Consider the following 569,306-nt stretch of genomic DNA (forward strand, 5'->3'; position numbering starts at 1 on the left):
AGTGCCTACAATGACAGCCCTGGTTTAAAAGTCACAGGCTGCGAGATTAATTGAGCTGTCAATTCTTTTTCCAGCAAATGAACTATACAGAGAGTCTTTTCCAAGGTCCTATCTTCAGTGGGCAGAAATGTCATTTCAATATTTGAAGAGAAATATAGGCAGGAGCTTTGTGAAACAGAATGTGTGTCTCGCTTTATTTTAAAGCTGAAGCTAATTGGAGCAAGACTTTTAATGGCCAATGAGTTGATGTGTTTGATTGATTTGAATTACTCCGTAGCTGTAGGGTGAGCTGAGCCCTAATTGATGCATGAGTTTCCTGTGGGGTGTGGGAAAGAGTGAGACCTCCCACCTAAAAGTAGTGGGTTTTTTAGTGCCTAATACGCTTTAAATTCAGGGCACAACTCTTCTTGCCTCTGGAGTCTGAATATACCAACGAAGCCTTCCTTAACGCGTGCTTTCATGAGCCCCGTAGTGTGCTTGCATTGCATAATGTGCTCACGTAGGACCTCAGCAGTGTTTTGGGGAGGGTGAGTGGCCTGGTGGGAGTCTGTGTTGAAAAGGGGCTCTGGCTCCCCTCCCTTCCCATCACCACCACAGCAGATGCCTGCCTTCATCAGTACCTGAGCCCAGCAGTCAGCATGGCTCATCACAGCCAGTCTGTTGGTAGCTAACTAGAAATTAAGCTTTATTAGCATAAATGCGGTTGCATTTTCAACAGCCCACTAACCTTTTCCTCTTGAATGTTTGCTTATGTCTTAAAAATCCACTTTCATTATAAGGCTGTCAGATTTAATCCTTTTTAAATATCCTTCTCCTTGGTGAGGCAGCAAGATTTCCCAGGCAGCCCTGAAACTTGCAGATAAGATTTCACTGGAATAAGACATCCAGATGAAACAAAATCTCTATTTAAGGCAGCCTTTTGGGGATGATTGCACTTTGTCCATGTTTCTCTATAACTTTTAAGCATTTGTTTTATTGCAGGACAGCTCATTTAAACTTGACTGGACAAAAATGAAAGCTCTTTCTTCTTTACAGCTGAGAGTCCTGAACCCTCGTTGTAAGGTGGGCTGGGAAACCAGTGGCAGCCGTCCCTCCCTATGGGAAGGCTTCATAGCTCATCACATAGCTCCAAAGGGCTCTCCTGGGCTCTCCCTTGCTGACAAAGACCACAGGGAGCCAGAGGAAGGGACTTGCAGCGCAGTCATACCTGCAGCCTCCACTGGTGAACGAGCCTGTGCTGGTCACCATCATTTTTCCCAGCCTCACCAGGTGAGCCATGCTGCTCCTCCTTTTTTATCACCATGCAACACATCCTGTTACTATTGAGGTCTGAAACGTGTTCATTCTGCATTCTAGAACTGATAATTGATGTGAGCATATGTGCACATGTTAGGGGGACCACAGACATCATGATGGGACAGCTAGGGGAAGCCACTGCCACAGGCACAAGAAGGGAAGCAGTTTGGTCAGGCTGGTCTGGTGTGTTCTGGTTAGAGAGAGCAGAGCACCATATGCTGACAGGCTTCTGCCTCTCACCTGCGCACCCATATGGGTACACCCTGCAGAGCAGCTCCAACCCTGCGCTGGGGCCAGGGTTTGGCTGCAGTGCTGGGATGGGGCTGAACCGGTGTGATGGGGGGACTCTGTCTCCCACGTGGGCTCAGGTGGCGGGGCCTCAACAGCAGAAAACCAGGAGAGGCAGCCAACCACAAACAGCTCTTACGGTGGGTGGAACTGTGAGCTGGGGGGTCAGAGATGGACAGGTTTGCTTTTGTGGGGGTCTTTATTTATTTAAAAAAACCCCAACCTAATTATCTGGTCAAAAAAATGTGTAAACACCTGCTTGTGGCTCTCTAAATATAGCCGTAACCACAATGCTAAACAAGCAGTGAGTAGGTATGTGGAGGTATGCCTATATTTCAGGGACAGCATCGCCATTTAGAGACACAAACCATGGTTAGATTAAAGGCTTAATGGCTGCAATTAAACTTCCTGCAGGAATGATTTCCTTGCTGAGCTTTACCTGGCAGCAAACTCTGTGCTGCCAGCATTTGCATAACAGTAAGGAGGTGGAAAGGCACAGACCAGCATGAGCAGAGCCAGAGGTGCTACCTCTTGCCTCTTGGCCTCCTGGTAGGATTAAAGGAAGACCATTTGCAGCTATTTCAGCAGGCATTTCTGGTGCATCTCAGGGCTTGCTCAGGTACTTCTCTCTGTAGAAGGGGCATAAGGCAGGTGTGATAAAAACCAGTGGGTGGGTACATCAGGCAATGTTCAGCTCAGGAAACACCCACGAGCTTTCAGCAGCGCTTAGGAAAACCACTCCATTAAAATGAGCACACAGTTCAGCTCAGAGACAGGGAGAAAGCACCCATTAGCCACAGGACAGGAGTCAGGCATCTGGTGTTGTGCTTTACAGGCATCACACACCCTGTGCAGCTGTCTAGCCAAGCCCTGGGGTGAGGAGGGTCCCCACTGCCCCCCATGGGACCCACTCCTACATGCAGAGGTAGGAGACAGTGAGCAGCATCACAAGGCTGTGCCCTGCCTGTGCTTCCTCAGGTATCAGACCTCCAAAGGCACCTACATTTTGCAGCTTGCATTTCTGGGGTGAAGAGCAGCCACTCCTGGGGCAGTGGCTCCTCTAACTCAGCCTGTGCAGTGAGTATTTTATCCTAATTAGCTCTCATCCCCAGGGACACAAAGACAAGAAATAGGCTTTCCAGAAGTACTAATGTGAGGCAGCGAGGTTTATTTAACAAAACACATTCACCCACAGAGATGAAGCATTCTGGGATATTGCACGGGGAGCTGCAGCAAGGCCCCACAGCACCTCGTGCCCCCAAAACCCAAAGTCCTAGTGAGCAGGAGGTTGCCATTTTGACTCTTATTTCAGCCCCCCTCAGCAGATTGTCACTGTTCCATTCAATATAGGGAGAAGTGTATTGGCTTTGGACGTGATGGCAGCTGAGGGACGCCTAACCCAGGGGTGAAGCCAGTCTTGGGTGTCCATGCCAGTCCTGGTACTTGCTCTTGCAGGATGCATCTTCTTTATGCACAGAGCTGCTCTGATGAGTTTGGGGACATTCTGGACATGTTTGCGCCATCACCTGGGTTTGCCCTGTCCTGGGCCAAGGTTTGGCTCAGCCCATGTCATGGTGCTCAGTCCCCAGTTATGGCCACACCAAGCGCCAGGGCATACGGGACATATTTTGGTGGGGTAGTGAGACCTCTTCTCCAGCCACCTCTGCAGCATGAGGATGAGCCAACAGGGTGAAAAAGCCAAGCAGCTGCATAACCGTCCTCCCCCCGACCCAGACTAAAGCCAACTCTCTCTATTAAATGGGAAGACAGCTAATGAGGCAAGAGCAAACCTCGGTACTGGACCCTGCGGGGCAGTTGCTGTGAATGTCTTTGCTCAGCCAGGCGGGCACAGGCATGTCCTGGGGGAGGAGGAGAGCCAGTAAGTCTCATTAAGGAGCGGGTTTTGGGCAGAGGAACACAGCAAAGAAAGTAAAAGCCATATTTCTGCTCACCTTTAAAACCAGGGCTGTCTGCTGCCAGTGAACTCTGTTGTAAAGCACTTTGCTGTCCAAGGATGAAAATTGCAAGATGGAAGCTTTGTGTATTATTTTTGCTTCAAGTACAACTGTTATCATTTAAAGTGGTCTTTAGTGCCTGCTTTTGACATCTTCTTTTCAACCTTGCAGACTTATTTTCATTGGCTTGAAGAGTAAATCTGGCCATTTCCAAGCTGAAACAATTTTCTGGTAGAAATTGCAGCAAGGGCAAAATTAAGGCTAATATAATATTGCTTGCAACTGTTATACGGAAATGGTGTTCAGATGAAAACAAACGTAATGAGGGCCTAAGAAAACAGCCAGAAAGTAACAGCACCAAACTGCTATATTTTTTCATTACGACAGCAGTGCTCCCTTTGAGCTGACCATAAATTTAGAAATCTTTAAAAAGAGGAAGCAAGAGCAAGTCGAAGAAAGAAAAAAAAAAGGGGGGATCAATAAACCCAAGGGAATGAAAAGCAGTGAGACCAGGCTTGTATGTAGGTTAATGTCCAGCTCTCAATAATTACACCTTCATTGCCGTGGCACTGGCAGAGTTCAGGAAAAGAAATGCCACTCATTAACTCCCAGCTGCTTTCCTTGGGATCCAAATGGAAAGATTTAAACCAAAAGTGAAATGTGATCAAGTTGTTTTGGTTCAGTGGCAGAGAAGGCAACCCAAGAGGTGACTCTGCTCTGCAATTAGGAGGTGATGTCCTCAGCCGTGCTGGCAGCTCTCCAAATTATGCTCTGGCTAGGCTGTAGATCTGCTTTCTGATGCTTAGATGAACCTGAAAATCAGGGCAGAGGGTGATAGTGGTGCTTTCTTCCACAAAGCTTCCATGGGGCAAAGGGCAGTGAAATACTGCACAGTCACTTACCACAACAGTGGCTTCCCTTGGATGAGCAAAACTGTCTGAAGAAGGGTGGGTGTGTAGTGATGCTCCCAGAACAGCATGTCCACAGCAGATCCTGCCTCTCCAGGTGGGGTTACCACTGCTCAGCTGAACTGGCTGGCCTTTCCCCAAGGCGATGTTGCCTATTGCACCCAGCATCACTGGGTTGCAATAGACCTGGAAGCCTTCTTCATCTACCCTTCAAGCACAAGCTGAGCTCAGGTCCAGCAAGTCAATAATAAGGCCATATCCAGTGCCTAAGAACCAGCATACCGAGGCTGGTGTGGTCTTCTCAGCTTCCAACTGAACATGCTGCTTTTGGCCCCTTCTCAGCTAGTCTGTGTGCACCGGGGAGTGGTGGATACAGTTACGTTCATGTCACTACCACAGGAGATCAGACCTGTGAAAGACATGGGGAGCAGGTGGCAGGAGGGTGGTGACATCACTGTTGCTTGGGCACAATCCCCATTGCCATCAATCCCTGGATAGTGTCTGCAGCCCCATGGTTTCTATCCATTTTCACATGCTCCAGCCAGGGGAAGGTGGCTCCGGTCTGGTTCAGCCACTAACCACGGGGCAGGAGTCACCCAGCAGTGCTGCAGGCTCTGGAGAGGCAGCTAGGTAAGGCAGCCAATTCTAAAATATGCTGCTTTAGTGTAAATAGAAGAGAGAGCATCCATCATCTTCAGCTAGTATAAAGGCATGTCCTCCTTTCAATCACACCTGCCTGCCCCCTCTGAATTGTGAGCCTTTTCTGCCCATGGGAGGATCTGCTTTCTCTTTTCTAGCTTTTTTTGAATTCTCCTCTTTTGAACAGTGGCATCTACACCAACACTGAAAATTTTCTTATTACTTTGCTTCTCATCTCAATTTCCTGTGCTTCCCATAGCATCTTCTTCACAGACTCCTTTCCCTTCCTTGTTTTCCAGCTATTGTTTTCTGATTTTTAACAGCTGTCAGGCTAAACTTCTGGCAAAATTGTTTGCTTCGCCATTTCTTAAACACTTAAAGAGCTCTTTAACTTTCCATTCACAACCATTTAATTATTGTTTTTTCCACCCAGTCAGTTTTACTGGTAATTTCCCCTGATTTATTTTAGCCCTTTTGAAACATTTAGTAGCTGTATTACTGGCTGGGCCTGCCCTCTGTTTGCTAAATGGTTTCAGCAATACAGCACCCTCTTGCTTTCAGCTTAACAGTTTCTGTATTAGGAAATGTTGATATAAACCCTTTGGAAATTCTCCTGACACTCACCCTGGTCACCCATATCCCCAGTAGAGGTTTCCACACACCATCACCATCCAAACCCCACAGGAAGGAGGTTGCTGGGACCTGGCACTGATTTCTGCTGTAACTCAGCAGACTTTTTTTCTTCTTTCTTTTTATTTGGAACAAAAAGAAAAAACCTGAATGGCCTGATGATGCCACGTGAATGAATGATCTAAAGGTTTTTATTACAACGCACTTCCCTCAGGGTGCCCCCATTGGATAGTCCTTGAGGCTTTCAGGCACATCTAATACAGATTGCACCATCTTCATGGCATTAGCCTGTAACAGAGCAGGAGCAAGAAATATTTCCCAGCTGCTGTATAATTCTCCTACAACTATAAAACAAACAGCTAGGCCCTGTTTGCCCATTTACCCTAGATCAGCTGCAATCCCCAGCCCTGGCTCCTGCGCTGGTATTGCACAGAACGGCTGTTAAGTATTTTTTGCTGCAAGACTGCAAGAAGAGTGATTTATAGCTCAGGGATTTAGTGACATCTTTTTCTTGTTAAATCATCTCTTTCTCACCCAGGGTGTAGGACTTGGTGTCTTTCTGACAAGAAGAAAACTTTGCCTTGTCTTTCTTTTTTCCAATGGCATCTTACAAGGCTTTTTTTTCCTGTTGCGTCTTCAGCACAGACTTCTGCTGTTCTGAGTGGTCCAGGAGAACCAGCCCCTCAGAGCTGAGAAGAAAGAAAGTAAGTCTGGTCCCTTCACACCACTTTTCCCTGCCAACATGCTCAGACCCCTCCAAGGGTGAGTGGGGGGACCCAAATTACCTTGGTTTTTACAGCATTTCTTCTCCTTTCATGGTGGCTACCCTGGCTGGATCCACCAGCTCACACTGAAACATATGGCAGTGTTGGGGCATGGCAGTGAGGATTGGGGTTCATCTGCAGCCCATACACAGCACTTTGATAGGTGAAACAAAACCTCACTGTCCCAACTCTACTCTGGGCAAACCCCCAGGCAGAAGGGCCCCCAGCCCCTTTATAGCTGGAGACAGCCTCAGCTGTCCCCAGGGATGCTCCCCTGGTGCATAACAAGCTCAGCCTGTCTCCAGCCTCTGCAGCCCTGCTCCTTCTCTCTAAAAATGGTCTGCACACAAAAAAAAAGGCTTTGCACAATAAAGGCTGCTTTGCCTTCCTGTCCCAATTCCAAGCAACCTTTATTGCCAAGAACAATAATAAATATATTCTTTTTTTCCCAGGAAAGGTTTTCTGCCTTCCCCTGGTTCCAGTCTGGACTGTTTTAGCCCCAACCCTTTGCTGTGGTTTCCCTTGTTCTGCCACCTACACATGCCCTATGGAAGTCTTATGGGACCCAGCGCATGGGGCAGCTTGGCAGCCCTACAAGGTGTAGGGGTGTTACTGCCACTCCTCTCTGTGGTGTGGTGGCTGGGAGGATTGCCATCATCTTTTACACATGGCTCAGTCTGTATTTGCTGGGTTTTGCGCTATATATTTTCATTACTGGAAGGAGCTGAGGGCTAAGGATAGTTAAACTGTAATAAATACATAAATTGTTGCTGAAGACTCCCAAACACCGTGATGGAGGCCTAGGGAAGACACAATTACCTTACAGTGTAATTGAAGTCCTCGGAGAGGTCACTTTATTTCTATAGCCCTTAATTTTTTATGAGGAATGGTTCTTAATACGTGCCTGACAAAGATGCTCGTATAGTGTTGCTAAGTGAGAATATGAGAAAAGGGAGGGAATGCTATTATGGTGCTACAGACAGCAGCATGCCATCTTTCACAGCACCACCGCTGATGCCCCGCATGCCAAATGCACGCTGGGGCTGAAATGGGCAAAAGGCACGCTTGGCTGTGGGGAGATAAAGCCCCTCCGTGCAAAAGGATGCCAGCAGCATGACTGCACCTTGTACACCCAACTTTGGGGACCCTACATCTTCCCTCCTGACCTGCTAGGGCCATAAGGAGGAGCGGGTGGACCCAGTGTGGTGGGCAGTGGGTGGTTGTGGGGCAGCTGCGAGGCAGCAGTGGGGAGGCAGCCTGCCAGAGCTGGGATATGCTCGCCCAAATGGTCCATTGAAATCTTCCAAACAACTCATTAGTACAACCTGGTATGTGTTTGTTTCTAATTTGTGTGTAATTGTGTGAACAATTGCGTGTAATTTGTGAACAAGAGAGGAAAGGGAAGATGAAAAGCAAGCGAGTAATGGGGGGCAATGCTCTGAGGGTACCAAAGCACCTGCCTGGTGCATCCTGGCATCCATGGGATGGGTGTGAGGAAACCTTTTCCCTTGCAAATGCAGAAGCTGCTTTTTTTGTGGTGGTGCTTTATCTGCTGCATTAACTCCTTGTGACTACAAGTTACTTAGCTTTGAAATGGAGCTGGGCATCTGGGTGGAAGGGACTGACAGCTCAATTTTTCAGAAATTTATTGTGCCTGATTAATTATATGACCTGCTTTGGTTCAGGCTTTTATCTTTGCCTGCTACTCGTTCTGCTGTAAATCTCTGGCCGGGAGTTTTGACACATGGGGTACCATATAATTTGTTTCTGTATATTCATTAGTGCTTTGTGATATCGCAGTAAAAGCTTTTTGCATAAAAGTGGCTATTCATTTTCCTGCAGTAAGTATAAAAGAAACCAATGTTACTCATAAAAACAGCATTTTATTTTAGCAGCAAGCGTCTCCGTGGGAAGCAAAAGCATTATTGCCAGGCCAGCTGCCTGGTGTGCTTCGAAAGTGCCCTCTTACAGGGAAAAAGCAAAGTCCTGAGCAAGTACTGCTCTGTCCTTCTGCAAAGAGGATGGCTGGTGTAGGCTGTGCGAGCACCCTGGGGACCTGCCAGCCGCTGTCCCTGGGGACCTTGGTGGCCCAAGGCTGCAGGAGCAGCAGTGCTGGGAAGTAGAAGTGTAGGAGCCAAGCTCTTCTCAAACTGGCATGAAAGGGCATATTTTGTTTGTTCTTCCTCTCCTCAGCATGAATAAACACAATACGGTGTGTCTTCAGACTTTTCTTTGCACTGATGGTTGTCGTCTCCCCTTCCATAACAAGCACTTTCCATTTTATCCCAGCTAATAAATGACAGACTCTATTATTAGGCTCATTACTGAGGTGACTGGCTGATGTTCTCCAGCATGGACCAACGCTGTGCTCCTCCTTAGGCAGCGCCCTGGATGCTGCTGGTGCACGGTCCCAGCGGCCCCTGGGATGCGGGCAGCCTCTCTGCTCCTCAGCTGCAATTAGGCATTCAGAGAGGGTTCATATCAGAGGATGTAATTCCATTCCCACACGTTCCCCAGAGAAACGAGAGTTAAACAATGAAAAGATTGATTTTCCAATGAATGCCAATTTGTTTTCTAACCGGAATATCAAATTACGGAGGGCAGGGAGGAGGGGAGCATGGCACAGTGCAAAAGGGGACTTGTTTTAAATGGGCAAACAATTAATTCCCAGATTCATTACAACAATTGTAAGCAAGGGTACATGAAACAGTAAATGCATTTAATTTGGAGCCTAGCATTTCCCCTGATGACATTGGGAGCTTCAATATGCTCTTGCCATTGGTGAAGCTTCTCTTCCCTTGCAAAATTTAATTACCTCTTCATTACTTCGGGAAATTGATGGGAGGCTGATGTGAGGCTGGATACTTCACATGATGGTCCCCAAATCACCTTCCCCACCATGCTCCAAGGGCTGATGAAACGGGACTGGCTGGGACCTCGCACCCCCCAGCTCATCTCCCTGTCTGTGGGGAGAAGCGTACCCCCTCCCCCCAGGGTGTCCATGGGAGACACCACACCAGCTCCTGAGCTTGCCTTGGTGTGGCAGTGGGCAGTTGGGGTGCATAGGATGGGGTACTAGTGGTAACAGCAGCAGCTGGAGCACAGGACAAGACCCCTACAAGGATGCTACCCTGCAAATGGGCACAGAGACGGTGGTTGTGCTTGTCCTGGCACTGCTCTCTGCTCCACCAGAGCAGCTCAGTGTCTCCTAAGGCAGCTGCTGAGGACACTGGCCACTTGCATCACTGCTTGGGAGAAGTTCTTCACAGCTTATAGGCCTGAGAGAAATCAGCAGGATTAACCCAGGCAAACCCAATTGACTTTTCAGGTAATTACGTAATGACTAGCTGAGAGGAGCACAGCAGATATAACACCGTGTTCTCCAGGAGGACCTTTCCTGAGTTCCTGCACATCCCAGGATGGGAAGATGACCAGGTATGAGCATGGCAGGTTTGGACCTGGCTAATGAGTCGGGCTCAGAGGGTGATGCTGAGCAGGTATGCTGGCATCACTGTGGCACCAGCTACCCCCTGACACATAACGCCACTGATGGCTGGTAAAGATCCAGCTCCCAGAGCAGGCAACAGGGACTGGTTTCATCCCAGCAAGGGTAGATGGAGTGGGGTCCCTGGTCTCAGGTGCTGACTAATGGGTTCCAGGGGTGGGCAAACTCATGCAGCTGCAATATCCTTCCTACAAAGCTTCAGTGCTGCCTCCAGCACTCTTGAGGTGCTTTCTCTGAAGTCAGCTCCAGACAGAGCTGTCAGCAGTGCCGATGTGATAACAACTTTTGTTGGCAGTGCTGGTAAACAAGTGCCTTGGAAACCTCAGCTGAAAATAGAGTTGTGGCTGTCTCCTGCTCTCCCAAGGAGAATGGAGCATCCTCCCGCCCAGGCACTTTTCCGAAAAGTCCCCAGCTAGCTCAATCTGCTGGTGAAAATGAATCAGTGACATGCTCTGGATGGGGCTGGTGGCTTGGAGCCTCTCTCTGGGCACCCCTGTGCTCCCCAGCCGGCACTGGTATACAAGGCAGAAATCAGCCGAGCTTACAATTACTTGCCCATGAATTTTAAGACAGATGATCCATTTTATGGGCTGCCATAAAAGCACAAAGAAACTCACACAAATCAGGGAAAACTGCCATTTCCCTGGAATGATCCTTTCTTCTCTCAGGAACAGGGACCCCTGCAGAGCCCTTTAGGAGCACTCCTTGGAGCCCCAGGTGATACTGGAAAAACTGCAAAAGCCCAGGGCCCACCACAGGGAGCTGCCTGGAGAGGTCCCAGCATAGAGGCAAACACAGCTCCCCAGGCCTGATGAAGCACCATGGGCAGTCTTGCTGCTCCACAGGAGTAACTGGGCACTGCAAGACCCTTTGGGCAAGGTTTAGTTTCCTACAAACAGATCCTTGTCCTGCAGACTAACCCTCCAGACTGCTACTCCTGTTAAAATATATTTTAGTTGTATGGAGTAAGAGGAAAGAAATGCAGTGATTTGGGGAGTTGGAGGTTGCTCAGGGTTTGGTAAAGGGGGTTGTTGAAATTATTTATTTTGCTGCAAAGTGAATGGTAAAATTGCCTCTGAAGTGCTTGCTCTGGCTTCTCCAGCTCTGCTTTTATCTTCCAACCACACAGGCATGTTGAAATTCTCAAATTTGAGACCAGCAAGGTATGATTCCAGAAGAATATTACAGCACCTTTTAGGTATGAAATTAACAGAGTGTAATTAGAATCGCAATAACAACAAGTTATTTAATAATTCCTTTCTTCTTAATTATTTGGTGTGTGCTCAACTTCAGACACCCCTACTGCTTGTGCCAGGTCCTGCTCCCTGAGCACCAGAGGGACAGCACCGTGGAGCTCCGAGCTGGTTTTAGGGTTCCCTGAGTGGGTCCCCAAATCCAATTCCTTTAAAACACCGAAAATCTCATTTCAGGCAACACTGCAGCCACAAGAGACTTCTGCTTCTGCGGAGGGAGGAGAGACGTGTCATCTGCATGCCTGTGTTTATGGTTTGAGCCTCCATTTGCTCAGTTAACTCCATTTGCTTAGTTAACTGTAAGTTACTAAATTTGCAAGGAAGCTAGTATATCAGCCTTGGCCCTTCACAGCACATGAGACATTATCTGCAGGCTTATTCTCTCTGAGAATAACGCAGCCTGCAGTCTGGGCTCAGCTTTCAGAAGAAATGAGGTTTGGCAGTAGCCACAGAGCCATCTGTCCTGCCAAGCTTAAAATCCAAAGGAAATGTCGTCCTAGAGACTCCTGGGCGCTGCCTGCTGATGCCAGCCATTGCTCTGCCTGCAGCCTGGGCATGCCCATCTTCCCTGCCCAGCGCTGTGAGGTGCCCAAGGCTCTGCCGGGTACCAGAACCATGTGGGCTTTCTAAGCCTCTCGGCCCTATTCCTTTTGACACCAGCTTCCCAGTGAGATGCTGACACTAGCAGGACCATCTCTGATTACATTTCTTGTTGCAGTGTTTTGCCTGGCCTGGTTAGAAACCTGTGTCAAGTCTCATTTTCTCTGAAGCAGAGCAGCTTCTCCTGCAGGGCTCAAGCACACCGTTAAAATCATCACCAATTACCAACTCAGTGATACCAGATCTATTTCTGTGGCAGGGTCTGGCTAACCCTGTCCACTCTCCCCACTGATTAGACAGTTGGCTCAGAAAATTTTGCCTCCATCAGAAACCCTGAGCCTCAGGGTGCCGCAGGCCATAGTAATTACTGCTTTACTTACACACCCAGCTCTGGCATCCCTTGCTGGAGGCCACTGTGCTGGGCAGTGCAGGCAGGTGTCCCTCACCCCCCCCTGCTTTTTCCCATTTGCACTGTGCACACAGGCTTTACCATAGAGGCTGAACCTCACATTCAGGCTCTTGGCACCTTAGGATGGTTCGAGCCACTGAGATGTCGAAGGTGAGTTGCTGACACACATCGATGGCCACCCAACTGTAGTTCTTACTCCATCGGCATCACTATCCTCATCACATTTCTTGCTTCACTTCTAATCACTGCTCATGTAGTTGGAGAATCACACCTTCTTACTGAGCATAGCTATAGGTTTTGGGGAATATTTATAATGCCTGCTGGGCCCCTCCCTCTCCTTGGCCCTGGCTCCATGGTCATTTCTCCCCACTGATCTCTGTGGCATGGGAAGGATGATGTGTCAGGATGCACGCTACTTGTGCATGCCTTAAGCTGTTTTGTTGCCACATGGCTTATCCTCAGTCAGCTCATGAAAATCTCCAGCCCCTCCAGGACCTGGCCACAGCTCCACAGAAGTACTCTTGGTACCTGGAGCAGCTTCCATCCTCCCATCCCTCTCCTCCTACAAGCATTTTGTGACTCTGGGTTTTCAGCATACAACCCTGTGCTTACATCCTACATACTGAGGACTGATTCTGCTGAGGTTTTGGGACCTGCTCCCAGACATGTTCTTTGTGCAGGATACTCATCATCCCTGGCCTTTGCTGCTGCTGAAGTAGTTAGGGAGTATGCCCATCACAGTTGTACCTGCCTGAAGACCCAGCCTAGCAGAAGGAGCTCAACACCCGAATTACAAGTAACTTTAAATTCATAGCTTGCTTTTTTTTCCCCTGCATGTGTGTTATTGAGAAAACCCCCCACTGTTTTCACTGCATAAGTCTCTTGGCACAAAGCAATCCACAAGCTTCAGCCCTTGCCTTGCCTGGCTGGATACTGTGCAGAAGATGATGAGTTTGGAGTGTGGAAATGTGCTTCTGGCTTCCAGCGGGATGGCCAGCACAGCATATGTGCTCTGGAAATGCACAGCTATGAAGTCCCCATGATGTCCTGAGCAGCTTTCATTTCTCACACAGACGTGACTCACCCACAAAGTATGCCAAAATTATCTTACCCTGTTTCTGAGGTTCCCTCGTTCAGGTGTCTCTCAATTTTCAGAGCTTTTACAGAGGTTTCAGGGAGCCATTCACCTTCTAATCTTGCAAAGTGAGTTGCGTTGGACATTTACACTAGGATATCATTGTTTCTGACCAATATATTTTCTTTTTCAGCTATGTTTTGATTAAATGATTTTCCCTTCATTTTGTTGTCTTTGGCTGATCAAGAACAACATTGAGAATCAAGATAAACTGGAGAGAAAAAGGTCATTTGTAAAGAAATAATTTTATTTTCCCCCTTTTTTCCCTCTGGCAAAGATTCAAGCAACCACCCACAGGCTGGCTTCAGTTTGAATTAACCAAGTGCCAGTGAAGTGCCGCCTCCTCCTCCTACAGAAGGACTGCTCTTGCTGCTCTAGCAGGCACCCATGCAGTGATAAGCACGTTGCTGCCAAGGTGGAATACTGCTTCTGGGTGAGGCACGTGGTCCCAGGTGGGCACCCTGGAGCTGCAGCAGCAAACCTCAACTCTTGCCATATTTTGCTCCACCATCTGATGCAACACTGACAAGTAGTACCTGCCAGTAATTCTCTAAACGCCAACAGAAGCATTGATTTTCAATATTCAGAAGTATATCTCCTCTCAGACAGCGCAAAGGGCAATGCATCCTGTGAGAGCAAAGACAGTGGCTAAATCCACTCCAAGTGCAATTAGGTCTTCTCCTTCTCAGCACTCACCACTGTATCGTGCCTATTTTCTGCTCTGCCATCCAATTTCTTTTCTTCAGGACTGCCTCCCAGCAGCATCCTTGAGAATGACTCTGCAGGCAGGTGTGGCACCTCAACAGCTTTACATTACAATAATTTTCTATGATACCAAATGGAAGGGGTTTAATTTTCTTTTCATTTTTCCCCTCTGCCTTCCGAAAGCCTTTTCCTGCAGCACCCTGGCATTCCCTTCCTCCTGAATTTACGTCTCAGTGACTGTAATAAATTGCAATGGAAATACTGCTCTGTATTTCCAGGAACTAATCAAGTGTGATTGTGCGGCAGCAGAAAGCCGGGGCAGTGGATCGGAGAAGTAAATCCCAGGCAGGACTGAGCTGTGCTACCCAGAGCTGATGCCCATGCCTGCCTGTCTAGGAGAGAGGTGAAGGGGAATGCTGGCTCCCCTGGCCTCCATCCTTCCCCCAGCAGCAGGGACTAAACCCAGCACTTTTAAGCATTAGGAATTGAGAAAAAGGCTGCGCCTCATTTTACCCAGTTTATAGCTGTTTATTTGGTGGAGCTGGTTGCAGTCCAGGGTTGGCATATGTAGGAGAAGTCATCCCATGGGGAACCTCTGAACAGAGTCTGCGATCAGGGAGCTGCTAATATCAGCACCAAGATGAAATGATTTGGAGAGTTATGCACATTGATGTCAATCATGTTCCCCTTCGGCATTTCTCTCCCTGCAGGAAGGTACAATAAATCACACGCATTTTCTGAGTGTAATCCCGTGCTGCCTGGCCTTGGGGGCAGAAGACTGAGCATCATGTGGGTGGGAAAACGCAGATGCTCCTATCAACATCAAGGAGAACACTTATCTGCAGCTGGTGTAAGCCAGCAAATCTAGCTATGCCTGGTACAACCCAAGGTCCTGTACAGCTGAAAAGAGGCTTTAAAATGTCCTGGGGAAGAAGCAGTGATTCAGCTTGCTCTGTTTAAATCCAGGCTCATGTATTATGTATTTCTCACAAGAGTTTCCGTGAGATCACTGATGTTGCATCCATCACCAGCGTGCTCCTTGATGAACACCATGGTGAAACCTGGGCACAATGGCAATGGCTGGCAGCATGAGTGTGGGTTGGGACAGGGCACAACTTACAGGCAGAAGGAGCAGAGGAGAGGAGGACCACCTACCCCAGGACTCTGGGCAGTCACTGCTGCGAATTCATAGCAGCCTGGATGTGGTGATGCTTCCCTGCGGTTAAAACACAGAGCTGCATCCCTGCGACTTCTGAAATCTTCACTCTTATTTATACACTCTTCCCTACATACTTTTATTTATGCACACAAATAAAAGCTAGGCAGTGACCCACTGCTCTATGAAAAATCCCATCATGCCCATTTAACTGATTTAGAACATGCTAAGTAATTTTCAGAAGATAGGTTTAGGACTGCTTCACATCTCTCTTTTTGAGAAATACAGCAGTTTCCTGGACCACAGTAAATTGTCTTCCCTCCAGCTTCCCCTTTGCCATGGGTAATGAATTTCAGAGCTTTTTTTCATCTCATTATTCTAAGCATTTCCCGTTAGGTGTCTGATTAGTGTTTCACAGGCTGTGTTGTGCTATAATATCTGCTTCTGACGTGGGCTGCGGCAGTCAGAAGAGAAATCCATTGCATTTTAGATTGAGATAACAGTTTAATCTGATTTGCATTTGGGAAAGAAAAATGTGCCAGGGAAAGTACAGGTCCCCCAAGGCAGTGTACGAGGCAGAGTTGCTACTAGCTCCCACCACCATCCCTGTGGAGAGTGACCTGTTCTCAAAAGAAAGTAGTGGGAGGTCTTACATGATGGCCATTTTTCATGCTATCTTTAAGCCTGCAATAAGCCCCCATGCCATGAAAGAAGAGAGAAATCAAAGCTTTCCCTGGCTTTGTGGAGGGATTGTTGCTTAACATAGAGAAACCTCTGGGCATTCGCAAATGTTGCAGGAGCAGCAGCAGGTTTTGCTCGACAGGAAAATCAGCCTGAGGTCTGGAAGACCACAGGGCAAGGGCCCCTGCCTGCCTGCAGGGAAGGACTCTCTCTCTGTGCACCACATCAACAGCTCACTCTCTGCTTGCTTTAAGTGCTACCACACCTACGACAGCCTGGAAACCTCAAAGTCAGATTTAATTTTAAGGTGAGGTTAGCTGAGAGCAGTAAAAAGATCTGTTCATGGCTGTAGTCAAAAGTTTTAAGCCTTTTCTCCCCCCCGCCCCCCTTGGCTGTAGAATATCTAAACTGAAAAAGCAAGCAAAGTTTCCGATTAATCATTTCTTATGTTTGAAGAGGAAACACTTTTGTTTTGAATTCTTCTGAAAAGGGAGTCCTTCCATGCTGGGCAAACAGTTACCCAGCAACAAGGCAGGGAAAAGTGAAGGGAACAGGAGGCGAGAAGAGAGAGGAGCAGAGCCTGTTTTCTCCCTGATGCCCTTGGTGGGATCTGTGTGCTGATTCAAGGATGGGTGGCCTGAACTTCTGCATGTCCTGGGCCATCAGCCACTGCCTGGTGGCCACTGTCCTCCTCCTCAGCACTTTGGTTGGAGGCTGATATGCAACAAACCCACTCTTTGGCAAGATTTGGGGACATCCCTAGCCACCCATGAGTGCTCCTTGTTCCATGAAGGGGCACCTGTTCCAAGAGGCCCAGCACTGAGCATTGCTCAGAGCCCCCAGAGCATTGTTTGCTTGTTCCAGCCACCTTAGCAAGAGGTTTTACCTCTAGCAACACCCCGGCTTTTTAAAGAATCATCAAAACTTGGTTTTGAAATGCTGCATGAAGAAACAGCTTGCCTGCAGTTGTGGTGGAGCATCTGAGAGTCAGTTACACTCCCTGCATAAAAACATTAGGGCATCCTGTCCTTAATCTTTTTTATGGCTTTGCCTGCTAGTTTTAAGAGCCCTGTATATAAACAAGCCCTTAAACAAATAGACCTGGAAATATAATCTCCTTACAAAGATTCTTACAGAATCGTGTTCAAACCATCTCAATCTTTGGACAAACTAAATGGATTGAGACCATTAGGTTTCTCCCTGTAAAGTGGCTTTTAGAGATGACCCTTCTCCTGGTTTTCCTACATGTGCTTTTAGATGTGTAGGCAGATCAGCGTAAGCGCCAATATCAGCGCATCTCTCTGCTTAGCTTTCTTTTTTATTCGTCCAAGGATCTCACCAGTCCATTTGTGCACAGCATTAAACTCTTCATGAGCACTCATAATTCCCGCGCATCCTGACAGTGTCTTCATCCATAACCACACAGCACTTTGGAAGAATTACACTACATTTTCTACCTGGCTGATCAGCACAGTCCTCGATCATTAATAAAAGCCTGCATGATCAATGCCCCATTGAATCACAACTGTGATATTTTTAGAGGGATAGTCCTCTAAGAGAGGTTTTGGGGCTAACCTACGCTCACCCAAGCAGCTGTGAGCTCCTTATTCCTGACCAGGACAAAGTGCTGCTTCCATCCTTCAAGTGTTTTTCACATTAGAGAAGTTGTAGCTAAGCCACAATTGAAAGAGGGGTCGGGCACATGATTTATGATACAAGTACAGTTCATTGTAACTCCAGCTGGCAACTTCATAAGCCAGACATAACTCACCTTTCCATCTCATGGCTGCTGGAGTGCTGTTTAAAGAGGAAGAGACTGCACCAGGAGAAAACAAATGGAAGTCTACAAGCAAAAACCCATGTGAGGCCAGTTCAGGAGGGTCAAGAGAAAGGTAGCGCAGAGATGTGAGAATGGTGGAAAGTATTGCATTTCCTTCTGATCTGCTCTTCAGGAAGTTTTGCTCTGAATTTCTTTGTGTTGCATTCATCTGTCCTCTCAATACTCACCCCCCTGATTTGGTAGTTGAAGACAGCAGTATCATCCCCCAAGCCGCTTTCTCTAAGCAAACCTGGTGCTCTTGGGCTCTCCTTGTCTGTCCTACGTGCTGTCCACCTCAACATCTTGGTGGCCTCTACTGGACTCACTCCATATATCCACAGCCTTCTTATACTGCCTATTTTTCTTACATGTCCAGGGCAGAAATAGTTGTTTTGCTTATCTCTCAGCCTGGCAGCCATGTGGCCAGGCTTAGTTTCGAGATGAAAGGCTTTCCTGAGAGCCTGCCTGCGATTGCTGCTCCTTAGCTATTGTTGGGCCGTCTTGTGTTTGAGCCAATATCAATAATCAGCCAAGCCTAAGGAGAGGAAAATCATTACAGTGCACCAGTTTCTTTTACTTAGTGAAGAAAAAAATCATGCTGGCTGCAGATCTGGAAGCAGTGTATCATGTACTTTTAGCCAGAGACATCAGCTAAGTCCTTCCCAGGATGAGAACAGCCCTGAGCCACAGAGGCCAGACAGCCAAACAAGGCCCTCCAGGCTCTGCAGAGGCAGGATTTGCAGAGTCCTCTTGGTAGGACCATGGCAGGGACAAGATAGCAGCACTACAGAAACACACACTGCTAGGTCACTAACCTGCCTGGACCACGTTCCCTGGCACTGTGACTGGCTGCACTAGGGTGCCAGTGAGCTACCTGGGTTAAATGCTCCAGAAACAGTCTTGGAGCAGAGCACATAGCTTTATCGCAAGTGGTCTTTTGGCAGGAACTGAAGCCACCACGGGTGCTCTCACCAGCCTCTCCATCTCAAGCTCAGTCCCCTGCACTCATTCTCTTGCTGGTCCTTCACACCCGTTCTTTCTCCCTCCCTTTCCTCTCAAAGGGCAGGAAACACCCTCCCTTTGTGTTTCATTGGTTCCATTGCTCCGCCTCAGCTGCCTTCCTGGGGCCCATCGCCTGCAGAGCGCTGCTGGTCAGACAACCTGGTACTCACAAGTGCTGCCTGATGCAGCATCTCATCTCTGACTCCTTCCAGAATCGGTGCATCTCCTCCTCTTCCCAGCCTGCCTAATGGCCTGAAAGGAAAAGGAAATTATCTTTTCAGTCCCATGCAGCAGGCTGAGCATTTGTATGTAAGCCTACGTGCAACTCAAAAGTCATCATTAGCCTAATTCATTAAGTCATTAATGATGCTAAAGCATGCAAAGTACATTAAAACCTGCTTAAGCGGCAAATTCATCCCATGGCATTTAGGGTCATTACAAACTGATACGCATGGCTTTGGTGCTGCTGCAGGATTTCAGAGCTCTTGTAGAGCCCTGGCCAGTGCTGCTGTCTCCTCCCCTTAGCAAGACACAGGAACCTCCAAGCTACAAGGATGCCAAAATTGTTCTGAACTTCTATAGCAATCTGCCCCACAAGGCATGCCTGGCCAAACAGATGTTTTTCCTTTCTGCAAGGTGACAGCAGTTACATACGATTTATGGTGCCATGCCAGTGAATGGAAATGCAAGAAGCATCGCTTCAACATGGACCCAGCTGAAGGTATCACAGAGCCTGCAGGCTTGCCCCAGACATGTGCTTAGTGAGCACTGTGCTGCTGGGGGTTGTCTGATTCCCCGAGGGCAGGAGGTGGGTGCAGGGGCTCAGGGCTGGGATGCCCATGGCACAAGGACACCGTGCAGAGCAGGCATGGATGGGAGCTGGCTGCAGGACGCCCTTGTTCCCCAGGAAGTGCCAGGCTTGGACTGGAGCCTAGCAGGAAGACATTTTCCAGGGGCCTACAGTCTGGGCGCAGTGCACAAGCTGCACATCTCTTCATCTGTTTTTGGTGGTGTTTCTTCTGGACAAAGCCATTTGTCTTCTCCTGAGACACTGCTGCTGTTTCACTGGACTTGAGGTGGCAGTTACCATTGGGTCTGCAAGCTTTTCTGGAGAAAGCAGATTGTCATTTTTGAAGAACTTGAATGGCTACCTTTAGCTTTTGAATGACTGCCCAGCTGAGCAGAGGTGCTGAGCAAAACCCCCACCTCTATCAGCCAAGAAAATCCAGCCACATCAAGAAGCTTTCCTCTTGATGTAGCACAGGGTGTGAGGGCACAGAGGGAGGAGGCAGCAGATCTTTATGTAGGGGAACTTCAAGGCTACCTCTGAAGTCCTAAATAACTTGGTGCTCTCCAGTGCTTACTGTTTTTCCCGCTGTTTAAAGTCACACAGATCTGGCCACCTCAGTAAATAAACAGGTCTGTACCAACGCAGCCATCTAACAACAGCAACAAACAAGAATAGTTCACTTTTATGGGAATAATAAGTATATAACTCCAAACTTTCTGGTGTCCTCTGTTACAGGGACCTGTGACAGGCTCTCTAGTGAGATGCTGAGATATTGAGGCACCTTATCCCATTTTCTCTACTCTAGAACTTGAAAGGAATATCAAATGACAACTTCTATTCTCCTTGAGAACTGCAAATTAGGATATCTTCAGCAGGCAGGGATGCAGCATGGGGCTAGCAGGGCTGCCACAGATGAAGGATTGATTTGATATTCACTTTTGCTACCTTTCCCTCGTATGAAGGGACTCCTTCAGAGCAAGCAATGGGAGGCAAGAGGAGAGTTTAGCCTCTGCTGCTTGTTCCACCCTCAGGTGATACAGAGATCATTTCTGTAGTGGTGCACAGCATCCCTGGGAGTCTGACCCCTCCATTTCAGGCATAGCACCATCTTCCTACTGGTGGCCCAGCCTTTGTGCATGATGCTGGCCAGCCAATATCAGCTGGTTCCAAACCTGGCCCCCAGCTCATGAAGCAAGTGCGATCTCAGCAAGGCCTCTGTGGCTTCTCCCAGTATGAGATAAAAGTGGTTTATTGCGCAGCACTAACTATATGATTTGCTAACACATTACCCAGGGGTGGCACAATCTGTACTGGTTAAAGGGAAATGTTAAAACTGTCACTTCAGCAGGAGACATTTGAATGGGCTAAATGGGTCATGCCGTTAAAACAAATATTCCCAACCTAAATTTATAAAATACTGTAAAGGGACAGCTATCTGAATGCTGCAGCATCCAAGGCCTCTCTCTAGCCAGCAGCTGCAGCATCACTCAGGTGCTAGTGCATGGCTGAGGCTCCTTTTGGGCAAATTCCTACTCAAGACAAGTGCACTGGCAAGGGATAGAGTTACTGCAATGGTTACAAGGCAAGGGTTACTGCAATGCAAGGGGCAGGTTGGAGGGGTCTGACAGCAGCAAATGGCAGAAGCAGGAGTGGGCTTTACAGGGCTGCACTTGTCCAGGCCATGTGGGAGGCAAGCAGGAGGGCAGGGGCTGAGGTACCTGTGGGCAGGATGGAAAGCAGGGCTGCAGAGCCCTGGTCCTCAATGGTGACCAAAAGAGCCCATTTAGTTGCCAGTCAGCTGGAGTCTCTGACATGACACCTCCAGGAACATGGTGCCACCTACCCAACACTGGACTGATAAGCACAGCCAGCACAGAATGGGCACAAGAGCAGGATGACATCAGGGGTTTGGTGCTCATCCTGCAAGGACAACGCAGCCGAGGTGCATGGTGGCAGGGGGCCGGTTGTTTTGGTGCACTGCACGTTCCCACTGTAGTGAGAGATGCTCTCTGAGACAGGGAATGTCTTTGTGTGCATCTTGAAAAAGGCCCGAAGGAATCTCCTAGCAAAAGAGAGAGAGCTTCTTATCAACTTTGAAACATTTTGCAGGGAACTGGGCTTGCAGAAATGACCTTGTTTTCACCAAACACAGACATGGGGAGGGGCTGTCAGTGTTCCCAAAATTTCCTTTTCCTCCCTCATCTATTCCAGTGTTATTCTCAGCTGACCTCTTCTACGGGAAATCAAACATTTGAACTAGTGTCAGACACTGGTGCTGCCCTGGCCCGTGGTGCATCTCACTGGAGGAGAGCAGAGACGCAGCCTGGAGCTTGTGTGAGCCTCAGCTCACCCTCTCCTTCTGGCTACAGGGAGCTGGTGGTATGCAGAGGTCTGAGCCTGCACATCCCTCATACGTGAGCTCCGCTGTGCTCTCACATTCAGCTCTCGCTGCCCATCCGTTCAGAATAGCGAAGAGAGCTGTTGCCCCCTATGCTGCCTGCAAGAGCAATCCTGCCAGCACCATGGCCCAAGCTTTGGCCAGCAGCACTCAGTAACTTGGTGGGAATGATACAGCAAAAGGTGAATCCTGCCATTCCCATGGATGAATAATGAGATGAAGGATTCCTGCTTGCACATGCCCCCGACATCTAAGGCACTTGTGCTCTGCCATCCCCTCCAGCTGCCTGCTTTGCTTAGATTAAAAAGAAAATTACTGTGTCCTGTCCCAGCAGCTCCAGGGACAGCAGCTTTTGGGTGCAGAAGGAACAGCATCTTCCAGTAAGCTAAGCTTACTGCCCTGGGGATGACTGGGAACTTCTCCAGTTTCTAACCACTTCAGTCCTGGACCTCAACAAGGTTTTTTGAGCTTTCTGACCCAGGGAAGGAGAAACTTTGAGCACTGGATGCCCCTGCAACATCAAGGGACCTAGAGATATTCCTTCAAGAGCTGCTACCAGCTAGCATGGCTGAATTTTCACATCTCCATCTTCTCCCTCCTTCATTTCCTGTATTACAGCTCTACTATCTGATCTTTTCTTCCTTGGACATGCTGATAAGCACATAATGAAAATGCCTCCTGCGCTATGAGTAGGAGCACAGCAAAATGCACACAACAGTTGGCATCTTGCAAGAACTATTTCAGGCTCTTTGCAAATCCTAGCAGCTGTCTCCAATCCCATTACACATTTTCCATTTTGAAACCATTAGTTGCAATGCAAGAAGTATTACTTTTGCTAACACAGAAGGTCGGGAGATGGGGAAGAATTCCCATCTTTGAGCAAAAAAAATACATTCAACATTGCCATGAGCTCCAAAGCTCTAAAATAATGCAGTAGCAAGCTAAGTGAGTATACTGCCTCTTAATATAATATAAAACAATCAAGCGCAATAGAAAAGTATCCTAAAACTAGATATTGATTTCCTGTCCAATAAGATATATCTCGGCCATTTCCCAGCCTCACTGAAGTCATAGCTGTGGGGCTGGACCCCACGCTCAGGCTGGCATGAGCAGGGAGGGCCCTGACCACCAGCAAGACCCAGAGTCAACCCATCACCTTCCAGAGAGCTTAGATCAGAGTAGACCAGGATAAATGAGATGAGGTCTGTTTCAAAAGCATCAGAAGCAGGAGTCCCATACCAACAGAAACAGCCTGGAAACACTATTTTAAATTAAGAGCCATTGCCTAGCGCAGTCCTCAGCTGCTTTCTCATCTACAGTCCCCTTATCTCTCAATCTGTAACGAAAGTATCACCCAGAAACACCGCAAATATCATTCCTGTGGAGAAATCTCCTTTGCACACATACCTGTGCAAGCCCCAGGCCTGCATGCAGGCAGCAGCTGAAATTGTGCAGAGCTGCTCATGCAACCAGTGAACACTATCAGCTGCATAGCAGAGTCATGAGCAAAGCATGGGGCATGACAGAGCACAACCATCCCAGAGCAAAACCAACCCCACTGCTGTGTTGTGCTCTGTGACAGGTTTATTTTCAATCAATTGCCCAGGAACTTTTCAAAGCCATGCAGATGCTTATTACTCACTGCATCCTGTGATGCTGAGGTCCATCGTTTAAGTACCCACCACATGGAAAGGAGTGAGGAGGTCCAGTATACAGGGATTTGTCCTGGTCTTCCAGCCCTCACCTGCAGAAACCTCTGCGCTGGCACGTAAGGGATTCAGAGGATCTCAGGATTGCATCCCTGCCCAAGCAGGGCACAGAGCCGCTCCCAAACCATTTATTATCCATTTATTATCATCGTGTCAATTCAAAAGAACTATTTATTTTGGTTTTTATTGTGGGAAATCAGGAGAAGACTAATGGACCAGCAGAAAATGCAAAGGGACTCTTGTCTGCTGCCCATCATATTCTTACTACTGACCTATCCATCTACTCCTGGCTGCTCAGGGTGCCTTCAATCATGAGTAAGCCTTGGTGAGCCCTGGAAACACCAGGCTGAACAGCAAGTGTCGAGATGTTGGACCGCTTTGACCATGCTGTGCTTCTCCTGGGATTTGCTACCAAGGCCATTAACTAAAGGAAGAACTGGGACCCACTCTGCTGCCTGCCTGTCACCCCCACCTGTGGAAATGCCTGTTGTTGCAGATTTGCCGAGAAGCTGACAGGGGCCTTTGTCTAGGCAGAGGAGACATAATTAATGAGCATAATTAATAGTATAAGGAATGTCTTTGGTTTATCAGTCCATTGATCAGAAGAGAGTTTCTAGCAGATAATCTGTGGGTTGCCAGGATGCTAAAAAAAAGATGGAACAGACTTTTTCCAACTTTGCCCTTCTAGTCTTTTAAGTGTTATACTGGGAGTCACTAAATATGGATGAAAGTTGAGCATGAGTTGGATAGCAGGACCTAGGTGCATAAAACATGGATTCAGTAAAGCAGAACACCAAGGTTATCTCAGGAGAGCAGGGGACATTGGAGGGAAAGCTAAGATTTTGCCTTTTCTTTTTTTCCCTTTAAATCTGACCTAGGGGTATTAAACCTTGGATTTGGGGTGACGTAGCATACTCAAAACACATTGCCATGGGCAGATGTATTGTATTTTACCTTAAGCAGCTCTCAGTTTGGCAGCAGACGTTTGTGGATACTCGCGTAAGTCAATGTGTAACAGCTAAATATAGTCATCTCATTGCTATTATCTTGTTAACGAGCAACCTTTGCTACTCTTGCTCTGTATGACATGGTTCTCTGAAACCCCCATGGCATTATTCTGTCACTGCAGGTCACTGGTAAGACAACACAACATGGAAAAAGAATATCAGTGGAGGCTTTTCACAGGCTGTCCCTGCAGTAAGAGGAAGGCAGAGCCCAGGCTGGACTCCCTCACAGATCTTGCACCGCACCAGGTGGGTTTCTGCTTCTGAGTTGTACCAGCAGCAAGTGTCCCACTGGGACTTTGGCCAGACCTCAGCCTCTCTGCTAATGAGCAGCCCCAAGGGAGCTCTTCACCTCTTCCATGATCCTGAAGGCAAATTACTCAGGCTTCAGAGGCTGCCTGGGGAACTTTATTTTTAGAGGATCCTCTGAATTATGCATGAAACATAGGGAGAGAAGGTGGCATTTTGTAGGAAATTGTAGCATGGGCTGCCTCAGCCCTTTCTTAACATGGGCACTGGGGATTCAATCAGGCACCTGCACAGAGTGCGGGACTGCTCTGGCAGGAGCTGGAAGGAAAGCTTTGCTGCAAGTACACTTTCCAAACCCATGCCAGCCTCAAAGCCAGCTGCAAGTTCAACTTAAAGCACAGAGAAGCTTAGAGGGGAACTATAAAGGAACTGGACCCAAGTGCTCAAGGTTCCCCTTGCCAGTGACCAACAGCCCCATGCAGCACACAGGTAGTCCCTAGAACCATGGCACTTGGATCTCACTCATTTGAGCATGGTGACTCCAAGCAGAAAACTACCAAGGGGAGACACTGGGAGAGGGGCCAGAGACAATCCATGTGTCCAAGAGACTGGACAGGGACGGCAATGGAATAAGTAAACATGTTGCTAGGAGACACCAAACTTGAGATCAATAATTCATGAGATCTCTGCAATAAAGTGAAATAAGTCAGGGGTCTGGGAGGCGGGGGGAGAAATGGGGAAGAGGATTTAAAGCCCCCCCCACCCACCGACTTGGGATGGGGAACCTGGCACCCAAAGAGCCAGAATGGGGCTGGGGGTGCCCCCCAACCAAAACCAGTTACTTCCTCTCATCAGGAAGCCTATTATTGCTGGTCCCCTGCCTGCACATCATGCCAAAACAGAATCCAGCCACACGTGGACAAAGAGAAAGACCTGGGGCTTCTGTGTGCCTGGAAGGAATATCCAAGACACCAGCTCAGCATCAGTGGACCCCAAACAAGGCTCTGGAAACATGGTCATCAGTTTAGAGGCTGTTCACCATTTCGGACTCACCTAAATGATTGTACATTTGGCAAAGTGTTTTTCCTTCCCCAAAATATTATGGTGTCTAAGTCATAATGTTAAATAGAAGCAATACTGAGAGGCTCCAGTGATCCGTTAGAAATGTTTCATTTAGAAATCAAGCTAAATTTAAATGAGAATGGTAAGTACTGCAGAACAAAACCAAAGTGTTTTCTTTTGAGTAGAATCAAGTGCTTCATTCAATGTGAAATAAGGATTTAAAAAAACTCCAAACATTATGGTCACTGAACCAGTAAGAAAAATCAATTTTTATTTTTCTTTTTTGCAGAGTGCTGCAGAGTGTTGAAACGCATCTCTGCAAATGAGCTTAGGGAGGTAACTTGGCTGGTAACACACTCATGTTTGGATGTTTCTCTGAATACAAGTTCAAGGCTTTACCCAGGCTGACATTTGGTTTTTCCCCCCCTTCCCCAGCTACACAGGTTCATGTCAGCTTCCCTGTACATCCCTCCCCAGTTTGGAAGTCACACAGCCCACTAGATGATGGGCCAGCTTCTTTCCCTGGGAAAGGAGACATATCCTTGGGGGTCTCAGCACCGTGTGCAGAAGCATGGAGGGAGCTGGGAGCCATCCTAACTGCTGAAAAGGATACCAAAGCTAGGAGAGGAAAAAAAAAAAAAAAAAAGAAAAAGAAAAAAATCTTACAACCCCCCAAGAAAGCCCAGTACATTGAGTCTTCCAGGAAGACCTCCAATAGCTCTGTAAAACCCAGAATTTGTTAGCATTCAAGAGAAAGAACGTTGTTTGGAATTGCCTCAGCTCCTCACAAGCCAGAAACACAATTGGAAGAAGACAACCAGAGTTTGATTTGCTCTGAAATGAAATGGACTTTGGACAGGGACTGGTTCCAAAATTGCCCGGTACTACCCAAGCAGTAAAAGCTGAACAACTGAGCTGTTCACCAAGCAATGATGAGGGGTTTTTCCCCCTCCACAGAAATATCACTTTGCCACTGACAAAAGACTTTATGAGCAAGGAGGGTCAAATGCAGTTTCCAAACTCAGTTATATCCCACTGTCAGGCTTGGGAGTCCTCCTAACAGCAAGGCTTTCTGCACCCTGCAGCGCCAAGCTGGACAGTGGGAAATGCTCTGGGAAACCGTTGAAATGGAGAGAAATTAATTACTCCAAGCCTGACAAATAAGGCAGTGATCTGAGGGGGTTTCAGTAACAGAGAAGCCAATTCTACTTTAGCTACAATATTATATCCCCTCGCTATGGGCTTTATAAAGTGCTGGGCCCTGAAGAACTGACCTTTTCTTCTGAACATATTTTTGGGGATAGAACTGTAAGAAGCTCCTTGCAGGAGGCTGAGTGTAAATTAAACAGAATAAGTACTGATGTGCTTTTGGATCTAAGAAGACTGGGAAATGCTGTGGCAATAACTCCAATTTTCGCATCTGACTGGACGGAGCAGGCTCAGCACAAGGAGCAAACCACACACCCATCTCCTCCAGCCTCCCCATTCACTGCTGCTGGCACAGGAGCTTGTGAGCATCACTGAGCTGTCAGAGGTCTTCAAACAGGGAGATAGATCAGCTCACAATTTCTAAAAGGACAAAGCTCAGCTGATCTCAACATCCCTTTCTTGCACACACTGTGCAGTTGTAAGACATAGTCACATTACAATGATTTACAGGATCTTTTTCTGGAGCCTTGCCACATCTTGGCTGGGTTCCCAGAGGAGCTTGCACACCCTGCAGAGGCAAAGGCTTCAATGCAATGTGGCCTTTCCCTCTCCCTATTACACCCCATATTCCTCCTCCCCCAGACACATTCATTGCCACACTGCAAGTAGACATGCCTTTTTGGTACTGCCAAATCAGTTCTCCACAGCACATTCAATGGCAAGTGGTGGTGGTTTTACTTTCACAACAATAATTACACCACAAGGCGCTTGTCAGTTATTGTACTTCGTGGTAATCAAAACCTCCACTTTGAAAATACAGGGCGTATTCCCGTCTGTTCCTGCTCTACTCTGTGTGGGAAGATTACTCATTCATGGCTCTATCTTGCAGCCAAGTCATGACAGATGGGTGGGTTGGAGTGAAATTCAGGACTCGGTGACTCATGAATTGCTCTGGCAGCTCAGGGGTTTCACTCTCCCTCCCGGCACCCAAAACTGTGGCCTTGCTGCTGATACTTCCTGTGCAGTGTCCCATCTCCTCAGGAGGCACGACTGTCCCTCTTGCAGCTTCTGGGACAGGCACCCTGCTGCACTGTGCCCCTATGGCACCCCCTGGGCAGGGCTGTGGGGGCCTATCCATCTCACCCCAACAGTAAGGGATGGGAAGGCATCACTGGTGATTCATCCCCATTAAGGAAACAGAAGCAATCCTCACCTGTCTAACTCCACATTTGGTTTCATTAACTCCCAGATCCCTCTGTCACTGGATCAGTCATACAATAAAGCTGCATGTCAGCACTTGGCACGCTCTGGTCTTGACCCCAGCAATCTCCCATACAAATGGCCCAACAGAGGTGACTGGGCTCAACTGTTCCAGCCATGCCCTGGAGACCCTTCTCCCAGCTTGGAGAAGGTCTGGAGGGCGTGAGCTGACATGGTGCTGTGGTGGTCTGTGTGCGATGCCAGCACTGCACAAGCAGCCATCACTGCAGCTTGCAAGTGGCATATCTTGGGAGATCCAGTGCCAGAGCCGGAAGGAAACTGCACCATACTGGCAGGCAGTGACACAAACCCAATGGTCTGCAGGTAGCCATATGCCACAGCTATTTCAGCATGGGCTGAGGCCACCCTCCATCCCCAGGACCATGCATGCAGCACACATGACTCTGGCCCAGCACGTACACCGCTGCGTGCTCCAGCTCCTTGCAGTCCTGGAGATGTTCGTATGAGCTGAGCATTTCCTACAAGACATGTATCCCACAGATCCAGCTTTCCCAGCCTCCTATCTTGGGACTGGAAGTTTTAAAAACCAAACTTTCCTGAAATCTGTGGCTGCTGCTATGGTCTATCTCAGTGCCCACTGAGTGTTTGCTACCAGGACAGTAGAAAGTTTCAGAAGAAGTTTCAGAAGAAACAGAAGAAGTTTCCTGATCAGCTAAACCTTCAGGCACTTTGGCTGAAAGGTACATGCAGAAGGTCAAGTTCATTTTTTTCGTGCTGGAAAATTGCTCTGCAGGTCACGCCACCTGAACCAGCGCCAAGAGCTGTGGCAGGCACATGCCCTGGGAACTGACGCAACAAACGACACGAGTGACAAATTTCAGCCTGAGAAGTGGTTTGCCTGAAGGGCAGACGCTGTTGGGGCAGAGCAGGCAGAGGTGACACACATCTCAGCTGTGGGAGTCCCCTGCACCATAACCACAGGATGCGATATTTTCTCCTATATCTCCAGGATGGATCCATAGGCAAGGACAGGAGGCTGTCCCTGAGAAGGGGACACAGCACGAGGAAGCCCAATGAACCAGGGCAGCCATCTGACACAGTGCCAGGCAAGAGCCATTGAGCGCAGCAGCAACATCTCTGCCACACTAGCTAATGTATAATACTGTGGTTGTCTGGCTACAGGTGCCTGAATCTAATTAGGTATTTCAGCACAACGATCATTTTAATTAAGTAAAGCCAACTGCCTCTGCTGGATGCACTAGTATCCAAAATTCCCAGGCAAGCTTCCATTGCATCTCCCCCACCCTGCAGTTCATTTCCTCTGCTTTGTGAACAGTTTGAACAAAAAGCCATTTTTCTCCCAGGTACAACACAACAAAATAGCGCCTCGAAAACAGGCAGAACGCTCCCAAGGCAGCAGGAATGGGGCATGAAATACACATCAGGGACTGTGTACGCTGCAGAGTGCATGCAGGGCTATGGTCCAGGCTGGATCCCCCACCCCACTGACCAGAGGATGGGAACACAAGGGCAATCTTTAACAAAGAGCTTCAGTCGTGCTAGATTATCCAGCTATAAAGAGGCTGTCAGGAACCTAAACCAGACCATGTCTTTATGTGACAGTGAGAAGCAGCAGGAGTTAGAAGCATGAAACACAGATCAAGAGCACAGTTTCATCCTCCTTTACAACTGATAAAGAAAAATAAAATAAATTGCTAAAGTGACAGCTTTAAGGACTCAGGATAGTGCAATTTCATTAGGGGCTAAGCCCTTCTAACGTGTATAACATCTTACTTAATGTATGTACTTCCACTGTATACAGAGGCCCCCTCCATCAGTAGATAGCAGCCTGCAAGGGACACCAGGAGCTGCATTGCATTTGGTGGAAGGGGACTAGCAGAATTTGCTGGCTGTCCCACACTGCCCTTCTCCAGGAACCTCCCCACCTCTAGGTTGACCCCAGCAGAACTCCAAGAAGCTTCATCCCTTGGTTGCTCCCTCTCAGGGAGAGGGGCTGCCCTAGCAGGCTGCTTAACCCCCAGGCACTCACCATTTCTAGACATCATAGGAAGAAGCAAACCACCATTTTTTCAGCCATAAATTCACCACCTTCTCACTCCACAGAATCCCAGAGCTGGTGTGAGGATCACACAGCAGCTTCCAGTTCTCCTTGAGAGCCCATACCACACCCAGCCCTACTCACACCCCTAAAACCTTCCTATATGCCTAGAGCTGCCTATTAGCTCCCAGCAGCCCTGCCCCAGGCCGATTCCTATCACCTGGGCTAGCCCTGGGAAGCTTCCTACTCACCCACTGTCTGCTAGTGCCACCTTAGGTGTGCTCAGCAGCCGTGGTCCAGTCCCCAGGAGCAAGGCAAGCTCACAGCAGAGAAAGCCTGGGCAGCCAGGACCCACCTGGAGCTCCATCATTCCCAACCGTGGGAAGTCCCCGGGGGGATGTGGGAGAAATTTGGGTCTGACCTCCCCAACCTGGCTGTCTAAGCAGCCGCCGGGCTCCTGCCCTGGCTGCTCTGCAAGTGATTTCCCAGGCAGGAGGCATTTTATCCCTTAAAGGATTGTGCTAAATGGTGCCTCCTGCAAATCCCTATCTCCGTGTGTAAAAATGGTGGCAGTTCTGGGAACTCGAATCTATCAGCTTCTGGAGGGATAGATGGTCCACAATTACAGTTTCTTCAAGAAGTCAAATAAACCAACAATATATGCAAAGACCACATGCTTAAAAGGAAATCGTTGGGGCTGCTTAATTTGTGAATCCAATCCCACTTAACTTTTTTTAATTACTCCCATAAAGCCAGTAGTTTCAAGCAATATTGTGAGCAGATTCAAATCTAATTAGCTATGTTCACGTTAATTAGATTCATTGTGTATTTGATGCTCAGCTCTTCCTTCAACTTTTATCTTGGAGAATGTATTCATAATTAACCCAAATTTAGTGTGTAGTTAAGGCCAGTTCTGTAGGAAAGGATCTGCTCTTGCTTTCCCTATGGACAGTCCCTCACATTTATTGCCTGGGGTCCGTAAGGGATAAGGGGAGCTAGTCCTGTAGGGAACACGGCAAAGCAATGGCTCTTTTAAGCCTCAGAGAGGTGTGATTTAGGGCTCCAGAGAGACTTGACATGCACAGAGAAATTATCAAGCTTATTGAGTCAAGCCAGCAAAGCCCAATAGCAATAATGCCAGGGGAGATGCTGGTAGTGATGGGTGATGCGTGGGAGCTGAGCAGCAGGATTCAGCTGCTCTTCTGCCCCTGCCCATGGCTGCTTGGAGCTGGTGCAGTCTGGCTCTGGTAGTCTTAGGCTCATGCCTCCCAAACATCACCTCTGGCCTGTGGGTCTGCTTGGTCCTGCTCTGTGCGCACAAACAGTAAAGCAAAGGCTGAGTGCTGACAAAAAGTGCAAGGCTTCATAGGGTAACTGAGGATTTCTGACTACAAACCTCTCATACACCTTCCAATAAACATGTCCCAACCATTTCTGACCAGTAACACCAGTCTGGGTCCTATGCTGGAGCTGTGTGTACCCATGGAGAGGGAGAAATGAGCCCTGCGAGATGAAGGGCAGCAAGGGACATGGCAGGAGCCAGCATAAGGAGAGTGGTGATGAAGAGCCATCTTAACTATGGCTGGGGGGACCACAGCAAGAGCACTTGGCACAGCTGGGAGCCGACCATCCAAGCAAGCCAGACCTGAGGCTGCCCTATGCAGGGTGAGAGGTTCGTGTGCTCCTCAGGGCTGGCTCTGCCAGGGACAGTGGTGTCTGCAGAGAGAGGTGATGAGAACTGCCTTCTCCTTACGAAAGCAGGTGATCACTGGATCTGGGGCTCAAAGTTGTGTTGAGGTCCCTCGTGCTCAGTCTCCAGTTGACTGAGTTATGTGACCAGGCAGAAGTGCCATGTTGGGGACATGACATCTCCATGAGCTCAGAGAATGACATTGCTTTTGGGAAGCATGTGATTTGTATAAAGCCTGCTCAGCTCTATTTTAAACAAGCTCTTTTTTCCTTGCCTTGATTTCATTAGTTAAATATTTGCTCTTAAAGGACACTGGTAATTAGATTAATGTGTTTTTCTTGCTTATCTTAGAGCAGTTTTGGTAGGCACAGAGGTTCCTATGGAGTGCATGCCTGTGACCTCTGAGAAGCAGCAGAATTTTCCCAGGTCTGACTGGGAGACACCATAAGGGGAATGGAGGAGACAGAGGCGATAAAAAGGATGGAGGGGCAATCAGGGAAGGCAGCAGTGAAGGTCCCAGCGTTGCGTTCCAAGCCAGGGGTTCTCATGCATTGCTGCCCAAGGGGAAACCTTTGGCTAAACATCTTGAAAGAGAATTTGGAAAGTTGGGTTTGCCTCCTCTCCCCCCCAAAAAGAGAAAGAAATAGTGAAGCGTTCAGTGGCAAAACAAACCCCATACGTAATATTTTTTTTTTTTCTATTTTTTTTTTTAATTTAAGGTAACAGAATTATTGGTACCTTCAAAGAAAAATGTAAAGACCAGTGACAAACCAGTCACATCTGAAAGCCTCTCTCATTTGAGATCTAAGGAAATGGTTTCTTGCATAGTACTAAATGACATTATTAATTTATTTGGTATTTCTGAGCCACCAGAAAGTCTGAGGAAGTGCCATGTTGTGTTGACACTGACCGAAAATAACCATGACAGGTTATTCCTACTCTTCAAAACTGTCAGAGGAGCAAAACAGCAGAGATTTATTGACTTGTCCAGCTCTGCACCCAGATAAACCAGGGTGGTGCAGAGGCAGAGGCTGGCCCTGGGTACCATCACTGTGTGGGGACAAAGCACCTTTCTGAGAAACAATTTTTAAGAACAGCATTATACAGAACAAAGCAAAAAGTTCTGACTTTTAAAGTCCCTTTTTAATTACTTTTTAAACAGGAAAAAGGCTTGTGGCTTTCTTTTCTTTTTAAGAAAAAAAAAAATCTTTGAAAGGACAGCCACTTTATTTTACTTTAATGTCCACAGCGGTACCTTCCAGAGTTGAAAGCATTTGGTGCTGACAGATTCAGGCTGTCAAAGGGAACTCCTGCCAGCTGGCACCGTGCAGGCAGCCTCGGATCAGAGAGATGAACCATTCTGCGGGTGGCGCAGGGAGCTCGAAGGGCAGGAAAGAAACCCTTAAGATGCTAAGTCAACCCTTTGCAAGGCAAGGATTAAGGTTTCTGGTGCCACTGATATTCTGCTCTTTCTGTCCTTAGCTAACTGTTTGGGTGCTATGTCTGCAACAGGAGCCCCCCGAAGGCAGCGAGCTATGGACATGAGGAGGCTGGCGGGTGGGAGGTCTGTGGGGCTTGGTCTCTCTGCTGGGGAGCAGCATTTCACCTCCACAGACCCTGGGGAAAAACCACACTTGTGGCCAGCCCCCAACATTTGCAGAAGCCATTGAGAACTGAGTTTGATGGGGATTGAGCGAGCACGTGTCTCCTTATCCACCCCTACAACTGCCTCATTAGGGCCGGTGGCCGCAATCAGCACTGCAGTTCCAGCAGCACTAACGAATGCATCTAATGGGTGGAGGGAGCCAGAGATTGTGAACAGGCTGTGTGACAGCAGGAGATGGTGAGGGGACCCAGTGTCACTGGAGTCACCTTGGTCCCCACTCTGTTCTGAGCTGCCTTATGGGCTGGATCATCCTGTCCCTCAGTCCTTCACCCATTCAGCCACTGAGCCATGTCTCGCTGTTTCCTCCACCCTTCATGACATATGCCAAGTCAAATACAGCTTTTTCTATGAAGTTCAAACAAAATCTATGAGTTTGACCTTTTCTAGGCCAAAAAAAAAAAAAAGGGGGGGGGAGGAATAGGGAGTCCTTGGTCTGTTGAGAGAAGCAGTACTCACAGATAAAACAGATGTGGTAAAGCAGAATAGAGCTGGCTGAACACAGTCATTTCATCCAGAAAATGCTATTTCATCATAATCTTCTGGAGGAAGATACCAATTTGGTTATAATCTCACTTCAGAAGAAGAAACATGCACCCTGCAAAGCTCCCCATCTCCCTGTTTGTGCTAGCAGGGCACTTCTCTGATGAGGACCTCCAAAGGAGCAGAATGAAGCAGGGCAGAAGAATCCAGAGAGGTCTTAGGCAGAGGCTGAGGTCTGGGGTCCAGAGCATCCCCTCGCCATACCCCAAAGCATACACAGGCTCTTCACACTCCTCAAATTTCCTGAGCAGGTGCAAGGCACTGGGCACATCCCAGCCTCGTTTCCTTCATTTTTGGGTGTTAGGACACCGAGGGAGGATGCACAGTGGAATCTGCGCTAAGGCTAAAATTGGGTTTTCAGAGTCTGAGTGTAGGTAGGACACAGCCTAGCAGCACAGACAGAAAAGGCAGAAGGAGAGATGAATGGAATTCAGAAGGAGAGATGAATGGAATTCAGAAGTGTCTTTCTTTTGAACACCATCCATTTCAGTTTGATGGAGCAGGTCTGGGAATGGCATCGAGTGGTCAAATACATAAATAGAGTCAAAATTTAGATTTCTGCTTTCTGAATGAAGTAGATCTCAGCGTACTTCGTCAAATCTTTGACTTCCTTTTTTTTCCCAAGATTGGGGTGGGGGGGCGGGAAGAAAGGTAAACTAAATTCCCTTTCATTCCAGTTTCACAAAGTTTGACCAATTCAAAATTATTATTTTGGATGGAGGGGGGAAGGACAGGGATTTGCTTCATTTCCCTATATTGCTGACAAAATCCAAGCTATTTTTATCTGATCTGTGCCAAAATGAGATTCTCCTGGATTTTCAGAAAACCCTTCTGCAATCCAAGCCCTCCTTGCAGTTTCCCATCGCCGTGTGCTGCTCAGCTCACTAATAGAGAATTGAAGTAGAGCAGGCATCTAGCTATAGAAATCGATATGAAATTAATCTTTGCAGGTGAGTCTTCCCCATGGGGTGGAGCTCAGGAGAGCACAACCTCTGCACCACCACTCCACTTCCAGCATTCACAGGAGCAAAGGAAACCTGCCCCTGGAAACAACCTCACCGGGGACTGCCCTGTCTGGCATTACACACCAGCTCTTTTGCTGCAGATTATTTTGTCAGATAACACTTGGCACTGAGGACAGAGGGGCACAACACCAGGGAGATGGGCTGTGGAGGAGGCCAGGCAGGCAGCTGAGCACCCCAGGGGCTGCTCGGATGCTCTGCCATCCAACACACACGCTGGGGAGGTTTTATGGTTTTTCCTCTCTCTGATGGATCGCTGGGTGATTTTTCTTTGCTTTGGAACAAGATGCAGAAAGCTTGACAAATGGCAAGAAGAAAAATTCCGCACGCCAGAATAATTCAATTTTATTGTAATTCTTCGCTGCGCACCACGCTCCCTCAAGCTTGCTGGGGGGTGAAAATCACTTGACAGAATATAATACGCAGAAAGCCTCAGGAAGCTCTCTGGAGCTGCTGTGCTTTTGTCCTCCCCTGCTCCCAGCCCCGACTGCACCGTCAGGGTGGGAAATGCAAAGTAAAAGGGTTCTGGGTGGTGCGAGGTCAGTGTCCACTCCCTAAAATCCTGGTCTGGGTGCTGGACCAAAAAGGGAGCCCCACATATCTCTAATGAGCATGCATTTCCTTCAGAAACTCCCAGCTGGTCCTTGTTCTATAGCTCTGGCCATGGCCATGGTCCCTTCTGAGTAATGGCATTTTCTTCTTAAAAATTCTGCTGGAATTTCTGGTGAATGAAAAGTTTCCCAGTCCCCCCAGTTTGGGAGCTGGAGATGTAGGACAGCCACTGTTCCCCTGTGTTCTGTGGGGTGGCTTGTTAAGCCTTTTGCAATGCTCTGCCAGTATGAAGGATACAGAAATGGCAAACACCACTGGCTTTTTTTTTTTTCTTGGCAGTTTATCACTAAAACATCCAAGAATCACTCCAGGACATCAGAGAAGGGTAAAAATTGCTTGGAATGAAAAGTCAGCTCACTGTTCCCTTGTGTTGCTATTTTCAGCCCTTTGGACCTAAAAATCAATGGAAGATAATGGTGTGTGAGCTGAGCAGAGGCACCCCCAGCTTGGGGTGATGGTCTCTGTCCCCAGCACTGAGGAGGCAGTGGAGCACCTTCGGGGCTGCAGGCACCTGCTCCTCATCCTTCTCTCCAGGGCTGGCTGGCATCACCCTTGCACAGCTCTGCTCCATGGGGCTTCTTGTTTCAGAAGGGATTCAGCGCCTCTCACTGCCATGATTTTTGTGAAGAGGTGCCAGTGCCCACTCACTACAGGGAATGTATCTCTTTGAAGGTCTCTTGGTGCTGCTGCACTTCAAAAAGCCTTATGGGCTTATGCCACTGGAGAGGAGGAGGAGCAGCGGGGATAAACTAGAGCCATGAAATTGGAAGTGCTCTGTGAGCACTGTTGTCAGGACTTGCACAAAGACAGGCAGGAGGCTCCCATGGCAGGATGGGCAGCACGAGACGGGCAGCACGAGATGGGCAGCACAAGACAGGATAGGCTGTGCATGAGAGCTCTCCTTCTGTCCCCTGGAGCAAAAATGTGGCTCTGTCCCCTTGAGCATGTGCCTGTGGGTGTGTGAGGACCCTGCAGGACTGCTCCCGAGCACTGTCTGCCACAGGGCATTGCCCTCTGCCCACAGCATGGGACAGCCCGGAGGCCTCCCCAGACCAGCGGCGGCAGCCATGGGTGATGATTCCCTGGTGGTGGTAATTTTTCTGCCTCTTGACTTAGGTTTTATTGGTATTAGGCAGTGTTATTTTTTAAAATCAAAATGTCATGTAGTGCTCGAATCAAGTGTCTTACAAAAACCTGGAAGGCTAAATATATTTAATTTGCACAGTAACCTTCACCTGCCAAGCCAATGTAAGTTGGCAGGAAAGCTACGGCTTTGCTTGATGGGGGAGCCCGGAGGCTGGATGTATGCTCTTCTATGTACAAAGGCACTCACAGTGGGAGGAGCAGGAAGAGGAGCATGGGGGGACAGTGGCAGGACATCGGCAGTACAGCCATTCCCCAGTGAGACGGTGGGTACCAGAGAGGTCAGATAGCTTTGGAACGATGTGTCTGACCCGGGTTGGCTGGCATGGGGGAGAAAAACCATCAACCTTGCCAGTGTGGGACAAGGTGAAGTGTGGGGGAAGGTGAGGTGTGAGGGAAGGTGACACTGCCCTTCCCTGGCTGACAGCTGGATGCTGTCTTGCCTCAGGCCATTCGCAGCATCTCTTCCCTCTCCACTAATAGGATTTGGGAGCTTAGCTACCTTTGTGCAATAATAACAGCTCACCCCAGAGTCTTTCAGGCATGGCTGCTTGGCTGCCTAAAAGCCTGGAAAACTGCTAATGAAAACTAATTCCTGCCCTGAGCCGCGGCACCCTGCGCACCTTGGGAGAGCGGTTCAGCTGCACACACAGCCACCCCTCCTGCACGTGCTGCCTGCATGGCTGCTGGCCCCCACACCATCCACAGTGTGTGGGGTCCTTTAGGGGTGGCAGCCACTCACCCTGTGCCCCTGACACCCATCCTGCTCCACAAGGCTCTCCAGCACAGCCTTCCAGGGAGCTGCAGAAGGGCAAGGCATCGATGTGGCTGCAGAGCCCTAGCAAGGATGGCATCTCTAGCAGCAGAAGGGTTTGTAAGCACAGAAAAGCCTTAATAAAATTCAGAGTCCAGAGCATTTCTGGCTGGAAATGTGGCAGATGTGAGTGTACAAAAGCCTATGGCCTTCCTACGTCCAGGGCCTGGCATCCATCCTGACCTCTTCACAGATGCCCATGGAAAAGCTCATGTTTTATTTAGCCCTCTTGGCCTACTAAAACAGTATTTCCAAACCTCCCTCCATTCCCACCCAGCTGTTGCCCTCTCTTCTTCGACACAGCCTGATGCTTCCCCAAACACCTGCCCTTGGTACCCAGTCTGTCTGCTGCAGGAATGCAGTGCTACAGGCAGCCTATCTCTGCCGTGCAAGTGTTGATGAGACTAGAAAATGTGTTTTGGGTATTTTTTTCCAAAAAAAAAGAAGATGAACTGTGCAATTATTATCCTAATGGATGTGACACGTTCTCTATGTAGTGACACATAACATATGGCGCAAGATTACATCCTTCTAAATGATTCATGCAGTTCATCACCACCGTGATTATCTGCTCCTTTCCAGAGCTGTGTCTTCCCATGCAGCCAGAATTCACATCCCTCCTCCCCATGGCCTCTCCTTAGTTCCTGCTGCTGTGGCATATTCAGCCTCAGGTAGACGTTAGCCAGCTTTGCCCATCGTACCAGTCATCTCCAGCCCAGCTACTTGTGCAATGCCTGCAGTGCATGGATGGCTTGTCTTCACTCCTGGCCCCTTAGCAGCACCCTTTGGCCAGGCCAGGGTTTCCCTGCCGGCACTTTTGCGATGAAGCTGCAAGTGTTGCGAATGCACATCCCACAGGTGAGGTGGTTGGAGCAGTTTACCCACAAGAAGAATTTATTACTCCTACAATGGAAAATTCCTTCAAGGAAAAGGTATTCATTGAGATGCAAATTCACCATCCTCTCTGCAGAAAATAAACCCATTTTCCCTACACAAAGCTCCAGCAACCTATTTGTAAGAGCATCGCTCAAAAGCGATAGCTCCAGCTCCCTAGGAAAATTAGCGTGCATTAGCACGGAGCAGTGTATGGGAACAGAGAGCAGTATCTTGGCCTTGCTTATCCTTGGGATATTTGGGAAAGAACTAATAGAATTTAACTTTTGTAATTCACAGATTTTGCTGGGGAACTTTAAATGGGTTTTTAATATAGAAGCCTGGTCTGCAGCGTGTGAATCGAAAGAGCCTCTTGGGGCCTTTACCAACCAGTCTGCTTTAATAGAAAAACTGTACCATGGTGACATGCAAAGCCTTGCATTAGGGGATGCCAGGTAATGATACTATATGCTGCTCTCTTATAACCAAGAGCTAATTATCCGATGAATTCCATGGGAATGGAACTGATGCCAAATGATTTAAGATGCTACAGACAAAAAGCTCTGTTGTTAAAAAAACATTGCTCAGGCGGCAAGTTAAGTACTCAAATGTTGGAAAAGGCCAGATTTGTGGTTCCTGAACAGCTTCAATTTTGCACCATGTACGCTGGAATGAGAGAAAAGCCCCAGGAGAAAGGACTAAGTGATCATTTAACTAAACACTGCATCATAAAATAAATGGGGGCAGAACAAAGTTCAAACCGAGTACCGTAAAACTAGCCTTGCCTGGTTTCTGAAGCTTGAGCTTTTGAGCAGTCTGTTAACAGAGACTTTGATGAGATTTCCCAAACTCTTCTCTTTAAAAAATAAAAAAAAAAAAAGGAAACAAAGAAAAAAAAAAAAAAAGAGGTTTTCCAAGGGCTATAATAAAAAACCCCAGTGGAAAGGAGAGACAACGTGCAGAGCTTTCCCATGTCTTCACCTCGCCAAGCTGGCTGACTTGCAGGGTGAGGAGCAAGGCCAGCAGCTCCAGTCCTTGATTGACTTGACAGCTTCATCTGGGGTTTTGGATTAATAAAGCTCAGCTGACAGATCTATCTCATCAGACAGAAGTTCTTGTTATCCAAATTTCTCCTCTGCAGGTCTGGGCCTGAATCATTTGTCTGTTTCTAAAAAGCATTCAAAGGCCATCAGTTGCCTCCAAAGCTGTTTCTGGGTGGTTCGTCCTGCTAGGGTAGTGGTGCTGCCTGAAGCCTGCCTGCCCATTCCCTGCCTGCGATATGCATGGTGCTGCAGTCTTTATGGGCTGTGCAACCCACCTTCCCCTGGCCTTCATCCTGCCTGGGACCTTTCCTCCTCACTGAGCAGAGATATAAGCACACCGCCCAAGCTTCTCCTGAAGAGCCTAGCAAGTGCCCATACACTGTTTGTGAAGAGCCTTAGATGTGCCTTAACTCTACCCCTATTAGCTCTCAGTCTGAAATACTTGCAGAAATCAAACAAGAACCTTCCAGGCATTTGAAATTAAATATAACCCAAATTTGCAGGTGCCTGGGCTTTTGTGGTGAGCTGTTGTCTTGCCTGCACAGTCTCCATCTATGCATTCCCTACACAGTCCTTTGGTCTCCAACCATAAATTACACAGTGAGACCATGGCCTTATCTCAGCCCTGATGGGTTTGGGTACAAGACAGCATTTCAGGGTATATCACCAGTCTCTGGCAAGAACTGAAAGCCATATCAGCCATCAGACCCCCTGATTTAAAAAATATTTCTCTCTAGTAAATATTGTTTAACATCCACTAGCATCAGTTAAAAACAAACTGGGAAGTATTTACCCCAGCAGAGGAGAAAGAAGAAGAATTAGCAATAAAAAGCAAAGTCCACCAACAGCCAGAGTGGGAAAATAGACAGCAATCAATGTGAAACACAGCAAATTGTTCTGGGAAGCAAAAGCAAAGAGCAGAACAAATCCCTGGTCCAAGGGGGCAAGAAAAGAGCAGAGAGGATTTTTCAAGCTCTGAAGGAAGCTGAGCAATGGAGAGCTGGGGACCATAACCCAGAGTTATACTGATGTGGAAAAGGCAGAGGTAGACAGTAACTATTCCTGCTTTTCATATGGAACACAGCCAGTCAGACACACAAGCACGCCCTGGTCCCATCAGGAACAGCCTTGGCCTACCATGAGCTCCCAGACCCCCATCCCAGTGCCTCCCAGGGGTGTCTGTTCCTCCACAGCTGGCAGCCTGATGGCTCCTCTACACCAGTTCCGTGTAATTGCTTTTGCAGCTATAAATAATCTTTATCTCCCTCTCTGCTCTTCTCATGACGTTCACCTGGGATGCAGAGGCATGGTTTCTCTGTGATTCAGCCCCTCAGTGCTGCTCAGCCCCTGATAACCGTGACTCTGCCTGTTCCTGGAGTGCTGACATGTTTCTGGTGGTGGCTGACCAGTGAGGACAGGCTGGGGGCGATGGGGATGTAGCTTTGCCCTGTGTCTATAGCTGTACAGAGCTGCATATTGGCCAAACACCAGAGACAGAGACAGATTCAGAGGAGGAGGAAGGAATTTCAGGGAGGGAGACTCTTTTTAGTAAGTTTTGTTTTCAAGGGTGAAAAAAAGAAGAAAGAAGGGGAAGGTGGGGGAAGATGTATGAGCATTTTCTTTTCCCTCCTACTAATGGAAGCAAGGAGAACTTGCGGCAATTTGTCTCTCTGCTTTTTGCTTGTCTAGAAGGAAAGCACTAAGAAACTGCTGTGTTTTCTCCAACTCTTCCCCTTGCCATAAGAAGGCATCAATTGACTCAAATGGTTGGTGCCCCTCTGGCACCAACAGCAGCAGGCAGGCACCATACCGGATGTCCTCATGGGGATAAGCAGGGAGATGCTCAGCGAGGGTGCCCAGCAGGAGCTAGGCACTGTCCCTCACCTTGTTTTCCCAAGGCATGCTAGGGGGATTTCGTGGCCATGGCTGAGTCCAAGGCTGCAGGAGCAAGGTGCATCACTGGCATGAGCTGAGCCACCTCCTCGCCCCTTGCTTGGGGTAGGTTTGGACACAGATACACCCCAGGGAGCCCATGGGGACAGGCAGCTGCTAACAGGAATGAAGAAACCTCTCACTGGAAACACTGCTCTCTGGAGAACCACTTTTTCAGCAGCAGCTGTGAGATTCAAAGTCATTTTTCCCCCTTCCATTACCCCACCAACAAAAAACAAGCACAAACCCACACTGTATTCCCATTTTTCAGTTTAGAGGAAAGTGGGAATTACACCATTTTCTGGAAAGTTACAATCCAAATGCCCAGGGTTTGAAAAAGATTTTTCATCCTGAAAGGAACTGCTTTCACCATCATCACAATGGGTGGGGTGGGGAATCCAGAAGGCTTTCCACATACAATTTCCTGGCTCTTTGGGAGCACCAGCCACTGTCACACATTGACACCAAGCGTGCTCAGTGTCACCCCACTCAAGGGTACCACTCGGTGTGCCCTTTCCCTGGGCACCCAGCCCTGGCTGCTGCCTACCCACCAGAGCAGCCCAAACTGTCTGGTAATTGGGAGCTGATTGAATCCTTTCACAATTACCTTGTCCCTGGTTCTGTTTCCACCCTGTTTCAGGCCTAGAGCAGCATCTGAAATTATCAGTGCTAATTCCTTATGGCTCTGTTTATTAGGCCAGAGGACTTCCCCAGAGTAATCAAACCCAGCCAGAAATCGCATTAAACCCACAAAACAAACACTGGTGTTTGCAGCACAAAGCCCTTCCTGTCTCATTAAGATCAATTAGGTTGTCTTGAGCAAACTTTCCTCTTTCTTTTTGTTAAGCCTGGACCATTAAACCCATCCTCCACCTAAACAAGCTCAACAGCAAATCTGAAAGTGAAAAATACCCCCACATCACTGTTGTAGCTTCCACACAGGCTATCTCCAAAGTGGGTTACAAAGATAAAGGCATCGAGGTAGGGTGGGTGTCCAGGACATCTCTGGATCACTTCTGCCACCCTGAAGGGATGCGCACACACAGGACACTTCCTCTTCGTTGCTTTCAGGACAGTCCCGGCTCATCTGACCCTGGTACAGGCTGCAGGAGCCTCTCAGGATGCATGGTGTGGGCTGACAGACAGCTACTGCCCCCCCTGCTCAGCCTGGGTTAATGCCTTGGTGTATTTATTGGAAGCCACAAGTCTTCCAAGGCCAAAAGTCCCAGCTGGTGTAGAGCAGTGCAGCTCATCTGTGGCACTGATTTACATGGAGCATCTGCTGCAAGGGGAAGGGAGGAATACATTAAAGCACCATAAATTCAGGTGGCAGAGCAGTGCTGGCAGCCCCAGCTCCACAGCAGCCAGGGTTAGCCATCCCTGGTAGCATGCAGAGTCCCAGGGGAGGACATCTCAGAGAGAGAGAGAGAAGGAAAGAGAAGGGGTTTAGCTGGTCCCCCGGCACCAGATGTGAGGAGGCTGGAAAGGCTGCCATCCCAGGGTGCATCCTGACCCTCATGGGCTGCACACAGCGAAAGAGCTGCTGTAGCTCAGCGTGGGGGATGCTCTGAGACATCAGGGTAGCTGGGGTCCCAGACCCAGAGGACTGTGACATCCTCTCTCTCTAGGCCATAAGGATCATGTGCAAGCTGCCAGCCTGGCATCAGTGGCCATCAGCTGGAGGTAATCACCCAGAGCAGGGATTTCAACTGCAAACCTTTAGATCTGTGGCCTCCATCCACCACCTCCCTGCTGTGTAACAAGCCCACCTTCTTGCAGGCATGGTTGAGCATCACACAAAGCAGAGCAGACGTGGCTTTGCTGAAAGCCAGCAAGAAAAGGAAAGACATAATTAAACTCCTGACTCTGGCTACAAACATTGCATAACGAAATTAGCCCCCCGGTCCCAGGCGGTGAACTTCCTGCAGAGCGGGCAAGCGCTGACTGCTGCAGCAGCAGCAGCCCTCCGAGGGTACAGCAGCAGTGCCAGCTCACGTTCAGGGGCATTCACAGACCCTGCTCAAGGCTGGGCATCCTCTGAGCTCTGCACAAAATCACTCCCCCAAACTGCACAAGTCTTGCAGGTTCTGGCACAAACTCACAGGGTTCCCATAGAGAAGGAACTCTCTGCACCTGAACAAGGACAGCAAGCTCATGTGTTCAGACAAGTGACCTATTTCCTTTAAACATAGTAGGACTTCTGTAGAGATTTCTGAATTGTCTCAGGTTGAACTGGAAGAGGAGGTTCTCATTTCCAAATGAGAGCAGCCTGGCACAGGAGCACACACATTCCAGGCGGCCCCTGAGTCCTGCTGTTCAGTATACCCAGCCATGGAAAGAACAAATTTGCAATGGCTTGTGAGCACAGGAAGTCACTCAGAGAGGATGTTGCAGGGAAACGATGATGTTAATTCAATAGGGAGGGTGTCTGTGTGTTGCTTGGGGGTGGAAAAGGAAGAGGGAGGGGAGCTGCCCCCACCAGATCTGGGAACCACAGGAGAATCTGATAGGATTTCTGCTAGAAGGCAAATAACATCAAGCAGCCTCTGGAGATTGTTTGTTTTCTCAGAAATCTTAACGTGCAAGAACTGGCAAATAAACAGCAATTTTAGAGAAACCTCAAAGCATCTTTTTCCTTTTTTTTTTTTTTTTTTTGGAACCCAGGAGAGTTGCAGGTGTTGCCTGCTTATGGTACCAGGTGCTGCAAGGGGTGCAGGCAATGGGAGGACCAGGACTCATGCAGATGCAGGAAAATTGACAGGCTTATGAGGCCTGCTTAAAGGTTTAAGCTTAAAATGGAGTTAGAGCCTGGTTCTTTGCTGCACAGCTGGAAGCTGGTGTGGAATATTCCTTCTCCAGTGTGCTTGTCCCAGCCCTCTGCTCCATCTCTTCACTGGCGCAGCCGTGCAGGCAGGAGGCAGCATCTGTGCCCTGAAGGTTGGCTGCACAGGTGCCTTCTATGGGGCTAAACCAATACAGCAAAGCTTGGAAAGTGACAAGAACAGATTGTGTCGCGTACACACATATACACCTGTGTTTTCCTCTTTGGCAGAGCTGTTAGGTGCCTTGATCCTCAATGGAGGATGTTAACTGAATCCTACTTTGAAAGTTCAGTGCAACTCCAAGAGCCTGTACTTGCAAGGACACAGGGAGGAAGAAGAAGTTTTGCAATGTGAGGATGATGAAGAAAAGAGCTGCTGCCAGTGGCACATGAAGTAGAAGAATGGAGCAGAAGAGCCATTGTGAAGTGTTCAGGCTGTTTTGAAGAGCAGCCTCTGCACCAAGCTGAGGAGAAATCTGTGGGGATCCATGCTGGAAGGCAACAAGTGTGAGGTGCATTTGCAAGTGGACAAAGCCATCAGCTGAAAAATTGAGTGTTTGCAACTAATTATTTTCAGTAACTGACCAGCTTTACGGATGGTTGAATAAGATTTGTCAAATAAATTATTCATGACTTCTTTCCACTGATCAGCAAATCAATTAACTACAAACCTCTATTCAATTATTCATCCAGTTCCAGCAGGATAAATGAGGATATTTATGACACACAGCCAATGGACATATATTTCCAAACAGCGACCCTTAAAAACCTTAAACCTTGTTCTGAGCTGGCTCAAATGACCCAACGCTTTGATTCACAGTTAAACTCTCTGAGCTCATGTCCTGTATGCTGCCTGTTCTGTAATGTCTCCTGCCACCCAAGCATACCTGGGAAGTAAGCCAGTGTGGGTCTGTGGGCATGGGACATGGGCACACATGGTCTCGGAAGGTTCATCAGGGCTTCCAGCAGGAAATCAATGCATTTCCAAGTGATTTGGAAATGCAGACATGCTCCATGGTGAAGAAACTGGTAGCTATGGCCAAGTTAAATACAAAATGTGGTGCAGAAGTAACTGGGTAAGCAGCCTGTGTTGTGCATGAGGTCAGGTACAATGATGTATGAATCTCCAGCTATAAACTCCACGGGTATGAGCCTGTTGGAATGTTCCATTGATGCAAATTAACCTCTACTGTTATAATTCACTGTAAAAGCACTCTCACACCAAAATAAAGGAGTGTTGACAATATTAAGCTGCACAGTAAAAGCAAGTAAGAGTTATTATACTAACAAATAGTCAAATTAGCATAAGAGCTGGCTTTGCCTCCCTGGAGTAGCAACCTTAGAGGTTGTGTAAGTGAAGCATAATTCAGCATAAGTGTGATAAGTGACCAGGACTGCACAGCGAGATCTCTAAATTGCCCTGCTCTGCATGACTTTGTATCCGAGTCGTATTGGTGCTCCAGCTCAGAAACAAGGCCTTCCTGCCATACCTGGCATGGCCACAGGTCCCTCATAGCAATCTATAGTATTACTCATTAATATGGTTGGAAATTAGGGTTGTGGCTGGCCTGCCTAGATAAAGCAGGTCCAGATGTAGGAGGGCAGCTGCCGTATACGCCAGGCAAAGCTTCTTTTCCTGCAGCAATGTAGGAACAGGCACAGGAATAGCAAGGTACTCCAGGGGAAAAGCATCACTTGCAGCTTTGATTGACCTGGTTAGTGGATTAAGCTCATATTCGCAAAGCACACTTGCTGCCTTAATCTGCTTTCATACAGCTTCCTGAGAGGGCCCCCTTCTCACATAGTCCCATCCATAACTGGAGAGGGTTAGTTCTTTTGGAGCAGCTTTGGCTACAGGCGACTGGTTTTGAAGGCACCTCTGCTCTCCTGGGGTGTGTGCCCAGGCCAGCATGGTGACCTGGTGCAGAGCAGCCTCCAGCCTTTACCTTAAGAAACTGCTGGGCCTGGGTTTGATAATTTTCCCATAGTCAGCATCCCAGTGCAGAGGAACAGTAGCCACACCAGGGAGCTGAGCCAGTCAGCTGTGTCAGGGGTCTGCTGCTTGAGAAGCAATGGGACATTGCTTTCTGCATCTCATGAGAGTCCCCCATTCATGCCACGAAGGGCCAGTGCTTTCCTTTGCAAAGAGTTAAAGTGCAACAGTTCCCTCTTTGCAAAGTGCTGTGAGCCTGCGGGTAGAAGGAGTGTGAGCAGGTCTGCAGGCTGGTGTCCTTCTGCCTGGCACTTTTCAGTGCTGCTTGCCCTTGGTGGTGAAGGCAGCTAACCAAGGAGCTACTTCTCTTGGATCACTGGCTCTGCACCCCAGGAAATACTCAAACTGAGACTGGATGTTTAGGACAGGACTCACCACATTTCAGCTGCTGCTCTCAAAAACCGAGGTCTGTGGAGTTAAGAGATTTCTAGTGGCATCAGTTCCCATTCCTGTCATCCACACGCAAAGCCCACCTATGGCAGGGTGCCTCCAGTGCTGTTGGGGTCAGAGCTGCCGCAGCAATGCCCCTGATGAAGCACTGCCTCCGTGTCTGGGCAGGCTGGGAGAGGTATGAAGGCATAGCAGGGGCAGAAGGGGGACTGAGACAGGGCATGTGCCTGGCCTGGGCTCCCCATGGGATGGTGCGGGACCTCTGCTATGGGGCACAGGCTACGGGGTGGGGGAAAAGACTGGGCAGCCCCTTTGCATTTTCCAGCAGAGCAGCTGGGCCACCTCCGGGGCACAGCCAGGAGAAGGGCTGAAGGACAGTGTCCTGGGCTCTGATCACAGCTCCCCAGGATGGTGGCACGGAGCCCTGGTCTATGGCATTGAAATCAGCTCCAGGGCTGAGGACTCCAGGGCTCTAGGGCTGACCGCAGCCTCGCGGGATGGAGATGGAGACGGGGGGATGGAGGCAGGTATTCTGGACTCTGATGTCGCTTTTAGGTCGCAGGGCTGGGGACAGGCGTCCCGAGGTCTGGATCCAAACCCAGCCCCCAGCAACACGGGGACGGGATCCCGGAGGCCGGGTTGCTTTCGGGTGCCAGGAACGGGGATGGGGGTCCCCGGCCGCAGGATGGCGGTGGAGGAAACCCCAGCTCCCGGGAACGGGAGTCCCGGGGGACACGGCTCCGCACGGCTCCTGCGGACACAGTGGCGGGGCCCGGGGGGTCCCAGCCCCCCACAGCGGCGCGGGGCGGAGGGGCGGTGGGCACGGCCCCCCGTCCCCACCGCCCCGCACCGCGCCGCCCCGCCGCCCGCCCCCAGCGCGCCTCCCGCGGACGGCGGAGCTCGGCGCGGGGCCGCGGGGCCGGCAGCGGGGCGGCGAGCGGCGGCGGGCGGCGGGGAGGGGGCGGCGGGCAGCGCGGCGGGGGCGGTGGGCGCCGCGGGGCTGAGCGGCGGGCGGGCGGGGCTCCGCGGCCCCCCCGAGGGGGGGACACCCCCCCCCCCCCCCGGCGCCGCACCCGGCACACGGATTTACGGCGCGGACTGCAGCGTCCGGAGCGGCTCCCGCAGGTAAGGCATGGCCGGCAGCACTGGGGGTCCCCGCCGACCCCCCGCCTCGGCGCGGCTCCGAGCACACCCCCCCCCCCCCGTTGCGTTAGCGCCTCACCGGGCTCCGGACGCGGCACAAGTTTCCCCCGTTGCGGTCCCACCGGGCACCGTCTCCCTTCTCCCTTCCCCCCACCGCCGCTCCGCCATCGGGTGCTGCAGGGATGGGGCTGCCCCGGGCTGCGCCCCGCCGCTGGCTGCTCGCCCTCCCCTCCGCTCACCGCTGTGCCCGATTCCCCCGGACTCACCCCCGGCGGAGCAGCGGCAGGGGCCGAGGTCCCGCTCGGGCAGCGCCGCGCGCCGCAGTGTCGGGGTGCCGGGGGGCTGCGGCCAACGCGCCCCCCAGATGGAGGGTCGGCGGCCGGGTCGCGGGAGGAAGCAGAGCCGGCTGCTTGGGCTGATGCGGGAGAAACCTCTGTTGCTTTTGGACCAAACTTGGCTGCGGGGAACCTGCTCTCAGCCCGGGAGCCCCGGGCCGGGACCTGTGGGACGGGGTGTCCCCGAAGGACATACCCGAGTCTCCCGACCCTCGGGATGCCGGTGCTTCGTCCCGGTCTCAGGGATGCTCTCCGGCTAGGCCTCAGCCGGAGGATGCGAGAACAGTGCTTCATCTCTGTCCTCCTCTGGGAATGCGAACTCTCTCCAGCCCTCCTCGCAGCAGGGCTAAGTGCCGGGATGCTAGCCTTGCGGACAGCAGATGCTCCTGGTCTCCGCGTTGGAAACCCTACCCCTTTGCAACCGACCTCAGATAGCGAGCGCGGGAGAGAAGGCACAGCCCGGCGGCCACTGCACACCCCAGGGCACAGTGAGGGGCTCGGCTCTCAGCTGGGAGTGCTGACCATGTTCTGAGTGGGACCTTTCCCTCTCCTACCCACTAGCAGAGGCACTGCTCACCCACAGACGGGAGGATGTGGGTACTGCTGGGGCCCCTGCCTCGCTGGAGTTGTCAGGTGGATTTTACTTGGGGTGGGGGGGCTTTGCTGCGCCTGGAAGATGCCCGTTTTGCAGCCTTTTCCGCTGTTTTCCTGCACGGTGGCAGCGTCACCATCGTCGGGCAGCCAGGCCGTGCAGCTGAGCTGTGACTTCCCATGGGTGTGCAGTATTGATCCATGGCTGTGTGGGAATCGTGCTTAGCGCAGCACATCACCTGGGGAGCCTGATCTGATGCTCCTGAGCTCCAGAGTCCTCACTCCAGGCATGCCATTGTCATACTTCTTGTTGGGCAGTGGGACAGCTGACACAAGGGTTTGAGTGCCCCATGGTGGTTTATGCCAGGAATCTGGATGCCTCTTTAGTCATGAGCTACCTTCTCCTGGGTCTACTGTAATGCCCAGTCCCGGTACCATCCCCTCCCCGTCTAATGAGCTTGTTGGGTCCCACATGTCCAGGGTAGCTCCTTAATCTGCCAGTGCTGACGCTGTGCTGGTCTGCATTCAGGCTGCAGGATATCCACCCCATGGCTGCACATCACAGGTGGAACTTGCCTTCTCCCCTGGGTGCCTGTTGGGTGCAGAGGGTGCCCTGGGTTCATCTGCAGGAATGGATGTGAGTAAGAGATTGATGGCTGCATGCAAAATCCTCCGCCAGAAATCCCCTTCTCCCGAGCGTCACCAACATGAGATGAAATAAGCACAGATCCTGCAATTTTAAGGGCTCTCTACAGGTTTTGCTGCAACCAACAGTAGACCTGGCTAAATATAAGTTTTTTTCTTTTTTATTGTTTCCCAATGCAAAGCTTTTGCTGTCAGAATGAAAACAGATGTTCGTCTGCCTGTTTAAGCCAGTTACAGAAAAACATCTCTAGTTGAGACACTAGCAATACAAGGATCTCCACCCACATCCCATTTACCTCTGTGGCTTCAGAGGCTGCCTGAGCATAACTGCTTTTAAACTCCCCTGGACCTGGCGGAGCCAGGGTTTGTGCCAGCGAGGTATCCCCCTGCTCCCTTAAAAAATACTAAGGGGAATAAACACAGAACACTGTGCAAGTGCTGGAGGAGGGTTTCAGAGTGGTGAGCTGAGGAAGCGCGTGTGGCTTGGCACAGCGTTGTGGTTGGAGCTCTCGTCTGGAGCCGAGTCCCTCATGCTGCGTTCCCATGTCCCCATCTGGCTGTGGGCACACTTCTGTGTGCTGCAGGTGCTCTGAGGAGCTCTTCAAAGGTAAACCCAGTGAAGGATCTGGGCCCTAGCTCTGCTGCTGCCTTGCTGTGAAAAGGTGGGGATATCCCCGAGGAGTGCTGTGTGCACGTACCAACCTGGGAGAGAGCCCTTCTTACTCAGTTATTTAGCACCTACATCCAGAGAGAGGGTGTTTTCCTACGCCTGTTTTTCTGCTGTAACAAACCAATAGATTGGTGCAGGCTCAGGGGTTCACCCTCTGTGCATGGGGGTACAGGGCAAGGCTGTGCTGGCCCTAAGAGCAACAGCAGAGCTCTGCTGAATCACAGCTACCTGGATGCTCTCTCTGCCAGCAGGTTCCTGCTGGTGCTCTGGCAAGTAGCTCCATGTGTAAACGGGGATTTATTCAAAACTCCTGGGAGGAGCAGCTGGCAACGGAATAGCTCTGTGGCAGAAAACGCGTGTGTGCCTCTGTGTGTGTGTGAACTCCAGTCTAAACGGAAGAGGGAAAACATCCAGAGTTACAGAACTAATGCAAATGGAGTTGGCTTTCATCTCTCCCTGCAGCATCCTTTGTGGAAGGCATTTGCATTTCCCCAAAGTCAGTTCCTCCCTACCTGTCCCTTAAGCAAATCCAGAGCTGTAGAGCAGTTTTACAACGTGAGGCGTGGTTCTCCAGATCTGGAGAGAGGTGAACTCAAAATATTTGAGAAGGAAAGCTCTTATTTTAAGGTAGCAACTCTGGACATGGCAGAGGATTGCCTGTGGTGGACTGCACCACAGTGGACTGTGGTATGCCCCACTATTGATTGCAGGGATGGGGACCATTCCTGGGGGAGGGGATCAGAGCGGCTCACACATGCCTCTGACCCGAGCACAACTCCAGGATGCCACCAGGACATGCTCCTGCGAATTGATGCTCAGAGTGGTCCGGCGTCACAGGAGACCCCGATGGCTCCCATCTAACAACCACCTGCCCTGGGGTCCCCAAGTGTTCTCTTCCTCCCAACTTTAGTGGTATGGGGGGCTGCTGGGGCTGGTGTCTGCGAACAGTGCCAGGGTGGACTGCTGCCATTTTGGAGGGAGCCTCCAGCTCGGCAGAGACACAAACAGATCAGGATTTCATGAGCACTCTAGCAATAGCTATTAGCTATGCTAAAAGGATTAACAGCTCTGCAGGACTCATCAAGCGTTTAAAACATAACTCAAGCTTCAAAGGCAGCTCTTATAGGCTCACATTTTCACATCAAGTAACTCTGAGAATTCCTATTCAACTTAATTAAAACATCCACTAGGCTTCTTAAAAACAAAAAACCAAGGACCTTTTTTCTTAAGCACCAAGCCATTTTCAAGACAGGAGTTCACAGAGAAGTATGCAGATATCTTTGTCAAAGAATCACCTTTGTGAAAGTCTCCTATCCCCAGACCACCGTGTCTGATTAATCTAAGCTTTCCAAAAAATATATAAATATGGAGGTTTGGTGTGTTGTTTTGTTTTTGGTTTTTTTTTTCTTCCCTTGTCTAGGGACCACAGAAGAAAGATGAAAAAGTGCGAAATGCTTTGTAGAGAAAGTTAGACAAGAGGGTGGGGGAGTGTCAAAACCAAACCTATAATAGGAAACAAGCCACTGAAGTGCTGGTGAAAGTACCTTTCATCTTGAAGGCTCCAAAGTGCTGTGCAGTGCATGAACGCACACAAAAGCTGGAAAATAATTGACAACAACTAGTGTCTTGAGATGAAGTCACCAGCTTTGCTGGCAGCAGAGTCACCTCAGGCAGGTCACCAGCTCTCTTGCCATTGGTCCCTGACTGCTTGCTCTTGGATTTGTCACTGGTGTTATGAGCTGGCTCAGCCAAGCTATTCTACAAGACCACAGGCCAGAGTTTCAGATGCCACATTTGTGTGACACTTCTGTGAGGATGTCTGGTCTTGAGCTGGCTTGTCATGGCTGAGGTGTGTGGGTGCTAATCAGCCCTTTCCCAAGCCCTTTCACTTGTCTGCTTGGTCCTGAGCAGCATCAACATCATCTTGCACAGGGTCATGATTTAATTCTCCTCCCCTGTGGTGTGCCCAGTCTTGGTGGTGCTGGGTCATCCCCAGGCATATATCCTCCCTGACCACTCTCACACCCCTCTGCTTCAGAGGCCTTAGTTATTTCAAGTGCCCTGGGGAGACTTGAAATAGGTAGAAAAGCTCCCTCTGTATGACGTATAACTTGGGTGGTGTCACTGGAGCTATGAGTGCATTAAACACAATATTTAAGCTTAGTAAATGCTTTTTTTGATATGCAGAGAGGCCTTGAACATTTAAGATTTCATTCCATTATGTTAATTTTGTTTGTTTTGATCAATAATGAATTAACGTCTCCCAGAAAAGGATCTCTTTCCTCTTGTTTACAGGTGAGTTTGATTTCTTCCTCTTCACACTGTCCTGTGTGGCCAGAGCGTGCCTGGAAGGGTAGTGCTGAGAAGTCCCATCAGGAGCAGAGTTGCTCCCACTGCATCTTGCGAGATTCACAGCACACCTTGCCTCTTTCCTTCCCACTTGGCTGTTTTCTTCAAGCAGATTGTAGGACTTGAGCATATAGCCTCCTGCCCCTGGGTACCCTCTGGGCTGCCCCTGGGGACCTGCCACGCGCCGGTGCTGAGGACAGCAAGCTGCAGTCATGCAGGGCTGGTGGCTTGGGAGGGTGTGTAGCACAGACTTTATACCCGTGCACTCAGTGCACGTTTGGGATGTGAAATGTAGGAATTAGGAGTTAGACAGGGTTTTTACATCAAGTGTTTATAGCACCTTCTTCACTTTGTGTCTAGACATAGCCATAAATGAAGGAGAGGGCTATTACCTAGGAATAAAACTACTGAAACCAGCCCTGGAGAGCTTGTCGCTGTATTTCCAAGGAACTGGGAGATTCCTTATGATTAACGTAACAATATCGAAGGCTATAAACTCACCATGGTTGGGTACTGAGTCAGGGCTCACACTTACAACGTACCTGCCACTTGCAGCTTAGACTAAGTGTTTAACTACAGTCCCACACCAGCCCTTGGCCATTCCTAGGGCTACCACTTGCTTGCAGATCATGGGTTCAGTTCAACTGATTCATCAATTGCAATGGTGTAATAAAACAGCCCAGTGATTGCTGAGGTGTAATTTCTCATTGCAGTGTGGACCAGTGGTGGTGTGGAGGAGAGGGGAGGCTGTGAGCAGAGCCTGGACTGTGTAGCTCACTGGGAAACTCTGCCTTCATGCGTCCTAACTTCAGGCAGGGAAAGCAGGAGCTCTGCTGTGTGCATGGGCACCACTGCGGCACACACTGTGGTGCCGGGTGTGTGTGTGCATGGTAGTGTGGTGGGGGGCTTCAGGTGCCTGTGCGAATGAGAAATGCTTGGGATCTGAACCCAGAACCCCGGTCCCCCTCCCAGGCCTCATGCACGAGATCATGCCCTATAAATACTGGCAGAAGTTAGACTGCAGGGATCTCTTTTTTTTTTGGATGCAAATTCTTTTCTCTGATCTCTGCTTCTACCACATCCAGCACAGTGGGGTCTCAGTCTCTGCCTAAGGCTTTGCAATGCTGTTATAGCATCAGCAAAAGTAATAAACAAGAGGATGGACTCCCTGGAAAAATACCATGAAGCAAGCCACTGATGCTCTTGACAGAGTCCACAGCAAGAGCACAAACGCTTACCGTCAGCTAAGAGAAACCTATCTACGCTAGGTGTGAATGATCGAGTGGAGTGTCAGGGGATGTCTATTCTGAGCCCTGAAAGGGGAGGGAAAGGGTAATACCACAGGTTGGGACCTATTGGGACCTGCTAGCCCATGGCTGACCTGCCTTCAGAGGGAGCAAGGATGGGAAGGAGCAGCAGCATGAGTGGTTGGTGCAGGAGGCGGCAGATGGCAAATTTGGGGTCAGCATCTTTGTGTCTGCAGGAGATGCTCCCCAAGTTAGGTCTCCTCCACAGAGTTAGATTTTCTCCTTCAGATTTGGTTTCCTCCCCATAGCATGCGCCGTGTCCAGGCTTTGTCCCTTCTGGGAGTTTCCTTGTGCCACGCATTGAAGATTGGGAGGCACTTGGGTAATATGGGCCTCCTAAGTACCTAAGATCTATTAAAAGCTGCTCTCATTTGACTCCATAAGGAATGCCGTTGGGAATACAGCAATGCTTGTTGGATGTGAGTAAATATTGGCCTCAAATGAAGTTGCTGATAATGGGAGATAAGTTATCAACAGCTGTTTAACCTAATATCACTTCCATACAAGATAACACTGAGCTTTTGCAAGAGGTTAATAACTAGATGATGCAGAATTCATCACTGCATACAAAGACACCTGACAAACTGCAGCCTTAATTTTTCCCCTGGAGCTTTATTACAGCTGAAGGAGCACGTAGCAGGGAAACGTGCTGGCGGGTCAGGCCTGAGCCGGCATCCTGTTGATGCCAAAGGCGAAGGAGATCCTGCTGAGCACATGGCTCTGTGCAGTGACCGGGGGGACAAATGTGTTTCCCTGCAGGTCTAGTTTCTCCAGATCAGAGGGGCTGGGATGGTATCGTTGTGTGGTTATATTAGTAGAGCTCTTGCTGTGCTGATCAGGCTTAAATCCCTGTGCTGAGCAATGCCTGCATTGCGCATCCAAGTACAGCAACCACGGAACTAGGTGTGAAGGAAGGTAGGTTGTACCTGGCATTACTACAGATATTTGGGAGGTGGTGTCAAAACACAAAGTGTGCACCAGTTGTAGGTCACAGAATCCTGCAAAAGGGAACGCAGCCTATACTATACAAGGTTGTAGCCCACGGTTATGCGTGTATTTTCTCCACCGTCTTAGGTGGCTGCTGGTCTCTGTAACAGCTGTTACAGTCCGTTGTTGGACCTGTAATTCCACAGGGTTTTTAGAAGAAGAGGTTGGCAAGGGACAGAAGCACTCACTCAGATTGGAAAGGCTCTGGTAGCGAGCAGTGCTTGGCTCTGCAGCCAGCCGCACGCACCACACTTAATCCGCAGCAGGGCTTCTCCCCAGTGTTACCCAAATCATAGACTAATAGAATCAACTAGGTTGGAAAAGACCTTTAAGATCATCAAGTCCAAAATGTAGAGCTGAGGCAGAAGAGATGTCTCCAGCCATCTCCTCACTGCCGTGATGTAGGACTGTGCCAGCTATTTTAATTTTGCTCCTCTCACTTGATCCTGGCCGTGGATGGTGTAGCTTTTCAGCGTTCAGCTTCACAAGTCAGAGCCATCTGCCAAGGGAAGGGCTAGGGTGTGATGTGGAGGGAGCAGACCACCACCTGGCATCCTCTGCCTACTGGAGCCACAGGGCTTCTCGATGCTTCCTCTGAGCATCAGGTGGACGTGAGGTCACTGATGTTAGTGCCTGGCTGGGACATGCCTTGGATGTCTCCGAAGACACTGATCAGCTCAACTGAGCCCTCGGCAGAGGCTCCTGGCAGGAGCCAGGCTGGCTTTTAGTGCTCCTGGCTCCCATCCCCTGCTTTATCCAGCAGACCACACTGCTGCTCATCAAAGCTGGCTGCAGATGCTACGATGGCAGCTGCAGTCCTATTGATCCCTGTGGGGATGATGAGCCCAAATGAAGACCCTTGGGAAATCAGCACAGAATATGAAAATCTGGCTGCAAAGCAGAGGTTTGGACTGTGACAGCTCTGCAGATAAACCCATGTGAGAGCCCAGCTGTGCAAAGCATCTACAGAGAGCCTCCTTTGAATGCGAGTTTGATGCTTGGGATACATAAGAAAATCTCCATTGCTTCCCATAAGACTATCACACCTTTCCCTTCTCTCAGAGGAAGCATCTGGAAGCAGATACAGGTCCCTGCAGCCATGGAGGGAATAAGTCCTTTTTTCCCCTGGGGCCAAGAGGTTCTCCCTCAGGTTGTGAGGCTGGAGGGAGCAAACAGACAAGCATCTTAAAAACATGCTCTCTCCAAACCTCCCACGGTTTCAGGGTCAGGAGGGTCAGAGTAACACTGTGGACCTCAGAATGAGAGAAGTCTCTCAATTTCCTGCCACTACAACGGCTGTTGCACAAGTAGATGGGAACATGTGCATTTGCAGGCCATGCTGCACTCCTGGCATTTAAACCTTGTCTACTGAAATAGCTGGGCATCAGGGCTGTGTGTGCCTGAAGGCACTTTGGCCTTGCTCAGGTGCGTAGCAGAAAGCTGCTGCACTACCCAGCATGTTACAACCTCTGGGTAGTTGCTTTTGGGCTTACCACATGAAACAGTTCATAGCGTTACCTGCTTAGGCGAGCACATCTCTAGGGTCTTGCTAGTGACTCCAGTTCAGATGAAAGCGGCTATTATTAATCCTTGTATGTGGCTGCTTTTTCCCACTTCAAGCATTTCAGCTGAACTTTTCCCCCCTGTGCTGTTTGCAAACCATGCAGCGTGTGAGCATGCCCTCGCCCTTCCCATACACCAGACTCAGCAAGATAGCAAATCGCAGGTCCCTTGCTGTCCTTAGCAATTAGTAGACAGCTCAGGCTGCTGGCTGCCCCTGCCCTGGGGTGGCTTTTCAGTTCCCTATGAGTTCATTTCTGCAGCAGCAGCAGAGCTGGCAACTTAGGTTAGCTTGTCTATAGCCACCCCCTGCCCTTGCACGTCATTTACATAGCAAGGTTAAAGTGTAGTCTGATAGAAGCTTTATTATTAAAGATCCTGAGTTCTTGTGTTATTAAAGTTAGGACAGCCTGGGCTAACCCCTGTAGACTTGCCTGCATTTAAAAATCGCAGGAGATTCCTGGCAGCATGCAAGAGATTTCCTTATGCTAAGGCTGCGTGAGTTCTGCGTCCAAGCAACTGCTCCCTGCTGCGGAATGTAACCTTGTGATTCTCTTCCAGAGCTGGATTTTAAGTTCCTGCTGCAGTTTACCTCTGCAAGCAAGATCCAGGCTGGCAACAGATCCCTCACTTTCTACATTTCCAGAACCCGCTGCATAGTGGTTCTGCCTGTCAGCACCTCCCCTTGCCCTGCACAGACTGCGTGCCTGCACTTCAGCTTCCCAGTCTACTGGTACCACACACCAGTGGTGCTAATGAAGCTTTCGTTGCTGCTACACATCCTTTTCCTGGGCAGCTTCCACATAATTAATTTACCTGTGGAGTAATTTGCTTGTATTATAGAGCTTTCTTTTAATCCCTTTGCAAAATATCCAGGTTCTGGTTTGCTCTTGTTTGAATTCCCCTGATGTACCTTAAATTTCAGTGAGTGTGGCTGCTGATTTTCAGTGTGTGGCACAGCAGAGAGCCAGCTAGGGCTCCCTGGGAAGGGGAGCCTCTACTTTCCACTCCTTCCGTCACTTCTGCAGTTATAGTAGTACAATCACTGGTTTGTTCAGTTGTAATTTCATTGATAGAAAGCAATCTTATGTTTTCTTTGGTTTCTCCTTTGACTTTTTAGCTTTTCTGATCTTCCCATGTTTTCTGCACCTACACAACTCATCCAACCTAATAGCCAGCACACTTTTTTTTTTTTTTTGCCTCATAGTTTCATGTGCCCTTAGACGTTGGGCATTGCTTGTGCCTCCCAGGCTCAGGATGGAGGTCATGGTGGAGCTTAATTACTTCTTAATTAATTCTGTCCTCCTGTGTAGCTGGCAGTGAAGCCTCGCAGTCCTACATGGATCTTGCCTAAAATTCACGGGAACAGAGGATCATTGCTTTGAACTTCCTCTTCACACCCAAGTCTAGCAGGGGGAGTACAGGAAATTTATAGTTGCGAAAGAACTTTGCAGAGTTGCCCTGTGCTCAGTTTCCTTGGCAAAGGCAAGATAAAACCATCCAGGGAAGAGGGAAGGAAGAGTACTGGAAAATGCAGTAGACATCAAAGGAGAAAATGCTGAAGGAGAGGAGAGAACTGGCACCCTTAATGTGAATTTGTGGGGAATTTATAAACCTGAAGTCAAATAATCGTACGGCTTGGGTAGTTTAGGTCACATTATTGGGACTCATTGTTCTTCATTAACCTTCCAGGCACCCAGGTTCATGTGTCAGCTCAACATCAAACTGCAGCCAATCAAAATTTTCCTTGTCTGAAAAATTGCTGGAAAATTGGGTTTTCAAGTGGCTGAATGTGATTTTATGAGGCACTATCCTTCCACAATACTGTTAAATCATTTAGGATCAAAAATTTGAAAATGGATGTTTGGGCCTGAAGTCCAGTACTGGGCTCCAGCCGAAAAGAGCTGAAAAAATGCTCCTGCATTTGTTTGTAAGCGTGGAGTCTGTATTTTCCCCCAGAAGCTATGGGGGCTTTTTTCCCCCTCACTTCCAAAAGAGGTGGAGCAGGATCCAGGCACTGCCTTGCCTGGAGGGCAACACAGAAAGCAACTTTTGATTATTTCCACAGTAAATAACCTAATTTTTCAGCTATCTCTGCTTGGGATGCTCTCCCCTGGCTCATTGCTAGGGGAGTGTGCAGGGAGAGAGTAAGAAAGATGCCGTCCAGTTGGGAAGGATGGCCAGCTCAAGCAGCTCTGGGATGAGGGTTGTCCATCACGGCTGTTTATTTGGTTGGCAGAAAAAGTGGAAGCAGGTCCAGAGAGTGAGAGAGGCTTTCCCAGAGTAGCTATGACTTATCAGGGGCCATGAGAGACAAGCAATGGAAGCCCTGAGTCCGCTGTTTTATTTCTGCCTCCCTCCTCTGGAATATAGGAATTATTATTATTACTATGGGAATATAGGAAATATTGGAATGACAGAGGTATCAGATTAAAATTGCTGAATGAGACATTACTTACGATGGATGCTGTGTGAGGAGCATCTGTCTTGGAAGATGTGGTAGAAGCCTGGGTGAGCAGCCTGGCTGCAGACAAAGTGAGTGAGTTCAGATCAGCTGTGGGTGCTGATGCCACCAAGGCACCCTGGTGACTTTTGATTCCACAATGGCTTCCTACAAATTTTGTAGTGCAGGGTGGCTGACCACGCTTTTGCATTACATTCACAGCAGAGTGACCTGCTCAGATCGAGTCATAGCCAAAAAGTATGCAGACAGGCATGCAATGTTCTTGTAACATCCCAGAAGGTTGGTGGAACTCTGTAACTGAGTGTTTGCCCAATGCATGCAGCTGGGGGAGTTAAGGGTCCCTCCTAAAACTTGTAGCCTGGAGTTGTGCTGGTATTCAGCACCGAATGAGGCAAGCTCTGCTTGTCTCCTGTGGCATGGGGGGACTTTAGTGGATGTTACTATAAAGATCACGGTGGACCCTGCATTGGTATCAGCAAGTACAAATGCGGAATACCACCAGTAGCTTCTACTGGTCTTCTGCATCATGTTACCTGGTTCGATATAAATCGTCTGCAAGCCATCACTGGGCTGGGAGATTCATTGTCAGCCAACTGTCAAGCTTAATTGGGTTGTCCTGTGAAATATCTTGCATATAAGTAAATCAAAAAGAGTGGGGCCCATAAAAGGGCCAGCATGTGGCACATTCATGTTATTTCTAGGCTTCTCTGTGGTGCTCATCACCATGGCAGCTATGAAGGTCGATGCTGACAGTTGTAAGGAAATGCCACATATGTTTTAAAAAAGCCATGTGTATGAAATAAAGCAGGGATTGCACATTCTGGTGGAGCTGGGAGGCAAGGGATGTGCTGTCCTGCAGGGAGCTCCCAGCCCCATGACACTGGGATGGGTGGGGAAGGGGACATGGCAGGCAATAGCAGGGCTGTGGGCTGAGGGCTTCTGGGGTTGTAGAGCCCCCAGCCCTGGTGTCCCAGGTGCTGCATCCTGCCACCTCCCTGGAAAAGCTGGGAATAAAACCCAATTCCTGTTCTCTGTGTCCTCCACGCTGGGGCTGGCCCAAAGCTCCATCTTTTCTTCTTCCAGCCTGAGTATTCATTGCCAGTTTATCCTCATCTCTTCTTGTGATGGCACTGTCCTTCGGCTTAAACAGCTCTACTCCCTCCCTGGTGCTTATGGCCCTGCTGCGTTTGGCAGTGCTGGTCCTGCCTTGCAACCTCAGCCAGCTGCATTCCTGGGCTGGCTGGGGCTGCCAACAGGACCTGTTGAAGTTGAGGCCAAAGGTCCCGAAAGCACCCCTGTGGAAGAGGCTGGAGACCCCTTCACCCAGTTTCTCCTATACAGGATGAAGCCCTCATTTGCCAGCCTGTTTTTCTAACTATACCGAAGCCAGTGGTGACTGCTCACTCCAAGCGTACTTTCTACAGCTGGCTTTTTTATAATGTTCTTTCTACTTAAAAAGCAAACAAAAGCATCAACTCTTCATGTCAGTTCTGTGACTGGCAGGTAGAAAGCCTGCTCCAGCCACATCCAAGCAGAATTGATTTGAGCATCTGCGCCTCAGCCTCTGCCTGGAAAGCAGCCTCTTAAAACACGATATCAGTCCCAGCAGTATTGCTGTCTCCAGCAGCATTGCTCCAAAATGACTCCCAGGGAGATATATAGCAAACCCTCAATGTGGTCCTTTTATTCCAAAACTGCCTGGTTTCTCAGCTGGTGCCAGTGATCCTAATTCCTCCATACACCTGGTCAGACTCTTCCTTCAGTGCATACATCTCTATCTTCTTGTTTACATCAAATTGTTTCTTTCCCTCAGGGTGTCACAGCTCATCTTCGACCCTAGAAATCCAGGTCTCTTAAGCCAGTCCTTCATAGATATCTCTCTCTTATTGTGAGAAAAGCTTTCTATAAACCCAAACCTTCCTTCTCCCTAGCTAGCTGTGGCTTTTCCATCTTTTGTCAGGAGTTTTTTCTTTAAAGGCTGGTGGAGGTCTTTTGAAGAGGGCTATTTCTCAGCAGCGTCCCTGGTGCATGCAGTGCCTTTCCTGTCATCCTTGCTCCTCTGCAGCAGAAACCCAATCGTGCCCATTTTCCCCTCACGTGAGGATAAGCAGGTGCCTCTTCCCCTCCTGTTCGTGTCTCCTCTCCTTGCTCTCTGTGAGCAGCCTTAGTTCCCTGGCTTCTGTTGGTGATGGACCTTTTGTTTCCGTGAAATAAATGCTGTAGCCCCACAACAGCCACCCATGGACTCAGGTCACTGCTCTCAGCCCTGCATCTGAGCCACAGTGGGGATACATTCCTCACCATGTCAGGAAAGCGCATGGGGACATAAAAGTCGTTAGTAAAATCACTGTTTCTGCCTGTTGATGGTAACCGTATTTCTGTTCCTGCAGGAGCATGGGGTATCACAGGTATACGTTTGCAAGCAGTCGATTTATGCCTTCTTAATAACAGTAAAGTGCCTTTGCCAAAGGCATTTGGTTAAAGAGCTGAAGTAAATAACCTCACTGGGATTTTTTTCTGGGGAAAGGAAAGTCATGAGCTGTCCTGGAGCTTCTATTTTGTACTGCTGTCCTGTAGTTTATATGTTAGCTCCACTAACAATTACTGCCCTGCTGTTAGTTCCATGGACATGATGGGTCCTGCTTGTAGAAATGAGCCCTTTCATGAGGTAATGAATGTTAGGCAGTTGATGCAATGCTTTGGCTCCTACAACTCCATTCTAGAGCTCCTCTTGCAGAGCAAATACACAGGGTCTCTTTTTGCTAAGACTTATATGCTTATTAAGCTTTCTGCAGCAGAAAAAAGATTGCAAGGCAATTCAGCTTGCTAGCTGGGTCATGAATCCATGTATATGTTATGAATGGCAATGATATGCACATGCCCTGGGCTTTGCCCAAACATATCAAGCAGTAACACAAGTCAGGATGAAAATGAATCTTGATACCAACTACTGGTACATGAAGCAAATACTTATTTTATATAAAACCTGATTTTAGAATGTCAACACTGTAGCCGATCCACTTTCTCTCACCATGACTTAGCATAATGACATACATATAGATGTATGCATAAAGATATATAAATACATATATTTGTAAACACATTCTTTCCCCCCCTCCCATTTTTTAGCTGAATGCAAGTGTCCCAAGAGCCAGCCCTTGCTTTCTCAGCAGGGAATCTCTCTGCACTGTAGCAATCCTCTTCCTTGCCTAGGCACAGCAAAGGCAGCATGGGCGCCCAGCCCTGCCCTGTTAACGTGCAGTAAGCATTATTTCTTTGGGCAGCAGCAGCTGGGAAATGCCAAAGCGTGGCGTTAATGTTGACTTCCAGCATTGCTGGGATCAACATGCTGCCCTGGGTAAAACGAAATGCTGATGGGCTTGAGGATGCTGGCAGAGGATGCTGCCTGCAGCCCTGCCTCCCTCGCCTGCTGCAGCTGGCCCCTGCTGTAGTGATCTTAGCTCTGGCAAAACAGCAGCATCAAAATGTGCTGTAGTATGGGATTAAACAGTTTGTATGCCCTTTGTCTGGTACCCAAAGAGAGCAGGAAATGCCAGAGGTTTCCACGGAATGCCCCAAGGGAGTCAGGTTGTGCTCGGGTTTTCAAGTGCTCTGGAAAAAGTAGCAGAGAGCTTTGCTTTTCAGCAAATACAGTACTTTTCAGCATTACGCTTTCCTGCGTCCTCCCTGTGCTCAGTGTCTTGAGTTTGCTTATGCGGCTATATTAACTTTCACTTCACCTTTCAGTGGTGTTCCTTCCCCCACACACTTTTTCCTATGCACAGCCACAGGACTGGTTTTATAGGATGGGTTTGGATGTGCAGCAGTGGGATGGGGTCAGGAGAAGCGCATCTGGTTCCTCCCTGCCCATGCGGTGATTCACATAGAGGTCTGTACCAGCCAGCTCCAGGGAGGATGGGGGTCCTGGTGTCACCCCACAGACCAGAACCATGCTAGGGCTCACACAGCCACCCCCCATGATGCTTCTGCCTGCCTGGGTCCTTTGGGCCCTGTGCAGCATTGGGGAGGCTGGAGTGTGGGGCTGGTGGCCCCCATGGTTGCATTGAGAGCTTTGCAATCCTTGTTGCCTGGGAAGGCAGCAGGCTCTCATGCGGCTGCAGGAGGTTTTTGGCTTGCACTGGAAGCCAGCGTGAAGTGTCTGTCACTGGTAGCTGGAGAACAAGGCTCTGCATGTGAGCCAAGCCAGTCTTGCAGGCTCAGGAGCCAGAAAGCAAAGCGAAAGACATGGCTTTGGCTTCCTTTTTAAAGTATTGCCATGATCATGAAGCCACTCATGAGAAATCAGTTGTGGGAGGTCCAAATGTTTGGAACCGGCTGCCGATGCTTGTGTGAGGCCACATCATAGCGTGGAGCAGCTCTGAAGAAGCAAACAATTGCCCATGCAGATGTGTAGGGATATGCAGTTCCCAAGGAGCTGCAGGGAAGGGGCTGTGCTGGGGTGCTGCTCTCCCGGTGAAGAGGAGAGGTCTGCCAGTGCCACCCTGAAAGGAACAGAGGGGTGCTGCCACCCTGGGAAGGTGCAGTCCTACCTCTCTGCTGGAGGAGCAGAGCAGGTACAGGATATGAAATGACCTGCTGCTCTCTGCTTATTGGAAGAAAATGGTGTTTCCTGGCAGCACTACAGATCTGACATCTTGATCCATTGAAATGCTTTCAAAGTATAAATCAGGAGGAAGTGATCAAAGCCCCTGGTGTGGGGGGAGGTTCTTCTCCTCTCTGCTGCCTTCTCCTGGGGTGGGAGAGCCCTGGTACCCCATAGCAGGGTGGATGTGGATGGGGGCTCCCACTGCAGCACTGGTTTGTGGGAAGATCTTGACTGGGTGATCCATCACTGAGCCCATTGCTTCTGGCTCTGCCCGAGCAGTTCTGGAAGGAGAAACTGATTGTGATTTAAAGATGTCAGGATCAGGAAATCCATCATGTCCCTCACCAATCTGCTGCTGTGATTAATTACCCTCACCATTAACTACCCGTTACAAATATACACCTTATTTCCAACCTAAATTAGTCCCTAGGCACAGCATGCGATGACGCATGGTGGAGCGTGCAGGGACTGAGCAGCAGCGGGGCAGCACAGGCTGCAGGCATGGACACCCACTGCCACGCATGCAGGGCTGCTCCCAGCACTCACTGGCCAGGAGCAAGGGGGACAGGAATCTCCATGATAGACACCCCCAGAGTGGTGCTGCGATGGCGATGGGACCCCCACCAAGAGCTTGGGGACATTGCAGGGGTGGTGGGGTCTGCAGAGAGAGCAGGAGGGGACAAGGGATGTCACCGTGCCCCAGCTCCTCCCAGGAGCATCCTCAGGACCTGCTCACAGAGTAGTACATCACATACCCATCCCTCCTCACGCAGAAGGATCTTCCAGCAAACGTGCAGGAAGAGTCTTGCTCTGGCTCTGAACTAAATTGTGTGGTAAATTAAGCCTTATCTGCATGAAATTTGCTCCTCATGTACCTTCTGGCATGAACCTGAGAACAGCTTTTATCCAAATTCTCCTGTCTTTAATTTAAAAAGTTAGAATCTCCCGTAATTGCCTCTGTGCTTGTGGAGAATTGGGGAATACTAAGGAACCCTCTGGTGGCTAATTGAATGCTTTATAAATGTTTCGACTGTAAGCAAAGTTCTCTGTCTTACATTATAAAGATATTTAGGTCCAATTCTGTGCCTGGGTGGTAATTTTATAAGGGATTTTCATATCTTTTGGATGCAATATGGAATGGATCATTACCTTTTTTTACACTTAATTGCTTTTATCATCCAGAAATACTCAGTGTTTAATGATAATAAAGCACTTCTGTTGAGGAGGCCAAACATCATATACATTGCTGCCTTGTGGTGCTATAGTGCACAACTCCTTGGTACTGCATTTTAGTGTGTCATCCTCCCCACTTGGCAGAGGAGGATGCTGAGGCCAGGGGAGTAGCAGCTCACCCCAAATCATCCTTTGGCCAGAAAGAAAAAGCACTTTCATGCCCAGAGGCACAGGCCAGAGCCCCACAGAATTGGGAATTTTTTTGGGTTTCCCTAGCATCCATGTTTCCTGGCTTCCAGTGCCTTCTCTGGGGCAGCCAGCACACAGAAGGTGCTTCTGCAGCAGATGGAGAGGAGGTGGCCAAGATCCCTGGTGCAGGCACCTCTGCATTCCATCTCTGGGCTCAAAGAGGGGATCAGGAGGGTCTCCCTTGCCCCAGCCCGTGCCAGGCACAGTTTCTCTTGAATCAACCAGATTGCCTTGAACGGAGGAAATTTGCTGCTCCTCGGGTAGCTAGGTTGCCTGCAGGCTGGGCTGGCACCTCTCTGCCAGATTTGCTCCTCGGAGGCAGGGATTCAAACCCAGGTACAAATGTTTGCTCACTGTGTTGCCCATAGCTTTCCAAGAATGCATTTTTCAATAGCCTTCTACAGCTTTTAGTTAAAAGCATTCGCATTGTGTATTAATTATTTATTAACTCTTTATAGATGCTACAAGCCCAATGCAGACATCAGTGAGTCCTACTGATGCTTATAAGCACATCAGCAGACATTGTAATTGATGGCTATAAGCAATCTGCTGACCTGATGGGCCCTGCAACAATTGATTAACTATTCATTAAAGCATCTAGAAATCATTTATGAACCTTTTATAAACTATTTGTAAGTGAGCAGAGACAGATTTATTCATTACTGTTCATGGGCTTAAAGGGGTGGGACGGAGAGAGCCCTGAGCTGAGACTCCAGCAGCCCGGCTCCATGCAGCAGTATGTCCATGGAAAACATGCCCAATGTCACAAGAAAGCCTTCATTGCTTTGCCCATTTTCCCAAATTACACTGGCTTTCTGCAGGCCAGGGTGGTCAAGTTTCCTGATGGATGTGGGTCATTCTCCCAAGGATCAGAAATGACACAGAATGGAGAATTTTCTGCTGTTTTGCAGAGTCAGGTAGTTTAGCTAAGTAGGGTCTGGCAACAATCCAGTAGCAGCTATTTAATACACTGTTGGGCTAAACTTAGAGGAGAGGAAGAACAGGCTTGTGCGCTGCTTTGCTTCTAGTGAGATAGGATAAAATTACCCATCCCATTTTCCTTCCTATTGGTATGCAGGGGTATAAAGGGCCAAAGGCAGTAGCTGCCAGCAAAACCCCGTTGGCTGTTGGGCACTCTGAGGCAATGAGCTGATTCCTGGTTAAATTTGGGATGGAGCACAAGACTCAGGTTCAAAGCTCTGAACATGACCCTAGCATGGATTGTTTAGTTTACTATTCCTGCCCTCAACTAGATGAATTTTCTACTACTTTCAGTGCAGTAAAAAAGGGAAGGCGGAGTGGCCTTTCTCAGCTTAGACTTCATGAATCTTTTCCATATCTTCCTGATATGCAGCATTTGTACTAAAAAATAGAGACTTTTCTGGAGACTTTCCCTTGTGAGCACTGCCCAAAATGAGTAATGCTGTTGCTTGCTGCAGAATCCCAAAACTGGGTTATCTCCAGGCCATGATATGTGTATCACTTGACACTGAGGAGACTACTCATCTCTGGGAGCTCACCATCACCAAACAGAAGTTGCAGATACAAACTCCCCATGTGTTGACAGAAATGACACCTGTAATGGGATCTCAGCATCCACTACCACTTCTAACAGTCAATCTATAATCTCACCAGCAGCAGATGCTGTCTAGCAAGACACAGGGATAAGTGATGACTTCCTAGGAGCCAGTGTTCGGTGTAGTGTGTCTATCAGCTAGCAGAAAGGGGACAGATGTGCCCTGTGTTTAGTGCCCTTCCTCCTTATCTGCATTGTTTTCTCACTGAAGATGCTGAGCCAGCTCTGGTAGGCCAAAGGGTGTGTGAACTGGAGGGATGACTCCTTGCTAAGCAGAGAAGGGTATCCCAGCATTAGTGGCAATCTGACAGTGGCAGATGTGCACAATGACAGATGTGTACAGTGACAAGTGGTTAGTTGTGTTTCAAGACCTTGTTTAATTTTACAGAAAGGTTACATTTATGCACATGTAATTCATTCAATGGAAAGCTGTGTGAGTTATTTTGTTATAAAACTGGACTAATTCAGGATTTGCACTGGCTGTACCCAATCAGTTTAAAGCTGACCTGAGGTCAAGTTAGCGCAAGCCTGAATGTAGCTGTGCTCTCCCAGTCCTCCCATTGCTCAGGGCCAGAGACTTATAAGGCATCTTGTAGGATGTAGCTCACACAAGCATCTTGCAGAAAGCCACTTGTATTTCAGCTCAGAGGGAAGAAATGACAGCTCTCCACAGTCTCTCCTGCAAGTACACTTCAGCTAATTTGGAGTACAGCACAAAGAAATAGGCTTTCAATGGGAAAGGAACACAAAGATGCACCCAAAAAGCCATAGATGACTCAGTATTCATGTAAGAGCACTCAAAATCAGTGTGCTCCTCATCCCAGTCTGTCCTAGAACCAGGGCAGGTTTGGACAGTCAGAGGACCCACTACCCTAGCCAGGAAGCAGGGCTGAGACCTGTGGGGGGTTGCACCCCAGATCACACCGCAAGCTGGAGCTGCACTCATTACTGAGGGGCAGAGAAGTACAGGAGGCGGAGAGCTGCCCAGGCCAGCTCACTCTGCTCCTGCAGCATGACATCAGGGTTTAGCTACGCAGTTAGAAACACCTATCACTACAGGCAAGATGGCCAGCCACCAGCCCCAGCACATCACACAGGAGCAGGGTAATGTCTGTGACACACAAAGGGGACTGGAAAGAGGGGCTTGGGAAGAAGGAGGTCAGAGAAGAGCTGTGGGGCTCCCAAGGTGGGAGGAAATACCCAAAAATTGAGCTGAAGCAAAATGCTGGGGGAAATAGCCCAAAGAGTGTCTCACAGAAGCAGGGATACATCCTCTCTGGCCGAGAGGTTTTCCAAGCAACATCACCTCCCTGGACCAGCACTCATCAGGGGGAGCAGCAGAGTGGGCGGAGCTAATGGCACTAATGGCTATCCCCAGGAAAGGAAGCATGAGTGAGTGCTGCAGTGTCAGGCAAGCACAGCTTAGGAGGCCAGACCCTCCTTTGGCAAGAGCCTAGAGTTGAGTGAGCAGAAAGCTGAACGAAGTGATGAATCGCTTGAGCCATGCTCTTATCAGGAGGGGGTCAGAGCTCTGTAGGACTCAGTACAGGGTGAGAGGAGGGTCCCACCATCCACATATCCTACAACAATGTGCTGGTGGTGGATGCTGCTTTGCTGGGGAGCTGGGCAGCTCCGTTCCAAAGCACAGGTCCCCTTAGCAGAGCACCCAAGGCCTGGCCTTGGTGGGAAAGGTGGCTTTCCCAGCACCAAAAAAGGGAGAACCATCAGCCCCCAACCAGTGCACCCTCCCAGTGCACAGTAGGAGCAAACACAGCCCACGCCTGGCTGCTTGCAGCAGCATTTGCATTTTGTACTCACTTGGTTCACTGAAGTCTGAAATAGCAGAAATTACAGAGATCAGCCCCCAGAGTGCTAGAGATGCTTCATGAGTGTAGACAGTGAAGAACTACTGCTATTTCCCCTAGAAGGGCTCAGCCGCATTAGCTCCGATGTCTGAAAGCCCTTCCCCAGCTGCACAGACCCGGGTCCTTAGCACCTCTTGTTTTCAGGGTGGGAATGCATGGCAGCTGGTTTTGTGGTGAGCTAAAGCTTTGCCCGGTGCCTGCTGCCTGCTGCCCTGCTCCCTTGCACCCTCCTCAAAGCTGGCTCTCCCCACATGACAGGGGCCAGTCAGGCACCAGGCAAAGTGAGGACCAGGGGGTGTGAGGACATCCCTCTCGATTGTACGTTCCTGCTGCATCCCTTAGACAACAGAAATTTGGGATTTTCTGTCCAATATTTGGCCTCTATGCTGCTACCCAGCTGCTCTGGGCTGCTTGTATCCAGAGAGCAGTGGCTGCATGGGATGTAGGGACATCCCTGTGTACAGCAGCTGGGGGCAGCTACAAGGCGTGGGCTTCACCGTGCTGCTGTGACAGATGTTAGCTACCTAATTACATGGGAATTAACTACTCAGAGCAGGTGATGGCTTGTTTCATGCAAATATGTAAATGCAGGGAAGTATTGTTGTAATGTACGGGGCCACAGAGCAGACAAGCACCCCTGGAGCTGCCATGGCAGAGGGTCCCCTGGGTCCCCCCGTGCTGGGAGATGGGCTGCCAGGAATCCTAATGAGAAACGGCTGCCTAATGAGGCAAATCAGGCAGAAAGAAGGAGCTATGGCCATGGGGACCCCATGGTAGGGCGGGGGTGTGCCCAACTGGAGGGTGGCAAAGGGTAAGGCTGAACAAGGGTGGAAGAGGGAAAATGGTCGTACGAAAATCAGTGCCAAGTGTTCCTGTAGTGCCTCGGGAGGCCAGGAGGGCCTCCAGGAGCAGTTTTCAGAATGCAAATTAAAATAAAAGCTGGTTGGAAGTGCACCTGTTGTGCCTCTGCAGCCCAGTGGGATTTCTGCCAGCTCAGCAGTGACCCAGGCTGCAGCACCCCCCAGTCTCCCCCAGTTCCTCTGCTTTCTTAGCAGGGCTTCATCATTTCTGCTTTTGCACAGGAGGGATGCCTGTTGCTTTACAAACACCAATTTTCCTGCACCTCTTACAGTTGAAAATTCAGTGAGAATTACCTGCCAGAAAGACATTTATCACCTTTTCACTGAAAAAATGGGAAATGTCTGATCTGTTCCACACTTTATTGCCACCTTGCCAGGGATGAGCTTCCATCCCGCTAGGAGCTGATGGTTTCATGGCCATTAGTGGGTAGAGAGAGGTTTTATTGCTCTTTCCTTTGTGTGAAGTTACTTGGGAATGAGGTTTGAATCCTTTTCCACTGGAACTATGTTTTGTACCAAACCACACAAGGTGATGTTCGTCTTCTTTATTGTTCCTGAAAAGTCTGAACAGTTTGCTACTTTAAAGTCAATCTAAAGTTAGCGGCAGAGAGGAGGGGAGGAGAAGGAGGAGAAGGGTAAAATAATCCCAGAGAGAAAGGATGTCCTTCTGAGGCTGAACAAAGCATTCAGGTTGACTCCTAACCATTCTTTACAGTTCTTTATTTCACTCAAAAGCCCAAATAAAAATAATGAAGTGGTGGTCAAACAGAAATAATTTATATTCAATTTTCAGCCTGTCCCCTAGCCCAAAATTAGCTTGTCATTCAAAAACCCCTAGTGGAGACATGGGCCAAGGAGGAGAGCCACCCTGCCTTGGGGATGCCCTGCCTCCCTCACTCCTGTCCTGTCCTCCCAGAGTGACATCCAGCTCTGCAGCTGCCAGAGTTTTCGGGTGCCTGGGGACTGTGTAGCATGGGGAGACCTGCACACCGGATCCTGGAAGTGATGCACACTAATAACTCCATGGCTGTGACCAGGGGAGGTCAATACTGTGATGTGGAGCAGGTTAACGTAGTCACCGCAATGGGCTGATGCGGTTGTTCCTGTGTCCCACATGCGAGACATGATGTAAGTCATAGTGTATTTGCTCAGCTGTGAGCAGCAGCAAGAGAGCTTTCCATATACATTTTGATTTAAAATGTGAAAAAAGGGAATAAAAAATTAGTCCATTCTGAGCACAGTTAGAAAGAAACAACTTCAAAAGTTGACAATTTGGGGCAAGTCTCCCCTCTTAAAAGATGTTTCTAAATTAGCCATTTTGGGTCAGTCTCCATCTCTTGTCCTCTGAATATCCCTTGTCCCTCCCATTTCACAGTGGGGAGAAAACAGTTAGCAGTTCCCTGCTCCTAAATAGCATCTTTCAGCAGCTGGCTAAGCTGTAAAACGGATTAGCTTTGCCTTGCAGCTCTGTACACAACAATTTCAGGCTTGCACAGAAGTTGCATAGACTTTCCAAGCAAAACATTTCCTATGAAGCCCCTTCTGGAGATACCAGGAGATAGAAACGAGACTCTGGGGTAGCAGGATGCTGGAGATCGGGGAGCAGAGAACACCAGACAGGTGGGAGACCTGCTGTGGTCGACAAAGCTAGCACTGAACTTGGGCAGGGCATGCTTTCCTATCAACAGAAATGAGGAGGCAAGGAGTCTGCCTGGAGTGTGGCAGGGACCGTGGAGCTGGGAGCCCAGATCCGGGACTGAGAAGGTGGGGAGAGACCCTGTGCAAGCATCTCCTCCATCTCCAGGCACCTGCATTCGTGAGGACTGGAATGTTGGAGGGGCCAGTGGCAGGTCCTAGCCCACAGCCAGCTGGCCCCTGGGACAGCACTGGCACTTTCAGAGATGGGTTACTTAAACCCTTAGCAATGTGCTAGGGCAAGGCAGGCACTGCCTCCAGGGATGCTCTGTCTGAGCACTTCAGCCTGCTCTCTTCTCTTGTCACACAGGCTTTTAAGCCTGCCAGCCTCTACCTCTGCAGGGGACTTGACCCAGCCACATCCCTCCCGGCAGGAGCTAAATTGCTCTTTTTATGGTAGGAATTAGCTCCCAGTGCCTGCTCTGGTTGCACTGTCCCATGCAGAACGGGGCTGGAAAGCAGATGCAATGGGCTCCCTGTGGATGTGCTGGCCGGGAAAGCAGCGTTAGAGAGGATGGGAGGCAGCCTCTGCCCTTCACCACCGGCCAGTGAGTCCATGTGTCAGCAGCAGAGGCCACGGCCTCAGCCCAGGGTGTTTAGTGCCAGTGCCGATGTCGGCGGCACAAGGCCACGTGGACTCAACTAGTCATTTTGTGTCCAAAGCGTATTCATTGTGCGCCCTTTCTCCTTCCCTCCCTTCCTCCCTCCGCAGAGATACCCGAATAGCAAGAGCCTGCTTTTGAGGTTGGAAGTCAGGTTTAGAATTTTAATGATATCCTGTATCCCACAGCCTTTCATTTGGGGAGAAACTGCTCTAAATGACCCATTTTTCTTAGTATAATGATAATCATTACGAAGAGGAAAATGAGCACTGAAGCCGGGGACAAATGCAGGCACACAGTAGATGGGGTTTCTGATTCTAACTGGCAAAACGCTACATGGAGAAATAAACCTTTTGTACTTAGAAGAAATGTAAAGATGTCTTTAAACATGTGTGTAAATTTGTAACAAATAAGTCACCGTGGCTTGAAACAGGAAGCAAGAGAGAGCAGCCATAAATATTTTATCTCCTTGGCAATGAGCTCCAGTACAGCAAATTGTCACATCCTCCTGGGGGAGAGGACGCCTGCTCAATGCTGTTGGATGGGAAAGCCACAGCATCTCCAATTTCCATGCAGCCTCCGCACCAGGCACCCTCCTCTCCTGGGATCTGGCAGCAAGGAGCCCAGGATCTTCCCCAGTGCTGGGGACAGGGCTCCTGCACTTTGATTGTTCACCCTTCTGGTTCACACCACTCCACAGGCCAGTGTGACATGTGGGTCCTGCCAAGCACAGGTCCTCAAGCAGGATTGATGACTGGCATTTTTTTTTCTTTTTTTTTTTGTCTTTATAAAGGTTTTTTATGGAGGATGGAAGGAATTTTGTTAGCAAAGCAAGCCTGGAAAACCAGTAGCTCATGTAAATGAACAGCTCAATCCAAACAGGTCCCAGGTGAAACAAGCAGCATACACCTCCCGCACAATGGGATGCTGCCCAACCAACAGCTCAGACCCCTGCGGGTACACTACACAGATGTTTTGGCTGGGCCACTGGTGGACTGAGCTTCACAAGGTGTGTGCAGGCATCCCCCTGACTGGCTGACAATGCAGGACAGATGTAAAGGAGAGGGTACCAGAGATCCAAACCGAAATATACAGGTTGTTACTTTAAATGCCCCAGCACATGCTCACTCTGGCCACCCCAACCCTTTCCTGGGTGCGTGCTGGCTGGTGCCCATGCAAGGGGCTGCAGCAGTTCCCAACACCTCTTGGTCTGGCTCCCAGGTGGCTCGGAGCATTGTCGTGTCACTGCCTCTGAGGCAGGTGGAGGACCCTTGGGAGGGCAGCACTGTGGAAACATAAATCCCTGCCTCTGGGAGCTGTTCATTAGCAGCATTTGACACAGCATGGGTGATCCTCCTTGTAAAGATGATACCAGAAAGCTTCATTAGACATGATCCTGGAAGCCCAGATTAAGGCATTTGCAGCCCTGGCTCTGTGAGCCTCCAAGCTCTGCTAAAATGTGACCCTGCTGGGGCCAGGAACCAGAAGATGCTCCGTGGAGCAGAGCCACCATTCTGCCCCTGTGCTTCCAGGTGCTGGAGCAAATTTGGGGGAACTAAGTTTGGCCACAACTCTTCATGTGACCTTGGAAGTCCTTCACCTTTAGAGCAGGAATTGAAGCCCAGCTGCTCACTGGAGATGCATTAGGCTGAATACACTGCAGATTGCTGACTGCTGCATGAGAGTGTAAACAGGAGGTGCTATGGAGAGTTGTCCTCGAGATGAAATGTGAGGCACCTCATTTAGTGCCCTGACTTTGGTCTAGAAGTCATCAGCTGCCTCTGGCCATCGTGTTCAAGCATCTAAATAATTCAGTTAAGTGAGACCCAAAAGAAACCTGTAAACATAATTCATTGGGAGAGTGAGTTCTGATCCCAGGTAATTGCTCGCTTCTGGAGTAGCCTGCAGCAGCCCCTTGGCCTGGCTTGTGCACCAGGGATGTAGCTGGTTAGGTCTGTGAGTGATGTAAGAAGTCCAGTGTCTGGATGCTGGAATTGAATTAGACACTGGCAAGACAGATTTTATTAGATTTATTAGATGGCTGGTAGAAGGAAGGCTGGAAATCAGAGCAAGAGAAATGTCTCCCTGGCAACCTCTGGGCTAGCATTACTTTTCTTGCACTGTGTCGAGATGGGTGCAATGCTTATCTCCCAAGCAATGTCAGAGCAGCAGATACCAGCATTGCCCCCACCCCAGAGGCTGAGGCACACGCAGGATGGGGAGGGTGACCCTGAGCTTGGTGCTTATATGTGGGGCCAACCACATCTGCCTGCTGTGCTCTGAGCTTACCAAGCGCTGTGACCCACTGGCGCACCATCCTTCAGATTTGGCGGTGGCGCAGACTTAAATGATGCAGAGCAAATGTAGAGCAGAGTCCACTGAGGCCCGTCTCCAGCTCTGTGGCACTACCAATGCTCTACCATGATTTAAGACCAGACAAGTTAATAGGTGTCTGTCTGCTGGAGGATGCACCACTGGGAGTGCTAATATTTCGTGACGACAGCCAGTGAGCTGTTGTCATCCATGATTAACACTGGGCCAGCCTTGTCAAAAGAAACTCACCAAGTATATGGCAATGCAAAGGTCCCTTGATTTTGCAAGTTATCTACTGGTTCTTTCTTGCTTGCTGTCCCTGTGTTACTAAGGTCTGAGGTGTACTTTGTGACACCTGAACTCTAAAAAAACCCAATCCTTGATGAAGCTTTTACTGGGTACACCCGTACCCTGCTGACTGCTCACAAGTCACTTCACTGGAGAGCAAAAATAGCTGAGATGCCTTCTCATGGGGAACTGGCTCAGATGCAAAAGCAACAGGCTGAGCAGCTCCACTCCTGTTCACAGTGAGGCTTTCACACCATGTGGGGCAGATGGCTGCCTTAGACCTGGGTGAGCAGCAGCATGCCACGTGTCACCAGAGGATGAGACCTGTTGTCACAGGAGAGGCTCTGTCTCAGGAAGGTCTCTGAGGAGCAGATAGGGGAATAAACCCTGTGGGAGCAGGCAGGCGTTGCCAGCATAACCATCTCAAGGTGGCTTGGAAGATCAGAGAGCAGCAAAATTATCCCAGAGATTAACTGGCTCCCCCCGTCTCCGCTGCTAGCTCATACAGCAGCTGAATCCTAGCATTGCCCAAGAGGGAGAGTTCTCCTCTGGGTTCTGGTTCCCTTGCGAGGTTTGGAGGTGGCATTGCACACAGCCTGGGCGCGTGGCTGGGGAGAGGGTAGCCTCGCCAGGCTCAGCGGGAGCCAGCAGACACGCTCTCCTTTTATCACAGTCGCTGGGCTCTGCTCTTCCATTCTACCAGAGTAGCCAGCAGCTGCCTTGTGTTAATTAAGAGCAGAACAATCACTCTTAATCAAAGGCCAGACCGATGGCAGCAGTAGCAGCAGCCTGCCCAGATCAATCTCTACATACTGCCCAGCTCATCCCACCTCTACTAACCCCATGCTCAGGGCTGAGAAGGAATAACAAAGGCATAATTATTTCTTTCCAGTTGCTGCAACATGCTGTCACAGCCTGCCAGCAGGGACAAGCCCGAGGCAGCTCACAAGGAGGACAGAGATGTCCCTGTGATTTGTGTAGGAGCTCTCTCAGGGCTAGCGGGTGGGCTGATTGGCCTCTGGAGGTACCTCCCCACCTACACGATGCTAACTCCCCTCCTCAAGCACCCAGGCCCTCTGCTTGCTTGGGGAAATTATACAGGAGGGGTAGGGGAAAGCTTTCTCATGGCAGCAGGAGACACACAGACATTCTTGCTGTCCTTAAACTCTAGCACAGAGCTTCCTCTGGGAGCTGGTGCAGCACCTCACAAAAGCCACTGAGCTCAGAAAGTGCTCGATACCTTCAGCATCAAATAGCAGGGGTCTCCAGCATTGCAGCTTAAGAGTCAGACCCCTTTGTCTTCCCACATCTTCCCTTTTGAACTTGACCTGGTTTATATGCATCAGCCACTTGCTGTCCACAACCTTTCTTTGCATCATGTGGGTGAGGGAGGAGGCAAGATAATGGGTCTCTCACCTACTGCCTTTATGTAGTCTGGCATCCAGTCTGGTCCCAGGGCAGAGAAACCAGCAGATTCCTCTCTGCCCAGGTCTCTAGAAGAGAACCTCAAGCTAACCCCTCATTCCTTCAGCCACCTACTTACTGCAGAATAACCCCTGCCTAACATTCTCTCACGATGGTAGGAGATACCTGCCAAATTAAGATGCATCTTCCCTAAGAGTCTTCTGACATTCTACCCCAGAGCTCTCAGCAGCCCCTTCCCCTACAAGCATACTTTCAGCACCAGAAAGCTCCCAGCACTCTCCTATTTATAGCTTCACACACCAGCTTTCATTTTCTTTTAATTAGCTGAGTCCCTTTCCGTCATGCCTAGATGAGGCAAAGGGCACCTGAGGCTGCCAGAACAGTGCTGAGAGCACTCTGGGGTGCGGGGGAGCAGTGCTTCCAGGAAAATTTGTGCCTCCCTGCAAGCACCCGGGAGAGTGAGGACAAGGATGAGCAAGAGCAGGGAGTTTTTCCATTCTCAATCTATGAGGAAGGGGGAAAGTGCCCATGTGAGGACTGTGAGCTGGCTCTGTATTTTCCTTCCCCCTAATACTGATGGTGTGAGGTTATCTGGGGACCTGGCAGTGATTCACACACGCTGTCCCAGGTGACCTGGCTAGGGGACCAGCAAGTGTGTTGGTTATATCTACTGATGGCCCACTGGGTGGGCTGGGAGCATGCTGGAGGAAACACTTAAACTCCGTCAGTGTCTCAAAAGAGTGGATAAACTACCTGGAAAACAGAAAAAAAAAAAAAAAAAAGAGTATAGCTGGGTCAAATTCCCCTGGCAGGGGCAGGTCATAACACCCCTGGGAGAGTCAATGCTGGGTGCAGGGATTGCAGGAGCACTGGGGAGGCAGGGGCATGGGAAAGTGCTGGTAGATTTTAGCAGAGAAGTAGGTCCTTATACGTGAGGCAGGCCCAGGAGGTCTCCTGAGGTAGAAGGGTGAGGAAAAGCCCCAGCACCAGTGGGGAAAGCTCTCTGAAAAGGTGAGCATGGGGTGCAGAGAGAGGAGGATGGGGACACCTCCATGAGCAGGCCCTGTACACCGTGGGCACTGAGCTCCACATGCATCTCCCACCATGGCAAACACACATGCAACCAGATGTTTGCTAAATGCAACCTGTTTTGCATGCCCAAACCAACAAATCGTGGGGGATTTTGACACTTTTCAATCTGGGGTTTAGCCCAGATCAGAATGAAATCTTGAAAATCCACCTGACTTGGAAACGTCAAGCAATTCCTCTATAGAAACAGCACATTTTGCTAGGAAAATAGTAAATTGTTTTGAAAGTGTCAAAACACAGTATTATAATTTAACATTTTATGTACCAGTCAAAATGAATAATTTACCTTCTTTAAACCCAAAATATCTAAAAAGCCCTTTTTTAGGGTGTTGGGGTTTTTTTGGCATGTCTGCATATACCATCAAACTCAGTGTGTTTGTGAACAGGGATTTGTTCCCAGCAGCTCCAGCTGCCTGCATTGACAGGAGATCCCTGGACAGGATGGCTGTGGGGGACAGGGCTGTGAACACAAAAGGCCATCCGTGCTGTGCAGGGCTCTGATTTGGGCAAGCAGCAGTTCCCCACTCCATCACAAAAATGATGTGATTTGAGAGGGTGGGTTTATTTTTTTCCTACTCGGGTAACAGGTCTGATACTTTCTGCTTGGGTTTCTTTTGGGGAAAGGAGGGGTGAAATGAATCCCCCAAGGGGGCTGAGGAGGTTTGCAGGATGAGAGCACGGTGGACGCGCTCACCGGTATAAGCAGGAGCTGGTTGTGTCTGATAGCCCTAATGCATTGTTTATGTTGGACAGGTTCTGGGAACAGTTCGCAGCTCTTTCCCATTTCTCCATGTGCCTACAGGGTAAATTATCTGTAATCATTAGCAAGTGGGCTGTTTCCTCCTTCAGACACAATTAGTGGGCAGGGTCCGGAAAAATCTTCCTCAGTCTCATTTCCTTCAGAGGATGCACTTGAGATGCCGGTACTGCCTTAGAGGAGCCAGGGCGCAGCTGCTGCCCAGAAGTGACCTTCCCCATTTCCTGGGGTACGAGCATCCCCAACTCTGTCAGTCCCTAGGGACTGCCCGGAGGGGGGCAGATGAAATTCCAGCCTGCAGGTCAGTGATGCTGAACAAGACACCCACCAGCACTGATTTTCAGCAAGGTGAGGTGGGAAAATGCAGTGGCACAGGAATGACATGATTTACAGTTTATCAGTCAGAGGAGGATTTGCTCTCCCTATAAATGCCATCCTTATGAGGCGCACTTGTAATAATTCATTGAGTCACAAAAGGCGTAAGCAACTGACAGCCGCTTCTCAGTCCCGACCCTGCCGAGAGCCTGTCACTTGGCTGTTCCTTAGTTGCTCCCTGAAGCACGGCTGGCTGCCAGTGGGCGATGCCATTGCCCAGGCGGCTCTGCCTTTTAGTCCCTGCAAAAGGTGGCCATGCCATCACCTCAATCTGCCCCACGCTGGGGACAGTGCTGTGGCACAGGGCATGGCGGGGCAGGCACTGCCAGCTGGAGAAAGGGCTTTCTGGAGCAGCAGCTTTTCAGAGGGCTGAAGGACTAAGTGAAGGGGAACTTTGGATTTACACTTGGGAAAGCTGGAATAAATCACAGCAATTAAAGTGCAAATGAAGCTTTAAGCAGTGTGGCATCCTAACTACCTGGGAAGTGTGTTGTGTATACGTTTGTCTCACTCCCTCCATCTTTTATTTATAGACAGAATTCAAATAACTTAAATAATTTAAACTAATTTGCCAGGTAGCCAGGGTTCAGGATGCACCGGCTGCCATTAATGAGGCTGTGTTTTGACAGTGGCTCCCAAGTTCTCCAGGCTTGTCTGTGGCCACCTGCTCCTCAGACGTGGGAGATGGGGTTTGTGCCAGTGGTGGCTCCCTGCATCTGCATGGCTCTCACATGTGGTGCCTGGTGCTATGCCAGGTGATGCCAGGCACAGTCAGGGAGCAGAGATGGGAGAGGATGCAGGAGGGCACTGGTCATGGGTGGCTGCATGTTGCAGTCACCGGTAACGGCACAGCTAGGGGTCATTTAATCACACCACAACGTGCCACTGGCACTGCAGTGGGAAGCATGATTTAATTTTCTTCCAAACTGCATGGGCTGATGGTGAAGCAAGGCTGTGAGCGCACATCCTCAGGTAACCACAGGTGCTTTATAGCAGCCACGAGGGTTGGAAAAACAGGTACAAAACCAAGAAATAACTCCCCAGCCAGAGCAGAGGGACCAGAGTAATAAGGGCAGGGACTGGCTGCACCTCTGCTGCTCGTTTTCCCTTGGTGCCAGAGGAATCAGGGCAGAGATGAAGAATGCAAACCCTGCACTTTGGTTGGGTTTGGACCCACCTGCAGGACCCCCAGATCTCTCCAGGAAATCAAGGGGTTCCCCCCATTCCCACTGCAGCCCCTCCCACCCTGCAGGGATGCTGGGAAGTGGCAGTTTGCACTGGGAATTGGGGTGTCCCCAAGAAAGCCCTGAGATGGAGAGGGAACATGCTGCTGCTGCCTATTCCCGTGCCATGCTGCCAGTCTTCACTGGTGCGGCTGGATACTGCTCTTCAGCTGCATCTTGCCAGCTGATCACAAGCTGCTGTGGGTGTTACAGAGTGCATTTGCTTACTCCAGTGCAGGCAACAGAGATGTTTGCATAGGATAGCGGTAGAGGAGAATATGCAATTATGAAGTGAATTTTGTCCTGGTAAGGAAGCCTATAGTTGCCAAGAGTGAAGCATCACTGCAATACCTGCTTGTGGGAGCCCTGGCACCGAGCAGGATGCAAAGGGTGCTAGATCCTTTCCTTAGGAAGCCGCCAGTCTGGCTCACTGGCACCCGTAACACCCCAAGCTCATTACGTTCAGGTGAGCTGCCTTTTATTTACAAGAATTCCTGCAGGAAGAAGAATTTTGTGAATACTTATCTAAACAAATACTTGCCTCAGATATGCTCTTGTGACTGACATGCTCATTTTCTTGTTTATCATCTAGCACATTCCTCAAGCGGTTTCTGAATGTACTGTCAAATGCAGTCATTTAAAAATTATGAATTGGGATTTTCCAGAGTAATGGTTGCTTAAAAACTACCTGCTTTTTTTAATAGTGCTCCAAGGAGAGTTTTATGTGCCCCCTTGCTGGTAGGATGGTCACGCATCATGCAAACAGGCAAGCTCTGCTCCACGGATGGGTAGAGACCTCCATGTTTCCATATAGCATCAAGGCTGCAAGAAGTGAGAAAAACACCAGCTACTGCACAGCTGGAAAGAAGAGCTTGCACTGCAGCAAAAGCTTGGAAACTATTTGCAAAAGGCAAGAGAGACACTTGCCTTGTGTAATACAGATTTAACCCAAGAGAAAGCAGCACTCGAGCCTTGTGGTTCAGCTCAGTCCCACGATCCCCTTCCTCTGCTCTGAAAGGTCATGGTAACAAATGAACATGTGTACCAAACCCATCCCAAGCTGCTACGAATCGTTAGGATGTGAGGGGAAGGAAGAATCCACTGTTTGAGCACATTTTTTTTTGCTGAAAACAGCCTGCTCAGCACTAGTGATGAAAGACTTGTTTGCTGCTGTTGTAAACACCATGAATTAGTGTTGTCCGGTGCCCTGGGTATTCACCTAGAGGCAGGGTAGGGTTTCTCTGTGCTTTCATGTAGGCATGAGGATAGCTTGGGTTGGGAGCCTGTCCTTCCCCCAGCTTCTCAGACCACACATGTAGCACCCAGGAGCAGAGGGGCATGATTTGCAAGCAAGCTGCTTCCTAACCTTAACGTGCTGTGATGCACCCACTGCCCTTTAAACAACTGCTGTCTTTTGAAAGCATAAATACTTAAGGGGGAAAGGAAAAAAAACGCTATTCCCTTCTGAAAGACCTAATTTATCTGGAATTATCTATCCTTGGCTATAAATCCCCTGTAAAACTTGGCACGAGTTTAAAAGCAGTTACAGCAGTGACTGTATATTTTTATCTGAAACCTCAAGAAAGAACAAACCGAAGCCCTAAATGGCAGCTACAAGACATTGCAGAGATACTGGTGAGAGCAGAGCTGCAGTGAGTGGCTTGCCTGGGAAGCACCATTTAGGAGGACTCGTGAATCCTCCCCATCTTTTTTGTTTCTTTCTGGGCAATTCCTGTTTGAGAAATTATTTTGACATGCCAGAATTCCCTGCTGTGCATGAGTTTAGCAATGGACACAGAATGGTCCCAGCTTGGGCAGCCCCCTGCTAACATTTGCTGAGCACTACATCCTCGCCTGCCACATCCTTCGGGAGCCAGGACACAGGTACATTCATCCCTGGTGTCCACCTACTCAGGCACACGTCCTCAGGGCTGGCTCTGAGTCACCTGGCTTCCCACTTTTTCTGCTTCGTTGTTCTCTCCCTGAAGCAGGAGAAAATCCGGCTTTTATTTAAATGAGGCCCCATAAACATATGCAGATGTGATACACTTCCCCATGCAAAATAGAGCTGGCTTATAATGGCTTACAATTCCTTAGGCTTGGCTTCTTCCTTTTAACCTCCACCTCTGCCTCTGTCCCTAAAATATGTGAGAGCCCAGGTTTGCATGTGTCGTTGGCAAGCCAGCCAATGGGGCAGGTGTTAGGCTTCTGTGGGGAGCAGAAGCATTGCCACCAAGTCCTGGGAATGCTTTGGCTAGGACATCAAGTTCCTCCTCCGACAGCTTAGGACCTCTCCCTGGGTCATGGTCCCCCTTCAGTGGGCAGATGTGACCATGGTGTCTGGGATCCACAGGGCAAGATGGGGTGATCTATGGGGTCAAGCATTTTCCTTCCAGAGAGCTACTATGCACACAGGGCTAGCTGTCACGTGGTGTGTGATGGGCATATCTGGCTATGATCATTATCTGTCTCCTCCATTCTGTAAGCAGTTTGATAGTACTCTTGAGTGCACCGGGACCTATTCCCTTCCCAGGAGTGCGTCCCAGCACAGAAAAGATTAACAAATTAGTTATGCAAGCACAGCATGGTGAGAAGGAGCCGTGGCCGTGAGCAGCCGAGCCCGGCCTGGGACCTCGTGCCATCCTGGGGACAGCTTTGCTGCCCCTTCCCCTGCCATGCTGGGGACGGCCCAAGCCCCACATGCCAGCCCTGAGCTCACCCCTACTCGAGGAGGAAAGTGCCCCCACACCCTGTGAGCTGCTTTACCTCTTCCCCTGCTGCAGCCTGCCACCCCGAGCACCAATTCACACCCAGCCAGGCGGCTGCTCGAGCAGTGAGGAAAAACCTCAGAGTCCTCCCTGGAGAGCTCGCCTTTATTCCTTGCTGGAAGCTGAGTATTCCCCTCCTTAGTTACTGATAAAACCCCATGGCCATCATCCAGCAGAGCCATCCCCATGATGGGACCTCTGCAGAACATGTGGGCCCCTCTCCCCGCTGCAGCCAGGACACAGCCAGGCTGGGACATGTGGAGCTGGGAGTGCCACAGCCCCAGTGGGACTTCACAGTATCATGGGACACTCGTGGATCTGCTTGTCTCCACCAGGGTTGTGCTCCTGCTTTCTCTATAGGAGCACCCAGGCTTCAGCTTGCTGAGGAGTTTTGGATGGAGAGTGCCTGTGTAAGGGCATCACGCCATGTTTCCATGCAGGACACTCTAGGCTGTGTTTGTCCTCAATAAAATCCTGATCTGCATTAAGCCATGCACAGGGCATGGTGGTGTGTGTCCTGGCAGTGGGACACTGGGACTGTTCCTGGTGGGAACACAGCTCATGCTGCAGTGTGGTGGGAGCTGACAGGGGGCTGTTATCCTCACCATTCATGTCCAGCACATGGAGAGACCCTAATGCTTGTTCTCTGCTATATTTTCCAGGGATGGAGGGATGTGTGTACAGCTGGGAGCAGCAGGAGCATGGCACAGCCCCACAGGGATAGATGTGAAGGTAGCGCCCTGTGAGGACACAGCAGGACCCGCCCAGACCCTGGAGGAGTGTGGGGTCTCACTTGGAAGAGGAGAGCTCCCCTTCCTGCCCTGCTGGCCAGGTCTGCCTGCTGCCTGGTTACCTACCACATTTCCAGGGATCTGTACCAGGATCTGGGGCTCAAAGCCTGGAGGTGCATTAGTGCAGTGGGATTGCTGGAGAGCCTGACAACGATGGGGGACCCACCACACACGAAGGACATCCATCCCGGAGGCTCTGCTTGCCTGTAAGCCCTGGCTGCTGCTGGCAGAGGGTGCCTAAGGCTGAGCTGCTTGGCCAGCCAAGGCTGGCAGCAGAGCCGTGGTGCTTGCAGGGCACAGCCAGAGAAGGGTGAAGAGCTGGGAGAGGGTCTGCAGGGGCAGCCCAGAGCCCCAGGAGAGTGGGAGCTGAGCCGCTGCTCCTCCAGGGATCTCTTCCTGGGGCTGGCGGACAGAGCAGCCCTTGGTCCCCAGGCTCGCTGTGGATGTCCCCCCTTGTCCCACTGGCAGGACCGCTCCCCTAGTGCCAGCGTGGAGGGAGGGCTGCTCATCTCATCATGGTGCTGCCACCGCCTGACAAGCGCCATGTCTGTTTGACCACCATCGTCATCATGACCAGCATGGCCTTCATGGACGCGTACCTGGTGGAGCAGAACCAGGGGCCCCGCAAGATTGGTGTCTGCATCATAGTGCTGGTGGGGGACATCTGCTTCCTCATTGTGCTGCGCTATGTGGCAGTGTGGGTGGGGGCAGAGGTGAAGACAGCCAAGAGGGGCTACGCCATGATACTGTGGTTCCTCTACATCTTCGTGCTAGAGATCAAGCTGTATTTCATCTTTCAGAATTATAAAGCAGACAAGAAGAACCTGGAGACAGTGGCCAGGAAAGCCCTGACCCTACTCCTCTCCATCTGTGTACCCGGGCTCTACCTAGTGCTGGTGGCCTTGGACAGCATGGAGTACATACGGACCTTTCGGAAGAAAGAGGACTTGCGGGGACGCCTCTTCTGGGTGGCCCTTGACCTGCTGGATATCTTGGACATCCAGGCCAACCTGTGGGAGCCACACAGGACTGGCCTGCCCATCTGGGCAGAGGGGCTCATGTTCTTCTACTGCTACATACTCCTCCTGATCCTGCCTTGCGTGTCCCTCAGTGAGATCAGCATGCAAGGGGAGCACATTGCCCCGCAAAAAATGATGCTCTATCCCGTCCTCAGCCTGGTCACCATTAACATCGTCACCATCTTCATCCGGGCTATCAACATGGTCTTGTTCCAGGACAGCAGGGTCTCCACCATCTTTATTGGCAAGAACATCATCGCGATTGCCACCAAGGCATGCACCTTCCTTGAGTACAAGCGCCAGGTGAAGGAGTTCCCCCTGGAAGCTCCAGCAGAACTCCCTCTCCCACAACCAGAGCACCCACAGCACACAGGGCATCCCTCACGAGCCATCACCCACGAGGGAGATCCTTGACACATGGGGGGTCACCCCCAGCCAAGCATTGGTTCAGATAGCCCTGTGCCAAGCAGAGGAGGGATGCTGCTTTCTTGCTGCATGGGGCGAGCAAGACGGACAAATCCCACCAGCGAGGGCTTTTCTAGACACAAAACACCAACCATGTTGTAATTGAGCTATGGAGTGTCCCCTAGACGTCTTCATCTCAGGTATAACCCTAGGAGTCCTCCAGACAAACCAAATGAACTTGCAAAGGACCTGAACCAGCTAACCCTTTCTGTCCGTCGTTCCCGCCACCATCTCCCCTCCTGAGCAAAGACCACTAAGGCTGCAAAGTCCCTTTTTAGTCCTCGAGCACCTCACCTTTACTCCAAGCCTGGAACGAAGATTTTGTTACTGAAGACCTTTTTATGGAGTGGGGACAGGGGCATAGGTATATGGGTTGGGGGGGAAGGTGGGACTTTTGAACCAGTAAACCCTGTGATTGTAGATGTCTCTTATCTCCAATGGTTGTGTTTACAGTTTCCTATTTATAATGGCTCCCGGGGGCTCCTTGGCTGCCCCAGGGGCCAGGGTCCTTGTGGGTCGGTGGTGGGCAAGAGCAGCAAGCCCTTTGGCAGGGAGCGGGGCTGGGAACCGGCATGGGTCCCTCACCACAGGACAAGGGGGACTGCGCCTCAAGCGGTGCACCACACCAACTCTGCTGGGAGCAATATTTGACAAGCTGAAGCTGAATAATGCTGGTGTTTTATGGATTTCATTCACTCCAAACAACTCAGCACAATATTTCTATTTTTGGAAGGGTCCCTCCCTGCCGTTGCAAGCCTCCCCACCTGCAGCAGCCGGCGCCACTGCCCTGGCCCCACCGGCACTGCTGCAGGCGGGCACCCAGGAGGGCTTTGTAGTAAGGCTGGCAATGATGCATTTCACTCTGGCATCAAGCATTTTTAAAGAGGGCTGCTTTCCACAGCTACTATATTTTTAAAATAAAATATTTCCAAAAAAAAAGAAAAGAAAACAAACCTCAAAGAAGAGCCGGGAAGGATGTGCTGCCCAGGGCTTGTGGCTGGGCTTGGGGACGGGCATGGGTCTCCTCCTCCAGTGTGTGTGGCTCGGCTGGCTGCAGGCAGCGGGGTGGGAGGTGAGGGCCAGCCAGACAATAAAAGCCCCGTGAGAGCAATGGCTTCTGATGGTCTCTTTTCTGCCAGTGTGGGGAGGGAGGGGGTGGCTCGGAGGGCAGCTCCCATAAAACTCAAATCACTTGTCTCCTCCTTTATCCACCTCCCCTAGACCCCAAGTACCAATCCAAGCAGTGCTGTGCCCTGCACTCATCAAGCGGTGGGTTCAGCAAGCAAATAAATGGTTTTTCCAGCTGAAATGCTGCCCCGGGGGTTGGGCACCTCTCAGCTGCTTGCACCTGGGGGGAGGCGCAAGGAGGCAAGCAGAAAAGCTGCATCTCAAACGTGCTGAAACGGGATATTTTTGCTTTTTTGAAACCAAACATTTAATTTTGAGGAGTCAGAATAAAATGCCTGATGCTGTTTACATTTCTGTTCCACATTTTCTTCTGGCTCTGCTCACTGAATTTGACCTAAATCTACAAATTATTTTAGTCTTCGTCTTTTCAGCCCATCATCATCTGTCCATAACATTTTGTCCAGCCCTGACCCAGCCTTCCAGACGCAGGACCAGGCAATCACAGCCCTGCTTGGCCACCCTGTTACCCAAGGATGGCTTTGGGGGGTTCTCTACTGGGAATAAATCTGCTGAGAAATCAAACGATATCTTTGCTAACAAAAGTGAATGTGCAATAAATTTAGCCAACTGGAAAAGTTTCTTCATCCTTTCCCTCAGAGAAAACAAGAGGAAAAGGGCAGGTGATTTAAAAGGTATTAACAGAAATTAATTAAATTGCTAAATTATTCTGGAATACCTATGGAATTACATATTACATCTCTACTGGTGCCATTAAAATACATGCGATTAACATCAGTACAATTAAATCCTGAGTATCTAATAACATTCTGCCACTCTTTCAGGTAATTAATTTATGAGGCTTTATTTTACAGCTCTTCCCTAGAACTGAGTGCAGGAAACCCTGCAGGTTCTGGCAGCGTGGTGCTGTGCCCAGGGCTGGGACATGCCGCTCAGGCAGCGCTCAGCATCAGGCTGCACCCGCAGTGGTAATTTATCCTGAGGATAACATTAATTACCCGGGACTTACTCTGACAGGTTGTTGTATGTATTTTTGTTCTGTCTCAGCCTGATAGCTAGCTCTGCAGCCATGCCTTATGGTGAAATGTTCATATTCCTTTGAGCCTGATCTGTTGCTAAGGTTGCTTGGAGGGATGTTTGGCTGTGCTCCCTGGATGGAGCCTGCATGGAAAGGGAATAGTGCTTTATCCTTGTTGTGCTGTAACCTCCAAGCAGGCTTAGGAGTCCCCACAACCTTTTCCTGAGGCTGCAAGACCCTGCTTTTCACTGCTGACATGGCGTTGTCTTTGTGGAGAGGGGTGTCCTTGGGGAATGGCTGCCCTGAGCCCCTGCGTTAGGAGCAGTAGTGGGAGGAGAGGAGTGGAGGCGATGCTCACCTGGGATGTGGTGCACTGCATCATTCCTGTAAAGGCACTTGAGCTCACTGGTGCTTGAAGCCCACTCTGTGGCAAAGGCAGGGAGGAGAGGCTTTTCTTGTCTTCCACTGTTCAACATCCCCCGGGGACTCTGTGTGCATCATGTTTCTTACTCAGCAACACAACTCTTTCTTTTCAAAGCCGCCTCAGAAGCAAGTGTTACGAGCTGGCCCCTCTGTAGAAGCTGCTGAAGGAAGGCTGGGAAGCAAGGTAGAGGAGCACTAGCTGGGAAAGGCAGTGTGGCAGGTATCTGTGAGCAGAGGGGAGCCAGAGCAGCCAGCAAAGACCGCAGAGACATGGAGACAGCACAGCAATGGGAGCACTTCACCTGTTCTTTGCCCGGTGCTTGCTGAGGGCAATGCAAGCACCGCTGCCTCCTCCCCAAAATCTATCCCTGCCCAGCAGAGACAAGACCCCTGGGAGCCATGGGACTTGAGGAGGGACGGCATGGTGATGGTGGCTGCACAGGGTGACTGGCTCCTCGCCCGGCTGTTTGTTAGGGGAAGGTGATTTTTTGTTGTGGGCAATGAGAACAAAAGGAAACAATTAAAACTAAATAGGCTGGAACTGAGCAATTTTTGAGCTTTCTGCTGAGAAGGTGTGTTGGTAAAAGAGCTCCTTCGTGAAATGTGAAATCCTCCTGGCAAGCTATAGACTCCCACCTGCTGAAGTGAAAGCAGCACAACAATAATGCAGAAGAAAGGACAGAAATTCCCAGCCCTCCAGTGGAAAACCCACACGGGTGACATCCCTTGCTGCCATTGGAAAACAGGCCACAGGCACAAGGAAGCCCATGCCCTTGGAGGGGAGAAGCTGGCAGTGCTTTGGGGGCCCAATTGATGCTGTCCTTCCAGTTACCAACCTGCTGGGAAGAGCTGAGGTGAATGCCCCTTCCAAGCCAAGAGACAGCCCCTGGAGTAGCCCGGTCCACTCTGTAGCTTGCAGGGCCACCAGAGCGCTGGCACCCTCTGGAGATGCAAAATCCCAGCTTTTCTGAGCCTTCCTGCTAGGCTGGTCCTGAAAGACAGCAAATTGTTCCAGTCCTGTACAGCCATGGATGATCTGTGATCATTCCCCAGCCCCAGGGATGGCCTGGGCTGAACCCATCCACTTCCCAAGTGTTGCAGAACTGCAAAACAGGAGCTCACAAGCAAGTGGAGCAAAGCAAGCCATACCAGGCTGCTGCAAAGCATCAAGCCCAGAGAAATCCATCTGGGTCCTGTCCCCCTGCCAAACATTTGGATGAAGAGGCAGCAATGGGCTTGTGCTGCTGCATGCCTAACACCAACTCTGAGAAGAGCCTGGACCCAGCTCTTGTGCCCAACAGCCTCATGGTACCTGTGGTACCTGCACCCTTATCGCTGCCTTGGGCTGAATCACCAGCTATTTTACCCTCCTGGGAGCTTGTATTCAGCACTCAGCAGCACGAGCACCTTGCTGCTGCCTTGACCTGTGTGCTGGTGTGCTCCACAGCCAAGGGCACTGGGAAGGTAAGAAGGGTGCAAGCTGTAGCTTTTCTTTCCGAGGGCCCTGGCAGCTCTCATATGTCCTACTCGTCCTCTGATGGTCTCCTTTTGGCAGGTGAAAATACCTGATGCTGCAGCCCCTGTTTAAGGCTGGGGGGAGGGTGGCTGGCAGCAGGCACCCAGCTGGAAGTGCCCTGTGGTACTTCACCCAGATTCTCTGCATGAGCACACCACTAGTGCCTTTGCAGGGTCTGAAAGTGCTTGGGAGGATTTGGGAGAAGACAGACACCCACTAGGACGATGCAGCACAAGGGTGGCCCTGTGGTCAGGTCGGCTCTCTGCAGTGTGAGACTTTGCAAACCACGCACCAAGAGCGGGGTGCCTGGGGACAGGTTGCTCTCCAGCCCAGCATCTGCTCCTTTTTGCTGAGGTTTAATTCCACTCTCATGCTGGTACTTCCCAGAACACAAGCTCCCTCGCAGCCCTGGGGCCTGGCTGCTCGCGTGTGTCTGGGCAGCAGTGAGCCCCATCTCCAACCAAACACGTGTTGCTGCTTTGCGGGTACCTGAGGCCATCACCTCCTACAGTAACCCCAGGAAGGTGCAGGGGGCAGAAGCTGCTTGAGCTGCAGGGAGGCCACGGAAGGGTGCAGGGAGATGCTGTCCCACAGGTAGTGGAGCAGCAGGGCGCTTTGCCTCCTAACCTGTGCCACTTTGCTTTCCTCCTCAAGCTCGCCGTGTGCTTGCATGCACAGCCTCGCTGTAGCAGGCACCACACTGTATGGCAGGAGGGACCAAGGCTGTACGGTTGTATTTACCTGGGCAGGGTGAAAAGGTTTTCCATTCCCTCCTTGGCAAAACCCATATGCCCTCTCTCTGGGGTGCCACACATCCTGGTGCCACCCAGTGCAGCCCCATGCACTGTCACCTCACACCATATGCAAATAAGTAATTTTATTTTTTCTTTTGTTCAATCCATGTTAATTTGTTGAGCAGAGGGAGACTGAATGTTTGTGCCAGTAGCTCTTTTCCTCCTGCCTGCCCCAGATTCAATGCACTTTTTTAGCTCAGGTCAATGCTGCAATAAAAAACCAAGGGCAGGTGCCCAGAGCACCCTAACAGCAATTCCCGTCCTCCTAAATTCCTCCTGCCCAGGTTATGTGGCAAAAGTTTGAGTTTCTCATTATTTTAATCCTAACTTTGAATGCCCTGGATTTTTAAGCTGTGTCTGCTTTTTAGGTCTGGCGCCCTTGAAGGATAATATCTATTGAAGTTATTGAGTCGGGCTTGCTCATTTAATTTCACCTTAATAAAGATTTTATGTGGTTTTGATGTGTTCAGTGTCTCAACTGTATTGACACAGCAGCCTGAAGAAGTATTATGACCATAATGGCTCAGGAAGCATTAAAAAGACCCTGGCAAGATATATTGATTGCCCTCTCTTGCAGTTGTTTGAAGACAAAGACCAGTCATAGGGAAGAGTGAGTACTGTAGTTAGTTTTTATGTGAGCTTCCCTGATGTTACAGCATTTCATTTGTGCAAAAAGCATTTGCAAACATATCTCTGCAAGTTCTTCATTGGGATGTGAAGAAGTGGTGGTCCTGTTGCTGGGACGCTGTCAGGAGGGGAATTTTGAAGGAAAAATGCTGCAGATAGCAGAAAAGTCACCTCCAAGGAAGGGGAATTAAAGTGTGAATAAATAAATAAGTGAAGGAAATGCCCAGGTCCTTCCCACTGGTGTATCCCGGAGAAAAAGCCCGCAGGCTGATTGTAGCTCACTGATGACTCGCTGTAACATCTTAAGGGAAATTGTAAATCATCTTCTGAAATTTGTCCTCACAACTGTGGGTTTCCCCATTGGCCCTTCCCAGCTACTGTACCCTCAGCATCTGTGTGAAAATGCAGATGTGTTATGGGCATGGTACGCTAAGTGGAACAGAGATAAAAATTAGTAGAATGATCCATTGGCAGGTGCAGGAACACCCTTGAGATGGAAGAGGAGCATAATCAGTGCCTCATGGCCAGTATGTGCATACAAAGATACACCCGGGAGGCCCCTGTGCAGTCACCTGCCCAATTGCTAATAGGAGGATTATTTTAAAACACAATTTACTAATTGCAACCCATTTCCTCCAGCCCAAGCCATGGTGACTTCTGTTCAAAGGAGCCATGCACCAAGGAAGAAAATCAGCTGCAGCAAACCAGCAGCATCCCTAACTGTATAGCCATGCATTATTCTGCTGGGTGATGCTGGTGCAGGCTCTGCCCTCTGCACCAGCCTGGTGTTCGGGTGCAGGGGCTGGGCTCCTGCTTGGCTTTTGGGTAGGGCAGAGGGAAGGAGGGTGTCCCAAGAAGCAAGTCAACAAAACACATGTAATGTGCATGCCAGGCACATCCTCCCATACCCTGAGTGGACCATGCCAATGTCTCAGCTCCCAGGGCTTTGCACACAAGCCTGCTCTGCCCAGCAGAATAAATACCTTGAGCAGAAAAAGGCACTGTTTCCCTTTTTTGCACTAGTGCCAGGGAGAACTTAGTATTCAAAAATTGTTTTCAGATGTTTTACTTCACAGCTGGTGAATGAACTCAGAGAACTCAATAAACCTCTTTGTAAGAAATTATCTCTCATTAATCTCTACGGTGAGGCTCCACCTGGAATAGCATAAATCTTTACCTGCACATACTAGGAGACAGGGGAATGGGCCATAGGCAGTAAGCATGTTATACTGGGAGAATCCCAAATGCCAAATAAAGAATAAATCCTCATAAAATTTTCCTGCTGATCTCTTCCTGGGAAAAGGACATAAGCACTTGGAGGAGATGGATCCTTGGTGGAAGGGCTTTTAGCAGGAGATAGGGCAGCACAAGGGCTTTGAGCAGTCTGCAGGTGTTTTGGGGGAAACCTCTTTTCCATCAGACATTTCCAGAAATGTCCAAAGGCTGCTGCCTGCTCAGAAGCAAATCATTCCACAAGAACTGCCTGCTTGCAGCTCCCTGCCTCATCCCGACTAGCTGCTTTGGAAACCACATGGTTTCTGCCTTGTCCTTGTCCACACCAATAAGCTGGGCTTGCTGTGCTCGAGCATGCCGTGCACCTTCAGCATGTACAATCACACTCCTACAAGTCTCACAGTTACCAAACCCATCTCCCCGCAGCAGGACATCTCTGTAAAATGCTACATTTGGAAAGGAGAAAGATGATGTGAGCAAGCCTTGAACAGCTTGCCGTAGAAATAGCACCCAGAGTTTTCTCCCTTGTAGGAGATTCTGAAGTTTATTTCGGTGTCCTTTGCTTTAGTGCAACAGATGGCAGGGAGATGTGGTAGCCCAGAATATTAATGCTTCCCTCCAGGATCCATGTCCTCAGAGCAACTGGCACCACTGTGCTTTTGCTGAGCGTCATGCAGCTTCATCTTCTGACTCAGGGCCATGCTCTTCCCACGTCAGCAAGGAATTAAAATGTGTGGCTCTGTCCGTGGCCCCCTCAGGGATGGGGTATTTTGCACCAGGAAAGCTGCAGGTCAAAGCCTGGGGCTGGGAAGCAGGGATGTGTTTATGGCAGAGGTATCAGCCACTTTGCACAAATGGGAAGCAAATGGAAAACTAAAACAGCAGTGAAGAAAATCTGTTCTGCAACCATAACCACTACATTGTGCTGGAAAGAGTATTAAGCCTGTATTTTAAGAGTTGTCTTTTATTGATACCTAATGTCCCATGACCACTGTCCAATGAGAAGCAATTAAGCATTTGCTTAGGTAAAATGTATGTCTTCAAGTGATACCTGGGCAAAGAATCTTCCACCATAATGTCAATATATGATTTTGTACTATGGAAATAAGTGTGTCATAAAAATCCCTCTGCTCCTGTATAATGGGTACCCTTTCTCTGTTCCCAGCATGTCACAGTGGCACTCTGCATGCTGGAGCTATGGGGGCTGTGGCTCAACTTCCCAGCTTGCATGTAATCCAGAGCTGAGTGCAGCCTGCCATGGTCCCTCAGACTTCAGCTGACAGGCTGTGGCAAAGGACTGTAAGCCATTCAGAAAGGATAAAATTATACAGCTCTAAAGTTTAATAATATGAGCCCAAGCAATCACATAGATAAATTTAATGGTCACCACTCAGAGACCTGCTGGCTAGATTGTAACATTTGACCAGGTTGCTGAATAATATGCCAGTCTTTCTCAGACTCAGGGAGGCCTATACAAGGCAGCAGGATGGAGATCAGCATTTCAGCCCTTTCCAAATCTGTGTAGGAAGGAGCTGGCTCTAAAAGCGGAGGGCCATGAGTCTTACACCTCCCAAGCACAACACTGTCAATGGGCCGGGTGCTTTCTGCTGGGAATGCAATGCTACTAAGCCCAGTGGCACCCTGCAGCCCCTTCTACCCCTGCTTTGGGCTGTTGGGACTTCTGGGCATCTCTTCCCATGGTCTGCAAGATCTCCTCTCAGCTGCCTCACACTTCTGTTAGGCACTTTCCAGGGACTCTGCCTGATGGAGTTTTTCTTTTATACATTTTTAGTAAAAGTAGAAAATTACATCCATACTATTATGAGTACTATACACGAGTGCTGCGGGGTTCACGATTTAAAAGTGCTCATAGCAACTGTGTCTGTGACATCCTAACACAGGCACTTAAAGGCTCTTTGATTTTTGTTTCAACATGAGCAACCGTTAAGGTTCAGGGCACATGGACTTGCAAGGGAAAGAATGTGCTTTAATATCTGTCTCTGTTCTTCTTCCATGGGTTCATGCGGATGCTGGAAAGGTTGCCAATGCCTGCAGTAAGCTAATACCTGGGGCCTTGTGGAGAGATCAGTGGCACTGCCAGGAATGTCCTGGCTGCAGCAGGTCTCCTTGCTTACAAGCCCAACCTTTCCAAAACACCCTGCACATTTGCTTTCTTCAGGATCAAGCTTACAATAGATTTCTGCTTCTTTCTTTTTCCCAAATATCCCACTGCAAATGACCCAATGGCCCATATCAGATTTCCAGTCTGTCACTGGAAGAAATCCTGCCCTTGTCTTGCTTAAGCCTTGCTATGGTGCCCATTTAATCACTCCTTTACTAGGCTGAGCAGCTTGCCATATCTATCTCCTTCAGCCTCAGCCTTTACAGAGCATGTTGCCAGCAGCACAATGACCCTGGGAGGGGTGAGATGCACCTAGCACAGTTCTCAGGAGCACTGTAGCAAGCTTGGCATTTAATCTGCTGCAGCACCAAGTGGGATTTAGCAAAGGATCTACCTGTAATTGTCAGTGCCTGAAGGACTTTTAAATATGTCCTTTAACTGGTTCCTGAAGGACTTGCACTATTTTAATAAGCATCTCAGGAAAGAAAATCTCTCTGTGCAGCATTAGTTCTGAGAACTGAAAGCAATCTCACCAACACACAGTATCAAGTCTGATTGACAAGGCCAATACCCATAAACCATGCTGATTGACATTAATTAGTCTGCCAGCCTTTAATTGCTTCTGATCATGTCCTACATCACTCTGATTAAAAATTAGTCCTATGCAAAAAAAAAAAAAAATAAAAAAAATCAATGCAGCAGGGGGTGTTTGAGATGTGAACTGGGGCCTGGGATTTCACACTCAGTGCCTTCACTCATGGAGCATGGACAGATCTTTTCAAAGGGACATCACAGAGCAGGGTCAGGCAGACAGGGAAGAAGCCTTTCAGCTGAACAATTATAACAAACCTCTCCTGCTTAAGGTGTTTTTCCTTAGAGGAACCCAAATTCGAGAAGAGAGTGACTAGCCAAGCAGGTAACGCCATGCCAAGCAGCCAGAGCTGCAGCATTATGGGACAGCAGGAGCAGCGATGCAGGCGGGACCCAGCTGAGGATCCGATGGGATGCAGGCAAGGCTGGCCCCTGTCCCCTGTGTCACCCACAGCCATGCATCATCACAATCCCTTCTTTGAGGCTGGGCTTGGGTTTCTTGCCACAGAAACACAGTAACATACTTAGCAGAGAAGCTTTCGTTTCTCCCAGGTCCCATCAGACCTCTGCAGCAGCCCTTGTCCCTGCGGCTGCCTCCATGCCCAGCCCAGCAAATGCACATGCACACCCACCATGCCACATTCTGACCCTTAGAAGTGCTGATGGGCTGGGGAGCAGCTGACAAGGCACTGGGGAGGCTGACTGCTGCTCTCTGTGGCACAGAGGGTGTGAGCCATCGGGCTAGGGTCAGCTCACCTGGGCTCAGTATCACAGCCAGCTTTCTGAGCTGGAGCCAGCTGAGATGTGCTCCAGCCCAGGGCAGCACAGACGTATCTGGAACCTGCAACCTCCTGCCAACATAGAAACACTTAATGTAGTCAGGACTGAGCCAGTTTTCTCTCTTTCCATCTCTTCTTCTTTTGCATTTGACTGCAGTTGTGAATGCATCCTACACTGCACCCTCTCTGCTGCAAGCTGAGTGTGCAGTCTGAGGGGGTGTGCAGGCTGCTGCCCCTCCTCTCCTTTCCCACCACTGCCCACATCACCACCCAGCATTTTGGGAATGTGGTGGCTGCTGGACCTGGGAATGCCTCCTCTGTCCTACTTCTCTAATTGCCCTCAGATAACTTTCAGGAAGCCTGTTTTCCACGTGCCACAGAGGCACATTGCAGCAGGGCAGCTTCCTGTGGGGCTGGGGACAAGAGGGGGTTTGTTCCTGGGGTCAGACCCAGTGTGGGGCAAACGCTGCTCCATTCAGCATCCACACGCAGGCTGTGCGGCTCAGCAGGAGAGCCCTCTCTTTTCCCTTTGCTTCCCTTCTCTGTCATTCCTGGCTTTGCCCGGCCCAGCTGCAGCAAGGGGGTTGGCAAGCAGTGGGGAGATGAAGGGCAAAGCTGAAGCGCAGCCTTGACCAAGAAAGAGGGGATGAAAAGGTCCCACTGGGTGAGTCTCTGGGGAGAACAACTCATTGGCTCTTTGCAAAGCAAGGACATTTGGACATTCCTAACCTCTTCCCTTCCCTTCTTTTGATGCCTACAAACCAGAGCTGAGGAGCTATGTGAAAAACACAGTTCCCATGGCAGCCAGCAGCAGCTCCCAGACCAATAAAAGCCAGGATATGATCACACTCTATTAGTTTGATAATATCATTTATAGTTGACTCGGAGCTGCTTCCCATCTAATTAAAAGGAAGCTGCTTGTAGAAAGCGCAAGAGCAGAAAAAGGCAGAAAGGATCATTGCCCTGAGCCCCATGCCTGCATGACTGTCTTGTCAGTGGATGGCTTTTTATTTCCCGTTTTGCATTGGAGCTAATTTCATCCATCACCAGAACCAATGTGATTCATGCCCCCAGCAAGAGACCAATGCAATGAGAAAGCACCAAGAGGGAGGGGAAAGCACCATTACAGTGTCATCTGGAACTCCTCTTTTCCTTAAGTACACTGTTCTGTCTCCTGGGTTTTTCGGGGGCTCATGTTTCTGCAAAGCTAGGGGAAAGCAGGCAGTGGAAACACAGAATCCAGCCCAAACCCTCCTCGTCCTCTTCCTCATAGCAAGCAGGCAAGAGGAGGGAAGCAGGGATGGCACAGGGCTGGCTCAAGAGCACTCGTTAAAAGCATTCAGGTTGGAGGTGTGGGAAAGGGCAGGGATTTCTCAGAGGTACGTGTCTTCTTGGCAAACTATCAATTTTTGTGGAAAACAAAATGCTGCATTTTTGCTCACAGCCAAAACATCAGAATTTCCCAAATTGCTCCCAAATTGAGTAAAGGGGAGCAGTTGTGTACATAAAGGCGTAAGAGCTGACCAGATCCTATTTTCCACCTGGGCAGCTGTGTTCCCAAGGCAGCTCTCAGTGCTGGAGCAGTCTGGATGCTGCATTTGCTCCCGGAGCCATGCAAGTGCAAGCTGATGGATTGTCGCAGGGCTGTGATGCTCAGATACCGGATCACCCCATGTGCTGGTGAATAGCCTCCCACTCCCCCAGGCTGCAGTGGGTCTCCTTTCATGTACCTGGAGGTGGCAAGGAATAAAACACACCTGGGAGCTGTCTGGAGCCCATCTTAGCTGGGCATATGATGATCTCCTATGTTCTGCATCAGAGCTCTCCAAAGTTTTGCCAGCAGGAAGCAATCCAGCATGATTCATATCAGCATGAACCAATTCTACTCTACTAAGAAAGTCATCCTGAGCGGGCCCATTGCTTCTTTCACAGGCAACTAATTGGCAGAGCTGGAAAGGTGCTGGAAAACAGTTGGAGGACATAGGTCATGCTGATAAAGAACATGCAGACAGATGGGTCTCTGGCATCTCACGGCCCAGTGGAGCTGCTGCAGCTGCAGTGGCTGCTGCCTTGCCTTCCTTGTGAGGGGAAGGAGGAATGGTGGGCTCTGGAGCCTGCTTGGGCCCTTGGGCCTGTCATCAGCACTGTGGTGTGTTTGCACAACTGTGGGCATCACAAGGACTGCCAAAGACATGCAAGCTCCTGAAGTACTTAGGCACTTTTATAAGATGTGTCCTTGAGCAAAGGCATTGAAAGAACTACCAGCCTGGAGGATCCTGGAGCCACTGCTGCAGCAGCATCATCCCCAGGGTTCTCCTGATGGTGTGGAAGCATCAAGGAGCTTCTCTCCTTGCTCCCACCAGCCAGCTGACCAGAAAATCCCCCTGGCCCTGCTACAACCAGCAGCGTCTCCAGCACAAGCTGCTTTCTCAACCTGCTCCGGAGGGCTGGGGAAGCTGCTAGCAGCACTAAACACAGCTCTTCAAGATCAAGGGGATATGAACTGTTGCTTTCCTTAAAGACTTGTTAATCAGAGCACTCTCCAAGGAGAAAGCTGTGCAGGATGCTGAGTGCAGAGCATGGCCAGAGGGCAGCTTTCACAGCCCTTAGGAGCACACAGAGAGGGGTTTTCACACTGCAGGGACACAGCAAATGCCCTTATCTAATACTATCCCTGTGCAGGAGCCCATATAGGCCACAGCCCCTGCAGAGTGGGCAGAAGCTCTTCCTTGATCACTCCCAGGCTGCCTCCAGGGATGGAAGGAATTTTCTCTGAGCAGATCTTTCCCCATGTAAATTATGGGGCGCAGCATCCGGTTGTCTTTCCTTCAAGGTGATCACCAGCATATCATGGCATCATTGCCCAGCTGCTCCTGCTGCACCTACACTTACAGGTGACTTTCTGGGCCATCAAAGCATTCAGGGCTGGCCAGCAACCCTCATTCAGAGAGGAGACCTGCTTGCCTTTCAGAGCGTGATAATAGAGCTGTGAAATTTCAGCTGCTTTATTCTGCAGGCAGCCTTCAGCACACTGGTGTTCTTAAAGAGATTGCCAAGTTGTCTCTTCTCACACCACATTAGCTGTGCTCATTGCAGGCTCACACCTCTCCTTCTGAATGCAAACATCTCCCTGATGGATGCAGGGTCTGCTCATCAAAAGTCCAGCTGCAAGCCCGGTGTGCTCAGCCCCCAGACTTCACAAAGTGCTTTTTTTCTACGTGTTAAATCGTAATCTTGCCTGCTTTACATCTACCTGAAATTCACAGCTCGATGTGCATCTCCCTGTCAGAAAGATGCTGCTGGCAGCCTCTGACGTGTCCTCTGCCCGGGAGCTTGGGGACCAGCTCTCAGCAGTGCTGCACAGCCCTTACCATCAGGACACTGGCATGGGGACCTTCCCTGCTACCTGGGCTGGAGCTTCTCCCCTTAAACTCATAACCTCTCTGTTGCATTAAACAACTTCCTAATTGAACATTTCATCTGATCCATGTATATATTGGGATTCAGGGCTGTCTTTCCATTTCAGTTGAGGCCATCCCCAGACTTCATCTTACAGCTTCCAAATGCAGCCATTTATTCCCTCTACAAAACACCCCCTTCCCAGGCTTTCAGTATCATGCTGCTGCTCTCCTGCCCAGGAAGCAGAAACCTGAACAGAGCCACTTATCCTCCCAGGAAAGCCGGCTCCGGCTGGCTAAACTGTCTGTGAGTCACGCCTTGGACAGGCTGCAATTAGTAAGTAGGATGCTTTCTCTAAACCCTCTGCTTTTGCAAGCTGCCTCTGCTAGCTTCACCCTGACACTTCTAGGGGACATGATGAGATCCTGAGCCATTCCAGGAAGCAGGTTACAAACTCTGAGATTTATTTCACTTCTGTCCCTGTCTGTTCCTTTCCCTGGAGCCTGGCGGCAGCTCTGTCAATGGGGCATGGACCACAAGCAGGGTTTTGAAGCTTGGGGCTGGTCTCTGCTGCTGCATCCTCCTGTCAGGTGCTGACATGAGGAGCATAGTCAATAATTGAAGCCGATGAGCTGTTTAAAACAAAAGACTCTATCTCCGTGTTGGCACACACCATCAGGATGCAGGGAAATTAAGCAAACTCACGAAGCAGACGCCAAATAATCTCCAAATGAGTTTTCTTTCCAGTGTTGCCTAAGAGGTGTCAGTCACTTTTTAAATTATTTTCCCTAGCTGCGGATGACGAAGGAAGACATCTGGGCTAAAGGTGCCTTCTGCTGCCATCATGCAGAGTGGCTGTGTGACAGCCTCTCCACCTGACAGGCCTGAAGAATCAGATCATTTCTCTGTAAAATCCGCTTTCACATCCGCAATGTCCCCAGGAGCTAAGGACAATGGGCTGGGAGGGAGTGAGTAGCCATAGCAGGATGATTGCCAGTGATGGGCAGAGCAGCTTGCAAAGCATGTGAGAGCACCCTGGCTGGTTCAATGGAAGATTAATTCCAGTCCATAGGTTTTAATTGAAAATGAATCTTGTCAAATCCTGTGTGTTGGGTTTCTTTTTCCATGTAGTTACAAGCTTGATTGATAAAAGTAAATGTGTTGACATTACACATAGGCATCTGCCATGGCATCACCCATCAGCCTGATTAATACACACACGAGGTACAGATGTGTGCAGTTTATAGACTGAAAATTGGCTTACAGATAGATCTCAAATGGAAAGGCATTACCTGATGGTGGCAAGCCTGGTGGCGCCCCACAGATACCAGTCTTCCGTTGTATTATTTTCTTTTTGAGATGTTTCAAAGTGAGCAGGAACATGATTTAAAATAATAAACGGGCAGAGCCAGGACCTGCTTAGGGAAGCTCCACATTTATTCCCCCCCAGAGCCGCTGCCAGCAGCATCTATCACTTTGTGCAATGCTGCAAAAGGACAGAGAGCAGGTCGGACCGTGCTGCAGGATGCTGCTCTTCCCCTAAAGCCCATGTCCCTTCAACCTGGAGGCCTCTGATATTGCCTCTGCAGTGCAAATCAAAGCAACTGCATCAAAGGAGAAAACAGCAGAGGAGAAAGAAGCCTTCAAAGGCAGCTGGGCATGGGGCCAAGGAGAATTTATCTTTAACCACTTTCCCCTGAAAGGGAGAAAATCCTGCCTGCTGCACTAGGCTCTCCCTGCATAAGGCGCAAAGTGAGCGGGGGCAACTTCTGTCTTTGCTGGAGCAAGCGAAGCAGGAGAGGGAGAGGTGTCTCTCAGGGCTGAGGACACATGAGGAGGTTTATTTAACCATACAAATAAGGAACCTCTGAGCTTCCCCTGTGCTGGAGAGCGCAGGCATTGGACAGTCAGGGTGCTCTTGCTCACTTTAGCTGTGCCCAAGGGGAAGGAGGCTCCTGCCCATGATGGGATGCTCCGTGCAGCAGATTCCTAGTGCATCACCCAGCCCTTCCAAAGCAAAGGTGGCAGCAAAATTTCAATCAGTCCCATCAGGAAGTGTTTCTGACCATGGCATTTCCCGCTGGTGATTGCTCCTGACAGCCAGCTTTGTCCCTTCTGATCCTAATGTCCTGCTGCTGTTCCTCATCCTGCCACCCTGGCTTGAGTGCACCCATCCATCATTTGCCTATATTTATGGGCTGCTTCTGAGATGCTCTCTCCCTCTGCAATAAATACTTAATTCCTAAAAAAAAAATGCACTCGGGACAAATCTCAGATGTGAGATCAAAGACATCCAATCCAGAAGTCAAGATGCTCTTGAGCCAACGTGCCTTGAGGAGCCTTCACTCTCATCAAACAGGGTGAATAAAATGAATGCATCTGCAATATTATTGCACATGAACCCATCTGCTTTGCCTTTTCAGTATTTATGACCCTTTTTATTTGTGAATGTTCAAGAATATCAGCTTATGTTCACAAAATGTTGGTGGAAAGGAAATGCATCATGTCTAAGAGCAGAAAATAAGGAAGGCATTTCCCTGCCATTTGGAAAAGCTCCTTTTGTTATCAGTATAATAAATGTACAGACTTCCAGCCTGAAGATAATTTGCAGAGGACAAGGTACTCTCAGTAAGTGTAAAAACTCATCTAAAATAAACCTCTTTTGGCAGAAAAGTATTTAATTTGGATTTGGGTCAGGATTTCAAACTCATGCTAAGTGCCTTTGCAAATCACACCCCACGCACATGGTACCATCTTTCTCATGAGCCCAGTGAATGAACCATGAACATTTGTATCTTGAGGGTTCAAAGTAATCAGTTTTCAACATGTAAACATTTCCTGATGATCTTTCAGCTGAAATATACAGGTTCTCCGTAAAAGCTCGATCTCTTGGAGTGCAAGACCATCCTGATGCGCCCTGTGATTTTTCTGAATGTCCACCATGCAAATTATGCTTGTGCATCCATGGGCCCACACCTGAAAACACATTTGAGGATCATAACTGGCAGTGCATTTACCAAGAAGGCAGCTCACAAGGTTCAGGTGCTTTAGCTGATGGAAGCCATGCAGTCTAACCATGTTCACTTTGGTGCAAAGACAGCGGGAAGCTAGTCTGCATGCTAGGAGCTTGCTGGGCCAGCCTCAGCATTCCCACACTAAGTCCTGCACACAGAGAATGGTGGAACATGTAGTTCTCAACAAGCTTGGGTGGCAGAAGGTCCCTTGGGTGCAGAGCTAGTGTCTTCTGGCTCAGAGGCAAGCCAATGGAAATGTCTTCTGTTGCAGCCAGGAACGACCTGCATTATGTCTGCTGTAATGCAGTTGTAATAGGCAAGGTAACTTCTTAACTGTTGTTTCATATACATGTTTTTAAGGAGAATGTATGCAGTTCATACAGTGTCCCAACACCAGAACTGCTGTGTAAAGCAGGTACCCAGGATGATCCTGGGCAAGCAGGGTGTCCTGCTGCAGGCAGAGGTACGCAGGCTACTCCCCATGCATGCTGCTTGCCTTGCACCCTGCACCACTCAGCTCCCACCCTCCAAAGACCATCCCTGATTCGCCCATGGCCCCCACCAGCCAGCAACTGTTTCCTTCCCTTTCCTGTTCCCAGATCAGTGTGAAGCAGAAAGCAGCAGGAAAGATTTCCATTTGAAAGCTTTGAGGCTGATTACACTGGAAAAGCGTCTAGGAATAGGGCAAACATAATCACAGGTAGCAGTATTAGCATCACTAAATCAAGCTCTGAAAAAGCATCCTTTTCCAAAAAACTTAATTTCCTTTAATTCCTGCCTTTCTCTGGGCTGCTGAGGTATTTATAGTGCCTTGTTCAGTGTGGCATTAAAATCCCTGCTCAGTGCAAGCAGATGCTGTCCATAGAGCAGCACCTGGAATTGGTGCCTGGTACCGTGCAGATTAATAGCAACCCATCACACATGTAATCTCTCCAGCCCTGACAAATAGGGCTCAGTCTCACCGCTCTGCAGAGGGGACAGCCTCTAAGAACTTCTTCCCTGTGCTGTTACTCCGTTTATGTTTTTTCAATTATAAAATGGGTAAGGGAAATATTGCAGAGGCAATAAGCAGAGCACAAAGCAAAGACTTTCTTCATCGCGGCAAGGAAGAGACCTTACATACTGAAGCAGCCAAAATATAGCCTGAATTATTTAGAGAGGACTCTGATGTCTTCACACAGTGAAGCAAACCACTGTATCTACAAGCTGTACGGAAAGCAGCTGCACTGGCATCTGACACCTAACATCATAAGACAGCCCAAACTGGCAGAGTTGTTTTTACAGCATTAATTATGGATGCTGCTCCAAGCATCCCCCGGCAGATACCCTCTGCTTGGAGCTTCACTGCTCTGTGAGCTACACTACAGCATTGGCTTGCACGTGGGAAAGACAAACACCCATGAGTGGGCAGAGGAGTGCAGGGGCAGCACGAGACGTCTCAGGGTGATGCTGGTGGGCTCAGCTGTTAAATGCATTTATTTTCCAGACACGAGCAGGCTTGCCCTCGTGTGGGGATACACCAGCATGGCCAGGTCACAGGGCTGCCTGCTCTCCAGGCTTTGGGTAGGCTCAGTTTACCTGAGTATTTCAGACCATTCTTTGCTTTTTTAAATGAATGTTAAGCCCTCAGCAGATAGGAGCTCTCCCACTTCCGCATTTTCATGTAAGCTTAATTCTTGATTTTACTAGAAACTGGTGTTCTTTCCGGAGTTGCCATAGTTACTGATGCATGCGTTTCTGATTTCACAAGCTAATGACTGTCCCAACCTCTTGTTTGTGGGATAAACTGTGTAACCCTGAAAGCAACATAAAATGAACTACGAAAGAACTTATTGTTAAGAAAGCAGACATCATGAATCGGCCATCGGAGTTAATTGCATTATCAAACCTGGATTAAAAACATCCAAGCCTCTAGGGCAAACAAGAGAGCAGGACAGCTCCAGACAAGATTTGTGGGGGATGTTGCAAATCCGAGGGGCGGCATGGTGTTGTGGGGAGTGTCACCCCCCTCCTGCACACCAGGACTAGCCAGAAAGTGGCTCTGGCTTTGTTGTTCCATGAAACTATGGTCAGAAAGACCTGCCAGCCCAGCCGTGGAGGAGCATGCACAGAAGCTGTGCTCTGGAGCAGCCCAGCCTAAAGAGCAGCATCTCTGCATGGAATACCACCCCTGCTTCCAAACTGTTTTTCACACAGGGAGGAAAGAGGAGAAGTAGATGTTTTATGGGTAGCATTCGGAGTGGCACTGACCATGGGCAATGATACATGGGCAGGGGGAGAGTGCTGAGCTTACAGCAAAGCCTAGGCTCTCACCTCCTTCTCTTTCTGCATTTGCCAATTTCCCAGGACTGGACTGTGAGGACAATTCTGGAATATGCTATTGCCTTGGGACAGCAGCAGCCTGCTCTGAAAGCCTGTCTCTGCCCCCAGGATACCCACAAGACCCTGTCCAGAGGCTCTCAGCACCTTCCAGCATTTGACAGGGCACACAAAAGTCTCAAAGGGCCACCACCATGCCGATGGCTTTGTGGTTCGGAGTTTGAAGAGGAGGGCTTCTATAGCTCTGCCAGTCCCATTGCTCGCCTCCCACCTGGAAGGGTCACTGGTGAGATCCTACCACTCCCAGAGCTCCTGTCTCTGCCCATTCCCACACCACATCCTCTGGGGACAGCCAGCAGTTCTCACACATCCTGTGCTAGCTCTGCTAGCCCAGGCCTGGTAGCCAATGGCCCTGTCCTTAGTGTGGTCACTGGGCAGCTAGTATCCATGACAAGGGCAGTCTCACCACCCAAGGACACATGGGGTGGGTGAGCAGCTAGTGCCAGGCAGGAGCTGCATTTCCCTATGCCGGTCCTGGTACAACTCATTACACACTTGGCTGGCTTGAGACTAAATTATAATAAATGCATAATGAAATATTTAAATTTCCAGCTATGGGATGGAAGCGCAGCATCGTTTCCCTGCCAACACCAGGCTCTGCTAACAGCCTCCCTTTCCCCCTGCACTATGGGGCCCATTGCCTTTCCCTCAGCACATCCACGTCCCTGACAGGTTGTGGGGACCAGACCCCCTGCCCCAAGCACAGCAGTTCTCACTGGGAACTGTCTGTGGCAGGTTGACCCTGGCTGGATGCCAATTAAAACAGATTTGGATAGTTAGAATTAAAACAGACACAAATTAAAAGAGGCCAGGCTGGGGGAGCAGAAGCAGTGGCTTGTCCTCTCCGCTCGTGCTGCTCTGCTGAGCATGGCCTGCTGGACAAGCACCCATGTCCTGCAGCAGAAACAGAGCCTGCCAGCCCCAGGTCATGGCATGAAATCTTGACCCCAGGGACCAATGATGGCAAATTCAACAAACTCCTTCCAAATTCCTGCCTGGCCTCCAGCACACACCGTCTCCCCTTCCATCGCTCGGGAGCACAGCCATGTTTTGCCCGGGAGCAGTTTCCAGTCTCAGTCCCACGGATGCAGGGTTATTTTTAACCCACTCTCTGGTCTGGCAGACACTGGCTTTGGCAGCAGATTTTTGCAGTGTCGCGATGCCAGGCTAAGCTTGGAAACATCCCACTGGGACTGCAGGGGGGACTAAATGGCAGAGAGGCTCTCGCTCGCTACAGCTGCACATGTGCTGTGGCAGACGTGTGGAAGGCAGTGTCCCTCTGGGCAAGCAGGAGGTCTGAGCTGGGCTGCTCTTCTTTGCTGCCTCAGCTAGTGCAGCTCAGGCACCACAAAGGGAAAGCAGCAAGAAGGTTCTACCCTGAAGCTTTCCTCGTCCAGTTACAGGCCAGAGACCAAATGGAGATGATGCTGCACTGCTGAAGCATGGGGGTCCTTGGGGCACCAGAGTGAGGGAAACATCTCCTCCTCTCCCCCGCTGCTGTTGGTCCTGCTGGAACACCTAACCCTGGCCTTCGGCCAAAACATCAGTGAAATCAAGGGTCCTCCTGTTGGGGCTGAGGCCCTGGTGGGTGCAATTAGGTGCAGTGGGAGGGAGGTTCACCCCGGAGCCACACTCTGCTCACCGCTGCAGACTGCTACCCCTGTAGCGCCGGCCTCAGCCCCTAGAGCACCCCGGGTAATCTGAGGAGGCTTCATCTTCCTGTCAAGGAACTCTCCATAGCCAGGACCAGCAGCCTGTCATTCTCCTCAATGTGCTCATCTCGGGCTAGCTGCTATTAATTCACTATCAGTATCTCCCTCGGCAGGGTGCCTTTGGTTTGTCATCACTGTGAGAGGCACACAATAAACCCACAGCTTATCACAGTAATTGGGGCACAAGGCTCCTCCTGTTACAACTGGGAGAGTTACAACTGTCAGGTCTCTGTACCCAGGAGGTTTCCAGTATGCATCTCCACAGCATTACATCCCTCTGGCAAATAGGGTTGCAACAGGTTGAGATGAAGAGGAGGAGGAGAGAATAGGATAGGACTGACAGACAGACAAGCACTAGACAAACAGCCCAGTGCTGTTTTCCTTAGGAAGCTGGGCTAAAAGTCACTTCTGCCAAGCCATGTTCATGTTGCTTTGGGTTCTAAGTCCTGCTTCCAAGGTAATTAGCTCTTTAACTGTCTTTACACCGAAGAGTGATTTAAGGAGCTCAATCTGCCTAGCTTATTAAAGAGCTGGGTAAAGAAGAAACCTGATCACAGTCTTTAAGCGCCTGTCCATGGAAATGATGTATGACATTAAATAGGTCTTTGCAGTAGATTATGAAGACACCACAATGTCCAGCACTGAAAACTCAGCAAATTTCAAGCTGAAAATGCAATAAGCACTTTGCTTGTAGGAACAGTTGGCTATCTAAGAGATTACCAAGACACGTAGTAGGCTCAGTGCCTCTCAGAGTCAGGTCACCCACAAAATGTTGGTGTTCTCTGCAGATGAGCAGGAAACCCCCCTCATTCAAACTTATGCAGGTGCTCAAAACAGAAAACTTACAAATCCCTCCAGCCCCCAAACTTGCACGTAAGCACAGCCATGCACAAGAAGGGCTGTCCTGAGCAGGAAGTAGTGGATGGGCAGACCTGTGGAGAATGAAAGCAGTGGATGGAGCAGGAGGAAAACCTGGGAATTAAGGTAATAGATATAAGTGAACCAAAACTAGAAAAAGAAGGTGAGCGGAAGTCCTTTAAAAAAGGCACAGGAGAAGGTGTGCTCTAGGCAGGCTTTCATGGCGTGCTCTGGCACAGGTGTATTCCCTTGCAGATTCACAGAATGAATTACTTTTCCTCATCACCTCTGTGGGCACAAACATATGCTTTGAGTGCTCCCATCATTGTTGTTTTAAATTCTTCAGCTTCCCTCTGAATCGCAGCTTTACCTTACCTCTGTAAGTACGATAGAGGGAAGAAATTCTACATGGAGGAAAGCAATTACAAAGGTTCATTTTTTTAAAGCTATTGAAAAGACAAAACTGACATCTTTTCTCAGCACAGCATGTGCTCAGTAAAGACACAGTTCAGAGCAAGAACACGTGATGGCTACCTCACCTTCAGGACTCGTAGCATGGAGCTGGCCCTGTCTTGTAGCTCCTAGCTTCTAGCTTTGTAGAAACCCAGAGGTGCACACCACCAAAGGACCCTGAAGAAGATGTAAAGCAGTGTATGGAGAAGATGCGTTTTGCTAGACAGCCCAGTCTGTGCCAGGAACTTGGTGCTCCTGCAAGGCATATCTGTGGGGTCTTGCAGGTCACGAGCTGGCCTGGCAGGGCCCTGGGGATGGTAGGGAGCATCCAGACATATGTTCTGCTCCATGCCCTGTGACCTGCACACCTGGCTAGCTACCTGGTCAGTGACTCAGTCCAGAGATTTCTCAGTAATTCTTGGAGGTGTTTATTTTACTATCTTACGCTATGTATTTGCATACATCTAATTTACAGTTCCCATAATCTAACTGCCTCAGTAATTGGGCAGCTGGTCTCAGAAATGCTGATTTACTGCTCTGCTGATGACATAATGTGTGTTTGTACTTGCAAGAGGCAGCCGTGAAATCCCTCGCTCCTGAACTGGATTCCACTATTGATTTTGCTTTATTGGATTAATATTACCATAACCTGCTGTTTTACTCAGCGCACTTAAAACACCAGCAAGAACGTATCCATGCAGCTCTTTTGCTGCAAACCACATTTCCCTATGGGGTATGTGCATCTCCCCTGCCTTGGCACTCTTGCAAGGGAATAATAATCCCTGCGTGCTGGGAACAGCAATGAAACTGCAGCCAGGAAGGCAAACAGTAAGTGCCACCTCAGAATGTTTCTCTGCTGACATCTGCCTGGTCTGGGAGCAACTTTGCTGCTGCTTCCCCACATTTCCCCACCGCTGGCTGCAGGACCTGGCACGGCGACCAGGTGAAGAGCATCACGGTGGCTTGTTCAGGTGGCTACATTCATCACTGCTGAGCTCTGTGCACCAGCCATTGCCAGCGCTGGCAGTGGTGGAGATGCCTGAGCTGCCTAACACACATTAGTTCAGCTGACTCAAGGAGGACAACGTGCAGGACAAGGGAAAATGGTAATGAAGTGTTCCCATCGCAGAGTGAGAGCGTTCAGAGCCAGCTTCCCACACAGCCAGCTGTCCTGTGTGCTTTTTACATTTGGTTTTTGTCCAACCTGAAATAAGAGCTGTCTCTAAAGAAAGGCATTTGGCACTGCCCAAAAGGACTTGCAAGCAAGGTCAGCCCAGATCGCTGCAGCAGTTTACTGGTGCCTTGGACGGGCCTGAATGTAACATCCCAAAACCTCTGTCCACATCCCCCCTCAGCCTACAGGTGCACAGCAAAGGAAACAGCTACCACACAGGCTTGGTACAAATAAAAAGAGCAAGAAAGCAATTTTGTTCATAGACATGCTTATTCTTGCAGTCCAGCAAACCTGATTACTTTTTTTTTCTGTAGCAGGTAATTCTTGTATTTGCTTATTTCTTAAAGGAAAGCTTTCTCTTTGAAACCAGAAATGACAAATGCCGGTGTTACATTCATACAGTGCTTCAGAGGCTTGCACATCCCTGTGCAGCCTGCCACAGCAGAGAGCTGGTCCCTGGGAGTCATGGTGTCACTTTGCATCACCAATTGGCTCGGGACATCAAGTGGCAGAGAGCAAGAAGCTTGTAAAATTTCTATGCAGTCCTTTTGTACTGGACTTACAGAGAGACACTTATTTTCCAGCACTGCACAACATGACCGAGTCATGCATTTCCCTTACTGTGCAATTCTGGGTAGCCAAAAGCAGGCACCAGAGGGATAATTTCAAGAGAGCAAATTATGAGGAGAATGTCACAAAACTGGAAGGAAAACTACTTGCAAAAAGCAAGTTGAGGCTGCCCGGAGGGGACTGGGCAATGGATCTCCACCTGCGTGATGGATGATGTTAACTTTTCTACTAGCTCTTAACCTGCTTTTATTTCTGTGGAGCAGCAGGAACAAGCTCAGACCATGTCCTCTACCGGTGCCCACCTCGCTCTTCCCCAAGCCCTCCATTTTCCATGCTGGGAGTCCCACAGGAGGCAGCAGCAGCCAGGAGCTCAGGGGGGCTGGGAGCAACTCAGCACTGATGAGTCCCAATCACAAACTCCATGCAGCAGCCGGGCTCAAACATATTAAAATGCCAGTCTTCCAGCTTCACCCATACTAATTTTTTCCTGTCTCTTAGTAACTGGCTGGTACAGGTTATGTTAATATGGATTTAAATTCTCCAAAGAGCCAAAAATTAAAGGAAATTATGAATCAATTTACATTTCATCTGATTCGTAAACCTACACACTCTACAAAATGAGTTGATTTGAAGTAATTAAGGTTAAGAATGTCCTCATCACCTTTTCAATAATCATACTGGATGTGCTGCATTTTCCCTGTCTTTACTCTTGTTCTCTTTAGCATTTCAAATTACACATTCTCCTTTGTTGTTTTTTTCTCCAAGCTATTGCAAATTTACCAGGCAATTAAAAAGTGATACGTAATAATAATAACAGCAATAACAATAATGACAGTAATAGGCCATGTTTGTGAGAGGATGCTGAAAGAAAGGAGAAGAGTGGGGAATTCCTGCTTGGATGTAACCCTTTGCAGAACAGCCCCAGAGCACACTATTTGTCAAGCCATAGGAATCAGATTATTTGTAAGCCATTTCACATGTGAAAGGAGGCATGGCAGTGGGACTCCTCTGCAAGCAGGCCCTCCCTACAGCTTCAAAACCCTCCCCAGTGCAGCATCTACTGACTTTAGCAAACATCTTCCTTTGCCTAGCAGACACCCATGCTCCCCTGTAAGAGTTTCTTCTGCAGTGCTATGAGGACAATCACTCCAACCCTTCTGAGGATTTCTCATTAAGGTAATTTTTTTACCAGCAGGTTTTATTATCAGGATGATACATTTAAATCAGCTCAACCACAGCTGACTCACATGTGAATAGCCCCTAATGAGGAGCAGAACCCATTCATCATATGGAAATTTTACAGGGAAATAGAGAATGGATTTTTCCAGTACCTCAGACCTGGCATGACATGCTCCCCAGGCCATATGGATGGTAAGAGGACCCACCTGGGTCTGAGATCCTACAGTACAAATATGTGGCAATTTCTTTACCTATTGAAAGTAAAGGAGGGAGAACAGCTGTTTTCATGGATGCATTTCACGGCAATGGGATGCATTGCTCCAGTATGCAGTCGCTTCCATTGTTGTTTTTTATTGGTGGTTATAGATTTGTGGTTACAGTAATTCTGTTGATGGGAAATAAACATCAGCTAAATGCAACTACATGGCAGCAGCGGTATTTAACTCCATCAGACAACTGCTGTCTGTCCAGATTGCTCCAGTGATAAAGCAGAAGGAAAATGTCATGCATGCCCAATATTGCTTCCAATGGTCTCCAGGGAGCGATAACATGTCCTTCCCCACCCAATCTCAGACAAGCATTATGGCGGGGATTTGTGAGCAGGAATTGCCACAATCCTCTGCTTGGAGTCAGAGCAGGTAGAAAAGTACCCAAGGAGCAGGGCCTGTTGCCACAAGAAAGGAGTGCCTCATGCCAGCTGAAGGGCTCTGTAACATTTCCAATGGAGCAGAAGGGCTGTGCAGGCACTGATGAGTGATGTTAAATAAAAGTGAATCATGTCTTTCCTTGGCTTGGCTTGCTGAACCCTTCAGTACTGTGCAAAGGAGAGGGTGTTTGATTTGATTGAGGTGATGCAGAAGCTCAGTCATCTCCTTCATGCATTGAACCGGCTCTATGTACTGCAAGCCAGAGCATTTGTTCCATGGTGGGTGACCCTGCGGTTGGTGGCCAGCTCTCTGTCAGCTCAGGTAGGAGATGGATTTGTGTCCAGCACCTCAGAAACAGGCCCACAGGCATGCTGGTCTGCAGACACGCCGCAGAGCAAGGCAACCATACGCCTGGGCTGCTTTAGAAAGAGCGAGGCAAAGACATGGAGGGGAGTTATTAACCCCCTCTGCTTGGTACTGGCAAGACCGCACCTGACACAGAGCCCTGTTTGGGCCTCTGCCCCCAGTTCAGGAGAGACATGGAGAAACAAAAGGCTACTAAGACAGTCAAGGCCAGATCTAGCACTGATGATAGTCCTATCCCTAGCCAGGGACTGGACTAGGGACCAAACTGCAACCTTTGGTGATTCTGTGGTTCAACATGCAGAGCCTTTTCTGAAAGGGAATTGCTGTGACATCTTTGGGGAGACAAGCATGTTGCTTCTTGGCAGGCTGCAAAAACAAGCTGAAGATTCTGAACCCCTGTGAATCGTAGTCTGAATTTCATCCCTACCAAACAGACTCAGCCACATTTGAATCACAAGAGAAATGCCCTGGGGTGATGTCAGACCCTGGGAAATGCAGAGCAATTACAGCAACATGCAACTAGGCAAGCCTGCGGCTTAGGAGAGTAGCTGTGCTTCTCTTTTCAAGTCTTCCAGTTTGTATTGTCTGTGTCTCAGGAGCTATTCCCCACTTCCTCCCTGCTGTTTGGACCAGCAGTGTGGATCCCACTTGTTGACACAGTTATAAATCACTCTTGACAAATTTAACAATGACTCAAGGGCAGCAAAGAAACAGCAAACAGCAAAGAATGAATGTTGTTCCTGCCAAAAATCAGTGCATGGCCTGGTGCCTCCTCCCACAGCCACCTGAGCCTGCTGCTGTGGGGCCGAGAACACACGCTGGCCGCAGTCAGAAAGGTCACTCACCTTCATTGGAGATAAAATGCCAAATCACAGCTGACATTTAGCTGAAACTCCCCTTGCCGCGTGTGCTGCAACAGGCTTGGGAGCCTGCTCCAGCAGGCTTGTGCCAGCAAAGGTGAGAGGAGCCCCCAGCACCTTAGCAGGCGGGCTCACCTCTGGAGCTGATGCTGGAGGCTGGGAGTGCTGCCATCCCCACGAGTTAATGACCAAAGGCAGCACAGCTCCTGGTCAAACTTCACCGGCGAGCCCTGCACAGTCTTGGGTTATGTCCTGGATGCCTCCGGCTGGCTGGGGCTTTTATCAGGCACAATCACATACATCCTGCAGAAGAACCTATCTCCCATTTCAGGTGGCCAGCAAAGCAGGGGCCTGGATTTGCCCCTAGGAGAGGGGCTAGAAGTGGAGTCACAGCTGACTGTGCCGGTAACTAATTCCCCTATGGGCCTGCAGGCCACTTCTCTCCTAAATAAAGCCATGGGGCATGATCAAAAGCCCCACCCTGCAGTGTGGCAGCCCGGATAGCTCATGCCCTTCTGTTCCCTGCTCTGCTCCTCACCACTACATGCAGAGAGCACAGTGAGCACGCAAGGGTGGGTCCTGGAATCCAGAACCAGGTGGATCTGTGACATCCCCCCGCAGCAGCGCCAATGTCTGTCTCTAATTGCCTGTGCCCTGGCCCCAGTACAGGGGTTTTGGGGAAGTGCATGAGGTTGTGGGGGGCTCCTGTCACTGATATGTCTTGCCTTGATTTGTGTCTCAGCCCTTCTGCTCTCCAGACTCCCAGGGCTTGGGTGCTCTGTGTGCTCCCAACAGGATCGCATCAGCCAAAGAGGCAGGCAGGGGTGGGAGAAGCCTTGACGGGCTGTTTGCATGGATGGAAGGAGGTATGATGGAAGTGAATATCAAACTGTCATCTCCATCATCTTGTGGCCAAGGTAACGGTGGGAAGTGGGTTTGCCTTGTTGAATCCCTCTTCAGATGAAAAATATCTAGCATCAAGCTGCTCTTGTTCACAGATTCCTCCTGTTCGGTTTCTAATATAATGATCCAATTTGCTCAACACAGCTGCAGTTTTTGGGCTCCTTCCAGCTTCCGTGTCTGATACAGAAATTCTGCCTTCTGTGCAGAAATGAGCTGTCCATCCGTACACAGGATCCAGCCCGTTCCCCCTGCAATGCTCCCTGAACATGGTGTCTCCCATGCCCAGGGAGCAGGACAGGAGTTGGCACACATGGGAACCTTTCCTGCACTTTTAAGGTTTTATTGCCTATGGCAAAGAGTTTGGAGAGTGCAGACCTGAGAGGAGATGCCCAAGCCAACAGCTTCCTCTACCCACAACTCTTTCCTGAAGGCACTGGGAGCTCCTGCTTAACTGAAGTCTCCCTTTAACACAGGTAGTTTGCTCCCTGAATACTTTTGCTGCAAGATTAACATGTATGGCAAAGAAGCAAAGCTGCCCAAATGGCGTGGCTCTTGTTTGCAAGAGAAGAAAGAGCATCTGGAAGTCTTCTGGGAGGACCTGCTTGCCTGGCTGCAGGGGCAGCCGGGACATCCCTATTTCTCACCTGCATGGGGCAAGTGAATATTCCCTCGCCTGCTCCACTTTTCTGAATAACCCTAATCCAGCAGGAAAAAATGATAATGTGGAAGGGGGTGTCCCCATCATCTCTATATTCTCTGAGTAGCTAGGTCAGAGCTTATTGTTCTTAATTCTTGCTTATTCTTACCCTGAACACCGCAGTTCCCCCTGTGCTGTGGGTTAGCACAGCCCCCTTCCCATGCCGTACAGCCTGCAGGTAGAATTGCTTTTCTGTCCCCTGTTTAGAGCCATAAACTGCTCCCATGGGGAAGCCACCGTGCTTGCTAATCTGGCTATCTTCCCTCTACGTAAACAAAAGCCATCCTAAATATAATCTTGCCCTGGGCAATGGCTCACCAAGCTTCCCACGCTCTGCAGGAGCTCAGCACTCACGGGTGGGCACACAGCACCCCACACACTCGCTGCATTAGCTACAGGGGCTGCTCTGATAGACAGACCCTTCAAACTTCTGCTGTCTTGCTGAGCAGCCCTGGAAGAGGGACCAGACAGCAGCATCCCCCCACAGAAGGACAGCAACCTCTGCATCTGATCCTCCAGCTGTGCTAGGAGCTCTGACCTCTTAAAAGAGGATGTGTAGGTGCCAAAACAAGCCCTGTACCTCTGCTTGCCAGGAGACAGGCAGGCACGGGGCACTGCCACTGCTTGGGAGGATGGATAATGCCATCAAAGGCTCATTTCTGCTTTGCTAACAGCAAGAGCCATGTAATGGGGCAGAAATCAGAGCAGGCAGAGGCACGGCGCAGCTCTGGCCAGGCAGTTTGCTCATGCGGTTCCAATTCTGCTTCTTGAAGATGTTGTCCTACTTATTTAGCTTTTCAGAAAGACGTCTGGCGAGTCTTATAAAGTGTCTGAGTGCAGTTTATGCTCTTGGGTTGCAGGAAATAAAATGCTTTTCAGTTGTCTCTGAGGGTAGTAAAGAAAGAGTTCAGGAGCCTTGTTTGTTAGACTTCATTTTCATTTCTCTCCATGTTGAAAGCATACAAAATAACTCCACCTGGGTGGATTTGGAGTATCTGTCATTTGCTTATCTGCAGGACAAGCAACAATATAAATTATTACAAGTTCAAAATTGAAAAGCATCTTACTAATTTTCTCCTTTACTTTTTTCACTTTTTTCCTATTCCTTTCATCTTGCAATTGTAAACAGCTGAACTATTGCTTCTCCCCAGTCTCAATGCCCCAATCCCAGACCTGGAGACTTTAAAGACATACTGAAATCCAGACAGGAAATGGCTGCCACAAATTCTTATGCTAGGGTCATGTTTCTGCAACGCTGTCTCCAGGAATAAGTGCATCATATTTCTTCTTTGTTCTGGGCTCAGAAGAGTTTTTCTCCCATGTGTTTTGGATCTTTTTCTCAGAACAGAGCGGCCTATGGATGGCCAAGCACAAAGCAAGTGTAGGATGAGGTTCCCCAGTCATCAAACCTGCTTTTAAATTGGTCACTTAAAGTCCTCCACCTTGTCATTGCACCCAAGAAGACTGCAAGCATGTGGACTCCAGAAATTTGGCAGAAGAGGAATAACTGACTTCCAGTGAGGAAAGGCAGCTTTCCCTTAGATCACTACCTGATGCTACACCACTCTCACTTCTCACCACACACCTGAATACTGAAGAGGTTGGAAGATGTAGGGGTTAGTGGAGAGGTGGATGTCATTCTGGTCAGGGAACGAGGATCCTGGGAACCTGGAAGGGGAGAGGGGCTTTTTCCCCTTTTTCTAAAAACAGCACTTCCACTGCAAAAGCCACTTGGTCTGCTAAAAGTGGCAGAACTGATGCTCTTTGACATTTCTGTTTCCCAGGGACATTTCTCTTTTTAATTTTGTATATTAAAATATATTTTAAATTACTGTTATGTCACAGGGAAATGGCATAGCTATTTTAGTAATTATCTGGTTTATAGATTCATAAGCATGAGGGCCAGAAGGGACTATTATGATCTGCAGAGCCTCAGCCAGAGAAGCTTGCCTGATGATTCCTCCCTCAAGCCCAGCACTTCTGGCCAAGTGATGATCCATCTTCTCACAGACAGAAACCCAGACATAACTAGAAAGCATCAAGTGCTGAAGAGTTTACACCACCTGCAGTTGCCCTGTACCTGCACTGAGTGCTTGGCAATTCTGCTCCCCAGCCACCCTGAACGCAGCAGGGGGCAGCCCACGCTCTGCTGCAGCCAGCTCCCAGCTTGCTCTCATTGAGACAGAGCTCTGTTTATACCAGAAAAAACACCTCTCTGCTTCATCGGTTTCCTTCCAAAAGTCTGGAGCAACTGCAGAGGAAGGATGAGCTCAGGCTGGGCTGGCAGCGCCAACCCAAACGGCTGCTGCCATCTATGGCGGGAGTGCACACCTGTCAGGGCCCTGCCAGCCCCGGAGAGCCCAGCCAGGAGCTTGGGTACCCACCTCCTCGCCCCATCCATCATACCCCTTCTCCCTACAGGCACCAGCATCTGTAACATCCAGGGCAGCACAACTGGACACCACAGACTCTGCCAGACTGCCCGAGCCTTTCGTTTGTTATCCTTTCCTATGAGGAGAAATGCCTTGAGGTGGGACCTGGGGTCATTTGCAGAAGCAGAAGGCACTCCAGCCCCCAGGGTGTGAGGACCAGTTAATGGCTCCAATGCGAGTTGTCGATCCATTACCTCTAATCATCTCTTTTGGGGCTGTGAAGAGTTTTACATGCGCAGTGGGAAAAGAGACTGATTCATTCCCTGCAGCCCAGGGCTGCATGGGAGCGCCCAGCCCTGGAGCCGGGTCTCTCGCACCCACTGCAAAGTGGCTGCAGGATGTGGCACCGTGAGCTGCTTCACCCACACACCACAGTGGAGGACTAGGAATTAAGTGGACTCTAATTTTATCGTCAGGGTTCATTAGGTTAATTAAATACTGTGGACACACTCTGTTAATCAGCTTTGCAATGGGAGAGTGGTTTCAGCAGGAGTCAAGGGGCTGCTCAGAAGCTGCTCGTCTAATGGTGCTAAATTCAATTTCATGCAACAGCACAGCACTGGGGAGATGATTAATGGGTTTCATGTCTCCCCATCTGCAGGGGCTGTCCCCAGCTTCCCCTGGAGCCGGAGGGAGCGGGCGCTGGGCCAGTGCAGCTCACTGCTAGCTTGCAGTGCAGCATAAACTGGCAGAGCGCCTATTCCTTGAAACAGTCGTGGGATCTGGGCAAGGAAGAGAAGTTTACCAGGGCTGGTGTCAGCATCCTGGTGCCATGCAGGGTCAGGCCTGCTTGGGTGAGCCCACCCGGGCACTCCAGCTGCACCAGCTCTCTGTAACCAATGAGGCTTCAGCCAGTGGGGAGGTGCCGATTTGGAGCCATCACAGCAGAGAGCACTCCAGTGCTGCACTGAGGCAGGTCAATGATTTCAGGGACCAGTAACAAATTAGCTGTACAAATATATTTCTGGATTCAATGATCTAATGCCATTTAGAAAGGATTTGCATTTTCATATGTCTGAGAGGAAGATTAGAAACACCACCTTCAAGAAAGCTCTCGTGGGCTATTCTCTCCTCTCTCCTCGGTACATGAGAAGTGACTTTGAAATATGAAACGGCGTTGACTGCAAATTAGTTGAAATAAAAGAACGTGTTATGTGACCCAAAGGATTTCATGGTGGGGAAAATTATCACCTGAACAAGTAGGAGGACGTGACTGGTGGTAGCAGCAAGCACCAGCTTGAGGTCTGGGCTCCACACAGCAGTGACACAGGCATCCCTGTATCAGGAGGTTACCTCCAGCTACAGAGCACAAGCAGGAGGGGGCTGATCTGAAATAGCTGTATTTTCCCAAATCTCATGAGAGGGAGGAGAGAAGAGGTGGGCATCAGAGTGTGCTCCAGCTATACACATTGACTGAAGGGCTATAAAAGAGCTGGTGGAGGGCTAGACTGGGACAGTGTTGAGAATAGCATCCCTCATATCTTCACAGCAGCAAATAAAGGGCAAGTTTACTGGGATTCAATAGTTTTAGAGTGGGCGATAGGAAGAAAATTCATCCCCATTCTCTGGCTTTTACAAGAACACTGTGCTCATCAGATAATTCTGATTTTGCTCTTTGATGAGATTGTGACTTTGGCTGGTGAAGGTAATGACACAGACATGAAATACTTGGGCTTTGCTGGCATTTGAGTCCTGATTGATAGCACGACAACCTGAATTTAAAAGTTATCAGGAAAAGACACATTAGGTGAATTACAGCGCAGCTGACAAGCTCATTTTAAGAATTCATGATGAGCCAGAAGCCCTCAGCCAGTGGGCATCACTAAGGTCTATGGGGGTAATTTCTACCAGTATCATCACTGCTGGCCGGCAGCATTTGCCCCTTGGTCAGGATGAGCTGAACGGCCAAGACAGTGAACACAGGGTGGAGCTTTGCAGCCTGTGCCAAACGGGAGGCACACGGCAGAGGCTTTTTGGATGGATCCACTTCCATTGTCTGAGCTAACATAGCTCTCAGCCTCTCCTCGTATAGCCTGTGCTCCCATCCTGACCGCAGTGGTGGCCTCACTATACTCGCTCCAGGATGTCAGGGTCCTTTTGCTGGGGAGCCCCGGCCAGCCCCAGCTCTGCAGATGCAAACAGGCATTTTTCTCACATCATCACAAACTCAGTCAATGTGCTATTTTAAAAGCATAAATACATCCATGTGTGCTTTTCTTACAGACAGTAATTTCAGCATCTGTTCGGGCTGCTGAAGCACCTTGTAACACTGGAATTGTGTGCTCCAATATTTGTCAAAGGACAGGATTATTTTCTGTTGATTTCAGGCTAATCACACGAAGAAAAGCAACATCTGCTGAGTGAATGGGCTCCCAAGGAGAATTAACCACTCTCACACAGAAAAGAATGAGAAAGAGTTGAACCAGCAAGATTCTCTTTAGGAAGAAGAACATTTATTTTTAGTGCCTCGTGTGCCCCCATCCCTCCCTCTTTTCTGTCAACCCCTTCAAAGGCAGGCAAATACTGCTGGCATTGGCTTTTCTCCTTCCCCCCAGCATCCCCACATTTTGACCCCCATCACTGACTGAGCTGCTCAGAAAAAAATACAGTTTCTAGTATGCCATTCATCTATAGTACACATAAAGTTATTTGCCAGTGAAAGTGAAAAGAGTGCAACAGAGATTATTTGAATCCATGCCAAGGTTACCCATAAAACACAAGTCAGCTGCACAAAGGTGGAGTGGGGAGCCCCAGTAATAAGATGGAAGCAATATAGGAAACCATCCTAATAAGAGAGAGGTAATTAGAATTGGGCTGTTAGTTTCCTGTCGGATGAAGAGGCAAGCCATAAATCAGGAAGGCATCTGCCGTTCAGGATCCAAGGGCTCTCAAAGCAGTAGGAAAAAGCCATCCATCACTGTTAGCAGGAGGAGGATTTGAGTTTAAATTACAGATTCTCAAACTATGCATTTACAATTGTTTGGAAACAAAGTCCTCTTTAATTTTTCCCTTGGCACTGGGAGGGGGCTGAGCCAGCTACAGCAGGCTTCAGCTGATGCCTAATCAGGCCCCAAAAAGCAGCAGAAAGGGAAAATTAAGTGGGAAACCAATGGCTCCGGTGTGTAGCTGCTGCCTTTCTGCTGAGCACCCACACCCACCCTCTTCCCACCTTGCCTTCTTTTCTTTGTGGGCATTTTTCCATTTACAGTATGTTTCCAGAATAACCTTGTCCTTAGAACAGAGGTAAGGCAAGAGAGGGACAATCTCAAGAGCTTTCTTCCTGCTGGACACTCCCACTGGCATGCTGCTCTTACCACTGACCTGCCCATGCTGCCACCAGCACCAAAGCCTTCTGCGGGGAAGCAAATCCTGGGTGCCTGGGGATGTAGGCACGTTCCCCCACACATGGTCCTCTGAAACCCCAGGCACTCGCTCACAGCCCAGGGCAAATTCCGTGCCCCATATGTTTGGACAGATGACCCTTCTCTGGGTGTCACCTTCAGCTGAGGTCATGGAAAAGTTCTCTCTGGATCCCAACTCCCAGCTCCTCCAGCGAGGCTTGGTCACTCCCCTGTCTCCATCACACCACCTGCAGCCACATCCCCATGTCCCCCATTTGCTGTCATTCCGCTGACATGGCCGGTGCATTTCCACATCTCTCCCCACACCTCCTTCCACCCATCTGTCCTTATGCCCCATCAGCAGCAAGCAGCTAAGCACTCAGGCACCCACCTGAGCTGCTTGTCCCTCCTTTTACCAGTGTCCACCCACAGTGAAATTATATCAATTTCGTAATGATGAAAGCTGGGGCCATTAACTGTGCTGCTCTAATTCTCCCCCAGCATTTGCAGATACTGAGATTTGGGGGCTGACAATATATTTTTTTATATCAGTACATCTCCAAGCAAGAAAGCTGAGCAGCAAACATAGAAATGCTCATTGCCCAGACGTGAGAGGTCCCATAGGAGAATTTATCAGTCACAGCATTAGCATATAAAATATGTGGGAGAGTGAAATATTGCCTTCACAGGCCATTGCCTTTCAACAGGCTGTGGGAAGATGGCTGTGGGAGCAGGGCAGAGCTAGGGGAGGTTTTCCACGGTGAGGGCAGGGGTTAACATGTGCACCCAAGAGTGTGCGTGAGCACTGAGGGTGGCATTTGCCATGGACTTTGCTCCAGTGGGGCTGGGCACAAGGAATGTTTCTGAGAAGGCTGCATCCATCGGCAGGCGCTCGTCCACAGGCACAGTTACTGCACAGGCACAGCTGTGGTTTAGGCACCCATGGGATTTTCATGTCCCCTTGCATGGGGGAAGCAGTGCATACTCTCATGTTTCTCAAGGGTGAGGACTAACTGCTTACACCTAGCAGGAACGATGCTCCCCCCACCTGATGGGGTGTGTCCCAGCCCTTGCCTCACCACCCTTACAAGTCACTGCATGTCAATCCCCAGACAAACACAAGCTTGTGTCAGAATTAATCATTCTGGCAGTTTACAAGGCAATTAAAGGAAGAGGCCATGTGTCTGATTATACAACAAATAAGCCTTGGCAAATTATAAACATATCAAAGGTAGTTCCAATTAGCTGCAGTGATTCACAGGGGAGAGCACCCAGGATAACAGCTCCTCGTCAGTTTGGTGTCTTGCGCTTGGGAACCGTGTCTGAAGATCATAAGCTGCATTCCCAAATGAAGAGTGCCAAGTATTGTATTTATGAGGGATTGCAAGAAGCCTGACAGCTAGATGCAGCAATTAACATATCATTTGAATATGGCTACTTGCTTGTCACACAAATGAAGAAGATGCTCCTCTTCCTTGCTCCTTGGTACAGAAGCTGAGAACAGTCATATTCCTTCAGATTCTTTCTTGTCTCTGGTGCAACATAAAAGCTATTGCCAAAGTCATGCCTTCTGGACTGGGACCATAGGGACAAGGCTAGCCTGGAGTCCCAGGTGCCCTGGGCTCTTCATGAAGAGATGGGAGGTGTTGCTGTATAAATTCCCTTATATTCAGACAAAATCAACCTCAAGAGCTTTCTTTCTGCAGTGATCCTACCTTGGGGACAACATCAAGACAAACCGTGAATGGATTTCAGACGGATGGCTCGCAGTGCCAGCACCTTGTGGTGTCACATACCCGGAGCAGGTGCTTGCTGCTGCAGCCCTCCTGCCACCACACCGTGGGATCGCTAGCACAGCTCCCTCTTGCTTCAGGTCCTCACCCTCCTCTTGGACACCTGCCCATGGCAATTCCCATCCCCATTGCTATGGGCAGCCCAAGCCTTATACAGGCAGAACCTGTCAGCCACCTGGGAACAAACCCCCTTGTTGGCTTCCTGCACTTCTGCACCATTTTTTCCCCTCTGTAATATGGCAGGCCATGTGGGGCAATTTGTTTCACTCATTGTGGGCACCTGGGGAAATGATTATTTAAGGGGATGTGACTAGGTTTGCAGTGGGGTGGTCTGGTCTGTGTAGAGAGGGTAGCAGGAGTTTTTGGGTGGGAATAAAAAAAAAAAAAAGAAAAAGAAGAAACACCACAACAAACCCAACAAAACACCAAACCACAACACTATATCTGTACCCCTGCTTGCTGCAGATGTTTTCCAGCTGTGTTTAGATATAGCCCAAAGGTTCTGGGGAAGGAGCTGAGTCCTGGGGCTGTCTCCTATGCTTACTGTGGGGATGGGAAGCACTGTACATTGAGGAGGTAAGTACTTATTTTTATAATGAGCAGCGAATCTATTTATTGATAAGTTTACTGGCAACTGGTAAAATTGATCATGCTGAGGATGGTTAAGAGTTGTGTATATGCAGTGTGTATTTCTTACAGTACCATTTAGGTATGTTTATCATTAATGGGCCAGTGAGATTAGAATAAGATGGATATTGCATGGGCTGGCTCCTGCATGCTTGTGAAATATTCAGTGGATGTGGGCATTGCTTCAGCCTGCTGTGGGAGTACTCCTAGTCCTGGGTAGCTCCCACATGTGGATCCCTATGGGAGGCTTCCACTGCCACCAGCTCCCTGAAGTAGTAATGGGACACTGGGTGCCCCAGCCCTTCCAGGCTCTCATGGCTTACTTGCAGGCTGTAGTGAAGCTGGCAGGGAGGAATGCTAATTTTAGCTGGCACCTGCTCTGCTTTGGGGAGTTTATTTATTCCAGAAGCACCATGTGTTTGTCTATCTGAAACAAAAATGTTTCAAGATTTGAGGTTTGGGGAGAGCTTCCAAAAACCTGGGATAGCTGCAAATTGAAAGGAAATTGTCATGCAAAGAATCAAAATGTCTATGAAGACAAAATCTGAGTTTTCAGGTTGTTCCAGTAACAGTTTGTCTGCACTCCAGTGGATAGCAAAGATATGCCTGTGTCTTTAAAAACAGCTCTGAAATGGTCCCCAGTCCCACCTCGAAGGTAAACAAATGCATACATAAGTGTGTGTTGGAAGAGCATGAGCTCTGCCAGCTCATCAGAACAAAATGTCAGCAAATGCCAGCAAGTTCCTGACCTTAATTCCAGCAGTTACCTTCCTCCTCTTTCTGAAGACTTTTGCTTCCTCCCCAGCTCTTGCTACTTAGATGTTAATCACTGGGTTTTCTTAGGCAGAAAAGGCATCTGCTTGCTGTGCTGACCCACGAACCTTGCCTGGTGCTTCTTCCACCTGGGACTGTGCAGGTGACATGGAGGGGCAAGGTGACTCTCTACCCAAGCCCATTGAGGGCTCACAGGGAGCAGACTCTGGGGTGCTCTGGTGTTGTATAGGTGTGTGCTCTAGAACACTCATCAACTGCAGGACTGTAACGCTAAAAGAATTTGCAGCTATAGATTTTGTGGAAGGACGTTAAAGCCATCTGGAGCCACCCAACTATGAGCTGGATCCTACCTTTCCTGTCTGAATGCCTGCCTAAGGGCCAATTTGCTTTACAATTTGTTGCTCAGAGCTGCAAAATCTGCCATCTGCTCATTTCCTCTCATAGCCATGCTCTTCGATGTTTCTCATTCCCACCCACATCCAGCACAATAAAAAAAAAATGATTTGCATACCTGGCCTAGAGCCCTTTTATTATTGCTCTCCAGAGGAGGGGCCCTGAGCACAAACAGCGTGTGGTGTGTTCTCCCCAAAACCACTGTGGCTGCGCTGTCGCTGTAGAAGCAACACGTGTAGTGATGGCTGTGGAGTGACCAGCTGTGGGTACATTGAATTGCTTGCTTTGAGAGTGCTTGGAACAGCATGAGAAGGGGTATAGTGGCCTCCTGGGGCTGCGGTGGGCTCTCACCATTGCCTCATTTGCAGATGACTGTCCTCGCCTCCAACAACGGAGCGGCACAAGAATTGCAGGGAGAGTGCCTTGTGCTGGCACAGTGTTAGAGGTACAAAGTGCTCTGCAAACACTGTGTTTCCCCATGTCTCTCAGGCTAGATAGCAGGTGGCTTCTGTTACAGGCTGTGGATGTTACAGTAACAGATATATCTTTCTGCTGGAAATATCACAGTATTCCCATCATGTTTTTTTAAAGGGTGAGACTCGACAATGCGTGGTGACACTGACACTAGCAGGCCAGGCTGCCTTTATAAAATATTTGCACAGTATCAGCTCTTTTCTCATCCTGAAACCTACCAAAGCTTTGTGATGCTTTGAAAACTGCTATAGGCAAACTTAAAACTCCTGATCAACTTTTCCAAGTCCTTTGGTTTTGGGTACGTTGGTGAGTGCAGACCAGTTGGGGTGACAGTCGCCCTCCCCACTGTGCCCTGCGGCGCCCCGGCAGCTGCTACGGGGATGTACTGGAGCTGCGGGGCTCTGCTGCAGCTGGCCCTGTCTAGACGGGTCTCTGCAGCAGCCATGTGGTGGTACGCTTTTTTGCCTGGCTTTCACATTAAGTACTGCAAGAACATCATCTCGGCTTCACGGGGCGAAAAAGGAGGCCTGTGAATGGCAGAGATGCGGCGTGGGACCGGTTTCCCTGGGTGCTGGGGCAGGAGCCCCGCGATAGCGCTGGGCTGCAGGTCAGGGGGCCGGGGCACGCAAGGCTGGAGGTCGCCGCTCCGGTGCGGGCTCTCGGTGCTGCATTTCACGGCCTTCCCAGGAGATGGCAGGCCAGTATTATAAATGCACAACCCGCCGCTGGCGGCGAGCAGCCGCAACAGGCGGCGGGAGAGGCTGGGGCAGGCCCGGAGCACCGGGGACGGGCGGGGAGCGATCTCCCTGCCCTCGGCCCGCCCGCGGCTGCACAGCCCGGAGACTGACCGGGACCCTCCGCTAACGGAGGTGTCCTTCAAATGCCCTTGCGGCTTGCTCAGGGTGGCCCGGGCCACGTCCCCAGCCGTGTGTCCTGGGCTCTGGTGAGCTCCCCTCCTGCCCGGGTGGCACTTGGGACCTTTGTCCCAGGCTGCTGCGTCAACGCGGGCGAGCCACCGTGTCCTCAAAAACAAGCAAACCGGTTATACAACTTCAACGTGTAATTCCAGGGTTTCTAATTATTGATTTGGAAAGGGAGGAAAGAGGTTTTGCACTTGCAGGGCAAACACAAGTGTGAGTTTAATCCTCTCCCTGTGCTGTATCTCTTCTGGTGCTGGACTAGGCTCAATGTCCTGGGACCAAAAGCCGGGAAAGGCTCTCCCAGGAAGAGGTGGTGGTTTGGCGGGCATGGTGCGGGGGCAGGGGAAGTTGGTCACCAATCCCAGAAAAAGAGACACAGGTAATCTTTGTAACATTACCAGAAGGTGGAACCATGTGAGATGCCACCTGCAGAGCCTGATGCAGCAAGTACCACCAAATCACACTTGGGGTAACAGGCAGGTGGGGGTTTGGGACAAACTGGTTGCAGGAAGAGCTGCTGCTTCCCCTCCCAGGGCTGCTGTTCCACATGGTCCAGCAGCACTGAGTTGCTGGTGCTGGAGGCCCACGAACAGAGTCCAGAAGTAACTGCAGTGAGGCTTGTCCTTTGGCTCACCTCCAGTATTTAAGGGCAGTCTCCAGGTTGGCTCTGGGCACTGCAGCAGTCAGTGAGAACAGCCACTGTCGCTGCAGAAAAGACAGAGGAGCAGGCTGTGGGCTGCCCAGGGCATCCACCACACAAGGGTCTGTGAGCACTGGGACCACCTGGGAGGAGCTGGTTTGCCAGGCTCTGAAGGCTTTTTCCATCAAACACCCATGTCTGTGCCTGGGGGAAAACCTCCCTGAAGGCACCATTCACTGAAGAGATGCTTGCAAGCTTTTCCACACAGGAATTCAGTTCTTCGCTAAATCTGTGGGGCTTTGCTAGCTGTGGAAAGGCAGCGGATGGCAAGACTGTATAACTTTAATCAAACCTAGCACAAGAACGGGGCTCCAAAGAAGCTCTGGGATCTCTGTCCCTCAGAATACTTTCAGATCACCCAGACGCAGCCCTGAACTGCTGCTCTCATCCTGAAGCTTGCCCTGCTTGGAGCTGGCATTGGACAGGGGACTTCTCCAGTGGCCATATCACTCCCAGCACCTGGGACCTCTTCAATGCTGTCAACTAAATCTTTGCCAGAGGTAAACAGAAGCTTTCTGCAGGAACTCAGAGCATCAAGCACCATGGAGCAGATCCAGGCTCAAGACTATCCCACCACCACCATCTACCTGTCCAAGACTTAAGCGAGCACAAGTGTGTCGTGGGTGTTCACATCTCTGCACCCTTTCTGCCCAGGGATCTCTGCAAGTGCAGTCACCAACCTGGTGCAGCGGCATTGATCCTCTGCCCCTCTTCCAAGGTTTTCAAGAACCCAGGGTTTGCTGGCATCTTGCCTTCAGTGGGAAATCATCCCTTGATTAATTCATTCAAGTGCTGACAGCTCTGTGATCCCACCCTGAGCCTGGCCTGCCGTGTGGATGCTAGCAGCACGGTGGCTGTCTCCATACACGTCTTATGGGTATAGCTGAGCGTATACCTTGTTCTCATCTTGTCACGTAACTGTCTGTGCCCAGCCTGTTATCTGAGCTGCTGGGAATGGCAGAAAACCTGCTCCAATTTGAGGGGAACAATAATTTCTCAGATGTGGCCGAAATGCTGTGGCTGGCTCTGAACTATGTTATGAACTCAAAGGAAGTTTCACCACATCGAGTCAGTCTGAAAAATCAATAGCCCTGTATCTGTTGTGCCCAGGGAAGGGTCAACAGCCAGCACTGTGGTTTGCACTGCAGTCATTTAGAAGAGGAAACGTACTCTGGTGTGTAGGACTGTGCAAACAGGGTGAGGCAAGAGCTTTGGGAATTGTGGGTCTCCTGTGGAGTGGGGGGATGCATCTGCCTTGGGAAAGGCTCATTCCAAATGGTGCCTCTGGCATGTGTGAAGGCCAGTGTGAGCTCTTTGGCCATACTGCAGTGAGATGAGCGTTGCAGTGTGTATGCAGCATCTGTGGGTATTAAAACACAGAGGGATTGAGCTGTACCTTAGGGTGTACTCTGTGTGTGTGGGTAAGGGGGGTGAAACAGCCTGGACTTGCAGTCAGAGCTATATGACTGGGTCCCTGCACACCTGGAAAGCAACTCTGGAGTGCTTTCAGTGTGTGTGAGCACATTCACAGCTTTTAGGGTTTTCATAAGGTAGGGCACAATAGGGTGTAGTCTGGCCACACAGAGTGGCCTTTCATTTAGCACAAGATGGAGATTTTTCACTTCCAGCTTGTTTGATTTCCATCATGTCCGGTGTTGATATCAAGATGTGGATGCACAGTTCATTGGTGAGAGCTTTGCAGCACCCCAGGCTCCCCTACCGAGGAGGGACACGTTTCTCGGAGCTTGCCATGTGCGCCCCGCGGAGGTGGAACGGCGTTCCCCGGCGCACTCCGGGATGAGCTGTGACCCCAGCACCCCTTTTCTCTGTCTGGAACTTCGGCGGGGCTGGGTGCACACCCGGCACCACGCACTAGGTGTCAGCGGCGCCTTCCCTAGCGCCCCTCCGGGGGCTCGCTTCGGAACACCTCCCCGCCCCTCCCGCTGGAAGGGGGGAGCCCCGCACTGCCAGACCCCCTCCGTTCCCCGCCCTTCCTCCGCGCTCCGCGGCGGCGCGTCCCCGCCCCGGGGCCGGCCGGCGGCGAGGGGCGGAGGTTCCGCGGCGGCGGCGCCGGGCGCGCTGCAGGGCAGCCCGGCCGCCGCGGGGCCGCCATGCCCGCCAAGTCCAAGTACAACCTGGTGGACGACCGGCACGACCTCCGCATCCCCCTGCACAACGAGGACGCCTTCCAGCACGGCATCTGCTTCGAAGCCAAGGTGGGCGGCGGGCGCGGAGGGGGTCCCTGCCCAGCGCTTGCACCCCGATCCCTCGGGATTCCCTGTTTTCCAGCTTTCTGTTCGCATAGCGTTAGGTTTTCTCCGGTTTCCCCGGGAGCCCTTCCTACTGGCGTTGCCTGCTCTCCCCTGAACTCAGCTGCAAAGAGTTGGGTGAGGCTTCCCGCCCATCCCGTAAGGATGTCAGAGCAGGTTGGATGGGTCAAGCTGGAGCGGGGTCACTCTGCTGCCTCACCCGAGCATCCCTCCTTGGCCCTGCATCCCTCCATGGCTCTGTTGCTTGGGGACGTTGGCCACAGAGAGCCAGGGACTGTGTGCATCTCTCCGGGAAAGAGCGGCGGTCTCGAGCTTTGCTCTGTGCTCCCAGTGCGGTGGGTAACGCTGGAGTACCGGTGTGGTGAGGGGACGGCTGGTGTCTGCAGGATGCCGTGTACGCTGGTGCTCCCCGATGGGATAAACTCATGGTGTGAGCAGAAGGAAAGACTGCATGCCATTTGCGGTGCAGTGCAAGAGGTCAGGGCTGCCCGCCCAAAATAAGAGATTGCTATTTCTTCTTATATGTATAAACCATTCTTGCTAGTGGATTTGGCAGGAAGCACACTTTTTTTCTTTTTTTCCTTCTTTTTTTTTTTATATTTTTTTTCTAACCTCTCATTCTTACTCCACTTAGGCTGTGGCTTCCCACAGGCTGAGTGCTTGTGATCTCACAGCAGGCTGGGAAAAAGCCGAGCTACCTGTCCATGTTGCCCAGCCCTGAGCAGGTAGCACTGGCCACTTCCCACTCCACTGGGAAGTAGCTGGCCATGCAATTTGTAAAGGGGAAACAAAATCCTGCCCCCTTTGCTGTTCCGGGGGGATACAGTTATCAAACTGACAAGATACTCAGGTGAGGTTGACTTGGAAAAACCCCAGTGGACAACAGTTTTGAGCAGCAGGGAGGCAAGCAGCCCTCGCACACTGTTGTCTTCAGAGCACATGTGTTGGCAGGGGGGGAAGAAAAACTAAATCACAGTTTTGGCACTTGATTGTGTGCAGTGCCCTGGGGGTGAGGCTGAGGCTCATTGGAGGGTGTGATATTTTTCACCTTTTCTCAGGGCTGGGAGGGTTTTTCTGCAGAGGCCATTCCTGCCTGACGGCAGGTACTGTGCTGCAGAGCAAAACAGCCGAGGAGTTGTTTATGGAGCAAACTTAAACGTGCTTTGCAACTGTTTCTTGGGAAAGGCTGTTCAAACTCAGCTCTGCAGCCTTTTGCTCCTGGATTATTGGAGCTGATTGCTGCCAGCACCTGCTCACCTCTTGCCTGTGGGGAAGCTGAAAGTGTCTCTCCTTCTAAATCTCATGTACCTCTCCTATGCCAGTTTTGGGTGGCCCAGCTTGGGGTGTGAGAAGTGAAGAAGGGCTTCAGTTGCCCCTCAGTCTGCTCATGGCTCATCTTTTTTCTATGCTGCCGGTCTGGCTGCGTTAATGGGGTGGTGCGTATTAGTCTTTGTTAGCCCCTCTTTCTATTATTTGGTATCCTGTGGCACGCATTAATGCCAAGCACAGTCCCTGCAAAACCCAGCTTCCGAATTTGTGGGCTTCTCCAGCAGTCCCTGATGCCAGACACAGAACACAGATGGCTTAGGCAATTACTCCATCCTTTTATTAGATTGCTGGAGATTAATTAAATGCTTACACTCCTTTAGTTCCTTTTATCCCCAAGAATCCTGAGCGTTTAAACCTGCACGGCTCTTGTTTTGCCCAGGCATCCAGTGTGAGTCACAACAATGAGGAACTCTGATTTAGAGCAGAACTTTGGGGAAGATTAAAGAAGAAAAATGCTCATCTGGGGCGCCGGCACTCACGTGCCTGTCTCCTAAAAGTCTTCTGGGATTGCTGATAGCGCGGATGGTGGGGATCCTGGTGTTACAGCCCTCGGCAGCTGGATCACTGCTCTTTGCTCCCGCAGCCTAGGATTCCTGACGAGCTTGCTTGGGGCTCACTGCAAGGGGGCAATGCCAGTCTTAGTTGGTATGTGCTGATTTATTGGTTTAGTTTTTACTTTTATTTTTACATTCAGACCTATGCTCTCTGCTGTTGTCTTTAAATGGCACACATAGTGGTATGTAGTGGTTCAGTGCTAGCTGGTGTCATCCTCCTTGCCTCTCTCCCGAGGGAGTCCTGGCATCCTAGCTGCGGGCAGTCAGGATTTGGGCCCTTTTCCAGCACAGAGTGATGGGCTCTGTCTGAAGCAAGAGGTGCTGTCACATGTGATGCCATCAGGAGACTTGTGTTTCTTGTCCCCAGTGAAGCCACTTGGAGCCATATGCTCTGGCATGGGGACACCAAGTCTGAGCAAACTCTCCCCTAAGGATTATGTTAATCCATTTTCTGGAGATAAATCCAATAGTTGGAAAATCCCACTCCATCTTCTTAGGAATAGTAATACATTTCGCACTTCTGGATCTCTTTTCATTGGCCACCTCTCTTGGCACCAAATGCTTCTGTGTCTCAGAGGTGCCTCAGCCAGGCTTCTGGGAATCAGAGGAGCTGGCTCCAAGGGGAGGCAGGATGTTCATTTTCTTCTGTGCTTTGAGCTCTGAATTGTTGAGTAAAATCAAAAGCCTGGCCTCTTGGGTTAGTTGAAGCATCTGGATGAGAGCTGGAAGCTGCAGCATGGTGCAGGGGAGTGGACAGAAATTCCCGCTTGTGCAGGGGTTTTCTGATTAAATAAATGGGTATGTAGAAAGTAAAGACTCCTCCTGTCCTCCTCCACCTCTCCACCCAGTACAGCTCCTCTGGTCCATGCAAGGAGGAGGGGAATGTGAGCTTACTCCTTATCTTCTCAAAACCTTAGTGCTGCAGAACAAAACCCAAGGGCCACCTTGTGCAACACCAGCAATTCTGCACATTCAGAGATCATGACTCGGGCTTCTCCAACGCCTTGAGGGAGATCGGCATGTAGAGGGAAGTAAATGGGTGGTGAAGGCTGTCACTGGAGCGCCAGACCTGCAGTCTGTTCAAGTACAGGGGTGCTAGGTGCTGCTGAGTTCACACAGTGAAGCTGTTACTGGCCCCTGGGGAGTTGTTCCTGGCTCGGGAGCTTAGTGGGCTAGGCTTTCCTTCTGACCTGGAGATCTTGCGGTCCAGAGCAAGGTCCCACATACCATATATGTGTTATTTAGAAACAGATGTTAATCCTTCAGTCCTGGGACTCATTAATCTATTCACAGTGCCCTAATGAATGTGGTTCCCAGTAAAGGGGCAGATAGGTGCAAGGTCCTTCTCTGCTGCTTTCCCATCTGCAGATGGGGGGAGAATGGGCTGTCCAAGCAAACCTTGGTCATTGGGCAGACCCACTGTCTGCAGTCCAGGACTGCCATGGGCATGCTGAAACCTGGTGTTCCTGATACCAGACCTGTCTGCAGATAAATGCGGCACTGGAGGTTTGGAGGGGAAATGCTGTTCTTCTGGGCAGCAGGTGGGGTTTGGGGGTTTGGGTGGCAGGTTTCTTTTTTTTTCCCTTAAGGGATCTTGGCAACAAGGCATTTTCTCTCGTATTTGTCAGTACTTTTCTCTGCTTTTCTGCGTGGGAAACTGAAGTTGAACCGAGCATCTGCTGCTGTCTATGTTTGGAGATGGGACATGAAAGAGACTTTAGTCTGATTCAGTATGTCTTTTCCTATGAAACCCTCCAGTTCAACTGCCCGCTGCCCTCCCAAGACTGCAAGCACTGGCAGTGCCTGCTGTTTGCTGCAAAGATAAATCCTTTATCAGGAAAAGGATTGTAGCCTCTGGTGAACACCAAGCAGTGAGTGCACATGTGTTTCCACTCCTGTGTATTTCGTTGTGTACGTAGGGGCCATACACAAAAACATTAGAAGTGAGCTGAATTGCAGGCAGCTCCGATGGGGTCATCAGTTTCCCATCTCTGCTTCAGGCTCCCTTCTCAGCAGATTCTTTTTCCTGGAGGGATGGGAAGCTCGAGACTGGTTATATGAAGCTCTGCACCTCTAGCTGGCTGGGAGCGACTTGGCAGCTTTGTTTGGGGGCTGTTTGTACTGGCACCTCTGGAGTATGGTGTGCTCTGTCAGGGCTGCTCAGCTCAGAGCAAAGTTGCAGTGTGATTTAGCCCAGGATTGCCTGCTCGAGGCTATAAATAACCTTCCCAAGTGCCACAAAAGTTCTCGTCTGAAACAGTGGCATATTTCTGCCATACTTGTTAAGTCAGTTCACAGGCTGCTTAGTGAAGCTCTTAGTGAAAAAGAGAAAATCTCTGCTGGGATTTGGCAAAGCTGTGTGTGCCCAGACTGTGGGTCCCAGCTGGACACTGCATGGACTCAGGCAGATGCCAGAAGGGCCTGAGGAAGATGCAGCGGGGGTGGGATGCTCCCAGCGCTCTTTCTGGTCGCCGAAGTGCTCGGGTCTTGCATGTCCTGTCCACAGAATTGGCTGTTAAGGCTGTAGCTGGGTGTAAGTGCAGGAAGCTCAGCCCTGCGTGGGGGCAGCTGTGGGCTACGTGGCTGGGTGGGGTACAGAAACAGGAGTGAGAGGACAGCCCTACTTCTTTGGTATGGAAAAACTCCAGCTCTCCTGCTGCACCCGCTCACCCAGTGCCCTGGTGTCCCTGCCGCAGGGCTGCATCCTGCTGCAAAGGTGTCTCCCCTTGCCACATGAGCCCCTGTTTTGGCTGGTGAGAGGGGAGGGTGGGTGCTGGGTCTTGTCTTGGGACCACCAAGAGCTCTGTGTTTCTGGGACTCAAGCCCCAGTGCAGCTCCTAGGCAGTGCAAGCACTTGTAGGATCAGCAGGCAGAGAAGCACTAACATCCTTAGGGCATCAGATTGACCAGTGCTGCGTGACATGAGGTGTCTCTGTGTTAATGCCCATGGTCTAGTTGCATAGCTCTGATGAGTTGATAGGTCTGACACGCTGTGTTAAACTACCTGGCTCCCAGAGCTGGTGTCCTCAGGGTACAGAGCTCTGTTAAGGGGGACTGGGCAGGTCTGGAACCCTCCAGCTCAGCAGAGAGCCCCCTGCACCCTTCTACTGGGCTCAGGCTGGAAACATGCGGCTTTTTTCCATTGAAGTCAGCTGGCATCCCGACTTTTCCATCTCCTTTGGCCTCTGAGCTTGCACCACTGCAGTCTGAGTAAACTTCCCCCTTTTCCTTCCAGCAGGGCTGGGTGTTCCTGGGGTGCAGGGCAGAGCCAGGCTGTGCCAGCCCAGCCCTGTGGCTCCCTGGGCACAGGCTGTGTGTGGGCAACAGGAGAGCAGGAGCACTGGGACGGAAAAAGTCCTGGGAACTGGATTTCTCCTTATTTTCCCTGATGGCAGCAGCCTGGGAAGAAGCTCTTATCAGCCAGGCTGCAGACAGGGCACTGGGGAAATAAAGAGGCTTCTGATTTTGGGATGCCTGGCTGGGGATTGGTGCCCAAGCACTTTGGCCCTCGCTTTGTGGCTCAGACGTGTGGTCTGAGCCACACTGAGACGGGCCAATGTCTCAGTACCTGGTGCAGCCTCACGCTGCGATGGACTCCACAGAAACCTTGGGACCCTCGTGGCCCATATCCAACCCGGCTGCTGGTACCTTCAGTAACCCCTCCCCAGCCCAGGTGGAGGACCCCTGCTCGAACAAGACTCTCCTGTCCCTGGGGATGGCTGTGTAGCCCGTGATGTGATGCCCCAGCCTGGGCTGGTGCCACGTGTCTCCTCTGTCTGCACTGTCCTGCTGCCTGCCTGCAGCTCCTCTGCAGGAGCAGTTGCTCCTCATCCCTGGCAAGCTCTCTGACTCAGGGTGGCTTTTGAAGCTGGAAACCTGGCAGCCAGGCAATCTGGGCGCCCCTGTAAGTTGGGTATGATACAGCCCTGACCTATGCACGCAGTATTGGGCTGGCAGAGCAGTGGTGTGCCTCCCTTGGGAAGGCAGCAGCTCCTCTCCGGAAAGGCTTTTGCTGCCCACCACTGCCCATCACCTGCAAGGGATCTCATCAACACCCCTTGGAAGGTGTCTCCCTGTCAGGGATGCAATCGGCCTTCGGCTTTCCGAAAATATCTGCCACCTGCTGTCACAGAAAAAGCAGCTTCTCAAGAAAATTCACTTCTGACAGAGTAGAAAACAAGCAGCATAAAACAACCTCAAGGAAAAATGAGAAACTAAGTGACTTGTGCAAACACTGCTTTGGCAAAATGCTCTCCTTTGTTTTCTTGTTTTCTTTTTTCCTCTGGCCAGAGGAGGACTGGTATTTCCCTGAGCTGGACAGGTCTTTTGTAAGCCATGGGCAGAGGGTGCATGGTGTGGGCTGTGCCTGGAGGCCCCTTCTAGCCATGCCTGGGACAGACAGGGGAGCCTGTTTGCATGGGAGGGGGACAGCGAGTAAGCCCCCTTCTGGTACTGAGAAGCCCGCTGGGTGATGGCCACCAAGCCATGGCAAGGAGAGGGGTCCTGGAAGGACTGATGGAAGGCTGGATCCCACACACGAGGCTGAGGAGCAGCAGGGCTCCCAGGGAACCGAAAGCACCCCGCAAAATAGGTTCTTTGTGCCTGCCCGCCGTGCTGCTGGGCGACACAGCCTGAGCAGCTCTGTCCATTTGCAGTGCGAGGGCTGCCTTTGTGGGGCTGCCAGAGCACCTCCTTACAGAAGGGACCCTCTCGGCTGCCCATTCACTGGCACTGTGAGCGAATGGCCTTTCTTCTCCTAATTGGGCTGGGAGGAGGAGGCTGCCTTCCCCACCCTGCCAGCCGTGCCTCCTGCCTTCAGAGCATGGGGATCGGTGACCCACTGATTCTGCCTGGCTCTTGAGTGCAAGAGGGAGGCTCCACCTCTGCCCCTATCCCCTGGCAGGGTGGTGGGGCCACGGGTCTGGAAAAGCTGCGTCCTGCATACGTACATACGGTTTCCTCCTTGGTTCCCAGGGGCTTGGGGAGGATGGGTTCTTTCTTGGGTTCATTTTCTTTGTCACCTCTCTTTCACACAGCTTTATTTTCCTTCCTTTTGTTGCAGGCGCCTTCCTTTCTCCTCCCCATGCTCAAACCCAGCCCTGCTGCCTCCCTTTCCTGCAGGGTCAACCTGCTGGCATGGACACTGGCACAGATGTTGGCCTGAGGTTTGGGAGCTGAAAAGTGGGCCCCTGTGGGCCACTGCTGCGCCTGGCACCTTGCTTGGGGCACATGGATTTTAGAGGAAGGCAAAAGCCCATGCCTGGGGTCCTTGGGGCTCCTGCCCTGGGAGGGCGGAGCTGGGTTTCAGTGTTGGGGGTGTGATAAATGGGGAGTTCTGTACCCTGCTGCTTCATTGATCTTTGCCTCTGCCTTGCCTGCTTTATCCCCACACCCCTGCCTGAAATGGAGTTTGGTGCTATGAGTAGAAGGACTAGAGGAGAGCAGAGCAGGAGCAGCCCTTGATACACTCACTGCCTGCAAATCACTGGTAAATACAGGTGGTTTCTCAGGCCATCCCCGCTCCTTGCCTGAGAAATAGTAGTTTAGCTAAAAGGCTGACCTCTTAAGTTCATGGTTTTTGGGCAACACTCACCACATTGTGAAGGATTACTCCTCTGCAGTGCAGTTCCCGCATCTGATTTATGCCCGGAAGGCAAAAGTAATCTGCGGAGACTTTGTCCATCTGTTGAGTTTAGTGAAACATGCAAGAAATACCTGCCTCCAGAGCGGAGGAAGAGGTGGGTGTTTTCGGAGTTGTGAGCACAGTAATTGTGTGAAGTGAGCCCACGCTGGGGCAGGAGGTGCCACAGGCTCTGGTGGGGGCACACTCCCACAGGATGCAGGATGCGTAGGAGCCCAGGTTTGGGAGCAAAGGCAAATCCTCCATGCTTTGTGACTGGAGTCTCTTGGTTTGGGTACATCTGAACATGGGCTGGAGGAGAATAGCTGAAGAAAGGGGTGTGGATAGGACAGCATCAAGACATTCCTGTTGCTGGTGCCATTTCACATGAGGGATGTCCAAGGAGGTGCTGCCCAGTCCCAGGAGGTGTCTGATTTCCATTCCATCACTTGCTTATGGAGCGGCCCAGCCCTCCCAAGCTCACACATGCAATTACAGGCATGACTGAGTGTTGCTGCTGTGGTCATCAGCCAGGCGGTTGGCATTGCTTGAATTCATGTGGCTGTGGGAGCCAGTGGTGGATGGGGCCATCTCCTGCCCAGCTTATAGCTGCCAGCACTCACCTTGTCCTTGCATGTGGCTGCATTCTGTGCTTGCCTAGGGAAGGAAAATGTAGGGAGAAGGAAAATGATTACCCCTCCAGTGGCAGTGGCCTCATGCTGTCAGGAATAGCTAGAAGAAGATAGGCATCCTCTGGCTGCAAAAGTCTGTCCTCATTTAAGCCAAGAAGCGTCCATTGCAGGTGAGTGGGAAGCAGTGCTGTCTGGTCCCCTGCAGAAGAGCAGTGTGGGGAGGCTTGGTTTCAGAGGTGCTGTGCCACTGAGACTTTTGCCTGGCAATGGAAGGTGAGGAAAGGTGCCTTCCTTATATACTGCGTGGTGACCCTGTGCCCATGGCCTTAGCCCTTCTCCTCGTCTCCTACTTTTTATTGGTGTTTTCCAGACTTTATATAAGAAAAGGGAATTGATTGACGTCAACGATGCTTCTCTTAATATGACCTGAACCTTTGAGGGGCGGGAAGGCTCTGCTTAGTTCAGTTGCTTAGGGGATGCAACTGAAAACTTACTGAGACCTGTGCTTTTGCAGTGGGGCATTCAGTGATTGGGGTCTGGGCAACTAAAGCCGTGTTTGCCAGCAGTGTGCATCGTGGACTTTAATTCCCAGTTACATAAAGCTGCCCTGCACCGTGGCAGCCTGCTCAGCACGTGATGAACACACCAGCTGTTTGGTGTTTATTTTTATATCCTCATCTCCTCTCAGCACTGGCTGCCTGGTGCTGGTTGCTGGACGTCTGCCCCATATCCACCCGGGGCAGGAGCCGTGCGTCTGGGGATGACCGCACCAAGTGGGTGGCCTTGTTGAGTTTGGGATGTGGAGGGGTAGCAAGGAGGGCTCTCTGGGACAGCATGCACACACAAAGCCCAGGCTTGCTTATGCAGCCCCAGCGCTGTGCCATGGATAGAGGTGGCAGCAGTGTCCCAGCGGAAAGGAACTGGGAGGCCTGCAGTGATGCTGGGTGAGAAATAACCCTTCTCTGTGGTCTCTGCCTCTATGGTGATCCCTAACACATGTTCAGCCATTTAAGCACCCATCTCAGCAATGGTGCTTGAAACCAGTGACCTGGGTTTTCATGGTGTCAGTGAAGGTTATGGCTGTATTCACAGGAACACATAGCCCTGCTGGGTTTAGTGCCCGCGCTGCGCTGCTGAGGGTTACGTCAGCGCTCGTGTCGAGATGAAGCGTGGGAGCACAGGGGGCTAGTAAATAGACTCAAAACGCTTTTCTTCTAACTACACGTTTTTAGCGCTCAGCATTGACTCTTCATTGCTTGTCTGTTTTCTGAACCTTCTTCTGAATCTGCCCTCTTCCATTTTAACTTTAAAAAGGTTTTTGTTCAGCATCTCTCCGTGCTGGGTCGCAGTGGCGCTGCCTTTGGTCCCCTTTGAATAGCAAAGCGGCTCCTTTATTCTGGAGGCTTGGCCTGAAGGCTCAGCATTGCTGCAAAAACAGCCAAGGCTTTGGCAGGGCTGTAATTAAACACCGAAGTGTCTGTCACAGGACAGGTTGCTCCAGCTATTTTAAGGATATTTCAATATCCAGGTCTACAGTAGGTGACTCAGTGCTATATTGGCTTATAGCTACATACTTTGATCACAGCATAGATGAATGAGGTCTGCTGGCCTGATTACTGAAGTTACTTTATTGTTAGAAAAAGGGCTGCTGAATCCTTGAAGCATTGTGTTGAGGGAACATCTTCATGGTGGGAGGGCTGCGAGGCTTCAGGTGCAGTAGGCAAAATGCTGCCTATTTCCCAGAAGTGACCCTGGGTTCCCTTTGGGGATGTAGTTGGAGCCATGGTGGGACCATGAGGTTTCCGGTGCCATGGAAACTTGACTAATTTGCTCTTTCGTTCTCTGCAGTACATCGGGAGCCTGGATGTGCCACGGCCGAACAGCCGGGTGGAGATCGTAACAGCCATGCGGCGGATCAGGGTGAGTGTGGTGAGGATGCTCCTTCCCCCTCTGTGATGGGGCAGCAGGGACTCTGCTCCTCCATCTACACTTACAGCCTTCTCTCACATAAGTCCTGTCCTCCAAGTTATTCGTAACTGTGTATTTTTCACTGTACTTCTCTCCATTGAACTCTCCATGTAACCCAAGCACAATGTCTGCAAGCTTCGTGTGCCACACTATCACGTTTGGAGCACCCCTGGCACTAGCGGTCCCCCATGGTACCTGGTATCTTGTGTGTTGTGGCTGGGGTTAGCTGCAGCCTGAGCCGTATCAGGGCTGTATCCATGCTCATGGTGCTGCGTCCTGTGCAGGAGCGTGTGCTGGAGAGGCAGGGATGGGGTGGAAGGTAGGTGTGGGGTGTGGGGCTGTCACCACTGGACGGAAACTGTAGCATGTCCACGATTCAGAGGATTCCCTCGTGTCAGTCCCAATTCGAAAGTAACAGCAAACTACTTGTGAAGAGGCACATTTGTGTTTTACTGCTTGCATAAGCACTTCAGCCGCATGAAAATTGAGGCGCTGCCTCGATACGCCAGCATGTTAGTGCCCGGTAAATGGCAATGTGCAAATTAAAGCACTGAGTAACGAGCTCTGGGGCCTGCCAGCAGCGAGCTTGTCTAACAGCGAGTAGGTCAGGGGATGTCAGCTGGCAATGAAGTCATCTGGCTTCCCAAAATAATTACAGTCAGGATATGGGGCACTCTTGCCATATAATGCTTGGCCAATAGCCAAGAGAGGAGCTGCTCTTCTGATCCCTGGCCTCTCACCTGCACAATGGAAGGAGATCAAGGACAGGATGGGAGGCGAGCAAACCACACACCCAGCAAGCTCACTGCCCCCAGGTTTAAAACAGCAGGAGCTTGACTGCTCTTCACATGAGACAGCCTTTTGGGCTGTGGTTGGACCTTGACCTGACAATTTTGAGGGCTTAGATGAACCCTAGGGAAAAAAACCCTCCAACAAAAAAACCACCAGAACGTCCTTGTTGACCAATATAAGGAAACTTAAGCATAGTCTCGAAAATTAATAGATAAAGCTCTGAATGGCAGAGAAAGGACACAAATTAGGGTAAAATAATGATTTCTCATGGTGAATGATGTGCTCAAAATGTGTGGTCAGGTGTTCCCGATCTAGTGTAAGATAGGAGAGATGCAAGTCATTGAAAGGCCATGATTTTGCCGATGAGATCTGCCAGAGAGACTTTTAATGTCTGTTTATTTGTTGTGGGGTGCTGTTTGTAAAGAGGATGCCAGTATGGTTTGTGTGACAGGAGTTTACACGTACAGCCCTTCCCTGGTTTCCCGTGTTCTGCACTGGCCTTGCACCCAGCAGCAAGATGTTACTGTGGCACTGTAAGGGCATTTGCTGGCTGGGCTGGTTTTGGCTTGGCTGGAGGTCAAGGAATGTGTGTCCTTCTTAAACCAGAAGGGTAGTTGTGTTCTTTAAGGAATAAAGTAATCCCCAAATATTGGCATGGGGAAACCAGAGGAAGAAAAAGGTTATTTAGGCACAGAAAGCAAGTGATGGGCGATCATCAAAAACAAGCTGCAGTGGTTCTGTGTGTGATGTGTGAAGCAGCTGCTGACCCTGAGGTTTTGTATGGTTTTAATGCAGTTTAGGGGAATGTGCTGTGTCCCAGCTTGTTCAGAGTTGGTCGCTGTTGGTGAAGGAGGGGGAGCTTCCACTGCAAATCTCCTTTCTCAGTGGTGCCTTCACCCTGGCTGCTCACTGGGCTTTGCCTCTGTTTACTACATGTAAAGATGTGGGGAAGAACCCTGCCCAACATTGGGGGTGCCAAGGGGGAGAGCATCCTGGAAGCCCCCCATAACTGCTTGTGCTGAGCTGAGAGCAGGGAGGAATGGGGCCCTGAGCAGCAGCTGCATCTCCTCTCCTCCCTGGCAGTTGGAACTTGGAGGGTGAGCATCTTGAGCCTGGCTGAGCCTGGCTTCCTCATGGCTTCCTGTTTAGATAGAGACCTGACCCTTTGGGGGCAGAGAGGAGGCATAGCCAGCATTGCTGGGATTCCTGTTCTGGGCTGGGATCTGCTGCCCTGCTGCCAGTCTCCCAAGAGCAAAGCAGAGCAATGGCAGAACATCTCCACCAGAGCGAGATGTATATATTAAGTCCAAATCTAGTCCATTTTGTGGATCTGGGTTGAGAGGGACTTTATACAGGGAGTCGGAGAGCAAGAGCCCAACTGATGCATCTTCCCAGCTATAAATGACAACAATAACTATATATTTTTTTTATATTGTCACGATGTAAATGTATGCAAATGCTTTCCTCTTTGTGCTCCTGGAATGTCTCCAGTGCTACCTAGCTGGGTCTTGGTGCGGTTGTTCTAGAGAATTTGGGATCATCCTTTTTTTGCTCCTTGTGTTGCTGAGTGCAGCTTTAATCTGGGTTTTCTTTGGTGCCAGAAGGGATGATATCCTTTATAGATGCTTCTTAAAAGCAGCTTCTGTAGAAGTCTTCTGCAAGGCTGTTTCTGGGAAGAGTCCAGCTGAGTTTTGCAAGCTTAAAACAAGCAGGCATTTCAAGCACTTTAAAATATAGTTCCTCTACACCTCCTACTCTCTCAGGTACATCTGATTTTGTGGGGCTTCTGCTGCTTTGCATAGCTGAGCTCTATCTTAGCAAATTGGCAAAATTGTTGAATTTCAACTAGCTTGTTTTAAAATAAGATTTTGCATCGCCTGCAAGCCACATGCACAGTCGGACTGGTGTGAAAATTGATGCATGTGGCCAGTTATTTGTGTAGAGCGCCTGGTGTCATATTGATCTCATTTAATTAAAATATTTCTGAAATGCTCCTGTTCCTGCCATGGGGAATTTTTAAAAGTCATTTACAATGATGCCTTCTTTTTCTTTTTCTTTTTCTTTCATCATGCAAGGAGCAGCATGGCTGTACCCGACATAAAATGGAGCAGGATTTGAAAGCGAGCTGGCCCTGTGTGCATGAGAGCCCTGTCTCGGGGCAGCCCTCCCCTGGCTCCTGTGGGGGACCTGCATGGTGGGCAGGGGAGTGGCTGGAAGATGCTCAGGCTTTGGCTGCCTTAAGAGCACAGCCTGCTCTTTGCCAAGCCATAGCACTCGGCGCGAGGTGAATTATCTGCGAGCTAATGACTTGACGTGATTATCTGAGATGAACAAGATTATGTTGTATTAGATCTGGGAGGAACCGAAGGGATATCCATAATAATTTCAATTGCTCTTTCAGTGCTCTGACAATTGCAGTAAAAAGCGTGAAGGCTTCCTGGCAAGTTCACTGTATTTCTCCCAGCACCACCAGTGCCACTTAACTTGATAATAAAATAATGGCTAGTCTGGTGTTGCTAACAGCATGCTGCCTACTCAATTGCACGAAATAGGTCAGGATCTCATCCTGTGGTGAGTATTTCATCAGTGAACTCAGGTTCACCAGAGCACCCTTTTGACCAAGATTGCCTATAGGGGAGAGATGGTTTCCAGGAGGGTTGGCCAAAGCATGGTGGCCCTGGCTTGGGTGTCTCATTTAATGCCGTGGTCAGGATGTGATGAATGCTTTCCAGTGAAGCTTTAAAGGTTACTGGCAGCATCAAGTAGTGCAAGTTGTGTATACACTCTGTTGTAATGCACATATAGTAAAATTACAAGTTTAAGGAGGAAAATGACTCCATGTGGCAGAGGGTGGGCTTCTGAACTGGTAAGAAGGTGTGAAGTGTGAGCCATTAATGCTGGAAAGCAAGGTCTGAGGCCCAGAGAAAGCAGGGTAGGAATGGGGTTTTGAGCACTGCTTGCCGGAGGGACTTTGGGAAGGTGGTTCCTGGCAGACATGAGCAAGTACTGCTTGTTCCAGCTGTCTGCCGGTCTTGCTGGGTCACACGATGGCAGGAATGACGGGGCTCAGCCAAACGTGTGACCTGGTGGGTCCTGAGGAGACAAGGAATGGTCATGCTCCTCTTTCCCTGGTAGCTGGATTTGTGAATAAGTCGTGATAAACTCATTGCTTTTTGGCTTCCAGCAGTGACCTAGCTAAGAGTTCTCTCCCAGGCCTAGGGCAGCAACATGTTCCTTGTGGCCAGGCTCCAAACCGTGGTGGGGAGGAGAGCTTGATGGCAGAGGGTCCAGCCTGGAAAAGAGCAGGGGTTTCCTAGCTGGATGGCGAGCTTGGTTGTGGAGCCAGCAAGGATGAAAGAAACCATAACCCAGATGGGGGAGCATGCTTTGGAAAGCTGATGAGCCAGGAGGTGCATGCTGGTGTGTGGTCTTAACCGTACCTCCTGCCTCTCTGAGCACTTCTGCTCTGGGCAAGTGTCCTGTGGGCAGGTGGTGCTCAGGGCTCTGGCAGGAACACGTCAGCTGATGTGGGGCATGCCAGCGCGAGCAGCAATGCCCTGGTGGGTGATGCTGGCCTGTAGCCACTCAAATGCCTTTGAGAGGGCTGGGAGCCAAGTAGGCACCAAGCCCAGGGCAGGACTGGAACTGCTGGAAAAAGCTGGGAGGCAGCAGTGCCTCCTGTCCCCTGTGTCCCCGTCACGCATCCTTGCCCTGTGTTTTCTTGGGTTGGCCTTTCCTTGTTGGGCTTTCTTCCTTCTCTTGGGACCAACAGTGTCTCCCTGTGATTCATCTGGCTCCATGGCTGGGGGCTTTCCTCACCATCGCTCTCAGTGAGTCACGTTTCCAGCTTGCTGATGCCGTCATCTGAGCCATCGGCAAATAACTGCTGGGAGCTCAAGGGAGAAGGGGAATAACGTCTGCCAGGCTCCCTGAACGTGGGGGAGAGTGCAGACCTTTGGCATTGCTCCTTCCCAGCCAGTGGTGCCCTGCCAGCTCCCACCCCTTCTCTAAATCCATGTGCATGTAAAGTCATTGAATAGATGTCTGTCCCTTTTTGTACCCTTATGCTCCCTTCTCTTCCTCCCTCTTCACACTTGTTCTTCCTCAGAAATTCCTCAGCCTTCCAAGCAGGCTTTAAGCATTGCACTAATGGGCTGTGTTACCTGTTGGGCTCAGCAGAACATGTGCAGGGGTGTCGGTGCGTGATGGAGAGGTGCTGTTGGCTTTCCATGGCTAGTTCCTTAGACGCTCCCCATGTTGCACACATGGTTCTGGTAGCACAGCAGGCCCAGCTCAGCGCCAGGGCTCAGCTGCGCTAGAAACAGGGAATCTGGCACTGCAAACCTTGCTTTCCGCAGGGACGCGGTGTAGCTGGAGCACTGACACATGTAACGTCTGCAGTACTGCAGATGCTGCGGAAGCTGCTGGTGGTGCTGAGATGGCTCTCCTGCTCTCTGTGCCTGCTCTGGCTTCTCCTCCTGCCTAGAAAGGAGTGATTTGTTGCACGCTCAGGCTGATGGGCATGAATGCAATTAGCCTGGCTGTCAAGGGGGAGGTCTGCAGCTTGTTCTGGGGGATTTGGGGTCATGAGAGCATTGGTAATTGTTGTTTGTGAGGTTTTGAAGAGTTCTTACAGAAACCATCATCCTTTGATAGCTTTCTGCTCCTTCAGCAGGGTGACAGGGCTGCCTTTGATTGCCTGACCCTCTAACTTGCATAAACCTCTGCAGAAATTATTGCTATTGAGGGAAAGGGCTGTGTTCAGTGTCATCAGCCATAAGGTACCCAACTCAGCGCTCTCTAGCTCCACCATGGTCATGAAGAGGTGACAGCCTCTTCTGCTGCTAGAAACTTGCTAGCAAAGATAACCTTCTCCACTTATCTTTGCATTTTAAACTAAATTCCTAACTGTGCATAAGGATAAGCTCCTGGTGCACCTGAGAGGTTGTTGAGGTGAGAAAATAAGTGTAAGAGGGGAACACTGAGCTGTGGCTGATTTCAGGGTCTGCAACTCATCTTGGTGTCTCCCGGCACTTTCCTGGTCAGCATAGTGGATTGCTGGCCCCATCCCCCTTTTCCAATCCTTTTGAGTTAGTGTCTCCTCACATGCATGGCATTGCTTTTATTTGGAGTTTTTGTCTTCTGGTTTACTGCAAGATGGAATTTTTGTGTGTTTTTTAATAAATCAAAGGCTTTCATCAGTTTGCTGCCCTTTTACTCTTGGGCAGTGTTTTACTCATGGGATGAAGTGGGGTCCAAATGTTCTCCTGTGCTGACTGCCAAAGCTGATGTATGGACCTGAGCACGAGGGACACAAGTGGCTGCATCCTGAGCAGCTGCCTTTTCCAGCCAGGCATGAGTGTGTCCAGAGGTGGTACCTGGCTCTTGCTCTGTGATTAACGGGAGAAATAGCTTAGGAAAAAGGGAGCAAAGACTAAAAACGCCTCACAAGCAGGAGGTCAGGTTTCAAGCAATATTTAGTATCCGTTTTATGCATGCAAAACCAAGACACAGGGAGACTGAGTGACTTGTCAGACTCATTCTGAGGGAGGCATCCCTGTGCAGGGAACCAGACTGGATGAAAGTTAAACCAAGCTGAAATCAACACTTTAAATGCTATTGTTGTGTATGATCCTTTCTGGTTTTGTGCTTCTCTGCTGGTCCTCAAAGGCCAAGGACCCCTTGATTTAGTTTGTTGAAGTATTGTCCTCTCGGAAGAGAGGCAAAGCGTGGAGCTGCAGCCTTGCAAAAAAAAAAAAAAATGCCACGTGCCCCAGTTTCTTCACTGCTAAAATTAATTCGTGGTGGTTTTGGCTTGGTGCAGCAGGAAGATGTTCCAGGGGACGCTGTACACCAAATGGCCAAGGGGGAAGAGCAGTGTCAGAGCCTGCCTCGCAGCCTGCAGCAAGGTGAGAAGGATTTTGGCACGGGGTTTTGTGGCTGTGAGAGCTGTAAGGGTGGGTTTGTTATGGCCTGTTCCTGTGGTGCGCGGGAGCAGAGGAAAGGATCACATCTGTTTAAGAGGAGAGGCTGCAAAAGCTATTGTGTGAGCTGGTCTGTGGAATGGATCTTGTTTAATTAGGGAGCTGGAGCAAAGAATGTGTCTATTGTAGGACAGCAGAAGAACAAGCACAGCTGAGAACAAGATAAAGGAGTTGAGAGCACATTCTGCCAGTCCCAGTGAAGAGCTGTAGCATGCAAAGCACAATGAAAGCCCTGGAGGTCTCCTGCCCCCTCCTGCCTGCACCTCCTTGCCCTGTGGGGAGGCTGTGATGGCCGCACAACAGCTGCTGCTTTCAGCATCGCACTGTGGCCAGACACCGTCCCCAGCTGCTCTGGTGTCCCTGTAGGTGATAGCCAGTGGGTGATGTGCTTTAACTGGGATTTTTGGAAGGATTGGACTTTCCCAGACTGGAGTGACGTCTACCTAGGCAAAGCCTCTAGATGAAGAACATAGCCAAATTTGGATGAATTTTTAGAGAAGAAAATGTTTCCTTCTCAGGCCAGGCTTCCCTGATGGAGAATGAGGACCCTAGTGATTCTTATTCTGTCACTTGGTTTTCACCAGCATGAGTTTAACATGGTAGGAAGAAGACCCCAGTTCTCCTGCCATATGCTTGCCTATAGAAACTGCTGTTCTCTGTCAGCAGAAATGGCAAAAATAATCCTGAAGTCAGTATTCACCACAGGAAACCCCAGCAAAGATGGTTAAATTTCAGCATAACTCTTTTTAGTTAAAGAGCCCAACTGTGATCTTTTACAGTGGTGTTCTTGGATTGCAATACTGATATGCATTATGGAAAGCCATCTCTTTCTTTATCCCTTCAAAGGCCTCAGTTTTGTTTTGGCATTTGCTCCTATGACATTTTCTACTCCCTTGTAACATGATGGATGGGACTGGTCTGGACTCCTTCAAACACTCCCTGATTCCTGGGAACTTCAGGAATGTGTGTATATCTCCAGTACTGGAAACACAAAGAGCACATTTTTGCTGATCTCTACATACAGGCTAAGAAATCCTCAATATCTAAAAAAGAGAAACGCAGACTAATAGGCACAAAGCTGGTGGTGAGTGTGATTTGGAGTGCAGGTCCTGTTGAGCTTCCTGTGGAAAAAAAAAAAAAAGGATGTGTCTTTCTGTGGTTTAGATGGATCCAACTTCAACTCCCAGCCAGTCCATTTTCTGCATTTGCCCAAAGAGCCTTTGGCATGAGGAAGCTCTCTCTGAGTGCCAGGTCTGAGCTATGGACAAGCTCCCTCCTATCCTACTCCTTAGATAAGCTAAGAGTTGTTTTAACCCCTGGGACTGGCAAACCTGCCTCATGTTCTTGTTGCTTTTTTCTAAACTCTTTTCTATTGCTGCTTTGAAGTGTACGATAAAGCAGAACATGTTAAGTCAGGATGGATTATATTAGTAGTGATTTCAACAGTGCCATGTTTTGAGATAGTTGCCTTTCTATTTTGCTGTGTGTTGTCCTGTTCATGTGCCCAGGACCACACTCTCCTCCTAGTGTCCTTTCCACTGGGATGACACCTTTTGATGCCTCCAGGGGGTTTTTTAGATGCATTTTTGCATCTTGTGGATGCAGCTTCTGTTCCTTTTTCTTCTGGGAGGCTGTTTGGCCAATGCCATATAAAATCAACGTGAAGTGAATAGATGCCGAATTCCTGTATGCTTACCCCTAGATAGCAAATACTTCTTTTTTCTTCCAGACCTGCATAAAAATGAGCATTGCTGTGCTCTCCTTACTGTGGGGTTTCCTGGTTGCACAGCAGTATGCTGTCATCTGTCTGTCATTGCTTCATTTGGGGCTCCACTGGTGAAGTGGGTTTCAGCCCCTCAATCTGGGCTGTGATTGTCAAAATGCATGCAAAAGGGGAAATGGCAATGTATTCTCTTAGTTTCTTAGCCAGCCTAATAGCTTTGTGAAGTACACTTCTAATTTCATTGAGATAGTTTAGGATTTCAATTTGCATGGAATTAGTGCTGTGCTGAGTTGTACTGCAATCCTTTTGCTTGATATTAAGTCCTGTATTGGCTGTTTTCTAACTCTGCCTAAAATCTCGGAACTTTTCAGTAGCTTGGAATTTTTTCTATGATTCTTTCTAAATCTCTCTAAAGGATGTTATTCTGACTTGTTGACTTTAACAGGTAGAATTTAGTGAATGATTTTTAATACATGCATTACTTATTGCCAAAATAGGAACCATGAAACAAGTGTGATATGAATAATTACCTCTTTTCTCCAGTATACAACCCGGAAACATTGCTGAACTCCATCAGCATCTAATGAGCCCCAAAGGGCTGGCTTGTTTCTGATGTGTTAAGCATTTAATGCTGCTACTCATTCATTCTTCATTAATTGTCTGAATTCAAAATTGCTGATTTAGTTACAGTATTACCAGCTTGCTTTCCTTCAGTTTCTCACTGCTCTTCTGCTTGGCTGTTCTCATCTGCCTTCTAACTGGTCTTGCTCAAGCTTTTGTGCAACTGTGGGAGAGCAGCTCTTTGGTGAGCAGTAAAAAAATACCAAAGTAAATGCTGTGTTTCACAACGTGGGGTGTAAATCTCACTGTGTTCTGATTCGGCTCATTCTGCTGAGCTGACACCTTCCTGAAGCGCTGTGTGGGTATGTTCTTACGGTGCCCCTCTCTTTGTCACCTGCCCTGTGGGTGAATTTGGGGTGACTCTGTACTCTTCCATGGTGTCAGCTCTGCCTCTAGCCCCCTCCTTGCAGGTGGGGATGATCTCAGCTGCCTTGAGCAGGGGGTGTCTTAGAAAGAAAGCATGCGGGGAAGAAAGCAAATCTTGAACACGGAACTTTTGTTTTCCTGTTGAGGTGGAGGAAGGTGCCTGGCTGGGCATTGCCTGTGCTGCTCAACACTGGGCACTCCCAGGGCCCCACAGGGCACTGGGTAATGCTGGTGCCGGGAAGATGCAGGAGTTTAATTAGGGATTATCATAAAGAGCATGACTAAACTGTTGCAAATGGCAATGCTTTTCTTTAAGCCAAGTTCATTCTAGCACACGGGCTGAAACCCAGTGTAGGCTGGATGAACAGAGGCCATTTCTAGGCTCTTGTAGCTTCTTACCTTCTTCAAAGGGTGATTGCGAGGAGCTGTTGCCAAACAGCTTGTGCACTCACTGCCTTTGCTCATAGGTTGAACCTATGTGTATCTGATTAAAAACACCACAAATTCCAGTCAGATGTGGGGTTTTCAAGGAATGTGCTTCTGCTTATTTTAGCAACAGGTGGTAAATATTAAGATGTGTACAGCTCACCTCTTGTGTCTCCAGGGCTGTGAACAGCAGAGCCTGCAGATATGTGCAGAGTGTGCCCCTTGTTTTTGTTATCCGAAGGGAGCAGCTCAAAGCCTGGCTATTTCTGTAACCAGTTTGACCAGTATCCAGTAGCACCCTCCCACTGGTTAATTCACATGTGCCATGCTTGGCCATCAGAGATGGCAGCATGTGAAGGCAGGTGGGAGCCTGCTGCCTCCCACACAGGTCCAGTCTGTGCTGTTATTGCTTCCTTGGATTTCTGAAAGGGGTTTAGAGATGTTTGCAAGGCTGGGAATAGCCTGTGTCTCCATTGACCTTCACGCCTGGCTGAGAGAGGCTGCTTTTCCCAGCGCACGAGCAGTCACTTCCACTCAGAGCCATTGCTATGTGTACCCAAGCTGAGGGGAAAAATGTTATGCCTGGGATGGGATGGGGTCCCCAGCTTTCTCTTATAAGCTCAGCATTAGTTAAGCCCCAATGAAGCAAACAGTAACACGTGCGCAGGGACCTCCTGGTGGCTTTGTTGAGCTGCTTTGTGGAGCTGAGGGATGTTGCTGGGAAGTGTGCTCCTGCACCACCAGCTGCGTCCCATGTGTACCATGCTGCTGCATCACCCTGCAGAGCGCTGGGCTTCCATGGCACGCAGAATGGCTGCAAACTGCCTTGGGAGAGGAGATACACTGATGTGTCTCAGGTCTTCTTTGAATCTCTGATCTTAAGGGGGTTTTTAAATCACAACAATTTAAGACTGGGACAGAGAGATATGAGACCCCTAAGGATTTCTTGTAAGGGAGGTAAATCATCTTGTAAATGGAAGTCTGCGAAAGAGGGGGTGAGAATGAGCTGTTATGTAGAAGAACTTTCTCTGTTTAACCCTATGATTGATATGGATTTATTTTTTGCAAGTTCTGATTTCCCTGAGATTCCTATGAAACTGCTTAGACTGAAGACGGCTTGTGGATGTATCCCAGTTTGCCAGCTCATCTTATGAAACCTGGAGGTAGCGAGGGGAGATTGGAGGAAATGGATCAAGGCTGGATTCTAGCAATGGATCTGTTAGGAAATAGCAAACCGAGCAGAAGGAATTTATTGTGAAGTATGTTATCAGTATGTTTCAATGTTATTAGAAAACATATTTCATGTGATAAATGGGTATATTGTGATCCAGGGATTGTTTCAAAGCAGCAAACCATAACTCTGCTCTGTGGCTCTCGCAACATGGGTATTTTTAGACCGATTCCCATTTATACCCATCAGTACTTGCAACCATCACAGACAGTTACCAAAATTAAACCTGAAGTTGGATGGGAAAATAGGCACTGACCTTGTCAGTACAAACCGAAATCATATCTTATTTCAGACAAACACTTGCACCTCAGAGCAGCATTTTCCCATATGTGCAAATGCAAACTCTGAGGAACCATGGAAGAGTTTAAAAAGCATTGTTAAGCCCAAGAACGAGCATCTCATACTTCATTACTCCTCTCCCCCTTCTAAATTACTGCGCCCTTTGATTGAAGTCTAGCTGCTGGCAAAACCACCAGCACTGGAGTATAGACAGGATGATGGGGGAAATTTAAGCCTGAGGAGCAGCTCAAATCTGAGCTGGCAGGGTGATAGAGGTGTCCAGCATGTTTGCTCGTGCCATCTTGGTGGCTTGCTGATGTAGCCAGTGGGAACCTTGGTTCTGCCCCCAAATGCCCCTGTGATTCCGTGACCCACTGTGGGAGCTACCCCTGCTGCAAGCTGGTTTTGTCCCAGGTTTTGGCAGCAGGAGAGGGGAGCGCAAGCAAAGTGACCACACCAAATGATCTCCACACTGTCGTCCTTCATCTTACAGCCCAGGGAGGGAGCAGAGAGGTGCTGCTGGCATCCCGTAGGTGAGCAACCTGCTTGTGCATGGTACATGGGCATGCCCATGGTATGCACTTCACAGCTGAATGTGGGAATTGGCGTGGTAACACGTCCTCACTGGAGCTGCAGTGGGATTGCTTGTCCATGATGAAGGGTCAGGGGAGTCCTTGACAGACACAGGCAGCAGCACAGCACTTTGGTAGGGTGGCTTAAGGCAGTCTTCTAAAAACGCATTTTAGTCTGTTTATTACTGATCAGATTACTAGGCTAAGCAGGTATGCCAGTGTGCTCTCCTCCAGCAAGCTTGAGTCCCCTGTGGGCTTAAAGTGAAGCCCGGAAAAGTGGACTGTCAGATGTTTTGCAGCCTTGTCCAGAAATGTGTCTTGGATGAAGCTGAACACCCTCCGGGGAGGTATCCCACTTTCCAGCTGCTTTATACCCTGACATCTACTGCTGCCCCAGTAAAGCTGGGGCGATGCATGAGGGGGATGCAGGCTGGCAGGTGTCTTTCTGCTTTCAGGGCAGGAACCCACAGCGGAAGGGATGCTCCACCCCTGGGTACCCTGCTGGCAGGACCCCTGGCTCTCTGCTGCCCTGTCTGACAGCCAGGTTCTCAGGAGAGGCAGTGCTGCCTCTGTTCCCCGCCATGTGGCAGACCGTGCCTAGCTGTCTGATGGACACCACCCCAATATTGCCAGCCCTGTGTGGCTTGGATGGTTAGGGACTTCTGATCTGTGAGGCTACTCCTGGCCAGGTTGCATCTGTTTGCTACTGTGCCAAAGCTGTGTTTTAAATCATTCCCTTTTCCTCTTTAGTGCTCCTTTCTTTCTGCCACTGTAGTTAGCTATACTGGTTGTCGTCTCTCATTTAGCTGAAATGGTTAGGCTCCTCTTGGAGGAGGCCAATGCTTCCTGGTGAAACTCATTGGGAAGCCTTTCTCTATGCCTATTCCTCCCCTACTTACGTTTGTCTGGGCTTGTGCTGCGTGATCCTAACAAGATCTCCAGCTTATTTTGCACAGTGGAGTTGCAGCTTGCTTGTCCTTGTCAGGCACAGTCGCATTTGATGGATCCCCTAGTCATGCCACCAGGCCTAAGGCACACCACCTCTGCACCTGGCAAGCTTTCCCAGCCTTTGGCCCAAGAAACTGTTGGCTCACAGGACACACAGGCACGTTGCAGAACCTACGCTCACTGTGCTGCCTGCCTTGGAGTGATGTGGCCCCTCCAACACTGGAAGTCACACTGCTCTTGTTAGCAAAGCACCAGAAGGAAAAAAAGAAGCCATGAGATGTTCCTGGCTGCACCCTGCTCTTAACACTCTGGCAGGACCCTGGCACCAGGCTCTGACTATTGTTCAACCCGCAAAGGGCTAGGTGGGCAGCAGGTGCTGCCTTCCTGCTCCTCCTGCTTTCCATGCCCATCCCTGGAGCAGCTTGGCACCTCTGGTCAGGAAAGGGCCATGTCCCTCCCAGGTTCCCTTTCCCACACAGCTTGTGGGTGGCTGTCAGTCATCCATGTGCACTGGTATTTGTGCCATTTCCTTGTGTGGTTCAGTAAAGTGAAATCCTTGTCCTCTTCACGCTGCCACTGCTTGCCATTCCTCCCAATTACTGCTATTAGGATCCAGCAAGGTTTCTCAGGCTTCCCTCCTGTGGGTTATGCCTGATCTCTTGTACATTTCTGAGATTTACTTTCATTCCCTGTGTTCTCAGCAGCAGAAATTGCGAGGAGGTATGTGGTTTCCCCTCCAGTCGTTAATTCTTGGAGCCATGGAGTCTGTGCCAATTGAACTCAAGCTCAGCTGTCACTTTGCAATAAGTTAATTCTTCATCAAGAGAACAGTACCGCTCCTCCCCCCAGCGTGCTGGGAAAGCCTTCGCTAGTCTGCCACATCTTTCATTAGCCTGAGCTGACCTTGGGTTAAAGTCTAACTCTGAAGGTATTTCATTAGCTGCTGTGCCAGCCAGCTGTGCAGAGGAGCCGTCACAGGGTGCCAAGGCAGTGGTACACTGGCTTCCAGCACCCTGCCCTGCTCCCCTGCGGGCCCTGTGCCAGCCCCGCACTTGTGCTTTCATTGCGTGATGAGGTGCCAAGGGACAGAGCTGCAGGGGCATCACCGCAGGCTGCTCACATCGCAGGGGCCAGCCCTCACATTGCCAGCCAGCCCTTCGCATTCAGCAGTGCTGGCCTTGTGGGATCTGGCATTGCTCAGAGTTTCATGTCCTTTTGCATAAACACAAAGAAATACAGTTTTCTGGCAAAAAAAAAAAATACACCCTTTCTGTGCTTTTTCTTAGAAAAGATTTTTGTCTCCTGCCTCCCAGCCTAGCAGAGCAGCAATGCGTTTTGTGGAAATTGCTTTATCCGTATTAACCGAATTCTCAAACGACTGCTCTTTCTCCAGTATCCTCAGTACAAGCTTGTGACGTTTCTTTTTTATTTTGGAGGAGGGGGTAAGAGCTAGAAGGGGGTAGGGACAGCCCAGTGCATTTGGGGGAACTTCCATTAAAGAATTTTCTGCTTATTTGTATTCTGCTAGCACAATCTGACCATACAGGATTCCTTGTACCTTCCCTTGCTGGTGGAGAGTGCTACTGGGCAGACTTAAATCTCTAACTGCTGCAGTTTAGATGGGCTGGAATGAAATGAGGACACTTCTATTCAGGTTAACCTGTTTTCAGATGCTTTCATGTGGGGGCATGATGAATCTAGAAAGACATCATCTCTCTTCTTTAGTGGCTGATCTGCCTAACCTTTCCTGCAGTGAGTGGTTACAAGTTTTCTTACACTTTTACTGTGTAGAAAGAGTGTGACAGGGATGGGTAACATGTTTCTAAGGGCTGAGTTTTCCGTGCTTTTCACACATACCCATCGCATTCGGATTCAGACATAATTTTACTCTAAGCTGACAAGGTTACATGCACTCTCTATTAAGCAACATATGTTACTCTGTTCTTCAGAAAGGGCAATTTTAATACTCTGCCAGTAGGAATGTGTTGTGTAATGATGCATACACCAGCTGGCATTATTTTCCATCTAAAGTTATTTAAATGGTGAATTCTGCATAAAAGACAGATGTTGAAAATAGACTCCCACTAACCTGAGGTCAATGGCAAGCCTCTCCTCCTCTGCTGAGATAGATGTTTCTTTTCTAATAGAGATGGATATTTTTAGTGTGGGCAGTATAAAATTAAGGGATAATCTTTATTAATTTCTCATCTGGTTGGAGTTTACGAGTGGTCTAATACTTTTTCATCAGTGAGACCATCTTCTTGATTTTTTATTTATTTTTTTTTTTAACTTTGGCACATCTCAGATGTCCATTTCCAATCTTTGCTTACAAATTTTAGTAGAATGCTTAGAACTTCAGTTGGAGGCTGATTGTGGAGCTATGCAAGTCCAGGAACAGTTGGGTTTCTTTTTTGCTCTTTCCATTTTCTGTATTTCCCTGAAGTTATTTCTTATCTATCTTCTGGGATTGCCACATTGCTATAGCCAGGAATTAATATAATTAACCCAAACCTATAGTATTATTACAGGTATTTAAAGATTGAGAATCATGCCCACGATGGGCAAACTACCAGAGCTGACAGCCAAGAAAGCTCTTTTGGCCATTATACCATTTAGTTAGTCATAAGTAATACAGTGAAATGTGAAATGCTACATGGTGTGGAACCGAAGGGGATCATGGGGAAACTGCACAAATTCTCTTTCCTTCCTGCCACCATCAGCTGCTGCCTTCCTGGGAGCTGCAGGGGCTTGCTGCGGTGTGCAAGGGCTTGTGGTAAGACGTGCCTTTCTCCTGCCATAACCAGCAAGCAGCATCCTGGCATGGCAGGGCACTGTCACTGCCAATATGAAGGGCTGCACCGTAAGCTGTCAGGTCTGAGCACACATTCTGCTCTGCACAGTTTGGGGTGCATCCCTTACAGTCTCTGGCTCAAATCTCACAGAGAGGAACTGTGTGAACCTAATGCTCCATTTGACCTTAGCCAGAGGTACTACTTTGGGTGAAATCCCTCTGGTTTGCTGAATTAGCCGTGTGAACAAGGCAGAGCAAATTGCATGCTGTGTCTGTAAGCAGGGAGGGTAGCTGTGCACGAGTGGTGTGCCAGGCTCTGCAGAGCTGTACATGCTCCCTCTCAGTTTGGTTTGCTGCCCCTCTCTCCTGAGAGCTTTTCCTTCCTGCTTGCACCTATTTACCCAAACTCAAATCTGAAAGCAGTGCATCTCCTGGCCTGTGGACTCAGCGTGCCTGACCTGTGCAGCCCAGGGATGCGAGAGGCCACTCATCTGAACTGCTGTTTTATTGAATCCTCTTCCTTGCTAATTTGTTATTAAATTACAGTTAGCATTTCATTAGAGTCCCACTGGGCATGAGTTCGTTAGTGTTTTATTGGCTAGAGCTGTGCTTTGTTGCATGGGAAATGTATCCCAAAGAGCATCTGGACTCATCAGAGTGATTGTACTAACGAGGGCAGGATGGGGCAGGGTGTGCAATAGCTTTTTAAGCACATGGCTTGGACTTGCAAAGGAGCTTGCCTCTCACCTCGCTGTCGGGATAAAGGCCTGGATTTAGGCAAGGACTTAACAAATCTGGCTGGTCGGCCCTTTGAGAATTTAACTTCTTTGCTTCTGTTGGTTCTTGCTGGAATTTTGCCCTGAGCCATCAGCACTAGGGGAATTTGCTTCAGCACAGCAGAGCTTTCCCTGTGGCACTGCCCTCTACCAGGGCAAGCCTGGGCAGAATCCTCTGCCTGCAGTCAGGGATTATGGAAGCATCTCTGAGGAGCTCTGCATCAATTCTGTCCCTGAAACATATGCCAAGGCTGAGTAGCATCTTTGCTGAAACATCCTGGCCTGTCTGCATTGCTGTCCTGGGGCTGTTACTTGCCCAAAACCAGGCTAAAAATAGTCTCTCTAACCCTGAGATATTTTTCAGGATTGCTGTCTCTTCCAAGCCCACATTAGTTAGCACTTGGCATGACCCAGAATAGAAACCCCACAGCTCTAGCAGCACAGAAATGTAACTTGATGTTTATAATCAATGATCATTAGGTCCAATAAATCAGGCTGCAAGGTGCCATGCAGTCACTCTAGGTGCTGTGGAGAGCATCCATCTCAGCCCACAGCTCTTGGAAAAATCACATGCAGAGCTCCAGAAGGTGCTGGGTTAATTACTCCAAGGTAGCTGGGCTGGAGCTCGCCTTTTCAAGGCTAAATCAAGACATTTCTTTAGTGTTAGGTACCAGTCACGTTGCTGGTGATCTTGGTACTGGTCTTAGCAAGGCACAGAGATAGGCTCTTAGATGCAGTTTCACTTCTTGTAATGACAGGGGAGGGAAATATAACAGATGGGGCTTGGAAACCCACCCTCATGGGCTCTTTGATGAGGGACTCTGGTGGGAGCCTTGTCTGTGAGGAATAAGCCGTGCAAGCAGCATATGTGTATGTGCTGGGGATTTTGAGGCTGGCTGTAGCCATAGTGGGAGTCTGAGCTCTGCTTTCTCCAGCCCATCACCATGGCTTCAGCCCTGGTGCGGATGGGCTTACACAGCTTGCCTGGTCCGTGCACTGGGGAGGGCAGAGCTGCACTCCTCCCACTGTTACCCGGGTCATCTGTGTCTCCCATCCCCATCGGCGAATTTAAAATGGCTTTAAGGAATTGTATTTTCAGGCCCTTTATCATTCAATCGCCAGTCAGGGCCAGCATGTTTTCCTGCCTGCTGGCTCTGGCTGCCAAAGTGAATACATCATGCAGTGCTGGAAATGTCACACTGAGGCTCAAGGCTCAGTGTGGACTGGAGGCAGAGCTTTGCATTGGGGCGCCTGCCCTGTGTTCCCTCTGCAGAGAGACTGGCAAAATAATGAGAGGATAAATTGAATTGCTCTTCTCGGATGTGTGAGGATGCGGGGCTTTTCTGCCACTGCGGGAGCATAGAGGAAGGGGGAGCACTGTTCCCATGGCTGTGCAGAGCACCCTGCCTGCGGGACCACCACACCAGGTACCTGCTGTGGGTGCAGCCATGGTAAACTAGTTCTGTCCCTAAAAGTCCTGCAGCAGGAGGTTGCTCAGCCTAAATGGCTCATCTAGCCTATTCCCCTGCCAGCCCACCCCCCGCTTGTAAGACTAAATGCAAAAGTAGCTGGATTTTGGGGCATCTCAATTCTCTCCCCAGGCTGGACCAGAGCTTTGTGTTTAGTCACTGATCTTTGGAAGTTCTTGTTGGGTTTTTTCCTGTCCAGTGATTTTTAATTGAAGTGGGTAATTGCATTATCCTCTCTCCCCTGGAGCAGTTCACAGACTCCTCAGCAGTCACCTTCACTTTTATACTGAGCCCAAGAAAAAAGCCCAGTAGAAATGCCATTTCCCTTACAAGAGCTCAGCAATGGTCACAGCCAGTGGGGCAAACCTGGCCAGGCTGTAGAGCCCCAAGGGCCGGCAGGGCTGGGGAGGTGGCAGTCTCTCTCAGGGGAGGTATGGCCCTTTGGAGGGGCAGAGGAACACAAGTTAACACTTCCAGAACCACCCTGGGCTGAGCAAAGCGCTATCCACATCCAGGGGCCAGTTTGCTTCAGGGTGTTCTCCTCTGGATGCTGAGCACAGGGATACTGCAGGGCAAAATGGCCTCCTGTCCTGTCCTAGTATGGGTGGGCACGCTGGTGCAGGCATGTGCTCAAGGAAGCAAACCTTTCCCTGTCGCTCTTACCCCGTCATATCAGAGCCTTCTCAGCCCTTCCTGGGGCTTTCCTGATGCAAGAAGGCTAATTCAGGTGTTTTCTTCCATCCCTTGCAGTATGAATTTAAAGCCAAGAATATCAAGAAGAAGAAAGTGAATCTCATTGTGTCAGTGGATGGTGTGAAGGTCATTCTGAAGAAGAAGAAGAAGGTAGGCAGCCCTGGTCCTTGGCGCAGTGGTGAAACTCTGTTGGCCTGGGAGGGGGGGGGGCTGGGCTGGGATCAGCCTCAGTTGAGCCATGTTCCCACAGCGTGCCTGAGCCAGTCCTGATGCAGGTGTAGAAGGGGCTCAGGGGCCCCATGGGAAGTGATGTGGGACATCGTTGGTCCTCAGGAGGACCCGACCCTCACCAAAGTGTTGTGGATGATCATCAGCAAAGCTGTGACAAGAGTTTCCCGGTCTGTCCCCGGACTGTCTTTGCCCTGTCGTTGATCTCAAGGGCAGCATCTGACGTACTCATTTTCAGCTTATTTCATTGCAGAAAAAAGAATGGGCCTGGGACGAGAACAAAATGCTTGTCATGCACGATCCCATCTACAGGTAAGTCTGCATGGTGAGGGGATGGAGGCTTGCATGGCTCTGCCGTGGTACTTACCCCACACCACACCAGCACTGTGCTAGCGACTGACCAAGGAGAGCTGCCACCATGCCCACCGAGGGCAGCTTTCCAAGAAGGCAAGGTGGAGGGGTGAGCTTTGCTCTCCTTGGTCCTTGGAGGGCTCCTGGGCCGCTGGCTCTGTCCCTGGGGACTGAGCAAAGAAAGCCCATGCTGCTTTTGCAAAATGCTTGCTGCTGCTGTGTCAGCAGGCTACTTTTCCCAGTTGAGGCAAAACCACTGCCAAAAATGTTTCTGATGGGATTTTGCAGGGATGTGCTGCAGAGGCTGGGCAGCTGCCAGCACCCTGTGCCCTGCAAAGCGCTGCCTGTGGCCTTGGCAGTCTCCTGGGCATGTGGGTACAATGCATGTTGATATTTTCCTTTCCCTTCTGTCGTTGTAGGATATTCTATGTGTCTCATGACTCCCAGGACCTAAAGATCTTCAGCTATATTGCCAGGGATGGGTCTAGCAATGTCTTCAGGTGCAACGTCTTCAAATCCAAGAAGAAGGTAGAGATGCTGTGATGCGCATCCTGCCATCGCAGGGTCTTGGTGGGGCAACTGGAGCGGGAGCCTGTCACTGTGCTGCAGCTGGCAGCCCAGAGCACCCTGGTGATCTGGGCTCTGGTGCCTCAGTCCATGTGGCAGCACACAGAGACCCCCAAGAGCTGTGCCAGGCTGGAGAGGTCGCTGGGCTGGGGCAGCCCAGCTGAGGTTAAGTTCCTCCTCTCCTCTCCTCCTGCAGAGCCAAGCCATGCGCATCGTCCGGACAGTGGGGCAGGCATTTGAGGTCTGCCACAAGCTGAGCCTGCAGCACACCCAGCAAAACGCAGATGGGCAGGAGGACGGAGACAGTGAGAGGAATGGGGATGACCTGGATGTCCCAGGTACTCTGCAAGGATGGAGGCGGGTGTGATGTGAGGGTCCTGGAGCCTGGCAGATGTGGTTTGCGGAGTTACCATCTTCCCATACGGCTCCTTGCTGTCTGACGCCTGCGGGGAATGGATTTGCACAGCAATCTGGCCTGTGGTGCTTTGGGCTCAAGCTGGGATCTTGCCCAGCAAGGAGCCTTTGCTAGGTGTTAGCTGTCATTCTCACAGACATCACCCTTGCTGGGAGCCCATTAGCGGCGCCTGGGTCTCTGCTGGGTGCCTAAATACTCTCCATGCTCAGCTGCACATGCTGCAAACACTTCCTCACTGCTTCCACAGAAGAGGCACTAAGCACAGACTTTGCTCGCATCCTGAGGTGCTCATGGGGCCAGGTCTGGCTCTGCAATTCCCTGCATGTATGTAGCTGTGCTTGTGGTCTTGCATCAAGCTCCTGGGGCTTCCCTCTCCCTTCTCAGCCCCATGGGCAAAGGGCTCTGTGGGGCCCTGGAGAGCTGCCATGCTCCTTGGTGCCAGTGACTGCTGGAGGGGAGGCAGATGTTTTGCAAGAGGTTGGTCAAACACCTCCATTGCCCGTTGAGATGCTGGTGGCCCTGCTGTCTGAGTGTGGGTTGCCTGCCCTGCCCTGCTGCCCTGTGCTGGGTGCTAATTCCCCTGATCCAAACAGGAGCAGCTTGGGCTGTGCTGTGGTTTCCTGCTTTCCTCTGCAGCCAGTGCTGTTGTGATGACCTAAGCATTGGGCTGTTCTGGACAGGTCATTGTTTGGTTTTCCTCCACACAATGTCCAGGCTGTGATATGCAGTTCCCTGGAGATTTCTGAGCATCTGTTTTTGTTTTGTTTGGGTTTTTTCCCCTCGTAATCTCTTGTTTACCTTTCTTTAGCTTTCTATGTGTCTTCTGCTCTTGATGACCCATTTGTCCCACATCAGGGGTTTTGGCCGCTGCTCCCCAGGTTTGGTGTGCTGGGGCTGGGTGTGGTTTTGGCTGCAAGCTTCCATCCAGGAAGCACAGCTGTGTTGTTCTGTACCTGCTTCCCCCAGAGCTGGAGGGTGGGTGGCTGGGGGCACTGGGGACCAACCGGTGGGCATCACTCAGCATACCATGGGCACACCATAGCATGCTCTCACTCTGAGCGGGTTGTGCTCTGCTCTGATGCTGCTCCCACAGCCTGTCGCCTCACCGGTGTGGAGCGGGCATCCGCCTCGGCGGAGGAGACGGACATCGATGCCGTGGAGCTCCCGCTGCCTGGAGCTGACATCCTTGACTTTAGCCGCGGCGTGACCGACCTCGACGCCGTGGGCAAGGAGGCGAGTGCCTACGCTGACGCTAAGGTGCGTGGGTCCTCGCCTTCCACTCTCAGGGCATGGCACGGCCCCGGCGCTGCAGCTCTGATGTGCAGCCCAGGGATCAGAAGGGATTCTGCAGCATTCCCCTGCTGCCAGATCAAAGCCGTCTGCTGCCACAGGGCTGCCCTTTGGCTTGGGGCCTGGAGCACTCCTGGAGAGCACTGTGCTGAGGCTCAGCTATGTGCAGCCACACGGAAAGTGTCTGGGGCAGAGCTGATAGGGATTTTTTTCCACCAAATAAAAAAAAAAAAAAAAGACTTTTTTGATATAGTGGAAATTCCCATGAGAAACGTCAGCCTTTTCGGGAATTTTCTACAAAAGTATTTGGGCTGTTGTCAAAACTGAAAAAATACCATTTTCATAGTTTTTCAGCACCCGCCAGCAAAACGTGCATTTGCTTTGAATGCAGCAGCTTCTTTCCTGGGTATTTTGAGGGGCTACAGCCTGTGTGTGCCTGGATGATCTCAATGGCGAGGGGCACGGGATCGTACTTTGGATGTTGGTGTTTTGCAGGGCTGCCTCCTCCCTGAAGATATTCTGACAGCGTCGCCCAAGATGCTGCTGCCCTCATCTGCCCAGCTGCCCGACCTGGGAACACCCCTCTCTGCGCACCACCAGATGCAGCTCCTTCAGCAGCTCCTGCAGCAGCAGCAGCAACAGACACAAGTGGCTGTGGCACAGGTTCTTCCCTCCCCTCTTTCCTGGGGGCAGCGGCAGGGCTGGGGCATGCTACCAAGCTCCGTGTTGCTGACAGAGTATCCCCTGCCTGGAGGTAGCATTGGAGACAGGCAGCTCCATGGGGAGGGCAGGCTGCCTCCAGGCAGAGAAGCCCAGGTGGTGGTGGTGGGAGAAGCTGGTGCACAGGCAATGGGGAGGGACCAGCTCCTGGGCTGTGCAGCAGTGGGGGAGGAGTGGCAATTTGCCCTGGCCCTGTCACAGAAGATGAGGTGCTTAGATCTGTATGCCACCAGTTTGCTTGGTCCTTTGGCCCCTGTCTGTTTGCCAGTGCCTGGCCTCAGCATTAGCCCTGGCCAACTGCTGCCTGGGCTGTGCAGCTGGCAGCTCGTTCTCTATGCAGGCATTTCTCATTTAAGCAGCTCTGGCTGCTTTATCGAACTCGTTACCTCAGCTTTACTTGTTCCCTGACCCCTCACAGAGCTCTCTGCAATTGCTTGACTTTCTTCCAGTCCTGAGCAATCGGCTCCAGCAGCCTTTCTGCGCTGTCCCACGCTTTCCTTTTCTCACATCAGAAAATCAGTATTGGTTCTTCTGGCTGAGCTGCTGCCCTGAGAGCTGGGGTCACAGGCTCGGGAAGTTGCTTTCCCCTCTGGAAGGGGGACCTGCATCCTTTATATCTATTCAAGTATAGTGTTGTTACAGATAAAGCTCACCAGGCAACGCCAGGTCCCTTGTGGCAGGGGCTGATCACCTTCAGCAGTTCCCAGTCTGTATACCTGCACAGCCTTGCAATGGTCATTTCTTTTTCTTCCTACTTTCAGGCAAAAAAAATCTGAAATAATGTAACGCCATTTCTTGGCTGGCTCCTGGGATGGCAGCCACTGGCCTCATCCCCCTCTCTCCAAGGGCTGGCACCCTGCTTTGGACTTCTGCCCACCATAGGGTGGTTCTTGTCCCAGGAGCTGTCACTTAGCTGCTCTCTAATCCATTCAGTGTGTGCGCCATGGTGATTTTGTATCATTGTAATTCATTAATGAAAACATTGGGACTTATCATGTCAACTGCCTTTCAGATGACTGCATATGTTACATCAACACCTCTGTTAATGGCACTTGTTATCTTCTCTCAAAAAGTACTGAGTCAATTTGTCTCTAAACACATGGTGAAGGACATAGGCTTAATCTTTACTAACAAAGCCGGGAGATCCACTGCATTGACCAGGATCTATGGTTAGTCCTACAGGGACCATCCTGTAATTGTCTCAGCCTCTAATTACTTGGCTGAGGATGAAATGCCATTTTGTTCCCTCATTGACTAGAGACTTGGTTTTGCAAGGTGTGTACAGACACCTGTGAAAGTTCCTTCTCTTGAATTAAGGCCAGGAGTCCTTCCTGGGTCTTGTCCCCAGGGGGAGGGTGGCATGAGCCACTGCCCCTCTACGGGACATGGCATTTGGGCTCTGCTGGCATCTTCCCCTGGCATCACCTGAGCATCACCTGGCCCCTGCTGTGGGTGGAGACAGCTGCTGGCTGTGAGGAAGGATGACTTCCAGGCTGACACTGCCAGGACCGAGCTTTGGCACCCGCTTAGCATTTAAACACGATCCCAGCTCTGCTCAGGGTCTCTGCTTCACCCACCAGCATTTGGCAGAGGGTCCCTGTCCCACCGCACTGCTGTGCCCCACTGCCCTACCACTGGCAGGAAGAGGAGGTGACTGTAGCGGTAGTGTGGGGTGTCTCACCTGGCTGGAGGCCCACAGGCAAACCAAAACTCCCTGCTCAGTGTATAAAGTATTGCACTCCCTTGCCCTTGGTCTGGCTTCATGGACAGTTGCAGGTCTCAGCACCTTGCTTGGCCCCTTGCCACCCCCTGAGCTCGCTGTGCTTCAACTGTGCTCTGCCAGGGGCACTGCCCTGCCGCCTTGCTGGCTGTGTTTGGACAAAGCAGGCAGAACCTGCCTGCAAGCAGACCTGGCGCTGCCTGCTGGTACCCATCCAGGAGGGCAGGTGGCCTCCAGCTGTGCTGCTTTTGGGGCCCTGCAGCTGCAGCAGCAACTCACAGCTTTGGCAGGCTACAGAGAGCCCCCCCTTCTTCCCCAAGGTCACTCTCTAGGCCAAGGTAAAACTGTCTCTTTTGTTTGGAGGTGTATTTTTGTGTGTTTTGCTTTTTTGTTTGCTTGTTTTTAAATCCATGCTTTCCTGGTTCCCCACGAGTTTTGGCTGGCTCAGTCCTTGGTGGAGAGAGGAGCACTTGCAGGAGCCATGGGTGGGTGGCAGGAGGGGATGCTGAGCTGCTGTGGCTCTGCACTGCTGTCCCCTTGCCCAGAGTACGATCCTGGGGCTCTCCTTGCACAATCTCGGATCAAAAAGCTGCCCCTGGGCAAGGGCTCTTGGCTGGTCTCACCTAGCAGCATCCCACCCTCCCTGGGACATGGTGCTGGTGATATAGATTGCTTGCATGTGGGTAGTTATGCTGAGATCAGTGGGCTTCTTGCCAATGGACTCCCTGCAGGCTAACATCCAGGCATCGCTTCCAGGGCAAAAATGAGCAGCCAGCTCACATCCCTGGAGCCACTGTGTCTCAGCAGCACTCTGCCATCTGTGTTGCTCCAGGCATGTCATGCCTGTCACATCCAGAGCCATCTGCAGCTCCAGGGCAGCTCTGATGCTCCAGCTCCTGCTAGTGACAGACGCCACTGGCAGGACCCTGTCTCTGGGAAACTTGCCTGGAAAGACAACTCGGACAGGGCTGCCCATGGCACATGTCTGTGCCCTCATGCATGGGCAGCACTATCCAATTGTTCGAGTGTGTCTTTTCTTCTGCATCTATCTGGCTCCCTCCCGGGCTGGCCTTTCCTTCTGCATTTGTGGCACACGTGTGTGACCAACGGTTTGGTCACTGCTACCTCCCTTTGCCTTGGGCTTTTCCATGAGAGAGGCTAGGGGACCATGTGCTGGATTTGCTGCGTGTGCTCTGATGTGACACTGCCACCTGCCTCACTCCACATCACACCTGTGGGTACCCACAGGGAATGGCTTCTTCATCAGATTATCTGTGGGATGCTGGTGAGCCCTGGTAGACGAGCAGGGCTGGCCGGAGTTGATGCTCTCAGCCCTTAAGCAGCATCACCCACACGCTTACCCGCTCTCTCCTGTCACACAGGTCCACTTGCTGAAGGACCAGCTGGCCGCAGAGGCAGCGGCGCGGCTGGAAGCCCAGGCTCGTGTGCACCAGCTCCTGCTCCAGAACAAGGACTTGCTGCAGCACATCTCGCTCCTGGTCAAACAGGTGCAGGAGCTGGAGCTGAAGCTAGCGGGGAACACAACCAGTAAGCGCTCCTGCCCCTTCCTCTTCCCTCACAGCTAGCTGGGTCTGTGGAGGACATGCATGTGGGTGTTTCTCTTGGGGTTTTTGTGCTTTACCAGTGGGTGTGTAGGGCAATATAAGTGCCCTTCTGGCCTGGCTTGTTTGTGTGTGGCAGGGTGCTTGCAAGCAGCGTGTGAATGGCTTGGGGAGGGCTGTATGGACAGGTAGTTGCATATGTCCATCAGCAGTATGTCTGCTTTCCCCAGTGGCTGCATGCTCTAGGCCAGTTCCTTACCTGCCCACGAGCCCCTCCTTGACCTTCCTCTCCAGCAGACATGGCCATCAGCTCCCTGCAGAAGCTTGGATGGGAGACATAACTTTTCATCCTGCAAAACTGGCTCTTTGTTGGCCAGCAGCAGCTCCTGGCACCAGTGACACCAAATGAGCCCCTCTAAATGGTGGTGGTGGGGAGATTGACACCCAAACAGCCCAGACCATCTTCCTCTGGCCAGTCTGCAGCCAGCTGTGGTGGCTGGGGGATGCCCAGGCAAGCTGGGGTGGCACTGCCTGCCTCTCAGTCATGCTCTTCTCTTGCAGCGGGCTCCCAGGACAGCCTGCTGGAGATCACCTTCCGCTCAAACGTCCTCCCTGTCCTCTGCGACCCGACCACCCCACAGCCTGAGGACACCCACCCGCCGCCACTGGGCTCTGGCTCAGGCTTCCCCAGCACCCTGGGCAGCCCCATAGGTAGGAACGACTGTCTGGTGAAGCTGGAGTGCTACCGCTTCCTGCCTGACTCGGGGCCACCTGCCCCGGAGCCAGCGCTGGGCAGCCTGGAGCTCATCAAGTTCCGCGAGTCGGGCATTGCCTCCGAGTACGAGTCCAACACGGACGAGAGCGAGGAGCGTGACTCCTGGTCCCAGGAGGAACCGCCACGCCTGCTCCACGTCCAGACCAGGCAGGACCTGGGCGACAGCCTGGAGGATGAGATTGCGGTGTAGGGGTCAGCAGGAGGTGGTGCGGACCTGCCGGAGCTGGGGTGGACCCTGGCCGTAGCCCCCTGGCTCTGGCAGGAGCGGGACATCCCAGAGGGAGAGGGGCAAAGGAGGGAGTGCGAGGCTTCAGCACACAGCCAGGAGTGTGTGGAGGTGAGGATGGAGCCATGCTGAGGCGGTGCACCAGGCATGCTGTGCTCCAGTGTGCAAGGGCTTGTGTGCTGAGCTGGAGCATCCCAACTTCACATCAGGCAGCGAGCTGAGCTGCTTGGGCTCCCTGTGGTCCCTGTCCCCCCGCAGGCTGCATTTCAAGGTCAGGCAGAAGCAAGGGACTCCTTGCCGGGTTAGCCACTGCTGCTGGTGGGGAAGCAGGAAAGTAGATGAAAGTTTTGCTGGGGGAATGAGAGAGCAGGCATGGGGCAGTGAGTGGGGACAAGAGGGACCAAGGAGACAACATGAGGGCAGTGAGCAGGGACAGAGCCACTGGCAGGTGGTCTGGCTCTCTGCATGGTGGAGAAGGTGGGAGATGAGGCCAGGTACATGCTAGCATGGTGGTTAGGGTTGGTGACGTTGCACTGTCGGCAGGGGTGAGCAAGTCAGAGGTGAGGCAGCGGGTGACAGTGGGGACAAGCCTGGGAAGAAGCTGAAGGAATGAGATGAGGTTGCACAGGGTGGCCATGTACAGGCAGCTCCTGGCAGGTGATCGTGTTTGTTGTGCTTTCAGGACAGGGCTTGTCCCTGCCTGAGGCAGGTGGAGGGCCTGCAGGCAATGCCCACTCCTCTCAGTCTGTGGAGCGGGTAGGAAGGCACAGCTCAGTGTGGAGCAGGGAGCCAGGGCATGCAGCACAGGACTGTGCAAGTGCCCTTCCCCTCATTGTCCAGTCCTTGGGCTCCTCGGCGTGGCTGCCAGGTTTCAAAGCCTTTCTGGTGCTCTCAAGTCACATTTTCAAGCACTTCCCTGCACCCCCTTCACCACGAACTCCCTGCTTTGCTTTATAGACAAACCCTCCCATTTCCAAGCAGTCACGTGCCCCTGGACCAGGGATGGGGGATGCAGTGTTGGCATCGTCCGTGTGCAGGGATGGGCACCCTTGCCACCCCTCAACGGGACGTGAACTGCCGATGTCTGCAAGGGGGCTTCTTCACCTCTGGTTTGCACCCTCTGGAAAAGTGAACCCAAGATCTCAGGATCCCCCACCAGATACCAAGACACCCATGGCTGAGAGCCATCTTGGGGGCCTCCAAGGGATCCAGAGCGTGTTTCTTTTCTGGAAGCACATTTATCAGCTGTCTGCTGCTGCAGCTTCCAAGAGGCTGCAGCCAAAGGGGTATGAACCAGAGTTCATACCCCTGCTCCTTGTGGAAACACTTGATGAGGTGGGGACTGGCACAGTTGTCTTCCTCCCCACCTGCCCTCCTATCTGCTTCTGCTTCACTTTGTTGCTTCCCTGCTGCTTTCGTCTTCACCAGCTCTATCTCTGCTAGATCTGCCTGCAACTAACCCCTAGTTGAGGATCTCCCAGACACGAGCTCTTGCTCTCCTCCTGGCTGCTAAAGAAGGTCCATCACTTCTTTCTGCCCCAATCCCCTCGGGACTGAGGGCTAATGAGGAATGAGGTGTGGGTGAGACTCCCAGGGTCAGGACAAGCTGTGCTATGCAGCTTCCATCACAGGAGGAGGCTGGACGCTCTGAGGAGCTAGAGAGTCCTAGTGGGAAGGAGGACGTTTTGGTGTCCCCAGCAGTGGCCTGGTGTCCAGGGAAGCCCCTGCACCAGACACAGCAGCAGATTAGGAGCAGGTGCTGTTTGGGACAGGGGTGCCCCTGCCCTCTGGCCACCAATACCTCTGTGTGCCCTGTCCCACACCGCTGTGGGCATAGCTGTGTGCGAGCCCCTCTGCTGGGGACCCCCACGTCCCACTGCCAGCTCGCAGCAGCTGGCGATGAAGGCATGGGGCGGGAAGCTGGTCCCACCAGGAGGAAGAGGTGGGGATGGCAGGAGGCACAGGACATGGCGCAGGTAGGGTGGGATGAATGGGTGAGCTCAGAGAGGGTTTTCCATGTGGGCAGACAGATCATGCGGGAGGGGGACAGCAGGAACTTGGCCATATGCACAGGGCAGATGGAAGGAGAGCCCAGGAGGAGCAGCAGCAGGTGGGGGGTCTCTTCTAGGCTGGGCTGCGTTAGAAAGCAGGCAGGGCTGAGCCCTGCCCCTGAGCCACCACTCCTGCCCACCCCTGCTGCACACGTGCAGCCCAGGCAGTGCCCTGCGAGGAGCGTTGGGACCAGCTGTGGGCTCAGGCTCCCGCCCAGCACCCTGTCCACAGGAGAAGGTGGTGGGTGCCCCATGGGCTGACGAATGCTGCTGGAGCTGGGTGGGACCCTGCCAGCGTCCTGCTGCACCACTGGTGTACATGTGTAAATGATCCTCCTCCTAAGAGCTGCCTCCAAGATGGCTCTCTAGCCTCTCACTTTTGCTATGGACCTTAACTGGGGATTTAAAGCTATATTTTTTGTCCTTTCTTTTCCTACAACTGTCGTGTTACTAACTGTTGACTCAATCTATCTGGGAGACCAATCTGCAATGTAAGTGCACTTAACCCTTGGGTGTTGTCATTAGTCAACTGGCTTTTGCTAAATAAATCTTTCTATTTCTCAAGGCTTTCTGTTGTCTCTTCCTTCTCACTGACTCTCTCTCTTTCTGTACTTCTCTCCCCCTCCACGCTGGGAGCCACCGCCAGCAGTGGCGTCCCTTTGCCTTGCACACCTCCAAACTAAGCATCCTCCTCTGTTGTGGGACTCTTGCTTGTGGTGCCAGCCACAGGGTGCTGGCGAGAGCGAGGTGCCCCGGACACTGCTGGGAGCAGAGGGGTTTCAGTCTTCCCCTTCAGCCACTGCACAGCACAGGCTCATCCCAGGGCTGACCCAACAGCTCGAGGATACCAGGGGGTTCCCAGCATCTGCAGAGTTCCATGCAGAGATGCTAAGCAGTGCTTTCAGGGGCTTGGGAGATTTTTTGGCTGCTGATGAAGGAAAAGTCGGGAAGCCTCTCTTAAAGGATTGTGTAGTGAAGAGCAGCAGGCAGGCAGGGCTGGCTGCTCCTGGAGCGATTTATTCTGCCGCTGACAGGAGCGAAGGAGCAGTGCCCTCCCGCGGCGGCAGCCCGGCTGGCGGGGCTACATGGACACGCCGGGGGCTGCAGCCTCCTGCAGCATGCGCTCCTTCTCCCACAGGGCCTTGAGCCTGCGGTAGTACACCTTACAGCCGTAGCCCTCCTGAGAGCTGTTCTGGATGTGGGTCTTGATCGACCACAGCGTGGGGAACATGCAGCAACATGACACGCACTGGTAGCCGTTCTGAGACACTGGGTGCTGCTGGGAAGCAGCAAGGATGTCCTGGACTGTGATGCTGGCTCTGCTACTGGGCAGCCTGTCCCTCTTGGGTAGCTGGGTCTCATCTGAGGAGTCAGAGGAGGAGCAGACTATCTCCAAGAGGTCATCAGGCTCCTCACGCTCCTGGGTGCTGGTGGCCAGGCTGGAGAAGGGGCCGTCCTGGTGCTGCTGAGCGTCTCCTTTGGTGCACATGAAGTAGCTGTAGGGCGAGAACCAGGGCCGGTAGATGGTGCGGGTGTGGGCAGGGAGCTTGCTGCTTGGTGGGGCTGCAGGCTCGCAGGCTGTAGAGGAAAGGGTCTGCGGTGAGTCAAGCATCCCTATAAAAGCCTGGCCCCCCACAGGCCTGGGAGCAGTGTTGGGCACTGCACTGTTCCTCTCTATTTCCATGGGATGCAGAGTTGGCTGCTTCTGTCCCAGTATGGACTCCCATCATGGAGGGTACCATCCCTTCCCCTACGGGATGCAGGGGTAGATATGGGCAAGGTATGGTGACAGGCATCAAGGCACCAGCACTGCACAAGGTTCACCCAGCAGCTCACTGGAGCCATCCCATGGAGAGCTGCACTGGCACAAGGGCAGTGATGGGTGAGGTTGAGCTGGCACTCCCATGGGCAGCACCCACAACTCTGAAGATTCCTGCTGGGAAGACATGGAGGAGAAACCAGTGTAGTTCAGAGGTGTGGTATAACTGCAAAACCCCACCAGGTCCTCAGAAAGCACCCACTGCTCCAGTCACCTGGTCCCCTTTCCCCACCCATGCAGGAGAACAAGCCCAGCCTAACCCCTCCTGCAGGCCCTCGCTGTGCCACAGGAGGCTGAGCGGTGCCATGGCTGTGCCCGGGAGGTGCAAGGGGGAGCCCTCCCCACAGGCAGTGCTGGCTGCCTGCACCCTCCCGCTCACCTGGCAGGCTGGCAGGGCCACAGCGGCATGGGGCCTCCGGGCTTTTTGTCCTGGTGCCACAGTGCACGGTCCTAATGGAAGCAGTGGGCAGGCCAAAGCTCTCCATCACCCTCGTGTAGCTGGTGATGGTGTAGCTCCTGCAGCATGGTACCCATGCTGTAATCCAGCTGATGTCACAAAGGGACGGTGCACAGCAGGATGCTCCTGGGCAGTCTGCTCAGGCCCTGGGATCTTGGGAGCTTGGCCAGCACAAGCGGACAGCCAGCCTGGGCTGGAGAGGGAGCCTAGAGGGGTGGGCAGTGCAGTGCCCAGGCTGTGGGTGCTCCCAGGGAACATCCTGCTGCTCTGCAGGTGCCTGGCTGACAAGGGCCTCCTGTGGGTCCCATCTCCGCAGGCAGCGTGCCAGGTCCGGGCAAGGGTCAGCAGCAAACCTTTACTGGCAGTGCGGAAGGGGCAAGCCCGCTGTCCCCTTGCCATTCCCTTGGTAAATCCTCTTTCTTTCTTTCTACAATCTGCTTCCCAAGTCGCCCAGTGTCAGGTAAGAGATGCTCTTGGTGTGTTGGCAGTGCTGGTGTGGAGCCCTGGGCTCACTGCTACCTCGTTGCGCCCCATGCTGTCCTCAGTGCATGGCCTGGCTGCCCACAGCCTCTGTGGGGCTTCAGAAGCAACCTCCCTGTCCCTCAGAATTTGCTCCCATGCTGCTGCGTTGGGAGCTGGCGGGCAGCTCTTGGACATGTTGTCCCTGCCAGGGTCCCCTCTCCGGCCTGGCTCACAAGCCCTCACTGTTCCCTTTCCCCCACCAGTGGACCAGAGCATGTTTGAGAATGCCAGCGCCAGCACAGCACCCACCCCACGGCCGCAGCACGGCCCTGCCACAGCCCTGCCGCAGCCCTCCCGCCCTGCCAGCAGCCAGCACCTCCGCAACCTGGGCAAGGCCATGGGGGCCAAGGTGAATGATCTCCTGCGCCGCAAGGAGCCGGGTGGCCTCCCCGTCATGGGAGTGATGGAGGTGAATGCCAGCGCTGGTGCCATTCTGGGCACGGGACAGCCAGCTAGCGAGGATGGGTGAGTGTTCCCTTGATGGGGCCATTGGGACAGGCTGGAGGGGCCTCAGCATGGGGCTGTATGTGACTTCTCTGTGCTTGCAGGGCTGTGGGGCTGGATGCTTTTCCCCGGTTGGACCCCCCGCCCCCTGTCACCAAGAAGCGGACACCACGTGCCCTGAAGACCCCACAGGACATGCTCATTGCACCACAGCCAGTGGGGACCACCCCAAGGAGCAGCATGGAGAAGCCCCCTGAACCCCCCACAGCCCACCCTGACCCCTCAGGGGAGCAGCCGGGGATGAGGGACCCATCCCCTCCAGAATGCCCTGGGGTCCCCAGCACGATGGGCACCCCAGATCCCAGTGGGGACCAGCCCACTGGTGCTCTCCCTGTGCCTGACCTCATCCATAAGGGTAACCTGGAAAGCCAGCGGCGAGCAGGCGAGAGGGCCACCGAGACCTCACCCCACACAGAGAAACCCTCCCGGAGACCAGGGCTGGAGCATGAGCCGCTGGGGAGCACAGGGCGGCCGGAGACATGTACCCCCGGCTGGGAGGTAGAGGGGACCCATCCTGACTTACTGTCATTTGAGTAGCAGTGGGGGAGCCACAGCAGGGGCACTGTGGGGGCTGGCTCTCCCAAGCATGTCTCTTGCTGCCACATGCTGACCCCATGTGTCTTTGGGGTCATTATTTTGGAGAGGGGGCATCCCCAGGGTGTCAGGAGCCCCTGCTGCCCCAGCATGGGGAGCCAGGACACCCCACTTCTCCCCATATTCCCAGGAGAGACACAGCCTGTCCTGCCATGGCTGCTGCAGCCCCATCCTGGGCTATTTGCCCTGGTCAGTGCAAAGCTCATGTCCTGCCGCAGTGCTTCCATCCTGTCTGCAGCCAGGAGCCATGCTGGGCTGAGGACCAAGGGTTGGGATCACTCAGCAGCCTGGATGCTCATGCATGGATGCACAAGCACAAGTCTGCCCCCAACCCTGCCTGCTCTGCCAGGGTGAGGGACCCACACTGTGCTGGCTGCCCTGGTCAGGAGGATTTCCCAGCTTATGCCCCGTGCTTGCTGAGATACCCTGTCCTGCGGTGCTAGGGGGCTTACCCACCCCTAGAGCCTAGTGCCAGCAAGCCAGGATGGCACCTTCTCTGGGTGCCAACCCTGCAGCATTATTCTGCCCAGTGCCATCTCTCTGCATCTGAGCCCCAGTCTTGGGGGACCCACTCACAGCGTGGGCTTTGGTGGGGAGCAGGGCTGGTCGCCTAGGGGGCACGGCTGATGGCCACTGTGCTCTGGCTGAGAGCTGAGCTCCCTGTGAGACCCCCCTCCAGCTCCCGCTTGATTCCTGGTCTCGCCTCAGCCACCATGGAAGGGACTGACCTGCCCAGGCAGGCAGCCCCACTCCCTGTGGGCCAGAGCCACAGTTCTCCTTTATTTCTTGGGATGGTGATGTCTTTGTGAGACTGGGACACAGGAAGTCCTCTGATACTGCTCTATGATTGTTTCCCCATGAATTACAGGAGAGGTTAGCCAGCCTGTGGACCTGTGAGCTGGTGCAAGGAAGCAGCTGTGAGATGGCAGTTTTTGCTTAGAGCTTTTATGTGCATCCTCACCACAAAGGTAGTTTTGAGAGGAAAAGCTCCCAAGACCACATTTGAGCTGGAGGACGCATGGATGGGGCACCTCTGCTCACAGCTCCTCTTGGGCCAGGATGGTTGTGCTGAAGAAATGTCTTCCACCACCCAAAGCCACTCTGTGGTCCTCCTGAAGGATGGAGGCCATGAACATGGATCCCTTTGCTTTGGGAGCAGCCATCATGCCTTCTTGCCCGTTGGCATGGTGTGTGCTGTGGCGGCACTGGGGCTCTGCAGCTCTCATCCCTTGGGAAGGCCCTGCTGGAGATGAAGGATATGCCAGAGATGCACAGAGCCTGTGGTCAGCCTGCGGTCGGTGCTAAGGTATAACATACCCTGTGTATAATGCGATTATGCTGTGTGTGGCTGATTCCACCCCACAAACGGAAATCTACATGAGTATGTATATGTGTATGCTGCCTAAGTCTACGCTGCATTGTATATGTAGATGGAAACAAGGGCTTGTAGCTCTTCTTTGAGGAACCAGCATCTTCCAACCCTGCCAATCACAAGGGAACCTCACTGCTGGTTCAGTCTCTCTATTTAATTTGTGTAGGGTGTCTGTGTAGTTTGAGACAAAAGATGCAGATTGCACAATAAATTTTCTTTGTTCGTTTTTTACCCACTGACACGTAGCAGCCCTTTGATGGGAGGGGACCACCTGCGGTATAGCCCCGAAGCCCCCTGATGAGCCTGGGGACCTGCTGGGTGTACCTGCATGGGGGCTGCAAAGCTGAGGAGTGAGGCAGTGGCCTCAGCAGCCCCGTGATGCTGAGGGGTGCTGGGGAAAGCCACTCTCCAGCGCCAGGCTTGCTGGGGTGATTGCACAGGACAATGGGGTCTGCCCTACTTAAAGCAATGGGGTTTAAGGGAAATCATAGAATCCACTAGGTCGGAAAAGACCTTTAAGATCATCGTGTCCAACCTCTACCCCAGCACTGCCAAGGCCATCCTAAACCATGCCACTGAGGGCCTCATCTACATGGTTTTGAACACTTGCAGAATGGTGACTCCGCCACTGCCCTGGGCAACCTGTTCCGATGCCTGATCACTTTCTCTGTGAAGAAATTGTTCCTAATATCCAATATAAACCTCCCCTGGCACAGCTTGAGGCTGTTACCTCTTGTCCTATCACTTGTTACTTGGGAGAAGAGACCGACCCCCACCTCCCTACAACCTCCTTTCAGGTAGCTGTAGACCGCAATAAGGTCCCCCCTGAGCCTTCCCTTCTCCAGACTAAACACCCCCAGGTCCCTCAGCTGTTCCACACCACACTTGTGCTCCAGGCCCTGCACCAGCTCTGTTGCCCTTCTCTGGCCCCGCTCCAGCACCTCAATGTCTCTGTTGTAGTGAGGGGCCCAGAACTGAACACAGGATTCGACATGCGGCCTCACCAGTGCCCAGTGCAGGGGGACAATCACTGCCCTGGCCCTGCTGCCCACACTGTTGCTGATACAGGCCGGGATGCCGCTGGCTTTCTTGGCTGCCTGGGCACAAGCTGGCTCATGTTCAGCTCCGTCCATATCCCCACCAAGCGCTGCCAGAGGCCTGACACCTGCAAAGAGCACCCCCACCCCGGGAGCCAGGCCCAGCGGCCACGGGGGAGCGGGGGGTCGCTGTGTGAGTTTGGCGGCGCCCGGGCCGAGGGTGACACGGCTGCGCCGCTGTGCTGGGCGCTGAGGGGACAAGACCCCTGCCAGTGCCCGGGCTGAGGGGCCCGGACCGCGGTACCGCGGTACCGCAGCCCCGTGCCAGCTCCGCCCCGGGAGGGGCGGGTCGGTGGCGGCTCCGCCCAGTGTCCCCGCCCCGTTTCCGGTGTCATGGCGGCCGGAGCGCGGCGGCGACCGACGCCGGGGTCGGTGCGGATTGCGTGGCAGCGGCGGGGCAGCGGGAGCGGCGGGGGGGCGATGTGAGGCGGGACCGCACCATGTCGGGGTGCGTGTGGGGCGCGGCGCCGCTGCTGGAGGCGCTGGGCCGGCTGTGGGAGGTGCAGGCGCCGTTGGGCAGCGGCTCCTCGGCCTCCGTCTATCGGGTGCGCTGCTGCGGAGACCCGCGGGCCCCCCCCGGCGCCGTCAAGGAGTTCGTGCCCCCCCCGCCGCGGCCCGGCCCCGCACGCCGCCCCGGCGCCCGCCCGCCCGCCGCCGACTGCGCCGAGTACGGCTTCCGCAAGGAGCGCGCCGCGCTCGAGCACCTCCGCGGGCACCGCAACATCGGTAACGGCACCCCCGGTGCCCCCCTCCCCAAACCCCCTTCGCAGGGGACCCCGCGGGCACCCCCTGTCCCCGGAGCCCCCCCACGGACAGTCTCCCCCCGGGCAAACTGGTGTCCCCAGACTACCCCTCCCGCAGCCTCTTGGGGAGCATGGGTGCCCTCATCCCCAAGCTGACCCCCTCAGGCAGGGCTGGGGACCCCCAGAACAATGTACCCCTTGGGTTGGCACCCCTGGGCGGGCAGGTTTGAGGGCCCTTGGGCTGGACACCCCAAAGCAGCATTCCTGCAGTGGGTGCTTCTTGGTGCATGCTGCTGGGTACCCCCTTTCGCTGGGCTGGGCCCTGTGGGTGACCTCGCTGGGGCGGGCAGGAGATGGTATCACGCTGTGGGTCGGCAGAGTAGGTCCTGCAGGCAGGGCACCCCGGTGTCCCCCTTTGGGCAGGGCTGCCTGAGCCGCGCTGCGCGCAGGGCAGTGTGGGGTGCTGTCTGCCTGCCGTCTACAGCTGCTGCATGGGTGGGAATGGGCCTGGCAAGGGAGGAAGCCTCTGCATCAGAGGCATCTGCGGGAGGCCCCCAGGTTCACCCATCACTGATTCTTTCTGTCCGTGTGATATGCTTTTTAATGCTGTAACATACCTAGACACCCAGGCAGAGGTCAGGTCTCTACTATGCTAGGTTTGTCACGGGAGGAGATTGATATGTCCCAAAAAGAGTGGTACTACCTCCATTTTACCCACTGGGATGTGCTTATCCATGTTCCAGAGACTGACCTTCTGAGCGCTTGGCCCTCATGCTTTAGCAGAGCCTGTCCTCCAAAGCCCTTAGGGGTGACAGGACTGGTTTTCCCTTGCTGCCTCCCTCTGAAGTCTGGTTCTCCCTCTCTCTGAACAGCACGCTGCCTCCTGCAGCTTTTGCGGTGATCAGGGCGGTGGTGGAATGTGACTGTTTAATTGCTTGTTACCAATGCCTGTCACTGTGTCTGGCTGTAGTGACGCTGTACGGCGTGTTCACCAACCACTACTCTGCAAATGGCCCATCTCGCTGTCTCCTGCTGGAGCTGCTGGACATCAGCGTGTCTGAGCTGCTGCTGCACTCCAGCAACCAGGGCTGCTCCATGTGGGTGATCCAGCACTGCGCCCGAGATGTTCTTGAAGCCCTGGCTTTCCTGCACCACAAAGGCTACGTGCACGCAGACCTCAAGCCACGCAACATCCTGTGGAGCGCAGAGGAGGAGTGCTTTAAGCTCATTGACTTTGGACTTAGCTTCAAAGAGGGGAATCAGGTTTGTAACCTGCTGCTGTCTAAGCGGTTGGCTCTGTGTTGTGTGGGTCTGTGATCTCTTTGGTTCATTGAGTGTAGGAGTTGACGTGACCTGATCGAAGTAGTAGCTGAGCCGGTGCTGAGGGTTTCCTGGAAAAGGCTAAAACGTTGTGTTCCCATTCTCTTTGCATGTCTTTCTTGATGTCTTAAGCCTTTGTGCTACGTATGACCACGAATTCCAAAGTTAATGATGCCTGAAAGAAGTGGTGTGTCAGCTTCCTGGAAGGTTTGCTAGTTTTAATGTGGTCAGACGCATGGGAGCACCCAGATCTATAGAATTTCCTTTTATCATCCCTTATCGCATGTAGTAATCCAGGCTTCACCATCAGCCTCCCAGTCAACTGCATTATCTCTGGCAGTGTCCTTGTGCTTGTCTTTACTTTCATCCTGTCTTCAGCAGCTTCCCTTTTTTGGGAAGTCTGGATGTGCCTTTCCCATGTCATTGTGTTGACAAAAGCCCATACTCTGGTTGTGGGTAGGCAGTGTCCGTTCTTTACTGACACAGACAGATCTCTGCCTGTTCTACTGTGCTTTTCCCGTTTGCCGGGCTTTCACTCTGTCTTCATGTGGTCACTTTTTTTGTTTTGATGATTCTGGGTTTTGTAAGTTTGTCTTTGCTGTTTTCATTCTCTTCTGTGGCCTCTTATGAAAGCAAAGAGCCTCAGGAGGTTCTGCTGTTGGTTTGATAGAGCTTCCTTTTACCCCTCCCTCTCCCAGTAATAGCCTGTGAGGGGTATCAGTAAAGCTTTTTCATCAGGTAGCCTCTTAGCAAATTTGCCTTTAATGGTTGGGTGATGGGCAGTAGGTTTAGTAAACAAATGATTTTTTTTCCATGCAGACATTGTCCTGGCTTGTCCCTATTCTGTGCACTCTACTCATTTAGAGGTTTTAAATTCATATACTTTTTTTACGGGTTTACCTGGTACTGACAGTACAGCCCACTGTGAATATCAGGACTGTGTGGGTGATCTGTCTGCATTCTTTGGTACAGGAGTTGTTTTTAATGTTTGCGCTTCTTAACTCCTCCATGTTGTCTTCAATTCTCCCACATTCTTGGCTGAAAGCTGGTTTATGCTGGTAATCTGTTGCTGTCTATCAGCAAAAAACATTCTCCTGGTGTCCCATGTCTAATGCAGATGTTTTTTTTTTTTAATTCAGATCTGTGTTTTGTTGCTTGCTCTGCGACTTGCCTCATAATAGTTGATCAGGTGTTTTACTTGCTTCTGTGGTTCCTTCTAATCTGCTTTGTTTGGCTCAGTTTCCTTTTCCAGTTCCCAGAAATATGCTGGCTCTATGGGTGAACCTTCTCATCTTGCTTTGGTTGTGCATTGGGTATCAGCTTCCCCTCACCACCGCTACCTTGGGCAACAGCACATGTACATGATTTCCTTATATGAGTCAAGACTATACTACTTTTATTTATGACAGCTCTGCCAAGCTTATCCTTGCATAACTTTTCCTGCTGTTACTGTTTAACAGAGAATGGCTGTGCACAGAGCAAGGTCTCAACCACTTACATCTCTCAAAATGCCTTAGATGGTAGGAGTGAAATTCCATCTCACTCTGTGGCCAATGACCACAATGTTTTCTCTATCTCTAAATGTTATTTGGTGGGGCTGCTAAATTGCTGCTTTTGCCATGCTAGAGGTTCTGCTCTTTGCTGATAGGAGGAGGGACACTGATGAGCAATTTATGTATCAATTTTTTTTTAAGTTATAAGCCACTTTGGCAATCTCTTTGCCTGAAAACGTCTTCTGTAAACTTTATTTTTCAATGAGAGAACCAGATAAATTTGATTTGAATATATTCCCTTGGTAAGAATTCCCAATCCTGCACCTTACGCAGGAAGTAGGCTTGCCTGTTCTTGTGTCGTTCTTTTTGTTGCGACAGTGTACCTAAGATGAGCCTTCCCGTGTTAAAAAGGTGCAGCATGCAGTTTGTCTTTGGACACTTACAAGACTTGGCTACACAAAGCCACAGCCAACTGATCGGATATTGGCTGTGAGCAGGAGGCTGGGCTGGAGACCTTCAGAGCAGCCCCTCCAGCCAGAGCTTCTGTGATTCTGGAATTTCCTGGTTTCTTTTAAGCAGGTGGTGTGTGGGCATTTTGTCTTACTCTGCCAGCCACAGCAGCTGAGCAGGTATTGATTGCTGCAGCGCTTCTGGCTGCAAGGGAGAGAAGGAAGAGGAGCGTAGGAAGCGCCTTTGATAATTTCCTTGCCTGAGCTTTAGGTGCCTGCCTCGTTCTTCTAACGTTTTGTTCCAGAGAGCATCAGTGCTTGAATAATGGCAGCTGTAACTGAGCCTTGCTGTTCTGACTGGGCTGTTTGTGCTCTCATGCAGCTGATGCGGGAGCATATTGTGGGTGTTTGAGCCTTATCCTGAAACTTCTAGTGTCTTCTGTGCTTACAAGAGGCAATAGGTCAGCCCACAGTGACATCCAGCCTCTTCCTCCCAGCAGACCTGTCTTTCAGAAAGATCAGATGTTACTGGGATGCCTGCTGTTTTGCTGGGAGATGTTTTCTCTTCCAGACAGTCTTGGTTTCTTTCCTTATCAACACAGCAGTATAGCGAGTTGAATTGCCTACCTACAACACTCTCTGTCAATTTAGCTATGTTTTGGTGACCTGTTTGGAAGGGTATCTATGAACTGATTTAAGAATAGAGTGGAGAACCTGAATCTGGAAAATAACTTTTTCTGTGTGTTTGATCTTCTGTAGGATGTGAAATATATTCAAACAGACGGGTATCGAGCTCCAGAGGCAGAACTGCAGAACTGCCTGGCTCAGGCAGGGCTCCAGAGTGAGACGGAGTGTACCTCTGCTGTGGATCTGTGGAGTCTGGGAATTGTTTTACTGGAAATGTTCTCAGGAATGAAACTGAAACATACAGTCCAATCTCAGGAATGGAAGGTAAGAGAGAGCTGCTGCAGGTGTACTTGCTTGCACCAAATGCATCCTTCTGCTTCTCGTTTGTAACCTGGATTTGTGAGGTGGGATCTGGCAACTAGAGTATGTTTCCAGGATGTTGCTCTAATCCTATTGCCTTGAAAATTAAGGTTTCAGAGCCTTAAAGGCCTGCCTGCCCTGTGGGACTGGCATGTCTGAATGCTGCCTATGTTCAGGTTACTGAAAGCTGGGGGTTTCAGGAGTCTCTGCAGCCTGTGTCTTGCCAATATTTGGGAGGTCAGTTACACTGGCTGTAGTGTGGCACAGAAGGAAGGACAAAATAAATGACTGATGGCCACCAGCTAGTTCAGCAGCACAATGAGAGAGGAATTACTTGCTGGTTTTAGTCTAACATTCGCTCTAATTTGGGGATCCTCTTGTAAGTCTATATCCTGAGAAAACAAGATGAAGGCTCTGTGTTGTGAGCCAGGAGCCTGGTGCTGTCCTCAGTTCTTTATGAAATAGTTTTGGTTTGTGATCCGCTTCCCGGTAAGAGTATCCTTTCAACATCCTAACGTCCGCAGTAGCCGCAAATTTGCCTGTGCATGGAAATTTCTAGGTTTTGCGCAGGCAAATAGGAAAAACGTCATCTGATGCGGGCCTGCTGGTTTAACATGTGAGGCTTGAGCATTGGGGATCTCTTACAAAATGCCACAGTACTAGAGCCCTCAGCATCCAGTCTAGAAGATGGTGGGATATTGTAAGCTTTGCACTGGTCTTTTTTTTTTTTTTCCCCTCCCTAAGCACTGTTCCTTGTTCTTTCCAGACAAACAGTTCTGCCACCATTGATCGCATATTTGCCAGTGAAGGGGTGGTTAATTCAGCCATTCCAGCTTATCACCTCAGAGACCTTATCAAAAGGTATCTTGTCATGTTGACTAACGTGCTTAAAGATGTTCTCTGTAAAGTCTCATGTCCTGCTCTTGGTAACTTAGAGCCCACACCGAACATTTTTTTTCTTTTACTTTTTTTTTCTTTTTTCTTAATTTTTATTTTTAAAATCTCCCAGCCACTATGCTAGTAACAAGTGCAAGCATTAGCAGACATCCTTCAGCTCCTGATTTTGGCACAGTTTGGAGTAAGTGCATAAAGAATATCAGTCATGATGTTAATCAATTGCTGTTTCAGTGCTTTGCACTTCCTGCCAACGAGGTTATATTTGGAGAAAACTGGAGACTTTGCTGCTTTAGGGGCGTGTTGTCAGAAACAAGGGAGGGGGGCAGACAGTGCTGCTTCTCCATTGCTGTCAAGATTCAAATGCACTTGTGTAGCTCTCTACTGAGAGGTCTGCCAAGGGGATTGTTTTTGCTCTCCTGTAACTCTGTTCTGAGGCTCCAGAGTGAATGAGGATGCAACTTGGCAGAAATAGCATTGGGAGCCTCTGGTAAAGCTGAGTAAGGGATGTTCTCTGGCAAGCACTGGACTATTAGCTGCTTTGAATGCCATTTGTGGAAAGATGTGGGAGCTGCTTGGAGCGTGATCACTTTCATAAGATTGCATGTGTGCCTGAGACACGGGCTGAATGGTCTGGGAAAGCGGAGCTGGAACATGCCGTGTTGAACTTCCCTGTGAACTTGTTAAGTGAGCAACTTCCATCATTTAGTGCCGAGAGTCATCAAGAAGAAAAACTTACCATGCCGTGTACCCGAAATTCTTTCAGGGGATCCTTCTGTTGTGCTTCAGCCGTGAATTGAAAGACATGCTTCTCATTCTTCTCTTTGAACCATAAGCAACCCAAAAGATAGGGTGTTCCTCAGTACTGGCTTCCAGCCTGTGTTTAATTTGTTGATGCAGGCATGTTACATGAAAGAGCATAAGGGTGTCTTCTCTTCCAGCATGCTTCATTGTGACCAAGGAAAGCGAGCCTCCGCTGAGAAGGCTTTATGCAGCCCGTTCTTCAGCATTCCCTTTGGTAAGCTGTACATGTCACCCCTGCTTATGGCTTTCTCAGCAGGTACTAGAAGAGCCACAGAGCGCAGTTAAGTTGTATTGTTTGTGGTTCTGGCCTCATTGCTGTTCCTTTGCTCATAGCAGCACTTGCCAACTCTCCGTGGTATCACAGTAGGCAGGTCAGAGCGATGCCTGTGCTCTCAGTGCTGCCATGCCCCTCTAGCCCCCTGGGCTGTTGCTTTTCCCTGGTTGGATTCCCATTAAACTCTGCCCAGATCAAACTGACCAAGAGTGTATTAGCAGCAGCATTCATCTGAGGGGACAGAAGTATTTACCTAATACTGTGCCTGTTAAGGTGCTTTTGAAGAGTACTGTGCTATTTATGGTGGGTAGATTGTTCTTCATATGCCAAGTGTTTCCCAGTTCAGAAGCCAGGGATGTGAGTGACTATGGTAGTGGCTGGTGGTAGCATCTGCTGCTCCTGCATTCTCTGCACAGGTTGAATAGTCCTAGTGTGTTCTCATGGTGCAAGCCTGTTTTTGCAGTGACTGGCCTGCCTTGTCTCATGCCAGTGTGGCAGGTCACTGGCACTTTCATCTGTCAGTTTCTCTTCAATCTATTAAAATGTTTCCCCAGGACCACCTCCACCCTCCCTCCTCCCCATGTGGGTTGCAGGCTGTTAGCAAACGATGGGCTGACACTGCCTTGTTTAAGCTCATATCCCTCCCTGATTTCTGTTCCAAAAGAACTGCAGCATCCTCCAAAGCTTGCCTGTTTTCAGGACCACCAGTGAAGAGCTCTGCATCCAGCTTTTCTGCAGCATAAATTGATGCTTCAGACATCCAGCTTCTGACTGGACTAGCATTTTCCCTTGAATCTTTGTCCTGCTTTTCTTAAGCTTCTTGGTGTACTTTGCAGTGAAGGTTGTTATGTATTGCCTCTTGAGGTCACGTCAAGATACTGGCATTCCTGTGTATTAGGCAAAGGTAACAAACTTGTTCCTGTTTTCAGACTTCCCTTGCATCTCAGAAACTGGAACTGTGGTAACCAAAGCCACCTTCCGTGGCTGAACTTTGCAGCTGGTATTGCTTTAGAGCAGAGGGAATAGTGTAATCGGCAGTGCTTTCTGCTCTAGTTTTAAACACACAGACCTCTAACTGTACCTAGGAAGGTGCTTCTGTGGGTAGTGCACTTAAACAAGTTTATATAACAGCTTCTTTTTTTCCTAGTTCTCTTTGCCAAACTTGTACATATGCTTGTCTCCACAAAGAAGCATTTACTGTTGCTTTCCTAGGAAGTCGGAAAATGATCTGTTATTGCCTTTCACTTGGACACAGTTTTTCTGTTTAGAGCAAAGACAGCTGAGAATGGCTTTCCTTGTAATTTACAGCCAAGTTTTGACTTTCCAGTTCATCAACTTCTTTCCTGAGCTGCTTGCGGGCTCTCTGTTGTCAGTGTGATTGGTATCTCCTGGCACTGTGAGGAGAAGCAGAGGGGCTGGGCAGAAAGTACCTCCTACGGCAGAAGGGTATTGCAAGAAATGCATTTGTCACTTGGTTATGAGAAGACCAGATGGCTCTGAGTCCTAGGATTCGGTTTGTTTCCCTCTCTGACAAAAGGCATGTGAAATGAAGTACAGACTTACTTCAGTAAAAGGGGCAGCATATAAGACTGAGGCGACACTTAAATATTCTTTCAGTCTCTGGTTCATCTGATGTTGCTTCTTGATTGCCAACAGTCCTGTGGAGGAATGGTCCCAAAGGTTTGCTTGGAGCTGGAACATGCCTGGTTATCTGGATGCAGCACCTTTCTTCAAAGGGCCATCCCTGAGTGCTATCTGGGCATCATCTAGGATGATAAGACCTTTCGTACTCTTAAGCTTTTCATAAGGACTCTTCCGTGTCAGGTAGGAGTTGATTTATAGCTGTGTGCTTGTCTGTCATCTCCTCTTGCACTACGAAATCAACATCTCTCTGTGCCTGGCAGAGATGTCAGCTCCCTCACATGTGTTGTGTGCTTAGCTTGGAAAAGTATTTCCAAGGAAATAATAACCCACTATCTCTGCAGATGTAGACAGAACCCTCAGACTGGAGAATTGGAGCCATTTCTTCCCTTTTCTCTCCCCTCTCTCACTGTCAAGTGGGAGAACTGTGAGGTACTGCTGTTGTGTTTGGCAACTGTAGCTGCCAGTACAGATAAAAACATTAATGCTCTCCATGTTGGGCTTCCAGATCCTAAATTCATGACTGGCCTGCCAGTGCCTTTCAGGAACATGAAATCAATCTTTTGTCCCTGGGGAGCTGACAGTGTCCCTGCTGCTTTGAGTCTGTAGAAGACTGGGTGTCTTCTTGGACTTGACTCTTATAGTTTGGCATTAGTCTGTCCACCTTGGTTATTTTCTTCTTCCACAGTAATATCTATGCTACACTGCTTGTTAGGCCATCCTGGAGCTGCTTGTTTTATTAGAGCCACGTGCACCATAGCAGCGGGCGTTATTTCTACTGTGAAGTTCACAGGATCATTGCTCACCCACCTTGTGGCCACCCTCTTTTAGCCATGTCTTATTCTGTAGCAGTGCATTGTTTAAGTAGCTAAGTAGCTTTTCTCATTTCTTTGCAAGATTGAGTGGTGGTCTTAAAAACAGTGCATTGCAGTTGGATTTTGAAAGGGGGAAGGCTTGCATGGTGTTTAGGGAAGAACTGAAAGATACCCTGGAGAATAGTGAGGCTTGTGCTGTAGTATAGCTTAAGAATTGGAATTACAGAAGCTGGCCGGCCTGTTTTCAGCTTGTAGCAGTAACAGGAGAGGCAGGTTGCAGAGTAGTTCTTTTATCTTCCCATATCTCCATATATGCAGGGCAGTTTGCTGAACTTAGCATAGCTCTTGAGGTCACATCAGTTTCTGAATCTGAGCTAAGTAGGCATAACCCCAGTCTTAATTTCTGCTAGCTTTGTAATTTTAAAAGCAATTTCAGGTGCTGGTCCCAGTATAATTGCAGAATGCACTGAACCCTTTGGAAGAGTCTCTCAGTGCACAGGTGCGGTTAAGTAGGAAACAGGGAGAATACAGGCTGTAACTGCAGGTAATAGTGAAGAGAAACAAAACTGTCCTGCAAAGAGCAGGAAATGCTGTGTATGACAGCGTATTTTGAGTTAACTTCCTGTTTCCTTGCTCCTTTGGACTTTGATTTCTGTCTTTGGGTGTCAAACAGCTCCCCATATTGAAGACTTGGTGATGCTCCCCACGCCTGTGCTGAGGCTGCTAAATGTCCTAAGCGATGCTTCTCTGCAGTGCGAAGAAGAATATGAAGGTTGGTGCAAGCAGTGCAATTCCTATATAGCAATGTGGTCTCATGGACTCTTTTGTTTGGCTTTGGGAATGCGAGAACAAGCAGAAGTACAATTAATAGGCACCAGAACAGCAAAGAGCTGCTTGGCTGAGATTTGCTACCAAATGGATCAACTGCACCAACAGAGAATAGACCAAGAGATTGAGACAGAAAGCAGAGCTTGTGGTGTGTTCTTGAAGGAGCCTAGATTAAAAAAATAATAACATATTTTGATTTTCTTATTTGGTTAAATGTCCACAGACCTCATAATGCATTTGTGGCTCTGAGCTTCTGCTGGACACGTGCAGGACTCTGGAGCCCAGTAGCAGAGATCTGTGAAAGTTTGCTAATGAACTTATCCAAGATCTCAGCAGAGAACTGAAATATCTCATTGGAGTTCTTAAACTGTAGCAAAAACTCTATGTGGCAGGTGGCAAGCCATGTTGGTAGAATTTGCATTTCTGTCTGCTCTCAAATCCGTGAGTGGCAAAACCTAGAGCGCTCTGGGGATATGAATTTAAAAGGTTGGGTTCTGCTCACACAAGGGAGGGTTTGTGACAGCTGCTTTAGTTACTTTCCTCCAAGTGCCATTACAAAGAAAAGGTGCTCATAATTCCCAAATGTTTTAGCTGCTGGAAGGCCAGGCTTTGTGTGCGAGGAAAAGCACTGTCCATGTACTCCAAACCCTGCTGTCAAGGATTCCCTGCCTGCAGGTCTGTGTTCCTGAGCCTCAGTTCAGACACTTTGTCTTGTTATATGGACATTATATGGACATTATGCATCAGCTTCTGCTGTGGCACCTCTTGATTATTTATTTTAAATTGAGAAGAAAAGCCCATATGTTGGCTGTTTCTTATTGTGTTCATCTGGCCTTAATTTGTTTCTTCGCTCATCTAGTTTACAAAGTGAAAGCCAACAAGCTCTTTTCTTTCTCAGATATCTTGGAAGACATAAGGGAGGAGTGTCAGAAATACGGACCGGTGGTTTCCTTGCTTATTCCAAAGGAGAATCCTGGTAAAGGCCAAGTAAGTGAATGGTGGGAAGAGGCTGCATATTCCCATGTACACTCCATGTGCTGCAGGACTGCTGCTCAGCTTCTGGAAATCTGCTCGATGACAGTGCTAAAAATAGCAGGTTGTCTTGAAGGGCAGCACAGGTTCCTTCCTGGTTATGTACAGTTGCCCAACCTGGGAGGTGCCCAAACAGCCTTAGCAGGGAGCTGGGGTATGGCAGGGAAGAGGAGAAGCCAGTGGGCAGGAGAGGAAGCATTGAGGGTGTAGAGCATCGCCATACTTTCTCCCACCTTAGCAAACACGCTCCCCTTAGAAATGAGGAGCAAGAGATGAAGAAATTCCAGTTCAGGCATGAAGCTTCTTCCTTTTTAGCTCCATTGCTCTGGGCTCTACCAAGACTAAAGGGGAAAAATATGTTCAGGAACTGTTTCTCTGGTTGCAGGGTGGCGGGGGGGGGCATGTGGCATGCTGCACTGGAAGTCCTATTTCTCTCTTTTCTCTTTCAGGTCTTTGTTGAATATGCAAATGCTGGTGATTCCAAAGCTGCCCAAAAAATGCTGACTGGAAAGATTTTTGATGGCAAGTTTGTTGTGGCTACATTTTACCCACTGAGTGCCTATAAGAGAGGGTATCTGTACCAAAACTTGCTGTAGGCAGTAGCAACAATCAGGAGAGTTGTCTTGCTCCTCTTCCTCACATGTTTTACAGTTGAATGTGCAAAAGAGCTTCCTAGCCCTGCTTTTGAGTCATCTGTGAAGGAGAGATGCAAAGGACTTAACTGGGCTTTGAAACCTTTACTGCTGCTTTGTGATGTGCAGGGGAGGCCGGGATGGCTTTCAGCGTGTGCTTGTGTGTGTGTTGTGCTTGCTCGTTTACACTGGATGTGTGGCTTTGCCCCAGCGGGCGCTTGGGTGGCAGGAGTGGTGCCTGGGGGAGCCTGGGGGGGCTGAGCAGGCCTCGGTGACTGCTTTTACATGATTTGAAGCAAGACCATGTAAAGTCTTGGCCGTAGCACCTGACTTTGCTCTAGAGAGAGGATTATCTATATATAATATCTAATAAAGCAGAAAGACCATCCTCTCTAAACCAGACCAGGAGGACTTTCAAGTCTTCACATCACGTAGAGCAGAGGAGGCAGTGAAATTGGATCTGCTGAGCGTTACCCTGTCACCACCTCCTGACCTGAGGAGAGCCATCTGTCTGACCTAGCACGGATGGCATACTGGGCTTAGCAAGGTGTGGGGTGACGCTGCCTGTGGTAAGCTGAACTTGCTTGTATGGCTGGGGTGGGCAGGGACTGATGGTGGATACATGTCATCAGAGCAGTGCCAGCCTCATTCCCGGCACAACCTGTAAGCACTTTGTAGCCTGAGGTGATGTGAAAACCCTGCGATGTGAAGTCATCTTTTTCTAGCATATGCTCTGTGCTGGCACTGATGCTCCGTAGCTCTGATGCCAAATCATCTGTGACACGTAAGCATCTTTAGGTGATAGTTTTTGAAAGGAGTGCTACAGCACACGGTATTCCTTGTGTCGCGGCAGGACTGCTGCCCTGCAAGTCTTATAAGAACAAATATTTGTCTGTCATAGGTCCCACACTTGGCTTTTCTGTGTTGAGCATTTTGGTTTTGCATTAATCCATTAGACTTGTAGGTAGAAGCACTGACACTTTTGGTCCTTCATAGGTTACACAAAGGGCCTGAGGCAGTCTGAGATCCTGTATAGAAAGGGCTCTGTCAGTCACGGACCTGACTAGCCAGGAGAAGGTGTTTCCCAGTATCGGGGACAACAGCCACATGCTTTTGGGAAAAGCAACCTGGGCGAGCAGGTTTCCCCCTGGAGCATGCTGTCTGCTCATGTGGCTTCAGTGCACAGACAGAAGCTCACTTGCACAGCTGCTGGCATTGGGTAGGTGGTGGTAGTTTCCCAGGGGTGTGCAAATCCGTACACAGGGTATCGTGACTCCTGGCATGCGTAGTGTGAAACAACCCAAATTAGAGGGGGACCAGCATATTCTGGCTTGTGGCCCTGGTAGCAGTTTTAGTGAGGAGGAGAGCCCTTGTGAATTCTTTTCTCCAGCTGAAACACTTGTGGGCAGCTGCCTGAGCCATCCCTGACCTTCCCTGGAGTAATACCTGAATTACCTTGCAGTTTACTTTTTGCATCCTGCTGATGCTGGAATTGCTGGAATCCTGCACTTAAGCTCCTCTTGATTTTTTTGCTCTGTGCGTGTGCCGTATGTCAGGAGATCCAATGTCTGTAGCGTTTCACAAGTCTGAGTTCCACTCTGTGCTGGTGTATAGTCCTGTCTGCTGTGGCCCTTTCCAAACTCCCCCAGAAAGAACCCATCTCTCTGAATGTTTCTGTTGCCTTTGAGGTGATAGGTTTTCCACGAGAAGAACAAACTCCCACAATGAGTTTTAAGGTGAGATTTGCTGATCAGAGTTTTTCTGGGAATGATGCTACTTTGATGTATGTAGCAGCTTTGCATAGATGGGGTGTGTGATTTGTTGCTTTTAATTTAATTGTTCTTGCAGTGAAGCACCTTTAGTGTATGGGAGGAATTGGATGATTAACTGGGTGAGAATTTTTACTATGTGAAGAGCAGTGTTTACAAGTACTCTGAGTATTGGTAGATATTGGTCAGTATTGACTGACCTCCTCAGCTCTGAGTTGTTACTGTCTCTGGTGGACCGAGGCAGGGGTAAAAACACTTTGGCCCCGCAGTTCACATGTTGAATGCCATCGTGCCAGCAGCATTAAGCTGGCTGTGTGTGCGCCAGACAGGGAGATGCCAGGGTGCAGGTGCAGAACTTAAATGCATTTAAGTTCTCACATGCATTTGCCTAGGACTGAGAGCTGCTCTGTCTTCTTTCAAGCATATCTCTTTTTCGGTCAGAATTATGCTTTGGATTTGCAACTAAAGATAGAGAGCCGTGCCAGGATGAATCTGTAGAGAGGAGCTACAACCTGTTCCCGCAGCATGGTAGAGCTGTTCCTCCAGAGTTTGGCTGGGGTTTTGTTCAGCTGCTTTAACAGGAGCTAAATAAATCTTCAAGGTGCAAACTCCTGCTGCCACATTTTCTCTCCGGATGCTCATTGACCAGGCATGAGGATGGAGCTGGGCAAAAACCTCACAGCTGCTTTTTTAAATTTTATTCCTACCAAGAGTTGAAGATGCTGATCTCTGTCATGTCACTGGATCCAGCCCCTCGCTTCCCTCTGTAGACTCTGTGGTACAGGGAGGTTTAGTAGCTCCTCGGAGCAGAAGCATTTTATCATTATCCAGCACTCTCTGCCTTCAAAACCTTTTCTATCAAGCTGAAGCTCACTCTGGTGTCTCAGTGGTCTGTTGGTGGCTTGGCATAAGTTTCAGCCCTGCGAAAACCTGTCAGTATCTGAAGTGTGCGTTGTGATTCAATCCAAGGCATCTGTCGTGGTGTGTGCCTGGATGGGCCTAGCTTTCCCATCTCCAAATTACTGCCGTGTTGAGGCTTTCTGCTTGGATGCTTGCTGGGTCTCTTGCTCCGTGCTGCTGATGCAGCTCCCTCCCAATTGCCCTTGGTGTAGCACCGACCTGCGTAGCCTTGGCTGGGTGACAGCTAGATGCGAAAACCTGCAGCCTGCCTTTGAGGGAGAGATCTGTTTTGAAAGAGAAAGGGATGAAAGATGAAGCCTTAAGACAAGCCAGGGAAGGCTGATGCTGCTCTGGTGGGATGGCAGGCCAGGCACCTGGCCCTCCTACCCGAGAGGAGGCAGTCCATGGGGCTGTGTCCCCTTGGAGCACGTGTGTAAATGGGAAACACATTGGCGCTCAGTTATTTCTTGGTGGTGGTTGGGTTTTGTAGCTGATCTGACAGGAATTGTCACTGCCAATCAAAGAATAGTAGTCCTTTCTCTGCCACCAATGTCTGTGGGAGCAGTGAGGGAGAAAGTTCTTTGCACTTCCACCTATTTATTATATGCAAGGAGGGTAACTGGTTTTTAAATCACTGGCCAAAGCACAAGTCAGCTCTGATCTTAGCTGTATTCCTAATTTTATTCTCACTGGTCTCCAGCCTCCAAACACCTTAGCCTGAGCACCCTCTTGCACCCGGGTTGTCTTGCCAGGGGGTTCAGTACACTTCTTCCCGCTGTGCTGGACCCTGTAACCCAGTGCCTCCCTTCGGGTTAGATGTCAACTGTTGTGCCCCGTCACGCACCATTGCTGAGCAGATGTGTGCTTGATACAGGTGATTAATAAACGATGCTTCAGTATGAGGCGGTTGTCCAGCATGCTTTTCTTGTGGGACCCCTGCTGAGTGCCACATAAATTCTCTGTCACCGGGGGGGCTGAGGCTGTCACCCAGCTCTGGTGGCGCCAGTGGCTGTGGTCATTCGGACCCCTGCGGGGGTCGCCTGCGCGTCCCGTCCCTGTCCCTCGGGGCTCAGGCTCTTGCGGCAGCACCGCTTGCTCACGCCGCGCTGGCGTAACGGTTTCCGCAGCGGTATCAGCCCCAAGTGACAGCAGCCAGGGGAAAACCGCCTCGGCTGACGCGGGGTGATCCACAGGGACGCGCCGGGAGTTGCACAACGCTCTGCAGCGCCAGCGGTGCGCGGATCCGGGAAGGGACGGGCGCGGGGGGTGTTTGGCTGCAGCCCACGATGACTTCACCGCATGGGGCAAGGGAGCGCTGCAGCGGCGGGCGCTGGGGCTGGCCCCGGCAGGCTGCTGGGGCACGGCTGGCGGCGAGCGCTGCTCCCTGCGGAGACCTCGCCTGCCGCGCCTGGGCTGGGGTTCGGGTGGATTTGGGGTGTTTGGGTGGTTTGCAGGACGGGAGAGGGGCTGCTGCAGCCCCACCGGCGTCAGGCCGCGCCCCGGGGGCTCCCCAGACACCCGGCCCTGCCCGTGGCTTCCCGTGCTCGGGGGTTGGCGGCCGGCGGGGGGGGGGGCCCGGCCCCGCCTCTCCCCGCTGCCGGGGCCGCGCGCTGACGTGGCGGGCGTTGTCATAGCAGCCGCCGGCGCGCGCGCCGCCGCAGCGGCCGTTCCGATTGGCGCCGCCGAGCGCAGCCGCGGCGGTGACGCCATTCCCCGCAGCCAGTGAGGGCGCGGGGCGTGCGGCCGCGGCCTGCCATTGGCGGCCCCGCGGAGGCGGGGGCCTATAAAGGGGCGGCCGTGGAGGGTTGGGGGGCGCGGCGGCTCCGCGGGGCGGGCGGGATGGAGGCGGCGGGTGCCGCGGCGGCGCTGGGGCAGCGGCTGGCGGAGGGCGGGCAGGGCCACGTGTTGCGCTTCTGGCCCGAGCTGGGCGCCGAGGCCCGCCGGGCGCTGGCGGCGGAGCTGCGCCACATGGACGTGGCCGAGATCAACCGCTTCTTCCGCCGCGCCCGCGGGGACGGCGGCGGTGCAGCCACGGCGGCGGCTGCTGGGCTGGACGCGCGGATGGAGCCGGTGCCGCGGGACGTGCTGGGCAGCGCCTCCCGTGACCGCGGGCTGCTGCCGCGCTGGGAGAGCCGCGGTAGGTGCGGGGGGCGGCGGGGCCCGGCGCGGCGCGGTGCCGGCGCGGCTGGCCCCACGCGTGTGTGCTCTCCTTCGCGGGCGCAGGGCTGGCGGAGATCGCGGGGAGCCGCGTGGCCGCGCTGCTGCTGGCCGGCGGGCAGGGCACCCGCCTCGGCGTCCCCTACCCCAAGGGCATGTGCGACGTGGGGCTGCCCTCCCGCAAGACCCTCTTCCACCTCCAGGCCCAGCGCCTGCGGCGGCTGCAGCAGCTGGCGGAGGAGCAGCACGGCACCCCCTGCAACATCCCCTGGTGAGCATCCTGCTTTTGGTGGTCAGCGCCCCTGGGGTGGCCTTGGTGGGATAAGATGCAGGGTGGTGTTGGCAGGACCCTGCTAATGTTGGTGGATTGATGTCTTATGGGTTGGTATGGGCCCCATTGGCCTCAGCAGGGGAAGACCCCATGAGCCTGTGGGTTGGCACAGACCCCCATGACAGCCCAAGGGCCTATGGGTTGGCACAGACCCTCTGGCCACTGTGTTGTTGCCATGGGCATGGCCTGTGGAGTTAGCGGGTCCAGGACCAGAGCATGGTACTGGTAGGTCCCACACTGTCAGGCTCAACCCGGTGGCCCTTGGGAACATCTGTCATATCACCACATGGGATGGCTGCCACACGAGGCAGGGGTCTGGGAGGCGAGGGGCTGCAGTGGTGTGTGAGCAGGAGGTTGGTGTCATAGCTGGATCTGGCAGCTGCAGCTGGCTGGCCCCCCTGCACAGGGTGTGGTAGGGTTTTGGAGATGGATGTTGCAAGGAGGGGTGAAGCCCTTCATTTGCTTGCCAAAAAGGCAGGGTCACCACAGGTCAGATCCCTCTAAATGTTTGCTGGGGGAAGAAGGCTGTCCTGAGTGTTACAGGCTGAAGCGGTTCCTGACATTTGGGATCAGGAGTATGAGACCCTGTCTCTCCTCCCTGCTCATCAGGTCTTTTCTGTGCTGCAACAGGTACATCATGACAAGTGGCCGGACTATGGAGTCAACCAAGGAATTCTTTGTGAAGCATCACTATTTTGGCTTGAAGAAGGAAAATGTCATTTTCTTCCAGCAGGGCATGCTGCCTGCCCTGGGTTTTGATGGGAAAATCCTGCTGGAGGAGAAGGGCAAGATTGCTATGGCACCAGGTCAGTGACCAGGAGCTGGTGGGAGGGATGCAGGGGGATGAGACAAAGTGCTGAGGACAAGTTTTTGGAGCTGGAGCCTGCACAGGGCAGTCTCACAGCATGACGTGGCCTGCGGGTGATGCAGTCTGGGAGGTGTCTGTCTTGGCGGGGAGGACCAGGGTGGGGTATGGCCGGGCTGGTGACCCTCCATGCTGGCTCCATGGGGAAAAGAGGATGAGTGCGGCTGGCTGATGGGACAGCCGGGTGTTGCTGCAGCCCCCAACAGTTTGTTCCCTCTGCAGATGGCAACGGGGGCCTGTACCGGGCCCTGGGGGCACATGGCATTGTGGAGGACATGGAGTGGAGGGGCGTGCAGAGTGTCCACGTCTACTGTGTGGACAACATCCTGGTGAAGGTGGCTGACCCCAGGTTCATCGGGTTCTGCTTGGAGAAGGGAGCGGACTGTGGGGCCAAGGTATGGTTTTGAGGGCAGGCAGGATCTGCTTCCCTGGAGCAGGGTGGGCTCTGTCCTGATCCTTGCCTGACTTCCCTGACTCCTCACCCTTCCTTAGCTGGCTCGCTGCAGCCAGGAGGGATAGCTAAGCACCAGGAGCTTGCTGGTGGAGTAGCATCTGCTGCCAGAGTCCCACCTGCCCACTGGGTCTGGCACCCCAGGGAATGCGGGGTGTCACTGAACTCTGCCTGGTGCTGCTTCCTTCCTGCCTTGCATAGGGATGTAGCACCGGCAGCCCCAAGGCTCACTGGTCCCCTAGTCCCTGGGGCCAAGAGCTGCTGGGGAGCCCTGTGGGGCTGCTCAGTCCCTGCTCGGATACTGGGCAGCTGCTTGGGAGGCTGCAGGGAGCACGGGCATCCTGGATCCCTGCCACAGGCTGCCAGCTGTCCCTGGATATGACGTCCTGGGCACCAGACCAGGACACAGTAGGTGCAGCTGACTGCTGAGCCCAACCCTGTGTCTCATGGGTGGGAGATTGCACACCCAAAGCTTTACTTAAAGGCTGGATTAGCAGACAAAGGGGCTATGTGATTGTGTTTGCATTAGGCTCAGCTCTGCCAAACAGGTGAGAGAGCTTGCTGGCCCTGAAGCTTTCAGAGAGCAAACTGAGAAAGTGAGAGCAGTTCCTCCTTCTGGCCTAAGCAAGAGAAGGAGGAAATAACCCTAGTATGCAGAAAGGAGGAAGCCCTGTGTCCTCGCATGCTGCCCTGCTGTGGTGGTAGTGACAGGTAGGGATTTGGTGGCAGGGTCCCATTGCCCAGAGGGAGGTGTGCAGGAAGAGGGGGGAGGTCAGGTGTAGGGGGTGGCTCTGCTGAGCTAGCAGCCTCCTGCCTGTGCACAGCAAGCTGGCTGTTCACATGTGGGCTGGGTGCTAAACATATCCGTGCTCTCCGCCAACACATAAGGGCTTGGTGCCAGATCCTGCCTGCGCCCTCTGGGTGTCCCTGACACCTTATCACCCATCCCTGCCATCTCACCCTCCTTCAGGGAGGGCAGGGCTGCAGCATGCCTACCCCTGCTGTCCTGCACAGGAAGAAGCCTCCATGGGGGATGCTATATATAAGGCAGTATATTTGAAGTGCAGGTCTTTGGGAGTTCTTCCCCTGACAGTGCTTTCCGTGGGCAGGTGGTGGAGAAGACCAACCCCACGGAGCCAGTCGGCGTGGTGTGCCGAGTGGATGGTGTCTACCAGGTCGTGGAGTACAGCGAGATCTCCCTGGCCACTGCCCAGAAACGGGGCCCGGATGGGCGGCTGCTCTTCAACGCGGGCAACATTGCCAATCACTACTTCACCACTGCCTTCCTGAAAGATGTAGTCAAGTAAGGGCCTGCTGGGGTGCTGGAGGAGGAGTGCTGGTACCGAGCAGAGCTGACTACCTGGCTGCCTGTGCCTTGCTTTCTGCTGGTTGAGCTCCAGCTGTTTGCAGGTGTGCTGGGACGAGGCCCACACGGTCTGCATACACGGCCTGACTCCTGCTTCTCTGCACAGTCCCTTCCTTGAGATAAGGGTTCTCCCGGCCATCGCTGGCTGCTGTGCCAGGGCATGCGGGGCTGTCCTCTCCTGGCTGCTGTGGGGATGAGCAGCCTGTGCCTTGGGGCTGGGCACCAGGACAGAGCGGCTGTCCTGCTGCAGCAGTGTCTGAGCTGGGGGGCTGGAGACATGCCTTGCTCGGGTGAGTGACATCTCTTTCTTGGCCCGCTGCAGCACTTACGAACCACAGCTGCAGCACCACGTAGCTGAGAAGAAGATCCCACATGTGGACATCACTACAGGGCAGCTGATCCAACCCGAGAAGCCCAATGGGATAAAGATGGAAAAGTTTGTCTTCGACATCTTCCAGTTTTCCAAGTATGCCGTTTTTCCTCTGCGGGGAGCAGGCTGCTGGCTCTCCTTTGGGCAGCTCTGAGAGCCTCTGGAGGGAGGGAGTGCACCCAGGGCTGTGCACACTGGCAGTGCCCTGGAATCAGGGTAGGATGCCAGCTCCCATGCTGTTCAGCAGCAGTGGGCCATTGTGCCCGGACATGAGCAGGAGGAGGAACAGGTGCTGTGTGCTTCTAGCTTGGCTGCGCCCTGCTCCTCCGCCAGAGGAGCATCTACTGACCCTACAGCCCAGGTCCTCCTCTCCCTGTTTTGTGGCTGTGAGGGCAGCCAGTGTGTGTTGGGAGCCGTGGCCTTGGTTCAGCTACTGTGGCCCCAGCTCAGCCACCCTGGCAGGGAAGAAGCCAAAGTGACAGGGAACAGCTGCATTTCCCAAACCTGACCCTCCTACATCCTATTCCCCCCACCAGGAAGTTTGTGGTGTACGAGGTGCTGCGTGAGGATGAGTTTTCTCCCCTGAAGAATGCAGACAGCCAGAATGGTAAGGACAACCCCACAACAGCCCGACATGCCTTGATGTCCTTGCACCACTGCTGGGTTCTCAACGCAGGGGGACACTTCGTGGATGAAAACGGCACACGCATCCCCGCCATCCCTCGGTGAGTTGCTGCTCCCCGTGCTCCTGCATCCTTTTTGGGCTGGGTATCAAGCATTGGACAGTCTGCAGCCCTTCTCCATTTCAGCGCTTCTGAAACCAGCGTTGCTGGAGCAATCAGCTGTGGGTCCCTTCTCCTGGGTGGGCTGGGTGGTGGCCACCAGAGGGACACTCACTTGTTCAACAGGAGCTTTCCTTCTTGATTCAGTGTCTGTGAACTAAATCCTGCCGGTCTCCATTGTACAGCCAAGGTTGCCCATGTAGGTACAAGGTGGCTTCCTAAAGCCCCAACCACACCATCAGGTCCATGCAGCAGGCAGGCTGGGGTCACAGCATCCCTTGACCAAGAGATTCCCCACAGCCCCTCTTTGGGAAACAGCAAACCCCAGACTTATTCTGCTCTGCTAACCCTTGTTTATTCCCACGTAGTGTCACAAACGGAAGGTCAGATGCCACCCCAGCAGATGTCAATGACAAGTAACTATACCGTGCAGCATGCATGGTGGCGGGGCTGTGCTTAGGTACTAACAGGCTGTAGGCTAAGCAGTGTGCCAGGCTGCGGTTGCTGCAATGGGTGTGCGCTGGTGAGCAGGTGCCCATAGCGACTAATGGGGCCAGGGTGCTCGGGGTTGCATGCTGGGACTGGGGCATGTCTCGCTGTAGGACCCCATGGATGCCGCTGCTCATGGTGGCGGGTGGTAAGCAGGCACCGTCTGCTCTCTCCTGGGCTCCTTTCCAGAGAGGCAGCCGGTGGGGATAGCTGGAAGGAGCGTGTGCCATTGGTACAGATGCAGGGCAGCAGGCAGCTGCTGACTGCGTGCAGCCTCCAGAGGTCACCCCACAGGCGGGATGCTGTTGGGAAACACGCTGGCCTGTCCTGTCGATGGCATTCCCTGTTTGTCATACCATGGTGCAGCACGGCCCGGACTGATCCCGGCTGGTCCTGTAGCTGGAGACGGCTGCCGTCTCCCGGTGCCCACCAGATTGACACAGAATTAAGAATACCAAGGAAACATCGAGCAGGCTTTGATGTAGCATGGGCAGACCTCAGTGTAGGCAGCCAGCTGTGCTTTGTGTGGCTTCAGCTCTTGAGTTTTGGAGATCTAGACTGACACCAGCCCTTGGCTCAACGCTTGGAAGTTTATAGAAGTAAACAGGGAAGTTGACGGAAGTGTTAAAGCAACTTCTGTAATAGCAGTGTGTTCTTCTGTGCCACAGGGCACATCTGTGGGGCTGGGACTTCAAGCTGGTGAGTAAATGACTTGCAGACTAAGCAAGCTTGCTGCTTTTTCCTCTCCTTCAGGAGAAGTTGTATCTTCTGGTACTTTCTGGTGGGATACATCTGGGGTCTCTCTTTTTAATTCAAGACTCCAAGTGCTTTCAGGCTTATAACTAGGCTATTACACTAGTTGCAATGTAATAATAAAGTACATCCTTTATCCTACATTTAGCCTTCATTTCTGGTTAATGGCTTGCTTTTTTTTTTTTTTTTAATTATCTTGAGAGGAATCTGACTCGAAGGCAAACACAAATGCAAGGCTGGGTTAGGATGGGCGAGTTTTATTGACTCACAGCTGGGACGGGAAGCAACGGAGTGACTGTGTGGCAGCAGGGACAAGCTTTGACCTGGGAGAGTTGTCACAGGTGATGTCCTGTGTCCTCTCTGCCTGCAGTGGCGAGTGGGAGCAAAGGGGCACCCTGGAGTTCCTTGTTTGCTCCCCCTGGCCAGGCTTAAACACTGGCTGGATCCAGGGAGCATCTGGGGGAATCCTACTGAGGCTGGTGGCAGCAGGAGCAGGGTCAGGGACCCCATGCAAACCCCTGCCCAGCAGTGCTGCTGTGGCTGTTTTGGGGCTAGGCTGTGGCAGGCAGTGCTGGTGTGGGTCTGTCGCTGTCCTCACCAGCTCAGGCTTCTGTGCAGAACACAGGAGCTGGACAGCTGATCTAAGAGGCAAAGGCAGAAGGAGCAGCTGGTACCACAGGGAGTGTTTCTGAGCAAGCCTTACCCTGTGTCCTCAGGTTCTGCTTTAAACAAGAAGTGTGTTTAAAAAATGACTTGTTGTGGCCAACCAAACAGGAAGGTGCTGCGAGTGCATCTCTCATCACCCAAGGATGCAGGAGGAAGGAGGAGGAAGGGGTGACTAGCTTGCATGCAGCATCAAATACAGCGGGGCTGGGGTCTGGGCCAGAGGTGTGGGTGCTGCTGCAGTTGCACACATGGAAAGGCATGTAGATCCTCATTAAAGCTGCATCTAAAGCTCTCTTTCCTTCCAGTTGCTGCTGGTATCTAAACTTTAGCTCGCAGCTCCATGGAGAGCGCTCGAGGCTTGACTAATCCTGGGCAGCTCTGCACCAGTGGGGTCTGTGTGGGCCAGCAGCCACTGGTGCCCCAGACAGTGCTGACCCCCATGCCGGCTCCTGCGAGATCTCTGAGCCCCATCTGCTCCCTTGGCAGGATGTAGCTAACCCTCCTGATGCTACTTTTCTCTGCAGCTTGAAAGATGCAAATGACCTGCCAATCCAGTGTGAAATTTCTCCCCTCATCTCCTACGGAGGAGAGGTGAGTACTGGCTTCCCAGAGCTTGGGCACCTTTGCAGATTAAGCAGCGGTGGGGAGGCTGGCTGGGCATGCCTGGGAGCCTGGCTGGGGAGGGGTAAGCCACAAAAGCATGACTTGAATTCATGGTGGAGCTTTTCAAGGCAGAGTCCCCCAAGCTGCTAGCACGGGAGGGGACCAGGGCCACCTGCGAGCAGCTCAGCAGGTACACAGAGCAAGTGGCATGTGGTGTGTTCCTAACGAGCTGCTTTGTCCTCTCTTAGGGTCTGGAAAAGTACGTGAAGGACCGAGAGTTCCGCGCACCTTTGATTATTGACGAGGATGGGATCCACGAGCTGGTGAAGAACGGGATGTAGCAGCAGCGCAGTGCCTAAGCCAGGCTGCCTGTCCCACCTGGTGGGCTGGGAATTCGGACATGTGAAGGTTTATAGCTGTAGCTGGTAGGGGCTGGTCCTGCTTACTCTGGCCCTGTGCAGAGGAGGATGTGACCCACTCGGTTCTTGGCATATTGTATGCTTCTATTTATATTTTAATTTAAAAAACAAACTCTCTATGGATTCCCCTGCCACAAAGCACAGCTACGGCGCTGCTCTTTGCAGTCCAGGCTGTGGGCATTTATTTTTAAACATGTATATAGTAATATTCATTGTACATGCAGAGGATTTTTATGGTACAGGGCTGGGGTTAATCTTGAATTTTTATTTTTCTCAAATCTACATGATTATTTTTTTTAATAGGGTCCTTGTCATTGCCCATGTCCTCCCTTTTGGTCATCCTTTATATGTTGCATAACTGGAAGCACCTGATTAAACTCTGAGTCCCTCCTGTCTGTCATCTGGTGGTGTTTTAGTGAGGATGACTTTTCACAGAGGCTCTTCTTGTAGAGCAGAGGTCTGACTGTGTCATGCCAAATGCTCTGCTCCTCCCAAAACAGCAGGGGTTGCTGCCTGAGGGGGATGCAGGGCAGGTCCTCTGGCCTGCAGTGTTTGGGGCGTCTCTGGAAGCAAAGAAGCAGAGCTTCGCTTTCCTCTTGAATTTCTGCAAACGGTGGCAATCCTTAAGCAGGTGTGAACAGGCATGTGTGCTGCACTGCTGGAGTGCTCAGGGTGAAACCAGCCCGGTGTGGTGTCCTCCAGCAACACCACCTGCCCTCTGCTTGCCTGGGGAGCGCTCTTCAGCTCCTGCCCCAGAGCGTGGTGTGCTGATGCCCTCAGACAGAGTAGCTCTTACTGCCTCACCTCTTGGTTGGGAGAGGAGGTGGTGCTTGGCCAGCTCCTCTCCCGAGTCCTGCCACAGCCTCTGGTGTGGGGATGCACAGCCACCCACTGCCCCGTGGCTGCTTGGGGAGGAATTTATCCTTGCAGGACTGGAACTGGGGCTCAAACTGCTCCCTCCCTGGAGAAGTTGCCAAGTCTGAGTGGCAGTTGGGCACCCCAGGTTCAGCTGAGCACTCTGTTCCGCAGGCAGTGTGTGCCTGGGAAGCGGGGGCCATGTGGGGGGTCCTGGCCAGAGCTGTGGCTGCTGGTGGCTTGCTGTGGGCCAGCTGGGTTGTGTGTGGCCAAGGCAGCCTGGCGGCTGCGGGTCCCAGGAGAGACAGCCCGGGATGGGGGCCAGAGTGAGGAGCTGCAGCAGAGTGCTGCGGGTGGTCTTGTGGTCTGCACCACCGCCTCCCCCTGCCCACCGGCTCTGACAGGCCCTGGGAGCAGCTGCTGTGACGAAGGAACATCTCTGTTCCGTGTGGAGCTGCTCCTCCTTGGCATGCAGCAGGCAGCAGCTGGAGCACAGCGTGGCCCACCTTGGGGGAATGCACATGGCCCCAGGGCTGGTGCTGAGCAGGAGCAAAGGGCTGCACGGTGAACCAGGGGGGATCACCACTCCTATGGCTTTTTGACTCTGTTTGCACACCAGCACCTTTCCATTAGGATGTCCTGGGATAGAGTGATGCTGGCTGCTGCCAAGTCATTGGAGTGTCAATTCCAGGTAGCAGGGCTGGAGGGGAGCCAGCCAGTGTTTGTGCCAGTGTGCACGTAGGGCAGCGAGGGCTTGGTGCAGAGCCCTGCAGCAGGCACTGCACTAACCCGCTCCCTACCTGCTCCTGCCTGCCCTCCCTGCCAGGCTGGAGGTGCTCTGCCTTGCCTGCCATGCCCTGTGGCATGCCTCCCACTGTGCCCGCGGCTGGGCTGGCATCGCAGGCCCTCTCTGGTGGCAGCAGCAAGGGCACCGGTGTCCTGCGGTGGGCAGTGGACAGCTTTCCCTGCCTGTGACTTGTTTTGGTGCCTGGAGAGCAGAAAGGCTAGGAGTCTGGCAAGGAGGTTGTTTTAGCAACAAGGCTACAGCCCTGGGGCTGTGGGGCGCCCTATGGACAAGAGCACTTTTTGGGAGCCACTGGCCTGCTGCTGGGGTGCAGCTTCCCTCTCACAGCAGCGTGGTGCTGGCATAAAATACAGCCAAAACACTAATCTGAAAGAAAAAAAATTACCTTTGCGATTTGTTTTTAATTGCATTTTTAGCTATTGCACAAAAATTGACTTGAGCCGATCATGATGATAATGATTTTCTCCCTGCCGCATTGCACAGTCCATGGCCGCGATGCCAAGCTAGTGCCTGGAAGTGATGTAAAACCACGAGCTCAGCGTGCAGCCCGGTTGCCAGAGCGCTGCTTCTGCGCCACGTGCTGGGGCCGGCTGGCTCTGCGGACAGTGGCCTGGCCACATGTGCCCGCGCAGGAACCCAGCTCCCTTCCCATTGGCGGCCCCAAGCAGGACAGCCCATGTGGGACCCTCCAGGCTAGCGACGGGGCCCCATGGAGTACCTCCATCACTGGCATTTTGGGGGTGTTCCGCCTGGCCCCTGCACCCCCTGGGGCAAGAGGAGGGTCCTGGACATGTGTGCCATGTCGGCGAGCGCCGGAAAGCAAAACACTGCCTTTTGCTTTAAGTTCCTTCACCGGCCATGGGGAGTTTTTTATTTTTTCTCTCGCGCTATGAATGGGTTTTGCTGTAAATTATAGCTTTGCACACATTCCCTTGGGCCGAGGAAAATAACCTCTGCCGAAAAGCCAGCCTGGATTGGTGACTGGCTCCCCCTCTCCGCTCCCTAATTGAAACCAAATGTGCAAGATGTAGGATTGTGGGATTTCTGGCCGGCTCCCAGGAATCCGCAGAATGCAAACGCGCTCCCAGAGGCATCTTGCATCAGCCCGGGGAAGTTTGCTCCTTGCCTGGCTCCCCCTGCCCGGGTGAGGGGCGAGGAGCCCGCCCGCCACTGCTCCGGTGAGTCGCTCCGAGGTGCCTGGGGAGGCATTTGCTGCCCCAGGCTTGGGATTTTGGGAGGACACAGGATTGGCCATGTGCCGTGGCGGAGCCTGGGCAGAAGGGCTTGGGTGTGGGTCTGCCTGGGAAGGGGCTGGGGCAGCAGCAGGGCAGTGTCCCCACCTGGGGACGTGACATTTGCCCCCTTCTCTCCAGTTTTCACCCCGCTGCCAGCGTTTTCCCCCGTGCCTCGTGCCAAGCCAGCGTTTCCTGGTGGCTGCCCTCAGCTCCCGCCTGTGCGTCTATTGGCAGAGCCGGCAGCTGTGCTCCCAGCCAGAGAGGACCTGCTGTCCCCAGGGTCCCCCAGCCAGGCACCAGGTCCCCCTGGGGAGGGGACACAGGGCCACCGGTCTGGTGCTCCTCAGTGTCCTGCCCCTGATCCTGGTGCTGAGGATCCACTTGTGGCTTCCCATCCCTGCAACCGAGGTGGAGCGATGCTCTCAGCTCTGCGCCATGCCGTGGGATGATGCCGTGGCATGGAGCTGGGAGGAGGGATGCAAGGTTTCAGCTGGTTGGGAGTGTTTGCTGGGTGCAGGACCACAGGACCCTGGCCCCAGGCCCCAGGGCCATGGCCTGTGCAGCTGACAGCCACGGGGACGTGCCAGCCACTTCTTGCACCCTGTATGGCTGCGATGCCCCTGGCTGAGCTGGCCAGCCTGCAGCTGGGGAGGTGCTTGCTGCTGCAGAAAATGGGGCTACATCCAGCCCAGAGAAGGTCTAAAATGGCAATTTTGGAGTGAAAGAGGACTACAGATCCCGGCATGCTGCTCTGCACTCCTGCTGAGGCTGCGCCGGCGGCACAGCATGCTGGGGGCTGTAGTCCCAGCTGGGGCAGAGGTCCCAAACCCCCTTACCAAAACACTGCATGTCTTAGGTCGTGGGCCAGGGTCAGGGAGAGCCTCTCGCCGCTCGGGGACATTCCCTCCAGTGTGGCTGGGGTGTGTCCCACTTGCCGGCCATCCCAGCAGGAGGGGAGACCCCAGCCCCATGCGAGGATGAGGGCTCTGCGATAGGAGCCTTTGGGAGACCCACACGCAGGACCTGGAATGTGCAGGGTGCAGACTGCTGCCATCCAGCCCCTTTCCTATGGATGGTACTCCTCCAGTGCCGGTGAGGATGGTGGTGCCCACCTGGGAAGTGAGCTGGGAACTTCACCAGCCAGCGTGGGATGGGGGTGAGAGGGACCATGCTCGGATGTGATTTGTCTCTGAACAAATGTGGATTGCATTTTTTTTTCCTGCTAATTTTTCCCTGGTGATTTCAGTAGAATAAGAAAGGGGTAAAATAAGAAGCAGGGGGAGGAAATAAAAGTAGCAGCTGAGGGAAGCTCCCAAGGCCGTGTGACGCCAGGGAGGAGCTCCAGAAACTCTCTGCACTAAAAATTTCCAGTGATTGAAAGTTTTCAGCAAACGTTTTCAGACAAACCATTGCAAAGCCATCCCTTGCACAGGGCTGGTGGAACAGAAAGGATTTCCAGCTGGGTTGCCAATACTGCTCGGCCAGTTTGACCACGCGTCCCTTGGCCCCAACCTCAGTGCCCGAGTCACTGTCTCCCCAGTGTCCCCCAGCCCTGCTCCCCCGAGGAGCCACAATGGCTGCACAGGGATGTTTTCCCTATATTAGACTAAATGTAAATGCATTCCCTGCGGGAGACTACAGCATCTGGTATCCTGATGCTGAAAGAGTTTACTCAGCCTGAAAGAATAGTGGGAAAAAATATCCCTGGATGTTTTTTTGGAATGCAGAAGGAAATTGAGATTTTTAATGTTGGGGGAACTGGCCATCATCAAACGCAGGAGCCTTGTGTGTGCCTCTCAGCAATGCAGTTGAAATTCCCGGTCGCAGCTGAGGTAGTTGCAACCAACTAGACTTTCCCACTGGAAATAGAAAAGGAACAAACTGCATGTGTGCTTTAAAAAAAAAAAAAAAAAAAAAAAAAAAAGGAAAAAAACCATCTTATATCACCTTAAGTCCAGGTGTTTATTTGTACCTCGTGATGTTTAGCAGAGACCCCCGGGGAACCCAGCAGCACGCCACTGGGTGCAGAGAGCATCTAGGAGGGTGCAGGAGGCAGCTACAGGGCTTTGCACTCCTCTGGGTGCTGGCATGGTCAGAGCAAGCCTGCCTCACTCCTGCTGCGCCAAGCCCCAGCTTTGCCAGTGAGCAGGGCCATATCCAGCACCTTCCAGCTGGGCTCTGCAGGATGGGGACATCCAACTTGTGGCAACTGGTTCAGGGTGGGTTTGGGTTTTCTCTTGGCTGTGGAGAAAAGGTTGTGGGTCCCCACAAGCAGGCACGAACCTGCAGGGTCACTGGTGTTGGGCCAGCCTGGGGACCTGCCAGCCCGGGGACCTGCCAGCCCAGCCATCGCTGGTGTGGTGGGACTCAGATGGGATTTAGCCCAGCACTAAATTTCAGGCAGGTCCCATTTGGCCAGGACCTATGGTCTCTTTAACCCCCAGGTTAATAAATTGTTCCTGCAAAGGGTAATCTGCACTCAAACTAGATTAAAATAGCCTTTTTTTAATAAAAAGAGGTCTAATCTGCATCCAGTCCTTGTGTGAAGGGCTATCCCAGGAGGATAAATGTCCCCTCGGCAAATAAGGAATGCCAGGATGGACAGGGCCTTGGGTGACACAGTCTAGTGTGAGGTGTCTCTGCCCATGGCAGGGGGGTTGGAAGTAGATGATCTTAAGGTCCTTTCCAACCCAAATAATTCTGTGATTCTATGACGCCCATGTCCCCGCCAGCCCCATCCCACGCTGCCCTAGAGGCAGCAGGTGCAAGCTGGCTCCCGTTGCCCACACTTCGTGTGTCACGCATGTCCTCAAGATGCGCTTTGCTGTAGAGATCTGTCACAATAAATACGCTGTAAATCTTGGGCGATTATCTGCTATTATCTCTCCCAAGCCAGAAGGCAGGAAAACTGAGTGTTGCAACGTGCTATTATTTTGTTTCATGACGGGGTTGCACAATGCCTTGCTTTCAAAGCCATCCAAGGGTGGGCGGCCCAGCCGGAGCCTTTCTGCCCGTCCATGGAGCCAGATGGCGCCAGCCCCAAGCAGAGCCCTGGGAGGTTCGTGCAGGTCCTGGGCCCATTTCATGTGGTGGGCTCCAGGGATGCGGCATGCTATGGCTCTGGGGGAGGTGGTGGCAGAGGGGATGGACACTGGGACCCCTTTGACCACCTTCACAGATGTGAGGCTTGGGGCTCTGCTCCTCCTCCGAAGCTGAGGTGGGGACACTCATGCTAGGGAAGCCCTCCCATCCTCGGCTGGCCACCCCAAGCAGGACTGGCATTCCTGCGCGGCTCAGCTGCCTCAGCGTGACGAGGCCTGTCCCTGTCTCTGCAGGACTGCCAACATGCCAGCCTCCCCCAGCCCAGCGCTGCTGCTGCCGCTGCTGTGCGTCCTGCAGGCTGCGAGAGCCCAGGTCAACCCAGGTAAGTGAGATGGGAACCGCTGCAAGAGCCATGAGGTCTGTTTCCCTGGGCCGTGCTCTTCCTAGGGTATCTGAGCTTGGGCTCACATCATCTGCGCCATCTCCGGGAGCAGTGCATGGTGGCCCCCAAGCCCATGCCTGCCTGGGCTCTCTGCTGTCCTGCGCGCAGCTCAGCCACCACCAGTGACCCAGAAAACATCCTCTGTGTGCCACAGGCGCCTGTCCTGGTACTGGCAGGCTGGTGGGGCATTGGGTATAGGCAAAGCACTGCATCTGGAGCCCTGAGCTCTGCACGGGGCCCTTCTCCATCACAGGCTCATCAGGCCTGCTCAGTTTTGAGGCTGCAGCACGTAGAAGGCAAGGCACCAGGGTGTTGTTTGCTGCCTGGGACATGCTTTCCTTGGTGGTTTCACAACAAACCAAGGTTGGCTTTGGTAAAATAGCTTAACTAGGTGCCTGGCTTCTGCTCAGAAACCACAACACTGCTCCGGACGTCAGCAAGAGAACTGTATTTAAACAGTTGTTTCTGAAGGGCTCAGCCCCCTGCTGCACTGCCAGGATGGAGACACAGCCCAGGCTCCTTCCGCGCGTCAGGGTTTCCCTGGGGTATCCCTGTAACAAGTCCCTTCAAAGGCTTCTTCCATCTGTGGGAAGAGTTTGCTGGGTCTTCCCCAGAGGTTGCATGGTGCTTAGGGAAGCAATCCTGTTTCTTCTGCAGCTGTCCAGGGCTGGCAGTGTTGGCTTTACCTGGCCAGGGTGGTTATTTCCTAGGGCAAAGGAACTGGGCTGGCTCCATTTTGGCAAGAATTAAATGGAAATTCAGTGGGAGCTGCACTCTGCAGAGCATCATAAGTGGGAGAGCTGGAGACAAGAGGAGATGCTCCCCACTGAGCTCATGCTGAAGATACAGCCATCCCTCTGTTGCATGCAAGAGGTGGTCCCACTCTGTTGGTGGCACAGGGACCTGGGGACGGGAGGTGGCTGCCGGGTGGCACCGCACACTGGGGCTCATTGGTGGCGCGGCAGGGGCAGCCCCAGCCCTGCACCCTGGCCTGGCCCTGCCACCTCAGTGCGGGTGTTTGCTCGGGGCGGCGTGCAGGGGCAGTGCTGCGGGCTGGAGCCAGTGGCCAGACGATAAACACGGCCAAACAAGCCAGCCTTTCAGCAGTGCTCCTGGCAGCCAGGAGTGAGAAAATAACTCCTGGGAAGCAGTGTGCATGCGGTGCCGAGGGAACTGGCTGCCGCTCGGGGACGCAGCCCGCTCGCCACCCTGGGTACTTTTCCACTCACAGCTGGGCAGGGAGCAGGACTGATAATGGGAGCCATGGGGCCAGCAGGGAGGGCAAGCGCCCGCCTTTGTCATCGCCCCAGCAGGTGGGGGGAGCAGTGGGGCAGCATGGCCAAGAACATGTTGCTGTCAGTGGTTTTTTAGGGCAAGTGGCCTCTGGAGCAAGCTCTCTGGGTACCCCCAGAAAGATGAGCGTGGGGCAGCGGTGCCAACCCACAGGCTCTCTCTCCACCGCAGCTGAATGCTTGCCAGCAAGGCCGAAGGGATCTCTAGGGACAGGGACCGGGTGTGTCCAGCAGCCTTTGGAGCACTGCTTCCCCTTGCTCCTGGCTTTGCTTCAAGCTGCGCTGGCATTCGCTTGTGACCCTTGGCTCCACCTGCTTAGGCAGGACCTGCCTGTGCAGGACCATCCCATCATGCTTTGTCCCCCCTCTGTAAGCCTGAGGCATAGAAAGTGCTGTGCCTGAGCTGCCCGGACTGGGATGCTGTGGCATTGTGGATGTGCCCCAGCCTTGGTAGTGCCAGGTCATATTTCAGCACGTGCCTCTGCCGGGGAGGCAAGGAGGGATGCCTGCTCAGCACCCCGCTGGTCTCGTTGCAGCGGTGTGCCGGTACCCCTTGGGAATGTCAGGTGGGCACATCCCCGATGAGGACATCTCAGCATCCAGCCAGTGGTCTGAGTCCACAGCTGCCAAGTATGGACGGTGAGTACAGGGACTCTCCTGTGACAGCCACAGCAGGGTCTGGGCTTTCAGGGAGGGGCAGAAGGAGGACATGGGGCTGGCTTTGGCCACCTGCAAATGTCTCTTCTGCTCTTGGTTTGCAGGCTGGACTCAGAGGATGGTGATGGAGCCTGGTGCCCCGAGATCCCGGTGGAGCCTGATGACCTGAAGGAGTTCCTGCAGATCGACCTGCGTGCCCTGCACTTCATCACGCTGGTGGGCACCCAGGGGCGCCATGCTGGGGGCCATGGCAATGAGTTTGCCCCCATGTATAAGATCAACTACAGCCGGGATGGCACCCGCTGGATCTCCTGGAGGAACCGGCATGGGAAGCAGGTGAGGAGGCAGGAGGGGGCTGCACAGGGTGGCAGGTGGGGTCTGCGCCTGCCCATCCTCACCGTGCTCTTCTGCCCCAGGTGCTGGATGGAAACTCCAACCCCTACGACATCGTCCTCAAGGACCTGGAGCCACCCCTTATCGCCCGCTTCGTCCGCTTCATCCCTGTCACTGACCACTCCATGAATGTCTGCCTGCGTGTGGAGGTGTACGGCTGCGTCTGGCTGGGTGCGTGGTGCGGTCCTGTGCCCTTCCCTGTGTCCCCAGAGTCCAGCTGAGGGGCTGCCCATCCCAGCGGGGGCTGCCCATCCCACCAGGGGCTGGCCCGGACTCACCAGCAGCTGGGTGTCTGGCATGGGCAGCCACTTATCCCCCCTTCCCTGCAGATGGGCTGGTGTCCTACAACGCGCCGGCTGGGCAGCAGTTCATCCTTCCCGGGGGCACTGTCATCTACCTCAATGACTCAGTGTACGATGGGGCATTCGGGTACAGGTGAGGACTGGGTGGGCTTGTGCACGTTGTGGGTGCTGCAGTAGGCAGGAGGGGATGGGTTTCTCCCCTGTGTTGGCAGGCTGATGTGCTGATCCTCAGCAGAACAAACACTTGGGGGCTCCCTGAAGCAGGGGATGTGGCCAGCTCTGGGAGGCTGCATATCATAATGGGGACAGTATGATGGGGAAAACACCTCCAGCCCTTCTCTTGGATTTACACTAACTGCACTGCATGCTCAGCATTCCATAGCCTTTTCCAGAAAGAGCATCAAAAAGAACAGAACCCCCTCTAGAATTTCCCAGGGGCTGTGAGGAGCTGTTGGGGGGGATGCTGGGTGGTGGCAGGTTTGTGGCGTTGGCAAGAGTCACGCTGCCATTCCCCCCTCACACACACCAGCATGACGGAGGGCCTGGGCCAGCTGACAGACGGGGTATCGGGGCTGGACGACTTCACACAGACCCATGAGTACCACGTCTGGCCGGGCTATGACTATGTTGGCTGGCGCAATGAAAGCACGGCCGGCGGCTACGTGGAGATCACCTTCGAGTTCGACCGCATCAGGAACTTCACTGCCATGAAGGTCCGCATTCCCCCCACCTGTACCCTGTCCCCGTCCCCCACCATGGCCACACTGACGGGCTGCCCCACAGGTCCATTGCAACAACATGTTCGCCAAAGGAGTGAAGATCTTCAAGGAGGTGCAGTGCTACTTTCGTGCCGATGCCAGTGAGTGGGAGCCCAGTGCTGTCTCCTCAGTGCTGGTGCTGGATGACGTGAACCCCAGCGCCCGCTTCGTCACCGTGCCTCTGCTCCACCGCATGGCCAGCGCCATCAAGTGCCAGTACTACTTTGCCGACGCCTGGATGATGTTCAGCGAGATCACCTTCCAGTCGGGTACCCACCACCATGAGCCCCACGGGGACTGGCTCCTCTGGAGGAGATGTTCATGGAGGGTTTGGGGCTGCGGGGCACCCATGCATGCCTCCCACCTTGATACTCCCCTCTTTTCCCTTGCCAGATGCAGCCATGTACAACAACTCGGTGGTCCCTCCTGAGATGCCCATGGTCCCCACCACTTATGGTAGGGCACTGAAAAGCACATCACCCTGAGCTGGGTGGGGAGATTCTTGAGGAGTGCTCTGCCCCATCTGATGGAGGAAAGCGGCAGGGTCTCTCCCCACACCTCAGCATGACTGACTCTTGCTGTCCCCTTCTCCTGCCAGACCCCACACTCAAGGTAGACGACAGCAACACACGCATCCTGATTGGGTGCCTGGTGGCAATCATCTTCATCCTGGTGGCCATCATTGTCATCATACTGTGGCGGCAGTTCTGGCAGAAGATGCTGGAGAAGGTGGGCAAGTGTGGGGTGGCTGCTGAGGTGCCTGAGAGTGGTGGGCTCATCCTGGGCAGGTTCTTTTGGGAGCTCAGCATGGGCAAAGCAGCCTCCATGTGGGGTCTGATGCTTCCTTGCTGCCCTCGGGAAGGCTGTGATTTGCACCCATCTCCCGAGCAAGGGGATTTAGCTGAGCAAAGCTGTGACTTCGTGACCTGCCTGCTCGTCCGTCCTTCTGTCCTGAAGTTGGGCTGAGAAAGAGGAGACCATGGAGGTCTCACTGCAGTCCCTGGCTAACTGAGGGCAGTCACAGAAGTGATGGAACCAAACTCTTCTCCACAGAGGCAGGCAATAGAAGGGGAGTACATCAGGACAAACATCTTTCCCAGATGGGTGCTGCAGCCCTGGGACAGGGCACTAGAGAGCAGGGCTCAGGGCTGAGCAAGGCCATGGTGCCATGGAGCACAGGAGACCCCATCTCACCAGTGCTGCAGGGAATCCCTGTCGCAGCTCTCTCCTCCCTTGCCCCCCTCTCACAGGCATCACGGAGGATGCTGGATGACGAAATGACCGTCAGCCTCTCCCTGCCCAGCGAATCCAGCATGTTCAACCACAACCGTTCCTCCTCCTCCAGCGAGCAGGAGTCCAGCTCCACCTACGACCGCATATTTCCCCTGGGACCCGACTACCAGGAGCCCTCCCGCCTGATCCGCAAGCTGCCTGAGTTCACGCCGGGGGAGGAGGACACAGGTGAGAGCTGGGGGACCCTGTGTGCTTAGAGCCTGCATCGACCCTCCTGCAGCCCCCTCTCCCCAGCCCCAGCTTTTGGCCAATCTCCAAACATTTTGGCACAGAGGAGTGAGGAGGGAGGTCACACAAGCTCCTGCACATCCTGTTCTCAGAGGTCACACAAAGCCTGTGGCTGAGAGCCATCATCAGTGCCAGGCCGTGCTGTGTCCCCACCACCATCCTTGGGATGCTCTGGCATCTCTTCCTCAGTGACCTGGAGGTTGGGCACTGATCCCTGTTCATCTGGTGCTTGGGGCTGGCTTGGTGCGTTTGTCAGTCATGGGGAAGGAGCAGAGCATCCTGTGGTGTCTGCAGGAGCCCAGTCATGCTGGGGCAGTGCAGGGGCTCTGGGGAGGACCAGGATGGAGAAGCCAATGGCTGGAGCATGAGCAGAGGGTGCAGGGCAGGACACCAATGGCAGTGCTGGCCCTGCTGTACCTCCCCAGGCTGCAGCGCCTCTGTGAAGCCATCTCAAGCCAGTGTCCCCGAGGGTGTCCCCCACTACGCCGAGGCTGACATTGTGAACCTGCAAGGTGTGACAGGCGGCAACACCTACTCAGTGCCAGCCCTCACCATGGACCTGCTCTCTGGTAAGGACGTGGCTGTTGAGGAGTTCCCCAGGAAGCTGCTGACCTTCAAGGAGAAGCTGGGGGAAGGCCAATTTGGGGAGGTGAGTGTGAGCTGGTCCTGCCCTGAGCAGGGCTCGGGCAAGGCTCTTCCCAATTCGTGGGGGCTGGCAGAGGTGTCGGCCACCAGAAGTAATGGCTGCCCCTTGTCCTCCTCCAGGTGCATCTCTGTGAAGTGGAGGGGATGGACAAATTCACAGGCAAGGACTTTGCCCTGGAGGGCTTAGATGCCAGCTCCAACCACCCTGTGCTGGTGGCTGTGAAGATGCTGAGAGCAGATGCCAACAAGAATGCCAGGTATGAGGCTGGGGGATGCATAGACCCCAGCATTCTCCCCCATGCAGAGCCCCCACAGGAAAGCCAGGACACTTGGAGAGCATCCCCTGCCTCCAGCAGCCAGGAGCTCAGTGCAGCTGAGAGGCCCACGTGTCTGAGCTCTATGGGGATGCTTGGTTGCCACAATTCAGGATTCTTGGTCCTTGCTGGTCCTAACAAGCTCCCCAGTGCCCCATCTACCCACCGAGTCCACCCCGCAGCCATGTGTGGATCAGTCCAGAGCTTCCCCTCATGGCCCCCCGTCCCCACAGGTTCCCCATGAGGCTTGGGCGGGTGGGTAGCACGCTCGGCTGGTCCATGCGCACCTCCATGCCCCTCTGGGTCTGTCTATCCGATCCGTGTGGTTTCTGTTCCGGAAAGGAATGATTTTCTGAAGGAAATCAAGATCATGTCACGGCTGAAGGACCCCAACATTATCCGGCTGCTGGCAGTGTGCATCACGGATGACCCGCTGTGCATGATCACCGAGTACATGGAGAATGGAGACCTCAACCAGTTCCTGTCCCGCCAGCAAGGAGGCAGCACCCCCGCTGGCCAAGTGCCAAGCGTCAGGTAGTGACAGGGGATGGGCAGGGGGGACAGGGCTGCCTGCTCTAGGCACCCTGCCCGGCTGTGGGGCACTCTGCATGGGGCAGTGTACCCCTGTTGCCATCCTGCCCAGCGCCTCAGTCCTCCCTTGTCCCATCCTGGCACCTACAGCGACCTGCGGTTCATGGCCACCCAGATCGCCTCCGGCATGAAGTACCTCTCCTCCCTGAACTTCGTGCACCGAGACCTGGCCACTCGCAACTGCCTGGTGGGGAAGCAGTACACCATCAAGATAGCCGACTTCGGCATGAGCAGGAATCTCTACAGCGGGGACTACTACCGCATCCAGGGGCGGGCAGTGCTCCCCATCCGCTGGATGTCCTGGGAGAGCATCCTGCTGGTACATGGGGACTGGGATCCTCCAGAGGACACTGGGGCTAATCTCAGCCTCTTCCTCAGGCTGGGGGGTGCAGAAGGGATGGGAAGTCTCTCCTTCCTGGAGCCCAGCTTTGGGATGAAGCATGCAGAAAGCAAGAGTGGTAGCAGCTTTTTGAGGTGGGATGGGGGAACTACCGTGATCTTTGTTGTCCTGGTGCCCAACCTTTGAGTAGGATGAATGACATTTTCTGCTGGCCGTGGTCAGACCTGGAAGAGGCAGCAGGGTTATTTTTCAATCTTTGAAGGGAGCTGGGTCCTTACCAAACCCCAGCTCTTAGAGCAGTTGCTGCAAATCAGACCTAGGTATTGCCAGGCTCTGGCCCCAGGAAGAGAGCAGGTCTGTGCGACCAAGCTGGAGCACTCTGGGCCCAGATCTGGAAGCTGAAGCATGCAGAAGGAGATTTCAAACCCTGTGCCTGTAGGGCTTATGGAACAGGATGGGGTAATGCCCATGCCTGACCCTGCTCTGCTCTCTCTGGCCAGGGCAAGTTCACGACGGCCAGTGATGTGTGGGCATTCGGCGTGACGCTGTGGGAGACCTTCACACTCTGCCGGGAGCAGCCCTACTCCCAGCTCTCCGATGAGCAGGTCATTGAGAACACCGGCGAGTTCTTCAGGGACCAGGGCAGGCAGGTAGGGACAGAATGGGATGGGATGGGATGGGATGGGATGGGGTGGGATGGGACACGTCAGGACAGGATGGGACAGGACGGGATGTGGTGGAATGGGTTGGGATGGAATGGGACAGAACAGGTAGTGGTGCATCTGGGACATCAGGGACCTGGGGAAAGACTCCAAGGTGGCCAGATAGGGACCTTGGCTATGGGGGAATTATGGGACAGGAACACTTCCGGGAAGGAGTCCTGGTGAAGGGCCCAGCATGCCAAACCCTGCATTTTACACAGCCCAAAGCACTGCTTGCCTGCTTACCCCTGCAAGCTGGGTGACATGAGCAGGTGTCCCTAGGCCCCACTGTGCCATCTGAAGGGTCCCCTTCCTCCTGAACACACAGCAGCACAGCCCCCCACCCCAGTGCATGGAGAAATGGGGCTCCCCAGGAGCAGTTTGCTTTTTGTTTTCCATGGCAGTAACTCTCTCCCTTTGTCATCTTTGCCTTTTGTTTTGAAGACCTACCTTCCCCAACCTGCACTTTGCCCTGACTCAGTCTATAAGCTAATGCTGAGCTGCTGGAGACGGGACACTAAAGACCGTCCCTCCTTCCAGGACATCCATCGTCTCCTCCAAGAGTCAACCAGTGAAGAATGACCCTTTGCTCCCTGCCAGCCCGGACCCCATCCTGCCCCATCCCCAGAGGAGCCCCATATGCAAACCGAAGCCACTTCACTCGGACTTCGCAATAAAACCCGGGCAGCTGGTCTTGTTCTCATTGTACAGTGAAGCCTCAGAGGAAAATCCCAAGGGCAGCAAGGACAGCCACAGCGTGGGACAACTTGGACCTCCCACTAGCTTTCTGAGATGAGCCTGGGAGAAACGTGGGCTAAGATGAGGGTTATTTATTGACACAGCGTGTTCTTGGTGGCAGTGACCAGGACAGAGTGGCTTCTCTCCCTTGGTTGGAGGGGAGGAACATCACCTGGACTTTCTTTGTGTGGAAGTTCCCGGCCCATGCATGGGGCAGGTGCCTGGAGAAGGGATGCACACGGGTATGTGCCTGCTGGAGCAGGGGTTGTCCGGAAGCTACTACCTGCTTGAGGAGGAGCAGGGACTGCCACTGGCTCACAGCAGGCTGTGCAATTATAGGGCAAAACCAAATGTCTCTCTGGACATTTTGGGCTTTGGACATGCCATAGAGGGGCAGGAAGCCCCATCCCTGCCAGCCAGACCCCGGTTGCACAGAGAGAAGCCTGACAGCAGTCCCAGCTCCTTGCTGCCTGCCTGGCACGAGTCAAGCCGAGGGGACATCCTCTTACCGACCTCTCACCTACTCCCAGCTGTTTGATGAGGAGGTCATCAAAAACACAGCACTCCAGAGCTGCTCAATTGCCCATGAAATGCATTTCGGATGCCCTGCAGGAGCTGCGCAGCAGCTGGCAGCAGAATGTTAGTACCTTTCACCTCCAAGGGGAAATCTACTGGTCCTCCTCTCCCAGGGTTAACCCACGTCTTCACCTGCCAGGAGAGGAATGCACATAGCAGAGCTTCCGCTGATGCCCAAGCCTGCAACAGCCCGTGTGCATGGAGCCGTGGGCACCCCGTCCCTCCATGGCTCTGGGCCCAGGGATCACAGCTCAGCTGGAGCGCCAGGGCTGGACTCTGCTGCCCTGAGCATCCCACAGCAGTCTGGCACCAGTCCATCCTCCCGCATCCGGCAGCTCCATGAGTGAACTGGGCAGGTGCCAGAGCTGTGTGCCCTGCAGGAGCCCCAGCAGGTTACCTGCCGTGCTCCAGAATTGGACCCTCCTGTGGCTGGACAGGAGGAACTTTGTACTTAGAGGGTACATGGATCCCTCCATACTTTTGTATGCATTAGTTCAGCACCATCAAGTCACGCGTGGCACAGTTTCCAGTATACTATTGCTAAGGCATGTATATATTCAGTAGATGCACCTATATATAGGGGCAAACCCGCTGAAGAGACACTTGCTACGTGAATCTGGTTGCATGGTTTCCTTGTGGTAGCTCTTGTCCTCTGTGGACATCCCGGGAGCCTGGCCAGTGGGGGCTTGTGGGCTGCACTGTGTGGGAAGAGCTTGGGGGAGTGCACACAGGTAACAGCATAAGAGGTGGAGGAAGGATGCTCAAGAGACCCACAAGTTGACCCACACCAGTTGCCCATCTCCTTGGGTGACAAGGAGGGCAGTCTGAGGCTCAGCATCCATATCAGGAGATGTCCACCAACATGGACCGAGGTGGGACAGTGGGTCTGGGAGGGGGGAGAAGGGGGCTGTGCTCTGCGGAGAGACTGACTGGTTCCCCACGCATGGTTCTGCTGGCTGTGGCCGAGGATGTCTCCTCCCTGCTGAGTACGTAGCCTGTGGCAGCATGGTGCTCTGTAGGTGAACCAGGAGCGACGGCAGGCTTTGTCCATGGCACGGAACTGGTACCCGTCTGCCTCTGCCCTTGACGCCCTCTCCCTGCCCAGGGTGTGTCATGGCCTCTCCCAGCCCTGCCTCAGCAAGCCAGGAGCTGGGAGCACCGGGCCGGATATGGGCATGTCTGCAGCTCCCACTGACCTGAGCCGCAGGGCTTTGTGCCTGGGCGTTCTGCACTGAGTGTGCATGGCCCCAGGGCTAAGTAGCATGTCAGGGTGCCTGGGGGGCACCCGGGGACGTGCAGGGGGCTGCTGTGTCAGTCACCTGCTCCAGCTGGGGCACCAGCCCTGCCAGGGGCAGGGCTGCACCTGAGATCTCCAGCAGGACCTGTGCACCCAGGCCTCTGCCACCACGGCACCAGGAAACAGTGAGCTGGTAGCATTTCTGTTTGGCTGCAGAATGTCCCTCTGTGGCAAAGGATAGGAGGCTAGAGCTCCAGCTTGTGCCCAGGCAGCCAAGAAGGCCAACAGCATCCCGGCCTGTACCAGCAACAGTGTGGGCAGCAGGGCCAGGGCAGTGATTGTCCCCCTGCACTGGGCACTGGTGAGGCCGCATGTCGAATCCTGTGTTCAGTTCTGGGCCCCTCACTACAACAGAGACATTGAGGTGCTGGAGCAGGGCCAGAGAAGGGCAACAGAGCTGGTGCAGGGCCTGGAGCACAAGTGTGGTGAGGAACAGCTGAGGGACCTGGGGGTGTTTAGTCTGGAGAAGGGAAGGCTCAGGGGGACCTTATCGCTGTCTACAACTACCTGAAAGGAGGTTGTAGGGAGGTGGGGGTCGGTCTCTTCTCCCAAGTAACAAGTGATAGGACAAGAGGTAACAGCCTCAAGCTGTGCCAGGGGAGGTTTATATTGGATAGTAGGAACAATTTCTTCACAGAGAGAGTGATCAGGCATCGGAACAGGCTGCCCAGGGCAGTGGTGGAGTCACTGTCCCTGAAAGTGTTCAAAAACGTGTAGATGAGGCCCTCAGTGACATGGTTTAGTGATGGCCCCGGCAGTGCTGGGGTAGAGGTTGGACACGATGATCTTAAAGGTCTTTTCCCACCCAGACGCTCCCGTGACCCCGCGATGCGCCGGGCAAGGGCAGCAGCACAGGGCGGTGGGCGTGCCCTGAGAGGGGAGGTGTGGCCATCCGTCACGGGCGGCAGGGGGTGTGACCAATCGCGACCCGCCCCCCTCCGCTCGTCCCACCGTCACGCCACCGTCGGCGCTGGCCCCGCCCCCTTGCCGCCTACCGATTGGCGGGAGCTGCGGGGCGGGGCGGGGCGTCACGGGCGGGCAGCGGTTAAAGCGCGGGAGGGGCGGCGATAGCACCGGCTGCGGGAGGGCGCGATGGAGCGGGTGGTGCTCGTGACCGGTGCCAGCAGGTAAGCGGCGAGCACCGGGGGGTGGAGGGGCCATAACAGCGCGGGCTGGGGCGGGCCGGAACGGGCTTGGCTTCGGCCCGGCCCGCCCCCGGCTCGCCCCAGCCCACCAGCTTTGTACCTGACACCGAACCCGTTGCAGCGGCGTGGGCTTGGCGTTGTGCCGGCGGCTGCTGGAGGAGGATGGCCGTATCCATCTCTGTATCGCCTGCCGCAACTCCCAGAAGAGCGAAGCCACGCGAGACCTCATCCTGGAAACCCACCCGGCCGCACAGGTCTCTACTGTGGAAGTTGACCTGGGCAGCCTGGCTTCCGTGCTGCGTGTTGCCCGTGAGCTCCGCTGCAGGTATTGGGTCTCCATCCTCTGCCCCACCGGACCCCCCTGGTCACCCCCTGCCTCTCACCCTTGTGTTCTTTCCCACTCAGGTTTCAACGCCTGGACTTTGTCTACCTCAATGCTGGGATCATGCCCAACCCGCACGTGAACTTCAAGGCACTCTGGCATGGTCTTCTCACTGGGTAGGAGGTGTTGGGGGGTCTAGTCCTGGCTTGTGGGCAGTATGTGGTGCTGGCAGCATCATCATGGCCAAAGCATGCCTGTGGGTCCAGGGCTGAAGATGATCGTATCTCCCTTTCCCAGTGTGACGCAGAGCACATCACTGTAGGATGCGTAGGCTTGGCAGCTGGGTGAAGTGCCAGGGTACTCTAAGATACCCAGAGCTGTTTCTGACCCCTAGTGTGAGGCCTGCTGCATGCGGGGGGGAGGGGGTGAGGGCAAGAATTCACCCAAAGCCTGTAGCTCCTGCCATTAAGTACTGAGTGAAGAATGCTGGTGTGTTGCTGGGGAGGTGTAGGTTGCTCTTACTGGGTTTTGTTTTGGTTCCACTGTAGGTTTTTGTTGTTCTCAGCTGTATATTGTGGTATTTAGTGAAGCTAATAGTTGATGCTGGTATAGGCATTGTTAGTCTATAAGCAATGTGGGGAAGTTGAGCTAGGGAGCAAAGTGACTCGCATTGTGTTTAAAGCAGTTGTTGGGAGTGTTGAACACGGATGCTAGACTGCTTTCCTTATCTGAATTGGGCATGGCCCTAGGGCTTAGTTCCACGATGGAGCTTGACTTTGTTATCCAAACATGAAATGGAAGAGCAAGAATTTTTTTTTAATGGAACTTTACTGTGATGAATTGAAAGAAGGGGCAAGTCTTCTCTGGTCTAGTCAGTATTGAGACACTTGCAAACAAAGGGGCTGAGATGCTCTGTGAGCTTTTCAAAGCCATTTTTTTCATGGCTTAATAGAACCTTTGAAGGTGAAATTAAAGAGTCTGTGTGGAGCCTGTAAGGTGAGGGATACTTCTGAAGTGCTGAAGTTGGGGAGCAGTAGATGCTTTCTAGCAATGTTCATCTCCTGTCCTTGGCTTCCAGGAAGTTACTTCACATGCTGACCACTGCAGAAGGCATAATGACCCAGACGGACAGGCTGAATGGAGATGGACTTCAGGAGGTGTTTGCCACCAACCTCTTTGGACACTTTATTCTGGTGAGACTGCATATGAAGATCGAGCCCTTGGCCTGGTGGTTGATGTGGGTAGAGATGGGTCCAGGCAGTAGTAATGAATAAGTTCTGTCTTGCAGGTTCGGCTGCTGATGAAGGCTGCAGCCTGGCAGATAAGGAATGGTAGGGCAAAGGTCTCGGGCTTTGTTTAAATAGCAGTAAATGGTGATAGTCATTGCAAGGGTTAATATAATTTTGAGGTTAGTCTAGTTAACCAGTGAATAGAGGTAGACCATATGTAGTTCTCTCTCCAGGGTGAATACCAAGGCTTGGCTGTGTTAAATTCTGAAGTGTTTAACTGACCCATGTAGGAGAATAGTGGCTGCTTGTAAATGTTCCTTGTGCTGAAGCTGTACCTGAGCAGTGGCTGCTTCTGGCTACTCTAGTGAAGACTGGCCAAGAAAGCTCAGATAGCTCACAGCTTTTAAGAACTATAAAGCTGTACTGTAACACTTGAAAATCACTGTGTTAAGGAAGTTAGCAATTCTTTTGCAGGTTCGTCAACTTGAGTCTCTACTCTGCGGTAACGAAAAGCCTTCACGACTCATCTGGACCTCTTCCAGCAATGCTAGGGAGTCTGCCTTCAGCCTCTCTGACTATCAGCATGCCAAGGGGCAGGAATCATACAGTTCCTCCAAATATGCTACTGACCTGACAAGTGTGGTTCTGAACAGGAAATTTAATAAGCAGGTGATGATGGGGTTTGCATGTCTGAAGAAACCTAATGAGCTCCTACTATTTATAATTATCATTACATTGTTGTTACCTGGTTACATTCATTCACAGCAGCCTGATATATTCCTTAATGCACATTTAAGAACTAAATGGAGGCTGAGGTTGAACTGGTGTTGTGTATAGTGGAGAATCGTAGAATGGTTAGGGTTGGAAAAGACCTTAAGATCACCTAGTTCCAACCCCCCTTCCATGGGCAGGGATGCCTCACCCTAGACCATGTCACCCAAGGCTCTGTCCAACCTGGCCTTGAACACTGCTGGGGATGGAGCATTTACCACTTCTTTGGGCAAGTTGTTCCAGTGCCTCGCCACGGTCACAGCAAAGAACTTCTTTATATTGCTTCTGGGGCTTTTGTCAGAAGCAGAAGATTTTTAGGAGTGGTCCTTACCTTGCAAGTTCTAGCTCACTTTTTAGACCAAATAACTGGTCTTAAAGAGCAAAGAGCTGCTGCTCTTTTCAGGTGTACCTGCCTGTCAGAACAAGGCTGCTCTGGCAGCTTTGCCTGCAAGCATTTGAGGTGCAGGCTTTGCTGTGTCTCCTGATGGCTCCATGCTGCTATTCAAGTTTGTCATGCGACCATGTACAAGCAACCTGCCTTTCCTGCCATGGGGGATTGCTGGATTTTGTTGGCAAGCTGCGGCCCTAGTCCACTGATAGTGATTGCACTCTTTTGAAATACTTCAGGAGAAAATGGTTTGGTCCTGGAAGGCTGAACCCCTTCTCTTAAAGGTGAGGTAACCTTTGATCTGTGGGCTGTAATTTCTGGCATGACTGCTGTTGTTGCTGTCGAGCTGCATGGAGACTGCAGCGTGAGGTTGTGAAGGTGTAGCTTCCCAACACATCAGTTTCGTGGTCTTGCAATGGGTGCAGATTTAACATGCACATCTCCAATTAGAGCCTTTCAGAAATTGCTACATCTAATAACTCTCTAGTAACTTTAGAGAGGAGAGTATCTACTATTAACTGGTATCTATAGTCACACTTCAGCTGAGAAGTATTGGGAGGGAAGGAGTATGTTCTGTTCTTTAACTGTTGTGTATGTGCACACTGATTGGGTTTCTTCTCTGCAGGGTCTGTATTCCAGTGTTGTTTGTCCTGGTCTTGTTATGTCTAATATGACCTACAGAATTTTACCAGTTTTTCTGTGGAAGCTGCTAATGCCCATCATGTGGTTGGTAAGTGGGTCTCCTGGCTGGTTTTGGGTTGAGGTAACCCTGCTGTCATACACTTCACTGCAAGTGGTGTGCCATGTGCTTCTGGTTCCTTGCTACCCATGCTGCTATACAGCTCTTCCTTCTGTTGGATTACACAGGCTGGTCTCTCTGCAAACCTTTCCTTTTGGCACCTTGGGGCCCTGATTTCTAAGCTGAGTTTGGAGGTTTCGTGCTGGACAGCACTGTACATAGAGCCAGGGCTTGGCTCTTCAGCTGTAGCAGCGTTTGTCAAGGCTCCCCTTGGAAGGTTTGCCAGCCTGCTGTGGGCTTGTGAAACTCCTGTCATTTTGGTGGTAGCAGACAAAACTTGGCCCCTGTGCTTTGAAATGCCATTTGTTTCTAAAACACAGTGTATTTTTTGACGTTCTGCTTTTCTTCTCTCTAGAAGGCAGTGTTTCCTGCTCTCTTTCTGTCTCTCTGGAAAGCAAAGCCTCCTGTTCTTTATTGCTTTTTCCCCTGCTTCCTTAAAACTTTCCTTGTCTTGCTTCGTCTGGACTTCAGCTTTTCAGGTTCACTACAGTTCTGTTCCTGAAGGCTGCCTGCTCTGAGCCTTGATGCTCTTGCTGCAAGATATGCCTTTCTGCTTAAGCTGATCCTCATGGATCACATTTCTCCTAGCAGTGGAGAGGCAATGCCTTCTCGGTTGTCCTCAGCACTGGCAGTATTACAGACCTCCTCTGCCTCCTGCCATATGTGCTCTTGAAACCATTCAAGAAGAGGTGCCTGCAATGCATATGTGTGGCGTGTTGCCTCTTGCTTTGGGGGTGAGCTCCATGTGGGAGCAGGGAGAGAGGCTTGCTGATCCGGTGGGTGGCTCCAGAAAATAGCTTGTGGTCATAGAGGGATGCTTTAGTCATAAGCGTGTGGTATTACCTGTAGTCAGCTTTGAGAAGCATTGCTACCTCTGGTAGATTATCTGGTGTGGCTGGGCTGCAGAGGGCTGGCCAAAGAAACCTTGGGCTACCATACAGATTCTGTCACGTACTTCTTTTCCTCTCAGATCCGTTTTTTCGCCAAAACTTATACTCTGACCCCATATAATGGAGCAGAAGCTCATGTAAGTAGTTCACAACTTGATTTTAATATTCCTTCCAGGGTCTGCTGGTCTGAACAAAGATCCTCTCAACGAGGCTGGTGGGTGGGTGGTGTATTTCAGCCCTGAATAGCATACAGCAGTGAGTGCTGGGGGACCAGCTACGACTGGGGCTGATCTGCCAGGTGATGCTTTATGACCTTCATAAAAATAAATTATTTTGGAAAAACACTCTTCCTTCCCTCTCAGTCAGGGAGAATGCTGCTCTCCCTGATGGCAGTCAAGCAGCTGCAGACATGCATGCTTGATGGAGGCAGGTAGCAGTGTGCCTCAAGTGCAGTAGTGAGTAAGTTTAGCCATGTTGAACTGCTTTAGTGGTTTAGCACTGGGACATAACATGTTTTACTGTTGGCTTGGGCAGGTCACAGCTGAGGGGAGCCAGCTCAGAAGTACTTCTCTAAATACGAAGTCTTCCCTTGCTTGGTGAAAGCACCTGTGATGTGTTCTCCTCAGTCCATTGGCACTTGGGTCCTTGACTGCAGGCTTGGTTGGGACAGTGTGTGCTGGACTTGTACATGTTTGGGCTGTTCTTCCTAGGTGTGGCTTTTCAAACAGAAGCCAGAGCACCTGGATGCACTTGTCAAATACCACAGCTGTACTTCTGGACTGGGGAAGAGCTACGTGGAGCCCAGAAAGGTACGTGGAGCCCAGAAAGGTACGTGGAGCCCAGAAAGGTACGTGGAGCCCAGAAAGGTACGTGGAGCCCAGAAAGGTACATGGAGCAGCAGCTTCCTGCTGCAGGGGACTTGGCTAGGGGTCTGCCATGCCTTGCATGGAAGGGTTGGTGCGAAGGGTGTCCTGTGGCTGGAGTGGAGACAAGATGTTGAATGCTGAGCAGTAAGGAGGGCTGTGGGGTTATCTGCAAGGTTTCCTAGAATAACTCCTGGCTCAGGCTGGAAGATAATAGAGGATGAGTGTGTAATGATGCTTCCCCAAAACATGTTCTGGCTTGTGACAGATGCCTTTAGTTGCCTCACTGTAACTGTGGAAGCTCTGGAGGTGCACCTTGCCTATCCCCAGAGCTGACCTCAGTGTCTGTGCTGGCTGCCACCACAGGGATGTCTCACAGTGCTATTCTTATTGTCTTCCAGTTTGATGTGGATGAAGAAACTGCTGAGAAACTTTATGGAAAGCTCTTGGAACTGGAGAAGCAGACTCTAGAGAGATACAGTGATCTTCTAGATTAAGTAAAGCCAGCCTCAGTGGGATAACAGTCTCAGATAGGTAATATGGGCTTTCTTCATTCTGGTGCTGCTTGTGTTGCCTGCTGTTCTGCAGGCATGTGGCTTCAGACCCCATCTTCCTTCTCAGCAGAAGGTGAACAATTCCTGAAAATGGAAATGTGAAAACTGAAGAGAAAAAACTTAATCTTTTTGGTATGGTATTTTTTTTTCTAGCATGAAACTGGAGACCTAGAGTAGGTGGAGACTGTCTTGACACACTTGCAAATAAGTGTCTTGCAAAAGCATGACTGAACTGCGCAAAGTTTGGGAACAGCCTCAAAACATGTGGTTTAAATGTGGCTTAGCACATGAAAGGCAACAATCTGGGGTTCTGCGCTGTGTTTTGGCTCTACACACATTACCTGTGGCTGATCCTGAAGTACTTGAAGGCTCATCTTCAGAAGAGCTGCTCTTATACTTGTACAACAAAGCTGGGGCCAGCTTTCCGGATATGCTCACCAAGACTGAACCTTACTGGAAGTCAGGCTCTGCACAGCATGTGAAGCCAAGCTCCTGAAGAACTGCCCTGAGAAGAGCACCCATTGCCTCAGTTGTGAGAATAGATGCCTTGCTGTCCCCTGGGTGTGGGGCCGTAAAGGTTCTAACCACAACTGACTGCAGAGACTGAAGCTGTTGATGTTAACCTGCGCTCAGGGCTAATCTGCCCTGTTTGTAGCAAGAGTGAGAGGTTATGTTATTTTATGTATTCAGATCTTTTTATATAAATTTACTGTACCAACTATTCTTCCTGTTGCCTATCCTGGGGAGCTTCAAGTACCTGGTGTACTTCAAATTCTGCTACGAATAAATGATTGGAACTGACTTGTCCTGGCTGCAGTGGTGTTTTTACTCCGATAGCTGGCTGCTTTTGACTTGGAGGGCTGGAAGGGAGGTCAGTTTGTTGCCTTGCGCAAGAAGCCTGCATGTACCTGGGAAGTGTGAGGTCTCTTCATCAACAGGAAAGCTGTCAACCATCTCTTTGGGCTTACTTCTCTTGTTCCTTCTAGTTAATGAAAGACATGAGTGACTTCTGAAGACTTCAGTGTGGTTTTGTGTGTTGGGCACCAGTGGGATGTTTGAGACTATTTCCCAGCCTTAGGCACTTGGGAGACATACATGTCTCTGGTGCTTGCTCACCCTCATGTGTCACATGACTGGTATTACAGTATTCCTGGGTGCTTTCCTGGGACCTGGCAGAGGCCAGGTGAGGTTAGGAGGGAGGCTGTGCTTGCTTTTATTCCCACCCTCCATTGTTTTTGAGCAGCTCTGCAAAGTAGAGGGGTACTGCTAGCATGGTGTGGTCTGTAGTAGAAATAGCTCAGTCTTGTATGTAGGTTGTGCAGCACTTCCAGCTCAGCCCTTGTGTGAGTATCTGAGCTAGCAGCATTAGTGTGGATGGGAATGTACTCTTTTCCCCTGACACTGGAACAGAATAAGGAGTTGGCCATCGTGGAGTGGAACTTCCACTGCCTATGGCTGTAGCTGTTCAGAGTTGTGAAGCAGATTGGGATGTGCTTATGTGGACCTTTATTAAGCCTGGAATAAAGTGGCAAATTTCTAGGGTGGGCAGAGATTGATGATGATGTATAGAACCTTTGAGGTTTTTATTGGTTGGTTGTGTTTGTTTTTTTTTTTTTTTTAATCTCTCAGGTGTGTGCCTGTGGGCTGAAGCTGGGCTTTTATCAGGGGAAGGTTGTGTCTGATGGGATGGGATGAGTGCTTTTTTCCTATGGAGCATGCAGAAACTGGTGAGGGGAGAGGTTCTGTGATACACCAGAACCAGTCTTTTGAGTTATCCATGATGCTGGTGTTGAGTAGAGCTATGAATGGGTTTCTGGGCTCATTTTAAAAGCACCCTGTAACTCTCCCGTGAGGATTTGGAGCTCAGGGTTAGAGATGATGTGTGTTTCTGTCCTGCTGTGCCTGAGCTCAGCCCATTGTAAACTGCATGGTTTAGTTTCATCTTAGTTGTTGTGAAGGCACCTGGTGCACTGTGATGTCTGTCACATACTGGCAGACACAAGTGTGGGATTGGGAGTTGTGGGGTATCTGCTGCAGCATGTGGTTATGGTAGGTGCAGAGGCAAAGTAGCCTCTGGGGATCTCTAGCTCAGCTTCCTGCTCAAACAGTTACATGAAGAAGGAAGAAGAGGTGCCAAAGCACAGGTTGAGCCCAGGAGAGATTGGGCAACCTGGAAAGATGGGATAAAGTTTGTGGTTTCCTGTGAGTATGGTGCTGCATGGAGCTAGAGATGCACAATCAGTCCAGGTGTCTCCAGAAGGCTGTCCTCCATTGGTGCTCTAATGTCCTACAGCACTTGTGACAGGACCCCCTTGCTCTATAGGGGTATCTGCCTGCTTTTGTGACCACAGGCTTCACTGTCCATGCCCTTCTGCAGAAGAAAACTTGGCTGTGCTCAACTTCATCTTCTGATCCTCTCCTCCTTGTGAGAATCTGGTTATCTTTGCACCCGAGGGGTAGGGTTGTTCTGTGGGATGGGAACTGTAATCACCTCTCAGGTTTTGTCTTTCACCCTGAAAGCACAGGTAGGACCTGGTGCTTGAAATGGAGACTGCCCAAAGGGCGGGGGCTGGCTCAGTTGTTTGTTGCCCTTGCCTGGTGAATCCAGTCCAAGGGATGCTGTGCCACCCGGTTTGGCTGCCCACCACCCAGGTGACTGTGAGCAGAGCTGGCCAACACCCTGGAGCCACCAGTCTGCAGGGAGGGATGATCCTTGTGCCCTGCTCTTGGCTAACAGATGTCTATGCAAAGGAGCTGAGTCCTCCAGCTAATCCCTTTTGGCTGGCAGGCATATCCAGGCATGACAGTAGTAATGGAGAAATGGCAACTAGGTCAAGGAGGGTGGGCAGGTACATGCATGTCAGCCTCTTCCCAATACACTCCTGTCCCCTTGCCTTTGCTTGCTAAGGTAGTATAGGCACTGCTGGTGCCATCACATGAATTGGGTGCCTCTGCTGAGGTTGTGCATGCAGAGTTGTCAAGCCCTTTGTGCAATGGAAACAGGTCCTGCCTGGAGCACGGGGTCCTGCAGCAGAGCGGGGTGGTGCGAAATGCCAGGCATGAGTAAGATCTAAGACAGGAGCTTTCCAGAGATGCTCTAGGGCAGGTCTTGAGCTTGAAAACTCCTTGTGGTTGCTTTATGAGGTGTTGTGCAATGACTGTATCTAATCATCATGCCTCATCCCGAGCCACTGGTTTCTTATCTTCCTGGGCAAATGTGTTGTCTTGCTCCAAAAGCAGTCTGAGTCCTCCACTGCTTTGCAGCTCAGCTGGCTTCCAGCTACTTTAGGGCACAAGTAACAAGAGCATGGGTGGGAAACGCAGCCCAAGACGGGGCCGAGGGAGGAGAAAGCTTGGTATTGGTGCAGCAGGCCTGAAATCCCTATGTCTGGGTGACCTTTGCCTCTCCCGGAGGGGAAGGTGACGCGATTGAAGGTAACAACAAGGACCAGTACATGTCCCTGTAAACAGAGGTGGATGTAGTACACCCAGCTTGTTTTGAAACATCTTTGAACAGCAACTTTGATGTTGAAAGTGCTAGGAGCGGAGCTGCCCAGAGGCAGGGGAGAGGAGAGATGTAGCTCTGAAGAGCTGGGTGAGAAATGGGGAGCAGAAACTTCTCTGAGAGTGTGTGACAGGGAAGAGGTGAGAGGGACGTGGATCCAGGTGGGTTTTGCTGAGAATGGGTGAACTGTAGTTCCCAAGAAGTTTTCTATTGGGAGAGAGAGTTTGCACCTCCAGCCAGCCCTGCTCCAAGCAGACCGCCTGCCTCGTGGCTGGCTCAGGGATATGTCCAGGTAAGTTCTGAAGTCTCCAGGGATAAAGACCCCACAGCCCTGCTGGGCCTTGTCCTGGGGCTGGTTCCACACACCACCCCACTTTGCATCTTCCAAGGGAACAGTAAGGCTGACTTGCTTGAAGGGTGAGATGTTGGAGGCTTGGGGCAGACATATGCTACATGGCCAAGGAAATGGGAAAGCCCAAAGAGAGCCAAGACTGCCTACGGGGTCAGGAAGGCTTTTCAGTGTTGCTTTGCAAAACAGGCAGCTATGCCCAAAGGAGAAACCTTGAAGGGGAGCTGGTGGATGAGTTCAGAATCAGCTTGTGAGAATAATCAGAATGAGTATTAAATCCTTTATCTAGCTCATCAATAGGTGCTCCTGTGTGAGAGCAGAGTTTGGAGAGGCTGTGGTGCCCTAATTAACATTTTTGGCATCAGTGAGAGGAGCCGGGGAAGGCTGTCCTGCCAGAAACCCTCTTGCAGATGCAAGGATTTGTATTATACCAAAGTGCTAGTAGGGGAGACTACAGGGCAGGCAGATGAACAACCAGGGCTGGATGATGTTCATCTTCAAGCTGAACTGAAAACTGCATTCATTTCTCCCTTACAACTGCCTCAAGCAAAGCAAATATGGGCAGCTGGCTGGATACCCAGCCTGGGGTCAAGCTGTGCAAGGTCTTGCTGCAAGGCAGCACAGATGCTAAATGCTTATGCAGGATCCTCTTTCTCGAAAGAGAAGCTATTAAAGATGCACGGTACTCCAGGCAAGCACAGTGCCAGTCTTGCCATGATCTTTGTTTCTGTCTTTCTCAGCAGAAGTTTGGTCAGTTTGGTTTGTTTCAGTCTACATCTGCCACCCTGGCCAAGCATTGCACACCCTCAAGGGACATCAGTGACCTCGGGGGTGGTGGGGATCTAGCCAGTCTCTACAAGTGGCTGTGTGGGTCACAGCTAAGAGGACAGCCATGCTTTGGAGCATCGTATTCAGCTCTGGACGCATAGGCATCCTTGCCCGCAGCTCAGGTACTCCTAAGATTCACCTCTGAAGTAGCTCCATGAGTCACTGTGGCCTGCACTGCTCTGGGAAGCACAAAGCAGGTGCGGTGATATCTCGTGTCCTTGTCATCTGAATAGGTGGTGGCTCATCTATGGTGAGCCAGCAAAAGCCAGACCTGTGGAAATGGTTTGGGTATGTCATTTCCAAGCAGCGGCACGTGGAGGCTGCAGGGATGCTGCTCTGCTCCTGCCTGCGTCACAGAGCCCAAGGACATGTGCTGCATTGTCTCTGGGCGCTAGTTAATGGTTTGTTAATGGCCTTAAAATGCAGTTATACTACTCAGGTGTGGAGCAGATCCTCACACTACCTACCCATGCTCTGCCTGCCAGCAGCTGCCACAACCTGGGGGTCAGGAGGGCTGCGTCATATTCCTGTCTTTAATTTCCTGGATACCTTAGAGCGGGTCATGGCTTCCTTGGCCTTGGGCAGCTCTTGGGTTGACTCAGGCTCTTCCTGTAGTGCTCAACAGCTCCACAGACAGCTCATGATGAGCATTCTTGTCTGGAGAGGGATGTCTTGCCACCTGGATCTGGCCCACATGGATGGGACTGGGCAGAACATGCTGATGGGGGACACCACTTGGGTCCATGTGCTAGCAGAAGTGTTGAAGAACAGAAAGGGTTGGAGGCCAGCTGTGGGGATGGCTCCGTCTCTGAGCTAGCTGCCAGGCGGTGGCGGAGATTGAGGTCAGTGAAGTTAGGGAGAGGAGGCTGTAGCATGCACATTGCCTCATGTTTAGGCTGTAAGGGAGCACCAGATCTAAGGTCAGAGAAGTTAGATTGATGGGGCAATGGCAGTCTGGGCATTTCTCTGTATACAGGCAGTGGGTCGTGTCTCCAGATGTTTTGTTATAGGCTCACTGGAGTGTTGATGGCATGGCTTCTGGAGGTTCCTTGTTGAATATGTCCCTCTTGGAAGAGCAGGACTAGCACCAGCACTAATAATCCACCTCCCTGTTCCCTGCAGAGCCCCACAATGCTGGTCATGTCCTTGGGTTCTCCTGCTCCTCTTTCATGTTCTGAGTCATGAGGCTTTTGGATCCAGCGGTCTTATGTGCCTTGCATTTCACACCTGAGGTAAAAGGTCCACCCTCATGCCCAAACACCTCCTGTAGTGTGAGCTCTCTCCAAGGGGGAAGATGTGTCGGGGTAGCATAGACCCTTGATGCTCAGCCACAGGGACATCTGTGGTGGAGCTCGCTTCTCTGCATGGGGTGGGTGCATTGGCAGCTGCCTCGTTGCAAAGTGAGCCTTTTGGGGACCTGGCTGCCATTTCCAGTGGGATCAGAAGTCAACAGAGGTCCCCCTGGCTGGGGGGGGGGGCAGCCAGTCACATGAGCAGTGCCCAGTTTGGGTCCCACAGCAGACACTGGGATTGAACTTTTGCCTTTCTGCAATGTGGCCCTTTGGCTGGTGAACCACCCGGCAGCCTGCCAGCCCAGCAGGCAGCTTGCTGGATGCCAGAGACCTGCCTCAGTCCTGTGGGTGCCAGCGGCTTCCTCCCACCCATGTGGTGATGGCTTTTGGCACTTCCTTCATCAACAAAGCCCTTGGCAGGTTTGGTCGCTCCTGCCAGACCTGCTGGTGTCCTGGGACCAGCATTTAATGAGAAAGGACCACGAGGGTGGGACATCTCCTGCAGGAAATGTCCTGTGTGTGCACAGGTTAAGAGCTGGGTCCAGCCTCTTTCCCCAAACTCGAGGACCATGCGGTTGGGGTGTAGAACAGTAGTGTTGGTGAGGGTATAGGGGAGAAGAGTGAGAAAGTAAAGGTGGTGGGATTAGAAGAAGTATCTTCCCAAATGTCTCTTGGATCCCCCATGAGCCCACAGGATCCTCACTGAGGCGTGGACACTGACCGAAGTGGAGCAAATTGCTGTTGTCCCAGGGCAAACAGGGATCGTGTTGGGACAGGTTTGGCGATGCGGGGGCTGGTTCCATCTCCGGATGTACTGCCAGGGTCACCTCACAACACGTGGTGGCTGTGTCCTGGAGGGACCTGCCCCAGCACATCACTCTACCTGTTCAATCACCTTCCCTGAATGCTGCAGATCGGGCTGATGCTTGCTGGTCAATGCCTGACGAGCTGCGCTTCATAATTAGTTGCAACAGGACCTGCCAACACTCCTTTGACCCAGACCTCTGCCAGAGAGAGGTCATGTCTATCAGCCCTTGCTAATCCCCATTTTCTCCCCACCTTTTCCTCTTGGCTGTGTCCATGTCTCCCTCTCTGAGGTGCTCAGCTGGGAAACAATTGCTGCATGACCAAGTCTGCAGCAGTGGTGTTCAGAAGAACACTGTGGTGTGTTCAGAAGAACACTGATATGTGTGCCATGGGTCCAACCACAGTGTCCTGGACACCATAGAAGTGCTGCTTGGAACAGGACAGGCAGTCCATCCTGTTCCTTACCCATGCTTTCTTTGCCAGCATTGCCAAAAGCTGACCATCAGCAGCTTCTTCAGGGGCTGGCCGGGGTTTGCCTGCACAGCCCAGGTCCCCTGACCTCTCAGGTCCACGGTTCAGCTCAGGGGAGAGCAGAGGGACACCCCCAGGCAGGGCCCACGGCACCTGGGAGCTGTGAAGGAGAGCCAGGCTGGTTTCCCTGGAGCCAAAAGGACTGAAGACAGCCAGTCCTCAGAGACACACTTTTGCCCAAGTTGGAGGTTCCCCCAGAAAATTCCAATGTTGTTTTCTGTCTGGGAGATAGAAACAGAAGGTTTTGCTTCTGTCCTTTGCCCCCTGTGGCACCCTCAAGCCCCTGCTTCCCTTGTGGGCCCCATTCCCTGTTTTTGCAGGGCTGCTCTGAGCACAGCTGGGTCAGCACAGAAGCAAGGGAGCTGGGGTTCAGGGGAGGGAGGAAGGTGTGAATGCAAGGTGCTACAGTCAGGGCTGCATGGGGAGATCGTTGTCCTTGTGTACCAGCTCGTTACGTCATGGCTTTTGTCTAAAATTAGTAATTTTGTGTTTTCAACTGAAAGTTCATCTCTAGAGGTGCTGCTTTTTGTGCCCATGCCAGGTTTCAGTGACAGCTTGTGCTATGGCCTCCGTGCGGAGGGTGGTGTGAACACATACATATGGTGCCTGGGGATGCTGCTGTGCTGAATCCACTGGGCATCCCTTCCCAGACGCGCACCCAAAAGGTGGGATGTGCAGACATGAGAGGAGCAGGGGGGACATTCTGATCCTCCTGCAGTGGCCCAGAAGCCAAGGGGTGGCTCACATATGTGTGTATCTGGGTACTGATGGAGCAGCCCGGACACTGTGTGGGAGTGCTGGAAGTGAGCTGATGTGGCAGGGCGTTGGCATTGGCTAAGTGGCCTCAAAACCCAGGGACAGTCTTGCACAGCCCCACGCAGTGGAGAGGGCACGTTGTGCTGCTGTGGTGTGTGTGGTCAAGGGGATTTTGAAACACAGCAATGTGGAACCTCACCTTGATCACAGGGGCTCAGCCAGGTTTAATTACAGTGTGCAGTGGGGATGGGTTCAACCAGTTGGCATCTCAGGGAGGCAGGATGTGTATACTTGCATCCTTGCACTGGGGAGGAAGACAGTGGGTATGAGCTGGGGATCAGGGGAACAGGCACTCCCACCCATTACCCTCTGGGGCGTTTTTGACATTTTTTGTGCTGCTCAAAGCTGGGCTCCTAGCTAGACCTGTTTTCCCACCATGCCACACATGGGGTAAGCATGGAGCAGGGGTTCTCATCATGAAATCAGGGCTGCAAGGTGTCTGAGGCTGCCCCCTGCAGCAGGTAACAGCATCAGCACAGGACAGGCACCTGCGGTGTGCAGGGAACCCCAGGCAAGTCCAAAAAGTTTCTGACACTGATGGGAAACTGCCAGGCCCCAAGGTCTGGCACTGCTTGGTGGATGGGAATAGGAAGCCATGAATTTCAGCATAACGTGATTATAAGGCAGAACTTGTACAAAGTCCCACTTTTCTCATACTACAGTAATCTGTCCTGAGCTTTGTACTCAACTGCATATGCAGCTCAGCTTGGTGCATGTTCTCCTAAACCCAGCTTTAAGCTGCTCTCATAAGCTCTTACCAGGTCAAACAGACCTGTCTAGGAAGCCTGGGGCTCATCCCGACCAGCTAGCCCATCTGACACAGCACAACTCTCCTGGCCTAGTCTAGGTTTTAAAAACACTCTTTTAAAGGTTTTTTATTATTATTAAGACATATTTTTGACTATGTCTCCTATTCTGGCTTGGACAGACCTCCTTTGCCTGGCCAGGGCATGCTGAAGGAGGGATGCTGAAAGACTTGATGCAGTTGTGCCTCCTGCAGGCGACACGGGCTGGACAGCCTTAGAAAAACATGGTTTCCGCGGCATATGCCTGTTCGCCCAGGTCTCATTTGACTCACAGGCATAAACACAAGTGTCACTGCTGAGGTCAGTAGGGAAACCTCTCAATTTGCTGTGCAACTCAGGGTCACATCATGAGCTTTCCTGTCTAGTCAATTCGCTCCATGAGATGGATTTCCTCCTTCAGCGGATGCAGGTAGGAGGGAGCTTCCCTTACCCTGGGCACCTGTAGCAAAGCTGCATGATGGAGCTGATGCATGAGACACTGTCACTGCCTGCTGCAGCTCCTTGGCAGGCTGCATGGCCTCCTCCCATCTAACCATGTGCTGTCCCCAGAAGAGTGGCACCTATTGGGTCCCTGTCACTTCAAATGCTTGGATATCTCTCTACTGGCAGGTACAGAAACATTGCGTTCATGAGCCCCCGGCTGCTGTTGACAGCAGGCATGGAGCTGTAGAGCCCAGGGACATGATGGCATATTCCGCCACCCTTTTTCTGTATGTGACCTCTGGCAGGCACAGCTGGAATAGCTTATAGTGCCTTGTAAAATTCAGCATGGGAAAGTTAACAAGGAGACCTGCCTCCTGCAGCTTTGGTCTCTCTCAACAGGATGTGGTGCTGGCACCTGAGGCCATGGGACCAAAAGCCACAAGAGCTGAGGCCACAGGGAGGTGCTGGGAAGAGCTACAGCAAGTAATAGGAGTATGCAAGGATCAAGCACAGCTTCAAGTTCACCTTGCTCACCTCTGGGCCAGACAACAAGGAATATGTGTATCCCACCAGGGATGCCAGTTATCATAGAATCACAGAATGGTTTGGGTTGGAAAGGACCTTAAGATCATCTAGTTCCAACCCCCTGCCATGGGCAGGGACACCTCACACTAGACCATGTCACCCAAGGCTCTGTCCAAGCTGGCCTTGAACACTGCCAGGGGTGGAGCATTTACCACTTCTTTGGGCAACCTGTTCCTAAATTAGCCGCAGGGTGTCCTGTGCAGGTGTGCGTCCTTCCCACCCACACACTGATATAAGATAGGAGTGGCTGAGACACCAGAGGGTTGTGCTGCCGTTCAGAGACAGGCTGGAGAAATGGGCTGACAGGGACCTCATGCAGTTCTACACAGGGAAGTGCACAGTCCTGCGCTTGGGAAGGAACAATCCCATACACCAGGACATGCTGGGGCCCACCCACCTTGAAAGCAGCTCAGCAGAAAAGGCCCTGAGGGTGCTGGTGGACACCAAGTTGAACATGAGCCAGAAACATGCCTTTGCAGCAAAGGTGGTGAATGTCCTGGGGTGCATTACGGGGGAATGCTGTGATCCTTCCCCTCTGCTCAGCACTGCTGAGGCCACATCTGGAGTGCTGCGTCCAGTTCTGAGCTGCCCAGTGCAAGAGAGACATGGGCATACTGGAGAGATCTCGTCCAGCGGAGGAAGGGACTGGAGCATCTCTCCTGCGAGGAAGGGCTGAGCGAGCTGGGACTGCTCAGCCCGCGGAAGGCTCAGGGTGGTCTCCGGCGGGCCAGCGCTGGCTCTCTGCCCCGGATATGGAGCATTTTAATTGCAAAGCATTTTAACGAGGGACAGCCCCGCGCCCCGGGCTGGCTCAGCCGAGCGGTGCGCGGGGCTGCGGGGCCACGCGGTGGTGCTGCGCCCCTGCGGAGCGGGACGGCGGCGGCGGGGGCAGCCCGGGAGCGGCGGCAGCGCCGGGGACCTGCGCGGGGTCACCCACCTCGGCACCGAGCATCCCGCGGGGAGCGGTGGCCCCGAGCTGGGCTGGAGCGCTGCCTCCCTCGGACCTGCCCTGCCCTGACATCACACCGAATGACACCCTGTGCCCAGCGTCCCGGTCAGCCCAGGTCTTAAGCCTCCCACCATCACATCCGTGGCCTGACTTGACTGAGAATTCACAGTGTCCCTGCTGCTAGCGCCTCTCACAAGGCGCTGCCCAGACCTTGCAGGGCCCAGATCAGCACATGGAGGTGGAAGGTGCACAAGGACACTCTTTTCAGGGAGACTGTGGGGGACAGTTTTTTTGCATCTACAGCTCCAGGCACAGAGATGCTGTTTCCTGTCATACAGCTGTTAGATTCCTTTTTTTCCCCAGCCGCGGTGACATTTTCACTCGTGGCACTTGAAGAGCACCATATACCTGCTTCCTTGGGCAGCCCTGGCTCCGCACGACACCAGTCACACAGAATGGGGTCATGCATGGGGACACTGGGGCCTCCTACTCATGCCAAGATCGTGAGCCAGCCTTCTTCAGCAAGACAGAAAAGCCAGAGCCACACTTGATTGCTCCACTGTCCCCTGTCTGTGGGTTCGTCTTGGTTTTTTTCTTGAAGGGGGAATGTTCAGGGTTAGAGATGACCACAGTGAACCCAAAGTGCCTGCCGCTGTCTCCTCTTGCTCCCAAAGGACAGGCTTAAACTTGTCTTTAGCCCAAGCTAAATACCACCAGAAAGGCTTTCTTCCCTTTATTAAAAAAAAAAAAAAAAAAAAGAAATCAACAAAGACTGTCAGGAATATGTGAAATCTTTCCTTTTTGTTTTGAAATACTGTGGTCGATTTGTTTTCCTCCTTTTTCCAGCCTTTGAAAGTGACTGTTGGGAAAAGGCTTCAAAAGTTTTAGGTGCTGCTTGCAGTGGGACCTCTTGGGGCTGCTCTCAGCTGCTAGCTCTGACACTGACATGACTGCCTGGGGGTCCGATGCTCAGAGCCAGCTGGAGGCCCCGCTGGGCATGGGCTGTGGCTCCAGAAGCCCTGGTCTCGCAGCCTCAGGGCAGTCTGTGCTGACAGATGGAGCAGCTACTCCTGAGGAAGCTCAGCTGTTGTCATCACAGAGCAATGGAAACAGAAGTGAAAGAGCTGGTGCCCAAGGGGCTTTTTATCCTTAAGAGAGCTTGGTGGGGGAGGCTTATAGAAATGCCTTTCTTCTCCTACTGCTCTCCAGCTGCCTGAAGGTTCGCTGTCCTTGTCCTCCCACCCTCCCCGGCTGCTTCCTCTCCTGCTCTGTTCTGCTCAGCCTTGCTGCAGGGACTCATACATTCCCGTCCCCTTCTCCACAGGCTTCAGTTCCCAGGGAGGCCGGAGGAGAGGAAGGCACAGCACCATGCCACACAAAGCCTGCGGTCCTGGCCCTGGAGTCAGCAGCTTCTGCCGTCTCCTGTGCCACAGCAGCTTCCTCTCCCACACAAGATGTTTTCTTTGTGTCTGGCAGCTCCATCCCCACAGGCTGTCCCTGGGAGAGAGCAATGGGATGGGAGAGGTGGAGCCTCCCTGGAGAGGTGCCTGCTCCCAGGACTCCAGGCACCCATTTTGGGGTAGTTTGGGGGCACGTGTGCATTAAGGACTGGGGGTGCTTTGCTCGTGCCCAGCCTTGCTTCAGTGAGAGCTTCACGTGGCCTCTCGTGCCACCCGCTGTGTCTGTGGCTTCTTCCTCTGACCCGTGCGCAGGTTTTGAGGCAAACACAAGCCCATGCCATAACTGGGGCATGGTGCTGGCGTGTGTTTGATTTCCATCGATGCATCTATAAGGGCATCTCAGATTTCCTCGTGTGTCAGCAAGGCCCAGACATCCTCAGGGCAGTGCAGACACCTACGCAGTGGAGGATGCTGCAACTGTGCTTTCCCTGGGAACAGCGTGTCCAAGACATTTCCGTTTGGCAGGAGGCATGGAAGGATACAGGACTGCCAGAGCGGGGCCGCTTCCCAGCAGCATCAGCCTGAATGTTAGCGAGCACACGGAGGTCTGCGCTCATGGCTAGGAGCCTGTGTTTGAAACACAAACTGCTTGCGTGACCCCAGCACATGCAGTGTTATCACATGCAGGCGTGCCGTGCCGTGCCCTGCCATAAGCACGGCTTCCCTGTGGCACAAAGCACATGAAGGATGAGAGTCAGACTGGTAGTGGAGATGGAAAAGGAGCCAGGCAGGCTATAAGGATGGCTTTCTGTTCCCCACCAGCTCCCTGGCAAGCTGCAGGGGCGGGATGCACAGGTTTGCTTGGTGCAGAAAGGTGATGTGGGTTATTTTGGGGAGAGGGGTTGCAGCCCTCTAGAGAAGTCCTACATGCTGGAGCTCACCAAAACCTGCTTCGAGCGGGAGATGCCCATGTCACCACCGGCCTCCTCCTGACTGCAGCCTTTCCCCTGAGACAGGGGAGCCCTGCCCCACAGGGGCAGCCTGAGCACCGAGCCCTGGCCTCGCCGGGCTGGGGGTGAGCTGCGGGCAGCCCCCGCCGCAGGTGGGAAGCGCCGCCCGGGGCGGCCCCGGTCCCGCCCCGCTGCCCGCTCGGCCCCGCCCGGGGGCCTATCCCGCCGCGGAGGGAGGACCGGAGGGAGGGAGGGACGGACCGACCAACCGACCGGGGCGGGAGCCCGGCCCGGCCCCGCCCCGCCCGCGCCCGCCGCGCCGCACCTGAGCGAGCAGCGGCGGCTCCGCGCCGGCCCCGGCTCTGGCCCCTCTGCCGCCCGCCCATGGCTCGGCCGCTACCGCTGCTGCTCTGTCTGGCCGCGCTGGGCGCCGGCTGCCGGGCAGGGCCCCCCCCCGCCGGCACGGCCGGGCCCTCCGCCGAGCCGCTGCAGGACGAGGCGGACAACCAGGAGAACATCCTCTCCCAGGTACCTGCTGGCGGGAGAGCGGGGCAACGCGGGACGGGCTGCGCACCCTCGGAGTCCGGCCAGGGGATGCTGTGTGCACCCAGGGCCGTGCTGGATGTGCTGGGGGATGCTGGATGTGCGTGCTCGGCGGTGCTGGAGGATACTGGATGTGCGTGCTCGGCGGTGCTGGGGGATGCTGTGCGCCCCCCGGCGCTCACTGACGATGCTGGGGTGTGTGCCCCTGCAGGGAGTTTTATCGCCCCGGGGTGCAGTGAACTCCCTGAAGCCCAATGGGGAGCAGTTCACAGCTTCCATCCTATCGTTTCCGTGGGTGGGGGGACTTAAAAACCGGGGAGCTCTTTAGGAGGGGAATTGGTGGAGCCTCTTTGTGTGCAGAAAGGAGGGAGCCAGGCTCTTGCCCCGCCAGTGGGATGTGGTGGAGGTTTCCATTGGATTTGGCCGATCAGACTGTGTTATTATCTGCCCTCGGAAATGGCTAATGTGGAGTCTATTGGAAATGTACCGTCAAAGTTATTTTTGTGCTTGGGCTTTCAGAAGCGCTGTCTGCAAATCGCTGTAAAGGAAATTCCTGGCATTGTATGGGGCTAATCAGAAATACTGCTTCACCACCAGGTTACGCTGCTCATAGGGTGGCTTTCGGTAATCCTTCCAGCGCACCCTTACCCTGTTTGCCCATGTAAAAAAGAATCTTCTTCAGAGTAGCAGGTGATTTATTGGGTTTACTGGACACAGAGCATTAAAAGACATCAGGATGGGGTTCATATTTAAAATTCCTGTATTTAAGATTCCAAGCAGCTAGGTCCATTTTACGCCAAGTGGAATAAAAAATACCCTGTTGGGAGAAGCCAGTTTTTATTCCCCTTTTTGTGCTTAGGCTTGTAGGCAGGGACCAGAAAACTTTGCACTCTCTAGAAAACTTCTTGGATTTTGGAAGAGCTGGCCAGTTTCCTTGAAGTTTAGGGCGTCCAAGGTGTCCTTATTTGGACCGTGAAGTTCAGGGTGCCCTTGTCCCTTGCTGGGCAAGCAGAGGACAAGATGTTTGCTAACTGTTGGTAACCTGTGCTCAGCTGTTAGGTGACTATGACAAGGTGAAGGCAGTGTCCGAAGGCTCCAACTGTCGGTGCAAATGCCTGGTCAGGCCCCTGGGCCGTGGTGCCTGCCAAAGGATTAACGAAGGCGCTTTCAAAGCGGAGGATTTTTACACGGTGGAAACCATCACGTCAGGACCCAGCTGCAAGTGTGCGTGTGTGGCCCCCCCCTCGGCGCTCAACCCTTGTGAGGGGGACTTCAGGCTGAAGAAGCTGCGGGAGGCAGAGAGCAGCGACCTGAAGGTAGGAGAGCACCTTGGATTTGGGATTCTTTTGGGAGGGGGAAATCTTCTGAAGCCTTTTCTTTTGGGTTTTTTTAAAAAAAACCTTTTTTTCCGAAACTTTTTTTTTTTTTTAAATAGAACATCTTTTAGTTACTTTTGTATCTGCATGTTTGATATAAAAATCAAGCTCAGCATAAGGGATTGATGTGAGCAGATGCAGATTCACCCCATGCTGCCTGGGGTCCCCTGTGGCTGCCTGTGCTGGAAGCCCAGGAGGGACTGGGCTGCTCCCTGCGCTTTGTCCAGCACTGCATGTCCCTGGGGCACAGCTCTGTTCTGCAGCTGCCAGGTCCGTTCCCGGCCACAGAGAGGGGCTCCCAAGGACCCACGCAAAAAGCTGTTTCTGGCTTCATGGACCAAAAGCTGCTGATGCGTCAGCGCGAGGGTGTGTTACACAGCTGGATGATGGCAGGATGGGTTTTGTTGTTTCAAATGCTGACACTTCTGTGCTATTCAGTATTTTGTCTCTTTAGTAATATCTCCCTCTTTTCCAAATGTGACAGTGTTTGTTCTAAGTACTCGTGGCTTTGACTGGATGCTTACTTTTGCTGGTCTAGCAGCTGGCAGCAGATGCTGCTGAGTTTTCCAGTTTGTTACCTGCACAAGGCAGCAGAAATCCTCCCCCAAGGGCCACTGTCTTGGTCCAGCCCTGGGGATTTCCCAGAGGATACTGTTGAGTGATGGGATGTACCCCAGGGCAGTGCTGCTAGTCCCAGCTCAGGTGGGAAGGCAGGCAGCATGCAAGGTGCTGCAGGGCAGCCTGCCACTACGGCCACCACGATGGGCTTGTTCTAATTAATTTGGAGCTCAAGGATGTGTTTTGTCTTGTCTGACTGCAGACAGTTAGCAGCTTCTTGTCCAAGCTTCCCTGCAGCTAGGGAAGATAAACAGGCACAGGCAGACAGTCCATCATTTCAGGGAAGGAGGAAACCAAGCCTGGAGTTGTTTGGTGGTCCCCCATCTGCAGAAGAAGCCAGGATGTCCCACTTGGCCTTAGATGAAGTGCTGTGAGCTCCCTGTGGGTAGGGGAGGGGACACCCTCCGAGGTGACAGAGCCACCCTTGTAGTCCCTCACCGGGAAGCAGGCAGAGCTCCTCCACCAGCAACTCACACCCCTCTCCCTGTCCTCTCCGGAGCCGGTCAGCCTCCAGGAGGAGCAAAGCGGCATGGCTAGCTGCGCCCTTGGCTCCGGCTGCCTCTTCCCACCAGGGAGCAGCTCACAGCCAGCTGTGGTGTGAAAGCTTGTCCTCTAGGAACTGGCCCAGGCTCACCCGCTCATTTCGCAAGGATTTGCGGCCAAACGATTTCACAAGGTTTATCCAAATATACACACGTGGGGTTTTTCTGTGCTGTGAGAGTCAAACCCCAGGAACTGTGAAAACAGGCTTGCCTTCTCGCCGAGCACAGAGCCCCTTCTGGGGTCGAGCTCGCGGGGAACAGCCACCTCTTGTAGGAGAAGCCTGTAGGATACAGCCCCAGTTCTTGTGTGACTCACGAGGAGCAGCTCCCACGCTCATGGGCAGGGGGGCCAGGAAAGCCAAGCCAGGCCGCCTCATTGCTCCTAACAGCCCCAGGGCTGGTCTCATGAGCATTGTTCCTGCCCCTTCCAGCAGCGGGAAGCATGTAGAGTCATGCTCTATGTCTGTGGTGTTTTATGAGGCTTTCTTATGCTCTGACTCAAAAGCTCTGGGTACTCCACAGGTGGGAGAGCCATGGGAAGCTCCCTAAAATGAGAGCCCTCCTTTATGATGGGTGGGCTGGAGGATGTGTCCCTGAAGAAATAATGAGGAAGGGAGTAGATAACCCCAGGCAGCAGGAACGTACCCCTGAGGCACCCCAGCTCAGTCGAATGGCTGCACTGGGCATCCCAGCTGAAGGTTTCAGTCCCATCTGTGCCTTTAACGAGGTCCCATAGGAATTCATGGGCCATCAGACCAGTAGGAGTAAGGTCCACAGTTGGTGGAGGGAAGGAAACAGTGAGTTAGTTGTGTGTGCATTAGTATGGTCTTTTTGGGAGGCTCAGCTTGGTGTTGGCAGGGGGTAGCTAAATCTAAGATCTGTTTTTGTGAAGTTGCAGCACGCTGCTCCTCTGCTTGCAGGCACAGCGCGTGTTTTGGGATCTTGGGTACAAAGTCTTGCAAGGAGTCTGTGCTCAGGAAGATTTGGAAGATGGTTAATAAAGTCTGTGGCCTTTGTGCATTGATGGAAACTATCCAGCCTGGAGGGAAAGCACATGTCTCCGGTGGCTGTCTGGCAGGTTGTGTACATCGTATTGGTCGTCTCCGTCCAGTTCTTGGTGGAAAGTGGATGCATAGCCATAAAACAGTCCTTGTCTCTTAATGCTGCCATTTTATCTGGCCCAAAAAAATCTTTCCTTTGCTATCAGCTCCACAGGGAGACTGCAGAGGCTGGGGTGGAAACTCAGAGTGCTGCCAGCAGTGCTGCCTGCACTTCTCCCATGTTTATGGAGCTCTGTCAAGCAGTTTGTAGCTGCTAGGAGAAAATGCCACCACCTTGTAGTAATTCCCATGCTGTGAAAACACTTCTCGGCTTTGGGGCTGTAAGATCTGCAGCACCATGCTGGGCATGTGGGTACAGGGAGTGGGTATGTGTGGGACCTGAGGCAGGGAATGGCCCAGGAGCCCTCCTCACCAGTCTGTGCCTTGCTCAGCACTGTGCTCTGCAGAGTGAGCACCACAAAATGCAGAATGAGGGTATTTCTGTCTGGATCCCCAGGCTTGGTGGGCAAGGGCTGATTCTGGGCAGAACATGGGGACACAACCCTTCCTGCTGCAGGAAGGGGATGAGTTAATGCAGAGCCCCTCTGAAACAGGTGGTTGAAGGAAAAGGCAGCATCCCTCTGATAAAGTTGTTCTCCAGGGAAGCAAACTGTTACCAGGCTGGTGCTGAATTTCAGTTGCTTCATTCTTGCATTTGTGAATATTTTTAATTTTTTAAACAAGTTTCTTCTTGTTCCAGGAAAAAAAGCACAGGATGGCACGAACTCAGTGTGATCTCAGACTGACTTTTATTTGAGCTGCTGTTCTCCTGTTGCCTCTTTTGCTGCCAGTCATGTCAGTGGTGGAGTAGCTAATCCTTTGGGCTTGTGACAGAACCTCCCTAGTGCTGGCAAGGAGGGCAGTGCTTCTCCTTGCTCTGATTGCTATCCCCCAGCACCCAAAACGTGCTCCTGAAGCTCTGCAGAGGTGGTGTGTGTTGCTCTGCATGCTGTGCTCTGACCACGGCAACAGGGCTGTGTAAGGAAAAACTTGCTTTTTCATATGTCTTGCACTTAGATGGGTGCATTGTCTTGACTCTTAAGTTGTACAAACCATGCAGGTACTTTAGAGCAAGTGCCTCTGACTGACGGTGTGCTCCCTTTGCTTTGCAGCTGTCCTCCATTGTTGAGATGCTGGAAAGTGCCTTTTATGGCTTAGACCTTCTGAAGCTGCACTCGGTCACAACCAAGCTGGTGGGTCGGGTGGAAAAGCTCGAGGAGGTAAGATGAGTCCTGCTCTCTTCTTTGAGGTTGTTACCTTCAGTAGGACTTGCCTCAAGTCAAGGTCTTGGTACCTTTGGTGCATTCAGAGCCTTGTTTCTTTTGGAAGAAATGTTAATGAACTATTAGGCTGAAACTAAACTTGACCAGACTAGACTGTTCTGACTAGACCCCTGTTCCTCGTGGGCAGTGCCCAGCGCATCACCACTCCGTTAACCTCCCCTGACCCTCTCCAGTTCCCCCCATCCCTTGTGGCTCAAACTGGACATAGGATCCCAGCTGGGGCCTCATCAGAACCAGTATCCCTTTATGGTCAGAAGGGCCTGCTGTTAAGTTTTTCCGCTTCTCAGTTTTACGTCTGTGCTGGTGTGATAGTTGCTGCTTTTGTGCTGTTTGATGTGGGCACAAGAGGTTCAGGGTTGGTGCTGGGGTACACTCACCAGGAGTGCTGGTAGCCAAGGAGGTCAGATTCCTTAAGGACCACGTTACATCTTGGCCTGTGTTAAAAAAGAGCTGAACCCTCAACACTCCAAAAATTATACATAAAGTACCTTCCTTTTATTTTCTTTCTTTTTTTTTTTTTTTTTTTTTAGAGCAGACTTTCAGTGAAATACTTTTCGCTCCCATACAGTTTAATATTTCTTTGGCTAGCAAAGCGTGGGGTTTGCAGTGTATTAAGCTGTGCTCAGCTATGTAGCAACAGGTTGCCAGATTAAATACTGGAGTTTTCTCCCGTGGTCCGTATCTGGGACAGTAATTCCACATTCTTGTCAGAGTGGAGCAGTCCTGTTCATCTGCAGCCAGGAGCCGAGAGGCAATGATTTATAAAGCCAAAATTCCACTTGCAAAGTGTTTTGGGAAAGCACGGCGTGCTTCATCCTGGGGTCAGGAAGGAGACAGCCGAGAGGAGCGTGTTCGCCTGGGGGGCTCTGTGTTTCCAAGCACAGTGATTGACCCAGAAGGGGAAAAAGGGTTTTGAGGTCTAAAAATAACAAAGCACCAATGTTTTTGTTTGCAATCCCACCCTCTTCCTGTGGTTTAGCATATTCTCCGGTTGTTTCTTGGGTTCCTAATTAGGGGAGAGGAGCAAGGGAAGTGGGAGCTGTGCCGCTAGCCCTATGCCGCACATCCCCACCGGGGACCTTCACCCCCGTGACACTGGTGGCCACAGATCTGGTGGTAGAGTGAGCCCTGTCCCATGGCACGGTGAGCCGGTCTCCCCCAGAGCAGGGGACAGAAAGGGCCCCATCAGGACAGATTGATGGTCTATTGCTATTTAATACCCACAGTTAGCTGGATTAGGGATGATGAAGGGGACAGGCTTTTTTTGGTATCATTTATGGATCTGTGGTCCATGAATTTGTCTCCCCTGAAACCAGCCGACTGCACTCTTTTTTGGTACGGAAGTGGTCCTGTGTACCAGCCAGTTCCTGCACAGGGGTTCAGTGCAAGCAGTGCTGGTGGCACTTGTATGTCTAAGCACCTCGGGGTGATCTTGCAGCGTGGCTGCTCCGCTCACAGCCTGTTGCAGTGGCACAGGCAGGCAGGAAGCTTGGTCTGGCTGATGTAGTTTGGCCAGAGAGGGAGCAATAAAGGTGTAGGAGGGGGGAATTCACAGATTTGGGTCTTTAATTGCCCAGAAGTGGAACCGCAGGATCACGTAACAAGGAGTTGAAGCTGCCCGCAGGCACTCAGATGGAATGGAGCAGGACAGGAGAGGTCTGGGTTGATGGAGAATCGTCATCTGGTACATGGAGATTCCCCTGGAGCCGCTGGGTCAGGGCAGAGCTGATGCAGGCAGCGTAAGGCAACAGGTGTGAAATGCCTCCTGCTGCTGGCTTAGCATGTAAATTCCTGTTGGGAAGAGGAGGATCACACCCTGCATTGGCCATGGGATCCAATATGGACAGCTGAGATGGTGAACAAGAGCCTGGCATGGCTTCAAAGCATCGGCCTCCCAGGCAGGTGTGCTTTTGGCAGCTGCTCCCCAGAAAGCAGCTGAGCGGCCTCAAGCAGCATCACAAGCCAGGCTTTGGTGGTGCCTCCCCACTCAAGGGGAGGCAGATTTTATCCCTAAGCAGGTCGTAAGCCAAACATTACACAGAATAAGTGATAAGGGCACAAGGCTGTCAGAATCAGTCATCATCCTCCCAAGAGGAGGATGGTATCGAAGCTGCTTCTGCTCCTCAGAGAGCATCATGAAATCCCCTATTCCTTTTCTTACTACAGCAAAATGCTTGCTGAGAAGCCCCTGTGTTATTGGACTCAGCCTCAAAGTTGCATGATAAATATGTGACTCACGATTCCTGGGTAAAGACTGGGAATTTGGATGCCCATGGAGGGGAGTTGGGGGCTAACTGAGCTCAGGATGGTGGTGTTGCAGAGATGAGAAGTTATTGCAAGTTGTCTGCAGTATAACAAGGTGTTTTATACAAATGGTGTCAGTAAAGGGAAGGAACCCTCAACACTTGTTCCGCAGAGCTAGTGTCTTCTCTAGAGAGGCAGCGTCTCTGCTTTGTCTTTAGCTTGCAGCTGTTGCATCAGCTGGTGATGCTGAGGCTGCAGATGGAGGTCACGGTGAGGTTTAGGAGAAATGAATGGCGGGACAGATTGGAAATGAAGGGCTGGGGGAACCACCATCAATCTATGCAAAAATGCTATGATTGATGTGCCAACTATTCAAAGCAGTAAAATACCAAGGAGTGATGAGCAGAGACTGCAGCAACCCTTTAGATACAACGTTGGGAGACTGAGAAGGGCAAAGGGTTTGTCTGCCCTGGGCTGCCTGATGAGCTGCAGGCAGCCCCAGCTCCCTCCCAGTCCCAGGACAACTCTCTGAGGGTCAGTGGCTCTCCTCTCGACCCCAAATTCTCCCTTTCTTCATGGGAGCAGAGTAGATGGGGAGGAGCAGTCCCTGAGTGCGGCTGAGCAGTGGGGCAGGACTGGGAGAACAGAAATCAGACAAGTGGGATGCGGACCTCAAGGACTTTGCCTCAGGGGTCAGGCAGGCAGCAGCCAGCCAGGATGGGACCCTGCTAGGAAAGTGGAATTAATAAATGGGAGATGAACTTGCTGCCATAGGCAAAGGAGTCAAGGCTGGGACTTTAGATGCCTTAGCTTGTCTTTTCCTTCTATGGGCCAGTGAACATGGCTGAAGATGGGCATTGAAGAACCTCAAGGCCACTCTGTTGTTCCATGGGGGCGTTGTGGCAAAGGGTGATGTGCACACCAGGGATGTGGTTTCTGGATGCCACTGGGATCAGGGGCACCTTCTTAGCAGCTGAAGCACCCAACTGCATGGAGAAGCCCAGCTGTGAGCCAAGGATGTGAGCATGGATCTCACTGGCTCCTGGTCTGCACTTTGCGGGGTCGTGGAGCATCCCTTGTCTTTACATGGTGTAAAGTCCTCTCTTGCTTTTTAAGGGCATGTCCAGGAACTTCACACAGCAAGGCCATCGGGCAAGAGCCAATGTGGAGGACGGTCTGCAGGATCCCCACCGCAGGGACCGGGAGAACTGCTCCAGCCTCCTTACCAACAGCCTTGCTGACATTGAGAGCTCGCTGCAGCGGGACGCTGAGGCTGCCTACATGCATGCAGAGGTATGACCGCCCAGGCGTGTTGCACGGCATGAGATCGCTGCCGCAGCGTGAGCCAGCCCTGAGGGTGTCTCTGGATGTGGCCCCTGGCCCAGGGTTATTTTCTCCTTGGCTCAGCCGACCCCATTTCCGTGCCTCCGGCTCCAGCCTGCTCCTCGCGGCGCAGCCCAGCTGCCGCCGGGACGTAGGAGGGAGGAGGAGGGGGCTGCTCCCCGGGCCTCCCTCCTTCCCCTGGGGCTGCTGGTGTGCGAGGTCAGCGGCGGTGCTGCTTGGAAAGCATGATGTCATTGCGGGCGGCTGGGAAGCGCTGGAAAACTCAGAGCCTTTGGCTAGCAGGGCCTGGGGGCTCGGTGCAGGGCAGCCTGTCGCCCTTCTTCCCTCCCGGGCCATTGCCCCTCCCCACCCAGCCCCTGTTCCTGGCGGGCTCCGGGCGGAGCTTCCAGCATCCCACTGGCTCCAGCCCCAGACTGGGGGGATCCCCATGGGGACTGCCCAGTGCAGGGACATCCTGTGCCTGGGGCAGTGGTTTCTGTGCAGCCCCAGAGAGGGGTGTGTTGGGAAAAGGCCATTCCAGGGTGTCCTGACCCCCTTACTGCTTTGGTGGTGCAACCTAGCATGGCCTTGTGCTGCTCTGTTCCATGTTGGCTGGCTGCTGGAGCATCCTGCCTTCACCCCAGGGTCCCCTCTGCAGGGCAAAAGGAGGTGTCTGGGGATGAATAGAACTGTTGCTGCATCATTTCCAGCTCCAAAGAGGGGTGTTCAGCTCCAGGGAGTGAAGGCAGCCTGCACATGGCCCCTGAGGGTCCTACACAGCGGGGGGCTCCCAAAGCCTCCCACCATGCACTGTGGGGCACTGACCCTGACGTGCCATGGCAGCTCTGCTCCAGGCAGAGCGGTGTGTCCGGCAGCGCTCCCAGTGCCTCTCCCCTGCTCCCCAGGCCATGCCTGGAGCATGGGCTCTGCTGCCTGCTGGAGAGGAGCCAGCCTGATCCAGGCAGCAGAGAGAAGTGTGGGGCTTTTATTACCCCGGGTGACCTCATTTCCCAATGTTCCCTTTTTCTCACTGTTAATTGCAGCAGGGCTGTGAAGGAACCCTGGGCCCGTCTTCTCAGCCAAATGGGCACCGCTTCAACCTTTCGGCTGTCTTTCCGATTTCCTTTAATGAGATGAAATCCTTCAGGCATGAGCTGTGGCAGCTGGTGGCTGCCTCAGTGCAGAGCTCCCGCTTCCTGCCCTGGATGGCGAGGTCCCGCTCCCTGCCCTGGGGATGGTTCCTGGTCCCTGCTTGTCAGGACCTTCAGCTTCTGCTCTACCAAAGCTCAGTGCACATTGCATGCTCTCCATGGATCAGGTTCTGGCAGTGCCAGGGAGTGGACGTGCGAGCGGTTGCAGTGAGGGCTGTGCCCTGCTAATGCTGCCCCAGAGTCCCCCTACCCTGCCCTCACATCCTGCATCCCCCAGCCTGTGCCTTACTGAGCACTGGGTCCCAGGTTTGCAGGGTGGCACCAAGGTCATGCAGAGGAAATGCTGGTCTGCATCTGAAGATGACTCTGAGAAGGGAGGTAGGACAGTGTCCTACCCACTGCTTGGCTGGCCAGCCTGACCTGCCCCATCTGCCAAAACACGGCTGTTCTGGCCCATCCCCTAACGGCTTCCTACATCTCTTCCAGGGAAAATATGAAGAAAGATTCCTGAAAGAGGAAACCATATCCCAGCAGATCAACTCTGTTGAGTCCCTCCCGGAGCTGCACCTCTCTCCGGAGGATGAGAAGCCTGAGCAGCTCTTGCAGAGGAAGCTGCGTGTGAGGAGCCGTCCTCCTTCCAAGCCCACCATTGTCCGAGGGGTCACCTACTACAAAGCCCAGTCCACTGAGTCAGAGAATGACATTGAGGAGCAACGTGAGTTGGGTTTGCAGCCACGTCCAGTGGTATGGTTGCGTCCTGCAGCAAAACCAGTGTCCACCCCTGAGTCCTGCCTCATCCCCTGGGAGGCACATGGGGCCACCATGGGGAGGAGGGCTTGGAGGTGGGATGATTGGTACCTCACCCCTGTGCAGCCTTTGAGCCCTGTGTGTGGGACCAGTGCAGAGTTGTTATTCCATGGAAAAGCCCTGGTAGCTAAGGAAATAGGTCACTGCTTTGGTTTAAAATACCCAGCACCACCACCTATCCAAAAGTAAATGCATGTTTGTCACATATGTTAGTCCTGCAAATGCACCAGCCCAATGGCATCTGGGAGGTTTGTGCAGTAGTCAGGGTACTGGAAGGCGGCTCAGAGCTGCTGCTGGCTGCCCGATAGCTCAGCAGGGTGCTGCTCACTGACCCAGCCATGGTGAGAGCAGGGGCCGAGCCCCCTGGGACCAGCAGCACAGGCAAAAAGGCAAGTGCCCTTTCTCTGCAAAGCAGTGTGTGGGTTTGTGAGGTCCCTGAGATGAAGAGCAGCAGAGGGTACCTGCAACAGCTGGGGAGCCCAAGTGGTCCCCGTGCCCTGGGTGAGGCACCTGCTTTGGCAGCCTGGGTTAGGAGAGTGGGATCTGGCTGGGTGCTGCAGCTGTGTCCATCCTGTCCCAGGCAGCACGGAGCCCCTGCTCCGTCTCTGGGAACTGGCAGGACTGAATCGCTCTCCATCACCTCCTGCTCTGCCCAGCCTGAGGTGATGAACACGGCTGCGAGGGGGTCTCGCTCACCTTCTAATGCAGGCACCATCAGCCCCTGCAGTTCACACAGCCTTTCTCCAGCTGGAAATTCAAAGGGAAACCCAAATGGATTTAGTACAATACAGCCTGGAGAAGTGGGCAGAGGGGCCAGAGCAGTGGGGTGGGCGCAGAGGGGCTGCACAGGACTTACTCCCCCTCTCTGTGTTTGCCAGCGGATGAGCTGTTCAGTGGGGACAACACGGTGGACCTGCTGATCGAGGACCAGCTCCTAAGGCCCAGCAGCAGGGTGGGCGAGGATGCGAGGAAGCCCTCCCCGGTGGGATGGCCGCCCACCCCTGACAGTGACCCTACCACCCCGCCAGCCACCGACACTGCCTCAGTGGCCACAGTGCCCCTGTCCCCTGCCATGTCCACAGAGCCCATACTGGACCCCACTGCTGTGAGCTGGCTGACCCCCACCCCGGAGACCACGACTGCCCTGCCAGGGCTGGTGGAAGAGGAGACTCCACAGCTACTGGCAGCTTTGACCAGCACAGTGGTGGCTACAGCCACTGAAAGCCTGCCTACAGCCACCACTGCTGTCCCCAGCCCTGCTATGGCCACCACCACTGGCATCTCAAGGGACATGGGGATGAGCCTTGCCCCAGAGAGCAGCCCAGGAGCTTGGGGACCGGCAAGCACCCCGCTGACACCAGTCAGTCCCACCATCCCTGCCACTCCAAAGCAAGCCCTGGAGGAGGAGGACATCAGGAACATCATTGGTGAGTGCCTGCACTGATCCAGCTGTGCACATGGGGGCTGGCTTGTGCCCACAGCGTGTTCTACTGAGCACAGCACACCTGAATTTGGTCACGGGTGGGAGGTGCCATGGAGATGGTGGCTGGACAGCACGTTACTGGGATGCCAGGTTTACCTGCTTGTTAACTCTGGAACCTACTGTAGTCTTCACTCAGTTTGAGGAGCCAGGCAGAGCAGAAAGAGGCCTGCCTGGAGATGGACCCAAGACAGGCAGCAGTGTCAGCTGGGGCAGGAACATGGCTGAGGCTGTGGGGAACTGTTTGCAGGATCTGGCCGGTGCTGCTGGACCTCATGAGGCTGCACCCAGGCCGAGGCAGTGGGGATATCTGCTGGGCAGGCAAAGGGCTGGAGGGGGGTGATACCTGCAGACCCCCAGCAGGAGCAGGGAGAGCACGGCTGCACTGCCTCTGGCCTCGTGAGCTTTTCTCTGCCCGCACAGGGCGCTGCAAGGACACGCTGTCCACCATTTCGGGGCCCACCACCCAGAACACCTATGGGCGCAATGAGGGGGCCTGGATGAAGGACCCCCTGGCCCAGGAGGAGCGTATCTACGTCACCAACTATTACTATGGGAACACACTGGTGGAGTTCAGGAACCTCGACAACTTCAAGCAAGGTGGGTTTGCACCATCCCCAATGATGCTCACCTGGTCCGAGTAGTTTCCCTGTTCCTAGGATGCTGCACCATGGGAGGGTTGTCTGGCAGGGACCCTCCCCTCTTGGGTGCTGGTACCCGGCGTGTGGGGTTCAGAGCACAAGGCAGGTGAGGCTGCTCCTGGTGGCTCTGGGCTTGCCTGTCACTACACCAGGCTGCTGCTGGTGGCTGGGGAGGGAGCACAGTAGGGCTGTGGGCAGAGGGTGCTGCTGATGGGGCCACCAACCCCAAAGCAAAGGGAGGGTCTCACCAGCAAGGTGTCTCTGCCCCACAGGTCGCTGGAGCAACTCCTACAAGCTCCCATACAGCTGGATTGGGACGGGGCACGTTGTCTACAATGGCTCCTTCTACTACAACCGGGCCTTCACACGCAACATCATCAAATACGACCTGAAGCAGCGGTATGTGGCTGCCTGGGCCATGCTGCATGATGTGGCCTACGAGGAGTCTACCCCGTGGCGGTGGCGAGGCCACTCAGACGTGGACTTTGCTGTGGATGAGAATGGCCTGTGGGTCATCTACCCAGCCATCAGCTATGAGGGCTTCAACCAGGAGGTGATTGTGCTGAGCAAGCTGAATGCGGCTGACCTCAGCACCCAGAAGGAGACCACATGGCGGACAGGGCTGCGGAAGAACTTCTACGGGAACTGCTTTGTAATCTGTGGGGTCCTGTATGCAGTTGACAGCTACAACAAGAGGAACGCCAACATCTCCTACGCCTTTGACACGCACACCAACACGCAGATCATCCCCCGGCTGCTCTTTGAGAACGAGTACGCCTATACCACACAGATAGACTATAACCCCAAGGACCGCCTGCTCTACGCCTGGGACAATGGGCACCAAGTCACCTACCACGTCATCTTTGCCTACTGAGCCCCCCTGCCACAGTGGGGCACTGCGAGCCAGGGGCCACCAGCACCTTTTATTATTATTTTTATTGTTATTATTGTTATTTTGTACAAATCAAAGAGTAAATGATGGATTTTTAAGCTGTTTTTTATGGCGGATTGTAGATCGATCCCAGGCCAGAACTACCCCCTTTCTCTTTGCTGTAACGTTGCTTCTAGTTTTCCTTCCTGTAGGGAGGTCTTCTTCAGGAGAGCAGACCTGGCTCTCCTGCCTGGGAGAAGAGGTGGCCTAGATGTGGTCCTCCTGATGAGGTTTTAGCTAACAATGACCACCAAAAGACCCAGAACCAGTGCAAAGCTGGCCTTCCTGCTGCAGGCACCAGGTCCCAGCGAGACGCTGATGTCTGCCTGTCCTTGTGGAGGATGTGCATGTCCCATGGGAATGTCCTGTCTCCCGGGACCATCTTCCCAGCTAACGGTCAGCAGGCCTTTTGGAGATCCTGCTGTACAATGGGGCTGCGAGTGCAGCTCCGGCAGCCCCTGGTGCTGGCACTTACACCGAGGTCTGTCCCCTCCAGCCTGGGCTCTGCCCTTTGCAACCTGCTCTGGGGGGCCGGGTGCACCCTGGGCCCTGACTTGCACCTGGAGTGAGCTGGTGGTGGGAGGGGGACACTGTAAATACGTGTAGATGGCTTTTGTTTGTTCATTTTGTAACCCAAAATAGCCCCCTTCCCTGGTTGTTGGGCAAAGGCTCTGCTTGGCCGGGCGCTAGGCTGCCTGGGTGGGGAGCCGTGGGGCTGGGGGAGCCCTGCCTCCCCATGCCACTGCCGCTCCATCTCCAGTGTGTCCTCTCAGTGCCATGCTCGCCCTGGTCCTGGCTGCTGGCCACCAGGAGCCCCTGCCCTTCTGCCCAGCAGCATCTTGTATTTACATGCTGTCAACAATAAAAGATCCAGTACCTTTGCAGCTGTTTGGGGCTTTCTTTGGGTCCAGTTCACCCTTTAGGTGCACAGAAATGGATGGGGTGGTGGTGGTTTTGGTTGGTTTGGGGAATGCTCATTTACACATGAAGAGGCTCTATGCTGCTTATGCCTGGCAGCGGGGCAGGGTAGCGTGGCCATGTCCAGCCCTGAGAAGAGCTTGGCTCTGTCATGCCTGTGCTTGGCCCCAGGTCACTCAGGCTGCTGTGGCCCCGTCTTCCCTAGGCTCCGGGTGAGCAGCTTGCGCAGAATGCCCCCTCCTCAGGAGCAGGAGGAGGGGACTGGGTGCATGTGCCTTGGGCAGCGTCAGTGCTGCGCAGCCCAAGAGACAGCGCTGACCTAGTCATTTGCTTAAGTAAAACAGTATTAACAAGCAAAATAGTAATAATAAATAAAAGAACCATTTTATTGCCTTCAGTGCTAGGGACAGAGAGAACAGAACTACAAGGGCCAAGAGGTGCTCTCCACCACTGGAGCCCCGGGTGCTGGCTGAGGATGCGGTGCCACAGCAGCGCCCAAGCCCCCAGCCCCCAAAAAGCCTTTTCCAACAGGCTGGGCTGCGCCAAGCTCATCCACCATCGCCAGGTCCCCTCCCCAGCCACACAGCAGCACCCCCCCAGAGGCTGGTCACCCCTGCGCAGCGCTGTGAGGAGCTGCGTGCTGCTGCCTGGGGCACTGCTGGGGTTTGGTTTTGACTATTGTGTGAGCTGGCCCACAGTCAGGTGGGGCTGGGCCAGGAAAGGAACTGGTGCAAGGAGCGCAGCCAAAGCCCTCACCGAGCCCGGCTGCTTCCCAGCAGCGCAAGCGCCAAGGGGACAGGGGGCCTGTGCAGCTCACGCTGACTACGTGGCAAAGGGCAAAGCTTTTCCATAGTGTTGCAAGGCACATACTTTACAGGGGTGTATTGCTCCTCACCCTCCTCCCGGATTCCCCTGAGCTGTTTGCCTTGCTACAGGATCAACCTTTATTTCCTAACAGCCGCACACACAAATAATATTAATAACCATAATAATGATAATAAAACCACCCCACATCAGTCAGCGGTTCAGACAATGAAGGCAGTTGGCTGGCAAACTGAAGCCCATGATTTTATATGCTAACTGCAAAGGGGAAAAAAAATAATGTAACATGCTGAAGTCATTAGGAAAGGCCGATGCTTCGCTGGTGTCTCATCCCAGCTGAACACAGCAGCGCACTGCGTGCTGGAGCCCTACGGCCCAGCTCCGGCCTGGCAAACCTGGGACCAGCTGAGAGCTCTGCAGCAGGCTGTGTAACGGCAGCACTCGGCTGCAGCAAGAGCCATGTCTGGTCGCTCAGTGCTCGGGGACAAACAGCAGCTCCCCTGCTGTGTGATGGGTGGCTATCAGTGCAAGGCAGAGAAGGGGTGTGCAAGTGTCTGTGTGTCAGGAGGGAGGTGCTGTTGTTGTGTCCCACCAAACTGAAGCAGCTGTTCTGCCCCAGCAGGTCCAACAGCTCTATAGGCTGTTAGTGAAAAGCATTAAATATAAAATAAAAAAAACAAACAACCAAACACCAAACAAAAAAAAACAACTCAAAAAAACCAAAACTAAGTAAGAAACAGAAGGAAAAAACCAATCCAAACAAACAAAAAGAATAGCAGTACACTCCTCACAAATACACGTCTCCACTAAATCACCACCCCTGGGGCAAGCTACAGCCTTTTACCACTCTCTCTCTGTGTGCGTACACACTGCCTCACCCCATACCACCGTGGTAAGCTGTTCTGCTTGTAGTGCTCTGGCTGTAAGTGGGGGTTCCCACCACCCTGCTGGGTGGCTGGGGCTGGGTTGCCCCATAGCACTGCTGCAATCCTGGGCAGTAGCCCAGGGCTTCCTGGCAAGGGAGGCTGTATGGGCAGGGATTTGGGCAGGCATGTGGGGTTGAAGAGGAGTGGGACTATCTGTCCAGGCCCAGCACAGCCACTGTGGCAGAGGAGGGATGCTCCTGCTCCTGGGGTGCAGGGCCAGGGCTGGAGTGGCAGGCTTAGCATGGGGTGCGGGGCTGCGGCTGTCCCTGCACTTGCAGGGAGAGCTTCCTGCAAGCTTCCTCCTGCTGCCCCGAGCGCACTGTAGGGAGGGAAGCCTGATCTTGAGCATGGGCCTCTGCAGTGGTGCCTCTGGGCAGGACCCCAGCACTCAGCACCCCACCTCAGGAGGAGTTTAACAGGGACAAAAACAAACAACAAAAAAACAACAAACCGAACAACCCACAATTCTGGACTGCGTAAGTAGCAAGGACGGCCTGTGTCCTTTGTCCCCCCTGTGCCAGCCCTGGGCACCAGTGGCTGATGCCAACACGAGGACTGTAGCAGAGTGCCTCACCCACACCCTTGGCACCAGGCATTGCACGCTGCATGGGTCCCCCAGGCCTGTCCCTGCCAAGAAGCCAGCTGAGCAATATAATCCCTGGGCAGGATATGGCTGTTGGGTAGGGTCAGGCACAGGAATGGGCTAAGTGGAGTCTGCCCTTGTTGTGCTGATGTGCCAGGAGCTCCAGGACCTGCTGGCAAAGGGGTTCAGTCTGGCAGTAGGACCTGCTGCGTGTGGGTTGCTGCTGCTGCAGGAGCTACTGCAGGGATTTGACAATAGCCCTCAGGGCATGGGATGTCTCTGGGACGGAGGGAGATGCACTGTAGAAGGTGTCAGTGTGGTTTCTGCGCTGCTCTCGGAGGTATGGCGGGACAGATGAACTTTTGATGTGGAGGATCCTGGTGTCCATCACTTCACAATCGATCTGCATCATCACCTCATAGTCCTGCCCATTGATCACATTCTCTGCAAAAGTAAAAAAAAAACAAACAAAGAAGTTGAGACTTAGCCCTGCAAACTTGTGATCCCACAGCACCAAAACCAGAGCTTTCTAGACCTCTCTCTTTGTATGGAGCAGAAGCTGGAGAGGGAGACCGCCGTCCTTTTTGCAGCTCCACACATGGAGCTCCATCTCACACAGTGCAGCCCCATCCTGCTTGTGACACCTGAAAGGGCCCAGGCCACGCTAGGCATGTGCAGGCACACACAGAAATTAATGCAAGTCTTTTCTTTCCCCCTTCATCATCTGCACATAATTACTCATGGAGTTTGTATTGTGTAAATTTATTACCTAACTGTTGTTCCTGAGCCACTAAAGCGTAGGGGTGAGTGAAGATAGAGTTTATTTAAGCAAGCTGAATGTTTCACTTTCTTTTTATTGGTTTAAGAATACTGCAACCCCTTGAACACTCAGGATCTAGAGGAATTTCTTCACCAGATTATTAATAAAAAAAGTTAAAATGCGATTGCTTGAAGGAATTAACTGTGCTGCCTTATTACCATCCTGACCCAGCTGTTGTTACTTGCATGATGTTATGATGACACCAGACAAGGCCATTACCCTGAGACGCCTCCGGACATAGGGAGATGCAGGGCAGCACATGGGACCCTGGCACAAAGGCATGCCAAGCTGCATCACCCCAGCGCAGCCCCAGACCAGGCACGTCTGCTGCTGCAGAAGCTCTTGGGCTTACAGGCAGAGGCTGTGCACATGGCTAGCATCTGGTGCCTGGATTTAAAGGTGGGAGACTATTCCATGCATAGGTGGTGTGTCCAGGAATGAGAGAGCCGAGATCAGATTTCCAGGCACGACCAATCCTTGCCTTTCAGAGTCAGAAGACTGCCATTGGCAGGGTTTTCTTTCTGTGCTAAGGAGGATGGAAGATCACCTAATGGAAAGCGTATGGATTGGAGGAATGCAATATACATTACTAATTTTTACTGTTTTCCTGGATTAACTCTGACTCTGGATGACAGCTGACAACCATGGCTGGACCCTCTTGTACCCCATGCCACCTGTGGAAGCCATTAGATCTAGTATGTCTGGTACAGTAATGAAAAGCAGGAGCAAACCCTTGCTAAGGGGGCTGAGAGCTTGCAGGCAAAATCAAAGCTCCCACCTGCAGAAACGGAATGCAAAAGGCTTTATATGTGCCACTGAGTGACTGAGGCCAGGAGCAGCTGTGCATGTCTCTGTGCCACTAACCCAAACGCCATGACAAGCAGCTTGTCCCTCCTGGTCCCCAGCTGGGACCCTTTTAGAGACCATCCCTCCAGGTCACTCCTTTCATCCTTTGGATATGCTATTGGTTCCCACCCAACAGGCCCAGGACCAGACGGTGGAGGGGTCTGTGTTGGCAGTGCTGCTCAGGCAAGAGGGCTGCACGGGGCAGCAGAGGGGCATGAGGGGAAGCTGGCAGGAGAGTGGAGGGTCAAAGAGCCTGGAGACGGCAAATGGGAACAGATCAGTTCGCAGTGATACAGCAAGCTGAAAACACAGCTCTCACCTCTCATGTTGCAGACAACAGCTCAATAGGACCCTGGATACATGAGAAAATGTGCTCCAAAGCCACAAGTGGGTGAGGTGGGATGGGATGGCTGCCCAGGGCCAGGAAAACCTCTTGGTAAGGCAGTAAGACTTTCCCGCAGCAGCCAGCACAGTGGGCTATCATTAGGTTCCCTGGCATTGCACAACATGGAGAACAGCAATCCCGAGAGCAGCGCGTGGAGGGAGGGAGCTGCGCTGTGTGGGTGGCAGCAGGGAGCATGGGAACCGGATCAGCACATCTCAGCCAGCTGGGATCCCGCTTCTCCCAGCACTGACACTGGCTCCCCCTGCGAATAAGTGGACCGCAATTAAGTAAGCCACAGCTCTGCTACCCGGTGGAAGAGGTGCTGTGTCTTCTGAGGCCACCACAGCTGAGATACCTGAGAGGAATCATGCTCCCAATGAGCCTCTGGCCAGTAGGCATGGAAGGGACTCATACACCCCACTCGGGCATTTGCAAAGTGCTCAAATCCTGCCCTGTGTATGTGAATTAGCCCAGGAGTGACACTCAGGTTTAAAGGCAGATACCTGATTCTTTCCTCTTTTGGGTTGAAGGTATTGTTGATGAAGAACAACTGCAGGGAGCCTCTGCAAAGGGACTCGTCTCACAGGGATGAGGACAGTAGCGGGAATGACTCAACTCCCACTACAGACATTTTTGGCAGCCTTTCTCATTGCCATTAGCACCAAACTGACTTAGCAGAGGAGGTGAGATTTTCCACAAAGACAGCAGTCACTGCTTGGTGATGCTGCTGGGGGCCTGGACCAGCTGAAAGGGCACTGCAAGGAACCGTCTGAAGGCTGTGCCAGCCCCAGGATGCCTGGCTACCACCGGAGAGCCCTGCCCAGCCCACCCCAGCCCGGAGGGTGGAGGGGCCAACGATCTGCGTAAGCCCACATGATGCTCTCAGCAAAACAACAGGCAAACGTGACCTGAATGCAGCCGGCACAATCCGACGTTTGGAAAGATTAGCTCACTGACAAAGGGGCAGGCATTGCAAAAATGATTCCACATGGCTCTGTCCTGACCTCGATGCCATTAAACTGTTTCACGATCTGGATGAGGAATAGAGAGCATACTTGTGAGATTTCTGGAAGATGCTGAACTGGAGAGATTTCAACCACCTTGGAGTATTGGATTAGACTGCAGTTTTGATAAAAAAGAGAAGCTGTCCAAAATCTCCAGGATGCATTTCAACCAAGGCCAGAGTGAAGTACAATGCTCAGGAGAATTGGAAAACACGAGTACAAAATGGGGCTGGGCAGAAGCATTGCAGAAAAAGCTTGAGGACTGCAGATCACTGTGGATAAGCCCACAGCAACACGACTAGAAATGATCAGTTCAATTCCAAGAGAAACAGATTAATCTTTGCAAAGTTTCTAATGATAATGAACTACAAGCCCTGGCTGAAGCTACCTCAGGAGACCAGAGGATCTCTGCAACTGGCAGTTTTAAAGGAAAGGCTTGATGACTACCTCTCAGACAAGACCCAGGGTACCTAACTCTCGCTCCGCACAGGCACACGCACTTGCAGGTGTTCCTGGTCCCTCTGGCCTGGCCTTTCTGTGAGCTGCCTGTTCATGACTGGAGCCCCTTAGGGTAGACTGCAACCAGTCATTAAAGAGCCCAGGTCCACAAAGAAGCCAACATACGTCACTGAGCTGTGATGATTCTCTCTGCTCTTTGCTTGTGACAAAGCAGTGCAAGTTGGGCAAAGCCCTTGCAGTGAGATTTGAGCTTGATGTTTCCCACAGGGAAGGGATGCACACCTCCAGCGCCCATGGTTCAGATAGCAGTGAAAACTGTGCCAATCTTCCTTGATGGCCAGTTTAAATCCAATGGCTACCTAGCTGGACACACTCAGTTGTGCTATTCTTAATCCCTCGTCAGTAAGCGGGCAACATCTGAAGTACAGTTGTGGATTCTCCACGGGACCCCATGGCCTGTTCTGTGGCCTCATCCATAGAACAGGCCAACAATTTTGCCTAGTGGTTCCTGCATCAGAACTTTTAAAAGTAGCCTCGTCAGGCTTTCTTTCCTTCCCCTTCCATGGGGCTGTCTAGCAGGAGCAACATCTGGGAGACACCAGTGGAGCACAAGGCAGAGAGGCCCTGCGGAGTGTTGAGCTCACCAGTTGCATATGGCTGATCTCTGGAGACACCAGAGTATGTAACCGGTGCTTTCTCTCAACGCTCAGGTCAGCACGTACTGCCCTGCTTGAAGTTGCTGCCTGCTGACGCTGCTCGTTTGCTGGCTGGAAGGTCAGCACTGCCAATGTGCATTGCACAGGGTGGCTTAATAGCCCAGAGCAACACTTGACACTGAGTTATTTCTAAAGTTTATTGTCTTGAGTTACCTATGACTGATGTTTTGTAGGATTACATAAGTGAAAACTCAGGAACAGATCTCCTGTAGAGGTGTCTGGATTTATAAATAGATTTATTTTTCCTCTTTGAAGTTCAGAACACACAGCCTCTCACACGGTACAGCCTCAGGCTTAAGATGCTATCCTTCCCAGGCCAAAAGGCTGTGTTGCAGCTAATTATTTGTTAACAGGTTTAAAAGCCATGCTTCAGATGATAGACAACTTCAAATTAACAGCACAGGTAATTGTGCCAAGCATTGCTGTTCTCTGACTGCACCTTCTCAAAGAGGCTCACTGGCTTCCACAAGCTGTACCAGACTCCCAGCACAATCTTGGTCTAGAGAACAGAAATCTAATTCTGCAGTGCTGCTCTCTAGGGTCTATGGCAGTTCCTCTAAAAAGCAAAGATGCTGCTAGATCCCGCTGATGAAAGCTGAAGTCTACAGTCCAAACCAAAAACATTTAGCAAATAAGGCTGAGGGTAATAAATACTGTTACAAATTACCGGAGATGATGGAAGATTGTCTTCATATTTGAAACACTAAATTTTCAAACCTGGCTTATTAGAAAGACCATAAAACCAAAGTCCTCCTTCTCCCCTTAGTAGTACTGATGTATCAATAAATTGGATGTTCAAATGTCCATCTTTGAGATCAGGCATCTACTTATATAAGAGATGCTGTCTTAGAGAAAGGCAGAAGACAGGCAGCGGGCTTGAGAGGTGGGCAATGAAAATCTAAAGTGTCTGTTCTGAAATAAGTCAGAACAAATGGTGATGTCAGTTGTCCCTCTAGACTTAAACTCTGCACATCAGTTGGCTGTTTGGCCCTATGGATGCACTCATGGGGCAGGAACACATTATTCTGCTAATACACCCCTTCCTGCTTACATACACCTTCCCCAAAAAGCTTTGCTGCAGGAAAATGCTTGTCTTAAAAACTGTACAGTTTGCAGAGAGGCTGAAACAGAGCTCCCCTGAAATGCCATCTGACCTTGCTGAACTGTTTCAGGGCCGTAACCAAATACCATGGAAGAGCTTTGCAGCTTTCTGAAGATGTGCTTACGCCTTAATTACACCGATAGAACCTTGTTCTACCAGATCAACTATGAATTTTACCTTACTCCAGGCAGTCCCACAGTGGACTACCCAAAACATATTCTGTGAGACCAATACTGTATAATTCAGGGCCTGTGGCACTGATTTGACATCCCCAGTCCTCAGCCTCTTCTCAAAGGCCCGAGCAGTCATTGCAGGAGATAACCCACATACCTACTGGCTGGTTTCTTAGTAGGTGATTTGTAAAAGTGGTCAGAACCTGCCTGGCTCTACTCCCACTGTGCTCACTGAATACACGGTTAAGCTTGTGTCAAGCACATAGAGCTGGACTACATGTCCTCACTTCTTCTGGTAAGACAGGAAGGGAAATCACTTGCCCCATCTGTACTTTAACTACCTGTCTTAGTCACTAAGGCTAGAGAATCATCCCCTCTTCATGGACAACAGCGCAGAGCGAATTCACTATCCATGGAACTAGTTTAGTTGATGTGAAAATAGGTGTCAGGGAATTATCTCTGCGTAAGGTGATATAAAACCACCAAATCTTTTAAAACCATATTTGCTGAACATCTACTCATGGCTGCTACAATGCTATTCCCATATTTCCTTCTAATGTGAAAGTTTGCTTCGCTACACCAGATTCCAAAGACAGTCTGTGTCAGCACTAACTTATGCTTGGAGCTGCTTCTGCAGCCCCATCTATCACACCAGCAGGAACCAAGGCAGCTTTCAAAGAGCCACCAGATGTGTTCCAGTACCTGGTTGCTTTGTGCTAGCTGCACCAAGCTGACAATGCTGAAGTTTGTTTTAAAGAATGATTTAGCACCAAATTACCCAAATAATTTATACTGCAACCTGCCCTGGCCCAAAACAGAGCTTATGTTTAAGGCAGCACAGAGTTCAGAAAGCGCAAGCTTCAAAAGGTGAGGGCACCTAGCTCTGGGGCTGGCCTGTTGAAGGGCTGCAGATGTCCCCTGACATAATTCAGGGGCTACCTCTGCACCATCACTCCTGCAATCTTCCATCTCATCTCTGCCGAGCAGCCCTGACTGTCCTACCCAGCACATCTGGACAATGTTTCCATCTGAAGGGTTGCTATACACTACCAAATAAGTATATAAACGAAGCGGTGTTACTGTAACAGCTACACAGACTAAAAATACACTCACTGCAACAATGCGGCAGGGTTCCTAAAACGTTCACAGATTTGCTTGTTAGACAGAATTATTGGAGGCAAAGGAGAAAGTTATATTGTGACCCAAATGACTTCACTTTTAAAAAGTAAATGCTCCCTTGGAATTATGTCCAAACAAACAAGTTGCAATGGTTTCACTTCTGTGGATTCAGCTGTCCCCAGACCCTGACACAGGTTAAGTGAGATCCTGGGCATTTCAGTTCTCCAGGTCTCCTAGCAAACAGTGAGCCAGGCTGTTGGGTTTATACACATACAGGAACAGTGGCCATGGTCAGAAACACTGGATCTACACAATCAAGATCACATTGACAAACCACAAGCTGACAGCAAGGAGATGGGGTCTCTCCTCGTGTCTAAGCTGTTGGAGCATTGGGGATATCCAAGGGGGATACATATGGGCATGAGGGGTAAGCAAGAAAGCTGAAGGAAACAAACTCTCTGTGGCCTCCTAAGTAAATAAAGGAGCCACAGGAGAGATCAGCACTGACTGTGGATGAGGAGCACAACATGCCCTTAGCTTACACGACTATGTGATTTTTGGAAAAAGACAGCACCTGTGGGCAAAAGAGTCAGTGGCAGATCTGTGCTTTGCAGTACCTGGTCCAGACTAGAACGTCTCGAAGACAGGGAAGGAAAGTTGGCTCTTCCCAGGGACCATTTCCCACCTGATCTCCCATCTCCCCTTCTTTCATACTGCACAATCATTTCCCTCTACAAGAAAGAGCATGAGCGACAGAGAAGGGGCCAGTGTGGATCTACTGTGATTGCTCTTATTTGTTTTGGAGGGAGCTGATGGCCATCTCAAGAAGAAAGGCTCAGAATAAGCAGTGTTGACCCTCCCAGGCACATCATTTAAAGCTCCCTCAGGTAGTGTATTTCTTGGAAACAGACATTTTTGACAGCACTGGCTGTGCATACGCATGTTGTTGGCAGGGTATCATTGCTGCAGGATGGCCATATTTGAAACATAACCAGCTGTGGCAATCCTAATGACAAGGAAAAAAAAATAGAAGACAAAACAAAGAGAAGGGGCAAAGCAGTTCTGCTGCAAAGAAAACTCTTGGGAGTGAAGGAAAGAGGCTGGAGGAAGATCAACTCTGTTAGGCAGAGCATGTCTGCTTGGGAGGCATGCCCACAATCCACACATACCCACTTACAAGACAAATAACTGTACACAGGAGAGTAGCCTAGAAAGACATTCCAGTAAAGGCTTCTTTCAAAACAAGGGCTGGAGGGCTTATCCCTGACAGCACATAGGGGACTGCTCCCTCTCAGTGCAGCAGAGAGGGACTGCGAGGCATAGGCATGGTCCCTTCTGTCCCACCATGAGCCTAGCATTCCACAGAGGCTGTTAGTGCTGGAAAACCTTTCTGACCCAATGCTACCTTTGGTTTTAAATATCAGCAAGCTCCTCCTTTTCCTGCTGCGCTGGTGGACTGGCTATTCTCCTTTTCTAACCTTGGTACTGCCTAAGGATGGCTGTTCTGCACAGGCAGGAGAGCAAAGTCCTGCCAGCAAAGTCCCATCCAACCTGTGCCTCTGACAGTGACCAGCAAAAGCAAAACTTAGGGCAAGCACGTACTTTTGGTGGTATGTGAAATAGTAAATAACTGTTTCCTAGCTACCTTATCTACACCATTCGTGGTTCTTTGGGTTCTGTTATAACCCTACCCTCAGCCATCGCTGTCAAATTAGTAGTCGTTGGGGTAGGGAAGTTGATACACTTCATGTTCTCTTGCTTTTTTCCTGCATCTTTCATTGTTTTATATATACTATAAACCTCTGTGACCATAAATGTATAGTATTGAAGATGGGGATTCAACAGGGCTGTAAAGATGGATCATGGTTTGTTTTCTACTCCCTCTCTAATAAATTATAGTGCTTTTCTTCCTTGGCTAAGCCAATACTTCAGGGAAGGATTCGCAGTGATTCCTCTGGGCAGTAACAGCTCAGTTAGAATCTGCCATTTTGGTCAGGAACATTTTTCCTATGTGAGTTCTTTTGCATTTTTTCCACACCAGTTTCACCTGCTGAACAGAGTTTCACTCCCTTCCAAGATCTTCCAGCCTGTGCCTGCAGATGCATGAGCATTTCCCCACCACAGACCTGCATGGAAGTCTACTGGTAACATCCTCTTCACTGCAAAATGTGACCATCTCTTTCTGCCTTTTATTTACACATTTTAGAGAGATGCTAATCTGCAAGTGACCCTTCCCTCATGTCTCCAAAAGCTTGCTTTCTTCTAGCAGTCTCTGAAAAACTCTCTTTTTCCAAGTTTTCTGCTCAAGTATTGTGCTGATGAGAACACCCTTATCCTCACACTCACTATCCCTCTGAGGCCTCCAGTGGAGCACTATGGTAGAACTTTCCTCTGCAGAAGCTGCGATAGCTTTTCCCAGTCAGTCGTATGTAGCAGGGCATGCTCAACTCTCAGATTCAGCTTGTGCAAAAGTGAGACTTCATTTTTTACAGTTCCTGAGGCCATTTAAAAAAACCCCTTTGCCTTATTTGTCATTTGCCATTCTCCTAATACGTATATAACCTCAGTGGTTAACACCAGAACAAGAACTTTTTTCTCTTTCCTTCAACAGTGCTGATTTAAACTTGAAGTGCTCTTTTACACCTTGGTTCTCTATGGGCACTAGAGATTCCCTGGCAGGCTTCCTCTGAAAAATGTTCCTATTATTTTTTTAAGCCTCAGGCATGCTGTTCCTCAGTATCTTTTTCTGGCTTGGCTTCCTACGGTTTGACATTTAGTCTGCCAGAAATTGCCTTCGTTTTTCTATTTCCTCATTTGGCTACAATGTCTATTGTTTAAAAAATACCTTTTTACTTCTATGAATTGACTTTAATGTGTTACTTAAGCACGTTGGATTTTTAGGGTCCTTTTAAAGACTTCTGTGCTGAGCTTTTAATCTTTAATCAATCTTCATCACCTTTGCCAGCACTTTATCCAATTGGTTTTTCTTTCAATATAATTTCCTATTCTTATTTAGCCCTTAGTTGTGAACTGTAGTATGTACTTCACCATTTCAATTTGTAGGCACTTACTGATAAAATGAAGTCTTTGACTTTATTTTTTTTCCAAGAGGCAGCATCACTTTTTCATTGACATGGACCTTTTTTGCCACCCAATATCATTTGCATCCTGTGTTAAAAGTGTCTCACTGATTTAAGAGTGAAGGCTGGTGAGAGCCTGTATTCACTTACAGTTGAAATGTCTTTATAGTTTGGATAGTATCCAAAGAGTGAGCTGAATTTTCCACCTGTCTCACTTGGATACATAAAACTACCTCATTTATTTAGATACCGTGATCAGCTCTTGCTCATAGAAGAGTAGTTTTTAACACCATCTTTGTGAAGCTTCTGTCTGTGTGGGGTGAGCACTTACCTCCACACAAGCTTCTCTGGAGCTCGTGTAGAATAAGTCAGGATGGAAGTAGCTGATTTACAATGAAGTGGATGACCAAAAATGTTCTTCAGATGCTCAGGATCTACAGCAGGTTTCCTACAGCAACCCTGCTGCAAAGGATTAAGCCCAGAGGACGCCCAGGAAGCACCAGAGGTAAGGTGGACCGTATGATGAGGGTGAGGAAAGCTGCATGGAGGATAGACCTGGAATATGAGAAGGTAAAAGCCTCCTGGACCCACTGGCAGCAGTCTCCTTAGGGACTGCAATCCAAACACTGAAAATGACCCTCTTGGACTGCTGTGTTTTTACTAATCTCTAAGTTTAGTCCAGTGATGTTCTCAAGACAGAACTCATAAATGTGAACCTCCTCTACTAGCTCTGTTGCAGTTTTTTTATGTTTTTACAGGGTGACCTCACTATGGATAATTATGTTTCACATCACTGCAGAAATAAAGAGCTACCAGAGTTAGCCTATGTATCACCAACATAAAACTGTTTGCCACCTATAATTTAACACCAGGCGGAATTATGTAATCTTGAATTTACAACATTTGAAATCGTACTAAGGCAGATCAGCTGGGCTCCAGGTTAGAATTACGATATGCTGCACAAACAGTTCCATGCAGCAGTGACGGTGACGGTAACCTCACAGATGGGGATGAATATTTTCTCTTTGCTTTGCAGCACAGCTCTCGGCACAGTGCTCTCTGTGAAGCTTGATGGGAGAGCGTACCTACAGAGCAGTGTCAGCATCTAGGGCTAATGAATGTCTAGAAGACAGGGTCTCTGCAGCGAGACACATAGATGTTCAGTTCTAAACTGAATCTGGTTCCTTCTGTAAGTCCATACTGGCAGCTAATGCCATGGGTTTCTTTCTTCTTCTATTTTGTGGATTTTATAGAAGTGTGTCTTTCATATGGAAAAAACAATCTGGTGTAATAACTTGACACTGGTGTTGGAAACACTAAGTACAAAAAGTCCAATTAATTTATGACTCATTCTCTACCCCCTTAATGAACAGTGTGTTCCCAAGAAAATGCCATCTGTAGCATTTATCCTGTCTATACAGGCAAGAGCAGTCACACTGGGGCTTGGCCTGCTCTACCACGCAAAACCCAACAGATACTATTTTTTGTACTAATGAAGGGACAAAAAGGCACAGAAGATCCTCTGAAATCATCTTCCTGTTCTTTTGAATACATAAAAATAGGTTGCTCATTTAGCAATTTAGGTAAACAGCTCGTTATGAAAAGTCACTGGGGAATAAGCCTTTATGATTTCATTTCTTGATCGTTTCCTGTCTAACTAAATAAACATGAACTCAAGTGACACAGATTCCATTACTTTTGTGCGCAGATTCTTGAATGATTTCTTTCATGCTTTTTTGTGTAATTTAATCTTCTCCTTCCTGTCAAAGACAACATATATTAACGGACAATGGCTGCGGAGAGCAAAGTCTCTCAAAGACAACAAAATACATGGAAAATATCTATTTAAGACTGCATCTAGGCAATGATCAATTTCGATGTTCAAAGAAATGTAGGAAAGTTGGGGGGGTATTCTGTTTCGATAAACTGTGCTTTTACATCATTTTTAAAAGAGAACAGGAGTGAGAAGAGCAGCATCTTACAATATGACTAAAATCTGTCATTAAAATTTCTTGATAAAGTATGTTATGCCATGATTTCAATCCTGATCTCTACAGCACAGCTTTGCATGAGCACGAGAGCTGAAGTACATCTGTGACATTAACAAACCACCCCTAATTACAGCAGAACCACAGTAACTTGAAGTGCTGCTTGTCCACGACTGCATAGAGGGCATAGCAGACTCCTCCTGTCTCTTAGTGCAGGCTCAGTAACAAGCTGTTGCAATGAGGTCTAACTGACAGCTAACCACGGCTTTGATTTTTCCCTGGTCAGGCTTCACCAAACTACTGTTATTCCTCAACTGGCAGCTCAAGAAGCAGAAGGGTGGCATTTTCAAAATGGGCTGTAGACTTACAGCACGTAGACATTCTTAGATATATTTTCCTACATCCTGGTTTAGGTCTTGATGCTTTGAAGGTTTCTCAGCAACCTCCCTAAAAAACTTAGCAGCCACTGTTCTTTCATCTCACAAATAGGTTGTAATCCTACATACACAACTTTCAGAGCCTTCTGCTTATACACTATAGCTTATAAGTTGCTGAGTTCTCAATGATTTCTGCTAAATCCAGATATAAAAGCAGGAACAGTGAGAGAAGTATCTCTATAGATCATGCTTGTGTAGCCAGGAGATGAGTCCTCTGTACCAATTAGAGTGGCATGAGCTTCTCAGCCTGGGGCCAAGCACAGCAGCTGTGAGAGGGAGCCACAGGGACTAAGACTTGGCATCTAAGCAGGACGAGAAGAATGAACTGCCCGTGGTGGGGGGTTGGAACAAGATGATTTTTAAGGTCCTTTCCAACCCAAGCTATTCTGTGATTCTGTGAACCAGCAACAGGTAGAGATAGCTGGGGCCATTAGCCTCCTGGAAACCATTCTGAAGCTATGCGAAGTGAGAGAGCAGGCTACCCAAATGTTAAGCAGTAACCTCCAGGGAAGTCCTCTGCCATAAAATGGTATGTATGGTTTTAGACCTTCCTCATTCAACGACTGACTGGGAATTCTGCTTCTTGCTCCAAAAGATGGAAATGGCATCTTTTGTTTGCTTGACCTTGAAAGGCAGAGGAAGTTGGAGACTTTATTTGTTCAACCCCAAGACATGGGAACTTACAGAACATTGTTACTTCCCAAAGAGCTTTTGTTTTTATTTTCCTTCTCAGCCTGTGTGGGTTCTGTTTGCCTTATGGATTTTTCACAGCTTGCCACCAGCCTTGGACATCTGTGAGTGGCTTACACAAAGCTGTCCATTGAAAGATGATTCTTTGTAACTGCATGCAAATAATCATCATGCTTGATGGCAGAAATCGCTCCAGTTTTGATCAAAAAGCCTTACCACTAGATTTGTTATTGACCTTTTTACTTAGAATGTGTATTATTTCACAGCACTTCTGAAGCCTGTTACATCAGTATGATGGTGGATGCTAGCAAGGAAGGCTGAGGGAAGCGGTCGCGATCAGGGGCTGGCCAATGCAACAGAGCACATGAACTTTGCACAACTCACCATCTTGTTCACAGTTCATTTTTGCCTCTAGGAGACTATTTCAGTGTTGTGTTTCGTGACAAAAAGCAACCTTTAAGACAACAGGACTCCTTTAGCAATCAGAAACATACAAGTTATAGAGGGTCAGGCACACAAACAGCTATGTCAAAGGCAGACTGAAGTCCCATTTGTGTGACATTAGACCAACGACCTATCCAGAATATTTGTAAAAAATTCAAAACTCTGTCATGGCTGCCAATTCCCAGATAATGAGCCTTGGATCTCACCAGGGGCTTTCTCATCAGGCCTTTCACTGTTGTGCAGACACCATCCCTCAAATGAGAGCAAATGATGGAAGGATTTTCACATATGGGGAGTTGTTCTGCACAGGGATCCTAAGAATGAAAAAGGACTTTTTTGTCTTTGTGCTGCTGCTTAGGGCACCAAAACTCATGGTGAGTACACACCTGCACAGACGTTTACAGCTGCTCCTACCAGGAAGAAATGCATGCTGCGAGAGTACCTAACCTAATCCTAGGGAGAAATCTATTAATGAAAGTGGCTTCTTGAGCTAAACGTTGAATGTTATCTCCTAAACTGAAGGACTGTACATACGTTCTCACTTCTGTGTGCTGCAAGGAGAGGACTACTGGTGGCGTGTGCTGTGTTGTAAAGCTGCAGGCATTCTGCAGAGACAAAAGGCTTGTGCTTGGGGTAAGAAGATTGGCTTAGCTGTACTGTACTCTGTAGATTATTTTGATACAAAGATTGATGTTATAACCCATTTTTTACATATAACAGCATTTTTTACAGCAGTTAAGTAAATAGAAGGCTAATGGCAGATGTTTTCAGTTAAACTTCAAGAAAAGCAATGCCTATATGTCAATTTGGAATTGGAGTAATGAGCCAACAAAACTCTGAATTACAATAAAAGCAAATTTAGGAATGAAATCTACTGGAGACTTAACTGGTCTCAAGTGCATAGTTAGATTTCTAAAATAATAGCTGCAATCCAGCATAACAAACATGACTTGCTTAAAAACAAAAGCTGGAGTTTAACTGTAAATTGCAGTTGGCTTTCATTCCCATGAGAAACTGCAAGATATTTCTTCCTGGAAGAAGTTCTCAGTAAAGGCACACCAATGGTGCCTCCAAAACCATGTATGGTGCAACCAGGACTGCCCAGTTCTGCTTTTTTCTCTCCAGGCTCACCAACCCTAAGGTCCTTAGGTACTATTAGGTAGATTTTCTGTGAGTGCCACTTTGTGTCCACAAATGCTGGGGCTTTGTTGTTGGGCAGAGGCAGCCCAAAACATGGGCATGGGTGGCTGCAGGGGCCAAGTGGAGAGTTGTACCAAGGGACAGCAGCCAGCAGGGGAATGGGAGAAGGGTAAAGGGCTGGGAGGGCATCAGAGGAGGCGGAAATGGAAGAGCTGACAGCAAGTACTGGCTGTCAACTGGCAGGGGGTAGGCGGCCCAGCAAGCTTGAAAGAGGCTTGGAAGAGGGTGTGGAAGAAGGAAAAGAGGGTAAAAGGGAGAGGATTAACACATACCAATGTGTAACAAGTAATTATTCTTAAAAAAAAAAAAAAAAAAAATCACACTTAACATATTTAACATGTTATCACATTAAATATATTTAATATTGTCGTGGTTTGAGCCCAGCCGGTAACTCAGAACCACACAGCCGCTCGCTCACTCCTCCCCCCCCCTTCTTCCTCCCCCCGCTCCCGGAGGGATGGGGAGGAGAATGGGAAGAATGTAACTCCCACGGGTTGAGATAAGAGCAGTCCCGCAACTAAGGTATAACACAAAACCACTACTGCTACCACCAATGATAATAACGATTAGTGAAATAACAAGGGGAGAGGATACAATTGCTCACCACCCGCCGACCGATACCCAGCCCGACCCGAGCAGTGATCTGGGCCTTCCGGGTAACTCCCCCCGGTTTATATACTGGGCATGACGTGCTGTGGTATGGAATACCCCTCTGGCTAGTTTGGGTCAGGTGTCCTGTCTCTGCTTCCTCCCGGCTTCCCCTCCTCCCTGGCAAAGCATGAGACTGAGAAAGTCCTTGGTTGGAATAAACGTTACTTAGCAACAACTAAAAACATCGGTGTTATCAGCGTTGTTCCCAGGCTGAAAGTTAAAAAACACAGCACTGCACCAGCTACTAAGCAGGAGAAAAATGACTGCTATAGCTGAACCCAGGACAAATATTTAAACCTATTTCTGTGCACCTGTGCATAAGGCCTCAATGGGGATTTTTCTGGCTTATCCTCATGCTCACATTAGTATGATTCACAGTCAACTCAGGCTGACCAGAAGCAGCACATAGGAGAAAGTTGCAAGGTAATGGCCATTTTCACTCTTCTCCAACGTACAGCAACCGAACAGCTTTTATCAAGCTTTTGTCTTGAAAATTAGTAATGTACTATTATTGGTTAGTACAAAATTGTTCTCAAACTTCCATCTTATTGAACACATACATGCTCACATACACACACCTGTCTACTACAAAATTTTCTGTTGAGATTTGCCATTATCTGCAAAGCACTAGGACTGCCACTATCTGGACTTATCCCAACTCTTCCCTGTTTCTTTTGAAGATATAAACTCTTCAAACTATAAACTTGATTCTGCTTTGTACACTGGTGAGAACTGCCAGACCAGTCTTGCAGAGCCATATCATTAACATCCATGCAGAGTCATGTATGACAGCAACTGACAACTCTTTTTGCTTCCTAATCTTTGTCCGTACCTGTCCTTTGTCCCTGCAGCGGTGGTGGGAACAGCTCAAGCCAGTTATAGGCAGAGTCTCTAGCTGAGCTCAGAAGGCACTCAAGCAATCAAAGTGCGATCAGACAGTTCTGCTGGGAAAGACTATCCAAGCAGTTCAAAGGGTTCTCGACTGAACTGTAAGCTGTTTTATGTTTAGAAACAGTGTCATGGGTAAACTTTAGTACACAGACAAATAAAGATCCCAAAGATGAAAGCAAGTGATGAAGTTCCAAAAAAGTTTCAAAGAAAAGGACATTCACTTGCATTCCCTTCATCTCCTCTGCCAGGGTTGTGGCAACAAAAAGGAAGGGCAAGTAGGTGGCAGTGGAAAAGGTTTCCGTTCTTCCTCAAAGATCTGGCCGAGGCATAAGAAAAGGCAGGAGGGAACAAGTTCTCTCATTGAAAGTTTTGCCAAATCCTCCCAGGGAGACCCGTCCTCTTCTAGCAGCCAGCTCTCCGCAGGTGGACAAAGAATTAAGGTGGGCTTCAAAGAACAGCAGACAGCTGGGAGGAAAGCTTTGTTGTCAGTTAGCTTCCAGATGCTTGCTCAGGACATGCTCACTCCCCATGGAGGAGGCTGAACAGGGTGGAGGAGCAATGTTCTGAAAGGAAAGAAATGGGACCTTCTCCAGGCAGAACTTTTTAGGGAATTGTCTCCTCCAGGTAACCTACTACTAATCAAATTCAAAATCAAGCCAAGTTACCTAATACCTCTTGTGTACCTTGTAATTTTTTTCCTAATACCTGGCTGAGTGTCACAGACAAAGCAGTGTTTGATGTCATTGTTTACTTAATGCTATCCTTGTGTTTCATCTGTTTCAACATCTCTGCCCAAATGCCTGGACATTTTTTTTTATTTCCTGGATTATGATGATGTTCTGAAGAAAATTCCCAAAGAACCCAAGTAACTATAATTTCACAATGTTTCATTATAAATCAAGGATAAGATATGTCACTGGCTTCTGATGTGTATTTTCCAAAATATATTTACTCCAACAACTGAAAAGTTATTTCAAGTAAAACAAGACTCAGTAAGATGTTAAGAAGAAATACTTTGTGATTTAGAAATAGTGTTTGTTCTTCAAGTGATAAAGTGCCCATTTGCACGTGATAATTCACAGCTCAGCCAGAAAAGGATTTTTGTAATGGACATGAAAAGGGAGTTTCAGGCAGATAAATGCCAAAAATAATACTGATACATCTAATAAATATTCCTCTAAGATAGCTGGTTACAGACTATCACACTGAACTTACTGTACAGCATGGGAAAATGTAATTATCAAAATGTTGAAAGCCTAAACTGATTTTTTTTTCCTTTGTTTATGGAAATCTGCATCATAAAATAATGTCTTCGGCATGCCTGAATTTAACAATAACATTTGCATTTACAATTTACTTGTACTGTTAAACACGTAAGTTTTCTAAAAGCACTACGTGCACAGATATTCAGAAAGTAAAGTTTATACTGTTACAGGGATCACGATGTGTTTGATGACTGTGAGAGTGACCCTGTGCCCCAAATATGTCCTAACTTGGCAGTTCCTCAACACATGAATTAATAATACATTTATTCAGGTCATGTCTCTCATGTGGGACTAAAACGCATATCAAGAGCATTTCTCTTTGCTGATAAGCCCGTGCCCCTACTGCAAAGCTGTTTTCTCTGCTGTCCTGCAGCACTGTAACATGATTGTTATTAATCCTGACCAAGCCGTGCTGAGAGGTCCCACTCACACTGAGTGTTGTATAACAGAGTGGTCAACAGCTGAGAAAGCTGACGGAAGGCAGTCGGCATCCTAATAAGCCAGTAAGGCCAAGGAATTTGGCCTGCTAAGCAGACACAGGATGAACCCAAACGAGAGGATGAGGAGAGTCTCCACACTCGATGTGATCTTTGTAGCCACCAAGTTAGAGAAGATAGAACACAGTCAAGTAACCCTTAATCAGCTGTGTATAGATCACTGAGATTGTGTATAAATCACTAGCTCCTTAAAGGAGCTAGAATGAGATACTGCAGAACTGCTGGCCAAGTCATGCAGCCACTCGTTACAGTCTTGGTGACCAGGCACTGGTGATTTACCAGCACTCGAGCTCCAGCAGGGACCCTGGCAACTAAGGCCCAGTAATGACCAGTCTGTCTTCTTTTTCAAAGCTGTAACTACAGACATTTAGTCTAAATTTGGTTTCCACATACGAGTCAGTCACATCTCTTTGAAATTATTTTCCTATCGTTCTCTTTCATATTTTGGACTTACCATTGATGTTTACAGCTGGCAACACTATAGACATCTTTGGTCTTCTGGTCTTGTTATGTGTGGTGGCTGGCAATAACAGGTGGTCCTGGAAAACATGGGAAAAGATGTGTTAAATCTACCCTGGAAGTACAGAGCTGGGAAAATTCCTTTCCATTCTATCTTAGAGGCATTCCATATAAAACTATTTATGACAGCTTAGCAAATTCAAATTGTTGAGGGAGTCTTCCAAGAGTCACAGCAGTTGCTCATGCTGTGTAACTAAGAAGAAATCCCTATCGCATGCAGCAGAATATGAAAAAGCCTTGATCATGTGGAAAGAGATGGAAACTACTATTAGGCCCTCATTCAACAGAGTACTTATGTATATGATTAAAGTAATTTAACTTGACTTCAGTGATATTTAAACATGTGGTTATAGGCTTTGCTGAATTAGAGCCTCTACTTGCAGTGCTGTCTGCTTTATAAATAAATGCCATCTTGCTATACCTATGTCAAGCCCTACACCACATGCCTCATGCAGTAGGACTGTATCAGACAGGGTTGTGACAGGGTGTGAATTGTGAGCTCTGCTGACAAAACCTACCAGGGAAGTTTGATGGCAAAACTGTGCTTTAGTAGCTTATCTCAACTGTGAGGTGGCTGGGTACTGCTGTACAACAGCAGTGATAAAACTAACTACCCTGAGTTTTAGCAGTGGAAGCTGCATCTGCAGGAGACTCTCTGGATATAGACCTGACTTGCAAGGAAAAATGCAGCCTTTTTTTTTTTTTCTGTTGCTGAAGTCAAACTGTTCAACTTGCAGCCTGGAGAAATATGGTTCTTCCCTTATCAACAGAAGTAACATAACATAAAGCGCCAGTCCAAGCATCTCCTATATTGCTGTGCTATGCTGATCTGGATGGACCGAAGAAAGGCTACTAAGGACGAGGGAAGCTTCCCATGCCCTTTAAAGCTTAGCTTCCCTGACAGAAGGTTGCTTCACTGCACCATCTCAGTACACAGTGGGTGTTGTGAGGGAAGTATATTCGCTCCCTCTTAGTAATTAGGAACAAAAGACTGTGTTTATATAATTGACAAATTGAGTTTAAATTTCTAACTCACGCTTTAAGTGAAACAAAACCCTTCCAATCATTAAGCATCTTTTCCAGGTCCCAAAGAATTAATGGAACGGTTTATTTTCCTAGCCCCTTCGTTTGCCTCTCTCCCAATCCCAGCAATGCCAAATTCACTCCCAGTGTCTCTGAGAAGAACAAGAGCTGGCAGGTGCCACCGTGTCAAACACATGGAAACCAGCCGATTAAGAAGTTTTTGCAACTATCCTAAAACCAGATCCCGACATCTGCCTTTCACTTTTCAAGAGTCAGCACCTATCTCACATGGTTAAAAAGCAGAAGCAGGTTTGATGCCCCCATCTCGTTCTGTGCTTTCCCATTTGTAAAACTCCCATGGTAGTTTACAAACCCAGGACTTGGAAACTTCACATGCAGCTTTTCGGCTCCCTGCTTAAGGGCAAAAACCGAGCACACAAACAACTCATGGTTTTAGCCAAGGTTGTCTTTTTGGCAGACCGAATTAAGACTTCCTCCAGGACACTGCTGTTAACATCTTAATGTCAAGGTGACTGTAATTTCTCCATTTTAATATCTAAACACTATATCGTTATGTCTAAGATTCAGGGAACTGAGTTACACACAAAAATAGGTGTTAAATATACCAAAATATTCTGTAGATACATTGCAGAAATATCACTCTTTCTTTTTCCCACAAAAAATCCCCCAGAATAACAAAGGACTGACCATAAGCAGAAAACATTACTCCAATAAATGACTGTAATTAAAAACATCTTGGTACCAAAATTATAAAACCACTCTGCTATAATTCTCAGACCACATATGTAATTCCCATTTAATTTTTGAACCACTGACATTAAGACAACACTCAGTTAGGCAATGAACTTTACAGAAAAACTGTTCTTGAAATTCAGTGTTCCCAAGGGAACAGGCCAAAGGTGAGATGCCCATTAAAACTAGATTTTGTAACAATGTCCTTGTCATGATTTGACGACTATTTTTAACATCGCTTTAAAAATGCTTATCCTGTTGGGGTTTTTTTCTCTTTTTCAATACTTCTGAGAGTCCATAACATTATAACCTAGCAAAACACAAATACTGCAATGATGATGACCTTTGAATCATTACAAGTAACTATTATTTTTTGCCAGCATATCTGAATGTTGGTACACTAATTGATGCTGGCTTAGTTTTGCTTATAACAGCACTTTATTTACTGTATGTATAAATTGTATTAAGAACTATCACAAAAACTTTACAATTGGAGACCCTCTACAGAAATAAACATCAGTGTCATGACAGAAATCTCTGGATAGCAATGAAATAAGGAAAATTCCTCCAGTACCTCCTGCACAATTCCCTTTCTTGGCTGCACCATGGGAGGTTCAGGTTGGACATTCAGAAACAGTTTTTCATGCAGAGCATGGTGCAATCCTGGAAAAAGTCAGCACAGAGCTAGGGGATTTTGGAGGTTTCCAAGACCCAGCTATACAAAGCCATGGCTGTCCCTATCTACTGTCAGCAACAGTTCCACTTCACAGAGAAAGCTGGGCTAGGCGCTGCAGAGGTTTTCTCTACCCATTTCGGTGATCCTATGAGCCTCTTTTTGTAGTCCACAGGACAGAGACTGGCAGTAGCAACTTCTCATAAGAGTCCTATGGTAACTACAGAGACAGTGCAAACACCTCAGACTTGGCCTTTACAAGCTCTGCATCTCCTACATCATGGTTAAATTAAAAGACTTGGCTCAGACTGACTTTGCACGAATTGTATTTCCATGACTACAATGCAGCCAAACTATTCATCAATGCTGCTGGGCAGGTTCAGATTCCACCAAATTGATTTGCTGGAAAACAAGACTTTATTCTAAACCCTGCATTGAAAGTAAGATGTAAAATTCAGCTTAGTTCTACCTCACCTAGAAGCCTTTTTTATTTTTTTTTTTTAAATAACAGAAGTTAGATTTAATCTCAACTAATTTTAGACTTCTGAGAATGACAATTCAAGAGCTGCAAAGAAGAAACAAGCAGTCCACAACTATCTGTTCTCTGTCTTCATAATTCTGACTTTAACAAAAACAGCAAGTAATTTTCTGCTAGAGCAGTCAATTGAAGTGGGCAACTCCAGCAGGTATTTTGCTTTACACCAAGACAGCACTAGAGAGAACATGAGCTTCAGAGGAGTCTGCTGCTGCTGTTCAGTGACTCATAAGAACAGTCTAGTTCAGACTGGTCAACCAACATCCAAACACCTCAAGCTGTATTTAATGAATCCCACCCAGACAGTCTTCTTTCCCTGCCTCAGAGAAACAAAAGTAGCATTGTTTTCTAGCCCACAGTTACTGACATTCAAAACCAAAGGAATACAAGAAGGAGGACAGACACATAAAATGCCAATATTATAATCCAGTCTAACCTAGTGAAGTGAACTTTTTTAACACAGATCATGGCAGGCCCAGCACATCCTGCTCAGCCACACAAAATCCTGTTAGCAAAAGAAACTGATAAGATACCTATTCTCTGTGCGCTGTTACTGGTAATCCCTCCACACACAACCTGACAAGACCAACTCACCAGATCTGAAACAAAGCGCATAGGGAACCATTGTTGATGAAGGTGCTCTGTTACCCAACACATTAGAATTAACTTCCCATTAGTTTCCAGACTCTGAAATGTCTCCCAAAACTACACAGTGAAGTGGTACGTTCATGTATCAATTCACCTGCTACTCCTCTGTTTTACCAGAGCAGTTTGAACAGTGTGAGAGTGAAGGCCCAGAACCTTCTACTCCAACAGCAGATAGTGAGACAATGAAGTAATTTCCACTTGCATTTGTATATCCAGATGTGCTTTGGAGTTGCTGCACAGCTCCTCAGTGTTCCAATACCAACTTTGGAGAAGACAGACATACAAAAAGCCCATCAGCTCTACATCCAAACGGCTACCAGGAGCTAATGTGCAAGAGGCACACATTGTCTAGAAGCTGGACACTGCCGATCTCTACTACAAAGATCCATTTTTTAAAATTTGAAATTAGGGAAATTTATCCATCTCCCTATTAATCTTTACCTTTTACATGCAGGAGTATCCCTCTGACAATCAGTCTTAACTTGCAAAGTTTCATAACTACCCTCATTCTACATTGAAAGCAAAGGTAACAGCGGGTATGCTGCAGAGTATCATAAATATTTTGCCTACTATTTAGCTACGTACAACATTCTTGAGCCCACAAGTCTTCAAATTGTCCATAACTTTTATTGGAAAGCAATACGTAACTATTCATATGCAACATAAATGAGTGTATGGACTAGTGATTAGGAAGAAATTAGACATACAGTAACATTGTTTGAATGCATTTCTGAAATGTAAAAATATTTTCTCCTGTCCTATCCTGTTCTGAAATACGCTGAATTGCATCCCAGAGGGGTGTGTGATGCTATTACTCATCCCTAATTTTAAATACTAGACAAAAAAATTTCTAAAATTAAAGTGCTGCTTGTGATATTAACACATGGTACAAAACTGAAAATGAATAAAAGCAAACCTTGCAAGTCAGCATCTGGTCCATGAGCACAAATGTCAACCAGAGGCAGAATAAATTGCAACTATTACCCAACAACAGATGGCCTCAGCTTGGGCCAAGATTTGCACTTAGATGAGATGACAATTTAAATGCACAATACAGACCTGAGACTGCTGGCAGAACGACTGGAAAAATATCAGCCTGGAAAGACAATATTTCAAATGGGACCCTAGCTTCAGCATTCTCATTTTGCTTTTGATCATCTCTACAGTTCAGTGATATTGAAGCTAGATGAGATGGACAGATAGACTAATACAGAGATACTAAAAATCCAGCCACAAACACATTACCTTAATTTAGTATTTTGAGATACAGAAACATATTTTCCTGGGGATAAGATCTGAAGCTGTTACTTATTAAACTTGTGCTTAATTATCATATTTATTGCGTCCTTGCCACCACAAAACATTCAGGACACAATATTACTAGAACATACTTATCCAGAGTTGTAAGCACTTGAAAATTAGGCACCCCTATAAAATTAATTTCCTCACTGAATCTTTTTACTCTGCTGGCTAATTCAGTGCCTGCTGCTCTGCTTCTGGACTCAACACAACATAGAACTGCAATAAAGATTTTAAGGGCTTACAAAAAATCACTGTTGTCAGGGCTCTAACAGGGATTAAGCTTTGGAGCCTTGTGTGTCTCTAACCCTCACAGTCAACTGGCAATTGAAATCCTGTTCCGCTGTGCTAGAATATTCCAAAAGTGGCTGCTCAGCTTCAGCCTGAATCTCAGAATACGTGGATTGTTCTCAAAGTCCCCTCTAGGCAACTTTTGGCTATCTTAGCTTTCATTTCAGAAAAATAATTGTTTCTAACTCTCACAGTTAAAGGACATAAACAAAACATCATCACTGCATACCATGAATTTTCATTAAACATCCTTGCAGCACGTACTGAAGGAAAATATTACCAGTGCTATGGGGAATGTTTAGAGATGTGTATGCATTTGAGGGATACCCGAGTGGCACAGGACACAAAGGAACGGATTTCCAAGCCCACCAAGGCTCTGCACTCTCAGCATGAGCTGTCTTTCCTCCTATCCCTGAGGTTACTTATCTGTCAAATCAATTTTCTTAGATCCTTCTTTGTTGAGCTGTTGTGCTTAGGGTATGGATAAGTATTTTTCAAAATCCTTTTCTAGTGTCTTGAGCAACAGCATTGCCTATCGGAAAATAACTGATGTAACTGGATTTAAATGGGCTTTGTTACAGTGTATTTAGCACATCTGCCTAAGTGAACATTGTTTGTCATGCTACTGAAGGGCAAGCCATGCCTCTGACCCTTCCCAGTGTTTTGGAGCAGGTACCTACCAAAGTACAGATGTGATCCACTCCTGCAAGACAGGCCCTATCTCACTTCTCACAAAGACTTCATCGGGGTTTCTGAACGACCCCTTCTCTTCATTAAGAGATTAATCTCTGATGAACTAAGGATAATTTTTTTGAAAATAAGTGACATTTGTTACTTTACAGGAATAAAAGCTCCAAGGAGATTGGATTAAAAGACCAAAAGAAAACCTCAATGTGCTGTTCTCGTAATTTGCCCTGATGAGGAGATTTGATCTTTACCATTGCCTTGGAAACCAGCTATGTACTAGAATATTGCAACTAACAAAGAGAGTTGCCAGAGCAGAAAGGGCAAATAGAGCCAGGCGCCTTGGCATGCCAAAGGCTACTCTGTTCAGGCAGCTTCAGAAGACTTCTTACAGTAAACATACACTGCAGCTGGCATTTTTTCATCTCTGTTTATGACTAAGAGGTCTCACAGGGAATCATGCCTCAGTCTTTCCATGCTCTGATTCTACGACCACATTACAACCTCTGCTGATACAGGCTGAGAAGCTTCCTACAAGCCACTGAAGTGCTGGCAGGTTCCCAAAGCTGCTGGGGGTCCATTTTTCTTTAACAGCACTACTTTTGGTAGTGTTCGACATGTCCTGACATCTTAAAAACTTATCTATTAACTATCTGACCACACCTAGTGATCTCAAGATGAAGCAGATTGAAAGCAGGTGTTTTTTTGACCATAAAACATTGTCCATCAAATCCATGCATTGTTTTTCAAGCCTACTTTTCTGAACATCTTCAGGGATTTCAGGTCAACGAGATCACACTGGATGTTCTTTAGAGGTATGCTTTCAGCCATACAGAGTGCGAAACAAAAATGTGCTTTTACAGGCCCAAAAAGCTGCATGCAACTTCAGAGACTGCCCTGTACAGTCCTCTGAGAAGCTGGACTTTCTAAAACCCTTGGCTGACAGAGCTAATGAACCAGCTTTTCTTTCACAAACCACAAATTTCACACTTTTCGAAAATTTCAAAATAATTGTTTCAGGCTGTCTGGTTCTTGCCAGAGCTGTTTCTGTCCTTGTCTCCTACAGAGGACACCGAACCCACACTGAGCAGTACTGCAGCCTTTGGCATGTGACTCCTGACTGGGAAACAGTACCTGTGAAGCCAGAGCTTCATTCTTAAGACAGCCAGGGCTGAACTTCAGCAGCCTTCTGGACACAAGAAGAGGCTGTTCTCCTGGGAAGAGAACTTACTGCAATGCACTCATGGCCTAAGGGATGATTCTCATTTACCACAGCAGGTCCCTACACTGCAAAGCACACAGCACAGATCACGGTGTAAATGAGAATCAGGTCCTGGCGTATCTGTTTCTGGTTTTCTCTGTCAGTTCAAAGAGGACGTGCATGAAAGTTTACAAATTTGTAGAGGAAATGGCTGTATAATTTCACTATTGATTCAGTTATGTGATGGCAACCATATGGTGTCCTGAGGATACACCACACTGGACAGAGTACTGGTCCATCTGAAAATGCCAGAAGTTCCTGCAACATTGCTTTTACTATAAGTGGACATTAAACAGGGCAGTAACTGCAGAGGGAAGGGTGCCTCTGAAACTGCTGATATCCTACCATTTCAGTCCAACACACATATCTGAAAAACATGGGGATGCTTTTAACAGCAGAAAAGAGAAAGGAAACCAACTAAAACCTCTACACAAACTGTGACTCAGCCACAATACTTACTCATTATACCACGAACTGTAAAGCTGCCTTGTTTTTAAAGTTGATATGTCTGTTTTGGTTTTTTTTTAAAGGTAGACCTTATAAATCCAAGTGGATTTACTCACCCCATCATGGATGGTCACAGAGAATCCATGACACACAAAGATGAGTACGAGAGCAAGTTAAAGATGGGATAACGACTGCAAGGAATCCACAGAAAACCCACAATAAATATTCACAAGGTCTCAGCCTCTCTGTGCTGGCTCTTGACAGCCCACCCTGGAAGGCTCCAGTAGTTTTACTACTTAGGGTTTAACAATAACAATTTAACTTAATTTGAAAGAGTACCAGTTCTGCATATATTAAACTTGAGGTTAGCTAGCATGTATTAACACAGTTTGATTTTGCAGCATACCTTAAAAAGAGAGTTCGAAACAAAGAATTCAACTCCCAACCCCTAATCACAGAATTTAATTACTTTTCTAAGTTTTAAGCCTATTTGGGGGTAGGAGAAGGGGGAGACTGCCCCATAAAAGGAAAGCTCCCAGAAGTGGTGGGAATAGAGCTTCTTTTTCTGCTTGTATTTTTGCCAGAAGTGCTTCTATTCACACCGATGCTGTTCCAATCCCAGTGTTTCTGTGCACAGGTGGTTTTTACAGCCTATACTTCGCACACAGCAATGAAGTGATGAGATACACTTTTTATTTAAGTGTTTTACCAGAAATAGCTCAATCCCACAGTCAATAAAATGTCCTGTAGTGTAAGATTACACCTTTCTGACATTCCCAGACAAATTTCTATAAGTAACACCTAACTGCACTCTGGACCACTTTCTGGTCACTATCCCTGCAGAAAAGGGAGTTGCTATCCAGTTTAGTTCCCACGTGAGAGACCTTTTAATGAAGAAGCCTTTAGTGCCTTTTATTGTCAACTGAGCTACTGCCAGATGTGATATGGCCTGGGCTCCAAAACTAAACTAACTGGAAAGCACCTCACTGTGAGTCAGAGAGCCTTGTGAAAATCCCAGAGACTTCAGAGGAATGGAAAATACACTCTGTCACAAGCCTTGTTTGGAGGAGTTTCCTCCATTCCCTTCACCAGCAGCACCGCTACTTGTTTACAAGCCAGGCTCAGCTTTGGAGTATTTTCTCAGTGTAAAGAAGAACCAGTAGGAAAGAACCTCTTCTGGATTGAGAAATCAAAAGCTTATGGAATCTAATAAAAATATGGAAACCTGCTGTGAGGTGTGTCCTTCTTTGCAGTTCACAGAGACAGCAAATACCAGTAAAGCAAGAACTACTTTTTGTCCTTTCTCCTTTTGGATTGAATTTACATTACATTGTCTTAAAGACCAAAAAGAATATAAAAATCAAAGGCGAAATTAAAGTGATCTAGTTTAGATTTTTTAAAGGACTCAGGCATAGACATTTATTCAGATCGCCTTTCCTTGGTGTTGGGTCTTGAATCCCAAAAGATCCAAGACACAACAGCAGTCACCATATGATTCTATTTTAGAACAAAAAAAATCTCTCCAGGTGTAAAAGCAGACCCAGTTTCATAATGACTTGAGGCAAATTAAGCTTTCCTGATGCTGAAGCTGTTCCTGATTTCCTCTTCCTGCCTGTCCTGGGCTGGGCATTCCTGCTGCTGCCTGAGAGCTGATGCTGTCCTCCTCTGACTCCTTAGCCAACTCACCTTCCTAAGATGGAAACAAGCAGTGTGTACGGATATGACACTTTTCCCTACCTGTCTTCCAGCCACCGACCACTTTCAATTACAGTTCTAGGGATTTTATAACAAAGATGTGACTTCCATATATTTAGTAGCTATGAGGAGATTTCTCTTCTATGAACTTTCCCAGTCGTCCCTGGAATACATGTAAGCTTATAGCCTCTACAATGCATTTTGGCAAGAAGTTCCACAAATCTACTTCTACTGTATGAATCGCTTTCATTTCCTTGGTTTGAACTCGTGTCTTCCTGGCTTAATTTGCTGCCCTTTGTTTCATTTGGTATCTTACTCAGTTCCCTCTAGGTAGAAGATCAAGGTTACAATTGAGAAAGCAAGAATAAAAATGAAAGAGACCTCATTACTTCATCAAGGTTTGAGAAGACCAATGCAACAACTTTCTAATACACAACAGACTACAATGCAAAGTATTATGTAGACACACCAAAGGCAGCTGTAAAGCAGATGTAATATAGAGCTGGAAAAAATTGATATACTATACAGTTTTTCTATTTTTCATCGTTTACATTCCCTTTATTCAATTTCCAAGGCCAAAGAGGAGGAATTATGCCTTAAGATAACACTGAAATATGCTGGTAATTAGGTATCTATTAGTTAAACAGTAGACTCTACCCAGTGGCCTCTCAGAAGGATTCCTTGTTTCCCTTCAGGAATCAGAATGCAAGCATACTTCCAGAAGACAGGCCCACTAACCTTCCGTTCCACTGAAACATCTATCTTTACCCTGTTAACAAAGTAACACCAGCTGCAAATTACCCAAGATGAACCAGCCTCATTTCCATTCAAGCTTTCTGAATCTCACTTTTAACTTGCAACACATCCTAAATAGGAAGCACTAAACACCATCACCCTTCCCCTGTGTATCAGAAATACTCCAGGAAATCACAGTTTACTTGTGTGTACAGTTAATTAGGCACACCATGAGGCACAGCAAAGCCAGTCTGATTGCAATGGAGAATGAGGTGAAGGCACTCCATTTGGACTTTATTTCTATCATAAACGTACTCTTCCTTGTACTTTTGTCTTTTTACCTTTGTATAGGAAAGAGAAAGAAAGGCCATGTGAACAAGGAGGGCACAGGACAGAGACTGGACAGAAATGCAACCAATTAAACTTGTCTGCAGAACTGCTTTGCAAGGCCTGAAAGTAAAGAACAATGCATGCATTTGCTATGATGTAATTTTGGTTTGGCAGCAGATTAAAAAAAAATTCCTAAAGGCAAAGTAAGAGGATGTGAAGAACAGAATTCTATGTTTAAATAAACAGTTTTGGTTAAAATCGTATAGGAAGGTTTTTAAGGACTTGAAAATGCTTTCATAATTTGTGCGTGTGTTATTTGTGGAAATTAGTTGAATTTCAAGATAAACTAGAAAAAGTCTGTCTATATGAATTGCTGGCTCAATTCTGGGCTTCAGTGAAGACAAAAAAACACCCCAGCTTGTACTGGTGGAAAAGTTCTTCCTATAATGTTTGATAAGAATCAGATTTTCTTCTAAAGGCTCTCTCAATCAAACTAGCATCATAAAATTTAGACGTTTGCTCCAAGTTATTTGAGAATAGTGGTTCTCTGACATTTTCTGTCCTTCCCATGGGCTGTGTAAGCACAGAAATGCAGTTCATCTGTAACTCCCAGTTGAGTTTGTCAATTACCTTTGTAGATTTTACATAGTTTTAAGACCCAAAAGGAATTAATTGTTTTATTACTACTACCCATAAAAAGAAATTCCCCTCCTTCTCCAATTCACTGCAGCAGGGCTCTGCTTTTGCATAGCATCTGCAGGCTATTAGTTTTGCAACTGCAATCTGTAATTGCAAAAACATGTAATTTAAGTAGGGCTTGTGAATAAGGTCCAGTAAAACCAAAAAGGATATAATCCAGATTCTTTGCTTCTCTGACAAAACGTTAGCCCAGAGTTTCTATATTTGCTTGCAAGACCTCAGGTCTTCTACATAAGACAAATTTTGGATTCCCAGAATTACTAGCCAGCTAGAGATTGCCCCAAAAGAGCACACACAACACAAACTGAATGGGGAATATTATTACCAACAAGCACCTTTTTCTGCTGTTCTGCATTTGCACAGCCCTGTCACATAAGCCAACCAATGCACAAATACGATGTGGTTTCATAGGCATGCTCCATGGATCCAGTATTATGAGATGGACTAGACTGTAAATCCTGATTTCTCTCTAGATCAGATTCCCGATGAAGCATAAGCTACATGGATAAAAAGAAATTTATGCCAGGCTTTTTCCAAGCACTGAATCAACATAACACTGTGGTTCAAAATCCATTTGCTAATGCTGCTGTCCTCTGCTTTCTCTTCTGACTGAGTTCAAACGACAGTGAAGTACTAGAACACTTTGATCTCATTTTGTGATGACATCTCCATCCTTAAGAGGTCTTCAGAGCCCACTTGATAATGCCACAGCCAACCTCACACACTGTCAGCAACCGCCTTCTTTCATGCAGGGACGAGAAGGCTCTTCTGACCAGCATATAGATCCATCAGGGCCTTGTGTCAAATTTGGAGGAGTCTGTCAAGATTATAGTTCTTATATACTTACTGTTCTTACTGTTCACCCATCTTACTAACTTGCAGACCACTCATGAAAAGACCACATGAGGAAGATGTTGATAACAATCAGGGCTACACACACATGAGAAATGTTTAGGAATAGCTACAGAAGTCTATGACAGGCCACAAAGTCTGTGACTTAACACTGTTCTGACAAACCAATTTCCTTCCAAAGCAGAAGAAAGCCTCCTTTCTTACAAGGCAAAAATGGCCACACATGCAGGTAGTCGGGAATGCAAGAGAACTTTAAAAACCTAACCAGAAACAACTGTCGAGTAGACTCCAGACTTCAACTTTTTTTAAATCAAGGCAATTAATTTGATCACATTGTGTTCAATGCTACAACACATATGGCACAAGATCCAGCCCTGGTTTGAAATGACTGTCTTCCTGCCTTCTACAGCAACAGAAATAATTTATTTAAATCCCCCCTTGAATCTCCACACTCTGTAAGATAGCTGCAAGGCAAGAAGTAGATCCTCTGCAGCTGTCAGGCCAACAGACGACTCATCTTGGACAGCTCAGCCAAAGAGCCAAAGAGCTAGAATTTGAACACAGATGCAAGATTCAGTCTGAAGGGCAACTTCTGGCAGTGTTCAAGGGCAGGGTGGATGGGGCTTTGAGCAACCTCGTTTAATGGAAGGTGTCTCTGCCCATGGCAGGGGGGTTGGAACTAGATGATCTGCAAAAAGCACATAGATGTCCTTTGCAGCCAGGTACCAGGATACCAGGTACTGGATTAAAATCTGGTTTGAGGATATAAAATTATGTTTGGCCAACAGCAGCTTACATCTCTCAGTTGCTGTGACTGTCTCCCTTTCCTGATCCACCCCCTGATCTGTGATTGTTGCTAACTTGCTGGCAATACATTCACTGGGGAGGGTAATGCATATGGAGGTCGAAACAAAAAAAATGATAGCAATGAGTGGCAAAAACCAGGAATAGCTTTCAAGACTAATGATAGAGAGAAAAAAGTAATAGTCTGAATTAAATTCTAGGCCAAATCAGTGAAAGCCAAAGCCCAGGGCACTCCTCTCTATTCTCTCTGCTGGGACAGCCACAGCCTGCCGCTGTGTGCCATGATCTGCCCAAGAGCTGACAGTGGCAGCTTGATTCTAATTTGCAGCCAGAGAGATGCTGCTTCTGAAAGCACAGTAGATGTACAGGAATTTAGCAACAAATCTTTCCTAATTGTGAAAGTTGAACCAGCTACACAGACATACATCAGAAAGACTGGAAAGTCTCTGTTAGAAATACTTGTTATCCCTCAGTTTTCTGGAAAAAGCAACAGACCATGAGTTAAATCTTTGAGGATCTCCTGTCCCCTATCCTTTAGCCTCATACACTCAAGGTACCTGAGTATACCTCTTAACCTCTCCGATGGCAATTCGTCTTCACTGAGATGGAGGTATCACCTCCCACCAGTGGCAAGAAATGATGGTTTAGGTCACCCACAGAAAGGTGTTTTATAAATACAGGCAGTACTTTCAGTAAACCGCCTTTGACCTCGTTTTAAAAATTTACATCTTGTTTGCAATGTCAGTAACTGAAGGGTAAAGTGGCTTTAGGAGCATCTCTCTAAGAAACCTGAAGAAATAGGTGCTCTTCCTTCTCTAACATTCTTCCTCTGATTTCACTACAGAAAATGGTTTCCCGCTCCTTCCACATTCTGCCAAAGTTGAATAAAAGCATGTCTTTATATAAGCATAACTTCCCACAATGCAAAGGCCACTGTCAAAACCACAAGAATAAAGCAACATGAGAGATACAGAAAGAAACACAACCAGATAACAAGGAAACAAACGCTCTTCTCAGTCAGCAGCAAGACTGCCCTTTCGCCTGAATCCCCGAGATCTACCCAGAGCTCTGTAATGACTTCAGCTCAGACCTGGGTGGGTCTCTGTACGTCTTGGCAGCAGGGACAGGCAAAGTTCCTAGGCTGCTGCTGGCTGGACAGTGGTCTGGCACACTTGGGCCAGGGCTGGTGCTCCAAATCCAAACCGCCTTTTGTTTTTCTCAAAATCTCACTTCAGAGACAAAAAGGTTTTACTATCAACATGTAGTGGGCTGAATTCAAATTTGACAGCAGTGTTATAATCTGTGAAATGTGTATTGCGTTACAGACACTTGTTGGAAAGATGTTTCTCATTCTGCAGATCCCAGGACATCTGTATGGCTGAGCATTTCATCAACTATTCATAGTTTCTTCTAATTAAAGATATATTCAATATAATAATGTTAAAGAAGCTGTCACCTCTGTTATTAATAATCTTAGCTGAAACAAGATAGTATGAAGATGAAGTTTCCTTGCATTTTTTTTGACTGTTGGTTTGCATAACTCATATTCACCCCCCCAGCCTGATGAGCTGCTTTCTCTTCACATTTGTAGCTAAGTTTCACTTCTAAATCTCAATTCGGAGTCCAGTTTTGTTGCCAAGTGTTCGCCCTGTTTGAATTTCTAGTGTTGCTGAGGAAGATGTAAATCAGTTCTAGAAACAGGCTTTATTTTATGAGGGAAAAAACATCTATAAACCTTTAATGTTTTTTCCCCCCAAAAAAAGAAAACCTCAAGCCAAAATAAGGAAAAAACCTGACGGATAATGGTCTTAAAAGGCATAAATAAGTTACATGATTAACTCAGACTTGGTGGCAAAAAGGATCCTGGATGTCTGGCATTGAGGATTCTTCCTTAATCACCGCTAACCTACCTCACAGAAGTGCACTTCAGAATGGCGGGGCATATCCTACAGGTGGCTGAGGACAGCCACCAGGAACAGGAAGGCTCCTTCTCCACCCCTCAGTCCTCACACCTTCCCTGCCAGCCTCTGGCAACTGCCAGACTCTCCTGCGAGTCCCTTGAACTCCTTCAGCTGTTTTTCTGCCAACATGACAAATCGCTCAAGGATGGATCTGACGAAGAGGCACAACCAAGGAACTGACACTGACAACAGGCACTCTCCTTTCTGGTGGTGGTAAAATGTTTAATTACTCGCTGGTTTTTATCCTAAAAAAATCCTGGAAGCTGCTTACATGTAGCTAGGGAAGAAATCATCCAATTTTGAACAGTGTAAGAGCACAGCATTATTTTTTTTTTTTTCCTGCAGTGCTGTGGGAATTCATACAAGCCATCAAAACTTCCAGCACTGTGATGGAGGCAAGGCACTGTGCACTTTTCATGACCAAACCAGCAGTTTCCTTAGAAAAAAAAGCTTTCTCTTGTGACAACAACAGTTTACTTGGATCCTTGTCTGAAGCCTGATTGATAAAGGATAAACACAGGAGTATAAACTGGTGTAAAAACATCACACTCCTTATCCATCTCATGACTATGCATGTGAGTAACTGCCTGCCTGTCATGACAATTGAATTAGGAAGATCACAGGCACCAGATTAGATTAAAGAGAGAGAAAGGTCAGCCTCGGAAGACAGAAATGTAGAAAGATGCTTGCTTGCACGCTACTCAAAAGACAGATCAGGCTATAGCTTTCAGGCTGGGCCTGTCTCTCTTCCTGGAGAGCAATATGTTTTCTTCTATCAGTACTTGCCAACTCTGAACCACATTTAAAACATACTGGCTGGAGCAAATAGAAGCCTTTCATCTCCCCACTTAGGGGGAGATTAATTTTTTCCAGCTTCAGAAGTCTGATGAGTTGTCTAGGCTTCCTTTAATATCTACAGAAGGAGAGAGGCACTTCCAGAAGGAAATTCGTCCCATGCAATAGTAAGTGTTTTGAGATAGGTGGGAAAAATGGAGAGGAGCTTTTCTGCCTCATTAAGTGGAGAAGGAGCCTTGTGTGGTGCTTGAGAATTTGTGGTGCCTGGTAGTCCATAAAGCAGCAACAGCAGTCTGTGAAACAATTTAAGAAATAAACCCAGATGCAAAGAAGTTAAGGAAGAAAACCAGAAGTATTAGAGGAACATTGAAAATCAAGCAAAAATAAACCAAATTTACAGAGTGTGGCCAGGGCACTGAGGAAAGTTTTGTGACCTTCTGTTCAGCACTGGTGAGACTATAGTTGGAATACAATGTAAAGTTTGGGGTCCCCTTCTCCCAAGCAAAGACGGATGTGAGGAAACTGGAAGGGGGCTAGCAGAGGCTATCAAGATCAGGTCAGGGCCTGAGGCATGTGGTCTGTCAAGAGTGATGAAGAGATCTGGGCTGGTTCAGTCTGCTGAAGAGGAGACAAGGCGGCCAATCTAGGAGCAACCTACAACTACCTGAAGGGAGCTGCAGAGACAATGGAGCCAAACTCCATAGTGCTGGCTGACACCAAGGTGCCACATCTGCATGCAGTGGTTTGGGACATTCATATTTTTCCCCTGTCAGGCAGTGGAGGCCTGCAATGGGTCACCACAGAGGTGAGGCGTCTCTCTATCCTAGGAAGGTCCCAAGGCTTGGCTAGACAAAGCCGCAGCTGATCTGATCTGATCGCTCTGAACAAGAGACCTGTAGAGGTCCCTCCAGCAAACACTCCTATGATTTTGTGAATGTTCACAGTTTGAGCACAATTCTTAGGAAGTGAAAAACATAATGGCAATACTGCACAAGACTCTTAGTGGATTTTTACAAAATCCTTTTCATCAATGATTATTTAGAAACTCCAGTGTACAGGGAGATGGTGCCAGCGATATCAAACAGAAATGAATGAGCGCAGTTCTCTGCCTTTATATATGCACATCTCACTTGACATGTGCTGCTAACTTAAACTTCTAGAACTACAAGAAATGCTTTTGCCTTCAAGTATTCCAATTATGTACATTTTGCTTGTGAAAGAAAATTCAAGCTAATGTCAACATTTTCTGCCAATATCCTGCAAAGTATGACGCAAACATATCAGAGAACCACAGAAGCTGTGTTTTCATAAATGTGGGTTTAAAAAATGAAATGCCCCAGTGACAACATTTCACCAAGCCACTGGAGTTTCCAGGTTTTCTAACTATTTCAAAATACAGGAGACTTTCAGGTCAAAGAAAAGCTCTCTGGAATTCTAATCATAGAATAAAGATGTGAAGAATGATTCGTGAAGGTTTTTATACAAGTAAGTACAACAGCGTATTCTCAGACACTGCGGCTACAAATACTATGGCAAAAAAATTGATTTCACTATATGGACAGCACCAATTGCATGAGCACTTTTAAAATCATCTGAACTATACTCTCATATGAACCCTCCCCTCTTTTTCTTACTACTGTAGTTTTTTTAATTCTATGTAAGAAGATTAAACATCCTGGACTCACTACAACTTCTGCAAAATATGAGAGATACTGAGCACCCTGACGGCCCTAACTCCTAATCCTCTCCTCCAACACAGCTGGAGGGCCACTCAGTTTGTCGTTAACCAATTTAATATCTGTATTCTCTCTTCTCTCTATTACCTCAAATCACCAATGAAAATATCTAACCAGGCCCTCAACGCGAGGATATGCAGAAGAGCAAGAGCCCGAGGCTACTTCATCCTGGTGAATGTGCTCCTTTTCATTCCTATCGCCTCTTGCCCTCTGAACATTTCCTGGCTCTGCAGAAGCTACCCCTGACCTGCACAAAGCAACATGAACTCCAGGCAGTCCCCACGCTGCAGATCATTTTCCTCTCCCCCTCTGATCACACAGAAATCTGCTTCTAAGCATACCAAAAGTGCACACAGCCCTGCAACAACTGCACATAGAATCATAGAATCATAGAACCGTAAGGGTTGGAAAGGACCTTAAGATCATCTAGTTCCAACCCCCCTGCCATGGGCAGGGACACCTTGCCCTAAACCATGTGGCTCAAGGCTCTGTCCAACCTGGCCTTGAACACCGCCAGGGATGGAGCATCCACAACCTCCCTGGGCAACCCATTCCAGTGCTTCACCACCCTCACAGTAAAGAACTTCTTCCTTATATCTAATCTAAACTTCCTCTGTTTAAGTTTGAACCCATTACCCCTTGTCCTACCACTACAGTCCCTAAGGAAGAGTCCCTCCCCAGCATCCTTGTAGACCCCCTTCAGATACTGGAAGGCTGCTATGAGGTCACCACGCAGCCTTCTCTTCTCCAGGCTGAACAGCCCCAACTTTCTCAGCCTGTCTTCATATGGGAGGTGCTCCAGCCCTCTTATCATCCTCGTGGCCCTCCTCTGGACTCGCTCCAACAGCTCCATGTCCTTTTTATGTTGAGGACACCAGAACTGTACGCAGTACTCCAAGTGGGGTCTCACAAGAGCAGAGTAGAGGGGCAGGATCACCTCCTTCGACCTGCTGGCCACGCTTCTTTTGATGCAGCCCAGGATACGGTTGGCTTTCTGGGCTGCAAGCGCACACTGCCGGCTCATGTTAAGCTTCTCGTCAACCAACACCCCCAAGTCCTTTTCTGCAGGGCTGCTCTGAATCTCTTCTCTGCCCAACCTGTAGCAGTGCCTGGGGTTGCCCCGACCCAGATGTAGGACCTTGCACTTGCCTTGGTTAAACTTCATAAGGTTGGCATCGGCCCACCTCACAAGCGTGTCAAGGTCCCTCTGGATGGCATCCCTTCCCTACAGCGTATCAACCGAACCACACAGCTTGGTGTCGTCGGCAAACTTGCTGAGGGCGCACTCAATCCCACTGTCCATGTCACCGACAAAGATGTTGAACAGGACCGGTCCCAACACCGATCCCTGAGGGACACCACTCGTTACAGGTTTCCAACTGGACATCGAGCCATTTACCACAACTCTTTGCGTGCGGCCATCGAGCCAGTTTTTTATCCACCGAGTGGTCCATCTATCAAATTGATGTCTCTCCAATTTAGAGACAAGGATGTCATGTGGGACAGTGTCGAATGCTTTGCACAAGTCCAGGTAGATGACATCAACTGCTCTGCCGCTGTCCATCAGTTCCGTGGCTCCATCATAGAAGGCCACCAAATTGGTCAGGCAGGATTTCCCCTTAGTGAAGCCATGTTGGCTGTCACCAACCACCTCATTGTTTTTCATGTGCCTTAGCATGTTTTCCAGGAGAAACTGTTCCAAGATTTTGCCAGGCACAGAGGTGACGCTGACTGGTCTGTAGTTCCCCGGGTCTTCCACCTTCCCCTTCTTGAAAATGGGGGTTATATTACCCTTCTTCCAGTCATCGGGAACTTCACCTGACTGCCAGGATTTTTCGAATATGATGGACAGTGGCTTAGCAACTTCATTCGCCAGCTCCTTCAGGACCCGTGGATGGATTTCATCAGGTCCCATGGACTTGTGCACGTTCAGGTTCTTAAGATGGTCTCGAACCTGATCCTCTCCTACAGTGGGCCTAAGGTCTTCGTTCTCACAGTCCCTGCATTTGCTTTCCAAGACTTGGGTTGTGTGGTCAGAGCATTTGCTGGTGAAGACTGAGGCAAAGAAGTCATTAAGAACCTCAGCCTTCTCCAAATCCATGGTAGCCAGTTCTCCTGATAGCTTCTGGAGAGGGCCTACATTGTCCCTAGCCTGTCTTTTATTTGCTACATATCTATAGAATCCTTTCCTGTTATCTTGCCTCTACTGGGAGGGAAATGCACACAAGGAGCACGGCAGCACATTGTTAATGGGTCAGATTCAATACTGTAATTTCATACAAGCCAAAGCATCTGCATCAAGGCTTTGTCAGGATGTTTTCAAATAGAAAAAGTACTGCAAGCAGATATAGGTGATTTGTAACAGAATCGGATAAAAGGTGCCATAATTGAGATACGGGTTTCTGGGTTTATTTTCCTTCTTTTAATCCAGACCAGTCTTGTTCTTTGGCATCTATTTCCTATGAGAATTAAGTTTCTGGAAGTGACTCCTATAAGCAAACAGGTAAATTCTTAAATCAATTATCAAGATTTGGAGAGACTACACAACCCAATACAATTTGATCCACGTGAAGAGGTCATAATCTGCAGGAAGATAACAGACAGTGATGGTTATAACTGCCAGGAAAGCAGAGGAGGGATAAGAGTGCTGTAGGGAATTAACAGCTAATTATTCAGGAACATACAGGACACCAGGCTGTTCTCTCTGACAAGGTCTGCAGCCGTACTCTCCTGTTTACTGACACATGTGCAAGATAATGAGACTGAAGTACATACACACGTTTTACATGCATTTGTTATATCCTTTTGACAAGTCACATGCTGTGGGTAAAATTCTCATCCTGGACTGCCATACAAAGCTGATACTAATCAACTCTACACTGAAATGGAAATATCCTGTCACGGCATTGCAACAGTTTACCCAGATGGCTTAACACTCCTTTTTTAGCATTTATACTATCACCTCTGTGTTTAGCCTGAACCTAAAGAGTTCCCTTCTGCTTGTGTAAATGTAGTTCTTTACAATTTCTCTTATTTTCCTAGAGCCACAGTTAAGTGCTTTTGTCAAACTTTTACACCAAGAAAACTGCTGCATCTGTCCTTTTTCTCCAAATGTTTATGTCCCGTTTTATTTTTGTACACATTTCTCCATGTGGGTGCTTCGGAAACTGAGCTTGAGAATTTAGGAAAGTTCTTGCACCTTGGTTGCCTGCCGGAAAGTTACGGCTTACAGCTGGTAAGCAAATTCCAAACAGATGGTTTAGCAAAAGCAAAGAGAAACTCACAGTGTCCTTCCCTGATGTCAAGGAGATACCCTTCTGGAGATGCTGGCTCCAGACTACCTAAGACAACACAATGGTTCCTTTTCAACCTTGTTTTCCAGTAGTCACCTGCCCAGTGACGACCTACTGAGTTCCTGATCCTGATGAAAAACTCCAGGTCCAAGCACTCAGGACTGTTCTTAAAAAGGAGGAGAGCTGCACGCTGGTTTCCTGGAAAGGAGATTAAACAAGAGCCTCCCAGATGCTAACAAGTGACTCAACCCAGGAACCCCCACGCTGGCCAAAGCTTCAGAGAAGGAACCATCGATGAAGAACAGCTTGGGAATGTCCACTTCTAGAGTCTCAGGGGAGAATATTGTTTAATACGCAGGAGCCTGACTGGACTAAGATCAAGAGAATAAGGCCTGTGTACCTTACTTACACAGAGCGAGCTCTCAGTCTAAGCACACCTTATACTGTTTTCCTCATATTGGATATGACATCTCTTTAAGATAGCTGACACTTCAAAATTCATTTTGGATAGTCACAACACCAAGGAACAATAATAATCACTTATGCAATGCAATGCTTAGTGGAGCTTTGCTAACCAACCCTCAAGGGCAGTGGCCCATGGAATTTAACAGATAGGCCATTTCTACCTAGTACTCTCATGGTACACCGTGCTGTTGAGTTGTTCACGTGCCCCTCCCACATAGCTTTGCCTTCTCTTGATCAGAAGTATTTACTACTGCCGTCATGATTCATAGGCATATTTTAATGTTTGTGATCAAAACACAAAGAGGATTTCCTGAACTGTGGCGTCCAGCATGAAAGATCTCTCAGCTTAGCCCAAGATAGTCCAAATTCTTAATCACTGACCCAAAGTCGAACAATTTCCATCAACTATGCTGGCAAAACTCCAGTTTATCCAGCTACCTGGTGAGGAGCAAGCTGTATCAGGCATGAAACAAAATGATCTCATTCTCAGACCCATCTCTCTGCTTCAACTATCAGAAACAAAAGTCCACCCTACTGGGAGCTGGTATGGAAGTATATTGTAAAAGAATTAAGCTGTGAGAAGCTGCTATGGACACAGGTAGAACACACCTATATAGGAGTTTCTAAAAGAGCATTTAACCATAGAGCATACACTTCTGCAATGGACCCATCGTGATACTATGATAAAACACGGTGAAGAAAAAAAAGACTGCATTCTGGGGAAAAGGCCCTACTGCTTTCTAGGATTCAGAGAGAGCAGCTTTATGTGCCAGAGAGTCTCCTAGCATTTCTTAGCCCTTCATAAGGAGCAAGTGAATTTCTGCAGCTACTACTCCATTAGGCATCCCAGTAGATAGGCCACAAGCAACTACGAGTCCCAGACATAGAAAACAAGTTTTATGTTCCACTCTCAGTTTTAAAGCTAGTTACAAGTTTCAAACCCCAAAGTTCAACAGATGAAAACGTACAGTTAATTTTATCACACTTCTTGTCCTAGGAGTGTAAGTAAGTGATTTAAAAATAAAACCTGGAAGCCACAAGTGTTCTGCTTGGTCCAGTGGGAGGTGATGATGATTGGCACACACTCATAATAGCACCTGGGCTCTTACTTCATAAAACAAGCTTTGTGTGCTGTTCAGCTAAAAACCTGGCAAAAGAACTAATTCTTTTAGTTTAGAGAAAGCAAACAACTTTCTCTGACCAGAATTAACTCTAAAAGTATGCCTAAGATTTTAAATAATGCTCTCAAATGTAATATTATCATAATTAACATTCACTAAAAGGTACGATTTCTATTGTGGACACAAACGCTACCTAATGAAACCAAGAACACCTCAATTCTGCAAACTTTACTTTTCTAAAGATTCTGTCTAGGGCTGTCAGAAATAAAAACTGGAAAACTGAGAACAAACAGAAGAAAAATCAGTAGTCTGAAGCTGTGAAAGTGTGAAGCCCAACTAAGAAAATAAGCATGGGTATTTCAAAGTGCTCTTTGTGTATGCTTAATTCAAGGCAAATAAGTTATCATCAAGATCATTTTTTCATTCAGAAGCTCATTGCCACCAAATACAAGTCAATGCCGTAGTGGCTACTGCAGCTCCAGAGTTGAAGGTGTCATTTCTGTCTTTATACAGTTAGGGTTTGGTCAGCGTTCATTCCATAATTAAATACTCCTACAGATCATACGGCAAGACCCCATCATTTCCTTCTGGGAACTGTTCAGAATAATTTAAGCCAAATTTTCTTCAATGCATACCATGCTAACACTAAAGGAAAATGCATTATTATAGTATTATTAATGCATTATTAAGCTTGTGTTATTTCCTGAAGGAAAGGAACTGCTTCAGAGCTGCATTTCCACTGCCTGCTCTAACTGAATGCACATTACTTGTTCGTGGATAAACTTGTGTTCCTGGTCACTTTGATGTCAGCAATTGTTTGTTCTCTATTCTTAATAAGTGAGATACTGCTGTCACTTCCTTGCTGAGACAATTCCCATTTTATAATCACATCTTCCTCCCACACTTCCCAATTATCCTTCTCTAGCCTATGTCCACACCAATTTCATAAGCAGTGGTTCTTTTACAGAGGCTTTCCAAAACCAACAATCTTCCTCTATTTCTTGCCCACAATTCTTTGTCTGTCAAACATGCAGCATATTTTAAATACAAGTATACTATTAACTGGTCACGTCTGTCTGTAACCAGTTTGGGTTTTGGAGACATTTTTTGCAGTATGTTTTATTTTCACTATAATTATGTACAGTGTATGTTGTCCTTCCAAATACTAGTTTAAAAATAACAAAGTATTAGTTAGGCCTGGGACATATAAGGCTGAAAGAAGTTTAGTGACAGCATTAATATGATTCATGAAGTTCCAGCAACCATATAGAAGACAAACAAATCAAGACTATACACGCAAACCCCAAGAGTATCTTTTGCTCCATGCCAGACATATTCGAACAACTTTTCTGTCTGCTTATACGTCTGTCCTCAACACCACATTCATTCTCAATTTTATTTGGAGGACAGTGGGGTTTAAAGGGATCCAAAGAGATAAAAATCAGAAGACTTTGCTTCCAAAATGTCTTGGAGAGCTAGGAACAGACAAGACATTTCCAAAGGAAACAAAACCTCACTTGATGTGACAGGCATTACCTCCCTTCTCAGAAACGCATTTTGCATTCTTGTTCAGGTCCCTCCTAATCACTGTTTGCATCTGGCTGAGTCAAACAGCTGCTGCCCGCGAGACACTACATTGCAACTGGTACTTGCTGGCTGCTCCTCTCTGGCTTCCACTCACTGCACATCCAAGGCGTCTCACTGCCTGGCACTTTATCTTCCTTCTTCACTCAGCCTGCTTGCTCGCTAGACAAGATGCATAGCCCTTTCTTACTTCACTCTTGGAAGTATGTTCTTACACAGGAACACAACCTCTAGGCATTGAAGAGTAACAACAGTGAGAAATAATGAAGCAATCAGAGGCTTTGCTGGAAAATACTAGACAGTGTTGATAGAAATGCTTTTGAAGAACTGACAGCCTTTAGCTGAAAACCTACAAAAACTTCTTTGGAGCTTCCTGTTACTTAAACTTGGGAGTTGTGTTGTTCTCGTACACATGTATTTCGATAATCCCAGGATTGAGGTAAAGCCATTTGTGCTCCATAGACCAACATTAATTTTCAGACTTAATCTTAGATTATTATATTTCTCTCTGGAGATTTTTAGACTAAGCTCTAAATGTTACTACCAAAAGCAACATCTTCCCCAGCTGGGTATCCAGAAGGCCACAGAGAAACCTTCTCCACACCACCTCCCAGTCATCTTTCCCTACTCCTAACCTACCAGGAATATTCCACACCAGGAAGGACAACAGTTCAAGAACGATCAGAAAGCAAGCTTGCTTCACTGTTTTCATATGGACACAAAGGATTTGGGAAGAGAAAGTTCTCTCTGACAGAGAGAGAATCCACAGTTTAACCAGAAAAGAGGGAATTTGTAACAAGAATGCAGCAGGGCAGACCTCATTTTCACTAGTGACACTTTGATGGAAAGAGGAGGTTTTCATAATGGATTTTCAAATTTGAAAGTCAAATACAGCCATATTTGACAGAGGCTGCTTTGCAGAGCTTCAAGGCATGCTGAAGCACAATCGCACACACTGTTTGCTTTCTCAAATTTTCCCAGGGAAGCAAGGGTTGGCCTCACAGAGAATTCAGGCTAAAGGACAGACATTTTTATCACAGATACTATGCCCTGAGCCTCAGATCTTTCCACACATATTATTCTCAGCATCTGTATACAATATAGGACAATATCTTAAAATCCTGGGATAAAGTAATTTTTTCCTCTGAATAGCTAAGGTCAGGCTCCCCAGGAGAAAGGGGAGTTTGTAAAATCCTTCCAAAAACTGCATGTTAACTTGCAGCAGCTGCAAACCCACAGGACTCAAGTATATCAGGTAGCTAACGTGTCTTTCAGAGCAGCAGGACTATGTGAATCTGATCAGTGCATTTTATCTGAATGAAAGACCAAATTATACATCCCAGTCCACAGAAATCCACAAACAAAATCAACAGCAGAAAACTTCATGTTCAGTGAAAACCACCCATTGTCAAGTGCAACAGAATAGGAGAAAAGTATATGTTAGGACTGAATTTCTGGCTATGAAACATCATCTGAAGCTGACTTCTTATAAAGCAGTTTTGCCTGCAGGATGTAGATGGCATCAAGAGTGCAGTGAATGCAAACCTGTCTCACCCATACTCTCTGAATAAATTCAAACTGTTGCCATTGCTGTGTGCGCAGCAGAGCAAACTACTGCTACACAAGCATGTCAAAGGCAGGCATTATAATCATTTGCTGTCTGAAAGTAATATATCATCCCAAATACAATTAACACAGCAAAGGCTTATTACCAACAAAAGTAAAACACAACCTAGATATTTTTATTCCTAGCACACTGAGCATTCACACAAAGAAAGAACAAAAGTTCTGATTTAAATCTGGCTTATTCACTTCAGTGAAAATTTGTTTGCAGAACTTGAGAAATCCTTAAATGCTCATTGCAGATGTTGGCTTGTAGCACAGAAATTCTCATCCATAATAATATGTTTCCCTGAAGCTCTACGGTTTATGGCACTGAAGCAGAAATTTACAAAGTGAAATTCTGGTCCTAATTAAGTTGGTAAACACTTGCCATTGATTTCCATCGGGCCAGCATCATTTCTGTTCTAACAAATAATAACCAGAATCACCTTTTAATATCTATTTTCTTTTACTGCAACATACTGTAAAATAGCGTATACGTGCTGCATTAAATGCAACTGGCAAACTTGGATATCAGGAGGCATTGTGCTTTGAAATCAATAAAGAAAGTAGTGAGAGGAAATGCTAGTAGCCTTCTAAATTTCCCAAGAGAATCAAACTTTAAACCACGCTTTCCTTAAGAACAGTAATTACGTTCTTACCCTAAAAATGTCACTGTCCTTAATAAGCGTGCAGAGATGTCATTACAGGGTCACTGACAGAATCTTCCAGGATGGGGAAATCTACTGTTTCATCTTTGCAAGTTGTGGGGACTCTGATCCTAACCACACGAGTGGGACAATCCGGAGCAGCATTTTCAGGCCAAAGTAAATTGGAAAGGATTTGTTTTTTCCAATGATTTACTTCATTACCTTCTATTCAAGTAATTCTAGAAACAATCTTAAGGTCGGAATACTCCATGGCAAAACAGATGTGAGCTCTGAGAGAGAACTGTCTGGGTGACAGGCTTACAGAAGAACTGCAGGGGCAGCCAGGTGTCTATCTCCCTGCTGACAGAGCACACTGTATCAACTAACTTGAATTTTGTAGCCATGCTCCACTGGGGTTTTGGAACAGATGAAGCAGACTTGGTATCACGGATGTTAAAGGGCAGCAACCAAAGACATTGGCAGTGTAACAGACTCAATTCTGTCTCTTAGACCTGGGAGAAATGGAAGGAAGGTTCAGCACCAACTGCAGACTCCAACGTGCTTCAGCAGAGCGAAAACTGCTGTACCCTTTTCACAGAAGCACTGCATCCTGTTCTTGCTGCCCACTGCACAGACCTCTCAGCTCTGAATGTGTTCCCAAAGCCAACCCAAACCAGCACAATTTAGCGGCCCATTGCAAAGACATAGCTTCTGAATGCTGGAGCATTTGGGGACAGCAGACAGCCCAGCTGTGAACATATACAACGGGGAATGTGCTTATTTTTTACATTGTTAGGTGTCAGTTTCTGCAATGCTGTAAAACTACTGAAAAGAATGGCTTCCCAAAAATTATGCAGCAAGAAAAAGTAAAATTAACAAGTTAACATCTCAAGAAAAAAATGGTGGTGAGCCCTGCCTACAAGGGATTCTGGCTGCTGAGGTCTGGCAGAGCTGGGAGACAGCACCGCTTCAGTTCAAGAATTCTTTCTTTACTCGCTGTCAGTTACATATTTCTTCTTGTTTAAAAATGGCATTACAGATTCCCCTGGCAATAGCAGAAAATTAATTTCTCTAAAGTCCCAGAGTGAAAGCTCTGCTTCTCATATGGACTCAGCTGACCCAAATACTACTTTATTTTCCTCTCTACTCCTTAAAAAAGAAAACAAAATCAAACTCCAACTGTACATTCGCAGACATGGAAGCCTTCTAAGGCAACAAGAGAACGTAAAATTGATGAGATCACGAAAAATTCAGCCTTACAGGTAGTTATAGGTACCAAGCATCACGAGAGAGAGGATGAGACAACGCATGGGAGCTTTGCTCCCTTACCTTGCACCTTCTGAAGCCTTGGCTGAGTTCTACTGTATGAGAAGCATGGACAGCCCTACCAAATGCCATTTTCTAGGAAGTCCAAGGGACTCAGGGCACAGCTCCTGTGGTGTGAGTGAGAACATGCAGCAAACACACAAAAAATGTGTCACACTTCATCAGAGAGATGCTGGCTTATGTGACACTGCACAGAGCAGAAAGCATGTGGAATGAGGATCCCAGAGACATCAGGTGGAAGTGATCTCTGGGGATCCTCAGTCCCACCTCTCACTTGGAGCAGGACCATCACCAATACCAGATCCATCCATTCCCTGGAACTCTCAACTGGATGAGTCCTGTTCTTTTGTACATAGCTTTTAACATCTTATTAAGTGCTTGGGAGTGTCTGCAGGGCAAACAGCCAGAAAGGAGAACAAAACGAGAACATCTCCAGGCCTTGCCTTCCAGCTTGGACAAGCAAGCAAGCAAGCAAGCAACAAGCAAGCAAGTTTCCGTCCTGAAACGCTGAGGAAGAAATCAGCCCCTCTCTCAGCTCCTAATCATCAGTGAAAAGGGAATTGTGGTGCAAAGAATATGAAGTCAGCAGTCCTCAGGAGAAGGTGAAAGGGCACTTCCCAGGCTGGGGCCCTGCCGATGGCACCCTTTGGGCTGTGTAGGAGTCCGCTCTTCTGCACTCACAAAAGAACCAAAGCAAGTAATTTAAAAATGCCTCAGGGCAGAGCTTGTCATTAGATTAGTTTTACCCTGCTGAAATAATAAATGAGGTAATGCATAAAACTGCCTTCGATTTGAGGATGTTTCATTCATAAACATAAATAGCAGCAGCTTTGCTGCCAAATAAACTTTATACATGATTTTAAAAGTCCCCACACCTCTCCTTGCAATAGAGCAGACCCAAGCAGTAGAGATTCTGTGGTATAGGACACTCTGTTTCCAGGGACAGCTCTGCGAGTCAAAATGAGAGCCGGTAACTTCCAGATCATTAATCTGACAGTGTAAACAGAACCTATGTACCAGTGCATGCATTCAGGTGGACTAGAGCAAGTGAAAAACTAGACAAACACTATTGTGCTTTTTGTTCCGAGTTTCCAGAAAAACTTTTATATCAATTCTCCACTCCCTTCTACTCATCCTCAGGATACGTGGAGCCTGGTGCTGGCTATATTTGTGTTGCTAGCTGAAAGAACAGCAGAACATGCCAAGCATTTAATAACAAAATTCCAGCCTTGTGACACAACCCAGTAATCCCACGACTGGAAACTAACCTCATATTTCTACTCAGCATAAAACCCTAATCCTAACAAGAGCACCGTTATTTTTATTTTGCCTGAACCTTTTCTAGAGACATGTATCTCACAGATGAAGACTAGGTTGAACTGGGTTGTGTTACCTATATACATATGGCATCTACAGATTGCTAGAACTATGGCAACACAGGAACTGCTAGAACTAGTTTTGCTTATCTGTGTGCTCTTACACAGAATTGGTTGTAGCTGTATGAGCTGTTGTAATGGCAACTACTGGTTCTCCACCACTGTGGGATCCCTCTCAGGACATTCCTGTGATGAGGAAATAAATGGAACTACAGGGTCCTATGAAAACCATAGCTGGTCATGAGCACACATATATCAATTCCAATCTAGCACTACAAGCGCAAAATAGCAAGGCAGGAGTCTTAGCAAGTCAAGACTCCAGTTTCAGGCCAGGACAAAGACACATTATAGATATGTCTAAGGACTCATTAAGACCTCTGAAAAAGGGAGAGAATAAACTGTCCCAACCACCAGTTGGTGTTTCAACCACTGCTTGCCTTGATCATTTCCATCACCAGATTCCAAGAAGCTTCTCACTACTGCAGCTGTCCTGGCTTCAACATCACTCAGGCTTGCAGTACATAAAGTACCATCGAATACCTGGAATTCAATTTTAAAACAGCTTTTATGGTCACTAACTGAACTGCAGATGTGAGAATGCGCCTGTGTGCGTAGCACAAGCCTATGCTGTACCCCAGCACAGACAGCAGAATTGCTCATCTGTCTTGACTTACAAGTCACAAAACAGCAGAAAAATTGTGCCACTGCACGCAGTCCTGTACAGCTGCAATATGTGACACACAAAACTGCAAATGCAAGTGTTTTAGGGGAAGACAGGAATAATATTATGTTAAGCTAGCAGAAATACTATGTGCACAGGGTACATTTACTCCTATACCCAGAAGCACAAAAGATTTATGCACCTATTAAATAAATATCCACCTAACTATTCCAATTTTTGGACTGCTAACATGTGTAAGTGTTTAACCTGAGGGTTCATGCAATTTTGCACTGTCTTGCCATGGCACTACACCGTTTTCTGCAAAGCTCTACTTCCATTCCTAACTGCGATGGGCATATTTTGCAAAGGCCCTGATCTGGCCATATTACTGTAAAGGATATACAAAAGCATCACTTATGAAGAACCAAATTTAGCTTCAACCTTGACTAGGTCATCTTTTGTGTTATAAGGAAATACACTCAGTGTGAGAAACAGTCTTATGGATACACATAAAAGGCCAGTGTTGAACAACTACTACACTTACTCTGCGAAATGACACCACGTAGAATGTATCTTCCCTTCTGTGAATAGCTTCAAAAAAATCTTGGTAGCTCCTTGGAGAGGCATAATACACTTGCAGCTCATTCCCTGAGTTCCTGCTGACATGAAGAAGGGGAGATGGTAATTATTTTAGATAAGTTAACTTCAGTGACACAATGACTTTAAAGACCTGCTTTTCAAAAGAACAAGGATTCTTCACCCATTGAGAAGCATGACAAACATTAAATACAGATAAAGAAAGTTAAACTGATGGGTATTTTTTGAAAGTTAAAGGTGAATTAAAGGTCTTGCTGTGGGAAACTTTTCCAGGCTTGATTTTATTCGTGCTTCTGAGGCTGGCAAACACCTGCTTGCCAGCTCAACAAAAAAAGTAGTTTCAAGTCAACCTAAAGTGTCTGAAAAATTGTGATGACTTCTGAAAACAAATTTTAGAATGTCATTCTGAAATTAAAAAAAAAAAAAAAAAATTTTTTTTTCCTACTGTTGAAAATCCACACCACTCAAAATGAAGGAAGTACAAAGTTATGCATACACAGAGCTTTTCATTTACTGTCAAGTGACAAGATTTGCTCTTGATTTTCAATTTAGGCAGTGGAGCAGAAATAAGATATTCACATAATTCTGGATTATCTTTTTCACAATTCTCCTCTTACATATATCAGGCTTGAGGAAAAGGACCCTGTAAACAATTCTAAGCAAAACACTGGCAAGTCATACAATCATGGTACTTATCTACTGTTTACCTTGGAAAGTTGAGAAATTCCTAGCATATATTGCTGTCATGTATACTTCCCCAATCCCATTCAAAAATAACATATTTCATTGAATCACAGAATTGACTAGGTTGGAAAAGACCTTTAAGATCATCAAGTCCAAACCATTACCCCAGGACTTCCAAGTCCACCACTAAACCATATCACTGAGGGCCTCATGTACACAGTTTTTGAACACTTTCAGGGTCAGTGACTCCACCAGTTCCCTGGGCAGCCTGTTCCAATGCCTGATCACTCTCTCTGTGAAGAAATTTTTCCTAATATCCAATATAAACCTCCCCTGGCACAGCTTGAGGCTGTTACCTCTTGTCCTATCACTTGTTACTTGGGAGAAGAGATCGACCCCCATCTCATTCCATCCTCCTTTCAGGTAGTTGTAGAGAGTGTAGTGAGCTTTCTCTTCTCCAGATTAAACAAAACCTGAATTTAATCAAATTGGAAAGTTGTACTTACACAAACCATTAGCTGGAACTTTAATCAGTCATTTTAGTTTTTTCCCACTTTAATAACATACTGTCTGTTCACAGTATTTGTGGCAAAAACACTGATCAGGCTATGCCTCCCAAGCTGTCTTCTGCTGACCCAGATTTTAAACTATGGTGGCTAATTTAGATTATTTTGGTATGTTTCTAAAATATACATAACTATGCACCCAAAACAAGGCACAAATCTATCATCAAGTGATTTTCTTGAGCAGCAGTAATAGTAGACTGTCATTATCTCCTCTTCCACTGCTAATACAGTCCTGTCGTAACCAAAAGACTGCAGCTGCCAAGCCAGTTGCTCTTCAACAGGATTGGGGGTGTAAGTCCTGGGCGATCAAGAGCAGGCAGCTCTAACTTATGTATCCTCTTTAGCAGATCTGTGCAAGTGAGGAACCAGATCATATCCTTCACACACAGGAAACAAAAACTGGAGCTAATTTGAGCTTGATGACTCACTCTTAAAAACACGTAGGCCCACCAAACCGCCCCTGAGATTCAGCACTGAAGTTTTACTGTGATAAAAGGCATCGCACCCACGCATTGCTCAGTACAACACATCCTGAAAACTGAAACAGGTCCCACAGATCCGTTTGCTCGCCCACACTCCAGAAGATACAGCTAGACCTAAAAACCAGCCTTTTATAACCCTAAGACCATCCAGAAAAATGTTCCAAAACACTTGGAAACCACTGGGCCTTTACAAAGCCCTCCTGGTCTGTGGAACAAATCTAACACTAGTCCCAGATTCCAAGTGATACTAGTAGATTACAGGTATTACACCATACCTACCTTGGAGTATCTCAAGGTAACCACAATGGACTGCTCCATGAAAGGAAGGAGAGAACTTAAGATCCAAAACCAGGTGCAAAGCATCATATTAAACTGTATATCCAAAACAGTGATGCTGTGTCCGGCCATTTGTTGAGAAATAAGTCTTTTTTTGGTTTAAGTTTGAAGGGCATTCTGTTATGCATCACAGAGCACTAGGATATTGCACATATGGTTGTTTTAAGAAGGAATGGGGTTGTCAACACAGTACTTTATGCACCAAGAAACACCATATTAATAGTGCTAAACTTAGAAACAGGAAAATAATTGGAGAGTCCCAGTTTGATATCTGGAGCCATAAAAACACACCTTGCAGAAAGTCTCATCAAAATCACCTCTGAAGAAAGCTAGAGAAAGTATAGAGAGCTGAGGGGTTTTAATGATTTTCTTTGAAATCATCTTAATTTTTATCTTCCTCCTCTGCTTTGACTACACTGCAATACTTTTCAATTCATCAACTTTCTTTTGGAATCCAGGACCAACATGACAATGTTGGTATCATCAGTGCTACAAAGATAAATCTAAATCCTGCTAACGTCCTCCCGTTCATGGATTCAGGTCACCAATAAGAGTGTTCTAGAAGGTAAAGGTCACTCAGTTTTCAGTCACTGCAATGGTATTAAAAATTAAACACCTTGCCTGTATTCTCCATAGGGGTAGTATCAATGACAGAACTGAATAAACAGCACCTTTCCTATGTGCCTGGCCCAAGCACTGCAGGAAGGACATAGGATGCTGGCAGGCAAGCTGAGTGCAAGCCAGCAGGGCATCAGGAGCACAACTGCACAGTGGGCTGCATTACAGTCAGAGCCCGAAGCACAGAATGTACTAGAAGAGACAGGAGAAAGAGGGAACTGGGCTTGTTCAGCCTGGAGAAGAGGAGCTTAGGGGACTCTTATTACAATCCTCAGCTTCCTAATGGAGATTGAGATAATGGAGATGGAGACAGTCTCTTCTAACAGAGACAAACAGTAAACCTGAAGTTAAACCTACTTTGAGTAGAAGGTTGGACCAGAGATCTCCAGAGGTCCTTTACAACCTAAATTACTCTATGATTCTATGATTTCATGGAGCATCTAATAGCTGATGGCTCTGGGAGGAACTTGAAGTCTGTTCTATGTTCTTAGCAGTTCCAGGACAGTCACAGCGTGCAGCTGCCATGACTCACCGGTCTTGTTCTTTTAAACATCAATCGCCTGAAAAAAATCTCAACTTCCTTCCGAGCATGCAGAGCTGCATGATCTTGCAGACTGTTTCTAATAATCCAATTTGTCCTTTTTTTAAGAGTAATGCAAGCATGTACACTAAACTGCTTTACGCCATGCAGTTTGTTCACCCAGTCTTCAATTAAAACAGATATCCTTTCCTTCATCCGCCTGTACAAATAAAAAACCTTAGCTTTTTATTACTGTTGAAGACAGTGAGAGATACCTCCCTTTTAACAGACTTTGAAACTTTCATATAAACTAATGATGTCCCAAGACAATTCTCCCTTCCCCTCCTCTTCCACCCCCCCAAAGATTCAAATTTGTTCAGGAAGGGATTCTGCAGCGTGAAGTAAAGAATTTCTTAAGGCTCATTGGTAGAAAGACCCTAGCAGAATGGAGCTGTGATACAAGGGTCCCTTCAAGTGTAGTTTAAATCATTAGAAGCATTTATTGCTAAGGAAGAGAAATCAGCCCAATAAATGAAGCTGGCACCTGGCTTAAGAATCCTGATAAGGTGAAAACTGATACTTTTTCTACAATTTGTTGGTGACAAATTAGGTTATTAAGTAGAAAACAGTAACAAGGGTGTTCTGTCTTACCTGAGGCTGGTGTCTGTGTAAGGCATGGCCATTAGCTGAGAATCTGCCTTCTTGCTGAGGGAGCTCTGAAAAGGGGCAGAGGGGCGGGCGGGGAATAGAAAGATGACACAAAGTGAAAACAATAAGCATTTTCTTGGTTTGCCACAACATACAATATGATGCACATCTGTAGCAGACAGTGAATATATAATGGGGTGCAGAGGTTGATCAGTGCCCTGCACAACAAACGTGCATTTTTCCACTAGTGAAACATGAATAACTGAAATGGCCAGCAATCAAGCTGTAACCACAAAAAACCCCAAGTGCTTTACTATAGCCAAATTTGAAGGCACACATTCAGAGACAAAGAAGGGAAGCTGGCACCACACACAACAGCTGCACATACTCTGTCATTCGACTGCAAAATTTGCTATCACTGACCTCAGATCTGCAGAATTCTTCTGAGGTCAAATCACTTTTTACCACTGCCAAAATATACTACCCATAACAGACTTCCTGGTGTTTGAAACAGTAGAAGCACCTAAACTTGCCCTACTTAATGTTCTACCATTCTCCTTTGGAAACCAGGGAGAAGAAACTGAAGCTTAATATTCAATACTTTTTCTCTAGAAAAGTATGGTATTTCCTGCACTGTGAAGTTCAATTCTTTTTAAAGCTGTTACTACCTCTTAATCAAATGAAACACTTTGAAAACTCACGGTCTTAATTTCGTCCTCACTATTGGTATGCCATGCAGATGAAAGGAATTCTAAAAAATGGGAAGTATGAGCACGAATTTCATAATTGTGTAGTCTTACCAAAAACGCATCCCTCTAGCAAAAACACGAAAAAAGGAAACAGAAATATTTCAACAAAACCAATCAGCTATGTTCCTTAACAGTGAGCCAGATCAATGTGCTGTAGGTTGCACTTCTCTCTATCAACCAACTGTTTATCCTTATATGGCCTTACAGAGAAGCCATAAAAAGGCCATTAATTTCAGTTTAGACAACGATGAACATATTTTGATGACTGTAAAAAAAAATACAAACTTCTAGACTGAATCCAAGAGCAAGAATGGAAGAACTCTGACAACATAATAATCAACCAAACAGAGCAATTCAAAATGGGAAGTGTTGGGTACTCTAATTACAGGCACCGTTGCTACTTTTGTCTATAATGACAAGTGCGGAGAAGTAAGAGAGAATATTTTGTTATGCATCTGAAATTACCTTGTCATGCTATTGACTCACGAGTATAAACCCGCCTACCTGCGTAACCCGTGCTTTCTGCTGTTGGTTATTTGACGATCTTCTAGATCTTGTTCGTTCCACTTCATGTCTATGAACCCATCCTCGAAGTTCGTGATTCAGCCTAGAAAAACCCATGACATTAACAGTTGTTTTGAAGAACAGTGGCAGAATTGTTTAATTTTAGAAAACAGTTCAACTAGCCACTACAAGGTGCTGCAGATTACTACTCTTTTATCTTATAATAATTTATTTTTAATACCAGAGTAAGAAAATTTAATTGTAAGATTAAATTTATGAGGGAATTCATAAGGACATATCTATGAAGTATTGGGATCAAGGATGTTTCAACATAAAGCAGATACAGTACTTTCTTTTGCCCAATGAACAGTAATTCTGAAATGACTGGAAGAACTACTGAAATTTAAAATCAAAAGTTGATCAGTTCAAGACAAAAATATTAGTTAAGAAGGCTACAACATGGCAAATAAATTTGAGACAAAAAATGGACAAAGCAGAACAAGCAGAGCTAGGTGTTTTCAATAAAGCACATCTGCAGTGCCAGGTTCAGTCTGCTTTCATCAGAAGCTGAAGAGTAGGAGACCATCTTTTATGTATTTCAGATGGAAAAGGCTTTTAGCTGGACTTGATTTCCATATTATGAACATTTCCACATATGAAGTGATTTCTATTCTATTTCTACTGAGTCATGAAAAGCCTCCAGGCAATCAGAAAATTGTTATCTGGTTATTACAAATGACCAGTGTGAAAACTGAGTGAAAATTATCACCAAGACCATAAAAAGATTACAAAGATGTAAGTCCATCTCCTGTCTCTATGTAGTAGACATTGGACAGTGCAGATGCTTACAGAAACACTGGTCACATACTGGATGAACACTGTGAATGGACAATAACATCATTCACAGTTGTCTACACAGTAGCACTCACTCAATTTATAACTAAACTCCTTATAAAAGCTTAAATGCTCAGAAAAGGCATTTGCTCACCTCAGTGACTCTGTCCGGTTAATCAGGGGCTGACAGGGGGGTGGGGGCGGTGAAATATATAACAGTGGTTCTTCTGAGACTATCATCAGTGCTTTGTTATCAGATACAGAACGATCATACCTGGGGGGAGAAGACATGAAGAAACCCCTTAAAATAGTTTTTCCATGAACCTTTGACCAAATCCAGAGAATAAGCACTACCATCAGCAAACTCACAAAGGTTACAGCTGCTCCCATGGGACCTTTGAAACAGGTGAATAACAATTTATAGCAAACATCCAATGGTCTTAGTCAATTCCCCGAAGGGGTCTGATAGCACTCAACACAGGGAAGACAGATGAGCATTAGCAGATGTTGGATCTCTTCCCAAACAGGCCAGATATTGAAATAAAAAGTAGCCTGTAAAAATATTCCTCATAATATGAAAACCGTAAGATCTCTGCAGAGGCAACTTTCTCTTTCATTTCAGAGCTGTGCAAGATTTGCTACAGAAATACTAAATTTATTAGCCCCTAAAGCCATACAGATGTAAAGACCATGAGCTATATGACAATGGAGCAGCCACAAACTGGATTACAACTGAGTGGAGAGGATTTACATCTCCAACAGTCTCCAGAAGCTAGCTTGGCTTTGATAAAAAGTGAAAAAGCACGTATTTCAACACAAAAATCCACAGCACTTTCAGCAACAAAAACTAATATTCCTTTCTCCTGGTTATCTGTACCTCCTTAAGGGTTAATTACTTATCACCAAATACTTATTATAAGTTCCTCTCTTGATAGGGTATGAATATAACAGCCTTAGTCCTGGTTTTGACAGAGACTTGTAGCTCCTAAACCTCAACTTCTTTCTGAAAAATCAAGTATAAGAGCTTATGAAAACCTTATTCACATTCCCCTCCCTTTCCCAGCTTTCTCTCCATCTTTATATCTGCTTCTCCTGTTTACTACACCTAGACCTGGTAAAGGAGAATATGCAGCAAAAACAGGTTGCTTGCCAAAAACAGAAAGAAAGAGCAAAAGAAAAGGAGAAGGTACAGGCACTAGAATATCTTCCTAAGAGAGCCACCCTACTACTAACATAAGCAGTCACACAAGTAATGGTTTGAAACATGCCATACAGGACACAAAGCCCTCACCATGGCTACAGCCTTAAAATGCTTTTGATTTATTGCCTTCTTTCTGCATGGCAAAATACATTAGGGCTTTCTGCACATCTGTGCCTGGCTTTGTTCAACCAGCCAAAACACTTTACTGGAAAGGGACAATCTGATAGGATAAATCTTGTAAGGGAAAAACATGAGCTGGATTAGCCAGACTTCAATCTGGAGACAATTATATGTTCACTTGTGCACTGAATGCTAGAGATCTAGAAGCTTAAAAGCAACTGTGTAATTAAATAATGGGTAAACCTAAGGATAGACGCAGAGATTACTAAAGAAGTACAGTGTATATTCTTAATTGTGAACTTCCCCAGCCTTCTCCTGAAGAAAATAAATACTATGGCTTGAAAAGTAAGAAGAGATAGATAATATGACAAATACCCTAACTATGTAAGTCAAAATAAAGATCAGGGGAAAAAGCAGACAGATGAAGAACTGAAAAAGGTCATTAAAATCTCCATGACATACACTTGTTTATATGCTCTCTTCCACCACACTGTCCCTAACACCATACAACACAGCCAGAAGTGTACATTTCTGAAGCTGTATGTATTGGGTAATCTTGGACATAAAAAATCACATTAATTTGAAAAGCAACCTGGTAAACTTTGTTAAACAATAAAACAGTAAAAGGGATCAGCTTTCAAAACACTGTGTTTGTAAACCCAGTTGCTGCATAAGATCAGCAATAACACTGGCCAAAAAGGTTACCAAATGGAAGGGTGGTGAGGTCTGAAAGCACAATTGCCCTCTAACACTAAAAAATATGTTAAAAGTTTTCATCTTACCTATTACTCTTCTCGGGAATGATGTCCCCAGGCATTTTCTGAGCTGTGCTGGACTCCTGGCTAGCTGAGAACTCCAGAAGATTTCTGGTTCGGTGGTTGGAACTCGCAGTGGAATCAACTCCATTGGGATCCTTTTCAAATACACTGGAAGACATAATAACCATAGTAAAACGTACCACATACATAAAGGGACTGCAAGACACTTTAATGTAAGGTGTTAAATACTCAGGTGGAAAAGTTTCTGGCTGCTGCTATGTTACAGGATAAGCCTTATGTCATAGCCAATGTAAAAACATGATGTGTCATTATATTACTGTCATTCGAAGCATTAGTAGCAGAAAAGCAATTTTGCTCTCTTTTTCAGTTTTAATTGTTTGAAGGATTTTGATGCTTTGGTTTTCATGTTCCTCCATAAGCTTCACTTGATGAAACTGTGATCTGTTTGTAAACTAGACCTGCAGGCATAAGAAAATTACTTACATTCAAATCACAGTACCCCTGAACTTTAACTTTCATCAGCCTCAAAGCTCAATTGACATAGTTTATATGAATACAATATGTAAGGAAAATATAGCTACCAAATTCCGTGCAGCTGCAAGCCTGGAATATTAGGCCAGGCATCTAACAAAACTATACACAAACTTATATATGTTTAATTCTACTTGGATTTAGAAACATTGGCAGGGCTGACAACCCCGTCTACACAGTGGCAGCAGGCCATGGTCCCAGATACCCTGTCTGCGCTTGCACTGAATAAAGGATCTTCCCCTGCGGGATGCTCAGTCAGCCAGCACAAGAACGTCTGTGCTGCTCTCCATGCAAACCAATATAGCTGCATTTCCATGTGAGCTGGAAAAATGACCAGGCAACTGCTATACAAGATCGACTGCATCCTTAGTTCAGATGGGGGATTTACAAATGAAAGATCTTGAAAGCACAAAAGCAAAACTTCAATATATTCTCTCTAGAGGCTAGCTTTACTCTTTCGTAAACGTGGCTGCTTCCCGAAATATGTCTATTTACAAAATCAAACCCTAACCTTCTTAGCTAACAACAGCAGAGCATCACCAGCAGCAACACAGAGAAATACAAAAATAGAACAAGACCCCAGCATGCTGATGAGATCTTTGCGATGCATGTTGACCACTGCCTACAGAGAACATTTTAATTCATGCCCCAACTCCCTTGTGTAGCAGAGCATAAACTCTGTAGGGGAAGATCTCATCTGTTACACTGCATCACCTTGCAGCAGGCAAAGAATACAAATTATAATAACAGAGAAAGGCAAGAACTAGCAAGGTCAGATTAAATACTACACAACTAAGCAGAAGGCACACAGACATAGTTGCTTAGCAATCCCCTCGCTTCTGCCAAGACACTTGTGCTCCTATTAGCAGTAACCCAGGTCTCCCCCTGAGTAACTGTTACATTCTGCAGAACTGCTGGAGCCAGGGCAATCCCAGATCCAGCCTGACATCGCTTTGACTGCCTCCTCTCCTTCAGGTTTTAAGGCAGCAGCACAGAATCAGGGCAGCAGAAACGCTGCAGGCTCTGTTTTCACTTAGTGACAGTGGGCAGAAAGGTACTTACAGTTTCCTTAGCATACAAATGTCTCATTGCTATTGCACAGCACGGAAAGCTGGATGGTTTATTCACAGCCTCACTGATCAGGCAACACCAGGCTTTCCAATTTTACAGAAACAGTCACCACTATCCACTATCTTTTATGAGATCATGTTTCTGCTCTTCCAATGAAAGCATCAGCACAGCTGACAGCATCTCAAGCCCAGAACCAGAGCTCGGAACTACAGCTGATGCTTAAAGGGATGCCATATGTTCCTGCTGGAAGTTGCTTATCAGTAAAATGGCCCTACTCTACCTAATTTGGAGCCATGACAGCTAAAAGTATATGGAAGTTTATTCATGAAACCAAGAATATCCATCAGAAGATCTGAAAGTTGTAGCTCTCCTGCCAACCATTTCTCCACAGCTTGAAGTTTATCAGCCTCCAGTGTGTTGATGGACCTACTGGGTCTGGCATTTTATCTTATCCTACGTCTCTCCTTTCTTGTTCCAAATGACAGGTCAAACTAGAGAAAATTTCCTGTAATTATTTAGCTAAAGCTGACAAAAACTTAATCAGTAGAATTGTAACATATCTGCTTTTTTTCCATGATGGTTCCTCCTTCATGTTTGCTGCGTTCTGCAAAGGCAATTCTTGTTATTTCGGGTTCCAGCTTGGTGAGGCAACTAGTTTGAGGTAAAGTGCCATATGCAACACGTTGCTACTCCAGTTCACCCTGAACTCTGAACAAAAGTAGAAAAATCCAAGCCAAGTCCATCAAGGGTAAAGATAAGCACCACTCTGCAATCACAACTAATCTTCAGTTTTTGTAATTGAGCTGTTTTAGCTGTACAGCCACTCAAAACCACACACACCTCATTTTCTTATATTTGCTTTAAAAAGAAAGGAAATGTTTATTTTTACTCTTTTCATGCTTAAAACACCTTAATCTTGCAATCAAAATTTAAATTTCACTTTTAGCAGCAGCTAAATATGGGATGTTTCAACGTGAAAGAAGATATAGTCAGCAGCAAAAGACAAAGAAAGAGGTGAACAAAGTACATTTTGCCATCCTTACAGGCAAAAACCATGGCTCCCACTTCTGAGAACATGGGCACCAACTTCAGGACAAAATTTATTTTGTATTATTTATGGTATTTGTTCCAATGCTCTTTCCTTTATCAGGACTGTCATTTTCCACAGAACGTTTCCTTAGAAGCAGGGCCAGCAGCAATTTCTGCCTTAAGCTACATGGGCTACATTTGCCTCCCCTTTCCCGTTGATTTTTTAGGGCCCTGAGGAGGACCAAAAGCTTCCTTCTCAAATATGTCTCAAAAAAAAAAAAAAAAAAGAAAAAAACCAAAAAACCCTTCCTTGCTCCTTTGGTTTGTGTCAGTGATCCAAAATCAAATGACCTTTCATTTTGAATGAGGAAAAGCTCCACAACTTGCCCTGTTTCCACCTACTAGTTACTCGGGGAGTTTTGATAATTTTTCCCCCATCTGAATAGATGACATTGTTGTTCTGTGGTATCATTTCTTCCCCTTCCTTGCTCCCAAGAGAGGTCACTTGTGGAGTTTGTCTGTAAATAGGGCTCCATCTTCAGGTAACAGATAGGAGAGGACATGTAGGTAACAGGCTCTATCTTCTGACTTCTTATTCTCAAAGACCTTTCCTTGCCAAGTGGGTACATGAGGGTATGAGACAGAGTATCAGAAATATTCCTCCTTTGACATCTCAAATTGACAAGGGGGAAAAGCATAACTTTAGTCCAAGAAATCCCTTAAGCAGCTGGGATGAAGGATGGGCCTCTCCTGCAGACCTGTATCTGGAAACACTTGCCCACCTGAGGCATACTGAGTTTTACAAGTACAAGGCACAACAGCTACAATACAAGCTGGAACAGGAAGCATCTACAGAGCAGATCCCAACACAGTGACACTGAACATGAAGTCAATATTGAACATTTAAAAATATCTGGTAGAAGACACTTTGGAAACAGTGACAAAGAAAGGTAGATGATCCCATTCACAGGGGAAAAAAAAAGTCTTCAGAAAAACAGTATTTTCAGCTAAGATATTAACAGCTGCTTAAAAAAAGTTTTTATATGACAGATAGCGAAAGCGTGGATAGTATTTTCATTCTGCTGGGCTACAAGATGAGAATTTGGAAAAGAAGGAACATTTTGGCATACCTATCCTGAGCAAGTCCTACTATTTGCAAGAACTGGAGTTGCTGCACCACATTAAGTCAAGAAAGACTGAAGCTGAGAAATGGCTCTACTTGACAAGACGGCCGTTGAAAGTTGGAAGGTGGAAGCTTTTCTGTTTGGCCACGCTTACACATCTGGGGCACCTATCAAGGCTTTGCAGCCTACATCTGGACATCGCAGATACCGTGAGCATTAAGGGTTTTCACAGAGCCACAAACACCCTGTCCAAGCTGGCTGAGCTATCGGCTTGTTTAAGATGCAAAACTTGATCCAAGGAAAAAAGAAAGAACCACTAAATACTTCATGCAGATGTTTGTTCTAAAGTGTAGATAAATTTGATTATAGGAGGGAAAGAAAAGCAACACTCCTGTCATGGTTTCTCCAGGCATTTAACAGCACCTGATATTTTAGCTGTATTTTTACTTCTTCGGTTTGAATGTCAGTGTGATAAATGTGAAAGCAAGTCTTGCCAGGAGCCCAAACTAAATTTTATTTGTACTTCTGGCTGAACAAACCCCCTGCACTTCAATTTTTTGAATACTGACATTTAAGTTGTACAGTAATTTGTAGACGAAAGCCAATAGTGATATCATAACAGAGCGTTTTCTGGGGATAGAACCATTTCTGAATATGAGCTGCAATGTTTCCAATGGGCTAAAGTTGACATTGCAAGAAGACACCAACCAAGGACCTTGTCCTCTTCTTAAGTGATTCCAGACAAGGCTTCCAGAGTGCCAAACACTCTCTGGAAAGTATTTCCTGTTTCTTACTCCCGAAGAGGGCACCATCTGCTGACAGCAAGGCACTACCTTCTCCTGCCAGGCCGCTCCACAGCTACCCTGTGTGAGTGCTCGGCTAGTAAAAGGAACCTGGCCTCTTTCCTCTCCTAGGGAGGATGAGGAAAGCAACCCAAACCGGAGGGATAATCTCTGTGGATTTTTGTGCTTTTCTTTCTTTAAAAAAACAATTTATTTTTCATAAAGCTGTTAGAAAAGAAAGGAAAAAAGCAAGTATTGACACCCAGAGCATTTACTTTTGCTTAGAAAACTATATACAGTTATTTGGAAGTGGGTTGGATCTTAATGCCAAAGCTTGGGCAGGCCTGATGCAAACTGTCTCAACTGCAATGTTCATTCAGGGCAAAAACTTTGGGCATTTCACTCCCAGCCCAGCAGATGAACACGTGGACAAAAGAGTAAGTTATCAGCAAGTGCATCTGGCATTCTGCACATGCTCTGCACCAGCAGCAGCAGGACAAGGCAAATCAGCATACAGACAGGCCAAGGTACAACTCTGCCAGGATGAACATGTGGCTGTGATCAGTAAAGGAAGGAGGAAGGAATCACTTCCTGCTCCTGCAGTTGTAGTTTGCAAGAAAATCAAGGGTATTCAATTTTATTCAAGTGCCAACCCATCAAAGAGAGGTTCTGAAAGGTCTGGAACCCGAACTTAAATCCAAATTACTCAACCCATTCTTTCCTCTCAATTTCTCTCTCTCTCTCTTTCTTCAAGGAGAAACACAATGCAAGACCAAAGGTGTGCTACAAAAGCAGTTTTCTAGCTTTGGGACATCTCCAACAAAAATGTACACTCAATTCAGTATTGAAACATATTCTTTCAGTATCAGAAACAAAGTAAGTTTCCCCGTATTAGAAGCATTAAGAGCTACAAATGTCTTTCAGAGACAGCTTCTGCTGTTTTTGCTAAAACACTCAGAGGGCTGTGTATTTCCTTGGCAGCCAGAAGCAGCTGGCTAACATGGCACTGCTGTATGCCTCTTGCACTCATCTAATAATTTTCTCTTCACATTTCACCAGTTCCTCTCTACTAGTGTGTAAGAAATTAATAGCCCTTTGACTGTCATCATTTATATATGTATATATATATTTGCATACTTCAGGTATACATGACATTTAAGTCTATTAACCTCATGAAGATATATGGAAGGCTATCAAGGCTTGCCAAAAGCAGAGAAACAATCCTGTTCTATCCTTCACTGAGTGCAAAAAATGATTGGATGAACTGACAGTAAGAAACTCACCCTATTGTATTGCCCATCATTTGTGATTCTCTGTTCTCAGAACATCTTTCAGAGATGCTTCAAGCAGTGCAAGTTTAGACAACACTATCCAGCCTACAGCTGAAGGAAATCATGGGCCATGGGTAAAATGTTCAATGCTCACCTGCTGATGAGCTCAAATGCAAGACGAAGCATTGTCGTGACGTGTTTGAAAACACCCCAAACGTCCTCTTGAATTAGCTGTGTGGGCAAAGGAGCTAATCTTGTTACCTTAACATAGCAGCCAGTCCTGGGCCGAGGTCTCAGTCTGGTCTGGATCTCACTGCTGTGCTGCGCACACTGCTAATGCTCTCTTTTAAGGGAACTACAAAATTATTTCTTTAACCTTCTGACATTGCACCACCACAGTATCCCTAAGCTCCTGCTTGCTGTAAGGTGAATCTGATCCTTTAATCAAGGAGCCAACTTGCACAAAATCACAGCTGAATGCACCAACTTCAGAACAATCCTGCTCTCACACACACCAATTCAAGATTGCTCAGCTTGAGTAAGGGCTCTAAACCATACTGACACCAACACAGGTATGCTCAATAGATGGTGCTTTCAGCAGCTCAAATCACACACGCTCCAAAAGCTCAGCAGGCTACATGAGTACTGACTAGAAGACTGCAAACTAGATGGGATGCTAATCTGGGTGCTGGTGAAAGACTTGTATTTTCCTTACTTCATCCTTTAAGAGCAGCAGATCGTGGTAGCATGCAGCTGAACAACCCTTGAGCAATTTCCTCATTTTCAGTAAAAGATGCTTAACCTTAGCACTTTGGGATTTTTATTCGAATATTTGTGCTACCAACCCAAGAAATGAAACACACAGTTTTTCAAAAGTCAAAAATCACTGCTTCTTCATTTGTTGTCTACAACCACAGCAGACAAAGCACACTTCTCAGCTACCCAGGCTGGTGTCTTTATTTGCAGATTGCTCAGTGGATCTAAATTTTTAATAGACTATTCAGTTTCCAGGATAGTCCTGGAAAGTAAAAGAAAACCTATCAGGACACTAGAGAGGAGCTTCAATGAAGCCTCCAAAAAAAGGCCAGCAATTCTAGCGCAGCTGCTGTAGGTCAGCAGGACACGAGAGATTTTGAAGCAGCAGCTTTACTTAGCTTCATCAATCACCGCCTCAGCTTCAGAATTTTTGGTTACATCATCAAGTCTGTTTTCCAGTTTGAAAGGGTTTCCAGCCATACAGAGGTGGCCAACTTGTAAGAAAAAACCCCTCAAAATTAATTTAAAAAATCACATCACCTTCTCTTTGCAGATCTCCCTTTCCTCTCTCCAATTTCATATTTTTCTGTTTTCTGTCCACTAAATATCTGAAATGGTAGTTAGGACACATTGTGGCTGGCTGACATCTTTATAAACGCTGTAAGACTGTTGTTAGATGATGACCACCACGTAAGCTTGAGCAGGCTGATTAAGGGGGAAAATAACTAGTTGAACAGTTTTCATAGCCAAGAAAATAACACTAGGGCCACTAGCAAGTATGTGGCTTACATGCTTTGCTGCTGCTGCCCCAAGAAGCAGAGATGCAGAAAATTTATGTTTTGCATCTTCTGTGATCATTCTCGCTTGCCTATTTTTTATACATTAGTTAGGTTAGTTCCCTGAAAATATTTTACTATCAAATGTAGGACTTGCATTAAAAATACCCAAACACCCAAGACAATTTATATTCAAATGGGAACAGGGAAGAGAAACAAAAGGAAAATATTCTCAAAATAAATACATGGATTGTTTAGACTAGAACATGTGCTTGAGTTTCATTTGTTTCAGCACTGTTTGCGCTTGTTTAATCCATTTTCAGGTCTGGTTACTACCCAGGCACAGTCCAACACAAATGTGGAAATTAAACAAAAAAAAAAAAAAAAAAAAAAAAAAAAAAAAAGGCATCTAGGAATTGTAATAGTTTGAAAATTTTCAGTTTGCACGTTGAAAGCAATTAAAAAAAAATGCACATAATTAGATGTTTCTTAATGTTACAAGTCAGCAATCTCAGCTGTCGTGACACCAGCTGAGAATGCAGCTGTGCTGACCCACACTGGCTCTCACAGAAGGCAAGTCTGAAGGCAGGAGATGCTGCCTCCGAGATACCTGCTCCAGACATCGTGGTTCCAGCTGCCAACCCTGCTGCATGCTGAGGTTTGTGTGTTCACTGCCTTTTGTTCAAATACTGCGGGTTCTAACACCTCATGGTATGTAAGACTGGGGCAAGGGGGTGACCTCTGCAAGGAATTGAATCAAAATGTTTTTAGGTTTTTCCTTTCATACACCTCACCAATCATTCTTAAATAATAATAAAAGGAAGTTTTTACAGATGGTAAATCCAAATCCAAATAATTCACAAAGATTAGAGAATAGTTTGTTGACACACAGATGGGAAATTCCTGGACACCTTTCTTCTAGTATAAAGCAAATAGATAAAATAAAACTTACACTAGTAGAATTCCTGCTAAATTATTTCTGCTTTTAATAATTGAAAATTTCAGTTTTCTATACAAAATATCAACACACCCAGAAGAGTTTAGTACACAGTACAACATAATGCAGAGTTACTATTAACTTTATACAAGCTACTTTCATGACCAGAAAGTATTCAATTCATATTCATATTCCATTTATATTTCGTTCAACTTACATTCTTTTCTCAGAGATAACATGGCACCATGTCCAACACTGCAGAATGTTCTTAAAAGCTTGTTCGCAATTAAGCAGACAGGACTGGACTCTCCCCCCAGTATTTTGAAACAGGTTTCTTAGGTCAATACACCAGCTTCCCTACCAGACTTCAGTCCTGCTCTCATAGTCACAAGTTCAATGGTACAGGTTACCCACACAGTGTTCAGCATGAAAAAAATGTGTCAGCAGAAATAGTTTTATCTGCTCTACTTGTGTGCCAAGGGCTGCCACATACTGAACTGCTTCCTGTAATCTTAAAAAAGCAGAATAGCACAGCTTCAGTCCTCCATGAAACATCACAAACATCTCTCCGCTTACATACACAGTCAGCAAGGCTTAAGACCAACAAAATTATGTGTGAACCAGTGTCAGTGCAACACACATCCATTAAGGTAGAAGAAAACATAGAACTACTACACAGCCAACTATCCAGATGATTTTTTCTTTTATGAGATGCCAAGTGCCCAAACACGGCACCTCTACTGAACCACTGCAGGCCACAGAGGGTCTGCAGGACTCCCCGTCCTTCAGCTTCACATCCCCACCCCAAAACAACACAGTCACTTCCCTGCTTTCCACGATTTGAAGGAAATAAGCAACAAAAGAGAAATTCCATGTATCTGTCCTTTTGTTTTACCTCTAGCCTTCAAAGAATCCTTTCACTTCCAATTAAGAATCTGAGAATCCCCTTACAATAGGGCCAGCTAAGGGAATTTCAAAGTCTGCTATAGAATTCAGGGGGTGCATTTGCCATGATTTTGCTTTTTTGGGATGTTACTCTCTCTTTGCAATGGTTAATTGGTTTTAAATAATATTCACTGCTAATATATTTGAATCAAAACATCCTGTGCCTGAATGCTGTCACACCTCCCTCCATACAGGTATGCAAGAGAAATGATTTCCTACATAGGAGAAATGGCAACACTGTCATAAAGTTTCAAACCATATTTACCTCCAGTTGACCACTGCATAGAAATTAGGTATTTCACAGTTAGCTATCTTGGGGGGAAAGTACTTTTGCTGAACTATAAGTTAGCATGGATATTATAACAAAAAAATTTACTTATTTCTGTAAGAAGTTGCAGGGACTGAAAAACATCATGTATTGTAAGCTTCTTTGTTAAAGACTAGGCAGAACAAGAATCATGGCTACCACATTCATGGAGCTACCATTCAGTGACACCTCTACAAAAGGAAGAAAATGCATATAAGAGGAGTGAAATCTTGAGTAATGTTTTGCGTATCCCATATTCTGGGCCTTCCAAAAGGTATTCCACAACCAACATTCACAGCACCTTGATACAGTCTAGTGTTTTAATTGAAGTGTAAGCACTTATTCTGCAAAGGGAAAAAAAAAGGGGGGAGGGAGGGACAGAAAGAGTAATTCCTTGCAAATTTGAAATTACATTTCTCTTCACTGCCTAAATCCAGTACTGACGCAGACCACCTAGTTCAGGCACAGCAATTACACTGGCATGCTCAGCTACTACACCAGCCAGGAACGGCCAGACATCCAAGAATTTTTTTGCTTTATCTACTTTATTAAACACCAAATATGTCAAGAAACTAATCCTGTCACATTTCTATAGTCACCAACTGTTGCAAAGATATGAACACAGACTGCCTTTTCCGTCTAATGTGACAGCAGTTTCTTGCCATCGAGCTCAACACCTTACTCATTCCTGGGGATTGAAGCTGACACAGGAACTTTGGAGCACTGTGGTAAAATAATTCCCACCACCTTCTGTACGTTTCCAAGCCTCTCAAAACTATGCAAGAGCTTCATACATTCCAACTCCTCACTGTAATGTGGAGGCAACTAAAATTTTGTCCAGCTTCGAAAAGATTAGTGGTTCTAATAGTTATCACCAAGCGTCTCTCAAGTGAGTGATAATGATTGCAAATGCAATTGGGATGTACAAATCAATCACTTAGTATCTTGAAGCTGATTTTTCTACCTGATCGTCAAAAATTCCAATACAAAACATAAATGCATTAAGAAATGGTCTATCTTAAAAGCATCTACATCAAACTAAAATTATCAGCTGTATTTCACTGCCTGAGGTAAACAGTATGTGCAGTAACTGCAAATACTTCAAAAGTAATCTCAGCATTAGCAAATAATCTAATGTTATTAAAAATACAAACACCAACATTGTAAAAGTTCATCATAGTCAGAAACAAAGCCTTCCTCCAGATTTATCCCAACCCATTCCTTTAAATTCACTGGGGTTTTGAGGACAAAGGGAGACACTGCTGACTGGGAATCTAATGAAATATCCTTCCCTTTTGAAAAAGAGAACAGCTTCATATAAAAGTTTCTTCTTTATGTTCTAAATCCAGGTTAAATAGACAGATCTGTGCAAGAAGTATCCATCTTTAGTCTCCTCTCTTCCACAGATTTCTTTATAAAGTGCCTGGGAAGAAATGCAGTATTTCCTTCCCTGCTTTCTGGTTCCTATGTCCCACTGGTACAGTTCAAACAAGAGAGGTTTTTGATTACCACTTCAACTAATTAAGGAGAGGGAACAACCTCTTCACCAGATCTAGAAGACAAGTACTACAGGGCTTACACTGTAATGAGGAAGATTGTGCCTAGGCACATGTAATGGTCAGGATTGCAAAGCACTGGAAAAAAGAGTGGGATTTCCTGCACTGCGAACTAGAAGCAGCTTAAACTCATAGCTAGTGGGAGTAGCATAGGTATAAACAAGCAAATGAGCTCTCAAAGTCTAGAATCCTTCTAGAAAAAAAGCTACAAACACAGCTCTTTAATCTCTTCAGGGATAAATGGAGCAGACAAACTGATGCACGCTGCATTGATTAACAAAATGCTGAGCCAGAAGAAATTAAAAGTACAAGATCTAACTCTTTTTGCCAGAAGGATTCCAAAAAAGGAACCATTATACAGATGAGTCTTCCCCTGTGCAGGAGGACAGTAAAGGACAGATCTCACGTTTCAAGCTCAAGGCTTTAAAATATAACACTGCCTGTATTAAAGATGCAAGCAAAAAATCACCAGACAGCAAACTTGCTATGCAAAGAATAATTGCTAGGCTGCTTACCTCAATGGACCATAATTCAACATTATGAAAGCCAGTATCACCATCACACACAGGGTCCTTCTCTTTGGAGATGATACTTTGAGCTTCTCATTCTAGACAGGAAAAAACAGAGAAGACATGCCATAAAAAAGGGGCACAAGCATGCAAACGTATGTCAGAAGCTAAATACAGCAAACTATGCTTGCTTTTTAAATTGATATTTGCCTAATTGTGTACGAATACACAGCAGGACAACTTAAAAATAAAACTCTCTTGTTTGTACATTATACTCAACTTCTAGCCAGTCTATCTTCTCACTGAAATCTTCAGGAGAACCATGAAATAATGAATTAAAAGTCAACTAGATAATGTGATAGCTGTCGTGACCTAGAGTTGGTGAAAGTCCTGCTCAGAGTGGAAGGCTGGGCTAGAAATCCCCAAAGGTCTTCCAGTCAACATCTCCATGATTCTGTTTATGTGCAACTTCCACCAGAGCAACTATCTTTCTATAAAGTCACATCTTCACCACAGTCTCTTACCTCCGATACTATTTCATCCAGCTGCCTCTTCAGTGTGCTGTTTTCTTTCTTGAGTTTCTCATTCTCCAGCAAGGCTGCCTCCAGCCTTGCCTCCAGCCCCAACATGTATTCCTTCTTTTTCTTCCGTGACTGAAAGGCTGCCTCACGGTTTTTGATCATGCGCTGCTGCCGTCTCAAGACATTGACCTGGACAGAAAATACAGAAGCCTGTTAATGATCCACAAGTTAAAAGTGCCTCTATTTCATGCATAATGTCTGCTCCTCTACTTTGGCAAAAGTCTGCATAGATAGCTTTCTGCCCTCTGCTTCAGATGACCCAACATGTTCAGCATAGAGGCAACTAGGAATCACAATACATCTCCAAAAATGACAGCTCATGGGAAAAACAGGCCTTGCACTGTCTCTGTTTTCTCCTGCAGTCTTAACCTTCTGTGTGTGGGGGACACAAAACATCTACTCAAGCAGCTGATCAAAAAAGACAGAAGATACATATCTTCAGGTCTGCAAGGTAGTGAGAATGTCTTTCACTTTCACTTTACCATTCACCAGTTCATAGGCTACATGGAGAAGTGAAAGGCTCATTGTAAAAACCTTGCTTCAAACAGTACTAACTAGATTCAGACTGTCCTCTGTCTTCAGAGCCTTTACAAAGTCATGCACTTTACAAATAAACTGCTACTTCAAAAAAAATCATAAAATCAGCTAGGTTGGAAAAGACCTTTAAGATCATCAAGTCCAACCGTTAACCCAGGACTGCCAAGCCCACCACTAAGCCATGTCACTATGGTCAAACTGGCTTCCCCTCATGATCTCCCCTCATGGCTGCCCCTCATGATCTCCACTCACAGCCATCCCTCATCTGCCCTCCCCCAGTGGCCCACACTGTATAGCTGCTGCTCCTACCCCTTATGCCCCATGGCTGCCGCTGCTCTCCCCTCATGATCTCCCCTCACATCCTATGGCTGCCCTTGCTCTCCCCTCACAACTGCCACCCACCCCTCGTGGCCGCCCTTCCTCTCCCCTCACGATCTCCCCTCATGGCCGCCCTTCCTCTCCCCTCACAATCTCCCCTCATGGCCGCCCTTCCTCTCCCCTAGTTCTGAGCAAAATTTAACTTCCATTCCAAAACAAGCTGCATTTCTAGCACAAGACGGTAAGAATGTCTTTCACAGTCCAGAGTTTTTGGTACACACATTGGGAAAGTTAAGAAACAGTTTTAAGTACAAACCATTTCAACTTTACATTAGCTGGCTTCTTAGAAGACGGCAATTTTCATAATCTAAGATGCATCTTAAACGCAGGAATACAAAACCTATGCAGTGTTTTCTCTGTTCTTATGAAAGAGCTGGGTTTTCCTGTCTCTAACTCAACAGAACACAACTTGACTAATGAGTTTTATTTCATATGAAAATTACCCAATGTACTGCACAGAAAACAGGATTCTTTAGAGAAACATGCACCTATGTTGAAGTACTTTTCCATAATCTAATTTTTCCCACGTTTTCAGTATCTTTTTATCACCAGAACTGGGAGGATGAATTAAATCCTTTCTCACTCAGAGTGGAAACATGAGAGAAAGGCCCCATAATGACAGAGCTAAACTGGATTCCTTCACACACCTACTGTTTACGTCCTCCTTATCATTCAACTGCAACAGGAAAGGCAGTCTGCTTTTTTAGTTAAGAGCCTCTTTCCTTCAGCCGGAAGTGTGGCTTGCTTAGGCAGCATTTTTTTGGCCCAATTTCCTAGTGGAAAGTTCTTAACCAGTCTCCTAGTGAAGACTGACCGCACTGAAAGCCTGGCACTTCCCCATGGCTGGCAAGCTGTGTAAACGTGTACCACCAGGACAAGCAATACTTAGGGCCTCACAGCTTGCTATCAGCCAATCCCAGCCTAATCCACTGGAAGGGCTGAGTGTTAGGCTAACAGTTTATCCCTCCTAAGCCCAAAAGAAAGTCCTGCAGTGTTTCTTTTTATCCTGCAACATCTGCTTAGATTAGCAAACAAAACCACATGTTACAGAGCTCAAATGACAGCTACATCTGTGCAGCTCTGATCGACACACATGGCATCTAAGGCAGTCACAAGATGTTTTAACCCTGCTGGGGCCATCTGTATCCTAAAACATTTGTTCCTTTTCAAAGTGCTATTTCTCAGCACACACCAAAGAGCAGTCGCAACTGTTTCTTCTGTTTCAATAAACACAGGTAAAATGTGCAGCGTTTAGGCTAATACCAAGTCTGAAAACTGCCTCCCTAGAACTGCTTCAGGTGGAAATACACTACCATCATTCAAAACAAACAGCTATTCGGTACCCTAGCTACCCATTTGACTACTGTCATAGATGTGTATACAAAGTGTGATGACAAGAAGGGGGTTTTGTCAATTAAACCTTATATTCGGACAAGGGCAGGGTGCCATGCTAGTCCTGATTATGGGAGTCACAAATCTAACAACTACTGACAGGTCTCTTCAGTTTGGCTTTGCATGGCAGGCAATTATCATTTAAAAACACAGCACTCTTAGCTGGTCCATCTACTGAGGGACCCTTGTTAGCTTCTTGCAAATTCAAGATTAGGTTTCCACTGCAGTGTAGCTACTGAATTACTTGTAGCAAATAATCTTTCATTCAGAAATGCAGTACACAAACACAAATAGTGAGGAAAATTTAACATCCAAGCATCGATGGCAATTCTCAGACACTAGGAAACCATAAAACCACATCCCACTAAAGAAGCCAGAAAGCACATGCCTTTGAGAAACAGCGCCCTGCATTGCTAATAAGCAGGTGACTATATTGCAAAATTTCATGTGAATGGGCACCAGTGTTTTCTCCCTTACACAGAGATGCAAAAGGACCCTCAGCCCACAACAACTGCGCTTGGATTACCACACTGGGGAACAACGCCCGGAGACCTTAAAAGCCTCAAAGAAGTTTCAGTACTTTCCACAACCATGCCTTCGTTTGGACAACAAAACACAACCAAAGCAGCTCCAGATCTCTGGGAACTAAATCAAATTAACACCCAGCTTGCTAGCTAGTTAAGATATCAAAGTTGAAGGGTGAAAAAAAGCCCATATATCTCAAAAGCTGTTTCTGTTTACACCCATTGCTTACTGTGAGCTACTGTGGAAAAACTCATTTGTACAGTGACTGTTGAAAGCTTACCCCTTTTCTACTCACTCAGGATACGATCAAAAAGCAGCCTGAAGAGATTAGGATCATATGAAACTCAATACCTGAATTTTCTAAAAATCATGAGTAAACTCTGGGAAGATAAAGGGGATGGAAAATGAATCAGGCCTACTGCTGACATTCCCAATTCATCTACTTCCAAAAAAGTCGTTTTATTACATGCATTAGAAAATTGGTTTAGCACTAATCAAAACCCAGATGTATTAAATCTTCCTCTATGTAAGAGAGCTCCAGTCACTGAGAGCTTGTTAAGAAAACAAGTGAAGGGAAAAATTTATCAGCACTGCTTCCTGCCATAATGCTGCATACCTGATCTGCAACTCCAGACAGGCCAGCAGATATCAAACTGTTCCTTCCTATTCTTTGCCAAGCTGCCAAATTCCCTGTTTACTGTTAGAAATCATATTGACAAGCCCAACTACAGCTCAGTCTTCCTGAGATTCTAAAGTGACCTGGTTTTCCCATTATATCCCACATGCAGGTAACTGAAAACTGTTTCCAAGCTTTGGTTATTAGCTATCACCACACAGTCAGAACTTACATCCAGTCCCATTGCTGGTGTGGTGCTTTGAAGCAAGGGCTTTGTCACTGTTATTTTGCCACATGTTGAGCCATTTCCAGCAGCTGAAGGCAATGCATTCACAGTATGATTGTGAAGTGGCGTAGTTCCTCCAGTGACAGCTATGACTGGCTGGGAGGCAGGAACCACCCCAGAAGCTTGGAGCTGTACAACAGTGGGCTGGGGGAGCACCACAGATTGACCTAGAACACAAGAACAAACAGGAGCGCTCAGCATATGAAATGGATTTGTATGTGAACAGTTTGTAGGGGAATACTGATATAGGAGGTAGAAAGCTTTGCTTCCTCTCCTGCCCTGCACAATTTATCTAAGTTCAATTCTACAATGTTAGTATATTCCACAGGGTAGGAGGAGAAAAGAAAACAAACCCCAACAACCAAAAACTCAAAAGTTTGCAGGGCTCTTCATCAATCCTGCAAATCAAAACCACATATTAAAGAGACAAAAAAAAAAAAAAAATCAAGCTCTCTCCCAAAAGCTCTTCAAAGTTAATAAAAGTTGACACTTGTTAGAAACATAACTCATTTCAGTACTAACACTTGATGCACTTTGAGCCACTTTTTCAAAAAACTTAGCCAGCTTACATCAATCCTCCTTCACCCTTTTGTTCATCCTTACCTTGTTGCTGTATCAAATGGAAACCTTAGTACACAGAAGCAACTCATACTGTACAAACCAATTCAGAAACAGCATAGAGAAAGAAGATGAAACAAGAACGAACAATGGAAGTTACACTTTCAAAACATAAGTTAAAGCCCCAATTCACACTAAGACAAGATGAATTTTTTTAAAAATGTCTTATGTAAGAAATTTTACACACAAGCTGAACAGAGCTTAAAGAAAAGCAAGGGGAAAAAATGAGGTAATTTTGACAGAGTTTGAAATAGAATTAGAAATTCACTTCCAAGAAATTTCAGTCCAACAACTACATTTAACTCAAGCAGGTGCTTGAATAATATTTTGTTGTCTGACAACACATGGACGTGTCTCTAACCCTTTAAAACAGGATGACCTCGCCAGCTTTCAGAAACAGCACGTTCCAGTTGAGCATTCCAACCAAAATGCGTAACATATTACAGCATTTACCCAACTTTCTGGAAGGTGAAAAACGAAGTAATTTACCTAGCACCAAAATCTTTTACATATGAGGTGTAGGATCAGATCTCCTTTTTTGCAGAGATAATCTCAAAGACATCCTAAGTCAGTACCACCCCATTAAGAACCTCAAATAGTGAATTTGAGATTTTAACAACTTTTTTAGGCATAAAGTATATGATACTCTAATATCATGCTTTCTTCTTTAAGCTTTTATGAAAGTGACTATAAAAATATCATTCCTCATGCTCCTTTGAAGATAATGGCATATTTCAAACTGGTAGCTCCAACTTGTCATGCACAGGGAATTTTGATTAATGAATATCCTTATGATTTTCATTATGGAAGCAGCACAGCAGAATTTTTGAACACAGCATCAGTTAAAGTAAATACATGGCATGGAAATACTTTCCCAAAAGTATTTCCTCTATAGTGCCTCACAGAAACTATGCTCCTGATTTTTCTTCAGGAAAAAGGAGAAGCTAGTCTTCACAGTACTATACTTATGTCCAAGAAATCCATATCCCCAAAATTCCTTATTCTAGATGGTATTTTATCAGCTAGAACATCAGAAGGAACAAGAATTAGGTCATGCCGACCGTGTTGAACTGTGTTTAAGCAGTCTAACAATTTTAGGCATGTTGTAACAAAATGTCAGCTTCTACAGCTTTGGCTTAACTCCTGATGGATGAGCAATTAGTAATGACGACAAATTTTTCACTATTTCAATAATTTCTAGATACGGACTCTTAGGTATTTGTCTCCTTTTCTTTCCACGTCTCAGTGCCTGAATGGTCAACCACAAGCCATCAGCTGGTGAAAATGAGCAACTGCATCTAATAATTTCAGCAATGCAACTGCCTTAGCTGAAGCATAGAATAGTGCTTTAGATTCAGAAATGAGGCTCAAGCTACTTCAAAAATCTGTTACAAGGCAACAGGAGGAATGAAGAATTATCAGTGGACAGAAAATCACTTGCCTCTTGTTAACATCAGCTTGCAGGTATAAGCAACTTTTCTAAACTCTGACATGACTCTCAACTTTTGGCAGATTTTGCTTTTAGCAGATTTCACAACATCCTATATAATGCTGTTTGGCGAGATAAAAAGCCAGAAACTCATGTTTCCACCATCCTGTGGCAGAATTTCATGTGTGTAAAAAAAGAAAGTTTTATCACTCCCCCCAAACTTTCAAGCTTCATTCAAGCCATCCTAACTGATTTTGCTAGATCTTCCTTTGGTTACAACAGAATAGCACTGCAATCACCTTATGTACCACTTCCCATCACAAGCAGAGCAGAGCAAAAGGTCTACAGGGATCTTTCCAAATCAGCAGCTTTATCTCCACACCTACCAGTGATCAGCATAGTCCCTTTTGCTATACTGTCTTTCATTCCACATAATGCCCAGGTGAATGCTGTTTCTCACAGGACTATGAGAGAGGAATAAGGCCATCTTCTCAGCCAAAGCTTTTTCAGCAAAGCATGTTAGGACCCCTCTTTTTTACTCCTATCCCTCCTGTTTCACCTGCCAAACCTAACCATTCTAACAACCATCCCAAACATTGTATTTGTCCCAAGACCGGGCTCAGTCAAGACAACTCACCTACCTTTAGGAGGTGCTGGCTGGACATTAACAACTGGCTGATGTTTTGGCAGTGGCACAAGTGTGGGAAGAGTCTGAATAATGATGGTTTTAGCTGGGATGCCAACGTTAGCCTGAGCTTCAGGTACAGCAGGCAAAAGCGGTTTGGGTTGTATCAAAGGCCTGGACACTGTCTGACTACACCTCTTCAGGGTCCTTGCAGAGTTATTTGCTAGGAAAAAAAAAGAGTCAGAGTTGGACCAGAAGATATAAAGAATTCAAGCAGTAATAATATGACTTTTAGTATGTTCTTTTTTTTTACCCATCTATAATTTTTGTTAAAAATGGACATATATGGTCACAAATTCAAGTCAGAAATGACAGGATACACAGGATATATAAGAGGTCTGTTAGTTAAAGATTCACTTGCAAGACAATACACATACTATCTATGGAATCAAAGTAACTTGATCTCTCATACCAGGCCGAGAAGTGATGCTGATAGCAGGCTTCTTCCCTCCATCTCCTCCAGGGGATGCAGGGCTTCTGCAACTCTTGCTGTAGAGAGAGACTGGAGACATCTGGGAGCTACTGCTGAAGTCCACATCATCCTGCAGACAGAAATTACATGATTAATGCTTCAGAAACACCTGGAAGTGTCTACTAGCAGTTCAGAGCATAACTGCCTTTCATAACATCTCTGTTGCTGCTGCAGCAAAGAGGAGAAAGGTTTTGTTCTCCAGTTTTATTCTGATCAAAGCTAAGTACTACTGAAAAGCAAACAAGTAGTTCTCCCTATCAGCAGAGTGATGGGAAGCAAAGGCCAGCAACTGCTAGACTCAGAAGCCTTTAGAAGGCATACTGTTTGGCAACCAGGCTAATAAACACAGCTGAGGAAACAGAACTGAACATGCTCTTTTTAGAATGGGTCACAACAAGAGAGGAAAAACATCGCTGAAAGAAATTTGCTTTTGCAAAGGTTATAAAAATAAGCTGTTTCCTCTTATGCCATCAAGTTGCTCAGACAATTAAATCACTGGGCTTTTTGTTGGTCACAGCTGGTTCTGAATGACTGCTGCTATCTGTGTTACATGGAGGTTTCTGCATACAGGCACATTCTGCACTGGAGAGTCCACAGATGATGGAGAAGGGACCGAACAATTTGAAGTGGCTGGTGATAAGGGTTCTGTCTTCACACTTGCATCTGCAAGAGGCAGATAAAGAAAATTTACTGTACAAGTTTTAGCAATGAGAGATCAGTGAAGAACACACTGCCTACACCAGTTATTTAACTCCTGAAGCAAGGCACAGCAGAAAACATAGCAAGATTAAAGATACTAAAGAGCTTAGCTCGTAGGGCAGTCCTCACCAGTTGTACCCATCCTACATAAACACAGCATGACTTTTTATCACAGAGCTAAAGGCTGTAGGGTATCAAATAGTTTCAACAAGTTACCAATATTCTTAAGTTGTAACAGCTCACCCTTGTGGAGTGGAGGGGAATAGTCACACTTGCAAAATATAGAGGTTAATTACCTGTAAAAGCATGGCCTGTAATATTCCAAAGGTCCGAGTCCCAAGACATCAAATCCAAATCAAAATGAAAGTTACAGAGATCATTTTCCTGGAATGACAGTTTAGAAAAAGAAACAATACAAAAAGACAATACAAACTGAAGCCACCACTCATTATGTTCACATTCTTACAGCTCTGGAAAACAAAACAACACAGCTATTACTTTAGCTGTCTTAAGGCACACAGAGATAAAAGCCCTTAAGGAGACAATTCTCAACTGGAATACACGAGACAAGGCCATCGTAGATGCATAAGAAAGGAGCATACAATTTTAAGACTATCACTAATTATTGTACTATTTTCAGTAATTTGTAAAGCAAAAGTTCTAAGTATAGTCACTGAATCACCTCATACATAGCACAAGTTTTAGCAACTTGTTCCCATCCTCCCCCTCATCTGCATCTCATCACGTCTCAGAGCACTCCATAAGCAAAAGCACCAGCGACAGCAGGAAGAGACACACAAGGACTGATTTGCTCAGCATCTGATGAACAGTACACATTAGGTCTCCCTATACTTGAAAAAACTGACATCATAACCTTCTAAAGCCAGTTTCCTTTTCCAAAAGAAGGGGAAACAAAAAAAAGACTAAAATCAGTTCATACATATTATTTATTGTATGACCTTTACGACAACAATCAGGGTTTTTGCTCCATTTCTTCTGCCCATCTGTAAGCCTCAGTTCCCTACTCAAATGTTATATTTTTATGAGCACTTGCATGAAAAATATAAATATCACATACCCAAGTTATACCAACATACAGCAAATATTTTCTAGCTCTAAACTATCCTGCAAACGTACCTTTCTTTACACTCTCAACTCGCCTTGTAAAGGGAGGTTCAGAAAATCTGCAGACTGCACAGATATTAGTTACACGCCAGCATGAAGAGAAAGCTCATCAGGGCACGTTTATAGGAAGAATGGCCAAAAACTACAGCCCAAGCTGTGCAGTAAGAGCCTTCATATGGGTAACTAAAGCTGATTTGTTGATAGAAAACACCTATCCCTTGTACAGTCAAGCAGTTCCCACATTTTCTCCAGCACCTGGCTCTAGAACCTGTAAGAATGCTCTTAGCATCTGAGGTTTATGTTGGATAACCCAGCGGCTGTGCTGGAGGCAAGTTAGGACAGTGAGCAAAGGAAAGGCAGGGGAACACCACAGAGCAGAGAATCCATGCCCTGGGACAGAATAAGCAGCAGATATGTTCAGACAGTGAAAATACGTGGATGAATGCATAAGCTTGCAAGCAAAGATTTTAGGAGATAATCCTACAATAGACAAGAAAACAAGAAGCTGTCATACAGAAAAGGTGATAAAGCGCAGCGTTCCCGGATGCAGGTGTAGCGTTCCCATGCTTCTCCATACGTCTCCTTTCACACAAGCCAGAAACGTCCTCGCCATCAGCCCTGCCTTGCAGGGGAGTTTACCTTCGCTAGGTCAGCGACAACACAGCTCTTCCGGGACACAGCACCTCAAACTTTCACCCTTAAACCTGGCTTTTAGATCTCTAGCATTGACACCGACAGTTCATTAAGGCGCTGACAATTCAGCCCCTCCACAGCTAACGCAGGGGCGAACGGCCTGCCCGCCCCCGGCGGAGCGCGGGCGTCTCCTGCCGACGGGCCTCCCGCCGCCCCGTCCGATACTCACGTCGGACTCGTCCCTCGGGGCCCGCCGCGGCTCCGCGGCGCCCAGCAGCTCGCTCAGCTCCTCGCCCAGCACCGCCTCTGCGGGAGAGACAGCGGCCTCAGCGCCGGACCAGTAAGGAGCTCCCCGCCGCCCGGCCCCCTGCCTCCCACCGCCGCGCTCACCCCAGTCGAGGCCGCTCCCTGGGGCCGACAGCAGCCCCGCCGGCTCCCACTCAGCCTCCGCCGCCGCCATCACTTCCGCCTTCCTCCCGAAACACACGTCTGCTTCCGGCAGCGCCGCGCCCCGCCCCGCCCCGCCCCTCCTACGGCGGCCGCCGGCGGACACGCAGCGGCGGAGCCGCCCCACCCGCGCCCAGGCGCACAGAGCCGGTTCCTTAGACACAGGCGTTTATTCAGGCCCCGCTGGCACAAAGCCGTCGCCAGAACCGCGAATGGCGGGAGCAGGGAGACAGCTCCGTGAGGGGACGGGCCCGGCCCAGGGCTGGCCCCAGAGGAGGGGGCAGCGGCCCGGGTGCTGTTGCGCGGCTGTGCGGGAAGGCAGCGCCGCCCCCTGGGGGTGGGTGTGTGTGTACACGCAGCGTGGGTGCTGCTTCCACGGGCAGCGCAGGTCGGGACTGCAGGCAAAGGCACGCGGTCCCTCTAGGCCCCGGCAGCAGCTCCTGCTGGGTCTGCAGCGCTGGGGAACACGGTGGGGTTTGGTCCGGGCCAGGCTGGAGGCACAGGAGAGAGAGAGCCTTTTGGTACAGCACTAGAAGCACCGGGCCTGCTCCTGGGAGCACCCCAGCCAGGAGGATAGCTGCCCAGGTGAATTTTCTACAAGTGACTCTCCGCAGAAGCAGGTAGCAGCACTTCCAGCACACTGCAGGAGCACGGGGTGCTATGAGCATCTCGCTGGCGCTCACCTTACAGGTTGGCATCATAGGCTGCATTGGTGAAGATGCCAGGTGAGCCTAGGTCACTGGAAGACAAACACAAAGGTGTCACCTTGTGGGAGAGTGCAGGAGTGTGAAGGGCAGGGGTTTGCACAGCCCCATCAGCCCTGTATATAAAAACAGCCTCATACAGGCAGATCTGGGTGACAGCAGGGTCACCACAGAGCTGTGATGGGCACAGAGCAGAGCCATCCTCCTCCAGAGCACAACTCTCACCTGGTAGGGTTCAAGAGCTTCTTCTTCTCCTCTGATAATGGTGTTGAAATGTCCACAGGGATAGAACAGATAGAAAAGAAATAACCAGATATGTTTAGTGAAGGACATGAGAAGCTGCAGCAGCAGCATCTGAAATTGAACTGAGTTTTACAAGCATGGGATGAAGCAAGGGTGGGGTGCTGAAGCATTTCCCTTCTTCCCCTTCATAATGAAGGTGTTTTTCTGGCTCTCCCCTCCAGACCTGGTTGCTGACACATTCAGCTGGACAAACTGCCAAGAACCCAAGCAACTCGCAGCAAGACAAGTGATTGAGGCATTCACACCGTTAAACTCTTCCGATCATTCCACCCTCCCATGGGACTGTGTAGCCACCTTCCCTGGGAACCCCCAACCAAAGTGACAGTGGGCTGCAGGAAGTGTTTCTGTACCTCTGTCACTGAGCCGCTTGGCAATGAGGGCAATGAGCATCCCAGAAAGCACGACGCCAGCTACTGCCAGAGCCGTGCCACTGCTGTAAGCCAGGACTTGCTTTAAGAGGGCACCATCCTCTGAAAGAGATCGACAGACGCACAAGTTAGAAAGTTGTCGGAAGGACTTCATAGTACTCTAGCTGCTAGGGCGCCCCCAACAGTGTTCAAGGTGTGCTGCAGGAAGCTGAACCCCCCACACTGCTCGGGGAGCAGGCAGTCCCACCATACCTGCACAGACAGGGGGATGCCTAGTCCAGTTCCCTGTGGCTGCACACCAGAGCACCTCTGCTCCCATCCGAACAAACCCTTCCTCACAGGAAAAGGTGCACGTGGAGTTGTATGTGAAGTTCCCATACATGTGAGAGCAGCTCAGGTGACCTCTGCTGGGGGGGTCCAGCTCTGGGCAGCTGATGGCTGGAGGTAGAGCACAGCAGCAGCATCAATAGGACAGGACAGATGTTGGTGGGATGGGGACGTAGGCTGGGGAGCTAGGGGATGAGCTGCCGTGGACTGGGGTGCTAAGGGGAATGTGGTGCTGAGGAAAGTTGCTACAACAAGGTCTACCTTTGCATTGTGGAGTTTCCCTGGTCCAGGTCCCCATGGCTGTGCAGTCACGGCTCTCCAACCCCATCAGTGCAAACCCTGTCTGGCAGGAGAAGGCACATGTGGAGCCAAAGGTGAATTCCCCATGAAGGTGGGAGCAGTTCAGCTTGCCTTGGTCTGGAGCACTGAGCACTGGGCAGGCGACAGCTGCAGGGATAGAGATACACTTTAAGCAGGAGCTTGGGAATGATGACACTAAACTGTTAGGATGACAGGACCAAGACACCCAAGAACATCCCAGGGTCAACTGGAGGCATGTGATGCCTTGAGCAGCAACTCTACCTTCACAATGTGGGGCATCCCCAGTCCAGGTCCCCATGGCCGTGCACTCACGGCTCTCTGGCCCCATCAGTGCAAACCCTGTCTGGCAGGAGAAGGCACATGTGGAGCCAAAGGTGAAGTCCCCATGGAGGTGGGAGCAGTTCAGCTTCCCTTGGTCTGGAGCACTGAGCACTGGGCAGGTGATGGCTGCAGGGTAAATAGGCACACTTCAAGCAGGAGCCTGTGGACTATGATGCTAAACTGTTGGAATAAGAGTACCAAGACACCAGAGAACATCCCATGGTTACCCCAAGGCCTGTGACACATTGAGTAGCAACACTACCTTTGCACTGCGGGGTGTTCCCAGTCCAGGTCCCCATGGCCGTGCACTCACGGCTCTCTGGCCCCACCAGTGCAAACCCCATGTGGCAGGAGAAGATGCACGTGGAGCCAAAGGCGAAGTCCCCATGGAGGTGGGAGCAGTTCAGCTCTCCCCAGTCTGGAGCACTGAGCACTGGGCAGGTGATGGCTGCAGGAATAGAGATACACTCCAAGCAGGAGTTTGGGGACTGGGAGACTAAACAGTTGCGACCAAGAGGCTGGGGTGACACTAGACTGTTTCCCAGGATCAGTGACACTCTGAGCTCTAGTGGCAGCTATACCTTCACATCGTGGGGCACTCCCAGTCCAGGTCCCTGTAGCTGTGCAGTTACGGCTCTCTGGCCCCATCAGTGCAAACCCTGTCTGGCAGGAGAAGGCACATGTGGAGCCGAAGGTGAAGTCCCCATGGAGGTGGGAGCAGTTCAGCTTTCCTTGGTCTGGAGCACTGAGCTCTGGGCAGGTGATGGCTGCAGGGATAGATACATTTCAGGCAGGAGCCTGGGGACTACAAGGCTCAACTACTGGGATGAGAGAACCAAGATACCCAAGAACATCCTACGATCAACCCAAGGCCTGTAACACCTTAACTTTACCTTCACAGCGTGGGGCGTCCCCAGTCCAGGTCCTCATGGACATGCACTCACGGCTCTCTGGCCCCACCAGTGCAAACCCTGTCTGGCAGGAGAAGGCACATGTGGAGCCAAAGGTGAAGTTCCCATGGAGGTGGGAGCAGTTCAGCTCTCCCTGGTCTGGAGCACTGAGCACTGGGCAGGTAATGGCTGCAGGATAAAGATGCACATTTCAAGCAGGAGCTTGGCGACTGAGAGACTAAACTGCTGGGATCAAGAGGCTGGGGAACATCCTAGTGTCACCCAAGGCCAATCACATCCTGAGCTCTAGCAGCAACTCTACCTTCACAGTGTGGGGTATCCCCAGTCCAGGTCCCCATGGCCGTGCACTCACGGCTCTCTGGCCCCATCAGTGCAAACCCTGTCTGGCAGGAGAAGGCACATGTGGAGCTGAAGGTGAAGTCCCCGTGGAGGTGGGAGCAGTTCAGCTCTCCCTGGTCTGGAGCACTGAGCACTGGGCAGGTGATGGCTGCAATGGGAGAGCAGGTATCAGAGACAGGATAGATGAGGTTAAATTTAGCGATTAGGGCTGAATCCCAATCAGACAAAACCAAATCTATGGTGAAATGTCTTTGATTTACCTTTCTCACCCAGACAAGTCTCACCTCTTTAAAAACAGTAGCAACGTGGTTGGTACTATGATTTTTCTGCCGTATGATTTCCTGGGGAGAAAACTGCTGCCCTGCCAGAGACCTGTTTATCCCATGTGCTATCCCTGGTTGCAGCCCCCAGGATGAAGGGCCGAGGCTGCTGCAGTCCTACTCAGTGATACAGGAAGGTGGAGCAGGGCTCTCACACCTGCCAGAAAAGCCCAGCACCTCTGTGAGACACCTGGCTGCAAACCCTCAAGCCACTGACGTGAAGACTTCCCCTACTCCTGCAGCACAACATAACACAACTTTCTGTCCTTTGTGGCTTCCTGCTCGCTCTGTCCCTCCTACCTTATATCTAACCTCATCTCACAGATCCTTGCCCCCACTGAAGGTGGCCCAGCCCTGCCCTTCCCCTGGCAGTGGGACAGCAGCCCCGCTTTGTTCGTCTCTGAGGACTCCCAAGATGCACAGCACCTTCCCAACATGGATTGGGGTGGGCTTGGCGAGGTGGAAATAGTGCCAGCAGGGTGATGGAGGTGCCAAGACACCATTCTCCCGCTGCACTTGGTGCACACAAGGTGCTGGCACCTGGGTGGGATTGAGGACAGTGACTAAGAGCACTGGGACAGCCAGGGAGAGGGGGCTTACCCAGAGCTCACAGCCACTCTGCCCATCACAGCCTCACTGGGGAACTGCTCCCCATATGTGGCACCAGAAGCTACTTCCCTGAAGGGCAGGGGCACAGTGAGCCCCTGCTTGCCATTGGGCATGCAGGGAGGGCTGGCCCCCCCCAAATTATCCATGCCACATCCCTGAGACACCCAGCCGCTGGCAGGCCCTACCTGTGCACATGGGGGTCTCTGCTGACCACTGCTGGGAAGGCAGGCACCGCAGTGTGCCTGCCCCTTGCCGCCCAAACCCTTCCTGGCATCCGAACACACAGGTGGAGTTGTAGCTGAAGCGTCCGTAGGGATGGCTGCAGTTCATTTGCACTCCCTTGGGCTCGAGCTCAGTGCACTGCACAACTGGGAGAGACACAGCACCGCCAGCCCATTAGGAGCACAGTGAACTTGCCCACTTTGCTGCCAGGCTCAGGCTTTCCAGCAGGGAGGGAGGGAGGGGGATAGATGGCTCACCATCCTCACACTCAGGGCCATGGAAGCCAGGGTAGCACTCGCAGCGGTAGCTCCCGATGGTCTCCACACACTCGCCATGCTGGTTGCACGGGAAGGGCTGGCAGGAGGCTGTGCACACAGAGGACAGTCATCAGAAGCCACTGGCCACCCTGCTGAGGTCCCCAGCCCACCTGATCCGCGATCCCCCCCGCTCACCCCGGTAGCACAGTGCTTTTTTCCTCCGGTTGCAGGGCTCATCATTCCACTTGCCCGGCTCCAACAGCCGCTTGATGTAGATCTCCACGCAGTCCTGGTTGGAGCGGCGATTGTTGGGCTCCCCGGCTGCCCAGTTCTCTGCCTCCTTCGTCAGCGCCTTCTTAGTGCCCACCCAGGTCCAGGTGCCAGCCAGTTTGCGGATGCCGATCCAGTAGTAGCGCCCATAGAAGGGCAGGCTCTTGTTGAGATACTCAATCTCCTGCTTGTTCTGGATTGCCACCAGGTCGGTGAAGAATGTCTGGCAGTAGTTCCTGGCCTGCTCCCATGTGTAGTTCCCTTGGTCACTGTAGTGGTATGTCCAGGCACTCACCTCTAGTCGTGTTATCATGCCTGTGACAGTGGATTAGGTCCAGGACTGACACAGAAAGGACGGAAGCTAGGTCGGGGATGGGGTCCCTTGGGACATGAGGGTGGGCTAGGCCAAGAGATGCTAGTGACCAGCTGGGTGAGGGAATGGGGCAAAGGGACAAGTGTGGGTGAGAATGGAGACCTGGGTGGATCAGGCGTGGCAGAAGCAGCTGAGGTGGGACTGAGGGGGATGGCACAGGGACGAGGGAGGTGGGGGACACGGGATGAAGGCTGAGACAGAGGACAGCACGGGATGGGGTGGGCAGAGCACGGGTGGCAGGAGAGCCCCAAGCAGTGATGCCAACCTCTCCTCCAGCACAAGGGATGAAAGCCCAACCCCACAGCCCTGCTCCCCTGCCCACGAAGGTTTCCCAAAGGGCAAAACCCAATATCAAGATGGTTCTTTAAAGATGGTTCCTTCTTTAAGCACAGAAGTGTACCACTTTGGTTTTCTTGCTTTACACTTCTACACAAGAGCCAACTTGGAGCAAGGCAAAGCAACAAGCATGCCCTCACCCCCAAAAGCACTTAGATCCCAACCTGCTCATCTGAGCCACAGATGGTCTGAAGAGTCTTGTAAAATTCAGTATTGCAAAATAACATCTTGCAAAAGTCAAGTTCACATCCTGGTCATGCCCACCAGGCAAGACAAAGCCAGAGATTAACTGGAACCCACACCCAGAAGTGAAGAGCACCCTGCTCTTATTTACAGCATTTCACACTGCAACTTGATGCAATCAAAGGGTTTAGCCACAAAAAAGCTTCCTCCCTCCTCCCCAGAAGCAGGTATCTCCACAATTGCAAAAAATGATACAGGAGTCGTATCTCCATCTATGCAGAAAGTGAGATAGGGATTAGTTTTCTCCAAACAACTGGCCTGGGGTACCCTGTGCCTCAGGAAGGCATATCATATGGCGGTCATGCAGGCAAAGATCTGGACATTGCAGATTAGGTGCAAATCTAGGCCTTCTTGAGTCTAATTAGGGCTCTGGTTTGGTCATTATTTGGTCATATCAAATAATTATGGTTTTTTTCTAAGCAAGATTCCCATAATTTGTCTAGGTTTCCTTGTGAAAGAGCAAACTATCCACTTTGTTCAACAAAATTGAAGCTGAGGAAATAGCGGTCTTCAACAACAGCCCTCCACCACTTGGGAGTTTGGGGCTGCAGGACAGAAGCCCAGGGCACCTCCTGGGAAACCGCCCCATCCTCATCTCCCACCACCCACCTCCTGGCCCTTGCTACCCTCCCAGCACAGCTCAGGGCAACCGCCCTGCTACCCTCACACACCCCAGCCCCAAACCAAGAAGGACCAAGGGAGCTCATCTGCTACATGCCCATCCTTCACATGCTCTCCTACCTCTTTCCTCCAGCTCCATCAGTAACACCCTCTCTGTAGCACAGCTCATCCCTACTCCTTCCACCCAGCCTTATGTTACCTCTCCCTGCTCACTTGGAGCTGAACCCCAGGTGGGTGCTGTTTGCCTGCATTTCCATCTGTCAGCTCCTCTAGCAGCCCCCAGTGCGTCCCCCCAGGGCAGGGTGTCAGCACCTGCAGCACTCTGGCTGCCTTTGCATTTTTGTTTTCTCCTCAGAGCTAAATCTCAGCCTCCTCCTGACACTTCTGCATTTGCCTTTGTTCCTTAGCTCAATCACAAAAGGTCCTTTGGAAAATAACCCAGCTCATGGAGGATCTCCAGGAACAGAGCAGGCACCAGCAGGTTTTCCTCTGTGCATACAATATCAACATGTGAAGGAAATATCCTACAGGCAGCAAACCCATATTAGTTTCTACCCTGATTTCTTCTCTGATGTAATTTAGCAGCTTTAACTCTGCTTGGTGCTGCCCCAGCTGTGCTCCCAACACTTGCACTTGTGGGTCCCGTGGCTACGTTTGTGTCCAGCTCTGCAGCATAGGTATGGGCATAGGGGGTGGAGCTGCTGCTGCCATTCTCCTGTTCATGGTACAATGCGCTGGCTGCCGTGCTGCATTTGGGGAACTAGATACGCTGCAGGGACCCCGTGCGTGTCCTGGCCCTCCCCGGGAGAGCACAGTCCTGCGATGGGTCTGGCTGGAGGAAGTTGGCCCAGGTAGATGCAGCCCTGTCCCGGCCCAGAAAGATCCAGCCCTAGGCTGACAGCCATGGGAGTTGTGACTGATGACCTCCCAAATTAACACTGCTGCCCTTCTCTAGTTTCCCGGGCCTGCAGGCTCCCTGGCAGCAGGGTCACAGGGGGCGGCTGGCAAGCGGCTTACCCCATGCAATGGCAGCAATGCCCAGGTACCAGATGCCACGAGAGCCCAGAGCCCACGTCCTTCCAGCAGACCGCAGTCCCGGAGCAGTGCCCTGAGTGCCAGCGAGAGAGGCATGAGCATGCATGTCCCATGGGGGCTCACATGCCTTTCTGTGCACCCACACCGCTGCCAGGTGGTCCTGGTAGCCACAAGGGCACATTGCTTGTGCTGGCTCACACAGAGGCATGCTGTGTGCAGGTACAGCTCTGCTGCCCAACAGGCCTCTCCAGTGGGGCACAATGGGGGGGCCTGTGCCTATAGCAGAGCTGGGCAGTGGGGGAGCCCCTGCCAGCAGTGCAGTTCACTCCTGGCGAGCCCCTTAGTCCAAGGCTTGCCCTGTGCCCCCCACCTCTCCCCATGCACCCAGGGCTGGCAGCTGCCTCAGGCAGTGGCACTGTTTCCTGGCAGTGCCTGCCTATAGCCCTGGCCTCCCCTAATTTCCTTTTTCAAGCAGACGCCAACACATCCCCAAGGAAGAGAGCGGTACTTACCATGTCGGCACCAGACGCACCTTGCCCAGCCGCTGGCAGTGCCAGGCGCATCTGGCTGTCGGCGGGCAGTGGTGCTCATACTTCCTCCAAGTGCGCAGAGCATTGCTCCCTGCTCTTGGCCTCTTCCCCTCCCACCCCACCCCTGCTGCCAGCCCGCATCCTGCCCTGTGCTCCCGCCTCCCCCAGCACAGAGCTCTCCCATCCCCAGAGACCCCCTCCCAGCCTGAGGCCAGAGGATAACAGCAGGGTCAGCACTGGCTGCAGCCCTAGCAGGACTCAGCGCAATGCCATTGCACAGGAGCTGGGTGCATCCCCACCCTGCCAGGAGGACATGACAGTCACAGGAGCCGAGTCACAGCAAGCTGGGCTTGCCCGAGCCCCCGGAAGGTGAAGAAGGCCCCCAAAGAGGGGTCCAGCCCATGGTGCTCAGGGCACTGAGATCTCTCTAACCCACCATGTCCATGCCACAGTGCCTTCACTGGTGTTCAGAGGACAGAGGAGGGATGAGGTGTGATAAGCTCCCACGCGGGCTAAGTAGGAGCGTGGCTCACAGCCTCCCAGCTCCTGCACTGGATGCTCTCCTTGCTTGCAGGCTTCTTGCCCTGGCTGTGAATCTTCATGTAGTGTTTATAAATGGTTACTTACACAATGTATTTTCCCGTCTTTGCCTTTAAGTCTTTATGAGAAAGTTCCGAGAACATGTAAGAGGAATTTCCCCCAAGTTGTTAATATCCTTTAGGAACTTCCACTGATGCTTCAGGAACATGCCTCATTGTGTCCACCTCCCCTTGGATCACTCTTGAATCATAAATCTTTCCTGACCCCATTCTGCTTTTAAGTTAAATTGTCTTGGCAGGGTTTTCTGCAGGAATTACTCTTCTCACTTCCAGCTAAAGCCAAAATGAGAGCCATGCAGGTCACATGCATTTTCCAGTTCCAGAGAAGTTGATGCTGCTCCACTGGGACTCATGCTAGACAAAAGGAGGAACCCATCCCACAAAAGCTGTAGCCCACTACAGTGACTTTATACCTGGCCAATGTAAATGAAAATCGGTTCCTGTCTCTGGATATTTTCCTTGCAAAAATGTGCAATTTTACTGCAATTGTCTATTTTTATGGAATTACTGAGGATGAGCCTGTGTGTCCAGTAATCCAGGAGCAGAGGGTTCAATTGTACAGAGGGTACAATTACAGCAAGGGAAGAAGCAGACAGGCAGGCAAAGAAGCTGAAGGGCAGCTCTGGGGGCGGTAGAGCAACTCTAAATGCTGAGGGTCACCTGGGCAGGGTGGGAGCTGTCTCTCCTAATGGTGGGAGACCTGCGGGGAGTCAGAGGGGTGCTCACAAGTGTATGGCCCCAGGAGGCAGCAGGCTGTGCCCCTGCCAGTTTCACTTCTGCCGAAACTCAGCATGGCAGGGCAGAGCACTGGAAAGAAAATACTCCCACCTTTATTTTTGTAGCTACAAATAGTTTCTGATAGGGTTTGAAAAACAGAATCAGGGTGGCTGAGACCTAGAGTCTGCCACCACAAAAGGCAGAACATGGCCAAGTTCAAAGCTCTTTGTGGGGACAGGTACCCATGGGTACCTGGGCTCAGAGAGGGGTTCCTGCAATGCAGGATGAGTACTGAAGGTTGCTTTGCAGATAGTAGAAAAAGGTATGCTTTGCGGGAGGGAGAGAAGACCTGAATCAGCTTTTTAGCTCTGCTGGAGCTGGGTAATCACCAAGAGCCCTTTTACATCTTGGGTGTTTACCAAGGCTGGCCCCCCAAGAAGGATTCAGGATGCTGCAGGAATCTACAATGGAAATGTGCTTCCTTTGCTATGCCCTGGTCCTGAGCCATAGACAGAGCTGATGTTCTCTCTCATGTGAGAGCCCTGCTATCGACAGTATTTGTGCGGAGGGGCCACGAGTGCCCCCCTCCCACTTGCAAACCACTGCCAGGGGCTGGGGTCGGGCAACCCACCTGCAGGCTGTGACCGCAGGGCTGGCCAGGGGAGAGTGGCTTGGCTGCTGCAGTTCGTTGCTGCCCGCCCAGGCTGATGCTCTGTGCCCTCTCGGCGTGCTCAGCCGTGCTGCCGCAGGGTGTCACAGCAGGGTGCAGTGCCTGCACGAGTATCCAGACAGCACTGAGGGAGCCCAGGTGTGGCTGGGACCAAGGGTGCCAGGGGCTGTACATACTGCGTGGGGAGGTGGCACTGGCAGAGGCGGGCAGATGCCCCAGGTCTTAGCTCCTGCAGAGCCCCAGGGCCAAGTCCAGGCTGTGCTCCACAGCATGTCCCCAGGGAGTGCTCAGAACCTGGTGGAGTGAGACCCTGGGGCACACATCACCACCATGCTGCACACTCACACCCCTCCATGCACCCTCCCCCATGCAGAGGCACCCTTCTTTTGGGCAGAGGCTCTGGCCCCACTGTTCCCCTCCTTGTGCAATGTCCCCTGGCAAACCACAGAGGAACCGAGTCACCCTGACTAAGCTCGCCTGGTTCAGCTGCTGACCATGATACAGCGGGCACCTTCCTGGGGAGCCCCCCTTACTCTCACTCCCAGGGAGGGATCAGCAACCCACTGGAGTGAGGAGGCACCCAGCAGCACCCCTGCAGGAGTGTGGCGTGGTACCAGCAGGCACCCACACCATGCCAGGTGCAGCCCTGCTGCTGCCATTCCCAGTTCCACCCTGGGGATCGAGGCGGCTCTCTCTGAGGCTTTAGAGGCACCTCCTGAGCATGGACAGGGAATGGCTCCCTCCCACCTCAGGGTCAGTAGAGGGTGGTTGACCCAAAGCATGTCCCTGAGCCCCAGGGTGCCCTTGGGCACATCTCCCAGTGCAACATCTGGTCTGCAGCCTGAGCAGCTGGACCCTCCTCTGATGGCCCTGGAGGAAAGCAGCGCCTGATAAAATCTTTCTCATAATTTGAAAGTGTTTGGCCACAGGACAATGTGTTATCCAAGAGCTGCCTTGGCTTGGAGGGAGCAAGATGGTTGCAAACATTAGCCAGGGACAGAAGGACACGGGTGCTTCCAAGACAGCACAGGGGCTATGGCACCCACAGGGACCTCATGGTGCTGGGGCAGCCCCAGCTACAGGATGCAGGGGTAGTTTCAGGCAAATCGCTCCTGCCCACCACACCCAGCACTTCTGAGAGACGTTTCTTTGATCTCAGCTGTAGAACAGCTTTCTGCCCTGCAAGTTTTCCCTTCCACGCCAGTGATGGAGAGCCTTTTCATTGGGCACTGCTGCCAGCTGGGTACCCCCGCCCATGCTGCCTGCCAGCTCCCTGGTGCCTGGCAGCAGCAACATGTTCATGGCACAGATAAGGGTTCATCAAACAGGATGCTGGGGGCGTAGAAAACACCTAGGTTACCTCACTGCTTGTGTGTTAGGGAGTAAACAAGTGGCTCTGCCCACCCTGGTAATATGCAATGCCTCTGCCCTGCCAGTGAGTCGGGGCACAGGGTGGCTGCGGGGTGCTGGGGTGCAGCTCCACTGATGTGCCACATCCAGGGGCAGCCCCACAACCATGCAGGCAGCCCTTGCCCTGGGTGAGAGCAGAACTACCCAGCCTGCAGACCTGCTCCTGGGAACTGTGATTGCTCTGCCTGCGCCCTGCCCAGCTCTGTATGACACTGTGCATCTCTGGAATGCCTGGACAGGCCACCAACCCACCTACCTGGCCCTCCCTCAATGGCACCCGTCTTCAGTCATGAGAGCGATACCAAGAGCCATCATGCTGGCTTGGCACAGGGGTGACCCAGGCAGTGGAGGTGCTGGCAGCCGATGGAGCAGGCACCAGCACCCTAGACATCACCAATGCTTTTGTCACTTATCCGGTTTAATGCAGAGATTTCAAACTTCTCCTGTCTCACAAAGCAAGCCCAAAGACAGATTCCCCTGTCACCACGCCCACCCCCTGCATGCTATTGCCTGCTTCCCTCCTGTCTGGCTCTTTGCAGCATGGGCTCTGTCCTCCCCTGCACCCTGAGCAGGGCTGCCTGGGGCCAGCAGATGAACATGCTCAGCACCAAGGGCTATGTCTCCAGACAGGGTCAGCCCCTGCAGAGCAAAAATGTCCTCTCCTCCAGCCAGGAAATCCTGTGGCATCCCCTCTGGCAGGCACTGTGCCCAGCTGCATTTTCCCCGAGGCAGGAGCATTCTTGAGGATGTTCCTCATCTTTTGTCAGGCCAGGGATAGGCTTTCCTCTTTCTCACCTCCCTGCTTCAGCACAGCCAGCAGGTTGATGCTTCTGCCCTGGGATCTCTGCTATCTTTCTGCTGCAAGAAGCTACCGAGTCCTGCGACTTGCCAGTCTATTTAAATTGCTGGCACAATGCACATTTTAAGGTCTTTTTTACATCTCAACCACTTTGCTTTTGTGGATCTATGAACTGCCCTGTCCACACTGCCTATGCTGTTGCAAACTGCTGGGCTTTGCCCTGTGCAGCATCTCTGGGTTGTGTGGGACCCTGAGGATGGGGTAGCCTCATCTAAATCGCTGCCGTTGTGGCCATCCAGCTCTCCATGTGTGGGTCAGGTGGTGCTTGCTGAAGTTGCCTCTCTCTAACAGTCCTGACTTTTGGGGCAAGCCCCTGAAATTAAAAAGCAAAAGCTAAAATAATGAGGGGAAGGATGTTGCTAACCATTTGTTGTCACCTTTGAAGAGAAGTGACTTCCTCCTCCTTCCTCTTGCTGCTCTGCTTTCAGAGCAAGATAGTTACAAACGCCAATTAAACTGTGCTTCAGCCATGGGCAGAGGGATACAGGTTTTTTCCTATTTGCATAGTAAAACGAAAAGGTATTTTCTGCACTTTTCTGCTACGAAATGGCAAGGCAATATAGGGAGTGCTTTCCTAGCTTCTTTTTATTTTTATTTATCCTTGAAAGGAAAATGACTGTTTTGCAGAGAGGCATTTTGGGTGGGCTCGCCTGCCTGATGGGAGACAAGGCAGGACCTTCTCCTTCCACCTGTACCTGCTGCTCTGCCAGGGACTCAGCTGGCCCAGCCCTGTGATGGGACCGTACCTGGCTCCTCTGGGGGGAGCTGCGTGCTGGGGGCAGCTCCCTGGGCTGCCCTGCTCCGACCACAGCCACCAGCCCTCCACTGCTGCCTCTGGCGATGTCACACCATCTTCACACGAAGGCTTCTTGGTGCCCAACAGCTAGGAAACCCACTTCTGCTTTTATGGGTGCTCATGTCCTTTGGCAGAGGTGTGGGGCTGGGAGCAGCATCCGTCTCGATGGGCACCGATGTGGGCAGTGAGCGGAGGTGTGCTGACTGCAGCGCCTGTCCCCTCTGCCGTGGGGGTGCCGCGAGGGTACTGTGGGGGTGCTGGGGGCTGCTGTGATGTGTCCGCTGGCCTGCAGACCGTTGCTCTCCACAATGAGCCGCAGGAGGCCTGCCCCGGGGAAGTCCATGATGACCACCCCCCAGCACATGGGCTGCCCCTGCCGGCGCCGCAGGTGCTGGTAGCAGCGGGGGTTCACAAAGCGGGCCACCTCCTCAGGGCAGGTGAACAGCCCGTTGCCGGAGCAGAACGTGAGGTGCATGGTGGCAGGGTCCCCACTGGCTGCACTCTCCAGGTGCCGCCGTGCCTGGGCCCACTTGCGCTCCAGCGAGAGCACGTTCCAGGCATCGCTGATGCTCAGCTGCTCATAGGGGATGCCCAACACCTCCCGTGCCAGTGCTTCCAGCACCACAATCTTCCCTCGCACCTGGCCCAGCGTTGGCACCTCCTCCCGGCACCACACGCAGCCCTGTCCCTCCTCCAGCAAGCAGCGCTGCAGCTGGGCGGCGAAGCCAGGCCGGGAGAAGATGGGCAGCTCCTCCTTGATGCGCATGAGCACAGCCTCACTGGGGTGGGCGCGCAGGAAGCGCAGGGTGCGGCGCAGGACCCCCCGCAGGCTGGCCCGCTGGAAGGTGCAGAGGTGGTAGACGTGGAGCTCGCCCTGTGCCAGCTTGCAGCGCACATCCAGGAAGCGGACACCGGCTGCCAGCTGAGCCTCCAGGCCCCAGCTCTGGCACCGCAGGCGCCGGCCACCAAACAGGCTGAGGGAGTCATGGGTGCCAGGGATGGAGAGGCGGGAGAGGGGCAGGGCATCGGGAAGCCCCGCCATCCAGTCAGGGCAGCAGGCTGCTGGCTGGGGCGTGCAGTCAAATGCTGCACTGCGCCAGCACTGCGCCTCCATGCAACTGGGAAGGCAGGCGCCCCGGCTCCTGCCTGGCCCCACAGAGGCCTGCCATGGAGGAGAAGCATACCATGAGCAATGGGACTGCCACATGGCCCCATGCATCCCAATCCCACTCCTCTCCAGGGGTATCCCCACATGCCATGAAACCCTATAGCATACCATGTGCCCCATACATGTCGCTGGCAGTACTCTGCAGCATCACACTGTACAGTTCCCAGTTCCCCTCCCACTCTCAAGTACTTGTCCCACTACCCTGGAGCCCCACCACATCCCAGCCTCCCGGTCCTGCACCCACCTGGGTTTGCCTGTGGCCGCGGGGTGCAGGCTGCCGGACGGGACGCACAGCCATGGGTGCCGGTGGCACACTGGCAGGTGGAGCGGGATGCCGGCCATTAACCCGATGATGGTCATGACGCACATCCTGCCTCGCATGTGGCACGTGCACCAGGGATTCACCCTCAGCCCTCGGCTAAGAGAAGTGCCCGGCAGACATGCCGGGCTGGAAAATCACCCGGCTGATCCCGAAGGCAGCCATTCAGGCCTCTGCACCTCCCTCCCCAGGAATCAGGATAAACGGGATTGGGGTGCTGCAGGGCCCCTTAATGCTACCCATGGGAGCAGCTAGCTGTGCAGAGCCCCTGGGTATCCACTCCAGAGCCATGTCTCAGGTTGGTTCCTAATGGCACCTGGTCTGCCCTGGTGATGATTGCCATTGTCCTTGCCAGAGGGTCCGGAGCTGGTGCCCGGTGTGGATAACTCACCTCCTGCCTTGGGGACACACCTATGGGGCACTCCAGCTAGCAGTGCACACTGAGTCAAATGGGTTTAAGAGAGGAGGTCACAGACACCTCCGAGCACCCCACCAGGGACACATCCTGTCTGCCTGAGCAGGGAGGGCAGAGGAGGCACAAGATCACGGAATCATCAGGGTTGGAAGGGACCTCTGAAGATCATCTAGTCCAACCCCCCTGCCAAGGCAGGGCCACCTAGAGCAGGTTACACAGGAGTGTGTCCAGGTGGGTTTTGAATGTCCCCAGAGAGAGAGACTCCACGACCCCCTGCACAGCCTGTTCCAGTGCTCTGCCACCCTCAACGTAAAGAGTTCTTCCTCATGTTGAGGCGCAACTTCCTGGTTTAGTTTTATTGCTCCTTGTCCCTGTCACTGAGACCACTGAAAAGAGTCTGGCGCCATTCTCCCGGCACCCGCATCCTCTCAGGGATGCTTTCTGCCATGGGCTCTACCACTGCAAGGACACCAGGCGCAAGGACAGGAGGCGGGGCACTACTAGATGTGTATCCCTGCGCGCTGGGAGCAGCAGCGAGGCTGAGGGGGGGGTCCCCTCGGGCAGCCCGTGCTCAGGAGCCCCGGCATCCTCTTTGTGCTACCTCCCCTACACCCTAAACGCAGCTCCACGTTGAACTGCAGTAGCTTGGGCCCCCCTGTCCGGCGCCCTGCCGGCGGTAATCACCGGGCATGCGGAAGAGGGCCCGCCCCAGCTCTGTCGGCATGGCGGTGTCGGGCGGCAGCGGCAGCGGCAGCGGCAGGGCCTGCTTCGTGCTGGGCGCCTCAGGGGAGACAGGCCGGGTGCTGCTGCGGGAGCTGCTGGCCCGGCAGCTCTTTTCCAGGGTGACGCTGATCGGGCGGCGCTGGCTGAGCCTGGGCGAGGAGACCGGCGCGGCCGTGGTGCGTGGGGCCGGGCGTCCTCCGGGGGTCCCGGCGGCCGGGGCGGGCGCGCTGACCCTTGGCGTCCCCTTAGGAGCAGGTCGTGGTGGACTTCGAGCGGCTGAGCGAGCACGCTGCCGCCTTCCAGGGGCACGACGTTGGCTTCTGCTGCCTGGGCACCACCAGGACCAAGGCTGGTGTGGTGAGTGGGACCCTGGGGGAAACAGGGGTCCTGCCTGCCCTCTCCCTGCCATGCTGAGCCTCCTCTGCCCTTTACCCACAGGATGGCTTTATCCGTGTGGACCGGGACTACGTTGCGCAGGCAGCAGAGCTGGCGCAGGCAGGGGGCTGCAAACACTTTGTCCTGCAGTCCTCCCAGGGGGCAAACCCGCACAGCCGCTTCCTCTACCTCCGGGTGAAGGTGAGGAGGCACATGGGGGGAGCTCCTGATGCACGTGCAGGAGTCAGAAAATGCTGGGATGCTCAGGAATGAAGCAGGAGCTGAGGTCTCTGGAGAATCAAATGGCTTGGGGGGTCCTGCTGGGGGACAAGGGAACAAGGGAAGGGGGCTGGCTGGACAGCTGTGCAACTGGCTTTGTCCCAAGCAGCACAGTACTGGCATGCAGCATCTGTTTCCCTCTTCAAACATAAAAAGGCCCATTGAGCTCTCCAGCCCAATCCCGGCTCCCCAGCCTGGGATGGCTTCTAGGTCAGAAGGCTCAGGGCTGTGTCGAGGTGAGACGTGAACTATCCCAGGGTGGAGAGCCCACAGGCTCCCCATGTAGGACCATGACCATCGTGAAGGCTTTTTGTGTGCTGCAGCTCCCAGCATCTACTGGACTCACTACTGTTCCCAGTGTCTTGTTCTGGGATCCCTGGGCTGGACACTATCCAGATGCTGTCTCAGGAGCATCCAGTTGCAGTTAGCATGATGGTTGCAAGGGTGCAGTGCTGACTAACAGTCAGTCCACCACCACAGACGCTCGCCCCACACGGCCTTTTCCTGGAGAGCTGCTGGCTGCCCTGGCAGTGCCTGGCCTTTAAAGTGGCATTAGTGCCGTCCTGCCCATGGCTCAGTAGCCCTTTTCTGCCAATTCACGGTGTGGCAGGGACGGTCCTTGCAGTCATCTTTGTCTCTTTTCATCCTGCCTGACTGCTGTGACAGGGAGAAGTGGAGAACCTGGTCCGAGCTGTTGGTTTTGATCGCTGTACCATTCTCCGGCCAGCGTGAGTAGCAGTGGAGGAGGGAGGGCACAGGACTTAGGTGCAGGGTTGCCAGGTCAGCGGGCTGGGAGATGGAGAAAGAGAGAAAGGATGCATAAGGGGAGGGCTGGGGAGAGAAATCGAGAAAGCCACAAGCTGCAGATGGAGCTCCTGGACAAGCACACTGCTTCTCAATGCTGCAGGGAGCAAGCACAGCAGTTTCCCATGGCCTATCCCAATGCTAGTGTCATGTGCCATGTAAGAAGAGGGTTGGGTTGAAAACAGAGGTTGGGGGACATAGGTCAAAGCTTATCTCTGCACAGACCTTGACCTTCTGCAGGGGAGGTACTCGCCTGTATCTCTTCAGCTGTACTATGCTCTTGCCACCTGGGAGGACTGGCATCCTAGTTTTGACAGCACAGTGGGGAAAGGAGTTTAATGTCCCAGGGCTCAGCTAGGTCACGTTTTGGGACCCTGCCAAAGCCCCGTGTGGGTTTAGCAAGCTGGGCAGGGCCCCTAGCACAGCTGGAGAACCCAGTCTCCAGCTTTCTCCTGAGGGATGGCTTCGGTCTGACCCGCCTTACCTGCTCGCTCTGCAGGGTGCTGCTGTGCAATCGCCAGGAGTCCCGGCCCATGGAGTGGATAGCCCAGCAGTTTCTGAGTGTTGTGGCTTGGGTCTTCCCTACCGCCTACTCAATACCTGTGAAAACGGTGGCAAGGGCTATGGTGGCCAGTGTGCTGCAGCCAGGCAAGGGGAAGGTGGAGGTGCTGGAGAATGGAGACATCCACAAGCTGGGAAAGGCAGTGCCACAGCAGGGCACATAGAGTCAAAGGGATGGGCAGGAAAGAGCTTGATTCTGGGCCAAGGATGAATGCACACCTGGGAGAGGAGCAAGGTGTGTGCATGGCCAGCATAGAGGTAGAGGTGCGCTTTGCACGGCGGCTGATTCTGTCAACTGATCAAAAATGCAGGTGCTGGTTGGTGGGTGACAAGAAACTGTGCTATGCTGCTGGGATCTAGCATGCAAACCTCAGTAAAAATGGTGTAACCCAGGCAATTTCTTGAATTCAGGAGTTAAATAAAATCCTGTGACTGGTCTGTTTGTGCCATCTTTGGGTTGAAATTGTGTCTGTCACCTGCACATCACCAACCAAACTGTGTCCATTCACAGATTGTGTCTTTGGTGACACTTCAAGGAATGCACATGGGCAAGTGGCCATGCTGTGGACAGCCACAGGAAAGCAGAGACAGTGCACAGCTGCCTGTGCTGAGGCTGCATGGTGGCACCAGTGCCGCTTGAATACAGTAGAGCTCCTGGAAGCTCAGCAGCACTTGCTGAGGTGCCTGGGGTGGTGGCTCTGCCTGCAGTAGGTATCTTGAAACTCACTGCCTGTCCTCACCGATCTGCTGTGGGTGCAGAGGGACTGCTACAGGCACGCTGCTGTTCAGACTCAGGCTGTCACTTTAGTACCTATAGGACATAAACACTATGCAAATACTTGAATTGACTTGAAAATGCCTGTACCCAGCAGGCTCCTCTGGGCTTTCCTTATGGACACAAGTGAACCAGAGCTCAGCCCTATGTTCCCAAGGGTGCTCTGCATGTGCCAGAGGTGATGCCAGCCCCATGCACGTCTCAGGGTAGGCTTGCCCCTGCTCCATGCTGTCCTGGTGCTGGAAGAGGAGCAGGTCCCTGCTGTGGGCACAGAGCAGGCGCAAGGAACAGTGCCGTGTTCCAGCTGTGTCTCTGACCGCTCTCAGGGTCGAGGAACTCGGTGGCTCTGCAGCTGGGACACGGGTCTTACGTGACTCCCAAATTCCCAGCTGGCCAGAGTCCCAATGCTCCGGGTAGTGCTGCTTTCCAGGATTTTCTCTTCGACCTCACCCGTGGCTCCTGTGTCAGTGGCTTGGCTGTGGTGAGTGGAGTGAGCCTGGATCTTGTCTCTTTCCTCTCACACAAGCACTTTACTCATCAGGCTGAACCTCAGAAGCTTGGTGGAGGCAGTTGGCTGGTGTAGCCCCAAACTGCATGTTAATGGGGAGTGCATTAATGGACTCCTCAACCACATATGAGGTTTAGTCCAAAGGTAACAAATAAGGGGCCATGGAGCCATAATTACTGATCAGACCACCCTGATGAGAGCAAACCCAATACTTTTAGAGTAATATTTAATGTCAAAGGGAAATAAGAGGTAGGCTGGTCAGGAGCATCACGCAAGTATCTGAGGGGTGTTGAGCTTATGCAGCACAAAGGCTGTGTTAGCATGCACCACTGGATTACATAGGCATAAAAGCATGCCAGCACTCAAAGAGATTCTTAAAAAAAGGTGATGTGCTTACACAGAGGAGTGAAAATGAACACCTGAAGTAGTAGACCTTAAAGGAAGTGAAAACTGAAAGGCAAGCCACAGAAGATTTGAAGAAAGCATCCTAAAGGCATAAAAATCATAACTATGTAAGAAGCCTCAGGGACAGGACATGATCCAGCTCTGTAAGAAGGAAAGAGCCGCCAGAGAAAGGCTTGGTGAGTTACTTGCAGTGGCCTTTGCTTTGCAGGAGCTCACACCAGCATTATGCCTTAGGGGACAAAGCACTTGGAGTGGGGAGGGGGAATAAATGTTTTAAACCCCGCTTTTAGAACACATGGTTAAAAATCTGCTGGAAGGAGTGCTCAGGTGAATTGCCAAACACTTGCCTGGGTGAGAATTACAGTGATCCCTCTACCAAAAAGTTAATGTTGTTACATATGATGCTAATTTTTAAAAAGTTCCAGTGGGAACCAGGAAACCACAAAGCAGCGAGGCTGCCTTCTATAAAAGGCAAGTTGTTAGAAAGGATAATAAAGTCTTTAAATAACAGTGCCTAGGATAAATCTGGTGTAATGGGAGATTCCACATGGCTTTTGAGGGGACAGTTGCAAGGCACAAACCTAGAGGGCTCTTGGGGGAAACCAGCCATTGTGTACACAAGACAATCTGGTCCTCAGTGTGCACTTGGATCTCCAAAAAGCTCTCCCAGAAGAGCTCTTAAAGAAATTCAGCTGTCGTGGGAAGAAAAGGAAGGTCTGGGTAGTTTCTTATTGGAAATATTTTCTTAGCACTTTAAAGCCTTGAAACACACAAACCAAACATTTCTTACTGGACAAAGGTCCATGGAAAATACAAGCTAGTTCTGTGTAACCCTTGTTTCTGCTCAGTGGTATACGGTTTCTTTTTCAGTGTTCCAGATAAGTCTCTGCTAAAATGCACAACTGCAATACCAGCGCATTATATCCCAGTATAGCTTCCTTATCGTCTTCTTGCATGGAGTTTCATCAGCCATTTTAGACCTCAATTTCCACAACTTGCTCTGTGCATTCATTAAACCCCCACCCTAGAGCTGTGGAAGAAATTACAGAGCATCAGTCACTGGACTGTAGCAGAGCTACAAGAGCAGGGGATTTGCCCACTCAGGGCTGAAAGAGGTAAAGTAGGTAAAAATCTTTAAGGGGCAGACCCAGTTCCTCTGTGGGGTCTCAAGGCGAAGCTCCAGGCTCCTCCAAGAAGCGGGAGGTCTGCAGAGCTGGAGCCGTGCCCCCCCTCATGCGTGGAGTGGCTCCCTGTTTTCCAGGGGCATGCAGCTCAACCACAGCTGGCAGGAGAGCACGTAGGAGTGTCTGTCTGCTGGACAGCATTTGCACAAACTGCCTGATCCCACAGATCTGAGCTCCCCTGGGATTTTGACGCTGACTTTATTACTGAGGATTAATGAGAAAAAATAACTGTATTCCCAATGGCTCAGCAGCTGAGCACGAGGCTGCGGGGGCTTCTCATGCGGTCCCATGGCCTTGTTGTCTTTCCCAGCCCTGGAGCTGTGAGAACCACCGGCACCTCTCACCCAGCCCTCACTGCCACCCGCTCCCATCCATGCCAGGAGGTGCCCAGCCGGCTGGCAAAGGACCCTGCAAACAGCACCTCGGCGTCAAAGGAGCTTTTCAGAGCAGCCACGGAGCTGGCAGGCACTGACCTGACACTCACCAGAACACTCTGGTGACATCTCTGCTAGCAAACGAATGGCCTGGACACGCTCTCTGGCCCTGAGGGCAACTGGCACAGCCCATGAAAAGTGCTGAGCTTGCAAAGAGCGGGGCGCTGTGCCACAGTTGCTGAGAGGTGGGGCAATCAGGCTGTGGGCTATCCCCAGATTGGGCTGAGGCATCCCCATGCTAATAACAACCTCCCCCCAGCTCCTCTGTGAAAAAGGCAAACTGATAGCAGCCTGTGAAGGAGTACCTCCATCCTCTGTGGCTGCCATTGTTTCCTTCCCCCCTCAGTGAAGCACAAGGGGGGCTAGTGGGCACATCAGTGCCAGGCAGTGGGAAGGGGCAGTCCCCCAGACCTGGCACCCCTGCTTGGGTGTGTCTGGGGGTCCCTAATGAGCTCACACTCAGGCAAATATCGTTCAAGCATCTCATCCAGTGAAATTTAGGCTGTACTTTTTTCATTCAATTTCCATTGCCAGCCAGTAAAAAGCTAGCCCAAGCTTTCCAGGGATGCACAGTTTCCAGTAGACTTCTAGCTTTCAGTTACTGACATGCTGAGGTGCAGAGGCTGGCTTGCTGCATAATCCCAGAACAGCAGGAAACAGGATTACAATACAGGTCCAAGAGTGCATCCAGGAGCCAGAATTGGGCACATCTCTGACACAGCTCAAGGGGGCAAGAAATGAGGCCCAGGGCTGCGCTTAAATGTAGCCCCAGGCTGAGAGAGCAGGTGGGGCTGCTCAGGACAGTTAAGGTCCTTGGGATGTGGACAGCCAGAAGGGAGCAAGGTCTCCTGTTCCTGGTTCCAAGCTGTGGGTGTTAACCAAGGCACCCAGATGTGCATTTCTGTAGTCACCCAAGCAGCTGAGGTCAGGACAGGCATGTGGCAGACTTTCAGAGTTAACCTGAGCCCACACCCCAGGCAGGACGCCCAGGGAATGCCCTGGTTGAGGTGGAGCAGGAGGTGGAAGCAGAGTGGAGCTGCACACCTTCTGCACTGTGCCTGTGCTGGAGTGGGTGTAATTGCACAGGCAAAGGTGTGGGGTGGCAGAGAAACAGAGTGTGGCAGAGTGTGGGTGTGAGCAAGTCCTGCTACACGAACTGCAGGAGAGCTGGTGCTGAGGCCTCTGTAGCTGCCCTGCATGTGTTTGAGGGTTTTCCCCTCATGCAGACCCGGTGATGGGCCATGCCTCAGGTGGCCCTGCTGAGGACAGGCTGTCACATCCTGGCTGACAGGCAGGAGGGAAACGTCCAGGATGGCTGTGGTTACCCTCTCCGCTCCAAGCACAGCTAAGCCGTGTTAAGAGTGACTCCATGGTAGCTGCTTGCTGCAGCTCATCGTCCCCCTCAGTGTCTGTGGGGAGCCACCGAGTTGAGGCTTTGGCTATGACACTGCTTGGAGCCAGGCTGGTCCCTGTGTTTGCCAGGATTTACCACTCAGCAGGCAGCCTCACTTGCTGGGGTTGCACCTACATGGTGCCTGGGTGCCTGGCTGAGGCTGGGAGAAACTCATGCCACAGATGTCACACCTATAGAGAGGCACTGGCGCTGTGGTTGCAAATTAGTGGAGCAGTCAAAGAGCTCTTACCCAAGCAAACAGAAACACTGTGGTGCTGGGCAGCACTCAAGCCTTAAGGGAGCAAGGGGCTGCGTCTAGTGGGGCAGCGCTGGGACAGAGCCATGCAGGGGGATGCAGGGACCGGTCCCTGCTCAGGCCCTGCATCCCACATCGTGGCCGCTCCATGCTCTGGTGTCTGTTTTACTGCTCTGAAGTGGCATCAAAAAGGGTCCAGATTTTCCACGTAATAAAAATCTGGAAATTTTTTTTGGGCTCATCAAAGTGTCACTGTCAGATAAAACTGGAACACTTGCTATGATTAAAAGATTTTTTTTTTTTTTTTAAGCTTATATTAAAATGAATTTGTTCTGGAACAACAGTCAGTGTCACTCACCAGCTGATAACCACTGTTGAAGCTGTGGGTATTTTGACATTAGCCTCGGCCTTCGATTCAACAGCAAGACTTGTCAAAAGCACTTTTGTTCTTAAGAAAGTGACATTTTGCATTGGAAAACACCTTTCTTGAATGAAGCATTTCTACCTGGCTTATCTAAATACTGGTACGTCGTTAAGAAGAAACTCTATGGGCTTCTTGAAGTCCCCCAAACAGCAGCTTGGCCCTTCCAATTTGATTACCAGATCTCACCCCAGAAAAACTACATTTTTTCCCCTTATGTGAGCTTAAGAGAGGAGAAAACAAAATCCAGAAGCCGCTGTGCCGGGGCCAGCTGGGGAGGATGGACGGCATTGGTTACAGGGCTGGCGGGGGTCCAGCTCCCAGCGCTATATAGGAGCGAGAGGGGGGAGCCAGGCTTCAGACTGAGCCACTGCCTGCTTTAGACATCGTTCACACTCTTCTCCTGGCTGAGGAAAACTACAGCCTACCAAGATGTGCAAAGGACTAGCAACGCTGCCCCACACGTGCCTGGAGAGGTGAGAGCGGCCAGCTGTGAGGGGACGTGGGGGGCCTGCCTCCCCACAGGGCTCTGCCGGGGGTGGCTGGGGGCAGAGACGCTCTTCCTATAGCACATCCCCATGATGGACATCTCCTACGGGGGCTGTGGTGGCCCAACTCTGAGCTAAGAGGGAAGGGAGGCTTGCTGGCAGGGGCTCAGCAGGATGCTGTGAGCGCCTAAGACCCTTAGGCGGTGAGGGCTGATACAGTCCCAAACTCTCCCCTCCAGCTTGGGTGAGTCTGGGCTGTCCCAAACCCATCCTCAACCTCAGCTGCTCTCCTGTGTGAGCCTGGGGCTGGAGTCCATTTTCCTCAGATCCTAATATTTGCAAAACAGGGGGGGCAGGGAAAGAAAGTAGAAAAGCAGTTGCCTTTCTGAGGCACAAACGACCCTGGCTCCAAAGTGCCTCAAAATCCTCTTGACGTGCCTATGTCTCCCTCACAAGACAGATCACCCAGCCCCGGCCCCTCTCACGAGGCTCAGCTCTGTGCAGAGCACCCCGCTCTGCCCCACTGGTGGCAACCATCCTCATCTTCATCCCCCTCCATCCTGGTGCCTGCCTCAACCTGCCCTGGGTGGCGGTGCTGCTTCCCAGGCTGCTCTCGCCCCTTGGGAACCCAGGCAGCCCCCAGCCCTCAACCATTTCCATGCTGTTCGAAACCTGCGGAGCTGGAGGGGCTCTGGAGGGGCTCTGGAGGGGCTCTGGAGGGGCTCCAGGAAGAAGCAGAGGTGCAAGGGAGGCCACTGCACAAGGCTGGGGTAAAACGTGATAAAAGAGTTTACATGTGACTTACCCAGTGAGGATTTCCTCCAGCTGCGAATGCCTTAGTACTGGTTTTTAGATGAGAGTGAGGGTGGCATTCATTGTCCAGGAGGGAGCTTGGGAGAAGTCCCACTTTGTCAGTGGAAGATGTGCCACTGGAGGCTGATGCTGCTTGCTCGAAAACAAAGCAAATTCCCATCATAGGCACAAACAGGAGCACAGGCCTGCCACAATTACTTTGTTTGAAATGTGCCTTTTGGCCATTCTTGTGGCCCCATGCTCACCTTGCTGTGTCTCCTGCAGCCTCCTATGCCATGGGAGGCTGAGCAACACTTCCAGATGTGGGTGATCCACACATTTCTGACTCTGCTGTAACCTTTGTTGTCACTCTTCTGCTACTTTCTAATACTAAAATAGGTTTATTTCCACTGCTGCTAAGTTGATGCTTTCACTGTCCTCAAATTCCCACTCTTGAAGGCAGCTTCACTTATACTTTTATACATGGAGTTAGGACTGGATTTATCCCATGTACATCGTTTTGTATTGCTCTATGAGGCATTTCAACGGCTGCTTCACGAGACCCTCCTGCAGCTCCTCACAACTGATCCCCAAGTGCTGTACCTGGGTAGTGCAATATCTGATGCTTGGCCACTGCGTGTGGTGTGATACATTTAACAGCACAGTCCCAGCCTGCGTTCCCGTAGGACCATCCCCATAGAGGAAAACACACTAGGTCCCCTGCGCATTGTGTGCTACCTTTCCCACGCTATTCCCCACAGTGTCACCCATGAGACGACCTTCCCCCTTGAAGCTGCCTGGGGTCTGGAGAGCCCACCCAGGGTCCCCTGCAGACCCAAGGGGCTGGTACCCCCTGACTCTTCCCAAACCACGCTTGCCGGCCTCTTCAGAGAGGGCCGATAGGTTTGAAGGAATCTGTTCCTACATCTAGAGCTGCCTTGACTCCCCTCCAATAGACCATATTTGTCCATGTGTCCACCATGGCTCCCTGATACAGCTGCTGCTAACATACCCGTACAGCATCACACTTTCAGCTTTATGGCTCCTCCAACCCCCCCGGCACACTTTTCCCCTCAAAGGGCATTCCCTCTGGTACCTCCCTACGCTCCGGCACAGCAGGAGATTTAGCTTCCAGCTACAGGTTTAAGGTCTCTGAGCTTCTTTTTTTTTTGGTTTTGTTTGTGAAGCTGGAGTCTCTCCTGGCCTTCCCCAGAGCCCTTCTTGCTCTTGATATGTTTGACAGAGCTTTTTTTAAAATAAAAAGATATTTTCTTTTAATGCTTCTTGGAAGCTATTTCTCAGACTTTTTCTTGGCTTGCTCCCATATGTTCTCACACTTAGCCTTCCAGAGTTTACGGTTCTCTTGCTTTTTCTCACTTGGACATAGCTGAGGGGGTTGAAGGATGCCTTTTTGTTTATAAGTGCCTTTTTTTACCCTGCTGTTTAGCCTTTGCTGAAGCCTTGCTTGAAAGCTTATAATACATCTGCTGGAGGATGCCAGGATGATGTCTTTAAATAGTCCTTCCCTCCCACAAGCCTGTAAGCACTCAGCCCTCTGCCTGTCCTTTCTCGCTTCCGTTCAGCAAGCTTCTTCATCTTTGCCATCTCCCCATATTTCATGAAGGTCCCATAGCTGAGGGCTTGCTCGAGGGTGCGAAGGTTCTTGCTGCTGTCCCACACCAGGACGTGTGGGGCTTCAGCAGTGTGGGCAGCCTCTGATGGCACATCAACAGCATCATGGGATGGAGCAGGGATGAAGCCATCCCAGGAGCCCCACCGGGGGCAGCAGGCAGTGGGGCTGCAATATAGGTCCAACACCAATCCCGGAGACCAGGCTGGGGAGAAGCCTACCTACAGCACAGCCCAAGGGAAGGTGGCCCAGGGCTGAGCTGAAACAGTCCTCAGCTGTGTGAAGGGTGTGGGGCTCAGCAGTCAGAGGGTGGGAACTGGAGAGCAAGATTTTGAACCAGGTCTAAGCATTATCCATTGCTGCTGCTTGAAGTCACCATCAACTACAGGAAATCTTGTCCGTGCACTGGCCTCACTGGTACCAGGGTGTGGGGGTTCCCAGGTCCTGCTCAGACAGTGGCAGGGTCCTGGTCCTGCCTTGCCCCTTCCTTAGGCTGTTGTTAGATTCTGCTTTTGGTGCCCCTGCTCCCAGCACAGCCCATGTTTCCCCCCTGCCTGCTTGGGCCCCCCTGGCATCCACTGTCCTTGCTCTGGAGGTGGGCAAGCCCCTACCCCCTTGGTCTTCACCCCTGCTCCAGCCAGAAAAAAACCCTGCGATCAGGCACGTGGTCTGATCACCTGAAGGGGACTGTCCCTGGTGCCCAGCACCAAGCACCAGCAGTGGGTTGGCCATGGCAGCATCCCCAGCTCTGTCCTCCCGAGCACTTCTGCTGAGGCCCTCTTTGAGAGCTGCTCCCTGAGCCCATGTGTCCCCTTCCCCAGGGGGCCACAGACACAGATGTCTGGGAAAGCAGAGCTGAAAGACAGGCCAGCCTGCTCTATCAGCTTTCCTGTGACACCTTCTGCGCCCACCTGCTGCTTTGGTGCCAATGTGACTGCAGCTCCTGCCCACTTCACCTGCCCCCCCTTGCTGCTGCTGTGCCATCCATGTGGGTCACAGCCATGCCAGGGGGGTCCTGGCACAGCAGTACCAGCTAATGGTGTGCCAAGAGGCACCTGAGGCTCACAGGATATCAAGCCCCAGTCTTTGGGCATCAGGAGCCAGCTCATCTTGGAGCATTTATTTGCATGTTGTTTATTAGAGGCAGTGGGATGAACGGTCCACGGCAGCATCTCCATCCCAGAAACACCTTGGTGCAGGAGCATGGGGACCTCATCACCCTTCGCCCAAGGGCCTGGTCCTGCCAGGCAAGATTCAAGTTTTCTCAGAAGCACGAGCAAGGGAAGCTGTCCCTGCAGCTGCTGACATTTTCCATGAACACAGCCGTGTTTCTGGGTCTGTGCTTACACCCACCGCAGGTGGTCCTTGCAGACCCCATGGGATGCTGGCCCGCCGCCTGCTCCCGCGCTAGGCTGGCTGTCAGAGCCAGGGTTCTGCAGCAGAAGTGGGGAGCAGCTGGTGGAGGAGCAGAGCCCACATTGGGCCTCAAGAAGTCACCCGTGGGGCCTGGTGGGTGGAAAACCAAAACACAGCGTGAGTTTTACAGGGAGGTTAGAAATTAAAGGAATGGAAATGAAATAGCAGACATAGCAAGGGAGTGAGCGTCCACAGAGGGCTTGTGAAAATAAACAGCAGAGAGGAGAAGCACAGTGAGCCCTGAACCCACAGAGCTGCAGCCCAGCTTCGACAGCCGTGCCATGGTGAAGGCAAGAAGCCCAGCTAGCCCTGGGGAAGCAGTGTGTCCCCTCGCTCTCATTCACCTCCTGTGCAGACATAAGGTTTATTTCTTACTTATATACACACTAGATATATATATTAGGGCACTCTGCTCTGAATGCTGATGGCAATGTGGGGCTGGCGGGCACAAGATGGACAGGGTTCAGTGTGGGGCAGGCACCGCAATGCAGCCCAGCACAGCATCCTGCACAGCCTCCTCTATGAGGGCAGCTCCTGCATCTCCTCACCAGCATTTCCACTGGGCTTATCACTATAGAAACTAAGTGCTGCACACATGTCCCCTAATTCATCCTCAGAGTAGCCAGCTTTGCTGATACAATTATCCTGGCCACAGATGGGGACAAAGCAAAGAGATCGAGACCAAGATCAAGCACTGCCGCTAAATCTGAGTGCCCGGTTTGAAATGCCTCAGCCAGGCGCCTTTACAGCATTAGGGTCCGTTTGTTCATGTCTAATTAATTACTCAGCTTTGTACCTCACCAGTGGCTGTGCCAGGGTCCACACAGGTGCAGGGCAGGGACAATCCCCACTGTTCCATCCCCTCCACCTGACCTGCCCTTGCTCATTCTTTCTTGCAGAGCCAAGGAGATCAAGACCAAGCTGGGCACACTGCTCCAGAAGCCCGATTCGGCTATTGACTTCATCATCCCCTACGCAGAGAAGCCAGAGAAGCCTCCCAAGGCCCAGAAGTGAGTACTCTGCTGGGGTGGGCTGTGCAGGCACCCATGCCCAGCTGGAGGGGTGGATGTGGAGAAGCTGAGGCCCCTGGTACTAGAGGGCACAGCAGGCTTTACGTGGCAGGCAGCTTGTGACACGGTCCTCATGACACACTGGCTAGGCGTGGGCTCAGACAGTTATGTCAGGGCAACATGAGATGTGTCAGGCAATACAACCTTATGGAAACCAGATTTCTCATGGAAACTCAATTTACTTCTGATGAGATTTCATATTATTTGATAAGGTTTTGCCAGAGACATATGGCAATTGGACTTCTGAGTCACCTGCCTCAGCCCAGAGGTGCCAGCCTTGCACAGTCTGTTGGCTTCAGCACAGCAGCACGTCCCCAAGCTGTGTGCATGGCTCCACAGTATGATGCCTGGCTCTGGGCAGCTTTGAGATGACAGCACCTTCTCATCTTATTGCTTTGCCCTGAGCCTCTGTTCTCTGGCACTGAGCTGGGTTAATGACAAAGCAAAGCAGAGGAGAAGCTAAAGAGGCTGATGAGCTGTGCTGCAGGATTAACAATTCAAAGGAGGCAAAACAAACCTTGGAAAGAAATGTTAGCTAAATCTAAAAGCAGGATGGCTTCCTGGGCATATGACGATGGCCTTACCTGGGGTACCTCCAACGCAGCCTCAGGCAGCTGAGCCAGGTGCCTGAGCTGCTGCCCTGGCCACTTTTCTGGCACCCCTCAGCCCTTGCACCATCAGATGTGTGTGACTGTCCTGGAGACAATGCCTCTGCCCTGGGGAGTTGCTCCCCACCCTTGAGCTGCACAGAGAGTACTGCAGGACCCAGGTCTGACAGCACCCAGACTGACTTAGAATCATAGAATCATAGAACCGTAAGGGTTGGAAAGGACCTTAAGATCATCTAGTTCCAACCCCCCTGCCATGGGCAGGGACACCTTGCCCTAAACCATGTGGTTCAAGGCTCTGTCCAACCTGGCCTTGAACACCGCCAGGGATGGAGCATCCACAACCTCCCTGGGCAACCCATTCCAGTGCTTCACCACCCTCACTATAAAGAACTTCTTCCTTATATCTAATCTAAACTTCCCCTGTTTGAGCTTGAACCCATTACCCCTTGTCCTACCACTACAGTCCCTAAGGAAGAGTCCCTCCCCAGCATCCTTGTAGACCCCCTTCAGATACTGGAAGGCTGCTATGAGGTCACCACGCAGCCTTCTCTTCTCCAGGCTGAACAGCCCCAACTCTCTCAGCCTGTCTTCATACGGGAGGTGCTCCAGCCCTCTTATCATCCTCGTGGCCCTCCTCTGGACTCGCTCCAACAGCTCCATGTCCTTTTTACGTTGAGGACACCAGAACTGTACACAGTACTCCAAGAGTACTGTGAGACAAGGATGTCGTGCGGGACAGTGCGGGATGTCATGCGGGACAGTGTCGAACGCTTTGCACAAGTCCAGGTAGATGACGTCAACTGCTCTGCCGCTGTCCATCAGTTCCGTGGCTCCATCATAGAAGGCCACCAAATTGCTCACGAGAGCAGAGTAGAGGGGCAGGATCACCTCCTTCGACCTGCTGGTCACGCTTCTTTTGATGCAGCCCAGGATATGGTTGGCTTTCTGGGCTGCAAGCGCACACTGCCGGCTCATGTTAAGCTTCTCGTCAACCAACACCCCCAAGTCCTTTTCTGCAGGGCTGCTCTGAATCTCTTCTCTGCCCAACCTGTAGCAGTGCCTGGGATTGCCCCGACCCAGGTGTAGGACCTTACACTTGGCTTGGTTAAACTTCATAAGGTTGGCATCGGCCCACCTCACAAGCATGTCAAGGTCCCTCTGGATGGCATCCCTTCCCTCCAGCGTATCAACCGAACCACACAGCTTGGTGTCGTCGGCAAACTTGCTGAGGGCGCACTCAATCCCACTGTCCATGTCGCCGACAAAGATGTTGAACAGGACCGGTCCCAACACCGATCCCTGAGGGACACCACTCGTTACAGGTTTCCAACTGGACATCGAGCCATTTACCACAACTCTTTGCATGTGGCCATCGAGCCAGTTTTTTATCCACCAAGTGGTCCATCTAGCAAATTGATGTCTCTCCAATTTAGAGACAAAGATGTCGTGCGGGACAGCGTCGAACGCTTTGCACAAGTCCAGGTAGATGACGTCAACTGCTCTGCCGCTGTCCATCAGTTCCGTGGCTCCATCACAGAAGGCCACCAAATTGGTCAGGCAGGATTTCCCCTTAGTGAAGCCGTGTTGGCTGTCACCAACCACCTCGTTGTTTTTCATGTGCCTTAGCATGTTTTCCGGGAGAAACTGTTCCAAGATTTTGCCAGGCACAGAGGTGAGACTGACTGGTCTGTAGTTCCCCGGGTCTTCCACCTTCCCCTTCTTGAAAATGGGGGTTATATTACCCTTCTTCCAGTCATCAGGAACTTCACCTGACTGCCAGGATTTTTCAAATATGATGGACAGTGGTTTAGCAACTTCATTCGCCAGCTCCTTCAGGACCCGTGGATGGATTTCATCAGGTCCCATGAACTTGTGCACGTTCAGGTTCTTAAGATGATGGTCTCGAACCTGATCCTCTCCTACGGTGGGCCTAAGGTCTTCATTCTCACAGTCCCTGCATTTGCTTTCCAAGACTTGGGTTGTGTGGTCAGAGCATTCGCTGGTGAAGACTGAGGCAAAGAAGTCATTAAGAACCTCAGCCTTCTCCAAATCCATGGTAGCCAGTTCTCCTGATAGCTTCTGGAGAGGGCCTACATTGTCCCTAGTCTGTCTTTTATTTGCTACGTATCTATAGAATCCTTTCCTGTTATCTTCTACATCCCTTGCCAAACTTCATTCTAGCTGGGCCTTAGCTTTCCTAACCTGGTCCCTAGCTTCTCGGGCAATGCTCCTATATTCTTCCCAGGCCGCCTGTCCTCGCTTCCACCTTCTATAAGCTTCTTTTTTCCCCTCTAAGTTTCCTCAGCAGCTCCTTGTCCACTCATGGAGGTCTCCTGGCCCTCCTGCTGCACTTTCTTCTAGTCGCGATGCAACACTCTTGAGCACGTAGCAGGTGATCCTTGAATACCGACCAGCAGTCTTGGGCCCCCCTGCCCTCTAGGACTGTATCCCATGAAACTTTACTAAGGAGGTTCCTGAAGAGGCCAAAGTCTGCTTTCTTGAAGTCCAGGGCAGTGAGCTTGCTGCACGCTCTTCTCACTGTCCTGATGATCTCAAACTCAACCATCTCGTGATCACTAGAGCCAAGGCCGCCCTGGAGCGTTACATTTCCAACCAGTCCCTCCCTGTTGGTGAGCACAAGGTCCAGCATGGCACCTCTCCTCGTCGGCTCCTCTATTGCTTGAAAGAGGAAGTTGTCTTCCACACAATCCAGGAACCTCCTGGATTGCTTGTGCCGGGCCGTACCGTCCCTCCAACAGATGTCAGGATGGTTGAAGTCCCCCATGAGGACCAGGGCCTGCGAGCGTGAGGCTGCTCCTATCTGTCTGTAGAGCGCTTCATCCACAGAGTCCTCTTGATCAGGCGGCCTGTAACAGACCCCCACCGTAATGTCCCCTGTTGCTGTTTTCCCTTTGATCCTGACCCACAAACACTCTGTTACCTCATCACCCGCCCCCAGACAGAGTTCCATACTCTCTAGCCTATCACTGACATAGATAGCAACACCCCCTCCCCGTCTGCCTGGCCTGTCTTTTCTAAACAGCCTGTAACCTTCCATTCTGACATTCCAGTCATAGGAGCCATCCCACCATGTTTCTGTGATACCAATGACATCATATTCCCGTAGCCTTGCACACATCTCTAATTCCTCTTGTTTGTTCCCCATACTACAGGCGTTTGTATAGAGGCACCTTAGCCGAGCTCCAAATGCAGCCGACTCAATGGCTGGGGCAGCTGGAACATCTCTACATCGCTCCAAGCACTTATTACAGGTGCTGGCAACTGACCAGGAGTGTTGGGATGGATCAATGCTCCCCTCCCCCAACACATCTAGTTTAAAGCTTTCCTGACCAGCCTGGCAAGCCTCCTACCAAAACAGCTCTTCCCCTTCTTTGTCAGACCAGCTCCACCAGCCTCCAGTAGATCCGGCCTCCCAAATGGAGCCCCATGTTCTAAATAGCCAAACCCCTGACTATGGCACCAGCATTCTAACCATTTATTAACCTGCCAAACACGCCTAGCTTTTTTAAGGTCCTCCCCTTTGCCCTGGAGAATCGATGAAAAAACTATCTGAGCTCCAGAGCCCCTAACCACCTCTCCCAGGGCTCTGTAGTCCTTCTTAATGTTTTCCAGGCTACTGCTATCTATATCTCTAGCACCCACATGGACCACTAGAAGGGGGTAATAGTCAGCAGGACTTACTAGAGCAGGCAGCCTCTCAGCAACATCCCTGATCTGAGCCCCTGGCAGGCAACACACCTCCCTCGAGACTGGATCAGGCCGGCAGAGGGGTGCCTCTGTGCCTTTCAAAGTAGAGTCCCCTACTACTATGACCCTCCTCTTTTTCCTGGAGGCAGCAGTAGCGATCCTCTTTACTGGTGCATCAGCAGGGTGCTCATTAGGTGTGGTGGGTGCTTTCTCATTAGCCCCCTGCAGAACCGCAAAGCGGTTCTGGGTGGGGACATCAGATTTAGGAGGAAGCCCCTTGTCGTTAATTGTCCTCTTCCTCCTTTTTTTGTTCGTTTTTCTCGTGACTAATTCCCAGCTTCCTGGGTTGCTGCCCTCCTTCTTTCCTATATGAGCAGTGCTAGATGTTTGCAGCCCCTGCGCAGTTTGGGCCTGGAGCAAGCAGCCCAGCTTCATCTCAGCTTCCTTGGCATCTTTTAGCTCTCCAACAGCCTCCCGCACCTCAGCCATCTGCTGCAGGAGGACCTCCACCAGGGCGCACCGAGTGCAGCCCTGTCCATTGTGCACCCTCGCCTCAAGAGACTGGTCAAGGCACTTTCTACACTCCGAGGTCTGCGCCGCAGCCTCCCCTCTCATCGGCTCTGTCTGGGTGCCTACGCTGGCCACCGCCGGGGCAGAGCTCCCAGAGCGGGCCCTGGTCCTGAGGCGAGTGCTCACCACCCCGCTCACCCTGCCTGCGCCAACTGCCGCGCCACGCCCTGACTGACGTGCCACGCCCTGGTCGCCGAGCTTCTGGTCGCTCGCGCTCCCTGGGATGGGTTTTTACCCACTGAGGGCTGGTGCCGTCACTTCTGGCGCCGCCCCCTGTGAGTCAGCTGCTCGCGTCAGCTGAGCTGCCGGCTCCTGGGCGAGTCCTGTCGAGGACTTGAGGCTCCCTCGGTCGCTCTTGCCGCTCTGAACTGAGGCTCCTGGACGCTGTGCTTCCCCCCGCTCCGGTGTTAAAGGCGTCCTCTCTGGAGATACTCACCTTGGCAATTCAAGACTTGCTGGAGGTAGGAGGCCGACTGGCCGAGCCAGCCTTGCTCGTGGCACCAGCAGCAAGGGCTCATCTTGAAGGGCTCAAATGGCCATATCACGATGAAACCCAGGAGAACTGGGTTAATCCTGCAGCAAGATCATGCCCACTCTTCTTGTTTTACACCTCTCCCCACGTTCCCCTTCAGCCCAGGCAGTGTTACTCTAAACCATTAACCCTCTGCCAAGGTATTGCTAAAAACCCAAAACAAACCAAAAGCCCACAAAACAACCCAAAGTGCAGATGAACACCCTGCTCACCCTGACAAGAGCCCATAGAGAGCGCTTACCAGTGCTGTGCCTGTCTGCTGCAGCGCTGCCCAGCAGGAGCTGCCTGGGCCAGGCAGGGCAGGCAGAGCCCCAGCAGACACACTCTGTTGCTGCCATGCCCTGGATGCCTGCAAAGGAGACACATTTGTCCCCATTAGCTGTCCAGGCAGAAACGCGGAGAACATCTTCATTCCCCGCTGGCTGGAGGAGTTGTTTTCTCCTGCACTGCGGAGCCTCCGTATCACTCGCCCATCAGCATCTCACTCACAATTAATATCATCCCTGGGACATTCAGCTAATGGAAAAATGAATTTGGTAGTTTCCAGGAAATCTGGATTCTGTTTGGTACCTGCAGCAATGCTCTCCCTCACCAGGGTGGGGAGACGCCTGCCGGGAACACAGGGGCAAGAAGAGCTTTTCATCCTTGACGGCAAGTGCAAATGCAATTTGAGGTCCAGAAAGCGAATGATCAGAGCCCTCAGCATGGTCTTTACTGCTGGGTACTGGCGGTTTGATGGCGAGTGAGGGCTGGACACCCAACTTGAGCAAGCCCTGCATTGCTGTCACCCTCCTCTCCCCACTGAAGGCAGAGCAGGGCAGCTGGATGATAGTACCTGCACTTCCCCCAGACCCAATGCTGAAGCACCAAGGTCCCCAGGACCGGCAGGTTGTCCTGCCCATTGCTCCCTCCCCAGACTCAGGAATCTCTGTCCAGCCCCAATGCGTGGTCATACGGCAGCAAAACAATCCTGAACGCTGTGCTGGCTGTGAGGAGTGGCAATGGCCTGCAGTGAATGCAGCACCTCGCAGTGTGTGGGGGGCTCATTTCCCCTCCAACACCAGGCATCAGCTCTACAGTGAAAGCCTCGTGCCCCAGGGCAGTGTGGTCAAACTCCTTGCAGCTTAAAAAAAACCCCAACAAAACTCAGAACCACCAAAAATCCCCCCAAAAGCTCTTCAGTTGCTTTGTCACATTTACATGAATTGCATTAAAAAAGAAAAAACAAAAAGAGAGGAAAACTCATGCACATGAAGAACACCGAAGGTTTTCACTGGGGAGGGCTGGAGCCAGGGCCGCATCCTGCCCTGCTGCAGGCCGTGGGAATGGGGCAAGAGGGCTGTGGGAATTGAGGGGAGCTGACCCCCACCCGGCAGTACAGGGCTGGAATGATCCGGCCCCCTCCGCCCCCCCTCCAGCGGGGAGCATCCTTCCCCACTCCAGTGGGAAAACATAGGGATGCTTTCCAGCTGCTTGTAGAGCCCCGCTCTGCCCTCCCGTGCATGGGTGCTGGGGAAAGGAAGGGACCCACAGCTGCAGAGGAGACTCGCTTTGCAGTTCAACCACGTCTGTGCTCAGCCACTGGGGAATTTGCTCACCCAGCCCCCTCCTCACCTTCCCTGGCACTTGGCTCTCCCCAGGAGGAGGGTACTCATACTGCAGTGCAGCAGCATCCCCATTGCTCCACCATTGTTCTTGCTCTGCAATAATCTCCACTGCTCGGTACTCCATTCCTCCTGATTTTTAAAGGAACTGTTTAAAAACCTGGAGCCCAGACCGGTGCTGTGCTGAGCATGGACCACCTGGGCTTTCTTTACTCCCTTCAGGCCAACACTGGAGGAGGCTCTGCAGTGGCGTGATTCCCTGGAGAAGCTCCTGCAAAACCCCTGTAAGTTCACATCCCCTGTGGTCATGTCCCCCTGGGTGCTCAATGAGGGCTCAGCCTGCTGGGACCACCAGTGCTCAGTGAGGGCTTGCTGTTTCCCCTCAGATGGGCTTTCCAGCTTCCACAGCTTCCTGCGCTCCGAGTTCAGTGAGGAGAACGTCGAGTTCTGGGTGGCCTGTGAGGACTACAAGAAAACCAAGTCCCCTGTGAAGATGGCGGAGAAGGCCAAAAAGATCTATGAGGGGTTCATTCAGACTGAGGCACCCAAAGAGGTCAGTGGCCATGGAGCAGGAGATGGTATCAGGAGGGATGAGGCTGCTGCCATGGTGGCCTCATCCCAAGGGAGAGTGATGGCTGCAGGGCACCTCGTACCATGGCTGAGAGGCTCAGAGGACTGTACCCTCAGCCAAGGGCAGTCCCATCCCCATGTGCTGTCCTCTCACCCTTCACAGCCCTGGTGCCCCACTTTGCATACTCAGCCTCTGCTGGGCTGTTTCCTGCCACGGGCACCTCCAGCACATGCCTGTCCCCCTCTCCCCACAGAGGGCTTACATTAATCATAAGGGATGACAGTTTACAGCCATGTCCCTCCCCAAGTTATCTTTGCTGTAGGATAAACCTCATCCTTGCAGATTTGCCACCAATAATCCCTCCAGATAAGTGAACCTACTTCAGTCCCTCCCCATAGCCTTTACATGGTTGTTGGTGGGACAGAGCAGGGGACGGGAGATGCCATCACCCACCCCTTGCAAAGGCAAGGTCCCCACCTCTCTTACGCTCAATCACAGGTAAACATCGACCACTTCACCAAGGCTGTGACCATGAAGAACCTGGTGGAGCCATCACCAAGCAGCTTTGACATGGCCCAGAAGAGAATCTTTGCTCTGATGGAGAAAGACTCCCTACCCAGATTTGTGCGGTCGGAGTTTTATCAAGAGTTAATCAAGTAGCAACGTGGTAGGGCTGTGCGAGGCGTTCCCTGCAGGTGGCCCCACTGCTTCTGTCTAAACACCTGCCCCTTCTCCTGCAGCTGCTTTACTTTCTTGATACCACCCTAGAAGAGCATCCAGGAGCATTGCTAAACATATTCCCCTGTGCTTTGGACTGTCAGATGTCCTGATGTTTCCTCTCTTACGGTCTCTTTCCTCTCCCATGAAAGACCAATTAGCAGAAACCCTGGTGATTGTCCCTGGGTTTGGGACCCAGAAGGGCAGGAGCAGCAGCAGCCCTGCAGTGACCAGGAGCTACTCGTGCAGCCAGCATGTCCCTGGCACTGTGTGTCTTGGCTTTAGTCGGAGGCTCAAAGGTGCTGGCTCTGCCTTCTCTAGGACATCTTAGGACATGACAACTTTTATTCCAGTTTTGCCTGTATTGCTGGTCTGGCCCAGGCTTGCTCCCTCCTCCCAGCTTCCCAGGGTGTTGCTGTGACTGCACAGCTGCCCTCCCTGGCTAAGTCCTGTAGTCCTGGGGTGCAGGCTGGGGCATGTCCATCATGGGACTGGCATCAGCTGGTCTTCAGAAAGCAGCCCATCAGCGGGAACAGTGACGGCCGTACAGCAGGGACTCTGGGATGGCAGGAATGGCAGGGACAGCGGGATGGCAGGGATGGCAGGATGGCAGGGATGGCAGGATGGCAGGGACAGCTGAGCCAGGAGATGCACGGCCATGTACTGCAGGGTGCACTGGGCTGGCACGAGGGGTGGCAGAGTGAGCCTGCATCACCACTTCCCCTGTGACTCCTCTTGGAGTCGGCTGTAAGGCAGCCTGTTTGCTTCACGCTAAAGACAGTGAAGAGGATAAAACGAGATCTGCTTGTTCAAAACACCGGGACTGTTTAGCAACCCAGACCTCCTGCTCGCTCCAACCACTTGCATGATGTACTGAACTCATAGCCTGCAGCCTGTGCCCGTGTCCCCAGTGCCCGTGCACAGCCCTCCGCAGGACTGCAGCTTCGGATGTTGCTGCAGTGGTTTCTTGCTCCCGCTAGTTCTCTCTGCAGTAGGCATGCCAAAGTGATACTTCTGCACAAGCCCAATTGAGGGGCATCAATTAGAGGAGGAAGGAAGATCATGTTGGGCCTAAAAAAGCTGCAATTGCAACTGTTCAGATCCAATTAAAAAACCAAACCAAACCCCCAAAACAAACCCAAACACAAAACCATCATTGGAAATATGAAAAATAAACCCCTGGCTTCTTGAACAGATGGCAAACTCTGCTGAGCTTGCGTAGCCTGCATCTCTCTCTTCTGTCTCCTCCAATCTGCCCAGGACATGTGTTTCTATAAGGCTGCCTCTTAAAAAAACCAGCTCTTTTTGAATGATTCAAAGTCAGCCCACTATTCACCACCAGAAGAAATCACATTTGAGGATAGGACAAGGGCATACATGAAAGGCAACTGGGGTCTCATTTCAGCCTCGAAGTGAATGTGATGAACCCCTGGGGTCCTGGGCATTTCATCCCTGCGATGGTTTCCCGGTGCAGCATCTGCAAGGCCGTGGCTTGAAATGAGCTGCTTCAGCTGGCAACCCGACACATGCCAGCGAAATAACAAGCGCCCGTGCTCCCAGAAGGCATCCCAGACCAGCCACCCCCTCAGGCTGCTCAACCTCAACTGCAGGTCATGAGACTGTGTGAAATGCAGTAACATAAACAACGGGTTTGCCAGCCTCTCCTAGACTTTCAAAATCTGATCAAAACCCCACCAGCCCCAAATATTTACACGATGTCACTATGGTGATGAAGAAAAATACATCCCGAACTGCAGGAAGTGGGCTGTGTGTTCCAGGCAGCGATGGGGAGGCAGGAGAAGGATGGAGGTCATGACAAACGTGACATTTTCTAACTCTGCAGCAAATGGCCTGGGAAAGTCAGTGCTGGAACTGCAGAGGGTGATGCTCGCAGGGCATTCCTCTGGGGTGAGCGCAGGGGGTGGCTTGGGTGGCCCAAAGAGCCCACAGGAACCCCAAGCAACGGGAGGGATCCATCAAGAGGGCGCAGGATCCCTCAGCAGTGCTCACTGCCCAGAGCTGGTGGGCAGCAAGGGGGAGGCAGGAGCAGGGCTGGGCGCAGGCTGGGGACTTGGCCAGCCCTTCTGCTGCAGGGTGCTCCCACCGCCTCCACCCATGCGCACTCCCTGTAGCCTCCTAACGTCTCTATGGACTGGTGTCAATACGAGCAGGTTCAGCATGTTCAAGCTCCCTATTTACAGCATGACTCATGGAAATGCAAATCCAAACAGGCTTCCCTGCATCAAGACCTAGATCATTCATTTTCACTTAATCCTCTGGCAGCTATTTCCAGATACCCTCACACGTTTCACAGTTAAATGCCAACGCCAATGCCATAGAGGGTAGGATGCTGCTGGAGGCTGGCTTGCTGCATGCCATCAAAACCTGAGATGTGACTAGCTGCAACAGCGATGTGTGGGGCAGGGAGAAGGTGTCTGGGTATGTTTTGCCGAAAAGAAAGGTGGAGGCTGGATTCGGGAGAGATGAAACAGCTCTATTGGAAATCCCTACCCAGCTTGATATCTTTGATTTCTGCTATAATGCTGGAAGCCTCCTTTAGTGGGTGATTGAACAGGTGACAGTGATCTACCAGGTGGCCATAAAGTGTGGCCCCTGAAGCATTTTGGAGCTCTTGGGAAGTTGTGTTTGTGTAGAAGGGTCATTTGGCTAATTACTCAAGCAGGCCCACCCCAGAAAGGCAGCAATACCTGTACCTATGCCATAGCAGAGCGTTCCACAGGCCCAGAGGTATTTACTGTTGGGCTGATCCCAACCATCATATATCTTCATATATTTTATTATTCTTGGTCTCATGATACTTGGTGTATGTATGAGCACTATACACACAACATTGTACATCTGTATCCATATACTCATATATAAGTATACACACACATATATACATACTCCTAACGTGGGCATCTGTATCCCCAGCGAGTCAGAGAGCCGAAAAGCAGAGTTTCTGTTTGTTATGCTTGTGGTCTGTCAGAGAGACGAGCATGTGTGGGTTTAGCACAGTCCCAGACTCCATGCAGGGAAACACTGACCATCCACCTGAAGTGAACGCGAAGGTGCATCTTCCAAAACGTCCTCTGGAATCACCCCGTGCTGTGGCTGCTGGGTGCACCCTGGCAACCAACCTGGCGCAGGAGGTAGGTCTTGTGCTCTCAGAGGGACCTCAACCCTTGCCATGGGGCAAGGCAACCCCATGCTGCAGCGGGGTCTCTGGGCATCAGCCACTGCCTCAGTGCCTCCTCAGTCCCTGCTTCCCACCACAGGGACATGTGGAGGAGGGCTCCCTGCAGCCACATCCCTCGGAATAATGCTGGGGGATTGTTTGCTGTGTGTTTTTTGGTTGCTTCAGTGACCCGGACCCTCACAACCCGCCAGCCATGGTGTGATGCACCCAGGTCTCCCCCCACATAGTGATTGAGGGCTTTGCCGGTGTTGCCTGGTCCCAGCCTCAGGGACTGCCCACGGGTGGCTGAGGATGTCCCAAGGCTCGCCCAAGCTCCCCACATTCCTTGATCACTTCTTGGAGAGTGCTGAGCGCTGTGATCAAGGGCTGGAATAAGGTCAGGAAGGGCAATTGGCTTCTGACACTCATAAACAGCAGGTTTTCAGGCTGATGTTGTCCGTGTGCTTTCCACTAGAGATCTTCACATGGGGAAGACATGAGGCATTGGTGTGCACTGAGGAACTGGTTGTGTTAACCCATGTTCTTGTACTACTCAGTAATCCACTCATAAACATGTTATTTCTGCTACTCTCTCGATGGATGATTCATTTTATCTTTTTGCACTGAAAGTGCGGTGTTTCCTTACCCTCTACAGTGCTCTCCCAAAACTTGTGCCCAAAAGTCCTGGCAAGACCAAAGGCTTCCGAGAGCTTCTGCTGCAACAGATGTGGTGGTTTCGCAGGAAACTGAAAAAGCTAATAAAAATGTCACCCCGGGAGGCTGGTCCAGAGGACACTCACCGGTGTGGCACAAGCACCCTCAGCCCCGCTGTCCGGGTGCTTCCTCAGGCTTCTGCTCACACACTCAGCTCACACCCTGGTAGCTGCTGTGGTGCCTGCAGGGGCTGAGCAAGAGCCAGCCCTGCTCACTGCCAGCCACACCACCTTTGGGCAGCTCTGCATCCGCAGGGCACAGAGACAGGTTGAGCTCTGAGCTAAACGCATTTGCCTGTGGAGCTCTGGGTGGGAAGACATTTGCAGTGAGGAGGTGTTCCTTTACATTGCCACCTCCAAGGCTGTCACAGGGGCCTCACACTCAGCCCAGCCCCTCGGCAAGGATGGGTACTCCCTGTGCTGTGCTGTCAGGCACAGCATCGACCCCAAAAAGCCCAGCATCCCCCAGACTCACAATGTCCAGGACATCTGGAGGATATAATGGCTGTTTCATCTTTCCGTAATTAAAACCACCTCTGTGTGAAGCCATTTGTAAAATGACTTTTTAGAGTAACCTTGGTCAGTGAATTTGGTCTCCATGTATTTTCTTTGGTTCACACAATGGCATTTTAGAAAGGACTAACACAAACTTTTTTATTTAGAATGAATTCATTATTATTTAAATATCAATACAGTTTTTATAATAGTTATCAAGAATTCCCAATACCAGGGGAAATAAAACATAGCCACATGCTTGGCTATGTTCAGAGCTTTAGCAAGCCTCTCCATCTTTTAGCTGAACATGCTATGGTGGTATGTGTCAGTACAGTTGAATAAATACAAAATAAAGCAAATGCTAAAAGATGTTTCTCTGTGGGCCTTCAAGTGCCTACGGGAGAACCACAGCCTCCTCCTGCTGTGCCAGAACCCCATTGTGAGAACTGTTACCTGGCCTGGGATGCAGAGCAAGGAATACACTGTTGTCAGAGCAGCGATATCCAACTAAGGAGAGACCAAGAGCTGGGAGAAGAGTGCAATACCTGGTAGTGCAGCCCAAGACAGCAAGCCCTGCACTTATTTCTTGTGCCTCCAACTGCAGGTCAGCATCAGTCCCAAAGCCCCAGCTGAAGGCCATGTCTAACTGCAGTGACCAAAAATTAAGCTGCCTTCTTGCAAAGCCCAGGAGCAGTAATGAGACTGACACATTCCTCCTACCATCTTCAGGAAAAAAAAGTGAGTCATACTACTACCGAAATAAAAACTCACATAAATAACACTAAAAAAAGAAAAAATGACATTTTCAAGTACTCCCAAGCAGGGTCTTTCCTCCCCAGCTGTTGTGGTTGTGGTCCTATTCCCTCACAAACTGCTCCATAAAAGCCAGGGCAGGTAAACCTGAATCCAAATGGCACTCCCAGAGTCAGGAATATACATCTGTCAGTCTGGGACAGAAGGAACATGTTTCTGTTCTGCTCTGCTACAGTATTGAGGGACACAATAACATACAAAATAATGAACCTCTCCCAAAACAACAGCTCTGTACACCTGTAAGATCTGTAAGATCCTTGGCCAGCATAAACTAGATGGTACAGATGGAGAAGTTCCCAGAGTGGAGAGCTTCACATTGCTATGACAAGAGCAAGTCCTTTTCATCTAAGCTTTTGCCATTTAAAAAGGGGAGATCACAGTCCCCAACGCTTCCCTTGGCTTCCTCATTCCCCTGCTCTTTGCTAGGTGTCACACTGCAAGACTGCAAGCCTGGTCCCTTGATGGGTAGTGCTGGGTCTGACTGAGCATGTACTCCCCCACTATCCTTCTGGGCTTGCAGGGCTCGCCAGAAACACAGCAAACACGCAAGAACTGCACCCAGCTTTCCTGTCAGACTCCAGGGCTCCTACACCGATGGAGTGAGAGGAGGGTTTGCTACACAGACCGAGCCTGGCTTGGGTTACAAATGCTGGCTGTTGCATGACATGGGATACAACTGGGACATTAGACAGCTATTGGAGACAGCTCTGTTGCTTCATGCCAATGAATGCTTTTGCTGCCATATATTCTTGCAAGAGCCCTGCCTGCTCCTGCCTTGCTGCAGGTTCAGTCACACTGGGAGATGATGTTAGAGTTGCAGTCTAAGGTGTGAGCGTGGCTTCTTTTGCAGTTTTCAGGCCCACAGCCAGCAGCAGGGGGGCTGACCAAGTCCAGGTAGTAGGGGGACTTGAGGAAACGGCGGTACGAATCCTTTTCCATGAGGGTGAATATTTTCCTCTGAGCCTCATCAAAGCAGGACAGAGTAGGCTCCAGCATATTATGGCTTGTCTTCTCCCGTGTGCATGAATCCAGGTTCACCTGTGGGCCAAAGGGACAGCATAATTAAAACCTGTCCCAGAAGTGGCTACCATAGGTAAGGGAAAATCCAAGCATCTCTCCACCAAGTGTGCTTCAGCTGTCCTTGGTGGGCAGATGTCTGAAATGGCTGTTTGACACCCTGTAGCCTTGGCGGAATCTGCACAGCTGGATACCAACGCATCCTTTCCATCAGATGAACTGTCACGGAGGACTGATGCATACTCCTCTGGGATGCAGCCAGCCAGGAAACTCAACTGCATGGGAGGAGCAGGAACACTGGGAACCATAGTCTTCTTGGGCTTCTCCCATTTGAGCATGCACATGGGATGGCCACATGGTTGTAACTAAATCCACTTTCTCTCTATCCGAGTTTAATATGGAAGCAATAAAAATGACACCATTTACTTGCTAACTAGCAGAGAAGCAGTACCCTTCAACTCTTGCGAAATTACCAATCTCTACTTCCCTGTCCTGCTGGCCTAGTTCAGAATTCAGGGTGATACCTTTGCCCAAGAAATGTTCTGTGCACATACCTCTTTTGTTGCCTGCACTGAGATGAATTCATCATAGATCTTTCTGGCCTTGGGGCTGAGCTTGGCTGGTGACTTGGTTTTCTTGTAGTCCTCACAACTGACCCAGAACTCGATGTTTTCCTCACTGTACTCCGATTTGAGAAAGGCACGGAAAGCAGCCAGTCCTCCTACAAATTGTTTAGAGAAAAACCAGATGAGGTAAGAGTGTTGGTTCCTGGATAGTTGTACCTGTGAACCCCAGCAAACAGCAATTCTGGGCTTTCCTTCCCAGAGCTGAATGAGCAGCTTCCCTGGGGCTAGCAGCGGGGATGGCTGCCTGCCTCCATGGCAGTTGCTCGTGCAGCCCGTGCCTGTCGAGGGAGCCTGGAATTCAGACAGGTCCCACAGGGATGTCACATGTGGGTCCCCAGCTGCCTGCTCCCCCACTGTGAGACTGCTCCAGTGTCTCAGCCAGGAGAACACAGGCAACTCACATGTTCCCAGGAGGCCCTGAAGAGACAGGCAACAGACACCACAGAGTCTCAGGCCATGGGAACAACACAAAGGAAACCTCAAGGACATCAGTGTAGCCTGGAACTGACAGGAAGACAGTGTCTCCCATGGGCTCAGTTTCTCCACTTTTTTTGGTTCTTGTTTAACCCAGTGTTAACTGTGCGCTGGGGTCTTGCACTCCCCTTGTATAGGGGATAAACCAGTTGCATTCACAAAAAGGACAGCTCAGCAACAGGTCAAAGCCCCACTCTTGATACTTCGGGATTGTCCCTGGGATTTCACCAAGGGGACACTTCACCACCCATCCCAGAGGCCTGTGTGGCCAAAAGAGGTACTGTGTGCTGCTAAGAGATGTAAGATAACATTCCATGCCCACTCCAGGGACTGCTTATAGCACACACACTCTGACGGCAGCAGACGGGCCCTCTCTACTTACTGTCATGATGGATCAAGTTTTCCAAAGAGTCCGCCCACCTTCTGACTTCTTCTTGGCTAACCCTAAAAGGAAACAAAGGGAGAAATACAGGGAAGATTTAAGGGGCATACAGAAGAGATAAATTTGTTTTTTTGCTCTGCACCATTAGAAAATATTTTCCCCTGATTGTTCTAAGAGCATACACAAAAGACCAAGAAGGAAATGTCTGATTCCTTTAGAGAGACCCCTGAGTATCCCAGATCTAATCTACAGAAATTCTGGTTTGCAATCCCTGGCACCAGCCAGAAAAATTGTTGGGGACTTCGTGTTTATTTTGTGACTGGCTGCATCTCTTGCTGGGGCACAGACCTGGGATCACTCTTACAGGTCATACTGGCAAACTCCAAAGGGCTGCTTTCTTTAACCTGTCAGGGGAACAGTAGCTGGGTCTTGTGATGGCATTATTCCCCTGCACAAATCTTTCCATTTGCATATGCATACTGAATCACAGAAGTGTTGGCAGAAAGGGACGTCTAGTTCAACCTTCTTCATGGAAAGGCACTATCAATACCTGAGAACTATCGCCCCACTAGATTCAAGCGCGGCTATTCAGGAGGTACTGGGAAGCAGCAGTAGAAACGCTAAAGAAGTTCAGCTCAGTGAAGGAGTAAACAACGTGTTGCAGCCACCCTGGGATTAACTACATGGCAGCATCTCCTATTACCTCTGGCTTGAAGATATTTTCTCCTTCTTGCCCTGGGAAGAGCCATAGTCACAGGAGTCTGACTTCTGCAGTAAGAAGCCCAGACGATGCTTCATGTCTTTGGCACTGAAAGAAACAATTCAAGAACGAGATGAAGATAATGCATTACAATTCCCTCTGCAGTGTCCTCACTCACAATAAGCTCCTTCAGCTTTACTCATGACACAAATGCAGGTCACTGCTAGTGACTCCAGTGCTGACTTTCCACTCCTCACATAATGCACATCTCTGTTGCTAGACAAACACAACAAAGTCAAAGAAGTAATTTTTCATGTTCAACAGCACCATTTTCTTGCTGAGAAGGTCATCAGCCTGGAGGCGGCCTCGCAAAGGGGGAGAAGCTGCTTTTTTCCTACTGTTTGTTTACAATTACAGTATTATGATAGAAAGGCACCGCTGCACTGTAAATCTGCCACTTCTCCTTGAGCTGATTGACACAGCTACTGATGTCTGGTTTTTACACCCTTGCTAATCCTTTCCTGCAGCCTCTGCCATCTCCCTGCCTCATCATCAAGCTACAGGAACAGCAGGGCCATGCCAGGCCACACCACCAAGCAGGTGCCCATGACACAGAGGGAAGGGATGAAGCAAAGGGCTCAGAGCAGGACTGTGGTATGAGATCAGGGGCTGAGCCACAAGCTTCACCACAACCAGCCCATACTAACTTCAGGCTACTCCTTTGCTCCACAGCAAGCTCCTCAAGGATGCATGCTTAATTTTTTTCTGCCTTCCAGCGTGTCCAGGACAATCACTGCCTAATAGCAGTATCTAGATATACAGTTGGTATTGCCCTCAGTATCTCTCTGGATTTCCTTCCAGTTTAAGAACTGTAGGAGGGGATTGGTAAACCAGTCCTGCTTGCTCAGGGGTGTAAGCCCTGGCCTGCCACAGGGTGCAATGATAGTGTAAGCAGGAAATTATTCTCCTGCTCCTCAGATCAGAGCCTGGAGAAGTGTGAGAGGTTGTGTAGGGGCTGAGCTCTGGTAGCTGCTCAGCCTCCCAGCACTGCTCTTTGCTCCAGCGATAGCACTCTGTCAGCAGCCCCGACCATATCTTATCTCACTACTTTCCTGTGCTCATAAATGTTTCCTTAACAACTGCAGCACTAGGGTGAGAGTGAAGGGAACTCAGAGCTTCCCTAGAGCAGGGTGTGTGTGATGAGGGCCAGCATTCAGGCCTTGCCCAGGCAGACGTCGGGTACTCTGCGCTGCCACACTCGGCTGCCTCGCGCTGTCATGCTGCTTGCCCCCTCATGACGACCGCTCAGGTCTGCAGGAAGGCGACAGCAGGGGGAAACAAGACGCTGCTGCTTGCAGTGAGTCCTGCAGCTCTCTGGGAGAGAGGGATTTTCTTGGAATCCTGGACAGAAGGGTTAAAAGATGTGAACTCCCCCCCCTCCCCCCCCCTTTTTTTTTCAAATGTTCTTTTTTTTCCCAATCACATGTTCCTGCAACTTGAGGGGGAGGGTGTCAGTATTTCTTCCTTGCATTTTCAGCACTTGTTTTCAAATCCACGAGTGGGAGCTTTTTCTCCTAGATGGGAGCAGGCTGAGTCTCAGTTTGCTTTTTCCCAACCCTCTCCCACTGCACAGCCACGGGGAAGCAGCCTGAAGGCATGAGGGGCCGGAAAGCACTGCACCATCAGAGACCCATGCAAGTTTGCATGGGCCGGATGAGCAGGGACTTACGTGAGAATGGTGCTGCTCTGGGGAGTGGGGCCACCCTGCTGGGGGTCTCAAGGCCCCGTAGCACCTGAAAGTGAGTAACACCCCTCCATGAGAGCTCATGGCCACCTTGCTAGCATACAGACTCCCTCACACTGGGCTGCAGGGCAGGCGATGCAGCCAAGGGCATGTTTGGGGGCACAGGGATGCCTGGCTGGCACTGCACACCAGGGTGCAGCCAGATCATGCTCCCATGGCATGGGTACAGCTCAGCGCTTCCTGATCAGCATGGCACACCGGGAATGGCCAGCCCCACACCAGCCCCACAGCACTGTGCACTGGGGTACAGCCTGCCCTGATCCCTCATCACCCCTACACACCCAGGGAATACAGGCTGACCCTGCACTGGCTGGTGCCGCATCCAGATTCGCGTTGCCCTGGGCTGGCTTGCAGCCCTGCCTTGTCCTGCCAGGCTGGCTTTCTGCATTTGGGATGCGTTTTGGAGAATGACTCTCAATCCTATTTTATTTTTTTTTTTAATATATCCTTCCTGCCTTCCTTCTCCCTCAAAAAATCAAGAAAGGAAAATTCAGCAGAGAAAAGATTCAAAGGAGAAAAGGGGTACAAAGCTTGTGGCAGAAGCAGATGACAGGAATATCAATATATAGCAATACTAAGAGCTGCTTGTTTTGCTGATGAGGATGTGTTTAGAGTTCGCACAGCTCAGTACAAAACCTTTATGCAATTCAGAAAAAGAAAAAAATAGCCTGTAAGCAATCATTTATAGCTCGTCTTAGAAAAGCAGCAGAGCCGAATCTGCCACTTGTGCTTCAGACACCAAGTTCAATACATCAGCCTAATGGAACCGTTAACAGATGCTCAGAAATAAACAGTACCTTTTTAAGCAAGTGGCTGGCAGCGCAGCGAGTCCCTTGCACATCTTGCTCCGGAGGTTGGTTCTGTATTCCAGGAAAAACAACAACGCAGGAGGCGGCAGAAGCTGCGTGTGGGCCCCTTGCGTCTGCAGAATTCAGTGTGCTCTGAGCCAGCTGCGCTGCCTTGGCTCTGTTTTATAGCCTAGCCCAGACAGCCCAGCAGCACTGGGTGACCCAGTCAGGACTCAGCATAGCGGCAGCACACATCCCCTTTTTGCCCACCCAAGAGGAAGAGAGTGACGTATAAGCCAAGACAAAGGAGCAAGTGGGATTGAAAACCTTACCAGAAATGAAGCTTGGTGTCTGGCTGCAGAGGTGGATTCTTTCAAAAGGGCAGAAAGAGCTTTAGGGGCTTTCCTCTATTGCAAAAGGTGGATGGTGAAGATAAAAGCTGGAGATTTTCAGAGGGGCACAGATGGTAAAAAGGGTCAGAGAATCAATTCAGAGAAGTGAGATGAGCTTTGATGGCTCCGTAGTTTATTTTTCTCTTCTATTTAAAGCAACCTGGGAAAAACAAGGGACAAGAATTTTAAACACAAAAGGTTCCCATAATCCCAAGAAATGCAGAAAACAGAGCTCTAAGAAAAGAAGAATGTAAATTCATCAGGGAATGACCCAGGCAGAAAAGACTGTCCTGTTTAATTCTAGAGGCGTGGGGGTATATGCTTTTGGTGGGGCTGAGAAAAAAGATCTGAGGGGCATATGGCTATTGGAACCTAAAATGTGTGTGTCCTGGCACACACACATTTGAGGACAGCTCATGTACATGTGTACAAAGAAAGACAGGAGGAGGTTGTCAACACAGCTGGCTTAGATGTATTGCATTTCACCCTCATCAAAAGCCAGACCTTGGGAATCAGGAGTCCCCAAGTTTCCAAGGGAAGGTGATTAATTAAAACAATAGCCATAACTGTGCCTGCCCAGAGAGGAATTTGCAGCAATGTTGAAGCTACTGTGTGCTAAAGGATGAACCCGTGGAACCCCTGGCTGTGGGGATGTTTGGTGGTGACTGCACTGCCTGGCTCTGCTGTACTCACAAGGGAGAGCAGAATGACTCCAGCTACGCGACTTGTCTTCAGCCCTTGGAGGGTGCAGAAAGCAGTTGTCTCTCTGGAGAGAGAGAGTTGGCTGATATTTATGGAGTCGCAGCTCAGCACAGCTTGTACCATCATTATGGAAGAGGGGAAAGCTTTGGGCAGACAGGCATGCGTATGGTCTGCCGCACTTGAAGACTTGCTCCCGCTGCAAAATAAAGAAGCTTCCTTTCAGCAGCAGGCTTACTGCCCACGCCACCACTGCTGCACTCCCTCTCCTCAGAAACCCCTAAATACTTTGCCCATGACCTGCAGAAGTTGCAGAGTGAGCTTTTCCCTCCTGTGTCTCTAGAGCCTACAGCCAGCAGCATGCACAACCCAAATCCCAGGCTACTTTACCTGCCTTGGCACACTGCATCCTCTCAGATTATTAACTGCTGAATTAACTCTAAAACGCTTTTGTACGAATGTGACTATCCTGTTGCCAAACCTGAGGCAACATACCTGCAAGTTCTGCACTGTCTGGACTGAAAATCAGCTCCAGCTCAGGGCAGTCAAACTTTAACTGAGTGAATGCCCTTTTGTTTTTAGTGTTGGTGAGTTGACAGCACTTGTATGGATCTGTAGAAAGCAATTGAGCACTGGCAGAGTTGGTGCCAAAGCTCTCTGATGTCTTCTGTTTGGGGAGGAGAGAAGCCAACGGGCAGAATATGGCCTACATGAAAAAAACAAATTAATTAATTAATATTTAATTTTACTCTCGAACACGTGAAATGTGTTGCATGCATGTTAATCCCAAGGTACCATGAATGCAGCACATTTATTCAAGCAATTCAAGAGCTCAGCTGGCTGACATGGCCAAGGTGTCTGCAAGCTCTAACCCTGACCCTAACCTTGGCAGCCAGAGCCCAACCTCCCGGCTCAGGAGGGTCCCAAAGGCTGCTTGCTAGGGCAGGGGACCTCTGTGCAGAATGCAGAAATCCTGCAGTTTCTCTGCAAATTGGCACATAACCAGATTTCGGAATGTCACACTTCTCTGTGGGTGAAGCATGGCTCTAATGACACTCAAATGCTGGCTGGTGTTGCCACCATCAAGTCACCTTCTGTGTTCCCCAACTTCTGTGTGGGCAGGCTGGAATAAGAAATTTCTAACACTGCCACCACAACAGCCAGCCCAGAGAGCTTTGCAACTAAGTCCATCCTCTGTGGACTGGGTATGCAGACTCCTAGAACTGCTGCAGTTGAAATTTCCTTTTTTCCAGTTCATTAATACAGACTGGTTCAGTCTGGTCCCCATAAGAGGAGTTTGGGTTTGCGTACTGTTTCTCTGCTAAGCTGCGTTTCCCAGCTGTTGCAGTTTAATATCCTCTTAGCTGCTCCAGCTGGTCCCCAATCAAAAGTACGCCCTTCCATCTCTCACCCTTCATAGCCAGCCTCTTCTCACAGGGCACAGACTGTGCTGTGCTCAACACCAGTCTCCTCCTCCCTGCCAGTTAGAGAAGCAGCAGCTCACACCACTTATTATGCCTGTCACGTCACCTCTGGCTCGCTTCACCTGCAGCATGGAGAACTCAGCTGTGATGATGGGCTCGGAGTGCAAGGCTGGGGGCTCCCTGGCCAAATACATCTCTTGGCTGTGTGGTGCTTTGGAGGGTCACAGGAGATAAAGGATAGCAAACGTCTGTGGTGCGCACTGTGGCATCCCTCATCCCCCACCCTGCCTCCCCAGGCAGCTAGAGACAAGGCTGTGGAACAGAGGGAGCTTTCCCTCCCGCCGTCACTGCTGGGGAAAGACGTCACACACACATGCTCACCCCCATACACAAGCGCATGTGGGATGTGTCCCTCGGCTCCGCTGCAGCCAAGCAGCAGGCCGTGGGAGGAGGCAGGGAGCACGGGAATGCTGCTTCAGCGGTCGTTGCCCACAGCCAAGCTACTCCAGGCTGTTGCCCTCCTGACAGCGCAGAGCTCTCCCTCCTCAGTCTCTTCCTACCTGAGAGCAGCATGCTGTGGGATGCACGAGCTCACAAGACGATGGCTGCTTTGCGTCACTGAAAACAGGGAAGGGCATGACATGGGAGCTGTGAGGATGTGCTGCTGGGCCAGAGCCCCTCCTGTCACTGCTGCCTTCCCTTATGTGCCTTCCAGAGGCTAACAGTGGCCCACTCTTCCTCCTCTTCATGCCAGGCACCTTGGGATAGGGCTAGCAAATTGCCTGGGTGCACAGCAGGACAAAGGGCAGAACATTGCCCATCTTTCTCAGGGGCATCCCCACCCCAATACGTGTTTGACCTCTGATTTGCTCTACAAGACAGCATTGGTGAGGAACCAGAGGAGCTTCCTTACCCCTGAGAAGTGCTAACCAGGGTGGCACTTGTCCCCAAGGCCCCAGAAGCCCTGGTGACACTTAATCCCCCTGTGAGCTGCCCCGGCACCAAGCCCTGCTGTGGGGAGAGGGCCTGGAGCTGTGCTGAACTCTCTCATACCCCATGCCCAAGCACTGTTTGCACAAAATCCTGTACAGTGCAACCTCCCAGTGCAACCATTGACTTCTTCTCTGGTACACCCGTTACTGGGTAAGATTTCCTCATGGTAATGAAGGCTGTACCTTATCCACATACATATGTGCTTTGATTGAATTACAGCTAATGATCTGGGAGCAGAGAGCCCTGGAAGGACCATTTGGGTATGAGTTTGGATGAATCAGCTCAGCGCATGCCTATGCCTGACGCTTCATGCAGCCACGTTTCCGCTCTCAGGGCACTGACCATGGCCTGACCTCTCTAAAAGACACATGGAGAGGACACACTTGTCCCCATAGAGTCCCCCAGTCAGCGCTGGGATTCCCAGAAATGCTGTCCCACAGCACAGTCTGAGGAAAATGTTCTTTCTCATGTCTCTGCAATGCACCCCTGACTTCACGCATGACCACAGACACAGCCCCTGCAACCAGCCCCCAGAGGCAGCCTTTGAGGAGGGGACATCTCTTCCCAAAATAGTCCTGACCAGAGGTATAACTCACCATGCTGTAACACAGAAATCTTCTCAAGTGGATGCACCTCCAGGCTGACCCAGTCACCTTTCTGCTTCTCTTGGATGAGGCAAAGATGAAGTTCTAAAGGCAAAGCAGCTTTGCATGTTGCTGTAGTTTCTTGCTGAGCCTGCTCCTCTCTGAAGTGATGCTCTGTAAATGTAAGTGAATTCATTCAGCATGTTCCTTGTCTCCAACAGCATACAATTCATACAACCAAATGTACAATTCATACAATTTTCCCATGCTCTCAGTTTTTTTCTACATATACATGCACCTGTAACATCAGTGGATTCTTGTCATTTCTAAATGCTTGGAAGTTCCTAATAATTTGGGGGGTGAGGGGGCTGGTTGGGTTTTTCTTTGCTTCAACCCTCAGCTTTTGGGCTGCCTACTTCTGCTGTTACTACCCAGAAGAAAATATTTCTGGAAGGAAGAAATTTGTTCAGCCCAAATGGACTTTTTTATTTTTCTTCTGGTTTGGGTTTGCTAATGAAATAAGTGTTTGGTTTTCGGTTGTTTTGTTTTTTTGTCTGGGTATTGTTGTTGTTTGTGGGCATCAGACAACAGAAGAAGCTATAATTTGAGTAATTTGCCTTCCAGTTTTCAAAATCCCTGTCTCATCATCCATCTTGATTAACAGCCCTTAAACATTTCCTCTTAATCACTAAGAAAGTTTTGAATTACACTGAACCACAAATCAAGCCAACACAGGCCTGTCCACTGATGCTTTTCCAACCCTAAAACCACTTTGAAATGTCTCAGCCACTTTTAGTCCATTTAATATGGATTTTATGACATTTTAAGCCAAATATTGATAGCAAGTCATATTCATTTATAAATCTATTTCACCACCATAAATCCCTCATAAAAGCACTATTAAGCTCATTAGAAAAGGTCTATTTTTCCATTAAATCACATCAGCTGGTACAAATTATATCACCACCTTTTCAAAGGAGCCTGCTATCGTCCATACTAATAGTGCTCCTGCACTGATCTAAAGGTTAATTGCTCTGTGACTATATAGCTCACCCCCTCTCAGAGCATGGCTTTCTTCCAGTCTCCTTTTATTGTAAAATATATGAAAAGAACCACTCTTTGTCCTGAGAGATCTTTAGCCGATTCCTCCAAGAATCTTAGTGCAAGGCAGTTGCACTTGGTTTATATAAAACTGTGTAGATCATCCCCAGGGCTGCGTAGCCCCCAGGCAGGGACGTGCTTGCTCGTCTTTTGTAAGGGACACTGAGCAGACGCTTGTGCTGTGCCCCAGCTCTGACTGCAGCTCCTCTGGATGTCTCATAGTGCCAGACGCCAATGCTGCCATTGCTTCTGTCCCTGGAACGTGCCTGAGGGTGTGAAGTAGCTGGTTCTGTCCTGTCTGCGTGCTCCTAGCCCCTCCTCAGCCCACACACACTGGCTGAAGCACAGCACCTGAGAGCCAGGTACTGCTCCCACTGAGGAAAGGAGGCTCTGGTGAGACACACGCACCATGGACTGCTTGCAGTGAACAGTTTCACCCTTGACAGCAACCAGGTCTAAGTATCTCCACTTCATATTTTGACCTGATATAGTGTAATATTAATGCAGTTGTTGTTGATTTAAATACATAATTCTGTGTTCCTTCATGCTCTTGTTTGCACTTGCTATTTGAAGCTTACTCGGAAATCCCCTGTTGAGACAGGAGCTGTGATGGGCGATGGTGGGACAGCTCAGATTGACTCTTGTGGGCCCATCACCATGTTATCTTACAGTCAGGGTTTCACACACCTTGGCTGGGAACATCTCATTCGTGGGCTGATTGTTTCACCTGAATGTGCCCTAAGGTACAGGGGAGGAGGAGGAGGCGTGAAGGGAGGCAGGAAGAGAGTTGATGCATCAGAAGTGAAGATGCCTTTATGTGCAGAGTATAGCAAAACTACTCCTTATGCCTTCTGCACCTTAGCAACCCAGCTGCGCAGAGACTCCTTTTTCTACAGCTTTTAAAAGCCCAACTTTTTAATGTGATTGAGCTATCGTCTGCCAGACAATTACTAGAGGATGGGAAGTACAGGCTGCAAGGCTAAATCTTTTATTGCTAGTGGGATCTACTGTCTTAACCTTACATGGACCTTTCTTCCTTCCTTTCCTCTTATCTTTCCAGTGGCAGCTGAGCAGGATTAGAGCTGCCATACCACAAAGGCCCATGCCAGGGAACTAAGGCTAGAGCTTTATTCAGAAGTGCAAAGCCCATGGGACATTTTGTCAGTGGGGTCATGGCTCAGCATCCAAAGCACATTGCTTATTGCTCTGGTCACAGCTTAGTTGTTTAATTCTCTAAGCCCACTTACAAAAGACAGCTTGGAAGCAGCAAGCATCTGTCAAAGGTTTCTTAAGGGTATGCCAGTTATTTAAAAGTGATGTTTGACAAGTCTTCGGATGGGGTTGCAGAGCATCATGATTTAAGGCTAAAGAAACACAAAAGCCTGCGTTTATTTACAGGGACCTGCAGCAGAGAAACAGCATTCATTCAAAAGCTGTGTGATGCCAGCCTGCTGCATACGATGGCTGAGTTGACTTGGAGTAGAAGTAAATGCTCTTGATGTGGCCCCAGCCTGAAGGGCAATTCTAAAAGGTGCCAGGTATTCAACAGATCAGTCAGCCCTGGTAGCACAGGTAGTTTAGAAATCACAGAAAAGCAGCAGCAAAATGAAACTGCACTGAAAACAGTTGATCCTAGCCTGAAGTCCCTCAATCTGTGTCTTTGGGGTGAACTGAACAGGAAGAAACTACAAGTGACAAACATCCAAAGTAGCAAAAATGTGGAATTGCTACAGTGGGAAAAAGTCACTTGCTGCAGCAGCTGATTGCATAGGAATGCATACAGTATATAATAGACATGCAAGGACTACTGGAAAACAATCACCGCTCCGTGAGCTCTGGTTTTGCAAGATCTCTTGCTGTTTAAAAGTTATGTTGCTGCAATGCTGAAAATCAAGCAGAACCGAGCTTCACCGAGCCACAGAGGAAAAAAAAAGAGAAGGGCAGAAAGAGCTGTGAGTAAAATCTATGGCACATGGTCCATGGCTGTGCCCTGCAGCTGATGCTCACAGCATCATGCTGAGAGTGACAGCATTTAATGCTTCATCATTTAGAAATTTCTCATTTTTTCCAAAAAAGAAATAAATGCTCCATGTTGTTACATTTCATCCTTTTGAACTTCTCAGCAGGATGCACGTGGCTGAGATCTTATTGTCTCTTCTGAAACCGTGTTTGCGTGTCTTTCTGGTACTCTGGATGAAGGCTGGATGATAAAGACTGCAATTACTGGCTCAGCAGGCGAGACGACTGCAAGCTGCTATCCCAAGGCACATTTGTGCTTTGGTGTTCGAGCTAGAAATAAGTTTCAACACAGAAGGAAAAAAATATTGGCTTCTGCATCTGTTTTGAATCAAGCCTCTGGTTATGATCCATAAGTGGCTCATCTAACACAGGATCACTTGGATCACACGGATCACACAGGAATCTGCCCAACACTTCTTGTAGCAATCCTTAAACTGTCATCCACAGAGAATTTGTAGTCCCAATGATACAATGCCAAAATCAAAGGAGATTCTGCCTTGGATAATCTCAGAGATGGAGCCACAAAGGTACATTATGGACCTGGACTTTCTCAGGTCAAATGTTTTCGGATCCAGGGTACTGTTTCTGATCACTGGAGAGACAAGCTACCTCTAAACACAAGCATGGCTCTGAAAAAGAGTTCAGCATTATCATGGTATAAACTGACTGCCATCGTGTACAAAGTGCTTTATATTCCATAAATACAGCACGTTTCTCTTGTGCATCATAGGAAATTTCAGGCCTCTGGTGTGAGTAGTACTGACAAATTGTGTTTCCCCATTTCGTGAAACCATGCTGCAATCCCAGTTAGTCCTGCTAAACTTAACCCACAAAACCCTCACATGAGACTGCCGCTCAGCCTGATTTCATGGCATTATCCCACCTGGAAAAGATTGCCAGGCACACATCCTGGTTTGTTACACAGACCACTAGATGCCCCAAATAAACATGCCCAATATTCTGTGCCAAATCCTTCCTGTGCACTGCTTGTACTCTCCCTCTGTCAGAAAGGTAGATTCATGCCATGACCATGCTGTGCTCTGTATTCACCTCTGCTCCATGAGACATGTCCTGCCTCTTTGCTTCCTGCAGACCCCAGCTGTATTCCTCCCTTGCCCCATGACCACCAGTGTCTTGGGGTGCCTGTGGAGGAAATGCCAGGCTGGGAGATAGGATGAAGCCATGATGGCCAGGAATAGGAAAGGCTGGGGTCACGAGAGCTGGAAAGAAGGAGAAGAGTGGTCAGTCATGTACAGAGGGGGCAGAAGCTATATGAGGAGAGGCCCCAGAGATGAGCCGTGGGAGGGAGGAGTATATGTCCCATGGCATCTGGACAAGACAATCCTTGGGAACACTGTCCAGCAGCCAAGGGTCTACAGGGACACTCAGCTGTCTCTGGAGGAAGCTTGTGCATGTGCTGAGTGGCCTTGCTGCCCTGCAAGGGAGGTCACTGAGAGCCGAAACCAGTGCCCCAGTGCTCTGGAACAGTGAGGCAGGATCTCTGGGGAGCTGTGCCAGGCACACTCAAAATTGATTTTGGAGTGAAAAGTTGGGAAAAATACCTTTTTACTTGTCAATGGAAGATTTTTTTCCTCTAGAAATGACAGATCTGAAAATAGGCAATGTCGCAACACTGTCTTTACTCTCATTTTCAAACCTGCTGAACTCAGGCATGTGAATAATGCAATTGTTTCAACAGCACACATTTTTATTTTCTAGGCAAATCACTGCAGAAAAATAAAGATGAGAAAATTTCATAAATGGATATTCACCCTGGATATGGTTTATTCTACATCAGATCAATTTTAGAATTTCTATATTTTCTTACATTAAAACAATGAGTTCAGCATAAAGACAGCAAATAAAAATAATGAATCTGTGGCATTTTTCAATCTAATAAGAAAATATATACTTTATCTTGACTCTTCTATACAGACTTCTCTTGCTCACAAGCTTGCCATCTTTAAAACAATCCCTTTCCTTAAATACTGATAAACAGCAAAAGCGTACTCCATAAACAGGACAAAATGCATGCAGAATAGTTTACTGCATAATCCCAAGAACAGTGTAAAAGCACTGAGGCAGGTTTAAACTCCCTCTTCAGAGAGCAAAGGTAAACGTGTAAACGTGTAAGTGTCCCAGTAGTCCTTCCCCAGCAATCCTCCAGCTTTACATTAACACATTTATGATAGCTACTGGCAGTGCAAATTTCTTTCTGCTACCTTTCCAGCGCTTGAATCAGCCCTTCAGCATGACCCTTCTGCTTGGCAACATCCCTGTCTTTATTGTTATCTTGTACTTGAGATTCCTAATGGAGAATCACTTCTGTTCTGAGTAAAAGCAGCTAAAAATAGTGCTGATATAACAAGGATAAGAGATGAATTTACAAAGTGGAGCAAGAAAGCCCTGAAGCCCCTCGCAGTCATTATATCCTCCCACAGCTTTCAGACGTGCTTTCAACAGCAAATGCTCTTGCTGCTAGGCAAAGAAGAAAATTGCCTACGAGAGTGGTAGATGCCTGGAAGCCTTCATATTGGGGTGATTTCCTTTTGCCCTCTCTTCTTTCAACATACCTCACTGCTATCCACTGTGTAACCTTGCTTCCTTCAACTACCATATGATGGGCTTAGCTGCCAGTAGGGGTGCAGAGCATCTGGTAAGCCACCACATCAAAACTTGCACTGGGAGAGAACAGATTGTGCATCTGTTATTTTCTAAGTCAGCATCAAGCTTCAGTGAGGCATTTCTTCCTTGTCAGACACAGATGCTGCCAAAACCACGTATGGCTTTTTTCAGTCTCGCCCTCAGTTAGGGTGCTGGAATTTCTGCCCTGTGCGGAGTCTGCCCCTTCTCATGTGGGCTAGTATACCTGCAGCTCAACCTTTGAATAAGCACTATGGATTTGTAAAACTTTTAAGCGCTCATTGATGAAAGACAAGCAGAAGGTTCAGGAGGGGAAACAGCCAAGAGCTCAGGCTACCGTGATATCTGGATCCCTGGTGTTCACCTCTTTGGATTGTGTGACAGGTACTGCTGCCTGCCCACTGGCCCAGCTTCAGAAGCATGGTGGGGCATAGAAAGAAACCTACTTGCACCACACCAGACTAGCTGCCTAGACAGCTCTGGGAAGCTGCAGGAGCTCTGATTGTAAGCCTTTTCTTAAGAGCAAAAGCTATTTCCCTCTCAGAGATCAGCCATTTGAATCAAAGGGCCAGGATGACAACCTGCCCTGCTGCTGTCTCTCACCTGTCTCGCATGCATGCTGCACAGACTCTGAGCAATCCCTGTCCTGCTGCGAGGCTAATGCAGAGGAAGTGGCTGGTTTAAACTCCCTGAGTTGTTCTGGAGGCTTTTGCGAGTGCTTATTCTAATAGACAAGGGCTAGAGGGAAGCTACCTTGCAATCTGAGTGACAGGCAGCTAATGCAAAACAGGCTCAAAGGCAGTTTGGGAAAGATAAGTTGGGTAGAGAGAAGCCTGGCTCCCCCATAGCCACAATAAAGCATTTGATGTGTCCCTTCTCTGCACTTGATCACATTCCTGCTGCCTCTGTGATTCATATTATGCAACTGATTGATTTTTCAAGATATGAGAACAAAGCGTCTTCTTGCTCTGCTCCCTGGTGCGCATTAACTGTGTTAGATTGGAAGGCTGAAGCAAAAATCAAAACAAGCCCTCAAGCCTGGTTTCTCTGCTAATCACTGATGCTCATATCCTTGTTATGCTGAGAGGCTCTGTGCTACAGTAATCTAAAGGCAGCATCCTGGGCATGCTTTCACCTGTCTGCAGAGCTTTTCTGTTGCAGCTTCCCAGTGAGGACTGTGATGTTTTCTGTATCACGCAAAAATTCTGTTTCAACAGGATTTTTTAATTTGAGGGTTAATGAGCAACTCTCAAAGTAGCCTCTGATCAAAGAGAAGTGAAGGAAGTAAGCCAGGAGGCACAGGGATGAGCTGTCTTGCCAGCTGCATCCCAATCACAAAAGGTAAAAGAAAAATTATGGAGAAAGGACTAGGACTAAGGGCATCACCTGCTCAAGCAGTGTCATAACCCAGCATGGTTCAAGTACTTGTCATGAAGGCTCAGGCTGCTCCCACTCAAGAACTCACTGCCCTAGGATCAGCATATTCAAGTTTAGCGTCTTCAGCCTAGTGCCTGAAGATGCTAAACTTCAGATGCTAAACTTTGACATCCCCAGTGCTGGTCTGTCAAAAGGACTTCACACCATGATGGTCATACTAAGAGGGAACAGGCACTGTTGACGATGACACCCATGTCACGTACACTCACAGTCAAGGTACATCAGCGTGATAGTGCTGAGCTTAACAAAGCTACCGCACTATGTGAAATCTAATGTTAATAGGAGCGATTTTTGTTTCTGTTTTTTTCTATTTTCCTGCACCCAGCTGTGGATTACCTTTACTTATGGCTCCCGGACAATAGAGGCTGAATCCTGCCATGCTGTTTTATTGCTTTTAAAATTCTCTAATATACACACATTTGTTCCAAAATCCACCAGTGCATTATGGGAGGCAGATTGGACCCTGTCAGCAGCAGAGACCAAAGTGTGCTCATATTTTAAAGAAATTAGCTCAAAAATCCTGCTTGTCTCTGTTCTGTATGAGTCACACAAGGTAATGTGCTGCAGAGGCTGGAAGGGGAATGAGAATACCTCTAAGAGTAGAAGAATTATTAATTTTTTTCATCTTCAATTTGCTATGTTGCCTGCTGTTGCTCATGAGAGAGCAGGGGGAAGATATGCTATGCCCGGTCTGAGATCAACAGAGCATTACAGCAAATCCTTCAGTCTAATAGTATCTGCTTGGTATCACAACAAAACAGGAACAGACCCTGAACCCCAAACTGACCCATAGTACATGATCAGGAGTTATTATATAGGGACATGGAAGGTATTTCTAGCCAAGACCTCATCCATTTTTCATTTATCCCTGTGTTCTGCAGCTGCTAATGTATTTTCAGGAAACCTATTTTGGTACTGGTGCAGAAATATGACTACCTCAACCAACCTCCACTGATGAACTAGCTGGCCCAATTACCCAGAGTTTACAATTCAGTGAAGAAAATACTTTGTTTAGCTGCAAGTACATCAGATCAGACCTCTGAGGGGCTTTGGTAGAGACACCCTTCCTCTTCCTAATCAGTCCAGAATCTCCAAATATTCAACCATGGAAGAGCAGTGCTGAATCTAGCATGTACAGGGCTCAGAAGCAGCGTTAAGTACAGACTTGGTAATGAGCAAAAGCATGGAGAATTATAATGTGAGCCATCCTACACAGAAAATAAAGGGAGGGAGAGCAGAGCATGCTATACACACACAGTCTACTGAAGATCAGTGCGATGGATGAGATACAGAAGCTTTCAATCAACTACATGGCTAAGCAGATAAAGTTTTTCCCAGGAGGCAAAGGCCACCAGCCTGGGACTACTATGCACTGAGAAGCAAGACTAGGACTATTCAGCCAAAAGCACAAGACACCAGGTAGCTGTGACCTTCTGACAGTTGGGGAGAAAACCAGAGGCAGCTGGGATACAGCAGCACAATGAAAGGTTTGCAAGACCAGTAAGAAAGATGACAGACTGCAGGGGAGGGGGAACTGAGGCCAAAGAACAAATGGCCTGGAAGTACAGACAGGGGAACAGGAAAAGCTAGGACAGCCTGCTGTTGCTGGAGGAATGGAAGGGAAAAGTTGCTGACAGCAGAGCAAGATGTAGAAGGTGCAGAAAGCCAGGTATGCGAGCTTGAAGCTGTACACAGTGCCCTTCTTGCTACCCAACAGCACGAGCTAAACTTTTCAGTTTTGAGAATTATCTGCTTCTCCTTGTCTGGACGTGTTTGTTTTCCTGGTGGCCTGTCAGGGAAAGCAGTGGTATGTGAATTGCTGCAACCTCAATGCCGTTTTCCAGGCAGGATATGAGGTCTTCTGCTGATGACTTTTTTGTGCTGTGACCTTACCAGAGCGCAGGCCTTTTGGTCACACCATAAACATATTCTTCAGTTTTACAACCAGGAATGGCATCCTAGGAACACAGTTCTGGGAGCGGTGCAGCTCATTCTTTTAACCCTCATTCTGTTGTTTTTCTCCCGTTGTTTACACACACATTTCAATTCAGACTTCACTTCAATCTTAATGTTTCTGTTATAAATGTCTTATATATACATGTCTTATACATATGAATATATGAGATAATCAATATGCTCTGCCTCATTCAGACATTCAGTAAGAGGTTGGAAGATGGGTATTGCTCTTCGAGAAGGCTGTAGACCAACTGGACAGAATCCAAATCACAGACCTATAAGGCCAGATGGAAGAATGAGAGTTTGTTGAATCTAGAAGTGAGCAGACCAAAGGGACACAGGGTAACGATACTTGAAGTACCTAAATGTCGTATCCATAAAAGGCTGCAGTTACAGAGAAGAGGATGATAAACTGTTCAGTATGCCTATGCTGGTTAAGGACAAGAAATGTTTGTCCTGAATTACAGCAAGTAAAGATTTGATTAGACAAGCAGACAAGGTTTTTCCAGCTGTAAGATCATGAAGTATTAGAGTAGATCACCTGGGGAAGGGCTTATAACACCACTTAGCAAAGCTCCTACTACAAATGTAGTTTATTTGCTTCTGCCTTGGGCATCGGTGAGGCTCTAAATGGCGTTTCTGCATTTCCTCAGTAAGAGCTTATTGAGGAGGTGATAAAACAGGTCCTAACGATCCCACCTGGGTGCCTCAGAGACAAACACGAAACTGCTGTTCAACAGCAGGGATCCACTGGTTCTGTACAACCTGACTTCAACACTTCAAGTGCAGTTGCCTTTCACAGTCCAGACCTTCCCATTCTTACTAAGATTTGCTACCCTTCGACTGCTGCAGTAAAGCCAAGCCAGTGTGCATCACCAAACTCATTAACTTTTTGGTTCTCTCTCTCTTGTTTTTGTAGCCAAATGTATTTCCACCTACTCTGCAACCCTGGGGAAAAGGAAGTTGATTTTCTGGCTGGAGAAAGCAGCTCACAGTGACCAGTCCCAAGGGAAAAGATGATATCAGTGTTTCCGAGTTTCCAGTTAATTGTGTTTACTGAAGAATACATAACATTAGAGTGCCTTGAGCCTTGGCCAAGTTTGTAAAAGTAAATAAAGACAATTCCAGTCTAATGTAAGAAAGCTGACCCTTGCGTTATTTCTGAGCTCACTTATTCCAGCAGCTAAAACAAACCCTGATGCGTAGGATGCGAAATAAGGAGCATTGGACTCATACGTTATTATTTCAACAAATAAACATGTTCAACTGCTACAGCTAGAAGACATTTCTCCTGCAGAAGACAGGCCACAAGAAAGAAGATTGGCTTCTTCCCCCTGGGGCTTGTCTGGTGACCCCTCTGCAGCTCATCAGACTTCCAGTCACCCACCTTCTCAGGAGGACCCACTTCAAAGCATGCTGTGTTAGGAAGCAGTAGGATTGGAGATGCTCCATAAAGGGGGACAAGCCAGAAGCTGAGGATGACCCTGGCATAAGCTGTGCCCTCACTGAGAGGCACCATCCCACAGCACCTGAGCAGGGCAGGCTGCACAGGGACCAACTAATGGTCCATCCACAGCCCTAGGATCAATCAAGGCAGGCGACAGGTAGGCAGCCCTCTAAGGAGCAGCAGGAATAGGGTTGGAGACAGACCTACCTGCACCACAGCTCAAAAAAGAGCTAGAGCTGAGGGCCTGAGTTTAAATAGAGTTCCTGGTCCATGAGCCCAGGTGAGTATGGTCAGGGTAACTAAGGCCTATTAGCGCTCCTGGGGCTCTGACACCATGTCTGCCCTCTGAGTCTGCTCCTCAGATGGGCAGAGTTATCTTTGACCTCCCCAAAGAGAGTTGCACACCACATCCCGGAGACAAAGGCAACTATCAAGTGCTGCCCAGTTCTTCTGTGACCCTTTCCAGCCTCATCCCTCTACTGCCTTGCTTTCTGCCTGGCCACGTGGTGTCCAGCTGGGGTCCTGCTGACTCCTCCTGTGCTTCAGGAGCACATCTTACAAATTGCTCACAGCAATCTTAACGCAGCCGTTTCTGCCCAGTAGAGTCCCATTAGGCAGTAACTCTCTCGTCAGTCTCTAATGATTCAAACCACAAAGCCATTTGTCACGCTACATCTTCTTTCCCAGTGAGTGAAAGTCAATTAGTGTTTTCAAATTTGCTCTGAAACAGCCATGGCTCCCTCTTACTGCTTTATGCTACCAGGAAACCATCTACAATAATGACTTGTTTGGATGTCTAGTGCTGTGTTACGGTTCATTTCAAGCTATCTAAACTTTCCTCTTTGTGTACCAAACGCTTTAAGCAGAAGGCACATTTTGTTGCCAGAAATTCCAAGATTAACTAGATTTTGAACCTGTCAAATGGCCATTTAAAATTTTGATTTTTTAATGCTCAATAAAGTAATGATGACTTTTGCTATGAGACCTCATTTCCTACCTTAAACACCAAAAGTTTCAGCAATCTTTCTAATTTTCTTAATCCTGTCTCAGTAAAGAAATAAACTCGTGAAAAACAAATGTTCTAACAGGTCTGCAGGATGAGACCTGGTGATCTCACAGTTGAAGCATGTGCAGTGACCACAGGTGGTCCTGCGGCCACCAGCGAGTTCTGGAGGCCTGCTGTCCCTGGGGCCCCTGGCCAGCACTGTGTGCTGCCACACAGTGCTGCCCCAGGCTCCCTGTGAAGCGACTGGCTGCACTCATGCCCAGAGCCAGGTTTGCAAGGGACTTAAGCAAATCAGCTCCAAACACAAGCTACTGAGACTCAAGGTGAATTTCTTTTGCATTTGTCAGTGTTAGGATGTAATAAGGCATTAAAACTTGACTAATGTAAATATTCACTCCTCAGCAGTTTGTATGGTATCATCTGCCTCAAAGAACCCACAGAATAATTCCTGGTCTGTGGCTCATCCACAAGTGGAGATGTGGGCTGGCCTTTGATTTCCATGGCATCTTCTTTGGTACCTCATGGGGTAAGCTGCAAGCAATGCCAGGCTCCTAGTGCTCCAGTGAGTATCCACATCTACTGTGTGGGGCTTGCCTTAGGAAGCAAGACAGGAGAACAAAAGCCTGTGTCAGTTTTGGGGAGAACAGCTGCTGTTTAGATGCAACTGAACATGTGCACAGTGAAGTGTTTGCGACGGTTTTGCTCATCTCTGATTCAGCCTAGGAAGCAGCCGTCAAAAGTCACCCAGCCTGGCTTCAGGCCCAGCTCACACAATTAGAAAAGTATTAGTTGAACTTAATACGAAAATCAACATTAAGCAGATAGAAGCTGATGCAGTTGTTAAAGACAATGTAGTGTTTTTCCTTGGCAGAAGCCCAGGCTAATGGAGGGCTTCCAGCATCCAGAGCTGCCTCCAAATGAAGACTTAATTGGCCTCTGAAGCCAATTCATATAATTACAAACACTTGTAATGAAGCATGAAAAATTCAAGAGCCCAGGACTGTGACATGAAGGGAAGAAATAATCTCATCTATCTCAGAAAATAAATCAAAGCTGCTTTATCTTCTTTGTTATATTGAACCTTCTTCCCAGCTCCTCTCTGACCTGCAGACTCCACTCAGGTGCCCGTTTCCAGGGCAGTGCTAAGACCAAGGGGAAATCTAGCTCCTAACAGAAGGCAGAACTGCCTTCCGCTGGCTGCTGGGGACACCTCTCCAGCCTCCCACCCTCAGCGCAGGTTAGACTCTGGTTGGACTCTAGAATGGGCTTCGACTGCCCACTGCTGGTGTGCACAGCGCAGCCCTGCCAGCAGCAAAACATCTGCTATGGCGAATGCTTTGTACTTTGATTCTGCTTTAACTTTAGCTAAATGACCCTCCGTGATTTCTGCTCAACAGCTGCTCCCTGTAACATGCGTCTCTCGCGATTAGCCACACACAGTAGCAGCAGCAAACTGGTGAGGCATCCAAAGTACAACTCAGTTATTACAATGGATTGAGCCAAACATCAATGGGGTTTGTGCTGTTCATTGCCCTACAATTTTCTGGTTCACTGGGGCCAATTTGCTGGCTTTCTGGTGTTATGGGAAACTCTTGAGCTCTTTGGTGAGTTCAGAATCACAGAGTAACTGTGGCTGGAAGGGAGTCAGGGCCCATCTGGTCCAACACCCAACGCAAGGCAAGGACAGCTTTGACGTCTTGTATTCTTTCTATGGATCAGGTAGCATGTGGTCCCACCAGAAGGAAATCTCAACCAGGCATGTCAGGGAGAGCCTGGAAGTAGTTTGAATTGGACCAAGAAGGCTTCCTTCTTGCACATACCATCAAAACAGCTGTACCAGCACCACATCCAACCTTGTCCTACTAGCTGTGCCATTACCCTGGCTAATTAGCCCACCCAGAGCTTTGCAAGGCCACAGCAATATTGCACATTCTTTCAGTGTCAGCCCAGATGCCACTGGACTGCTTCACCTTATACTTTTTCACAATGTTTATCAGTAAGGCCAGGGACAGGAGCTGTGTGCATCCATCACCTCAGCTCTATTGCCAAAGCTCACAGCTGCTAATGCAGGGAGTGAAAAATTTCAGGAGAAAAATTCCAGTGTCTCCTAAGGAAGCGGAAGGCATGGCACAGGGATTACCACCACTGCCAGAAGGACAGCAAGGAGCTAACAGTCAGCTGGGTGCCTGTCGTGGAGTAGGCCACTGAGTCACTCCTACTGGGGACAAGAGATAAGAAATTTCCATCCTCTTCAAGAAACTAGCTTTGGCCCTACTTACTCAGCCTCCTGTTATCGCTGTAGCATTCAGCTGCAATTAAACACTGAGCTGAACATCCGTCACTGGAAAACCATTTTTTTTTTCATGTGACTAACATAGTTTGCCAGCAGCTTCTGTCCAAGAGTTTGAGCCCTACATAGACCAGACTGTGTCAACCAATACCATAGGATAGCCTCACTTCTAGCACTTGTGATCTTAAGGTGCACTAGCTGGTCTGCTGAAGCTGGCAGTATTCAAGCAAAGGGACAGCATCCTCTCCTACCCGCGGAAATGGTGATTAACAAACTGTAGCTTCCCTGGCACAGTCTGGACACAGACAGCCCCAAAGCCATGGGTTTTTCCTTGCTTGTACCGAGTTTTGTATCATTTTACAGCTGAAATGTGAAAACCTGATCAAAACATGCTTGGCTAGAGTAAGACCTAATATGAGTTTAACTGCCCTCAAGTGATGACATGCAGAAAGTGCAGATAAAGAAGTCACCTGAAAAGCAGCACGTTTTGCAGGAGCCTGCCTGAGACTTCTGAGAGGCTCACTGTGCACAAGAGGCTTTCCCTCATGTGTCATAGGCTCAAACCTGGGGTTTTACTTTGAAGTGTCTGCTCTGGCTCTGCCCCAAGGGCTTGCTGGGGTTCCCTGTTTTCAGCTGTGCTCAGATAACCATCACAGTCACTCCAGCTAAATGAGTACAGCATGGCAAGCACAGAGACAAAGCAGTTACAAATGATTCCTCAGAAGCCAGAAAAGGACCCCAGCTCACAGTCCACCTGTTTTTTGTGGGGGTTTTTTTGTTTTCAACTGAGATTGTGCAGGCTCCTGCACGCACTCAGTTACTTAGATAATGACCCCAGGTGCAAACATCAAGAGAGCAGTTGTGTCTTTTGCCACGTCTGCACAGCCCTGCCAGAAATGTATCAGAAAAACCAACCAACCAACCACACAGGGTGTGTGCCCTCAACACAAACAGAGATTTTTTACTGATGGGGCTGTCACTGGAAGAGGGTGACCAGGAAATCAGTGCATGATGGCCCAGCTCTAGATACCAGATATCCATCACAAGTGACGGTGTGCAGGTTGAGTAGGTGGTAAGAGCATCCTGGTTATTCTCAGCAGGGACAGAGTTGAGGGGGCCAACTCTTTTGATCCCCAGGCAGCTGACAGGTAAGTTCACATGGTGGCATGTGTTTGAGGTGATTCCATGTGAACCAGATAGCAAAACTGAAGGTACACGAGAGGCCTGGCTCACATACAAACTCTCCTATAGCTCACAAGGTGGGTCACCAGAGAACATGGGCTGTAAGCTCAAAGCTGAAGCCAGGGCAAGAGACAACATAGGGCCTGTGCACTCACATAGGCCACTCAACTGTCCCACCAGGAGACTCAGCAGGGCTCTGCTACTGGAGTATCACAGACACACGGGCTGTACCCACCTTGGCCATATGGAGACTTGCCTGTATTCAACCCTTGCTAGCTCATCCTACTAGCTGCAGGTCTGGCTCTGCTCACAGAGTGAGCTCTAAACATTGGGAAAACCTGAACAGGACAGGATGTGACTAAATTGCTTCCAGAAAAGAAATCTAGCATTACAAGGGAAAGGAGATAAGTAAATAGGATAAGCAGGATCAGCAGAGTCAGGAAGCCCAGTTCACCTGCCATGGTCACAGCTAGCCCAATCCAGGGCAACTGTTTACAAGCAGCAACCACTGACGGAGGTGGTCTTTCCACCATGCATTCGCTGCGGAGAACCTCGTGGCCAGAACACTATTTTCATTATAACCCCGATGCGACCCATGGCCTTGCCACCCCCGAGGCAGCGTCTCCGCAGCCCGCGCCCCGCCGCTGCCCCCTCTGCCCACGAGAGCGGGGTAAGCCCGGAGCCAGGGTGCTGCCGGGAGCTCGGTCACACCGTGTCACGGCTGCGCATCGGCCCCGGGCTGTACGAGAGGCCGCGGCGAGACCGGCAGCTCCGGCCGGCGGGCGCTGCCCAGAGGGGTGCCGGCAGGTGTAGTCCCGGGCCCCGCCGAACAGCTGACTTGTCACCAAAGAACCTCCTAGGCAAAATATTTGCAAAAGATCAGATTGTTCTACCAATTCTTTTTTTAGTCCTCAAAAATGTGTTGCTCTATATAGTCTGACTCCAAACTGAACCAAACCAAACTCCCTCAGCTAGGCCGTGTCAGACAAACCCCAGCGATAGGTGGGAGGAAGGAAGGAGCCAGCATCAGAGGAATGCGCACAGGTCTCACACACAGCTCTCCGGGGTTTGACTGGAGAAACACCTGGGACATTGATTTCCAAGCAGGGCCGTTCATGTCCCCTTTTTTGAAGAGAAAGGACATGTCAGAACTTTTCCAACAGAGGGAGCACTGGGACAGCTGTGGCCATTGCACGGTCAACCCATCATCTGGGGTGCTTTATCTTGACGCTGGAAGTCCTGGATGTCCATATAGCTATTCTCACCTTCAATCCTTTGGGGAAGATAAATCAACACTGTCAGGATTGGGTGGTAATTGGATTATCAGAGAGGAAAGATTTTAAACTTTGAGACCATTCCGGGGGGGAAAAAACCCCAACATAACGAAACAAAATACCCCTCTTTCTTATCCTCAGTGACAATCTCTAAAGTTAGAATTTGGAAGGTGCTTGTGGATCAAGCAAAGCAGTCTGCAGACCTTCCCTAGGAAGTGACTTGTGGTCAGTGTGAATTGGAATGGAATTTTTTTCATACATGCCGCAAGGACATGTTTCAGACCAACATTTTTTACCCTCAATCTAGGCTGTTTGGCAACAGATGAAATGCAAAATTTGTATTAGATTTGGTGACCATAGCAATATCAAAATTATTGCAAGCTTTATGTTTATCAAATTGACAGTGTAACCTGATAAACGGTCACCTGTTTTTACTCAACAGAGACTAGAATAGCTTGCTTCCTGGTGTGCATACCAACAGTGCAAATATCACATTTCCTCCGTTTTGAGGAAGTATGTTTGGCAAGCTTTGCGAAACTTAATTTTGTGACTCCAGTTATTCTAGCAGAGACAAAAAAAAACTTGGACAAGACAGGAGCAGCAGATTGGACCTGATGAGAATCTGGTTTAGATGCTGGTGTGAAAACTAGAGGTTGCCAAGGTCAACATTTGCAAAAGCTGAGGACTGTGTCAGATCAAAACTGTAATAATGAAGCAAGCCATGACTTGGGCTAAAAGCCAGAAAAATTTGAGAAATGGATAGTGCCCAAATGGCAAGGTCTTTTGTCACAAACATGGTGGCAAGGTTGACAGTGAGGAATCCATAAAATCCATACTGTTGCCTGGAGTCCAGAATGAAGAGTGAGTTCAATACTTTCTTAAGTTGCTGCTCACATTTGCTGTGTCCCAAAGTGTTTTAGATCTTAGCCAGATCACACAGTCTCCAATCCAGCACAGCAAACTCATGAGATAAGATTTCTTGCATGACTGAAATTAAACATATGTATAAGTACCTTACTAGAGTGGAGCTTTATCTCTGCTATGCCTCAAGCTTTTCTGAAAGCTAACGAAGATTCACAGCCCTCAGCATATTACTGTGTTAGATAACCAGCAAGCTTTTCTTGGGGGATCTTCAACAAAATTTGGGAAAGACAGTGTTGCCCTGATGCTTGATCTTTGAAGACTTGTTGGAAATTCTGGTATTACCTAAGAAGACGAGAGACTATGACTGGCTCTTGAACACTGGCAATGTGTGTCCCTGCCTTGAAGCCACCTTCCTCACAAGAGAAGATTTATAACAGATTGGGAGGAGCAAAAGGAAACTACTACTGCAAAATTTTCATCACCTAGGAAATAAAACTGCCCCAACTTATACATTAGAATACAGCTCTTTCTCGATCCTCAAATAAGAGTTGAACCTTCCTGGAAAATTTCTCAGTCATTCTGAAGATTTTGAACTTACTCAAATTTGACCTGGCATTATTAATAAGTTATATCTAATTTTATTGGTGAAATTCCTTGGTAATTACTGAAGAAAAAAATCAAAGTAGGAGCTTTAAAATCTTTGGATGCTGTCTTCTTTCAACAGACTTTGAAGATCATATGTTTATATATTCATATGCATATATATTTATATATTTAGTGAGGAGTGAGGCTAATTTTTTCAGGTTTTTGGTACCAAGGATTTTACTGCTCTGATAAACACTCCACCATACTGCTTTGTAAATCCTAGAACTATTTATGTCAGCTAAATCATGGCATCAGATCAATGCACTATCAGGAAGAAGTAACAGTGAATAAAATGTAGTATATAAGCTGAATAAAGTATTACTGCAGTAATCTTAGCTGTGCTTTAAGTAGGCAGAATTAGATGTATCTATCTGTATCAGTGCCATATTATACTGAGGGAGCACATGATGCAACACTGCAGCCATCAAGGGTGGCTTTACAGTAGAACCTAAACTCTTAGATCCTACCTAATTTAATCCTAAATACCTAGATGTGACCTTCAAAACCTGTTTTGAGTGCTCCCCCAGCTCTGGGGTAGCCCTTTTCCCTGCAGAGCTGCTGTTTAAATATGAAACACTCCTTATGGCTTCTGCATTATGGAGGTTTGACAGTGCCTGCCCTTGCAGTTCAACCTGTGCTGCAGCATCCCTGTGATATTCCTGCATCATTGACTGGAAAAGCAGAGTGAGGACATGCCTGACACTCAACATGAGGGCTCTGCTTAAACCACACAATGGTTTGGTGATGGCAGCTATGTTCTGATAAAAATCAGATTTTATTCCCTTGTCTGCTGTAGGGAGTTTGATTTTATGGCTAATATTCAGTGGGCCAGGAGCCACAGGCCTCTTGCATGACTAAGCAATAGTCTCTCCATTCTGTTCTCCCACACCTTTCACAGAAGGACCAGAGAATGCTCAGCCAAATACTTGCTGTTGCTTGCACTGTTAGAATAGATTGATAAAATCTTTCCCTTTGAAAAATAAGCAGGTTGTCATGTGAGGAATCCCTCTGGGTTTTTGTAAGACAGAAACAAATCCAGTAGCGCGCAACTCCAGTAGGATATTTTGGGCAGGATTTAGAGTACATTCCTGCCTTCAGCATTTCCTGTGAATACCGCACTGAAAAAACACATTTTAAAGTGCATGGGAGTGTCTTCCGGAAGCTGGTCATTAAAATGCAATTGTCTAAAGAGCACCCATGTCATTGCTATACATTTATGGAGAGCTGGTTGTAAACACTAAGTGGTTCAACTAAGAAATCAGCTTCCTGTAGATTAATTGTGACAGTGACGTATGTAATATGTAAATAGAACTAATCAGAGATGCCAGCCCTATACCCATGGGGCAGGCAGGAAATGAATACAGCTGAGAACATTGCAGACTCACTTTCTTATTTTGACCTTTCAAAGACAAAATAAATGAATTTAGTTTAGCACAGATGTAAATATTTTCCACAGCAGAAGTTCTGCTGAAACTGCAAAGATTCCTAAGCCTGCACCAAGCTTGAGTTTTCATCACAGGTGCCTTAACAAAACTGTTTTGAGGTCCCTGGCTGACAGGACCTACAGACCCTGCATGCAAAATGTTACATTCTTCTTGTCAGTGACCCATACTGAAGCAATGCAATTTTGTTTCCTTCCTTTTAAACAGAAACAACAGTAGAGGGTTTTATAATGAGAATTATAATAGGCATTACAATACTTCTCTTCCACTAACTCTGAAGTATTCCACATGCCAAATTCCTCTACTAGGATGAATCTTTTAAATGCACCACTGAATTAAACTGCAAGCTCCTCTACTTGAGATTTACAATAAAACTTTTCCTTTTAGTAGTCCTTCATGAAGCAAAAATGGTTTGTTACCTGAAGATAAACAGAACAACCATATGTTGGATCATATCATTAAATTGTAGGTCCAATTTTGGTTCCCAATAAGGAAAAAACAGCATAAATATTGAGGAAGTGATAAATTGTTAGGAATTTACTGAAGAACAGTAACAATGAAATTCATTGAAAACATGTGATTTTAATTTTCAACTTTTCAAGACCTTTGCAGGAAAAAGAAAGAGAAATATGGAAATGCAACTTTTCAGCCCATGCCCTTCAGTGAAGTTTCTTTGCATGCTTATACTTCACAACGCAATAAAGAGACTGTGTTGCTTTTTTTTCCCTTCCCACAAAGATCAATATTGCTTCCCTTCAGCAGAAACTAAAACAAACATAACCCCACAAAAATCATACTGGTAAAACTGGATTTGAATAAGAACAGTGGAGGAGCTTGGTTGTGGAGGAGCCTAGGCAGAGCTAGAACATGAGCATGGACATGAAGGAGGCAAAGTTTACGCTTAGCTGGCAAGGAACAAAAGTAGCTTGGAGAGAGATGTGGCTGAATTACCAACAAAGAATTTCTCATCGTGCTCTAATTCTTTGTGCTGAGCTGAATGCCTCAATCAGGGCTTCACATCAGCTGAACTGAAAGTCTGAATCTTCCAGTGCTAAACTTAAAAAAGAAATTACATATTCAGTGTATAATACAGCTTCCTTATTGCTAATGGTATCGGTCAATATTTCTTTCACAGAGGGCAGCTTTTGGGTCTACACAAGTCAAGAATGGCTTGATCGTCAGCTTTGATAGGACCTTATGAAACACTACAGAAGCCAATGCAGACACTTTTCACTTTTCAAGAAAAGGCCCAAAGAGATCATGACATCATCTCAAGGAACTTCATGATCTATCTCTCCTGCACTTCATGATCAATTCAATTTTGATTTTTTGTCACATGAAGGTTGTTTTGAAAATACTTTTTTTAGTCATCTAACTATGAAAGCTCTTGAAAAAATATATTTATTCTTTTCTACAAGTAAAAAATCAGTAAGTCAATATTGTTCTCGCTTTGCAGACATAATCTTGATTTGAGGGCTTAAAAATCTGTAGTCTTCTTCCCAAAAGATTTGTGAATACATTTCAGTGGTTAGAAAAGTAGTTGGGAATCAGAACATTTAGTTCTCATCTCAAATTTGTGTAGAACTTTCTAGGTCTCTAGTCATGTCATCAGCATAATATTTTGGGTCTGCTTTTTCTAGCTTAAAATAACTTATGCATATTTCTATATCGTCATCTTGCAGTGTGCGAAATGGCCCAGAAGCATTTACAGGGTCATTAATACGTTGCTATAACTACTGTAGCCTGCGGTGCAAAACAGAAATACTTACCAGCACCAGCACCATTGCTGACAAAACACAGACTGACTGTGATGCAATTTTGCTGCTTCAGGGCTTGGATTTAATATTAGCTTTCTATTAAGGGGGGGGAGGGGAAGTAGAAAATAAAAATAAGAAAGATCGTAATTATTCAAATTTCTGAATTAATTCTCAGGAGATGCACAGCACACTGCTGCATTTGGGACTGATGCTATTAACACAATATAGTAGAATAAAATTTCAAGCATCTAAGACATAACACCCATTGCTTTAGAGTAACTTAAGAGTGGATTGGACAAGCCATTCACGCGTATGCTGAGGAGAGGCCATCATTGGTGGATGCTGAAAGAAATGACATAACAGGTCATTTCCACCTATAAGTTACATGGTGCAGTGGCAAGGCCACCATAATTCACTTCTGACTGATCTTTCATGCTACAAATCTTCTTAAATCAGCTTATATGAAATGCTGAGGCTGCAATTAACAACATTTTTCGGAAACTGAAATCACCAGATACTAAAATTATGGTAGATGTAAACAGACAGTATTATATGCACATAATAGGAGGAGAAAAAAGCTCACGTGAATACCACTGTTGCAGAAAAGCAAAACAAAATCATGCATTCTATATATTTACTTACTTATTGGTAAAAGGCAGAATATATTATTATAGACAGCTGTGGTTAAAGCCAGTTTAAAAGAAGCAGGATGTGATATATGTCTACTCTGAATCTGAAATTGCATTTTAAAACCATAGCTCTGCTTCTTAAAGATCCTTGGGTTACAAAATGTGGTTTTGCACTATTTCCCACTCAGTCTGATTTTAAAATAGGCGTCACATATATAATACATGTGAGTTTTCTTCCATTTTTTCTCTCTTAAAAAATTCACAATAGATAACATCTTTTTTGTCATGTTTCAGGAATTTGTAGTCCCAGCAGAGGTTTTTTCTTTAGCTCTTTTGAATATTAATACCTCCTCCTGTCCTTCTTATCTCTGTAAGCCACAAGGAAAAGGCCATGGTGGGACAGTCACCAGAACTTACCCACGTCGCAGTAATTGTCAGAACTGAACAAAATGAACACAAATTGTACTTAAGAAACTTAACCGACACCAAGCTTGTATGTGAATAATACATTTTTACGTTATGAAAACTGAAATGAGAAATTTTTGGTTATTTACTGTCAAAACAAACAAATAAATAAAACTCCTTTTTTTTTTTTTTTTTTTTCCCTGCTGAACTAGGAATTTTTTATCTTGTCTGGGAGATTGTAAATGAAAATAAAGCCACAGTAGAAAAAGGAGGAGTTTTAAGTGGAGAATCTTGAAATGAGAGTAGGTGCCCATAACTTTTGAAAAATGGGTCAAAAATTAAAATCTCTGCTTACAAAATATCTGATCAACCACAGGTTCGTCTGGTTTTTGCAGGAGACTCTGAGAAAGCCTGAGTTTCAATTTAGCATGCTGCTGATAGAACTGATTTGTCCAGCATATGGCACTGCTGGAGGCTGTAGAGAGCAATTTAAGGTCAGTTAGAAGTTCTTCTAAGAGCTCAAGATAATGTTATATGTTGATGTCATCCTAAGTCTGGTAAAATGCCAGCTTCCACAAGCAGAAACCCGGGAGGTTCTCCCTGCTTTGTTTGTCTGGATGGTCAACGGCCATTTTGCAAAGTTGCAATCTCACTTCCCTAAATGACGAGTGTAAAACCAGAACCCTACTTTAAGTCCTGTGTACGTGCAGCTGCAGTGGCAGTGAAGGTGGAGAACCTCCTTCTTCCTACTACCTGCTCTGGAAACTGCTCAACGGTGAATTGGAGGCAACCGATACAGCATGTGAGAGCTCTCCTGAGCGCATCAGTCACACCAGATGTAACTGCTGTAAGGAAGTAAAAGAAACATTTTCTGAAACTGGGAACCCTTTTCAGAGGAAGATGGAGAATCCGCTTCTTTTATTCCCCCAACTAAACATTTCTGCTTCAAAGGATAAATCCTATTACAAAGTCATGAAATCAACAATTAAAGAAGAGCCACATAAAGCAAGCAAGCCTGGGTAAGTTTTAAGGTCATGCTGACACTGAGTGTTCTGTTTACATACAGGATTCTAACATAGCTTGTAGGCATGAATTTAGGGCACAGATCTTTTTTTTTTTTTTTAGATATTCATGAAAACTCAAGAACTGCAATCTTAGAAATCATATACACAAAATACTCATCACAGAAATATTTTTTTAAGAACAAGGAACAAATAATAAACTAAAAAAATAGGAAAGAGAGGTTTCAACATGTTCTGAGAAATGCTTCTTTAAAGCCTGAATATGACCCGGTAAAGTTTCTGTTTAAAAATTTCAAATGACAGTAAGCAATACTTCCTTTTTCTTTGTGCAACTTTAAAAGTTGAACATGCTGAGCCAGCTGTTTATGTTTTCTAGTGTGAAATCTCACCCCTTCATCTTCAAAGTAAAGATAGTGAAAATGAAAAGATTTTCATTTCTCTTTGCCAATGCTTCCTATGTAAATTTGTGCTAAGCTATAAAGCAAAAAATCACTAATGTGAATAACCTAAGTAGGAGAAGTAACATCAACATTACGGTGAGTGAATATACGTGAATCTTTGATGCAGAAGCAGAGATATTAGTCAAAGATAATATTTGAGGGGAAACCCCCCTATTTTTCAATAAGGTTGCTTGAAAAACTACCCAAATTCTGTTGTAGAGCTAAGCAGAAGAGAAATAGGCTGAGCCTTCTCCTGCAGAAACCTGAATTCCATGAAGGTGATCATCTTGCTAAACCTGAAAACTTGACAAAAGCAGGAAGGTAAGTGTTATAAAAGACTGAGTCGATGGGGATTCCTTTCAAGAAGTGCCTGTGTGAGTCAGAATGTTTCCGGCATCCGTGTGTGTGTGTGTGTGTGTGTTCAGACTTGGCAGAGGATAAGGTTTTCAAGTTCCATTTAAATTTAAATTTAGCAGTCTAACCCAAGCATGCAAACACTATAGAATTACCTGGTATGCACCAAGATAGCTCACCACAAGTGTTTTCACACCACGAAGTGTAGACTGGTCCCCATACGCTTGCAGATACGTTTAAACCTTTCCTCAGGCCAACATCATTTTTATTAGTCAGCTGACTATATGGAGCAAGCATCAACGCAGAAATATAGCTGACAAATTACTGCTTACAGGGAAATCGTACAGCTACTTGGAAAGCAGGTTTCCCATAGAATTCTGTGATGTACAAATGCCAGATACATGTCAAATACTGAATGCATAGTTCCTCAATAATTGCAGTAATTATTGGAATGCTTTTGTCTCCAAAATTCAGATACTGAAGTTTAACTACTGTTGTAATATTGTCCCTATTATACTATTTCTTATAAAGATGCAGGGTAAAATCTTGGTTTTGTTGGCTTCAATAAGAGTTTAGTTTCTGACTTCAATGGGATACGAAGATCTCACTGATACATTAAGAATTGCATTTGTAGGTCATGACCAAAAAGAAGGAATTTGTGAAGTACTGCAACTCCATGGCCTAAACAAATTTGCTGCCCCTTTCTTTCCATCACAGATCACTTCAGAATATTTCAGTGCTTCCCATGCCCTTTTGTCTTTAGAACTTGGTGAACCCTGTTTAAGCAGTTACTATCTTTGGGACTATCTTTTGTTTAGCAGTTACTCTCTTTGACCAGAACTGCTTCTACAAGCCCTTACTGATTGTGAACACATGGTAGAAATGGTATAGAGGCCCAAATACTCTTTCTAGAACCCATGAAAAAGTGTCCAAGAACATTTGCACTGATGCATCAGGGTAATTAGGCAATGTTTATAGCTCATTTGTCCAAATACCATGCCCATCCAAATGATAGGGTGTACTCAGAATCTGGAAGACTTTCCAGATTCTGAGTCCACGCCTGTAGGGCATTTCATTACTTCATTTTTTTTCCCTCTCTCTCTTTCTTCTTTTGCTGCTGGTAGAAGCCTTAATTCAATGTTTTTACAGTTCACTCAGGAATACAAGACATTACAATGACAAACAAAGCTAAACCAGCACTGAGAACACACTTTTTCCATTTCTCAGTTCCACACATGTAAAACCAGGTAAGATTGCATCTACGAAGAGGAAGCACAGCCTCCATGCCACTTGTATGCAGGCAGTGGTGGGTGTCTGATTACTCCAGGTATCTCATTCAAAGTACATGGCCATCAGTGCATTCTTATAATCTGTGAAAAGGCACTTTTAGAGACAGATATTATAGCAATAAATAATTCTCTGAAGATTTCCCCCCTTTTAAGAGACTATCACTTCCTTCTCAGCTAACTGCCTTTTACCGTGTTATTCTCAGCTGGGTGCCTGACTAACAAGGATTCTACCTTCTTGTGGTATAGAAGAGAAACTGGTAGATTTTTGCCAATCTTTACATATGGATTAGAGAGGGGTAATTTTTTTTTTTTTTAAACAAAAATAAAAGATAATTACTCTTTTTTGAATAATAAAATAGTAGTTTGAGATTTATTACTTAAATGATTGTTTACTGAGTTTTTATGATTTCCATTCTTCACACAGAGATACTGACTAACGTAAGTAGAAAAAAATTAATGAAACACTGCAGATGGTCAGTGTGGTGATAGTGGAAATGCCTCTGACCTGTTTATTAGCTTTTTCTCATCTTTAGAAAGAGGTAAAGCTGAACAAATCTTGGTTTCCGTCTATTGCAGCAACTCATTGCTGCACCCAATTGTTGGGGATCTATGGTGATACTGGGTTGGTGCAGTTTCTGAAGGAAAACCAGAAATCCACACCAAGTTTCCAAACTCAGTGAAGAACTTCTCCACGTTCCATGCAGTTGTGGACGACATAGGTTGTCTGAAGTCATCAGGGTTTTTCTTTCATTATGACCAAATTAATTCCTATAACTATAGGAACCCACTGTTCCCAGACTTACAAGCCCACAGTTCAGAGAACTGCACTTTTTGTACTTTCATAACTAAAAACATCTGTAAGAGAATGAGCTCTTGTTTTCTCTGACGCCAGAATCCTCCTACTTTACTGGTCTATGCTCATATCTTGAATTTCAGTTCTCCAGCATTTGTACCTGTTGAGAACCATTGTCTCTTTCTAGTTAAAAATTTCATTCCTATAAGCAATGACACCAGCTAAGAGACATGCAGCACCTATTAAAATAATAAAAAATACTCCTTCTAGTTTTATGCAAAACCAAGGTCATTACTGGCTTAATTCCTTCCCAAAGTGACTGGAATTTCTTTTCACCTAAAAGTCATGTGCCTACAGATTTTGCCAAGGGAACCCAAACTTTGCGAATCAGGCAACAGAATCGCAAGCCTCCACGAGGAAGGGGGAATCATATCCAAGAAGTGCTCAGTCCGTAAAAAGTTGTTCAAACCAACTAACCCCAGATGAGTTGCCTATTGATGCTTCCAGTGTACTGTGCTTTGCCCTTGCATGAAAATGGTACTAAATATTAATATTCTTAAAGCAGCTGATAATAATTGACTTTACCTTCAGGCTTGGAACTTAAGCCCTGCTCCTAGCATGATAAAATTAATCTCTTACTCCATTTCTGGTCTGCTAAAAATCAAAGTACTGTTGAGGTGTGCATTCAGGGTTAATCTATACAAAAACAAAAAAAGGGTTTTCCAAAACTGTAATTGCATGAGTGATGTTGGCTGTTCTTTTTTACTTTCTTCATTGTTCAGAATGAAGAAAGTATTTGAAATATATTTGAATATTTGAAATCAAAGTAAAATACGTGCAACTTGATATATTTGTTGAAGAATATGTTTTATAAATGGAGCAGAATGTCTCAGAACAACATAATGTTGTGATAAACAAACCAGGCTACGTGTGCTATTACCCTGTAAGACTATCACCTAAACCATATTGCTACAACTTTGTCTTCAGTCTATAGACTTCTCGTGGTAACACAGCCTCAGACCAAGTACATTCAAACCCAAATCTCTGCAAGAATATTTTTTAAGTTTAAATAGGTGACTGACCTGGTTCCCTTATGAGTTTTACCATACTGCATGATATCAATTTGCTTAATTAGTAGCACAACACAAAACACTGAAGAGAAAAATCTCTGCTCTGACAGAATTTTAAACAGGGGGAAAAGTACAACTCTGCAGGAAAAGTGTCAGAAAAAATGAAACCAAACGTTTCTGAAGTCTCTAAGAAAATTACATCCTTTAGTAATGTGATCTAGTCAAAGGCTTTGTGAAACAGTCCTAAGCAATAATGGTAACAGATTACACAAGTTACAGCAGCTTCATAAATACAGAATATGCACAATTCTTTAAAACCACTTTCTGTTTCTTAAGCAGCGTGTCTCCTGAAGAAGCAGTGAAATGGGGAGAGTCTTTTGACAAACTGCTTTCTGAGAAAGGTTAGTAGTTTTTCCCTCTCTGTGCATACTGTTGGGATGGAAAAATGATGGAAAATCATAAAATCCAATTGTACACTTAAATAGACCTGGCAGCTACCTAAAGTAGGTAGGATGGCTTATCTGTAGCAGTGTGTGTTTCTGCTTTCCTATGCTTGGGCTATAGCATGCTGTCAACTACTGAAAATAATTGAAAATAGCTTTTAAGTTTTGTATTTTATTGAACAAAGTAATATAACAGACAGCAAGGAGTTCCTTCAATAAACAGTAGAATTTTGTTTGAGTATTGTTCAAATATTCCTGACCATAAGACCAAACCTTAAAAATGAAAACATGTTCTATGTATTTAAGAACAGACTTTGTCACTTCTGGTACAGTTTGTAAAACAGTGATAGGATCAAAGCTGGCCGTCGCTTGAAAGGGCCTGTTGCTTATGTAATTATCAAATGCACATATGCCCCTCCAGGTGCAATGCTGGACACTATGTGCTTTTCAAATCTGCCCCTTGAACAGCTGACATCAATACAATTGCATTACTTCTGCAGATTAAGCATACTTGGAAAGAAAATATCTTCAGCATAATAAAAATAAGATAAATCAAACCATCAAGATGTTAAAAGCCATTCATTTTAAATTGTTACTGGAGAACAGTCTACTTACGAACAAAGATTCAAATAGTGTTTCAGTCAACCCAAGTTGATATTCAGCCAGAACAAAGTCTGTCACTTCCACAAACATCCACATGTTTTGATTATTTCTATTTCTAAATTAACGAGATCTTGGTAGTGGATTTTTACAGATGCTGAGAATTCTCTAACGGAAGTTACACTACTCAGGATCATAATGAAAGAACTGCACTTATTTGAAAGCCTTTATGTATTTTAAAGTAATTATCTATAATGTGATGTAATTCAAAGGGAGCAGAACCTATTTTGTTGCCTTGCACAGACTGTGTGAAAAGAGTAACTGTTTGATAAGGATATATGGGGGTTTTTAATGCAATTCAACATTCGTTTCTGTAGCTGGACTGGATGCCTTTACGAATTTTCTGAAAACTGAGTTCAGTGAGGAGAACATTGAGTTCTGGATAGCTTGTGAGGATTACAAGAAGAGCAAGACTGCCCATGAACTTTTGCCAAAAGCTAAGACCATTTATGAAACATTCATACAGAAAGATGCTCCAAAAGAGGTACTGTAAAAACATTCTTCATTGTATACAGTATTTGACACAACTGCATCTGATGAAATCTGCTTTTAAGAAGTGCATGCCCATATGCAGAGGCAACAGTTAATCATGTAGTCACCGACATAAGAAGTCTGTATCTTAAATGTCAAAGCTTTGGAAAGAAATGTGGAAGCAACTGCATAGATTATTCTCACTGTCCCACATACTCCTTTCAATACCCCCTCCATGTTACTCTTCTAAGTGCAGAGCAAGAGTTTAAATATCATATCATAGGACTCACAGATTCCTAGAGGTCTGTAAAGGCAGCATATATATACACATGTACAGGGTATATTTAAGAAAAAACAGTGATGCTAAATATTAAAGCTGCAAGGAGACATATTAGCTAGAATTTGTGAAGTATCTGTCTTTATTTAAAGCTACCTCCAGAACAACAGACCTATTGTCCCTTTCTTTTAAACCAGTAATCATCTATTGAATTTTTACATAACTGAGGTTCAGAAGCTTTTATTTTAAATAGCCAAAGGACTAAAAGAGACTAGAATAAACTATTAAAATTAAACATATCCTTTAAAAAATAACTGTTTTAAGCATGGTCTTTTCTCGATCGGTCCTTCCCCCCTTTTACTGCCCAGCTCTAATTGCATATTCTTGGTACGTTACTGTCAGCTGGGAGTGGGGAAGGAAGAAGCGGGTGAGTGGCTGCGTGGTTCTGAGTTACCAGCTGGGCTTAAACCATGACACACATACACAAAAATATGTTGGTACGTCAATTCTCTTCAACAGCAAGGCCTTTTTATGTTACTATAATAGTGCAAAAAGTTTTCATATTTACAATTTCTTCATATTACTGAAGCATGTTATAAAGAATTCAGAAATGAACAAAAGGAATACTTTTTGCCTGCTCTACAAAGGTGATGAACAAGTTGGGAGATGATGAAGTCTCACTGAAATCACCATCAGCCTCTCCAATAGGCCTTTTGCACTTATAATTTCCTGTAATTCTATTGAGTTTGAGATCAGATATGTTACTTGCCAATGCTCCTTTCCTCCGCATTATTTCTTATTTGTTTATCAGAATAGCAAAAGTTACACACTAACTTCTACTTCCCTGTAACAAGAGTGTAAAAGGTGTAATTCTTGTTTTAAGGATTGCAAAATGGTCCATAGATTATATTTAAAATTCAGATCTGCTTTTCCTAGGAAATGTCCACTTTCAAAGAGTTATGAGCAGTTATGGTAGGGTATCAAGCACTGGTACTGCCAGCGCTTACAAGATTGACATAAGTGAAAAGGTGAGCAATAGGAAATCTAGGGAGGGTACAGGGTGTGGAAGTCGTACTTTAACTAACAGTAACATAACGATTTCTTAATCTGTGATACTTTTGATTTGGTGCATGTGTGGGTAGTGTGAGCGCTGTTGTTCCCTTGAAGCAGTTGGCTATGGGGAGACTTCCTTCCTTGGGCTTAGCCGAGCAGCTGAGACAAGCCAACAGCACCTTATTTCACACCACGCAGCTCTGGAACTTGCATCTTTTCTCTGACTAACATCTTGTACAGCAGAGCTCTTTTACACACACATTTTGGAGTGCACAGTTTTGTGATAGGATCATAAAACCTTAGGTTTGATGAGCGGACTATTTTATCATCATTAATTGTCCTTCAGTTCTTAGATTTTTTTTTTTTTTTAACTAGCTTTATGGAAATGACAGGTGTATCTTAGAGAATTAAAAAAAAAAAAAGCATATTACAGAAGTCACTTTTTGACTGAATCAACAATTTTTAGTATGTATTCTACCTTATTTTTTCAAAATATCATGTTTAGGTAAGTGCCTGAAACTGTAATAAAATTCTCATACTAATTAAATCTTCACAGGATGAAGGCAATGACACTTGGAATAAATGATCATTTTAATAATCCTTTTCCCATCTAAAGCCTTCAGAAACCGTTTAAATAATTTTTATATTTCAATTATTAGAGTTTTCCCACCTTCCTACTACCAAAACTTTACACAGAAACCAGAAATTTTGAATATTGAGTAACTTAGTCTGATGAGATGAAGTTCTACATGAATTCTAAATGAGAATGAAGTTCTGTATTAGTCTGGTGTTGCAAAGCCTGACATCTGCAATTGTATAAAGATCACTATTAGAAAGTTACTTTTAGTCAAACATCAAACTTTTTACCTTCTATTTTGTCAGTTTTTCGTTGTGCCAATGACACATCTATGAAGACTTTCTGACAGCCATTACTGAACATGAACATACTAACTATTTCTGTGGTATAAATACCCCATTGTATCAGGGATTCAAGGTCCTCTCATCAGAAAAGACTCATCAAAATACAGTATCATTGCTATGGATAATAACACAGGAAATGCATGAATGTATATTAAAGAAATACATGTTTCTTTATTCTCCAGGTGAATTTGGACTTTCATACCAAAGAAGTCACAAGTCAGAATATTGGACAGCCCATCATTACCACCTTTGATAGAGCACAAAACATGGTCTACAGGCTGATGGAGCAAGACAGCTACCCACGCTTCCTGAGATCTGATCCGTATTTAAATTTGGTAAAGGGGAGAAACCCCAGTCGTCCTACCCTTAGGAGACGGTCACGGTCTTTCACTGTCAATGATTTTAAAGGTGTACGACCAGACTTTACTGTTTGGTAACAGGGAAACTGAACCCTCATAAATTCTAGCTACTGCTGCAACTCGTATGTATTTTACAATCCAAATCCTTAGCAGGTGTAAATGAGTGGAAAGCAAAGTAACATGCACTTACACCAGGTCAGAGTTCTGTAGCCACTGATTAATTTCATTTATTATAGAGAAGTAGGCAATATATTGGCAAGACATATAATGTAAAGCTTTCATACAGTATTTTTTTAAACCCAAGCAAGAACTGTAATCATATTTAGAAGAAAGACTTGAGTTTCCTGCATAAAAAATGTGTATAAGATGCCAGTTGATAATAGCCACTGTGTATCGTTGGCCTGTATTATTTAGGACAGAGTTTCATCACAGTTAGAATCTATATACCTAGCCTTCGCACATATTTATGATTTATGTTTCTGCAATATTTCCTACACTAAGCACAGAGTATTTGTGGTATTTTCTCATACTGCAAAACACATAGGAACTTTATTAGGTATAATGTAAAGTTACAGGGATTTTAACTACAGCCACTGCATAATTAAAATTTAGCTATTGCATATTTTAAGAGGAACATAAGAATACCTATTTAAATTTTTGGGTACATTTTGTACTGTTTTCTTACTACATGTGTCTGTTCTCTGGATTTAAGTTATGCTGTATATATTAGTTTTGCCATCAAATAATTGTATTCTAGTTTTTTGCAACCAAATGAGTAGCAACAGAGGCCCAAGAATGCTATTTTAACACAATGTGTGTCATTAAGTATCAGGTCACATGGATGTGTATATGTATATATAATGCTTCTACTTTTATTTGTAAATATTTATGGTATACCAATTTCATTACTAAACTTCGTTCTAAATTTTTTCTGACATTTATTTTGAAAAAGAATCTGAAAATTAACAGCTCTCAGACTCAGATAGAATAACCTTCAGTTCTACCGATCATTAGTGTATTCTCCATGGTTATAGAGGAGGAAAGAGAAATCTCTCTTTTACTTCTTTAGTCCTGAAGTCAGACATGTCATTTTCATGATCAGTATACACAGTTTTCTTTCAGAATTAATGCAAACATACCCTGAAACATGAGAAAAATTTCTGAAATCTTAAACATTGGTTCAGTTTAACAAGTGGCTGCGGGATTTAGTTGTAACTATGACATGTATATTCAGTCATTTTGCATGGAATTTAAGATTTCTCCCTTTTCTTCCTCCTTTGTAAGTGGTAAAAGTGAAGAGGTGCAGTTCCTGAGAATGAAAAGTTATGTTCATTACTAATTCAGGGTATATATGAACTGCTTGATCTGAATTTCCCTGTCTGCTTTACTAACTTTCAATAAATCCTAAGTGATCTACTTTAAAAGTTGTCAGAATTCAGCTTATCATCAGTACATTGATGGGCAAAATGTGAAGACTTCACTTACAATTCAATACCAGCTGTAATTGTTGCCATTTCAATCCAAAGTGTTACTGTGCACAGAGATCTGAACTCACAAGGAAACACTGCTGAGCTGCAGTGTCCTGACAACCATCTCCAAGCTCTTGGCTTTACCTGGGGAAGAGACAGGAAACACTTTTGTAGCTGTGAGGAGTATGATGCTTGCTGGTTTATTCCATTATCCTTCTCTGACCCCCAAATTCCAGGCATGTGCTATTTCTAACTGTGTCAGAAACTGTGAAGCACAGCGATTCAGGAATAAATCAAATGTTTTTAGTAATGCTGATAATGTATTTCAGTCTCTGTATCAATATCAAATGCAGCTTTGGAGCTTGTCAGCACCATTTTTTACAAACTGTCTGCATTCCTGTTGTCATTGACATTCACATGAATGAGTGAATACAGTGAAATGCAACTTTCTAACACAATTTCATGGCTGAAGTCAGTATGTTCTTCTGGATAAATTATTTATTCTTGTTCTTTGACTGTCTCTCCCTGAGTCACGATTCAGTTCTGCCGGAAATGATCCTATTTCAGATTAGGGAACCTCTAATCATAGAATCAACTAGACTAGTGTGTCTGGATGCCAGATTTCTCAGGTATTTAAAATACGCATGTTCCTATGTTCTGTATTACTAACTTTGTTAGAGAAAGAGAACAGCTTTGAGGACATCTGCAGCTAGATTCTCCCCTGGTGTGATTATATTTCTTCATACCAGCTGAGAATCTGCACCTTTACTCTTGCCATTGGTCAAATAATTGGACAAAAAAAAAAGTATATTTAATACTGTTCTAAAACCCAAACAAATGACAAATATAGTACCTTGAGTAGGACTTTTTCTTCTTCAGAAGAAAACAGCTGTTACTCAAAAGGGTCTGTAATGATAAATATAGGTCAGCAGGCCCCCTTTGTTTCATTTCACAGACACATGGAAAGTTTTATTTATCTCCAGGGAGGCCTCCCTCAAAACCATCAGTCTTGTGATGCTGACAGTGCTGGTCCCTCTTAGGAGTTTTATAATGAAAACAAACAAACAAGATAGATATTCCTGGTAGCTACTTATGCATGTATGTTTTTCAAAGATAATTATGAACCGTAGCTGAATTTACAGCATCCTAATGCCATGGGAACTGCTGTAAAAAGAAAGTCAAGATAAACTCAGAGAAAGGAAAGCAAAGGGCACAAAGATAAACTAAAATGACATAATTAGCTAGCAAAGGTTTTTTTCTAGAAGAGGCTCCTTTTAGTGAGAGAAAATGAGTGCTCTACTATTTAGTGCTCTACTGTAGTTCTGGAAGATGAGCTAAGCATAGGTTTAGTACAAGTCTGTGATGCTGTAGCAAGATTGAGTTAGGTGGGATTGATCAGACTAAGGGCTAGGCCTGCACAGGTGGATTTATAGTATGAACCTTAGAGTAGTGCCAGAGAGCATTGTCAGGCTTCTCTAGTTTTGGCAGAATCAATGCCATAATTAAGTAAATTTTATCTAGCTGACCTAGTATAAATAACACATACACAAAACCAATCATCAAGTATTTTTATTGGGGGTTATTTTATGTAGCAGCTTTTTAGACTAGTATGTGCCGTTCAGCATTCAGTAAGAGCTCTCAAAATACTTCTCTTACCAATATAATAATTCACCATACATACACACTTCACTTTACTCCTTATATACGTGACCGTATAGTCACCATACCCAAAGTACAAGGGAAATAATCTGCTGACTTGTATAGCACAAAGCTTTGTCTCCTGCTTCAACACTTACATCTTATTAGATGCTTTAAATCAGCTGAATTATTATCTGCTCCTCTTGTTTAACTTAAGGGAGATAGAAATTCATAAAATTATCTTCTTCAGCTTTTGGGATTTCATATTGCGCAAGAGAAAACTCGATTAATTTTTAATCTAACAAGAAACAAGATGAAGTCTAAGATAAAGAATCTAAAAGAAACAGATAGATTTCCATCTTCCGTTAAAGTAGACAATCAGTAATATGGGTCTTAGATGCCTTTACATGCTACAGCTTACAAGAGACTCACAAAAGTCAGATCATTTTTCTCTCCTTTTTGTCCCCAGCTGCTCAGCCTGCCTTAATTAACTACTGCTTTGAATGCAGTTCCCTCTCTTTTCCACGCATACTGCCAAAAGACCTCAACTGAGAAAAAAAAAAAGCATAAAATCATCTTCCTCTCCTCAGTGATTCATATGCTCGTGAACTTATGCCTTGCTTAGATGCCTGTCCTGGATGCCGCTCTGCAGTTTGCATTTTAGTCAAATGCCTCAGCCAAATGCCCTTTAAGCTCCTGTGTGGCTCTGTGCCAAAGATAAACATGTATTTCCTCTATACACCATCCAGCTTGCTTCCATTCCTACTTTTTTCCTGCTAGTGTCTTCTTGTCATCTTCCATTTTTTGTACTCTAATCATTTAGGGATGGACTCAAAAGCTCCCTCTGGTTTTATACTATCTCCTTTCCTAAATAGCATGTTTGCCTAACTTCCTCATAAATCTTACAACAGGTTACCTAGACACCAAGATTTACAATCTAGCCTCTATCATTGCCTTCTCTATGAAACATAACTAAAATTAACTAGTATGAAATACAATCCTATGGAAGTCAATTTAGACTTTTCAAACAGGACAGAAGATTAAGCTGAGGCCTACCATAAGGACAACCCTGAATTGTTGTTTCTTCACCATGCACTTTGCTTGTATTTTAGAAACTCCCATTTCTTCCCAACTTTCCAGACTTGTTTTAGATTTCTGAAGTTAACGCTACTCCGTATGAGCTTTCTGAGGCATAGTGTCTACCTTTCGCATATTCTTGCATTGGTGCAATTAATACTTCTCTCATCATAAAGTCATAATATGATCCTGTACGTTTGTGCTATGCTGGCTTCTTGTATGAAATTTTGTGAAGTGTGATGCTATGTAAAAAACAGTGTATTCATCCATAAATTGTGCCAAGTAATCTGCTAGCTATTACTAAATGAGAATCTTCAAGGTTGTACCTTTTCTTGGGAAATGTTTCCAGTTCTTCTTTAATGTAGATTTGTGTTTATATAGTGTTTGTTTAGTACTTGGAAATCCTGCATATGATGGACCCAGAATGCTGTAAAACATTTTGACAGATTGTTCTTGAAACCAAAACATTTTACCTGAGGGGCATACTTTGCTTGGGTGGAAAATAACAGCTCATTTTCTTACGCAAAACAACTCTGTGGCATACTGCAGACACACCAAGTTATTCATATGGAAGAAAAAATAATGCTGTGATTAAAATGTATTTGCATGACAGGCGTTTCCATGTTACTTAGGATGCCAGCAGTGCTCAGATCATCTTGGCTTCTCCCAGCATAAGAAACGCAGCCAAGTCTCTGTGTGCCTGAATTGCTTGGACCAGCAGAACGTTAACTTTTTTTTTCTGCTGAGCTTATGCTATACAAAAAACATTATTCAAGCAAACCTAGGTGTGGAATGGATTTAACAGAAGCCAAGTGCTGAAGGGCAGTAATATACTGAACGTGATCCAGGGGAAACACTAGCACACCAGAACAGCTATTGGAGAGCATGACCTTTTCTCACATTGCAATTAGGTGAGTACAAGGCAATTGTTTTAGGAACATATATAAATGAAAGTGATTTCTCAGGTTCATACACCGAGAGTTTGAACATAAAGCATTTTATACTGTCTATGACGTTAATATCAACTCCAATGGGGATCAGAGGAACAAAAAACCTCATGCCTTATTCCTCTAAACTGCCAACAGCTTTTCATACACAAGGTAACTCAGTGAAACTAATGCCTAAAAACAGCTAAAGAATAAAAGATGAGTATCAGTAAAAAGCTAAGCAGTAAGTTAAAAAGTTGAGGAGATATAAGTATTTAATAGATCAGTAGTCCTTAGCAAGTAACATTGGCAAAGGAAGAAACGTTCAATCAATAGATCCATATTCCCTTTCCTACAGTTCTAACTCACCTATGGCCTGTCAACGACAGAAGGATCAAAACCAAAGTCCATAGCACAGTCCTCAGAGTTACAGAAATGTTAAGTCAGAGGCCTTATGGATAAATTTTTTAAAATACACTGAAATTAGCTGAGCAGATAAGGGTCTAAGCTACTTTGCAAGTCCAGTCTGAGTTATTAGTGAACTGAGGCTGCAGATATCAGAACTGTCAGCTGGATCCAGATTTCCAGAATGTTTACGAATAATTCTGCATGTACATATTCATATTTCTTTTTGTTTGTTTGATACTGTTCGTTACGAACAGCCAATACATTTGCACAAGCAGCTGATGCATTTGTTTCAATACTAAAATGACTTTTGCTCCTCATGAAATTTCAGTAAAATAATAATTTCTGGAAAGAAACTCTAATAAGTTTCAAGCATAGGAAGTATATGACAATACTACCATCTACTTTTTATGGGAAGAGATGCCTGACTTTGGTTAGTGGACTTGTGGTATTTGTACTAAGATAATAATAACAACCCTATTACTTGCTGTGTACCTGGAATGCAATTGGCTTATGTACACTAAACAGACACTGAACAGCACGTTACGCAATGGTGAAAATCCCTCACAGCTTCTTTGTGGTTTTGTGAATTGTGATCAATACCCCATAAATTACAAGAGCAATCAGATTGCATCATCTAGTTATTCTATGTGCTAGTCAGAACACTCATGGGTTTTGGCATCTTTCTGTGACTGCTAGAACTGACTTAAAAGTATCTATCAATCAGCACTGGAAATCTTCAAGAGATGCTTATGTCTGTTTCATTCAGATATCAGGCAATTAGACAGAAATATATATATATAAAAATGCATCTGTTGTACTGTTTGGAACTTTTTTTTTTTTTAATATATAATCAGGTGATTATAAATAAAGTAGGAACAGATTCTGCAGCCATCCCTCTCATAAACAGTCTCACAGAAGTTAATGGAACTCTTGTATAACAAGAATGTTATCACTTCTTCAAAAATTTAAAATAAGTCTATTTATAATCGTAGTTCTAAGCTGAGAGAATGGTATAATCATTGGGACTAGACACACGGTAACCATCAAGAAATGAACGGAAGCATCCAAGAATGATGTGTTGCTCATAACTCTGCCATCTCTGTGCTTATAGCTGCACTGACTTTATTGGCATTACACCAAGGAATCTGGAGGAAACTTGCATCAGGCCTTTATCTAGAATTTTGTCTCTTGGCTAAAATTCAACACCTGTTTCGAACTGCTCCGAAGTCTTGGCCTCTTTTCAATGAGAACCAAGGGCACTGAAAAGTGAAGTCCCTTTTTGTGTTTTTGCAAATAACAAGACATAGTAACGTGTGTAAATGTCTGCATGGATTTGCAGAAGAATCTTCTGGTTGCTACATGAGAAAGGTAGATCAGCAATCACAAAACATAACATTAGGGGAAAAAAATTACTTTATCAACATTAATTGAGAAACAGACAATCTCACTGTAAGAAAAATCAAGTTGTAGCTATTTACCATCTACCAGGCCAGAAACTCTACAAATAAATATGGTTTGGATTTTATAGCATGTTTTTCCTCTTTATCAAAGCTCAAACCTAAGACTGAATCAGTCACAAAGGATTTAATTTACATGCAGATGTTGAGGGTTTTCTCTCCACCTTTAAGATTCTGAAATTAATCTTAATAGCACAATGCATGGAAAGCTTTTGGTCCTGACTGGCAGTGTTACAGTCTGCAGTACATACTCAGTGGAAATAAGAGAAAATAACTGATTAAGGAAAATAAGAAGCACTGCAGAGAATCAGGATGATAGTTCGTATTTTTTTCCTTCTGTTATAACTTTCAGAAGGAGGTAGATGCAAAAGGTAAGAAATTGCAGAAAGGATTTGTATTTTGCTGAAAGGAATCTTTTTTAGTATTTTGAAAGAGTGAAAGGGGTACCTTGGGTCATCATTTCTAGTTTCTTATTATCAAAGGCAACAATTTAAAATAATCTGTTTCATAAATATATGAAGCTTTATCTTTGAAGTACAGAAGAGAGGCCAAAAATTCTACTGGGAGGCTAAAAAACACTTTGTCCGAAGCCTCCTTGATTTTCAGTCTAAATTTATTCACTGGCTGTTTATATACATTTTTTCTTTGGCCAATATGATCCTTAAGCTAAAGTAATTCATTTTTCTCTCTGGGTTACCTCTCTGTATTGACAGAGAGCAACCATAGCTCCTCTTTGGTTTCATTTTACAGGCAAGCTCAAGTCATTTATACTTCTCCTGTAAGACAGTTCAGTTCTCCCGATCATCACAGTAACACACCTTTCTATATCTGTTCCCGTCTTATTTCAACTTTCTGAAACACTACTGACCAGATTCACTATTTTTTGTCCCATGTGAAGTTCGTCAAATAGTTTGGCTTGAAACTTCTTTACAGATTCACAAAAGGTGTGGATAAGGAATAACTCCTTAACATTGCTAAGGTCAAAATGTGGTGTGTGGTGCTTGGGTTTTTCTTTCTTACCTTAGAAGACAGACAAAAACTGAACACAGGATTTGAGGTGCGGCCTCACCAGTGCTGAGTACAGGGGAATCATCACTCTGCACTCCTGCTGGCCACACTATTTCTAATATAAGGCAGGATGCCCTTGGCCTTCTTGGCTACCTGGGCACAAGCTGGCTCATGTTCAGCAGCCATCAATCAGCACCCACAGGTCCTTTTCCAGCCACTCTTCCTCAAGCCTGGAGCGTTGCATAGGGTTGTTGTGACCCAAGTGCAGGATGTGGCACTTTGCTTTGTTCAGCCTCATACAGTTGGCCTTGGTCCATTGATCCAGCCTGTCCAGATTGTTCTGTAGAGCCTTGCTACACTCAAGCAGATCAACACTCCTGCCCAACTTGGTGTCATTTGCAAACTTATTGAGGATGCACTCGATCCCCTTGTCCAGATCATCGAGAAATATATTAAACAGAACTGGCCCCAATACTGAGCCCTGGGGAACACCACTTGTGACTGGCTGCCAACTGGATTGAGCTCCATTCACCACCACTCTTTGGACCTGGCCGTCTAGCCAGTTTTTTACCCATCAAAGAGTACCTGCATCCAAGCTGTGAGCAGCCAGTTTCTCAAGGAGAATGCTGTGGGAAACAGTGCCAAAGTCTTTACTAAAGTCTAGGTAGACAACATCCACAGCCATTCCCTCATCCACTAACCAGGACACCTTGCTATAGAAGGAGTTCAGGTTAGTCAAGCAAGATCTGCCTTTCATAAACCCATGCTGACTGGGCCTGATCACCTGGTTGTCCTGTACATGCCACATGATGAGCTGCTCCATAACCTTCCCTGGTCAGACTGACAGGCCTGTAGTTCCCTGGATACTCCTTCCAGCCCTTCTTGTAGATGGGCATCACGTTTGCTGATGTCCAGTCAACTGGGACCTCTCCAGTTAGCCAGAACTGCTGATAATGATTGAAAGTAGCTCAGTGAGCACTTCCACAGATACCTCAGTACCCTTGGGTGGATCCCATTGGGCTCCATAGACTTGTGTATGTCTGAGTGGTGTAGCAGGTCACTGACCATTTGCCCTAGGATTATGGAAGCTTCATTCTGATTCCTGTCCCTGTCTTTCAGCTCAGAGGGCTGGGTACCTGGAGAACAACTGGTCTTTCCATTACAGTCTGAGCCAAAGAAGGCATTAACCATCTCAGCATTTCCTCATCCTTTCTCACTATTTTTCCCCCTGCATCCAATAAAGGATGGAAATTCTCCTTAGCCGTCCTTTTGCTGCTAATGTATTCATAGAAACAAGACCTAGGCATGAGGTAGAAAAGAATAACACTGCATGAGTTTGCATGTTTGAAACCAGGAAGACCAACTGAGAAGAACCTTTCAGCACAGAATGAATAACCTGCATGAAAATTAACTTGTGAGGTTTTTCAAATGGAAACAGGGTCTAGTCAAAAAATAAGATTTCTGTTTCAATCAAAAGTGCTGGAATTTGTTTTCATTTTGCACTCAAAACAAAACAAAACAAAATGTTTCCAGATTTTCCATTTTCCCTTTTTTTACCACCCAATGAAAGAGAAGATGCACACAAATCATTCCAGAGCTGTCAAGATGTCAAGTAACTATTATATTCACATAGAATGTAAATTTAATTTCAAATCTCCCTGCCTACTATAACCTATATAAGATACATAGCCAGAGGATTAGAAAGTTTTCCTCTCTCTTTGGCTAATATATCTCTACTATTTGTATAAAATGGAACTGTTTCAACAAAAGCAACATGAGATACTATTTATTACCTACCTCTCCAGGTATTCTTATGGGTATTCTAGAATTGCCATGCCTCCTTGTCTCCTTATAAATAAACCTGTATCTAAAAAGGGGGCAAAAAAATAACAAATTACTTACTCTGCTCTGGCCTTGCACTTTGAACTACTTGTTTTATTTCAAGATCTTTTACAAGAGCAAAATGCCTGTAAAACATTCTTCATTCTATTTAAACTTTTATGTTAAGAAAAATAAATACGCATTAAATTACTAAAATAAAATAAAACCTACTAAGTCTGTTCTAAGTAGATAACAGGGTATCAGCTCATTGAAATTCTTCATCTTCTATTACCTGTCATTAGAGGTTACAAGAAGAACTGATTAACACTTGAAATTTCTAGCTCAAAAATCTTGGCTGATGACATTTGTAAGAAAAATTTTCTTAAAAAAAAAAACAAAAACAACCCTATTAAAAAAATTGAGTTACAAACCACTGAACCAAAGTTTATTGAAGAAGTATGTGTCTTCTTTTAAATCACATGAAAAATATGAGCTAGACGACCAAGGAGATTTATTCCTGGTGCTTTGTTCTCTTTTGTTTTATTAAATTGTAAGCATTACTACCAGCTCCTGGATGAATAATCAAGTTGCCAATGTCAAATAATGTATTTTATGAGTCTGTATGGCTCTCTACACTCTAAAAAAACAGTGTCCCTCTTTTTGTTGATTTCTGTTCTTCAGTGCATAGGGTAACATGAATTACTCACTCTGCTCCCTCAAAGAGATAGCCAAATAATAGACTAGCTTTCACAGACTATGCAGGCAAAAGATCCCAATGTTATTTTCAAGGATAAATGTTGTTTCCACAGGTCAAACGCTGGAGAAACCATGGCCTGGTCTGAGTCTGTAGATACAATACTAGCTAATAAAGGTAAGAAGAGAAAAATACTTTTTTTTAAAACATGCATCAACCCAGTTCACAAACGTTACCATCAGGTTTTCACACTGCTTTCCAGTTGGACTTTCCATATGCTTTGAACCACACCAATGCTAGGGGCATGCAATCTGCTGTGCTGAAAGGCAGAGGGGGCATGTTTCTGCAAGCTGCAAACACAATATACCTCTGGTCATTGCTTAAGGGACATTTAAGAAGGCAGAAGTCCTCTGAAAGAGTTTTGATTTAAGATAACTTGTTAAACTCTCCATGCAATGGTTCTCTTTCTCTTTTTTGCAATTAAAAAAAACCCCAAACCCACCAAACCAAACCCAAAACCTTTTCTTAGGTATTCCTGTTACAACGAAATATATATGCTGTGCATTGGCTTTCAGTCAAACAAAAAATGATAATTTCTAGTTTATCCAAAGTCACTTCTCTAGTAGATCCCATTCCTACTGACCTGAAACTTCAGACCACATGTAACTTTAAAATTTTCTTGCTGCTGCCCCATTTTCTGCAGTAACTTTGTAGCCCGGACCCTGGGGTGCCTCCACACTGTATCTGAACAGTATTAACTTGACTAACAGAACTTAATTTGGGTGCTGTCAGCTTTCTTCTCTAAAAGCTTGCAATTTGGATTAAGTTTAAATGAATTTCGTCCAAACAAACCTTTCTTTGTTTCATTTTTTTTCTCTTAAAAGCGTAAAAAATGCTGAACAAAGAAACAACAAAGAGTCCATGTCTTTGTCCAAGTCATTATTTGAAAGAAGATGGAAGGGCTGTTTAGGCAGGGTAACCTCAGCTCTGAGAGAAGCACACTACTGCAATATGACTTAGTTTTCTGATTGCTTCTTAAAGTAGAAGTGAGCGTCAAATCCCTAATTTCCTAGTCACTTAAAATCGTCTTGAAGACCGAAATCTCCAGGATCCCGTTTTAACTAGTGTATCAATGCTACAGAGACCAGACCACAGCAGGGAGGTATTGGGAGCTTTCCTCAGTTAGTAACTCTCAGAAAGAATTTTTAGTCAATTTAGCATTGCTATAGTTTCATGTCCTATTTATTTCTCCCACAACAGCCTCTTAAGACTAACTGCTGGCTGATATGCCAAACAATGTCAGACACAAAAGTTACACTATATATAATGCACATATATATACACACACACGTGTATATACATACATATGATTTGCATTGGTCTTTCAGTTTTCTTCTACCCATCATCTCATGCATTTTTTCTCCAGATGGCTTGGCAGCTTTTAGGACATTTTTAAAGTCAGAGTTCAGTGAGGAGAATGTGGAGTTCTGGCTAGCCTGTGAGGACTTCAAGAAAACCAAGTCCTCTGCTAAGATTGCCTCAAAAGCCCAAAAGATTTATTCTGACTTTATACAACCTGATGCTCCAAAGGAGGTAAATAGTTTTCTGTGTGTACTTTGGGTACTGAGGGTGGGAATCAATTGTAAAGTTCAGGTGCAAACTTCCAGGAATGACAGAAAATACAATTCGATGTGGCTGTATTTGCATTTTCATGTCAATTATTTACCAGGTAGAAAACACTGCATGGGACTCTGTAAAGCAAAATAAGACCTTTTATGGTACATACATTCTTCACAGAGGGCATGGGTTTATCTCACCTTCTAAAATTTCCACCTTAAGATTTAACGAAATATATATTCAATAGAATTTGTTTTCTCTAACCATTTTAATAATGCAATAAGCACCATTTCCTCCATATTTTAGGTACCAGTATATTGGAATGTTAATGATTGTGTTTGTTCTTTTGTACAGGTATTTTGACATGATAAAAATTAAAATGCAAACTTGCAAAAAATTTCCATCACAGCATTCAGTTTTATCATTACTTAAAAAATGCTTACGATGAAGGAAGGAACTGCTAATTAATTATTGTTCATGTTCTACTCCCTAACAATCTTTAACACTCATGTTTTTGCCTCTGTCAGTGCATGTGCTTTGAGTGTCCCCATGTCTTACATATGATTGAAATCCATTTTTTTATAAAAAATTCTTACAAAATACATAAGGACAAAACCTAAACAGATGCTGAGTACCTTCATCACTAATTTACTCTTTGGTAATCAGTACTTCAAATGATTTACCTTGGCAAAAGATGATGAGATAATCAGAAGCAAGTTTTTCCTCTTTTTTTTAGCAGCAATGCCATCTTTTTAAGAGCTAAATAAAATAAAGAATTCAATATGTTAGAAAATTAAGGGCTGACCTTCCTGCTTATTTGCATCAGCCAGGTTATCTGGGGGGAAATTCAAATGCAGAGTGTCCCCTGCACAGGAACAGACCTCAGCTTTCCAACCAAACTGACATTGGTTTTATGCTTCCTTTCTTCCTACAGATTAATATTGACTTCCAAACTAAAACCCACATCTCTCAGAATATCTCCGAGCCCACTCTCAGCTGCTTTGATGATGCTCAGAGGTTAGTCTATAGTCTCATGGCAAAGGACTCTTTTCCCAGGTTTCTAAGGTCAGAAGTGTACAAGGAACTGGTAAAGAAGCAACAGAATGGAAATCGGAAGAGATGGCTCCCATTTTCGTGAGAAAATACCCAACGGATTATGAATTTGTAAATGTCTCCCATTGCAACTTAGTACAGTTAGTATTTTATTAAACTGATTGTACAAGCCAGATCTAAATTGCCTTTGCCAGCTTGTTTTTAAGTACAATAGGCACATGATACTTTCTAATAACAGTGGAGAAATAGTCAAAAAACAGGACGAAATATGCTAAGACATTTGAGCTTCCTTGTTAGTAAAGAAGTTTGCCATTGATAATTTTGCCAGAGCTTGCTTTATTTGTCAAAGTATTTTCACATTAAGCAGAATGTTTTGGGGTTTTCTGGTTTGCCGTTGATTTTCTGTAGAAGTATGGCCTCAAAAATCATTCCTTTCAGGGAGCTTGGGTACCTTTACTCATTCATTCATTCATCATCTTATTTGTAATATGTAAAAAAAATAATTAAATCCTCCTTTAAGCATATTTTATAACAACTCAAAACAGGAGAAGTAGAAATATGGTAGATAACACAGTATGATAATATTTAATAGGCAGCTGCTTTATGACAAATGTTCCTGGCATTCAGAGCAAATTACTGTTTCATAATACAGCTGTCTTCAATATGACTCTAACCAATTTTCTTTGTGTTTATTTAATTTGAATTTTTATTGAGAAGTCTCATTTGTTAATTGTGTAGGCATTTGGAAAAAAACCCTAAACCCTGAGTAAATATTCCTTTGTACATTTTCAATTAATAATTTTCTTTGCTTTTCCAAGTGTATCAGTGGTACTGTCCCCATGCACTCATGAAGTGAGTTATTACAATTTTTCAGTGAAATACAGGTAAGCAGAAAAGTAAATATCAGAGAAACAGTTTTAGGCAATTAAGCATGGAGATCAGAATTTAGTCATGGTGTTACTTTTCAAACAAGCAAGATGCAGTAGGATTCTAGTGCAATTGTCATGTTTGCACACACTGATCTCATTCATTGCTGTTGGAGGATTTATTGCGTATATTTTGACGAAGGAAGGAGCTGTTGTATAGTACTGAAATAAAAAGTATTTTAAACCATATTGGGCCAGGAAGAATCTTCACTATGGAAAATAATTCTAAATACAAGAGAGACAATAAGATTTTTCTTAAAAACAAAACAAGAAAATCCTTTCACTTGATATTAATGTGATCGTTTTGATTCTTTTGTTTTGAGCTGCTCTAAATCTCCAGGAATCTCTCCTTGTCTGTTCATGCCTTCTATACACTATCACATATTCTATGCAAAAGATCCTCTCTGGTATCAAACCACATTAAGGAATAAAGTCATGTAGGAAATAAAGGATATTAAGTAGTCTGAAAGCCCCAGTACACTGCCTTGAGTTGTGTACTTAGGTTAAAGTTCTGCCACAGCTTATGTAGGTAGGTAGGTAGACAGGTAGGGTGTAAAATATCTATTCTTTGATACCCATCATCTTTTCTATCACCTATTTTTCCTTGCTATCTGCATTTCATTTTCTTTTCTTTCTTCCCCAGTACTAGTGGTTAACAGAGAAACGAACACGATTGCTGAGGTTGAGCTAAAAGGAGGATGTGGGTTTGTTTTGCAGTCCCACAGCTACCATTCATTTTGCAATGATACTTCTGTGGAAAACTCCAAGTTCTGCCTGCAGCGCAGCCTTGGACTCCTTTCTGTAGCAGGGGATTTCTGCTGGTTAAATTCAAAGTGAAAGCAGCAGTCAGGATTGCTGAAATTTACCCAAAACCATAGCAAGTCATTTTCTCTTCTTTCAAATCCAGTTCTCATTTTCAAAAGAGAAAATTGCCACATGTAGGAAGAAGTGGGATCACATCACCTTTCTTAGTAGGGCAAGTAGAAAGCAAAAAAATTTGCTCTGCCAATCATACACGTACCTTGAAAATAGATGTGTGATCATGAAACCTCACAATTCACCGTGTGCTCCGTTAAAACTTGCACGCTTTTGACTTTACTGCATCACAAACAGAGCTAGAAACTGGTAAAAAGGTGGCTGCCAGGGGCCTCCAGTTCCTGACTGCCTGAAAACACAGCATAAGGAGAAGTTAAAAATATACATAAAACAGTCAGGTTGTGTAGAATCATGTGAATGAAGTCAAGTAAGCCAGTGGAAGTGTCCCTGCCCACCTTTGTGGGTGTTAGATGAGATACGAGATAATACAGTCCACTATCTGAACAAGAAATATAAAATATCCAGAAGTTCTGAAGAATAGAGACTAAAAATAGCTGCTTTTATAACACAAAGACTCTGAATTTTGGGGAAGACTACCTGCTACATCTGGACTTTACTGTTATGTCTGAGAAAGGGAAGGCTACCATACATAATTTGGCTCCTGCAAAGAATGGGCAGGTAGATTAAATAAATAACATCAGTACAAAATCATATTTTCTTCTTTTTTTTCTATGTTTATTTTGAGAGAAAACACCTCCCAGAAAAGTTTCTTTTCCATTTTTTCCCAGCTTTTCAACTTCTACAATATTTGGCCTTGGAAATTAGACTCAGTGTATTCTTACACATTTCAGAGAAGGCCCTGAGTGCTTTGATATTTAGTGAGAAAAATGAGACGATACTAAAGCAAATGATTCCCTGCCTTATTTTTTTATATTGCTGCTATGTTTTAGCTGTCCTAAATATTACTTGAATTATTTTTTTTTTTTTTTATATTGCATAGGTTTGGTTATTTGCATATAAAATGAGTAGAGCTGGATTTGTCTCTCAATCCATATCTGTTTCCATTTAGGTTTGCATGTAGGTTATTTTTAGTTCTATGAATATTTTCCCTACTATGCATAACAGTCCTGGAAAGGTAAACAAAGGCACATACTCAGTAAAACTCTAGGGTAACAATTTTTTTCCTAATACAACAGTTATAACTTAAAGGCTCATAAGCCAGAAAAGAAAGGAAAAAGAAATCCTTAAATAAGTTACATTTTTTGAATAATTTCAAATGTACTGTGCTGTCTTATAAATATCATGTTTTAGCTGAGGGAAGAGGGCAGGAAGAGAAGAAATAAGGAAGATGTAGGATTTAGTATTTTGGATAAAAAACTTATCTGTGTTGGTAGCAATGTCTTCATGCCTGCACAGCATGGGGAATATAGCAAGGCAGGGTACAGAGAGATTACCCAGCTCAGTCTCCCACATTGGTCAATTGTGCCTAGGTTGGAGCTTCAATTCTTCACCAAGTTCCATTGGCAAAGAACTCCTCTTATTAATAATGTATTACCTTTCTCTCCCTCTGAAATGTGGAATAATTTTGCCTTGATAACTACATGGTTACAGAGCCTCCGGTCTTTAAACTACCACAACTACCACAACACATAAATAATGTTATTAATAGTTCTTCTGACCTAGTTACAGCTATTTCCGCCACTAACCTAAGCAAATACCCAACATCCAGGGCTTAAGGGGCATATGCTTCTAAATAAAAGACAAAGAATGTAAAGAAGTATAAACATCACAAACTCAGGAAAGCTCATTCTTCACAGGGCAAAGCTGCTTTGAAAGGCTGAACTCGTTTGTTATTTAAAATATTATATTCAATAGAGAAGATGCGTAGGCAAATTCAGGCTGAAAGGGCCAATATTTCATTTCTGAAATGTTCTTGACACTGTAAAATGACACTACATAAACCAGGAGATATCAGATAAAATATGGACTGACACTGACACTACTGCTTGTACAGCTATTATTTTTCTAAGTAAGTTCTGCACTCTGTCTACCTGGTCTTTCACCCAAGCTCCTCACTGTGAGGGGAATTCTCTTGCTTCAAGCTCATTCTGAATTTGTACAGTGCTATCACTTGTCTTCTGCTTGAACTTGTATTCATAGTGTATAGTTGCACCATCAGCAACTATACAATATGAACAGCTTCAAATTGATTTGAATTTAATTTCCAGAACAAATTGACTGGATTTTGATCTAAATGCAATCATTTTGCCTGTCGTAATGAGATAAAATGGCACAGTGGAAAGCCCTTGTATTTATTGGATTTCTTACCAGAGCAGAGCCTTTTAGGAGAATAAAATGAAAAATGTGGCTTGTTAAATGGTATAAAAGGGGATTTTGTGGCATGATGTCTTTTCAAGTAAAATGCTAAGTGCAACATATTCCAGTCTGGACAGACTTGTTGATATTGACACTTTTCATAGTCTCAAATGTCTTTCACTGTTAATAGTGAGTCACTATTGGAAATTCTATATTTTGAGACAGGAATTATTAGAATAAACTGTAGTTGGATCATACTTAATACTTTGTGATACTTATGCCATATTTCAGTTACTCTCACACTTTATGTAGCTCTCTCTGCAGTGACAATGACATACCACATTGGAGCTGAATTCTGTTGCTGGGAATACATGGGTTCCCTTAGCAAAATTTCATTTTTGCATAAATTTTAAATCAGGAAAATTGGATGTTTTAAAGATTTGCTTGCTGGTTCAGTAATTTTTATTGGCAAGTCTCCAAGCTGGTTCCAACATTTTTATTAGGACTAATACTTTTTTTTTTTTTTTTTTTTTTTTTTTGCCACACATGACTAGGTAGTAAGTCTGTATTTTAAACTGAAATTAGAATTGGAGGAATGTAAAAGGGAACATGAATGAAGGATTCCAGTTTAAAGAAAATGTCCATCTTGTCCCATAAGATGTGAATATGGTTTCTGTGAAGTGAATTAATAAAAAAGAATGCCTACCATTAAGTACTTTATCCCCTAAAAATGCCATTTCAGGTTAGATCTATGGATTTAATAATTATGAAAATAAAAATGTTTGTTTGTTTCTTAAAAGAAGGGTGGAGTTTTTTGTTGGTTTTGTTTCTCTTTAGAATCGACAGAAATATGAAGTAATTCATACTTTACTGTCCTCTGTGAAAACAGGCTTTTATGCATTGGTAATTGAAGTCCATCTGATAATTCCTATGAGCTGTTGCTTACCAAAGTGCTTACAGAAGCATAGCAGTCTATGCCACAAAATTATCTGGTTTAATTTTTTAAGAAAATTGTATCTCACATCTTTTGTAATAAATTTCAATATTATTTTGGTGTTATTATTAATTTTTATGTTAATTATGTATTTAAAATTATCCCAGGAATTGATCTTTTGTGGAAATCCATATGAAAAAAGAGAAATAACAAAAAGAATTACAGCCCATTAGAGATTTCCTTTCAGTTCTTCAATTATACAAAAGTGAGGGGAATTCATATGTAAATGAAATCTGCAGGCATTAAAAGGGAAGGTAGTACAATGTAATTGAAGAGAAACTGCACAGAGGCAGCGGAATAATGACCAAAAAAATAAAAGTAATGAGGTTCAGCTTCATAAATGTTAATCTAATACATTTAGGGGAAGACAGCTTGAAACGCAGCCCACTGGGCAGGTGGTATCTAGCAATATTGTTGAAGGACATTGTGCACCCTTGGTATAAGGGCTTGTTCATTCAGATGTATGTATTAACTCTCATCAAAAATACCTTTCAAAGATCTGAACCAACAGATAATGTTTAAACAATGCCCCTTTCGGCTTTGGCTGCAATGGGGAGTATAGAAATCAAATTCCAGGTGCATGGCCCCACATTAAGGACAACCAGCTCCAACTGAGCTTTGCTTCAGGGATTGAAAGCAGTTCATGCAGATCTGAATGTATTAGGTCCAAACACAGTCCTAGAATTCAATACATATCTTGAATGTTACAGTCTCGAACTATTTAGGCTTCACTTCTTTTTCAAAATGCTGTTAGTATTGACAGGGCAGAGAACTGTTGCTCTCCAAAATTTTCATACATTGGCATTTTGAAATTGGAGGCACCTCATTTATCTGAAAGATATCTGAGAATCAGCAGGAATTCAGTGACTAGGAAATTAGGGCAACAGATGTTTGATTTATGAGAAAACATTATGACCAGAAATTACCCTAAATACAGTATCTCAGTTAAGGAGATGTGAACCAGGTGTGTTAAAGCAGAATAAAACCAGAAAACATGGAACATGGTTCAAGGAACCAGAGTGATGGGATTACAGCTACATGATACAGATCGAGGCTTTATTAGGAATTTTTCCTTGTTTTCCTGAGGGAAAGGACAGAATTCCCATGAGATAGGATACTCACTGGACTAACAAGTAGATAATGGACCAGAGAAGAAATTCTCACTGGCACAGCAGAGGGGCTTCACCACTAAATTCTTTTCTGCCTATAATTCAGTTCAGTTGGACACTGACACCACATCTACAGCAGACACTGAAGACAAGGCTGGTGCTCAATTCCCACAGCACAAAGTGACCCAGGTTTCTTGTTCCCTTGAATCCTAAGCATCCTGGTATTTACAGGGAAATGTCTTTATACAATTCAGGGACAACTCTCCTTACCTATTGACTACCCAGATCCACTGTGGTATGCTCTTTCAGTCATTAGTATTCAAGATAAAAAGAGCCATGCAGTAAAAAGCAAGGTGTGGGAATAAAATGGAATGGATCAATGTTAAAATTTGAAAAGATACAGGAGAACAGAAAATGTTATTAATGTGAATTGTCTGTTAAACTCATTAATGTTGAAGAGAAAAATCCACATGTGAATAACCCTTTCCACAATCACATTTCTGCCCAGTGGTGCAATAGCATGGTGCAAGGGACCTTGACACGCTTGTGAGGTGGGCCGATGCCAACCTTAAGAAGTTTAACCAAGCCAAGTGTAAGGTCTTACTCGTGGGTCAGGGCAATCCCAGGCACTGCTACAGGTTGGGTGGAGAAGAGGTTCAGAGCAGCCCTGCAGAGAAGGACTTGGGGGTGTTGGTTGATGAGAAGCTTAACATGAGCCGGCAGCATGCGCTTGCAGCCCAGAAAGCCAACCGTATCATGGGCTGCATCAAAAGAAGCGTGACCAGCAGGTCGAAGGAGGTGATCCTGCCCCTCTACTCTGCTCTTGTGAGACCTCACTTGGAGTACTGCGTACAGTTCTGGTGTCCTCAACATAAAAAGGACATGGAGCTGTTGGAGCGAGTCCAGAGGAGGGCCACGAGGATGATAAGAGGGCTAGAGCACCTCCCGTATGAAGACAGGCTGAGAGTTGGGGCTGTTCAGCCTGGAGAAGAGAAGGCTGCGTGGAGACCTCATAGCAGCCTTCCAGTATCTGAAGGGGGTCTACAAGGATGCTGGGGAGGGACTCTTCCTTAGGGACTGTAGTGGTAGGACAAGGGTAACGGGTTCAAGCTCAAACAGGGGAAGTTTAGATTAGACATAAGGAGGAAGTTCTTTACAGTGAGGGTGGTGAAGCACTGGAATGGGTTGCCCAGGGAGGTTGTGGATGCTCCATCCCTGGCGGTGTTCAAGGCCAGGTTGGACAGAGCCTTGAACCACGTGGTTTAGGGCAAGGTGTCCCTGCCCATGGCAGGGGGGTTGGAACTAGATGATCTTAAGGTCCTTTCCAACCCTTACTATTCTATGATTCTATGATTTCACATGTTTGTATGAAAGCACTTCTGAATATTTGGCTTTGACACACTGATATGAATACATGCAGAAAAATAAGCACAGCAAACAAACACATGGACTTCAGCCCATACCAGTTCATCTGGCTATTCTGGGTGGAGAACACAAAAAATTCCAAGAACTGTGGAATCTGTTTCTTACAAAGTGACAATTTGTTTCTATACTTCTGCTTTCTTTTGTTCCCCTCATGTTTTCTACCGCCTGCTGACAGCAGTCTCAGGTCTTCTGCAAACGGCCCTTTTATCTCAACGAGATAGTACACACATGTGGCATAGCTCCCTTCATGTGGAAAAGGGGAAGAAACCAAACCACAAGGCAAGCAAACTACACAACTCCAAACCTGCAAACTGACAGGGAAATAAATAATCTGTTTTATAATTCCATATATAATAGGCTTTACTAACTTAAAAAATTTCTTTGCTGAAAAGACTAGGGCTGAATTTGGCGCGGAGGATAGCAAAGCTGTAGTGACACCTATGTTCAGCAATATGAACAACATGCCTCAAAATAACCATCATGGTTGTCATTCCTACTTCACAACATTTTAAGCATCCTCTATAAATAACCAACCATTCACTTAAACTATGAAGGAGAACTCTTTGCCAGACTTCAGGATGAAATCCATGTACAACTTAGCTGCTTTTAACTCTGCTTTCCCACAGCATTGCAATTCAGAGCAAAGGAGTATTTTTTCCAGTTAAAGTCACACAAACCCATTTTTGTATAACAGAAAACTGCCACGAGAAGGCAGACCATTTCCCTCTTCAAATCTCAGCATTTTCAAAAAGAACCTTCTTTCTGTACTACTTTGTGCCCAAATATTTTGTATTTAGATGCCGTCTCAACCACTTCCAAATACAAAAATTGAATATAAAAGCTCAAACCAAGCCATTTGGCATTCATAATGTTCAACGAGCATTTGAAACTAAAGCTGTTAGACCTATCACAGCAGAAACAAATGTGGGGAGGTGAAAGGCGGGGTGTATGTGTGTGTGTGAGGAGGGGAAAGCAGACACTGCACATCAGCACTGCACTGAAAAATAAGCTGAATTTTATGAGGAAATACTACACACATTTCACTCATACTAAAAGTACTCAACATGTTTAAACATGTCAGTTTCTAAGTACTATCTTTAGCACGCAAACAAAACATCCCACTCCTACATCAATTTCAAGGCAACAAGATCTAAAACAGCATTCCTTAAAGCAGAAGCTTTTATTTCTGCTCTATCATTTGATTAAACTGTGCAAATGCACAAGTCAATGTTTCCCAGTTGATAGGTCTAATTCATGAATGCACCCCTATAGAAAAGGTATTCATCAATTCTGGGATAAATAAATTCCCGCCAATTCCTCTTTCCATTGCTCAGGTAGTTAAATTTATTACCTTAGTCCAAATATAAATCCACCAGCAACTGCAAACTGAATCATAAATTAGGTCAAACTTTAAAACCTAATAATTAATCAAGTTTGATTATGCATTTTGCTTATCATTTTGTCTCCATAACCGAATTAGAGGTTTGAGAAGGATCTCAGCCCTGCACTTAGTGCTTCCAGTGGCAATGGAGATATAGCAAGTCTTTCATGGCTGCAGATCCTTTGAGTATCTGGCTTAGAAGAGATAAGCATATCTTTATGAACTATGTATATGCAGAAGAATAAGTAGCTTGGCTTTTATGGTTGGTTTTTTTTGTTACCTTCGAGATTTGGTAATGTCCATGCACTGACCCTCAGACACAGAGCTAAGCAGGTGCTAGCAATATGGTTAGTAAGTTCCTGCTCCCACTGACAGCTACAGGAAAAGAGGAAAATTATTTATGACATTAGCACAAAAATATGAAAAGACGGGAAAAGATACTTTTTATTGTAACTGATCTGCACCTTTGGCCATCTAAACAATATGAGCAATCTGACCCTTCTGTACTTTTGAAAATTTTGCTCCAGATTTTCCTTAAATTCTCCAGTCCAGGTTTCTCACCACTGCCCTGTCCATAGTGGAAGGCCAACTGTGGCTGAAAGAGCTATCACGCTCTTTATCATGCCCAGTACAGAAGAGGTGGAGCTACTGGATAGTCTCCACTGAAGGCCCGCGATGATTAAGAGACGGGAACATCTCCATGAGGGTAGGCTGAGAGAGCTGGGACTATTTAGCCCAAGGAAGAGAAGGCTCAGATGGAATCTCATCAATGCGTATCAGTATCTGAAGGGAGAGTATAAATCATAGAATCATGTAAGAGGGATCGCTTCACTGATGCCTAGTGACAGGCCAAGAGGCAGTAGGCACAAACTGAAACACAGGAGGTTCCACCTGAACAGGAAGGAAACCTTTTTTTTTACTGTGAGGGTGACTGAGTACCGGCAGAGGTTGCCCAGAAAGGTTGGTGGGTCTCGACTCTTGGAGATATTCAAAAGTCACCTGGACAGCAGATACACTGCAATATTATAAATTTATTAATTCCTGTTGGAGTTCTGGAGAAGTTTCATTAACAACAAAGTATACACACGTTTAAAGTAACTGCATTTTCCCTAGAAACAGGAAAAGTTACTTACCTGTTTTCACATAACGTTTTTTCTTCAAAGGAAAGACAAAAGCAACAACTGGCAACGGTCAAAATAATGTAGGTGCCTTTTTACTATACTGCATGCATATGGGTCTGATTGTACAAACTGTTATAGACTGGATGCCACAAGAAAAACTGACAAAGATAAACCACCAACAACTATTAAGTGCACTCCTTTTCACCTTGTTACATTTCATTATGGCCATGCACCTCTTTTCTTATACAATTCTCTATGCAAAAGGGTTACATTCAGCCTGTGCTCCTCCATTTATATAATGTATACTTGTTTGTTCTTTGTAAGTCACTCAGCACCACACTGACTTTCTTAAAAACACGATGTTAAGGATCATTCCTTTATTCAGAGACTGCGTAGTAAGGAGTGACAGCAGGGGGAGTGCTTGGCTGAACAATGCGGGAAAGAGCATGAAGTATTCCTACACCCACTTTTCCACCCTCCTTAAAAACCAACAGAAGTTTACAGGTAACTGTGAAGCAAAGGCTGAAGAAGAGAGAACAGAAATGAGGAATTAAAGACCAGTTCCCATACCTCTCTAAGCATAAAGAAAACTCTGACTAGAGGATACCAATGCTTCATATTCACTGCTATCACCACTGTTGGGGACACCCTTCAACACAGCAGCATTGATTGAGATCAGATATCCAGAAAGGGCAAACATTTGGTATCTGGGGCAATCTGAGGAACTGCAGCTACTAACAGAATGTGATCTTTCTGCATCTGTCTCAGTTTTTTCAAGATACATAACTATACAGATGAACATTATTTCCTGGCACCCAACTTAACTCATTTACCTAGGGGAATTAACCCCAAGCTCTACTTGAAACTTCAAGCAGAATGCTTATTAGTTGACCAGCAACTAAAAGTCCATAAAATCAGTGCCTTTTTGCTGCTCTCAAAGAAAGTTAAGCTGGAAGTTTGGAAAACAGCTGCAATATCCATTAATATCTGGGATCTCAATGCTGCTTTGAGCTCAACAAGCGAGGAATCCATCCAAATTCACATGTCCTCCAATTCATGGCTGCATCTCAAAACCTCTACAACAGTCAAAGGGGATCTTTCTGCACAAGGAAATCAAATCAAAACACTTCTATGGTCTGTCTTCAGAAGAAGATGCAAGGTTAAATGCTATTCCTAGCACAGCCTTTTGGAGACAACCAAGACTGGTATGTGCAGAAGCTGTAAAGGGTTCAAAGTTTCTAAATAACTCGCTTGAAACACCAATGATATGCCCATGGCAATGTTTTCTGCACTTCAGCATAATTTCTGCAAATTGTCACCAAACAGCATGAAAAGTCCAACAAACAACCCTCTGAAGAGCTACAGCTGGCTTTTGCTGGTAGCTCAACAGCTCTTTTGAGTATCCGGTACTTACTCTGGACAAGGGATGCGGTTTATGTGATTCATACAAAGCGAGCTCAACTTTCAAATTCTCTCTTCCTTTTTGCCCTCCAGCACACAAACATGTATGACAACTATGAGAGCTAGTCTCTTAGACAGAAAGAAAATGTTTCCAGAAGTTACATATTCTAATGTGGTATATATAATATTTCAGTATTCATGAAATGTTTATCTGCTCCTTCTAAGACTAGGAACCAAAATATGTATTAAGTGCTGAAGTTACTAATGCAACAAGCAGCTACACAATACACATCTTATTACTGCAAACAGCTAAGGAAGTCAGAATAAATGTAACACACAAGTTACAAACAGGCCCCAAAATTTTATTTAAAGAAACATTTTCAAATGCAGCATTGAAAACAGAGAGTGGAGAGTCAGAAAACTTATGTTGAGTTGTGTCTTCTTTGATAAACTAGCACCATTGAATCACAAGTTACAGACTAAATTATTTCTAGAGGCATAAAAAACTTCCACCATTATAAAATTTCTATGAGTTCTATTAAAAATTGGTTCTCAATTTACCACTCCTAAAGAGATGAAAGCAGTCTGAAGTACAAGTTTTTATATCTACTCATTGTTCAAGTTACCCATAAAAGACAGTTTATTCTTAAGTCTAGTAAACATCCTGATCAAGGGGAAAAAATGTCTAAAAGTGAGCTTCACAATTCTTTACAAACTAAACAAGAAAAATCTACTGTGTTATAAATATACACAGTACAATACATACAAGTCTGATCTTACAAAATAAGAACTTCCTAGTCCATAAAAATACTTAATCAACTACAAAATTTTCTTAGTGTTTAGTCAAGCTGTCTCAAGCAGTCACTACATCAAATTCCAAAAACACTGACCTGTTCCATAGCACAGCAGCTTGAACATGTTCACAACGGGAAAGAGCCCAACACTTCACCACAAAACTGATTTCTAACCCTAATTTCCCACTCAGGTTTAGTGGTAATGTTAGTGTTTGCTATCTATTTTAATGTCACAAGACCTTTACATATTTCTAGACTGTGTCTGAACTATTCAAAGTGCTGAAAGTGCGATCAAAGAATAGAGTTTTGTATCTATTCTCCAGTACACTCTTCTCTGGCACTGGCAATAGCCAAATATTTACAGGTCTATGAGGTGAGAAAGGCACATGCTCCTTTGTACATGCTCAGGTAAGTATGCACAGATACACACATGCACTTTGCTTTAAAGACCTGCCCCTAAACCTTAAGAGGCTTCTTTTTTTTTTAGTAGGGAGGTTCAAGAATTCATTACAAATGGTTTAATACAGATGCCTGGAATTCATAAAGACCTTGATACAAACTGCTTAAAATGACCGTGAGATTGTGGGTTTGGTTTTAAAATTAAGATATCCAAGTATTGCTCTGGAATACAGAGAAACAAAGTCTATGCTTTCTCACTCTTTATCAAGTGACATCCAGGTTACATTAGCCATGTGATTCATCATCACAGATTCATCATCACAGCATCACAGCATATGTGAGCATATACATACACGTAACACCCCCTCAGTACTTGTTCCTCTGCTGGAGATCACCTGCAGTCTGAATGAAAATAAAACTACTTGAAGAATGTTACAAGCAATATCCTTTTGTACTTACACATGTAAGTACAAGAAATAACAGAACTGAACTGCGCCTCAACCAGAATACAGACTTTCACTGATACACAAGTTAACATTGCTTCCTTTCCACTCTTCTTCCCTACAGTGGTTTTCTATGACATGCATCGTAATAACTAGTGCTGTTAAAAAATAAGAACACATCCCTCTTGACAAAATTGACAAATTTTTCTAGTGGGCACATTGGCTTGGTGGACTGTTTATAATAATCCCTACAAAATGAGGTCTGGAATGTGACATCAGCGCCATTATACAGGATGCGGATAAAGTGATCTTTGGGTCTCTTCTCATCCTGCCACAGCTCAAAAACCAATCTGGCAGCAAATCTAGGAAATCTGGCATCTGTAATGCCCAAGGCACTAAGAACAGGTGACAATGTGACATCATGTGCAGAGTAAAGAACAAATACTTCTTCTTTCTCGCCTTCTGCAATATGCTGCAGCCGATTAACAGTCTGGTTGAGGAGAGGATGAGTAGCCAATAGTGCATACAAGAAATAAAGTTTCTTTTCCTGTCTTTCTCTCTCATCCTCCAACTGATGTCTTTTGATCACTTTGAAGTGTTCCATATCAATGCAGCCAGTTTTGGTACATGGAAAACTGACATTGTGGCAAAAATAGCACAAGAGCGAATCTATTGGGTTAGAAGCTCTCAACTGCCTGGTGGGAATGCCTACAATCTTTGCCATATCCACATATATTTTCTCCAAGTCACTGTTTTTCACCCGCAAACTGTACTGTCTGCGCTGTTCCTCTTCTAAGTAGTGGTTTCGCATAGGACAGTTGCAGCTTCCGGAGCAAAAAATGGTGCTCCACTGATGCCTCATGTTAATTTTCTTCCAGTCAAAATCTGGCAAAAAAGTGTAGAGCAGGGCCAATGCACTCTGCAGGGTTCGACTTTTTCCTGTTGTCTCCAAGTAAAGCTGTTTTGCTGTCCAGTCACTCAGAAGTAGTTTATGTTTGTTTACATAAATATCTCGCAATAGTTGTCCATTTTTCAAGTGTTGCACAACCCCTGAAAGAGAATTTTAAAAGAAATTACAACACATGATTAGAATCTTTTGAGCTTTGGAGGAAAAAAAAGCACAGCTAGCAGTCCTACTGATATAGGAACAATTAGTTTAAAGGTCAAAAAAGTTCAAAACTGAACTTCACCTATGCTTAATTATTAGGAAAATTGCATGTAATGTGAGATACTTGCTATTCTTCAGTATCTCTCAGATTCTAGGAGCTAAACTGAGATGTAGATAAATAAAGCCGGTACCATAAGATTTGTTTCAAACCTTAGTGTTTTTTTGGACTAGAGACACAGACTGAATGGGTCTAGCATAACTAACAGACAGTTATGAAGACGGATCCAGACTGCACCTGAGTTAGGTTTTCAGGCAAGCAGCGAATGCTGTGCTCCCTGCAAATTTATGGCAGCCAGTAAAACTACCAGCAGTCAGGAAATGAATACACAGAATGTAAACTAGTGTGTAAACTCACAAAACAGAGTGGTGAGGTGTGTCAATTGCATCAAGCTTCCTTCTCCAACTTCCTTCAGTGAAGTACTAAAATTGCTTGATAATTCTTACACTAATGCTCTGCCTTTATCCAGCTGGAAAGGAAGAGGGTGCATATCCTTCTCACATGCCAAAACCTTTACTCCAGAATCCACCTTGCTTGTGTTATTCTCCCACAGCAGCAAAGCAGAAGGCATGAACCCTTTATGAACTAGAACATCTATATAGCTTGCTACAGGCAATACGAGTCCCAAATACTATCTCAGTTACAAGCTGCTGTGCTGAGTCCAGTTTCACACACAACATGCTGCTTTAGGAGCAATTCCTTGGTAACCTGACTAGATTTCTCCTGACATCACTTTGCAAGACTAGACACTGGCTTAACACAAGCATTTCTTCTGGTGGGATCCCAGAACTTATAAGAATATGACAGGCAAGTTTTGGACTAAAGAATAAGGGAGATTCCTGGAAACACAACTGGCAAGCGGAAAATGGCACTAACTCCCCAGATCCTCAATACTCTTTCTGTTCTCCCTAGTCAGTCTCCAAACCTATTGACTACCCGGATCCACTGTGATATGCTCTTTCAGTCACTGGTATTTAAGATAAAAAGAGCAACACAGTAAAAAGCAAGGTGTGGGAATAAAATGGAATGGATCAGTGTTAAAATTTGAAAAGCTACAGGAGAACAGAAAGTATCATTAATGTGAATTGTCTGTTATATTCACTAATGTTGAAGAGAAAAATCCACATGTGAATAACCCTTTCCACAATCACATTTCTGCCCAGTGGTGCAACAGTATGTTTCCACATGTTTGTAGGAAAGCATTTCTATATGTTTGGTTTTGACACACTGATATGAATACATGCAGAAAAATAAGCACAGCAAACAAACACACAGACTTCAGCCCATACCAATTCATCTGGCAATTTTGGGAGGAGAACACAAAAAATTCCAAGAGCTGTGGAATCTGTTTCTTACAAAGTGACAACTTGTTTCTGTACTTCTGCCTTCTTACCTTTTGTTCCCCTCATATTTTCTATTGCTTGCTGATGGCAGTCCCAGGTCTTTTGTAAATGGCCCTTTTATTGCTGCTCTGATCGAGCACTACCATTTATTTTCCCTATCCAATCCCAAACCCTTTAATTCTTTCTAATATTCCCAATGCCGTCAGCACCACATTACTCACAACTCTCCACATACTTTCTTCTACACAGACAAATCCCTGACTGCATCACTTCCAGTTACCTCCCATCTCCCCCACCCTTTTGGTACAGATAAACTAAACTAAACAATATGTTCACTAGCAGAGCTCAGCAGTCTTTCTGTCAGAGGTAATACTGATTAAGTCTCAAAACTTCACTTTTAAAAAAAGTTGTTTGGAATTTAATTGCTAATATTTCCACAGAGCAGAGGAAAAGACAGAGCTGCTACTGAAACTTACCTGTCTGTGTCAGCTCTCCCATTTCACACAAAGTATGGCTAGGGTAGCGAGGCAGGCTGCTTAGGGAACCACCCATTTGGGCTGCAGACCCTTTCAACATATGTTTAATGAAAGCTTCAAGCTGAGGATGAGAAGGTTTCCTAGAGAGGTAAAACAAAATGTGAAAACTTCCAAAAGTATATGGGAAAACAGCTCAAGAGAGTCAAGTATTCTAACTATATCAGCTCAGACATTTCATGGTGTGAGGTTATATCCCACTGAGACACGTGCTCTCACTGAGGACTTTTACAAGCATGCAAAATAAATCTAAGTACTTACTAACTACCAAAGACCTACAGGAAAACTGATGTCTTGTCATATTAAAATTATGATACCTTTTGGTAATTAATTTGGAAAAATCTTTTTCTTTTTTAAATGCAGTCACTAATACTGTTGTGAATTAAAAAAAATCCTTACTAAAAAATACTCTCTCCAGTTTCTGAAGTACCACTGCACTTTAACACCACGGCCAACAATCTAAAATGGTTCAAATAACCAGTATTTTAAGTAGATGATCTTGAAGGTATTCTCAAGTTTTGTAACATACTATGCTGATTACAATATCAGCCTTTATTTCTAATCACTTCAAGCTTCAAATCAAACAGGACATGTAGCCTCAATTAAGTGGTACCTGGAAAGCAGTATCTGCTGACCCCATTAAATTTGGAAATAATTGTTTTGGGTATTGTACCATTACCTAGGAAGACAGAGACCAACACTGCTGGATACTTAAAAACATAAGATACTCCCACAATGCACACAATGAATACAAATGGAAAAGAGATATACACAAAAATGTCTAAGTTAACTCACTGAATTCAAGTCAGAGAAAGAATGCTTAGATATCCTCAACTGTTCTGCAAATTTCATATACGCTACAGACTCTGTCCACTGTTGTACTGCTGTGTGGAAAACTACATATACAAAAAAAGTCCACAATTATTTAAACCTTCAAAAAAAATAAATCTACAATCACACTTCTGCAACACAAATACGCTACGTAAGTAGGGATTTTCTTTGTTAAATATCAATATTCAACAAAAGTCACACAGTCACCTCTCTACTTTTGTGCAGAACTAAATAAAAAACTGGCAACTCAACTCTGCCCCAGACAGTTCTCATTTTAACAGGGCTTTCAGCCTGAACACAGTAAGTATTTTTTATGTTGCTAACAACAACAGAAGTATATAAAAATAGAAGATACATTGGATCAGATAACTTTTACAGAAGTCTGGTTTTTGTGTTTATTGTTCATATTTACACTTCGCTAAAATGATTAACTATTGTGATACAAAAACCTCAGGTCTGAAAAAAACCCAACCTTCCAGAGTTGCAGGAACCACAAGAGGGAGCAATAACACTATTAAAGTATAAGTGTCGAATCAAAGTTTACTAGGACAAAGACATTCATGCTCACATAGAAGAGACAACTAAGATACTCTAAAGTGTAAAAGCACCTCTTGCAGAGCAATGCTCACAGCATGCATATGCAGATCTCATAAGAATCAGTACCTCTGTCGATAGAGAGGTAGCTCATTGTCATACCATTTTATAAAAATTGAATTTTCCAGTATTTAATTTACCTTCAGAAAAAAAAAATAATCTTGTGAATAAAATGGTACAACAAATTCTAGTACAACTGCCAGTAAGAATAAATGTAAAATGAGACAAAAAGCAAAGCAAGATACAAATATCAAAAGATTTTTTTCATTTTTACTTCCAATTAAAAGGAAACCCAGCTAATTTATGGCATACTAAATCCACACCTTCTTCTGTATATTATAATTTTGACAATGAAACTGAATATTAATGTTTGAGAAGCAGAGGTACATAAAAAAGGTATTGTTCCTTTCTAAAGCAGTAGAGGCTTGCACAAAGCATACATTAGAAAGAATCCAGCTGCAGAGGTGAAATAACTTTTTGTACATTTCACTGTTTTTACAGCCCAGCAGTGCAATCTAAAAATGGAAGAATTAAGTTGAGAAAAATTGAATTAAACCCATTCGTGAATAGCTTTTTAAGCTTATTACAGATGTAGCAGCCTGAACTCCCAATGTTCCAAACTTTGCTCTTTAAAAAACTGTAAACACGAATAAATTGTCAATCATAATTTTCTTTAAACCCTGTTTACTTAATTAGCAATTCCTGCAAGTACATGTGCAAGAAAATGAAAAGAACTGCATTAACCATTCTGCTTCTTTTGCTACTTTGCTTACAAAAATCTGAATACTAATGGAATCAAACCCACACTGATAAAACTGTCTCATCAATCACTTGTGGGAAGGAATAAAGGTAAGAAGAAAAAGAAGTATTTATCAGCACTTTGCAAAAAGATTTATCTAAGAAGTGGCAGGCAAGATAAACTAACATCCAACACAAAATAATAAAATATATGGTAATTTATAAAATCATATTCCACTATATTAATATAGCTTTTCACATACCCATGTAGATGCAAGTTACTTGACTTTGGATTACATTCTTTTTAAAGTGCACACAAGTTAAGCACATGCTTGCAGAAATGAATTATGAAATATGACTGTTAAACATATCTCTGAATATAAATTCAAAGCTTACTACTTGCTAAATATATTCCAGGGGAAGAAGAATAAAAAACCCAAAAAACAATAGAAGTAAGAGCCATTCTGCCTGACAGGGACAGACATCTCGGGCTACAATACACTTTTACCCTCATGTATGTAACCAGATTCTGAACATACGAGCAATTCTCCTGATTAACCCCATACAACTGAGCAAATAAAAACTTCTTTTTCTCAACAGTAAAATTCACTGCACCACTCAGGCCACCAGTAACAAAGGATTCCCCCTCCCTGCCCCAAGATTTCTCTTTTATCTAGAATATGAATCCTCTTGTTGAATTGGCCAATTTACAGATGCTGCAGGAGATGGAGTATCTAGGCAACATGACTAAGACTGCTGTGACTGTTTGAGCAGGAAGCAAAGAAAATCACTTGGCTGTACAGTTGAAAAGACTGAAATATCCTTAAATTTTAATTTCCATAAAAGTAACCAGTAAATAAAAATGGGCTAAAGAGATATCATTCTATACATTGCTGGGCATTATGATGGTAAGCTACCACATTTGGGAAATGCATTTATACAATAAATATTTCAAATTGTGTCAGAACATGGAATGGCTTTTCACTAACACCATTAGTAATTGCCATACTTTTTCTTAATTTTGAATATTTATTCCCATCTTAAATGTCTGTTAATTTTCCTTTTAATTATCTTTTTTTTGTAAAATAAAATAAATTTTATCTGTGACAAAACTGAGGATGCTTATTTTCCCCTCAAATAATGAATTCAGCTTATCTTTTTGTTATTTACAAACTAAACACTGGCATAATGGGTCCCAGATTTAATAGTGCAGTTTTCATGCACTAACATTAAAATGGACCAACATTTAAATCCTTATTCAACATTTAAATATCTTATTTGTAAAGGTCTTAAAAAGCTTTAATACCAAAATGTCACCTCTTTATTGCTACATTGTAACCAGTGTACACAGAAAGAAACCATCCTGTGCAACCATTTGAACTATGTGCATTTCTGCCAGCAACTGAGCTGACATCGTTCGGTAACAATTCCCTTTTTCCTTGAGGAGCTTTGATACAAAAAATATAGAAGTGGGCTGGTTTTTTTTTTTTTTGGTTTTATTTATTCATTTATTTATTTATTTATGAGAAGCAAACACTAACTTTCTGGTTGTTCTGAATTAGCACAGCAAAGTGAGAAATATCGTACCAGAGTGAGCATATGTACATGACACCTCAGAAAATCTGCTGTTAGATTTTGGATGGTTACGCTATAATGGCACAAAACACTGTGTCAGAAACATGCACAAAAATACATCTATTGCATCTATTATAGACATACAAAGGTATGAAACCTAACTCATGCAGTTCCACATTAAGTTCAAAGATATTATACAGCAAAGTTTCAAATCTTGCATAGCAGCACAACAACTTCGTTATAGGACATTCTTGCACCCCACCCCCATGAAACTAACTGAATTCAAGACTTCAAGGTCAATACTTAGGAACTGCAGCGGGAGACAATGGGGCTTTCTGTCCCTGGATAAAATGATGCTCAGACTGTCTGAGTGCATGGAAGCCCCTTTTGGTTAGAAGTTAGCTCTTGGAGCTGGTTGCCTTTGTTTAAATATTATCATCATCATCACAGCATGAAGACCATTGCTAGATATCACAATTCACAGAGCAAAAAGATCATCCCTGCTTCTCAGGGCTACTTGTTTCAGGATCACTTAGGAAAATACTGCTATTGATTTATATTGTCTACTTGTGAAATATTTGTTTCCCTAGTGATCCTTGTGAACAGAAATTGTTTTTATTAAAGAATTAAAACATAAACAGAAATCAGATCTAGAGCAGAGTTTTGTTCCTCCTTTAGACCTAAGCTGCAAAACAGTCCCAACAAGGTCAATTTGGGTAAAAATTCCCCACCCCTTAATCCTTACATTTATTAATTTTAGGACTACTTTGATCAAAATTAATTCCTCAGTAGGAACAGGCTGAGATTCCTTTAACATTCTTTCCTATTAAGGCTACTAGACCACTGCCTTATTTCTACTTTGTATGCTGTAAAATTAAATACAGTGTAAGCCTTGTTTCTTCAACAAACCTGATGGTCAATAAACCACTCTGTCCTCCGACTCATTAAACTGAATGCTCTTTTGAAACACCTACAAATTCAAGGCTACGTATCTCTAAAAATTGCCAAGTTACAAAATTTAAGGAACAGATGTGAAAAGACATTATCTTGACAAGAACTAGAGGCAACTACAGTTTATTTAATAATTTACATGTTCATAAAAATTCAGGAGTGGTATAAATAACATGCTTTTGCCACCATGCTACAAACCAAAAAAATATGTTGGTCAAGGTTATGATTAAAGAGAAACTACCAGGAAAAAAATATAGTTATTGAGATTAATTAGTGCGTCATTTAATTAAAAGCAGAATTAAGGAGAGGTAAGCTTTTATTCATCTTACCTCTATAACCACACAGTGCTGTCCTCTTACAGCACTACAGAGTTCTGAGATCTACATGCCACATGAAAGAACTTGTGGAGGTGGATATTGATAAAAATGAGATACAGATTTATTTTTTTCCTTCCCAAATGGCATTTATCTATGCAAATGTCGCTTTTGTTAATAAATGCAGAATTTGCAGAGGACCAAACATCTCACAGGGAGCCGCAGAACCCTCAGTGTGTCACTTGGTGAGTAAATGTGACCACGCCAGGCACACACGAAGCTTCGTACAGAGGAACATTACTTTTCTGTAATCATATAATAGATACACCAGATTCCGTCTGATAACTGAACCAAAGGCCAGTCTCTTTTCTCTTCACTTAAAATGCAAAAAATTATAACTTCAAGCAAAAATAACATGTGTTTTCTGTGAAGCAGACAAAAAAAGCATTAGATCAAAAGACTATACTGTTTCCTTTTAGAAGGCAAATGAATGAAAGAGCCACTAAAACCAACAATAGATTATTGCAGTCTACAAAAGAATCTTTACAACAGCATCAGTACTGTTGGGGCGTATTTATTCATAAAGGTCTTACAGCTTTTACATTTTTATATCACTCTAAAGTGATCCAGTCTACTTCACTGCTCTTCTGAGTCTTTACAGAAGTCAGAAGAGGCCTCAGGAGACCCTTCTTCACCTGATTCTGGCCTGGATCATGCTTTGACCTCACTCCAACTCAAATCCACACCTCCTCAACTCACAGTATGATACTTGCCTCTCCCACACTTTTTGCTCTCATTTTTCTGGCAGTCTCAAGACATGTGCATATTGAACCTAAAATTCAAATATTTGTTACTAAGCTTCTCATGATTAACATCAACACCTTTCAAAATGCCTCAAAGCATATGCTAATTAATCCAGAATACTATGAAATGATAGCATCTTTCAAAAAGCATTTCTTCACTATCTTGCATACAAACTCAATGAAGAAACATTGCATATTTTTATATGCGATACAGTACATTTATAGTAAGTATATACTTATATACTTTTGTATTTTATATGCAGTATAGTCCATTTATAGTTTTGACACTACAAGATACAAAGGAAAAAAGTGGGAGACTAATTTATTCCCCCAATAAGCAAACACTACAATGAAAGGATGTTCCTAATATCATTCCATTAATTTTCTTGAGGAAAAAAAATATGTATTATTCAGCTCCCTTTGGAAATTTGTTTCCAGAACAATGAAAATAATAGTAATATTAATTGAAGTTTTAGATGGAAGAAATCTCCAAAGCGTTTAATCCATTTGCTTATATTCATTTCACACTTACATGTCACAATCCATAATTCACAAAACCGAAGCGTGACCTCAAGGCTATTTTGCATACCCATTAGAAGTCCATGGGGCTGTAGCATAATCTGCTTAATTAATGAATTCCATCAGCTGAATGCCAAGTCAAATAAAGAACAGACTGAATAAGAGCAGCATACTTATCTGAAACTGAAGTCAAGAAAGCTTAAACAAGGCAGACTTTCAATCAGACATCTCAGCCGTACAGCATCATGAAACTTTCAGTTCAAAGGCAGCAATTATATACCTAGTAATACTCTCAATATAAATATGTTTACAATTGAGCACCAAATTTACGTCATAAAAGAATAGAAGCCTGACAGCCAAGCGCAGCAAATAACTTCCTGATGTTGAAATAATAAATGTTCAATTCAAAACAATGGCAGAAACTAACAATTCTAGCTTTATTCAGGTCAGCTTTAACACATCTGGACAGAATGGTACAGAGCCAATTCCTTTAATCTTTCTGCTGCCCTTTCAAAGTCAGCCAAGAGATTCTATTTTACACAAACTTTGCTCTCAAGGAGACAAGGTCTTTTTGGTTCTCCACTCATTTTCAGCAGCTGTGAATGGTAAGGGAGGTATCATCTATACACTGATGTTCTAATGCTTCATAAATCAGTAACAGCCAAGGGCATCTACACTGCTGGCCTTGTCACATCCTGACACTGTGCCCTCCTATCTGCTTGACTTGGTGATTCTATTGGCACTGTTAAAAGCTGCACTACTTCTTTGCCTTTTATGGATAGTTTTCCTGAGTTCAGGGCCTTCATGTTGAGTTCCTTGCCTGAAACTAAAGTAGAAACAGCTATAAAAGCTTCTCTGACAAATACAAAACCCAGGTCTCGTGTGGCACTGTAATACTGAGAAAATCAGCTTCTCGTCCAACATTGTCACTTGCAGTTAACATCTTTGCAATAAAGTGTTCTCACATACTTTCTAATGTGACAGATACTGAGCAAGATCAGAAGATCACAGCCTGTAAGAACTCCAAAAGGAATCTGGATCATATTTCTTAGTATTTCACGCTGAAAAATCTCACTCCTTATAGGCAGGTCATTAAAAATGTTATCCTAGCTATTAGCAGACGATTCATTTTTCATCTTCACAGAGAAATCAATTGCTCAGTTAAATCTACTGCAGAGATAACTGAAGTTTGGTCTCCGGTCTGCGATCTCAGAGCTGCATATCTAATTTCAGAAAGCCAGTAAGCTCACAGTGGGCACAGAACACTGTTGGGGTTGGACACCTCTCGAAGTCGAACTTCTCTTGGAGGATGTTAGATATGACCACTGAATGCCACTTTGACAAAACAATGCATTTTGTGGTGGAAGTTGAAGTATGAATATAGAAAAGCAGCAACCAATATGATACCAGAGGAAATTATAAATATGTTTAGATCCTCATGCAGAATGTAGGCAGGTAGATATAGTATCCTGAATATAACTTAGGAGCTCCTAAGTCTGTTTCCTATGAACAGGTAGACACACATATGGGTGAAAATTGGTGATGGTTTCAAACTTTTGTAGGGTTACCCTTGATTCAGCAGTAACGGTCACTTTTCAGTTGCTCATGCCAAATAGCATGACAACACTGACCACAACTGAGACAGCATTGCAAGCCTTGCAGATTTCAGAACACCTCCTAATAACAAGCACAATTCTTTTATGTAGCCAGGTATCTGAAATGAAAAGCAACATATTTCAGCTTTCTCCAGAGAAAGATCCAATTTGCTTATCATTTTCTGCCAGCCTTTGTGTCCCCTACTGTATGTATCTACTAGATACTAGCAAGGCTCTTTAACCAAGCTTCCCATCAGCTTTACAAGTATGAGATGAAGCTATACTTAATTAGCTTCAGGTATTCTTTCATGTCACTTCAGCATATTTAAGCAACATTTCTACTGTGCAATATTACAACTGCGTTTGGGTTTTACTATAGTTAAGCCAGAAACTGACACAAGACCAGTTATGAAAATTGGTTCATGTTTTCAAATGGAACTGCCGTAGACTAGCTAATCACAAAGCTAGAAATGTAAAAGTGTACCATAATCCATCTTCTCCTTCAGAGAGATTTATTTGTTAAAAGCCCACTAAGGAAAAGCTGAAAGGACAGACTATTTCAGATACAAAAGATAAAAATCATAAATGCTATTGATGACAGGAAGCTACTAAAATTTCCAGGAACACAGCCCATGAATCTATCAAAACAAGAAACACTCATTTGATATATCTAAGTCAGAAATGTACTTTCAGTGTGCCATTAACACTTTCAGCATGACAGAGTAAAGCAAATTCTGAGTAACTGAAAAGCAAGAACATTACTTCTTTAAAGACAGGAGATTCCATGCTGTTCTGGAAAACAGTATTTATGGTATATCTGCATTGCTTTGTACCAGTACATCTGTGCCCCTCTTCCTGAGTAATGTATACAAGTGCACAAAGCAGATGCAGCCCCCAGTCACTGAAATCTCCACACCTGACACTGCTGAGTGGGCAGCAGCACAAATGTGTAGATTTGCCTAGAGATTTTGCTAACACATCTGATAGTTTTTCTTAGTATTTTTCTTTTAACTGTAAGTATTCAGTAGGTTCACTGAAAAGTCCTCAGTTTTTGTTTGGAAAAAAACCCCCAAAACAATACCACAGATCCTACTTAAAAGGAGAAAAACCTCATGTAATCAAGCAAGCTAAGATAAAGGTTGGTGATTTACATCATCACTATTAGTACTGCTCTAACACTGTAATTCCATTTTATCAATGAGATGATATCTTAGTATTTTTCTTTTAACTGTAAGTATTCAGTAGGTTCACTGAAAAGTCCTCAGTTTTTGTTTGGAAAAAAAACCCCCAAACAATACCACAGATCCTACTTAAAAGGAGAAAAACCTCATGTAATCAAGCAAGCTAAGATAAAGGTTGGTGATTTACATCATCACTATTAGTACTGCTCTAACACTGTAATTCCATTTTATCAATGAGATGATAAACAAGAAAGAAAGCTTCTTCCACAAGGAAAAGAAGCAATTCAGGTAATAGCTACAGCTCACAATGGTTTGTGTATGAAGATAAGCATCAGAAATCTACAAAGACATGATGTTAGACAGAAGCACATTATACTGAAACAGGAAGGTAAATGAAGTTTATGCTTTAATGGCAGTCAGACGCAAGTAAAGTGTGACAGTTTTAAACAGTGAATGGTAACTAAAGGAAAAGTGTAGTTTTCAAGTACCAAATCGTGTATTTTCTGTTTAACTTTTATTTTAATAGTTAAATGTACAACCTCCATAATTTTTTCCTGAACTTTGACATTGACTTTGATTTTAACTAATGACTATGATCATTAATTTGAAGGAACTATGCTAACCTGTATTTCTGAAAAGTAGAAGAAAAAAATAATAATATAAACCACAAATATTCATTTTCCTATGGTAGTGATGAACTAAGACCTTTTTGTATTCACACAAAAGGAAGTATGCTTAGCTGAAATGGAAGAGACATTCTCAAATACTGCAAGTGCATCTAGAAAATGTCTAGAAGCTTATCTAAGAGGAATGGTAACCTAAATATTCAATTAAATAGGTTTTGCTTTTTAAAGAAACACCAAGAATTTCTTCTGATCTGAACTGGTAACAGGTAATAGTTCCTGTTTCAAAGGAAACTGTATATGACTGATACAGGGTTGTTTTTTTATAATCCATGACAATACACAAGAAGTCACAATGTACTTCAGGCTGCAAAATTGTTTGCTGAAGAGGAAAGAAGTAATTATCAAGCAAAACATACACTTAGCAATGATGAAACCCAAGAATTTTACCTGTTAGGCTGCAGCATACAGTCAATGTCAGGTCTCTTTGTCTTGGGAATGGCATACAGTGGATACCTATCACCATGTCGAATCAACACTTGAACTGACACTAGCTTAAAATAATGAGGTGCGTGACCTATAGTGAAGAAGAAAAGGGGGGGTGGGGAACACCCAAAAAGAGGGAGAGAGAAAAAAAAGTAAAAAGTTAAGCAAATGTTTTCTGAATCTTTCTTTTGCAGGTATTTTCTTTAATAAAAAAGAGCAGGTATAATTAGCTTTGGTAATGCAAGGAAAGAAAACCCCCATAAGAAATGACAACTTATCATCTCAAGAAGGATTTCTACTTTAAATTGCAAGACAACTTCGACACGACTCAGGTTCTTACTACCTTCTCCATAATACATCTAAACTCCAGCAACCATACAAGACATTACTTAAGCACTGAACTCCACCAGCATGATAAGGTCGCCCCACTTTTATAATGCCTCTCTTCCAGACGGATTTTGCAGCATTTCTAATGTGGAACTTTTTGATATAGCAGTTTGTAATTTATTTTATACGTATTAGTGGGATATTCTAATGAAGGAATTCATTCAGAATAACTTGCTGCTGTCTCGCTAGGGCAAGAATGGAAATGTGCCTTCTAGCTGACTATCTAATGATTTGGGGTTCTAAAATTAATTACTTTTGGGTTTTGGAGGTTGGGGTTTGTTTTTTTTTTAGAATTCCAAGTCAACTGTTTACAATGCAGCTCACTTGTAACAAGAATTACAGTTCAAGTATTAAATACCTGTATCTCTCCCACACCTTTCAGTTCTAGGTCTCCAGTTGACTATTGACTGGAAACAGAACCACCTCCAAAAATCAAGACAACAGAGAGGATACAAAGGGAAGGAAAGAAGAACAGTATATTTTGACGATTTAACAGAATTCAGCAACCAGCTGGCATTTGCTGTTCCTTCTCCAAGCACCAAAGAACTGACAATGCACAAAGTTATCATTTCCAATGACATCATGTAGAAACAAGCAACTAAGCTGTCATCTGCATTCACAAAGCTTACCTTCCATGCTGCGTTCTGCAATGGTGGGAATGTTGCAGTAAACATGAGCTTCATAAACAGGATCTATTGCAGGATGCTCAGTCAGCAAATCAGGCATTATTCTCTTTCGGCTCTTAGTGCTCAACCCATCCTCCCTGACGGGGTTCACTGGGATTAAATGCACTAAAAGATATAAAACATACACCATATACCTTTAAAAGGGTTTAAGGACATATAGGACTATTACTTTTTTTTTTTTTTAAGAAGTAATTATGCACAAAGATTATGGTTTCCATGAAAAGATGTCACTCTACTGTATAGATCTCTGTTGTGATTTTTTCATGATATACACAGTAAAGAAGGCAAGCCCAGAGAGCTATTTAGCAAAGTCAATGCTTGACTAAGACTGCAGAAACACCTTTGGATGTAGAACAACTTCGCCTTTTGCACTCTTCTTGAAGCTCCTGTCAGCCCCTCATAAAGCTCTAAGAGCATGAATGGGAAGAAAAGGGCCATAACAGGCCCAGCTGTCTCTCATCATTTTAATTTAAAAACTGACATTGAAGGACATCAGCAAAACACACAGCACAGTTATGATAATGGTGCTACAAACCACTGGGAAAACAGAGTAGTTGAGATTGTAGGGGCTGGATTGTTCATCATTTCTTACTAATTTCTGCCCCTCCATGGCTACCTCACCAGCCTTAAATACTCTGACTTATCAGAAGAAAATACACTTTTTTTTATCATACAAAATACATTCGTTGAAATGTAACCGAGACTACCATAAAAAAAGATAAATACAGAGAAATGCAGTTAACACACACAGCAGAGAAATTAACAGAAATACCACTGCTATGTCTTCCGACACGTAGAAGCATGCTGAAGTATACCTGAATTTAAGGCCAGAGTTGTATTGGCAATGTCTCTTTACCTTGTCTGATTGTGAAAACACTAGTTAATTTTTGAGCCTTACAAGACTACTTGTGACAACAAATGGCCACTTTTTTTTTTTTTTAAATTATTATTTTCTGATATTTGAACCTCCAGAAGATTTAGAGGTGAAAATGAGGAGGGAAAGGGCTCATATTTTTACTCCTATTAGTCTTCTGTGGTAAGAGGGAAAAAAGAAAAAAGAAAGAAAGAGAACAAATTTCAATGCGGAATTTTACTAATTCTTCTGGGTCAGTTCCTCAGTTGCATCTTGACTCCCAGTCCTAATTTTAGAGGTAAATTTGTTCCACAATAGAGTTGTGCAGACAAAGAAAACCAATGAAAACAGCAACTGAAGCGAAACATACGAAGAATTTAAGAGCACGTAGCCCTTAATACAATGCAGACTCTTCATTATTACACTACATTTTAAATAGTTTTATGTGGTTTCTCTTTGCCTGCCAAAACAGAATTGAAGCATTTTCCATACTGTTCCTAGTGTTGTTGACATAGCTAATACCTGCAAAGTGCAGTGACTTTCAACTTTTCCTTAAGCTGTTTCAGATTTTGCATACAACTATCCACAGGACTGTAGTTGCTGTGAATTAAACTGTAGTTTTGATTTTGGCCACTCAAATTGTAGAGCTCAGCTGCCATTCCAGCATTTATCTATCAGATTCAGTTTTTAGCTCCTTCCATGCAAAGACTCACGTTATTGTGAGTCACTGCAAACCACTGACCAAGAAACTCTAGAGGTCACACAAAGTCTTGGCAACATCTATCAGAGGTTGATTAACTCTGGCTTGAAGCAGAGCTTGCAGCAAGGCTGGTCTTTCTTTCCCCTTGTTAAAGCTCCTTACAAGCTGTAACAATTCTGCAGTTTCAGTGCTTTGGATCAGGACTCATGACTTCTGCCTAGTCCAAACAACGAAACTTTTTTCCATATCAACAACTAAAGTCTCAGTGGTCTCTCAATTACTTTCTCATCTTCTGTAATTTCCTGGACATTGGTAGTGCCTTGCGTATTTATGATGTTTCCTCCTTTCTCCCTCCCTTCTCATTTTCAACTACCTGGGCTTCATGTTCCCTTGCTGTCTTCATTCATACTGCTTCCTAGCTGTTGAGTCCTTCTTTGCACACCTCCTTCTCTCCACCTCTCTACTGCACAGAAGGCTCCATTAGTTCCTCGATTTTGGTACTCGTTTCACCACATAGCGCAGTTATTTAAAGCTCTTTGGAGACCTGACTGTCTCTCTGTATCCAAGTATTTAATTACTGAAAGTCCTCCTCTGCAGTGTCAATCCCACCTCTGTCTCCCAAGTGGGTTTTCTGGTCCATAAGTAACTAGCCAACCTACAATAGTATTGGACTGACACAGCTCAGAGTGAGGAGAAATAGTCCAAAAAAGTCCCTCATATAGAGCTGGAATTCTTCTTTTTCCCCAAACTCTGTTGTGCTCTTTCAGCTGTAAATCATTCTGTTATCTAGGTTTCACACTTTTTATAGCTTAGCATTATTTTACGACTTGCTCTATTAGTTCACAGTAACAAGCACTTGCCCAAAACAGAAGTCTCCAATGTGTATACAGTCATACTTAAATCTTTGATTAAGGGAGTTTTTGAACAAGATTTTTACGCTGCTGTGCCTTTCAAAGCTCATGTTTTACTATGACAGGAATACAACACTGTAAAACAGAAATGAAACAGATGATTTTGATGTTCATTTCCCACAGCCGGGGCAGTTAATAAAACATATCTGAAACCCATTTGGCTATCTAACTGGAAACTTCGCCAACGCTGAAAACTGTGAAGAATATGTACATATTATTATAGAGGTAGTCTGACAACAAAAAGGGAAAGAAAATATATATCTCCCACTATCCATAAACTGATTTTTAAAACTAAAGAAACTGCATAAAAACTACCTTGAAAGATTAATTTTGAGAAAGTTATATCTAGGAAAAAAGTAAACGACTTACAGAAACAATAAAATGAAAGAGACCTCAATACAACTCTGCTTGATGTCCTAACGAGTTCAAGTTATTTGAAACATGAAGTAGAACTAAACACATGGGCTGGTATCAGACAAAAGTAAGACCCGATTGAACAGTCAAACAGCAAACACTATCCTGTGAGAGACAGAGGGGTACTAGTCGCATGGTAGAATAGCTAAACACTGCTGGAGAATCACTTCCACCTTCAAGTGTTTTGCAGGTCCAAACTGAGCTTTTTTTAAGCTGACAAAATTCAGAGGAAATAAAATCCAAACTCTGATACTAAGTTTAAATAAAAAACCTCCAGTAACTTTTATTTTAAATACAATCACAGAACCTGGAGACCAAATTTTAAAGTCAATTGTTTCGTCTTTATGAACAAAACCAGTGGCATCTTAAATATTATGACATATGGTTTTATTCTCAGTGTGCATTAAATATGACCTATTTAAAGGGCAAGAAGTTAATTCAGCCGATTTCCACTTCCCCCCTTACACCCTCCCCCAAGACCTGAATGGCACAAAAATATATCAAAAAAGACAAATATGAGATAAGTAGTTTCTAAGCAAGAGAGACAATCATTCACAAGTGCTTTCACAATAATGACTGTAACAATCACTTGACAGCAACCAATCCCTTCTGGAAGAATGTCAAGTTTATCAAATCAACTATTGTACTCAGAAGTCCAAGCAGGAATCAGCCTGATACGAATTAGGGCTACAAAACTGACATAAATTTGACAGACTTCAGTACAGCAGAAAAACAAATACAAAGCAAAATGCAGTTCACATAGTAAAAACACCAAATTAAATGCTTAATCACCCCATCACCAATTTCTTTCCCTCCTGCAGTCCTAGTTTGTTTCAAAAAACAAACTGTTTGTCAAAACCCCTGACTACCAAGTAAAAGATTTATCCATGAAAGAAAAACCACTAACATTTACCTAAACCCAGAAATAAAACCATTTTCCATTTCTGTTTTCTCCTGTAGCTCCAACCAGCCTGAGAAGCAGCAGCACAAGTAGCCATGTTAGTCTCAATATTCTGACTAAACAGAGACCTGAAGTTTTCATCTTTTACAAAACAGAAGGTTCTTTCAGCCCCATGCAAACGTACTATTTAAAACACTCACATGGAAATGAAGCCACACAGCAAAAATGCAGGAAAAAAAATTAAAAATAAAAAGTAACGTAAGCAAAAAATTCCACCAACCCCACTGAAAGTAACCTAATGCTAACGGGCAAAGAAAAGCAAATACGCATGTGAGAAAGCACAATAAGTTATTTATCCCTCTCTCACCTTCCCCGCCCCTCCCCCCCCCCCCCCGAAATCCTGCTCCTAGCAGGGCACTAACAAGGCTGCCTGGCACAGAGCAGAGCACTCAGGCTTCTGAAATTCTGATGATGAAATACAGGCTTCTTTTCTAGTTGCTCTTCCTCTGAAAAAAAACGGCAGCTAGAAGAGAAGTGTAGGGAAGAACCACCAGAAAGAGGTAGAAGTGCTTCAAAATAACTGAGATGGGGGGAAAAGTTGAAGATGTGTGCAGCAAGAAAACAATCTGGATAAAGTAGATAAAGCGCAACATGGGCTGGAGAGCATGTAGGGCAACACCAAAGGTACATGCTGCAAGTTTGGAAGCAAGGTAGCCTGGGCACAGGGCTGCAAGAACTCTGCTACCCAGCCACCCTGGGCTCAAGCCCTGCCACCATGCACTCATCCCAAGGGTCGTGTTAGACCTCTACTTTGGATTACAAATGCATATTTGGACATCGGTGAAGTTCAGATATGCCTGTGTGACACACAATCTACCCTTCTCATTTTCTTCTTTTGCACAGCTAAATAAAGGCTTTGCTAACCTCAAAGGTGAGAGCTATATTAACAGTGAGAGCCTTCATCCATAACGCACACCACCACCATCACTAATGTGCTGTATGTTTTGCTGAGGTATCTCCAGAGAGGAGCCTTCAACCGCGGAGCGAGGGGAAACACTGCGTCCCGGAGCCTCAGTTCACCTTTTTTTTTTTGTTTGTTTTTGTTACTAGCTCCCAGCTGCCTCTATTAATGCTCTCCTCCTTTTCTGTATGTGCTATGGTGGACACTTGTGGCTCCTGCACAGTCTGGGCCTGGGGCAAGCAGTCCAGCTCCCTCTCAGCTTCCCTGACATCTTTCAGCCTCCTGACAGCTGCGGCTCCTGGGCAAGTCCTGGCAAGGGCTCAGGGCTCTGCTGGCGGCTCTTGCCGCTCAGAACTGAGGCTCCGGGACGCGGGGTTTCCCCTTGCTCTAGAGTTGAAGGCTCCTCTCTGGAGATACTCACCTCGGCAAACGATGACACAGAAGTTATAGTCTCATTTCCCTCTCAAATTACTTGTTGTGATTTAATAAAGAGGTGGATTTCCCTTTTCTTTTACTTTTGCAGACCCAGTCAGCATAGAGCCTGAATTACCAGTTCCCTCACTATCCTCCCTCCACCTGGAGAACTCAGCCACAGTCAGTCATGGTGGGGATGGGAGCAGGGCAGGCCACACGAGGAACCAACCACTCTCCTCTAACTGGAAGAAGTACTTACGGGAAATCTGAATTAAGATTTAGGATAAATAGATCCTGGTTTTCACGGCCAAAGAAGGAACTTCAGCATTGCCTTAACTGTTCTTCAGCAAAAAGGCAGAGATGCTCAGCCCAATGTGACACATGCTGCATGACAAGAGTTTTTATAAATGTCATATATGGGTACACATTTTGTCTACAAGAGGAGCAGTGCCATTCAAGTTAAGGTACATAGGTAATGATTGCTCCACAAAACTTCACCTGAAGCCTTGCCTCTCATTTCAATTACCCAAGACAGAAGCAGCAGTCTATCCATCACAGACCCCAGTTGGGCAGAGCCTCACTAACGAAGCACAAGTATGTGTCCCAGGACTGGCAAAACCTGGATGGCAGCTTGTGCAATTCTGCATTGCCCACTGGAGCAAGTGCATTACTGCTGTGCTAACGTGACTCATCTTCAGCATTAAGTTATCATCATCAGGCTGACTGCTAGAAAACATCAGCTGGATTTCCTGTTAACAAATACTTGAAAGTAAAGGTGTTTCAGCTATCTTTTAAAGACTGTCAAAGACGTCATTAGACGAAAAAATTGCAGCAGACAATACAACTAACAAGACCATCAGCTACAGCAACTCACTATTATGCAGCTCAGTGAAAATAAACACTCTTTTTGGTTTGTGTGTTCCATTTTCATTTGTAACCCGAGGAAAATCACCTGTCCAAGGCTGAGATGGTCATATCTACTGGAAATAAGAAATCTAAAGAAATGCTACCTAAGATTTTCTCTTTTCCATTACTTTTTTCTAGTTCCTTAAGCTTTATTTTTTTATTTTTTTCACTACTGGTAAAAGTACATGAGTTGTTTAAAGCTTTAAACAACTCATGCCAGGATTTCTGAGAACAAGTTTCTTATTTCCAGCTGCATTAGCTTTATGTTTTGCTGATTCTTTTACAGGGTCCCAATCTGACTTACACAAGGAAAATAAATAAGTGAAGAAAATCTTTTTTTAACCAAAGCACAACATGGCAGGCCTTGTAGTGTTGTGTTTTTGGGGCTGAATTTAATCAGGTACATTGAATTATACAATGGGTGCTTGCACTTATTAAGTCCAGATGTGGCTCTGAAAGAGCTTTGTAGTTTTAGGGTTCCCCACCCCCCCATTGTTTTTCAGTTTACAATTCAGAAGGGCATATGGCACTGCTTAAATAGCTTCCAGGATTTTCAGCTTGACAGCAATAACATAGCAATGCTGACTGCAAATCTGAGCCTTTTCAAGTTCTGAAGAACTCAGTAATTTTCCACTTCTCCTCCCAAAGTGAAAAATTACTCTCTATATTTTATTCTATTTTCCTACTACACTGAAACACTATGTTGTTTAACATGGAAAAGATTTATATTTCCATCAATTAAATGTACTTCTCTCTTTAAAATAAATACATCTGCATAATAAAGCTTTTCCTTACCAGCTTCTCACTAATTAGCTCACTGCTTGGCTCCCCAGTCGATTTGAAGGGGATGGGGGAGGTTCCTACTAGACATCTAGACAGAGCAGACAGATTTCCTGCTCTACAAACACATTACTCAAGTCAGATACTGCTCATGCTCCAGGTTATTTAGTGACAGGATGCAAAAAAAGCCCCATCACTGCTTACAATGAAGCAGTTTTGTTGGTCCCTTGCCTACCCTTGCCTCATTAGGATTCACAAATGAGAAGTGTTACATAAACTGCACCATGATGTTATAAATGAAGTCATTCCTATCGACGTATCTGCATAGCTGTCATGTCTCATCAGACTGTGAGATGATTTCGACTATATCAAATCAGTGTCCTGAAGGCTACCACGCAAGGCTTAAGTATACAAAGTAGAGGGTTTTTATGGCCTGGAAGCATGATTTTTATAAATACAGTAGATCCAGACATTGTTACTTATCTAACAGAATCCATGAGCACTACTGTAAGATTCTAAAGTTCTGTCCTGCTTCTGTCTACAGAACTCAGTAACTGGTAAATGAACTAATCCAGCTGAGTTGTCCTGGAACAGATTTTCAAAACAGCTTTTATCAGCTGTGCTCAGTAACTGCTGGCAAATCTTCCAATTCCCATAGTATTGTCTCAAAATAAAGGTCAACATGAAAAGGTAGCTGCAGGACACAATATACTGAATGCTACTGCCATAATTTGCCTGCGGGTGGTGACCTTTGTTTTTTCTTTTTGTCCTGTATATTTTCTGAATCTCACAAATACTGGAGTGGGAAGCTGTGCAGCAGTGATTACATCATGACTGAAAAAAAGACACTTGGCAGATTTCACATGTGAACTGAACACAAACATAGAGGCCAACAATAACTGTTCAACATTGAAGAAGGAAACATGGCAAAAAGTATCTTCTCAGGAACATGGACTGCAAATCCTCTGGCTTCAGTGATCTTTTCATTGATTGCAGCTGAGAATGATGCGAAAATATGCCCTGTGCAGTAGAGTGCAAGACAGTTCAGCAGCTGCTCCTGTTCCGTTCCCTAGCAATCTGTCACTAACACTTAACATCTTTGATACTGGCTCTCTGCTCCTGAAACATGCATGCTCCCCTGCATTTATTCTTTAAGGAATTCATTAACTCTTGCTACTAATCTCTCACTCCTCAAAGAGGAAGTCTGCACAATTGTTTTCTATCATCCTAGATAAAATGTTTTTCGCCCCTTTAAAAGACAGCATATAGCTGTCTACAGCTTCAGGTGCATGTTGTTGCCTCTTTTTCATAGGGCTCTCCTTAGGAGAAAAATCGTAAAATACATAGGTAAAAGCAAAGAGATTAAAGGATTCAAAAACACATCTTTGCTCTGCCCATCTTTACAAGCGTTGCTCCCCTGGTTTCAGAACACCAAGTCAGCAGCTTTTTGGGCTGTAACAAATTCTGTACATCTGCTCACTGGTAAAAGCATCTTTCTGCCACCACCCAACAGAGCTGCTTTCTGCACTTCTCAGCAGTATCTCTATGTCTGCACACCTGGGTCAGATATAGTAATCTCTCTCAGAGGGTGCAAAAGGCAGGAAACCCCACCATGTCTACAGATCAGCCATAGCCTCTGCAAAGGCACAGGACAAAAACTGTTTAATATGTTAATGTCATCCATCAAACACAATCCACAGACATCTGCCACTTCTCTACATGAGTGTCCTTCCAAGATAAAAAGCCTTACAAATTCAAATCAATATTTTCACTACTGCTTTAAATTAGCAGCTTTCTGTTTCACATCTAATCCCAACTGCTTTCTGTCCACAACCTGACCTGCTCAGGGAAGTGATCTCAACACCATATGCCACTGCTTACTCAAGCCAAGCCAGCTCACTTGTTTGTCCTTGTCAGCACTAGGGCACAGAAAGCTCTCATGGGTTTGCTAGCAGCAAAGCCCAAAACAACATATTTAATACTGTAGAGCCTGACAGATTTTTGTGCTGGGGAAGGCTGTCCAGGCATAGTCATTAATTTCAGAAATTCAGAACAGCATTCTCTGCATCACAGAATTATTGACATCTTTGGGACACTTGCCATAAACCAGCTTAGAGGAAGATGGTGAATCTTATTTCTTGTCTCCACCCAGTATTAATGTGCACAGTTGGTAAACCCAAAATTACACCACATACCTAGGGCTTCCAGCTCTTTTAATCCAACCATCTCTCAAAAATCATAAAGAGAGATCACTTCCACTTTCCAAGACTTCACATTTCACTGCAATAAGTCCACAAAGGCCTCAGTCTTTTAAATACAAACTACTTAGACCCTACCTCACGAAGAAATAAACCACAATGCCATTTAGTATGTGCAAGCACTGCTTTTCTCTCTGTGACTGAGCTTTGAAAATTTAAAAGGGAAGTAACTTTGGGAACAGAGATTACTCATTTTTTTTTTTTTTTTAAGCAATAAAAAGCTGCCTGCAGTCATTAAAATCTTCAAAATCACTACAGCTTAAGAAACCTTATTAACCACAGAAGACACACAAGCCCAAGAACACACAATAAATTTTCCAAAAATCTTCACAGTCGAATGATGAGACACTCTGCATTGAGTAAATCACGGTATTGTTTCAGCAATGAAAGCCCAGTGAAAGCACAGATAAAAGAACAAAACTGCCTGGAAGATAAATTGCAAGAGGAAAATTACAAGGACTAAGAAGAAAGATGCACAACAACTATCTGAAGAATATGGAACAGATACATACAGGAGAACTACCACATTGATAAAACCAATGGTTTTCAACTCAAATTGCAACAGCACAGTGGGGATTAAGGCAGGCACGAGGCACAGCTCAGAACAACAAACCTATTGCTATAGCTAAAGTTTAAGTAGTCATCCATGATTTCCTGAAGACTGCACATAGCCCATAAGCAGCGGGGATACAACTGCATTATAACCACTGATGTTAAAATAGTTTTCCTGATATTCTCATGTTAAGACTGTGTACCTGAACTCTGAACAAGGAGGGAAGGGAGAATTAGGTCAGAACATTCCTCTGATGAAGATGCAGAACACAAATCTCAAACAAAGGAGAGCAAACAATTAATGTATGAGGAATCCATTTGCAATTAATAGATAGCATTGTCCTAAAAGGTCTGATTAAAGAGGGATAAAGCTAATAGAGTATAAATTGACTGTGAATTCTCAGAGAACTGGTCTAACAGAGTGGTTAAGCAAAAGATTAACAAAGGGCTTGTACTAAAACAAAGCAGGGTGATGAGGCTGCCTTTACCTTCTTAGCTTAAGACACCCAGGTTTTGTTTCAATGCCATAATCTCCGTAATGAAACATGAAAAAACAAAGGTACAAAGGAAGGCAGCCTATAGCAAGGGGGTGAGCAGCTGAGAAATTGCATATGGAAAAGAAGAAACCTTCAGGGATGAGAATCACTTCCCACTGTCCAACCAGCCAGAACAGGGAAGCTCAGCAGGGAGGGTAGAAGAGATTGGCAGAATCAGACCCAGGCGTTCTCTGCCTTTGCCCCCTCACCCACAGGTGAGCAAAGACCGAAGTTGCCCAAAGCACATCTATCTTTCTGGCAGTCTGCAGCTGTGCGGACTGGATCCACACAGCTGAATCTGTTATCCTGGAAATCCCAAGCAACACTGAAATATGTTATCCTGGAAATCCCAAGCAGGAGCTAGAATGAAAACCCTGCTCAGAGGGGCTATATTCTTGTGAGAATTGACGGCTTCTACTGTGCAGATCTCACCTGCTTGAACCAACCCTGAATCCCAAACATTTTATAGATTATAAAGAATGTTTTATATATATTATATATATGTTATATGTGTTATAACAACATATATATAACATATATATGTTATATATATTTTATATATATTATAGATTATAAAGAATGTAAGAGCTGCACATTAGAAATACAACTATCTCTCTTTACTATTTCGACAAACAAAATAAGGCAAATTTCAGAACATAAAAACAACATTACAGGTGCTAAAACACAGTTCAGGTCAGTATACAACTAACCTATGAAAAAATCCTAGAACAATTATTTTTTTGGCTTTAAAAGACCGACATGCCAATCCAAAACACATCTGCCATTACCTGTAAGGCAGCCTGGCTCAACATTAGAGAACTATGGAAAAGGAACAGCAGAGAACTGCATTACTATGCTTTTGTTGAGTTGATAAGGGTAATACTCCTGACATTTTAAAAAACAAAAAAGGAATTTGCTCATAAATAAATAAATAATCACCTGATCAACTGTCTACTGCTACAGAATAAACTAACCATTTAGGTTGGAGGGGACCTCTGCACGTCATCTGCCCCAACACAGCACTCAAAGCAGAACTAACTCCAATCAGGTTGCTCAAAGCACTGTGCAGTCAACTATATACAGTTTAAAACTTACATATGTTGGCTAAACCCACCTACAACACAGAACGTTAGTAGCCATACTAAAACTTGGTATGACCAAGCAACTCTTGAAAGAAAAAAGAAAAAGCCCAAATTTCTTCACTGTCACGTCTTAACTGAAATTGGCCACCATCAAGTTGATACACATTAAAGTACAAACTGTGCTTTTCCAAGAAGACATTCAATGGACATAAAAAGGCAAGTAACTATTGGCTCATAGAAGGAAAAAAGGAAGGAAGAAAAGGTGGCATAGGAACAAGAGGTATACTCCATGCTAAAAACAAAAATAAAAACCAACAAATAAAAAACAAACAAACCCCAGAGTATTTCTTAAAGCTTTACTGAAAAATCTGAGGTACTTATTCTATGTACTGTATCTCAAACTGTCTGCAACTGCAATGCCAGACAGTCCCAAGCAATGGTTCCAAAAAACCCACTACTGAGTTCATAATAGACTAATACAACATAAGCTCACAGGACTGTAAAATGACTGCAATATCTGAAGAGGTAGGAAAAAACCTACAATAAATCATGAGTCATCAGAAGAAAACACTATACAATCATCTTCTGTTAGCTCCCCCAAAAATCAACTGCACTTTCACAGACTTTCATGCAAGACTCCTGTGCACATGGTTGTAAGAGTTCAACTGCAATTCTAGCAGTTACATTGGAACATCACAAATTTGCAAAAGATCTAAGTAGGCCAGGTCGCCAAGGAGTACACCCACTCCTGCAGGAGCCTCTTGGCCTCCACAAGGCCGCACAAGAGGAGGGCCCCTGCCTGAAGAGTGCTTTAGGAGGAGCAAAGGCCAGTCTCACATCTTCACACAACAAACCTATATGTGCGTCTCACACAACCACAATGAAAAAAATTTAGATCCTTCCTCATTTCATGTTTTACTCTCATTTACTGTTACAGCCCCATTCCAGTGATAAACCCAAGTATCTTGAGACAGCCAGACTCCATGGTATGTAAAAAGACAAAGGTATTACCCACACCACTGAAAGAAACGTAGGTCAGATTTGTTTAAATAAAATACAACTACATATAACATACGAGTCATCTTCTGGTGGAACCTATTTGTGGCATTATTTGCAATTAGTGCAAGAGCCCAGTCTGGCAGGATGCAGGAACAGGAAGGATTTAACTACAGCACAAATATCCCAACAAAGACAGATTAACTATTAGCAACAAAACAGAGTTCACTCCAAAGTTAAATATAAAGAGAGAGAATTAAGATCAATGCATTAGCCTAGGTAAAGACTGACAGAAATATGAATTACTGTAAGCATAGCATTTTTTTTCCTCCTGAGAATATTGATTTTTCTTTGTTTACTATCCATTCAATACTCAGAACAATTAATGACAGATACATACCTATGAGACTGTCCCTAAAAAAGTCATTGACGCTTTCACATGTTTAAAATAATTGCAGTACGTATCACTATAATTATTAAAAGACCAAAGCAAAAATTTCAACACTTTTAAACTTTCTTGCAGATATTAGGACCAAGACTTGAGTTGGATTTTAAGAGAAATGACGTTAAAATGCTTGTTTTCCAGTCTTGTCTCCTCTCCAGAATATAATCTAACACCGTAATAAGGATTTGCAGAAGTCTAACTAGTAACTTGCTGTTAGATTTTGCAAAGTATTAGGTTTTACTTACAATATCTTTCAAACATACATTTTAACAGCTCATATTAATATCTGCTTAAATACATTTCAAATAATCATCACAGATGAAGTCAAAATATGTATTTAGAGAAGATCTATTAAGTTCTGTAGATTGCCAGGTAATTTCTACTGGTCAAATCCTGTCTGACGCAACCTAACCTGACCTATATTTAAAGAAGATATTTAAAAATGATTAATTAATTTTTGTGGGAGAAAATAAGACTGTCCTACAGTTTCATTCTCAAGTATTCATTGTGTCTCCTCTGCCTTCAAGGCTTAATTTCTGCCTTCTGTAGTACATAATACCACCACTTTTGAGAATCACAAAAAAAGTTATTTAAATATCTCCAGTTACAATATCAAAAGCATCTTTAACAAAAATCTTTACACTTAGTTTTCCTCATTCACTACTAAAATGTACACAGCCTTGGATATACTACTTGTGGCTTATTTTTCCCTTTAATCTTAAATTCAGATTAAATTAGTACTTTCAAAAAACCCAGAGACTTCTCATTAGTGGAAAATCTGCCATGCTTATAAGCTTGAAGGCAAATTCAGGAAAGGATGTATCCGGTCTCATTGTAATTTCGTATGCTGGTAACCCATGACAAAACCAACTTCCCTGCATCAAGAATTCTAAAGTTGTGGCTTTTGAAATACAGTTAGCTGAATAAATCAGCAAAATGTAATACTCAATTTTTTTTCTTCCACTGAAGAAATTATATTCTTAAAATAAGAAACGAGTAGTTACTTCTTGTTGGTAAGGAACAGTAAGAGATCGCAGAACCACAGAATCACAGAATGATTTGGGTTGGAATGGACTTTAAAGCTCACCTAGTTCCATCCCCCCTGCCACGGGCAGGGATGCCTCACACTAGACCAGGCTGCTCCAAGCCCCGTCCAACCTGGCCTTGAACACTTCCAGAGATGGAGCAGCCACAGCATCTCTGGGCAACCTGTGCCAGTGTCTCACCAACCCCACAGTGAAGAATTTCTTCCTAACATCTAGACTAAATCTCCCCTCTTTCAGTTTAAAACCATTCCCCCTTGTCCTGTCACCCCAGGCCTTTGTAAAAAGTCCCTCTCCAGATTCCTTGTAGGCCCCTTTAGGTACTTGAAGACTGCTCTAAGGTCTCCCCAGAGCCTTCTCTTCTCCAGGTGGAACAATGGTAAAATGGTAAGGAATTCCCTTTAGAGAGATGGTAAGGATATGTATTCTGTCCAGAAACAGCTAGAAGGTTATAGTATCTTTTTACTGAATACCTTGGGTTTTTTCCACCCTTCTTCTTCAGAAATTAAGTTCTGGAAAACCCAACTCACCCATTTTTTTTCCCCACAGACTTCACATATCCAGCACACATTGCGCTACAGCTTCTATTATGGTAGGAGCTGGAGCGAACAGTGGTGAGGATACCGAGCTGCAGTTTTGCTCTTGTATAGCTGGACTGAGCCACCAAGCAGGGTGCAAACAGCATTATTGAAGCAAACAAGCTTCCAAGAGGAAGCAACTGCCTCCTACAGGCAACATCCTGGTGGGATTGCACATGGTGCCCACATGGTCCTCATAGAGTAAGAGCTGGCCACATCACTCAGGCTGACAAAATAAAAATCTAGTGCTTTTCCTTGTGGAGAATCCTGATTTCTGTTTCTCATGACTCATCTGTAAAACCAAAACCTCCAGTGCAAAACCAGATGACAAAGTAGAGGGAAATTATTACTGGAAAAGCAAAATGTCATCTCTAGACATGCTGAAACACCAACACCCAAGCCTGAAGCATCAATGCAGAAAAAGTTATTTAAAATTAAAAAATTAATTAAATCAAAAAACCTCCTTACACACCACTTTACCTGGGAACCAGCACCCTGCCAGGGTAGTGGTTGACATCCTAAAAAGCAGTTGCAGGTACCAAAGTTCTTCTTATCAAAAGACAGGCCTGAGGCACAGAGCAAGGTATCAAAGTATTTAGGGAAACAAACTTCAAACCAGAAGAGAAGCTCCATATGCAGGATCTTCCTGAAAGCCACGGACTTCATGATTCTGAAGAGCCTGAAGCAGGCAGGCTCAAAAGGAAGGTCTGTCATTTATGCCTGCCACGGGGTTATACAGCAACTAAAGAGATGCTTTCCCACTATCGTTTTAGTCCTCTGTTGACTGTTACTTTCTTCAGGCTTTCAGTAAATGTAAACAAAAATAAAAAACAAAGTAAACCAAAGGTATGTACCTCATTGGGAAGAAAAAAAAATTAGATGCATTCAATTAAAAAAGAAAAGTCTGCAGCCATTGTCAAGTAAACTTTAGAGAGATTATATATGACATCTTAACAGCTAGCTTTTGAATTTTCTTTCAGTTTGGTTTATTCAAGATAGTTCAAAGATAAATAGTTGAACCATCCTGAGGAGACCCACCTTAAGGCTTCCGCAGTCAGTCACAGATGTTCTAATACAGTGGAAGGTCTGTGCTCACCCAGTAATTGGGTTCTCATGCACTACACCAATTGTAAGGGAAAAAAAAGAAAGCAGCTCTTCAGGCATACTTGCAACCTCCTGTTCCTGAGCTGACCTAAGGGCTAACCAATGTAATTAACACTGACAGGGTCCTAAATTATGCCTTTTCCCCTCAGTGTGAGGCTGCAGGACCACAGCCCTTAAAACACACGTGAATCTAGTTGCGCTGCTCCATTTCTATTGTACAGCAACTCCCCCAACCACTGCATTTACAATCCCTTTGCACTGGTCTGGGCATTTTACACAGCACAGAGTAGAAAGGAAAAGGTTGCAGTGGTTGAGGTGATTCCTCCAGCTAAGAAGAATAAAGTATCCCAACTTGTATTCACTCTGCTTGCACAGAAGTGAACTGCTCAGTTTTAGTCAACAGAATTACAGATAATATTTACAGAGACAAAAATACAGCCCACAATCCAGCACAGGTCCTTTTTCCATTCTGCAGTTTTTCTGATGAAGCAAACACTGAAGTCTTTTAAGAGAAATACATTATTCCATTTTAGAACTAACCAAAAAGTCTATCAAAGCCAGTTCTTTTGTCTCTAGTACTGACGTTTATTTTAGAACCATGACCATTTACATGACAGACACAGGGGGGAAAAATAAAAACATGTGTGGAGTGATAAATACTATAAGAAAAACACTTCTCCGCTCTTTTGCATAGATCTGGCAGCAAACATAAAACAGGAGGGTAAGAATGACAATTCCCAAAAAAACTTTAAGCTACCAGTCATATCTGGTTTGGAAGCCAACCAGTCACGTTTTCCAGTGGGTTTCCCAAACAAGCTCTCTTCACTATAATTATCCAACAGAGACAATATAGTGTGCTTTCAACCAGCAGTGGAACATTTTGAGAGTTTTAATTTTTAACACTGCATTTTTCTAATTTAAAAATTAAAACATGTACAAAATTCAGAGGTATTTGCCATTTAAGAGAGTTTCCCTCTATTGCTGATCTGGTCCAGGTTTCACAATGTACAACAGCCAAACTGAACGTGAGAACACATCTGGCTCCCAGCCTTTTGCTTCAAAGTCCAGGCCACACAATTATATAAAAGATGCCTAGAGCCATTAAGACTTGTAAGTTTTCATAAAGTATAAACGCCTTTTTAAGGGTCTTCTATGTGCCTACTAGAAATGGTAAACAAGCCTGGCAAAACTATGGAGTTTTCAAACATGTGTCAAATCTCATTCTCATATAATCCACCACATATGTTCAGCAACAAAACGTGAGGCATTATTTATGTAAATAGCTTGGAAAAAAAAGTAGGATTTCTTGAAGAACTACTGCTCCAAGTGAAATACCCAGGAGCCAGCTAGCAGCATCTTAGGCAAGCAAGCCTGGCACCTGAGGCAGTGGGAAGCAGCATACAAAGAGACCATACTCAGACCCTCTGCCTTTTGCTCCTGTACAAGGGCATAAAGAGCACAACTGGTCAAGTCCCCCATTGCCCAAAACCTCCTTGGCAGAGGACTCTGACAGAAGGAAGGAAGATACCTTATGGGATCCACAGCAACTACATCACCTTGAAGAAATACTATTACAGTTAAAAATAAAAGTCCTTTCTCCAACTGTCTGGCAAAATGCAGTCTGCTTATATGTCTCCCTCTTTACAGGATAAGGAAATGAGGAAGATTTAGCTGGTATTTGATCCAGCAAGCCAATCCAGCACACAACATTTAACAAATTTGAACTGACTGCTCAGCAGAGCTGCCTTCTGTACCACCGGTACCACAGCAGTGCAGATATAACGCAGAGGGTAGCTTCTGCTCTGGTAAGAGTGATCCTTGCCAAATGGTCCACGTCCATCACTGCAATTGCTGGTAGAACAGAATACTTTTAGCATTCAGAGCTGTTGTTTGCTGTCAAGAGAGATTTTGGGGGAAACTTTCTCAGTTATTTACCCTGGAAGTTAAACAGTGTTAGTATCCATGTAAAGCACCAGTCCTGGGGGAAAAACAACATAAGAAAGCAGACTAGTTTAGATTGGAACTCAGAACTATGACAGAAGAGAAAGGGACCAAGAACAAACATCAAACAGGACACAAAGTTTTCCATCGATCCTGGATCCATCCCTGGCCTACCAAAACTGAAGACTCTCAGGTCCAATCCTAGTTGTCTTCCTCAGCATTTCTCTCCTCATGTCTAAACTAGAGACGTGACAACTGTTAGCTCTGAAACAATTGCCTTGGGAGTTTGTTTTACAAGGAAGGACAGACTGACATTAGGACTGCCAACACGACACCCATCACTTCCACTTCACTATGGCTGCAGGAATCACTGCTCACAAAGCAATTTCAGACCCTTCACAGCATAGCCTATTAAAGTAAACCAGCACTGATTTCTGCCTGACAGGTGGCGAACTGCTGCAAGCAATTCCTGAAGTCTCACAGCTCAAGCATGGGACACACTGTAATCATGTCAGTCATCCCAGTGGGAGCTGTTCATAATACTGAGTCAGAACCTACAGAAAACCAGCTGAACATGGCCTTCACCACTTGCCTTCGCTTCAGAGTCAGCTACAACTCACAAGTCTGGCTTCAAATTACCACAGTTCCACATGTGGACAAGAGGGGATATAATATCGAGCATTTACAGGAGTGATGCTCTGCCGTAAAGCAAAAGTTCAAAAAAGACGGGTACATACCATTTGTATAATTATGCCTCTATTCTTAGTGATTCACATTTGTAAACAAATTTTGCGCAGAAAGGAAGAAATATTTTCAACATTCACTGCTTAGAAAAGCAGTAGTATGTTTTAAAATGACCAGCCCTCCTCCAGAAAGCTGTGCACTGCTTGCTAACAGAGAATCACAATCTCACAACAGCATAAAACATCCATTTCCACTCCAAATGTTTCAGGAGGTAGCTTCCTTCAAACAAAACAAAACAAAACAAAACAAAAAAAATCAGTGTCCTGGGCATTTTCCTGAGTCTAAATGTATTAACTCCCATTTTCATTCCATGATCTGCCACAAATTATAGAATCATTTAGGTTGGAAAGGACCTTTAAGATCATGGAATCCAACCATTAACTGAGCACTGCCAAGTCCATCAATGAACCATGTCCCTAAGTGCCACATCTACACATCTTTTAAATGCCTCCAGGGATGGTGACTGAACCACTTCCCTGGGCAGCCTGTTCCAGTGCTTGACAACCCTTTCAGTGAAGAAATGTTTCCTAATAGCCAATCTAAAACCTCCCCTGGTGAACCCTGCGGCCATTTCCTCTCATCCTGTTGCTTGTTACTTGTGAGAAGAGACCGACCTTCACCTCACCGAAACCTGCTAGGTAGTTGTGGAGAGCGGTAAGGTCTTCCCTCAGCCTCCTTTTCTCCAAACTAAACAACCCCAGTTCCCTCAGCTGTCCTTCATAAGACTTGTGCTCCAGACCCCTCACCAGCTTTGCTGTTCTTCCTTGGATCCGCTCCAGCACCTCAATGTCTGTCTTGTGAGGGTCCCAAAATTGAATGCAGTATTCGATTATGATAAAGCAGTATGATCAATTTTTTATCCAGGCAGCTCAGAAGGGATCAAAATTTGGAAACCAAATTTTACAGTCTGAAGAAAAAGAAAAGCATATTGCTTTCAGGGGGAAAAAAAAAAAAGCTTCATAAATAAAACAAGGCTACATTACTACCAATTTGTGCAGCAGCAAGAATCAAACTGTGAGGGATGCATGGCTCTGAACTATGCCATGTGTTAAGAGGAAGAGATTCAGTGCAAGGAAGGACCTTCAATATGGGAATATGAAACAAATGGTAAATACAGACCTACTAAGTATGTAGAGTCTATGTCCCGTAGAGCTAGACACTTAAAAGTTCCCATCCTTCAATGCTCTATTGCAGTAAAAGTGCTCCATATCATGCAGTATCAGAGGGGCTGGCAGACATTTTCTAATGGATGTTGTGGGGGTTACTGCTTTACTGAGTCAGCTTGTGGGTCACCATAGTACTTAGTCCACTTCTATCAAAAGAGCAATTTTATGCATTTACATTAGTTGTGGAGATTGACTAAACATTCCGCTCTAACACAGTACTGAAACTACACTTAATATTTCCATGCCCATTTCATTAAAAGCTCTAGTTCAGAACCAAGTATTTTCTTATTTTAATGTTAAACTAGTCAGGAACTGTAACTTGGAGAAGACTTGAGTTAGAAATGTACAGCTATATTTAATTTGAAAGCAGATCATCAAGCACTTGCAGACTCTAAGATAATTTTGCAGATAGTGGATTGTTTTGTGGTCAGAGGGGAAAAACTGGTTTTGGCTTTAAGACTTTGGTTTGGTTTTAAAATTCTCCAAATTCCTGCTGGTTTCCATAATAGTTTTATATGGTGATAGAAGAAGAGAGCTTCGTCTTTCCTCTGGAGATGGACTTTGCTCTGAGTTTGAAGAAATTGCTCTACAATCCAAAGCTGGTAGAAGTTAAAATATCAAACTACCTCTATGCTTTAAACTACTTGGTTCCTGCTAGCCTCTATTTCAGTTCTCATTACGTAAAAATTTCTACATGTATTTTGGTATTGGCACTAAGCTTCATGATGGCTGCCTGCTGTAGCTTAAGTGCTTTTTAAAGCACCCCCTCAAACATCTTCGGGAACTCTACTTGTACAAATGTTATCTTCTAATTCACTGAAAAATAACTTCCTCTTTTGATAAAATGTGATTCACTCTCCTGCAAGTTTGCCAACGACACTAAGTTATGTGGTTCGGTTGGTATGCTGGAGGAAAGGGATGCCATCCAAGAGGGACTTTGACACGCTTGAGAGGTGGGCCAATGCAAACCTCATGAAGTTCAACAATGCCAAGAGCAAGGTCCTACACCTGGGTTGGGGCAATCCCAGGCACAGCTAGAGGCTGGGTGAAGAAGAGATTCAGAGCAGCCCTGCAGAGGAGAACTTGGGCGTGTTGGTCAATGAGAAACTGAACATGAGCCAGCTTCAGTGTGTGCTCGCAGCCCAGAAAGCCAGTCGTATCCTGGGCTGCATCAAAAGTGTGACCAGCAGGTTGAAAGACGTGATCCTGCCCCTCTATTCTGCTCTTGTGAGACCCCACTTGGAGTACTGTGTGCAGTTCTGGTATCCTCAACATAGGAAGGACATGGAGCTGTTGGAAAAAGTCCAGAGGAGGCCACGAGGATGATAAGAGGGGTGGAGCACTTCCTGTATGAAGACAGGCTGAGAAAGTTGGGGCTGTTCAGCCTGGAGAAGAGAAGGCTGCATGGAGACCTCAGCAGCCTTCCAGTATCTGAAGGGGGTCTGCAAGGATGCTGGAAAGGAACTCTTCTTTGGGGACTGTAGTGATAGGACAAGGGGTAATAGGTTCAAACTTCAACACGGGAGATTTAGGTTAGATATAAGGAAGAAGTTCTTTACTGTGAGGGTGGTGAGGCACTGGAACAGGTTGCCCAAGGATGTTGTGAATGCTCCACCCCTATCAGTGTTCAAAGCCAGGCTGGACAAGGCCTTGAGCAACCTGGTCTAGTGTCGGGCATCCCTGCCATGGCACGGGGGTTGGAACTAGACAATCTTAAGTTTCTTTCCAACCCTAGCCATTCTATGACTCTATATGCCTACCTCCTTACCTCTAAATAAAGGTCATGTTTGTTAACAATTTGCTTTCATATTTCAGTTGAAGTTCCTCTAGGACATTCAAACTATACACAATTTCATAACCAACCAGGTAACATAAAGGCCAGAGCCATAAAGAGCCCAACAGACAGAACAAGCTGCAATCAGACCTACTGGCACGCACCCATAGCAGGCTGAGAAAGCAATTTGGTGACATAAGTCCCTGTATTACATGGAAATGGGTTTAAACACACAAAACGCCCAACATAAACCCACAAAGTTTCTTCTCCTGCCTCCCCTCCTCCTTTTTTTTTTTTTTTTTTTTGTCTGTCATATGCAAAAGACATTCTAAATCTAAAGTAATCCTCTGTGTTTGGGTTTGTTTGGAGTTTTTTTACAATATGCAAAAAAAGCACAGAGCAGTAGGACCACACTCTTACATTAACACATGGTGCAAGACAACAACATCAAATAATAATGTTATCCTATACTATGGATAAGCATTTTCCTTGCCTTCTCAGAACAACTAATTACATCAACATGCATTAGTTTATATTGGATTACACAAAACATGGCTTTAACTAGCAAATGTTATCATTCACGAACTAAGTCATAAACAGTCACTTGGCACATTTACTAACAGACATTAACTTGCATTCAGTACTGCCTTCCTGCCTAGTCATCAGTAAATGACAGCCCTCTGGACTGACTCTTGATTAATTGATCCACAGCACAACATAATGAATCTTTTATCTATATTTTTCTTAACTTTTCTTCAAACTGGCTGCTTCTGATAAGCCAATTCCACTTTTCAAAGCTTCCTCATGTGAGGGTACAAATAAGGAAAAGTTCCAACACTGAACCCTCTCACAGCAGTTTTCTCAATCTCTTCTGGTCTGATGCAATATAGAATAGGAGTTGCAGCAGTTTTTACTCAAACGTGTTTTGTCTACTTTCATGGGAGCATCCAATCACATTTAATTATTTAATTGCACTACAAAATTAAGATTTTTTTTTTTTCCTGAGATAGCCTGATTTGAAAAGTCTCTAGATCGTATAGATTTCTATATAGCACATAGAACTATCTTTATTCTTACACTTCTTTTCCTACTTGGGAAAAAAAAAACCACACAACAACCAAATATTTAAATACAGAAAGAATGTTTAAATAACATGTAAGCATGGCTATTTTTAAACACACCTACAGATGACCATACACAGAAAACAAAAGGGGAGGACACTTACAGAATTGTAGACTGAGGCTCAAAAAGGCTAATAAGGCTGCCAAAGCCAGCAAGAACAGAAAACGGTTTCGGAAAAGCATTATTATTCGTTCTGCTTTCTCTTCATGGTTTCATCTTCATATATCAATGGTTCCTGCAAACAACAAAACATTGGCAAACATATTTCAGATGTGGAAGTATCATCTATAGCAAAGAAAATTCAAATACCATTTTGACAGTGTCAATTTATTTCTTTAAGGCAAACACATGAGGCAATTCAAGTTGGCAACAACATTATCAATAAGTCTGTAAGTTGTCTTCACCCTAGTTATGAGATTAACTATATTTCCACACAACAGAACTTTCAAGTAAATAAAAATAATGCCATTTTCCATAAAATCAAGTTTTCTCCTGCTAACATGGGCTTAATGCTTATGTCATAACATTATTGACAGTTCTTTATCAGAAGTCTCTTGCCCCTATGCAAAGCAATCACCACAAGAATATTATTACTTAAGAGCTCTCGAGTAATTTGCTGAATCAACCCTAGAAACAAAACAATCCTACTACATGTTAAAAAGGTACACACACACTTTTTTAAATATAGGTTAAAAATGGCTTTCTAACTGGTAGCGCTTTTACTGATACAAAGTTCACAATTCTTATTTAAGAAAATGAGGAGTCGGAAAAATTACCAATACCACTACACAGTAAATGGAAAAGTACACTGACTTAAGATTAACACCTGGAATAATTCTGTGTAATAATATTTTTAAACAACAGTTTTGACAACAATCAGAACAATATATTTCAAATCAACAGTATTTAATAAAACTTCAAAACTCAAACAACTTGTTGCAAAAGTTAAAAAACAAACAAACAAACAAACAAACCCAAAAAACCAAAAAACACTAGGACAAAAGACCCTGAACCCTCTCCTGAAAATACCCAAACAAGAAGTGCTGTTAGTAAAAAACATAGTTTTCCTTGCAAAATGTCATCTCAAAGTGCACAGAATTTGCTGAAGTGCCCTGTTTTCACAGATACCCATTTTCCATTGGAAAATGGCTCTATATAAGAGATGGGGTGTTCTTACCCCTACATTTTTTTTTTAAACAACCAGCTGCTCTTATGTGCAAGAGATGCCTTTTCCTAGCACCGACAGCCTGTTGCAGGAAATTGCTTAGTCTTGAAAGAAATATTCTGAGATTCTCAGATCCTTTGAACTGAGCTCTGTTCATGACAGCACATTCAAACACGTTGACAGAAAACAACCTTTTTTCTCCCCACCACTGGACTTTTTTGCCTTGGCACTTATTTGCTCACAGAAGGAAATCTCTCCTGCTTCTTTCCTGCTTTTGAGAATGAAAAGGCTTACATGTACATGTAAGTAATACATATTTGTTTATCAAAACTCTTCTGCTCTCCAAAAACTATCTTACCAAGATTTTAATCTCTATCTAAGAGCTGATAACTTATGTAAAAACACAATCTCAAAATTCAGATTTCCCCCCTCCCCCCAAAAAAATTCATCATTAGTATTTGAAAATGACTCATGTCTCACTGAACTTATTTTATCTATTGTGGTTAGTCTTAAGAAGAGTTGTGGGATCTACACGTTGGCCCAAGGTGACTTACATAGTAAGAAACAATAGGACCCAAAGTATAAGTGGTGATCTTCCAGAAATGAAGGCAGTGGGGCTTGCAGTAAGCGAAATGTATTATGCACGTACATTTTGCAGGACTGAGGTCTTTCCATCTCATTTTACTTGGAGAACTATCTTTACAGCTTTTGGAAACTGTGGAAAAATGTAAAGAACTGGAGATTCTGAGAAACAAGAAGCCAGAGCCATTACAGTATTTTTCCAAAATGCCAACAGCACCATAAATGGCATGTGCAAGCAGTAACAAAAATAAAGTTTAAAAAAAAAAAAAAAAAAAAGAGAGACAGAAGGAACAATTTTAACAGCCTCAGTTTCACAGAATTGCAGCTCATCCTGGAACATCTTAGTGAAAGGTATGCTGAAACTAAACTGAACTAACCCACTGAAACTAACCAAAGCTGCAAAGAGTAGAAGCTGTAAGGATTAATGTATACAAAACACCAGGAGAGAATAAAGCAGTTAAACCAAACAGATGGAAGAACAGAAGGGGAACCACAGGAAAAAGCAAAATTAGACTGAGCAGGGAGAAGAAGGTAAAATCTATTAAAAACCTCTTAGGAACAAGAGGTCTTGTGCACAGTCAACGCTCATTAATACTGTTGCTGCATTAAAAAAGCTGCCACAAAAAAGGAAAAATTACAAGACTGGAAAAAAGGAGATCATACACACCTCATATTAGCAAGATATTTTAGAGGAAAAAGCTTAATTAGCTTTAAACCTTAATTGCAAGATCAGAAGTTGGTTTAAAACATTTTGTTTTAAACGCAATATTCAAGAAATTATAAACAAGATGGAAAGATTTAAATATACTTAGCCCACTAACAAATTAAAAGTTGCTGTGCTACAAATTAGGAGGAACAGGAACAGCTCCTGTTCAGTAGCTGTTAAATAAGAGCCTGTCAATGAAATTTGTTACCAGCTCCTACTTGACATCAACTTGCTGGAAATCACATGGATGTATGTAAGACCAAGTACTGAAGCCTCTGCTTCAGTGCCCTCGGAGTACCTTGCTGGCACATAAGGTACTCCCAGCAACAAGCAGCACTTAGCCAGCACACATTAAGTCAAGGCAGTACAATAAGCACTGTGAGCACTCACCGAAGTGAGCATTTGTAAGCTAAAAGTGATAAAACTGAGCCTGAAGGGGGGGAAATAAAAAGCTAACCAACCTTATCTCCCCACAAAACTATTTTTATATGCAGACGGATCAAAAAGCAAACCACAGAGCAAAACACATTGTGGGTCTTCAGAATATACTGCCACATAGCAAGAGGCTGCAGCGTTGCTGAGCATCTGCTGCTAACGTGACATTTAGAGAATAATCTTTAACTGTTTACTCTGTACACAGGCCAGAGTGCAGGTCATGCCCCAGCCTGGTCATCACCATGCTGTAAGCCCTCAGTATTCAAAGGTCAATTCTACCAACAGCTGATAACACCACCTTGCTAGTCTCCAGATATTGGTTCTTTGCTTTAGAGATAAGTAAGTAGTTCTTGCTTTTAAAGGTAAGCACCATACTGCTGCAGAAGAGGCAGAACTCAGCACTAGGAGCTGAGCTCATCAGAAGCAGTATTCTGGCAGCAGCTTCTGATGCGTGTCAGAAAAGCAGTGATTTATGCTTATCCGTCAAAACAGGTCTTTTGCTCAAGACCAAAACAGCCTCAAGTTGTGTCAGGGGAGATTTAGACTGGATATTGGGAAACAATCATTCACTGAAAGGGCTGTCAAGCACTGGAGCAAGCTGCCCAGGGAAGTGGTTCACTCACCATCCCTGGAGGTATTTAGAAGAGGTGTAGATGTGGTGCTTCGGGACATTGTTTAGTGGTGGAGTTGGCAGTATTAGGTTAACAGCTGGACTCAATCTTAAGGGTCCTTTCCAACCTAAATGATCCTATGATTCTACTTTTTCTATGAATGCAAGACTTGACAAAGCTTGCTTACAGAACCCCCAACTTTTTTCAGGAACATTAATTATAAGTGCGACACGCATAAGCAGTCTAAATATTCTGAAGAACAGTTGTTAATAAAGTATCCTGTATCAAAATGCAGATATATAAGAGGTGACTTCTGAGCCACCTTTTGCAGCATACAGACCTACCCACCAAATTTATCTGTTAAACATGATCCAACTCATCAAAACATGCCAGAATGACTCACAGCATTTAGAGCACCCTCAGCTCTTATCTAATCTCACAAGACAGTTGTTTCGGCCTGGTTGGAAGATTTAAGTGACTCAGACCTGATGAGAGTCAACATATTTGTCGCCCGGTTTTATTCCTGGAGAAATCAATGCAGGAGGGGGGACATGGGGAGGAATGACAGAGTGGGAATGATAAGAGGAGTTGCAAGCAGACAGTCACCACCTGTGGATCCAGCAATGTCTCGTTAGTCCTCTTCACCCAGGGCTCTTGCTGCTGGTGGGAGCTCAGCTCCGACCTGGCTGTGCTGTCCTTCTATGTTTATGTTCTTTGGGGTGTTACTGATAATTTGCATACAAAGCATAGACAGGTGATACTCTAATAATGATGGGCATAGTTTAGTGAATACATGTGCAGTTCCAAAGCTCGGGGTTCCGAGCGGGTCCTCCAGATGGTCGTTGCCCATGGTGTTCGCTATATGACCCCACCTTTCGTGCATACTCAGTTGGCTCGAGTTACACAAGTCTGGTAGGCGTGTTCCGCAGTCCTGTGCAAGCTTATCAGCCTCAAGCAAGGAGATCAGAACAGTTCCACCTACAGGGTATTGAAAGCCAACATCCTTGTTCTTTGCTCTGTTCACAGTCATTCTTGGAAAGCTTCCCATGGCTGAATGCAGGTGATGTTTGGGACAAACTCAATTTCTTGTTCTGACTCTTCACAACAGGGCCAACATGTGCTAGTGGAAGGTGCTAAGCTATTGCATGTTCACACAAAGGTAAAAATAGTCTTAACACCGAAGGCCAGGCCAGGCAGTCAGGAGTTTAGCCAAGCCTCTGGCAGGCTCTTGGAGAAATCTGATCAAATCACATTCTCTGTTTTAGGCCATTTCACTGGAAAAGTTGGTACCTACCTAGAAATGCTGTGAGAGTGGCATGTCTGCTAAAAGCCCAGGCTAACCACGTAGCTCCCAGCAGACCAGCTGGCATGACTAATCTACTTTTTGTTCAGCACTAGCTGGGTGTTGCTAGCTAGTGCTCCACATGGAACGTCCCATAAAGCAACCCCTCCTCCTGCGCAAAATAAACAGACATTGTCTGCAGGGTTGACTAGCTAAGCTATTTCTTTTGATTATTTTAAGTCAGGCCCTGAAAATAACTTGACATCAATGCTTTCAATGCACTTGTGAGGTTAGACATGACACTAAACCACCACTGCCAAACTTCTGTGCCAACTGACTGATACTGTTACATCCTCTAAATCACCTGTATCCACCTAGAATACAAAACCGCTGTCTAGCATGAAGCGTAAGCACATTATTACACTGACTCACCATGCCAGCTTAAATGAATTTACTTGATTAAAATAGCATGTCTCCATAAATAATCAATAGTACTCTTCAAAGTCTGCCTCAATAAAATTAGTGTATTTATCTGATGTGGTACATCAAAATGACATTGTCTATGGAAATATAAGCAAGCAAAACTGGTTGTAGTGAGACCGCAAAGAGAAATGGTGGCCTTGTCCAAAAAGGAAGGTAGCATTAAGTCTCTAACTATATTCCAAAGACAGATAGAGGTATATTTTGTAACAAGGCTCTATATCCTAGGAGGGAGAGCAGAAAGCCTACAGACAACATAAGGTTGATTTGGAGTAACATTCATATATAGTTTTAGAAAAAGTCTTAGTAGAACACAGGGACCCACTTACTAGTCTGATGTCTCTACAACGCAGAGAGAGTTTTTAACTGTAATTGCTTTTTGATGCATCTTTTATCTTTCATCTACATCTGCAGGCTTATTTTCTGACAAAATCTGTTTTGAAGACATCTGAAATGAAGGTGACAGCTCCTTATACAATTATAATGAAGAATTCTCCTTTACTTTCACTCTAAACTCGTGATGCTCCATCGGTTATTCCCCAGCCATTTGGCAGCAGACTACCAGGCAGTATATTTTTCATCTACTAAAATCTGCAAGTCCAGCATCCAGACATCCTCAGACAGCTGAAGAATTTCATACTCTTGAATTGGAAACTGGAAAAAATACTTGTGTCAGCAAGTGGTGTGAGCCAAACCTTTTCTTTGGTGCTTCAAGGGATTTGCTCTTTTTCCTGCAGGAATGAAAAATAGTGGCTGGGATCTTGTGCTCATGACCAAATTGACCAGTGCTACAAAGATCTATGGCAAACACCAGAACAGAGAGGAAACCGGAACACTCAGCAGAACTAATTCTCTGGTCCACACAACCTGCCTAGTTACTCATGCTTGTATTCACCACATTGAGGAAACCCTCACAAAACCCCTGCAGCATTTTAAACTGGACATATGATTCCTGCAACACTGAAACTGTATTTTGCATAGCATCATGAAGTAACAAAGCTAGCATCTGCGATATTGTTGATAGTAATTCATTTTCCCATCAGAACCAAACAAATATCCATTTTTTAAAAAAAAAGCATTTATAAAAAATAGGTCACATCACTTGGTGTAAAAAACTGCATTTCTAATAAATGTAGAACTAGCTCATAATTGAAAAAATTAAATAAAGCCTGCTCAGTAATGTTACTCGTGTTAGCCTACCCCATGACTTAAGCTAGAAGTTAGTAACCACAGGAAACACAGAACTTGACTGGAAGTACAAACAGATCAGCAGCCTCATTAAAACAAAAAGAAAAAAAAAAAAATTGATATAAGGAAAGCCAGGGTAAAAAAGGCAACATGTACTACTCCATGGTAATCATGCTTGGAAACAGCAGGAAACAGCACCTATCCAATACAGCACAGCTACATGTTGATATGTAAAAAGTAATAGCTACTTATAAGATAATTTTATTTTCAAATTATTTAAGTTTTTTGCAGCAAGCATCTGATATATATATATGTATGTAAGAATGGCTAAGTTGCTAAAGTTTAATATATTTTAGTATTTATAACTTTAAAATATCTATATCTAATTTTCTCTTTTCTCTGATTCCAAGTTTGTTCCTTATCTAGTCAGTTCTAAAATCCTGGCACAACTGCTCTTGAGACGTACAAGTAAGCTTTTGAACATGGGACACGAGTATTGCCCAGTCTGTCAAAGCAACCAACACAAGCTCTCACTTCAGTAAAGCTAAAGGATCAAACAGATCTCTTATTCAAACAGATCTGTCCCTCTCTACAGCGCTCGTAATTTTCACTGTGCAGCAAATTTACTGCTGGATTTAATCAGTAAAGGTGAGGAGTTGCTTAGCATTCAGAAGTGATGAAGGGACCATTAGGCATACTGAGATTTGACCACGCCATGAAGATAATCTGCTGTTCTGAAAAGGTCCACTTGACTCTCAGATCTCAGCTTTTAAATCTCAAGGTGCACAGGCAGATAACATGGTGAACATCTCAAACATCTCTTTCTCCTAACTGGCTTTCAGGTTTGAGGAGGACTGTCATATAGTTTTATACTGGAAAATCTGGGAAAGCAGTCTTCAGCTTATAACCTTCAAAGGACAGTTTCCTGCTTTTCAATTCTCTCCTACTCAAATCACCATTATGAGTTCCCTTCTTTCAAGGATCAGCAACTAAGAGACGCAAGCAGAACAAGTTTTTACATAGTTTAGGTTTGCATTTGATTTTGTCAGTCCAAATCCTTTAGAATATATTTCTTGTATTTAAATTAGAACCTACAAGTCTGTGGATCTCTTAAAATTGAGTAATAAACAGTCATGCAGAGACATCTGTATTCAACTTATGTTTAGTGCATTAATCTTTAGCTAATGTAATGTAACATTGCAACATTACAACTACTCTTTATGGGTTTCCTGGCACTGGGAAGTTGACTTATTTTGCAGCCAGAGATGTGTTTTTCTTGAACTGCGGTTGGGGGGAGGAGTGGAAAAGAAGTGTGGGAACTGTTAAAAAGCATGAAAATATCATTAAAGTGTTTGATTCTTTTATCTTTTTCACACTTCCACAGAATACCACGTAGGTGTACCAGCTTTCCTCTCCTGTACTCCAACCACTAATCACCTTGCAAGGAATCCCTTCTAAAACCAAATACTTCTTACAATTCAAACAATATTTTTTGGAAGAAATAGTATAATTAAATACTATAATTGTGACTTTTATTCAGTAACATTTCAAAATCACACTTTCAAACACCTGAATTCCCCTAAAAGTATGTTTTTAAAATCAAGCACAGTAACTTTTGACATGTAATCGCTAGAGGGTATCCCTACTGCAGTTATTTCTACATAATCAATAGTTCCTAGGACTATTAAGAAAAAAATAAGTACATGCGTAAATTAACTTAGATATTAAGGAAACTATATTGCCAAAATACAAGGTACTGTAAACATATAATTCCTTTGGGATGATGCCATTGCCCTAGACCACTCTTTTCCTTCTCCAGTCTCTCTTCTATTCCTAAAATTATCAGTATATGTGAGAGAAGTTCTGAACAGCTGCAATTCAAATATAATTTATATGTCCTGGACATCCTTCCCTTAAAAAGAAAGAAATAAAAACATTTTAAATTTAGTCTTTCTCTCTCTTCCCAGAACACTTACCCTTTAGAGGTTCAACTTGGAGACAGTTTGCTGCCTTCAAGCCCAGGCTCTGGCAGCATCCTGAGGGGCATCCTACCAGCTTCACTAGTCTATTTATAAAGAACATAAGTGTTCCCATCAGCCAGGACACAGAGATGACATGCCCCTGCTGGGAGGAACTTACGAGAGTCTAAATTAGCTCTAACTGTAAACAAAGAGGAAAAGCAGGATTACACATAGCAACAATTGCGGAATACTTATTGTGACCTGTCTGTAGTCTCCTTTATGTTCTACTTTGTGCCAGATTTAGACATCTCTTTAGATCAGAGCACAAAGTGATGGTCAGCATCAAAATTCATGCTTGCCAGTTCATGCATTCTCTCTCTTTTGATTTGTACTTTTAGTCATACTTGTTAGTCAGTGATGCTCTGCCACATCACTTCACTCTGGGGCTCAGAGCCAAGACAAGAACCTCTTCTGCTGAATTCTGCTCCACATTAAGGGAAACACACAGGTAAAGCTCCACACTACACCCACAGAAACCTGCGAACTGCAGTCCTTCAGTAGACATGTATGTTGGCAATGACTGTATGAGTACTACCTCTCCAATTATGAACATCTGCCCTCTACAAGGCCTCGGGGTTCCAAATTACAGGTGTCATGCTGATTCTGCTTTCCATCAGCTCCAGAGAAGTATTCTTTTACTTTTAATAGGTGCCATACAGTTCTTCCCTTCGTTGCTGTTCTCCAGAGGAAAACAAGATGACTTACTCTGTCATCTACCACTGCAAACCACATCCACAATTTAATCTGGTCCCTTTTACAGAGTCTGTACCTCTACATATTTTCAAATCCCACCTACCCAACTGATTACTTTTTCTCACCCTTCTTAGTAAATTTTGGATGATCCTAATTCTGTCAGTACCTGTATATTAAACAAACAAAAAAAACCCCAACAAAGGAAAAAAAAACCAAAACACCACCCCCTCCAAAAAAAACCCCAAACCCAAAACACACAGAAAAAAAAAACCACCCAAAACCCACAAAGCCTACATAATCATATATGCAACATGCCCCTATACCAAAGGTATATACATATCATACACAGTATTTCTCTTTCCTTGGTTTTTTGCCAAAATTGACATAGGTGCCCAAGTTGGAAACAAGTCTTGATCTCTTCTGGTCAGCAAAATGTTTGTATTTAAATCTGTATTTATGTCACTGGTTGCAAGCACTAAAAATGACCCAAGTTTTAATTTTGCTATTATTGGTTGCATCCAGCACAGGATCCATAGGATTGCATTTGTAGGATGCATCCAGAGAAGGAATAGCAACAAATGCTGTGATGCCACGTGATGTATATGGGTTATCTTGCTGGGCTTGTTTCTAAACCAGTTTGCTGCCTAGCAAGCCACCAAAACATGAAATGAAAAAACGAATGAAAACACATTAGAGCAGATTTCCATTGGGTTTTCCTGCTTCAGAGTTTACAGAGATCGGGTGCTAAGCCCAAATACACCCTCACTGCAGCTCATTACAATCAATTTACACCGCTGCTGCTATTTTTTAAGTTGTAATGGATGTATAATCAATTTCTACAAACATGAAAGCAAAACTTGGGCCTTCATATACCCCTGGGTTTCACATCTATGCTTTTTAACAGAAACAAAAATCTAAACTCAATACGCAGTACCTTTTATTTTTTCTAATTTCAGTAAGAAATATTTGTTATACTCCTATTAAGTAAAAGAACATAAAGCCTACCAAATAACTGACAGCATCCCTTTCTGTAGCAAGGAAAAAAATATTTGCAAACAAACTGGAGTATTTTGAGCAAAATTTTCTGACAATATAGAGAATCTGTGTGTAAATACAAAACTTTACATTTTCTAGGCTACACACTAGTCTGCCTTTGATGACTGCTTTGAGAACAGGGTTTATACAGAAACATATTTGCTGCAGATTGATTCTCTGCTATAGATAAAAGATTTTAGAATGTGTCCTTGCACCTCACTGAGAAAAAACCCAATGAAAATTCCACTACCAACAGCATGAAAAGACAAGCACATGCTGCTGCCATGTGCATTTCTGTAACATTTCAAAGAAAGTTTCTCTTGCAGTTTCCTTCCCAAAACTCTTTTCCCTCATCCCAGCCTATCAGAACTATTCATTTCATAAGTACGCCTCCAACAAACCTGCTCAAATGAATCAAAAAGCTAAAATAAAGTCCCCAGCTCTAAGGAACCGACCCATTTTAGATTACCAAAATGCAGACTGAGAAAGACCATTTCATTCACAGGAAGAAACCCACCAATCTACCACTGCTCTAAAGTCTCTCAGAGAGCAGCAAATACTCTGAAGATGGATGTGGTTTTGAATTTGAAGCTGAGTTTTGAACAAAACATGATATAGCACAGACTACTTCCTTTTAAACCACAGAGAAGACTTAACACAACAGTGAAGCTATCAATAAAATCCAGTCTATAATACAATCTGTCAAATTACAAAGCTTTAAATGGTCTTTAAATAAATTTGGATCACAAACCATCCCCTTTTTAAAAAGTCATACTTCATGGCATACCCAAAACATAGATACTGAAAAGACAGACCACTGTATTTCTTTTGCTAGCTTAATACCACTTCTCTCATTTTCATACTCCCTTTAGGAGTTGTTGAAAGCCCATGCTTTGGGCTTTTGTTTTCCAACTATGATGATTTTACGGGTCTCACTCAGTTTACTTGTTTGAACAGCAAATGTATGAGAGCACAAAATACTTCAAGGAGTAGGTGTCCTTAACTTTGGGGGTTTTTGGTCCATTTAAACAAATGGACCTTAGTTCAAGAGATCCTTCTATTCAGACAAAATTCTCAGTAAGTGCTGTGATCTGGCCTTGACTACCTCTTTTTGGTTGGAAATAAGGTCAGTGTCCTACAGTTATATAGGTTAACTCTGTAGAAATATGAAAAAGTTGAAGTCAGCAACAACCTACCAGTTCGCACTTTGAAGGCCCTGTGGAAACAAAATTTTGTATCTAGGAAAATCTGTCACAAGCCCAACTCTTAGTCATCCACTTCAGGAATGTCGAAAGAAATGTTCCCACTCCTTTTCCTACACAGTGATAGGTCATGAATGTCTGTGAACTGCAGGGAAAGTAAAAACAAAAACAAAGGAAGTGCTTTTATTTCCTTAAAGGAAATCAAGTGACTTTTTTTAACATTATTATGAAACTTGAAAGAAACCTTATGATTTTGATGGCTACAGGCCAGAACTGAATTTTAATTGGCAGCAAAACCATTCCAGAACATACAGACAATAATTCTTGAAAAATGGCACCAGAATGTAATTATTTTAAACTTATCATTTTTAAATGGTATACCACATGCTCATAATTGTATGAGCATAAATCCTAATCACACACAGATCACAGCCAGTGGCTGATCAGATAACATCACAGCTCCAAAAAGCATGCAAAGGCAAAGCAGTTAACGTGCTTGAATTGATATACTTTTCTTTTTTAGTTAAGATTTTACTTTTTACAGTTTTAACTGTTTGAACAACTTCCTCTCTTACTGTAACACTCCCCTCCGTATGTGTTTCCGTATGTGTTCACCTTTGAACATGCCTCTGACCAGGAACCTGCCTCCCTCTGCTCCAGTGTCAGGGGTCTTTGCATTCTGCTGCAAATACCGTCTTCTGGCACTAACTTTGAAAGCAAACATTGCAGGGATGTGCTAGTTGCAATCAACCAGTGAAGTTAATTTGAATAAACAAATCAGTGAAGAAGTCTCATAAATGTAGGAAAACGTTTATTTTCCCACACCAGCTCAAATTTACCCTATCCAACATCTGAGACGATGTCAGTATGCTCCCCTCCATGTCTGCCCTTCTGCTCAGGTTAGATGGATTTGAGAGTAGCACCTGAGCTCCCAAATCTGTCCTTATTCTTTTAATTCCAGATGATTTTACACTGGGTCTGTTTATAACCTGCCTGCACACATGTATATTCTAATGCCGAAAGGTCACACACCCACAGTTCTCAGCAGTTCACACAGACTGACTTGCTCGCAGTATTCCAATTGAATGGATGTGGGGACACTCTAGCTAAGTTCTAAGAGCTCGCTGACTTACTTCAAGCTCTTCAGCCTACTCACCATCCCATCTTATATCCCCCCTTCAGCTGACCCATTATCCCCCACCCTCTGGAAAACTGCTAGAATCTGAATCCACTGATTTCCCCTGGCAACTTAGCCGCAACTCCACCTGTAACCATTAGCTAGCCATGTATATCTTCAGCTTACCCTAAAAAATAGCATCTTAAAGCTGGAGATCTGGCCATTACTGACAGCTTTCCATTAAGTAAAACACAATTTTACTCAATTATCTAAATTATACATGCGAAAAACGGCAGTGAAACAAACTGTTGTTAGAAGTGTTTGTGCAAGAGGGATGGAAGGGCTGACATATGTTTCACTACTGATTACATTTCTACTCTATCCTCATGCTCAAGCTATATTTTGACCTTAATTCCAAAATATTTTTTCTCTTGACTATGGCCCTGCTATGGGATCTTTTCCATCCTACCATCCACCTCTACACAATCACAAGGATTCAAAATTACGGAGTAGATACACACTTCTGTTTCCCGTCTTCCAAATGGAAAACTTTTGTTCATCTCCACAGGCTATACTATTACCCATTGCAGCACCAACAGCTGGCAGCTCATACTGGAAAGGAAAAATACGGGAAGAAAAAAAGAATTAGACTAAAAAGGCTTTATTCAGCAATTTTGTCAGGTTCCTGCAATCTAACTCCAGAATGGTGATTACACAGATGCATTAGCAGACAGTCAGCATTTTCTGCTGCCCTTTCTTCCCCACAATACTTCGTACAACTGCCAACTTGCCTGGCTGCTGGATAGCTGGATGGGGAATATCACAGGCCACATACTGGGAAAATCACTGTGCTGATGGCAAAAGGACATGCCTGGTTTTATCCTTGATTCTTGTGGCAGCAGCACAAGCTAACTTCTAGAACGATGCCTTCTTACAGTTAGAGACAATCTGAACACAAAGGTGCAACTAAGAGAGTTATATTTTTCAAAAGGAAAAATAAAAACAGGCTTAGGTAAACAGCACTGGCATTAAACACAATGTCCTAGCATTTCATCTGAAAGGCCCATTGCCCACATTTTTCTTGAGAAGTTCTGCAAAGTCATTTTCACAGCTTATTGGCCCAACAGAAGCTCCTCAGGAAGGCACCCAAAAGCCTCCACAGACAGTCTGTGTTCAGACTTCTGCTTCATGGGCAATCAGTAAACCAGCATCATAACCACGGATGTGAGGAAGATGAAAAAAGCATGAAAAATATGGCAAAGGGCAAGGTCCAGTGTTAGCATTACTTTGTCCTGTTAAAAGTTTTAGCAGAGTGTACCAGGTATTCATAGGGCCTCCCTTTTTATTACCAGAGAGTCAGTGTTAGGATAAATTTAGTACGGTGTCTTCCACTATGTAAGTAACTGTGGAATTTACCATAGCAGACATTGAGATAAAGTTATGGTGTTTATTTTTTCATTTTCACAAGGGAAGCCATGAATCATGTGACAGTTTTCTGGGGGAAACTGACTTTATTCTTGATCCATGAAAAAGATTACGGTGGCTGTAGAAACCATGGATGAAACAACTGGAAAAGTCACTGACTAGTATTTCCAAACAGCATTTCTGAACAATGTCTTTTCCATGTGGCACAAACAAACAAGCCTAATTATTTCACCTACCAAAAATCAGTTATTTAAAAGAAATATGCCAGCTCTCTAGCTGTTCAATACCCAGTTCAGCTCTCTAATCAATATGAAATAGCCTTCAATCTTGCTCTGAATCCTTTGCCTGCCATCAGAACCACTTAGTGCTTAATCCTGGCAAGTGTTCTTATTATCATCTCGCACAATGAAAAAATGCTCTTTTTTTCTGCTTAGAATGAACCATTACATTTATAATTCAGGCATTACCTGAACACAATAAAATGACATTATCTGATTTTTTAAAAGAATCATAAACACTGATCATCAGAGTACACCCTCCCACTCTATTTCTTCACTGAGCGAAACACTGTCTCACCCAGGTGTAATCAGAGACCACCACTTTCAAGACAAACAAGAACATCAATTTTGAATTCTAACCTATACCTGATGCCACAAAGCAAGCCATATGAGCTAAGCTCATGTGCTCCTATTTAGACATAAGACTCATGTATCCTCTGTTACAATTTTTAGACAATAACATTTCTAGTATTTTCTGCCCTAAATGGTTTTCAAAGTCAAATGCTTGCTTAAGGGGACTCCATTTGGTTTTCGCCAAATTGCAGCCTGATTTTAACAGAACATGAAGTGTGTCATGGTCCGTACAACATCTCTAGTGTCTTTCTGGAAAGCTGCTACATAAATCTTCAGTCATCATCATCCTCCTGTATGTAGCTTTATGATCAACTGCTTCAAATTCTATGTAATTTATACCATACACTGACCTGCATTCTGGAAAGCATTTGAAAGAACAACAAATACATGTATTTTAAAGCATTATCTTTTTATGAGTAGTGCAATATTTTAGTACCGTTCCAGTAAAACTACCACAACACTAAAATCCACACAAGCAGAAATTTTGCAGGAAATCTGAATTTAAAGTCTGCTCCCAGGCTCTTGGCATTTCTTCCCTTTTTGCTACACAATTTAAGTTTTCATTTTTATATATAATTTACCACCCAAGCTATTTTTAAATACAACCTCCTGAATGTGAATCAATGCTTGGCTTGCTTACTGACTTCCTCTCCCAGCAAGTCAAGATTAAAGGCTAAGTTCAAACACTTCCCAAATGCAACACACCACTTGAACAGTTTTGACAAAAACCACGCTGTGTGTGCAACGTTTGGACCACTGAGGTTCTTTTTAAGCACGACTTTCCTCACCCTTGAGGCTGCTGTCTAGCAACATTGGCGTGTGCTAGTCAAGTCCTTGCCAGCGCAGTGAACTGCTGTGCTGTCTTTTCATGTATCTGATCAGTAACTGTCTTGCACATCTACTGATGACTCTCAAAACCTTCTTGTATTACCAATAAAAAACTCCATCTTCTTTAGTCCTCTCATACTTCCTTCACCATTGATTCCTTTAACACCTGAAGCAATAGGTGCATGTCTTGTGTGTGCTTCCCAATACTCCTTGAGAGGACACCTCCATCATCTTGGTAGAGGCGGAGTTGAGCACTCCGCCCTCTTGAACAATTAAGGTACCGCCACCTCTCTTGTAGCATCCATCATAAACCATAAATCTAATCATATCTAAATCATAAAGCATATGTTAGTAGTTGGCTTAACATTACATTCTTACGCTCATTTGATGTATGTGAGCACCACATATCTCACAGTATTTCTTTACATACTAATTGCCAATATTTTTTTGTTAGTTAAAAGAGAATAAAAACCTTGGGGAGAGGAGAAGAATATGCAACTAGAACTGACCATAAATTCAGATAAAAGGCACACTTAGGACCACATGAATTCATCACTTGTGTTTCGGGAGATAACATGAAGATACACTTCACATACAAGCCTTTTGTAATTAAAAATAAATAAATAAAAAAAATTCTGCAACTTCAGCAGAAAAGCATTGAGAAAAACTCAACCAAATTCTAGTTTCAAAGATCTCCTATGACATTATGAAAATGAACAAAGACTTACATAAGAAACCACACAGGACCACGCAGGGTTTCTTTCATCTAAGGAGGTCATGAGGGAAGATAAGTATGTAAAAATATACACCCCATTGTAAAAACACTGGAGAAAGCAGACTTCACGAGGGACCGTAATTCTGCACACGCTGAAGCATTGCTTTTTGTGTGCGTTCATGCCGAGACGACTGCTTTTTCATCTAAAAGAAGCCCAACATACAAATGAGGGGTGTTAGGGAAAAACAAGTTCAAAATTATGAAACTGAAACAATGTAAGTAAATACTTGAAGTCTAACCAAAGCAACACCTCTGTGTAGGTACACAGGTAGAGATGCACAGGTTTAGTTACACCAATGCAGTTTCACAGCTCTGTTGTTGTCAGACCTTCACATGAGACCCTGCTACTCCTCCATACTTCCTTTCTTGTAGAACAGGGAGCTCGTTTAGTATGCATTGAATCTTATAAGAATCAATGTTTCAGCACTACTGATTTTACATAAAATATTTAAGAGACTACAATTAAAAGCCATTAGAGAGAGGAGCATATGTGTTTTAATCATATGCACTACTTTTAGTTACCTTTTTGAGAAGATTAAAATTAAGCAGCTTTTGCTTTTCATCCCACTCACACCCTCCCACTACAAATTCTGTCTGAGCTAATCCTCCTTCTACAGACGTCAAAACAGGGCATACATATTACAGCTACTTACTGCCAAAATGTGTTGGTTTAATATCCCATTACTATTGTAATACTGGCACAATAACTTATTATATGTGACAGCTTTTGCAGTTAGTCAAGGATAGAGCCACTTACTCTGTAGTTTTTCCAACCACATGAAACTGTACTTGTAAAATCTGTAGAAAAGAAAATTTGAGATCTGAAGTAGACGCTCGCCTCAGACTGTAATGCCAGACAAATAAAAGGCTTATAAGGTCATTACATACACACTTCCCACCCTGTCATTTCCATTGTCCCAGCCTTTATGTAAAGTGATCTGTTCAGAAATTCAGGTTACGGTATTTACAAATACATTGTTTAACTCCTTACTCCCTCGCATTTTAAAGAACACTTTCACTGATTTTTTTTAACGTATTTATTTTTAACTGCAACATTTCACATGAAGGCCAACGTGATCTCCATGTCAGAACATGCTTCCCATGAAAAGACCACGCTTTTCAAAAGGTTCAGGGTTATTCGTCAAGAACCTGCAGTGCAGAAATACACTAAGAAGTCCGTTCAAAGCTCTACAAATATTTAGGTTAAAGTGTATACAATGACAGGGGCTGCTACCAGATATACTCAAGACAACAGGCATCAAAAAGAAGCTAAAATTCAAGCAAGTTGTTCCACTCCAGCCTAAGTGTATCGGCCAGCAATTGATGACAAAATGTCAGCCCGCCAGAGAGGCTCAGCAGCTCTGACACAGCTCTGCGGCACTCGCCGGCCAAAGCTGGTGAACCCGAAGCCGGTCACCACGGAGGCTCCGCTCCGCGGGACCGACGGGCCCGCCCCGTCGCGGGCTCCGGCCCCGCACGCTGCGTGCACACCCGTGCGGCGCCGCTGAGCCGGGACAACGCACGGACCGCTCGCACGCACCGAATCCCGCCCGGGAGCGCCGGGACCCGGCTACCTGCCGCAGGCACCGTCCTGCCGGCAAAGTTTACCCGCCCAGGCCTCGCGGAGGGCGGCTGGCCGCCGGCGAGCCCCCCCGCCCGCCGGGCCGGTTCAGCCAGCCCGGCCGAGCCCGCAGCGCTTCTGCTGCCCTGGGTCTCCCCAGTACGCGGGGCCGCAGCGGACCCTTCCCGGCCTTCGGAACAGGGTGCGGGGCGGGCGCTCCCGCCGCGCCCAGGACGCCCGGGCCGCCGTCCCCGCTCTGTCCCCGGGCGTCGGCAGCGACAGACCGCCGGAGCCGCCGAGTATTTACCGGAGGAGGGAAGCACGGCGCACACAACACGGTCGTACCGGGGCACCAGCCCGAGCGCTCCTCAGCAGCGCACCCAGGGAGCCGTCCCGCCTGCCCGGCCGGGGGGATACCGCGCCCGCAGCGCCCCCGTACCTGCCCTGCCTGCCGCACTCAGCGCCTCCTCCCGGGGCCGGGGCCGCTGCCCGCCACCACGCCACGGCGCCGGCTCGCCAGCCCGCCGAGCGCCCGGCTTCTGCCAGCGCCGCCCCCCAGCGGCCACGCCGCCCGCCACCGCCCCGGAGCGCGGGGCCCCGCCCCGGCTGAGCGGGTGACTGGCTGCCCCGGGACGGACCGACCCTGACCGGCCCCGCCGCGGGACGGGACGGGGCGGCGGCCAGTGCGGCGGGGACATCCGGTTCGGGGTGCCGACAGCCCGGCGTGGCGTGGCGAGAGGGTGCCCGGTGCTGCCCACGGCACATGCGGTCGCGGGGCCGCCCGCCAAGGGGCCGGGCGGTTTCAGCCCTCTGAGGACTTCTTTCATGGTCACCCTTGTGGGAGACCAGCGAGCGGCTCCCGGACAACAGCGGGCAGCTAGTCCGGGTTCCCCAACATCAGAGCCCTGGTTTTTACTTCCTCCTGCTCTCAGCGTCCGAGAAGGTGGCCGTCGGGTCTCTGGAGAACATCTCATGCAGTGAAGCAAAATGGTTACTGCTGGGGACTCTGCTGGCAAATTCTTCGCATACTTACCGGGAAGTACATCAGGAAGCTGTCGTGGCCTTTTGTTAGAAATGCCAATTTCAAGTCCTTGTCAAAGGAGAATTCCATGAATTTCAATAAAAAGATAAGACATTGTCTTGTATAGCTGATACAAGTGAAGTCATTTCATAACTTGTGAAGTATTTGCCAAGATTTGTTGCCAACAAAGCAGCTAACCAGCCTTTCCCTTCCTGGGAGCTGCTCCTGCTCTGCCGGCAGGAGAGCTGGTTCAATTCTACAAGCTGATCATCTCTGAAATACACTGATTTTTCATCAGTCTATCCCTAAACCAGACTCTAAAATTAATTCTGCAGACTTGGGGAATGCCTTAATTCCCTTTACACACCTGCTTTGACGTGTCTGTGCAGAGCCCATGCAAATACAGGGTGATCAAAGCAGACATGCTGACACTAATAAACATTTGGCACCAATGTTTATGGCAAATGGCTGCAGGGTTTTGGTTGCAGCCAGGAGTCACCTCAAAGAGCATATGTGGGTCACATAATTCCGTGGTTCCACTTGCTGCCCTGGATCCTCCTGCCAGCTTCCAACTCCCTTGTCGTACTGCTCTGCCAGCTGACCTACTTATCTGCATGGCCTCTACTCTTGGGTCATGGTGACCAGGGGTCACTGCCCTGTAAAAAGCAGCATGGAGCCAAATTTTCTTTCTTTGATATCGTACATGCCCAGAATCAACATATCTAACAAAAGACTGGGTGTGTTTTTCTGGCTAGACTAGTACCTGACTGGTATGATTTCACCTGGAAACGTGCTGAGGTTCTCCATCTGTCCATTTGGGATAAGAAGTAGGAATTAATCTTGTTTTAACACACTGCACAGTGGTGTGGGAAGTGGTTGCCCAGCTGCAGATCAGAAGACTGGAGCCTTTACCAACTGCTGCTCTTTAAAAACCATCCCCAGAGATACCCAGTGTGCCAACTGACTGCTGCACATCGAGTACACAGGCACTGCTGTTCTTCCCACTACTAGCATCACATTAGTTTACAGCTAATCGGTCACAATAATTTTCCTGTTTTTTTAGAGAACCAGTGCTGACCAGCAGAAAAAGAATGATTTGCAGAAGGAGACAAACTATGGGACCCTTGACATGGAACAGTGAGACTTCTGAATCCCCGTCACTAGATCACTGTAGGGCATATTAGGATTGCGTAATGACCGACATCAGCACAAAGAAATCTGTCCTTTCCCTACCCAGAAAGCAGAATACAGAAAAATCCATCCCCAAACATTAATTTGCCTTGATAGCAGATGCTTGCAAGGGCACTTACATTTCCACCTCCGTCAAAAATAAAGTGGAATTCACAAAGGATTTGGGATTCAGGAACTAAAAATCTGTTCTCCATATAATGAAAGGATTTCATTTTCTTCACAGGATGTTTTTGCTTTGGAGAATAAAATACAGTTGTTTATACACACAAAAGAAATCAACTTTGTTAGAGATAGCCATTAAGATATTTATAATACGAATGACTATGTACTCCAAAGTTGTTTGTTAATATCCTGAAAATTTCTCTGCAGAAACCCCATACACTTGGATTTTAAAGATGAAATTAGAGGAGGCAAACTGAATACTCACAGGCAGAGCAACTGCAACCACTGTCCTTGGAGCAGACTTGGAGTTATGCACAGGCCCACCATATCACCTCACTGATATTTTTTAGCAACTGGATCTACTTTCTCCTATACTTACTATTATGCATCCAACAACCTTCTCACAGTCCAAATACTACTTCACATGATCAGAATTTGCTCTTTGGCGAGTATTGTAAGAATGTCCTTACAGTAGAGTGAATTAGCTATGAACTAACAAGAATTGTGTTGCGTTAACCGAACATAGCCATGAACATGTGTGGACACTGAAACCATAAGCTCACTCACTAACATCCACCAACTGCTACCAGGACAATCCATGATTGTATGTGGTCAAAACACTCTAGTATTCCTCTGTCTGACCTCAATGCCAAGAGGTAAACTGACAACTTCAGTTACAGAGAATAGGTCATGGTGAAATGCAGCCCCGTCATCTAGGGAGGACAGTTCTTATTTTATGGTTTACTTGGATTTCCAAGCTCCCGGTCCTAATCCTACTTTCTTCTTTTTTTTTTCTTTTGATAATTACATATGTTCTAACTGTTAGGTGGGAGATTTTTCTCCCTCTACTTCATTTCCAGTCACCAAGTCGGAGCAATTACACATCCTTCTGTTTGCCAGAGTTTTTTAACAGGAGATTCTTGGGAGAAGGTATGGCTTGGTTCAGGGCTGTCCTGCAGACAAATCCTAACACACATAGTACACAGTCAGTTACATTTCCCCGCATAAAATATTTCAATTTTCTGTTTCATCCCACAGCTAATACTTCTGCGAGAAATGAGAATCAGGAAGTGAGCCCAAGGACTTTACCCATAGTACCAGCGAGATCCCAGCTGCTGCTCCTGAAAGCCATGACAGCAGTGGTGTGGAGTACAGCACATAAGCACAAGTGAGTAGGAGGAGAGAGAGGCAAGTCAATCCTCTGCAGACGAGTCTGCAGTCAGTTTTGCTCATAAAAGAGGATTTCAGGCACTTCTAAGCTATTGTACCTTTGAACTGTGTGAGAATATTTTAAATGAAGGTATATTTGAATAAGATATTTCAGTTCTAGGGTTACTTTTTCACTCTAACAGTTTCAGACCCTATATGTTTGTGGGGTTTTTTTTCCCTTCTTCTAAGAAAACAAGAGTTTCAGTGGTTTGAATCATTCATTCAGTTCCATTGTTTGACTTTGGCTGGATTTCTCAGCTACATGCCTGAATGCTTTAGAGAGTCCTTACTCTCCATCTAGCTAAAGGTCATTTCTGGCAATACCCCATTCTTAGCAAGCACTGTTTTCAGTTTTCTAATTACTGACTGCAATGCTTTGTGTCTCTGTCCTACTCCTTTTAAGTATTTAGATAAACCTCTGGCAGTTCTGCAAGGAAACCCCTTTGAAAACAGTTATTTACGCCTGCTTTTTGCCCCCACATACCTGGACTCTGATGTCACCTCCTTCAGTTGCTTTGCACATGTTTCTGCAACATTCCAGTGTCATATCTATCCAATGCCTGACAAAGTCCTGGTTTTATAGCTTAGAGTGCCTTCGTGACTCATGTATATTTCAACATCATATTCCCCTAACTTCCTAGGATGCCAATATTGTTACCCATTAATTTTCCTCACTCTGAGTCTCATTGGATCTTTTGGAAACTTTTAATAATGTCATAACCATTGATCTGGATAAGGTGCCACAACCACTAGCCCAAGATTTCTGTAACTCCTATTGCATTATAGCAGCTTCTGTTTTCTTCAGAGGCTGCCTGTTATCTTATTCGTCAGCATTTCTACATATATGGCTTTACAGCATTTGAATTATCTCTGCAGGGAGTCACTCAATTCAACCCTCAAATATGCTATTTTGCAGTATATCATGTTCATGTTAAATGTTACATTTTCATCTCTTGCTCTCAGGCTTAACTTCCTGATAATATCACACTCAGCCTCATCAGTTTCAGTAGTAATCAAGCAATCAGCAATTAAAGTACATACTAGGAATATTACCACATATTTTGTTATTTTCCTCTACTCTTTCACAGGTTGATTAACTCCCAAATAATAATTAAAAATTCTACATTGTTTCTAGGTGGAAACAGACATAGCAGAAGATGCCTTATCTGGGTGTACTTGCAATATTCCTCTTTCTTCTGGATAGCATCAGAGAAAAGCCTGTTTATTTTTCAGAGAAAAGCCTGTTTATTTTTCAGAGTGAACAGAAGACTGCTCTTTGCACATGACTCTATGTCCTGGAGTATAAATAGATATATAATATTACTTCTTTTGGAAAATCATCTGATTTAGTTGCAGGATTTTCAAAAATAAACCAGGACCTCTGAACAAATATAACTTGAATAGTTAGTCTGGCCCATTACTTCCTCCACCTCTTTTCCCAAGCCCTGCTGTCATGCAGCTGGATGCATACCAACCCTGGGATTAAAACCCAGGCACCTTATCCCAGCAGGTCCATATTTTATCCCAGCAGGACCTTGCGTGGTCACAAGAGGACTGCGAGTGCATGTCAGAATAACAAAGACCAGTAAATTAAGTCATTCAACAGCAATGCAGTCAGCTACCTACAAAGGTAGTTTTAGTATTAGTGGGCTAGGTATCACCAAATGGCAATGCTGCACATGACCTTCCAATTGTGCTTTTTCTAAATGTGCCAAGAGGGTGCTGTATGTTGAAGAAAAAGCTTGTTGTCACTTCTTTATGGAGAAATTACTGCAAGCAGCAGAAACCACAGACTAAATTTGGGGCCGAAGTTTTTGAAAGAGGAAGTCTGCGTGGGACCACACTCAGAGGAATGTGTGCAATACAAATAGAGTTTGTAAGTATGCTAAAAAAATGCCTATATCATGCATTGATGATTTCTCCCCAACAAAAAACCAAGCACCTGTATCTACTTTGCAGTGGTTCAGCAGTAGTCTTTGTAGCCAAAGTTCTTCAGCATGAATATGCTAGTGTAAGACACAGTATGAGAACCATAGCTCTCATTTCGTTCAGTGCCATGGGAAAGGAAGCTTAAGTGACTTCTTTATTTTGGCACAATGCTTTATGACACATTATACATCAGTTCTGATCAAAGGACTCCTGTTCATAATTCACACTTCAAAGCAGTTTTAAATGAGATTCTACACTCATTTGAGAGCATAAACAAGTGACTCAAACTCTAGCTTTTGTTACCATCTAAGATCTCTTCTAATAAGTATTGGTTACATCAATAATCAGTTATTCTATTAACAGATTTTTATGCAGGTGTTATTCCGAACACCTACATAAGTTTGAATAGCACATACAGTGAGACATGGCAGACAACTTCTTGAACAGCCTTAAACAAAAATCGAATGTTGAGGAACTTTGCTCTTAAATCACCTCGCTTTGCCTCTAAAAATAGTAGTCAGCAGTGTAGAGCTATGAGATGGAAACCGACTGTAGACAACATCCACCTTTGCCACTCTAATAGGTGCAGTATTTGTCTAGCTTAGTGTTTCACCTATTTAAAGCCCCATTTGGTAATTTTCCACTAGATTAGCTTCTGTAAAGAAACTCCACAAAGGGTTTAGCATAGTCCTCCAAAACACAGGTCTTAGATTGTCTGAATATGTATCATTGCTTTTATTTGCATTTCAAACAACTCAGATGAAAGTACAAATGCCCAAAAAGGCAGCAGGTGCTTAGAAAAAGCCTCAAAACCAACCCTTAAAATAACTACATACATACATAACTACTCTCCAGTGTCAGTTATGATCCCAAACAGCTCCTTCTGTCTCCCTGGAATAAGGCAGGCCATTCTTACAGCACTTAATTGGTTCTAAGGGTAACCAAGTCCAGCTGCTCTGTCTAGCAAAGCAGCACAGCTGCCTTCTCTCAGTCCAGAGGCGCCGAGGAGAGGGAAAAAAATGGAAAGTACCCACCACTTTAACAGCTCCATTCCCAGGGTCTCACAAACCTGACTAGAATCTGGATCAGAATTTTAAACAGATCCTTTAAGAGCAGCAATCAGCTTCCTAGGCAACCAGGGTGGCCGCATAGCTGCGCTGCTTACATGGAGATAGGAGGAAAGGGAGGGGGTGAGGAAATACATATATATATATAATTGCCCTTATACGCTCACAGGAGGGTTTCCTAGTTCATAAATATTCTTGCTGCAATCTGTGATTTTAGTTAAATTCACACTAGCCTTGCCAAAGTGGTAGGCTGTAGAGTTATTCAGAGTGACAGCTTTTAGCCCTTCTGGTGAGTTGGGACGAGATGGTTGGATGCCAGCAAAACTTGCTTTAGAGTATCTGAATGTTTTGCAGCGCCTGAGGAATGCCCAGGTACCTTGCTGGGGAAGATTTCTGGACCTTCTGGTGGGTGGAACTAAAGAGTTGTCCATGAAGTTAAGTGAATTTTAAGCACATTATAATATTTCCTTGTTGCATTTAGTTCTCAGGGAAGCTGACAACTTTTAAAGTCTAATTAGGAAAACCTACCTAGAAAAAAAGCCCTTGGCACAGATGTTATCACTGCCAGCTTCCTTATTACCTCTTTCCCTGGTATGCTTCAAACCTGCTTATGAAGGACCCCAGCCAGACATGAAAAGGGATGGCTGTTCCTCGTTAGTCATTTTCCTTCTATTAAAACCAATACCAAGGGCACCCACATAGCAAATGCATGTCCCACACTGCTGTCCAAAATGTGAAAATGGGAAAAGCCTTGATATTCTTAATGGAGACACACAGAGAAGATCATGTTGACATAAAAATATTATTCATATTGCACCCTTTGTCACCAGGGAGGAAAAAAATTCATATGGAACAGGACATGTCAGTCTCCTTAACCTATAGTCAGTAACACTGGTTTGCATTAAAGCCAGCAGGTACAGGTGCATTCAACATACTAACCTGATTTTCCATCAGGAAAGAATGTATACATGAATACAGATAACGTGGGTGGGTGAGCAGAAACAACATTCGAATAAGAATATTAAGTCATTGATACTTGAAATATAAATAACACCACACAATTTAAGTATCTGAGTATCCTAGCTTCCTATTTTTGTGAACAAATCTATTGGCTGAGAATGCAAGACGTGTAGTCTGGAGCCATGTCCTAGTTTAAGTGAAGATAAATAGTACTGCAAGACCCACCTTCCCAAACTTTTAATCCTTACTGCTTACAATTAACACTGACTGACAGATTGTGAATCAGCAGAAGGCTTCTTCTGCACGCGTACATGAACATACTGCTGTATCACATGAACTTCCAGTATCATAGAATCATAGAATCATGGAATGGTTTGGGTTGGAAGGGACCTTAAAGATCATCTAGTTCCACCCTCCCACCACGGGCAGGGATGCCTCACACTAGACCAGGTTGCTCCAAGCCCCATCCAACCTGGCCGTGAACAGTGCTGGGACGCAGCAGCCACAGCTTCTCTGGGCAACCTGTGCCGGTGTCTCACCACTCTCACAGGGAAGAACTTCTTCCTAATACCTAAATCTCAATTGCTCCAAGGCAGGAACAGTAATGTACTAAGCAGGTACAAAGCCAGACTCTTCAATGTAATTTCTTTCTAACTGTATTCAATACTCATGTCTGGAATAGAGCTCATTTTCAGGGCTCGATGCTCCTGCATTAACATACAGAAGGCACTTTGCCAGTGTTGTAGGAGTAAATAAGGAAGCGGGTAGAATGTAGACAGTGAATGAGTTGTGTAGTGTTTTCTTGGCGTGACAGAGGAAAAGCAGTCAATGTGGCTAAGCCAGACTTCTGTGTTTCCACACCCACATAGGGTGAGTATATCAAGTATTCATTTCCTCCTTACTACTTTAAGGTTTTTCAAATGAACAAAGCCAGTAACCTCAAGAGTAACTCCAGCCCTAGGAGAACTTGCTTTCAGACAAGGAATAGAAAAAGCTGTATTTTAATATTTGATTGAGCCTGGATGAGCCCACTGTGAACACCAACGATGAGCAGGCAAAAGACAGTATTCTGAGAAGAACTAGATAAGGAAACTGCAATTGTAGCACTGTCCGATTCCTTTCAGGCCATTTAAACTTCTCCTATTCTTACAGATCTTTGCCTAGTACATTCTGGGGACAAAAAAAATTCTCCATTTTAATCTATACTTATGAACTGTTTAGCCAGTTAATTCCTAATTCTTCCCTTGCCTTTGAGAGATATACTTTGAGAGATATATAAGAATACTTAGCTTTTCAACTTACGGTTTTCAGATACCGCACAGCTGAATCTTCAGGGATCAAAGCCAGAGCTTCATCAGAATTAGGTTTTGACAATACAACTGAAATAGAACAGAAACTGGGAAATAAATAGCAGCTGAAAATAAACATGCACACAGATGCATGGACTTTTAGGAAAGAATTTCTAGATTATAACAACTTTACGTGAATCCTGAAGTGATGGGCCAGAGTGTTTTGCACTTCTTAGGCAGTTTGGAACAGGTGAGAAACTATCAAAACTATTACTCTCCCACATGTAAATCCCTAAGCCCATTTCTAACATGATTTTTCTTAGCAGAAAAAGAAAAAACATTATCAGGTCCAATCCTGACTAGTAAAGCCCTAGACAGATCTTTACCTTTTTCTAGAACACAAAGCAGAATTGGCAGGTCCAAGAACCACTATTTGGCAAGGCATTTACAGTTTCTTACCATTCGAGTTTTGTTAACGAATTAGTAATACATTAGTACAGCCTCATGGGTCATAAATATCCTTACTTTCCTGAACTCCAGGGCTATTTCTTGAAGTTGTCTCCATACTCCCTTTTTTAGTATCCTCATCTTTCCTCTGAAAATACAATTTATTGGCACTTCTTACATAGGGGGATAGTTTCACTGCCTTCAGTACTGTTACCTACTTAACTCAGGTCTTTGAAATCCTAAAGTCAGTACCTTTGATCTTTGGTACACCCCATTCACACAGCTTCTGAACTGCAGTTGCATGCTGAGGGAATTGAAAGGGTGAGCTGTTCCCTGTTGGGCAGGGGCCTTGCCATCCAGGGCCAGCCCCAAAGCACCCAAGCAAGGGGAACAGGGCAGACCTGGAGGTGAGAGCCAGGTTCAAACCAGAGCCCAGATCGTCAGGTGAGTTCCTGGTGAGGAAGCAGGTCCCAGGTCAAGCCAGGAAGTAAATCCACAGGTCAGAATCAGACCAAGTGATTGACAGGCAGATCCACAGGACAAGACATGCCCAAAGTCATGCCAGGGTCCAGATCAATGCGGTCCATGGCAAGGCAGAGCTATAGCTGAACTAGAGACCAGCACCCTAACAGCACAGTTCACACCAGGACTGAAGGTCATAGACTAAGCTTAAATGGGCTCCTATGCCCACAGGCAGGTGTTTGGATAGGGACACTGGGTGAGGCTGGTCAGGACCATTAAGGCCCTTCAGTGCGCTCAGGACCATAAGACATATCTCCTTCCTATACAAGCCTCTCGCAACATCTGTTGTTTACAGACATGCCCAGTGACACCCTCCTCAGTGAATTATGTTGTGTATTAATCAGTTCTTTTAATATTCTACAAATAGCATCACTGGCTCTCAAAAATCAGCTCTTACAAGATTTCTGTGTGGCGAATACAAACAAAAAAGGCAAAGGGTCAGGATACTAAGCTGATAGGTGATAGTAGGTCAGGAAAATGACACCTTTTCACAGCTGAAGATCCAGTACATGCAATGGAATGGCAACAAAATCTACTTCAGTGTGTATAACAATTGCTTGGAGAAAAAAAAAAGAAAAAGAAACTTTTGAAGTGCTCTGTAAAATGATAGATGCTAAAAAGGCTACCTGGAGGTTACCCTTTATTGCATATATAATATGGGGAAATGTAATACTTTTGTTTTCAGTATGTTAAAGACAGCATTCTTTTTTTAGGTTGAACAAACAAATAGGCTGTAGAGGTCACCCCGATCTAGCAAGAACACAGTCTGTCAGCATTCAGCGTTTATAAGGAGTGCCTGTCAGTGCTAGTATAGATCATTTGTCATTGTCACTCTGAGAACTTATGGGTGGGTTGTGGGTTTTTGGTTTTGGTTTTTGGTTTGCTGTTTGTTGGTTTTTGTTTGCTTGTTTGTTTGCTTTTCCCCAGAAAAGCTGTGACTTCTTTGTCTTGTTAGTCTTTGCATACAGCTAACTAACATGTTTCAAGGGCAGGACAAGATCAAGAAAAGATAGGAGGATATTGAGTCAGAAATGTGAGAGAGAGACAAATGAGTTGTGAGCTGTGTGATGATGAAAAAAGACCATTTGATAATAGTAACTGCAGAGAATAGCTAAATAATACAAATCGTTTGATGAGCATCATTTTGCCCATAATGAAAAGAACTAACCAAGCAATGACCCGAATGCTTAGTAGCTCAAATATATGTCTGAAACCAAACATATTCATATGAATGGAGCTGTCAGTAAGAAACTGATTAATCCCATGATCCCAAATGAAGAGTGAGCCAGCTGCAGCAGTCTTAACAGCTTCACTTTCAGATACAGGAGAGATAGGAAGGATTTTACTACTGCTACCCAGAAGAAGCTGCAGGTCCCCTTAAATATGAATTAGGGATCATACCTGAGGGATCTCAGGTTGCATTTAGGGACCAAGGTGTGAGGGATCTATCAAGCTACTTATTTGTGTATGGCATGGTAAGGAATACATGCCATGGACCTTTACCAACTGGACAGACAGGCAGTCTGTCACTTGTTCAGAGGTCTACAGTTTGGAATCTCCTGTAAATCTGCAAATTTCACAGTTTGGAACTTCCTCTCCACATCGGTGCTATGGGAGAACTAGGGTTTGGATCTTCATCCCAGCATCAAACATCTATGCACATTGTGAGCTGTAGACCAAGTGCGGAGAAAATAGAGCCACTTACCTCTCTCTCATTGACAGTCATTAAAGTGAGCTCTGGTTGCTTTCACAGCTGCAGGAAACCAGGGGACTATTTTTCCTTCAAGTGAAAAGAGTTTTTTGAGAGTTTCATTATCCTTCCCACTTTCAATAGTTTGATATTCCTTTCCAGAAGCTTGAAAATAGTATTAGCCACTGAAATTTGTCCTTTTTTTTTCTCAAAACCTGATGTTCTAAAATTGAATTTGAAACAGTCTTTAAGTGATTCCCCCCACCCCACCCTGTATTCAATGGCAGTCTTAGTAGATTCTTAGACCTTTTAAAGTAGCCTACATTGGTTGTGCTTATTTTGTAGGCTGATTTCAGATACACAAAAGGATTCTGCCACCTCCTCAGTGACCTCGGTGGGGTTATTTCAGGTTTACATCAGCATGACTAAGAGGAGGAGAATTAGCCCTTTTAAAAAGTCAGATAGCAATGAATGCCTCTTGCCCACAGTCAAGTGCAAGTTCTGAAAGAGGAAAGCATTCTTACATTTAATACATATTTGAGTTCCACTGAACTGCTGCTAATATTAGGTATGTGTTTAAAGACTATTAAAAAAGCAAAACAAAACAAATTTCCTTTAAATTGGCGCAGGTACAAAGCAAGCTGCCTGTTGCATTGTGCTCTTAGCTACAGTGGTGTCGGATTTACTTCACTTTCCCGCATGAGAAGTAAAATCAAGCCAGATGGGAATTATGAAGAAGAGCTGAGGTGTCTCAAAGGAGCAATCAAAACCAGACAGCAAACTATGCCAGGTAACTCAGGTAAATCCTTTTAAGGCTTTATGCCACTTTAGGAGGGACCATGTGCAATTGGAAAGAAGGACAACTAAAACCAGATCTACACAGGGTGTGCTATGAAACTTAAATGTTTCTTTTTCTGGCTGCTGCCCATACCTAAAAAAGTAAAACCACTGTATAAGTCTCAGCCAGGATTATGGGTTAAACCTGTGAGTGAAGCGAGACTGTATTGTTTGTATGTGTTTGTTTATTGATATCTTGCACAAGGAGTGAATGCTTGTTTCTTAGCAGATTATACAGCAACCTGTGTTTCTGTAATGGTACTGTCTAAAGTTTAGAGGCCCCTATTTATAATGCTTTGAAAGTATGTTTTCTTCTGTATTTTTTCTACTCTGGTAGATTAGAAATCCCCTGCAAAATTTTTAACTGTAGATATAGTAAGCATTCAAACTCTTACACTGAATAATCTATTGATTAAATGTAGTAGCCTTCAGCCTTTTAAGAGCTTTCTCATTGAAAATGGTAAGTAGGCAGCAGAATTCATAAAAGATATCTTTAGAAAAAGAAATCTGGCACCATCAGTCTTGAGCATATTTGTTCCCCTCTCTCACGTATGTAGTTGCTTACTCCTATAACAAACGTGCAGTTCATAGTCTAGTCAGTACAGGGTTTGATAGACTATAGGCTCTTGTGATATTGGTTCTCATTATATGATCTTTAAGACCTAATTCATCACAGCACTTGTCACAGTAGGTAGTACTGTGTTAAAGCCTGTTTTGTTCTGAGCCAATAGATAGGTGGCATATTAAACCACATATAGATGACAAAGCTAATTTAACACCCTGGATGCTTAAACAAATAAGCTTATTAAAAGAGTGATTTTGTGTGTCGTTGCTACCACTGATGTATAAAAAATGACAGTTTTCCTCTCCAGTTTTAAAGTTAAACATTTCAGTTCTGAACAAAGGAGATGGGTAAACAAGTGGCTTTGAGGACAGGAGGAAAATATTGTTATTCTTTGCAATGAATGCTTTAAAGCGTGAAAGCAGAATACTCTGCATTGTATCTAAGATACTGCTGTCTCCCTAGGGCACAAAGGGATGGCACATGGGCTCACACAACTTTGACTGCAGCAAAGTAGGAGGGATCCCAGCAGTGTTCCCATGGAGCTTTCATTAGAAATGGAGTCTCATGGTGTGTTTAATCTCATCCCCTGAAAGACTTTGCTATGTGTCATTTGGCAGCAGTGCATGAAAATTAGAATAGCAGTCTGGCAAAGCAGGTTTAAAGTTGCACAATTTAGTGTAAACCAGCACCCCACATCCCTAAAAAAAAAAATCCTAAGAGAAATTGAAGACGACTCAGGCTTCAATCCACTAAATATAAAGAGTCTGAATTATGATGCCTCTGCCTTTTCTCAGCATATCATTGTTGTTACAGGACAAACTCCTGTTGGAGTTGCAGCCCGTATGTCACATGTGATTATGTCCTGTTCTGTCCTTCAAAGTCAACAGAATGTAGGCGCAAAGGCATTCATTACTGAGCACCCTAATAAAACACAGATGAAACTTCATACTCGAATGAGCTGAAAGAGTAGTTGTATATTGAGGAGTTTCTTGCCTGGAGAGAAAGAGACAACTTCATTGTGTGCCTGCTCTGAAAATCTGAAAAAGATCAGGTCAGACACATCTGCCCACAGGGTTACTGTTTTATCTTATATGATCCCAGGTTGTGCCTCCGAAACAGTTGTTAAACAAATTTTCTCTCCAAAAAGACAGCAAAAGGTAACAAAAGACTGCACTTAGTATTTCAGCCTTGCCTCTAATTATTTCAGTTTCTCTCTGTATGTTTCTTTCTTCTGATGCAGGTTAAAGGTATAGCAGATAAATTATTTTTTAACCCAGAATCCTACAGGGTTATCAAACTCCCCATACCTATGTCATCTTGCAGAATTTTATCTTCATGTAATTTGTGAAGGGATGAAGAGCAGAAGTATTACTTAACATCAAATGTGGATTGGTTCGACTACTTCTCGTAGTTAGAATATTATAAGAAAAGAATTTAACTCAGTCTTTTATTCCTGTATATTTTAAACATCTTTTAATACATTATCCAGTCTGGTACCATACAGGCTTTTAACTTGAAGGCTTTTCAAATACAAGTGATAGCAAACATGTTTCAGATTTATAATTGCTTTCTCTTCTTTGTCAAAACCAGTGACAGAACACAAGTTGCCTTTCCAATAATGCTTATATTAAAATGTGCAGCCCTTCAGGAACAGACTGCTCCAGTGCGGGTCCCTGCGGGGTCACCAGTCCTGCAGCAAACCTGCTCCAGTGTGGGCTCCTCTCTCTCTATATGAGTCCACAATGCAGGCTTCCCACAAGGTCACAGTGTCCTTTGGGCACCCACCTGTTCCAGTGTGGGGTCCTCCCCAGGCTGCAGGTGGATATGTGCTCCGTCATGGACCTCCATGGGCTGCAGCCTGCCTCGCCATGGACTGCACCACGGGCTGCGTGGGAATCTCTGCTCTGGTGCCTGGAGCACCTTCTACCCTCCTTCTGTACTGGCTGTGGTGTCTGCAGAGTTGTTTCTCTCACATGGTGGTCTCACTCCTTTTACACAGTAAAAATTACACAGTAATTATACAGTAATTACATAGTAATTTTCCCCTGTCCTGGTTTTAGCTGGGATAGAGTTAATTTTCTTCCTAGTAGCTGGTGCAGCGCTGTGTTTTGGCTTTAGTTTGAGAACAATGCTGATAACAAGCCAATGTTTTAGTTACTGCTCAGTAGCACTTACCCTTATCAAGGACTTTTCAGTCTCTCATGCTCAGCCAGTGAGGAGGGGCACAAGAAGCTGGGAGGAAGCAGAGACATGACACCTGACCCAAACAAGCCAAAGGGGTATTCCATACCACACCACATGCTCGGCATAGAAACTGGAAGGGACCAATCGCTGCTTGGATCAGGCTGGGCATCAGTTAGCAGGTGGTGAGCAACTGTGTTGAATTGCATTGTGCATCACTGTTGTTTAATTTTTTTTTCCTTTTTAGTTTTATCTCTCTCTCTCCTTGTTATTTCCATTATTATTAGTAGTATTATATTGTACTTTATTTTAGTTATTAAACTGTTCTTATATCAACCTGTGGGTTTTACATTCTTTTGATTCTCCTCCTCATACTGCCCAGGGGAAGGGGGGTGGGGCTTTAAAGGGGATTGTGAGAGATCAGCTGTGTGGTACTTAGTTGGCAGCTGGGTTTAAACTATGACACCCCTTTCTTGAATATGTTATCTCAGAGGCACTAACACCACAGCTGATGGGCTCAGCCTTGGCCAGCAGCGGGTTCACCTTAGAGCCAGCATTGGCTTTATTGGACATGGGGGAAGCATCTAGCAGCTTCTCACAGAAGCCACCCCTGTAGCCCCCCTGCTACCAAATCCTTGCCATGCAAACCCAATACACAGTCTTTATCCATTATGAATATGATAGGTATTAAAAGAAATTGGTAACTCCATCAGCAGCTGTCAGGTTTCAGGAGCCATTGTGTTTACTATTTTACTTCTGGGAAAAATAGAGGAAATGCTATGTCTTACTTCCCCAAAGTGGTAAAAGACAAGGTAAAACTCCTTAATATCAGGCACATGTAGGCTGGCTGCAGTTGAACAGTTTAATAGCAACAGACAGAAGCAGACAAGATATGTCTATACAGCAAAACAGGGATATCATTACATTGGCACTTACCTTGCTGGCTTTGCTAATGCTTGCCATGGAGATGTGGCAGCCAGCTCTGACAATAGCAAGCTCTAATATGGCTGCTATTCTGTGCTGGAGACCATGCCACCAAATTTCTGCTGCAGTCTTACAGTTGCTAGCTAAATTAAAGTTATCATGGATATAGCAATCATGCTGTGACCACTGTAATATATTTTATTGCACTCTGGAAGTATGTGCAGAGAAAATAACCTAGTACAAACGGCCCCATCCACTGAATACTGCCCTAGACTTGATCTGCCAAAACTCCAAATTGAGTGCTTTGAATATTATCTGAAAAAAACCCATGTATATTGCCTGAGCTTTCAGTAATGTCTATAATAAAGGACACAGAGGGAAAGGTAGATTTGATTAGAAGTCCTCTCTGGTAATTGTCGGTTTACACTTTTGTGGCGGAATCAAAACTTAAATTGCTAAAAGCACATACCCAGGACAAGTGCTTCGATAATACCTATTTATACAAAGTCTACCTGGCAGTCAGCAACTACTGGTGTCTGTCAGGGATCAGTACTGTCTAATGTCTTCATTAATGATTTAGATGATGGGACAGAGTGCATTCTCAGCAAATTTGCAGACAACACAAAATTGGGAGGATGGGTCCACATGCTGGATGGCAGGGCTGCTCATCAGAGGGACCTGAAAAGGCTGGAGAAATGGGCTGACAGGAAGTTTGAAGAGTACAACAGAAGCAAATTCCTGCATCTGGGATGGAATGACCCCTTGCAACCCAGACAGGCTGGGGCCACCTGTCTGGGAAGCAACTCTGCAGGAAAAGATCTGAAGGTCCAGGTAGGCAAGTTCACATGAATCAGCAGCGTACCCTGGAATCAAAGGAGGCTAGCTTCAACCTGGACTGTATTAATGTAGCCAGCAGGTCAAGGGAAGGATCGTTCCCTCTATTTGGCACTTGTGCACATGGCTGGAAAATAACAGTCAGAAAAGCGAACTAAGGAACTGTGAGTCTGTTAGTCTATCTTCAACAGGTTTTGAGACTTCAGGATACATTTTAAAGGCAAGAAATACTGAAGACAATGTGATGAATGGACATGGAGATAATATCCTATATCAAATTACCAGCAGCACATCCTTCAGATCATACCAGTATCTTCTTTGATAAGGAATTCCAGGTAGCTTAGATCTGCTGTGTTTAAATAGCACTTTAAGATTTTGAGTCTGAGGAAAACGTCTAGTGCAATAAGTGTAAACCAGCAGGGATCTGATTAAACTAAAGAACTGATAATTTTTGCCAAAAAGAGAGGGCTGAAAACAGGTTCCTAACTGATCTTTTCATGGTCTGAAATTGGGACTGCCTCTCTCTTCAATGTTTAATTTTGCCATTGCCATTAAAAAGATGCAGGAGGTATTATTTGTCAAAGAGCCGCCATATTATGGGCCATGTTATCAATATCAGAGAGGGCTGAAATAACCTACAGGATGAAATAAAAGATCTTGGGGCTGACAGAATAGGAACTGGATGATAATTAATTGCACAGCATGCAAAGCCATGTATTTAAGGAATTGCAGCCAGCTGGAAATGACTAAGGAAAAAGATCTGGACACACTGGCAAATCACTCGCACTCTGTGTGGTGAGTCAAAGGGGTATGATGCAGCTGCACAAAGAAATACAATTCAACAAAAGGCTGTAATTTTTACTGCTTCTATATTTCCTATCAGGGAGTGACCTTGAATATTGTACAGTTTTTCAGAACCAAATTTTGAATTTTTAGAAACCTTTTGGCTTCCCATACAGAGAGCAGCAAATAAAAAGTATGTGTGTGTGCGCAGAGGGAAAGTGATGGAAAAAGAGGAAAGACAGGGGAAACACTGAAGCAAAGAAATTATTTTTAGGGATTGTGATTTTCTGTTTGAATAAACAAGCATTAATTCCAGAAATGTGTCAAAGTCTGCTTTTGAAAGCTTTTGGCAACATGAGTTCCATTAAGTAAAGTACTAGTACAGTAAGTGATTTCAGAGGGTATGAATGTGGGGATAGCAGGTGATATCTTACCAGCTTCTCTTTTGGCAATGTTGTTATTTCCATGCTAGACATATAGCAAAGATTCTGTATGCTTGAAGTATTCAATGTTGTTCATAGGCTGTGAAAGCCAGAAGTAACAATTTTCTTAAATTGAATCATATTAATAAGTTTTCTTATTCTGCTCTGATAGTCTCTTATTTTATTATTATATACATTAGTAACTATGCCAGCAGCAGGGCATAACAAATGCAAAATACTTGTTCAAGAACACTACTGTTTTCAGCAGGGAATAATTAAGAATGCATGTCAATAACATTTAGGATTCTAATGAATAAAAGATAACTTATGCAGGCAACTCAGAGGCTTGCATAATTTTCTCAAAGGAGGTTGAAATGCATGATGAGTGCCTAATTCAGAAGGAAGCACTTTTGGGTCATATATTTCAATAGCAGACAAGATGTGCTCAAGGTTCAGGTAACATATAGGTTTGAAATGTCATCTTTCCTGCAGGAAGCCTTCAGAAGGATGTCGGAACTCTTCAGTGTAATTCACCTGAAAAGCAGAAAATACCTCAGAGAGGTAGAATTTTAGAGCTTCATCATTTTGCAAACAGGATCAAAACTAGAAACTTTACCTCTTATTGATGGAAGCACTGATTGCATTTTCCCAGCTGGATCTGAGTTGGTAAACAAGCACTAAGCACAACTGTACTCCCATCTCCGTAACAACAGAATGAAAGCAGTAAAGAATATGACCATCAAACTGGCTTTCTTTCAGCCCATCACCATTCCTCTAATTCTCCTAATTGCCAGATGCAGCTATTTAGTTTTGAATCCCACAATTGCCTTGATTTTGCTTTTTCTAAAAAAATAACAAAGGACACAATGTGTTTATGTGGCTCAGTCCATTCAGACTGCCTGTCTAATTTGGTTTAAACTTTGCTGTCTACAGCAAATGTAGGCTGTAGCAGTATCGTCTTAATCCTCTTGGATTCCATGCCACAATACTGTAACAGCCTGATCAGAAATGATGCCTACCTCATTATAACTTTTCATTTCAACTGGCATTCTGGGGGCAGGGAGCAAGATGAGGATTGTGGGGAGAGAAAATAACAAAGAAACCAAGTGCAAGGGCTGTGATTGTACAGAACACAGGCTTTAGACAACCAGAATTGAAAAGATATTTGTACGCAGATCCCCACACAGTGCTGCCCTTAAAACAGCAGATCTGAAAATTATCAGAAATTTCTAACAAAGAAAGCACAACAAGATTAGTTTGTTGGTTTAGGAATATTAGATGCCTGTCTCTCAGTCCCATTGTCTGATAAAAGCAAAAGCTGAAGTTCAGTTGCTGTCTTTGTACATAGCCTCCTCCCTTACGCAACTCCAGCTAACCAGGTTTCTTCCACATTTTCAAAAATTCCTCTTAAAGCTTGAACCAAACCTAGAGAATATAATTATTTTTTTTGGACAGGTTACAATCTCCCATCCCTACCAAGTGAGCAGACAGTAGTTAGAACTCCCTGCAAGGCACTCTGGGGTTTTCAGACTAACATTAGCATCTGGCCAGACTGATGCTGTTCAGAGCTGGTGTGAGGCACGCAGAAGAAATAAGAGGCTTTGTGTGGCCCATTTTATTGCCTATAGAAGGAGAACAAGGATTTTTCCACCACTTCTTTTCAGTGTTGTTCAAAGTGCTTTTCAACTCACAAATCTGATCGCCTGGCAGCCTGCTTGGTCTGTATACACACAGAGATTGCAACTAACTAGTTTCAATCCTATTCCAAGTTGGGGTAAGATACAACAGAGCTAGATTTAAGGCAGCTTCATCCTTCTACTTCTGTGCTGTTGCCAGGACTACAGGAGACATACTGGATTTTGGCTAGGTTGGTTCCTATGACGGATGGGCACAATAAAAGCTCTTCCGCCTCCCTGGGTGCTTCTCTCCACTTCAGCATAGCTCCCTTCCTAAAGCAAGCCCTTTCCCTTAGCCCATTACCACCTCATACATAAATAGCTTGTTTTCCTTTGTTTTATTCTTGTCACTGTGTTTGTTTCAACCAAATTTCTTATTCCTGTTATGAGGGAGACTAAATTTCTGCGTCGATTCTGCAAGCTGTATTTTTCTAAATGATGATGACTATTTCATCCTTGGGCAGTGATGTGAATTTAAGCTGCTGATCTCCTGGTTCCAGGGGCCTCCAGATTTCTAGGGCTAGGCAACGCATTTCTATACTTTTCAAGCTTTAATGGATTTAGAGCAAAACTTGGAAACATTATCAAGCAAATTCTAGACCTAAAAGCCAAAATGGACCTACAGGCATTAGTTGTAAACCCTCAAGTGACATGTTTGTTTAAAGTCAGTATTCTAGGTGCTGCTTGGCCACAAGATATGTAATTAAAATGGTGTTTGTGACAAGGAAAACAAAACCATTGTGATTGCTCTCCCTTACCCATGCCTACTAACTGCAATGATTTAGCCCAAGGAATATGTGGTGATGCTTTTACATCAGAGGTTTTGAGGGTATTTTTTAAAGAACAGGCATGTGGTGGAGGCATATCAGGCAATTCAACCTTCTAATATTGTCTGATCTCCACCAGCCTGATCTCTGCGACCAGCAGTGCGAAACGGAGCATCAGCTGGCAGCTCCAAGTTCATATTCAAAAGGCTGAGGTGCATGACGCAAGCCATCTGTGGCCTGGTCTCCAGGGGACAGAAGACACACAGGAGTGCTTTGAATTCTAATGTGTGCATTGACTTCTCAGTGCCCTCCGTACTGGAAACCTATTTCCCTTCGCATTCAATGTCATTTACTTCATACTTGCAAATACAGCAAAGGATCTAGGCTAAGTCATCACGGTTCAGCTGAGGTGCAGTGCTTTGTAATATCCTGACCAGATATCTCCCTTTTCCCCACATTCTCTGAGCAGACAGAGTTTCTTGCTTGGAAATAAGATTCTAGAGGAAAGAGCCTCTTTGCTAAAAAATGGAGTTAGGTAGGTGCCAGATAATATTTCTCGAGTTTCTGAGAAACGCTCTACAGCACAGATCTTGAGACATTGGATACCAGAGGTGAAGCAATAACTTACTTGAGGTATCTGTCTTTTCATTGATAAACCTACGGAAATCATGTGAGACTTGCCACTCACTAACCATTGCCTGGAGATGGTTTTGTGGGAAATTATTACTAGTCCTGACATATATTCTGCAAATCCCAATTAGGGAGAGGATGACAAGAGAGAAGGGTTCTCTACAAGCAGAATAATTACGTTAGACTTAGTGTGGTTCAAATGAAGTCAGTATTTGGCCCTAAGCATCTGTTTTAATGATGTAAGGCTAAATGTCTTTTTGAAAACAGCAGTTACAGTACTTTCCAGCAAATTAGGCAACATTCCAGGGGTATACTTGGGTTTACTGGAAATGATCCTTTAATTCCTGGTAAATGCAGGACTAAAAATTATGATCAGGTCAAGAGACAGAAGGTCTGAGATGCACTTCAGAATGTAGATCAATAGTCAGAAAAATTCAAAATAGACTCCCAGCTAAGTGTCAGTGCAGATTTTCTGCATGAAATGAGTAAAGTGCTGCTCTATTGGCAACCTCATTATTCACTACTTAGCAGAGGCAGTAATGACTTTGGGCAAATGTGAATATTGAACCTGAAAGGTCCTAGTACCATAAGCAGGAAATGAGCATACATGACAGTTGTGTTATGTCGTGGCCCCTCAGAGGTCCAACAGAGCAGAAAACAGGAACTCAGAATTTGAGTAAATTGTTCTTCTAAAGCAGAGCTGCTCTGAGAGTAGGGGGATGGAAAGTGAAGCAGAAAAAGCACCTGTGAAGTTCCTTGAGAGAGTAGGGGCCCTGTGATGTGCAGGAGTGAATGGATCACAGAGACTCCTACTTCCCTACTTCACCACTGATGGGGAAAAACATGAACCGTAGCTTCCTCCATGGGAACGCCAAACTAAGCAAGGATTAGAGCATGGGAAACACACATAGGAGGCCTGTATGAAATATGTTCCAACCTAGTTGATTCTATGAACACTCTCCTGGAGGCACAAAACCAGTTCATCCCCTTTAAAGCTAAGGGAAATACAATCATAGAACCACAGAACAGTTAGACTTGAAAGGGACCTTAAAGGTCATCTAGTTCCAACCTCCCGCCTCAAGCAGGGACACCTTCCACTAGATGAGGTTGCTCAAAGCCTCATCCAGCCTGGCCTTGAACAGTGCCTCACCACCCTCACAGTGAAGAATTTCTTCCTAACATGTAATCTAAATCTCTGCTCTTCCAGCTTAAAGCCATTCCCCCTAGTCCTGCCACTACATGCCCTTGTAAAAAGTCCCTCTTCAGATTTCTTGTAGACCCCTTTTAGGTATTGGAAAACCATTATAATGTCTCCTCTGAGCCTTCTCTTCTCCAGACTGAACAAGCCCAGCTCTCTCAGCCTGTCTTCGTAGGACAGGTAAATAAGTGGAGCAAGAGATCCCCTTGGCTTAACTGTGAGCTTCTGAGTCTGCTCAAAACCAAAAGGGAAGTGTACCAGAGATGGAAAAGCAGATGAATACCCATTTGGAAGTACAACGACATTACCAGGGCTTGCAGAGATGCAGTTAGAAAAGCAAAAGCCCAGCTCAAATTGAAATTGACCAGAGATGTAAAAAACTATAAGAAAGGGTTCTTCAGGTACATAAACAACAAGCAGAAACAGAAAGAAAATATCGGCCCACTGTTAAGCAAGAGAGGAGAATTATTTACCAACAATGATGAAAAGGCAGAGGTTCTCAACACTTTCTTCACCTCTGTCTTTACCAGCATGGTTAAGCCCCAGGCCTTGGGAACAAAAATCCAGGTGTTATGGTCTACACAAGTGGTCAGTGTGGTGAGTGGGGAACTGGCTGACCAGCTACATCCAGAGGGTGGTAGTGAATTGCTCCTTTTCCAACCTGTCACTAATGGGGTCCCCCAGGGATCAATATAGGGTTCGACGTTGTTAAATATCTCAATAAGTGATCTGGAAGATGGCATCAAGAGTACTTGGATGAAGTTTGCTGATACCAAGCTGAGTGGGGAAGTGGACACTTCAGAAGGGAGAGCCACCCTGCAGAAAGACCTGGAGAGGCTGGAGGAGTGGGCTAATGAGAGCTGTATGAAGTTCAACAAGGGCAAGTGTAAGGTCTTGCACCTGGGTAAACAGAATCCAAGAAAGCAGTAAAGGCTGGGGTCTCCTTGGCTGGGGAGCAGCTGTGTGGGAAGGGACCTGGGTGTCCTGGTGGACAACAAACTCGAGATGAGTGAACAGTGTGTGCTGCTGCAGCAAAGAAAGCCAACAGGATGCTGGGTTATATCAGCAAGGGCATCACCAGTAGAAAGATGTCATTGTCCCACTCAGCTCTTGTCAGCTGGAATACTGTGCTCAGTTTTGGTCCCCTCTATGTAAAAAAGATGTGGATGGGCTGGAGAGAATCCAGAGAAGAGCCACAAATATGATCAAAGGGCTGGAAAGCTGCCATGTGAGGAAAGGCTGAGAGAACTGGATTTGTTCAACCTAGAGAAAAGGAGGCTGGTAAAAATTTCAAATGCCTTTTGAAGGTCAGGGCAGAGAAATTACTAAATAGGGCGGCTTATGTTGTATCCTAAAATCCACAGTGTGCATCACTGTTGTTTCATCTGTGTCATTTCCTTTGCACACCAGCTACTGTTCAGCTATGCTTTAAAAAAATCAAGCAACCCCACCCCATCTCTCACTGTTTCAGTGGACATCTGACCACTTATATCCCTTTTCTGTGACTTTCTTACATGCACAAGAAGAATATGCCATTAATAGGGACAGAGGCAGCCTTTTGCATTTTTAATATGTGTAAAGTCCAGAAATACTTGGCATTTTGAAGAATTTCCCCGATAACTAAGGATTGCCTGCCCTGCCTCCCTGTGGTTCGTGCCCTCCATCGCACATCACAGACTGAAGAGCACAGTGTGTCCTTAGAACCCCTCCAGGCTCAAAGCAAAACCTCTCTTGCAAGGGTTGCCCGACCAGCTCTTTTCAAAGGTTGCAGTTTTATCTGCTCTGCTGAGTGCAGATGGCCCATGATTTCTTTGTGGATTCTCTTTAGGGAGGGCTGGCTTAGCAGGATCCAACACTGGGTAGAGAGAACTTGCACTGAACTAACAGCCTGTACACCTCTTGAAAAGGCAGACACCTAGCATAGCAAACAAGCCACCAGGCCTGTAAATGGAAATTACTCATGTGTCCACTTATGCGGTCCCCTGCAACCACTTCATGCATCATCAATGCTCCATCTGTGCCCTTTCCTTTACACACTAGCTAGTGCTCAGCTGTGCATAAAAGAACCACCCCTACCCCTTCACCCCCCAATTTGTAAAGAGCTCTCTAGACACAGCTCCTGTCTCTATGCTGGCATGGCCCTACCAAGGGGGCAAATAGTGCACAGCTTCCCAGCAGCTCAGCAACTCATTTCTCTGACTTGGTTAAGCCTGAAAATATTTTGGAATAAGCAAAAGGGAATTCTGTGTGCTGTGGAAGCCAAAAGCATCATCAGTGGCAAACTAGCATGTCAGTAGGAGTTTCTCTAATGCCTCTCTGATTATGGAGAGATATTAAAAAATACCAAGTAAAGTAAGACACATTCTAGTGTAAACTAGCTGAACTCTGAGCTACATTAACTGAATTAAAATTATTCTAAATTAACATATTAATCTCACAAAATGAGGCTTTTCAAAGGAAGCTTTTATAAATTTATTGGCTAAAATTTGGTTAAACTTCTCTATTTCCAGTCTAAAGCCTGATTGTAACATTGGTGTACGACACTTGTTTACTTTCTGGAATAGGTTAATGGGCATTTGTTATTATCAGCCTTTCCCTTTGCTTTACAACAAAGAACAGTTTAACGAAATTACTATGAATAGTGAAACATTTTACTTGGACACTTTAGAATAATTTTCATTATTTGCATAAAATAATCACTTGTATTTAGAACATTTTCAAATTCATTAATTCTGTTGGCCCACTGACCCTTAAAGCATAGTTCAGAAAGGGTCATGATTTATGCAGCTGATTTTTCAGTGTTTAAATACTACAGATAGCTTTGAATGGCTCCACAGCTCTCGCAAGGTCTCAGCCTAGCCTTACTTCTCTCCACCACTAGAGGGAAGCATGTTCTCATATAACCGCTTGACAGAAGACTTAAAACATGTACAAGACGTTAATTTAATATTAATTCCCAGAATTAATCATACATACAGTTCCTGGGGAAAACTGTTATCTCTGCTTTCGTAGCATTCTAGAGAAATACTAGATGGCACTCAAAATTGCTGCAAAAAGTAACAAATGGCAGAAACTTTTTAAAACCAAAGATACATTAGCTCACACAGTAATATACTTAGTGAACCTCTTCAACAATTTAATAGGAAATGAATGAAACATGGCATCTTTACACTACATTACCTCTAGCACTGACTAGCTTTGAGTTTGTTTTCAATTAAAAAAACCCCACAAAATTACAATATTTCTTTTTCTAGGACTTTATAATAATTTCCTAGAAATGGACTGTCTGACAATGACAGGACTTGGTCATCACAGCAAGGAGTACAGTCTGAAAGCTGCAATGGAACAGAGAGATCTGAAACACTTAGCAACACTGGCAAGTTTTTGTGGCGAATCTAATTTCTAACTAAAGTAGATTTAGCTCTATCTAAAAGCAAACCACTTTTCTGAAGCAGAAAACATGAATGAAGAGAAAGTTATGTATGAGCACCTGAAGATGTGTTTTCAAATAACTCAATTCAAAATAAATGAGAACAGTTAGAAATGCCACCCTCAAACAGTTAATAATCTGAGTCTCTCTAGTAACCAAGATCAAATGGAAAGACAATAACAGAAGCTCTTCTCACAAGATATCCCAAAAGGTCACACAAACCATGTGAAAACAGGGCTGAAGTCACGTAGCTTACCATGAGGCACTGAACCTCTGAGGAACTCACTTCTTGCCCTTAATTCTGATGAAGTGAATTCACACCACTCCAGATCACTGCTGCAAACATTGTCATTGAAGGAGCCTGATGGAGTAAAAGGAAGTGTGATTCAGAAAATAGCATACAGGCAGATTGAGAGTCCAGGTTTCTAAAATTTTTTTATGCAATCTAAACATAACTTGCTTTCTAGTCTGGGTTTATTTCTGGCTGTGGTTTTCTATGGCCTTGGTTTAACTTCTCATGCTTCAGTTCACCAGTCTGTAAAGCAGGTTCTTGCAATGCATCACAGCATCTGTTTGTAATCAGCTGGGACAGAGTTTAAAGCAGTCCCCAGCCTCCCCTAAACTCAGGTGCTACAGAGTCCAGGTTGCTCAGTGTTGCTGCTGAAACTGTCCTTAGTGGAGCTGCAGTACACCTCTTTGATCTCATCATCACTCAAACACAGTCAAAGCATCATGTATCATGAAGTGCCTATTTCATGCACCATCACTAAGTATTTGTTTTATGATGAAAACCTCATTGACACACTGTTGCATAGTTTTCATTGAAGATTCTTTTCATTCATTCTTTGATATTTGGAGACAGATCTGACAGGATATGGCATCTGACAGATGCCATTTTCCTTTTCCACAGGTGGATACTGAAGTGATAAATTGGGGGGGAGGGGGCGAATCTAAGCCATGTGGGTGGCATGAATGGTTTTTTTTTTCTCATTCTTAGGTATCTATTTACACATACATGTATTTAGGGAATACATATGTTTTTTATACACTATATATTTCTATCTGGAGACAGAGCTGGAAGCCTCCAGACACAGGGCTGGTCTCTTATGCAAGTACGCTGATGACCAGCAGGCAAACCTGCAGGCAAACCTGGGCTGGAGGCTATTGAATATCATGAGATGCTTACATCGACACATCTGAAAACAAAACCCTCAAAGAGTGAAAAGTCTTGTTGCTGATGACTTCTGCTCCTAAGTACATTATCTCTGAAGATCCACTCTGATGGGTGTTATGGAGGAATCAAGCACTTGGCTCACAAGAGAGAAGTAACAACGTACCTTATTGAGATAAATGCAGTGGTAATTGTGAGTGATGGCGAAGTTCACTTGATTATTTACTGCATACAGGACAGGGTTTGATAGAACTGCCAGGGTGACCTTCCTGTTGAATCATGAGGTTCAGAGAGGACCCCTTTCCTTTCTAAACTCCTTCTCAGAGGGGAATTTAGCTGCGGCTGGATCCACTCTTAGTCCCAGATTACAAGCCCCAAAGGAAATTTATTCTAATAAAAACCAATTTAATACTCCAACAACATTAGTAGATTACAGGTTTTAGATGCCAAGTGGAATCAAATACTACACATCAGGGAGTTGCCTGAGGCAGCATCCCAACCTGAAGGGAGAGTCCTTGACTGCAGACCTGCTGCTCCAAGGTGGGTGCAGTCAATGGCATCCCCAGGGGAGCAACAACCAACCACATCCTCAGCATGGCCTCTGGGAGAGGGAAAGAAGCAGCAGCAACCGTTATTACTGTAGGTCGCCCCTGGCCGGAGACCCTCATTCCACAGAGGCTTCTGGAGATGTCACTTTCTCCCTGCGAATGGCACACTTGAGGGTCAGCTTGCCGCCTGCAAGACAGGGCTTGGAGGTGACTTGGGGCTACGGGACAGGCTTCAGAGGAGGTGCTGGACTGGGGGCTGCTGCACGGGGAGAATGAGGCCGGCGGGGGCTCAGGAGCAGCTCCCGCGAGCCGAGGAGGTGCATGGTCTCTGCGTCTGAGGGTCTGTCTGCCTCCTTCCGCTTTTCCCTTCAGTCCGCTCCCGGAGAACGACGTGGAGCTGCCCCGACCGGCCTCGTCTCCAGCAGACCGGGCGCTTTGAGGCTTCCCGTCCCGCTACCCGCGCCAGCCAGAGGGCTGGACGTGCCTCTGCACCATCCCACCAGCAGCCCAGGTCTCGCCCTCCGCCACGCTGCTCCCCGGACTGCGCATGCGCCGGAGGAGCCCGAGCCGGCGCTGGAAAGCCTGGCTACAGTACCGCTGTTCGGCCACGAGGCGGCAGCACCAGCGCGCTGAGTGCCCGCCGCAGCCAGCACGTGGGGCGGCGGCGGCATTTTGTCACCGGGAGCGGCAGCGATGAAGGGCTGCAGCACCTCCTCGGCGATGGTTCTCCAAGCAGCGACCGCTCCCGCCGCCCCATTTAGAGCACCCGAGGCGGCAGCTGCTTAAGGAGCTCACGGGGCTTGCAGTGCTGTCCTGCTGCTCTGCTTCCTCGCAGTCCGGCATTGCGTACGCTGCCTGCGTACCAAGAGCAGCCCAGCAGCTCGAGTGTTTCCGACCTTCGCATTTGACTACTTTAGAAGATTTTTAGAAGTTGAAAGTAGAAACTCAGCAGCATTTTGATAGTCCCTAAAATTGGACAGATTTTTTCCCTTTTCCTTTTTTTTTTTATTAACACAAAGTATAAGTTTTGTTAAAATAATTTTGTTTGAAAGGGCATCTCATGACTCTTTCAATGATGTTTTGCAGGGTGTGTTTGCCAAATCTTTTTGAGTAGAATTACATTGTTGTGCAGATCTGTGGGGAGGTAGCGTAACCTTCAGCTACCCCTTTGAAATTTTTGTGTGAATGAAAAGTAGAGAAAAAAATGTGTTTAAAGAGAAGGTAAGAACCTGCGTTGCACGTGTGGGCTATGTCACTGCAGCAGTGGTTTCTTAGTCCTGGTTGCTCAATTCTGAATTCTTACAGATCCGTGTGCAGCATTTCACAGGGTGACATTTCCATGATGGGATCCTGAACTGAAGCAAAACCAAAAGCTTCCACTCCAAAGTGAACAAAATGTGAAACTATCAAATGAAATAAAACCTGGTGAGTCATATGAGTACTACATTTAACATTTCGATAATCTCTAACGTTATCAGCAGAATTGTGTTAGGTTAGGTACAGATATTTTTGTTCTCAGATACTTCTATCCTCAGAGAAAAATTCAGCCTTCAGTTTTGCCAGTGTGCAAAAGAGATCATTGAAGTGTTTCTAATGTTTTGTTGTCTTGTATCAGGAACTGGAGGAGGTGGATTTTTTGGATGTACAGAGAGAGAGAGAGGAGGGTTTATGGTGATTTTACCCTGTGTCTTCCTCTCAAACAGATTGTTAAATTGTAGTTGTCAGCAGCTTCCCTTTAGCAAAACTGAAAACTTTGAGTTTAGTAAATGTCTAATGAGTGCTTACTAACATTTCACATTTAAGGTGAAGGCTATCTAATACAATATATTTCACACTTCCAAGGGCAGGTTTTGAGAGCTGTTAAGCTTTATTCAAAGTTATTACATAAGCACAATATACTTTTTCAGTAACTCACAGACATCTTAAATATTACTGTTCAAAATATGGAGCAACAATGAACTGAAATTAGCTGATAACACATCTGTGTTAGCTGTTTGGATGACAAACTTCCCGAAGTGCTGAGCTAACTTCTGTATTTTCATGAATATTGAAAGTTAAATGCGGAAGAGTAAAATTATGCCCTAGATACTTAAGCCATTTAGGAGTGCAAGGACTTTGGGCTATTTCTTTATCCTTAAAATTGCTGGATAAGATCTTGTTCCTATCAAATTAGTAGAAGTGAATCTGACAAGGCAGGACATGCAGTAACTCCAGAGCACAGAGGGTGTATACAGAGGGATGGGTCAGTCCTGTTCCTGTTGAAAGGAAATTCCTCTGCTTTGTAGAGGCAGGCATGGGCCCTCACTATTTTTTTTAATTTATTTTTATTTCCCCTTAATTTCTTGACAATTACCACTATTGTCTCCTTTTCTTCCTATTACTTGTGGCTGGAGTAGAAAAAATTATGTACAGGACTACCAGTTGTATGTGTTTTTTATATATATGTGTATCTTAAGAATAAGTTAGTGAAAAGAGCCTTCTCTAAATGAGATGGGTGTTACTGAGGCTGATTTACAATATACTGAAAAGGAAAGAGAGACAGGACTATGGTTCTCTAATTACTCAACTTCTTGCTCATCTACGTTGCCATTTCCCAGCGCTGGAAGCTCCCTTTCAGGTAGCAGCCCATACTCATTTAGGAAAGACTCCACATCCACAGCAAAAAACTCCTCATTGAATTGTTCAGAAATGCTAATGAAATTGCTTAGAAGCTCCCCACCCTTGTAGACAAGTAGAGTGGGAAGCACTTCATTTGAGAAGCGGTCTCCGGCCCCCGTGTTGGAGGCCTTGATCTTGCAGAACTTCACGGTGGCGTACTCAGCCGCCAGGCAGATCAAGCTGTTGTTGAGAGCATCGCAGCCCTTGATGCCATCTTCGTAAATGTGGACGATGACTGTTGTGGTTTTACGTTCTTTCTCAATAGCTTCCAGGAACTGTTCCCCGTTCTGCAGCTCACACAGATAACCATATTTTGGCCCAAAACTCAGCCGCTGGTGCATATCCTGCATGCAGCGTTTGCGGTATTTTTGTAGGCAGCTTTCATCTTCTTGCTCATCATGAATTAATTCATACTCCTGCATGCTCATCTGTGAATATTTTGAGAATGTTACATTAATAAGTAGTAATCTGTTGGTGCTGAAACAGGAAGAGACTAGGTTGTTGTCTAAAGAACATTGCATTGAAAAGTTAGCTAAAGAGCAATTGCTTCCCACAGTGGCTCTGGAAGGTCTCTTCAAGAGATGGCAAAGATGCTGTCTCAACATTTGCATGTCAACTTGATGGTCTTGAAGACTGTTGCATATTTAGCAAAAACTTCTGGACCTTCCAGAGTCGTTGGGAATTCTGCCAGTGACTGTTGTGGGGTCAAAGTTTAATTCCTGTGGTTTTGGGGGGTTTGGGTTCTTCCTCTTTCAGAACTGGTAAATAGTAATGAGTAACTTTCATGCTCAGAGCTCTATCCTGACTAATAGGTTTTTGAACATGTTAAAAAATTTTCCATTGTCTTAACCAAGGATAGAGAATCAAGGCAAGGAAGGGAGGAAGACAGGTCAAACTCTGTGTTGCATGATATGTTGTTGTGAAATATACTGCGTATTTTACTGAAGTTAGGCTTTGCTTGAGAGAGGACTGTGTAGATGGTTGCACTGCGCGTGCATTTGTTCTGTCTATATTGTGTGAGCTCTGCTAAGTTGCAAAGGAACTGAGTCTGGCAAATTCAGGATTTTCTACCAATATGTCTTACATAGAATCAAAATTAATTTGTTTTGCTTTTCTTGTCTTACCTTACGGCAGAACCTCTCTCTGGTGTCTTTGTCATCTTTACTGAAAGATCTGTGTGGTGACGACATTTGTCTAAGAATTTCTTTCTTGCTTAAGGATAAGGAGTCTCGATCTTCACTTTCTAATTTAAACTTCCTCCAGTCATTAATCACGCCTTTGGGCCCTGAGAGATAGGAAGTTAGATGAGAAACTGGCTGTAACGAAACCTCTGGTCATTAATCACGCCTTTGGGCCCTGAGAGATAGGAAGTTAGATGAGAAACTGGCTGTAACAAGAAGCTGTCTTAAGAAGTCTCTGCTCTTTACTGGCTTATTGTTCTGTGCCACAGTTTATGTGTCTGCCACTCTTCCTTCCAGAGAACTCTCCAGGACTGTTGAAAACCAAAGTTTTGAGACCAGTGTGTTATGTTAGCCTCCAAAAGAAAGGAAGAGCGTTTTTTTCCAACCTGGATCACTTTAGTGGTCTGGTTCGTATCAGGATCCTGTAAAAGGGTTTTGGTGAACTGCATGAGTAGTTAACGGGGATGGGAATGTTGAAACCTGTTGAAACCGACATGGTCAAAGCTAGTGTTTTGTAGAAGTATATTTGCATTTCTCTATAGACAGTGTATAACCTTTGTAAGGACTTACAGTTAATCTAAGAATACAGGACAGTTTAGATCTTAAAAAAATAAATAAATTGCCAAACCAATTGCATCTACTTGAATTCTGGGCTTCCACAGTGAACAGGGACAATTTAACTTATTTTTAGGGAGGAGGGGGGGAAAATGCAGTTAGTTTCCTTGCCTGTGTGTGTTGCCTGTCCTTCAAAGTCTTCTTCAAAGCTGGTGTTGGCATTTTCTTCCATTTTAGTGGCTAGAGTAGGAGATGCTGCAAGTTCAAAAAGCAAAACAAGTTAATAACAGGATAGAAAAGGGATAAACTCACAGCAGGTACAGTGCAGCTGTAATTTCCTGCAGCTGCCAGGTATCAGTAAAGATCAAAATACACATGATTGTAGAGCTTATCATCATCTCCTATAAAGCAATTAAGTTATTTGTCAGTCTCTTAAAAAAGATGTCCGGCCAGATTCTTACTTGAAGTGCCTAAGCAAGAGTTTCTTCATTATACTACTTCTTCTTGGTCATCAGAGAATACCAGGAACATGGTGTAAAATAGTGGTTGTGAAACTTTCTGCATTGGGAATGCAGACTCAAATAATGCAGAGTGCAGTGAATATTTTCTTTCTGGTTTGTGTTTTTTTTTTTTTTTTTTTAAGTTAAAATGGTGCATCTCTGTGAAGAAGGCAACCCAAAGAGGCAGATGGCAATCTCAGGGTGCTGCAATACTGTAGTACTCAAGCAACACCCTTTTTATTTTTTACAATGGAGTTTTTGAGGGGTGAAGTAGAACCACTGTTCTTTGAGCAAGGAGTAGAATGTATTCACATTGAAAAGATGGGCCCAGTTGGGTGGTGCCAGAGCATTACAGAGCAGCAGGGTTTGGCCAGAGCATTGAGCTCTCAAGATCAGGCTGATTTCTGCTGGTTCTCAAAAGTCACAGTAAATGATCTTTGGGTTCTGCAGCTTTCTAAAGAAGATAAATGTCTGTTAGAGGAGGATAGGCAGGGGGAGAAAAGCACCGATTCTTCACATGCATTTTCACTGCACTGCTGATAGACATTTACAATAGCCATCTGCATGAGCTCTGCCACTGCATAGTACTGAGTCCTTTCTCATGTTGCACATCATTCACAACTTTCCTTTGTAAACTATAATTCTAATGTGATAAAGTGTCACAGTCTGCAGGAGTCTTAAGGCAGATGATTGGAGTTCTCCCATTTAGCCTAGACTAGTTTTAGCTGTTCAGATGTTAAGGTAAGCTTTGTTTGACTTCACAGTAAATCCCATCTTGACACAAATGCTAGGATGTTATCATGCCATGAATGCCATATTTAAATGCTGCTAGTGTGTTAGACTAAAGTGACATTAGTGTTGTAGCATGTATGCACAGAAGGAAACGCATTTTCATTTTTACATACCAGCATCAAGGGATAAAGTAGAATAATGGCTGAGCAAGACACAAGGAATCTGATTCTTGTGTGTGCTGGAACTAAAGCTGATCAGTAAATGTGCAAATAAATTGTTCTGTATGTATGCTCATGGCAATTAATTGAATCTTGTGAGAAGCATTGCAAATAATATTGGAAGAAAAGCAGGTAATGAATTATACTTTATCAGTATAAATTCTTTCTGTAGATAGGTTGTTGTCAGCATATAGATCCAGATTACTGGTTGGAGTGCTATTCAATCGATATCAAAATAGAAATATGAAGCTAATCCCTTCTCATGTATGCAAAACTAAAAATCTTTGCCATGTCAGGGTTGGACAGCTATGTGGATGTGCTGGGTCAAAGCCTTGTAAGTAATTTTGATGACTTATATGGACATCTACAAAAAGCTGTTCTGTCTGCTGATGTTGAAGATTTTCTTTGTTCCATGAGGAAAGAGATGGTATGATTCTCTGTATGCTTTGCTTTTTCATAACTTTTAGCCCTGAAAGGCACTAAAAATATGGGGTATGAAACTTAAGCAGTCTGTTGCAGGCTCGAGCCAGAAAACTTACCATACTTTCAGTGAAACATTAGAGATGGGAACTGATTGCTTAACAAATGAAAGCTCTCCATAAAGCTTATGTACTGATCTGTTGTACCTAATAAATATGGAAAGATTAAGTGAATTGCAACAGCATGGAAAGCTGCGTTTCACCATTCTTCTGCAGCCTGCCATGAGGCAACAATGCTGACAATGCACAGGCTGGCAAGCTGGGCATGGGCCTGGCCCTGTGACTGAGTCAGGCTGTGAGCCTGGAGCAAGTTATGCAAACCATTCTTCTTTCTGCTCAATGGCGTTGTATTTATCATTATTGTTTTGGTGCTGTGAGAATTAGGCCATCCAAGCTAGGTGTTTCCCAGTTAGGCGCCTGAGGACAAGGACATATGAACACGTAACCGCAAGGTGATCTGTGGGAAGCCTGGTTATAGGATGAACTGGCTCTCCTGTAGTACATTTCCTTTCAAGAAAGTGCCGTGGAAAAAGGTGTAAGCTGTTGTGTTTAGTGTGTGGGCAAAAATGGGCAATCACCAGGGTAGGAAATTCTCCCACATCCTTTGAAAGTGTTTATATAGAGGTCTTTTGTTGCTGATTGACATTCTTTTTTGAGTGGTGAGGTGATGTTCTTCTATATGCTGGGCAAGCAGCATTTTCCAAAGAAAAAAAATAGATTCCTAATATTTGGAGAAATGTGGGTGCTACCAGATCTGGAGCATGTTATGCAAGTGTCTCCATGTGGAAATGTCAATGCATAATGCTGAGACAGTAAAGCAGATGGTGAGTGTCACAGAGCACCACAAGGTGTCTTAGATCTGAAGTTCCCACCTCCTGGCTTAACAGGTGTGCTGAAATCTGGTGTGGCCAGCAGTGGGGACAGCAAGAGCCATCCTCTGTGCAGGACAGACACTCTCATAAAAGCAGTTGCACTTTGCAGCCTCATGGACAGACCTCAGCACTCACATTCGCACACTGAGCTGTAAGTGGGTCATAAGTAGTTGGCTGATAATGCTGTCTTTTAGAAATTTGTTAAGGGCATCTCTTAATACAACCCCCTACAACCTGAGTCAGCCTGAGAACGTTGTGGAGTGCAGAGGGCAAAGGCAGCACTTAGCTGCATGGGGATGGTTGCACTCGATAGGGATGGGCTTGCATGCTTTAGAATGTACATTCCTGGCCATTGCAACCATCTCTTATAGATTCCTTACTGCTTTAAATTAAATTTTTATTTTTTTTTCCATGTAAATGTGCAGCCTCACAATTCTGCTAAATACTTGCTTGGGGTTAAGAGCATACAGTGAGAGCAGAATTTCCTGAGAGTGTAGTCAAGTCAAACAGCAATGCAGGATTATGTGCGGCGATGGTAAAGTGATAATAAATGTCATCACTAAAGTTACTTGTGTCTGTTAATTCTAAGGAAGGTACCGACAGACCTTTCAGGGCACCAGCTACATTGCTACTGATCTCAAGTTTTCCCTTTGCACCATTTTAACAGCATGTGATGTGCCAGATGAACAGCAAACTTTGTGGTGTAAAAATTGCTGATTTAGAAGATACATTGCATTTTCATTAGCTTTTGTCATTAGTTTTGACAACTGAAAGTGGCTCCTGATATTTTTATTTGAAAAATTCTAATGGAGAGAAAAAAATTTCCTCTTCAGGTCTGCAAATCATCAACGTATTAGACCATATTTGTAATGCATATGGTGACTTCACATATATATTTTAAGAGAATGATCATTCTAGAACTTTACGATCTTTATGTTGGACTTTCTGAGTGAAGAAAGCAAAAATTACAGCTTCTTCATACAGGAGATTTTGAGACCTATCTGTGTCCCAAAAGTCACTTCAGCAAGAAAAAAGCCCAACCCTTAGGTATATGTCTGAAGCTACCATTTAATTTCTATGAGCTTTGAATGTCTAATTCAAGAATAGCAATTCCTATTACTGATGCTCAACCTTCTGTTGTCATTAGACCAGATGGGCCAGCCTTATTACAGGGTAGAAATGACCATTTAATAAAGTATTTCCTTTTCATTCAATATGAAAGAATGTTTTCTATTTAGTAACAAATATTTTGTGCCTTTGGCCTTCACAGAGTTTTCTGTTTACTCAAAATTATGATTTTTATTTTTTTTTCTCTTATGTATAATGAATTTCTGAGGTAGCTCAGGAAGAATGTGCTGTACCTGTGTATTTGTAATGAAAGCTTATTTAATCCTTGTAAAATATTGCAGCTGTAAATGCAAAAACTGTGTCTTCTAGTGATAAATTATAGTTAGAGAGGGAAATAATAATAACCTCTAAACAAAATGTAAAAGGCAAGATGAATTCTGTAAAGGAAAAAGCCAATAAATAAAACTTGATGTCTAAAGAAAGAGTTTCTGCTGCTAGTCCAATAAGTAAACAGGAGACATATTTTTCTCAAAATATAAACATGCTCTAGACATTGCTGCTCTCCATATGTGCAAATCCTGCCAAAAATGCTCTTCTGTGTCTGGGTTTATGTAAGGCCATAAATCAGCAGCATTCTGATAATGCCCAGCAATCAGTGGGACATTGCCTGTGAACTGGGAAGTATGAAATTTTGGAGACTTGTGGAAGAATGAAAAGTAAAGGATCTTTGTCAGCAAGCTGTGATTGTACATTTATGTTTTGAGCTACATATAGGTGGCTGGTTAGCTGGTATCTGGGTCCAGAGCATCTTGGCTCTTGCCTCTTGGGAAAAGTGTCTGAATTTTAACAGCATTTTGCTCTACCCAAGCACTAGTTTGAACCTCCCTTCTCTGCCTGTTTTTTCTGGTTTCCATATGCAGATTCCTTGCCTGTTTATTCTTGTTCCCTCTGTCAAATGATAATGGCCACCAAACTTACCAGGCAGATGAGCAGCTTCTTAAGCAAGCAAGGCAAGAGAAGGACCAGCTATGGATTTAAATGTTCGTGTTGCTGGAATTTTGGGAAATCAATAACATGGAACTGGAAAAAGGCATTGCTCACCCCTTCCTAAGCAGTGGAAACATCCAAGTGTAGCAGAATCAAGTAAGTCCTCTGTGTGTGAGGTGCTGCACCTGCTCTTGGGAGGGGTCGTTCTGAGGCCTCACAATTGTTAGCAATTGTGACAGATTTCCAAGGACCCTAATCCAGAGCTCACTGATGTAATTGAAGGCTTCTTAGTAACTTCAGTGCGCTGCAGGATGTCATCTGCAGCACTGAGCAGAAATGGTTGAATGTGTATTTGTGTGTGATTTTTATGGTTAGGATGTGCCTGCTTCAGCCCCAGCTGTGATCTGTTTCGTACCTACTATACATGATCATGCATTCATTTAGATTTGCAAGAGGCATAAGCATCATTACTTAAGCAACATCAATGTCAAGGTCAGAGGTCAGAATTTCAGTCCTTTTGCCAGCACATTGCAGAGGGAGCTGAAAGCCATAAGGACCTTTAGTGATCTGCTCCCAATGACAACTGTCAGGCACCAAGCCAAATAGCTGCTAGTCAAAAACATGGGAGTACCTTCAGCTCCCTTTGCATTCGGAGACTGTCAGGTCCCTTACATTAAGGTGGGTAAATACAGTTTTAAGAGCCAGCCTTCAGGGTTGCAGTCACCTGCCTTGACCACTTTCACCAGCGTTGTGTTACCTAGACGTGCAAAGACAGGCTTACTGTATGGATAAATGGAAATTTCCTGGGCTTACCTAAAGGAAAAACGTGGTGTATCATGTAGTAATTAGATCACAGTGTTTGGGAAAAAACCATAATTTCAAAACACTGGAATGGGACTTTATTTGCTTAAAGAAGAGGTCATACAATACAAAGAAAGTATAAACCAGGGTGGGTTGACGTAGAAAGCTGTCAGCTTCGCTGCAGGTCACTATGACGGATGAGAGGGTTATGGGATTGGATTATTTGCTCTATCCGCTTTAGGAGAGTTACGCTGTTCTTTATTTGTGAGGTGGAAACATTTTAAATAGATGAGTCCAATGTTTCATTTATCCTGAAGGCTTTGCCAATTAGGAAATTCCCTGGTTTCAGCATCATATTAGGTTAAAAATCATAGGATTAAAAGAAATATCTCTTTCTCTTCCTTTTTGTCGGCCTTTCAAAATTTGGCCTATAGTTATGCACCAGAAATTACTAATCTTTTATGAATTGGACATTTATTTCTGGATTTCAGTCTGAAATGGGAAATTAGCTCAGTATCTTTCACATCAGTCAGCTTCACTTGTACCATAGTAAGACTATGTTTTGTATGGAAAGGCAGAATGCATAAGGAAAAGTCCTTATTTTAAATCAGGACTTGATTTATTATTTCAGAAAAAAAAAAATTAGTTTACATTAATAATGTCAAATTTCAATTATCATTAATCAAAATTTTTTATTTGAGAAAGCTTAATTTTGTATATTAAATGGTGAATTTCTTTTGAAACTCAGGATTTGAATTTTTGGATCATGTTACATATTTGTAGGAGTGGTTATATAGTTATTATTGTGAGAATTTTTTTTTTTTTTAAACCTATTAATTTATCTTTTTTTAAAAAAACTTGGATGTATCAAATGGAAGAGGAGGAGAATGGTTGGAAGCTAAGAAAACATCTATTTGAAGCAAAAGCAGAACAGCTAGTGTTTTCAAATGCAGATACTTAAGGGCATGAACCTCAATCCATGTTTAACCTCAAAGGCTAGCTGGATTTGTCAGATGGATTGAACATTTCACCACAGTACTCTGAAGGTCAGGAGAGAGTTTTCAGTTGATGTTTAAGTACATATTTGATTTCTGAACTCTATGCCTGCTGGAATTGACATGTCCTTCAGAGTTTTGGTTCGACGGGAGAAATTTTTTTTTCCCCAACCTGAACAGATGTTTGGCAGTGCAGATAATCCCTATAATTTGTCAAAAAACACTTATGTCAGAGCTGGAACTCTAGCAGTGACTGGAGACAGGTGTTCAGAGAGGTTGATGGCCAGTATTTTATGTCAAAGAGAAGAAACTTAAATTTGTTGTGAAGTTAAAGACCTAAAAGAAGTAGTACCCTGTATGGACTTTAAACAGACTCTTACAGCTCCTTTCCATTAAAAAAAAAAAAAAAAAAAAAAAAAGGTGCCTGCAGGGGAGAGCTGGGAGGAATAAAAACTTGTGAAATTGGGAGAACATCTACTGTCTGTTTTGGGGTAGGGTTTGACCAAGAATGCTTCATAAGGCTCTGGAGATGCACAAAATTGTGCACAGTGAACACTTAGCAAAATAGGTTTGGCTCAGAAATAATATTGAATTCTGGTGTCATTTTTTTGTTTTTTTTTTTCCTTCCCTTAGCTTGGTTGAAGTTTGTTTCAAATGTATATTTATAACTGTAAAAGTAAATCAGTAGGAATTCTTGCTTTTGCTTTCGTCTTATCTATTCTTTGCTACTATTATCTGCAAAAGGCAGGCTTGACCTGGCCAACAGGTTCCCCATAAATACAGGGTCTCCTAAACAGTCTTTCTCTCAAATTTGAGAGAGTTAAGCACTAAAAAAAAACAAAAAACAAACAAACAAACAAACAAAAAACTAAACCAAAAAACCCCCAACCAAACAAAAAAAAACCTTTGTTCAATGCAGCTTTCAAATTCATGTATTCTTCACTCCTGGCTTTCTCTGAGCATTAACATGCAGCCTCCAAGATGCGTGAAGATCTTGCTTGCTGTTTTCCTAACATTTAAAAGTTACATTATCTTCCAATTCTGACACTCTAACAGTGAATCAGTACTGACCCCTGTTACATGTCCCTCTGTGAAAGGAAAGAGTGCAGCGTTTACTGTTTTAGGCAAGCTAGGGCAGTAGTCTTGACAGGGAGTATTTATTAAGTTCTTGGCAGTTTAATTAGATTTACGTACATCTTGCGGTGATGATTCAGGTATAAAGTCAGTTAGAGCAGACCAAGTAAAACTGTGCTATGGTAAGGAAAGGACATCAGTGAAGGAGGTATCTGCAATGTGTGCTCAAGTATTTCTTGTGTCTTCTAGCCTGCTGCCTTGGAACTCTTCCTGTAGGACTGGCAGAGCCAAGCAGATAGAGCTTGCTTGTGACTGCCAGGTGCTTCCTGTTCTTCCATTTCATTTTTTATCCTTATTGTGAAGTGTCCTGAGACTCCACCAAGCACATCTCCATGTTTTAGAAGACCTGTCAGAGTCAGTTTTTCACATCATCTTGTTACAGGCGTTTAACATAAGGCACCAAGAATGAGAAGCTCTTTTTTTCTCAACGTTATCTAGGCCATGGGTGGGGATAAGCCCTCCTGGTGGCTTTACAGAAAATGAGTCGGTGTTGCCTCTTTCGTGTCTTTCATTGACTCTTCTTGGAAGCTGGAGAGACTAGCTGAGTAACATAGGTGATTGGGTTAGGCTGGTGTCTATCTCCCATTTTCCAAGCTGTTATATTATCAGGCAGATATTAATTCTGTATTAATAGCTTTCAGCTACTCTATTAACACGGGAAGAGCCACTACCTAAAGCTGGGATGGGTCTATGGTTCTGTGATCTCTCCTCCCAGCCACCCAGTCATGTTTCTTGTGCATGCAGAAGTACAAATTAAAAATGTTTTTCGTATCTCCCGACATCACACTAACACAATAGCTACCTCTGCAGGTATTGGATGCAAAATTGTTTTCCCTTTACACAGCAGAAAGTGAAACTTGCTAGTTTGGGGGATTAACTTCCATTCTTATCTTAAATGGAAAGATCCACATGTAAAAGCAGTTTATCTTTATTTGTCAAAAGGCAGCAAAGGCAATGTTAGGGGGATGCTGGCAATCTTGAGTTGGGTCCAATATATCCAAAATAGAAGAAAAATAATTCCTTTGTTGAACTGTAAAGCTGTTGCCAGCTGGATGTATTACAACAGAATGCTTCCCCCCCCCCCCCCATCTAACTTGACCATCTAACAAAAAATGAAGTAACCACTTATAGAGTAAATGGTTAAATGACAGACATCCAAGTCCTCTTCCAACCAGCTGCAACTTCACAGTGTGTGCTACAGGGTTGCATGGCCCCCTTGCTTACAACATCAGAAATAATATCATCTCGACTGTATGATCCTGGTATCCCTGTGGCAACTACTGTTATGTGAAGTAAAAGCAGTAGTAGGAATGTAGTCCTTCATTAATCAGAAGATGAAAGCCAAAGCAGACAATATTGTGTGGCCACAGAGGGCCCTGGAGAGCTGTGACTCCTGAAGCAGTTACATCAGGTCCATGGATTCCTAGTATATCCTTTCCTGCACTGATCTTTTATCCCATTGGTGTCATTCCAGAGGCTTCATGTATTACTTTGGGTCCTGTGAGTGACTTAATTATGAATGGTGAACTTTCACTAGCTAAGCTGTAAGCATCTTTCTATGTGGCTTGTAAAACTGCATCAAATTAGAATTGATGTTTTTGCTTCTGGGGTTGCTCACTGGAGTAGCAGTTGTGCAGCAACTAAGGCATTTTTACAAGCCGCTCTGAACATCTAAATAAATGTCACAATTTGGAGAAAAGATTGATGGATTAAAATGCAGGCTTTTCCCATTCTGCTCCAAAACATAGCTCAGATAAACAGTGTAGTAAGTCCTTTCTCTGGGACTTGCTTTTATTTATGTAGAAAATTCTTGAGGACAAATTTTGGGCCAGTTTTGCCGAGTACAATTAGTGTTTCCAAAACTCCTTCACAGGGACTACCATGGCTCTATCCTGAAATTAATTTCAAATATTTTAGTCTTCCCTGTGTTCAGGCTACAGCTGTACCACTTCATAAGAAGCCAGCCTGGCTGCAGCCATCTGACATTCAGCTGAGCACAAGAAAAGAGCATCAGCAAGAAAAGGACTTGTTGTAACAAGCAGCAGGAGGTATCAGGAAAGCTTGTTTGCTTAGGGGAGAGTGGGGGAAAAGAAGGGAAAGCAAAAAGGGAAAATTGAAGGGAACAAAATGATCTTATCAGGAAAAATCTGACTATAAATGCCTCTGATTCATTTCATCCATTTCATATGTGCACGCAGCACGATGTGCACACCAATACAGCGCTCGAATGCCATTTTACCTCCTACAGACAGAATCTGGAGCACAGCCCAGGTGAAGCATTACTATCACCTGCATGATATGAAAATTCTTACACAAGACCCAAGAAATAACAATATCATAGCTACTGCAGTCCTAGGAATGGGCGAAGATTCCTTTGGTTCCTCAGTGCTGATCTTAAAAGTAAATGAAATATACTCAAACGTGTGAGTTTCTAGTGAATAAAATAGGGAATGAGTAGTCTGAACACAATGGTTTCTTGTATTGTAGGGAAGGTGCTAAAGGATTTAGGTGCCTTCTGCAAAGTGTGTGTCTCATTGCTATTGTGGCTGACGTGATGAGTTAAGCCAGGTCCTGACCTCTTCTGTTTGCAGCAGCTGTCCGTAGGATCAAGAGAAGTAAGAATAGAGATACTGAAGGTGTTCTGATGGTGGTTTTTTCTCCTCACTTTGAATTTATTTATGCAGCAGAGTGCAACACTTGATTAAACCTGAGCTGCTGTGGGAACCTGGGTCTAGCTGTGGAATTAGCTGCAGTGTACATGGGGAAATGGATGGAGTAGCAGCCATATGTGGTATGCTGTATTTGGGAAAGGAGAGGAATTTTGCTGAGCCTCAGAAGTAACGAAATCTGGATTTTACTAGGGGTTTTTTCCTAATGATTTGGTGTCCTAAAAGCTTTTGCTGTAGCTTCACCACTTAAAGGTGGTCTATTTATGGATTCCTCCAGTGTCTTATTCTTAAAGAATAAGATGTTAATGTATGTGAGAGGGACTCAGTGTCCCTTTGGGAGAATTAGACTCTCATAAAAAAACCAGATTGTATCATAAATCAGAGAAAACCCATGGTATTTCAGATTACCATGATGTGGTTACTTGGATTTACATTATAAATGACTGTTACAGCATTAATTGTCCCACTAGAACAGTTCAAATGTGAATCAAATTGCATGAGCCTCATTTATTGATGTGTTTCAACAAGCTCTCTAAAAAAAATCAAATTATAATTCCATTTAACTATCTGATGGTCGATAAACACTGGGTTAAGTCTCTATGAAAGCAAGTCTATATTAATCCCTATATTTTAAGTATGCAGGAGAATCTTGGATGATGCATTAATATTCATGCTTAAACAGAAGAGTACAATAAAATCCTAAAATGATCGCTACAGTATTTTTTAAAAAATAGCCCACTTTCTAAAATAATTTAAGTCATCTAAGTAAGATCTGAATAAATGCATTCTAGCATGTTGTTTAACCATAGGTTTGGATACTGACATCTCCAAGGCAACTGGTTCAGTGGCCTAAAACCCTTTTTTGGAAGAACTACAAAACTTACTAATCTTGAGAGCAGATGCAGGCATGGATAATGGGACAAAAGCTTTGGCATTCATTGTGAGAGACGGTCTCCCTGAAAAGCAAAGGGTACCTGGAGGTGCCTGTAGTGTGGGCATTGAGGAAGTCCCCCAAGATCTAAAGGCACTGCTTTAGACCCTTGGGTGGTCAATGGCTGGCATGTTTCCCCATCTGTTAAAGCCTGAGTTCTCCTAACTCTTTCTGAGGGTTTACTTCATCCTGTTTGGCTTAAGGCTTAGGAAGGTTATTTTTAGCTAGGCTGTCTTTTCAAATGTGCCTCTTGCCCTGCAACCAAGTGCGATATGTAACCAAAATAAACCAGACAGCATCCCAACGTGTAAGAGAACAAAGGTGAGCAATTGCCAATGCTGCCTTCTGGGATCTCTCCTCCCAGAAAAGATTTGAGGACTCCCCCCAGGACGCAGCTTTGCATGTCATTGACGGTTCAAAGGCACCACCACTGAACTTAATGTCAACACATTGGTATGCCTTGGATTTAACTTCAATTGTCAGTGAAGGCATTTCTTCCATTGGTGTGCTTTCAAAGAGGTGAGATCCAAGGCTTTATCTCATAATTTCTTTCAAAAACAGTCTCAGTTTGCTTTATTTAAAAATTTCAGAGGCCTTCCTTAAGGATCTCTTGAGAAGAGGACCAACCACTATTTATGCTGCTTAAGCCTAGACCAGTATCCCTGCTATAAGGAGAAATGGAAATGTGTGGTTATCCTTTAGGTATTGCTGGAGCAGGTATTTAATAGGATTCCAGCAATTATGAAGGACAGCACTCAGCACTGCAATTATTTTGATACTTCATGTCAAAATAAAAGACAATGCTTTCATGTCCAGGTATAATATTTAGCTCCATGCAAAGGAAGTCTCCTTAAGAATACTGCATAAATAGAAATTTAAGATATTTTAATTATTATGTATATTATGAATGACTTATACTACTGAAATGGGAAGGATATGCAAATAGAAAACAATTTAATTTCGAGGTGGCCATTTGAATTTATTACTTTAATGTTTTCAAAACAAAGACATTGCTTTTGTGAAAGTTCTCATCAATACCGAATCAATTGCCAAAAAAAAAATAAAATTAAGTGAAATAGTTTTTGTTAAGGACAACTTTATTAACATATTTCCACCTGGCTTTGTGCAAAATCTGTTCGCCAGCAGTTTTCTTTGAGGCTGAGATAGAACAAGAACTGAATCTACCAGCCAGTGTGGCTGAGTGTAGGCTGAAGTCACTGCTGCTGTGACAGTTCACAGAGCTTTATTTGTATGGCTGGGTTAGGTAACGAGTGGTAATTTGGAAATTTCTTGGAGGGGCTTTGACTGTGTGGAGTTTTGTAATGAAGCAGGTACTTTGCTCAGAGCAGCTGAGATGGCTCATTGAAGCCCAGCCTAGTGCTTTCTGCAGGAATCACCATTCCCACAACATTGTGATTGCTTCCTTTGATTGAATGCAGTGAGAAAAAATGTATGGCATTAGCTCACTGCGATTTCTTGCATTTTCTTTCTTTCTCTTCTATTATCTGTGGCTGTTAGAGTGGAAAGGGTTCTGGGTCATCAAAAAGAGTTTCTTGTTTTGGGAGGCAAATATATGAAGCTATTTTTCAGGCTTATCATACTTCCTCTATTTGTTGTTGCCTTCATCTTGCATGTCTCTCTGAAATGAAAATGCCAGTGAAAAAACTGAAATGTTTCATTTGAGCTTAAAAGACAGAAAAATAATACAGGAAGTGTCATGAATTCACCAAGTCTTTCACTTGAAATATTTTTTTTGTTTTGTTTTGGGTTTTGTTCTTTTACCCAGAAAGTGCTTTTCCCCTAATTTTGGCCAATTCTGTTCCTACATCATATTGGGTAGACCCCGTTTCTGTCTTTAATTTTATGTTCTTTTACTCATAGTTCTTTGATATCTTCCTTCCAGTAAGCAGCAGAATAGGAATTGCTCTGTAATTGGATCCTTATTGTGAAAATCGTTGAACAGCTTTCAACTGAACTCCACAGGCATTGAACGTTAAAGGCAAAAACTCTGATGTATGCTTGTCACAATAAAACAGAGTTCTCTGTTTTGATGTATAGGATGTTCCCGCTTACATTTAAATTACTGAGAAACATTTCACTGTACTGGGACTTGAGATAAATCTTTGTGCTCATCCATGGAATTCAGAATTAAGGTTATAATTCATTTGAACTGTTGTTAGCCACTTGCCTTGAAATGAAGCCTATTATGTAGTTTAAGATGGGATAGCACTGAAAGGTAGTTAACAGACTCTCCAGATGAGTTTCCTGTATTCTCTTGCCATGTTAAACATTCCAAATCATGGGGGTAACCTGATTTTTCTGTCCTCTCCTTGCTCACCATTGGCTACCTAGAGTGCTGTACTGGCTCTGGAGGGTTTTCTGTCCACAAGTGGCTTATGGAGTATGGGTTTGTTGTTCTGGTTTTATACCACTGGCTATCTAGTGATCTAAGAAGACAATAAGTCTGAAAGATGGGGTGGAAGTTTAGGGGTGATGTAGATTTTTCATAAGTTCTTGCATCTATCTGCAGGTTGTTCTGAAGTTGCACAGTTTTTGCGTATACTGAGAATCTCAGCCTCCCGTAACTGCAGTTAGCTGCACAACTAAATGGACTAATCCCTGTAATCCGATCTAGTGCGATATCTATTGAAAATTATTTCCCCACTGAGGTGGGGCTACTGATTGGTTCAGTCAGGCCCCTTTTCCTGAATTGGTGCTTTCTTGTTTTCTATTTTTTTGGAGAGCTGGAAAGAGGCAGGGATGTCTTTTAATAATGTAATTCACCCAGGAAAAAGCTTTGCAGTTGAGACGAGGGTATGAACAGATATCATCATCAGTATTTTGAAGATGTAAAATACCTGTAGGGCTTTTGCACTTTGTAAAACCCTGTGATGGCTTGAAGATCCATGGATGCTAGTGGTGAATTTATCACTATAAACCAATAGCTGCATATACCGGCATATAGCAATCATCTTTAGCTATGCAATTTGCTCTCAAGTTGTATTATTTTGATTATTATCTTTCATTCCCTAATGCATTTCCCCATGATTTAAGCTGTACTTTAATTAGAATTGCAAGGATTAGATATTAATATTTATAACAGAGATCAGTTTAAAATCCTATTCTGAAGTAGGATGAAGTATTCGCGTATAATTCTAGCAATCTGGTCTATATCGGCTGCAGAAGAGTGACTTTATGTTCAAACTGTTCCCTCCTGTCAAAAAAATTTCAAGTATTTCCATAAAAACTGTAAACTGTTGATTGCGAAGATCATATTCTTTGTTTCTGCAGGCAGGTTGGAAGCAAGAATCCAAAGCGTAATTTTGCCCTGAGGTTTCTTGACCACTTAGACCTCTACAGTTCGTAACATGCTTATCTTCTGGGGATCTCAGCTGTAGAAAGAAATCTCTCAGTGTCAAAAAATGGGCGTTTAGTGGACTTTTATACATACTAAGCTTCCTTTGTTTGTTCATGTTATGGTTATTTAATAAGGATTGACATCGATGTATAAAATATGGCTGTTCTTATGCCCGCTGCCAAATACAAATCTGAGTACAAATGACAAAGACGTGCCTCTGAGAACAGCAAAATACTGATAGGTAAGTGAAGCAGTCTCTTAATCTCTGCTGAATTGTGGAGCTGACGATTTTTTCCATCACTCTCAGTGGCAGATTGCCCTTGAAGTAGATAGGCTCACCAGATAAACAGAGACACTTTCTTCACCTTGTCATGTAACACATCATCTATGCCTGTAGTTACATAATTGCAACTTTCCTAAAATTAATGCTGTCACACCAGCTACATAGCAAAATTTCTTGTCCAGTGTCCAGTACATTTGGTTTATTACTCTTTCACATCAATATTTATACTTACCAAAACATTATTTTGCAAGAAAACAGTTCTGAGCCTGAAATTAGATACCTGGGTAAGAAGAATTTATTCTAAAGTTAAGAGTGAGAGTTTCTTGGAGGCTCTGAAAATGATGGACCCAGACATGAAGATTTTCTGGGGATTATCCCAGACATTTGAGCCCTTCACTCACCCTTCAGCAAAGCAGAGACCTCCATTCCGCTACAGGCAGATTCTCTTGCAGATTCTTATATGCAGGTTAGTATTCAAAGGTAGGTTACAAAATAGAAGAAATCTCCTTTTGAATTAAATCAATGACAAAATCAAATAAAGGGAGATGGGATTCCATGTAAGACATATAGAAGCTCTGTTAAATTAGACATAGATGTTGCTTCTGGTAGTCTGGGCACACACCGTTGCCAGCTCAGGGGTCAGATTTCTAATATATATCCTCTTCTCCAAAATTACTCCATTTGGAGTGAAGCACCACTTACTGTTCAGGCTAGAGCAAAACCTGTAGTTATTTAAAGATCAAGTAATGACAGCTCTTGTAGCTTGTTATTCTCAGCTTAATCAAAACAGCTTGCCAAATTCATAACTGGAAATCTAGCATTAGTTTGTATCTCAACAGCTGCATCTACATGCCAAAGGTGAGGTTCTTCTGACAGACTGTATTAGTTGAATTTATCTATTAGAATATTTAATACACCACTAATAAATTTTAGCAGCTGTGGCCATCTTCAAAAGACCATATTTTATTCCCCTGCTAAAATAAAACTTCAAATGCAAGCAACATACATATCACTCTACCTGAGAGGTTCAGTTGCTCACTTCCACTTTTTCTGAGTGCTGACAAATGTCCTTGGTGGTTTCCAGGAGAGGAGCTGGATTACAACTGACCACAGATAGACCTGGTCTCAGATTTACATCTCTGTGTAATGATGACCCTTGCAGAAATAGCTTTGGATAGGTAATAGGATTATCATAAGGGAATTAGAAAATTCTGTTCGTTAGTTTGAGCCAATGAAGTTGCAGACTGGATAGAGGTTTAAGGGATTTAGTGCATAGATATAATTGAGGAGGGAGAAAAACAACTGAGCCTGGAGAGGAGTTACAGATGGCACTTTGGTATTGCAGAGCAAGGTGTATTAAAAATGCTGAAGATATACAGATGGATTATAAGCAGATATAAGAACCCATTACTTCATGCAGGAAAGCTACCCTTACAACCCTGATGGCCTTTTAAATATTTCTGAATTGTGATAAGACTCCAGTTTATAAAAGGGATAAAGCTATTCATGGAAATGATGCTAATATTTAAATCAATCACCAGTCATACCTAGCTACTCATTAATTTAAAAATTGAAGTAATTACAGAGTGTGAATAAAAAAAAGGGGATAATTTTATTCTATGTAAAACTAGAAATGTCTTATGTGGCATTAAGAAACATTAAATTCAGAGCAGCTTTAAGAGGAAAATTTGTATTTAAACATCTGCAGCTGTGGATCTTACCTGTAGCTGGATGCATTGCAACCAAGAGGGTTCCATCTCTCACTCACACTCACTCACACTGTTGCTCAGGTGAGCTTAAGGAGGGTGGCTCCGTGGAAATACAAGTAATGAATGTCAGCAGAGGTTCAGAAGGGACAGGAACCCTGGTGAGATAGTGAAGAAATAACTTGAATGCAGTGAGGCACCTTGGCTGAGAGTCTTCCTCCCCATGAGCTCATGTCTTATTTTGGTTCTGCAGTTGGGGAGAACTGGGAAATGCTGCCACCGATGACCCAAGGGGTGGTGGGAACTGCTGTGCTTGAAGCTGTCTGCTCTCTCTCACAGCATGTTTTTTTTTTAAGTTCTTCCTCTCTACTCAGACCCTGAATTACCTGGTGGGTTTATCCTAGTGTAAGTATGATAATGTCTGGTGGGATAAAGATAATCCAAAAAATTAGTGTGTACTGCATTCCTTTTGTGGTCTGCACAAACTGATGGGGTATTATCCTCGTAACAGCAGTACTGGGAGTAAGGGGCACAGCTCTCAAGCGTTGTGCTCCAATTAAAAAAAAAATCACAATCTTGAGAAGCTGAGATGACAATATTTCCGTTTAAAATTATACGTTCCAGTTCAGTGACATTTTTTCTGCAATTTCTAGCATTTATTTGGAAGTTCCCATACATTTGTTCTTTGTTTCTTTGTCTGCTTTTGTTTCCTGCTTGATTATGTCTCTATTTGCTAGGCCTGCATTGAGCTATTTCCTACCTGACACACTAGCTTTCTGAGATTTCAGGTGCTTCATTTCTTTCACTTCTTTGTACAATATTTAAATGTCTTTTATAAGATGTTAAATTTTAATGGAAGATCCCATTAAATTGTGAAGCTCACTTAACTCTGTTCCAAAAGGCAAAACAAGAAATTTCATGCCCTATGGAAATACATCAGCATCATCTAGGCAGAATTCAATTTAGTAATGAAGTAACTGATGGAGCTTTTCCAAAGCCCTATAGGAGGAGGCCATACTTACAGAAAAGAGGACAAGCAGAGGAATTCTAAATACAAACTTGTCAGCTTCTAGTTCTTTGAAAATACAGGGTTGCATTAGAGAGTACTTTGTATTTGAGTATGATATTGAACATCATAGTTTCTAAATGTTTAACCTCTACTTTTAGGTGTTTCATCCATTTTTACAGCTTCAGACTGTGGCTATTAATTTCCATCTCTGCGACAGCATTATTATAGTATAAGGCCTGGATATGGCTTAATTCCATCACTCTGTCTTAATTACATCACCCTCTAGCTTTTCCCTGCTGCAAGTCACAGGAATGTTAAAAACATTTGAAAATACCCAGTATGCTTTGTGGAGGTAGCTTTTTTAATTAGCATAGCCAAAAAGCTTTGTGAGGCCTAAAATGCCATTTTGAAATAATTTACAGTCATCTGCAACAGGTAGGTTTTCTTAAATTTTTAGGTATTTCTCTTTTTTTTTTTTTTTTTCCTCTTTTTCATTTTTCCATTCCTCCTTACCTCTGATGAGATATCACTTCTGCAGTTTTAGGTTAAAACGTGCCCTTAATATCTTTCATTTAAAAATTCTGCACCTTTACATGTTGCCCATAGAGGTCGGTGTTTGCCTTTGAAAAGGAGACCTGTATGCCTGAAGAACTGTAATACCTGTCACATAACATGCAGCTGGCTTTCATATCTGCTTCTACTCATTTTTCTGGGTTAATAACATTACATGGATGTCTTTTGAGCTTTTAAAGATATAACTGAGAAGGAAAGTGTTAGGATGTATTTTGGTAGATCATTAAGTTGCTATCTTTAACAGATTTTAAAAGATCAAACATCGTATTTCAAAAAACCCCAACAACTTGACATTTGAGAAAATATTTGCATATCTAAAACAGGAATAGAGGATGATTCGGAGTGAGAACCATATCTGTAGTTATCATCTTATGAATAGTTTATGCAGTCATTTTCTGGCTGAAAACATGGAATGTTTTCAGTGATGTGCTTGTAGAAAAAAACCCTCCCTCTTTATCCTCAGACCTATCTATTATTATTTGTCAATAGTAGTAAAACACTTGTGGCTGTATGAGAGTAATTACATGAGCTAGTTGCCTGAGATTATGAAATATTCTTTGGGAAATAAAATCTGTAGAATGGTTTTTAGTGAGTGCTCCGTGAGGAAAGTATAAAAGCAGTCACTCAAAAAACAATGACTGCAGGTTGTATTTTGTAAGGACTGTCTTCTCAAATGTTCTTTACATGAACTGTAGCTAATGATACCTAAAGACATTTGAAAAATATTACTATGAATTAGTTTCTTTCACACAGAAAGTGAAGTAAGAACTGTGTGGGTTGCATCACACTTCGTTGTCATCTCAATTGTAGTTGTAAACTGCCCCTAAGTTGTGTGTATTGCAGTTTACTTAGCTGCCTAAATGCTTTTTAAGCAGAACTGTTAAATGAATTTACTGGTTTAATAAAAATCTTCAATTATCATGTCAAGACATACCTTCATCAGGTGTGACAGCTAGAATTGATTTAGAACAGTATGCCTGCCTGCAAAATAGTGTGAAACCTTATGTTTCATGCGTGTTAATAAAACTACCATTAATAGTTCTGTGTATTCATTTAATTAAGTCGGCAAAAATCAAAACAATTGATTTAATTTGATAGTAGTTAGCCTTCCATTCATTGTGAAGTTTATTTGAATGATAGGTTATTAATGAAATGTTTGCTAAAAGCATGGTGCAACTAATGCTTTTGAAAGTGTACTAGTGGAAATGTTCAGCTGTAAGTACTTACCCATTTGTGCTGATATTCTTTTTCCCTAGTTAAAAAGTGTCTTCCCTCCGTAAGTGTCGTGGCAGTGGGATCAGGGGTTCTGATACTGTTGAAATACTCTGTTTGCACCCAGTGGTGTGTCCCCTAACTTTTTTATTGTGCATAGGACAATATCGTGCATTACTTCCTCAATTTATGTTTAGGCAAACAAGGATCGCTTCTTTTCAGATTTTCTTCTTTCAGCTCTGTAGCCAGAAGGGAGCACTATTGGCTAAGGTATAGTAATGTTCCCCTCACCCCTTAGTTTCTCCTGGCCTGTTGCATGTAGGCAGCAAATTCTTTCACTACAACCACGGGTAAAAGGTGAGGCTTGGAAATGTTCCATGATGCACTTGCAGTCTCTGTTTGTTACCATGTAATAAAACTTTCCTGTCTCTCTCATTACCGGTGGAAGCCTTTTCTTGCTAAAACTGAATGGCAGTTCAGGGTAAGACGAAGCAATTCTTCTATTGTCTTCTCATAGAGATTTGCCATATATTTTTTTCCAAAACATTTGAGGGACAACAATGTTTCCAGTTAGTCATTGAGCCATCAACTACAACTCTTTGGATGCAGCCATCCAGCCAATTCTTTATCGATCAAATAGTCTATCCATCAAACCCATATCTCTCCAATTTAGACAGCAGGATGTTGTGTGGGTCTGCATCAAAGGTTTTGCAGACGTTAAGACAGATCCCATCAGTTTTTCTTCCCTTACCCAGCAATGCAGATACTCCATCGCAAAATACCATCAAGTTAGTCAGGCATTGATGAAGCCGTGTTGGCTGTCTCTAATCACCTCCCTGCCTTCCATATGCCTTGACATAGCTTCCAGGAAGATTGGTTCCATGATCTTACTGAGCACAGAGGTGAGGCTGAGTGGTTGGTAGTTCCCAGAGTCCTTCTTTTTACCCTTTTAAAAAATGGATGTGATGTTTCTCTTTCTCCAGTCACTGGACTTCACCTGACTGACATGATTTTTCAAATATGGTGGAGAGTGACATGGCGAGTACATCTGCCGGTTCCCTCAGGACCCTGGGATGCACTTCATCAGGTCCCATAGGCTTGTGTATGTTCAGGTTCCTCAGATGGACTCAAACCTGATGGATATGGTATCATCTAGGATGTTACCAACTTGGGAGTCCCACTATATTTCCTATGGGCTAGGTGTAAAGGATGCATTACAAAATCTGTTGTGAACATGTGTAACATGATTAAAATACTTTGATGGAGAAAAGGGTAATGGTCAAAACTGAATTGAGTAAACTAACCTGTCAGTCACGCCATTATTCAAAAGCTTTCAGCAGTCAAGTGTGGACAGCTTGCACATACCTGTTTTCCTTCCCAGGGATTAACCAGAGATCCACACATGGTTCAGTGAAGGCTTTAAAAGCAAATAGGAAGTTTTTCCCTAATAGAGTCCAGGCAATGCAGGTGATCTCATGTAGCTATTGATTTACCACGTAGACAATTGTTAAGATGACAGCTAACAGCTAACTGCAAGCAGTAAGTGGATATCTGAATACAGGCTGTCGGAGTTCCTGGTCCAAAGAGTTTGCAACTGGAAAAGCTATTTCCTAGTGCCAGGCTATGTGGTTCCCCTTGCTTTGGATGATATCTCCAAGAATCACAGTATGCATGGGTCATATGGTAGAGATCCACACTAGCTGTACAGTAAGTCACCTGCTGAGCAGTGTCACTGAGATCCCAGAAAAGGTCTTTTGGACCTCTCTTCTGTTTGCCTGTATTGAAGAAAATCCAAACAAACTCTTTCTAACAGTGAGAGAAGTGCAGTGCTTGCTGGCCTCCTTAAGCTCCTTCTCATATTTCTCTCAAATGGCCAGCTGCTCCTCCAAAGTTTATTTAAACTTAAATGTCATGGGCAGCAATTGAACTCTAATTGCCTGTGATAATGTTGAGGTTTTTTTGCAGTTTATCAAAAGCATCGTTTTGGCAGATGTTTGAATATGCCATGGGAATGTCGGACAGGGACCGGGTGGGAGGTCTGTGTACAAGGGCTATGGTTATAACATGGAGAGTGTAAATTATTAGAAAACCAGGGGAAAGGGGGGGGGGGGGGGGGGGGGGGGGGGGGGGGTGGGGGGGGGGGGGGGGGGGGGGGGGGGGGGGGGGGGGGAGGGGAAGCAGAAGTGACCAGCGCAGACACACAAAGGAGATGCAGAGTTATTCATAGGTCCCGATATAATACTGGACGTCATAAAATGATGCAGATGCAATCCTGTCCATGAATTTGGAGCAAAATGGGGAAATAAGCTGACAATACAAAAGGTATTTAATCGGCATATAATCACAGAAAGATATTTGGAAGAAACCCTTCATTGGTCATCAGGTCTACTTGCCTGCGTCATGGAAGAGTTTATTATGCTAAGCTGCTCCTCCTCAGATGGAGGCCAAGTAATCATTACGTCTAGCAAAGATGATTTTTGGCAGCTTGCTGCACTGTCCATGTCTTAGAAACAAGAGCACAGCAGTGTAATGTTGTTAAACTCTGGAAAATGTCAGTTAAAAAATGGCATAATTTGGGCTCCATAGTTACTGCTTCTCAGTAACTTCCACCTAATTATTTTCAGTGGATAAGTAAACTTGTAATTTTGTTTCTTGAACAGGAGACCTGGAAGATGTCCTCTGGGAGTTGAAATCTTGTGTTTTTTCTGTCTTAGCTTTTTACTAAAGAATCTCTGGCTCAGATGCGCATGTTGTTTTATGTTGTCCCATATATATAGGACAACATAAAGCATGTGTGTATATATATCTATATATGTCACCTACATATGTTAATGTTCCACACACATTTAGACATTGCAGAATGTGAGTTCTTGAATTGTTTCTGCTTTCTTGGAGGAACTGAAAAATTACAGAAAAAAATTTTAATTCATTGACACTTTTCCAATTTGGCCTTTTGGTGCAGTGAGTTATCTGAACAGACTGTGCCTTATTCACAGGCAATCCTAGATAAAATTTTGTGAAGAATTTTTGAGATTTTAGGTCCTTTGTGCACACTTTTTTTTTCTAATGTTTTTGAGATTCAAAATTCTATTTTGTGCATGGTCTTATTTTTTTATTTAGAGGATTTTAAATAGCAGTAGTAGGATGCTGTCCCTACCAACCTGAGAGTAGAAAATAAAGGTGTATCTACAGAGATAATAACAACTCTGGATTTTCTGAGAAAGATTAAGTTTGAACCTGCTCAGATTAACTTGGGCACAAGATTATACTCAAGTCCTGTATATCATATTGCCAAAAAAAAAGAGTTTGCATCTATCTGTGTCTGTCAGCCATACTGTGAGTGGGGTTCACAGATCAGATCAGATCATTCCTGTTAGCATTGCAATCCATGTCAAGGCATCCAAGGGAGTTTATGGGAATAAGCAGGGTCCATCTGAGTTTGAACACAGGGTGTGAGATTTATGCTAGTGCGTTATTATATATACCTTTTATAAATATTTGTGTGCCTTCAGGCTCACTGTAATTTTCTCTGAGCCATGCTTGTCTCATGTTGGTGAAGAGGTAGGACTTGGGATGATGGAACCATTAAGATATATAGCCGAGAAGCATTATGTGCTGCTTATGAGACGTACTTGAATAGAAGTGTCAGTAGGTGTAGCTTAGTCTGGGTTACTGCTTACACCAGCTCACAATCTGATTTAATGTTGCCTGTTGCCAAGGGTGTTTCTGAACCCTTGTTTGGTGACAACTATCCTGCTAGTAAGTGATTGGGGACACCAGCACATCAGACTTCAGTCTTAGGTTGTGCAAATACTTTCCTACATGATTTGTGAGAAAACAATATAAATGTATTTTTAGAAATGTAATGAAAGATGTAGTAAACATAAGGATTTCTTTTTTTTCCTGTGTAAAAGGTGAGAAAGAAGAGATATGTTATTGAACCCAAGCAATGTTGTAAATAGGAATCTCTCAGGTACAGACAATCTCATGAGAGGCTCAACTACCACAAAGAATGCCGAAGTCATTTATTGTAATCTTCGTAATGTGTTAATGATAATCTTCTGCTTACATCAATAAGCTCTTATCCTGTTTTGCATAAGTAACCTTTCCCTTCTTGCAAAAGGCTCAAGACATGACAGTACAAAGACAGTCTGAGTAAGATAATGTGCAAACTTTGCTTTCTAAGGGTAGATCTAAGGGTAGATTCTAAGAACAGATCATAAGGTTCCATACTATAAACTTAAGCTTCAGGCATGTTTCCTTCATTTGTTCCATTTTCCCTTCCTCTAGCACATCAGTGTCCAAATTCCCATTCTTGTACTATCCAGTGGAGCTCTTGGCATCTATAAAGTTGTGGTATGAGCCGGATATGGAGGAAAGCCTTGGCTAATAGCCTTTGCATTGGCATCCAGGCATCTGTAGCCTTTTTTGACAACTTGTTTTGGTATTCCTGTGATGTCAACTCCTGAGTTCTTGGTTTGGTCTCACTACCTGCCTGGGTTCAGTACCTTGGGAGCAGAACCCATTCATCTCCACTTTGTGCTATCTTTGTTGCAGCAGACAAAGTAATTTTCATGTTCTAATTGCTGCATTATGGCTCTACTCTTTTCTGAGTGAAAACTTCTTATGGACTTTATAGGGTGAATTGTTTCTCATCAGAGTGACTGTCTTCTGGGTAGCTTTTCTCACCTTCACAAGGGTCTTGAATATTTCTTTTACTAATGCCTCTTAATGGATATGCAACATTGCAGCTTTTTTTTTTTTCTTCTTTCTTTTTTTTTTTTGTAATAGCAAAACTACAGGGCAAGTTTGTATCAGGAGAAGGCAATTTGGGAACTTTTTTTGTGAAATGCTGGAGCAAAGGGGTTATTTCAATTAGAATGAGAAACTGGCACAACAATCATAATCTGGATGTTACCTTGTACAAATGTATTGCTTTCAATCTAAGTGAAAAGCAGGTGAGGTGTAATTAAGTTTTGCTTTGGGAATTCAAAGTGCATGGTTCTTGGTAGAGAGCACGATAATTGATCAAGAGGTAACACTAAGATTTTGATCAGTCCAAGCAGTCTCAGCATAGTCTTTGGCTTTGCTCAGGTACTGCTAAAGTAATAGACTCATTGACTTCATTTGACTTACGGGTAAGTCAGATTCACAAACTTAAAAAGGTATGGATGGGCTATAAATAGTCTCCTGGCCTTTTCTGATTTCTTGGGGTATTTATATTACCTCATTTGACTTCTGAAAGAGTTCCTTTGTTGAACCTGCCAATCATTGCCTTAGGAGCAGGATTTTTGCCTAGTCTGGCATGGTGTTAATGGCAATGAGCCCAAGGCTGCTATGATCTGGCAGATTCCAAATTTTAAGGGAAAGAGATTGCTTTCTCTGTGTCCTGGAGCTTTCACTTTATCTGTTGTTTGAACTTCTGCATTTCTTAAATCATACTTGCTTTCGCTCCCATTTTTGCCTGATTTGTATGATGTTAACACATCTGTGCTGAAGGCTCTGTCCTTTTTCCACAAGCCTCTAAGGGTTTCATTTGGATCTTTTCTATACCAGCACTGCACCCTAATCAAAATTATGTCTTATAATATTGCAGTTCTAAAAACTTTTATGTAAAATATTACAAAACCAGCTATTTAATTTTTTTTCCCACTGGCTGTGAAGGGTGCTTACAGCAGTTAGCTTTTCCACTTAAGAATTAATGTTTGTGAATCATAGAATAGTAAGGGTTGGAAAGGACCTAGTTCCAACCCCTCTGCCATGGGCAGGGACACCTTGCACTAAACCATGTGGTCCAAGGCTCTGTCCAACCTGGCCTTGAACACTGCCAGGGATGGAGCATCCACAACCTCCCTGGGCAACACATTCCAGTGCTTCACCACCCTCACTGTAAAGAACTTCTTCCTTATATCTAATCTAAACTTCCCCTGTTTAAGTTTGAACCCATTACTCCTTGTCCTACCACTACAGTCCCTAAGGAATGTCTCTCACAATTTATTTTCAACAGTGGGAATGGTGGGACTGGTGCATTCCTCTTCTAAGAAATCTTCCCCTGAGCCATTGCAGCAGGCTGTGTTTAGCTGCAGAATGTATCAAGTTATTTGATATAGATGAAAGGCTGCATGCTGGATCTGAGGAAAGAAAATGATTTGAAGTAAATTTCTGAAGGTATCCTTGGTTACCTAATTTATTGAAAAGCCTAAGGTCATGCATATCAGGAATTTTTTATAGAGTTTTATAAATGGAACTGTCAATATCTGACAGGCATCCTTCTAACATGACTGTGAAAAGGTTGTAAAAATGTGTATCAGAATCAGTCTTGGCACTATTTCTTCTGTTATCAATTGAATGACAATGCATCCAGGGAAATTATGAGAAGTATTGCTGTGGTCATTATAATTTTGTCAATAATTATTGCTTGGCTAATCACCCTGAGTATTTCAATCTCAGTTTCTCTTCCACAAAAAAAAAATAATTTTGCTTACTATCCAGCAGGAGAGAAAGGGTCTGGAAGGCTTCAGTTTTCATATGTAGTTAGATAGTTTTTACTTACATTTCTGTGGATCCCATCTTGCCAGATTGGATCAGATCTCCAGATTTTTTTCCTTAAAAAGCTTAAAATAAGAATAGACAAGACAGAAGGACATATATCAGTAAGTACCGTGTTTATCTTGGAGTAGGTCCCCCAAGATTTAGATATTAAGAGGAGCTACCTTTTTAGATTTCTGTGCTGTGTATGATCTATGTAGCTATCATGTGTTGTTCATAAGTCAAGAATCTGAAGCCTGTGACTTAAGCAATAGGAATTTGCTTGTAAAACGGTAGTCTGGTTAAGACATACCAAAGAATATAAGATGTGTGAGTAACATTGGTGTTGAGTGCCCACTGAAATCCACTGATCTCCCCACCTTACTCCTTTAGTCTGCCAGTCTGCATAACTGTATAGGTGAATTAGAAGTTTATCATCAGCAGCTGCTAGATGAGAAAGGAACATGCTTAATGCTTTACACCTGCAATATCTTATAGTAGTGATTTATGAGAGACAGCTGAAATCCAGAATATCCTAACTAAAGGGTATACATTCAGAGAAGTCTCACCAGAATAAGCACATGTATTTTTGTGTGTGAAATAGAAGTTGAATATGTAAAACATTGTACAATCATGCTCTGAATGGAGAAGTCCAGGGAGGTGGGGATTTAATGTCACACCGTTCTTTTATTGCACTTCTAACAGGAACAAGAGGAAAGTATCAAGTCAGATTTCAGCTACTTTCAGATTTCAGCTACATCAAAGTACTTCTGAAGAGCATATCAGCTGAACAGAGGGTATCAGCATCACATTGGATTGGGTGTGCTGAGAGCTTGCAAAGGATTTACTGAAGGAACTACATTGAGAGAGAAAACTCCATAAACTTTTGGTTTATATGAAACAGTGATCATTTTTATCTCAAGATAAAATTTATATCAATGAAATCATGTGGCAGATATGTAGTGCTTACAAATAATGGGACTTCTATGTAGCAAGTGGAAGGTAGCTAATGAGGAGATACTGTGCAGATGATGGATGTACCTCAAAGGATGATGAAGGAAAATGAAGGCTTTAGGTGAAATGAATGTATCTTGCTCTTTCCAGATGTAACAAAGAATCACAGTTTTACAAGCAATTCAAAATAGACTAAATGCTTTAAAAATACATCATCTTACATAATACATCCTTCTCCATTCTCTTTCCATCTTGGCAACAGGTAGAGAGAATGATCCTGGAAGGGAACACCTGCTGCTTGCAATGATCTCTGGCAGCTCCTGGGGTCATTGGTAACTGGCTTAATTTATAGCAGGATGCTGTGACTTATGTTACATGACTGAACAGGCACATCTGGCCTGGGCTTAGGGGACCATAAAGATGGCTTAAAGCTTCTTCTATGTTGTTACCCCTCTCCAAGTTATATATGTTCCACAGCTGTTTCAGTAAGTTGTAGTAATTATCTTTTCCTGTTTTTTTTTTTTTTCTGTCTTTAGAGTTTGTTGTGTAGTTTCATAAAATAGTTGAAGCAGGGGCTTGTTGGAAGAAGGCTTTCTCTCACTTTTATTGTCCTTCCACTAACCTTTAACTGCTAGGGTTTGAGAATCGTTTTCCAAACTAATAGATAAACTCTATCTAGTAATGGAAAAAACTCATTACCATGTTCCAGTGGTTTAAGTCTGAACTCCTTCCAGCCCTGTATTTTTGTGTCTCTCTACTGCAGCAAGAAAACAAGTAGATGAAGGAAGTAGAACTGGCTGTATTCTCCAGTTTCAAGGCTTTTTCTGTATACACTTACATATTTCAGCAGGTTGTTCCAATATAAATATTTAAGGAAAAAGGACAGAAACCCCAGACTGGAGTGGATAGCAGTTTCCAGAGCTGCTTCAGAGAATGCCTGTGTCAGGACAGCTCTTGACTGTGAAGGAGGAGGGTACAGCATGTTATCAAATAGAAGATAATTGCTAGGCAAAATCATAAACCAGTCTGGCACTCACATCTGCCTTCCTGATATCCAGACGGTAGGAAAACAGCCTTGGTGTCAGACTGTGGGGGGCTGATGGAGAAAGGGTGGGAGGAAACCCGCAAAACCGCAGTCCTTCCTCCCTGCTCCTTAAAATGTCAAATGCCAGAATGGTTTTTCCTTGCCTTTCTCTACCACATCTATACAGCTGTGCAAAAATGTGAGTACCTTAGAGCACATCATGCTACAGTCATGCCTGCGTGGCTCGTCTGCCTGGCCGTGATGCATCAGGCTGCAGTTAGTAACGGAGAGTGTGGGGTCAAGGAGGGGGACAGCCATGACTGCAGCATCTTCTCCTGGGTGGCCCTCCTGACTGAGCCTCTCCAGGGGCTTAAAATTGCCTGGACTATTATAAGCTCTATAATAGAGAAGGAGAAGAGCTACTCTCCAGATAAGAAAATTGGAAACAGTTAGTCCTGTAATCCTTGTACATGAGCATCGGAGCAGATATTGCCAATGGTCAATAAAGGACAATGATGTAACTTTAAACTTGCAGCCGAGGAGTACACCAGTAAAGAAATTTTCTCATTTTCTCACTTGTGAAGCCTCAGCACCATGGTTTAAGAATCCAGTGCAAGGAAAAGTAGATTTCTATTTCTGTTTCTCTTTTTACTGATCTGCTATGACTTCAGTCTCTGAAATAAGAGAAACACTTGTGCTTTGAAAACATCTTGCTTTGTTTGTGGGGTTTGGTTGTTTTTTTTGTTTCTTTTTCATTGGTTGGTTTTGTTTTGGTTTTGTTTTGGTTCTTTTTCAAGAAAAAGTACTTTAATCTCCTGTGTTACCTGAGTGTATATAAAATTGAGTAACTTCAGAAAAGTCAATACAACAATTTTAGCTATGAATCCAGTCTTGCATGCCAGATGGATTCATGAAGAAATATTATGAACATATAATTTTCTAAAGTAAGAACACTTAATTCTCTTTTCTCTTACCCTTCCAGGAGGCTAACTGTGAATTTCTGAAATTGAAACACTTACTTTTTCCTGCTGGAAAACCCCAGAGCCAGCCAATGGTCTCTGCGTTAGTTGCTCTGATCTAGACGCTGTATGGAATTTACAGGTCCTGTTTCCACAGAGTTAGGCAGAAGAGAGACATGGTTCAGCAAGGTAACTGAAACTTGGAAAAAGGGAGGTTGAGTCAGAATAACATCTTCAATGCTTTTTGTTGAAATGAAAACATTAAAAAGTGATTTTGGCTTAACTCTGTGCCACATGTAGTTGTCTTATTTAACCCTGAAATCACCAATGCCTTTATATAACCTTTTAATTTTAATTTTAACCAGTTAAGAAAAAAAATTCTTAATGATTTTGCTGTGTTTGAAGTGAAACTTTTCGGTTAAAAATGTCCAAATGGCTTTGAAGTTTCTAACTCCTTTCCCCTACCAAGTAAAAATAATTGACAAATAAAACCGGAAGTTTGAGCATTTTTAAATCCTCTCCTCAGTTTAAACAGAGGAGGGTAGAATCCATGTTGCGGTGCATACAGTATACAAATATTTTTTTGTCCCAACCATATTCCATATTGACTTTCTTCTAATTTAGTCTGACATTTGAGGACTGATCTTCTCCAAGGGGAGCTGCTGACTGCTCTTTTCAAGGGGCACTGGGAAGCAGGAGGATTACATATAGCTGTGTGTTGTGTACCCAGAAGGCTGACCTTCTGGATGGCTGATGCTTAGACTGTGAGCGTCACATCTCCCTGCACTTCATGAGCCTGATAGCAGTTCCAGTTTGGCCCAAAATAGATGGAATTATGAAGGTTTGCAGGCGATATGGCTGTGTCCATAGGATAAGAGACACTGTCTTATAAGCAGACTAATTCATGATGGTTATCAGACTGCACTACCACCAACCATGAACTTGTTTATATGGAGCCAGTGATTGATGCAATTACCTTGGATGTTTTGGCAGACAGATGTTGAAAGGGGCTGGCTGCCGACTATTATTGTATTACGTCATACACTAAAGGTGTGATCTGTATTTCAGTGTTATGATACAAATATTGTATCAAATATTAATCATGATATAAGAAGCCTCTGTTGTACAGGTAGGCACTTTGAAATACGTAGGTTCAAAATGGTATAAGTAAAGCATGTTTAGAGCGATTGCTTGTCTCTGGCAAAAGTGATTCTCTATATTCTCCTTCCTTACTATGATGTCATTGGTATTAATAGGGAAAGTGGTAAATCCTTTTGCTTTAGATATAGGTGCAATTAATTAGCTATGCTGTCCCTGCTGATGGTATGCCTCTTCACTTCCCTGCGTCTTCCTGGCCCACACAAAGCGATAAGTCAATATCTACCTGTACTCTGTTCCAGGCCTGAAATGACAGGATTCACCATTTTAAATGCAAACGGGCCATGTTATTCACTATGTTAAATATTAAACATGACCCTGAGAAGTAAAACATGTTGTCTATTGTCTAGGAAGAGATTCCTGCAGTGAAAAGATGACTTCTTCAGCTATTTTTTCTTCCCTTTTCTGCTTATTTTCCTACTAAACTCAAAGCATCTCTTCAGCAATGGAGCTCTGAAACCTGGTGGATGTGTCACGTTCATTTGCTGATGCATACAGTAGTTTGGGTTTCTTCTCCTCGCTAGCTGCCATGCTCTTCTTCACAGTGTGTGCTTTAGCATGGTATGAATGCACGTAGCCACTTAATGGTGAAAAATGAATCACAACCTATTGTAGTACTTTTTTACTCATTTTGTTTTTTTTCCTAGGTTACTGATTCATTCAAGCAGAACAAATTTCCATGGTAAAATTTCAGGTGTCAAAATATCCACCCCAGGAACTCAATGCTTGATTATCTTGGCTGCTGTAATTTCCTTTTTGAAATGTTTTGACTGGAAACAATGATGGTGGACCAAAAACTAATGACTCAGAGAACAGGGACTTTCTTGAATTCTTGGAATTAGTAGAGTGATATGTAAAGTGTGCCTCCAAATTTTCAAAAGGGTCTAGTGTGAGCAAGCCAGGTGGTGACCATTAACAGGTTTTAAAGAGGATAGAAGAGGATAGTTTTGAACTCATTAATTTCAGAGTAACAATAAATCCAGAGATGGAAGAGGACATTTCAAGTGTGTGGGCTTTCCTGTAGTAGTAATTAATAAAATAGTGTGAGTTAATGTGATCATTAGTGTTTATGTATGGACCACTCAGTCCAACTTGTTTGCCTTACTGTGACACAGCAGATAATTTACTCCATGTTCAGCAATAGTTCTAGTAAATGTTTTACTATTGCTCATTTCACTTTTTAAGTTACCTGGGAAGTGATATTATTAAAAGAAATATTCCTAAATATGTGGTATCAGAAGGGTTACTGATGGAGAGGCAGAGAAAAATCTCTAATAAAATGTTTGACGTAACTAATTTTAACCCATGTGTGCCTTAAGGTTTTCATGATCAGATTTCTAACTGGAAATCTTATGCCTGGAGAGATGTTTCACTGTTCAAAATCCTAGTCTTGTTAGTCCTCCAGTAATGTAATTGGGCAACGTCATAGTTATGTCTCCTGCAGCCCAATCACTTTCTGACTTTTGAAAGGTAAGCCTTAATAGCTAATAGAGGTGCCTTAGGAATTCCAGGTCTAACTTTTGTCTTAGCTTTAAGCATAGCTTGGTGAGCTACACATTAATAAATCTTGAGTTATTAATAAAATTTATTTCTTCCTTTTGGTTTTGGACCTCTTTTTTGTTTTGGCAGGTGGCTGTTTGTAGTCAAGGAAGGCTGAACAAGGTCCATCAATCATCACAACTATCGTCAAGAGGATTACAGAGACAATGCAGGTGCTTCTGTTCGTTTTGGACACCATGTTCCTAACCTGAAACCTGGCCTTAGTCACGGCTTAAAGTAACACCTTCAGCAAAGGAAATCTTAAGCTCAAGCTGCCAGGTTCCCTTTTATTACTTACTACCTCTTTTATATTCATCTATTTTACGCATTACAAGTGCAACGTATTTGAAAAAGTTCACACTAACTTAGTAGAATACTTCCAAACAAATAATTAACTGCCAAGACTAACCTTTGATTACCCTTTGTCAAAGGCTAATGTAATATGTCTGAAACTAAATGAAACTAATTCTTCATTGCTGCTGAGGTGTCTGTACCTGATTTAGATGACATTATACAGGCGCAGCTGTAACTCTCTTCTACCATCCAGGTTTCAGTTCTGAGACTGAATGATCCCCCAAAACTGTCAGTTTGCCTCAGTATTGGTACATGGGTGATGTGCAAATGTCCTGTAGGTCTACTGCTGCCTCTTCCTGTGTGTGAAGCAAGGCAAACTGATAACATGGTGATGTCTTCAGTGATCTATAGTTATAAAGCTCTATGTCAGCTTTCTGGATCATATTGGCCCCCTGATGTTTTACCCAAGGCGAGTAAACTGCCAGGGCAGTGTTTCTGGGCTGAGTGGCCCATGCCTGCAACTCCCTGTGCTGCAGTCCTGATTGAATGGGTCCTACTCACATGGGAAACCTGGGTTTAATCACTTTTTGTTTTCCAAAGTATGTCTCAAATTCTAAGGAATTAGAGACTATGGATTGAAGTTTCTGAAATGTCAGCTAGAGGGCTGTTTGCTATTATGAAAATAAGATGAAGATAAATAATTTTTCCTTATAATTTCAGTCTGCATCAGATTTCATTTCTTGAAATTCTTCTAATATCCACTTGGCTTCACACAAGAGAACTAGTAAAATAGCCTTCTTGCTGGCTTTAAGATTGGTTCTCAGCCTGAACTTCAGCCAGTTTAACAAATTTAGGTTTAATTGTTCTTAAAATCCACCTTTAGTAACTGTGATTAATGAATTTTCTACGTGTCTGTAAAGATGCCTTGAACAACACCTGTAAAAAGGAATTCCTGTTCTGACTAGCCTGTTGCAGCTGAATACTAACAGACATAATCCAAGATTATAGGAATTTGTACTAATTGCTGGCATAAGTTTATTTGCTTTTGAATAATCCTCATTTTAATCCTTGTTTAAAAACAGAACATGTCCTGCCAAACCACACTCTGGTGGTTTGGGTTTTTTTGTTTTTTTTCTTTTCCTCACCCTGTCATTGAATTGTTCTGTAATTGCAGCTGTTTGAATCTGAAACTCAAATTAGAAGAACTAGAAGAAGAGGGAATGTGGGAGAAGACATGAATAAAGCAATGTGATGAATTCAATGTTCATTTCCCTGCATAAATTACAAGGATTTATACTTTAATTCCTTCCTTGAAATATAGCAAATGCCATTTTAGTACAAGACCAAATGATTCCAGTTATATTTTTCAGTGAGGAAAGGTTGCAAAGAGCATTCATGCTACTCTGGCTGTAAACCTGTTTCCCCAAATATTTATTTTTATATCTATGTTACTTTGAATATTTAACATCATAGTCACAAATCTTTTTTCAAGTGTTAGAGAGCCACTGTCTGCAATCGATGTTACTCTGTTTGCTGCTGTTTGTGGTAGGTATTTTGTTTATAGATACATGGGATACCTGTACCTGGCAGGTTCTCCATATAGAGCCAGCAAATCTGCCATGTCCTCAAGATCTGGTGACCCATAGATACCAGCTCATCTGAGCAGAAACCTCCTCCCATCATAATCCATATATATTTAATCTTGTCTCAGTTTCCTGGCAATGTAATTTAAAATGAACCTCACTGCTCTGTATTTCATCAGTTGTTGCTCCATGACTCTCTTTCTTCCTTATGGCCCATGTATATACATGGTGAAGATCTCAGCCCAGAAGCAGCTGCTAATGAGACCAGCTCAACTGTCTTTACTTTGTCTGGAAACACCACTGAGAAAACAATGTTGAGTAGTATTCCTATTGTTTTGATAATTTCCTGATTAAATTACTCAGAGAGATTATTAATATGCTCCCCACTGACATGTGGAAATTGATTTTGAAGGAAGTCTAGAGATAAATGAGGAGATTATTTTCTTCTCAAAACTCTGACCCAGGGCTGGCCATCAGTGTCACAGAAAGTGTCAGTTTCACTACAGCTGCCTTCCTTTGGTTTCAGTGTGAATTCTGTAATGCCAAATGTTGTTCACATTCGTAAAGCATAGATATCTGGGATCAAATTTTGATTCACCTGCTGCTAATCTTTTTGTGGTTCTCTTAAATTATAGAACATTTTTAACAGTAGATTTTTTTTTTTTAACATATATATGTTTCTGCCATTGCTATATGATGTCTGTATTGGGTATCAATAACGTCTTGAGCATATAGCAAGTAAAATTTTCAAATTTGCTTCCTTGGTAGCACATTTCTTGTCTGCTTCAATGAAAATGATGGAAATTTGTTGGAAGTACTTATTGGAAAAGTGGATGGTTATTAGTGGCTTCACTATTAGACTAAAATTGAAAGTCTTTAATAGAAGAAGTTGAGAATCAGCTTACTTTCCTAATAATCATTGTAAAATTGTCTAAAAGACTTGATATTATTCAATATGGCATTTCCTAACACATTCTGCTGAAACATATGCTTCAGTTCATTGTTTTACCTGGTAAGTGAAGAGAATGATATTTTCTTTTTTAACTCTCCTAACTTAAAATCTTTTCTCTTGAATCAACTTTCTGGCAAGTTTTCCATGATAGGGATTCCCCTAGGCTGAGTACGTGTAAATTCACATACTGAGTATGCATTCACGCACTGAGTATGAATTATACTCAGTAGTCAGCAAAACCAAACATTGTCTCTTGATTTTCATTTCATATTTTGCCTTTGATTGCTTAAGCATTTTGGATGGACTCACTCTGACCTTATTCATAAGAGGAGGTTAATCCCGACCAAGTGCTGCTGGAGCACTGTGCTGTGGTTGCTGATTCTGCTCCATAGCTAAGGCAGTGGGAAATAGGGGATGAGAAAATCTTATCTTCCTTAAGTGAAATGGTGTGTAGTGATCAAAATTACAACATTTTTTCTTTCAGAATTTATTCAATTTTCCAGATGTTCTTAGCAAAGCCCATTTTTCTTTGTTCAAACTTATTAAAAAGAAAATCCTTTGTGAAATTCAGTTCCTGGTATCAGGCCAATATTTTTTTTTGGTGGAGTAATGAAGATAGTGTTCAAATTTCCTTTTCAAGTTATGGCAATACTTTAGTCAAGTTTTAAAACTTTTTTTTTAATTATTATTTTAGTAGCCATAATTCTACATGAACCAAAATCTCTTTTCTGTGTTCTGTAAAAATCTCAGAGAAATTTTCTTCTTCATGTCTTATTCACAGGAAGGGTGAAGTCTATACCAAAACAACCCAAAGCTGCCTTGGAAGGATACTGTAACATGGGAAGATGTGCAAAAATACTTTGTATGTGTCTAGGAGGTTTGAGACTGAGGTTTTATGCCTCAAACACAGGCTTAATTGCTTAGTACATATATTCTTTTTTTATACCATGTGTGAATTTTATGTTAAAATGGACTTTAAATATCTTTATTTCTTTATAATAACAAAATATTTTATTTAGTTAGTTTAGATTATTTTATTTTTTTTACTTTAAGGGTAGCATCTTTCACACAAAGTTTTGAAATATAAGGCTTAGCTCCATTTCAACTGAATTTTTATCGGATGTGAAAAGTTATATTTTATGACTTTCCCTTTTCTTTTGTGTGGAGTTACATTCCTTTTATGGATTTCTACCCTAGTATTTGCAGCTGGAAATAGATTCTGCTTTGTTAACAGTATATTGATTCCAACTTGTTTGGAAATTTCTTCATAAAAAGGAAAAGAAAAATAAAGTCTTTATTGGAAAAGGCTGTAATTTTCAGAAGAAATCCAAGAAAAATAAAATAATAAACTGAATAAGCAATTGTGTAATTTCCACAGAAAAAAGAAGTGGATTAGAAAAAAAGAAACCCTCCAGAAATATGAAAAAATTAGACTCTTTTAGACAAAATATTTGTGTGGGCACCTTAATTCTCCACTAATAAAAGAATTAGCTTATACATTTGGAAATGGTTGGTAGAGATAAATGCAAACAGAAGAATTAAAAGATATGATGATAAAGCTTAAACAGTGGTATCCTTGTGCTAACTCAACATCTAAAAATGATGCTATTAATAAATAGCTTGACTGCATGAATTCCAAGGATTTTTATTACAAATCTATTTTCTATTGGCTCCTTTCCTATAAACAGAAGGGGGTTAGAGCAGAGGAATTTTGTGTGCTGAATTAAAATCTGAAGCTGTTTATATTTCAGAGGCAATATTTGCCCCAAAGGTTTTTCATTTTGCTATTTTTAGTTGCTTGCAGTTCATTTCAGGAGATCGACATTGCATTACAAAAGCAGTATTATTAGAAATATACCTTCATTCCTTAATTAATGTGTGCTTCAAGCTAACATCAGTTATAACAGTTTTATGAGTTTTTTCTCATGAAACAGAAGTAATTGTAATAAAGGAAGATTAAATCTTGGGCAGGTCATTTAGCAAAGGAAAAGTTACTTTCAATAGTTTCCATTGAAGAACTTTTAAGTTCCATTAGGATGAACTTCTGCTTTGAAAATGCAAAACAGAAATTTTTTGATAGTGATTAAATAAATCAGTGTTAAGGGCAGAATGCTGCTTCCAGGTGGATATTTGGAGGATAAATATAATGTAAGACCTTTCAGAGGACAAATATATTTGAATGGCAATAGGAGTCTCTGCAGGGAGAAAGAGCTAGAAATACTGCAAAATTGTATCAGGACATGATGTATGTCAGCTTTGACATTCTTTCCATAGTGTGGTCTGTGCTGTCCTCCAGGATATTGGATCACTGTGACCAGAGAGCAGGAACAAGTCCGATGTTTTCCCATACACCTCAATAGCAAGATAGAAGTTTTAAGTGTGGAAATGGGTTTTCTAGAAAAAGATTAAGAAAATCTACAGAATCATGGAATCATAGAATGGCTTGGATTAGAAGGGACCTTTAAAGGTTATCTAGTCCAACCTCCCTTGCAATGAGCAGGGACATCTTCGACTACATCAGCTTGCTTAGAGCCGTGTCCAACCTGGCCTGGAATGTTTCTTGGGATGGGGCATCTACAGCCTCTATACTTAGATCTAGTTTGCTTTACCAAGCATTCCTAACAAGGGATCGGGCCCCAGCCACAGCTTCCTTTTTTAATTCTAGTAATTCAGTTTATCTGGTATAAGAGATAGGCAATCTCTAGACTATCAGTTTATAAGGTACCTGATTTTATTATCAGAACTCCAAATCATACTGAAAATCAATGTGGTCAACATCATTGCTGGGTACTGGACATCATAATTGAGGTGTGATTAATATGCAGCTTGACTTTGTCTGATCTTTTATATGTACTAAGAAATAATAAATGCAGCTTTAAATAAATAATAAATACTGCTTTAATCCACAAAATAGGATCTTTTAGTGGAATAGTTGTTTTTAAAACAGATGGAGATAACTTATGGGTTACTATGTCAGTCTGTATGTCTGTCACTCCCATGAGAGCAACCATCCTGCTGTTTTCCTAGAAAAGTCCAGGGAAATGACCTGCTGGTTTTCTGGGGAGCTTGGTTTTGTTCACATCCACTGCTCCATCCTTGAATGAACCGCTTCATGTCTTTGAAAAATATGTTAGCGATAAAGATACTTATTTAGCAGAAGTTTTCCTATGCTTAATACAAGTACCTTGTATTAAGGTCACTGAACAGAATGGACTGCTGAAGTTCTCGGATCATTGAATGTGCCATCCGTATGGTGGCACTGGACTTCCACAATTTCTACCTAGTTGTCTTAACTCTTTTGTTTTGTCCTTGAAGAATTATGGAAATAGTCACTGAGAAGATCGTGTATTCCTTCACTATGAGTTTTTCCATTCCTGGCATTTATGACAGCTCTTAAATTTCACCTAAATAACATCTCTTACACCAATAGGTGGAGCTGGAAGCTCACTGTGTTTCACCAAAACCAAATATTTGCATGCCTACTAAATACAGCCCAATTTATAATCAATAGCATATGCTCTGTGCCAATAGATGATTAAAGGTAAAAGATATTTCATGGTAAAATAAGGACCATAAAGAAACTGTCACTCATATGGGATAATGAATCACACAGAAAAGGCTGAAGTGTGGGAGAGAGTCTCTGGGTGCAAACATTGTGTTAATTAGAAAATTGAGCTATGACCTGAGGATGGAAACACCCTTCTTATTCTCTCAAGCTTGTCTTTTGTGTGTGTTCTCTTTCAGATGGAGGATACGACTGAATCTTTATAGTTGTCTGTGTCTGGTTGTAAGGATTCAGAGGAGAGGTATCCATATTAATACATCTTGCAAATATTTGCGTTTGAAAAATTTCATCCTCCACCTAGGGATGCAACAAACATTTTTGGAGTTTTCCTATATTACATAAGCATGGACTTGAATGTCAAATCTCTGTAACACGTGCTCTAGCTTTTGGGTAATTTCTACTTCCAATGTGGCTCTGTCTGTGGTGAATTAGCTGGATTAAAGAGAAGTGGAGTGGATGGTCCTTTTGTTACCATCCTTACATGGAATATGGAAAGTATAAATTCATGATATAAAAGGTATAAATTCTCACTTCACAGAATGCTTTATTATTTAAATGTTTTGGAACAGCTCCTACAGAAAGCTCGGATAGACTGACAGGAGAATACCTGATAGCTGACTGCTGTAAGCAGTCTTCTGTTCTTTACATTTGTGCACCAAATCTGGAAAATTTAAGTGTCATGGTACTATAGTACCGTCCATCCTCCCTGCCATGCTTCCTGGCTTGAGGTGAATATTTTGAAATAAAAAGTGAACTTGACATGAACTTGAATTTTCAGACTATGGAAAGGAACTTCAAAATGCAGAAGAGAAACCAGAGAATCATAGAATGAGGAGAAGTATTTCTAAGAGCTGTTAAAAAATTTCACACGAAGTCTTCTCATTGCTGTGGAGGAGCTGGTGACAGTCTGGCTTGTCATGCAGCTCTGTCATGGGTTCTGTGAAATGAAGAGAGGTTGTGACAATTTGGGGTGCAAAGTCAGGGGTTTCTTCAGCTGAACAATTGTCTACAAAAGTCACCATGTCTGAAGAACTGTTACTCCCAGCATCCATGAATTAGGCAGGCCCTCATACACATTTTCACTTCCACAGGCTTGGGAACCCATTCCTAGTTGCTAAAAAACAAAAAGCTCTGGAAATGCCTCCGAAGTGAGAACATGTAAAAATAAAAAACAACAAAACACCATAGAAAGCAGAAAGCAAGTCCCCTCCCTCAGCCACTTTTTCCAATATAATTGTCTAAATAAGCCTGTTAAATCAGCCAGACAACAGGCAGCAAGTTAAGGTTGTGTTTCCCATGTTACAACAGCTAATATGTATTTAATCTCAATTAATATCTATTTAGTCTATGTGTTCCTTTTTCCTCCAAAAACACCATTTACACAAGCTGCTTGCTGGAGGAAAACTGGTAAAAATTATTCCTCCAGCTGCATTTTGAATGTCTGGGGACTAAAGTAAATTTTTTTTCCTAAAAAGCTCTTTTCTTGCCTTCAAAGGAAACAGAAATGTTGGAAAATTCCAAGGCTTTTTATGTTGTGACTTTGATGCATTGTCAAAAAGTGAGAGAAAGAGGCTAGTGAAGACTCCTGCCTCCAGTATGAGGAAAGGTTTCCTCATCAAACTCCTGACACTTAATTACAGTGATTTTTCTGCCCGAGGAACCAAAGAACCCACAAAGTGGTCAACTATGGTCAGAAACTGTGAGTTGTGACTGGGAGCCCTTCTCCTCTCCTGGCCTCAAAGTAAAAGGGCCTGATTAATGGCAGGGGCTGAAAAAAAGACCCTGACATTTAGTTGAAAAGGGACTCTCTAAGCATGATGAAATGGGAAATTACTGTTCTTTCTAGGGGCTGGTTTCAAGGCCCAGTGCTGGGGACGTAGGTGGGAAAAGGTCTTTCAGGAGTTAGAGAGTATTTGGGAAACTTCAGCATAGACAGACCGTGTCATTTCTGTCCCAAGAAAAGCTTGGCAACATGAGGCTGGGCTCCATCATAATCCCAACAAGACACAGATATTGTAGGAAGTGTGGTGGGGCCTCACCTCCGTTTGTATTATCTAGCACAAGGCCAGTTTTAATTTGATCTACAGACAACAAAACATGGTTTGAGGTAGTTCTTCACTTTCATGCATTTTAATGGCTTGGACCAAAGCTTTTAGTAGGACTGCTTTCTGGACTAGCAGTCTGTGGGGACTCCATGTCTTCATTTGCTACAGGAGAAAAGTGAAGATGATGATGATGAACATTTTGCACAGTGATGAAATCCCTGTGAAAAAGTACTTTTTTTTTTTTTTTTTGTCACAGTGAAAGGCAAATTGCATTTTCCAAATTGAAATTTTAAACTGCTCTAGCAAATTACTGTTGCCATTTTCACCCCTTTAAATTCAAGGTTTAAAATTTTTTAATGTTTAACGTCAAAAGTTTTAAGCCAGTTTGTGAGGCCACGCACATAGCCTGCAATCTGGGTGTTTCTAGCTGTGGATGTGTAGGTATTAAAATACCAAGGAAAGCTGTTTTCTTTTTCAAGTTGTGCTAGAAAATTTGCTTCTTGTGTATCTTTTGAAAGTCATCACATCACAAAGGCTTCAATTGACTTTGTTATGAGTTGCAGGCTTCAGTAAGGTGGTTGGGTTGAGCAGAATGTCACAGGAGACCTAGAGGACTTCCGTGATTGCTTAATGTGAGGTGGAAATCCATAGCTTTAAGGAAGGTTTTGTGAGTTACAGAAATATGGTTCTTCTGCATAGAACAAAGTTCCCAGTTTAGTGAGCTTTCTGACATCTCATGTGGATACACAGTCCCACGCTGTGTAGTGCTGAAAAGTACTCAGTGACCTTTTTTGAGGAAAACTATAAACACTAGTTCTGGCATAATAGATGGGTGGGCTGGTTTTCAAGGGTAGCATGCCAGACTGAATTTTTCCTTTCTCAAATTAGAAGCTAAGCATGCTGCTGGAAACTGAGCAGAGACAGGGAGATGCTCCATCCTGACCAGGTAAGACGCTTCCAGGTGCTTCACGGGTAGCACCTTGCTTCAGAGCAAGACAATATCTTCCCAGCCCTGCGTCTTACAGATCCTGTATCGAGATAAAACCCACACTGCTCCTGACTTTAACCCAGCTCTGCCAGGTGATACTCAAAATGTGCTTTCAGTCTATTTTTGGTAGTCTGTACTGGGGATGCTGGCTCTGCTCTGGTAGTTGGTGAGAGGTGTCTGCAGGCGTGTGCGTGCCTGCAAGAAGCCTAGTGCTTGGACGTGGACTGAATGGCTTTGAAAAGAGACTTTCACTTCTCAGACTTGATGCAGTGATGCTATCTTTGTAAGTGGATTTGCCTGAAGGACTTGCTGAGATGTGTGCGAGCAATGCCCCCCAGCTAGGAAATAAAAAGGGGATTATTCAATTTTCCACGAGGAGAGAAGAAAAGGGCATTAAAATGGCAATACAATTAAATCAGTGTTGACATGGCTTTATGCAATCAGGAGCTGTGCATGCCTGAAGTGTCTCCATTCTTGATGTGAGCCAGCCATGAGCTGCTTTGCAAGCAGGAGTGGTCTGCATTGATGATCATCCGCACACAGCCCTTGTGTGGCTGGAGAGAGCACATGTTCAACAGGAAATAAGGTCATCCTGCATCTGCTATTCTAGCTTCAGTTCTTAAGGTTTTCTTTAAAGAGTTAGGCAAGATGAGTTGCATAACAAGGAAGTTTACTTTCTACTCATGCTAGCTTTCCCTCTGGACTTTCTTACTTTATGTAAGAGATTGTTTATTTTGCCTCAACTCCAGTGTGATTCAGGAGTGGCATTCTCGTTTAACAAAATGTGGGAAGGCTTTAAGAAAAAGGCTTCCTGCCCTCCTAGGAAATGGATACCAGAGTCTGCAACTGTAATACTCAAATATATGTGATTTATCATGTTCCTGCTCATATTGGGGACAGAAATACTCTATTCGTAGTTGTTCAGGAACAGTGAAATCAAGGAGCTCTGCAACCCTTCATTGTACAGAACAACATAAAGCATAAAGAAATAGGGAAGAAAGGTGGGCAAGAAGTCAAGAGCTTTTTTTGAGTAAGGAGGGAAAACAGAGAAACAACTAACTTGCTGTGTCTCCAAGTAGAAAGCATTCATATATGCTTTCCTGTTTATTTGGGAAAATGAACAGTGGTGTAGGGAGGAGTGAGCTGGAGTCTGAGACACATATACCTCCTATGCATGCCTATGAGACACATGGGTCTTTGTTCATCCATGTTTATCACCTGACTGGACCTCCACCATCTGGAGCTGGTCCTTGAAATCTGTTTTACCATGTTGCATAGACACAGGAGGAGCAAATGCAGAATTAGGTCACGATAGCAACAAGTTCACTCTTTTGCTAGAGATTCTTGACTAATCATCTAGAAACAGGGATTTCTGAAACTTCTTTTCCAGGGCTAGTTTTCTTGATTTAATGGATGAGTATGCAGGCTAAACTGGGGAAAGGTATCAGGAGAGCTGGTGTGACCCAAGTGAGAGAAAGACAGAGGATGAAGTGGAGATGATGGTTGCTGAAGTATGGAAGAGAAGGGAGAAGAGAGGGCAGGTAGAATATTGAAGCCAGAATTGATGGTGTCTCTGGAAAAATACACCTTCCCAAGGAGTGTGATGCTACCTCTGTAGCACAGTCTCTATTCAAAGCCTTGTGAGGCTTGTATAGTTTGAGGCATTTCTTTTCCTAAAATGTTGTCCAGACAACTTATCTTCTGTGGCCACTATATAAAAAGAGAGATATACTTTCACATGATTTCTAGGAAACTGGGTTTTTGGCATCCTGAAGTTTCTGTCTTCTTTGATCAGTTTCTTCTACTTGGTAGAGTGTGAATGGTCCTCCAGAGAAGTTAAAAAAATATAAAGTTGAAAACTTCTCATCTCATTATCAGCCTTTTCGGGTTAATGGTTAATGCATGGCAGCTGCTAATTCCTGTCTTTTGTCCTCCAGGATGCCTGTGTCCTGCAGGCAACCTAACCGGCAAAAACAGGATGGGTGGAATAAGATAAACTCCATGGGAGTTATTCAGTCTGAGCCTCAACTGCTAGGGGCAGTAGGCTGTTTTGAAAATACAATCTCCCTGCTAAGAATGATAAAACGCTATTGATGATTTTTTTCATTACTAGCTCTGAATTCTGTAATGCAGGCTATTCCCATCCTGGGGCAGAGCTGGAGATGACAAAACATCTTCTCAATCATCCCCTCGGACTGCAGCCTGTGGTTTGAGGGAAATGCCATTGCCCCATGGGGAGAAACCCATGTGCACCCAGCCCGGAGACACCATGGCCCGCCTGGCTGTCACGCCGATACCCGCCTTTCCAAATAGCATGGTGTGGCCACAGGGATACAGGGAAAAGTACCTTCATAGTGAGATGATGATGTGCTGACTACATGGTGTGTGTACAAGTGGTTGCAGACCGCATGGTGTGGAAAGGCACAGCATTTGCAGTGGAGTTTTTATTTCTTGCATTAAATTTCCAGTTATATCTACCCCCTGAGGCCACGAGGTACTTAGGCTGGTATTTAGACCATCTCAATCTAGAAAATAACTACTGAGAAGTTTTGTTTTATTTTTTTCTTGTGGATATCTTCTTTCACTTTCCTGCCTCTGTTTCACTCATGTTCCTAAAAAGTACATCCTTTACATGTGATTTTTATCTCCCTTACAAATAATTGCATATTACAATTTCCAAATTTTAGCAGAGTAGCAGGTAAAAGAGGAAGAAATTGGATGGATTTAAACTGCAAACTTCACACAAAACATGATCTGAAAACAGTCTTCCTGATGGCCTTATTTGCATTTTCACAGCCTTCTCCTTGTTGCTGGGGCTCTGAAGGGGGATGCCATGAGAAACACCTGACTGAGATGATGTTTGTCCAGCGTAACATGGGAAATGCTGAAACCTTTCAGGGCATGGGTATTTTCCAACAAGATTCCCTGGTTGATTCAGGTTGACCATGAAGAACTGTGTAGGATTGGAGAAGCCCTAGAAATGGGTCAAAATAGGGCAATGCATAATATTTCTTTGATATGCAGAAGAAAGTGAAGAAACTGATACGTGTGCTGGTTTTCACAAACCTGTTTCACACCTCTGCCATCCCTCTCCAGAAAAGAGCCATTTATGAATGAAATGTGATGACAGATGCCCTTTTTTCCCTCCTAGTATTTCAGGCAAGCATCAGAAACACAAAAATCTACCTGTGACATCTATTTATATCCCCTGAAGTCTGACATTTTCCTTGTGCTGTACATACAAAGAGCTGCATCTACTTGCCCATCTGGTCCAAGAGGCGTAAAAAACCCAGAGAGCCACAGGGAAACCAAACTTCAGTGTAAGAAACATAATTACAAGTGTGAGTGGCCTTGCACATCTGTGCAAGCTGTTTGGAAGCATGTCCTGTGCTAAACTGGGTTGCCCATCCTCCATTGCTTGATGCTTGTAAACCATACCTCTTGTTCTCTGACAGACTCATACTATCTTTTTGGGAAAAAACACAAATAACAAAATAAATAAAATACCCACCCCCCACCCCCCCACCCCACCAGCGTTGTGCTGATTTCACAGTCTTGGCAGCCCATAGCAACAGTGATTTGCTGAAGGGACACGTACGTCAGCCAGGATGTCCGCTGCACAACCTTGTCCCGCTCCGAGGCACCGTCAGAAATATCTCTCTCCAGCTGCACTGCACTGGAGGACCCGCAGCAGTGTTCTTGTCAGACATGCTTGGACAGTGGTGTCATGGAGCTCTGAAGTTTAATTATAGCCTCTGATGCTAACCCTGCCTTCCCGCAGCTTTCTGGCAAGGCTTGCATCCCAGGCAGGGACGTGGTCGGTGGAGGGAGAGAGGCCACTGAAGAAGGCGGATATGTGGGAAGGAAGACTCCTGGGATTGGGGTGGTGGGGAGCTTGCCTCTTCCCTGCTCCCCACCTGCCCTGTCCCACTGATTGTGCTTGCTGCTGTCGAGGCTGAGGAGCAAGGGCTGGCACATGTCAGCCTTGGCACAGAGCATTATGGGGAAGGGCATGGGGCAGCCATAGCAAACTGTCAGGGTGCACCTGCCAGCAGGGCAATGCTAAGGCTGCTAACAATCCCACCTCAAAACCCAGCAAAGTTATTACTGAAATATTGGTTTGTTAAAAGCTGCCTTGATTAATTTTTTTCTCTCTCTTTTTTTTTTTCCCTGTGAAATTGCAAATTTTTAACATTTTTCCTCTGGGGAAAATATTTGCAAAGGAGAAAAAATAGTTTTAGATAAGTCTCATGTAAGACTGAAGAGGTGAAGTTCAATTTTTTTATTTTTCACATTCTTTTTCTTTTTTTTCCTATATGATGTGCTGGTGACAGCAATTAAATTTTATTTTCTCGTTATTTTGATTATGTGTTTTAATACTCTCCTTTTTCATCCAGTTAGGTTTTACTAAGGAGGGCAGCCCATCAAGTACAGACTGGAGCATCTTTGTTATGATTATCTTTGGCTGATCTGGTATATCACACACTGCTCAGCAAGCATCATTAAGGTAAAAAAAATAAAATAGTAAAACACAAACAACAGCAAAACACATAATTCCTGTATTTAATGCATCTCTTCTTATTCTGAATTAGAAAGAGCGAAACAATGTGTTTTCTCTGAAACAGAAATTCTTAGGAGCTCTGCTGATTGCAGATGAAGCCTGGTGGGAACAGCCCCAGCCCCTTTCCCCTTTGGCCTTTAAATACACCATTGAGTAATGAGTTGGTGAGAGAATTTTTAATTGAGAGTTTCCTTCAAGGGCCTTTTTGCTCCTATGAGCATTTGCAGACCAGTTAAATGTGCAGTCGCCTCTGCTTGTAAACAGGCTTTCTGCTGAGCACTGATCAACCTCTCAGCCTCATCTGGGTCTGCCAT

General features: G+C 46.6%; 19 protein-coding genes and 1 long non-coding RNA gene across 56 annotated transcripts; 13 read left to right on the forward strand and 7 right to left on the reverse strand.

The window, feature by feature from the left end:
- The first annotated feature begins 48,007 nt into the window (after positions 1–48,007).
- On the forward strand, positions 48,008–85,591 carry TMEM121 (transmembrane protein 121). The gene is given in 3 exon segments (XM_030495021.1): positions 48,008–48,050; positions 82,503–83,967; positions 83,969–85,591. Coding segments are annotated over 2 exon segments (1,074 nt in total). The 5' UTR covers positions 48,008–48,050; positions 82,503–83,146; the 3' UTR covers positions 84,222–85,591.
- A 40,400-nt stretch (positions 85,592–125,991) lies between these two features.
- On the forward strand, positions 125,992–165,542 carry NOS1AP (nitric oxide synthase 1 adaptor protein). Of its 3 annotated transcripts, XM_030495171.2 has the most exons (11): positions 125,992–126,245; positions 136,283–136,354; positions 155,131–155,223; positions 155,540–155,613; positions 156,072–156,180; positions 156,416–156,557; positions 157,728–157,891; positions 158,420–158,587; positions 161,747–161,912; positions 162,488–162,637; positions 163,885–165,542. In XM_030495171.2, exons 1-11 carry the CDS (start codon positions 126,141–126,143, stop codon positions 163,998–164,000), a joined length of 1,359 nt encoding a protein of 452 aa, XP_030351031.1. In that variant the 5' UTR covers positions 125,992–126,140; the 3' UTR covers positions 164,001–165,542. The 3 variants fall into 3 exon arrangements, with proteins under 3 accessions (XP_030351031.1, XP_030351029.1, XP_030351030.1); XM_030495169.2 differs by having other exon boundaries at positions 162,488–165,542; XM_030495170.2 differs by having other exon boundaries at positions 126,026–126,245; positions 155,555–155,613; positions 162,488–165,542.
- Positions 165,543–165,935: 393 nt separating this feature from the next.
- On the reverse strand, positions 165,936–167,282 carry SPATA46 (spermatogenesis associated 46). The gene is made up of 2 exons (XM_030495174.1): positions 167,177–167,282; positions 165,936–166,541 (listed from the first exon to the last, which is right to left on the reverse strand). The coding sequence occupies exons 1-2, from the start codon at positions 167,280–167,282 to the stop codon at positions 166,060–166,062; spliced, it is 588 nt and encodes a 195-aa protein (XP_030351034.1). The 3' UTR covers positions 165,936–166,059.
- C8H1orf226 (chromosome 8 C1orf226 homolog) lies at positions 166,526–170,485 on the forward strand. The gene is given in 3 exon segments (XM_030495173.1): positions 166,526–167,409; positions 167,411–168,241; positions 168,325–170,485. Coding segments are annotated over 3 exon segments (1,359 nt in total). The 5' UTR covers positions 166,526–167,374; the 3' UTR covers positions 168,818–170,485.
- Positions 170,486–171,659: 1,174 nt separating this feature from the next.
- UHMK1 (U2AF homology motif kinase 1) lies at positions 171,660–186,826 on the forward strand. The gene is made up of 8 exons (XM_030494852.1): positions 171,660–172,069; positions 173,057–173,349; positions 176,108–176,299; positions 177,102–177,196; positions 178,171–178,247; positions 181,437–181,535; positions 182,490–182,578; positions 183,073–186,826. The coding sequence occupies exons 1-8, from the start codon at positions 171,784–171,786 to the stop codon at positions 183,217–183,219; spliced, it is 1,278 nt and encodes a 425-aa protein (XP_030350712.1). The 5' UTR covers positions 171,660–171,783; the 3' UTR covers positions 183,220–186,826.
- Positions 186,827–187,738: 912 nt separating this feature from the next.
- Positions 187,739–195,571, forward strand: UAP1 (UDP-N-acetylglucosamine pyrophosphorylase 1). 5 transcript variants are annotated; one of them, XM_030495334.1, is made up of 10 exons: positions 187,743–188,061; positions 188,148–188,352; positions 189,043–189,218; positions 189,500–189,672; positions 190,838–191,031; positions 191,417–191,560; positions 192,001–192,189; positions 192,615–192,662; positions 194,679–194,745; positions 195,006–195,571. In XM_030495334.1, the coding sequence occupies exons 1-10, from the start codon at positions 187,764–187,766 to the stop codon at positions 195,096–195,098; spliced, it is 1,587 nt and encodes a 528-aa protein (XP_030351194.1). In that variant the 5' UTR covers positions 187,743–187,763; the 3' UTR covers positions 195,099–195,571. The 5 variants fall into 5 exon arrangements, with proteins under 5 accessions (XP_030351197.1, XP_030351194.1, XP_030351195.1 ...); XM_030495335.1 differs by having other exon boundaries at positions 195,480–195,571; XM_030495337.2 differs by lacking the exon at positions 192,615–192,662 and having other exon boundaries at positions 187,739–188,061.
- Positions 195,572–197,275: 1,704 nt separating this feature from the next.
- On the forward strand, positions 197,276–210,998 carry DDR2 (discoidin domain receptor tyrosine kinase 2). Of its 2 annotated transcripts, XM_030495595.1 has the most exons (17): positions 197,276–198,014; positions 201,407–201,495; positions 203,384–203,486; positions 203,609–203,840; positions 203,921–204,068; positions 204,227–204,332; positions 204,729–204,912; positions 204,983–205,226; positions 205,351–205,413; positions 205,556–205,686; positions 206,208–206,418; positions 206,904–207,127; positions 207,244–207,380; positions 207,780–207,971; positions 208,119–208,347; positions 208,869–209,018; positions 209,514–210,998. In XM_030495595.1, exons 2-17 carry the CDS (start codon positions 201,417–201,419, stop codon positions 209,649–209,651), a joined length of 2,571 nt encoding a protein of 856 aa, XP_030351455.1. In that variant the 5' UTR covers positions 197,276–198,014; positions 201,407–201,416; the 3' UTR covers positions 209,652–210,998. The 2 variants fall into 2 exon arrangements, with proteins under 2 accessions (XP_030351455.1, XP_030351456.1); XM_030495596.1 differs by lacking the exon at positions 197,276–198,014 and having other exon boundaries at positions 200,141–201,495.
- Positions 210,999–212,701: 1,703 nt separating this feature from the next.
- HSD17B7 (hydroxysteroid 17-beta dehydrogenase 7) lies at positions 212,702–219,442 on the forward strand. 11 transcript variants are annotated; one of them, XR_003992691.1, is made up of 10 exons: positions 212,702–212,807; positions 212,947–213,150; positions 213,231–213,323; positions 214,226–214,340; positions 214,851–215,045; positions 216,161–216,265; positions 217,305–217,361; positions 217,935–218,071; positions 218,110–218,621; positions 218,795–219,442. XR_003992691.1 is itself a non-coding variant. In XM_030495203.1 (10 exons), the coding sequence occupies exons 1-9, from the start codon at positions 212,773–212,775 to the stop codon at positions 218,582–218,584; spliced, it is 999 nt and encodes a 332-aa protein (XP_030351063.1). In that variant the 5' UTR covers positions 212,703–212,772; the 3' UTR covers positions 218,585–218,621; positions 218,795–219,442. The 11 variants fall into 11 exon arrangements, 6 of the variants coding, with proteins under 6 accessions (XP_030351060.1, XP_030351065.1, XP_030351064.1 ...); XM_030495203.1 differs by having other exon boundaries at positions 212,703–212,807; positions 217,935–218,033; positions 218,489–218,621; XR_003992690.1 differs by having other exon boundaries at positions 217,935–218,621.
- A 12,675-nt stretch (positions 219,443–232,117) lies between these two features.
- Positions 232,118–246,805, forward strand: OLFML2B (olfactomedin like 2B). Its single transcript, XM_030496561.1, has 8 exons — positions 232,118–232,410; positions 233,478–233,741; positions 237,174–237,281; positions 240,705–240,881; positions 242,549–242,777; positions 243,748–244,296; positions 244,773–244,949; positions 245,263–246,805. The coding sequence occupies exons 1-8, from the start codon at positions 232,267–232,269 to the stop codon at positions 245,862–245,864; spliced, it is 2,250 nt and encodes a 749-aa protein (XP_030352421.1). The 5' UTR covers positions 232,118–232,266; the 3' UTR covers positions 245,865–246,805.
- A 393-nt stretch (positions 246,806–247,198) lies between these two features.
- ATF6 (activating transcription factor 6) lies at positions 247,199–327,455 on the reverse strand. 5 transcript variants are annotated; one of them, XM_030496563.1, is made up of 16 exons: positions 327,354–327,455; positions 327,193–327,269; positions 325,502–325,589; positions 325,075–325,169; positions 324,447–324,576; positions 323,991–324,197; positions 321,249–321,469; positions 317,512–317,697; positions 316,994–317,085; positions 305,397–305,540; positions 303,448–303,567; positions 302,460–302,562; positions 301,210–301,274; positions 297,300–297,411; positions 267,392–267,476; positions 247,199–249,614 (listed from the first exon to the last, which is right to left on the reverse strand). In XM_030496563.1, the coding sequence occupies exons 1-16, from the start codon at positions 327,421–327,423 to the stop codon at positions 249,406–249,408; spliced, it is 2,004 nt and encodes a 667-aa protein (XP_030352423.1). In that variant the 5' UTR covers positions 327,424–327,455; the 3' UTR covers positions 247,199–249,405. The 5 variants fall into 5 exon arrangements, with proteins under 5 accessions (XP_030352423.1, XP_030352422.1, XP_030352424.1 ...); XM_030496562.1 differs by having other exon boundaries at positions 297,300–297,414; XM_030496565.1 differs by lacking the exons at positions 247,199–249,614; positions 267,392–267,476 and adding exons at positions 292,802–294,141; positions 294,722–294,825 and having other exon boundaries at positions 297,300–297,414.
- A 106-nt stretch (positions 327,456–327,561) lies between these two features.
- Positions 327,562–335,899, reverse strand: LOC115612349 (P-selectin-like). Of its 5 annotated transcripts, none has more exons than XM_030496557.1 (16): positions 335,803–335,899; positions 335,273–335,363; positions 332,608–332,997; positions 332,413–332,520; positions 332,119–332,301; positions 330,967–331,152; positions 330,648–330,833; positions 330,336–330,521; positions 330,017–330,202; positions 329,695–329,880; positions 329,374–329,451; positions 329,038–329,223; positions 328,768–328,887; positions 328,340–328,370; positions 328,094–328,149; positions 327,562–327,901 (listed from the first exon to the last, which is right to left on the reverse strand). In XM_030496557.1, the coding sequence occupies exons 1-15, from the start codon at positions 335,851–335,853 to the stop codon at positions 328,095–328,097; spliced, it is 2,223 nt and encodes a 740-aa protein (XP_030352417.1). In that variant the 5' UTR covers positions 335,854–335,899; the 3' UTR covers positions 327,562–327,901; position 328,094. The 5 variants fall into 5 exon arrangements, with proteins under 5 accessions (XP_030352417.1, XP_030352416.1, XP_030352418.1 ...); XM_030496556.1 differs by having other exon boundaries at positions 329,374–329,559; XM_030496558.1 differs by lacking the exon at positions 330,648–330,833 and having other exon boundaries at positions 329,374–329,559.
- Positions 335,900–340,989: 5,090 nt separating this feature from the next.
- LOC115612219 (1-phosphatidylinositol phosphodiesterase-like) lies at positions 340,990–341,985 on the reverse strand. Its single transcript, XM_030496234.1, has one exon. The coding sequence runs from the start codon at positions 341,983–341,985 to the stop codon at positions 340,990–340,992; it is 996 nt and encodes a 331-aa protein (XP_030352094.1).
- A 1,279-nt stretch (positions 341,986–343,264) lies between these two features.
- HTATIP2 (HIV-1 Tat interactive protein 2) lies at positions 343,265–345,964 on the forward strand. Its single transcript, XM_030496567.1, has 5 exons — positions 343,265–343,672; positions 343,746–343,853; positions 343,935–344,072; positions 344,817–344,878; positions 345,454–345,964. Exons 1-5 carry the CDS (start codon positions 343,463–343,465, stop codon positions 345,677–345,679), a joined length of 744 nt encoding a protein of 247 aa, XP_030352427.1. The 5' UTR covers positions 343,265–343,462; the 3' UTR covers positions 345,680–345,964.
- A 5,286-nt stretch (positions 345,965–351,250) lies between these two features.
- RGS5 (regulator of G protein signaling 5) lies at positions 351,251–368,373 on the forward strand. Its single transcript, XM_030496568.1, has 5 exons — positions 351,251–351,367; positions 356,117–356,227; positions 363,535–363,596; positions 363,699–363,865; positions 364,382–368,373. The coding sequence occupies exons 1-5, from the start codon at positions 351,324–351,326 to the stop codon at positions 364,541–364,543; spliced, it is 546 nt and encodes a 181-aa protein (XP_030352428.1). The 5' UTR covers positions 351,251–351,323; the 3' UTR covers positions 364,544–368,373.
- Positions 368,374–369,125: 752 nt separating this feature from the next.
- RGS4 (regulator of G protein signaling 4) lies at positions 369,126–375,939 on the reverse strand. The gene is made up of 6 exons (XM_030496570.1): positions 375,923–375,939; positions 375,600–375,724; positions 373,002–373,106; positions 372,299–372,360; positions 371,371–371,537; positions 369,126–370,837 (listed from the first exon to the last, which is right to left on the reverse strand). Exons 2-6 carry the CDS (start codon positions 375,641–375,643, stop codon positions 370,586–370,588), a joined length of 630 nt encoding a protein of 209 aa, XP_030352430.1. The 5' UTR covers positions 375,644–375,724; positions 375,923–375,939; the 3' UTR covers positions 369,126–370,585.
- Positions 375,940–402,251: 26,312 nt separating this feature from the next.
- On the forward strand, positions 402,252–412,858 carry RGS18 (regulator of G protein signaling 18). 2 transcript variants are annotated; one of them, XM_030495080.1, is made up of 5 exons: positions 402,252–402,798; positions 403,461–403,562; positions 407,084–407,148; positions 408,168–408,334; positions 410,755–412,858. In XM_030495080.1, exons 1-5 carry the CDS (start codon positions 402,680–402,682, stop codon positions 411,007–411,009), a joined length of 708 nt encoding a protein of 235 aa, XP_030350940.1. In that variant the 5' UTR covers positions 402,252–402,679; the 3' UTR covers positions 411,010–412,858. The 2 variants fall into 2 exon arrangements, with proteins under 2 accessions (XP_030350940.1, XP_030350941.1); XM_030495081.1 differs by having other exon boundaries at positions 407,087–407,148.
- Positions 412,859–421,437: 8,579 nt separating this feature from the next.
- RGS21 (regulator of G protein signaling 21) lies at positions 421,438–425,297 on the forward strand. Its single transcript, XM_030495083.1, has 3 exons — positions 421,438–421,606; positions 422,856–423,022; positions 423,981–425,297. The coding sequence occupies exons 1-3, from the start codon at positions 421,492–421,494 to the stop codon at positions 424,182–424,184; spliced, it is 486 nt and encodes a 161-aa protein (XP_030350943.1). The 5' UTR covers positions 421,438–421,491; the 3' UTR covers positions 424,185–425,297.
- Positions 425,298–435,929: 10,632 nt separating this feature from the next.
- Positions 435,930–492,076, reverse strand: PXYLP1 (2-phosphoxylose phosphatase 1). Of its 9 annotated transcripts, XM_030495410.1 has the most exons (9): positions 491,908–492,009; positions 490,665–490,705; positions 489,861–490,050; positions 485,125–485,275; positions 473,834–473,965; positions 451,493–451,654; positions 450,441–450,567; positions 440,210–440,349; positions 435,930–438,274 (listed from the first exon to the last, which is right to left on the reverse strand). In XM_030495410.1, exons 5-9 carry the CDS (start codon positions 473,910–473,912, stop codon positions 437,343–437,345), a joined length of 1,440 nt encoding a protein of 479 aa, XP_030351270.1. In that variant the 5' UTR covers positions 473,913–473,965; positions 485,125–485,275; positions 489,861–490,050; positions 490,665–490,705; positions 491,908–492,009; the 3' UTR covers positions 435,930–437,342. The 9 variants fall into 9 exon arrangements, with proteins under 9 accessions (XP_030351270.1, XP_030351271.1, XP_030351274.1 ...); XM_030495411.1 differs by lacking the exon at positions 490,665–490,705 and having other exon boundaries at positions 491,908–492,003; XM_030495414.1 differs by lacking the exon at positions 485,125–485,275 and having other exon boundaries at positions 491,908–492,003.
- Positions 492,077–519,590: 27,514 nt separating this feature from the next.
- LOC115611587 lies at positions 519,591–568,938 on the forward strand. Of its 3 annotated transcripts, XR_003992635.1 has the most exons (7): positions 519,591–520,142; positions 520,227–520,346; positions 555,095–555,177; positions 558,615–558,695; positions 561,578–561,639; positions 564,332–564,389; positions 568,829–568,938. It is a non-coding gene; the product is annotated as an uncharacterized LOC115611587 (long non-coding RNA). The 3 variants fall into 3 exon arrangements; XR_003992636.1 differs by lacking the exon at positions 558,615–558,695; XR_003992637.1 differs by lacking the exons at positions 558,615–558,695; positions 561,578–561,639; positions 564,332–564,389; positions 568,829–568,938 and adding an exon at positions 556,473–556,559.
- PDC (phosducin) lies at positions 521,422–523,547 on the reverse strand. Its single transcript, XM_030494735.1, has 3 exons — positions 523,487–523,547; positions 522,704–522,864; positions 521,422–522,007 (listed from the first exon to the last, which is right to left on the reverse strand). The coding sequence occupies exons 1-3, from the start codon at positions 523,545–523,547 to the stop codon at positions 521,480–521,482; spliced, it is 750 nt and encodes a 249-aa protein (XP_030350595.1). The 3' UTR covers positions 521,422–521,479.
- Positions 568,939–569,306: the final 368 nt, after the last annotated feature.

The sequence above is a fragment of the Strigops habroptila genome, chromosome 8 (genome assembly GCF_004027225.2).
Source record: "Strigops habroptila isolate Jane chromosome 8, bStrHab1.2.pri, whole genome shotgun sequence".
In the NCBI taxonomy this organism is placed as follows: domain Eukaryota; kingdom Metazoa; phylum Chordata; class Aves; order Psittaciformes; family Psittacidae; genus Strigops; species Strigops habroptila.

Bases quoted from the DNA above. Each gene is read 5' to 3' on its own strand.
- HTATIP2 (XM_030496567.1), top strand. From the start codon at position 343,463: ATGCGGAAGAGGGCCCGCCCCAGCTCTGTCGGCATGGCGGTGTCGGGC. The intron at 343,854-343,934 runs GTGAGTGGGACC...CTTTACCCACAG, and splicing joins CCAGGACCAAGGCTGGTGTG to GATGGCTTTATCCGTGTGGA. The intron at 344,879-345,453 runs GTGAGTAGCAGT...CTCGCTCTGCAG, and splicing joins TGTACCATTCTCCGGCCAGC to GGTGCTGCTGTGCAATCGCC.
- ATF6 (XM_030496562.1), bottom strand. From the start codon at position 327,423: ATGGCGGCGGCGGAGGCTGAGTGGGAGCCGGCGGGGCTGCTGTCGGCC. The intron at 317,086-317,511 runs GTAAGAGACTGT...TTTCCTGTCTAG, and splicing joins TGGATGAAATAGTATCGGAG to AATGAGAAGCTCAAAGTATC. The intron at 267,477-297,299 runs GTAAGTGTAGTA...CATGTTTTCCAG, and splicing joins ACGTGGTGTCATTTCGCAGA to GACCACCTGTTATTGCCAGC.
- RGS21 (XM_030495083.1), top strand. From the start codon at position 421,492: ATGCAGGCAAAAGATCCCAATGTTATTTTCAAGGATAAATGTTGTTTC. The intron at 421,607-422,855 runs GTAAGAAGAGAA...TTTTTTCTCCAG, and splicing joins TACAATACTAGCTAATAAAG to ATGGCTTGGCAGCTTTTAGG. The intron at 423,023-423,980 runs GTAAATAGTTTT...TTCTTCCTACAG, and splicing joins AACCTGATGCTCCAAAGGAG to ATTAATATTGACTTCCAAAC.
- HSD17B7 (XM_030495199.1), top strand. From the start codon at position 212,773: ATGGAGCGGGTGGTGCTCGTGACCGGTGCCAGCAG. The intron at 215,046-216,160 runs GTGATGATGGGG...TCTTCTCTGCAG, and splicing joins ACAGGAAATTTAATAAGCAG to GGTCTGTATTCCAGTGTTGT. The intron at 217,362-217,934 runs GTAAGTAGTTCA...TGTTCTTCCTAG, and splicing joins ATAATGGAGCAGAAGCTCAT to GTGTGGCTTTTCAAACAGAA.
- LOC115612219 (XM_030496234.1), bottom strand. From the start codon at position 341,985: ATGGAGGCGCAGTGCTGGCGCAGTGCAGCATTTGACTGCACGCCCCAG.
- RGS18 (XM_030495080.1), top strand. From the start codon at position 402,680: ATGGAGAATCCGCTTCTTTTATTCCCCCAACTAAACATTTCTGCTTCA. The intron at 402,799-403,460 runs GTAAGTTTTAAG...ATTCTGTTGTAG, and splicing joins CATAAAGCAAGCAAGCCTGG to AGCTAAGCAGAAGAGAAATA. The intron at 408,335-410,754 runs GTACTGTAAAAA...TTTATTCTCCAG, and splicing joins AGAAAGATGCTCCAAAAGAG to GTGAATTTGGACTTTCATAC.
- OLFML2B (XM_030496561.1), top strand. From the start codon at position 232,267: ATGGCTCGGCCGCTACCGCTGCTGCTCTGTCTGGCCGCGCTGGGCGCC. The intron at 232,411-233,477 runs GTACCTGCTGGC...ACCTGTGCTCAG, and splicing joins AGGAGAACATCCTCTCCCAG to CTGTTAGGTGACTATGACAA. The intron at 244,950-245,262 runs GTGGGTTTGCAC...TCTGCCCCACAG, and splicing joins CCTCGACAACTTCAAGCAAG to GTCGCTGGAGCAACTCCTAC.
- PXYLP1 (XM_030495412.1), bottom strand. From the start codon at position 473,912: ATGCTTTTCCGAAACCGTTTTCTGTTCTTGCTGGCTTTGGCAGCCTTA. The intron at 450,568-451,492 runs GTAAGCTTTGTG...TCTTCACTATAG, and splicing joins TGCAGAACGCAGCATGGAAG to GTCACGCACCTCATTATTTT. The intron at 438,275-440,209 runs GTAAGTTTCAGT...ATTCTCTTTCAG, and splicing joins GGGAGAGCTGACACAGACAG to GGGTTGTGCAACACTTGAAA.
- LOC115612349 (XM_030496556.1), bottom strand. From the start codon at position 335,853: ATGCGCCTGGCACTGCCAGCGGCTGGGCAAGGTGCGTCTGGTGCCGAC. The intron at 331,153-332,118 runs GTAGGGCCTGCC...CTCCCATTGCAG, and splicing joins AGAGACCCCCATGTGCACAG to CCATCACCTGCCCAGTGCTC. The intron at 328,371-328,767 runs GTACAGAAACAC...CACCATTATCAG, and splicing joins CAAGCGGCTCAGTGACAGAG to AGGAGAAGAAGAAGCTCTTG.
- NOS1AP (XM_030495169.2), top strand. From the start codon at position 126,141: ATGCCCGCCAAGTCCAAGTACAACCTGGTGGACGACCGGCACGACCTC. The intron at 155,224-155,539 runs GTAGGCAGCCCT...ACTCATTTTCAG, and splicing joins TTCTGAAGAAGAAGAAGAAG to CTTATTTCATTGCAGAAAAA. The intron at 155,614-156,071 runs GTAAGTCTGCAT...CTGTCGTTGTAG, and splicing joins ATGCACGATCCCATCTACAG to GATATTCTATGTGTCTCATG.
- RGS5 (XM_030496568.1), top strand. From the start codon at position 351,324: ATGTGCAAAGGACTAGCAACGCTGCCCCACACGTGCCTGGAGAG. The intron at 351,368-356,116 runs GTGAGAGCGGCC...TCTTTCTTGCAG, and splicing joins CCCCACACGTGCCTGGAGAG to AGCCAAGGAGATCAAGACCA. The intron at 356,228-363,534 runs GTGAGTACTCTG...TACTCCCTTCAG, and splicing joins AAGCCTCCCAAGGCCCAGAA to GCCAACACTGGAGGAGGCTC.
- UHMK1 (XM_030494852.1), top strand. From the start codon at position 171,784: ATGTCGGGGTGCGTGTGGGGCGCGGCGCCGCTGCTGGAGGCGCTGGGC. The intron at 177,197-178,170 runs GTATCTTGTCAT...CTTCTCTTCCAG, and splicing joins CTCAGAGACCTTATCAAAAG to CATGCTTCATTGTGACCAAG. The intron at 178,248-181,436 runs GTAAGCTGTACA...GGTGTCAAACAG, and splicing joins GTTCTTCAGCATTCCCTTTG to CTCCCCATATTGAAGACTTG.
- SPATA46 (XM_030495174.1), bottom strand. From the start codon at position 167,282: ATGGAGAGCTTTGGCCTGCCCACTGCTTCCATTAGGACCGTGCACTGT. The intron at 166,542-167,176 runs GTGAGCGGGAGG...GCGAGCCTGCAG, and splicing joins TGGCCCTGCCAGCCTGCCAG to CCCCACCAAGCAGCAAGCTC.
- DDR2 (XM_030495595.1), top strand. From the start codon at position 201,417: ATGCCAGCCTCCCCCAGCCCAGCGCTGCTGCTGCCGCTGCTGTGCGTC. The intron at 207,128-207,243 runs GTGAGTGTGAGC...GTCCTCCTCCAG, and splicing joins GGGAAGGCCAATTTGGGGAG to GTGCATCTCTGTGAAGTGGA. The intron at 208,348-208,868 runs GTACATGGGGAC...CTCTCTGGCCAG, and splicing joins CCTGGGAGAGCATCCTGCTG to GGCAAGTTCACGACGGCCAG.
- UAP1 (XM_030495334.1), top strand. From the start codon at position 187,764: ATGGAGGCGGCGGGTGCCGCGGCGGCGCTGGGGCAGCGGCTGGCGGAG. The intron at 191,032-191,416 runs GTAAGGGCCTGC...GGCCCGCTGCAG, and splicing joins TTCCTGAAAGATGTAGTCAA to CACTTACGAACCACAGCTGC. The intron at 192,190-192,614 runs GTGAGTTGCTGC...ATTCCCACGTAG, and splicing joins CGCATCCCCGCCATCCCTCG to TGTCACAAACGGAAGGTCAG.
- PDC (XM_030494735.1), bottom strand. From the start codon at position 523,547: ATGGAAGAAAATGCCAACACCAGCTTTGAAGAAGACTTTGAAGGACAG. The intron at 522,865-523,486 runs GCAAGGAAACTA...CCTATCTCTCAG, and splicing joins AGGACAGGCAACACACACAG to GGCCCAAAGGCGTGATTAAT. The intron at 522,008-522,703 runs GTAAGACAAGAA...AAATATTCACAG, and splicing joins GAGAGAGGTTCTGCCGTAAG to ATGAGCATGCAGGAGTATGA.
- RGS4 (XM_030496570.1), bottom strand. From the start codon at position 375,643: ATGTGCAAGGGACTCGCTGCGCTGCCAGCCACTTGCTTAAAAAG. The intron at 372,361-373,001 runs GTAATAGGAGAT...GTTTCCTTTTAG, and splicing joins AAAATATCTTCAAGCCAGAG to GGTTAGCCAAGAAGAAGTCA. The intron at 371,538-372,298 runs GTAAGTAGAGAG...AACAATTTGTAG, and splicing joins AAACTTGATCCATCATGACA to GAGGACTGGCTGCTTTCCGT.